The 576716-nt window shown below is 35.2% G+C and overlaps 3 protein-coding genes and 1 pseudogene across 7 annotated transcripts; all 4 read left to right on the forward strand.

The window, feature by feature from the left end:
* Positions 1-107580: 107580 nt before the first annotated feature.
* UPL5 (ubiquitin protein ligase 5) lies at positions 107581-150983 on the forward strand. Of its 5 annotated transcripts, none has more exons than XR_016364869.1 (5): positions 107623-107759; positions 108936-111638; positions 112112-112698; positions 150050-150366; positions 150515-150983. XR_016364869.1 is itself a non-coding variant. In XM_089832026.1 (4 exons), exons 2-4 carry the CDS (start codon positions 109019-109021, stop codon positions 150311-150313), a joined length of 3471 nt encoding a protein of 1156 aa, XP_089688152.1. In that variant the 5' UTR covers positions 107581-108093; positions 108936-109018; the 3' UTR covers positions 150314-150983. The 5 variants fall into 5 exon arrangements, 3 of the variants coding, with proteins under 3 accessions (XP_089688152.1, XP_089688154.1, XP_089688153.1); XR_016364868.1 differs by having other exon boundaries at positions 107674-108093; XM_089832026.1 differs by having other exon boundaries at positions 107581-108093; positions 150050-150983.
* An 895-nt stretch (positions 150984-151878) lies between these two features.
* On the forward strand, positions 151879-279891 carry LOC149557355 (metal tolerance protein 11-like). Its single transcript, XM_089830231.1, has 5 exons — positions 151879-151985; positions 198721-198913; positions 278375-278455; positions 278601-278834; positions 279544-279891. Exons 1-5 carry the CDS (start codon positions 151879-151881, stop codon positions 279889-279891), a joined length of 963 nt encoding a protein of 320 aa, XP_089686357.1.
* A 4882-nt stretch (positions 279892-284773) lies between these two features.
* Positions 284774-408865, forward strand: LOC149557356 (uncharacterized; annotated as a pseudogene).
* A 107199-nt stretch (positions 408866-516064) lies between these two features.
* LOC149557357 (uncharacterized protein At5g48480-like) lies at positions 516065-519393 on the forward strand. The gene is made up of 2 exons (XM_089832029.1): positions 516065-516423; positions 518991-519393. Exons 1-2 carry the CDS (start codon positions 516143-516145, stop codon positions 519205-519207), a joined length of 498 nt encoding a protein of 165 aa, XP_089688155.1. The 5' UTR covers positions 516065-516142; the 3' UTR covers positions 519208-519393.
* Positions 519394-576716: the final 57323 nt, after the last annotated feature.

The raw sequence follows: 576716 nt of genomic DNA on the forward strand, positions 1-576716 counted from the left end.
CATTGCATTACCCTAAGACATCTAATTGAGAAAGTGTGGAACATACAGGGAGAAGAGGCTTTTTGTTGCTTTGTTGACTTTAACAAAGCTTTCGACACTATTCTTAGGGATAAACTATGGAATAAGATGGAAGAACTGGAGTTCCCAATAGAGTATAGGGTTGCTGTTTATAAGCTTTATGAACAGCTTAGAGCAAAAATCAAAACCAAAGACGACATGCCAGAATGTTTTGGCAGTTACATAGGGGTCAAGCAGGGGTGTCCGTTATCTCTTACCTTGTTTGGTCTCTATATTGACAAGTTAGAGGAATGGCTGAACAAAGCCAATGGAGAGGGAATTTAGTTGTCTGACTATGTGATCAGATTACTTCTTTATGTTGATGACCTTATTCTCATTGCTAAAACAACACAGGGGATGCGGGAACACTTGAGGAATTTAGAAACCTTTTGCACAGAGGTAGGGATGGAGGTCAACACTTCTTAGACCAAGATAATAGTCTTTTCCTTGAAGAAAAGTAAACAACACACTTTCATATTTAACAACAAGGTCCTAGAGATTGTAGAAGAATACAAATATCTGGGGGTCGATTTCCATTGCCAACTAAGTTGGGAAACATGCAGATAAAAAAGGATACAGGGGGAATGGAAGGCATCCTATCTTCTTTAGAACAGGTGTCGAACAATGAAGCTATGGGATTGGAAAACTAGGAAAACCCATTATTTTGTATGGCAGCGAGGTATGGGGGAGTAGTGTATCAGACCATAAATGACGACAAATTGAAAGAATTCAAAAGCACTTCATCACAACTAATCTAAAAATCAAATCAACAGTTCCTTACGAGATTGTTTTGGCAGAGGCAGGCATTTTCCTGGTGGATGACTCAACAATTGTTAGATTTTTGAGCTATCTTAAAAAAGTGGGTAAAATAGATGCACATCGTTGGCCTAGTAAGGTGATTGACGAAGAACTTGCTCGTCGGAAGAGGACATGGAAGAAACAAAATGATAAGTGGTTCAACAAGTGGAACATTGACTACCAAGAGTGCTTGGAAAACAATTCAGAATTTAAAAAATAGGTAGAAGAAAAAATCAGATCTGACACGTGGACAAATCAGCTAGGTAGAAAAAAAACTTATTATGTCAGGGAATTTAATCCCACATGTGAGCATGATGACAGAGTATCTAGGAGTTGAGATCAAAGGAAAGACATAACTCTTAATCGCCCAACTGAGATTTGGATCACATCATTTAAGATGTGAAATTGGCAGATGGAAAGTCCCTAAGGAAGAGTGGGAGGAGAGAATTTGTAAATTTTGTACTGGCACATGTGAAGGATTGCATTGCATATAAGGACATTCGCAACCAACACAAAGAAATTTTAAAGGTGAACAACATAAAAGAGCTTTCCGAAGGACCAAGACTACTCAAGGGTGTCATCTTATGCAAATCTATAATAAAAGGGATAACTTGGAGAATTCACACCAAATTGGTTAGGGGGTCTTTTACTGGTCCTTTAGACTTATGGTCTCATGGACGTCATTAAAAGTCTTTCATTCATTCGTCAATAAAACCCTAGTGCCTCCACATGCAGATCCTCTTTTCTTTTTCTCAAAATTTTCGCAATGCTTTCAACTTTTTTCTATTTCTATGTTTATTTTAATTTTAAATAAGCTCTTTGCAGCTAAGCAAAAGAACGAGTCTATTATAATTTGAAATACCCTTTTAAAAAATTACAATTTTTAATGAATCACACGAGGTTAGATATTGTTTAGAACGATATTTTAAACAATTATATATATATATATATATATAGACTGTAGGAATCGGTGCAGCACGACCCCCCTATAAACTGCAGTGCGCCTGATAAACTTTTTAATGTGATCGGTAGCGCTGGCGCGACACGCCCACGAGGACGGGGGAGACTATAACCCGTGACCAACCCCTTGCAACAGGGAAGATTTAGCCAACCGAGCTAGGGCCCCCGCCCTAAACAATTATATATTTTAAAAATATAATTTTTTATATTTAAATGAATAAACTTTTTATATCTAATTTCTTTTTACAAAACTGAAATAAATTATAGGTATGCAATTATTATTTATTAAGATTTAATAAATAAAAAAGTATTAATCGTTTCAAAATTAAAAAACTAATAAAATTTAAATTTATTTATAATTATATAAATTCATACAAAATTTTGTGGCATGAGAGCATGTCAATAAACATGTAGGTGCATTTTGTCACATAATACTAACTTCTCTTTTCTTGAAATGATTTTTTTTTCTTTTGAAAAATACACATTCTATATATATTATATAATCTAAATATCATATAGTTTATAATATTTATATTGAATCCATATATAGAGGAGCATGTATTATGACTAGATAATGGAGAATAATTAAATTCATAAAGTCTACCTACGCCTCATCTAAAACTTTGATGTCAATTTACAAGGTATTATACCTCAATGAAATGAGGGTTTGAGCAAAAATCTATGCAACTAAGACATAAATACATCAAGGCAATAAAAAGGATTAAATAATTTCACATCACTAAAAAATTATAAATCAAATGTCATCATTTTTAAAGAAGCAACTTCACTACACTTAGACTATTAAACAAATCTATCTTCCTTTTTAGCCAAATGGCAGGGACTCTAGCTCGACCAGAGCTTTTGTTAGTAGTTGGTTCTTAAAATGGATCTTATAATATATTGTTGCAATCCTCTGTTAGGTTGTTAGAATTACACTTTAGGATCAATACGGACAGGTTAATTAATAAAGAATAAGATTTGATTTATATTAAGAGGTGCCATTTGACTGTTGAAAAAATGCATCTTTGTAGATGCATCTTTATGCATACACAAATGGGAGAAACAAAGTTGCATCAATTGATATTTAGCATTTCAAGACCGGTGCCCAATTCTAGTTATATCAGGGTTTTGAGAGTGGACAATGAAAACTATAGTTTTTCATCTTTCTCGTTTATAACTAAGTTGGATGCGTCTATTTTTCTCTTAGGAGATTTTGGATGTGTTTGGGTGCGTCCACACACACACACACACACACACACACACACACACACACACGTGTGTGTGTGTGTGTGTGTGTGTGAAGTTGTCAACTATAATTTATGCATGCAAAGAAATACAAGTAATATTAAATATACAAAAATAAACCACTCATTGAATCATTATCATAATTGAATAGTTACATAACATAATAAAATTACTAGATATAACTAAAACAAATATTTCGTAGATTGCTTTTGATGTTTTAAACATAATATTATGTTTATAAGATTGATCTTTCTTTATTTTGTTTTGTACATATGATTAATTATCGATAAATATTAAAATAAATTAAAAAAGGCATACTTTTAAAAAGTGAGTTAAGAAAAATATTTTGATTATCACTAATAAAAATGAACATTTTTATTCTTTAAAATTTCCTGTTATCTCTAAGAATTTAAATACCAAATCTAATCACTATTGAAAATGCACAATTAAAAAAGATAGATAAAAGAACAATTTTATATTATTTTTAAATCTAGCTATTCAATCCATTGTTTAATTAAATCCTTTATAAAGGATGGATATATTGCTCTACAAAAGTTCTAAATATGAATAGATATATCTTATTTTTATATTTAAACTTTTGATGGACAATATTTAGTCTCAATTCTAATTAACTTCAATCAATAGTATTTAGTTCAAATGGAAAAAAAAGAAGAAGAAAAAACCAAAAAAAAAACACTTGCTACAATGACATAGCCATTCTCATTCCCTTCAATTGATAACATTGAATTAAAATATATTTGCTACAAGGATATGGTCATATTGCAAACAACTAAAAATTATTTTTTCAATAGCATTGACCAATATTTTTGTTAAATAAAAAATATCATGAAAAAATAGATAACCTATCCACCAAAAAGAAAAAGTAACATTAATACACAAATTATAATCCTCTTGCAATGAGTTAATTATAAAATGGTCGCAGGTTTGATTCCATTCTTTGAATATAAGGAGCTTACCCATCTCTAAATCTTCTCAAATCCTAGGAGCTTCAAGTTTATTCATTATTGAAGCATTGGGAAAGTGAAAACTGGTTTTCCTCACCTAGGGTTTAGACATACTAACAACCTGAAGCAATGGAGCCTTCAACACCACCATTGAGCTATATTGGTGCGCCCAGATGCTCTCTCAATGCTCTTCGGAGCACCCTACGTGCATTCATAGGAGAAGATGGTGCTCCCTAACAACACCCCCCATGCATCCCTCTACATCCGCACACCAATCCACATCCGCATCCACATCCCCCTCCAAGCCAAACGCATCGGTAACTTAGGTTTATAATATAGTTTATTTTTCTTTTTACATTTTTCAAGTAAATTGAGGCTATGTTGTTTTTATCGTCCAGCTTGCAAAGTTTAAAAGCCTAGATAAGAAAGATTTTAATGTTCCAAATACATCATTCTAATAGTGGTATCTCCAATCGTGAATATATTTGATATGTAGATAAAAAAATGTGTATTTGACAAGGATGCTATAAATGTATAATTGGAATTGGGTTATGTTTCTTGGGACAGGCTAATCTCCAGACAAAATGCACTAAAGACAAAACAAAGTCAAAACTTATTTTTTTCCAGATTCACGAAAACGTAGTGATTTTTTTTCCAATTTTTTTGTCGTTTTTGACTACAAACTATGCAGATCATGAAGATCAAATGCTGAATTTTTTTAAAAAATCCATGATGTTTTTTATTTTTTGAAAATCAGTCAACTGTATAGTTTGCAGGGAGGATAGCTACGTCCATGTTTCTTTCTGCTTGGGTTTCTCTAGTCAAATCCATATAAAAGGGCAGTGGCAAATGTGAAGTACACAAGAGGTGGACAAGAGCAATGAGCGACATGTTAATATTTGGTTCTTATATTTTTTTTATTGAATATTTACATGTTGAGGGATCTTAACATAGATCTCCTCTTAGACTATTAGAATTGGATCAAGCTATTTAATTGAAGAGACGTTGTTTAGTAACGACTGATTAAAGACTTGTTCATGGAATAATTTCTTCCATAATCGTAAAAGATTTTTGGAGAAAATTTGCTAATCAAAAGCATACAATTTTTTTAAAACTCTAATTTAATGGGAAGAATTACACTAGTTTTAAATTTTAAATTTTAAAGACATTTCAATAACAAAGAGATAGGAAGTAAATAAAATTGAAAGTTTAGTCCATGAATGCGGACTAGATATATTTTTTGTAAATATTCATTTTATTGCTTGTGTTTTGTGGGTAAACGTTGATGCAAAAATAGGAAAATCTCCTTTAGCTCTCTCATCCCGATGATGGAACAAATAGTGTGATCTAAAACGTTGATGCAAAAATAGGAACACAATCTACCCAGGAGACAAGCAATTGTAATGGATTATGTAAATCTACTATCTTCATTCATATTATTCATTGAATTGCTTAAATAGTACATAGTTAATAGTGTATAAATAACATCTAGATGCTAATAGTTTTCAAATTTTCAAATATACTACATGCAAACTTAACCTATAGATTGAAGACAAAGTTCCAAAAGATTAGATGTAATTTATGAGTTGTTGCTATAAAGAGAGTTACATCAAAAGGTTGTAAGTTCTTATGATGGAATGCTTAGGTCAATTTAAAAAAAAAGTTGAACCACATCAGTAGTGTTCCCTATGGAGATCTTAATCATCAACATAACCAAGGATATCAATATTTAAGAAAAATATTTAGTAAAATGTTATTTGAAATCAAATTTAATTATTAATTTATATATAAAAAGACCATACTTGTGGCTATGTACGATGTTACCCGATAAAAGTGGGAAGACATTTACCAAATTGCATGTAAAATAAAATGCTCATCCAAAGATTATAATAGTTCATTGAGTTTCAGAAAAGAAGGTTCAAGTCCTGTACAATATCACATAGTCAATATATATCTTAGGTTTGCTATACTTATGGGAGAGGATCCAAGTCTTGTACAACATCAGAACTCTTACAAGACATGCAAATGAGGTCCAAACTCTACAATATTAAATGATGAAAATTTATCTTTGGTATGTCATATATTATAAGAGAGGATCGAAAGAAAAATGATGTCTTTTATCAAAAAATAAAAATAAAAAAGAGAGACAAATAAAAAAATAGAATAAAGAAGTAAAAAGATTAAATTAGTTTAATCAATTTTTATCTTTTTATGGAAATGCTTTTTTAAAAGTTTATTAGTATAAATTTCATAAAAATAATAATTCATGCTATGTATAAATATAATATGTTATATATGATCATTATTGATGGAATATGTTCGTATAAACTAAAATAAATTAGAGGAAATCCCACAACAGTTTATCATTGATTGCCTTCATTTATAAGTTCATCGGTAGTAGGATGATCACATATTTTATAGGAGATATCATATAAACTTTTGCTAGTGTTGAATATGAGCTTTTTGGGAGGGCTATAAATCTGTTACATTGGCAATGTCAACTAGTATGAAGAATAATCTCGTGAGAAGTGGAACAACTAAGAAAGTCCAAAAGCTAATAGGTTCAAAGGAATAATACAAAACATAAGAAAAGAGAGGGAAAGCGCAAGGGAATTCGTCTAGTTGGGATACACTAGTTTTTAAGGATTAGATGCAATTATTACTCCTTGGTAATGATGTACACTTGCTTTTCATAAATGTTTTCATAGGTCTTGCCATCCAAATCAATATTGCACAAGGGTAGAAAACTTGGCTCTTGTTCTATTGGCATTGCCTTTCTTTGGTAGCCTTCCTTTTTCACTTTCGCATTATGTTTTCAAGAATTTTGATATTGCTACAAAATCAACTCAAGAAAAGTGTCTTGGATATTGAACCTTTCTTCTACATCTTAATTTTTACTCTTGAGGCCAACACAATTTTGACAACATTTGAGATTGGAGTCAACTATTTTTAATAGCATTATTGTGAGATTGGGGAACAACATCACTACTGGAGTTTGTTACCTTTTATTAAGCATATTGTATAACAAACATGTATGCTTAACCATGGAGGTAGATGAAGGACCTTCTAAGATAATATTTTAACTTTTTTCAACCATAAAATAGGAGAAAGGACAAACCTATTGACTATAGGGATTCTATGGGCTGAGAAGGTTTTAGAGGAGCCAAGATTGTACTACTCTAAGGCCATTTTATTTCATAATTTCACAAGAAAAATAGCATATTGACTAGCATGGTTTGCATGGTTTCAAGTTAAAAAGGTAACGAAGTTGGGAGGAATCCCAATAAATCTGACAATGTTAGGTAAAAGAGTAGGATCACCTATTTCACAATCTCAAATAGTAGTTTAATCCTTTTCATATTGGCTTCTTAATCTAATCCAACAAAATGATTACCACAAATTGTTTTAGGGAGCTTTAAAAAAATGAGAAACTCATTTTTGTGAAAAAAATTTGCTCGACAATCAAAAGACACAGTGAGTGCTAAGTTTCTCGGCACCTTAAGTAGTCAAATGATAGGCAATCCTGAGTTGCTTGGCAGTAATGAGACCTGAGTGACTTTGTCTCCAAAGGAAAGAGCTCGGCACCTATGGGTTCAAACAACACTACACTGAGTGAGCTTGGTTGACAAAGGAACTGAGTGATCTCAGTCAACTTGATCAAGTGGGGGACTGAGTGAGCTCAAGTAATATAGTGACCGAGTGAGCTCGATCAACACTAATACCAAATGGTTTTGTAAACACGGGAATGACTTGGTCAACATTGAAACCGAGTTAGAGCAAACAACTTGGTTGACAAGAATACCAAGTTACTTGGTGACCGACCTATAGTCTGGTTTCTTCCACCATTAAAACGTAGAGATAAGAACAAGAACTTGCAACTCTGTTCTTCTCAAATACTAAACACAATGTAGAATAGATAGAAAGGAGACAACAATAAGCCAAATAACTGGATCAACTGATATGCTTGCTTGCTTGCTCTCTATTCAAAATTGATTCAACTATTACAAATTTGGGAGCATATGGCTTCAACCAGAATCAAAATAGTTTATTTGGCTGCAGGAATAAAAATATGGGAATAAGAATAGTTATTCTAGAATAGCTATTTTGGAATAGAAAATGGGGGTACATATTCCTATTCTCTGTTTGGTTCAGCGAGAATTTGATGGGGAACTCACGGACCCAAAAATTTATGTTTTCTAAAATAAATAAAATTGGAATAGGAATAAGTATTTCAATTCCACCTATTTAGGTGGAATTGCAAAAGCTCATTTTTGGGCCAGAATTTGAATATTTATTCCTATTTTACTTCCTATTCCAATTTTGATTTGGTGTTGTCCTTTGAGATGGTGCAAGAATTTGATGATCTTGTTGCTTAGGATTGAGCTCCTTGTTGAGCTTTCCTTGCTGTATTCCTTTCTGTCTTAATAAATTTTTACCCCTCTTTTCTCAATTTTGATTTGGTGCATCCAAATGAAGAATTCAAAATTTTAAGAATTTACATATGCCTATTCCACTTGTATTCCTGCTGCCAAACAAACCCTTAACCTACAACTTCTATTTGTAATATGAACTTACAACACTAGAAGGTTGCATACAATAAAGCCTAGAGCAATCACCGCTTCAAGAGGAAAAACAAAATGAACATACATAGAACAAAAGAGATCAAGACTTGTGTTGCTGCAACCTCTAATCTACTTCCTTTTGCTCTCTAAAAGCTCTTGTCTCTTCAACTAATTTTTGTCCTTCCTGCTTTTGCTTTTGCTTATGCTTATCAAGTGAATGAGCATTCTTGCCTTTTGTCTTGTCTCAAAAACTTTCCCTCTCATTTTCAGATTTGAAGTTACCTACCAAGTTTAATGCTTCTGATGGATAGATGGGCGGTTGGCTCAAGGGACAACGAACAATTTTCAACAATTTTAGTATCATGCCTTAAAGTATTTTAACATTGGAAAAGTGCATCATACGGATCAACATAATTGAAGAAAGCCTCACTATATGGATTCAGAAGACTAGGATTCTCTTCATGGTAGACAACTATGAGATTAACATGGATAATGATAAAGAGAGTGAAGATGTGACTTCGACATAGAATGAGGGTCTAGGTTTTTTGAAGCTGGGCTAGAAGTTCGGATTCTTAAAGATAAGGTGGAGCAACTAAGTAAAATCAATGTGGAAATTTGGGTACTCAAGGAGATGGTGGAATATCTAATGAACTGCTAACTAGAAGTGCATCAAGAGAGAATAACTAGCACTTGTACCTTTAAAAGGTGCAAGGATTATGCCGATAGTATTATATATATTAATTTGTGTTAGTCTGTTATTATTGTGGAAAGCTTAATCCTAGTCTTTATTGTTCTATATTGACAAAATATTTAATTTTTTCTATAGGGGAGGAGATTGACAATTAGAAAGGAGGACCTTTCACTATCAGTGCCATTATCTATGACATGAAAAATGATAGACAATGTTGTGAGTACATAGTTCTAGAATTTGACTACATAATTTGTGATACCTTGCATATTACATAGTTGAGATTTTTTAGAGTTGATCAAGTAAAATATAATTTTTTTATTTAAATTGTGTATATTCTTCAATTGAATTTCTAGGTGATATTTAGTTAGTAATTACGAGTTAGTCATTATGAATGAGAAGGATATGTGCAATCAAATAAATGTAACCTTAAAATATTTATTTTTAAAAGTTGTATATGCACCCTATTTTATATGTTCTTCTTTATTATAATAGATTATTTGGTGTGATCTTTCAATATATTTATCATATAACATATGTAATAAGAGCTTATAAATGTTAGAATCAAAATACGTCTACTCCCTCTCCTCTTGATATTTATCTCCTCTCATTTCCTTTCTCTTTTTCCCCCTTCATAATTATCCACCACTTTCATATTTGATTTTGGTCTCTCTTTCTCACTCTCTTAGCTTCTCTCTTTCTATGTTTCTCTCAATCAATCTTTTCACCTCTCTATATCTCTTCTCTTTCTATGATTCATCCCTCTCCCGTCTCTACTTATATCTCCCCATCCCTTTATCATTTCCTAGATGAAATGGAAAACCTAGCTTTTGAAATAGATAATTCAAAATTATCTCTCTTTCTCTACTCTACATGGATGTGGATGTCTATATTTATTTTAATCTCTATCTCATTTTATCAATATTTCATCTTCCATATATCCTTTTGTCTCAAATATTATATTTCTTTCTCCATTGCAATTTTGAGAATTGCTTTCATGAATAAAAATAAGAGAAATCATGACAAATAGTTGGGAAGCACATAAGTGTAACAAATAAATGAATTAGCCAATGTAAAACCTTAGCTTTGAATGAATTTATAGGTATATAGGCAAAGTGGTCATTTGAATGCATTAAGACGAGGTAAGATTATTTTTAGCTTATATTTATCAATATTGAATTACAAAAATATTTTGATTTACATTTATTTTCCTTATATCTATGGAATTTATATGAAAAATAGTTGGTTTGTGTGAATTTTTAAATTTTAGATATATTTATCTTTTTCTTTTAGATACCTAAAAGCTCTTAGAATTTTGATTTAAAATAAAATAGTAATCGAAGTTCAAGTTTTTGAATTTTTATAATTATTTTCAGAATTAATTTTTTGTTCTTTCATTCTTATTTTTGAGCTAAGTTGAATTGGATATTTAAGAGTTTTGGATTTCTTCTTCAATGAATTCTAGTCTCCTCAATAATAATAGAATCTAGAGAACATTCCAATGATTAAGTGAGGTGATTGAAAAATTATAAATTGTAAGGTGATTTATTTTCTTTTGGAATTTTTTTTTCATTTTAATGATACACTTTGACATTTAGATTTGTTCTTTAGTGAGGTTGGTGTGTGGGGCAACCTCTACCCAACCAACCCAGTAGACAATAATTTATTATTTAATATTTAAGTAAAATTACAAAGGAACTGTTTTATAATTTTAATATTATTAATAAATTACAATTCCATCAACTAGATAGCCATTTTGGTTGTGTAAAGTGAACTTTATATCTAACTTTTTATTCTACTAGTCAATGGCTTTTTAAAAAGTAATCTAGTTAAAGAATTCTAAAATTAATAAAATTGAAAGTCTTCAAATTCTCATAAAGTCTATTAAACAAAATACTTGTAACTAGGCCCTATTAAATGGACAGGAACAAGAACTACGTCACTATCGTCACTATCGTCACTATCTTCACTAGTAGATTAAGCCAATGTATTTCAGATTCAAAACATTTTTATTGGAGCTTTGTTCCATACTACATTCCACCCTATTCGTTATTATGATTATCAAAGTATTACAAACATTAAAAACAATTTTTTTTTTTAGGAAGGGCTATGTCCTTTGTAAGCAATGTGTGAGTTCTTTAAGAAGAAAACAAGTCATGACAACTACATTATGTGTGCAACTTCTCTCATTTGAAGAATTTTTATTAATGTGAATATTTGATTCATGATTTGAGATGTTTGTTAATTCATTAAAAAAAAGGCTGAGAGATATTTTTCTTGTACATAATTACAAATATGAAATATTTATATTAATGTAATGTATTTATATTATTAGAGTTGGGGCTTTTATTTATAGACTCTAAATTTAATTAAGATAAATAAATTGAATTTCAAGTACTTCGTCAAAGTGTTCAAGGAGCATAAATGTGCTTATATTATAGTCTAATTTTCTAATTGATTTCATTAAAACCTAACTATGTAAGTTCATATAAGACAATTAATTTTTATGTATCAATCATAAAATTACCCTTAATTGTCATATATCTAATTTAACAAACATTTCTTATTTAAATATAATAATTATTCTATATTTAATTTCTTCAATAGAATAAGTAAACTTTCATTTTGAATCTTTCGTTACTATTTTTCAAATGTCGAAGGATCATGATTTTCATTGACAAAGCTTTGAAGCATAAAATTTTTTTGTGTTTAGTTATTTAAATTAGATTAACAATAAATTAATTCAGTAATAAATTGAGTTCATATAATTTAAATTAAATGTAAAATGAATAATCAACTCCTCTACTTTAAGCAATATTCAATTAAATTGAAAAGAATAAAAATAAGACGAGATATAAAAGAAAATTAAAAAGAATAGATTGAATCTCATACCTTTTAACCCTTGTACAAACAAGGGACTGAAACTCTTTAAAAACTCTTGTTTTAGGAAGAAAGAAAAGAAGATTTAGATGATATTTAAAATTTGTTGAAAAACACTTTCAGATAAGGAGCCTACTTTATGTTTTACAAGCGTTTGACCACCTTTTGCCAATGTATTATTGGCAGGAATAGGTAATTAACTATCAAATATGCTTATTTTTCAGTTTCTAATATGTTATTGTCTGTAGGAAAGAAAAATTGAATTAGAATCATCATAGAATGAACATGAACACAACAATGGAGAGGTGTTGCGCAATCCAGAAATAGTGTTTTCCACCCCATCAAACTAGCCTAGAGTTGCCTCAAAAAAACCAAAATTCCAAATCTTTGCGTCTCATGCACAGTTTTTTTTTTCAAATCTTACGAAAGCTCAACGCTTACACGACCCTCTAGGCTGTAACGCTAATTAATGAGCCCTTAACACTGTTTCCATGAATGTATCAAGCCTGGTATTCTACACTATTACATACTGCCATTAAGTATACCGAGAATTTGGCACAGTCTATGAAACAAACTATAGTTGATTTATCAAAACAAATTCATATCTATAAGTTAGTCATTTCTCCTTACTAGTTCCTATCTGCTTCTTCTCAGCTCAACATGTGACTTCCTCCCATCTGCAACTCACTTACATCTACTCCAATTCCAAGCAATGAGATCAAGCAATTTCTATCCTGATTGTTTGGTTGACGCAATGACATCAGCACTGTTCTCAGTGAGATCATTTTTCCCGAGCACACAAAATGATTTACGGTGTAAGACAAGCCAGATTGTCCAAACAATCCGGCCATTGTTTCTCAAGGAGAAGATGCCTATCGGCATTATAAATATTGCAAAATTTAGCAGAACAATAATGTATGCGGAAACTAGTACTCTATGTCTTCTTCACGAAGACTTGCATGATAACGAACTGGCTGACAACCATAAGAAATTGGGCTTCCTGCAGAATGATCAACTTAGGCTATTGGGGTTCTGCCAGCTGCAGGACCCCTGCTGGCATTGTATGTTGTTTTTCTTTTTCAGTCAACTGTTGAGTAGCATTATCTGTTATCTAATGTCTATCAGTTTTGAATCAAGTTGAGATTAGGCTTTTAAGTTTATCTGTTCCTTTTTGGCTCCCTATTGGCTTTACCAGTTATACAACCTTTTGGCTACGATCATGTAATGGTTGGTATCCTAGTTTTGTTGTTGTTTTTAATAAAAAATATTTGAAAATATACATTTTTTTTTCCATCTACCTTTTGGACAAAATCTATTGTCAAAGCAACAACTTCTGTTGATTGACGATTTCAAACAAGTGTCACATAGTAGCTTAGTACTTGCCTTTAGCTTTTATATAGTCATAGTTTTAATTTAATAAATTGATTATAGTTTATAAAATATTTTAATTAATAAAAATATTAAATAATTATAGTTTTCTATAATGATATTAATTATAATTATAATCATAATTTTATTAATATATATGTTCTATTGTATATATGTCATATGATAATATTATATTAGAAATATATTAAGATATGAAAATAATAATATATAATAGTATTTCTTAAATTATTATATAATATACGAAAGATATATTTTTAGTATTTTTAATTGAATGACAAAAATTATATTATAAAAAAATACAATATTAAAATATTAAAAAATTAAACCAAATCATTTACATTAAAAACTATTAAATCATATTCACCTTAATAAAAACAAACTCTTAAAAATGATTAGTTTTACAATCCACCTGGCCAATATAAGAGCTAAACGGATTCAATCAATCAAAACCTTAAAAAATAATTTCTTAAAATTGTAGTGTTAACAATCATGCATCTATGCTATGCAACATATTAGTTTGATAAAAAAAATTAAAATCGATTAATTTTTAAGTCATAGAAACCAAAAAGTTTAATCACTAGTTAAAGCATAAAATCTAAAAAGTATCACAATAGTACTTAGCCTACCGGCAAGTACTAAAAATTACTATGTTTGAAACTATTGTGAAACCATCTTTTTCCTTTCATTAACAAGGTTTCCATGGGTCAAGATTTCTTGATTTGATAAACTGACTTTGTAATTTTAAGTCTTCCATTTTTTCCCCTTGTCTTGAGCAATTAATTCCATTAAGATGGAGAACAAAATTCTCCTCGCATAAATCAACTTGGCTTGCTAAGATCTAGCAAGAAATATTGGATAAAACAAGATTATAGTCATTCATGGATTCTAAGAAAGTAAAAAAAATCATTCTAGAAATATTCATTATACTTACATGTTTTAAATGAGCTCACATGAAATTGAATTAATATGTAGTTTCTTTTCTCTCTCTTTAAATAGCTTAATTTTGTATTGTTGTCTTAAATAACAACATTCAAATAGAAGAAATATATTGTTACAAGTGTGATTGTCGTTGTATCAAATAATCAACCTGTTAAAGCCCAATACAAGCACTAGACTTATAGAATCTACATAAGGTGGTTAAACCATGTCCTGAATCCCATGAGGGATGTTAGAACACTACCAAGAATCCTTCCAACATCACTCACCATAGGCTAATGTCACTCACAAATGAGATTCAAACCTAGGACCAATATTTGACACCACATGTTACAAGTGTGATTTTCATTGCACCAAAAGATTGACCTATCAATGCCCGATACAACCACTAGAAACTCCACATGAGGTGGTTAAACCATGTCACAAATCCCACAAAGGACTCTTGGGGCCAACACATATGTCCTTATTGAGAAAGCTATCATATTGAATAATCCCAATCCCATCAATAAGAGTCTCAAAGTTATCATAGTTTTCGTGGTACTTGTTCTTACATTGGTTTTGGCAAGCCAACCAAAACATAAACTCAAACGATGGTTATAAGCCATGGAAAAATAGTACTCTCATATTTATTTATTTTTTCTTGATATTTAAAGGTAGAAATTCTACCTAAAGCCAATAATTATGGTTGCATATCTACTTTTATAGGTTGGCTAAAAGGTTTGCCACTTAGTTAATCTCTCTCTATGTATGAAGGATTTTAATATTATTAGAATTTTCAATAAGGTCCTTAGCATCCAGGATGATATTATAGAGATGCTAATGGCTAGAGGATCTAGGCTTCAACATCTTGATAACATTATTGAAACCTCCTTCAATCATTGAATCAGATATATTTAGGTTTTTTCTCAGCTCTACATCAAGAAGGCTTGTAGAAGCTTTACATTAATGTTGATCTGAAAGCCCAATTTTTTTGACAATATTTTCTTTAGATGTTACATCAAAATTAAGATTAATTCATCCAATATTGGGGGCCTTCTTACATTCAAGTCATCTTTACTTAGTTTAACATTATTAACATTGTTTAGAGATTATTGATATTCACAACCAATCTCCAATTAGTGGTTGTAGGGCTCAACTTTTTAATCTAGAAGAATTTCACATTTTCTTGAATGACATGGCATTTTTTTGTCACCCCCAAATTTCAAGATATACTTTTGTTTCTAAAGATAATATTATTCATCAATTTCCAAACATCCTAATGGAGATAAAGGAAAGATTGAAACTTGTTTTATATTGTAATGACTAAAAGAAGGAACCTAAATGGTTGCTAAAGAGTAGATAGACATGTGTAAGTGGGAAATCAATTAGCAAGAGATTAGTACATGTGGTTAATGGATTCTTCAACTTTCTCCACAAAATGCATCTATTAACACGAGGAAGACTCTTATTCTTAAGATTTTCAATTATGAAAATCTTCTTGTGATAGGTCGCCCCCAAAATAAATTTATCTTGGGAATATGATTGTGGTTCTACTTAGGTTCCTAAGTGAACCTATACTTCTAAGCATTCACCTAATTAGACTTTTTCCATAAAATTGATCTGTCATTTGTTAACCATTTACTACTGCAATATTAACCTAGATTTACCTATTTTCTGAAATGTAAACCCGAAAAGCAATAAAAGAGTAAACCACAAAAAAATCATGTATGCACACATAAATCCATGATTTTTGGTCTAGTAGAAACCCTTGGTTGGAGGTAAAAATTGTAGTAGGGATGACAGCTACAACTCTTCACTGTAGTATAAAGGTCTGCATAGTTAGGAGCTAAAAGTTGTCACCTTGTTAAAAGTGATCGATATAGTGTTAGATGTATCCAACGATCCTATTAGAGACTAATCTTTTAAGAGATCATATCCTACTTATATAGTGTTCACTATGTTAAAGGATTTACAATTGGTTGAATTAAAGACTTTTAATCTTATTAAGAACCACCTGGTTAAGGGATTTCACAAACACTTGTTGATACTATTAGGAATCAAACAAGATAGAAATGACCTATAATTGCTTTCTCCTAAAGTAATTCAAATCCCTTAATATCTGTCTTTTCTCCTTAAATCATTTTGTAATCTCTCTGTAATCAAATCTATGATCACACTTTGATTCTATATTAGATTCTTATTTATTCAATACTCTCTCATTAACAATTCCTTCATGCTACTTGATCTCTTTTTATTCCTTCTTACCTTTTCTTGGAAAACCTTATTAGGGTTTTTGAAACTTCCAAGACTTCCTCTGGAATCCTTCTTTTCTCAAACTTTCCAAAAAATTTGATTGCATCAGTTGCATCTAAGTCTTTATGCCATTCCCAAGTTGGAAAACATCTTTATTTTCATTCATCAAAACCTTCCTTGAAATCTTCATTAGATCTACTCACAAATCTCCATAAGCCATTTTATTAGGCATATTTCCCTATGTAGATCATTTCTCCTTTTTTCCTTCAATCAATATCACTGCAACATAATCAATTCAATCTTTGTATAAAAACTATTTCTACTCTACCTATTTCGTTGGCAATTTACATGTTCTCCTTTGTTTACTGATAACTACACTTTACCGATAGCAAAATATTCCCTTTTGTATCAATAGGTCTTATTTAAATGGTTGCTAAAGATTAGATAGACATGTGCGAGTGGGAAATCAATTAGCAAGAGATTGGTATGTGGTTAATGGATTCTTCAACTTTCTTCACAAAATGCATCTATTAACAAGAGAAAGGTTCTTATTTTGAAGATTTACAATAGTGAAAATCTTCTTGTGATAGGTGGCCCCAAAAATAAATGTATCTTGGGAATAGGATTGTCATTCTACTTGGATTCCTAAGTGAATTCCAAGGTAGGTAATTTCATAAGAAAGTCAAACAAGTATTTGACCAAATATACCCAGTCACAATTACCAACCAAACCATCTCATCTTGTCTAGAGAATACCAATCTAAAAAAATGAGTTTTGTAAATTGGGATATTCCAAAGTAGCAACATTTGCAAGACTCAATAAATTTATAAAAATATTCTAAGAGGTACCTTTTTATGGCTTGATTTGTATAATCCATGAAATGACATCCACATATTTTGTAGAGCTCTCCTTTGTTGGCACAAAAATAAGATGAATCATGAAGCATTTCAAAAATTCAAAAATCCTCCCAAAATAAAATATGTTCTCCATTTCCACTTTCCACCTTATACCTTATTTCAAAACTATCTAGACTTAATTATATTACTCCAATTTGTTGATCTAAGAAGATTGGATGAAGAGACTAAAGGTAGACCATTTTGATTGCTTAGACATTTAGCTCACTTAATACTACTTTACTCATTATTTTACCATCACAAATTCCATCTAATCTTGGCAAGGAGAGCCTTGTTTGAATCCTTAATTTTGTACAAATCCAACTACTGGAAATATTAGTACTAGGGGGAGGGGGTAAATTAATATTGCTAAACAATTCACCTAATCAAACTTTTACAATAAAGTTGTTTTGACATTCAAAATCCATTTATTGTAGCAATATAAACATGGTTGCCTATTAGTTGAAATATACACTAGTAATGAAATAGAAGAGTAAACCATAAAAAAAATATTTATGCATACATAACTCCATGCTCTTTTGTCTCATGGAAATCCTTGGTTAGAGGGAAAATTTGTAGCAGGGATGACACCCACAAATCTTCATTGCGATAAAAAGATTTTCCTAGTGAGGAGCTACAATTGTCACCTTCTACCCTATTAAAAGTGACTGATACATTGTTAGATGTATCTAACAATCCTATTAGATACTACTTTGTTAAGAGATTTTGACCCACTTATACAGTGTTCACCCTATTAAGGGATTTACATTCAATCCTATTAAAGACTTTTAGACCTATTAAGAACTACTCGGTTAAGGGAGATCACAAACACTTGTTGATAGTGTTAGAAATCAAACAAGATAGGAATGACTCGTAATTGATTTCTCCAAAAGTTTTTTAGATCCCTTTCTCTCTCTTTTCTCCTTTAGTCCTTCTATAGGCTATTTGTAACCACATTTATGATCACACTTTGATTCTGTATCAAATTCTCATTCATCCAATACTCTCTCATCAACTCTTCATTCATGCTATTTGACCTCTTTTTATTACTTCTACATTTTCTCAGAAAATCTAATTAGGGTTTTATAAAGTTATAAGGATTCCTTTGGAATCCTTCTCTGTCTCAAACTTTTAAAAAAAATTGATCTTCATTGGCTACATCTAAGTCTTTATGGCATTCCAAAGGTGGAAACCATCTTTATTTTCATTCATCAAACCCTTCCTTGAAATCTTCATCAAATATTCCAAAAAAATCTCCACAAGAAATTTCATTAGGCACATTTCCCTATTTATATTTTTGCTCCTTTTGTCCACATCCAATGAATCTCACTACAACATGATCAGTTCGATCATTCTATAAAAAATATTTCTATTCTACATTTTTTGCTAATTGAACGGTTAGCGTGTTTACTTGTTCTCCTTTGTTTACTAATAGAATTTTTTTTTGGTACGAATAGGACTTCATTATCTTTTGTACCAATAAAAAAATTTAGTTTTCTAATTAGCATCTCCTTTACCTATTTGGCTTGTTTGTCGATAATGCTTAGTTTACCTATTGTATTTACCTCTTTTCTTGTTGAGCTAACTCCACAATAATGATTTCATCTGTACAATGATTTTCCAACAATGAGGACCGTAACTTCTAAATCATCATCAAATATACTTAAAATTATTTTCCAATCAATATTCTCATCATTTGGCATTGACGATAGAAACTTGTCAAAAATTTCAAAAAACTTCTACTCTGTTACTAGTTGTTGTACTTCACTTTAAAATTGTCTAACTCCAAAATTTTCTAACCTCCCTTAGCTACTAATACTTATTGTTATACTTATTACTCACCTCCTTATCATATTTCTCTTCCTTTTTATTGTATCATACTAATCTTCCTTTTTATTGAAATATACTTCTCCCCCTTTTTTGGAAACAATGACATAGAATATAGAAAAAATGATATGTACATATGGGTACTCACCTCTTTAAATAAAAAAATAAATAAACTTGTACTTGTCAGTTACACTGTCTAGTAAGTGTTCCCATGAATCCTTCAGGGATTTTAATGCAATCATTTGACCTTGTAGGTTAGATGCGAGCTCGTCCATGTTGTCCATGGTGCTCAGCTTCAGTGTGTTTACCAATTATTCTGCCTTCTTCAAATAGACTTGTTGATATATGATTGAATATATCATTTGAGTAGAAAGATTTTTATTTTTGAAGGGTTTTCAATCATTGTTTTGACACTGATGTCAAACCTACTATATGTTGGTAAGATAATTGCTTATATATTTCAAGCACTATCACTTAGTTGATTGATGAAGAGGATTTGATCAACAAGATGTAACAAAAGTACCTACAGGAAAGGTTGAGTTATGATTATGTATTGAAGTGTAAGAATCGGTTAAGACAATGATAACATAATGTATTGATGATCTACTTGAGGTTATAAAATGATTGGCTACAATTAGAAAGTTTAGAAGAAAAAGATTGGACAAAATTCATTTGGTAAGCTTGACCAAGCTGATAGAAGGTACCAAGCAAAGTTAGTGCAAGTCGAGCAAAAATTTAGTTGGAGCCAAGTAAAAGCAATTTCTAGTGGATGCCGAGCAAACTAATAGGTGCTAAGCAAGTTAGCAGATGTCGAGTGATTTTTAGTTGACGTCGAGCACCAGTAAAATCCAGTTGATGTTGAGTGATTTTATAGTAGATGTCGAGTAACAACATGTGCCGAGCATTAGTAAATCGATGATGTCGAGCTGTTGCATTATGAAAAAGATCAAAAATTTGCCAAATAAAAGCTGACAAGTTTGTTTTCTTGGAACTTGTAAATTAGGAAGAAGATAAAATTGATGAGTTGGAGGTGCAAAATCTTATGTAAACCGTTTTGGAGGTGAATTCAAATGGATTTTAGAAGAAGTTTCTAGAGAAGACAAGATATGGGGTAGATACATTGTATCCTACCTAATCCATCAAAAACCTTAATTTTTGAGATGGATAATGAGCAGGAAAAAGAGTTCTAATTCCCTATATGTAGGGATGTCTAGTCATGAAGCAAAGAGATAAGTTCGAGGTTAGAAAGTTTTTGGATGCAAAAATTTGACAAGGTGAAGGAAGAGGGTTTGCTTCATTAAGTGACCCAAGAAGAGAAGTTTGCAATGGCGAGCTAAGCAAGAAGGCTAGAGAAGGATGAATGCTTGAAGGGTGAACAAGTTGTCAGAACTGTAAAGATAGGAAGCCAAGAAAAGTTGAGGACTGAATAGTAATCTGTAATCTGCAAGTAAGGTTGTAAGTTGTATTAGATCAAAACTCTACTGTTACTCTAACAATTGTACCAGATTAGGGTAAATCCTTTGGAGAAAGGTTGACTTAACAGTCATTGGAAAATCCTTTAACAGGGTGGCATTCCAAGTGAATGACCTAAAGTCCTCTAACAAGGCTCACTTTTAATAGGGTGATTGAAATCCCTTAGCTGGGTCACATTTAATAGTGTGTGTTGTAACCTTTAACAAGGTTGGCCTTTAACAGGGCATCACTTCAAAAGAGTGAAAAAGGAGTAGCATGTTACTGGTGGTTTTTCCCAAATTGGGTTTCAATGTTAAATCATTATGTCAAGTGTACTGATGGATGTGTTGTGTTCTATGTTTTACATTCTTGCATATTGATCTAATAACAATATATCAGTTTTTGGTTAACACAAAATAAATGCATGCATGGTTAAGAATGTTATATGGGTTCACTGAATTGTGAAATTTTTTATTTTGGACATTTGGACCTTGATTAACTAATTCACGCCCCCTCAGTTAATCTAAAAGAATTCCAACAATTATTATCAGAGCCTATTTGCTTGAGAGGATTAGTTTTAAGTTACTAGAAGCATAAAGATCAGGATGTCAAAAAGAGAGGTACACAAGTTGAACAGAGTTAACTTTTCTGCATGGAAAAGTTTGATGAAGCTACACCTCGGAGGACTTGGAGATTATGCAAAAACTTGCATTACAATAGAACATGTTGATCCAGTAGGAGCCTTAACTACTAAATACTTGAAGAAAAAGAAAGAACACAATCAGGCGATGTTAGAGATTGCCTCTGCCCTAAGCTATGTTGAGTTTGATGACATCAAAGAAATTTAAAGTGCAAAGAAGATGTGGGATGCCCTAACCACTATCTATGGAGGAGACAAAAATGTTCAAATATCCAAGTCAGAAAGCCTAAGAGGTAAGTTTGATGACATGAGAATGGAAGAAGGTGAAAACATTGCTCAATATGTTGCTAGAATAAAAGAAGTTGTTAGTGCAATAAAAGGTGTTGCTAGTAAAATAGATGATGATACTGTGCTAAGTAAAGTTTTAAGAATTTTGTTGCCTATATATGCCATTAGAGTGTTTGCAATTCAAGAATTAAGATGTATGCCAGGGAATGATCTAACCCTCAAAGGTTTGGTAGGAAGACTCATTGCCTTTGAGTTATCTAACTTTGACAACTATAGATCGGAAAGTATTGAATTAGCTTTCAAAGAAAAATTGTTACTAAAGGATTCTAAGGAGGTAAAGCCAAAGAAGAAGAAAAGAAAGATAAAGTATGCATCCATTGAAAGCAATACAGATGAGGAAGACATTGAACAATTGGAAGCATTGCTTGCCAGAAGATTTCAGAAAGGAAAAGGTAAATTTAAAAGTAAGATGCCTATCATTTGTTTTAATTGCAACGAAGTTGGTCATATTGCAGCAAGATGCACATAGAAGAAAAAATTCAGAGAAGGGAACAAGCACAAAAACAGAAGAGAAGATGATGAAAGAGATTACAGAGACAAAGGCAAGAAGTCATGCTACATTGTTGATGCGAACAACTCTGATGAAAATGATGATGAAGTGGTATATGTTGCAATGAAGGATGAATCAGATGAGGATAAAGCCACTACACTTATGACTTGTGTGAACAAGAATGACAAATGGATCATTGATAGTGGATGCTCACATCACATGACTGGAGACAAAAGTAAGTTCATTACCTTAATTTGTTATGATGGAAATAGTGTAAAATTTGGTAATGATGCACTATGTTCAATAAAAGGAAAAGGGTCTTTTAAGCTTATAGACAAGATCTCATGTGACAATGCTTACTATGTTGAAGGATTGAATTATAACTTGTTAAGTGTGTCACAATTGAATAATTTGGGATACAAAGTTGAGTTTGAAAACAAATCAGTTAAGATATATGATACAAAAGGAAATCTAATTGGAAAAGGCGATCAAACTAGGAGTAATATGTTCTATTTGGATATAGAAGATGCTACTTGTCTTATTGCAAAATTTGATGATGGATGGCTTTGGCACAAGAGATTATGTCATGTTAACTTTGATAATCTGATTAGTATCAATAACATGAAAAGAGTTAGAGGTTTTCCTAAATTGAAGAAACCAAAAAATGTAATGTGCAAACAATGTCAGCTAGGCAAGATGACCAAGTCAAGCTTTAAAAGTAAAGCTTACACCTCTAAGGAAATACTTGAAATTGTTCATACTGACTTGTGTGGACCTATTAAAGTGAAAAGCTACAAAGGAGACATGTATATTATGCTACTTGTTGATGATTACTCTAGAATGATGACAATCATGCTCCTAAAACAAAAATCATATGCTTTTCAAATGTTTAAATGGGATTTGGCTAGAGTTGAGAAAGAAATAGATAAGAGCTTGAAATGCTTGGATAAAGGAGGTGAATTCATTTCACATGAATTTGAGGTGTTCTGTAATGATAGAGGAATCAATAGACAGACATCAGCACCTAGGACCCCTCCACAAAATGGAATTGCTAAAAGAAGAAACAGATCTATAATGGATTGTGCTAGAACACTCATGATGGAGAAAAATGTTGCCCTAAACTACTAGAGAGAAGTTGTAAGTACTGCAATATACACTTTGAACCGTGTGCAAGTAAAGAAAGGTACTCACTCAACACCTTTTGAACTATGGTATGGGCATCCACCTAATGTGAAATATTTTAAGGTATTTGGAAGAAAATGCTACATTCTTAAAGATGTTAGGAGTGGAAAGTTTGATGCAAAGAGTGAAGAAGGTATATTCCTTGGTTACTCCACAAGAAGTAAAGCTTTTAAGTGTTTAATTACTAACACTAACAAAATTGTGGAAAGTGCAAATGTGAATTTTGATGAGCTTACAGAAGCACATGAGGCTGAAACTACAAAAGAACTAGAAGACTACAAGACATTTGCATACTATTATGAAGGAATGTCTACTGAAGAAGATGTTACAAATCATGTAGGAAGTCAAAAACAAGTTTCAACAACTATTGAGTCACATCTTGTGAATGTCGAGTTGCATTCAGATGTTGAGTTGCAAAATGAGGAGAATGCACAATCTAACCCTAAGATTAGCATACATGAAAGAGATGATAAAACACCTAACAGAGATGCACATAGTGATACTGAAGCTGAGAGATAGAATGCAGCCACAAGAATTGAGCCTAGACTATAGAAATATGTTAAAAGACACCATCCTACAAATCAAATCATTGGAGACAAAGATGCAAGGCCAATGACAAGAAATAGGTTGCAAGGTGAAGCATGTTTTCTAAGCATGAAGGAACCTAAGATAGTGAGAGATGCATTAGAAGATGATGATTGTTACAAGGCTATGGAAGAGGAAATTTTCGGATAGAAAAGAACAAGACTTGAAGCCTAGTTCCTAGACTAGAGGACAAGAATGTGATTGGCACAAAATGGACATTCTGGAACAATCTAGATGAGAATGGTGAAGTGACAAGAAACAAAGCAAGATTAGTTTGCAAAGGGTATGCTCAAGAAGAAGGAATTGACTATGGTGAAACATTTTCCCCTGTTGCAAGAATGGAAGGAGTAAGAATTCTGCTTACTTATGCCGCATACAAAGGTTTTAAAGTTTATCAAATGGATGTTAAGTCTACATTTCTGAATGGAATATTAGAAGAAGAGGTCTACATAGAATAACCAAAAGGATTTGTGGATAAGAACAATAAGAACATGGTATGTAAATTGCACAAAGGCTTATATGGATTGAAACAAGCACCAAGAGCATGGTATGAGAGACTTCATACTTATCTTGTTAAGATTGGATTTGAAAGAACAGATGATAACAACAATTTGTACATGAAAATAGACAAAGAAAAATGTATACTGTTATCTAAAATCTTTGTTGATGACATAATATTTGGAGGACAAGATGCTCTATGTAAAGATTTTGCAAATCAGATGAAGCAAGATTTTGAAATGTCAATGTTTGGTGAGATCAAGGTTTTTGTGGGACTACAAGTCTATCAAATGAAGTATGGTGTATATCACTTAATCAAAATATATCAAGGAGATATTGAAGACATTTGGACTTGAGGATTCAAAACCAATAAGTGCACCTATGGTAACAACACTCAAACTATCAAAGAATGATGAATCAGCTGAGGTCAAGCAAACATTGTATAGATCCATGATTGGAAAATTGCAATATGTAGTGCACAACAGACCTGATATTGCATTAGTTGTGGGAATAGTTGTTAGATTCTCTGCTAATCCTAGAGATAATCACTTGATGGTAGCGAAAAGGATAATGAGATACTTGAAAGGAATAGAAGAGTATGGATTATACTATAAGAAGAATGAAAATTTTGAACTCAAAGCCTACACTGATGTTGATTGGGCTGGAAAAATTGATGACAAAAAAAGCACTAGTGGAGGAGCATTTTTCTTAGGCAAAAGATTTGTTATATGGTGTTAGTGAACAAATTGTCCTCCAAGAAAATACATGCAAATATAACTCTAAATGCCCAAGTAAGAAGACTAATCAACACTAACAGTTGGGTCACTTCATTATAGAAAGAGTGTAAGTGCCCTCTGAATTTATCTGGGTACAGCTCCTCGTGTATGGTTTACAATGAATTTGAATATGGATGTTCTTAACCAAAAAGCACAAAAGGATTACAAACATCTACCTGTAAACACAAAGTACATGTGAAAAACTAAGAAACTAAAAAAGGAAAGAACAACAAAGAAAAGTAGATGACGCCAAGTTCATTTGCAAAATACTGCATTACAAAGCAGACAAAAATAAAGATGCATTTTTCATTCTCTTGAGAAAGTGAAGAAATGAAGCCTCAAAGATATCTTGCAATAAAAAAAAAAATATATATATATATATATATATATATATATATATATATAAGAAATAGTGACATTAAAGCACATTTTAGAGAAAACTAAAAGTAATGCAAAGATCACGATTAGATGAAAGAGGATTGCTCAAACTCCAGATTTTGATATATAGTCAACTTCCAAGTCTCCCTTCCCTAAAGCATAAAAGATGCAAAGACCTTATTACACATTTGCAATTAAAGTCATCATTAAAGAAAATTGAAACTCCTTCTTTGCACTACATTTAAAAAAAAGATTTCTCCCTTTTTCAACACACAGTTTAGAAAAGGGAAAACAAACACTTGCTCTGCTTCCCACAGCTTCACGAGAAAAATGGAACAAAATCTAAAAAAAATTCCCCTCTTGCTGTAGCCCATAGTCTGCAGTCTTGGAGAGAGAAGATGGAACCCTCTGCTTTGCTGTTGTTGGCTTATTTATCTTTTCATTTCTCGTGAAAACTTTTCAGTTTCCCTAAGTGAATTTTGAAAAACTTTATCGTTTCCCTTTTTCCTTTTAACATTTTCACTCTTCGAAAAACACAATGTTTGATCCCTCATTATATTTTAGGTAACAATATATCATGGGTTTATATCTTTTACCCGATTACCAAACAAGAGTATCTTTTAAAAATTTATAACTACTTTCTATATTGGAGCCCCTAAAGTCAATCTTTATTACTTTCCCACATCATGCCTTAAACATATATGTTATATGGAAAATTTGAATCAAAATTCCATATATATATTTTTTAATCTGCATCATTCCATTCTTCAAACTCGATGAAGCCCACATCTGTCATCTTGGATCACCTCGGATAAAAGCTGATGAAGCTCTATTGCATTTGATATAATCTCCTACGATGAGGAATTCATGTCATGAAAAGGCCCCGCGGGTTTTATAATTAAATTGTCTTTCAAAATTTTTGGCAGATCCTTTGGCCAGTCTTAGATACTTGAGCTCTTGGTTATACAAGTCACACCAACCTAATTCTCAATCCTTCATTGTTGTCGTCATATTGTCAAAACTATGAACATTCTATCTACATCGCATAGGTTGTTTGGGCTTAAAATTTTCAGTCTCCTGCATATTGATCAAACCAAAAGATTGATATCTTTCTTCATCTCATTGCATAACAAGAGTAGCATTTCTTTTGATCGGAAATTTAGCAACAAGCATGTAGAGATTGACACATGTATTCATGACTTCCACCTTGATCATGTACAAATCTACCACCATTTTGTTCACTCCTTTTCCCTTCTATTTTCAATCTGACAAAGGGTGAGGCTCGAGCCAACTTTAATATATTTGCAGAGGCATTTATAATGTATTATCAAAATTCATTGTATGGTCAAAGGTTATTGACTGTTCATGTGGGATTTCGACTTATTCACTGTCATGTAAATGCTTTGAGGGTGCTTGGTTCACTCATTAATGTGAATGTATTCATTATTCATCTCTTTTTCCACTTGAGAATCTAGGAGGTTTTGGGCTAGAGTAGTCAGGCTCCCTTTGCTTCCTTCACCCTTTTATTAACATGGGATGAGGCTCAGGTATCGTGCATTGTTGGTGTTTTTTTCAAAGGGGGTTGATGTGAGTCAAATGAGTGTGAAAATGGAGTTTGACATCTAACATTCTGCCTAGTACTTGGTGCACTGCCTGAGGACACCTGTGGATGCCATTGTTAATTCATCTGCCCGAGATGTAAGTTTGAAGTTTTCCTCCTTTCAAAATTTTCCACTGTTTCATCTATGCCGATCAATCCTTGGATTGCGATTAATGTTTTCTATAACAATTGCCATTGTGACAAAGTTTACTTTCATATTTTAATTTGAGGAGCATTCAAACTGAGATATGTAGCTGCTAGTGTCTATATCTCTATGGTCAATTGATCAATTTCATTCCCTTTGACTAAGGAGAAAGTTTAAATTAATTCATCGAACATGATTTGTGAACATGGTCGGGCTTGGCAGACATTCTTGTTTCTTAAGCTCTGGCTATTGATTCCATTCCTATGATCTTGCTATTCATCATGTACCTGCACAATTGAGATCATGGTAGATTGTTCCATGGTGACACCTATGGTCACATACCTACTTTCCTTATGTGCTGGTCCATGGTTATGTTCTTTATACCTGAGTATGAACGGATTTTAAAGTCTTCAAAAATTTCAACATGGCCTCAATGCTTTTGGTTCATTCCACATTTGATCGCCAAGTGTCTCTAACTGGAACTGTGTTTGGGGTAGGCAGTTAGTGTAAGCACTTCACTAGCCCTGTCCTTTTTCTTGCATTCCATAATCTGTTTAAACTGAATATAATTTTATTATGATTTTCTTTGATCATTGCAAAGGATACTTTAAATGATTTATATATATAGCTATTCCTAGTAGCTGCACTTCAAAAAGATTGAACCATTACTTTTGCAACCGAAACATTAATCCTTTGGACTTGTGAATTCACAAATTGTATTTCTATACTAGCTACGAACTCATTGAATTTGAACCACAACATAGTATCAAACCTTGAACCTTAATTTCATGCTTATGAATGTAATAATGGCACTCAAATCTGCATGGCAGGGATTTGAATCTCAATCTGAAGCTTGACATTTATAATTCATCATACAGGATTTTACTTTGGACCTTGATTTTTGGATCGCTGGATTACTGCACCAAAGATTCCAACCATAACCTTGCACTTCTGATATCTTTTATATGAACACATCTATTATACCCCATTGAACCAACGAGCCTATAGAATCATTTGAACCTGTTCTAGCAAATTGAACATATTTGAACCGCTTCGAACTGCTTTGAACCTCAGTTTGAAGGAGTTCAAGATTCCACACTCGATGTTTTAAAATCATGTCCATATCGGGTACCAACACGTGGACAAGAAAGAAGCAAAGTTATACTTCTCAATCTACTACTGAAGCAAAGTATGTTGTTGCTGCCATTAATTGCACAAACATTGTATGGATCAAACAATTACTAAAGGGAATGAAGGAAGAGATCACTGAACTAGTGACACTTTAATGTGATAATACAAGTGCTATAAATATATCAAAGAATCCTATCATGCATACAAAGAAAAAGCACATTGCAATAAAGTATCGTTATGTAAGGGAGTTAGGTCAAGACAAAGAGGTGAAGATGGAATATATCAACACAAAGGAGCAAATTGTTGATATCTTCACCAAAGCATTACCTAAAGATGCTTATGAGTATCTGATAGGTTAATTAGGGGTGATACCCCTATCAAAGGCTGTGTAAAACATAGAGGGAGTACCTTGCATTAAACAAGTTGATATTTAATTCATACACATTGATGCAATGGATCTTACTTTAGGAAGTTTCCTAAAGTAATTATAGAGCTAGAATTTCAAATCAGTCGCAAGCAAGGTGACAGAGGGAGAAAATTGAAGAACCTGCAAAAGCCTATGTCTACATATGTAAAGATGCCAAGTATTGAGTATATGTCTTTGGCATTGTTGTCAAAGAGGGAGAAAGTACAAGAAATTGATCAAGTGCATACTAATCAAGAGGAAGATGATCAAAAGTAGAAAATCAAGTCCGAGGGAGAAAGTACGTTGGGAGAATGTATAGTGTAAAAGGAGAACAATGAAGTAAAGGTACATCATCAGAAGATCAGAAGACTGGAAGCAATAATAAGGGAGAAAGTAGAAAACAAAAGAGGGAGATATTCTGATATTATGTTGATCCATGACATAAGAGAATCAGATAAGAGGTATTTTGTAACCTAAGAAGGAGTTGCTGATAGAGGAGAAGTGTTATTCACAAGATTTCTTTTTGGTATTTCCCTACTATTTTAACCTAGTCAGTTTATCATTTGTTTGACTGGTTGATCAATTTGGTTTTGCCATCAATGCCAAAGAGGGAGACTGTTGATATATGATTGAAAATATCATTTGAGTAGAAAGAATTTTATTGTTGAAGAAGTAATTTCAATCATTTTTTTGTCACTAATGTCAAACCTACTATATGTTGGTAAGACAATTGCTTGTATGTTTCAAGCACTATCACTTAGTTGATTAATGAAGAGGATTTGATCAACAAGATGTAACAAAAATACCTAGAGGAAAGGTTGAGTTAAGATTATGTATTGAAGTGTAAGAATTAGTTAAGACAATGATAACATGATGTATTGATGATCTACTTGAGGTTACAAAATGATTGGCTACACTTAGAAAGTTTAAAAGAAAAAGATTGAACAAAGTCCATTTGCTAAGCCTAACCAAGTTGATAGAAGGTGCCGAGCAAAGTTAGTGCAAGTCGAGCATAAAGTCAGTTGGAGCCGAGTAAAAGAAATTTCTAGTAGATGTCGAGTGTTGGGCGGTCATTTTGCATGAGGTCAATGGCAAGAATCCATTGCACAATTCCTCTCTTGAAAAGCTAATCTTTTTGGGATCAACTCTAAGGTTCAGTATTTGTCTTGTGACATACCAAAATTTGCTCAGTTGAAGATAAATGTGATTGTTCACAAGGAGGCCTTTGCTGGTTCTATTTTGATCTCAAAATGAAGTAAATTTGTTGTTGTCTCAAAATCACACACAAAAGAACAATATTTTTGTATTTTTTGGTTTTTCAATGAATGCAATTCTAACAGTACAACTAAAATGAGTTCCTATTCTAACAAGGGGTTAGCAAATAAAATAACAAAACTGAAAGAAAATAACATGAAATTGAAATCCAAAACAAACATAAGCTATAGAAATCAACACGCTGCGAGTTAAGCTTTCGAATAAATCAGTAGGAAACCAATGAAAATAGGAGCAACGCTTCCTAGAATCCACTGATGCAATTGTCAGTGAGAAACTTTAATAATCATATGATATTTCACTTTTCATCAAATCGCAAGGCCATAGAAAGTGCGCTCATGCGAGACAAAAAGCTATGCAGGCACAATTTGATGATCTCTTCTCAAGCTTGTTACATCAGCAAAATTCATAAATTTGTAGCAAACACCAGAACTAAAAGATCGCACAACCAAAAACAATGCAATAAACCTTTGGCTCAATCACAATCTCATGAATAAAATCCACAAAACAATGACACATTTAGACAAGAATGACTACACTCCAAATGTGGGCACCAAAAGCATAATTTTATTGAATAATAACGACAACCTTTGTTACATTTTACAATGGGGTATTTATAAGAAATCATCTCCTCAATTTGTGTTGAGAGTGAGAGATATCTTCATGTAATAAAATGCTTTTAAAACATTAAAAAAAACTAAATATATACATACTAACAAATAATATGGTGCTTAAAGGGACTTCATCCATATTTTATTCATTAATTGGATGCATGAGCCCTTTACATGTCAAAAACAGAGAAAACATGAGAGAGAAAGTATGAGGAAGCCTTTAGTCAAAGTAGGAGCATTTGGAGGTGCCAAAAATAGAAGATGGTCCTTCACTAGGTGTGTGTCGAAGTTAAACTGTCGTTAGAATGTGTTCCCGTTGCATGGAAATCACTATTTTTGGAACTAGCAGTTAACTATCAGTGCACTTCTGAATTGTGAAGCTACATACCTGTGGACTTGCGGAGCTACGGATCTCGACAGGGTCAAAATCTCAAAATTTTACTGAGTGTCAAAATTGAAATTCTAGCATCTAGGTTTTGTTCTTCTTCATCCCAAAGCTATGTTTGGATGTTTGCCCTTGAATTTCCCTATCATCTCAGTTATCTTAGCTACATCTAGAAGATCTAAAGCCTCATATTTATCTTTGAACTTCTGTCTATAGTTGTCCACCTCAATTCAAGTTTCTGCAAAATCCTTGAGTTTGGTGTCCAACTCTAACAGGGCTTATTTTTTCCTAAAGGCTTTTTGGATGTCCTCATCATTAGCAAACTCCACAAAAATCTTCTTGAAATTATTAACCACTGTCTCTCCAGGTAACAACTTCTCTCGTTCCTCATCTTCAAAAATATCCAAGCATGCATCACTGTAGTGTCTCTCTGCTTCCAAAATTCGCTCTCGAGCTTGATCCTTGAGTCGATGAATCTCCTCATGTAATGTCTCCATTACTTTATTGCTATCCGATATTTTCTCTATCCAATTATTGATCAAATCCAATTCTTCTTCGGTGCATACATCAATTAGAACCCAATATATTTGGCCCTTTGTGGCTTGTAGAGTCTGCAAATCCTTACTCTAGGCACATACCTCATCCATGATACTGAAGTCCTGCTTCAAAATTGCTATGATCTTATTCACATTCTCCTATGTAGCATGTAGTAACTTCAAATTCCCTATGATTGTAGTAATACCTTTCTCCAAAAAATGGGCTAATTTTACACCTCCCCTTCTCTAAGTACAGTGTTCAAAGTATGCTCAAGGTGTTTAGGATCAAGAGTACCAACAACCTTAGCTAGATATCCCTTTAGGATCTGAACTTGCCTTCGAAATGCTTAGAGTTCAATCTCCTCTTGTTCCATGTACTTGAGGACCTCTTTGACTCCCATTGTCATCATTTGTTAGGTTGAATCCCATGTAGGTCTTCCCAACATAACATCCTTTAACTCGTAGTCTTTGAGTTTAAGGCCTTCTACATCTATGCCTTCAGGAAGGAGAGCCATTTGTGCAAATAAATCTTGGTTCTGTATGGTGGTGACAAATGCCAATGGTGTTGCCTCATGTGATGGATACTTAGGTTTGTTCAAGATCTCTGCAATGTCACAAATGTCTTCCTCTGAAGCACGGAATTGAGGCTTAGTACTCCTCATTATTTCCTTTCGAATCCATCTAGGGATGTGTCCTACTAAGGACCTAGCTCTTGATGATGAAGGAGTATGTTCTAAAACTTCCTTCCCTTTCTTGCTCTTGCTAGGAGTTGTATCCTATTGGGAGGGGTCTCCTTGTGTAGCCTCAGTCTCAATAGACCCTATAGCCTGAACTTTAGTGTCTTCAGAAAGTGGCTGAGAATATTCCACCATTTGTCCTTCTGACACTTCACTAGTCGCCATTTTTTTTGGTCTCTCCTCTAATAATGGTTCCTTCTGAATATGCTCTTCCTCTAAACTTTAAGCTGGGGGAGTCACCGAGTCCTATTCTACCACTGTAACTTGAGGTGGAGATAGAGGAGTAAGATTAGGACCCTGTGTATTTGGCAGCATCTACGTCCAATTTTCTTGTTGAGGTTCACCTGTGGGGGTATCCCTGATCTTATCCCTAATCAACTTTGTACCCGAGCATGAAATCAAAATTTGACATTGAGGAAACATCATCGCTTTCTTCACTCTGCTCATCCACCCACTATTGTACTTCATCTTCTGAAGAAGAGAGCTCTAATGGTTCTGCTTGAGTGGATGGCGGGGTACCCATGGCACTCTTTCTTCTTTGTAATTTTATGGCTCTTGCTAGCTGAGTTCTTCCTTGTAGGGGCACTTGTTCTTCCTCTTCCTCCTCTGATTTTGTTTCTTCTTCCTCTTTGTCTCCTTCTAGAATACTTTCAGAAATAGATGGATTAGGCACTAATCTCCTACTAATCCTTTACCTTTTCTTCATCTAAATCTTAATTCTTTCCTTTTGTTTCTTGGAGGTAGAAGGAGAAGATGGCTCTTCTTGTATAGGAGGAATGGAGACTTGCAGAATCTCTCCTTCTTCTGGTTGAGAAGACACAATGGGAGGCAAATGCAGTTCATCCTAGACTTGGGTAGCTCTAGTATCTTGAGACCCTTGTGGACTCTGCTTCTACTGCTAGGGAGGTGCCTATTCTATTTGAATCCTTTGAGGAGAGGTTCTCTTTCTTTTTTTCTTTCCCTTCCTTTTAGGAGGGTGATAATATCCAACTAGGTGATCAAGCTGGTACACTATTTCTAGCCTAATAGGAGATTGTGTTACGAAGGTAGGAATTGTTACTTTCCTTCCTTTACCTCTTTCTAGGTGAGCATGTGCATGGAAGATTACAGTATCAAGAATTGGATCAAGTGGAAAAGGTTTCTTGATCCAATCCTTCATCATTCTGATGGCATGCCTCGCTCGATGATTAATATCATTAGCCTCCTCCCTGTTAACCTCGACATTCATAATGGGTCTTTCACCAATTTTGTCTGCGTTGAATAGGGGGTCCAATAACTCCTTAGAATCCTATTGCTTTATCTCCTCCAAGATATTCAACTGGAGAGCCTTTTTTGCTAGATACAAAGTCATCCTACAATAGTCCCTAATGTGGACATCGTAGTCATTTGTGGCATTCATCCAGTAATCTTCAACATCATCCTCATGGTGGAAGTCTCTTCCTTCCAGACTGCCCACTTTCCCAACATTTTCAAAATATGGTCAGGGAGTGTTGTATTCTTCAAGAGGATAGTTCTCCCACTCCCATTCAAAAGATAGAATGTCTTGCTTCTATTTCACCTGATATGGCCCAATGACCAATGGCCATGCCCAACAAGGTCTTCATTGCCTCTTTATCTTCTCATAAGCTGACTCAATTTGCCAAGAGATCTCCAACAATACCAGTTTGTCAATAGGATATCTTGGGAGCTTCTTAGGATTGATGGATCCACCAACTACCTGTAGGTATGTGAACGTCTTGAACTGGATGAAGTAGGCTCCAAGAGCTATGACTTGTGCTTTGGCTTCATTGGATAACCTCTTCCCATAGTCTCCCTCAATGAATCAAATGATCACAAAGATGAACACATCATTCACGATTCTATATTCCTTACTCTACACTGAGAGTTTCTTCTTCACCAACTGAGGGTAGACTATGTATGGTCAGGCATTGGGATCTTGCATACTACCTCTCCTGTATAAACCAGGATAGTTTGTCCCCCTTGCTACAAGTAGGTACACCATGTAAGAAGTCATGTAAAACTTCTTCTTGTCCTTCATTGTCTTCAGTTGCTTACATAAGTTTTCACTTAGTGTGGTGGTCCAATCCAATGGTATCTTTGCCTGTCTCATGGTCTCAATGAAGTTGAACATGAAAGTGCTGAGGTGACCTACTACGAGTAAACCCATGACTCTACTTAGGAGAATTATAGAGTATTCAATGTCTTCCTTCATGTATCCCTGAGTCATATCCACTTTGCTCGTTATCCTTCCCCTAGGAGGCTTCTCAATGAGATACGAGGATTGTATAATGTCAATTACCTGTTACTGATGCTTCCTGTACCATCTCTCAACTACTTCATATGACAGTCTAATAAACTAATAGGCTCTAGGAAGATGCAAGAAACTTTCAATGTTTTTAGGTCATAGATCCAACACCACTTCTCTGGTGACACTCTTGACTATCCTTTCATTGGGAACAAAATGTGGTAACAAGGCCATGATCAGTTCGGTTGATTGTACTAACACAGGATGTGATGCTGTATTCACCAATTTGGAATGAATCAATACAACATGGTTGACCTCTCTTTTGGCTTGTTCCAAATTCTTAGGAATTCTCCTAAGTCTGTGTGTTCAAGGTTAGTATCTCTGATTTTTACATAATCATCATGGAATCTCGACTTCGACGATACACCTTGGAATTTGAAGACTACAGGTTTGGAAGCTACTTCATATGTGGACACCATTTGATTACCTACACATTATGAGAAAAATAAAAAGAAAATGTTATTAGTCCAACGTAAAAACTATGAATTAAAATAAAGAAAAGGAAAAAAAAATGCCCCCATTTGGACATTTTATTTATTTTCATTATTTTTTCTTTTTTTTTTTCCCTTTTTTTTTTATTTTTTGAAATTTTATCATTTTTATCTATTTTTGAAATTTTATATTATATTTTTAAATTTTTTTCTTTCTTTTTCAATTTGTTTTAATAAATAAAAATAAATAATAACAAAAAGTGTGTGTGGCTTTTAAAAAAAAGTGCAACGGCCTAAGGGTTGTGCAAGTGTAAAGTGTCGCGGACACAGTTTTATTTTGGCATCGCATGGTAGCGATATAAGCGGAGCATGCCAGTGGTGCTGGTTTAGTGGTGTTGCGGATGCCATGGGCATCGCGCGCTTTATGCGTCATGGGAAAGTGTTTTGAGCGTTGCGGGCGCCATGGGTGTTGCATGCTTTATGTGTTGTGGGTGAGTGATGTGAGTGTTGTGAGCACCATTGGCATTGTGCATTTTATGCATCGCAAGCGAGTATTATATTGTGAGCGCTGCAAGCGCCATGGGTGTCATGCGCTTTGCGTGTTGCAGGTGTTAGTTTTTACCTTGTGCGTGAGTTTGAAAGAGTCAAAACTTGATGCAAAATGAAAATAATGAAGTGTTGGGGGGTTTTATAACCCCCGCACCAGGTCAGGTGTGTGGCGTGCCTTGACTCAAGCACCAATGCGCGTGCGCTTGCGCATGATGATGATTTTTTTTTTTAATTAAATTTTTTTAAAAAAAAATTCTAATGTTTTTGTGTTTTTCAAATTTTCTACTAATTTACTTTGGGTGACTTTACAATCAAAATCTCAGAATTTGAAATCTTCAAATTCAATGTGTGCATTGTGTATTCATTCCCTTTGACACCTCAACGTGCAGTCTATCAAAGTTTTCGGACAACTTAAAACAATCTTTCACTCCTCCTGGCTCATTCATTCAAAATCTCTACGAAGGCTTTTCATCAATCAATTGCTTGACCAGATGAGAGAATCGGTTCGAGGGCTCTTGGCAGGATGCCACATTCTTTTAGTTTTTTGGCCATTTGAAATAATTGATCCTTGTTGTTCAAAATGTTACTTTTGATGAACCCTTCAGTCTTAACACTGTATTTTCTTTTTTCTTTTTTTCTTATCTTTTGTATCCTGACTATGCTTAGATTGTGTAGTTAGAACATCAATGTCATTTCTTGGATTCGATCTCTTGTGAACACCCCTTTGCATTCCTCTTTTAGAACTTTTTTGGAAACTCTCACACCAATCAATGATCTTAGCAACCTTTTGAGGAAACCCCTCCTATTTGAACTAGTTGAAGTTTGAATCATCTCTCGTCATCTTTGACTCTGATTCAACAACACCTAAAACAATCAAACTTTTTAAATTTTCAAAGAGTTGAGAACTTCTTGGTCTAGGCTTCTGATTTCTAGACTGCAAATACCCTATTTCCACAAGGAATGTCAATTGGTCGGTTGGTATAAGACACACAATCGTCCAAATGTTTTGACAAAGAAACCTCTTCCTGAAATTGAAACTAAAGAGTGGTTAGTGAAGTCTTAAGATGAAACCTCAAGTACACATTAACCCCCAGGACTGACACAACTTTGAAAGGAAACACACGATTGAAAGAAAACACTCAACATGAAAGCAAACATACTTGCAGAAATAAAAATCTAAGCTAAATGTAGAAATAAAATCTAACTAATTTTAATTTTTTTTGTTTTTGTCTTTTAGGCTTCAAAATAATACTTCAGAAACTACCCATTTATGGGCAAGGGAAGAAATCCCCCCTATAAGGAGCTGAGCCTAAAAGTGTTTTCTCCAAGAATTTTTGCGATCTAATAAGGGCCCATCCACAAGCATTGGAACTTGGTGTGGCTTCCTAGCTTTTCTTTCGCCTTGTCTTAGAGTAGAACAAGGTTGGAAATCCTAAATGATTTGATCATAGATCTCTTGTCAAACCATCTTTTCACAATAGCCTTATGTTTAACCTTATGTTCCAATGCAACTGTCCATTTCTCATCCATCTCTAAAAGATTCATCAATCTGATTTGTACTTTGTCAACATCTTCAGCGTACCCACTCATGAATTTCAAAATCGAAATCCTAAGATTAAGTGGAAATACTGGTTCTTGTCCATAAACAAGCAAGTAGGGAGAAGTTTCTAAAGAATTTTTTACTTTCACTCGATCTTTCCATAAGGCATATTTGAGTTGTGTATGCCAATCCCTAGGGTTTTCTTTCAACAATTGTCTTATCACTATGATCAAGTTCTTGTTTGTAGATTCTGCTACCTTGTTTCCTTGTGGGTAGTAATTTGAAGAGAACTTGATAATGACTTGATTTTCAAATGCCCATTGGGTTAGTAATGCAGATGCGAAAGTAGACCCATTATCACACATAAAGGCAAATGGCATTCCAAACCTGGTAACAATATGTTCTTCCAAAAAGTCTGTCACCACCTTAGTAGTGCAATTTTTGAATGTTTCTGCTTTTGTCCATCATGTGCAGTAATCTATAGATGTGAGAATAAATGTGTGTCCAGTTGATGATGGTGGGTTAATCGAACCAATGAAATCTAGCCCCCACTTTGCAAAGGGGTGTATCTCGTACACAGGCTATAAGGGCATTGTCGGATTCCTTTCTCTATTGGCACTAATTTGACAGATATGGCAAGAGCGTACATGCTCAAAAGTGTCTTTGAATATCGAGGGCCAAAAATAACCCAATCTTAGAATCATGTGGGTTATTGCTTTTGTTGAACCATGTCCTGTACCATACTTATCATGAAAGAGTTCCAAGACTTCTTTTGCTTCCTCACGACCTAAACACTTTAGATAAATCCCTTCATAGTTTCTCTTGTACAACTTGTTGTCATGTAGCACATAAGATTTATACTTCATTTTAAGTACCCTACGTTTTGAACTATTCATCCACTTTGGGCATTGGTCTTGTAGGAGATAATAAACAATGTCTTGACACCAAAAATCTATTACCACTCCCTAATTAATGTCAACTTGCGATACAACGATCTTCTTCTGATCATCCTCATTTGTTTCATCATCAAACTTAAATTCCCTTTCATTTCCATCTTGGTTATTAGCTATCATCTTTGACAACCCTTGACCTCTAACTAATCTCATAGGTTGAATTTTGAGATCAAATTCCTGAAGTATGGCCATCCATTTTCCCCTTCTTTCACCTAGTTCATTCTGCATCATAAGCGTCTTTACTGCTAGATCAAGTACAATTGCATACACCTTACTTCTTAGTATGTAGTGACAGAACTTCTTCATCACCTTGATTAATGTAAAGGATTGTTTATCAAGGTTTGAATAATTCAACTCTGCATTCTTTAAAGGACAACTCATAAAAGCAATTGATCTTTCAGCTTCCTTTTCCCTTTTCTATGTCAAGATCCCTACACAAGAATGTTTAAAAGCAAAGGAATAGATCTTAAAAGGTAAATCGTAATCTAGACTCACCAAAATTGGGGCCATAAAAATGGAAACCTTGATATCTTTGAATAATTTCTTTTTCTTTGGAACCCATTCTGTCTTAGCCCCCTTTTTGAGTAAATCATTAAGGGGACGAACTATCTCTACAAATCCACTTATGAATTTTCATGCAAAATTTATCTTCCCAAAGAAAGACTTCAATTCCTTATGACTGTGTGGAGGTGCTAACTTTAGAATGGATTCGACTCTATTTGGATCAATGGAGATTCTAGCCTTAGTAACACCAAATGAACATTTCTTGGGATTGAGAGATATGTCACATTTATGACATCTATTGAATACCTATCTGAGATAAAAAAATGTGAGAACTTCAATCTTTTGAAAAGATAGTTAATTCATCCATGTAGATGACTATACATTTGTTGATCAACCCTTTGAAAGCCCCATCCATTGCTCATTGAAATGTAGCTCCTGCATTAATTAGTCCAAAGGGCATTCTTCTATAAGAAAAAGTTCCCCACTTGGTTGTGAAAGCCATCTTTAGACCTATCTTCTTCATCAACCATCACCTAATTATATCCTAAATATCCATCTAGGAAAGACATCATTTTTGAACCGTTTACAATTTGCAAGACCTCATCAAGTGAGGGTAGAGGATAATTATCCTTCTGAGATGCTAAATTCAAGTTACAAAAGTCAACACAAAGATGAATCTCTCTAGTCTTCTTTCATATGGAAACCAAATTTTCCACCCATGTGGAATGGTGGATAGGAAATATAATCTTAGCATCTAGTAGCTTCTTCACTTCTTTCATGATCAGTCATTCAATGATAGGATTTACCGGTCTTTATCTCTGTTAGAATGGTTTGGCATCTAGTTTCAATGGGATGTCATGTGTGATAATCTTATGATCATAAGCCTTTGATTCTTCATAGCTCCAAGCAATGACATCCTTATACTCAGTGAGTAATTTGAGCATGTCTTCCCTTTCCTGTGAGTTGCATGCTTTTCCTATCTGTACCATTTTTTGTTCTTCATTAGTACCCAATTTGTATGAGTCACATTCTTCAATTCTCTTTTCTTGGATTACCCTTCCATTGAGTGTTGATCCATCATGGTCAAAGATTCATTCTAGCTCAACCATTCCTTTTGGAATGGTGTTAGTTTTTAAATTCAGAATCCCATCTTAATCTTCAAGCCCATCATCTTCAAGTCTATCATCTGGTGTATCATCAATCTCTTGTCCCTCAAAATGGTGACTACACATGATAAAATCAAGTATATGTTGATCATCTTGAAAGACCTAAAAGTTGGTGATATTATCAAGAATGGATGGAATGATGACCGATTCTATTGAAAACCTTTTCAACTTGGTTCCTTCAACTAGTTGCAAAGCACTTGCTGAGATGGCGAGAGCATTTGCCACCATATTATTTCTTCTTGGAATTGATTTGATGTTTAAGGCTTCAAAGTCATCCAATATATCCCATACCATTTTTCTATAAGCAAGCAATCTTTTATCATTGCAAGAGTATATGGATTTTAGTTGTCGTCCAAAAGCTATGTTCGGATGTTTACCCTTGAATTTCCCTATCATCTCAATTATCTTAGCTGCATCTAGAAGATCTAAAGCAACATATTTATCCTTGAACTTTTTTTTGTAGTTGTCCACCTCAATTCGATTTTTTGCAAAATCTTTGAGTTTGGTGTCCAACTCTAACAAGGCTTCTTCTATCCTAAAGGCTTGTCAAATGTCCTCATCATCAGCAACCTCCACAAAAATCTTCCTAAAATTTTCCACTACTATCTCTATAGGTAACAACTTCTCTCATTCCTCATCTTCAAAAATATGCAAGCATGCATCACTGTAGTGTCTCTCTGCTTCCGAAATTTGCTCTTGGGCTTGATCCTTGAGCTGATGAATCTCCTCATGTAATGTCTCCATTACTTTATTGCTATTTGCTATTTTCTCTATCCACTCATTAATCAAATCTAATTCTTCTCCAGTATATACATCAATTAGAACCTAATATCTTTGGCCCTTTATAGCTTGTAGAGTTTGCAAATCCTTACACCAGGCACGTACCTCATCCATGATACTGAAGTCCTACTTCAAAATTTCTACAATCTTATTCACGTTCCCTTGTGTAGCATGTAGTAACTTCAAACTTCCTATGATTATAGTAATACCTTTATCCTCAAAACTCTCTCGCCACTCTTGACAAGATCTCAAAAATGGGTCTAATTATACACCTCCCCCTTCTCTAAGTATAGTTTTCAAAGTATGCTCAGGGTGTTCAGGATCAAGAGGATCAACGACCTCAGCTAGATATCCCTTTAGGATCTCAACTTTCCTTCGAAGTGCTTGGAGTTCAATCTCCTCTTGTTCCATGTAATTGAGGACCTCTTTGACTCTCATAGTCATCATTTGTTGAGTTGAATCCCATTTAGGTCTTCGCAACATAACATCCTTTAACTTGTAGTCTTCGAGGCTAAGGCCTTCTACATCTGTGCCTTTAGGAGGGAGAGCCACTTGTGCAAATAAATCTTGGTTCCATATGGTGGTGACAAACACCAATGGTTTTTCCTGATGTGATGGAGACTCAAGTTTGTTCAAGATCTCTGCAATGTCACAAATGTCTTCCTCTGAAGTAGGTATTGAGGCTTAGTACTCCTCATTATTTCCTTTCAAATTCATCTAGGGATGCATCCTACTGAGGACCTGGCTCTTGATGACGAAGGAGTATGTTCTGCAACTTCCTTCCTTTTGTCACTCCTGCTAGGAGTTGTATCTTATTGGGAGGGGTCTCCTTATGTAGCCTCAATCTCAGTAGACCCTGTAGCTTGAACCTCAGTGTCTTGGGAAAGTGGTTGAGAATATTTCACCATTTGTCCTTCTGATACTTCACCAGTTGTCATTTGTTCTAGTCTCTCCTCTGATAATGTTTCCTTCTAAACATGGTCTTCCTCTGAACTTTAAGCTGGGGGAGTCAGCGAGCCCTCTTCTACCACTATAACTCAAGGTGGAGATAGAGGAGTAAGATCAGGACCCTGTGTACCTGGCAGTATCTATGTCCAATTTTCCTATTGAGGTTCACTTGTAGGGGTATCCCTGATCTTATCCCCAATTAACTTTGTACCTACAAGCATGAAATCAAAATCCAACATTGAGAAAACATCATCGCTTTCTTCACTCTGCTCATCCACCCACTGTTGTACTTCATCTTCCAAACAAGAGAGCTCTAATGGTTCTGCTTGAGTGGATGGCAGGGTACTCGTGGCAATCTTTCTTCTTTGTAATTCTGTGGCTCTTGCTAGCCAAGTTCTTCCCTATAGGGGCACTTGTTCTTCCTCTTCCTCCTTTGATTCTTTTTCTTCTTCCTCTTTGTCTCCTTCCGAAATATTTTCAGGAATAGATGGATTAGGCACTAATCTCCTACTAATCCTTTACCTTTTCTTCATCTAAATCTTAATTCTTTTCTTTTGTTTCTTGGAGGTAGAAGGAGAAGATGGAATGGATACTTGCAGAATAGTCCCTAATGTAGACATCATAGTCATTTGTGGCATTCATCCAGTGATCTTCAACAACATCCTCATGATGGAATTCTCTTCCTGCGAGACTCTCCACTTTCCCAACATTGTCAAAATATGGTCGGGGAGCATTGTATTCTTCAAGAGGATAGTTCTCCCACTCCCATTCAAAAGACAAAATGTCTTACTTCCATTTCACCTGATACGGCCCAATGACCAATGACCATGCCCAGCAAGGTCTCTGTTGCCTCTTTATCTTCTCATAAGCTGACTTAATTTTTCAAGAGATCTCCAATAGTACCAATTTGTCACTAGGATATCTTTGGAGCTTCTTAGGATTGATGGATGCACCAGCTACCTGTAGGTATGTGAATGTCTTGAACTAGATGAAGTAGGCTCCAAGAGTTCATACTTGTGCTTTGGCTTCATCAAATAACCTCTTCCCATAGTCTCCCTCAATGAATTAGATGATTATAAATATGAACGCATCATTCATGATTATGTATTCCTTACTCTACACTGAGAGTTTCTTCTTCACCAACTGAGGGCAGACTATGTATGGCCAGGCATTCGGATCCTACATACTGCCTCTCCTGTACAAACTAGGATAGTTTGTTTCCCTTGTTGCAAGTAGGTACACCATGTAAGAATTCATGTAAAAATTCTTCTTGTCCTTCACTATCCTCAATTTCTCACACAAGTTTTCACTTAGTGTGGTGGCCCAATCCAATGGTATCTTCGCCTATCTCATGGTCTCAATGAAGTTGACCATGAAAGTGCTGAGGTGACCTGTTGTGGGTAAACCCATGACTCTACTTAGGAGAATGATAGAGTATCCAATGTCTTCCTTCATGTATCCCTAAGTCATATCCACTTTTCCCATTATCGTTCCCTGAGGAGGCTTCTCAATGAGATACAAGGATTGTATAATGTCAATTGCCTCTTGTTGATGCTCCCTGTACCATCTCTTGCCTACTTCATATGACAGTCTAATAAACTAATCGGCTCTAAGAAGATGGAAGACCCTCTCAATGTTGTCAAGTCGTAGATCCAACACCACTTCTCCGGTGACACTCTTGACTATCCTTTTATCAAGAACAAAACGATCTGACATGGCCATGATCAATTCGACTGATTGTACTTACATAGAATGTGACGCTACATTCACCAATCCAAAACAGATCAATGCAGATATCATGGTTGACCTCTCTGTTGGCTTGTTGCAAATTCTTAGGAATTCTCCTAAGTCTGTGTCTTCGATGTCGGTATCTCTGATTTTTGCATAATCATCATGGAATCATAACTTCGATGGTACACCTTGGAATTTGAAGATTACAGGTTTGGAAGCTACTCTGGATGTGGACGCCATTTGATTACCTACACATTGTGAGAAAAAGAAAAAGAAAATGTTATTAGTCCAATGTAAAAACTATGAATGTAAAAACTATGAATTAAAATAAAGAAAAGAAAAAAATGCCCCCATTTGGGCATTTTATTTATTTTCATTTATTTTTATTATTTTTCTTTTTTTTCCCTTTTTATTTTTTTCTAAAATTTTATCATTTTTATTTATTTTTGAAATTTTATATTATTTTTTAAAAAAAATTTTAGATAAATAAAATAAATAATAGCAAAAAGTGTGTGTGGTTTTTTAAAAAAATGCACAATGGCCTAAGGACCGTGCAGGTGCAAAGTGCCACCGTGGGTGGGAGAACTTAGCACCATAGACACGGTTTTATTTTGGTGCCGTGTGGTGGCAATATAGGCGGAGCACGTTTGTGGTGTTGGTTTAGTGGCACTGTGGATGCCATGGGCATCGTGCACTTTATGCGCCGCAGGCAAGTGTTTTGAGCACTGCAGGTGCCATGGGCACTGCATGCTTTATGTGCCACGGGTGAGTGATGTGAGCGCGATGGGCATTGTGCACTTTAGTGGCATGGGCGAGTGTTTTGAGTGCTACGAGCACCATGGGCGTCATGTGCTTTGTCCGTCGTGAGCGAGCATTGTATTGTGAGCGTTGCGAGCACCATGGGTGTTAGGTTTTACCTTGTGTGTGAGTTTGAAAGTGTTGAAACTTGATGCAAAATGAAAACAATGAAGTGTTGGGGGGTCTTATAACCGCCGCACCCACACTTGCGCATGATGATGATTTTTTTAATTAATTTTTTTTTCAAATTTTCTAGTGTTTTTGTGTTTTTCAAATTTTCAAATTTTTTGTGTTTTTCAATTTAAATTTTTTTTTTTTGTGTTTTTCAAATTTTCTAATGACTTTAAGACTTTAACTCTAACAATTTTCTCCCTGCTCTCAAACTGTGAGTCCAGGAGTTTGAAAAAAAAAGGTATGGGGTCCCCATTCCTAGTGAGGAATGGGGCGTGTGTTGTGGACACCACAACACCGAGCAAACTAATAGGTGCCAAGCAAGTCAATAGATGCTGAGTGATTTTCATTTGATGTCGAGCACCAGTAAAATCTAGTTGATGCCGAGTGATTTTATAGTAGATGTCGAGTAACATAGTATGTGCTAAGCATCAGTAAATTGATAATGTCAAGCTACTACATTATGAAAAAGATCGAAGATTCACTAAATAAAAGCCGATAAGTTTGTTTTCTTGGAACTTCTAAATCAAGAAGAAGATAAGATTGATGAGCTGGAGGTACACAATCTTATGTAAACTGTTTTGGAGGCAAATTCAAATGGATTTTAGAAGAAGTTTCTAGAGAAGACAAGATATGGGGTAGATACATTGTATCATACCTAATCCATCGAAAACTCTAATGTATGCACCCAAAAATGGTCGCCTAGACTATGGGCCCCCTTTATTCAATTTATCAATTTATCAAATTTTCTGAATCAATGGTTTGTAATATATTCAAATCAATTTCCTTGATCAAATTCGATTTATTTCATTTCTAAGATTGATCATTTTATTCCAAGTCTTATTTAATTAAAAGAAAATCTTCTCTTTTAATTAAATAAAATAAAATCCCCATTTAATTAAAAGAAAACCTCTCTTTTAATTAAATAGTTCATCCACATTTAATTAATTAAGAGAAAAACCTCTCTTTTAATTTAATTAAATATCTTCTATTTAATTAAAAAGAACTTGCTCCCTTTTAATTAAATAAAAATCCCACTTAAATATCTGATGAAAAAAGGAAATAAAATAAATTCTTTTTATTTAATTTCTCTACACTTTAAAATGTGATCTAAGTGGGATTTATCTTTCTACTTTCTCCTCAACCACTCCTCTTTTCTAATTGGTGGAATCTTGTCTCACATGGATCACCACTTTCTTCTCAACCACTCCTCTTTTCTCATTGGTGGGATTTTGTCTCACATGGATCAAGCTCTATTATCCCATATTGGTTGTGAGAAGCCTCTCACCTCCATAATTTCCTTTATAAGGGAGAGCCCTCTCCTCATTTTAGACACCCATGATTATGCTATCGTTATGCTGCAGGTTTGAAGATCAATTTTTGAAGGAGTTTGAATACAAAAGCTTTTTGTGGAGAACTTCTATTTTTTTGTCTTTTTCTCTCTTGCACCCATCATGGGCTTTTAGCTTAGATTTTGCATTTATAGATTATATTTTGCTTTCATAGATTAGATCTTATTTTCATGCATATTTTAAGATCATGGAGACTAGCATTCTTTCTTTTCCTCTTTGAATCTCTCATCTCATGGTGTACTTGCATGGGCACAAAAATAGGTCAAACTGAGGGCCTCCATTGCAAACCCTTGCACTCTATGGGTAAAGAGCTATGGATCGATTTGTGAGGGCTCATTCTTGAGTTTTCTTACATGTAATGATTCATAGAAGTGTGACAACATTTTAGCACACACTAAGCATCAGTAAATTGATAATGTCAAGCTACTACATTATGAAAAAGATCGAAGATTCACTAAATAAAAGTCGATAAGTTTGTTTTCTTGGAACTTCTAAATCAAGAAGAAGATAAGATTGATGAGCTGGAGGTACACAATCTTATGTAAACTGTTTTGGAGGCAAATTCAAATGGATTTTAGAAGAAGTTTCTAGAGAAGACAAGATATGGGGTAGATACATTGTATCATACCTAATCCATCGAAAACTCTAATTTTTTAGATGGATAATGAGCGGGAAAAAGAGTTCTAATTCCCTATATGTAGGGATGTCTAGTCATGAAGCGAAAAGATTAGTTCAAGGTCAGAGAGTTTTTGGATGCAAAAATCTAACAAGGTGAAGGAAGAGGGTTCACTTCATCAAGTGACCCAAGAAGAGAAGTTTGCAATGGCGAGCTAAGCAAGAAGGCTAGAGAAGGATGAATGCTTGAAGGATGTACAAGCTATCAGAACTAAAAAGATAGGAAGCCAAGCAAAGTTAAGGACTAAATAGTAATCTATAATCTGCAGGTAAGGTTGTAAGTTGTTTCAAATCAAAACTCTACTATTACTCTCTAACAATATTATCAGATTAGGGTAAATCCTTTGGAGAAAGGTTGACTTAACAAATATTGGAAAATCCTTTAACTTGGTGGCATTCCAAGTGAATGACCTAAAGTCCTCTAACAAGGCTCACTTTTAACAGGGTGATTGAAATCCCTTAACTAGGTCACATTTAATAGTGTGTGGTGTAACCTTTAATAGGGTTGGCCTTTAACAGGGCATCACTTCAGAAGAGTGAAAAAGGAGTAGCATGTTACTGGTGGTTTTTCTCAAATTGAGTTTCCACGTTAAATCATTGTGTCAAGTGTACTGATGGATGTATTGTGTTCTATGTTTTACATTTTTGTATATTGATCTAACAGTAACATATCAATTTTTTGTTAACACGCAATGAATGCATGCATGGTTAAGAATGTTATATGGGTTTACTGTATTCTGAAAAGTTTTATTTTGGACATCTGGACCTTGATTAACTAATTCATCCCCCTCGCCCCCCTCTCAGTTAATCTAAAAGAATTTCAACAAGACTTGCATGATATCCATATGTGGTGTAATCATTCCCTGTAACTCCAATAATCTCATCCTTATTCTATCCTCTTATTCTCTCGACTTTTTTTCTCTAAATGCGATCTCCCTCATCTTAGTTGTGTGTTCGATCATTGATGTAGGAGTATCCAATGGTGTAAGGAAAATCTTGTATCACCCAAAAATATGCTTAGTGTTAGTTTATGTTTAATGTGTATGTATTTTTGGATACCCATTTGGGCCAAATAGAGATTCCAACTCTCATAGTTCCACTGTTGGTTTTATGGGTTAGTGTTTTTTAGCACCTCAAGATATGTGCCAGCGTAAAAAATAGGTTATTCTATAATTGAGACATAACTATGATGCGTTAGAAGGTATAAATTGGAGGGATGATTGTATTTGTAATTTAAAGAATTCCAAAAAAAAAAATCAAGTCAAAAGGCTTTACGGTTTGAAAGATATTGCAATTTTAAGTTACTTGGAGACCCCATAAGAACCCTTCAAAGTCAGAATTGAGGCACTAAAAGCCCTCTTATAGGCCTGTAAAATGGGGGATGAGAATTTTTTCCCCACAAGGCTATAGAATGCTTTGAGAGCTTTCTAAAAATGTAAATGGTTCATCAATTGGAGTCCCGGATTAAAAGTTATGCCTCCCGAAAGTTGGACTATAGTTTCTAGATTCTTCTAATTTGCACTGACTTCTAACATGTCTTCTAGAACCTTCTACTTTTGTAGTGGATGCCAAATGGAATATTCTAAAATGTATTCCTAACTCTAAACCTAATTCAGGTTACTTAAGGCCATTTCTTGCATTGTAAAGGTAGTTTTTGTGGAGTTTAGGAGAAGGTACTCTGAGAAGGATTTTTCTTGAGTTTTTGATAACATTGTAACCCCATAGGGAGTGTATTTGAGTCAATTTTCATTGTAATGAATGCAATAGCATATCATTTCTGATAATAAAATTCTCCTTTTCCTATTGTGTTCATCTTGTCTTGGGTTGTGCCCTCATCAAGTGGTATCAAAGCAGGAGTTCTTGAGTGTGTAGATGCGTCATGATTGTGTTGTTTTGGGTTTTGAGATAGTGAGGAGATGCGTCTATAAAGAGAGTGTGGTGGAAGGGTCGAAGGTGTTCCCCTTGAGCTTAGAGCCCTCCAAAGAGAATTTTAGGCATTGCAAGAGGAGATCCGTAGAGGGATAAAAGTGCGGAGGAAAATGAAGAAGAAATAATTGTTGTGCAGGAAGGGGAAGAAGAAGTAGAAGTCCTAAACCAGGTGGAGTAGAAGTTTTTTAGGGCCATTACCAAGCTGGGAAAAAGACCTAAACTTGAGTTCTGGATTTTTTTGAGAAATCTAAACCTAGATGATTTGATCGACTGGATCAATGAGTTGGAGGGATATTTTGAGCATGAATATATAGAGGACCCTGATAGGGTTAAGTTTTTGAAGGCCAAACTAAAAGGCCATTCCAAAATCTGGTGGCAAGAGATTAAATTAGAAAGGAATAGATGAGGGAAGGAGAAAATCACAAGATGGGATCACATGGTGGACAAACTAAAGAAGCAATTCATTCTCGTTGACTATGAGCTTGATTTGGTCAAGGAGATGCAAGGGTTAAAGTAATAAGGAAAAGTTGTCTAGGAATATACAAAGGAGTTTTATGGAGTTCTTATTAGGATGGGGCATGTGGAAGAAAACAAGGAGAAGGTCTCCCATTACCTTAATGGATTAAGACCTACCATTTAGGAGGAGCTAAGTCTGGTTAGAATGACCAACATTGAAGAGGCATACCAGTTTGCCTTGCGAGTTGAGGAGAAGCTAAACATAAAGTTTGATGGAAGGCAAAGAGGGCACAATCAAGGAGGAAGGGGTGGTGGTAGGTCATTTGGAGGTCAAAATGAGGACTGGAAGAAAAATGAAGATGTGAGTAACAATCAAAACTAGAGGAATGAGGGTTTCAACCACTCCCATGATCAAAACTTTGAAGACCAAAGAGGAAAAGGTAGAGGACATGAACAAGGTTTAGGAGGCTTTTGTGGTACCTATTTTCATTGCAATGAAGAAGTTTATCACACATATGAGTGCCCTCAATGCCACGAAAGGATAGATAGGAGATTTGATGGTCAAGTAAGGGTTGCTCATGTGGATAATGATGCTAAGTCATCACATTCAGGCGATGCAAAAAGAGGAGAAGTTTTGGTTAATGAAATGGTCTTGCTGAGTGGTGAGACTAAACCTAGACAAAGGAGGATTTTGTTTTGTACTAGGTGCAAGTGTGAGGGTAAATGATGTGATGTTATTATTAATGGTGGGAGCATTGACAACTTAGTGTCAAAGGAGATGGTCTCAAAGCTAAAGCTCAAGAGGGAAAAACACCCCCATCCATGTCAAATTTCCTAGGTGCAAGATGATCATAAGGTTTTGGTTAGTGAACAATGTTTGGTAAAGTTCAAGATTGGGAGTTACCATGACAAGGTTCTCTATGACATCATCCCGATGGATGTATGCCATTTTTTGTTGGGAAGGCCATGGAAGTATGATAGGCATGCTATACATGATGGTTATGCAAACACCTATTCTTTGACAAAGGATGGAGTTCATCACAAGTTGAAGCCCTTGATAAAGGAGATTGAAAAGGTATGCATTAGTTCTAGGGATTGTATTGTTGATGGGGAAATTTTCTAAATGGCATGAAACATCAACCTATGTGTTATGATTTAATTCCTAGAAAGGATGAGGAAGGTAGTAGTGAAGTTCTAGTTGAAGTTTTGGGTCTATTAAGTGAGTATGGAGATATCATATCTAATAATGTTCTAAAAGGGTTGCCACCAATCAGGAAAATCACTCATCATATAGATTTAGTCCTTGGAGCTAGCTTGCCTAACAAGGTTTCTCATATGATGACTCCTATAGAGACTAAGGAATTGAATAGACACATTTAGGAGCTATTGAGGAAAGGTTTGATTCAAGAGATCCTGAGTCCATGTGCATTACCTATAGTACTAGCACCAAAGAAGGATGGAGAGTGGAGTATGTGTACAGAATCTCGGGTTATAAAAAAGATAACCATTAATTACCAATTTCCTTTTCCAAGGATGGATGATCTTATGGATTACTTGAGTGGAGCCCAGTATTTCACAAAGATAGATCTCAAGAGTGGTTATCACCAAATATCGATAAGAGAGGGAGATGAGTGTAAGACTACATTCAAGACCAAGGAGGGCCTATATGAGTGGTTAGTCATGCCCTTTGGATTGACCAATGCACCAAGCACCTTCATGTGGCTTATGAATGAGGTACTAAAGATTTTTTTTGAAAAATTTGTTATTGTCTACTTGGATGATATTTTGAGTTTTAGTAAGTCATTGGATGAACACTTGTTGCACATTCATATTGTCCTTGAAAGGTTGAGGGAAGTTAAATTGTTAATTAATTTGAAGAAGTGTAGCTTTGTCAAAAATGAGTTAGTCTATTTGGGGTTTGTGGTATTAGTTGAAGATCTAAAAATGGACCCAGAGAAGGTGAAGGTCATCCTAGAATGGCCTACTCCAAGTTTTTCCACTGAGGTGAGTTCATTCCATGGTTTGGCTAGTTTTTAAAGTGAAGTTCATTAGGAATTTTAGTAGTATATGTGCACCCCTAACTAAAACAATGAGAGGGGATAGAAAAGTGTTCAAGTAGACTACAAGAGCTGCAAGGAGTTTTGAGTTGCTGAAGAAGAAGGTGAAAAAACAACCTATGTTGGCACTTATTGATTTTAACAAAGTATTCTAGGTGGATTGTGATGTCAGTGGTAGTGCTATTGGGGCTATGTTGAGCCAAGAAGGTAAGCCTATTGCCTATTTTAGTGAAAAAATGAATGATGCAAAGAAGAAGTATTTTGTTTATGATAAGGAGTTCTATCCAATAGTTCAAGCCTTGAAGAAATGGAGGCATTATTTATTGCCAAAAGAATTTGTCTTGTATATTGATCATCAGACATTATAGTACCTAAATAACCAAGGTAAATTAAATTAGAGACATTTGAAATGGGTGGAATTCATGCAAAGTTATACATTTATATCGAAACATAGAAGTGGAGGTTCTAATAGGATTGTAGATGCATTAAGTAGGAGACTATTGTTGTTGACAAAAATGCAAGTTGAAGTGGTTGGGTTTGATGAACTCAAGAATATGTACCCTGAGGATCCTAACTTTATATAGGCTTGGAAGGCTTGTAAAGAACCTGTTACTCTACACAAGACTAGGTGTCTAGATTACATGATCCAGGATAGTATGTTGTTCAAAGGAAGTCAATTGTGTATTCCAAGGAGTTCCATGAGGGAGAACTTGATCAAGGAGAAACATAGTGGAGGGATGGCAAGACACTTGGTCATGATAAGACCATTTCCATTGTTAGCGAACATTATTTTTGGCCTTAATTGTCATAGGATGTGAAGAAGTTTGTTCAAAGTTGTTGAGTATGTCAAACAACCAAAGGAGTTAGTCAAAATACTGGACTCTATCAGTCATTTCCTGTTCCATCAAAGCCTTAGGAGGACATAAGTATGGATTTTATTCATGGATTGCCAAGGACACAAAGGGGTAATGACTGAGTATTTATGGTGGTTGATAGGTTCTCTAATATGGCACATTTTATTCTATGCCACAAGACTCATGATGCAGTGCATATTGTAGATTTTTTTTCAAAGAGGTGGCAAGACTACATGGTCTCTCAAAAAGTATTGTTTCTAACATAGATACTAAATTTGTTGGGTATTTCTAGAGGACTTTGTGGAAGATCTTGAAGAAAGAATTGAAGTCCAATTCCACACATCATTCGTAGACTGATGGAGAAACAAAAGTGGTGAATAGAAGTCTAGGCAATTCGCAAAGGTGGTTAGTTGTAGATAAGCCCAAGAGATGGGATTTGATTCTACCAAAAGAAAAAATTGCTTATAATAATTCTATGAATAGGAGTATTGGTTTGTCACCTTTATAAATTATGTATGGGAGTAGTCCAAGGACTACACCAAAGCTAAGGAATATGGAGAAAGGAGAGAGGACTAGTGTGGAGGCAGAAGACTTTGTCGAACATATCAAAAGCCTACATGAGGAGGTGCATGCATATATTACCAAGATGAACCTACAGTACAAGGATAGAGCGGATAAAAAGAAGAGAAATAAGGAGTCCCAAGTTAGGGATTTGGTTATGGTGTACCTAAGGAAGGAATGATTTCCAGTAGGAATCTACAATAAGCTAAAGATGAAGAAATTCGGTCCCTACCAGATTTTGAAGAAACATGATTCAGGAAATGCATATAAAGTAGAGTTGCTATATGAGATCCATATTTCCCTTGTTTTCAATATTGCAAACTTAACAAAATTTCAAAAATATGGTGCAGAGGAGGAGTTGATAGTAGAACCATGTCCCATTTCTACTTCTGAGAAGGAGCAAATTGAAGAAATTATGGATAGTCATGTTGGGCAGAGCACCGAAAACATGTTGTAGACACCTAAATTTGATTACACAAATAGGTAATCATATTTAGTCATCTCCTAGGACATTATTGATTAAATATTTACTTAATTAATTAATCATCATCCCCTAGTTTATTTATTTATTTAATTAACTATAATCCAATTGATAAAATCAAATGATAACCCAAAATCACATTATCAATTAAATACCTATTCCTCTATTAAATTAAATGAATCCTCAAATCTATTTAATTTAATTCCATAACCTCATTTAATTAATTAAATCATTTAATAAAATATCTAAACTCCTAAAACGTCCCTAAACCCAAACTTTACTCCTAATCCAACCCATTCACCCATACTAACCTCACTTAGCCACCTAACTAACCCATCCCATCAAAGCTAAGCTACTTGCCCCCCTAACCTTCTTTCTAAGCTAATCCTAATCCCCCTCCTAAACATGTGCACAACCTTAAGAAAGGGTTAAGACTTGTTAACCCAAGCTAAAGTCAAAATATCTCCTCCCCTCACCCTCCAACATTTATGACTCTTACATCCCCCTTTATGACTCTTACATGCCTCTTACATACTCAACCTCCCTCTTTACTCCCTTAACCAACCCTTATCCTATCTTCTCACACGCATCCTCCTTGTGACAAGTGTCACTTTCCTATTGGCTCTAAACAAGCACAATCCATGTGCCCCCTTTTGAGTGCATCTTGACCCTCCCTCATCATTTTTTCATCCTTTCATCCTGACCATCCATCTCTCTACCCCTTAACCTATAAATGAAACCTTCTCCTTTCACAAACAGAATCCACTTTTCATGCAAAGTTATAATGCTATTTTGAGATCCTAAAAACTACCAAAATACCATCATAATGTTGAAACCCCTCCATACCACCATTGTATCACCCATTCACTTGAAGCTTTAGCACAATCTTGAGCACACATCTCCACCTAGCAAGGACACATCCTCTTCATCATGGGTTATACCATAAGGAGCCTACCATTCTTGGTTTGCTTCCTTTTGTGGTGATAACCATTAGTCCTATCTTAAGTGTTAACTACTTTAGTTTTGTTAATACTCTCATTTAATAGTTAGTATTCATGTTACATTACTAGATTAGGTGATACATTTTGGCACGCTCGGTGGGACCCCATGTTTGGGTCATTCTAATCATGTTTTGAACTTATTTTGGTCACTAACCAAATTGACATGTTGTGGTGTTGTGTGTGAGCAGGTGGCTTGCTAACATTTTTATAGGTACACAAATCTCTTATTGGAAATCGCACTCCCTGCCATATAATCGGTTTCCATTTTAAAGCACTTGCAAACAAGCTTTTTTCACAATTCTGCCACCACAGAATCATAAACCTGCGACCATGGGATCGATGTCATAAACCATCGAGAACGCAAACTCGTGATGGCAAGATCATTATTTACCTCAAACCTTCATCACCATGTGTCACAAAAATAGCCCCCACATCCCTGCCAAGCTTATCCCCATGGGAACGTTAGTCTTTTCTAGTGGGATTGCAGTAAATACTAGCGGCAACGCTTGTCCAAAATAGTCGAGCCCAGAAGACTAGTTTTATCCTTTTGCCTTCAATCTCACTAACCCATCTATCTTTGGGAACACATTCCATAAACTTGCGGGATCGCTGTTTCATGGGATCGCACTTTGAGAATATTTCCCGTGGCCCATTTTTTCTTTTTTTTCACTAGACTCTATACTGCAATCCCGCTGCCTCTAAGTTGCATTTCCGTACTGTGAGATCTTTGTTTAAACCTGCGGGATCATTGTTTTACCTATAGGATTGCTGTTATTTTTAAAAAATAAAAGAAAAAGAGTATAAATCAAATTTTGACTTTTGGTGGTTATGTAGGATAGGGGTAATTCTAAGCATTTTTATGCCTATAAAAACAAACAAAAAAAGTTTTTAAAAAAATTTTCATAGTTATGCTTTTCTTTTTAGGATTTTTGGGTGGCTAATCAAATTGATTTTTTTTGTAGCATTGCAGGTTGGAGCATCTTAAAAACCATAACTATGTTTTTTGCAAGTTTTTCTTAGAATGAACTTGCATGTTTAAACATATCGCTCATTGAATGAATGTTTCTCAAATCAATCTTGAATGCCATGGACTAAAATCAAGTTTTTCATTGGAATGCATACTTAAAACAAAAAATACAATCTTTAATGTCAAGGATCAAATAATCATTGCTATACCTCACACTTCAAATTTGGGCATAAAACACTTTAACTCAATCTTGAATGCCTAAAAATTGATGAACATTGCATGATTTTGACACACTTCAATGACACTCACATTTCTTATGTTGATGAAATTTTAATTTTCATTATGTTGATGATGTTGTCAAGTTAGAATGAACATTTATGTCATAAAAATGTGTGTCTTCAATTATAGATTACAAAATCTAAATCATCAATTGGACAAGAATGAGTGTTTTTTAAACCCAAGATCACTTATGTGGTCTTGTTTTACACTTTTTTGGAGGCCTGCTTAGGGATTTCATCACCCCTTGGGATGACCTCAACTCTAGCATTCTGGTGGAGTATAAATATCGGGAGGTGAATTGAAAGACACCTCTCTTGGAAGCATAATCTTGTCACTCTTGGCTAAGCCCCAAAGAACTTTATACCTTTGGGAAGTGAAGGTGGAGATTTGGGTTACCGTCTCCTCCCAACTGTGTGGCATTATTTTCTATCATCTATAGATTTGGCCCTCACGTACCTTGCGTATATCAAGGACACCTCTAGATAATCTTGTATATCCTAGCAAACATCTTACAGGGCTATTGGTGTGTTTGATGTGCTTGTGTGTTCAAAACCCTCCCCATGTTTCAAAAAAGATCAAGTCCTTTGGCTAAAGAGTTCACTTATACATCATTCACAATAGTTGTTAGCAAGTCCATTCACAATAACCCTAAGTATAGTTTGTTCCACTTTATCCCTTGGTAAATCATTCAATCCAAATGAAAGGCATACTTAGCATAGTCACTACCTCATTAGATATTCCTCCAAAATTCTAAAAACATTGTCATCCTAATCACGTCCTTTCCTACATCATTCTATGACTTCCATCAAGTCTTTCTTATCCTAAGCTAGCTAAGTCTTCTGAGTCAATCCCCACCCTATTTCCATATTCTTTAGAGTTAGTCTTTCCTTCTATCACGAGCCTAATCCAAATCCAAATCTAAGCTTCCCTACTTCTCCTCATCGGCATTTTCATATTCCTCCATTTTCATGCTTCATCCCCAAAACAACATGTCACAATCCTATTATGATGAATTTTCTCATCCCACCTTTTCGCCCACTCCATCCTATTCTAATGATGATGATGATCTTGTCAACTACAATGGGTATATTGAAAGCCTTAGAGATATTGCTCTCAACATCCTCCAAAATCCAATCATTCCTCCAAACTGCTCCATCATTCCTTCGTCCATACCCACTAGTACTCCTCACCATGCCTTTGACAAGGGAAATCCATTATTATCCTCATCCTTACCTCCTTCCTATATTGTTCCCACATATTCCTCTTATACATCAATCATATATCCAGCTTCCTCCACCTTCCTTTCTCAGTCTCTACCATTCCAAAACAATTCTAGTAGCTACATCCCTAGTCCAAATCCACCATCCCAATATCCTCCAACCAATTTGATTTATACAATGCATCACCTTACTCCCCTTACTCTTCCCAGTCCAACACACATGTCTCCAAGGAATTTTACAAGGAAATCCAAAGAAAATCCAAATCCCACCCCCATCACTCCTCTTACATTGTCCCATCGATTGAATCCCTCCAAAACCCATCTACATCTCATCCTCCTAACATTATCCAAATCCCATGTAATAAACCTAAGGAGTCCATCCCCCATAAAACCATCCCCATTGCAGAACCTCCTCTCCATCCATCTACCTCACTTAAAGAAACCATCCATACTTCTCCTATCATACCATCCACTCTCATCCATTCCTATCAAGATCTTGTCCAAAAGCATGTTGAAACATCCCCCGACACAAAAGAAGATCCCACCATTCCACTTATTCCCCTACATGATCCACTTTTACCATCCCCTCCATATCTGAATCCTACCATCTTACCTACTCCATCTCAACATCCATCTCCATCAACCCATCCAAATCAAGATCCTATCTATCCATCACCTCTGCTTCATGATCATACATACCCTATAATCCATGATGATAGATCCATGGAAGAAGCCCTAACTCAAATAGCCAAAGCTTTGATTCCTTCAAATAACAATGGCTCCACGTCTTGTGTTCCAAATAATGACCCTCATATTGAAGGAAAAAAAATACAAGTGTATCTCTAGATGTTGGTATCCCTACTACCCCTTCATGGTTACAAGTCCTTCCATCTTTACACCAAATTTCCCATCCTCTTGTTCCACATCTATTTTTGGCCCTTATCTTATTACTTATTTCTAACCCTCCATTTTGGGTCTGTATATCCCTTATCTAACTCCCCCATCCTTTCCATCCATTTTGGGTCCTTATATACCTAATATGAATCCTTTATCTCCTCCATCTATTTTGGGACCTACTCCTTTCTCATTTCCATTTGTTTTAGGCCCATGTCCTTCATTCCCTCCATCCATTTTGGGCAATTATATGCCTTTATATATTGTATTCCAATCCATCATTCCATCCCCTCAAATCCACCAGCTAGATCATCAAAGGCACTCATCCTTGAATCCCTTCCAACCTTCAACCCCTATCACTCCATCCCTAATCCCTCCATATGAGCCATGCTCTTGTTCCCATACCATGGCTAATAAAAACATATTGGATGCCAAAATAAAAAAGCACAAATCCAAAAATCCACAACAATCCAAGTCTCAACATGTCCCTTCTAAAATACATGTTCCAGAAGAGAAGCCTTTGATCCAACTCAAAGAAAAAGTCAAGAGGCCACAAAGGACCAAGCTGTAAAAGTCAACAATCATGTGGATACCCAAGATGCTCATAAAAAAAATGCATCTCAAAGAAAAATCTCAATTGGCATCCATTCATGCTACTCAAAATGCCTCATCCATTCATACTCTATCCAAATCTTTGTATATACATCCTTCATCCCCCCAACCCACTCTTAGTCCATATGCTTCTTATCCTAAAAATCCCATCCTCCGTCTTCCAAGTTTATTGTTAGTCCTTATATTTCTCTTCCTCCATTTTCTCCTTAACCTCATTCAACACCATCTTTCCCACTATTTCGTCACCTTTCAAGGTGTGTGCCAATGATGATCTTTCCATTTTCCTCATTTATTTACCCACAAGCCTCATGTCTTTCCCATCCCTTACTTGCCAACTCTCACCCATCATTCTGCTTGTATAATCCAATCCTTTTCATCTCTCTCCCTTCCTACCAACATCTATGAGTAAAAATGCATCGAAAAAAATAATAATAATATAAAAAAAAAAATCATCCATTGGTGAAAACTTGGCAATTCAAGCGCCATGGATAAGTACCATGATGAAAACTTGGCAAACAAGCGTCATGCATAATCCCTCCATCCAAATGCTCTACACACTTGGGGGCACTTTCCATCACCCACCATTCCCATCTTATCCCACCATACTAACCATGTCCCATCCATTTTGCCCACCATCCACCTTTAGATCTTGATACAAATAAAGTCCATCACCAGATACATGCTTTTGGTCATCCTTTTGACATCCATTTCCCATCACAATTTATATCCACCTATCCTTTATCCACCCACCCTTCCATCCATATAAGCCCTCCATCATCCTCATCTACCAAATATTATTCTCCCCTATCTTCCCTACTCATTCACCTTTCCTATCCCAACTTCCATCTATCTCCCTCATCCTCTTGCTAACAAATCTTCCATCCTATCCCACCCCTTATGTAAACTCCTCTTGAATAACATATAACTAGGGGCACTATAACTGTGTTGTGTCCATTTATGCAACCCCCCCATCCTAGCCCTATTTTCATCTTGTCATCCCCAAATTGGTCATACCTTTTTCTCCTATCCTTGCACTCCTCACCATCTCTCCATCTTTCCATTGCCTACTACATCTCTTGTCATTGGCATCTCGCTCTAGGCTATCCACATATACCCCAATGTCATCCATTCATATCCTAATGCTCCTAAAATCTACCATCCACTGCACCATCCCATCGCACATCCTTTTAACTCATCCAATCACCTTCTTAATCACTTACCCCTCCTTTTTGACAGCCTTGGTCACACCCCAATCATCATCATTGGGATGCATCCTCCCCACTCCTTGAACTTTTCATCCCCTATCTCCTAATCTTGAGCTTTTTACCGCTATCTCCTCATCCTAAGTTTTTTACTCCAGCTATCTTAAGCTTTTCAAAAACTATCTTCTCATCTTGAGCTTTTCATCCCCTTTATCTCCTCCTCTTGATCTTTTTATCCACTATCTTCACATCCTAAGCTTTTACTCCCCTTTATCTTGTCATGATCCTATGCTTTACCTCTATCTCCTCATCCCAATCTTTTTATCTACTATCTTCTCATCTTTATCTTTCATGTCACTGTCATATCATGTTGAGCTTTTATCCAGTAATCCCTTGTACATACTTTGGTCTATTTTTTGTATATTCCTTGCACGTTAGTCCTTAGCTTGGTCCCGTTGTATATTGCACATTGTAATTATCTTGGTTAGGTGCTTTAGTGAATCCTCATACGAGATCCCTTGTCATTAGAATGTTGTCCTAAAGAGTTCTGATTGCCCAGCTCATCCTCGTCCTCGATATTACAGATAAATCCTTGTAGGATGCATCCTTCCTCTCATCTAATCTTGGTCCGTCAGTATCCAGTCCTACCAATCTCTTTGGAAAAAGGTTAACTTTTTTATGGATTTACATTTACTTTCAATTTATTTTCTTTTTGAGATTTCACATTTGGTTCTCAAAGTATCTCTTCCATGGGATTTGGGTTGTTCCCTCCTCCAAGTTGCCATGATCTTTTATATCATGGTGTGCTATGAATGGGGCAATTTAAGAGCAAGGTCTTGATCAGGGCTTTTTCATCTTCTTTTCTACTTGTGAGTTAGTCAGATATGACCCTTGCATATTACAAACATGTGATCACTTGTGGTTACATGGTGCACTTGGAAAATGTCTTTTTCTTGTGGGTTACCTAGTATCATTTCTACTCTAATTCTTTCGAGATTCATGTGTGATATTGGGGCAATCCTTGCATGTTTGTTTCACATTAGTCCTATGTAATATTGGTATAAAGGCCTTGATGTTCATAGTAACCTTGGCATATCTCCAATATTCCTATATCAAAATAAGTGCTCAACTATCTGGTGTTGCTCCCCTTTGGAACATCCCCACGCCCAAGCTTCAACGGATTACTTTACACTCCCATCCTATCCAAACATCCCATCCTATCAACACATCCCATCCTAGCTAAGCATCCCATCCCATCAACACATCCCATCCTATCCAAGCATCCCATCCTATCAAAACATCCCATCCTCTCCAAGCATCCCATCCAATCAATCCTACAATCATGATCCAACCAATCTCTCAATCCCATAGTATCTAATCCTCAAAAAATCATAATCATATCTCCTAATCAATCATAATCATAGCTCCTACATCAATCATCAGCATAGCTCCTGCATCAATCATAATCATAGCTCCTGAACAAATCATAATCATAGCTCCTAATCAATCATAATCATAGCTCCTAAAATAATCATAATCATAGCTCATACATCAATCATCATCATAGCTCCTGCATCAATCATAATCCTAGCTCCTTCATACATCATAATCTTAGTCATCCCCAATCATAATCCTAGAATCATACTCTCCCCAACTTTACCATCTTCCAAATCACTTCCCTGGGCTTAATTTCAAAAAACCAATCACCCTCCCCCCTCCCCCTTAACCCATGTTCTTAACCATCACTTATCCTTGCACACAAGGTTTTCATTTGTATCATGCTCCCATAGTGAGAGTATGAGATTCCTTACCCCTCCCCTCTTAGCCACTCTCTGTCCTCCTGCTCACCATAGATTCTTGTACTTTTCAAGAAGCTTTCAAGCCTCACCTTCTCTCCCTGCCACCTTCTTGAGGGGGCATCACCTAGTCCATTCTCTCCTCTTCTACTCAAAATTGGGGCAACCATGTTGCTTCAAAAAGTCTTCTTCACATCGTTTATCTTTGAACTTTTTTGAAATAGTGTTGTTCCAATGCTATGTCAAAGAGGGGCAAAATGTAGACACCTAAATATGATTACACAAATAGGTAATCATATTTAGTCATCTCCTAGGACATTATTGATTAAATATTTACTATTTAATTAATTAATTGTCATCCCCTAGTTAATTAATTAATTTAATTAACTACAATCAAATCAAATGATAACCCAAAATCAAATTATCAATTAAATCCCTATTCCTCTATTAAATTAAATAAATCCTCAAATCTATTTAATTTAATTCCATATCCTCATTTAATTAAATAAATCATTTAATAAAATATCTAAACCCCTAAAACATCCCTAAACCCAAACTTTACTCCTAATCCAACCCATTCACCCACACTAACCTCACTTAGCCACCTAACTAACCCATCCCATCAAAGCTAAGCTACTTGCCCCCCTAACCTTCTTTCTAAGCTAATCCTAATCCCCCTCCTAAACATGTGCACAACCTAAAGCAAGGGTTAAGACTTGCTAAACCAAGCTAAAGTCAAAATATCTCCTCCTGTCACCCTCCAACATTTATGACTCTTGCATCCCCCTTTATGACTCTTACATGCATCTTACATACTCAAACTCCCTCTTTACTCCCTTGACCAACCCTTATTCTATCCTCTCACACTCATCCTCCTTATGACAAGTGTCACTTCTCTATTGGCTCTAAACAAGCACAATCCATGTGCCCCCTTTTGAGTGCATCTTGACCCTCCCTCACCATTTTATCATCCTTGCATCCTGACCATCCATCTCTCTACCCCTTAGCCTATAAATGAAACCCTCTCTCTTCACAAAAAGAATCCACTTTTCATGCAAAGTTATAATGTTATTTTGAGAGCCAAAAAACTACCGAGATACCATCATAATGTTGAAACCCCTCCATACCACCATTGTATCACCCATTCACTTGAAGCTTGAGCACAATCGTGAGCACACATCTCCATCTATCAGGGACACATCATGGGTTATACCATAAGGAGCCTACCATTCTTGGTTTTCTTCCTTTTGTGGTGATAACCATCAGTCCTATCTTAAGTGTTAACTACTTTAGTTTTGTTAATACTTTCATTTAATATTTAGTATTCATATTACATTACTAGATTAGGTGATACACATGCAACATGAGGAGTACCTAGTGAAGTGGAAGGGACAACCATTAGAAGATTTGACCTAGTTATCCAAGACAGAGGTTGCCCATTTGGGTTTTCCTATACTAGCTATAAAGTGACAGGGTCACTTTTCAATTCACCTTGGGTGTCTAATGTAGGAGCATCTAGTGGTGTAAGGGCAATACTATATCACCCAAAAATATTCTTAGTGTAAATTTATGTTTAATGTGTTTGTATTTTTGGATACCCATTTTGGCCAAATAGAGATTCCAAATCTCATAGTTCCACTAATGGTTTCCTGGGTTAGTGTTTTTAGCACCTTGAGATATGTGCCAGTGCAAAAAATAGGTTTTTTTAAATTGATCCATAATTATAATGAGCTAGAACATTTAAGTTGGAAAAATTATTGTATTTTTAATTCAAAGCATTTTAGAAAAAGAATTAGGTCAAAAGGCTTTACGGTTTGAAAGTTAATGTAGTTTTAAGGTATCTGGAGACCCCATAAGAATGCTTCAAAGTCAAATTTGAGGCACTAAATAACCTCATACGAGTCTTTAAAATTGGGGATGATCAAATTTGGCTCATGGGGCTATAGAGCACTTTGAGATCTTTTTAAAAATGTAAACTATTCGTCAATCAAAGTCTCAGATCAAAAGTTATGCCTCTCGAAAGTTGGACTACCATTTCTAGATTCTTCTAATTATGCACCAACTTCTCACGTGTCTTCTAGAACCTTCTTCTTTGGCGGTGGATGCCAAATGACATATTCTAAAATTTATTCCTAACCCTAAACCTAATTCGGGTTACTTAAGGTCATTTCTTGCATTGTAAAGGCAATTTTTGTGGAGTTTGGGAGAGGGTATTGTAAGAAGGGTTTTTCTCCAAAATTTGATAAAAGTGTAAGCCCATAGGGCATGTACTTGAATCTACTTTCATTGTACTGAATATAATAGTATATCATTTTTGACAATATAATTATCCTTTTCCTATTGTGTTCATTTAGTCTTGGGTTCATTTTCTCGCAGTATTCTATCAACTTTTGTTCTCTAAATGTGATCTCCCTCATCTTAGTTGTGTGTTCCATCATTGATGAACTTGAGTAGTCCAATTTGCTGACATGAGTTTCCATTTCTTTCTGTAGTTTTTCAATTGTGGTTTTTGTATTTCTGAATTGAAATGAGTGAATATACATAGCTTTCCATATAACTTACTAGATTCAATTGAAGAGTCTTGCATCTGCTTCATGATTTCAAATAAGTATACTTTGACCAGTGCTATCTTTTGCAATGAATTTAACATCTTTTCCTTCTCCAATATTTTCTCATCTCTCTTTATTAAATTTTTTTTCATCTCATGTTCAAAACTATTAATGTAACTAACAAAGGTTTTCAACTGATCAATTAAAAGTTCTTCATCATTAGCTTTCTCCTCCTCTCTCTATTTTATTTCTCTATAGTAATATCACCTATTTTATTTCTTGGGACCTATGATGTTGTACTCATTAAATTTTTTCCTTGACTTTTCTCTCAAGTAGGTGCATTACCTATTTGATCATTTCCTATGTCTTGTTCTTTTTCTTCCTCTTTGGTCACCTCATGTTCTTGTTGTTATTATTTTTGTTGTGCTTTGGTTTTATCTTTATCAATGTCCTTAGGTTGTTCAAGTGTTTCTTCAACTTGCTTATTTAGTTCCTCAATAACCTATTCAACAAACTATAATTATGGCTCAAGTAGTTCCATAGATTGTACATTTGGCTCTGCAAACTATTCTTCTTCAATGTGTTTTTCTTCATTAATAACCTTTGTATCAAATTTAACAGTTCCTTTCTCCACAAGGTTTACCTTCAATGCTTTCAAAGGTTCCTTTTCAATTTCTATAACATTTGGATCATTTGTATCTTTCTCAATTACTTAAGGTCCACTTCATCTCTAGTATTGTGTCCACTCACATCTCCAACAAGTTCATTTATAGTAAACGTGTCATCAACATTTGATGGTCTAGCTTCATCAAATACTTGAGGTTGGTCTATATTAAATATTCTTTTCTAAATTTTAGTCATTTTTTCTTCTTATTTTCTAAATCAATAAGTAACATAGTTGTCATGCTTTTTCATCTAAATTTATCTTTATTCTTGTCCATAGATAGCTCTGCATCATTTTTTAACATTGATGGCATTATTTCCTTTAAAGTCTTCATCATTACTTTCTCCTCATGTTGATAAGATAACTCCCATGTTGCTTTCAATGCATCAAATATTTCTGTAGGAATGTTGTTCTTGATGTCAGTAGACTATCTCTTGAATTTATAGAAATGTGATGACAATGCATCCTCAATAATTTACTTCTCATCATCAGATAGTCTAGAAAACCTAGTACTACTAATGTTCCTTGTAAAACCTTGCTCTCTTATGCCTTCTAAAATTTATGAGGCTATCTTGGATAGTTTGAATGTTTTTTGTCCAGTATTCTTACCCAAATCAATAGCCTCTCTCTTTGAATCATTTCTTACTTCATCAACTTCATACATCTTATTTATTTTGCATCTAGATGAAGCCTTGGTTTGGATCCTAGTCCTCCTTTTCTTATATGTTTTTGGCAATTATTATTTTTTATTCCTCAACAATTTTAGTTGTAGATAGTTGTAAATGCTTGACCTCAATTGTAGTCATCACTATATGTGTTTCTTTTACCACTTCTTCACTTCTACCTTTTTCTTCACTTTCTTCTTGTTCTCCTATAGTAGGTAGGGCAAACATATAAATTTTCTATCCCTACTTTTCAAGTCTTGCAAGGAGCTCCATAGGTTTCTCTTTAGTTTGTGAACTAATTCCTTCACCATTTCCATACTTGGTTTCTAGATTTGACATTATTTTTCTCACTCTCCTCTCTATCTTAGGTTTCTTAATGATTAAGGTTATTCTCTTATAAGCTTCCTCAAAAGTTCCAAACCTTTTAGAAAAGTTATCCTTAGGTTGACTCAATAGGTGATCTACATTCAAAATAAGTACCTTTTCTTCTACTTTGTAACCCATTGATGGTATCCATGAAGTCCTAGGTTCTACTACTTGCATTTTACAGATGTTGGTGTCAACTAATAAATATATAGTGTCTCTATACTTCTCAATAATGGGTAGTAAATTCATAGACCTCTTATCTATTCTAACTTGAAATTATTTAAATTATCCCCACATAATGGTATATACAATCATGCCTCAATTGATTAATCTAAGCATTCATTTGGTATAGGGATGGCCTATCACTATCACATACTACTTTTCCTATTCTAGGAAAAAAGTTTTGAACATAAAAGAATGACCATACTAGCAAGGATTCGTATTTCATCCCTTTATTCTTGCCAGGATGAACTCTCTTTAGATTCACCATTAACTATGATCTTGCCATCTCTCAGAGGTCATACATCTTTCCCAACTTCACAAACTCATATGTGCATGAATTGCACCTCTAGGTACATTGTTCAACCAACTACATTGGATGAATTTATATCCAATTATCATTGAGAATTTTTTTATCTCTAGGCATGTGGTATCATTTATCATCGTGACTGGGTTGTCTTATCTAGAATGTGTAATTTCTTCAACTTCATTCCTTGAAATGAATCTCAGGGTGCAATTTTCACCATCTACTAGTAGTCCTGTGACTATATATATCAATTGATTTCTAATTTTGATTGGCGTCTCTCCTTCCAACGAGATCAATTGGTCAAGAACACAAGTTAAGACATATATGATCCATTCTTCATTGAATACTTTGGGTAGGTAAACCAAATGTGATGAAGGGAAAAGATATATATGTAGAAGTAAGATGGAATGAACCCAACTTAAACCTACAAGCAGCCCCTGCTTAGAGTTACACACATAAGCTTTAGTCAAATACACAAGAAGGAACAATAGGCCATATGCAACATTCAATAGGTGTAATCATTTCACTTCACATATGAAGAAATATTATGAAATCATAATTCAAATTTTCATCTCTATCTTCTTCACTCTAAGCTCCTTACTTTTCTACATCTAACCAAGCTGCTTATATAGCTAACCAAGCCACAAGTTGGCTTGTCAAGCATTTAATTACATTATAGGTCCACACTTTGAAGAGTCGGCCAAAACCAAAGAAAAGAACAACATAAGATCACATGCTCTTAAGGATAGGTCCACATGTGAGTTATGAGTCGACTCCTAACTATGCAAGGTGCCATGTCATCATAGGAGACTACACAAATAGAAATAACATGCCTCATTAGATGAAAACTATAGGATACAATGACCATAAAGAATGATACGGAACTCGAAGAATATGAGACATTAGAGTATGTGCACTTAGGAAAAGGATCTAGGATAGGTCCTCAACATGATATCAACTATGCACAAACTAAAACCAAAAAGACTGATACAAGAAATAAGAAATATTTTTGGTTGATGCAAGATTTCTCAAAGACCCAAGATGCCCCTACATCAAACACTTGTGGTTAATAAGAACCGATGTCCACATCAATCATTACTAATATTCTGACTTGAATCATAAAGATCCAACTCAACTTTTGTAATCCATGAATTGTCTTCAACAAGTTTGTTGGTCCACTTAACTAGGTATTCCATGTAGTATTTTCCACAGGTACTCTTACTTATTCTGCTATTTAGGATCCTCTCAACATTGTTTGTCTTCTTTTTAGGATAATCAAGGTTGTCTTTGATTCTTTATCCGATTCAAAATAATCAAAGATTTCTATAATATTGAATATAGGTAAAATATCCATATCTTATGGTATTCAACTTCAAAAGCATTTCCATTGTCAAACTTTATCAGAGTCTTACAAGGACCAAATTTCTTTATTTTTAGCTTACTGTAGGTACCAACTGAAAATTCATTCATCTTCAATGGATCATAACCTCATCTCTAACCTCAAAATATTTATGTCTTCTCCTCTTATCTACCTTCTATTCGTATCTCAAGTCACTATCATTCAAAATTTTCTTTAACTTCCTCATGCAATGTCTTGATGAAATCTACAAATTCCTCTCCTTCAACACTTCTTTTCATCTTTGTGTTCAGATCTCTCAATCCAGTAGTTCCCTTAGGATTCATCCTAGAAACAATCTCAAAAGGTGTCTTCTTAGTGCTTCTATTGACAAAATTGTTATATGCGAACTCTTTTTGTGCCAAAACCAAATCCCAATTACCAAGCTTATCTCCAACCAAACATTTCAACAAGTTACCCAAACTTCTATTCATAACCTTTGTTCATCCATCTATTTGTGGATGAAATGTAGAACTAAACTTCAACTTTGTATTCAACTTATTCCAAAATGTCTTCTAGAAATAACCAGTAAACTTAGCATATCTTTCTAAAACAATAGTTTTAGTCAAGACATGCAATCGTATCACTTCCTTAAAGAATAATTCAGCCACATGTATTGCATCAAATGTTGTCTTACAAGGTATGAAATGAGCCATTTTTGAAAATCTATCAACCACTACAAAAACAAAATCATTACCCCTTTGAGCTTTAGGAAAACCAAGAACAAAGTCCATACTGATATCTTCATAATGTTTAGTAGGTATAGGATGTGTTGGAGTTATAGATGAAGTAACTGAGAGGGGGGTTGAATCAGTTATCACAAGAATAATTCTTAATCCCTTAGATGTCTTAAATAACTAGTTACTGCTATCACTCGGTAAAAACATCAAAAAAATGTTGTAACTCTATAGATTAACTTGTTACTAATTTTAGCATTCATAATTATTAGCATGAGTGCAAAAGTAAATAACAAGAGACACCAGATTTAACGTGGAAACCCAATATGGGAAAAACCACCAAGTAACTAGCTACCAATTTTTACTCTTCTGAAGTGAGCCCTATTAGGAGCCAACCCTATTAAAGGTTACAATACACATTGTTAGGTGTGACCTTGTTAGAGGATTTAGTCACTTTGTTAGGAGAGGCCTTGCTAGAGGTCTTTAGAACAATTCAACTGAACTATCACCTTGTTAGAGGATTTACAAAATGGCTATTAAACCAACTCTATTAAGAGATTTGAAATCACTGCTACAATGATTAGAAAGTAATAATGAATTGACCTAAATAGGATGCAACTAAATTTGCTGATTACGGATCTCTATTTTGCACCATTAGATCCTCCTTGATCAAATATATCTTTGCTGCTCCTCAATGATCTCTGATCATTCTTCAAAATTTTCTCACCTAATAATCAGTCCTCCTTCACACTTGAATCACATCAAATCCATCACACACTTAGAATTCACAACTTGACCTCTTATATATACCATTTAGATTATTCTCATGTCCCCTTTTCAAATAATTAAAAAAGAAAATCTTTGCTAAGGCAGGCAGGCCCAAGAAAGTGAAGTTTCGAAAAAAGGGGGTTAATCTTTGGAAACCGTTGGACTAATAAATGAAAATTATTATTAAAATAAGTTTCATTAACCTCTCTTGGACGTGAGTTACAGTTATGCCCTCTTTTAAGGGGTTTGGAGGCATTTTGGGCTCATTCCAGAACTTGATTTTTGCTCATTCTTTGTTATTCTTCAGAGGCTACCAAACCTGTGGAGAAGGAGACCCAAGAACGGGAGTTTGCAGGTTTCCAGGGAGACCCAAGAACGGGAGTTTGCAGGTTTCTAGGAAGGCTAAGGATGGGAGTTTGAAGCCATTCCATGTGCATGCTCATACAGAGTTTGCCTTTGTGCTGAACAGTGCAGATTTGTGAGTTTCCGGGTGTATTTTTGTAAGAGTTTGGTGTTTCCGGTTGAGTATTTCATATCAGTTTTGGTTGCTGCTGTATTTTAGACTTTAAGCTGTTAAAATAGAGCTGAATATATATATTGGGATGTGATTAAACTTCTGAGATAGATTATTAGTGTTCTTGTGGTGTTTCCGGGCATATTTTGTGCTATTTCGGGAGCCCGATGAGCATAGTTTTGGTCCTACATTTTTGAGCTGTTGTGTAAAGGCTATACGGATCTGGAAATGTCAATTTGTAGGCTGTTATGCTGCTGAAAGTTCTGTAAAAATTTCCATTTTCAGATTCATTAATAATTTGTGAAGTTGTGAAGCTTTTAGCACTATTTTCAACATACCCGATTTGGGGTTTCTTGAGGAATTTGGTGGATCTTTGGGATATTAGCTGTTTGATTTTAAAGATCTGATTAGAGGTTGAAAATATCATGAAAAATCAGAAAAGGGACATTACAGTGGTATCAGAGCCATGATCTTGCCAGCCTGAGGGTTTGTAGAAGTTTGCAGGTCAGTTTTGACAACTACCCAGATCTTGCATTTCAGTTTTGAGAACTACCCAAATCTTGCATGTCATAATTTATGATTGCATGTTGCTTCTAATCAGCTGCATGTCAAAATTTATGGTTTCATGCTACTACTAATCATTTGCATGTCAGTTCTTGGTGAATTTGGTGGTTGTAGAAGTTTGCATGTCAGTTTTGACAACTACCCAGATCTTGCATGTCATAATTTGGTGGTTGCATATTGCTTCTAATCAGTTGAATGTCCAAATCTATGGTTGCATGCTACTTCTAATCATTTGCATGTTAGTTCTTGGTGTTTGAAGAAGTTATATCCTATTGGGGTTACACTCTACTTTATCCAGAATGGACAGGTATAGTACAGAGTCTCAGAGGGAACGATCTTGGACAATTGATAGCCAGAGTCAAAATAGTAGAAAGGATAGTTATTTAGACATTCGAGATAAACTTATGAAAATAAGCCATGACATGTCTAAACAGTTGGTTGAGCACCACCGTATAATGAATGACATGTTATCTGACCCAGCTAAGGTGGATAAGTTGACTAGATTTCTATTTGGCAAATTTTCTCACAGGACAGATGACACAATTCACAAGAACTTGCATGAGGAGTTTGAGAAACTAGTTGATAGCCAGGTAGAGGTCTTAGATTCTACTCTGCCATAGGAGGTGGTGGGAAAGGATATCACACAGATTGATAGTAACAGTCAACTTGATACTCAAATTGAGACAATTGTTTACAGGTCGTCAAAGGGTGATGCCACAGGTATTTAAGATGATATAGTTACAACAGGCAGTGACTACAGTGTAGTGGGTTCAGATGATGATTATGAGGATGTTGTTGTGCAGGATGGTGAGATACCTGGTAGAGATGAGCAGACATTGAGCATTCATGACTTTGCTGAGAAAGAGTACCAGGCATAGTTAGATGCTTCATCACATGAGGTTGAGGCTGGTAGTACTTCACATGATTTGTCCAGCCAGCTGAAGGTGAACCAAGATAGTATTGTGACTTCATTATCTCATCATGACAGGTATGTGGAGTTAGTTGGTATTGGTCATATTACTCAGGTGAGGAGTTTGCTTGAGTTACCAGTTGATTCTAGTTTATGGATATGGACTCGAGATTGTTATATTGGCATTTGGGATTCAGTTGACTGGAGATCTTTAACACTTTTTGGTAGCAGTGTTTGTTCGGGTGCTATCATGGATTTGATTAGCAGATTACACGGTGTTGTCTTTTCTTGTGCCAGTATCTTGTCTGATGTTGGTATTAGTTTTTATACACCGGTGTTGGGCTTTGTTCATATATCCAGTCGACCATACTTGCTGGAATGTGTTGATGATGTTTCATATTTGGCAGTGTGTATAGATGAGTCCCAGGATCATATTGGCATTGATGACATCCAGGAGGATGTAGTGGGAAATTTTGAAGACTTAGTTTCTTTGGGTATAGAGGAGTTGGACAGCAGTGCTACAGTTTTTGATACTCCGTATGTTGATATGAGCTTTAGATTTGATTCACAGGATATGGATGGTAATACTCTAGAGACTAGTAACTTTGAGGACACTCCTTCAGACAGTGCATCAGAGGAGGTTTGTAGGAGACAGTCAAGCCAGTGCCATCATGTGTCTAATCAGTTGAGAGTTAGTGACCAAGACATTGCTATCACTTGCCAACATTTCGATGCTGCTCGTCAGTTGTTAGCAGTTTATGGATGGGGTTCTCCTACTAATGATGAGCAGGAAGGAAGTTATCTTTCCTTGACAAAGATCCACTCTTTATGGGAGGCTATTCGGATTTTGAGACAGAATTATATGCAGTTGGTAGCTGACAGAGATTATCTTATGGAGTGGGGTAGTACAGCATATGATGCATTGTTGGCCAAGGAAGATGAGGTGAGTGAGCTTACTGAGTAGCTTGAGGTGACTTCTGAGATTCTTGAGAGTACACAGTTGGCTTTCAAGGAGTCACAGTTTCATTTGGCTAAGGTGACCATGGAGTTAGAGCGACTACAGTCTTTATCTGATTCTATACAGTCACAAGCTATGGTGTTTGGTGATTCGAGGATGTCCATGGCTGAGATTGTCAGAGACAGTGGAGATGGGGATGCATCCATCCTTGATACTAACATTGGCATATCAGGTTCATTCCCACTAGAGTCAGGTTTAGTTGAGTTGGGTATTGTAGCAGATTATTGTATGCCTAACAGGGTGGTGGCCTCTAGTACTGAAGGCACAGAGACTAGAGATGTACCAAAGGTCATGTGTGATGTTGGTGAGTCGACAGTTGGCATGGTTCCTGCTAGTAATACTACTCCCTTCGCAATTTCTTCAGAGGTAGTAGTCAGTTCCAACTTGGTTAATGATCGATTACAGTTAGTTACATCTGGATTGCAGTCTGAGCCACTGAATGAGATTGGTGCATTCTATCGGCATTACACTGTGAGGTATGCTCATCTATCTACCTTTGATGACCATGTTGATGAGATGATGATACAGAGATGTACTTTGGTTCCTAGTGCTTATCATCAGTTATGGGATAGTTTGATGCCTCGGGATGAGAGTTGTGATGGGCATGACATGGTGATAGGTCCTGCAATTGACAGGTTGATAATACATGACTTAGAGCAGGAGTTTTGGAGTGATGCTTTAGCAGGTGTTGTTATTGATTCTACTCCTTTGGCTATGACATCTCTTGACTTAGCTGGTGATCAGTCACAGTGGGTTGTATCACTTCTTCATGGTGAGCTGTTGACTGAGGTTGGTTTTTTTTATCAACATTATATTGCAGGGTATGTACATCAGTTAGCATTTGATCCTTGTGCTGAGGAGTTGATGGCAGACAAATTTGGTTTGGATTCCATTTCTTACTCTTTATCTTGTAATGTCTTTTCACCATCAGTAGTGTATGGGAGTTATGGTTATGAGATAGTGGCCGATGATTTGCAGAGTTGTGTTGACTGCAGGAGTTGTACAGTGTGTGGATTCTCCATACTTGGTACAGTTTCATTCGAGAGGGTTCACCATTGTTGCAGAGTTGGATTGTACATTCCATATAGGCCAGTGGGATGCGTTGATGGTATTTACTGTGTTGGTAGTTTGATTTGTCCACTTTACTTGGGTTCTGATGCTCTAAGAGTTTGTGCCTCATGGGTTTTTGATTGTGGTAGTGGTGATTTCGGAGTTTGGTTGAGCTATAATTGTCAATTTGATTATGGATTCCTCTTGGTCATATTGCAGAGGATATTGCAGGAGCCTGTGTTAATTGGTAGTAGTATAGTTCATGACTACATTTGGGATCCAGGTGGATTGATTGGTTTATTATTCATCCATTGCTTGAGGACAAGCAATGTTTGGGAGGGGAGGACTTGTCATGTCCCCTTTTCAAATAATTAAAAAAGAAAATCTTTGCTAAGGCAGGCAGGCCCAAGAAAGTGAAGTTTTGGAAAAAGGGGGTTAATCTTTGGAAACCGTTGGACTAATAAATGAAAATTATTATTAAAATAAGTTTCATTAACCTCTCTTGGATGTGAGTTACAGTTATGCCCTCTTTTAAGGGGTTTGGAGGCATTTTGGGCTCATTCCAGAACTTGATTTTTGCTCATTCTTTGTTATTCTTCAGAGGCTACCAAACCTGTGGAGAAGGAGACCCAAGAACGGGAGTTTGCAGGTTTCCAGGGAGACCCAAGAATGGGAGTTTGCAGGTTTCCAGGAAGGCTAAGGATGGGAGTTTGAAGCCATTCCATGTGCATGCTCATACAGAGTTTGCCTTTGTGCTGAACAGTGCAGATTTGTGAGTTTCCGAGTGTATTTTTGTAAGAGTTTGGTGTTTCCGGTTGAGTATTTCATATCAGTTTTGGTTGCTGCTGTATTTTAGACTTTAAGCTGTTAAAATAGAGCTGAATATATATATTGGGATGTGATTAAACTTCTGAGATAGATTATTAGTGTTCTTGTGGTGTTTCCAGGCATATTTTGTGCTATTTCGGGAGCCCGATGAGCATAGTTTTGGTCCTACATTTTTGAGCTGTTGTGTAAAGGCTATACGGATCTGGAAATGTCAATTTGTAGGCTGTTATGCTGCTGAAATTTCTGTAAAAATTTCCATTTTCAGATTCATTAATAATTTGTGAAGTTGTGAAGCTTTTAGCACTATTTTCAACATACCCGATTTGGGGTTTCTTGAGGAATTTGGTGGATCTTTGGGATATTAGCTGTTTGATTTTAAAGATCTGATTAGAGGTTGAAAATATCATGAAAAATCAGAAAAGGGACATTTCAATTATCAAGTCAACTCATTCACAAGTTACATTTACCAATAAACCATACATCAGTTGGCTACAAATATTACATTAAACAAATAAACTTTATTTCACAAATCAATGAAATCCTTCATTGGTCGACCCTACTCAGTAAGTACTACTTCTAGAAACAATTTCCTGAGTTAACCAACTCAACTCGGTTAACACTGCAAAATCTGCAAAATCCTTTGGTTGCCGAGTTAACTCGGTAAGAACTAAATTCCTTCGCTATCCATGAGAGCTCGGTAAGCATTGTCTCTGCCATATTTCCCTTTGATGACCGAGTTAGCTTGGTAACAACTGAATTTTCTTATTTAACCTTGAAAGCTCAGTAACAACTATCTACACAAGGTAAAGCCTGAGAACACTCAGTAGACACTATAAACCTTCTTTGCTAACCTTCTGAGCTCGATAGGCTCTATCTTTTGCCTTGCTAACCAACTAAGCTCAGTAGACTCTGTCTGATGACTGATATGACATTTGTGTAACATCAAAGACAACACTCAATTTAACAATTGTATCCAACAAGGATGTTGAGTAACATGGATTATTTTTTGCAAATGTACTAACATTACCAATCTAATTGATGTATTCCAAATGTAGATTTGGATCTCATATAAATATGAGAGGAGGAGACATGTCTCATGGTGAGACATGTCTATAAGGTTTAAATCATCATTGAATTAATATATTTAAAAAATAATAATTTGTATAATATATATGTATTAAATATAATATAATATAATATATATGAGCATGTGCTCATAGCGCAATGGCGATTTCAAGTCCTATTGATAGAGGGGTGCAAGGATTGAATCACATGAGAGGCTTGGTTGGTGGAGCAGCCACACTTACCTTAGACCGAAGGTGACACAGACTTCTGCACTAGTGCTTGAGGAGCGATTAGTAGGAGGAATGCACTCAGACATAGAGGTGGATTCATTCTGCTTTGGTGGTACAAATAAGGTTTATGGCCCCCTGCCTCAAGGAGAGACAAGGAGGTATTAGGATGGAGAGATAAGGTGTTGGAACATCTTCTTGGAGCGTAGGAGTAATAAAGTGGTTTGTTGATTGGGTGGTCTAGGCAATATAAATATAGGTGTATCTAAGAGGCGTCAAGGCCTCGGTAGCCACATTCTCATCGGGGATGGGGTCCCCCCTTAATGTGACCCCACTAGTTCAAAGCTCCAATCAAAAGCACTTGTCTTAAAAAATAAAAATAAAAATAGATATATATATATATATATATATATATATATATATATATATATAATGTATTATATACTACAATATATATATATATATATACATAATATATTATTATTACATAAATAAGTATATATAGGAAATGATGATTTACCAATAAGAACAATGTATCTCAGATCAAACTAATCTGACTATAGCTACAACTTTAACACTCCCTCTTAGCTAGGGAGGATTTATAGAACACATTATGCTCTGAAGCATATGGAGAGATATCATCTCAACATGATATTTTTGGAACGAAATATCAAAATATATCCATCAACTTAGATGTTATCTTTCAATATAATCCAAAGTATGATTCAACAGGAAATGTCAATTATATGATGTTAGTCATACTTATATTCTTTTGGGATGTGCACTGGCACCAAATCGTTGATGTCTACCAAAAGAATATGTTATATCCTAGTAGGATATGAGTTATTTGATTTTTGACATTCTGGGACAATAACTTAATGAAGTCAATCAAATAACTAGAAATCACACTATCTTGAACTCTATCATGATATGTGGCACTCTGGGACAACTTTATGAAGTATGATCATAATACATTCATTATCTTGACTTTTAGCACTCTGGGATGACAACTTAATGAAGTCTATCATGATAACAGGTCTACCATTTATAATATTGTCACCTTACAATGGTTATCTTCTATTTATATATGTCAATGAAAGATCGTCACCTTTCATTACACATCATATGTGAAATAGTAACCATCATGAACCAAGTTAGAGGGTGGTACAAAGACTTTCACCTCAATTCTCTCTCATAGAGAAGAATATATTACAAGGAATTTCACTTAGAACTTCTCCTAATAGAGAAGATATCATTCACAAAGGATTGCACCTCAAAAGTCTTTACTCTGAACAATGATCCTAGGAAGTTAGGTCCTATAGTTACTCCTTGAGAGGATCTCTTCACCCAAAGATGCCTGTCGGACTCCCTCTGAATTTGATATCAATTTTTTGATTTTTTGGTGATAATTCATTACTTCCTCATGATATACATAGGAGTAGGCCCATCAAAATCATGTAGTCACACACATGTATTTTTAGACTCCCTCTAAGTATTGATCTTCTAAGCTCTCGTGTTGCCTTAGAAGAAGTGTCATACTCCCTCTTAATGTAGAAGGAAATCATAATCTCAATCATCAAAGATATTTGCTTCAAGAACCTCACTTTATACATCTTGGTCATCAGTATCTTTGGAGCTACTACCATAAGATTGAGTCTACACAATATTTGGTAGCATGTGTAAAGTACCAACCTTCTTTTCCTGCATGAACATCCTTAGACATAAAGGAAAAAATCAAGGCAAATAACTCTTATAGTATGTATAGGATTATAAATAAATTAATAGTTAAATGTAAAAGATACAAATACTTATTTTCCCATGAGGGTCATGGAACATCTCCTTTCTAAAGATGGTTCAAGTGGAAATGAAACATTGGTTATTATTCCCCCCACAATGTAAAATTCCCACTCATATATAGTTGAACACTTTTGCATCGCATCAAATATGAAAACTTCTTTCTAAGTTCCAACTTGCTCTTTTCATCCATTAAAGGTCCAAACATTCATTAAGCTGAACAATAGAAGCAAACATGTCTTTCCATTTTCTTAAACTCATCCACGATATGCCAATATCTTGATTGAGTATAATTGTGCCACATGAGTGAATCTACAACTTATACGTTGAGTTTCATTCATCAAAGAGAGACTCGTAGATGGTTCACATGAATTCTTAAAAGGTTCATTAACATTTCACAACAACAACTCAAATTTCCTTTGTTCATGCAAAGGTATTTGTTTGATCTTTTGATTAAACCTATATTACGCACATCTTGCAATTTGTGTATTCCAAATTTATATCATTGGTGAATCCAACACAATTTGATTTACTCCCTCTAAATTAATATGATCAAGATCACCAAAGGTTGACTGAATCATATCCTCTATATGCTCGCTCCCTTTCAAGGTTGCCTCAAATGTCAACCTCCCTCTAAATTTTAATCTTTCTCTTTTTCCTGCAAGAACATTCTCAGAGGAAAAGATCAAGGTATATAGCTCTTGGTAGGATGTATACAAATACAAATAAGAATATTAATTTGGCTTTTAGAAATTTAACACTGCCTATTACTAACAATAATCTAAATGATTGTAGTATTTATATTATAATTTCAATAATAGAAGTAAGAACTTAAACTTTCATACTCCCATATTAGATCTCACAATCATTATATCAACTTATTAAATATCATTAAATGTAATTACACATTTATAAATATAGGTATATATTCTAACTTTGAATAATATTTATATGTTAATGCACATATAAATAATAAATCATTACCATTTTGCAAACACAAATTAATCAATACAATTGACTTACCTCAATACTTACCTTTTAATGAGATCAACAGAATTGATGCATATATCACCTTAAGACCGTCTTTGGTTTCACATTGGCCAAGAGGTAGATAATTTAACTTTGTTAAGTGTGAGCCTCTTCTTTAATCCTACTAGTGACTTGATTTCCATGTCCATTGAGGATGAAATCCTTGTTTTCATAAGTAATCATGTGTTGCAAGTTTTTATGGCATGATGACCCACTTCTAAGTCAACAATTGAGTCCCACTATGAGTTAGTCATACATGATAGGTGAGGTGGTGGTTTATTTACCAGGCCTAAGGTGTCAAAGGTGTTTCCACATTATTCTCTTATTTTTGGCACTCCTTTCATCCCTTTGACTTTCAGTGATATAATTAAGTTATCTACTTCAAAGGGTTATGACAATAATGAATTGCTTTCCCTTGTGTATGCTTACATATTTCTTATGTGGACACTTTCTTGCTAGGTGGCATTATTTATGGCCATAGTAGTCCACTTGAATGAGGGTTATTGCCCATTTAATATGATGATGTTCTTATCGCTTTCTTACATCCTTTTGTAGTTTCCAATATAGTTTTGGAGTACTGTCCAAAGTCTTATTTCCTTATATATGTTTTCTTGTCTTATATATATATATATATATATATATATATATATATATATATATATATATATATATATATATATATATATATATATATATATATATATATTTATATATTTATATATATATATAATTCCTTATATTCTTTCGAACATTTTTATCTTAGTCTTGCTTTGTTAATTATTACTTAGTCCACACTCCTCTTAATAATAATAACATTCTATCCATGGCTAAAAGAATATGTTGTAGCCTTTAATTTTACAATTACCATTTCTTCACCATGTCATGGTGCATTGTTATTGAGGCATTGGTAGATTCTTGAGTAAGTCATACGTGCCCATTATATTCTGTAATCTATTTTATTTCATCTAAATGAGATAGATTACTTCTTTGTCCTCTTCCAATCCATCCTTTTTTAATTTTTAGGTTGAGGATTTTGATATTATTAAGGTAGATATCGAGACAAGATGTTCCTTACAGATAGAAATCTAACTTGTGTATTTATTCCAAAGTCATTATAATGATACATGAGAGATCTAAATTTTTTTGAGTTTCTACATGGCTCGGTAGATCATTATTTTTATGGCATTCACACTTTATTAATGAATCCAACAATTTTCCATCTAGTGTGTAGTGGCATTGGGATTGATTAATGTCAATACATATTCAAATATTGCTCCTACATTGCATTGAATCCACGTGTATTTGGGTCAGAAAGAAGACATAAAAACCTCAAATCTCAAGTGTTTTATCATTGGAACTCACTCAGCCTACATCCAACAGGACATATAGTCTTAATCTAAGCATAAACAATGTCTATTCATCCCATTGTGTGACATTCTTTTACGTTCCTTCATCTGATCTTTGTGATGAACAAGAATGGGCAACCGATAAACCCATAAGTTAAGATATTTAAGTAGACTTCTTTGAATATGTATAGGAGTTTCCTTACATATTTGTGGAATGAATCTTTCTTACATGTCCTTAATAATCAATAATTTTCTTGCATTTGCAACATGGCTCTAATACCACGTTGAGTAACATGGATTGTTTTCTACAAATGTACTAACATTGTCAATGTAATTGATGTTTTCAAAATGCAAATTTGGATCTCATATAAATATGAGAGGAGGAGACACATCTCTAAGGTTTAATCATCATTTAATTTATATATTTAAAAATAAAAAATTGTATAATATATATTTGTGTGTGTATGAATATATATAGATATGCATAATATATATGTATTATATATAATATAATACAAATATATATTATATACTATAATATATATAATAATATATATTATATATTATAATATATATTATATAATATAATATATTATTGTTACATGAATAAGTATATATAGGAAATGATGATTTACCAATAAAAACAATGTATCTCAGATCGAATTAATCTAACTAAAGCTACAAATTTAACACAGGAAATGGTGAATACAATCCAAGTTGTGACTAGTTCCTTTTGTTGTTTGAAAAAATCTGCTACTTTTCACCAATCTTTGCACATCCTTATAAATCTAGGGCCAAAAGTACCTATCAGAAATCAACTTTACTATTTTATGAATACTAAAGTGTCCTATAAGTCTACCACTATGCTTCTTCTTTATGATATTATCTCTCATAGATCCTCTAGAATTGCATAATTGAACTCCTTTAAACAACATGTCTACCTAAATGAAATAATCAGTGCACTTATATCTCACCATATGATCTTGACAAGCTCTCTAAGGTTCTGCAAAATTGGGATTAGTTTCATACAAGCATTTCATATCATCAAAACCAAGTACCTCAACTCTCATCTATGTCAGTAAATTCCTTCTTTGGCTCAAAGCATCAACAACTTTATTTGACATTCCACTCTTATGCTTCAATGAAATAGAAAAGTTCTGAAAAATACTCAACCCACTTCATATGTCTCTGATTCAACTTATTTTGACTTCCCAAATATTGCAAAGCTTTATGGTCAATGTACAACACAAAATCTTTAGGCATCAAATAATGTCTCCATTTCTTCAAAGCTTGAACAATAGCATAAAATTCTAGAAAATAAACCAAATAATTTCTCTTAGCATCATTCAACGTTTTACAAAAGAAATCTATAGGTCTTCCTTCCTGACTCAAAATAGCTCCTATAGCACTTGCACTAGCATCACATTCAACTTGAAAAACTTTATTGAAATCAGGCAAAGCAAGGGTAGGTAATTATGCAATCTTTTGTTTTATTGTTTGAAAACTCCTATGTTCTCCATGTGTCCATTTCAAGTCTTTTTTATCTTGTCTCATAGCCTTTGTCATAGCATTACAAATAGAACTAAAATTTCTGACAAACTTCCTTTAAAAACTTGTCAATCCATGAAATGACCTAACTTCTCCAACATTTGTAAGTGTAGGCCAATCAAGATCAACTTTTATCTTCTCAAGATCCATCTTCAAACCATCAACTAAAATAAAATAAAAAACCAAGGTACACAATCTCTTCCTTCATGAATGAAAATTTCTTCAACTTCTCCTCCTTCAATTTATTCAATACTTTATTAATATGCTCAAGGTGTTCCTATTTTGTTTTATTGAATATCAAAATGTCATCAAGATATACAATTACAAACTTACGCAAGAATTTCATCAATACTTCATTCACTAGCCTCATAAAAGTACTAGGTGCATTAGTTAAACCAATAGGTATAACCAACCACTCATAAAAACCCTTATTACTCTTATAATTAGTTTTCCATTCCTCACCTTCTCTAATTCTGATATGATGATATCCGCTTTTCAAATCAATATTTCTAAAATACTTCATTCTACTCAAAAAATCCATTATGTCATCCATCCTAGGTAAAGGAAATCTATACTTCACTTTGATCTTGTTAATAGCTCTAGAATTACTGCACATTCTCCCTTCTCCACTCGTCTTAGCCGTTAACACACAGGTACTACAAAAGGGTTCAAACTTTCTGTAATCAAATCTTTCTCAAGAAAATTTTGCACTTGTCTATTCAACTCAATATGTTTTAGTAGGTGTAAGCCTATGATGTGCTTTATTAGGAAAACTAGCTCCAGTTATCAAATTCATATAGTGACTAATACTTCTCACAGGAGGTAAACCTTCAAGTACATTATCAAAAATGATAAACTTCACCAACAAAGATTCAATCTCAGGTGCATGTTCTAGTTCATCTTGTTTCTCAATCTTTCTAGGAATCAAGGAAAAACAAACATTTTGTTACTTCATATCCTTAGAAATTTTTTTTCCATCAACCAAACATGTATATTGTGACTATGGTACATTGATTCTCCTCGAGATTTTTAACCAAAGCTAGCAATACTTGTTTCTTTCCATCAACCCAAATAGTATAGTGATTCAATCTACCATCATTTAAAGATATTCTATCATGCTACCAAGGTCTACCCAAGAGAACATGAAAACAATCCATAGGCATAATATCAAACAAGACTTCATCGTGATAATTTCCAATTTTGACTTTAATAAGGCATTTTTCACTTACAAGTAAATTATGCTCCTTTTTGATCCACACAACCTAATAGAATTTAAGATGTCTCAATCTCTTCAATTGCAACTTGTTAACCATCTCCTCAAAAACCAAATTATTAGAATTACATTAGTTTGCAACACTTTATAGCGATCTTACATATGGTCTTGAATAAACTTCTTCTCAAAATAGGTTCTCCATTAACTGCTTCATTCCAAGATATTGTTCTCAGGTTCAATAGGTGTTTTATAAACTTCTTTACAAGCTAAAGTGTTTCTATTATTTCCTCCAATTTCTTTCTAAAGTTAGTACATTCAAAAGCTTTATGCCCTTGTTCTCCACACTTGAAACAAGTGTCACACTTTAACTAAGAACTTTCCTCTCTCTTTCTACCACTATTATTTCTAGAGTAACTAGTATAGCTACCTCTGGTGTAATTACCTTTTTTTCTAGTAGGTTCTTCTTTCCATTCTATCTTTCCTTTATCTTGCTTTGCATTGTTAGATCTACTACTTTCTCCATAAGTTATGCCCATGCTTCTTTGAAATATGCCACCTCACCTCTTTATCTTTGATTATGTTTCTTTTCCAATATTTCTTCAGCCTTCAAAGCATACTGATATATTCCTTCCACATTGTCCATCTTAACATAGCTAATCTCATCTGGAATTGATGTCCTCAAAGCATTCAACTATCTAGCCACTTTCTTAACTCCATCATCCACATGTCCAAATCTGATATCCAACTTGTAGAATTCCTTCACACTCATGTCCTTTTGTCTCAAATTCTGCATTTTCCTCAACAAACTAACTTGGTAATCCATAGGGAGAAACTTCTTCATCTATCAAATCATTTTCACCCATGTCTTGGTCTTTTCTTTTCCTATCTTTTGTCTCTCAGTATGCAAATGATCCTACCAGAGTGAAGCACGACACTTCAACTTTGTGATTTCTATCTTAACCTTCTTATTATTAGGAGTACCTTCATACTCAAAGTACTTGTCCATCTTAGAGATCCAATCCAACACAATATTAGTTTGAAGTCATCCATCATGGCAAGAAACTTTGAAAAGATGTCTAACATTATCCTAGACAAAAATCTCAAAAGCATTTCTTCATCTTGTTCAACCTCAGGTTCAAGATTTAGATTAGGAGTTGCCTCTTCATAATCACTAACATCTTCAAGATGTACATCTCTTCTCTGTAATGTCTTAACAACTTCAAGTCTTGTTGCAATCTACCACAACATGTCCTTTATAACATTATCAACATTTCCTCTACCATGAACCATCTTGACAATAGTTCCTTCAAGATCGTAACCTTCTACAAGTTATATGTTAAATTTAAGATTTTCCACCCTACAACCAAATTCAATAAGGTTCTCCATAATCCAAGCCACAATAAATAACTTTTCTTTGATACCACCTAATGTAGGGAAAAGAGATATACACAAGAGTAACATGGAATGAAACCAACTTAAACCTACAAGAACCCCCTTCTTGAAGTTACACACGAAATCTTAAATAAAATACAAAACATGGAACTAGAGGCCATATACAACATTCAATAGGTGTAATTATTTCACTTCACATATAAAGAAAGTAACATGCTTGACTATAAGGGCTTCTGGGTTGTGACATTATACAAAGAAATATTATGAAATCAAAATTCAAATTAATTTCCTAAGCTCCTTACTTTCCTACATCTAACCAAGTTTCTTATATAGCCAACTAAGCCACAAGTTAGCTAGTCAATCATTTAATTACATTATAGGTCCATATTTGGAAGAGTCAACCAAAACTCAAGAAAAGGAAAACATTAGATTACATGCTCTTAAGGATAGGTCCACACGAGAGTTAGGACTCGACTCCCAACTACGCAAAATGCCACATCATCATAGGAGACTATGAAAACATAAACATCATGCCTCACTGGATAGAAATAGCATGAAACAACAATCGCAAAGAATGACACATAACTCAAAGAATATGAAACATCAAAGTATGCACACTTAGGAAAAGGATCTAGGATATTTCCTCAACATGATATCAAGTGTGCATATTTAAAACCAAAAGTAGAAAGGGCTACTTTGTGAATAATAGACTAATGCAGGAAACAAGAAATATTTCTGGTTGATGCAAGATTGCTTAAAGACCCAAGATGCTCCTACATCAAAATGAGTTTAAAAATGCTTTTCAAGTGCTTCAACTTGTCTATTAGTCCTTCATCTTTACATCTTTAAATGCTCCTATTTGATGTATGTATCACCCAATTTGACTAGTTTATAATGAATGAATGTTCTTGTATCCTCTATCAACATGACTTTGGTAGGAATAAATGATAGGGATTCTGCTTTGTCAATTTGGGTGTCCTTCAATGGATAGAGTGTGTTCTCAAGCTCAGGTTGTTGCATAATATCAATTCAAATAGAGGTGCCAATCTTGGCTTCCATTGTGATTCTGTAAGTTTCTTACCTTAAAACTTTAGATTTTTTGTAGTACTCACCACTTAATTGAACTACCACTTGACTAAGGTTTGTACTATGTTCAATTTTATCCTTCAAAAATTCTTCTCCACTAGAAATTCACACAATAGATAGAAATGGGTTCTTGGATTCTTCTTAGATGATCACTCTTCAAAAGCATAGGGTAATAATGAATAGGTTAATCACGTATTTATTTGTGGAAAAGTGTTCCAATGGCTAGTTGTACAAAACATTAAGTGCTATTAAGTGATATGAATTTATTTGCCAACAACTTCCTTCATACCAATGAAAAATCTCTTTACCAATATCTAATTCATGCAGAAAGCTATCTCCATTAACCTATAGGTGCATAACTTCAAATGATAAAACATTATCATCAATGTGTCTACTTATATTTATGGATACTATGACTCATCTATATAAGGGACTGATAGACATGACAATTAGTATTTAAGTTCATAAGAAAAACTTGCTTAGTTGGACGATAAATCCCCTGAACCAAAGGATGAAAGGATACCTATTGATATATTCCTTTCCATATTCACCCATAATTTCTTCATATCATTTCTTGCATGTTCATGATCATGAAATCTATTTCCTTTCCTATCTTGATTGCAAGGGAATTGGTATTTGCAATTGTTTGCAAGGTGTCAAAACTTGTGACATATATAATATACCACGATTTTTCCTCTCCAAGGTCAATAATTACCTCTTTGATTTCTTGATTTACAATTCATTTCCACATGTCCAAAATTTCCACAAATAGTACACATAGGAGGAATGTTTCCTTTTCTCATTAGAATGCTTACCAATTTGTTTGGTATCTGTATAGGGGGAATGTGAATCAAGGATGAAAAACCTTAAGTTCATCACATAACCCACTATCACAACTCAAAGAGGGAGTTAATGAGATTGGTCATCCCAATCCAAAATCTAAGGTAACTAGATCTAAAAAGGTTAGTGCTAACTAAGTGATAAAGGAGCACTAATGTGAATAAAGATCTAATGGTTGTAGGATTGGAGAAAGGATACAAAAGTCCTTAAAACCATAATTTAGCAAGAGTTATGAAAGGAAGCTAAGTAGATGTGCAACGTATAAGTAAGATATATAATGCAATAATAAAGTGTATTGAAATAAAAATGGGGAAAAGATCTACCTTGTGAAAAAAATAAAAAATGGGCTATCAAACGACCTCTAAAAGGGTCAGTTTGCATAATTTGATTTGAAAATTGCATTGTAAACAAAATCCATAAATTGTTTGGCAAGAAATCAAGGGATACCTTGTGAAAAAAAATTTAAAAATGGATTGGAAAATGACCTTCAAAAGGAACAAATCTTAAGATGATTGTTTAAAACTATAATGCAAACAAAACCAAGAAATTATACAACGAAAAAATTGAGGGTGACCTGGTCAAATCAGGGGTGCATTGTGATGAAATGACCCTTAATGAAAGAATACTAAATTTCACAAATAGTAAACCATTACCAGCTAAACTAGCTATAACAGATTTAATAGATCAGGATTGCTACTATTAATATCCAGAATTAGGTCCTATTACAACATAACCAGTACTTCTTATTCCCAATAATAATCCTGTTTGAAAGAATAACAATTCGGGTACAACTCTAGTTAAATTGCAAAGGATAAATGAATTATTTGTAACCCTTGATAACCAAAGAAATATTAATCCGAACCTTATATGAGGTGATGTTGACAAAAAACTTTCCCCTAGAACTGGTCCGGACTGGTTCGTCCTTATCCGTTCATGAAGTTTGCATCTCCAACATGACCCGAAATTAAATAAACAAAATTTGTCTACTGGTGAAGCTCAGACCTGCAAGTTGTTATCATACCTTCACGAAATGCTTTCGTAAGTACTTAATCTTGTTCAGAGAATCGCACTTTTCCGCATGTTAATAATCGTTGTCTATCGCTAATGGAAAAGAGTGGTAGGACGGCCTGGGATCTCCTCTATCTGCCCGCGATCTGTTCCTTCCACTTACTGTCTGCTCGCTCTGTGTCTTTGAAAACTATATTTTTTTACACTGAAATGCCAATCCGGCTATGGACCAAGCCGTCGGGGTGCAGATATAACCAAATATCACTCACTCGCAAATCCGACCAAGTATGGGAATTTGCGATTGTAAAACACCGCCGAATTGGGACACACAATGGATGTCTGCCGAGAATTGTGAGCTGTTGAGACTGTCTTACAATACACCCGGCCGCCGTGGTATAGCTATGAAGCGTTTCACCATGAACGATCTCCAAGGACTTGATGCAAATCGCAGGATATTGTGGGCCCGTTAATATGATCCGCCTAATACTAATCCCCGTGCCTTGAGTCGTGAGTAACTATGGAGTGTGGTTGAGATATGCTTCCCACTCTGTTAATGGTGATCTCTGCTTTGAAAATTCATAAGCTACCCCTCGATATTCTTCAAACTCGGCTGCTTCCTTAACTCTATCATCGCCTAGCTTCCATCTTGGTCTTCAATCCGTCGGGCTTGCTTATTTGAACATTCAGAACCGATGGATCCAATTTAATCTGCCCTTATCAGTTTATCGCTGCCACCGAATTTATGAGCAAGTTAATATGATTCACAACTTGCGATTGGAGCTCGACAGTAAGAATATCAAACCTTTTCTTCTTTAGTCAGCAATCAAACTTCTTCTGAAATTCGCTCGATACCAGACTTCTCAATTGTGCTATTAACCTGATAATCTGTACCAAATCCTTCCAAAGTAGTGCTGCACGAACCACAAATGATTGCTCCGATGAAATGACTGGATGTCACCTCCAATCTGCAATAATTCAGATGATATTTCACACCCTCAAAATTGCGCACCAATTGAGAGTTATCGTTCTCAATGGCCAGTTGTGACAATTGTAGAAACCCTAGGTTCCACAATGCACTTGTGATTAAATCACAATCTGAAAATCAAAGAGAGATAATCAACTACCTTATTCGAATGGAGCCCCGGGGTGCCTATTTATTCTTTTCCCTCCATCCTCTCCAGAGACTTCTAGAACATTTTTGATCTTATCCCTCAAGTGACTTTATTAAATACTTTTATAATCCAAGTCACTTTATTAAATATAAAGTTATTTATTTATTTAATTAAAATAATTAATTAGTCGTCCTTGGACAACCAGTATTAATTAAATTAATTAAATCGAACTGTCACCAAAAATTGGGGACATGACATGTGACCCTAATTAGCCCATCATGAGAAAACCAAATCTTCAGGGGTGAATTGTTATGGGTACACTGGTTCATCAAGGGTGCGATAAAACCTTGATGGACTGTGTTTGATGCTAACTCCAATTTTACAGTTTTGAAGAAAACTAAAAAGGGTACTCAGATCTACAACCTGCTTGTCAATCTATGATTTACAACTTGCAATAAAAAGGGGTTTTTGTTGTTGATGGAGGGTTTGCATTGGTTAAGCCCCAGTGTAGGAATTAACCTTGAATTGAAATAGCATTTAAAGTAAATGTATGAATTCACCTTACAATAGTATGATCTCTTGAATCAAATGTAGTTTTCTTACTTCACCAATTGATTTGGATCAAGAAGATGAAGATGAATGGATGTAGAAGATGCAAAAAAGGATCTTGAAGAAGATCTTGATAGATAAACTCCTTCAGTGACTTGATGCTTGAACCCTTGATCTTTAATGGAGGAATTTCTTGAATGATGCTTGAAGACTTGAATGCTTGAGTGATTGAGCACGAGTTCATGATCATAAAATGTTTTGATGTCTTGATATGATGTATGCTTGATGTGAAAATGAAATTAGAAGGATTGCTTTTATAGGGATCTTAAAGTGGTCAATGCCTCAAACTTTAAAATGAGGCGAGAGTGTTGATCTCAGATTGGTTTTGACAAGTGAGTGTCAACACACTTAAGATATTTACTTAGTTCATGTTGAACTAGTAATGCATGTCGAGCACAACATGTAAATATTAGACCATGTTGAGTCATAGTGAGTGTTGAGCCACTCATGTGTCGAGCAGATATACCATGTCGAGTGACATAGGAGTCGAGTAAATAGTGGATGTTAAGTAATACATGTGCTGAGTCATAGTGTAAAGATTAGTGTATGCCGAGCATCAGAGACTTCAAATGCTGAGTGAAATAGTTTGGACATATTTGTTTGTAAAGGCACAAACAACTATGTAAACCATTTTTGAGCCGACTTAAGATTGTATTTCGATATTTTGGAGATAAGGACAAATCTCTAGTTGGATTCCCTATGCAATTACATGCAGCCAATCAGAAAATGGGAAGGTTTAAGTGGCACAATCGATGAATCTCAGTTGTAGTCTCATACCTAACCCTAAGTCACTAAGTCTTCTTAAGTAGGACAAAGCCCTAAACTCTCTAATGAGTATGTAAGGAATTAAAGGAGCAAAGAGAGAATTTTGCATGTAAAAATAGAGCATTCATGGTGACTTAGAAGTTATGAAGTGAAATTGCATTGCAAAATCAGTTAGAATAGAACAAAGGATAGAGAAGAATATACAAAATAGAGACATCTGATCGAGAAGGTTCAAAGAGATAAGTGTTTAGAGGTGACCTATTATCAAGAAAACAAGTGCTAACCTCAAGATCAATGTTGAGACATTCTAATAGGTGATTTCATTCAAAATCTCTTAACAAAGTAGTCCTAATAGGCTGTATGAAATTCTTTAACAGGGTGCTTACTTTGTTGTGAGTTAAATTCCTTTAGCAAGGCACACTTTTAAGAGGGTGTTGAAATCCTCTAACAAGGTGAGACCTAAAAGTATTTGTAAGCCTTTAACAAGGCAAATCTTTCATAGGGTAGATCATGACTCATGATCAAAACATTGTAACCTTCATTGGATACACTTTATTACTATGTTAGTGAAGATTTGTAGGTGTCATCCCCACCCCAATTTTACCTTCTCACTTGGAGGGTTTATGGGTAATCATATTTGGTGTTATGTGTGTGAATGCTTACATGTTTACATGATTTAGATGTATGCACTTTACATGTTATTTTAGTTTATCTATTGAATTTATGAGATGGATGTATGGTGAAAGTTTTATGGGTCCAAGTTTAAATTATTGATTCACCCCTCTCCCCCCCCCAACCACTCTCAAAAGTTCACCTTTCCTATTGTAATTCCAATAATTGGTATCAGAGCTTTGTTCTCTAAAAGAGAAGCTTAGCAACTTTGAGTAAAGATCTTGAAATGAAAGTCTACAAGTTGGGAAAGACTATTGAGAATCAAGAGATTGAAATACATCTCATTCTACATCAACTGAATGAAGCAAGAGAAGCTTTAAAGAAATCCTTGAAGAGAAGGAAGGAAATTGCTATTGAGGAGAATGACACACAATACAAAGAGAAAGACACTACCAATCTATTTGCGGATGGAGACTCAAATGAATTTGATGTAGTAGTTTCAAATCTAATGGAAAAGAACATAATCCAGGCTAAGGAAATCATAAATCTCAAGTTAGAACAAGCATCACAAGCCATACTAGTATGTGAGGTGACTGAACAAAAGAAGAAAGTCGTGGAAGACAAAGCCATGATAGAAGAAGACAAAAGAGTTTTGGCCAACTGATTGGAAGCAAAATCATCAGAACTAACCAAGATTTCCAACATGCAATTGGACATTCTAAGTCAAATGATGAATGCCAACTATGAATTGAATGTCAAGGACATTGAGATAACTACATTGAGGTTGCATAATGAACAATTATAGAGTGACCTAAAGAAAGAAAAGGAATTTTCTGAAAGTTTCATCAAACCAAATGAAGCCATAAAATACTTTGAGCAATTATTGAGATCCCCTAGATCTAATAATGATACTTTTGGACTGGAATACACAAGCACTGAAGAAGAACAATCATCCAAAAGTACAAAAGAAAGGAACAACAAAGGTAAGAACTCTAAACCTACTTATCATAATTGTTGTAAGAAAGGGCATACTACTAATGTGTGCAAGAGCAAGACTACAAATTAGAATGTCAAACCTAAGAGCATGGTTCACTACCATAAGTGCAAGAAGCAAGGTCATCAAGCACATGAATGTAGAACCAAGATCATGCACACACAAAGATTTGAAGGTTATTGCTACAACTGTCAGAAGTATGGACATAGAGCTTTCGAATGCAGATCCAAATCCATGTGGTCATCAAACAGGAAAACAAAGGTAAGGAGCAATGACAACTCTTATAATTGGGATTATAATACAAGATATAGTTGTCATTATTGTCAAGAATATGGACATGTTCCTAAAAATTGCATTAGGAACACTTCAGTGGTAACTACAAAAGGTGGTTGAGTCAAACCACATGTTTTAGTTGTTTAAAGGCTGGTCACATCAGTAGATATTGTCCAACTAGGTCAGAGGCACCAAGTTGTGAATTTGATAAAGGCAAAGGCAAGGCAAATGTTGAACACATTAGAGATGAGATGAATAAGCGATGAAAAAAGAAAGATGATGGTAGCACATCAAATGGAGAAGGGATCACTTCACCCAATGGATCAGGTGATCACACCTCATCAAACTAAGCAATCAAGAGGTATGCGAGACTGATATTCAAATGTTATATCATACATCAGTTCCAAAGGAGATAGTGCTAAATAGATTACATTAGCATGAATAAAGATGTAAGTTGTTATTAGAAATCCAAGGTAAATCTTTAAGTTTTTTCATGTTGTTGTCGAGCATGAAATATTCCCTATGTATGCCAAGTGGAATGCAAGAAGATGTTGAGGTAGCAGTCTAGCTAGTTGATGCTAAGCTCGTAGTGGTTGCCAAGTGATGGAAATTAGAATGGATGTCGAGTGAGCCTGAAATTGGTTGATGTCTAGCTTATAGCTATGTAAGCCCTCAACATTAATTGCAAGGTTTTCAAAGGGTATTTGATTGATTTTAGCTCATTTTTCATCATTTCAAATTTGAGAAAGAGCAAGCAGAGTCGAAGGTGATCTAGAAATCCATCCAAGTAGTTGCAAAAAGATTCTTGCAACAATCTCACACCAGTTCAATAGATTTTGAAAAGTATTTATCAAGAGATGAGCTACACAATTTTAATTTTGCAAACCCTAGTTTCTCGTTATAGCATCTAGCTTGAAGAATGTAGAAGGGAAGGAAGTTTTGAATGTACAGTTAGTGAGCAATGAGGTTAAGCAGCCCATTTTCAAAGTCATTCCTGACATTGCATATAAGCAAGACCCTTCTCATGCATTGTCAATGATTCCACTGAATGTAAGTACAAGATGTAAGGAGATGTTATAACTATAAAATTGGTAGCAATAGAGACTTAGAGATTAGGGATGCATACAATAGGTTATATGATAATGGTGTTTTGAAGGAAGAGATCAAAATCGTAGAGAAGAAGGGATTAACACGAGCCCTAGATTTTTCAAATGTGTTTAAGACAGAATGGATAAGAATTGTGCTTAGTCAAATTCATGATGGTTTTTTATGGCTAGAGAATGGACCTATTAAAATAACCAAGAGAATAATCTATAGGGTTATTGGTCATCCAACCCTAGATCGACCTAAGACACTAATAAGTGATTCTAAGGAAGTGATTGAGAACAACACTGGAGCTATTTGGAATAAAAGAGGTATGACAATAGATACAAACACTGATCCATTGTTAGATTTTGTTGTACGGGCTATATCACACAAATTCTATCAATCTAGCAAATTGAATAGTGTACCCTATATAGCTATGGATGTGGAATATAAAATTGTAAAGAAAGATCACACATGATCTAACAGAGCTACAATTGCAACAACTGATGGAGAACCTTGGAGCAATCAGGAAAACCATGAGTACATAGTGAAAATTTGGTTCAATTTTGATTTGTATATTCTTTTATGTGCAAAAAAATTCCCCTCATTTGGAAATGTGGGATGGAAGACCAACAGATCAGTTGCAGTATAGATTGGTGAGTACATTGAGCAGCTAGGAGAGAATTTTGAATCCTTAACGACTAGTTACTTTGAAGATTTTAAGAAGTCAATGAAGGAGAGACTAAGAATACTAGTATCCTTAGTTGAGAAACACTATGATGATATTTGTTTTCTTATGGATGTTGATTATACATTTGATCAAGTTGCTACACCAAGGGTGAGATGGTTGAGACCCTTAGGTTATGAAATCAATGTGGATGAAGCCTCTGCAACCATCACAACTTTACTTGCAGAAGAGGTAGATAAAACTACAAAGATATTTGGAAATTATGAAGTGGCAAAGTCCAAGATCACCATGGAACTGAAGACTACTTCAGTTATCAAGAAGAAGGACAAGCTGGTGAAGAACTGAAAGCTAAGTTTGGAGAGGGTGTTGAGGAGGAAGAAGAAGAAGAAGAAGAAGAGGATGAAGAGGAAGAAGAAACTAATGCACAAGCACCTCTTGCATTAACATAAAGCATGGGAGAAGATCAAGAAGAGGAGGAGATTGAAGGTGCCAAGGGAGAAGAAACCAAGGAAGCACCTACTCCTATCAAGCCAAAGAAGAGGAAGGCTAAGGCACAACCTATGGCAAGGGCAAAGAAAATTATCAAACCTAGCCAAGCAAAGCCCACTGCACCTACCACTACAGCTAGCACACATGCAACTACCCAAAAGGTCAAAGAAAAGACAAAGCAAATAGAACAAGAAGGTCAAAAGAAAAAGAAACCAAGAAGGTAGTATGTGGCACAAGTAGAGTTTGATGAAGAGATAACAGAATTAGATGACAACAACCAATTTAAGGTGGTGAGTCATAATCCTTTGTTAGATCTTGATAATTTATGTAAAAATGTTAGAATAGTGCAGACCTATCAGGATTTAGTCATGTTGATTTTGATAATTTGGGAAAAGTGGAGAAAAATCAAGTAGAAGAAGCCATATATGCTATGATGGCAAAGTTTAAGACAACTCCACTCGAACTTGCCAACTCTATGCCAAAGACTCTATATGACAGAGTTGAGCAAAAATGACACTATTGCCTAAACTTGGAGAAGCAAATAAGGGAAACATCTTTAGCCCAAGTTATGCCTAAACTAATAAAGGCACAAATTGCTAACATTGTAAAGAAATATGTAGTTAGGTTTGTACCTTAATACAGAGCCTTTAGCATTTTGCAAAACAATATTGAGGATGTTGTCAAGAAATCCACTCAGATGTGAAAAGTGACTTATGGGTTGGCTACAACAAAGGAAGGTGAGGAAGAACCCATTGAAGTCAAAGATGATGAAGATGATAATGAAAAAGATAACATTGTTGGAGGAGAAACAACAATGGAAGTAGATGACAAGGCAAAAACTAAGCCTAAGTAGCAAGAAGAATAGAGTGTGCAAGACACACAATTGTCGAGTGTCAATCCTCCACATGACACAACTGAGACTACTGAAACAATAACTGTCAAGGATGTTTATGATCTATCAAATCAAAACATCAATCCTCTTACTAAAGAACATTTGAAGAAGATATTAGATCAGTCTAAACTATAGGCCAAACTTTGTGGTAATCCAGTTTTGGTAAGTGTAGATGAACTACAAAAGTCAATGACTAATACTGAAAGGGAAAAGGTGAATCCAAAAGAATTACCTTCCATCATCCCTATAGTCACTAATGTACAACCTTTGATCCAAATTCTAGAATCTACATCTACCAAGGTTGATACAATTTTCAAGATTGATACTGTTGAGAAGAAGACAACAGAAGAACAAGCCATCACTACAAAACAACAAGAAATAGGTTAGGTAAACCTATCTAGACGTATAACACAAGAGCAGGGTGCAAGTCAAGTAATTGTGGGAGAACAGGGCAAGTTTGAACAGACAGAACTAACACCTAAGGTGAAGGAACAAGTTGCCATTCAAGTTCTGGTAGCCTTATCAGCATCTGGCACTCCTTCCACACAAACTCTTTAGAAGCTGAACACATATGCTACTCCATTACAGATCTCAATGCCAAGCCCAAGATCATCAAAGGCTAAAGAAATAATTCAATATGGATATGTAAGCCTTGATGAAGAGATTGTTCTACCGAATTTTGATTATGATACTATGACAATAGAAAAAATGGGCATCTTGCAATAGGCCCTAGCAAGGAAAAAGCATCAAGAAATGCTTAGGAGGGAGCATAGGTAGAAGCATGCACTACAGGACATCAAAGACATCTTTTTAGATTCATTTAACCTACCAACTCTGGATAAGATCAAGCCACTATTGGAACAACTATCAGATATAGTGGAGAAGGTCAGTAATGAAGAGGTTGATAGTAATGCCAAATTATTAGAATGGTCAGAAAAAAAATTCTAGAGTAAGGTAAATGAAAAGATATCTGGTGAAATAGCACTAACACAAGTTGCATTGGCAACTAAGGTTGAGGATGTGAAGAAGGTAATTGAGAACATATTATTATTGTACACCAAATTGTGTAATCCAACACTTTTCACCCAAGAGACTAGAAGCCACATTTTGAGCTTGGAGAGAAACATCAATATATTAGGTACAAGGCTACCTCTGAACCCAGCTCAAAGTGAGAAACATTTCAGGACACTGCTTCAAACACAAAGTCAGTCAGTTGTATTGACAACAAATGAGGCCAATATAAGGGCCAAACTAACTAGCATATAAGCAACCCTCACCCCCCATATAGAAATATTGCACAAGGAGCTAGGCTATGCTGAAACTCTAATGAAGAAAGACCCCAATCTTTCTACCTTAGATGGTCTAGTTCACCTTGTTGCTGAGCTTGCCATCCAAATAAAGTCATTGGATGTAGCATGTGAGAACTGGATGCAACTCTTAAGATGATATTGGATGTCCATAAATTCTTTCTAGACAAACACACAATCAGTGTATAGCCCATTGACATAAGTGTCAAAAAGAGGGAGAATAAGAAAGAGGGATATATATATATATATATATATATATATAGAATAAAATAAAAGGGAGACATAAGGAAAGTAAGAAATGGGGGAGAGCATCAAAATAAAAGAAGTATTAGATGAAATAGTATAAGCATGAAGTTAAAGTGTATTAGCAAGGATACATTTACTCAGTAGGAGAACATAATTTTGGTTACATAACATACACGTTAACTCAGGGGGAGTTATTAGATTTTGAGGTATCTAAGTTATTGCAAAATTTTAAAATTTTGAAGTTTTGTATATAGGCTAAGTTATGGATATGTTATGCTCGTGAGAATAAGGATGTTAATGTATATTTAAGTGTTTTTGATACTCATGTCGAAGGGGAAGGTTGTTGATCTCAGATTGGTTTTGACAAATGAGTGTCAACACACTTAAGGTATTTACTTAGTTCATGCCAAACTAGTAATGCATGCCAAGCACAACATGTAAATATTAGACCATCATAGTGAGTGTCGAGCCACTCATGTACCGAGCCACTCATGTACCGAGTCACTCAAGTGCCGAAAAGATAGACCATGCCGAGTGACACAGGAGCCGAGTAAATAGTGGACGCCAAGCAATACAGGTGTCGAGTCATAGTGTAAAGATTAGTATATGCCGAGCATCAGAGACTTCAGATTCTGAGTGGAATAGTTGGGACATATTTGTTTCTAAAGGCATAAAAAACTATGTAAACCATTTTTGAGCCGACTTAAGGTTGTATTTCGATATTTTAGAGATAAGGATGAATCTCTAGTTGGATTCCTTATGCAATTACATGTAGCCAATCAGAAAATGGGAAGGTTTAAGTGGCAAAATGGATGAATCTTAGTTGTAGATTCATACCTAACTCTAAGTCACTAAGTCTTCTTAAGGAGGACAAAACCCTAAACTCTCTCATGAGTGTGTAAGGAATTGAAGGAGCAAAAAGAGAAGTTTGCATGCACAAACAGAGCATTCATGGTAACTTAGAAGTTATAAAGTGAAACTGCATTGCAAAATCAGTTAGAGTAGAATGGAGGATATAGAAGAATATACAACATAGGGGCATCTGATCGAGAAGGATAAAAAAGACAAGTGTTTAGAGGTGATCTATTATCAAGCAAACAAGTGTTAATCATAGAATCAATGCTGAGACATTATAACAAGTGATTTCAGTCAAAATCTCTTAACAGAGTAGTCCTAATAGGCTGTATGAAATCCTTTAACAAGGTGCTTACTTAGTTGTGAGTTAAAGTCTTTTAGCAACACACACTTTTAATAGGGTGTTGAAATCCTCTAACAATGTGAGACCTAACAATCTTTGTAAGCCTTTAACAGGGTAGACCTTTCACAGGGTAGATCATGAATCATGATCAAAACATTGTAACCTTCATTGGACACACTTTATTACTGCAGTAGTGAAGATTTGTGGGTGTCATCCCCACCCCAATTTTACCTTCTCACTTGGAGGGTTTCTGGGTAATCATATCTAGTGTTATGTGTGTGAATGCTTACATGTTTACATGATTTAGATGTATGTGCTTTACATGTTATTTCAATTTATCTATTGAATTTATGAGATGGATGTATGGTGAAAGTTTTATGGGTCCAAGTTTAAAGAAGTTCACCTTTCCTATTGTAATTCCAACAGAGACCCATCTTAAAGTGGAGTAATAAATGAGATTTCCTAAGGGAGTAAATTAAGGATTTGAATTAGAATTAATAAAGGTCTACCCCAAATTATAAAATAAGAGGAGACACATAATATTAATTTGTAGGAGAGATAAAATATTATCTAAGATAGGACCAATTTTAAATATCAATTTAAATTATTTAATAAATGAGGACACAATATTTAAGAACAATAAAGGTCTAGTCTATTTATATTAATTATAAATTAATAAAAGGTCTAATTAGATGAAATGACTTGTTTAAATGGAGGAAAAATTGAAGATAACCACAAATAAATGATAGAATTGCATTAAATGGGTGTTAAACTCTCAATTAATTGGAGTGCTTCCAATTTAAGATGGTACATTTAGCCCCCACTTTGGAAAGAGTATGGGCTCAATGCAAACTCTTGGTAAAGTAGAGCACAAGACATGTGATAATATTATTGCAATCAAAGAGACCAAGGATCACCCATGCCCCCAAGTGATTGAGCCCTTGATAGCTCCAAGATCATGTTAAGAGAGAAATTGCCGATTGAAAAGTAGCAGAGAGAGAGAAAGGGAGTGATTATCTTGCCTAGTAGAGTGCCCAACCTACTATGAATCAATGAAAATAGCTATTGCAAAAGATGTCATTGAATAGTCTAACGGGGTGGTAAACCATAGTCAACCCATTAAAAGGCCCACCCATAGATCAATATTCTTTGTATTACCATGGTAAGGTCTAGAAAGAATGTGTTACCCATGTATGAGACTTTAGCAAATTGTTATGCATAGCCCATAGATGAGATTTAGCATATGTGTGTGCAAAGGGGAGAGGGAGGGAGGGAGGGAAGGAGGGAGAGAGGGATAGGGAGGTTGGGAGAGAGAGAGAGAGAGAGAGAGAGAGAGAGAGAGAGAGAGAGAGAGAGAGAGAGAGAGAGAGAGAGAGAGAGAGTCAAGGATGCTCTCTTCCCACAAATAATCCATGCTTTAGGATTATTCCTAATTCATAAAGGGAAAAGATGTGCGAAAATGAGGGATGAAGTTGCAATGCATAGATTTATGGATAACCTAGGAAGCATACCGAGCCCACAAGGCTAAAGTACCCTAAGAAATACTTAGAATCCATATTTACTGTTCACGAGACTATTTTATGTCATCTATTTAGATACATTTCATCACCTTTTTGACATTTTTCTATGTTTATAATTGAAAACTTTTAAGCTATAGTGACTATATAAGTATGTGGAGTTGTGAACTTTATGTCTTTCACATACTTTGTGGTTTGTGGATATTGTATTAGAGATTAGAACTTTTGGTTCATTAATGGAATTAGATATGTGCATGTTGAATGAATATGATGGTTCCTTCTTGTAGCATAATGAGGTATGTTCCTGTAGCCATGTGTAGCAAGCAAAGAATTGTTAGTTGGTGCATTGAATGCTTTTGTACAAATTAATGCTTTGGGTGAGTGTTTGAAAGTTGGACATTGTACTAACTTTTGTAGGAATAAGTCAACCACACTGAGGAGTGGTATTCAACATTTGACAACACAATCATGTAGTTATTACAACAAGCAGATGAAGAAGGAATGGGTCAACTTAACTGTCAACATCCCTGCTTAAATCTAGGAGCACGATGAACTATAGCCCAAGAAGACTTGTTCTATGATTAATGATACCCTATATTTGATGTAACTCATTGAAGATCTAGTTGAATATGCTTCATGGGGAGTCTTGCAAATAGGAATTTTGTTTTAGTCAGATAGGATAAATAAGTAGTTGCTCTAATTTTCTAGAGTTAGTTGGAAATCTTTTGTAATGTAGCAAAAAGTACTGAAGGTTGTAATTTCATAATTTTTAGTTGTACTTTAATGGATTGAATATGAATAGTATGACACTCTTCTTATCTAGTATTTGAGTTCTGCATAGTCTTTCCACTCACTTATCTAAGGGGGTCCACTTGGTGAGTGAATTCTCTATTTTGATATAATTATTTTTCATCTTTTCTAGAAGTAAGTTGAGGATTTGTTGCTCCTACAACCACAAGTAATAGAACTAGTGATTATTTTTGCAACATAAGCAATAGAGTAGGTCCATTTTTGTATTGTGATATTTTCAATAGTATAGCTCTTTTTAGTCTAATTCAATGTAATAGTTTTAACATCTCTTTCCTTTCGCTAATAATGAAATCTTAAGAGGTTTAAAGCATATACTTTGCATACATGATTTCAAGTCTACATCCCTAGTCGATAAAGTAAATGAGTCCAACAATCACTAGTTGTTGCTTGAGAATATCCAAATTCACAAGTAATTCAATATAGTTTCCAAGTTGATATATTGATCCAACATTTTTGGCATCATTGCCAATGATGGTGTCAATTAAAACCTCTCCTAAGGGTTATTTTTAGAAGTTCTTAGCATAGTTAGATTTTAAGTAGTTTCGCATGAGGAAAACTTGGTATTATTTTGTCTACATGCATAGAAGAAGAGATCATTTGGGGATATTTATTCTAAATAACCCCCTTTTGATTGAAGAAGATATTGAGCCTAAACCAATTTTTGAAGAGGAGCCACCACTTGAAAATCCATTTCAAGGAGGTTTCCAACCTGAGAATTGGTTTGGTGATGCCCAAGAAGAGTTGCCTTCGCTTGCAATCTCATTAGAATCCCTATACTTGAATGCTATCTTCACTAAACCTAACTATCAAGACAACCATCTAGCTATTGTCATTTATCAACAACCAACACCACCAAATATGACACAACCTACTTTTCCATTTCTCATTCCTAGCCTCCATAACAATGATGATTTGAAAAATATTCTTGCATCTACACTTCCCAAGTTCTATGGTTTAATTCTTGAAGACCTTGAGACCTTTCTCTTTGAGTTTGACATCCTTTATAGGAGCTATGACTACATAACTGACACTCATAAGCTAAAGTTTTTTCCCTCTATTCTAAAGGAGGCAACTCTGTGATGGTTTATTGGGTTAGTAGCTAATGTTGTAGTAGATTGGGATAAAATGAAAAATATTTTCCTTGCCAAGTACAAAGATTATTGTAGAGGTGGTGACACAGGGGGTATAATATATGTAAGATGCAATAAAGAGATGATGAGACTATAGAAGACTATGTTTCTAGATTCCTCTATAACTTGTAAAGGAACATTGAACATCAACTTAGTGAAGCATCTCAGAAGCATATTTTCTTAAGAGGTGTTAGCAAGACCTATGTGGAAGCCTTGGACCTCATGTGGATGCCTTGGACCTCATGGATGGTGGAGATATTACACAACTCACTTGGGAAGATATTAAGAGGTATTGTAGAAATTATTCAAGGGCCAATATGAAGAAAGGAAGAGTAATTCATTCTAGTAATTTGAAGACTAGTGGAGCTGGAGTATTAAGATAGGATCTTTCAAATACTTTTTCTGACTTTAAGAAAGGCATTATCAATAATGTTGCTACCCAACTTGATACCATGCAAACTAGGGGAAACATGGAGAGGCCAATGCTATGTTAGCTAAATTTTGCCCTCACTATAGGGAGAAGAAGAGGAATTGCAAGTATAAGATGGATGCTAATGTGGAAGCTCAATCCCTGAATATGTCAATTGAGTTCAAAGCCATTAATGACAATGGAGATATGTTGTATGTTTCTCAATGATGACCATGGGCCTAGAGATAAGGTATACCTCATGACCCTCTCCATGATTTTGGTAATTTTAATAATCAATGGGAAAATTCCAAATTTCAAAATACTGGTCCATCAAATCCAAATTATTAAAATCCTTCTTGGCCTACTCAATCTCAACCTATGTGGAACAATCAACCATGGAATCATCCTCCACTTGACCACTGGCAAAAACAACACTAACAAGCTCCTCCTAATAATTAGCAGCAACAAATCCAAATTGGTAGCAACAAACCAACCAATGGCAAGCCCACAAGGTAACCAACAACAGTCACTACAATATTAGCCTAACCAACAATATGGTGCCCTACAACAACCTCAATAGAAAGCCTTAATGTCTTGAAAGTCTGAATACCTCCTCCTCCTACAACCGACTTTAATCCACCAAAGTAGACCCAATTTCCTACTCAACCAACACCAAATCCCAATAACCTTCTAACTCAAAAGAAAGTTTACTCTTCTAATGATAACCAATAGAAAACTTATTCCATCAATGATATTTATCTAAGGTCTAGGACTACTCTTTTGACTCCTAAAGGGCCAATAATTATTGAAGTTACCACTAAAGAAGCATTTCTTGATGAGGTACCCATTTCCACTTCACAACCACCTCCTCTTGCCAAGGCTCCACCATTTCCACAAAGATTTTTTCAGCCCTTTGTTCCTATTGAGAACCCTACTATTGGAGAATTGTTGAATCAATTGCCAAAATACCATTGTTAGATGACCTTAAGGAAATTCTAGCATACATTAAGGCTATTAAGAAAGCCTATATAAAGAAGCCTAGTAGGAAAAAGAAGGATCCTCAGACTGTACATGTCATGGGTCAATTATCTAATCTCAATGTTAAACAAGTCTACAATCCAAAAATATTTTGATCCTAGAAGTACAATTGTCACATTCCATATTAATGGAGTTCAAGTTTAGAATGCCTTGATAGATCTAGGAGCATCCATTAATGTAATGACTAGATAAGTTCTCTTTGACTTGAACATCATTGGTATAAGAGAAACTCCTACCATACTCCAACCTACTAATAATTCTATTGTCAAATTTGATGGTATGATTGAGGATGTTACTGTTACTTTGGATTCTTGGGAATATCTAGTTGATTTTGTCATCCTATCAGCCAAAGCCACCTTGGGGGGGTATCTTATAATTCTAGGAAGGCCTTGGTTAGCCACTGCAATTGTCTGCATAGCTCTTCACTTTGGAAAAAATGACCATTTCCAATGGTTCAAGTATAAAGAAAGTGGCCTTATATTATCCTCCTAAACCACTTTTGCTAGATGATCAAGCTACATGGCTAGATTTAGGAGACAATGAACCTGAAGTAAAGTCACTAAGTCAATTAATAGTGATTGATAGAAATCTTTTTATGATACCTCATGAAGATGATAATGTCCTTAAAGCCATCTTATCTAATGAGTATGGTGAGGATTTTCCTTTATGTGCAGGTAACAAGAATTGATCCTTAGAGACAATACTCCCTCCTAGAAACACACCTCATTTTCCTACAGCGACTAGCTACCTTCATAACTTATTGCCCCATGAGATTCAATCCTCCAAGTTTTTGGAGGTAGCTATGTGATAAGGTGACTAAAATAGAAGCCATTTTAGGTAAAAAACTGAATGTCAATAAATGTCTCTCTCCTTATAACCTAGACAATCTACTCTAGTTGCTACAAGAAAATTAACAAGCATTTTCTTGAGACTATATACATATGAAAGGGCTTGATCCAAAGTTTTGTACTCACAAAATTTACATTAAACCTAAATGTAAACCTGTTAGGTAGCCACAATGAAGAGTCAATCCTATTAGAATATATAGTCCATCAATATAATTGCGGGGGGGGGGGAATCAGTTATTCAACTAATATCATAATTATCAGCCTTAATAAAATTTAATCATATAAGCAATATATTCAAAAACCACAACAAGATACTCATGCACAATAACACCAGATATGTTAACTAGGGAAACCTTTGATTAGAGGGAAAACCTTGGTGGGCATGGTACCCACAAGATGATGTACTAATATAAATAGTCCTTGTTAGAGGAAAAATCAGTTAGGAGTCAATAACAACATTTAGTACATATTAGTCCCTATTAGGAGACTTTGAATCCCTGTTAGGAATTGTGCCTGTTGGAAATATAAGAGGAGTAACTGAGAGGGGAGGGGTGAATCAATTACTACAAAAATAAATCCTAGATCCCTTAGATGTCAATACAAAAATAAACACTGAAAAACTGAACTTTGTTGATGCTTAGTAAACACATTGAAAATGTTGTAACTCGATAAGTACTAAGATTGCTTGGCAAAAATTTAACATGAAAATCTTAAGATGTTATCTATGATTACTTATTACTTTAACTCAGTTGCAAACACATAAAATAAATAGCATGAACACATTTGACACCAAGATTTGATGTGGAAACCCAATTTGGGAAAAACCACCAATTGCAACTAGTTACTATTTTTCACTCTTCTGAAGTGAGCCTTGTTAGGAGCCAACCTTGTTAAAGGTTACAAAACACATTGTTAATTGTGACCTTGTTAGATGATTTAATCACCTTGTTAGGAGTGGCCTTGTTAGAGGTCTTTGGATAATTCAATAAAAATGCCACCTTGTTAGAGGATTTACAAATAGTTGTTAAGCCAACTCTGTTAAGAGATTTAGATAACTGCTACAATGGTTAGAGAGTAACAATGACATGACCTGATTTGGATGCAAATGAATTGCTGATTACAGATCTCAATTCTATCTTATATTTAATCCTTCCTGATCGAATATATCTTTTCAACTTCTCAATGATATTCTACTTATCCTTCTTGATTCATTTCCTCTTAGCATAATTAATCTTCAATTATCTTCCATGCATATACACACTTCTAATCCTCAACTTGACCTTATATTTATATCTTTCATATTGTCAAGTTAGCTAGAATACAATTTAGAATCATTAATATTCATCTTCTCAATCAGCTAGAACCAACATATAAATCAATTGAACACAATATGCCAAAACAAGAAAATCCCTCGTTAGCCAACCCTGCTCGGTAGACACTAACTTAGAAATGATTTTCCTATGTTAACCAAGTAAACTCAGTCAAAACTACATATTCACATAGCTCCTTTGGTAACCAAGTGAGCTCGGTTAACACTAGTTCCATCCAACATTTCTTTCATTAACTGAGTGAGCTCAGTTAACACTCATCTTTCACAGACTTTCCTTTGAAGCTCGAGTTAACTTGGTAGATATTGCATTCTGAACTAAACAAACTCTAGAACGCTTGGTAGCCCCAGAAAACTATCTTTAATGCCTGAGTGAGCTCAATATACACTGACTGAAAATGATATGACATTTTGTGTAACATCAAAGACAATACACAATTAATCAATTGCTTCAATAGTGCCAACCCCGCTAGGAGTTGTAGAAGATAGTTGGAACCACTGTCCAAACAACTTCAGGGGCAAGACCAATGAACCCACTGTCCAAATGATCTTTGTATTATTCCTTGTAGAATAATAGAAATGAATAGTATTGCTCTGTCCTATCAACTAGATTTATGCTCCTTCTGATCTTGTAACTAGATCACAAATCTTGCATCTAATAATCCCTTGGATCAATTACTTGCATTCACTAAACACTCTGCTCCTTTTTGCACTCGACACTTGTTCAACACATTGATACATCTTACAAACAAAGAAAACATCTTTCCTTTATACCGTATCTTCAAAATAATTCCTTCAGTCAACCTTGGGGCTTTCCTAATTAATTATAATAAGATAAATAATTAATTCTCAATTACAATAGCACTGCCAGTTCATAATCTATACAACTTCTCACACATGAAATATTGGGGCTTGCACACTCACTAACATTAGCATTAGACAACCTTATGTCACTGACTAATCGCACATCTCCAGATTATATCTCTATTAGAAGATATAAAACAAACATCATAAACCCCTTCTCAAGTACTCCGTCTCTACACCGCTCTCTATAAATCAGGCATAACTTTTGCACATCTTCAACTTGCTTTATGCGCATTGAACCATGCTATTAGGATACAGTGTAGCACATGTCCATGATCGCACATCATCAGACAATCAAAAAATTGTCCGTACAACTAAGATCTATGTTTGTTGTCTGCTACATAGCAGTAAGTCTTCACAGACTTACTGCTATGTTGACATCAATGAAAAACACAGTCATGAATGCAATATTCAATACTCTCCAATGCTTAGGATACTCTTGCAAAGGAATATCATCAGAATTCATGCTATCAAATCCAACATTAAGAGATATTGTGAAGGCTAAGTTACAAAAATTGTTGAATGTCAAGTTTATCTATCCAATTTTAGATAGTCAGTGGGGTTCAGCTCTAGTCATTATGCCTAAAATAGGGGTTAAGTGGAGAGTATGTGTGGACTATATATAGGGAACTCAAAGCAACCACTACGAAAGATCATTTTCATTTTTTGTTTATTGATCAAGTTCTTGACAATTTGGTTAGAAATAAATATTTTTCCTTCTTAGATGGATTAAGTGGGTATAACCAGATTCAAATAGCACCCGAAGATTAGGATAATATAACCTTTACCTATCCCTGGGGCTTAATTTCTTATTTCATATTACCTTTTGGATTGTGTAATGCTCCTGCTACTTTTCAGCAGGTTGTGATAAGCATCTTTTCTGACATGCTTATTGATTGCATGGAAATTTATATGGATGATTTCACTGTACATGAATATGATTTTGAAGAGGTTGAATCTAATTTGGAAAAAGGTCCTAAAAGATGCTAGGAACACAACCTCTCTTTGAATAGTGAAAAGTGCTACATGATGATGCAAGAGGGAGTTGTTTTAGGCCACTACATTTCATCAAGTGGCATCCAAGTTGATCCCCAAAAAGATATAGGCGATTAGTACTTTTCCTACCCTACAGAAACAAAAAGGTTTCAAAAGTTTTCTTAGACATGCTAGTTATTATAGGAGGTCTATAAAGGATTTTAGCCAAATAGTAGCCTCATTGTGTAATTTGCTGAAAAAGGGCTCTAATTTTTCATGGGATTTAGAATGTGACAAATAATTTCAGCAATTGAAAGAAGTATTGACCAAAGCACCTATCCTCTAGTGTCCCAATTGGAGTCTTACCATTTCATATTCATATTGATGCTTCAAATTATGCAATAGGTGTTGTGCTAGGACAAAAAGAAGGAATAGTTGAGCATGTAATATACACATCAACAAGAATTTTCATGGAGCGGAACTAAATGACACTATCATAGAAAAAGAATATGTCATCTATGCATTTAACACGTTTAGACATTACATCACTAGTTATGAGATTTTTGTACACATTGATCATCCAACCATCAAATACCTAATGAGTAAGGCTGCTATTTCAGAGAGATTGGCATGTTGGTTGTTGCTACTGCAAGAGTTTGACATCAAGGTAATATACAAACTAGGAAGAGCTAATGTGGTGGAAAGGTTTCTTTCAAGACTACAAGTACCTGATGATCCAATGATATTGTGCATGGTTATATTTCTATGGTTGTTGCATCTATTGTTTACATGTTTTAGAAAATAAAGATATTGAGAGTTGTTTTAAGTGCATAACTGATTCACCCTCCTCATCAATTATCTTTGTGGACTTTACTTTCTAACAATTTTGTTGTATGTCATTAACGACGGTACACTACATGTACTCTTCTAAGGTCACCTCATTCACTTTCACATTATATTGATTTAGAATATTTTGGTCCTAGAGGAGAGTCATTACGCAAAGGATTGACTAAGGGGAGGAGCATAAGTGTTATCTTGGCGGGAGAGATATGACACCTGGATATTATCAATCAAGGGTTGAATGAGATCGAGGTGACATATACTCCTATCAATTAAGGAGATGACATGTGCTCTTATTTAAGTCAAATTTTCAAAGTTAATAATACTGTTTGCCTAAATAAACTTAAAGTAAAATGTATTAGATAGTTAATTACATAAAGTCAAAATAGTTTTCCTAACTTAGATTATCAAATTATAGGTTTAATCTAGTGTAGAAATTAAGATATGCATTGGAGAAGATAACTACTCACTTTTGGAAGTAGGCCTAAACCAAAGCATTTCATATTATTACACTTTTCATCATCCAAACTTTTTACTTCATATTTATTTACTACAAATTTATTTTGTTCTCACACACTTATTGTCATCCAAATACACAAGTGGTAGTTTTTTAATGTCTACAAGACTAAATGATCTAAGTGTCTCAAGGAATCTCTAATTAATCTTAATGCTCCTTTTAATCCTCTGCTACAAACCTTGATAAAAAAGTAGTAGTTAGGTTGTTCTTATCGTTATCAAATAAATTGTGCACGTTGTCAACTTTCAATTGGTGTTCATATTAGATACACTACATTTCATAATGAAGTGTCATTCCATATCCATTATACACTAATTGCAAAAAAAAAAAAATGCAAGTTCTCTCTTCATAAAATAAATCATAAAATCAAATAATCTTAAATACTCTCAATTGCCACTTCAACTTCTTAAAGCTATCATAAAAAGTAAATCTATTAAAAAGATGTTCCTCCTCTTCCTAATAAAATTTAGGACAATATATTTTCAAATAATATAATAAATTAAATGACTACAAGGCTAAACAATCTAAGTGACCCAAGGAACCTATAAATGATCTCAATGCTCTTTTTAATCCTCTCTTATGCACCTTGACACAAAGGTAGTACTCAAGTTGTTCTCATTGTTATCAAATAAATTGTGCATGTGAAGTGCTATCCATCTCCACTATACTCTTATTGCAAAATATACAAATTCTCTCTTTGTAAAATAAATCATAAATTAAATAATCTTGAATAATCTGAATAGCAACTTCAGCTTCTTGAAAAAAATATCATGAAAAGAAATTCTTTCGAAAGATGCTCCTCCTCTTCATAATTATTATTATTAAATGTAGAACAATGTAATTTTCAAATAATATAATAAATTAAACTATTGAGGATTTCCTCTTTTCTTCCACGCCGTGAGGTTTTTTGTAAGATTATGGCCACCAAGACAAGTCCATCTCAAAGCAAAGCGAGGATGAAGTGGGAATATCCTTGGCAAAGCAAAGCGGGTATGACGTGGCACCTCTGTTCAGCCGCTGCGGCACCGCCACGCGCCGACCACCTGCAAAATGCCAGATGGCCGGGTGCTCCATCCAGTCATGCAACGACACGTAAACCACAGATCCTTCTTAATCGTCCGCTTGATATTTGCTAAATCTGTGAGTTAAGGCAGGCTGTCCGCTTAACTCAATTCGGTACCTCCACGTGGCATACGAAGGAAAGCCGCCAGCAATTGCCCACCCATAGAACCACGCTATTTTTTCTGGGCTCCTGATTTTGTTGGCATTGGTGCTTTGCGTCGGCTAAACCGCGGGCATCTTTAAACACGACCAGAAAGCCATTGGAACACTCCCTTATGGCGGTTTCAGATTCAGTTGAGTTTGTTTTTCGCTCTTCTAATGTAAAGCGATGTTCGCTTTGGAAAGATTCATCACGAGTATAATTAGCGTAGTGGAGTTGGACGGAGGGCTTTACAAATTTGCCCTAAAAAGATTTCTAGGGTATGGTCGGTCAATTTATAGGGATGGTGTTGGATTAAGTTGTCGGTGGAGAAGATGGGTTTTTGATCGGGGCATGTTAATTCACGGCAGTTTTTCGCTGCGGAACTTGTAGAATTCTGGTAATCGAGGGGGGGTTTATTTTCGTTAGATTGCAGCATGGTTTGAAATCAGAGGATTTAGCGACTTTAAGGGCTTTACTTTTTTCAGGTATCAATGTACTCTGAGAATTCGCCCCCGCCTTTCCATCTTTTGTTCGATCATATAATTTTGCTGAGTTCGATTTTGACGGTTCAACGATGTATAGGCTTTCATAAGTGTTAGACCAAAATAGGGTTTTGAGGTTGTCATAAGTTTTCTAAATGGTGGTTCTGGGGCGCGGAGTAAAAAAATTAGTTTTCCAATCTGTCAAGAGGTTTGCTAATGCTTTCGGATTCCTCACTTGTTTTACAGTTTTGTTGAATGGCTAAAGGCCGCCGACCTCGTAAAATTTGTTCCATGTGTAAAGTTCTTCCCCCGCCGTTTCAGGTTTTGGAAATTGAGAATTTTAATGTGAATAGGGCTTGTAAATGAAGAAAACGTTATAATGAGTTTGACATTTGTTTTGGGAAATTTGCTGATTTAGTTGGATAGTCAGTTAAAACTGAAGAAACATATAGTGCTTTTGTTTTGTTTTTGAAATTGCAATAATTCAATTGGATGGAGTTTGCAACTTTGCATTGATTAGGGCTCTGGGATAACTCAGACGAGTCAACCTTGAAAATGTAGATGAAAAAATAACAATTTGGTGTGTTAAGAAGGGTGATACTAAGTAGATATAGAACATGGCATAAACAAATTTAAAGTTTTGAAATTGGTTTTGCAAACTGTGATAATTTAGCTGGAATATTGAATCCTTGGAAAATGATGGGAACTTCAATTTTAGCGTAGAAATTTTGATAATTCAGTTGAAATCTCTTAAAATTGAGAAAAATGTTAGGATTTCGATTGTGTTATGGAAGTTGGGTTGCATGCCTGCTAACTCATTGGCTTTGTTTTCTTTTGGCTGCTAGGAATCAAAGTTCAGAACAACACTTGGTAGGACAATTTTGGGCATTGTGCAGGAAACTCTTGTGAAATAAGAACTGGTGGAATCATGGAAACCGTTCCCTTGCTCAATGGGGAACGGTCAGTTCAGTCACCTCAATTCGGTAGGATAGAGGACAGGGTAATTGACAGGGGGGGTGGATTCATGCTTTCGGCAAGGTCAGTCGCATCTTTGCAGCCTCGAAGTGTGTCAAGTAAACGGAAGCTTGAGGATCTGGAGGGTGTGGTAGATTCTTCTGAATTGATAGGTGTAAGACCAAGGTGGGAAGTTGGAAATGATTGTTGGCAAGAGAGGAGACAGACAATGTTTTCGGGTGATCAGCTTGGAAATTGTGAAATTGAGAATGTGACAATGGAGGAGAATTGTGCATGTGTAATGAATTGTGTTGTGGAGGAGGCTGCTTTCGATAACTCTGCTCTGCAGGATCCATGTGAAGCAGAGTTTGCAATCTACTCGGACAGTCCTGATGTAGGAAATGAAATTATGATGATAGATGCCGATTTTTCTGAAGTTGAATTTCTGCAAGAAGCGTCTACTGATGTGCGTAAAATTTCATCATCCGCAACCAAAGATGACACTATGGAGTTTTCAACTGACGAGGCAGAGGGAGAAATTCTTATGGAATGCTCTGCTCAGGGCAATCAATCCATTGATTATACTTTTGATTATCCAATATCTGCTAGCTCCACATTGATCGACAAGTTAGAAGATTCAATGCAAACAGTATCAGATGCCCTGGATAGTATCTCACAACTGGTTGATAATGGAGAGCATAAAGAGCAATCCATAGACACAAGAGAATATGAGTATGATGGGAAGTACAATGATATGCTTGTAAAGGAGAAAGAAGATGATGAAGATATGGGAAATTCATTGAGCGAATGCTTATCCGAGACACTAGATGTATCTAATGTTGGCCATACAGAAGGCCTCTATGCTGGTACTTCAAGTTGTTCAAGTTCCCAAGATTGTTCTGATTTAAATGAGTCCACAAACAATGGTGATTTAGTCAAAGAGATGGATAGTGATGTTAGTTCCTCTGAATTAAAGTTACAGTTCTTTGTCAGGACCATTCTAGATGGACGTTCCATAGTCCTCCAAGCCAGATTGAATGATACAGTTGATTCTATTCACAGGATGATCCAGTCAAGAACTGGTTTACCCTCATACGAACAACGGCTTATCTACTGGGGAAAGCAATTGCAGCAAGATCAGACTTTGGCAGACTATAATGTTACCAACGATGCAATGCTTCATTTGGTTGGTCGCATGAGAAGCACAGCACTTCCACGTTCATGGCGGATTGTTAATGATTTAGTGAGCATTATCTGCTTGCTGTGTGGCAAAAGTGATAGACTAAATGTGCTACAGGATAGGGTCCGGGACCGAGTAAAAGATTTTTTGAAGATGGCTGAAAAGACAGCACCTCCTTCAGATCATATGCAGGTCTTTCAGCTTGCGGGAGCTACCCAAGCTTTGGTAATGTTGCTGCTTTCCCCAGTAGAGAGCAATTCCAAGTGTGCAGAAGAATGCATAAAGCTTTTTACTTCATCCAATGATGAGTATTTGCCAAGTTGTGTTCACTGCTATTGCGCTCCTATTCTTTTGGATTTTTGCAAGTTGCTAGCCAATAAAGCCCCCAATAACAGTTTATACCCAGTCTGCCGTAGTTCTCTAGCCTCTATGCTGGACACAATTGGTGCTGCCCATGGAAGCCCTTATTTTAATGAAGCCAGGGCATCAACTATCGTACAAGAATTTTCTCCTTTTGTGAATGAGCTGTCAAATAGGCTGTCATCAAGTTTGACTTTGCGCTGGACTAAAAAGGCTTGTAGTCTTAAAGATATTGCTGTAAATAATTTGATACCTCTCAAAGAAGGGCAGGATTTCACGGCTTTTGTAATACCCCTCTGTAAAGCCATGGAATCTCTCAAAGGAAGTGAATGCCATATGCCATCTTATGGTTTTCATATGAGAGAGAAAAAAAAAGGTCTTCGAAAAGATCTGTCTCAGAAACTGGTCATCACTGCTAGCTGTTCTGTCAACTTGAAGGAGGAGATTGGATCCCACAAATGGCTTCAAGCAGTTTTCAGGAAACTGCTTCTTGAAATCGATAGTTGCTTTGAAGCTGTTGAAGATGTTCTTGTTGCACCTGGCACATCAACACTTGAGGACCACCCATTTGGCTGGACTCCATTTTTGGTGATTTTAAAAGGCTTGCATGCCATTGCCAAACTATATGATGAGGCCATGGAGGAAATGTTATCTATCCTGAAATCTCGCCATACAGCTTTAAATATTCTTATAAGACAATCATGTTGGAAAGATGATCACTTTTGGCTACTTGACTATGGGTTTCTACTTGATTTTGAGTCTAAGAAGCGGCTTGTGATGGCAATGCTCCCAGAACCACAGGATGATCATGATGAACGCCAGGAAGTTGTTGTTCACAGATCTCAGCTGCTCACAGATTCATTTGAATCATTGGCATATGTTGAACCTGAGATTCTACAGGGAGGAATATCTGTGGAGTTTCTTACTGAGGAGGCAACCGGTCCAGGAGTCTTGCGAGAATGGTTTTGTTTGATAAGCCGTGAAATCTTTAATCCACAGAATGCACTTTTTCTTTCATGCCCAAATGATCGTCGAAGGTTTTTCCCTAATCCAGGTAATCTGACTATTATCATGGCCATTGAAAGATTTTATAAGCTTTTTGGACAAGAAATTGTATAATATTGTCTTTCCTTCTCTTATATTCTCATGTCATGCTGTGATGATTTGCTACACTTGTTTTTTTTTCAGAATTTGATTGTAATTTTTGATGGCTTCAAGATGGATGTTATTTCAAGAGTCATTGAGCTAACTTACATTTTACTCTTTTTCTTTGATTTTTTGTGCATAAAATATATGCTTGGATAGAGTCTGTCACATAGTTCTTACTGAGAATTTAATGTTGAATAAATTTCCTTTAGTAGGGTTTATTGCAATTAGCAGAGGGAGTGCCTCTAGTTGGTGATTGTGTTGAAATTGGTTAATTGTATGAAATACTTTTAGAATCTAGTACTTCTTTGTTGTTAAATGTGAAAAATATGAAGGTATCTTCGACCAGTGTACTGATAACTTTTTACCCTCATTCTGCAGCATCTGGGGTGAACCCTGGGCATCTTACCTATTTCAAGTTTTGTGGTCGAGTCATCGCTTTAGCTCTAATGCACAGGGTCCAAATTGATGTTGTTTTAGCTCGTGCATTCTTCAGGCAGCTGGCAGGAGAATCAGTCCGTTGGGAAGATATCCATGATGCAGATCCTGAGTTATACTTGAGTTGCAAAAAAATTTTGGAGTTGGATCCGGAGATACTTGATTCAGATGCTCTGGAGCTTACTTTTGTAACTGAAGTTGAAGAACTAGGCTCCCGGAAGATAGTGGAGCTTTGTCCGGGTGGAAAGGATAAGGTTGTGAGCAGCATTAATAGAGATCAGTATGTGGATTTGCTTATTCAGCGGCAGTTTGTGACATCTGTGACAGAGCAGGTCAATTGCTTTGCACAGGGCTTCCAAGACCTGCTTGTTAATTCCACATATCAACAGTTCCTGCGAGCATTAGAACCTGAAGACATTGATCTCATGCTGTATGGATATGACAGAGACATTTGCTTGAATGATTGGAAGGCACACACAGAATATCATGAGTATAATGAAGCTGATGATACTATAATTTGGTTTTGGCAGGTATTCTATGTAGCTTTGTTCTTTATAAAGTTTTTGCTAAATGAATGCAAAGAGAGAAACCAGAAATTTCCATGCTGTTTATCTGATTTTGTAGCAGGATCCTTGTTTTTTAACATTATGCTGCAAATGTTTTGTAAGTTTTATTTAGAAAATTATCATTGTATTAAAAATGAAAATAGAAACTGTGTATTAGGTTGCCCCAAGGATATGTATGGAAAAATACTAAGTTGCACGGGTACCTTCCCCCGCCCCTCCAGACCACGAACTGGTTTGAACCGGTTTGAAATTCGGGTCCGGTTTGAACTTGGTTCGACCTGGGTTCGTTTTTGCAGGCCTGGTTCGATCTGGTTCGAACCAGGGTTCAAACCTGGGAGAACCACATATAAAATTTTGAACCAAGGTTGAACCCGCGGCTACGGATGTCAACTTGACTGATTTATTTGCAATTTTGGATAATTTTTTGGCGTTCATGTAACCTAAGAAGGTGTTATTAATTGGTTTTGTGCCCTCTCATTGTCATCTGATGTTTCTAAAATATAAATATATATCAGCCAAGGAACAAGAGAATTGTTTGACATTGTATGATCTATTGCTGTGGCATCAAGTTTCATATGTAGCATTAATGATTAATGATTGCCATAATAAAAAATGAACCAACAAAGTAGAGCTAATAAAGTCTGAATCGTGTGAGAGTGATTTGTAACACTCTCACAAGTAAAATCAGACAGCAGACTTAAACAAGTAAATGCAATAGAACAGAACCTCACTTTTCACCTAGACTGCTAATAGTTTCCAAATACAGGAAATAGAACGTTAATCCTGTTGATGGTAAGTTTGTAACGAACTACTTTAGTGGAGATCTGAAATGATAGATGCAAAATCAGTACTCCATAATCTCCAATGTTTATAATGTTATTATCATAATGTATACAAATTTCTTTATCTTTTTCACTAATGGCTCTCAAAATGGTCAGTGTTCAGAACAATATGTCCTATTTTTTGTCAACTACTGACATGCCTATACCGAGACCAGTCCATTATCACAAGTTGTTTCTGATTTCTGATAATTCCACCATCTTGATTTGAGTACAAATAATTTATATTGAATCATAAACTCTTTGTCAACGCATCTCAAATTTTTCAATTCAAGCACCTAATAAACTGAAATTACATCTTTAATACAACATCAATAATCCCTTTGAAAGGAGTGGAACCCTTTATCCATTTTGAGGTTATTTTGTCTTGAAGGAGAGCACATATGTTATTGTTTATGCTGTTTCAAAGTTTTTGTTGTTCAAATGTGTTTATGCTACTATGCTACATTCTAATTCTAACTCATGCTTCGTGTATATATATATATATATATTTTTTACATGTTTTTGTACTAACGAACCCAAACCCTTTTCCAAAATTTTGTCGAACCAGCGAATTGGTTCTTGAACCGCGAACTTGGAACTGAACACCGGCAACTTAGAAAAAATATAAAGGCACTGAAATCATCAAGGTTGGGCTGGTTTTAGTCAACCATCTTATTTTATGTAGGTTAGGTGTAGTGTCCTTAACTGGGACTTTACTTGTTTTACACTAAAGATACCAACTAGGGTTCATTTTGTGCTTGGAAATGGCAATTTACTTAATCTCTGTATTGTTCCCTACTAGGAAGCTGCTATTTGATCATTTCCAATGATTAACATACATCACTATGCATTTAAATTAATTTGAATTCAGAAACAATAAATGATTTATAAGATCTATAAGATACTCGAGCCGCAATTCCTTGCTTCTCTCCTAAGCATCAAAGGAGGATGGGTATTTACTTGTCATAGGGCACTCGGACACCAATCTGCAAGCATGCTCCCTCAAGGCACTAGGAATGCATGTTTAAACCCATCTCGGGACATTCGCTCAAGGTATTGGAAATACATGTCCTTACCCATCTTGGAACTTACCTGCCCTGTGGGGATTTACTCTGCATCTCCATTCACGACACTAACCTAATCTCTTGTTGATGCGAGTTTTGTATCACTTACATAACATATTAGTAATGGAATAACCGATATGGAGTATCAAACATACAATTCTTCTCTTGAAAAGTTATTGCTCATGGGATATGAGAATAACTCCAATGTTCCTTACACTGTTAGATACTCGCTCAGTTTATCGATGTGATCTGCTAGTAATCACGCAGGCGGCCTTACGTTGTTCATTCAAGGATGACTTGGAATTTGGTGGAATGATGGTGATGGTGATGGGTTTGTGAAATATGCGGGTGGCAGATAATGTTGATGGTGGTGATGATGGAGGATGTGTCTGCCAATGATGATATTGATGGAAAGCGATGGTGGTGGAGGGTGAATGGGTGTATTCTGATACTTGACTTACTTCTCTAACTTCCTTCTCTAAACTTCGACTACCCAGCTACTCACTATTCTACTCCTACTCCTATGAATGGAAGGTTAGCAAATGGATGGAGATCGAATCTAATGAAGGTTAACCAGTGGCCCCACCTCCACAGATGCAAGGATTCAAAGGAAAGTAAACTAGTTTGCCACACAAGGCTTCCCAACAAGCTGCTAGGATGCTAGTGGTCTAGTATTGATCCCTATCAAACATCTACTAATGCTACCATACAACTATCCATCTACTTTACTCTTGCTTAAACAACTTGAAATACAACCAGCTTTAACAACTTGAAAAGAAATCTAACTATGTGGAAGTAGAAACCATGCAATAACACCCAATGTTCTTAATCAACATGCAAGTCACAACAATGAAAAAGAGAGCGATTTTGGTATTATCTTAGCAACAATTTCTTCGACACTTTACAAATGAGAGCAAATGGCCCCATATAGGGGCCAAAAATACAACGGACGGTGGAGATCAAAACAAGATCAACAATTCAGATTGGATCCTTAAAACCCTAATTAGGGTTGCCACCCCATCGACCAATGAGAAGCTGCCACCTCGTCAATTGACCAATGAAAAAAGTCTTAAAGTGGCAACCAATGAGAAGGCACCAAAATGGTGGCCAATCAGAAATAGAGACTTGGCCTATTCTAGAAGAAAGAGAAATTGCCGCTTGGGCTTACATCAAATGATCTTCTAATATAAATCTTCCCTTTTATTTCATTTTCTTAGCTAAGACAATGAACTTAGCTAGCCTTTCGTTAACTTCTTCCATAGGAGGACAAGGTGTGTGCGTCGCCCTGAGTTCTGTTGACTTCACCATGTTGCTTGCTGCTTGTAGTATCTTTTCATGATCCTTCTCATATTCTTTTGCAAATCCAATAAAAGCATTGAGAGAGGAAAGGGTGTCCAAATGCTTTTTCTTGATTGCAACCTTTCCTAACTCATCCGACTTTGATCCAAAATCTGTCTCATTGATATCCGCTTCTCCAATATCCTCAAAATCAAGTGCTATCCCAATGTTGCTCATCATGGTTGAAATAGAAGTGTCGACGCTTGGCCTGTGATGTGCAACTGCCTTATGTATCTTCTTTGCCAAGGGGAATTGTCCTTCCTTTAGTGTGTCCGTCCGTACCATGTCTACTGTACCGATATTGGTGTCGGTTATTCGCTTCATTATCAAGAAGGAAGGTGTTTTGGGCATCATATCCTCTTTGTATTTCTTAGTGTTTGTCTGCTTGGGATTCTTACTTGCACCAACATCCTCCAACTCGTCGCCCTATTATAGGATGGTAGAGTGGTGGACCAAAAGGCTAGTAGAACCAAGGGAAGCAATCCTTAGACTAGAACGAAAGAAGGATGTCAACTTAAGGACCCCTTTCAACTCTAAATGATCAAAATTCACTTTAACCAATTGTCAGACAGTGACTTTTCGGATTTAGGATCAGACCTTGAGAATTTCAAATCCACTTGCAAATCAGAAATTTATCATGTAATTCACCTTCAAATAAAATCTCCCAACCTAGGGCAAAAATCGCAGCTCCTTGCAAAAAAAATCAGAATTTGCAAAAAATTGCCGACACCATGAAAAATCTGCCTTTCAACCAAAAATCGCCCAAGACAAGGGCCAAATCTGCCTCAAGAAAAATTGCCAGTGGAAGGGAAATCTGCCCTCAAGACCAAAATCTCGCCAAAAATGGAGAAAAAACTGCCTTGCAAGGAAAATCGCCCAACACCAAAGAGCTGCTCCAAGAAGAAAATTTGCCCAAAAGCAAGGAGGAGAAGATGAGAAGTGAGGAAAGAAGAGGAAGGAGTTTCCTCTTATAGCCAACTCCACAAACCCTCCCTAGCTGGCCGACTTGGACCTTGGGAGAAAGAAAACAAATAATTAATGCAAAATTATGGCCCACAATTAAATACTTAACCAAAATTAATTTTTCCATGATGAAAATTAACTTTTTAAATTGCCATTTGGACCAGAATTGCAAAAAGAAAATAAATAATGCCTTAGAGGTGTTAAATATTTCCATTTAATGAAGATTTAGTAATTAATACGTCATTAAAATTGGATTTTGGCTAGCCAAAAGCCATTTTTCAATATTAAATTACTAATTTCATTAAAGACAAAAAAGTTTTCGAGGCAATTTAATCCATTTAAAGCTAAATTTTGCAATTTTAATTCCAATTGATTTAGCTAAGCAATTTTAGCATTTTAACACAAATAAATCATTTCTCTTAGAGCCTAAAATCGATTTTGCAATTTGATTTCATCATGGAAATTAATTTTCTTCACCAAAAAAAAGATTAAGATTTTCCAAAAGACCAGATCTAACAAAATTTCACTTTTTTTGAAAATTACTCAAGTTTTTACAATTATATCCAAATTTTCAAACAAATCATCTAAATACAAAATTCACAATTCTACCCTACCAAGTGTTGCTCTTTAAAATTTTGTCCGGCCTAAGGATGAAATTGGTCATTCTGGAAAATCGAGTGAAACTGGGTGAAAATAAGCCTAGCCCTCTCCCATCTGGCCTGAAGGTGTCCAAGGCTCAAAATTTTCAAAACTCAACAAAACTTTTGGACAACTTCAAAAAACTATTGCCGAGGCGATCAAAAAAAGGGGGTCCCCAAAAAATTTTGGGGCGATGGTGTGAAAACCTCACAACATCTAGCATCAACCCAAAGAAACGTTCCTGAACATTTCAAGAAATAAGTAACTTAGAACAAAAAATCTCAGGATGGCCTATCCGAAAATCCACTTAAGGACAAGCACTCAACAAAGGAAAGACCCCTCAAGTTGAACCTAAGCACTCGGACCAAATGTTACTCACGTGTGTGCAAATGATTTATTCCTCGCTTGACAGGAACTTGATAATCTCTCAAATCCATTAAACTTAGTTATTATAATATCCTTACTTCAAAAGCAACCTGGATAGAGCCCCACTGCCAGTCAGGCATCTACAGCCCCGACGGAGTTATCGCTATGGCACCACAATCATGGTTCTACCTTTAGTGATTATTTTTATAGCACTGGTAGAGATGATTGCACACCCTTGAACCAAATTTTATCTTTATTTTCACTTTGATACTGCTTTTCTCTTTTCTCATGATATTTTCTCTTTTTTCTTTTCTTTTTAATCTTTTGTTTGGTTTGTAGGCAATGAAGCTTGCTGAGGGTTTGGAAGACCACAGTGGCGCTGAAGCAGGTGTATGATTTTTTACTAAGTCTAATTTCACTTCAAAACATCAAGGACTCAGAGCAATTAAGTATGAGTAGAATGTTGTAACCATGTCAAAGATAACTCAAGAACCCCTATCGAGTTCGACCCAAATTTAGTACACGTCTTACCATAGACCAAGAACTAAACGCATCCTTTAACCTCTGAACCTTGTCAAATGTATTCGAGAAATGAACAAGACAGACTCTGTTTTGTCACCAAAAATGTAAAATCTACACACCTTGCCCACGAGTGATAACATGGACCCCCCTTCGCACTTGCAAAGGCCCAAAACCAAAATGCTCTCCAACTCAAGGAAGCTAAAAGATTGCAAGTCAAATGACTTGATACAAATCAAACTCGAACTCCCTTACAACACCTAAACTAAACAACTAGAAGAAATCTACTCTAACCAACTGAAAGGGAAACTTTAATCTACCCAACTGAAAGGAAACTTAATCTACCCAACTGAAAGGAAACTAAACTACTCTCTTGAACCAAATGGTCCAAGACAAACCTACCCTAACTATGTACAAAACTCTAAAGGGACAACACTAACCGATCTAATATATACACTGAATCTAACATGGTTTCTTAGGGTGTTCAAAAGTAACAAGGTTTGGGTGATAGTTCTCAATCTCACAAACTCATCCTTATACTCTGAAAAAAATTTGGTTAAGAGTAGGGAAAGAAACAACCTGGTATGACTCGAATTCGAATGGAACCTGAAAATTCTCCATGGCCTTAGGAAGTCAAAGTTGGTGGTCAACCATCCCAATAGCATCAACGTCAAACTCATTGGTAGTCTAGGCAGGATCAATCTTGGAATCAAGCTCATAAAATATCGCCTTTGGAGGCTTGTCCTTGTGAACAGTGAACCGTGAATCTTTGTGAATCTCCTCAAGTGTATCCTCAAAAATTAAGGATTCCTTGATATTTTCCTCATCAAACACCTCTCCAAGTTGCTCGAACACAGTATCCAACTGTAGCATCAACCCAAAGTATTCTTTGTTTTCCTTTTCTATGGGAGCAACTTGATCACCACTCAACAATCCTTGCATATCCTTACCAATAGGAGCTTCACCATCTAGCATGTAATTTCCATTTGAACTCTCCTCAGGAACATCTTGCCATTCTTTATGTAGACTCCCACCAAACATAGCACCTTCAACACTGGTAGGAGAAACATCATATGTCTTTGTGAGTGGCCCATCATCTTCCATTTCAAGTGGCAAAATTTCTAGAGGTCGAAGTTGGTGGCGAATCATGCCACTTGCAACAACTTGATCCCCTTGAAATGCCTTGGGCAATGACTCCTTTTGTATTCCTTCTATAGGATCTTCAAGCATCCCCCAAAGAATGTAGTGAGGATAACACCTTGTATTGGTTTATCAATATTTTCCTCATACTTGAACTCTCTTGTGATATCTTGTAATTCCTTGTTCAACTCACCCACTCGATTATCTTCCTCTTTAAGGATATTTGAAACTTCTTGCAACCCATCCTCAAGGGTCACCCCTTGAATCATGCATGAAGGCTCACCAAAGATCTCCTTTTCGTCCACCTTTTGATGTTCCATTTGTAGTTCTTCATGTGCCCTCACATGTTGACCTTTGCTTACCATCCTTTCTCTATCTTGGATAAGTTCCATTGTTTCCTCAATTTTCTTGTCAACCTCTCCACCTTGCGATATAATGTGTGAAGGTTCATCCACTCAGTTATCTTGAACATCAAAATCAATCATATCCTCTTGATAAATCTTATCTTCTTCATTTTGTGGTGCCCAACTTGAAAGCTGAAAGAAATTCTTACCACCCCCCACTGATATTTCCTCATACCAACCCAATTGAAACTTGACCAAGTCAATGGTGTCTTGGCAAGATGGGCAAGTAGACTTTGAATATATGAGACTATGTGCGTGGCATCAATAACGTTTTTCGCATATGTTTTTTGGTTCCCTAGATTTGATATCCTCTTTGAAAACAAGAAAATCTTCCTCCGAATTGACAAAGACTGCAGGCTCATGTATTTGTGAAAAAGAAAATTTTCCTCTTAATGTCAAGTCCACTCTTAAGAGAAACACCAAACAATCCATCTCCCCATGATCCGTAGTACCATGTATCCTACATTTCCTTGATGCTGCAAGTTGAGACAAATTCAATGGAGGTAACCTTTTGTTCAAATCAGACCAAATGGGATGAACATCCACTCGCCTATCCATTGAGAGACCTTTCTTCCTTTTTTGAATTTTTTGATTTTTGCTTTAAAAGAGATCTCTCATCTCAAATCTAACTTTGAAAGCTCATTCCTCGTCAATCTCTGCTTCAATTCAACCTTCCAGTGAACCTCGATCAGGCCCTCCTTTTAGCGCCATATAATGTTGATGCAAGTTTTGTATCACTTACATAACATATTAGTAATTGAATATCCAATACAGAGTATCAAACATACAATTCCTCTCTTGAAAAGTTATTGCTCATGGGATATGAGAATAACTCCAATGTTCCTTACACCGTTGGATGCACAGTTTATCGATGTGATCTACTGGTAATCACGTAGGCGGCTTTACGTTGTTCATTCAAGGATGACTTGGACTTTGGTGGAATGATGGTGATGGTGATGGGTTTGTGAAATATGTGGGTGGCAGATAATGTTAGTGGTGGTGATGATGGAGGATGTGTCTGCCAATGATGATGTTGATGGGAAAGCAATGGTGGTGGAGGGTGAATGGGTGTATTCTGATACTTGACTTACTTCTCTAAACTTCGACTACCCAGCTACTCACTATTCTACTCCTACTCCTATGAATGGAGGGTTAGCAAATGGACGGGGATCGAATCTAATGAAGGTTAACCAGCGGCCTCACCTCCACAGATGCAAGGATTCAAAGGAAAGTAAACTAGTTTGCCACACAAGGCTTCCCAACAAGCCGCTAGGATGCTAGTGGTCTAGTATTGATCCTTGTCAAACATTTACTAATGCTACCATACAACTATCCATCTACTTTACTCTTGCTTAAACAACTTGAAACACAACCAACTTTAACAACTTGAAAAGAAATCTAACTATGTGGAAGTAGAAACCATGCAATAACATCCAATGTTCTTAATCACCATGCAAGTCACAAAAATGAAAAAGAGAGTGATTTTGGTATTATCTTAGCAACAATTTTTCAGACACTTTACAAATGAGAGCAAATGGTCCTATATAGGGGCCAAAAATACAACGAACGATGGAGATCAAAACAAGATCAATGATCCAGATTGGATCCTCAAAACCCTAATTAGAGTTGCCACCCCGTCGGCCAATGAGAAGCTGCCACCTCGTCAATGGACCGATGAAAAGTGTCTAATAGTGGCAACCAATGAGAAGGCACCAAAATGGTGGCCAATCAGAAATAAACACTTGTCCTATTCTAGAAGAAAGAGAAATTGCTGCTTGGGCTTACATCAAATGATCTTCTAATATAAATCTTCCCTTTTCTTTCATTTTCTTAGCTAAGACAATGAACTTAGCTAGCCTTTCGTTAACTTCTTCCATAACAGGACAAGGTTTGTGCTTCGCCCTGAGTTTCGTTGACTTCACCACGCTGCTTGCTGCTTGTAGTATCTTTTCATGATCCTTCTCATATTCTTTCGCAAATCCAATAAAAGCATTGAGAGAGGAAAGGGTGTCCAAATGCTTCTTCTTGATTGCAACCTTTCCTAGCTCATCCAACTTCGATCCAAAATTTGTCTCATTGATATCCGCTTCTCTGTTATCCTCAAAATCAAGTGCCATTCCAATGTCGCTCATCATGGTTGAAATAGAAGTGTCAACGCTTGGGCTGTGATGTGCAACCACCTTCTGTATCTTCTTTGCCAAGGGGAATTGTCCTTCCTTTAGTCTGTCCTCCATCCGTATCATGTCTACTATATTAATATTGGTGTCGGTTATTCCCGTCATTTTCGAGAAGAAAGGTGTTTTGGGCATCATATCCTTTGTCTTTCTTAGTGTTTGTCCACTTGGGATTCTTACTTGCACTAACATCCTCCAACTCGTCGCCCTATTACGGGATGGTAGAGTGGTGGACCAAAAGGCTAGTAGAACCAAGGGAAGCAATCCTTAGACTAGAACGAAAGAAGGATGTCAGCTTAAGGACCCCTTTCAACTCTAAATGATTAAAATTCACCTTAACCAATAGCCGGACAGTGGCTTTTTGGATTTAGGATCAGACCTTGAGAATTTCAATCCACTTGCAAATTAGAAATTTATCATGTAATTCACCTTCAAATAAAATCGCCCAACCTAGGGCAAAAATCGCAGCCCCTTGCAAAAAAAATCAGAATTTGCAAAAAATTGCCAACACCATGAAAAATCTGCCTTTCAACCAAAAATCACCCAAGACAAGGGCCAAATCTGCCCTCAAGAAAAATTGCCAATGGAAGGAAATCTGCCCTCAAGACCAAAATCACCAAAAATGGAGAAAAAATTGCCTTGCAAGGAAAATCGCCAAACACCAAAGAGCTACTCCAAGAAGAAAATTTGCCTAAAAGCAAGGAGGAGAAGATGAGAAGTGAGGAAAGAAGAGGAAGTAGTTTCCTCTTATAGCCAACTCCACAAACCCTCCCTAGCTGGCCAACTTGGACCCTGGGAGAAAGAAAAACAACTAATTAATGCAAAATTATGGCCCACAATTAAATAATTAACCAAAATTAATTTTGCCATGATGAAAATTAACTTTTTAAATTGCCATTTGGACCAGAATTGCAAAAAGAAAATAAATAATGCCTTAGAGGTGTTAAATATTTCCATTTAATGAAGATTTAGTAATTAATACGTCATTAAAATTGGATTTTGGCTAGCCAAAAGCCTTTTTTCAATATTACATTATGAATTTCATTAAAGACAAAAAAGTTTTCAAGGCAATTTAATCCATTTAAAGCTAAATTTTGCAATTTTAATTCCAATTGATTTAGCTAAGCAATTTTAGCATTTTAACACAAATAAATCATTTCTCTTAGAGCCTAAAATTGATTTTGCAATTTGATTTCATCATCATGGAAATTAATTTTCTTCACCAAAAAAAAGATTAAGATTTTCCAAAAGACCAGATCTAACAAAATTTCACTTTTTTTGAAAATTACTCAAGTTTTTACAATTATATCCAAATTTTCAAACAAATCATCTAAATACAAAATTCACAATTCTACCCTACCAAGTGTTGCTCTTTAAAATTTTGTCCGGCTTAAGGATGAAATTGGTCGTTCTGGAAAATCAAGCGAAACTGGGTGAAAATAAACCTAGCCCTCTCCCATCTGGCCCGAAGGTGTCCAAGGCTCAAAATTTTCAAAACTCAAAAAAACTTTTGGACAACTTCAAAAAACTATTGCTGGGGCGATCAAAAAAATGGGGTCCCCAAAAATTTTTGGGGCGATGGTGTGAAAACCTCACAACATCTCTAAGGGTCTATAGCAAGTGATTAAAGAACAGGCTATGCATATTTTTGTAACTCATGTATTACAAATACACTTGCACACATTTATAATACAACATTACTGATATAAATTCCAATTTCACTAGTTTATACACACACACACACACACACAAGGGTTCCTTATCCCTAAAAGTATTCAGATAAATTACTCTGTAAATCAGAATTGAACTCATAGATGATTACCAGCAATATAATACAATTCATCTCCTTTGATGAACACCAATTATAAATAATAATTTTAATCATTCCTTTCTGATCCTTTCCCATGTGGTCAGCATTAAGTTTATTTAATAATCTCTGGTTCCATGATCTTTTGGAGAGGGGGTGAATTCCCTTAAAGCCTGGAAGAGGCCTGAATGAAGAGGTTGTAACCAAAAGTCAAATTGCACCTCTTTTTTAATTACTATTGACATTTATTAATTAATAATTACTAATTTGTTCCTGATTGAACTTAGTTCACCCTCTTAGAAATAGGGATAGTCTTGATAATTTTTAAATATTACCACTTATTATTCCATGAAAAAAGTGGAAATGGAACAACACAAATCTTTTTTCATGCTTTAATAATAATGTTTATTATTAATTATTCTGGTTCTATCTTCCGTGAGTTCCATTCTAGTTATAACACGGCTGTATTAGTCAGACATCACTGAAGAGATTTCCAAGTTTTTAACTTCTTGTTGTGACTGCTGACTGGTAGGAATTGATCTGATATATTGCTCAATTAATATGCTGCAACCATAGTTTAATCCCCAAACAAGTATTAATTGAAGCATCAGCATATATGAATATTCCAGATACATCAAATATGTAACACCCAGCACAATTCACAATTTGCAATTTTATCAGTCTCTGTATTGAGGTCTGCAGTGCAACAATTAAGAGGTGCAAGAAATTGAAATATTAATCTATTGGTCAAAGCTTTCGATATGTATTCCCAGAGCAAGCCCGTTTGGTTCAGAATTAAATTTTATTCCACTGTTTCGAAATAGAGCGATATCTTTGTTTCTCTATTTTCATATTTTAATATAATTATTAACTATTATAGGTGAAGAAATTTATCATTGTATTATAAAATAGCATAGGTTGCTATCTTGGACTCGGACAGTGCTACACAAACAAAAACTTTTCCACTCAGCAAAAACCTAGTGACTTGAGAAAGATTTGGCAACTTAGAAAGCACTAAAAATTTAAATCTCTTAAAGGAAAAATGCGTGGACACCACATTCTAACCAGTGTTTTATTTACTTGCAGCAATTTTTTTGCCCCTTTTTCGCATCATAAAAATGTGAGAGTTAAGCTTGTGAAATCTTGCCCAGCAAACAGAATTAAGATTCCTTGGCAACTCAAAGAGTACTTGCAGAGTTTGCAAACTATGCATTAGGTTTCCCTAGGGATTTGTATGTGTGTATGGAAAAATATAAAGGTGTTGAGATCATAGAAATGAGACTCAAACTCAATGTGAACTTGGCAAGGCTGAACTGACTTGGAACTTGGCAAAAAATACAATACTCAGCAGGACTTGGGAAAAAGCAGGTTTTTGGGGAGTTTTGCCTTTGGTGAGTTTTGGTGACAAGGTCTTTGGGATTTGGCGAGGGTCATTCAACTCGAAACTTGCTAGGACTTTGCAAGTCTTGGTGAGTCCAGGAACTATGGTGGGAACAGTTAAGGTTGGGCTGGTGTTAACCAACTTCTTTTCTGTCAGGAGCCTGATTACAAGTCATGTTCTACTTGTAGTCTGTCACAAGGAAAGCCAAATTTAAGATTGAAAACTTTAAATCTGTCAAAATAAAAAGACACTAAAAAACTGTTAGAAATCATCAATATGTTTGTTCATACACAAATGTACAGTTTGGACTTTGTGACAAAATATTAGTTTTTTTTGTGGCTGATAAGGGTTTTCAAGATCTATGGGCTGCAGCAGTGTCAGTGTAGATCATTTGAAAATCATCTATCCACAACTCACTGTATCTTTGAATGCTCAGCATATACTTCTCCATTATTCAGGTCCTCTTTCCTCATTCTTAATATATGATACTCAGAACATAAGTCTATCTGGAAGAAGTATATCATCCGATGAGGTTCATCTATTAACCCATCCGCACTAGGGATGAGGTATTAGTTATTGATATATTTTTTTTAAAGTAAGAGCCCAATATTCTTCATACATCAGAATAGTGCCCTCCTTTCTTTACTAATAGTATGGAAGAAGCAAAAGATCTAGAGGTAGGTTCTAGATGGTCCATCTAAAGTAATTCCTTGATAATTTTCTCGCTTTCTTATATCAAGTAACACATTGAAAGTTTTCTCAATTTTATATCTCTTTTGGTAGTGGTAAGGTGTGATAGGGACAAGTTCTGCCCCTTCTAGTTCAATTGTATGTTCAAAACCCTTCTTAGGAAGGAGTCCCTATGGAATATTGCTAAAATCTTTCTTATGCTTCTCAATGATAGATTGAATATCAACATCTAATGTCTTTCCTTTTTTGGAAGAGGATTTATAAAGGATCATACATCATGCAACCCACTTTACTTTTCCATGTGTAAAAGTCCTTTACATCTTCTTTAATGAAACTACTCTTGGAAATACATTTAATAGTCCTTGTATACTTGCCATTTTATTGGAAACATGGTTCCATCTATTTAAAAGCTAGATAATATTTACCCGAGGAATGTAGCCTTTGAATGCCCAAAACCACAATTTTATTGCCCATGTTTACTGTTTAGAAATCTTCACATATTTGATGCCTTGCTGAATTTGTTGTGTGTAAGGTGTAGTGAATCAATCCTCCATGACTGCCATGAAATGTTAAATTTTTTTTTACCTTCAACTTCATCCTCACTTGTCAATGAAGAGAATCATTTATTTGTCCTTGTAGAACACTTTGTATATTAAAGAGGGGTGATGCTTGGGTCCCCTTGAGATTGTGGCCAATTTACCACTTGCAATTTCTTCATAATCATGTTTCCACTTTTTCCTTTTAATTTCAAACTCTTTTTCATTCATTTTGTCATCCATCATTGCTTCTAAATGGTGTGCTTTTCCCCTTTTCAAATATCCATGATCTGGTTCTCATCTTCTTGGATTAATGGTGTTCACAATGATCAAAGACGGTAACATATTGATTGCGACCTTTAACCTCATGAAAGAGTAGTTTTCCTTTCATGAGACACTAGCACAGATGTTGCACTGCAAATTTTGCTTTGGAGATTTCAATTTGTGTATCAATATTGTCCCCCACCCGCCTCTTCGCCATTGTCCCCTTGTTGTTCCCAATTTTAGGCCCTTGACACCATCCTTGAAACCCATTACTATATCCCTATGTGAAGAAACACTGTGGAACTATGAGCAAAACACAACCTTTCTTTTAAAGCTTCCTTTGATAACTCTATTATGTTGAATTAAGGTGGCAATGCCTTTGGTTGCCAGTTTCTCTTGTAAAAGGGTTGCCTATGTAACTTTGATGGTATATTCATTGAAGAGGTCTTTTTAAGCGGATAGGCTTTATGTGGGAACTTTGTTCCCACAAATAACTTTTTCTTGCTGGAAAGCTGTTAGTCCTCTTCTTGGAAAGCTTTCTTTTCCAGTTATGTACTTCAGTTATTTTCTCTTTTTTTATAGTTTTTTTAAAATATTAAATTAGCATATAATTTTAGAAATAGAAAGTTTGTTTTCTTTTAGAAAATTCAAATTTGATTTTTTATTTTTATTGTTATTTTAGTTTATATTTTGCTCCTCTTTATGCATACTACTTTTTCATATTAGATTTTTCATGTGGATATTTTCTTAGATGATCATTTTATTCATACTAGTCCTTAGTCTTTTTAACTTCTAACATGAATGCCTTTTTCTTGCACCTTGTAGAGATGTAGGATCAAGAGTGCCCACCAAGCGATGGAGCAACCTTGTTAATCCCTCATTGAAAGTATTTGAAATTTTGGTGCATAATTGTCCATTAAACTTTGTTTTAATTGTCTTAACTCTTTGAAATGTCTCTCGAGATGCTTCTAATTGAATTAATCTTAGTTACCAGTTCGAGTTCAAAGAGCTGGTTTGCTGATACAGCAAAATTTTTGAAAGGGGTTTGGTTCGTTCGTATAAAAACTCGTAGAAATTATAAAAAATCATATATATACATATTTATGAAGTGTAGAAGCATAAATTAAAATTAGAATGTCACATGGTATTATAAAATCAAATGATTTAATCATTTAAACAACAAAACGCCATTGGCATAAAATTTAAATTTGTAATCATAGCATCATGAATTGTGATCATACCATCATATATTTCAAGTTCAACATCAAAGATTCAAAACTTGCAAATTAAATCATGACACATAACAAGAAGTTTAAGTATCATTGTTTCAAGTTCAAGTTTCAACTAATGGATTAAAAATTTATTAATATCCGTCTTCATCTTCTTCATCATCATCTTCTTCTTCTTCTTATCCTCCTCCTCTTAGTTCTTTAGCACTAGTTGACTTAGCAATAGAGCTAAGGCCAATGGGATCAACAACAACAATAATAGCATGGGCATCAAAATCTTCAATTAAGGCAAGAGACAAAACCATTGGAGTCCGCTACCTCTGTATTATTTAGTCTTGTGCGAGAGGAGACACAAGTTATGATGCACAAATACCAAGTTCTCCGCTCTTTTTGATTGCAACCTATTTGTGCTTCATCGACTGGATGAAAGAATATGTGCTCTGATTTCTTTCCAAAGTAGATGAATTAGTCACCTACGAAGACATGACCAAGTAAATAATTAAAATGAAATTTAAATTATGTATCTTGAATCTTAGAATTTCTAGCAATTTATGAAGACTAAGTAAACCAATAGCAATTTAAAAAAAATTAAACTTGTGATATCACTTTGATTGCAAGGGGCTGCAATGTTTGAAATCTTTGGCCATGGAGGTACTGCCAACTATGTGCATCCTTCTTAAATCGATGATGAAGAACATTATTACTGACTTTTTCCACAAATTGTTGGAACTCATCTGTAATCAAATCTCAAATATCATCATTAGAAAAGAGTTTTTCAAATGCTGCCTTGTACCCATTAGACACTCCTAAATCTCTATTGGGTGGTAGCCTTCCTAGCAGATTAGTATATTGGGTGCTTAGTATTTTGGGCATCAATGCATAAGCAAGAAAATGTAGAGGAGCGGTCATTTTGTTCCATCATTCTATAAGCAATTGCTTCTAATTGTTTGGAGGTCTCTTGAGGATCTTCTCAAGCATTGAGTCTATGCCATCATAGATCTCTCCAAGGCAAGGCCTAACCATGTGAGCGTACCTAAGCATATGATCATAAGGGCTCAGTGAGCTTAATAAGATATTCAACACGTTCACACCATAAGTCATCCAATATCCGATGCTTTATTTTGGATACCCTCTTATTGTTTCTTTGCCTCCATATAGCCCAATTGTTGCTGATTACCATATTGGAAAGTGCCTCTTTCACTTCCATAAGTTGTCTTAATACGATTACATTTTATGCAAAACGTGTCTTAGCAACCTGTAACATAAAATAGAGCAAAAATAATGCAACTATTAGATGCATGCTTCAAAAAAGAATACACATTATACAATCAAAAAATCAGAAATTGTAAGATACAATTTTTTTAATATTAAATTACTAACTTGAGTTCAAGTTCACTTACCTTCAGCAACTCCAAACGTGAGAACTTACCTTCTTTTTTTAGGACATTTCTTGACTCCTCTTCTAGGGTATCCACACAAATGGCACACCACATGAAAATATGAACTATTTCTTTCTACATTACAACCTCGACATTTCCAATTGAAAGCAACACCTCTCGGAATAGGCTGTGTAATATCCACATACTTCCGGAAGGGAGAATCATAATGGGGTTCTATTCTTTCTTGGGTATTGGCATTGGCTCTTGAGGATGAGGTAAATCCCATTGAAATTCCTTTTCCTATGGCAAGAAATTGTATACATAGTGAGAATGAAATTTTAGGGAAAACAATGGCTAGATCTTATTGGCAATGAAAGATAAATGAAAAAGATAAAAAGCTTAAACAAAATGGAACAACTTACCTTTTGCTGCCATTGTAAACTTGCAAAGGTGTAGGAATGAGGCACAAACACTCAATATAGCCCATAAACAAATCTTCCAACTTCTTGCACAAACAAACCCTTGTTCAACCACCTATTTGTTCTTGCTCAAGACAAACCAACCTACTTGCACACCACAAATGAGTGTTAGAAGCCAACATAAACCTTTCACATTCACTTAATGAACTTAAAAAATAATAAAATATGTCAAAAAAACACTTTTCTACCATCCACATGGCCCAGTTCCACACATTTGCAGGTGGTTCAGCTTGTGGCATGCTAGTTCACCCAAGTTTGATTTGGTTTGGGACCAGTTCAAAGCGTGCCATGGCCTCTGAGGAGTAATAGGCTAGGTAAGAATATCTGTGATGTCCCTCCAAGGAATCAATCGAGAAACAAAGAGAAAATATACAGATTAATGCTAAGCATACATGATTCACTGTCCTCAATATAATAGCATGAAGTGACTATATAAAATTCACAATCAATATTCAAATACGTATCTCTTTACTGTCTAAATTTCCTCACAATCCATCATAGATCTTTTTCCATCACAAAGTAATAGTGTAGACAGAGAATGAAAAATTCAAATACTAGCACATCTGCTATCGTGATAGACATGAATGGAAAACATGTAAGCAAGATGAGCATGATAACATCTTCCCCGTTTAGGTAAGAAGCTTCATCAGAGATTCTACCCTCCAAGAATCTTCAGCTTCACATTCTCATGTGAATCCCTCATTTTGAACAACATATTTGACTCCCATTAGATATCACAAATTTTCTAGAATCCAATTGTTCTATTCTGGTTCAGGTTGTTTCCTTAGGTCCACCCAAATACCATGTTAATGTTTTGAACCAGAATATTATAAATACAATAATCAAAACCTTTAAGTTCATCAAAGCACAAGATAATTGGACAAAGATTTGCCCTGGGAAAACCCTCCTACTCAAGGAAAAAGCCCAGTCACACTCGAAATTGATCCTCTTATCGAGTTCTCAAAACCAATACATAGATTTTTCACTTATGATTGAAAAATAACAAAATTTTCAGCCAATAAGTCTTGACTTTCTTTTGTCAAAGCTCTCACAGTCTCTAATTGAATTAACTGACCACAAATATCATGATTCATAGAATCAGCTCATTGATCATACCAAGATTATGGAAGCTACCGAATAATTTCAAGGTTATCTAATAGCTCTAGGAAATTCTTGTTCAGAATATAAACTAAGACAACATCGAATAACAACCAAAACTAGCTTCTTGAGACAAGGATGAGCACATTATTTATAGTAGCTGAGGAAATTACAGGTACATTTGTGAGACCATTAGGTGAAAGATTTTTTTAAAATAGCATTCAAGGTGTGTACTAGATGTTTTATGCATCTTCAGATCTTGTCAAATAATTGCTCCATGAAATCTTCAATTAATTTGTTGAATTCAGGAATATGAAATCGATCTTTTTGATCATCTTGTTTAATGCAGGATAATCAGTGCACATGCAAAAAGAGCGATGTTTCATGCCCATCAATACCATTGGTGATGCCATTGACCTGTATACAATTCTATCAAACTATAGCAATGGAAACTAGATATTATATTATTTTTCAAATCTGTCATTGGATGGTATTAAATTTATGAATCCATGCCCAAGGTTCAATTTATTATTTTTCCTTATCCATCAATCTGGAATTACAAGTTTTGGCATTTAAAGCCTATTATTAGCTGCATAACATTAATTTCTTCCTTCTTTCCACTATGAATCGGTTGTCTCCTCATAGGACACTTCAAATCGATTCCTCTATTTCAAGTAATCTTATTGGCCATTTAGGCCGTGCATAATCTTTTAATAGGGTTTTCACTGAAACTCTTTTCATACTTTTTTGTCTAGGTGGGGACATGATCTCCTGATCATAGCATTTTATCCCTATGCGCAGATATGAGATTAAGACTGCCTACTTTCTACATTGTGTACTAACCATTACCCAACGTCTGTGCTACTACCAGTACACATACCAGAAAGTACTCAGAAGCGAATCACAGAATCTGATGTAAACCACAACAACCACGCAAAAAATGCAACATTAGAAAAAGCAAGAAGATTAAAACAGTTCTGTACTGCTTTCACCAGCATATAGAACGGTCCCTGTTTGGTGATTTTACACCTTGGTTGTTCTGTATGTTGGCAATAGAATAGAGTAGGCCTATTTGCATTTCTGTTTCAAAGCTTTCAGTTTTTGGTGAGGCTGTTTTCTTTGCCATATTCTTTTGGATCATTAATTCTAATTTTATTTATAATTTGCTTTTTGATATAATCTTTGGGGTTTTATTAAGGGGCCCCAGCCTAAAACTGAAAATAATAAAACATACAAAGATGTAAAACCAATAAACCTGCACAAACAACATCCTTTAAGGAGCAAGCTAAATTTGAAAGGAAAAACAGTAATAGAGATAAAAACAAATTTATCAGTCTCACCTAAGCTTCTGATGAGACCAATGTATCAGTTGGCCTAGATATCTTTTCCTTTATTAGCTGGTGTCCAACAGACATTATTATACACATTATCATAATCTAACAAAGTATGAGAATTGGACAGTTGGCAAGTACCCCCAACAATGAGTTGAGAATGTGTTATCCAATAATGCATTGTTCTGGCAGGGTCAAGTCTGCTGAGACTCGATAATTATCTATTGGAGGAAGACTCCAGCTTTCTTGAGGGTTGGACAAATTGGAATTTGACAAAACTAAAGATATCTTAGCCAAGTGGGGAGATTATCAGACCATTTATGAGAAAAAAGATGAGTTGTAGGCTTTGCTCAATTCAGACAAGTAGGCAACTAAGAAATTTATAGTTAAGGCAGATCTCTTTACATAGAAACTTTTAGTAGAGAAGTCGAGGACTGGGCAGAACCAAACTCTGTTTGATATTTCTTCTATTCAGCACTTTTTTACCATGTACAAATAAGGCATTTTCCCCTTTTTTTGTAGAATAATGTTTCACCAAAAGCCCTTAGAAAAAGCGAGATCAGCAATAGTGAGCTGATCTTTGAGAAGATAGAGGTTGTTTTTAAATGTTTTTCCCACTAGAATATTAATCTCAACTAGTAGAATTGTCAAGTCTATAATCACTATCAAACATACACTAGTAAAAAGAGCACATGTTCTCTTTAGAGTCAATTGGCACAAATTTCTTCAAGGTGTTCCCAGTGATTGCTAATGTGGACTGTTGCCAAATTTGTATATGGTGTTTCTGTAATGATATTTTATTATCTAATGATTGAGGTATTAGAAATGGAGATCTATTAGAATATTGTAACGTTTCTTTAATGATCATCTTTGTTAGTCTTTAGTGTATTAGGTAGTTCCTATTTTTGTTTATAGTCTATGATTGTTTCTTTTAAAAATATTGTCTTTGTAAATCTATTTAAGGAAGCTTCATCTCTTTTTAATACAACATCGATTTACCATAACATGTTATTAGAATGGGTCAATGGGATTTCATAAAATTTGGTGAATTTTTAATGAAATATTTTAGGTTCTTCTGATCTAGAATTCTTTTCCAGAAATTTGTTTTCCAATTTTTTAAAATAAAAATCGTTGGAGGTATTTTATGAAAATTTTGTGATCCATCTTGAAAGACTCTTGCTGAAAATTGCAAGCCTAGTTGAGGATTTTGATCGCGCGATTTCCTAAATTGAGCAGAAGTCTTTGATTTTTGAGGGTTGCATGTTGCTTGCATATGCTGTTTATCATACTAAGTCTTGTGTTTTTTTGTATGAAGGTTTCTCTGATTGACTTTTTATAAATTTCTCCCAAAAAATATTCTTAACGAGTTTATAGAATTTTTTTCCTAAAGCAATTCAGATGGATTTCGTTATTTTTTTGTTCCTTTTTCATAATTTTTCCCTTTAAAAATATTTATGGAGGGTTTTAATAATTTTGTCCCTTTAATTTTTTTATCTTTCTTCCTCAAAAATCTTAGGGCATGCTCTTGTCAAGGAGGGCTCTATGGTTTTTAGAAAGGTTTTTTTTTCTAAACTATGTTTTATATGCTGATCCATGTTTTAGATGTTCTGCTAGCCATCTATTTGGTTTTTTTATTTTATCCTCAAAAATTGTTTTTGGATTCTATAATTTGCAATGTTACATAAGATTCCTTTATAGGTTTTTGCCTTTTTTTAAAAGTTGATGATTTATGATCTTGGGTGTTTGCAATATGTTCTGGGGTGTCAAGCTCTTTTGCATATGTTTGGAGGGTTTGCCTTTTTTTTTTTTCAAAATTGTGTTATCTATCCTCGGTGTATGTCTGGCTACAAGGAGGGACATCTTTGTTATCCAACAATAGGTTGGATTTTTGTGATGATTTTTAGTCAAGAGTTTTATAGACTCTATGAGGGTTAGTAGTAGTGCTAGCTATCTATTTGGTTTTTTTATTTTGTCCTCAAAAATCATGTTTGGATTTTGTAATTTGTAAAGTTGCATGAGATTTCTTTATAGGTTTTTGCCATTTTTTAAAAGTTGATTTATATAATGGGTGTTTGCAATATGTTATGGGTAAATTTGGAGGGTTTGCTGATTTTTTCTCAAAATCATGTCAACTATTCTTGTTGCATCTCTGGCTATAGGGAGGGACAACTCTGTTATCCAATAACAAGATGAAGTTTTGTGATGATTTTTGGCCAACAAGTTTTATAGACTCTAGGAGGGTTAGTGGCAGGCTCATCTCAGTGATAGAGTCAGTGGCAAGCTCTTGTTTCTTGTTGCAAAGCATTCTAAAGGGTCATCCTTCTCTTTTTTTTGAATGGATCTTGGCTACTTTTGATCATTGACATTCTACATATCTAGGGAGGTCTCAACAATAATCGAATGTTCTAAAGAGTTTATGACCACAAGACATGTACTTTTTGTCCAGGGTAGTTATACAATGACCATAAACGGAGGGTATTAGAATATTGTAATGTTTCTTTAATGGACATCTCAATTAATGTTTAGTTTATTATGTTGTTTCTATTTTTGTCTTTAGTTCATGATTGTTCTTTCAGAAATATCGTATTTGTAAATCTATAGAAGTCTCCTATGTTTAATACAACATCAATTTACCACAATAGTCTCCTTATATAGAGAAAATACCGAGAAATAAAATAGAAACATTCTTAATAACTAACATGAAAGATTCAAGTTATCTACTTAAAAAATCAACTAAATAATACCTAAATGACCACTGATAGAGGATTAATTACTTTTTTACCTTCCCTAAATGATTATTTACTAACTATTCTAACAAAAGACAAAACTTTGAAGTCATTGGTCATGAACGCATAAAAGGTTGATTCCTCAGAATACTCTATTACATGAGCTTTCTACTGAGACCCCCCCTGGTTGGACTTCTGATAAAAGCTGCAGAACCATTGTATATGACCAAGCTTCCCATAATAGGTGACATGCAATATTCTATTTGGTACTTTCCTTAGATGTGCGTTCTGCTTTCTGCTGAGTGGAAACATCTTTGGCTTTATCTGTGGAAGGAGATGCTTGTTCTGCTCTAACCCATGTCATTGTTGCTACCAAATTGCTCTCTCTACCCAGCTTGCTGCGGTAGTTTATTACACAATTCATCGAACTTCAAGTCAGCATTAGTGGATGTATTGTTGAATGTCCCAATGAAGTGTTTGAAGGGTCGCGGTAGAAGCATAATCACCACCATGTGCTCTTTCATCTTGTGACTAATAGCCTTCAATTGATTGTATATTTCCTTGATCTTCGTAAGAATGGTCATGCAGAGATATCTTCTTATTTATCATAGGGGAAAATGACGTATTCTTGAAAAAGAAAGTTCATCTTTTATCTGATGTTTTATGGATACTTTTTGGATGCATCCAAATCTTTGTTGCAGTCTTGGCAGTTTGAACTCCGAGAGCATTTCAACAGTGATTGATAATTTCAGCAACATAACTGCTTCTTAGATATGTTCATCAAATTTGTCTTGGTCTTTGCTTGCTGCTGTGGGACAAGTAGTCTGGTCTAGGCATTGGTACTCAAAATTTGAGAGCATTGTCTGCTTCCAGGTATTGTAATTCTTGCTGTTGAACTGCTGATGCCCTCCAACATGATGTTAGTCAATGATGCCATCCCTCGTATTTTCTTATGCACAAAAAATGAGGCAAACTTGAGCTTCAAACGAGTCTGATTTTAACCTAAAAAACTAGTGAAAACCTTCAACAAGTAGCTGGTACAAATGCCAGGAAATCTGATTGTTAGGTAAAAATCAGTCAAACCCTTGCTTAGAATCCCTACAGAGGGCACACCATTCTTCAAATGCATGATTTTGTCATAGAATTGAGAAAAAAATTGCACATTCCTAGGTCTCATAGCCTAGGTGCGGAAAATTTGGAAAACCGTAGCCACGGGTTTCACAGAAAAAATTAGTCCCCTGAAGGTACCCCTACTGAAATAAAAAATCCACGATTTTTCTGGGAAAAATGTGCTTAACAATAACCATGATTTTGATAACCCTTGTTTTTGGGTGTGGATGGATCACATAAAAAAGAAACTTATACAAAAGTGTTCACGATTTTCTTAAAAAACTTGGCTAAAATAGTTTCACACAGGAAAAGATGACCCAAATATGCATGGCCTTGGAACCAGCAAGATCCTCACAAAAGAAGACACCCGATCATGAAAAAATAAAATGCAACTGGCAGAAGACAAAGGGTGTGCGTAGCAAAATAGAGAACACACTGGTTGTGTCCTTCACAGACGGTCCTTGTAAACCAGAAAACCTGTGAAAGCAAGAAAAATCACTGGCTGCAGACTTGGAAAAATTCCTACTTTGCATGTGCAGACATGAGAAAAACACAAGTGAAGTCGCTTGGCTCGGAAAACCTCAAACATGGGCCTTAGAATAAACCTTTCGAAAATTCCAGAAAGGCTCTCAAATCCCTCACAAAAAATTCTGGAAAATATTTCTAGGTAGAGGATCACAAATTAAAAAATTCATCAAACAATTAATAATCCCCTCTGTTAATTTTCGAACTAGAATAATGTAAATGCAATAAACAGGAAACCAGAGGAGCATATGAATAGATGATATGGTTATGTATCCAGGGAAAACCCTCATATTCAAGGGAAAAACCCGGCCGCACCCAAAAAGTAGATCCTTTTATTGAGTTCTCAAAAATACAACACAAGGAATTCTCACTTATGATTAAAGACATGAAACCTTTCAATCAAAAGCCTCACTGCCAAAAAGCTGATCATGTACAGGTCATACATATAATAGAGATCTTACACTTGAATACAACATCATCATGAACCATGCATATAAGCACTCAGATAGCTCACAATACATAAGCAACTAGACAGATCTCCCAAAGCACAAGCTACATCTCAGCACCCAAAACACAAGCACCCTCACAACTCTCACATTCACAAGCTGCGCACGATACACACTCGTACAAGCTGCTCTAGATACACGCATATAGACTGCACTCTATACACCTTACGACCACACAAGTATATATATACTGATGTCACTGCTAAATACAGAAAATAAAAGCAGGATTCCCGTCCTGAAGAAGTCACATCCACATCATACTTGAAGATTGTTCTCAGATTTATTGTTTCAATTCAATCTGTGCATCTCTTCATAAGAATTCTTCAGAAGAGAAGAATACGATAACAGTGAAACTCTGAATGGCATTCCAAATATATTTATGACTTCTCCGTGTATCTCAACACATGCACAGCACAGTTGATCATTTGTATCAATACTATAGAAAAGCTCAATGCACATTCACAGAGGTTGCTCTCGAATTGGGAAAGTCCTTAAAAAAACCTTTAGACCATCAAATGACTTCGATAGCTGAGAGATCAGACAGAGGAATCCATAGAATCTACCATTACAAGGCTCAGTATATCTCCTTATCGAACCGACAACAACTGACCATGAAGCAGCAGCTCCTTCAAGCCATGAACAGATACAATACACACAATAATATGTCCTCTATTCTTGAAGTGATTACTTTAAATAGAATGATGTTTTCATTGCAGAAGGAAACTTTCTTCAATAACCTGACCATGCTTGATGGAAGATTAAGCTGTTCAAACATACACGACAAAGAACCTTTGACCATGCTGACAAGATAACTAATATTCCAACTCAGCTGCCATGATAGCACAAAGGAACTTGCTACAACATGAAGAAAATGATTATAAAAGCCTTAAAAAACAAACATGCCCATGCCATACGAATACCATGATCTGGTTTAAAATATGAACACAATAACCTCATATGAGATGAATCACTGAATATAGAGATAGCTGAATCATTATGATGCAGGAGCATCTTGCAAGAGAAAATTTATTTATTAAAAAAAAATAAAAAAATAAAAAAAATTGTGGAGGAAAGAGAAAGTGACCAAATTAGAGGAGAAATAATAAAAAATTTAAAAAAATGGAAAAAGGAGCAAAAGAAAAAAAGAAAGAATTTCTATTTTCGAGGTGCAAAGGTGGCATAAATAAAAAAATAAGAAATCAGTTGTCATTCCATTAATCGAGGTGTGTAGGTGGCATCTTAGAAGCTTGTGGAAAGTTTCTCAAATCTTGCATTTAATAGTTGTTGTGATCCATAAAGGAAATGTAATTTTCTGATTGGGCCACATGGTGGTGCTTAGTTGTAATTCTAGAAGGTTATGGAAGTTGTAGAAGGTTGTGGATATTGTGTAGGAGGAATTCTAGAAGGTTGTGGATAAGTCATGCATTGGGTGGTAAGTGCCTATTTAAGCAAGGCATATGAGCATTTCTAATCAAGCTCGAGAAGAAGAAGCTCGGGAAGTAGAAGCTTTAAAAGGTGAAAGCTTCAATGTGTCAAAGCTGGAAGGTCAAGCTTCAAGGTGTGAAAGCTGTGGAAGGTGAAGCTTGGAAAGGTGAAAGCTTTGGAAGGAAAAGCTTCAAGGTGTGAAAGATGGAAGGTGTAAAGGCTTCAAGGTGTGAAAGAGAAGGAGGAAGTGAAGAGTGAGTTTTCTTGAGTCTGTGGACAGAGCACTGAATGTGAGGTAGTTTACAGCAAGATTGTGATGGAGTTGTGAGTGTGTAGACAGAGCGCCGAATGTAAGGCAGTTTACACTTGGATCTTGGAGAAAGTTGGAGAAGAGCTAGTGATTGCGGTTTAGAAACAAGAAGGTTGCTTGGTGGCTTGCGAACATAAGTTGAGATCTCAGAGGTTTCTACTAGAGTGTGGATCTGGAATAGCTTGGGCTTGGATTGGATTTTGAGGGATCTTGTAGAAATGTTATTGTAATTAATATTGGATTTTCAAGTATAATAAAATTGTTTCAAAGCATTTTGTCATCTCTTGTCTTCATATCGTGGCATTTTTGGTTATGAGTTGGTAGGGTGGTGTGGCCTTTCATCAAGTGGTATCAGAGCGTACCTTCATCACATTATGGAGCCATGGTGAGCAGCAGATATAAATAGGTGTCAAACTGGAACAGCACCAAAGAATAAAACAATGTTGAAGACGTATTTTGAAGCTACATCTTCAACTCCCTTGACATAATTTGATACCATCTAATAATTTTCATTATTCAATCAATGTTTCACAGAGTTTCTGGGGACATATTTTAGAGACAGGGGATCAAGGGCCTAAGTTTGGGGATGAAAAAGGGACAACAAGGGGACAGCTTCAGAGTATTTGGTGGAGGGTGTGGCACAGATAAACAAATCAAAATGAATTGAGTTTATGGAAAAATCTGCAATATAACATATCTGCAAGTGTCTTATGAATGGCAAAGTAATTTTCTGAAGTTAAAGATTCGTCTTATAGCAAGCAAATTGGAGGCACCCCTGGTGTAGTTAGTGGTTTAGAGGGGGGCGTTTCCACCAAGTCCCCAAGTCTTGGAAATGTCCTTTTTAGGGGACACGACTTTCTTTGTGTGGGATGTGTCCCTATGGAACCATGGTTACCCCATGTTTTTGGGATTGAGATGGCAGGGGATCAAGGGATGAGTTTTTGGTATATCAACTTTTTCTTGCCAATTTTGGGGGCAGCTAGGGAATGGCTATACAAAAGCAGGAAAACTAAAAATATATAGGCAAATTTAAAATATTCATATGAAATCAATGATAAAGAATGGACTTATATGTCAATGTTTAACTCGCATCACATTAAAACATGTTATCTCAACATTACATAATAACATAATTCACAATAGTTACTTCATAAGAACATAAAATTGAAGTCATGAAGTCACACACATATCTTCTACCGTGCCTACCCGAAGAGGGTGGAAAGAGGGCTTTCTCTCAGACTTCTCCTAGAGAAGAATGCATTTCCACCATCCTACTTGCAAAGGGTGGTCTACCATACCTACTCACAGAGGGTGGAAAGAGGGCTTTTACCTTAGACTTCTCCTAGAGAAGAATGCATTTTCACCATGCCAACTCGTAGAGGGTGAATCCACCATACATACTCACAAAGGGTGGAACAAGAGATTCCACCTCGAACTTTTGTCATAAAGAACTCATTAACAAAAAGTATAAGAATGGCTGAGTTTGCTCTTAACAGAGACTCCCTCTCAGCAAAGACAACTTTGATCATCACAATAAGATAGCTGATTTCAATTTGACAAAATAGAGAGCAATTACACTGCCACATAGGCTTGCAAAGACATCTCCCTCTGAAAAATCTCTCTTTGAAGATCATGATACTATTAGAGCAACATCCGCATGTTCATAATCTCACCTCGTCTCATTTGCTTCTTGTTGCACTATGCAACCAATAGAGATTAGTAAAAACAATCTATCATAAAGAAATATTAATAGATCAATGCTAAAAAGTATACACTATTGTTAATGATATAAGAACAAACAATATTCAAGAATAAGAAAAACTTATCTCATGATTTTCTTTTCAGATTTTGATCTACATAAAACCCTAGCAGTATAATATGCAATTGCCCAATATTTCAACCGTACATCGAATTTTGAATGTCTTTAAGCAATGCGCCCTTGCCTTATTCAATAGCAATCTCTTTGGAGGTCTCCTTTTTAGTAGAAACAACAAAGCGCTCAATAGTCTTCCTTTCTCTTGATGAACGATCAGGAGGCATGGTAGTGAGTTCCTTGGTCTTTCTCTACCTAGATTCCATATCCGTATCTTCTCCTTCCTTGCTATGACTCTTCAACACTGAAGCTTTACCTCGTTTTTTCTTTTGTGTCTTAACTTAGCTTGCTTTATCAGTCTCTTCGAGGACACTCTCACAAGATTTTACACCGTTTGGGACAACTGATTTGTCACCTCCTTTATTTCTTGTTTCCCCCTTTGAATTTTCCGACTAATGAAGCTCCACCTTTTTCATCACCACCTGCTCCCTAGTGTTCAATCACCATTGCCATTTCCAATTCCTCTTTGGGATCTTTTCTATTGGCACAAAATTCTACCACACCTACAAGAGACTTTGTTCCTGCCCATGTCATCTCTATCACACTTCCAAAAACTTGGGCTTCAAATCTCCCAACAAACAAACAAACTTCCAAATCCTTCCTGAACTAAAACCTCGAGCGTCTCGCCACTCGAACTGGAACAAAAACTTCATCAAACAACTTGCGAATGTTCTACAAAACTCGCATCACATCTCTCGTAAGCATCCAATAGTGCGATTTAAATCATGATCCTGCAATAACATTAGGATGTCGCTAAAACATTTAAGCGTCCAAATATATGCCTTGTTTTTCCCACATTGATAGTTATTGCCAAATAGCTCATTCAAAAACTTTTATCTATTTCTTCCACTAACGACTCATAGATGCTTTCTTGAAATACACATTTGTTCGTGTCATTGTCAACAATATACTTCCATTGAACACATAATAATGGAAGTCAACACTTCATGAATTTGTTGATTCAAAAGTGAATGGTCAAATACGCGAAGCACAACATAAGATAGAGTAATTGAATAGACAAAACTTAACATAGTAAAATTTACATAGCAATGATCTGTTAGAGTAATAAATTATTTTCTTATTAATTAAATCATATTGATTTAATTATTATGTCACTTATTATCTGTAGTTTACTTAAGCTAAACTTTAGGCATATTCTAATTAATTATTTAATTAATTATTATCATGCAACCTAGTTTTTACCTGTTAAGGTTTTGATCTCCTTTTATAAAGATTGATCTCTTTGTAATTTATTAATAGTGATTTCTCTTTTTGCTCATCAAGATTGTCTCATCTATGGATCTGAGAATTTTAGCCTCCATAGCTTTTTCTTCTCTCCTTTTGTGATAGGTGTTTCCATGTAGGTGATTCCTGGGAGGTTGATCTTTCATCAACTTCAACATGGTATCAAACCTCCAAATCTTCATGCCTTTGTTCAGTTTATGAGAGGTTTGGCTTGGTTTCCAGATTTGTGCTTTTTCTTTCAGAGGGTTTCATTTTCCAAAGTTATTTTGTATTGAGTTTGGGGGGTCATTGATTTTTGGGTCACTTTGAGACCAGTTGAACATCATTGTTGAGCTCAGAGCGCCCAAAAACTCTTATTTTCATATAAAATTTATCCAATTTGGACACAGTTGGAATCTGAGGCAAACATATATTGCTCCGAAATTGGGGACGTTTTATTTTGCCCTTCTAATGCTTTTTTGACTTACATGTGGTTTTTTGGCTGTGACTTGCTCCTCCGGACTTTATTTTTTGCAAACGAGATATTGTCGGAAAGTTGGTTCCAAGCCTGTCATGATGGTGTAGTTTATTTGGACTTTTGTTGTTGTTTGGTTGCTAGTTTATGCAGTAAAAGTCGAAGGTTCTAATTTGCACTTTGGGAGACATCTTGAGGCATTCTATTTTACAGATTCTACTCTAGGCACATCCCACTCATTTTTTTGGCCGTGACTTGCTCATCCGGACTTTGTTTTTTGCAAACGACATATTGCCGGAAAGTTGGTTCCGACCCCGTCGTGATGGTGAAGTTTATTTGGACTTTTGATGTTGTTTGGTTGCTAGTTTATGCAATCAAAGTCAGAGGTTCTAATTTGCACTTCGGGAGACATCTTGAAGCATTCTATTTTACAGATTCTGCTCTAGGCACATCCCGTTCAGTTTTTTGTTTTTTTGCATTCTGGTGAATATTTTGGTTGTTTCAGGTCCAGAGATCGATTTTGTTCCTTTAGATGATTTTTCATGGGTTGTTCCATCTCTTGTATCAACCTTATGTCTCTTTTGATATTTGTTGACATACTTTTGTAGTATTTTTGCAAACACACTGAGATAAAGTGCCACTCTATTGCATTTCGAGATCTTGCACATCTTTGTGTTTTGTTGTACTCGTACTACATTATAAAGTGCCTTGGGGGGTTTCATGTTGGCCATATTCGCCAACTTCCTTTGTCAAGTGAGTGTTCCTTCCTCGACATTAGCGTCATGATGTGTCAATGACACATGCCATTATAGGTGTTTGTACTTTTGCACTCTTGATGTTCTTGGTTCTTTTTTATGTAGGAGATTTTGCATTTAGTTTCATTGTTCATGTCTTACCTCTCAGCACTATAGGGTGGTTATGTTGGTTCTATTGCTTTTTTGGTTCGATGGAGTGAGCTATGTATTCGGTATTTGATCCTATGTACTAGTGGTTGGATACCTATGCATTTCGATGAGATGGATCATTTACAATGTAGACATTCTTTCATTCCTATTTTTGGAGCCCATGAAGATACCTTTCATCTTTGATTGATCAGCTCTTCAAACTTCGTCTTCTCTACCTGGTCATGTTCTATACAATGGAGGTTTTTAAGATTAGTAGTTTGACAGTGTTTGGAACTTCATGCTTCAGCGGTGTTCTTCATGATCATCTTTTGTTCCCATCTTGTGGGACATTCCCTAGTTTGTAGGCTTCTTCAGTCCTTCACTAGTTCTTTTTAGCTTTATTTCCATCTTTTTTTGGAGTAGGGTTTTTCTCAGGTGGTTTTCTCTATTTCTCCTCTTTTCAAGAGATTTGGTTGTGCTTGGGAACCTCATCAAGCCTTGTTGCCGGGACCCAAATTTACTTTCAGTAGTAGTTTCTAGGTTTTTAGCTACTATCTAAGTTTATCTTAAGGGGGGGTGTTAGAGTAATAAAATTTTTTCTTATTAATTAAATCACATTGATTTAATTATTAAGTCACTTATTATCTCTAGTTTACCTAAGCTAAACTTTAGGCATATAATAATTAATTCTTTTATTAATTATTATCATGCAACCTAGGTTTTACCTGTTAGGGTTTTGATCTCTTTTTATTAGGATTGACTTATTCACTTTTGATAATAGCAATTTCTCTTTTTGCTCATCAAGAATGTCTCATCTATGGATCTGAGCATTTCAGCCTCCATAGCATTTTGCTTCTCTCTTTCTGTGATAGGTGTTTGCATGCAAGTGATTCTTGGGAGCTGTGGGGTTGATCTTTCATCAACTTCAATATGCTCGAGCACAGAGAAAGCCCAATAACTCGTACAAAGTATCATCCATAATAAGACCCAAGCAATCAACTAAGCAAGTTGTTGTGCATAAAACCCCCATCGAACATTTATTGCCCGAGCTTGTTATCCCAACAATTGGCAAATATCACACATTGCCGATGGACTCTTCATTACGAGAAGCTCCTTCCTTGGTAGTTTATAAACATGAACCAATGAAGATATTCAAGATGAAAATGTATTGCTAGGCCATGTCATATCATTCCAGTAGAGACAAAGACGAGCATAATCAAAATAATTATAAAAGAAAACTCTATTAATAGAGATATGAATGAATTTCTCGAGCAGCTACCACAATCTTTAACAATTACATTTGGCCTAATACATTATTCTTATTGTTGTTATCAAACTTGGCTTTGATTCAATGTTAATGTTTTGCTCAGAACAAATGATAAACAACAATAAAGTAGAACAAAAACACAAACATAAGACACAAAATATTGCCACACCAGAAAATATCTCTTTTTATTGATAATAAAATGTTCATGTACAATGTTTTACGCTTGATGCATATAACAATACACTAAGCAATCAAATAGATTGAAATGAGACTCTTCATAGTACACCCGAAGGTCTCTTCAACTTTCAAATATGATACTTCATATTCCCAAACGCATGACACGTCTCTACATATAATATTATCTCGAATATTATCTTAAATATCTTCTTCTGCTGAAGATGTCCATACTGGTCATATTTCTATTTCATAAAATCAGAGATAAAGATCTCTATTGCAGCTACAATCTTCAACACAAGATTTCTAGAGTACCTCACACGGCATGCTGTGATATCTATGTATCTTTAATAATTCTAGTTATTAAATACGACTACACAAACAGTTATGGCATTATCGTTATACATATATCTAAGAAGTATCATACTAGTGGACAGCTTGGGTCAATATATCAAATGTGCTGTAATTTTTGTGCCATTTGATCCCTTGACATTTTGCATACTTGTCAATCAGGTAATCTTCAGTGACAGCATTTGAAAAATCTGCTTTCAATGAATTTGGAGCACTGAAACTTAGACATTATCAGTTGTTTTCTGGTAAGTTGTCACACTTGAGAACTCCAATTGTTTAAAATTGAGGCAATTTCAGCAAACCGATTTAGTGTATGTTGCAAGCGTTGTCAAACAATTCATGTGCCTCCTGCGTAGATTTACAATCCTCCATACATCAAATAACTGAGGAGTCACAACTAAGACCCAGAAAGTCCACTTTCAAATATACTGGTGGTTTTGCTTACTTTATTATAAAGTTACTGTTTTTTGGCACATGCTTCACACATACTACTAAAGGACAATGACTTTGGCTGTACACATGCGTATTGGACTTTGCTTGAAGATCTTAAAGTTTTCTCAGCAAGCCTATTATGTACATGTTTTGCTTCCATCACATTTCATGAGATGATATATCCTTGAGGTATATGTTGCCATCTATGCTTTCACATCTAATTCATGTCTATCAACACCAGACGGAAATCTGATTTCCATGCACAAGATTAATCTTGATACACTATTTAGTATCTTCCTTATTCAGTAATCTGCATGCCTGATTTTAATATTAACTACTATTCTGACTAGAGCTGCTATACTATTTAATAATTTGATAAGTTTTGATGCCCTGTTTTATAACTCTCATTATATGCCACACTGGTATTATGGTAGTAAAGGTTTCTGACTTTGTCTATTGTACAGGATATCAAGGTGCCCTGTGGTTTGATTTAGAATGACACTAAGGGTGTAAGGGATAAATAGAATTTACAGGAGAGTAAACATTATGGACAGGTGGAAGAGAGGTAGAGTTTTAATATTTTATTTTTCCACGGCTATATTTAGATGAAGATTCTTATGTGCGCCTTCATCTCTGAGGACAAGTGCTTCCTCAGCACAGTTCAACCTTAGGATCTCAATTAAATTATCTAATTTCCGCAAGCAAGTTTCTAACACCATTTTGTATTGCTGTTACTATTGTTGAGCTCTGTTATGTCCTCCTGTTCAAAATTATTTTTATCAGTCAGTCTGGGAGTATGCTGCCAAAAGTCGCTCTCGGCTTGACCTGACAGATGCTTTTCTTAGCATGCCCATCTGATTCAAATCTGTGTAGTCTTGTGTGACTCTTGTCAAAACGTTTTGCATACCTTCTGTATGCTTCTACCTCATGAATATATTTCTAGGAACTTAACACTATAAAAGCTGACAAACAACTATGTGCTTTGTGCTCAATAATCCTACCACTCCTAGTCCTGCTGTTGAATTGACTTCCCTCAGTTTGCAAGCAAAGCATTGCATTTTTTTGTTGTTGTAATGAGAGATATTGATGTGGTGGAAAGCATTGGTGAAAGCTCCTTGATGGACACTTTTACACTATTTATTAATTCATTGAAGATGAATATAGGCTGGCCTTGAATCTGAAACTTATTTATATTAATGATAGCTGTGATACAGATGCCAAGGACAAGAGCTGAATCAAATCATACAGTCATCATTTCGTGTTGTTCCTCAATATGAAGGAACAGTCGATATAGTGTGTGTTAGTGTGCCTTGATTGTGGTTTATAGATGGTATTACCAACTGCTTTGTTCCTAGAATACATTGCAATCAAGCATGCAATCACAGAATTGTTTCTTGGATACAAATTACTGTACCGCTTCAAGAATACATTATTTCTGATGTTATCACTTACAACTAACAATCATCTGTTAATATCTGAAGTATGGTAAAGAGGTGGTGCCAATAAGCATCATGTAGCTTGCTAAGCTAGAGTGAGTAAGTGCATCAACTTTCCTCTCATGCTTCGGTCAAGAACCATAAGTGTTGATGTAGCTTGAGGTAGGTTGCTGCACACCAGCAAAATGTCAAGAGACAAATACTCCAAAAAGTTGTCCCAATGCCTCTAATGTGACATAATGTGTTGTTTTCTAAAATGATCTGGGGGTGGTTCATTTAATCACATGCCCCAAAGAGACTGTCTTTTAGGACCCTTCTTTAAGAACATAAATGTGTGCACATTAGCCAATTCTAAAATAGTCCATTAAGAAGATAGACATGTGCTCAAATTGGGTTACTCTAGAATAATCATCTTATGATAATAATCATGTTACGAATTTCATGAAAATTGGAGCCTTTGGGCATTATTGCTAAATGTACACCATATTTTTACAATGAAAAGTATTTGAATTTTATTAATTTGCTATGTAGTGAGCTTCTAAACTGTCAATAGTGAATGATTTATCAATGTTATGATATGCATATATGGACTCTCTCTCTCTCTCTCTCTCTCTCTCTCTCTCTCTCTCTCTCTCTCTCTATATATATATATATATATATATATCTGTTCCCTGTTCTCCCCAAAAAATAATCCCTCAAGTGTACCCAACCTGAAAACACATCCCCATCCCCTAAAATGTCCTCACCCCTGAAACTCCATGGAGCATGGTGAAAATGCCATGATAAGTCATTTGGACCTTAATCATTTGAACATATACATGCAAGCATCAACAGGGCACTGCCATGATTCCCCTCTACAATAAAAATAAAAATTCAGTTCTGCTTGGCACGAGCCAATTTAGTGGTTTTCTCACCGATGCCTTAACATGTTTTATTATTCTCATTGTATCATGACTAATAATCTTTTTGTCAGTAGTTAATTGTGTTTTATTAGAAATAGTAGTTATAGAACTGCATAATTAAAACCTAAAACCCAAAACCTTAATGGTTATGAACATATACATACAGGCATCAATTGCCACTGACATGGTTCCCCTCTACAATAAAAATAGAAGTTCTGATCTGCTTGTCATAAGCCAGACTAGTGGCTTTCTCAATGATGCCTTAACATGTTTTATTGTTCTCATTGTGTCATGACTATAATCTTTTTGTCAATAGTTAATCGTGTTTCATCAGAAATCATAGATATAGAACTGGATTATTAGTATTGTTCTTCTAATATGTTAACTTTGATTTATCTACTGTAGATTTCCATTTTAAATTTTTAATACATGTCATGTTCAATATTTTCTTATATCAATATTTTCCTGGTTTTATGAGTATTTTTTCTGTATGCTTTTGTGGGGTGGCTATGTACTAACTATGGTTCTCTGGAATTTTGGTTCTTGCTGTATCAGAAACTCATGTCAGTTTTTTTTTGTCTACAACCTCAAAACTTGGGGTGACACTTAGCATATTTATTGATTCTGGACTTAGGTACCCAGTTCTCACCTTGGCCCTTCAAACCAGGCGAATTTCGAACCGGTTCTTGGTCCTGATCCTGTTTCCTTTTTGGTTCCACTTGGGTTGGAACCCAAGTAGGTTGGTTCCTCCAGATCAAACCTAGGTCAAACCATGATCAAACGAAGGCTGACCCGGTTAGACCGAGTGCAAACCAGATACCGTTCCATTGGGAACATTCTATAATTTAGTGCAGAAAACAATTATTACAGAATTTGAATAAAGATTTTTAACATTACAAAACAAAATTTGCTGAAGTTTAAAAATATATTACATCAAATCAAACTAGCCCTCAAGATTTCTTCCGGTTAAATTTTTATATTCAATTGCTGATAATGACCCCTGTTCGAACAATTGGAAGCTCCATATAGTCATAAATCATATTTGAGACATTTTAGAACATCTCCAATAGGTGAAGGGAGTTGCAAGCTTCTTATATAACATTTTTCAAGTAGGATGTTAATTACAAACAAACAAGCTCTTTGTACAATGAAAAAGTAGTCAGCGCTGGACAACTTGGAAATCAAGAATGTTATTAGTGCAGTTGATCCCAATAACATTGGCAATGTTTGTGACCCAACTAATGCCTTTGATGAAGAAGAAGATGAAGATCTAGATAATCCATTAGATGATTGAAACTTAGCATAAAGTTTTTTGAAAGTCTAAATAATGATAGTTGAACTTGATATTGTTTTAATATTTTGGTGTTGATAATAGATATGATGCTAAGATTACAAGTTTATAGTGTTTTTGTTGTTTTTATGATACCATGTAGCATTCTAATCTGAATTCATTTTTCTAGGCTGCATGCATGCATACATACATAACTAGCATTCTAATTTGAATATATATAATTTTTACCTGTCTTTTGCACCAATGAACCCCAACAAACCCACACCCCATTCCAAGATTTTGTCGTACCAGTGAACCGGTTCTTCAAACTCGAACTTGAACCTGAACTCGAACTGGTAACTTAGATTCTGGGTAGTTGTAATAGGCCTTTTTGATGTAATTGTCACATTTAGATACTCCTTTGAGGGTTGCATGATAATTATTAATTATGAATAGATCATATAGATTATAAATTGTCTGTAGTGGGATGAGAAAATTGAAAATATGATCATAGTTATTGAACTATTTAATTGAAAAATCTTACTGGAGAGCATCACAGCTATTATCTGACAATGCAGGACTCTAGTTACACAGTGAAAATAGAATTAAAATATTAATAGATGAATCTATCAGCAGGGTTTGTTTTGAATGCTGTTCTTTCAGACATCTGGATGACTCATATAGTGGTTATTTCTGGGGTTTTTGCATCACTTGGCAAACTTTGTGTTGTAGGCATCTCAATTATCTATATATTTTTATGATTTTTTCTTTCTTCCAATGTAAAATTGTTCTGTATTATACAGGTGGTTGAGGATATGAAAATGGAGGAACGGAGAAAGCTTCTTTTCTTCTCAACATCCTTGTCCCATCTTCCTGCTGAAGGGTTTTCTGGTCTTTCGTCAAAATTTCATATTCACAGAGCCTACACTGACTTGAGTTGGCTTCCCACTGCACATACTTGCTTTTATCAGCTTGTTATTCCACCCTACTCTTGTTTCAAGATGATGTATGATCGCCTGCATGCTATTACTGATGGAGGCATTGCGGAAGGCTTTGGTTTTGCATAAAGAGCAGTCACTAGAAAATTTTAAGATGGTTACAAAAGTAGTTGTATAACCAAGTAAGCAAGTTTTGTCCAACTTCTTTTTCATCCCATGGGAAATGCATAATCTTTTGTTTATAGTACTAATGCTGACATGAAGTTTGTAAGATATCTACAAATATTAATTTGGTTTTGTTCTTCTTCACAATGACTAAATTTTGTGAAGGTTCTATTCTGGCGCAAGTGTCTATGCCGAATCATTGCGGTTGGATTATAATGATAATCCTGAGCAGCTTTAGAATCTGAAGACCTTTCATTGGATTGAGCAGCTCTACTGTATCAATCAACTTGTAAAAAATCGTCTTCTATGTATATTTTTCTAGTGGAAGATATTGTTTATCAGAATGATGTATTTATCTTCTGAGTAGAAGATGCAGTTCGGTAACATCCCCTTTCAAATCTATGTGTTTGACCTTTTTTGAAAGTTGAATCATTAAAGTTTAGTGTCAGGCTAGGCATTACATATTTTGTTACAAAATTTCTCTCATCAACTTTGGGATACACTTCTCTGTTCTCATTTTCTCACCAAGGGTATGATCATTGAATGTAAATAATGTTCTGAAGCTGTCTTGTCACTGGTCAGTGAGACATCTCTTCCCACAACTAATCTAATGATTTTTTGGTTTGATCTTAAATATGCCCTGTGGCTACATCTGATAATTGCTGAGCTATGTTCTGATGATCACTAGGTTCCACTTTAGTTCATTGGCATTTTCCCTTTGACGTTTTCTCCTTACAGAACTCAACACCCCTTAGAGCAGAAAATACGAGGTAGGCTTGTGATTACAGAAATAGATTAATTCATTATAACTTTTAGGTTTCTGCACAATTGAACACAACACTCGTAGAAAAAATATCTGCTGAAGCTTTTATTGAATTACATTAGTTGTCAGATTTTTAAGATATCCAATTTTCTTGATTGGTAATGCCACTTCTGGAAGGGCATCTTCTTAGTGCTGTGTCTTGTGATTGTCTTTGCTTGGGAGTTAATCTGGTTCCAGATGGGAGTTACCAAAGAACAGCTTGACTTGTTGTCTCAAATTTTAAATAGACTTTGCCGTTCTTTCAAAGAAGTATACCTAGAGATTATACGCAGATGGACAAAGCTAGTGCATTGGATTGCCAAAAGAGACAAAATGTATTCAAATGTTTTTCTTGGCTGTCAAAATAGAAGTTTTTTACTGTTCCTCATGAGGGACTTGGTGATGCACCCTAAGGGATTAACAGATGAAATCTAACGTTAGATACTATGTCATTTGGGAGTCTTTTGTTGATGCTTCAGAGTGTGCTTGGACATGTCACAAGCTTCAATACACCTCCCACATTGTTGGGGGGACATCAAGAGCTTGTAGGACACCCAAAAATTAGAGTGGTGGGATGCCCCTTGAGCATCCTGGGAATTGCCTAAATGTTCTTGATGTCTTGTTGCCTGACATATAACAGAGGTAAACCACAGTTGCCAGGAGACCTGTTTCCTACCCCCTGAGATGCATCTCAGAGAAGTCCAGTACTGGAGAGGAACCCTTGGTTATGGAGACATCCCTGGAAATGCCCCGATTCACAGAGTTCTCCTGGTTGCCGTCTTCAAAGAATCCTGACCAGAAATTGAAGTTTTCTCCCCCAAAAAAGGGTATGAGGTGTTATAAAAAATTCTCTTTCTTAATCCTCTGTCATTTCACTTGCAAATTCATTATTACTTACCTGTTATGATAATGATAGCCACCATAGTCTTGTGATCAATCTGCCCAATTGCCTCTCTAGAAAGACTCATCAATGGTGTACAATTATTCACTTTCTTGTAGTGTCATGATTTACTAACCATTGTTCTTTAACAAGAGATCTTTGTTTAACATCAATTTAACTGTTGGAAATAATGGAAGCCACTGATTATCTCCAGCCTTCTCAAATATCTTATAGGGACGCATCCATGCAAACCTTTTTGGCTCTCAAAAGAACAGTATACAATGTCTCATATCCTTTGGCATGCATATCAGCATCAAACTATCAATTTTTTTTTGAAATCCAAAATGTATTGATAATCTAATATGAAATGTGTATTGTGAGTTTTGAACTCTTTTGACTCTTTGACACGATGACATTCAACATTTGTGTATTTAAACTTTAAACTCTACCACTGTTCTCGTTTTCAGAAAGTTCTATGCCGTGATATTTTTTAGAATATATTAATTATATTAAACAAAAATTGTCGTCTGCAAGTACTCATCTCCTATTTTTAAAATTAGGCATACCTGTACTGTTTCTACTACTAGTCTCTAAGTAACCCCATCTCCTGGTAACCTCAGTGATAAACCTTAAAGAGTAAATAGGGCAGTAGGTGAAGCACACAAATGACTTCCATGCATTGTCATGTAAATTTTATGCTCCTAATTTCCATTCATATGAAAGACCAAAATAAAGGGAAAAATAGGAGAGAATCTTAGGAAATTTGAAGTCTACAGAAGGGATTTGCAGCATAGCAGAAACAGATTCAATAGCTCAAAACACTGGCAGATTGTTATTATATTTATTCCAGAAAAGAAAGTCTAAGGAATGACTAGGGGCTTCGACTCCTTGATTTATTAACAAGCCCTTTTCGTATGCGGCAAATTTGTGAGGCTATGAACATTTTACGATTAAAAAAAGAAGAAAAGGTTTGCTTCCTCAAGCTAAATTCTCTGATTATATCATTCAAGGTAAGAATGGTTGTGGTATGTTGATGTCAATGACAAGCACATTATTGAATGGAAATGGTAAGGCAATATCATCCATAATCTTATTAAAATAGGATTGTTTAAGCTAGGTATAACCATAAATATGTGGAATGTGGAGGTTTCATTAGGAGCTATGTGAACTTTGGTGGAAATGGAGAATGATATGAGAAGAAAAAATAATGGTAGAATTGGCTATTCAGAAGAAGATAAATGACCTAAATTACAAGGGTTTACATCATAAGATTCCATACAAGGAATGATGGTGCAACTTAGATTGTGTATAATACCCAAGTGGAAGTTGCTACTCCACTTGATAGCCCCTCGTTAACGAATGAGGCAAGATTATAGCCCAAGGCTAAACTTTTATCATTGAAGTCTATGCTATACAACTTTAATAATGTATCATGACAGGGGAACTCACAGATTTCACTCTTGTTAACTTTAATAATGTAGGAATATGATAACGAGTTTGTGTCATCAAGGGATGCTAATGGGGATGCAACATTATAACCTAATAATTGCTATAAGATCAGACTACTAGGACACGGGAAATTTGGATTATTTGCTTTTAAATTGACAACACAATTCATCAATGTCTTAGTAACTAGAAAAGAATTTGCAAATGTATTGGTAATGATCTAGATATGATAGAAGGTGCCTCAATTTGTGTAGTAAATATTGATAATTGATACTTGATCAAATTAGAGATTTGTACGAGAAAGTGGTTATGTATGACTTCTAGGATAGGGCTTTTCTTTTATAGTTGCCTTTGATACATTGAGAAGAATGTGTGGAGTGTGGTCAAGTGTCATGTTCTAAAGTGAGGTAGGCAAGAAGAATTTCTATAAGCTAATTCCTAATCATGAAACCCTTGCAATGTGGAAGCCCTACTTAGATGATCACTCTCATAATAATAGGGTAACAATTCTGATTCTCAATGGTTGGTGGTGTTTAAGGATGAGAATCCTATAAATTTGTCATCAATCTTTGTAGAATGAAGTGATTTGTTAATCCTTGCGTAATTGTGAAACATCTACATTTTTTTCATCTCAATTTAGCTCTTAGATGTTTATTGTCCAATCTTTAGATGTGTGATTAAATTTCAACAATCTTTGTAAAGTACTTGATAATTCATGCTATTTTATTCAAATGCATGTTTTATAAATAATGGTGTCATTTATTTACCAACCTAAATTGTTAATAAGGTTAGGTATACATTTGGTTTGTGAGTGTTTGTACTCTTCAAATTATTCAGATTCTTAGTATTTAATGGAACCATTCTTGAAAATTGTGACATCATTTTGTCAGTGATCATTTTGCTTAGCCTTAGTACTTATAAGTGCTAATATGGTTAATTGTAGGTATCTTTGGTCATTCTTCTTCCCCAGGCAAAACATCTTCCCTTGTATAATAAATGAAAAATGATTTCTTTTCAGAACAATTACGATGAATATATTAGGATGAAACAACTTTGATGGCTAAAATTGTTTCAAATCATCCTTTTCAAAAGGATTTGTGGTTCAATAGAAAATTACAAAATTTCAATATAATAATAAATGAGTGATAATATCTCTCATTAAAATATAAATTACAAACTTATTTCAATAGAAATGGTAACAATCACAAGAAACCTCAACTCTTTCGAATGCCTAGTGAAAATCTCTCTTTAGAAGATGAATTACAAACTTATAATCAATATAAATGCAAAATAATAATCACAAGAAACATGCACTCTCTTTTAGAAATCCTATTTGGAACACTAGCATGTTATGCACACATCCTTGCATTGTGAATGTGTCATGTAGACATCCTAGCATTGTTTAGTCTACACATGTGATTAAAAGTATATTTGAGTCCAAATAAAGATGCATTTAGCAACCATCCCAATAGCAATTATCAAATGACCATACTAAGCATCTAGGGATAAAGTACCTCAAGCCTTACTCATTTATCCAAGTTCTAGATGTACCAATTGAACAAACAAACTCTTAAACTACTTCATATATGAACATCCATTATCTAGGCCTCTATAGAAGATTATCGATAAAATCAACTAGTAGTCCACTATCTAATAATAACAAACTTGCAGAATGTAATACATTAACAGTAAATCATCACAAATAATATCCACAGAAGTTTGAACCTATGATTTGATGTGAAAACCAAATTAGAGAAAAACCACCAATAACATGTCATCAATCTTTTCACTCTTCTAAAGTGAGCTCTATTAGGAGCCAACTCTATTAAAGGTTATAAAACACACTGTTATATATGACCTTGTTAAATTATTTAATCACTCTGTTAGGAGTGGTCTTGTTAGAGGACTTTAGAACATTCCATTAGAATGTCACCTTGATTAAAGGATTTACATACGACTATTAGGTCAACCTTGATTAAAGGATTTCAATACTGATACAATGGTTAGACGATAACAAGAACTTTTGATTTGAAAAATACAACTCACTTTGAGAATAGCACAGTTTGACTTACAAGTCGAACCACTGATTGGCCTTCATTGTCATCCCACTCTGATTCTCTTCACAACCCTTCAAGAAATGACTCTTCACTTCTTCTCAATTCTTCTCAGCCTCCTACTTAAGTTCACCAATCAATAGAATCAACAAATGCTCCAATCACATTAGGTTAGCCCTTGTACTTCCTTAAGTAGGTAATTGTGATCTTCCACTTAAAAATCACTGTAGATCTTAGGGTTTTGATCAAATTCAACTCATACAATGAATCTACCCACCTTCTCATTCATCTCTGTTTCTAGAAACTTCTCTTAACTTCTCCTTGAATCCTTTCATAGAAAGGTGCAAACACAGTTTCCCTTGATTTTAATATTCCAAGTCATCCATCCTTATCTTCAATATCCTTTACATATTCCAAAAAATCAACTGTGTCGGCTAGAAATCATAATTTTCTCATAAACTATTAAAATGTTGTCCCTTGGCCAAAACTATGTTCTAATGCTTGGTCATCACTAGGGTACTCGGTCACTATCAACACTCTTGTTCGACACATATACTGACAATCGGTCAATATGGATGCTCGGTCAACAGTACTTCTGCTCGGCACATACTATGGCTTGGCCGACACTAGCATCACTTGACATACACTTCAAATTCCTTAATCTTCTACTCTCTTTCTTGGTCAAGCCTATATTTTTTGGTCATTCTTTGATCACTTCCTGTAGGCTTTAGTACAACTATCTTCTACACTTGTAGCATGATTAAACAATCACTTAATCTTGTCAAAGTCTAACTAATCAAGTCTCCATTGTAGTTTCCTCTCACAACTCAACCTTTCCTCAAGGTGCTTTTGTTAAGACCAACTTCTCAAATCATCTTCATCAATCATCTAGATATGACTCTCAAATCAGGTAGAAAACTATCTTACCAGTACGGTTTGACATCAATGACAACATAACAATTGTTCTAATTGTAGTTTCCAACAACTATAAGTGATGATGGTGGAATAACACAAAAGAGGTGAAGAAAAGAAACAATAGAATTTGGGATTGAGTGATAAATAAAAAAGGGTATTTTAGATGGATAGGATAGTGAGGTACCAATTTATTGTTGAAGTGTCAAATGTAGAAAAAAATAATTTTAGTAAAATACACGTGTCTAATCTATAGTTAGATAATTAAAAAGTACCAATAGATGTAGCTAAAGTTAGACACAATTGGAAATTATATCAAAAAATTGTATGAGAAAAAAATGTAGATGGAAAGGAACAATTAGTGGTTAGATAGAAAAAAAGGAAGAATGCAAGCATGCCAAGTCTATTGAGGAATATAAAGAGAGTGATGAAAAAAACTAAAGAAAAGATTGGAACACATAGAAGACACTGGAGCACATAGGTTCACTTGGACCTCAATATAAAAAATGAATGAAACATACAAGTCCAAAACTATTTAGTTGGATACTCTTGTTAAAATTTTGAGTAGAGGTCTAATCATGATAGAATATTATACGATATTGCGAAATTATTTTTAAAATGAACATTCCAACACCATATGTAACTATTTGGTCAATAAATAGTGGATCAAATTTATTGTCTTGTCTTAATAAAGTGGAGATACACGATCTAGTTTAAAAAGTAATGGAGTTAAAATATATTTCATTATGCTTAGATGAAGTTATAGTGGTGCACGATGCTTCTTGGATATGTATGCATGTGTATACTATAGAGAGCCATGTCTTGCAACATAATCTACTATATTCTATTAAGATAAATAATTATGTAAAAGATAGTGTGTAGGAGTAGATAGAGATGCAAATTTTCAAGGTTAAAGGAACAATCTATGCATAAAGCTCCATACAAATATTGCACCATAAATAGTTTCCATTCACTAAATAGAGCACAAAATTGATTTAGTATTTAAAATTGTAAGCACTTAAGAATAGATAGTAAGAGTTAGATAACTAGTTCATGAGCTCCATGCATACTTATGTTGAAGTCCCAAATGTTGTACAAAATTTGAAATATCTAATAAGGGAATAACTGATGGAAACAAGATACTTAAGGATTTTGACACTAGATGGATATTCTTGGTGGAACTCGTGTTTGAAAGTTTTTTTTTCCTAAATGTGGTAGTTTGCAACTTTTGCATTGATGCCTACATCTTGATAGAACATATGAAATTGGTAAGAAATTAGTTTCTCTTTGAAAATATAAGTTTGTAAAAAAAAAAGCCTAGTTGATTTTATGATTTTTTTAAAGAGAAACTAGTTTATGAGTATAGTCATATAAATAGAGCTTGAAGGTTAGATGCAAAACTCAAGTTGTGTAAGGACACTTTTCCCTTGGGTACTATTGTGTCTGTTGTTGACTTTGTTGAAAACTATACACTAGAACCTCAAAATGAAGTGTAACAAACAAATTACCACTCTATACAAGTGTCATTTTTTGTACATATGGAATTCACTCATGCACATGATAGCATATAGGAGCCAATAAAGGTTCTAAGAATATCACTTCTATATCATTGATGGTCAAACTCATTCATCAAAGTTTATGCACATATGTTTTAGAATTTTCTATAACAATTTAAGAGAAAGAGATGTAAGATATAATCAACACATAATATGGTCAGCCAATTGTACTTCCCAGTTCAAGAATGCAAGGATGTTCTATTTGTTGTGTAGGATGCATGTAACAAGTAGAGTGCAACATTTTTGGAATTTCATTGAGGTGGGATATGGAAAGGAGGAGCATGTGTGAAAAAAGCTCTTAGTAGAGAGGAATTAAAGTACAAAGGTGGCGCAACATAAAAAAATACAAAAATAATCGTGAAGTGGTGTAGCTCTAAAATGAGACTAGGTAATACAAGAAAGTCTATGATTGCTAGATATTTTTGGTTGCTACATGAACCTAAGATTGAAAATTTGAAAGATTGTGTAGATGCTAAAAAATGTTCCGTGTCTACTGTTTCATCACATTTTCATACTAACATGTCCAATTTTATTATTTCACTAATTTTGATATTTTGGCCAACTTGATCATCATTTGAGCATATTTTGACATATTCTTAATCATTCACACCCCCTTTTCAAATCAATTGCAGATCATTTCAGAATTGGTTCCTGATTTATCTAAACTTCTTAGAATTGGCTCTAAATCATTTCAACATCATCAGAATCTCGTCGGATCAACTCTAAACCATTTCAATATCATTAGAATCTTGTTTGATCAACTCTAAACTATTTCAATATCATCAGAATCTGTTCTAATCAACCCTAAACCGTTCTGAGTAAACCCTAATCAATTTGAAACATGTCAAACATCCCTAATCAATAAACATTTATCTAGTCCTATGAATTTTCATATCCCTTGGTGCCTTGTTAATCTATCAAATCTAATCTTAACACTGCCATGTCCCTTAGTACTAGGTCAACCTATCATTTTTATCATTCAATCATCAACATTGTTGAGTCCCTCATTGTCAGATCGTGGCCTTATCCAATCAATTTAATAACATTGATGATGTATATTGATGTTATTATAATCAATCTTATCAATCAACTTCAATCTCATGGCATTCACAATGTCTGTTAAATGTCACATTCCTTAATCCATGTCACATTTCCTTGACATGTAATCAATCCTAATCATCCAATAAATTTGATCATGGATTTGATCTACCCACCATCATCCTAGTTGCTCTACATAATCATCACAATTCATTGAAAGGGTAATCCTACATTTATTTAATCAAATTGGTCAATCATTTACTAATTTTTCCTATAGGATTAGATCACCCATAATCTATTCCTATGTCATTTCAACCATTTTCATCCCACTTCACTAATTGTTCCTATTGACCAATTTTCTTAATTAATTCATATTTATTAATAAATTGATCCATTTTTGGGAATTAAGGGAATTCTAAATTTCCATTTTCTAATTTCTAATTTACTAATTTCCATTTGTGTGGAATTGTGAGTTTTTATTCAAAATTCTACCTAGTCTTGACACATGGCCATAATTCGTCATAGATTTTCTTTCTACACATGGCTAATATGTGTCATATTTGGCATATATTATTTCTTACACATGACTATAATAAGCCACACTTGTCATAGATTCTTGTCTACACATGGCTCTGATGTGTCATAAGCTTGTCATAGATTCTCTTCTATTTTTGGTCATGTTGGCTCATATGTGTCATAGGATATTACATATAGCATATTACATCATATTCATCATAGATATTCCAAGGAATATTGCAAGGAATATTGTGCCAAATTGCACACTTGAAAATGAAAAATGTCCATCTCCTCATTCATGTCTAACTTCTAGCATTTTGGCTATAAATTGAGCTATTTTGCACTCATTTCACTCTTAACCAGACTTCTAGTATTCTCTCCATCATTCATCATAGAAATTTTTCGTTGTCTTTTTCTTTAAATTGTAGGTAAACTATAGGACATTAGAGCTACATCAACATCAACAATGGAGAAGAAAGGAGACCATGAAAACTACATTTGAAAGGGGGTTTTGATTGTTTTTAATCTCTTTATTTTTAATGGTTTTCATGGTAGACTAGAATAGTCACCATATGCTATTTGAGTATGTGGTTGCTCATAGTATACCATCTCACCTATTTTCTTGTCCTACAATTGGTGAACCTACTGTGAATCATTAAAACTTGGATTATACTTAATTTAGTCTAAAAGTCCTGAACAAATTTCAGAAAAAAGGAAAAAAGTCTTGAAAATAAATAAATAAAATAAAAAAGTCATGAAAAAATGGGTGCCTTGATGAAAACCTGACAAATAGGTATCTTGGCACAAAAAATGGAGTTGAGAAAAAATATTTCCAAAAGAGAAAACTTGACAAATAGGCGCTTTGGGCAAGTACTATGGTGAAAACCAAATAAATAGACGCCATGTGCAATCAGTTGTTTCTCCTCCATCTATTGGGGTACCATCTAGTTCCCCCCCCCTTGTCATTCCTTGATCACATCCCTCATACTGCAAGATATCCCTAGTCCTTGATCATGGCATGTAAATTGGTTAATACCTCTTGTTATCTTACCTAAGTGTCACTGGTATGTACATACCCTGTCTTTGGCCTTTGTACATAGTTTGCATCTTGTCTAGAGACATATTACCTACATAGCATGTGAGTTTAAAATTAAACTGGGAGCATGTCCCGAAGCACACATTATCCATTGGACTTATTGCATATAGAATCAAAGTTAACATTTGCGAACCCTTTATGATCTTGAAAAAACCCTAAAAAATCAAATATGATCCTAAGAAAAGACCTAAAAATCATATGATGTCCTGAGAAAATTGATAAAAACCATATAATGTCTTGAAAAAATCCCTAAAAAATCATAAAAGATTCTTAAATAAACCCTTAAAATTATAAAATATCCTTAAAAAAATTTAGCAACACAAAAACATCAAATATCCTCAAAAACCCTAAAAATAAAAATAAAAATCAACCAAAAATTTGCAATAAACCTTGTAAGTAATCACTCTTTTTCTTAAACACTTTCACATTTCTAAACCGAAACACGAAGCATTGTGCTTCAACGAAAATCATACCTTGAAACATCCTCTAAGAAATGTGAACCAAAAATCAATTCAACTTGTCACTGTGATCCTATCAATCAAACCAACAATCAAACCTACCACATAATCGATATGACAAACGCTCTCTAAAAACCAAGATGAAACTACAAGCAAGTAATAATGGATGAGAATAACTATTGGCTCATGCTGTTTAGTAACTATTTTTTTTTTCTCTGATCATGCTCCTATGCCACTGAATGATATAAACTGATCTATGAGAGTGGTTGGGATGGTCCATGGTCATCTTTTTATTTTCCATCTGTTAAATGTCCCTTTGAGAGTCTAGGGCATGTATATATGCCTTAGAGGGTATAAGGTCATTCGTTCTTTGCATTGTGCTTATTTAAACAAAAAGTTTGAATTTGCGCTCTAACCCTTTATGCCATGATGCATTGCAATCCTTTTTCCATATTAAAATAAAGCTCCTTTGATATATAATATACTTTATAAAAGAAAAAAAAGTCTTCATCTCATAATAACTGGTCATCTCATTTCCTCTATCTTCTAACATCCCTCTCATCCACAACCACCATGGTCTAGTACTCTGATACACCAAAAAGTTCCTCATCTTGCATTCCTACATATGTCAAAAGTCCAAAAAATTCTAAAATAACACACACACACACACACACACATGTATATATATGTATATATGTGTATACATATATGTATACGTGTATATATATAAATATCTAAATGGCATTCACATCATTTTATAGTTCATTTGTATACACACACACACACACACACACACACACACACACACACACATATGACATTCACATCATTTTATAGTTCATTTGTATTCATTTTAGGCGAAAATCATGGGCAAAAATATATATAATTTTCTAAGAATAACATGTGATAAACCAAAGCAAAATGTCATCATATAAAGTCCACATAGAAAAACATAAATATATCCATAATAAGCATGTGGGTAATACATATCATATAGTCATTATAACATAGGTTCATATCATAAATGTCTCAAAAAAGTATCAGGGTACATGATCATGGTTTACATCGATACTAACTGCCAGTACATGTGAACCATGTAAGGGCATACCAAAAATAAAAATCCCCTCTACATAGAAGCATGTATGTGTCAACTTGTGTTTTCTCTAGCCTCGGGGCCTCTTCCTGGTCTCAATGATGACCCCTCACTAGTTTGTGGTGGCCTCATTGGTCCTATCACTCCTTCGTTTCTCTTAGTCCTTTGCATCTGCCAAGACTATGATCTCAATTTTTGGTAGCTCTCTACCCTCCGATCTTGAGAAAATTCCATCTCATAATGAGTCCTCCAGTACTCTGCCTTTGCACATTCCTCACTAACCATCCCAATTGTTGGCTCATGAATTGACTATTTTTTAATAACATAGTGATAGGAACAAAAGCATCTAGGGGCAGCTAATTCCCATCTACAACATATCCATTTAGACACCAGGACCAACTATAAGGCTATACTCCTTCTTTAGGCTCTGCAAGACCTAGGTGGGTGAACCTTAGATTCTTCATATGGTACCAATTTTAAATCATACAACTGAATCTATACAAAGAAAATAAAAACCCTTAAATCTTCTATGCTTATGCAAACAAACTAGACATGAAATAGCTAGTAACATGACCTGTGAACTAGATAAGCTAAGTGAGGGTAACTCTTTTCAGCTCTTCAACATAAAAGGGAAAAGACTTTGATCAAAATGTTGATTATCAACAAAACCAAGGTATGAACAATAAAAACATGCAATCTCCAAGTTGATAAGTCCCTTATCCATTGGGCATTAAATAAGTTAGAACATACATAAGGATACCTAAGACATACTCATATACCCAGATATCAGATCTATCCATTCACCTTGCAAACAAACATCTATCTTCAAAATGAAACTCATACTTATCGAATCCGCTCATGATCCCAACAATAATGTCAATGCATATGAAGCAATTTACTCAAGTCCTTGACCCAACAACAAAATACACAATGGCATACATCTTCAAAGCCAAGCTGCAACTAGAGAATATGCACCTTGTACATATATCACAGAAAATTACAAACCCATAAAGAGGAGACAAGGTTCAGATTGAAACTTTCAACAAAGCCTTGTATTCATTTCCTTGAAATCAATACATTAAATGTATGCAAAAACTCAAAAAATACACAACAGATGACTGTGTTATCTAATTTCTCAAAATAAATCATAATTGTTGTTTAGAATAGACAAAAATGTTGAAAATTGTGGAATCACAGTCATGGAAAACCTTCAAACTGAAACCATCCTTGTGGTATCATAGTAATGACAAATATCCAAAAAAATAGGAACCCCTTGTGGTATCACAATAGTTGGAAATATCCAAAAATTGGAACCCCTTGTGGTATCATAGTAGTGGAAAATATCCAAAAAATGGAACCACGCAGTGGTCTCATAGTAAGAAGATTGGAACCCCTACAAAATGAGAGAAGAAGAGAATAAATAGATAGGAAGAATTCCTCAATTAGATTTGATGCTGCCATGTCCACTTGAAACTATCCAACCTACTGTTGTAGACCTTATCTCTTTTCTCCTCAACTGAAAATTAAATCTCATCATTATTGGCACAACAAACTTGCAAAAATATCTTATTAGAATGATGGAAAACCTTCTTAGAAAGAAAATTAGATTCGTTGCACGCAAATTCACCTTAGAAGTGATAGAAAGAAATGGATATGAATGTTCTAGAGAGTACATGGATAACCATGGCCACAAAAAGACAGATTTTACATTTATCAGGCATGGGAAACACCAAGAAGTGGTTGCAGATGATAAAAAATCACTCATTATTAATGAAACATAGAATTGTGAAACTCTGCTTACTCTACCTAAAAATTAGATCACCATCATGGCTGCGTAGATTAAGCATCAATGTTCATCGATCTTCATGTTGTTTTTGCTCCTACTCCACAGTCTAAGTAAATAAAGCTAGTATTTTCTACCACCTTAGTCAAATCTCCAACTGACTGCCCAATGAGACCTACATGTCACCATCTGATAGGTTGGACTCATCACATTGTTACCCTCTCACAACTTCACGGCCCTAACTCGTGACTATGCTTTAACTCAGCGACCTTATGAAAAAAAACCTTTCACATTGCCACACCTAATTATCTTGACCACAGGTTAAGTGTTGTGACCAAACATTTCCTTATTTTCATGTTGTCAGAGCATGATTTGCTAACTGCTAGTTTGCCTTGTGACCACGCAATCAAATATTCTCTGTGTGCTCTTGTCACTTTTGTCCAATTGTGATTATTTCAAACCTGTCAGTCCTTAAGGTCTTGACCATGCAAACACCACCAATCTCTCCTTCACAATTGTTATGCTTAAATCGTTGGTCAACCTTGTGACCACACGATAGCCCTTAACTTGACTGCTTTCTCCTTTATCATTGTCTCACAATTGAATGTGGTTGTTGACCATATTAACCTACAATGTTGCAAATCACTGCACACTAACCATGATCATGCCTTCACCACAGTTTATCCCTTAACACTATTACTGACTGTGACCATGCAAACAAGTTTATCCTTAGCTATCACGGCTTTGCCACCCCTTTTCATAACCACTATGCTCGAGTTGCGACAATGCGATAGCCTTGAACGTTAATTGCCCTGAATCCATTTTGCAAGCTCACAACTTAATCTTTAACTCAATAATTAACCCTTGCAAACGTATGATTAGAGCACTATGTCATTTCGCTACTTAGACCTTAAGTTATCCTTAACCTTGTGTGAAGATGCGATGAGTCAAACTTTAACCACTTTAATTATTGTTTGTGCATTTACAACTTAAAATCCCTTATATGTTTTCTAACTTGCAATAGTGCGATAAACAGTTCTTCGCCACTTCACAACCACATAACTTTAACTAGAACTAAATCTTGCAATAATATGATTTCGGGCTTTAACCACTTCTCAACTTAAAACCCAGTTTTCTCTTAACCACCTACAAACATGCAATAACCTTAAAAGATAACCAATGATGTCTTTCACATCCTCACAACTCTTCCTTCAAGGTTTATCTAATTACCTTTTGATGGAGCGATAACTATTTAAGCTCAAATTATTTTATTGACAAGACAACTCCTTCAAAATTGAAAACACAAGTTACTCTTAACTGCTAGTGATGTTGTGATAGCTTGGACTTTGACTGTCAGATACTTATTGCAACCTAGCACGATTACATGTTTTTTCCACTTCACAACCTTAACCATAGTTTAGCAATAACTCTGGGTCACCTTTAAACACTTGCGACCTTGCAATCACTATAAAAAATTTAACTGTTTCTGTTACCTTTATTGTGGGCCTAGTGATACACATGGCATTACCTTGCTTCCCCACTTTAGCTAAAGTTTCATCATCTTCAAAATCTGGGGAAGCGATGATCGTTGATCATCATTTGATTGAAAATGTTGAATGAACCTAGCTATTACTGCATTTACTTAAAAAATAGCAGGCCCACCAATCCAAATCAACATCCACTTTGGTTTATACACTGCACCTTTTTCAAATTAGTATAAAACATCTAACATATTATCCAACTCAGCAACGTCTAGAAATTCATGAAATAGTTGACCCCACCATGTCCACATGTCATGACCTTGCTTCCCTACTTCAATTAAACTTCAGTCATCTTCAAAATCTAGGGAAGCGACGATCGTCGATCCTTATTTGATCAACGGTCTTGAATGAACCTGACCTTCCTTTGTCCTAGTTAACATCCTTAACCAATCAGAGTAGGCCAATCTGTCACTCACTCTGAAAGTCAATTTATGTCCCACATACTAAATCTAGTCCCACTTCATCCACATGGCAAATTCTTGCTTCCCTACATTTGTTAAAATTAGTACATCTTTAGAATTCGAAGAAGCAACAATTGTCGATCATCATTTGATCAACAATTAGGAACTTGCACAATCTTCACTATTTTTTAAAACCAAGGAAAAGGGGTCCACAAGGATAGGTGTCACAAGGTCGTATCATAACAAAAGATTGCGCAAAAACCATGTGATAAAGGGGTTTTTTTAAAGGTATTTAGGTTTTTAAATTTAAAACAACCCTTTTGAGACCTAGGGCACAAATGACACTAGGGAAACAAATATTAGGGATTTTTTCTAGGGCACACCCCTAATCGCAATATGATAACTAGTTTTTTATTGAAATTTTGCAAATAAAATAAAATGTGAAAAACTAGGCCAACACCGGCTACCTCTTGAATGGATACATCCCTAATACTACTAATAAAGTCTTGGTACTCCTACACTACTCTCTGCTATGTTGTGTGTATTGTTGTATCCCTCTCTCAATAAATCAATCTCTACTGTAAATGTTGCTTGTTCTTGGTCCAAGGCTATTTGATGCTTCTCTAACTCACTTTGAAGCCCTTTGATCACCTCCATTGTCTGAGCCTCTTTCTCTACGTGACTTGTAGATGCTAGCTATAGTGCCTCTCCCATTTGACTTTTGTAAGTCATCCCGATGGATGCAACCTTGTTGATCTCTCCTAGAGAAGGGATTGTGATTGGGACAATGAGTGATATGCACCCTTGAGGTGATTGGATTTATGTTACTGTATTAGTTGCTTTGATTATGCTTATGGATAATTTATGAGATTATGATATGATTTATGATTCACTGATGTTGTTTTGCGATTACCTTGAGATGTGTGCACAGATTGCATTGTGTACCATTACCCTACTGCACTGGACTAGGTTCCTCTAGTAGTGGTTAGTCATGTTTATGACTGTGTTTTCTTATGTGTTTTAAGTGTCCTTTTGTTGTTGTTTAAACAACCATTATTAATTTCTTAAATAATTAGAAATGGGTTGTCCATGTTGGATTCATTGGTTTTGTGTTGCAAATATTTACCTTGTTATATTTTGATCCAAGAGATATTTGTTACTCATGTTATGTTTTACATTTGTGATGACCTAAGGGTCAGGTATTATACTTGATTTCAATATCATAGATGTTAAATTACTATTTTGTTTAGTTGATCATATTGCATGATGGTGCCATTTTAAGATGATAGTGTGTTTTATGATGATATTGGGTTATCTAGTATTTGGACATATATCTGATTATGTTATGTGATGGATTTAATGCTATGGTTATCTACTTCATTCTTGCATTGTTATGCTTTATGAAAACATGAGTGATGTAAATAGATTATTTTAGTATAATTGAATAAATGGTTAAATTAGGTGATTTAGTGCATTTATTGCTTCAGCTATGTTATTATATGCAATTGCACTTGATCCTATATTTTAGTGTGTAGGATTTATATCCCTGACAGTGGCACATGGAGTTAGGGATTCAACCATTCATATTTTACTAGTATCATCCATGTATGGTCGATGCATCCTTATTTTAAATGTTTAAGTTAATCCTTTTAGTGATTATTAAATCTGAACTCATTTGCATTATGTGCTTAGACTAGTGCACATATCTGTGCATTTAGGGTTCGTATTGTTGCAAAAGTTGTTAAGGAAAATTATGTAATTTTGGGGTTTTCGGGCTTTATTTTATTTAAATTTAATTTTTGGCAGCTTTGCCATAGATGAATTCCTATTACTAGGAATAACGTATTTTTTTTTTGGGTTGATTTGAGATTTATCTAGGTTGGCTAGTTCTTTGCCTTAATCGATTATTCAGTCAAAATGTGAATAAGTATCCAAAAATGAAATTAATTCCTCACTTCTCACTTTTGAATTAGAAAGTTTGAGAGAAAAACCCAAAATCCTCCTCATGAGGATTTACTGTTTTGTTCGTTGTGGGAGCTATGGGCATGGGATTGTTGCGAGGGTGGTCTTGTTGGATCCAACTTGGGGAGACCTTGGATTGCTATGATTTTTGGCTACTTTTGTGGGGTTTTTATTTTATGGTTCAGATTCCCATTTTTCCTTTTTGGTTGTGAGGTAGGGATCTCTCATTTTATTGTTCCTACTCTATTTCTGCTTCTATTTTTGGTAGCCATTTGTTGGGAGGCTGAGAACTAGTGTTCCCCCCAGTATCTATTTGCTAGTTCTGCTTGGTTGGTCAGGTATGAACATTTTTCCTATTTTTGGGATGGGAGTTTGGAGTTTCACACCGTTATGCTGGCCATTTTTTCATACGATGTCCAAACCCAAATTTTATTGGATTTTTGGGGTTTTTGTGCCCAAAGACCAAATGGGTTTTAATTTCAAAGCTTTTAGTTTTTGGGGTTTTTACCTCATTTTGCGTGCTGCCCCATTTCCTTAGGTTTTCTTGGCATGAGTTTGGTTGTGAACCTAGATCATCTATTTGGATTTTAGTCAGACCATTTATGCACTTTTATGTTTGCAATGGGATGCGTGCCACATTCATACTCCTAACTTTTTGTTCAGTTGAGTGATTTTATACTTGGTGTTATTGTTTCTTTTGGACCCTTGTTATTTCATGGACACTAGGATTCATGTAGAATCCATACTCCTGGATTGAGGCCGACTGAGTGAGTTCATGATGTTTGGTCTTGTTGCATCATTGGGATTCATGTAGAATCTATACTCCTAGATTGAGGCCAGTTGAGTAAGTTCATGATCTATGGTTTTATTGTTCTTGGAATTTGTGTAGAATCCATCCTCCCGAGCTTGTTTTGGTTGAGTGATATTTTTCTTGTGTTCTCATCCAGTCTTTGTGTTATGATCTTTGTGATAGTGGTGCACCACACACAAGTACATACATGTATATTTGTCAGGTGACTTGCGAGGCTCGATCTTTCGTGGTACTTCTGAAAGTTATGATCATTGGGGTTGGGTTGGGAATATGCATGCCTACAGGCACTCATCATTGGATGAGCATGGGTTGGGTAGGGTAGCATATTGAGGGGGCTTATATCTCACAGCCTGATGATCATTGTGCCTAGAGGGTTGGCAGATGAAGTTTTAATTAAGTGATAACTAAATAAAACACTAGGTGGTAATAAAACTTAAGATAATAATTTGTGTTAGAGCCTTTTCATTGAGGGAGTTGAATTTGCACATTTTGAGCTTGGGCTTGTCAATGCCAAGTGACTCTCTATGATGTCAGCCCCTACTTAGTAGCCCATTGAGTATCCAACCAAGACCTGCAGTTTATGCATTGTCTATGATCTTGGTTTCAATCATCATACTATCTGGCGTGAGTGTTAGCCATGGACGTTGTGCGTTATGTGTGTTTGTGGTTGGATCTTTATCTCCATCAGCACGACGAGTGTGGACCTATGGGTTCCACATGGTTGGGAGGCATAGCTACCCATACCACTATTGGGGATTGGTGTATAGAGATGATCTTTTGTCCTAGTGCGACCATTGTTGGATGTTTTCACTTGATACTTCAAGTTCTGGAGTATGCTTTCTTGTGATTTATGCTTTTATTGGAATGCTCAGATATCATGTTTAGATGATGCTAGTTTATTTGATGAATTCCTATATTATGATGTTTAGCATATGATTAGATGATGTGAATTGTTTCATTGTTGTATCTATTGCTTATTGGTTTAGCATGTTAGATTTCCTATTCGTATGATGTTTAGCATATGATAGATGATGAGTTGATTTATAGGATTATTTTATGCTTTACTTCTGGCATGTTAGATTTCCTTATTCTTATGTTGTAGCATGTTTTATTAGTGACATCCTCATAAGATAACACCGATGATCTGGTTGATAGTTTGTGATGTTACACACAGAGGATGGCTAGGATCCACGATGGTCTTATGATGCTATTGATGGTTGGGAGGAACCAGAGACACAGTTTGTTATTTTAGTACATTGTGATGTTTCTTCTATACACTGCTATGTTGCTTTCAATTATTTCCCTTTTACTGCTATTATTTAGATGGATAGATGTTCCTCTCTCTAGTTTCATGGCATCTTGTTTTTTATGCACTCGAGTGTTCATTCCTTGATCTATGTGGATCTGGTACTCCCTGGTGTGGAGAAAATTTATTTCCTAGCTTTTTACCTTTATGTTTTTTGGCTTACTGATTTGTATCCTCACACAAAATTGTACTTTCTTGCGCGAGAATGAAAATGTTTGCATGGTGTGCTGGGTTTCCTCACATAACTTGTGGTGTATCCTGGCACAAAACCACACACCAGTGCAGTGCTTTTGACCACTAATTCTAGCATGTCCTCATGTGAGATGTTGTTCCCTCATGTGTCTCTATGTACTTTCTACCGCAAAGAGGTACTTCCTAGCGCGAGACTATCAGTTGTTATTCTCTCACACAAAAAATAGGGGGCATCTTCGCTATTTTTTGGAGAACACAATTTGGACTTTTGAGTACCATTTAGGATTGCTTGTGGTTCCATGATTTGACATATTGAAGATTTTATGTTCTGATGTCATCTTGGGTTTTCATTCTTTAGTTTGGTTGTGACATTTGGAGATCTGTTGGTTGTTGGCATTGTTGGTGAAGTATTCCATTATGATCTTTGTGATCCCTGTATGATGTTGTCATGTGCATTCATACTTGTATAAAAAAACATCTTGGCTGGTATTGAATCCTTGTTCTAAGGATCTCCAAGTGAGGCATTACACTAGGACTAGCATCTCCTCTAGGGCATCCAAAGGACCCTCATCTATATCCATCATTGGGGGCATCCATACCTATTTCCTCATCCAATTCAGACTCAATCTCATCCTCATTTTCATTCTCTCCATCTCCACCCCCACTATCTCCACCCTCTTCATAATCATCTCCACCTCCACTGTCTCCACCCTCCTTGTCATCATCTCCTTCATCATCATGCCCCTCGTCATCCTTGTCACCCTCTCCCTCCTCATCCCCATTACCATCACCCTCCTCATTCTCATCATCCCCTCCCTCTCCATCTATCTCCTCCTCCCCATCCCCTCTATCCTCCCCATCTGGGTCCTCTTAAGCCTCCTCCCCTCTATTCTAGTCTATCTATGGTCTGAAACTTGATATTGACATTGTTGGATTTGTCAAAGGCCTTGGTCAGTGCTGTAAAAATCCTATATCATATGCCATCATCATACTTGCATTAATCACATCTATCACCCCTCCCTAAAGTTTAGGCTATAACTCCTCTAGCTGTGCATATGCTACTTGAATCCTAATAGGTGCTCCCCACTCCCTAACCTCTACTCTCAACTGAGAAAATAGTGCGTGTCCTAAGGAACATCCTGTCTCTCCCCAAATTTTTTCCATACTCTCTCTAACAAATACATCTCAATGACCAAATGCCCAATAATGGTATGCTGATAAAGTACTACTCCTATTTGTAGTTTGGTAGGTGAATCTCATCATCCTCTCATCCAGGGAAATCTCTTTATGGCCTCCATATGAACTGTGTCAGGGTGTCCAACTGATGTCTAAAGTATAATGTATATATCCCAAGGGTCTATTCTCTAGTATTCTTCCATACTATAAACATATGGCATGTACTCCACTAGATGTCTCTCTACTAGAGGCTTGAATATTGCCATGTGCTTATATGCCCAAATATATAGTAATGTGACCCTAGTACTGAATGACAACCTTCCTATGTAAGCAATCTAGTGGAGGGGATAATACGACATCCCTAACATGCATGACGCCCACACAAACATCATCCCATCCATCACCATCTACTCCAATACCCTGCCCCATCCTATTGGGAAGCCATGCCCTCTCCTATCTAGAATCAGTAAAGCCTCCACCAGCCAACATATCATTTATATGAGGCATTCATGCCAAGCTACTGGCACCTCTCATCTGATCTCATAATCTCTAATCCCTAGCATTGCATCCCCACATTTGAAAATCCAATGTAGAGCAACCTACCCTGTCATGGGATCATACACTGCTAAATCCCCATGTATAGGAATGCAAAGGATGCATCACACATCCTCCAAGGTCACAGTTGTCTCTCTCATCAGTAGGTTAAAGGAAATCATCTTTGAGTTTCGTCAATTCATTAATCTTGTCACTAAGCCCCTGTTCCCCCTAATCTTAGGCATATATATAATATGGTATAATATGAACCCAACTAACATCCTTTACTCAACAGTAGTTATCCTATGATGTAATGATAGACTTAGTGGCCTATGTCCCTTTGTCCTCAACAAGGGAAGGTCCTCTTGCATGATCATATACCTTATGTCAACTTTATATGCTATTGAAAAATTTTGACCTAAGCCTAACCTAATTTTGACCATTTTTGACTAAATTTGACCATATTTGACTTGGTTAATCCAAATTTTGACCTCTTCCTAGGGTTTTGAGCCTGTACATAAATTTTGGGGTTATATTGAGATCATTTGCATTATTTTCAACCCTTGCACACTCAAGTGCATAGTTGGGCTTACCAACTATGCCCATGGTGTAATTAGTCGTCATGGCATAGTTGGTGATTCCAACTATGCCCTTGGTGCACTTGGGTGTATTTCGGGTGCACTTAAGGCAGTTTGGCACTTGAAACTTCCCCTGAGACCTAGTTTGACCCCTATTTGACCTATAAAAGTATGAAATGCATGAATTACACAAAGAGTCCTCAATGTACTCATCGGTGGTCCTGTGTCTCCCAATCATTAGTAGCTACACACTTGTTCTCTCTGATGATGCTCCCTTGGTATCCATCCATCTTCCTTGCTCTAGAGCTCTTTCCTTCCAAATGAAAGGGTAAAAATGACCTCCAAACCCCTCTCAAAGTCATTTTATAGCTCTTTTTCTACCTCGATGGACATGCAAGAGACCCCTTTTGTGTTGGTCATGATGCTTTTTTTACTCTATATCCCATAATCTTTTTGTTTGGGCTCCAATTCTCGATCTATCAACTACTATGGATTCGTCTCTTTGTTGTTGACAAATTGACCTATTATTTGTATTTTTTGGTCAATTTCTTGAGGGGGCACCCATATATACCACCCTTACTGGGGCACATTTTTGTGGCTTTTTCATTAGTTATTCTTTGACACAATGCTCTAAATTTCATTGTATCAAAGAGGGGTAAAATATAGATGCTCAGAAGTGGTCCATATCTACTGTTTCATCACATTTTCATACTAACAAGTCCCATTTTCTCATTTCACTAATTCTAAACTTCTAGCCAACTTGATCATCATTCGAGCATATTTTAGCATGTTCTTCATCATTCAAACGCCCTTTTCAAATCAATTACAAATCATTTCAGAATTGGTTCCTATTTTATCTAAAATTTTCATAATTGACTCTAAATCATTTTAACATCATCAGAATCTTGTCCAATCACCAAAATCCCTTCTAATCAACCCTGAACCATCCCAAATCAACCCTAAACCATTCCAAGTCAACCCTAATAAATTTGAAATGTGTCAAAGATACCTAATCAATCAACATTTATCTAGTCCTAGGCATTGTCATTTCCCTTGGTACCTTGTCAATCTATCAAATCCAATCTTAGCACTGATGTCCCTCACTACTAGGTCAATCTATCATTTTTATCATTTGATCATCAACATTGTCGAGTCCCTTAGTGTCAAGTTGTAGTCTTATCTAATCAATTTAATAACATTGATGATGTCTATTGATGTAATTATGATCAATCTTATCAATCAATTTCAATCCTATGGCATTTACAATGTGTTTTAAATATCACATGTTGTTAATCCATGTCGTATGTCATTGAAATTCAATCAATCCTAATCATCCAATCAATTTGATCATGGATTTGATCTACCCACCATCATCCTAGTCGACATGCATAATCATCGCAATTCATAGAAAGGGTAATCATGAATTTATTTCATCAAATTTCCCAATCATTTACTAATTTATCATATAGGATTAGATCACCCACAATTTGTTCCTATGGCATTTCAATCATTTTTCATCCCACTTCACTAATTATTCCTATTGATCAATGTTCTCAATTAATTGATATTTATTAATAAATTGATCTATTTTGGGAATTATGGGAATTCTTATTTTCCTAATTCCTATTTTCCCACTTCTAATTTCTAATTTACTAATTTCCATTTGTGTGGAATTGTGAGTTTTTTATTCAAAATTCTACCCAGTCTTGACACATGGCCATAATGCGTCATAGATTTTTTTTCTACACATGGCTAATACGTGTCATATTTGGCATATATTATTTCTTACACATGACTATAATAAGCCACACTTGTCATAGATTCTTGTCTACACATGACTATTATGTGTCATAAGCTTGTCATAGATTCTCCTCTACTTTTGGTCATGTTGACTCTTATGTGTCATAGGATCTTACATATTGAATATTATGTCATATTTTTCATACATATTCCAAAGAATATTGTGCCAAATTTCACACTTAAAAATGACAAATGTCCATCTCTTCATTTATGTCTAACTTCTAGCATTTTAGCTATAAATTGAGCTATTTTTCACTCATTTTCCTCTTTACCATGCTTCTAGTATTCTCTCCATCATTCATCACAACATTTTTTAATTGTATTTTTCTTTCAATTATAGGTATACTATAGGAAATTGGAGCTACATCAACATCAACAATGGAGAAGAAATGAGAACATGGAAACTACATTTGAAAGGGGGTTTTGATTGCTTTTAATCTCTTTGTTTTCAATGGTTTTCAAGGAAGATTAGAATAGTTAGCATATGCTATTTGAGTTTGTGGTTGCTCATAGTATGCTATCTCACCTATTTTCTAGTCCTAAAAATTGTTGTACACTTACAGGATCAAGTGATATGCATTCATTTAGAAGCTCAAATGCAACATCACTAACTATTCATACTAGAATGCTTGCATAGTTTTCTCTCTTCTTGTATGCATATTTTATGGGATGAATGTGAATCAAAATAATGGGTTGACCAATGGTCTTGTATACCTTTGGATCCAACTTAATTTTAACTCCTTACAACACTATAGTTGAAACATGTTGAAGCATCAACAAATTTTGACCATGTCTCTGACCTAGTTGAACCATGTGCTTTATCAATTTAATACTTGGTTAACATAATTGTTTGTGTCATTTTAGTACAATATCAATTTCAAATTTGGCATTAACTTATCATTCCATATAATAAAAGTAATGTATATGTTGTTATTTTAGATGAGAATAATGAAGAAGGAAGATTACTTTTTATGTTGTTGTATTAAGGTAGAAAAGAGACTAATAGCATCAAGCATTGATGGTGATGGCATTGAGTACCTAATAGGATATATTGTACATGGCTTAGTTGGTAGTATATTTGTGTCTAGTAGCATTGAGACCTCTTTAAGTCAATTTATCATGCTTAATGTATCGATTTTGACTTTAAATTATTTTTAAAAATAAGTACCATATCAAGAATTCTAGCACCTCATTATTTGAGGATTTGAGACCCATATTTTATTATTATTATTTTAACCTTATTATTGAAAAAAACATTTAATTAATATAGTATCATAGTAGACCTCTTAACAAGGAGTTGAGGAAAATTCCTAAATATGATCACAAGGAAATATTGATACAATAAGGGTTAAAGATTATTCAAAATTTTCACTTGTGATGTAAGAGCATCTTGGGTGTAAGGGCAATCTTGCATCACCCAAAAATATTCCTATTTTTAGTTTTATGTTTTCAATAAGGACTATTCTAGTGGATAGTTTCTATTTTTGGAAGCTTTCTAATGTCAATAAGTTGGTCTTATGATCTTACATTTTTCTAATTTCATATGTGGGGGTTCATCTTAGCTACATCATCCTGCCAGACAAGTTTCATTGCCATATCATATTTATTAGTGCAACTATTACATATTTTTTGTATGAATTTTGGCTATCCAAACTTCAAACTTAGAGATAAAGGCTTAAATGGCTTTGAAAAAGGTTCAAACCTTGGTTGATGACACGTGCACAATCAAACATTGTAGGATTGATGCTTTCCTTCCTGAAAACAAGTTATAATAGCCAATCAGGTCAATAATTTGTTAGTTATGGTCTCCATAAGTGGGTCATCCAAAAATATAATTTGTAAATTGTCTTCAACAAATTATACTAAATAAAATAATATAATATGAGGTCGATCGGCCTCAAGAGTTAGGGTTTAGTGTCTAGAACCTTCCTGGGTGGTAGAAATTGCCTATATAAGGAAGACCCATATGTTTCCTAGAGTAGTTCTGGGTCATAGTCATAGCTCTGTCTTGCAGATTTTTATAAGAAAGACATACATGTGGGCTTGTATATTGTAATTCTAAATTCTATAATTCCACACTTGTAGAGATAATAAGAAGCCTATATTTTTTTCTCTCAAATTGTTGTTGTTTTTATATTTCTATTGTGTGTTTATAGTGTTAAGGATAGAACCCTTCATCAACTTGATTGTTGTGGGATATCTAGTAGAATGTGTCTAAATAAAGTGGAATAATTTTGAGAACTTTGTGTGTATCTTGTGTGAAAAATTGTAACTTCATATTGATGTGCATATTTAGATGCCAAGTTTTGTACAAAATACTAATAAGAGATGTAACATGTGCATATTTTAGATACCATTTTTTTTACTAAAAAATAGGTAAGAGATGCAACATGTGCATATTTAGATGCCAAATTTTGTATAAAAAATAGATAAAAGATATAACATGTGCATATTTAGATGCCAAATTTTATATAAAAATAAACAAGAGATGTAACATGTACATACTTGGATGCCAAACTTTGTATTAAAAAATCTAAGAGGTGTAATATGCTCATATTTGTATGAAAAATTATTTTTATACAAATGTTTTCATTAAATTTCTAGTGCAAATACATATTGTCTTTGTGCTTCCATAGATTTAAATAGATCTATGTTGTGCCATGTTCTTTGATTTATATATATATTTCACTAAAATCTATCTATATCTATTTTAGGGTCATAGTACCTCTTCTTATAGAAAATAAAGAGGTGCAACATTAGCTATGGACCCTTCAAAAAATAACTAACTACAACTAATTATAGCTAGACACTAAAAATTGATCTTCTTAATCATCATGGTACAAGACCATGAAACATATCTAGCATCTTGTTCAAATAGGAATTCTCACCCAATTGGTTTCCTCGTTTAGCTAGCATTCGTTAAATTTCAATCGTGCCCTCTTCGAACTTGAGCTCATGGTAGTCACTCACATAACTAGCACAATTCTTCCTCAGGTCTCATACACCCATGTACATGCTTTTGATGATGTTAAATTTATCTTCTTCTTCCAAAGAAAGGTTTGGTTATATCATTGGTTTCAGTTGTTGTCCTACTGGATGCTCCTGCATTAGTAAACCCATCTTTGCACCTAGAACTGTAATGGAACTCTACAACTAGAGAATTTGTGTAAAACTTACATTTAAAAATTTTGTTGTGTCACCACCTCATGTGAGTGGCTTAATAAAATAGTGGTATTTAATAAGCCATTAATTCAAAAATCTTGTCAAAAATATTGCATACATGCTTGGCTTGCATTTGTACACCATTATGGTCTTTTTCAATTAAAACTTGCAAAATTTACTTTAAACTTTCCAAGATATCTCGACAATGGTCATATCTCTTTCTTGCATGCTTATCAAGCTACCCCTTCCAAAACTACGATGAACATTTATGTCATTGAAGCCTTTTTGTTATTTTGAGGTACATCCCCAAACAAAACCTGTGATTTCTAAAAGTATCACCATTTCATAGGGTACCTTGCACATGCCCCTAAAAATCTCTAAAATTGTCATATCATGGCCACCTGATAGTAGCACATGTGAAGTTCTAAAAGAAATTTGTTTCGCAAGCCTTTTTCTTCCTTTCTTCCAAAATTGTGACTTTGCACTATCCATGTAAAACCTCTTCTGCAATAGATAAAATCACCTTTTTCAAACTGCTTCCTTATTGTCCTTTGTGATTTGGTAAAATTTCACCATTTTGTACTACCCTTCATACAATGCCTATGAAGTAGCAATTTTTTGCTATTTTTTCGTTCTCCTACATTTGCTCTTCCAAAATAGAAGAAAAAATTGGATGATAAATCTTTGGAGTCAAATTTTGAAGAAAATTTGAGGTTTTCACTAGTATGGATGAATGGTTAGATGTTATAGGTCCACCAGCATGGATGAATGGTTAGATGTTATAGGATCAAATTTTTGTGGCCTACAATAACCTATCTCATTTTTGGGAGATTTGGCTATGTTTTGATTTTCTGTTCTTATCTCAATTTATGTCAAAAGTTATATTATTTCCTAGTTCAAAGGAGAAAGGGTGGATAGCTTTAAAACCATTTGTCATGGGATTGAATTGTCTTGCTTATTAGCTCTAGGTAGTTGGGTAAATTTTAGTGCAAACTTCATTTTCACTATGAAGTCCCTCAAACATTCTCAAGTACACTGGATGAAAGTATCCCTAAGGGTCACTAAGAAACATTAACCATCAATGTTTGAGATGGTGTATCTCCAAGCTCATATAAGGTATTGACAAATGGTAAAATGCTAAAGGATCACATTATTGAATTCTAAAATAATCTATATTACTTTTGGGAGATTCATTTTTTAAAAATTTGATATCCCTTTCTTAAAGCCAAAAGTTACAGTGTTACTCAGTTCAGATGAGCAAGGTTGGATATCTTCCAAACTGTTTATCTTGGGATCGAATCATCTTCTCTATTAACTCTAATTAGATGGTTAAATGATAATTCCAACCTCATTTTGATCATATCATCCCTTGAACTTTCTCAAGAAAATTTGATGGATGTTTTCCCAAGGGTCACTAAGAAACATTAGGTAGTGAACTTTGAACATGCATATCTCCAAGCTTGTGTGATGTATTAATGAATAGTTAGGTGCTATTAGATTTTATTGTTGAGGCCTATAATAACCTATCTCTTTTGGGATATTTGGTCTTATTTTTATTTGGAATTCAATTCTTCCTTAATGCCAAAAGTTGTAGCATTTCTCAGTTCAACTGAGCAAGGTTGGATATCTTTCAAATTGCTCATCTTGAGACCAAATCATCTTCTTTGTTAGCTCTGGTTGTCTAGGTAAATGTTAGTTCCAACCTCATTTTGAGCATAGAGTCCTTTGAACATTTTTGAGCACACTAGATGAAAGTGTCTCTAAGGGCACTAAGAAACATTGGGTTGTGATCTTTTAGCTGACATATCTTAGAGATCATGCAATTTATCAATGAATGGTTAGGTTTAGGGTCAAGTTATCAATCCATACAATAGCCTATCTCAATTTAGGGAGATTTAACTTCATTTTGATTTGGAATACCTTTCTCAATTAATGCCAAAAGTTGTAGTATTTCTCAATTCAAAGAGAAAGGTTGGATATCTTTCAAATCATTCATCTTGGGATCAAATCATCTTCTTTGTTAGCTTTGGTTGATTGGGTAAACACTAGAGCCTATTATAAATATTTAGAATAACTAAGAGGGGGAGTGAATCAGCTTCTCAAGGTCTATATGTACCACTTGAACAGTCAAACATTAATCACTTCATTGTTCTTCTTATCTTGTTGTTACACGGTCTCTACTATAAAATTGTCATAAACTATAACTTGCATTGCATTATGAAAACATTATCAAATATAAACATTCATAAAATATTCATCATAGTTTGGCACTAGGATTTTATACAGAAACCCAATTTGGAAAAATCTAGTAGCAACATGTTACTCTTTTTCACTCTTTCAAAGTGAGCTCTGTTAGGAGCCAACCTTGTTAAAGGTTACAATACACACTGTTAAATGTGACCTAGTTAGAGGATTTAATCACCCTATTAGGAGTGGCCTTGTAAGAGGACTTTGATCATTCCATTTAGAATATAGCCCACGTTAAAATATATAGTCCATTCAAATTAGTTATCCAACTATTATCACAATTATCAACCTTAAAAAAACTTAACCATAGGAGTCATATAAATTAAAACCATAACAAGATACTCATACACAATAACACTAGATATGTTAACTAGGGAAACCCTTGATCAGAGGGAAAACCCCAGTGAGGATGGTACCAACAAGATGATGTACTAATATAAATGTTCCTTGTAAGAGGATGGAACCTATAAGGAGTCTATGAATACATTCAGTACATATGAATCCCTATTAGGAGCTTCCAACCCTATTAGGAGTTGTAGAAGATAGTTGGACCCATTGCCCAAACAACTTCAAGGATAACACCAATGAACCCATTGTCCAAATGATCTATGTATTATTCCTTGTAGAATAATAGAATTGTATTGTATTATTCCTTCCTCTTTCTCTTTCCTTTCAACTAGATTTTTTCTCCTTCTGATCTTGTAACCAAATCATAAATTTCACATCCAATAATCCATTGGATTTCTTACACGCATTCAATAAACACTCTGCACTTCGCACTTCATACAATAATCACAACACATACAAAAAAGGAAACCATCTTTCCTTTATACCATATCTTCATAATAATTCCTTGAGTCAGCCTTGAGGCTTTCCTAATTAATTATAATAAGGTAATTAATTAATTACAATTACAATAGCATTATCAGCTCACAATCTATACAAAACTTCACATGTGTGATACTAGGGCTGACACACTCATTGATGTCACCAATAGACTATCCTTTGTCACTTCTTGACTGCACATCTTCCTACTACATCTTAGATGTAATCTAGCAAACAAGCACCAGGAACTATTTTCCCAATACTCTGTCTCTAAATTGCCCTTTGTAAATTAGGTCCAACTTTCGTATGTCTTCAACTTAGACTCTGCATACTTAACTATATCATTAGGAAACTGTACTAAATATGTCCATAATTGCACATCACCATAAAATAAAACAATTGTCTGTAACACCAAGATCTCTGTTTGCTACTTAGCTAGTCTTTACAGAAATCGTGCTATGTTTACATCAATGACAAACACAATCATGAATGCAACATGTCAATACTCTCCAATGCTTAGAATACTCCCCCTATGTAGTATCATCAACATTCATGCTAACAATCTCCCCCTTTGGCATTGATGGAAACATAGATGAACAAACCATCTAAGTTCCAAGAATACCAAAAAATGTTCTATTTTTTTTGCTAACTAGCATTAGTTGTCCACATGTTAAAAAGACTCTCAAAACCATACGTGCACAACAGGTGCATACTCCTTCTCAGAAATCAATTGTTTACTTCACACTATTTTTTTTTACAATACATTAGATGCATATTGTTGCTTCCTTTCATGAATCTTTCTAAATCTCTCTACAGAGATATCTCTCCCCCATACTTAGGTGATGTTTCTTTTCATGCATACTCTCCCCCGGGCCTTAGGAGATACTCTCCCCCATACCTTAGGAGAAGTGTTTTTTTCATGCATCATACTCTCCTGCATTGACATCAATGTCAAGGACCTCAATCTCAATGTTACTCCATACCAATTGATAGATACCAATTGCTAATAAGTTGCTCCAAGTCTTTAACCAGCTCGAGTGTCCAAAGAAATTGTTCAAAACCAAGTACCAAGAGTCCTTAGTAACTCTACTCATTATAGATACTCTCCCATATGGGAATCATCAACATTTAGTCCAGGTTAGCAATAGTGCTCTATACCACTAGATTGATGCACTCTTTGTATCATCTACTCAGAAGTAGGCAAGGGCATAACCCCAAGCATACCTCTCAAGTACTCAAAAGTAGCTTTAGGCAAAGGTTTCATAAAAATATCTGAAATCTAATCTTTAGTACTCAATACTCCAATATGATCTCCTTTTTTGTGGCTTTCGCTCACAGCACGTGATACTTAATAGATATATGCTTAGTCTTAGAATGAAATAAAGGATTCTTAGAAATACTCATTGTACTTGTGTTATCACAGTAAATGATAACAGGCTCTTCAAACTCAATTCTGATATCCTTCAGTATCAACTTCATCCACATAACTTGATTACAGTTATTAGCTACCACACCATATTCTACTTTAGCAGTACTCTGTGAAATACAATCTTGCTTCTTGCTTAAACAAGAAACCAATTTTCCTCCAAGAAATAATGCTTCACCATTGGTGCTCTTTTTGTTATCCATACTGCCTACCCAATTTGCATTAGTATATGCACATAGAGTGAAATCACTCGATCTGTCATACCAAATTCCATAGTTAGATGTCCCTTTCAAATATCTAAATATTCTATTCACTAATACAAAATGATACTCCTTAGGATCAACTTGAAATATAACTACAATCCCAATTGCATTTTCTATATTTGGTCTGGTGTAAGTCAGATACTGCAAACCTCTAATCATGGATCCATACTTCTTCTCTACTGCAAGTGTCTCATCTTCACTGGATAACTTGTGACCAGTTATCATAGGTGTATCAATAGGTTTACAACTTTCCAAACCAAATCTTTTCAACAAATCATTCAAGTACTTATCTTGTGAAATGAAAATACCATCACTGTTATGTACAATCTTCAATCCTAGGAAAAACTTCATTTCTCCTATCATGATCATTTTGAACTCATTCTTCATCTCTTCAACAAACTGATCACTTGCTTCATCATTACCTCCAAAAATGATGTCATCAACATATATTACAATAGTCAACAAGCCATCTTCAACTTCTTTCAAATACAAGTTATTGTCTGCCATACCTTGAGAAAATCCAAGTTTTTCCAAATAATTGTCCAATCTTGCATACCAAGTTCTAGTTGCTTTCTTAAATCCATATAAAGCTTTTTTTATCCTGCATACCATGTCTTTATCTTCTAATAAAGGAAAACCTTTACGCTGCTCAATATATACCTCTTCTTCAATTTCTCCATTCAGAAAGGCTGATTAAACATCCATCTAATAAACCTTGAAATTTTTATTCATTGCATAAGCCAAGAACATCCTTACTGCTTCCATTCTGGCTACAAGTGTATATGTCTCCTCATATTATATGCCTTCTTACTATGAATATCCCTTGCATACAAGTCTAGCTTTGTTCATCACAACTTTGCCTCGCTCATTCATCTTGTTTCTTAATACCTATTTGGTTCCTATCACATCCTTATCTTTAGGTCTAGGAACTAACTCCCATATATCATTCTTCACAATTTGATCTAATTCTTCCTTCATTGCTTGAATCCAATGATCATCTTTACATGCTTCATCTACACTGTTAGGCTCAACTTGAGATATCAAACATATCTCCTCATTTACTCTATTCCTTGTCATCACACCTTTTTTAGATTATTGTTAGAGGTAGGAGTTGACATCTCAACTATTATCTCTTCTCTAGGTTTATATCTTTGCTCTCATCTTTCCTGAACAATTAGCACATCATTTTGCAAATCATTGTTAGTCTCAAAGAAAACTTCAACATTCTATCTAACAATTCTATAATTATCTTCTTCTTCATCTAAATTATATTCTATCATCTTTTCCTTAGTTCCAAAATTTTCATCAATCCTTACATTTGTGCATTCAACAATTGTTTTAGTTATATAGTTAAAACATCTATATGCCTTTCTTTTCAATGAATTACCCAGAAACATACCTTCATCACTTCTTGAATCAAACTTACCAATGTCATCATCTCTCTTAATGTAACATTTTATCCCAAATATTCTAAAATACTTAACTGATGGTGAATGACCAAACCATAGTTCATAAGGTGTCGTGTTCATACCTTTTTCTAATATGTACTCTATTCATAGTGTATACTATTGTATTGACTACTTCTGTCCAAAATGTCTTAGAAACATCATTCTCAAACAACATCTCTCTTGTTGCTTCTACTACTGACTTATTTCTTCTTTTAGCAATCCCATTTTGCTCAGGTATTCTAGGTAAAGATAGCTTCCTTTTGATTCCATTCTCTTAACAAAATATGTTAAACTCTTTAGAGGTGAATTCTCCTCTATCAGATCTCAAACACTTTATCTTAACTCTAGATTTATTATCAACTCTATTCTTAAATATCTTAAACTTCTCAAAAGCTTCATATTTCTCTTTAAGAAATGCTACCCACATCATTCTAGTGAAATAATCAACCAAAATCATAAAAGTACCTTTCACCATAGAATCCTCTTGTTCTAGAGGGACCACTCAGATCTATGTAAATAATCTCAAGCTTCTCTGTAGTAATAAACTTCTTGCTAGGAAATGATACTTTCTTCTACTTAGCCAAAATGCATTATTCACACACAATATTAGTGTTGGAATTCTCTTGAATAACTAAGAGGGGGGGTGAATCAGTTATCCAAGATCTAGATGTACAATTAAAACTTTTCACAGCTTAGTGAACCCATATCCATAAAACCTTATTATGCATGCATCCATTAGATCATACAACTCTTAAAATTTGTAGGTTACTGTCCTAGGTCAGAATAATTTTATAGAAATGTAAACATGAAACATAATAGATTCAATAACACATTTGACACATGCATTTTATATGGAAACCCAATTTGGGAAAAACCACTAGTAACATGCTACTAATTCTCACTCTTTTGAAATGATGCCCTATGAAAGGCCAACCCTATTAAAGACTATAATACACATGGTTAAATTTGACCTGGTTAGAGGATTTTAATTACCATGTTAGGAGTGAGCCTTGTTAGAGGACTTTAGATCATTCACTTCAAATGTCACCCGGATAAAGGATTTACAAATTACTGTTAGGTCAACCTTAATCCAAAGGATTTACCCTAGACTGATACAATGATTAAAAAGTAGCAGTAAGACTTGATCTGATAAAAAATTAAAACTCACTTGCAGATTATAGATCTTTTCTTTATTCCTTCATTCTACTTGGCTTTTACACACTTCATCTATGATAGATTGTTCACCCTTCAAGCATTCATACTCTTAAGCCTTCTTGCTTTACATGCCAATTGCAGTCTCTTTTTTTCAACCACTAAATGAAACAAATACCCTAGACTCCTTGTCTTTCTTAGGTTCTCACATATGATAACCTTTGCTTCTAACCAGTTCTCTTTATAAATAGAGATTTAAGATCTTTTGTCATTCAACCCCAATCATCCATTTTAGGGTTAGGTAGGATTAGGTAGGATACAATGGATCTACCCACTTTTCATTTTGGTTCCTCTACAAAATTCTTCCTCAATCCTCTTTGAATTAACCACAAAATGGTTTACCTTGAATTTTGTGCAACCAACTCATCATAGTTATCTTCCACACACTTCACATAATTCAAGAAAAAAATAGTCAGCTCAGATTCATCAAATCTATAATTTAACATGAATACTAGCACTTGACATCAATATGTTGTCACTCGACTTCCATACTATTCTTCCACTCATCTTCAACTAGTTAACTCAGTAAACACTAAAGTTTAATGGTGCTCAACATCAAGTAAACTTTACTCAACTTGCACTAAGTTCATTCGACATACACTAAATCTTCACTTTGCTCAACTCCAACTGATTTTTTGCTCAATTTGCACTAACTTTTCTCGGCACCTACCATCCACTCAGTCAAGCTTGGAAAACTCAATTCTTCATACTTGTTCTTCTAGACTTAATCAATGTATCCAACCTTTACATCCTTAAGTAGATAAACAATACACAATATCATCATTATCTTAACTGATCTCTATACTCCTTTTCCATACCATAACTCAATCTTTCCTCTAGGTTCTCTTGTTATCTTATTTGATCAATCCTCTTCATCAATCAAACAAATGATAGTACTCACATCAACTAAGCAGTTGTCTTACCATCAAGTAGCAGGTTTGACATCAGTGACAAAACAATGATTGTTCCATTACAGGTTCTTCACTTCAAAAAAATCTCTAGACTTTGTAATCTTAGGCATGTCTATGAATGCAAAATTTCTACTAACCTTAAAAATATTATCAAAGTTGATGTGATAGAATCTTCTATGCCACAACCAACTCTTATCCACTTTAGCTACCAAACATATCATTTCAGTAGGATTCAAGTGAAATACATTACCTCTAGATCTAATGTCAGTTTCAATCAACTTACCATCTCTGTCTTTGATAATGTAGGTCTTCTCAGTGAACTAAAATTGATAACTTGTGTCCACCAACTATATTACACTCAACAAGTTATGCCTCAATCCATCAACAAAATAAACATCATCAATATTAGTTTTACCATCACGATTAATGGATCCAATTCCTGTTATATGACAAGCTGCATTGTTACCAACTCTAACAATGCCTCCATCATGATTCTTGAACTTGAAAAACTTATTCATATCAACAGTCATGTGATGTGAACAACCACTATCAATTATCCAATCATATTTCTTTTCCACTTGGAAAATTAGAGCTCTTTCTTCTCTAATTTCTCTATCAAGATCATCTTCCTTGATAGCCACAAATCCCAATTCATCATAACTTTTACTTTGACTTTTCTCATTAGATTCTTCATCTTCATTTGCATATAAAAAATTTCTATCCCTATCTCTTCTAGGCTTGAAATTTCTCTTATACTTTTTCTCTCTTTTAGGACATTTAGATGCATATTGACCAAATTCATCACAAGTTCAACATTTAAAGATTTTCTTGCCATCTTTTTCTCTTATCACAAGAAGGGTTATTCCTTCCTTAATCTTCTTGTCTTCTTCAGATATGCTGCTACCAAAAAAATCTCCACATGTGCTTGCACTCCTTGTTAGATTAGGTCAAATTTTTAGGGAACTAGAAGCTATTTTGACTCTTGCTAGATCTCTAGACTATCTCAAATCTACTTCTACTAATTCTAATCTTCCAAGCAATGTTTCCTTTGTGAAATCCTTAGTGTAGGGCATTACTATCTAAATCACTCGAGCTAATTTCTTGAATGTTGGTGTCAAACTTTTCAAGATCTTCCATATAACTTCATCATCTTCCTTGGTTCCACCATGAGACCAAATTCCTACAACAATTTTTGATACTTTGCCAATATAACTTCTTGCATATTCATCTTCCATCATTTTAGCATCTTCAAATACACATATCCAATTTTTTAATCTCATCCTCTTTGCATGATCATCACTCTCAAAAGTAGATTCTAATGCTTTCCAAATTTCATAAGAAGTTTCAAGTGTTTTTACCTAACTCTATTCATTATCTAGAAGAGTTGTTAGTAGAACTTTTCTTTCTCTCATGTTACACATTAATAGATCTCTCTCTTCTTCATTGTATCCTTCTAGCTTTGCTTCTTTGATGATTGTCTTCTCACTCTTAGTCAAGATTCAATATCCCAGATCCATGCACAATAGATGAATCTTCATCTTCTCCTTCCAACTATCATAGCTAACCCCATAAAATCTAGGACTATCCTTTTTGAAAAGATTCACCATCGATCTCTCAAATTTGTTAATCTTATCCTTCAAGGACCTAATGCTTTGATACCAATTGTTAGAATATATAGTCCACTAAAATAACTGGTGGGGGGGGGGGGGGAGAGTAAATTAGTTATCCAAATATTATCACAATTATTAATCTTAAACAAACTTAACCATATGAGTAATATAAACTAAAATCATAACAAGATACTCATACACAATAGCACCAAATATGTTAAGTAGGTAAACCCTTGATCAGAGCGAAAACCTCAATGGGGATGGTACCCACAAGATGATTTACTAATATAAATGTTCCTTGTTAGAGGATGGACCTTGTTAGGAGTCTATGAAATACATTTAGTACATATGAGTCCCTGTTAGGAGATTTCAACCCTGTTAGGAGTTGTAGAAGACAACTAGACCCATTTCCCAAACTGATTCAAGTATAATACCAATGAACCCACTGTCCAAATGATCTGTATATTATTTCTTGCAGAATAATAGAATTGTACTATATTGTTCCTTCCTCTTTATTTTTCCTATCAACCAAACTTCTTCTCCTTTTGATCTTGTAACTAGATCATAAATCTCACATCCAATAATCCCTTGGATTGCTTACACACATTTAGTAAGCACACTACATCTTTTCACACTTCACACTTTATACAATGATCACAATACATACAAACAAGGAAAACATATTTCCTTTATACCATATCTTCATAATAATTCCTTGATTCAGCCTTGAGGCTTTCCTAATTAATTATAATAAGATAATTAATTAATTACAATTACAATAGCATTGTCGACTCACAGTCTATACAAAACTTCACAAATACGATACTAGGGCTCATGCACTGGCTGACATCACCAGTGGACTACCCTCTGTCACTACCAAACTACACATCTTCTTATTGCATGTGAGTTGTAATCTAGAAAACAAACATCAGGAACTACTTTCTCAATACTCTGTCTCTGAATTGCTCTTTGTAAATTAGGTAGAACTTTCGTATGTATTCAACTTAGACTCTGCGCACTTAACCACATCATCAGGACACTATATTGAACATGTCCATAACTAAACATTACCATAAAATCAAACCATTGTCCATACCACCAAGATCTATATCTGCTACTCAAACAATCTTTACAAAAACTATGTTATGTTGACATCAATGACGAACATAGTCATGAATACATCATGTCAATACTCTCCAATGCTTAGAAAACTCCCCCAATGTAGTATAATAAACATTCATGCTAACAACCATATTAAAGGATTTACACAAACTATTAAGTCTTCAAATGACTGTTAGGTCATGCTTTGTTAAAAGTATTTCAATACAAATTATTTACAATGATAAGAAAGAAAATAATAGGTTTGATCTATGTGATTACAACTCACTTTTGCAAGTTCAGATCTATATTCTGTCCTTATGTTGGTTTATTGATAAGCCTTTCATTATCATTTCTGATCTTGATCTACTGGTCTTGGCTAGTCTTGACTGGACACATCACCAAATTTTTGGTTATGTATCTCTTTAAATAGGCAATTTATGATTTACCATTTTCTACATCCACCATAGATCTTAGAGTTTACAGTCAGATTCAACTCAATTCAATGTATCGGTCCATCTTCTTGATCATCCTCTAAAAACTTCTCTAGAATTTGTCTATTAGGCCTTTACCTAATTGCCTCCTTGAATTTAATGATCCAAATTATCCATATTATCGTCAATATGTTTTACATATCCCAAGAAATCAACTTAGTCATCTTGATCTTATGATTTCCTTGAATTTATTCTCTTACTATCACTCAACAATCTCTAAATTTTGATACTCAGTCAAAACTGAAATAGTCATTTGTTGTAAACCTTTTTGCTTTGGCATCAGCTAACTTGCTCGATCGATGCTAATGCTCGATCAACACTAGATTTTATCACCACTAACTATAGCTCAGTTGACACTAGCATTACTCGACACTCTTTAATATTTTTCCCTTTTTCTTCACTTAGCTTAGCTTTCTTGAATAGCTTGGTTGACACTAGCATTACTCGACACTCTTTAATATTTTTCCCTTTTTCTCGACTTAGCTTAGCTTTCTGCACATAAATAATTATTTTTCTTTATCAAATTCTATCTAATCAAATATCCATTTTTACTAGGTATGGGTGATGCACAACTACCTCCTAGATTCACATTCCATCCCACTAATGAAGAGCTCATAACACATGATCTCATTAGAAAGGTTTTAGACAACAATTTCACAGGAAGGGCCATTGCTGAAGTGGACCTGCACAAGTGTGAGCCTCAGGGAGGGTTCAATTCCCTCCTTTATTATTCACTATGTGTATAATCCCACACACCCATTTGATCTCGAATGATGATGTACAAAATGCTGAGTGTTTGTGCTAAGTGCTCCAAAACCATCCATTTCATGCCTTCATCCATACACAATGTCTTTCTAGTTTCTTTCTACTTGCATGCCTATTTCATTTCATATGATCATCTGAAAATTGTGTCACTCTAAGCTCTCAACTATTTCCTCTTGATTGATCATCTCATAACTATTGAATGAGAGCTTTGGGATAAGCTATAGGCATCCATCAAAGCATAAAGGATTTTTTTAGATGGTGTAGATGAAGTAGTAACATTTGCCTTGGGAGACATGCTTGCAAAATTGAAGCATAGATAAGTCATGTGAACTGTTTGACAAGATGCCTGAACGTAATGTGGTCATCAAAAGCCATGGTTGCTGGATATGCACAAAAATAGATATATTGAGAGAATATATTTTTTTAAGTTGCAATTTCTCTGGTAGACATACATGAAAAATGTGGAATCCTAGATGAATAGTTCAATTGAATCCTCCTCCTTGAGGAATACTACAAAAAATACATAGTTCAATTGAATGTGATGGTGTTTGAAACTACTGAGCAACAAAATGCTTAATATCACAGTGAAATTACTCACACAATCTAAGGATTAACCAATTCCTAGTATCAATTACATGAATAAACCACTTTGACCCAACTTCAACAAAACCAAAAATGGTTTTCTACTCTTTAGGCTCTGCTAAACCAAGGCAGGTATACCTAGGGATGATTCTAATGCAAACTATGGTATGAAATTATCTTAGTTTCATTTTGATTCTCATCTTTTACCCTTAGGCACATACACGGTTTATCAATTTTCTCTAAAAGCTTCTCAAATCTATATGCATCCCCTATAAGTAGATCTGGTTATAAATCTCCTATTAGTTTACAAGTATTCCTAGAATTAGTGGCTATCTAAGACTCATAAAACTATATGCAAATGAGTGGTAGCCAACATTCGTAACTTTAAACAAAATGGAATGAAATAATTTTGATTTTTTAAAAGTGATTTGATATGTAGCAGCAAAATTCACCCTTGCCCATTTCTGACTCATGTGACCAGTGCCTTATCCATTGGACAAAAAATTGACTATTGGTGGGAGAACTAATTCAAATAACTTGCAAATGAATAAATCAATTGTAATCACCCATTTCCATTCTTATGAAATATCACCTTTATAAGCTCACAAACCCTATTGATTCACTGAAGCATTTCCATAATTCCTTGAATTATAAGAAATAATAAAACCATCATACAACCCATCTAGATTGCATTCAGCCAATTAAACCTTATTTAAGTGACTTCAAAGTAAACAAACTCATAAAATGGAGACAAAAATTGGTGACACAAATATAGTGTTAATACCCCTTTATATTATCCTTTTGAATGAGTAATACAATAACCAATAGAATTCAAAGAAAAGCCCAGAACATCTTGCTGATTCTATCATTTCAATATTACTAGAGAGTACAAGTGGAAGCAAACTCAAAACAACTACATACTATTGGACTGACTGTCTATACTTTTCTTGAGAAACACAAAAATTATACAAGTTTTCGGACCATCACATTTCCTTGAAAACTATAGACATGAGTTGCAACAAGCAAAGGGCAATTGTGATTGACAAGTGTCCTTCCAAACAAGAAACAAAACATTATAACAAGAGACAAAAACAAGCATAAAAGAATGCCAAGCGCATCAAAAATTCTTTGGGTAGGCCCATTTCTATTACTGCTGAAAATCATCAACTTTTGATTTGTCCCCTACTATTCGGGATCTTCAGAATACGTGGCTACCAAACTAGCCAATGAAGGGTTATCCTGTGGTGCTTCCAAATCAATTTTTTCGTGTGGATTTTCACTGCTTTCACCTTGAATAGGAAATATTAGTTTTTCACCTTCTTCTTCTGTCAGATCTAGTGTTGATGTGTTAGTTATTTGCACCTCAACTTTTAGTTCTTCATCACCATCTATACCACCTTCTTCTAACTGCTCATCAGAAGTAATATCTTCTATCTAGGTGTTAAACTATGCATCATTAGGCCAGCTGAATTGTAGGATATCATCTTGCTTCTTTAATATATAGTTAGCCTCATTTTTTAGACCAAAAATCTCTTGTCTCAAAGAATAAAATAACTGGACTTTAACCAATTCCTCTGTTGTGATGGCCCACCAGGCAAGTCCCTTTTCGTTTACAACTTTATTTATCTTTATGCAGAATAGTTCATCTAGTTCTTTACTCCATGTATCTTTATTTTTCAATTTACTTTTTCTATCCAAGGTACAAGGAAACAAATCAAATTTTTTATTCTTGTACTTGCTTAAATAAGAAACAATTTTTAGTTGCAGAGCAATTCTCCTATTATCAAAATCTGACAGGTCATTAGCAACATCATACATTTTTTCAATATGGTCATGGGAAGACCTTATAACTGAATAACATAAAAGGGTGATTTCTTTATCCCTTTTTCCCCACTTATTAAAAATAGGCTTGAGGGTTTCATCATGGGTTTTCAGTTCCTCCCATATACTTGTTACTCTTGCTAACTGATCATAGAAAAAGGGCCATTCAATTTTATCTACTAAATACATTAGGGCCTTTCTAAGCTTATCCTCATATTGCATATTTAACTCTACATTTAAGGCCCATTGCTTGCTTTTCTCTTCTTCAAAATCCTCAGCTATGTAATATTCTGGCCTTTGAGGTGTGTTTGGTATTTCTACAAGGGGGGTGGATTTAAAAGGTTTTACTGGAGGATGGGATTATGTTATTCTTGGCTTGATAGACTTCCCCATTAGCTTTTCTTCAAGCTTAATTCTCCTTTTTACCTCCTTATTATAGGCCTCAAGAATTGTTTCATATTTATTCTGTAACTCGAACATAGTCTGTTCCTCCTTCCTAGCAGTGGGCAAAAGAAATTTGGATGAATCCACATTCCAGTGTGCTGCTTGCACATGTGAAGTATCAGCAACCCTTCTTACAATTATGTTTCCCATCAATCCAGACTCATCTGATTTTGATGGTATGGCTCTAGATCCTCTTGTTAATGACCAATTGACCAATGCAACTTGATCCTCAAAAAATGCAGTGCCCCTGAAATCCTTTTCATTGTGATCTTGCAAATTCAATTTATTTGAAATAGAACTAAAAACTAAGGCATCAACAATATCCCAATTTGGTAACAATAAAATGTTAGATGCCTTCACCATTTTCCTCCCCTCCTCAGGGCTTATATTCTGAAATTATTTCATCATTTCTTCTTTAGTTTGTTTCTAGATGGAAGCTTCATCCATTTCTAGATGCTCTATTTTTAAGCTTTTGCATCTCTCTTAAAAAATATCCATGTTTTCCCTCCATGCAAATTTTTGGAAAGCCTGAGATCTCACAAAACTGTCATTAGCCAAAAATTGATGACTTGCCTATTCTAACACAGGGTCCAATTCCCTACCTCTATAGTTTGCTATTGTTAGATCCAAACTTGGGAGGGGAGGTTCTGGAGGGTTTCCCTCATCTAATTCTGCTTGAGTAATAAAAATACCTCCCTGTGATCCCATCTGTTCAATCTGCTCACCAGTGAGTTGTTCTTCTCCAATCCTCAAAGGAGATTGATTGGATGAATATTCCTCAATTTGAGGCCTCTATTCTTTAATTACCTTCTACCTCTTGGGACTAGGTTCATCGGGTCTCTTGGGCTGTACTGGTGGATCCCATTATTTTCTTGCCCTTATCTACAGGAGCCCTTTTATTTTGAATTATAGTGTAACTAGGCTTCTTTTGTACAATTATTTGACCAGCTCCTATATTAGGAGTGAAAGCCAACCTCCTCATGACTTCTCTGGCCTTATTAGGATAAGAATCAATAAAAAATTGTTTCTTCTCATTCATAGCTTCCATTATTTCAGGGAAGTTATTCATGAGCTTATTTATTCTGTTAGCCTCTATATTAACATTATCTAAAGGACTATATCTTTGATCAAAATAATGAATGAATTCTAGGACCCATAAATAAACTCTCCATTTTTCTTTTTTAGTTTCCTTCTCCTGCAATGAGAATTCATTCCTTATAATGTCCTTTGGATAATATGAATCATGCTTGACCTATCCTAGCTTAATTCTATGCCTCAAGGTCTGATTAAAAAATCCCTCAGAATCACAAAAATAGGGATGGGAGATAGCCATCATATACTGATCCAAAACTTTATGCAAAAAGAGTCAACCCCCTTTGGTAATCACAAACTGATGGGCCACTGTACATGTAGGGAAAATTGACCCTAGTTGCCTTTTCAACAGAAACATTTCTTCTACTCCTCCTAATTGCCACAAAACTTCAACCATTCCTACCTTCAAAGGTACTTGGTAAGGCAAGACACGAGGACTCCCTTTAAAACCATAGATTCTAAAAACTGTAGAAACAAGGTAAGGAATGATATCTCCCCAATTGTGTGAAACTTTCAAGTTATGGGGTTTGTCCATAGGTCTGAGGAGGTCCATTTATACCTTAGGGATTCTGGGATTGTCTCTTAATATGAGACATCTCAATTTAGAAGCAAAATACTTATCAAATTTGACAAAATTGGCATTATTTGCATCCCAAGTCATATCCACACTCCACAACTAGACTGGTAGTGCTTCCCCATTCTCTTCTCTATTCAATTCCATCTCATTACCAAAATATGTCACCCCCTTGAACAAGAACATATGCATCAATAGAGAATAGTGGCCAAAATTTTTCTCCACTTTGCCCTTCGTAATTCCAACTAAACAAGTATGAATTTTCCTAGCCAAAAAGGAGGCAAAATCAAAGCTAACATCTACACTAAAAGAAGAAATCTGAACCATCATATACATAAGGCGAATGGGCATGAAATCCTACTCATCCTCACCAAAAACACGGCATAGGGTTCTATATATTTCTATAGCTCAGGAAGTGAAAAGACTATTCTTAAAAGGTTCCTAGAGGCTGTGGTAATTATTGGTAGAGTTCCTATTGTACCAATGTGTTCCCTCAGTGCACCTCCCCTAATCACATCCTTCTTTGCTTTGTATTCATTTTCTAGTTCTGGCAGATTTATTGGCACATGGTAATCTGACAATGTATCTAGGTGAAAAACCTCTCTAATTTCTTCAGGACTAATTGAGATCAAAGGCACACCATCATTTCTTCTTACCACCCTAAAAACTTGGTCATAATTCTTGGCAATGGCTTCAAGCAAATCATAATCCATGAAAACACTTGGGACTACTAGCTTTCCCAAATCAAAATTCCAGATGTTAGCATGTGAGGCAAACAAATTCCTCTCTGAAAACCACTTTTTAAACAAGACAAGACCAATTTGCATAGTTTTTGCATCCCTAACCTAGTTCCCCTTTTCATATAGGCCATCAACAATCTTAAGTCTAGGGTTTAAGGAAATTAACCTTTTGACTTGTGTAGGCTCAGTGGTAGATTCTGGGAGTAATTCTAACAAATCATCATGGACATTTCTATCCATATAACTAATTTTCCTAGAAAATGCTTTCCTAGGAGGCATCTTGATCATAATAATAGGAACTAGAATGCTACAAAGGTTTTATGTGAATACTTACTTGACTCGCTAGACTTGTTCTTCTCTGAACCTCCACAATTTTTCTTCGAACAGATAAGAAATTGCCTCACATCTTTACTAGGCTTAACACAATACAATCAACAGGCTCTTGTGCTCAGAAAATGCAAAATCTTTGTTTGAGTGAGATTGGAAGTGATGAAATCTCCTGTATTGTACTCTATTTTTCTCACACGTGAAGCTTTCATTCATCATAAATGCACAAAATAGAGAAACAAAGTGGTACCATACTTCCTTTTAAATTTGCACCGTCGATCTTCGAAAACTCTTATGATCACGAAATGAAAATTGGGCTGACTCACATTTCCTCTTAACACGTTGGCAGTCAACCCAATAAAATAACTCCATTTGTACCTTTTCTCTAATGCTGGCATTTCAAAATGGGCCCATCGATGACTAAGGACACGTGTCATTAACTCGCTACCTCACTATACATAACTTTCAAGCACCTTTCTATAGCGAACTAGCGATAACCATTGATTTTACTTTGATCCTGTGGCAGACATTTGATACAACCCTTAAGAGAAAAATGGTGAGTCCCTCACTCGCTACCTTGCTATACATAAATTTTTCACATCTTTCCATAGCGAGTTAGCGAGTATCATCGATTTATGCTTGATCTAACAATTTAGAATCATTTACATGTTCTATGCATGGGGAGTGGGTCCAAGATATTGCTATCGCTGAGCTGGCTTAACATGCTAGCATACATATATTATTTAATTTTGAATGACATCATTTTTCCTTGACTCTGTCATGTTTTTCATTTTTAGGCATGTTGCTACCTCACTATGAGCAAAAAATACAAACTTCTTGGCAGCGACATAGCGAGCTCCGATGGAGTCAAAACTTCTGGCCTATAAATGCTAAGTAGGATGCCACCATGTCATTTTATCTGCACAACTCATTTCTGAAAAATCACTTGTACGGGGGCCATCTCTTTTAAAATTTCCATTACATCACAACCCTCCAACTAGTCACTACCTCGGTACCGGTGAAAACACCAACTTCTAGACTAGCGAGATAGCGACTTTCGGTGGAGTCAAAACTCTGGTGATGGAGAAAAAAAAATACATCGATTTAAAATTCATCAATTAATATTGGTGTTAGAGAAGGTGGTCATGCATATTTATGAACTTTCATGGGAATTTCCATGATCACATTAGTTTTTTAAACAAATTGCCACTTCCTTTAAAATCTAGGCATTCACTATGTCGCTACCAGCAAGTCGCATAGATTTTTTGATAGCGACTTAGCGAGTCACTAGAGAAACTTCAATTCCGGTGACACCATTTGTGAATTCCTCCTCGTGTATCCTTTTTTGATACTGACAATCCTGGGCCAATTCACTAAAGCCTTCTTTAATACTGACAATCCTGGGACATAGCACGTGATGATAATGTCTTGATATTAACACACCTTTTTTGGCATCAGACTTCATTTTGTTGGAGTTGATGAAAGCCAACTCCAAAGACACCAAGATCACCTGCATGCAAAACTTGTCAAAGAGAAGCCATAGAAGGGGAGGAGCATGGAGCACGGGCAAAACCCTAAACGGACATGAGAGACACCATGAATGCAAACACAATAACAAATGTATTTACAATAAGAAATGATGTGATATTGTTGTTCAAATACAATGAGAGAGAGCCCGAATATAAAGAGCTCATGGAAGCTTGTAGAACAAGCTGGAAAGTGGTAGAAGATAAGTGTGACAACTAGAAGGGAACAAACTCCCATGTTGTCACCAACTAACCACAACATGCATTAAATATAAAATATTAAATAAATGCATTAACCTAAGTAAGCTTAAGTAATAGAATAAATAATTAGATATTAATTATTTACTCTAACACCCCCCCTTAAGTGTAACTTAGGGAAATGCCTTAAGCTCACAAAACTAAGATGAATGCATAATGGGTCCCGACAACGAGGCCATTTTAGGTACCCAAGTACAATGCAAGAAAAAATGCAACCTCTGTAAGCGAGGAAAGAGAGAAAACCACGTGGGAAAAACCCTCCCCCAAAAAGAGGTAAGAACCTAGTGAAGAGCTGAAGAAGTCTCCAACTAGGGAAATTGTCCCCTAAAACAGGAACAAAGAGTGATCATGAAGAAGCAGCATCACTGAAGCAGGAAGAAGCTGCAAATCTGCCAAACTGCTGATCTGAAGAAACCTCCATGGAAGAAGAAGGCACGAACTGAGCATGTCTATATGGTAGATGATCCATCTCACCGAAATGCATAGGTAGCCAGCCACTGCAATCGCCTTGTATATAGGATCAACCACTAAATACATAGTTCACACTATCGAACCATTGAACCATGGATGCATTAGAACACAACATAACCCCCCCTTAATGTAGACGGGGTGTGATGACAGGCAACTAAGAAGGTTAGCCAAAATCTTCTGCAAACAAACCAAGAACGAGGAGAGAGGGAAAGAGGTACAGACACCGATAAAGACACGGTCTAATTGACTTTGCATGGGCTAATTTCATGGAAGGGACACTCAACTTGAAAAAGGGAGAATGCCTAAAACAACAAACAAATAATCCCCCCCATGGTGCTTTATGAGATAGTGCATGCACAACTGACTCAAAACAATGTTCATGACTCTCGAAATACAAAAGTGACAATTTATTTCAGTGCGAGAATAAAAAGTGCTTTGAAATGATAGCTACAATGATTAGAACTGAAAAAGAGCTGAACCAAAAGAAAGTAGAGCCGAAAAGAAAGCAAACCATGCCAGGAAAACGATCCTCGGGCCTAAAACACTCAAAATATCCACCATAGAGCAAAAATGCCAAAACTATGATAGAAAGAGAAGAGGCCAAAAACAAAGAAAAAGGACTACATTTATGAAAAGAACACAGAACCAGCTTTCCAGAAATATAAAGTTTTCAAAAAACTAACATGGGATGTAAAAGATATGCATGCCGGAGTCAAAAATAGGACTTCGGACTTCAACAAAAAAAATGAGCAATAAGAAAGCATCAAAACCAAAAAATACCTACACCAAAATCTCCGTCTCGGAACCAGCTTTTCGGTGCTTCTTTTGGATCTGAAAAATACCTCCGTATGCAAAAGTTATGGCCAAAAAACCACAAGTAGGTCCAAAAGTGAATCAGGAGAGGTGCATGCAAGGGCTGATGCAGCGCTGACGTCAGCAAGTCAGACGATTAAATTTGATGGTTTGGTGGCCGTCATAGCAAAAAAGAGTGCCACGTGGCATTGCCATGTGGCAGTACTGACGTGGTAGGGGTGACGTGGCGGGTCCACGTGGCAAGGTGCCACGTGGCGCCCATGCCACGTGTCACCCCCGCAGTGGCTACAGATGCTGACAGTGCTGCAATGCTATCGGGCTGAGTAGCTGGCGGGCGGAGGCGTCCGTAGGGGCGGTGGAGCCGGGAGGAGGTGGCTGCAAGGCGGCAAAGACGGAGGAGCCGTCGGCGGAGGGCGGCGGCCGGGAGGAGGCCAGGCCACGGTGGAGCGCGGGCGGCGCTGCCTGCTGCGGCCGCTGCGGGCAGGTGGCACGGCGGCGGCCCCGCGGTGGCGCGGCGGTGGTGCGCCCCAAAAAGATTTTTTTTTGTTTTTCTCAAGCCGTGCGTCCGTACGATCCGTACGGCAGCGACCCTGGAGGCCTCAAAAAATCGCCAAAATTGCCCTGTGTCCAAAAATGAAAAGCTTTATATGAATCCTGACTGCAAATGGCCTTCCAGATCCAATGGTGATGTTCGTTCAGTCCCAAAGTGCTTCGAAAAATTGCTGATCCCCTGATTTGAAGAAAAATTACACAAACAAACTAGGGTTTGTGACTCCAAATCACGGCTTCAAAATTTCTTCAACGAAGCTACAGTAGGAAGGCTCTGATACCATGTTGGAGTTGATGAAAGCCAACTCCGAAGATGCCAAGATCACCTGCATGTGAAACCTGTCAAAGAGAAGCCATAGAAGGGGAGGAGCATGGAGCACGGGCAAAAACCTAAACGGACATGAGAGACACCATGAATGCAAACACAATAAGAAATGTATTGACAATAAGAAATGATGTGATATTGTTGTTCAAATACAATGAGAGAGAGCCCGAATATAAAGAGCTCATGGAAGCTTGTAGAACAAGCTGGGAAGTGGTAGAAGATAAGTGTGACAACTAGAAGGGAACAAACTCCCATGTTGTCACCAACTAACCACAACATGCATTAAATATAAAATATTAAATAAATGCATTAACCTAAGTAAGCTTAAGTAATAGAATAAATAATTAGATATTAATTATTTACTCTAACACATTTTTCAGCACTAGGACATAGTTCTCCGATGGTGACTACATCGCTATAGGAAACAACCTCACAACTTTTTATAGTGAGTACATGACATCTATTCATTCTAACAAGATCCAACGATGAGATAAGATTTTTCAAAAGGACTCAACAATGACCTCGACATAGGTAGGTAAGAATATTCAGTTGTGTTTAAGACTTTGGCGCCAAAATAAGATTTAAAAGGCAAGACCTAGTGTTTTATATAGATTTTAAAAGATATAAAAAATATGAGACCAAAACCTAAAACCTTAGGACCTAACAAAAGAACTCACATCTGATTTTTTTACCATGATTCTAAGAAAAACTAATATGTTAAAAATTAGACCAACAGAATGGTCTATAGATACCATCAGGATAAATTGCAACTATGGATAAATCATCATATTAGAGAATCACAACTATGGATAAATCATCATTTAGAACTATTTTCACTAGTAGCTAAGATATCAATTTGCATCATACATGGAAGAAGTTGAAGAGCAGTCAATACACATCAACATTATGAGAAGAAGTGATTTGGTTAATGAACCGATTAATAAATCAATATGGAGTGATACAAAATAGCAAATGAGGAATTCGTAATGGGTATTCTAGTTCCCAAGTGCTGATAAGTATGATAGCTACTATGAAGGCCAAAAACCAAGTGATAATTGATCAATGATCATATGTATATCCAATGGTTGTCCATGATTACTATGTAACATGATGATACACAAATCAGGAGAAGCTATATTAATAAACATAAATAATCAAGAGGACATCAATCAACATATGACTAAGCAATAATAAGCATACAACACTCATAATCGATATCGATATGGAGGAACTATAATATGTTATGATAATGATTAAGTGAAAAAATGACAAACTTTGAGATTTATTGAACCAATGAACCATATTATTATACTAGCTCATGCACGCTGACTAGTGAGATTATTACTATTGGCATCCAATAACGAGAATATTTTAATCAATAACTAAAGGCTGATTAATTATTGAATGAAAGGATGCAAATCTAACAAGGAAAAGGTGTGTCTAGAAATGATCATGAAAGGATACAATCTTCATTATTAAAAAATGTTATACTAACTAATCTTATTGTTAGAAGGCTTGTAACGGAAAGGTGTGATTAGCAAAGGAAATGAAGGGACACCAGACATGTCCCATACAATGGCACTCCTCACTCAAGGATGCAGATATAATAAAGATTTTCCATTGATCATTCAGAAATACAATACAAATTATTCAAAACATAAAAAAAATTAACACAAATGTCTTATATTCATTTAAAGAGGTTCTTCAAAATCTATTTCTTCTTTCAATCATTTAATCTTTATTATTCCTAGCTAAAAGAAATGAATATTTCTAAGTTTTGAATCGACATGAACAGTGCACAACTTTTATTCAATAGAGGTATGAAGAATACTCATGATAGATAGTCATTGTCAGTATGCTTGAGAATACTGTTAGCTGGCTTCTTCTCATATGTTTTGAATGTCTCCAAGTAACAAACACACTCTTCTACACTGGGATCTCCAAAAAAAAATCCTAATTAAAGACAAAATAATTCTCCCATTTAAAAGAAAATAAAATAGTTTTTCATGCATGTTTGACCCTATGTTCTGAGTGTTCCTTGCTGGGGTAGTACAAAGGATCCATGGTGTCTTCTTAGGCAAGTCTGCAAGAGGTTGGAACATAGTAAATTAGAAGCAAATCCCAGTAACAAATGTATAATGTATAGTAATATTAAAACTTGGAAGGATTTCTACTGAAGAGGCAAAACTGATGCTAAAGATAACAATCTAATTTTGGAAGGTGAAGTAAAAGCGATTGCAATAGATGATCTAGTACTCAATTATGAAATATTGGCCAAGACTTCAAAAATTGTGGAAAAACATTCATGTGAGCCAGTGTTTTAAGAAAGAAGCCCCATTTTATACATTTGTGAAGTTGTATATTAAAAGTGTTATTCAACATTTTGACTTTTACTAGCTTTGAGGATGAGTCTCTTTAAGGAAAAGGGCATGTTGTGTGCCTAGACACAAAATAACATTATACTTGTTTTCTAGCATATAGCTCTAGTTCCCAAAAGTACATCTCTTCTTTTCAAAATGCAATAGACAGAACCACCATTGTTTGAGTACTCTTTCTTTACAGTTAGGAATTTGTAGCTGCAGTTTATCTTAGGAGAGCATGTACTTCCCATATTTTGCAAATATGGTGTTGTTTGATATTTTTCTGCAATTCATTCTATGAATTTTTAAGGAACTCCTTAGAATCCACACTATGAAGGAAAGAAAACAATATTCAAAACTAAAATGAAAACCATTTATTTCATTAGTAAATAGTAGGGAACACATTCCTCTAATGGTAGAAATGATAGCTCAAGGTGAAAAAGGCTTCTAAGGAGATGCAAGCAAGATGATTAAAGAATTTTTTCATTCTTGATAGATAGAATCATACCTCAAAAATCCATCCATAGGTTCAATGAGAGGTTCCCAAAAGTCATGCTTTTCATTGTATGACCTTGTCACTAATCATAGATTTACTGTTGAATTTAAGTAATCGAGTCTTCCATGTAAACTAGACATGATGCCAGTGAAACAAATGTTCAACAATGGAACCATCTTCATGGACAAATGAAAAGTGAAAACCAATGTCAAACCACTAATGGATTCCATGATTTAAACATCATCATATAGATCAAAACTATTGAGATATAAGATTTACATAGCCATTTTCATCACTAAATTGTGAGAGTATATGCAAGCAAAGTGTCACATCGCAACATTCTTGCCCATGAAATGCTTACCAAACCCCCAAAATCATCAAAAAGTGTTGTTGAAATCCTTTGTACTTGGGCATCAATCACTAAGTCTTCTAGTTCATGGGAATTGGTATGATCAGCCAGTCTAAGGGCAAACCTTCTTGGTGGCCTTTTTATTCCAATTCTTGCAGGCAATGTACCAGCCTGTAAATTGCCTCACATGGTCAGATTCCAAAAAAATAAAAAAAGAATCTCAATTATCCTTCTGCAAAAGTGATCAATAGATTATACCTCACTATCTAGCATCCATATGCTAAAGTCTTCTCTTGTCTATTTAATTTCAATTGCATCCCAAATACTGTTATCAAGGAACTAATCTCCACTTAATCATTGTGAATACAATGCAATCAATTGAATTCACCTAGTTTTGGGGGAGATTTGCCTACAATGCATCCTAGAGAAACATTTCTAGGAGGAGCCTAAGGTAACCAGAAGGAGATACTTTCCATGCGTCTATTTTTATATATTTGTCCCATTTTTATGAAGTCTAATGGTGGTTTTAAAAGAACCCCATCATTTAGGTCATGAAAAATCAAACTTTCATTTGGAGGCTCAAATCTGCATTCTAGAACATTTCAACAATAAGAGAAATGTTAATAATAGCAGTCCCTTGAAGTACAAAATAAAGAAAAGCATTATAGCAATTGACCTATATAGTGAAGAATTGGACATGTAAGGAAGATAGTTAAGAACCAAGATTGATGTACAACAATTAAAAAATACAGATAAAGTGTGCTTTGCCTATTGAGGTATAAGTGGCATCTGCTGCTGTTGCTACTATTGTTGAATGGCTGCAGCTCCAAACCACCTAACATTAGATCACTATCCTTGTTGTGGCTAAACCAGAGAAAGATAGAAATTTGGAATAGGTGCATTTCCTGGCCTAATACCAGGGAAAAGCTGTTGCTGATAACCAAATCCATTAGCCTGCGAAAAAATTGGCATCAGATCATAAACTACCAATGAAAAAAATGTTGAATGAAGAACTTGCAAAAATTTGGAATGGTTTTCCAAGCATGACATGCTAAAAAGGGAAATTTTTTCTTATATAAGAACATAACAAATAAAAGCTGATGAATGTTGAGCTTTTCATTTCAGATCGGTCACCAAACAAAAGTTGACACATCCTTTTCTTCAAGACGAGCATAGAGCCATTTGCAAGGTATCAAAATTAACTTTGAATTGATTAGCATAGATTAACAACATTGATAGAAAATGGTGTCACTGGAATTGAAGTTTCTCCAGTGACTCGCTAAGTCGCTATCAAAAAATCTATGCGACTCGCCCGTAGCAACATACTGAGTGTCCAAATTTTAAAGGAAGTGGCAATTTATTTTAAAAACTAATGTGATCACAAAAATTTCCATGCAAGTTCATAAATATGCGTGACCACCTTCTCTAAAACTAGTATTAATTGATGAATTTCAATCAATTTGTTTTTGTTCTCCATCACCAAATTTTTGACTCTGCAGAAAGTCACTATCTTGCTAGCCGGGAACTTGGTGTTTTCACCGGTGGCAAGGTAGTGACTAGTTGGAGGGTTGTGATGTAATGGAAATTTTAAAAGAGATGGGCCCCAAACAAGTGATTTTTTAGAAATGAGTTGTGTAGATTAAATGACATGGTGGCATCCTACTTAGCATTAATAGGCCAACAGTTTTGACTCCGTCGGGGCTTGCTATGACGCTACCAGGAAGTTTGTGTATTTCACCAGTAGCGAGTTAGCGACATGCTTGAAAATGACAAACACGGTAGAGTCAAGGAAAAATGATGTCATTCAAAATTAAATAATATATATGTGTGCCAACATGTTAAGCCAGCTCAGCGAAAACAATATCTTGGACCCACTCCCCATGCATAGAACATGTAAATGATTCTAAATCGTCAGATCAAGCATAAATCAACGATACTCACTAACTCGCTATGGAAAGATGTGCAAAAGTTATGTATATCAAGGTAGTGAGGGAGGGACCCACCATTGTTCTCTTAAGGGTTGTATCAAATTTCTACCATAGGATCAAAGTAAAATCAATGGTTATCACTAGCTCGCTATAGAAAGTTGCTTGAAAGTTATGTATAGCGAGGTAGCGAGTTGATGACATGTGTCCTCAGTCATTCATGGGCCCAGTTTGAAATGAAAGCATTAGAGGAAAGGTACAAATGAAGTTATTTTATTGGGTTGACTGCCAGCATGTTAAGAGGAAATGTAAGTCAGCCTAGTTTTCATTCTGTGATCGTAGGAGTTTTCGAAGATCGACAGTGCAAATTTAAAAGGAAGTATGGTGCCACTCTATTTCTCTATTTTGTGCATTTATGATGAATGAAAGCTTCGTGTGTGAGAAAAATAGAGTATAATACAAGAGATTTCATTACTTCCAGTCTCACTCAAACAAAGATTTCGCATTTTGTGAGCACAAGAGCTTGTTGATTGTATTGTGTTAAGCCTGGTAAAGATGCGAGGCAATTTCTTATCTATTCAAAGATTAAGTCTGGCAAGTCAAGTAAGTATTCACATACAACCTCTATAGCATTCCAATTTTATTTTAGATCGGTCACCAAACAAAAGTTGACACATCCTTTTCTTCAAGACGAGCATAGAGCCATTTGCAAGGTATCAAAATTAACTTTGAATTGATTAGCATAGATTAACAACATCAATAGAAAATATATCAAAAAATATGAATATATATCATATTTACTTGAGGTGGCATGAGTGTGGGTGGCCCCTATCCATAGAGCATTGGTTGGCTTAGACTTGGACTTCCAAGAGGGTATATAGGAAGACGAGTTGGCATAGCTTGTGCCATGCCAACCGGATTTCACATTTGTGAGAATTGCGCCTGCATAAAACAATCAAGATATGCCAAATTAGTATGGAATTTCCACTAAAAAAATACTAATAATTTCAACCAAACAAATAGACATTGTGAATCAATAATTCCTAGAGTCATACTAGGTACAACAATATTTTGAGTAAGAAAATACATTCCAATAATAAACACACATTTAGGAACCCAACAATTCCCAAATTTCTACCCAGACTTAACCATCTAACCTACTGACTATATTATTAATGCCCTTCCACCCCCTATAACCTCATGACCATTCTTTCCTACTCTTATTAGAAACAGTTCCATCAAGATAGCTCAAGTCCATACTAAATGTCTTAATGATTGAGTTTCTATATATAGTTATCTTATTTAGACTACTTGACTTTGACTTTCAGTAAATTTGCTAAATCTTAGACATAAATTGTAAGATAAGCACAAGAATTGAATATGGATCCATCTTGTTGAATTGGTTTGAAAATAAATAGCATGGAATCAAGTTTGTAAATCTACTTCTCAAAATAAAAATGAAAAGAAGTACCTATAACCTTTCTCTTTTCTCTTCTTTGTGCTGAGCCAATGCAACATGGAGTGGCTTGCTGACTACTATATTCCCATTCATTTTTACAAGCTACATACAGAAAATTACAATCTTAAGACAATAGATATCAGAAGACAAGTTTTAGGAGTTCAAAATATTTAATAAAAATTTACATCTGCTCAAAACAAGCCATACTTATAGCTCAAGATGTTTCATCAGGAGTTGAGAAGGCCACAAAATTGGAGCCCCAACTATAACATTCAATGAATACAATCACATAGCATTCGTTAATATGATATAAAATTCATTAATACACAATAATCAAAATTAGCTTCCATTCATTAATGATGTGGAGGGAGGGTGGTGGTCTTCAAGACACAATGAGAATTTAGAAATTTCAGAGGTTTAGGCACTCCACACAAAATGCCTACAACTAGTCTCCTATGTAGGGCTATTCTTGTGTGTGTAGAATATTTGCTTAGGCTTTGCCTACACCTTAAACTTTGACTTAAGTGAAATACTTTTCCCAAGGTGCCTAACATCTAGAACTTCAACTTAGCATGGATAGAAGGTGATGATTGTATGTGTCTTGATGTATTCCAGCACTCAATGTACTCAAGAAGGTTCTTAACTTCTTATGCAAGCATGTAGATCAGCCTTGGTACTACGTTTATTCTTCACTAATTTCTCCTTTTATAGTGCAATGGTTAAACCTTCATGTATTCATCTTTGTTATGCTTGAGATAGAATTCCTCCCACATAGTGCTAAAAAAGCCTCTCAAGTCAGAATTGACTGGTTATTCATGTTATTAGACAATTTCAACACTACAAATACAATCTTTATCACATCAGTGAAGCAAATGACAAAATAACATGATTCAAGCTATTGAATCTAGAGAACTTATCATGGTAGCAACTATCTTGGGACTAAAGAAAATATCTCTTTCACATCTAAGGCTTGGGAATTTATCATTATCACATCCTTACAAACAAAACCAAAATATAACAGTACACTTCATGAATCTATCAATGTGAAATCCTTGCAGACAAAGTACCAATATGACAGTACTAAATATTACATTTTACACTTCACTCTTTTTCTATCCTTTAATGTTGTTTACTTTTAACAACAATGATATAGCTCTTTAATTGGCAAAGGCTTATGAAACAAAATGCTTTCAAATTATATTCAACCAATTGCTTTTAGAAAATTAGAAAGGCCCAAGTAAAAATTGAAATATATGATCTGTAAGAGATGTTAGATAGAAGTTAAATCCTTGAAATGTCTATAGCTCTCAGTAACAACTCCAGTTTTGGAGACACTTAAGCATGTTTATTGGTCTTTTTTAATTTGTTTTTGTTGTCATCCCCAAGTGCAAACAACTTCACACTTACCCAGTCATGCTCGTAGTGGATCTTATGGTTCACTTTGCCTCTCTAGAAAGAGATCATGATGCGACTAAGCCCAAAAAAATAGATATTTGGCATCAATTCCTAATCATAAAGTTTTGATTCAAAAAAAGAGATGGTATCAGGGTTACCACATAGTAGATTTAGATGTTTGGTATAATATTAAAGAGTGTCTAATTAGTATAATCATAGTATAATTCTCAAACACTTCCAATTCAAATATTGCTAGTTTTTAAAACACAAGCCAACTACCATTCAATCACCTTTGATTACTATATCATCCATATTAAAAGCATCACCTTTATCATATGTTGTTAGTGTTGATATATGTGAATGTTAAATAAAAATTGCAACTCTACCATCTCTTAAACAATGTTGTATGGTAAATTTCAAAATGATATCCAATATGACCAAGCCTCCTTCATGATGCTCCTGATTTCCCTATTCGAATATTGCCAATTTTTTTAATGCAAAGTAAATACCATTCAATCGCCTTTGATTACTATATTATCCATATTAAAAGCTTTGATCATTTGGAGGACAAGAAGTAGAGCTTCAACACCTATTTGTCTAGGATGAAGTATGAATGGTGGTCAAGTCTTAATTTCATAATTAAGAGAATGTTGAACAAAAAGACATAACTGATATATATATATATATATATATATATATATATATATATATATATATATATATATATATATATATATATATATATATATATATATATATATATATATATATATATATATATATATATATATATATATATATATATATATATATATATATATATATATATAAGTTATATAATAATAATCTAATACAACTATTTTGAAAAGACTAGATAAAATTTTGTATTAAGAGAAATTACAAAAAGTTTACCCATAGACTGGTTTGCATAAAATGTCGCACAGCCTGGTTTCCTTGATTTCTTGTGGGCTCCATTTTGAGAGGAATCTAATTTTCCTTTATCTGTTGTGGTTGCACTCCTATCTCGTGAACCAATCAAGCATCTTTTAGAAGTTGATTGAAATGCTACCACAATCATCACTGGTTTGAGCTCATGCCAACCTTATTGAAAAGAAACAACACATATAATATTAGCTTACACGTAAAATTTGGTAATTCCCTGAAAAGGCACTAGAGGATGTAAAAGGCACTAAAAGTGCAATATTGCAAGTTTCTTCTAACAGATCTATTTGAAGTTCTCTGCTGTCACAAGAAAAATGACAGCCTATCATAGTTTTGAAGAAATTTAAGGAATATGCCTCTCCCACTTTTTGTGATTAAAATGCAACTTGTGGGAGAGGTACTTAAGCCTGTAAATATGATGTTTTTACTATGATTTAGATTCAGGTGATAGTGAACAGAGAAAGGAATAGTGGGTGACTGATGAACAACCAGTGAGGGTACAGTTAGAAAGCACCACATGGTGAATATAGTGATATGACGGTTGGAGTGGATAAATGAGTGTTGGAAAAAATTGAGGGAGTGTATTGTAAGGTGTCTAAACCATTAGAAAGGTTTTTTGAAATTGTTAAGGGTCTTTGCTAGAGAGCCCTAGGCTAGAAACCCTTAAAACGAGGGTTTGATGAAATAATTCTTAAATGTGAGTGGAAGCTCAAAAGAAATTAGGAATCCTTCTATTTAATAGATTCCTTAAGACTATGTCAAGGTTTGGAATGTTGGAAGTAAGAGTAAAAAGGAGTTGCTTTGTAAATGGAGGGCAAATTAGGCCTAGTTGCATGTAGGAGCAGTCATAGAAAGGTTCATTAGTCACAGGATGAAAGGACTAAGATTCATAGGGTTTGAAGAACTCAATAAAGGGTATTTGAAAAGGTGAAGAGGTTACTAGGTTGTTTGAGAAGTTTGGAAGTAAAGTGTAGATTACTTGTAGGACAGGGCTAATAGGATAGGCCTATTGAAGGCAGTTTTAAGTTTGAGACAAAACTAATGTTTGGTAGGAGTTGGAACTCCTTAGTTATGTTATTTGAAGGGTATTGAAGCATTGCAAGGATCAGGGGATTCTTTGAGTACATAGATCAAGAGTTGGTATTGAAGCATTGTGATCCTTAAGATTTCGAAAATTACAAGAAAAGGTGTTAAACAATGCTTTTTGGAATATGGAAACATTTGTTTTTAGGGCATTGTATTGAAAGCTTGAGCCGAATCCTTGTGATGTCAGTCATCATAAGTATGATGCTCAAATGTCTTCAGGTATTGAGTGTTCTAGCATTGGTCATTAACCTCATTTTCTTTGAAATTGTTTGGTGAAGATTTGCACATGAAATTGAATTTAACCGTAGCTTACCTAGATGTGAGGGTTCTAATTTTTGCAAACTTGGTAGAAGTTTTATTCTTCCAATTGGACATAGGGTTATTTAGTGTAAGTTAATTCAATTGGGAAACACCTTTTTTCTTTGTAAAAAGAATGACCATCAAAGAAAAAATTGTCCTATTTCAAAGTAAAAATGTAATGGCCTAACCCTAGAATTCTTATACATTCTAAAGTCTCAATTTTTTTTATCAAGAATAGGATAAAATGCAGGCAAGGTAAGCACATACTTTAGAGAATTGTAGCTTCTATTGAGCAGCCTAAACAAAATCATATTATACTAATGGGGAGTCTAAAAGGAAAACACCTACCTTAGAAAAACATACTTTTAAGAGGAATCCAAAAATAAAACAAGCTACATGAAATGTGATTATAATGAAGACAATTAGAAGGATAATAAATCCATAGAGATAAAAGAGGAAACCCTTTAAATCTAACATCATAACCCAGAATCTGGTCAAATAGTTAGAGGGAAAAATAGCGAGTTACTTTGAAACAATACATATGGATGCCAAATCCTCTCCTCTTCTACCCCATAAATGAAGATAAATTATGTTTGTTGAAATGTTGAAGGCCTTGGTCAATTGTTACTCATTTAAACATTTTGCAACTCAAGAGACAATTTGGGTTTAATATACTTTAGCAAGTAAAACTTGCTAGCTTTTCTTTGGAGTGTACTCTGGAATTTATTTTGAAAAATGTCATCTTTTGTAAATATATATTATACAAAGAAAAGGGGGTATACTATTTTTTTGTCTTGGTTTGTTGACATTGGTTGCTCCCCATGTAACAGAGCCATGTGGGTCATTATTGAGTGTCAAGGTTATAAATTTAGGATCTGTTCTTTATATTTTGCCATTTTGGTAATGGCTATTATAGAGAATGGATAGAGGAGAGGATTCAATTAGCCTCTAGCCTTCCTAAAGTTCCTTGGATTCTTGATGGGCCAGAGATGTGGAATTTTTTAACCTATAAACTTCCTAAAGTTCCTTGGATTATTGATGGGCCAGAGACGTGGAATTTGTTAACGTATAAACTTCCTAAAGTTCCTTGGATTCTGGTGAGTACATCAATATGATAGGAAAATAAAGATACATCTTGTTGTAACAGAATACACTTACTTTTTAGACTAAAATGAAAAGGGTCCTTAGCTTGTCCGACCCTCTTGAACATAATGAAAAAGGGTCTTTAGTTTGAGCTTCACTTGGTTTCAAGAATACTATAATATTCTCTACTTAACAAGGCCAACCACGTGAAGGTGGAAGCTCATCTGGCCTCACCCCCTCCCCCTAACATCAATCTAAAGTACCCATTATCATCTAATTACATACTTCATTCATTCATTCATCCATTTATGAACTATAACATTCAATCAATACAATCACATAACATTCATTAATACAATATAAAATTCATTTATACACAATACTAATCAAGACTTCATTAACACATAATAATATTCATTAACATAAAATAAAAATTTGTATTAATATGCATCATTCATACATAATTACTTAAAACAAAGTTCTTTCATTATCCAACAAGGTTTATCAAAGAAGATTTTTAAAACATCATTTCTTTTTTTTGTTTTTCTGAGTTCTCTTAAGAAAAATGCTCATAGGAGCATCCATATCTGCATCATTCTCCTCCTCTTCTAGCATGTGTAATGTCAAATTACAATAGCTCCTTCTCTTTGGAGGAGTAGGAGGTTGCTGCACTAAAGGGGGCTCTATTGCAAGAACAAGTGAATGGGATAAATTGGCATACTCTTTTTCTTTTTCTAACTGTTACAAGTTTGTAATTAAGTACGAATACAACATAACATGCATTTTTCTTACCTGACAATGCCACATCATGTACATTAACATTTTGATCTACCACCACGTCAACATGTTGAACACTTGGAACATGGTCCACTCCTTCAGCATGATGTTCAACATGCTCTAAAATATTCAAAAAAAGGATACATGTCAAATTGAAATTGAAGATGTTAAATTGTATTCATAATTACATAATTAATTTCCAATAGCAAATTAATACCTCCACCACTATAATGCACATCATGGCCTTCATCACGAGCAGGTTCTGTGGTAGGATATGAAGGCTGTAATAAAATGTTATGCACATTGTTATGTAGTCAATTTACATTTAAAACTAATACCAAAAAAGAATCTTCTCAACTATTCAATTTCATTTACTTTTTATTTGACCAATTTACCTATGAGATATCATTTGGTGCACTAGATTCTTGGGCAAGGCTTACAGATTCTTCGCGTAGGCATGTAGCCACAGCTTTATAGCCTTCCTTCAAGGAAATTTTTCTATCTTCATCTCTGACCTCCACATTGAATTCTATGCCCTATATTTTTTGCTTGATAATGTCAGTTTTCCATGTATGGTTTCATTAAACAAAATTTTTTGCAACATTATATTTTTAAAAAAATGAAATTTCATTGCCCTACTTACAAGTCGAGACTAGAGATTCATATAGCCACCAGAGCCAAGTTTGTGTTGGCCAACCTTTTCTACTCTCACTTTTGTAGCCATGGATGTGTCCTGCAATCTATGAACAATTTCAAACATCTTAGATTATATATTTAAAAATATCAATAATTAGCGCATGATTATAATGTACTCAATACTATAATGACATACCTCTTTTTGCCCTATGCTGCTTCATTATCTCTATCTTCACATAGCCTTTTCTCCTTTGCATCTTATATTATTTCATTCCACTCCATCGGTGGAATCATAGGAGGATGGTCATACTTTAGGTTATCCTTAAGAGCCCTTTTATTTTGATCCCTCATAGTCTTTATATGCTTTGCTACTCTTTTCAGAAGTAGGCCAGTGTCAAAAATGTTTTTCCCAAATTTCTCCTCAAAAGATGCAATCAGCTGATTTTTTAATTCCATAGCTTGTACATTCCACCTTTTAAAAAAAATAAAAATTGTTAGATCAATAACTTTAATATATTACAATAAATGGAAGAAAAAATAAATTATGTAGCAATGATATGAAACTACGTACCTTTTACGTATGGTGGGTCCAAATAGTCTCAATGTCATATGAAAAAGATGTTCAAAGAAAGCATTATTACCTAAAAAAACATAAAGGATTTATTAGTCCAAAATGAGTAATGTAAAAGTAAACTAAATTTACACTTTAAATAATAACAATTTTAAAGCACTTGGAAGCTTTCGTTCTTTTAATGAAAACATAGTTTTCTTATTCAGCAATAATGTTCCTTCATATAAACCAGTACTAATCACATGAACTACTCCAGGAAATGGATCAACTTCAGTATTACTGCTCTCTGTTGGTCTATCAATTGAAACATCATGACAATTAAATGAAAATTCTAGTACTGCTCTCTATTGGTCTACCTCCTTGCCTATCTCCATGTCTCTCTATGTGTGGGTATATAGATGTATGTATGTGTGGTGTGTGTATGCATGTGTTTGTGTGTATGCAAGCTTCTGTAGACATCATTTAAGCACTGATATGCTACTTCGTTGTTCATCAACTTATAGAAATACATTACAAATAGCACATTAAAAAATATAAAAAAATAAGGTTTTACCAGTTCTAGTGGGCATAGATGAGGATGTTTGCATGGTCCTTGTTGTCGATAATGCACCAAGCAATACTGGACCACCAACTGAAAGAGGAGTCCGCACTTCATCATGAGCTGAAGAATAGAATATTGTTAGCAAAGATATCAGCAATGGATAAAGATCAAATGGGATACTAGCGAGAAACATCCACAAAAGAAAAGGTAAGTGTTATAATGTTGATCAAAACAAACAAAGTGTTACTTACACGAAAGTTGTGCGCAACAACCCTCACCATGTTCACCATGTGATGTCACAACTGGCACATATGTCTATACAAGAACACATAAAATTAGAGATCATGATCCATAAGATATTATAAAATATATATATCTATTGAACTTCTATTACTGCTTTAGTCAAATTATTGCTTACCTGCAAAGATTGGATTCTACGATCCAATTCTATTCTCAGTGCCTCTTTCTCCTCACTTCTATCACCCTCGATGATAATGTTAACAAGTTCATCAGTGCATCTTTGCTTAATTTTCTAGGTGATGAATACAGGGTCAGTACTAAGGGCAATGTCATGTAGATATTATGCTCGTATTTCAGATTACATTTGATCAACAATCATTCTAGCTTTTTCCTATCATTTGTGACATCAAATATCGATATAATTTCATCAAAATAATTCCAAAGCCATAAAGAAAAGAACATAATAATACGACATTTGTTTCTATATTAACATTAAAATTTATAATAATTAATGTTTACCTCTATTGAAGGTGTCTGAGATGGTGCATCCATATCGCCCTGTGAAAAAAATTAGTAAGTCTTAGAAATCAGCAGTGAAATTAAAGTAATAGACTTACCAAAAAAAATATTAATAATAAAGTAGATTGTATATGTAAATCATGTGTCTTAAGTTAAAAATTTAGTGTAACTAATGTTTATATCTAAAAAAATATTTGACATGTTCTACTTAATGTTTATATGTGCACATATGGTTTGGAAAGAAAAATTTGGTCATACAAAACCCCATCATAGTTGACATTGATCCTACCTGGACATTTCATTAATCATCATGATCTTCATCCATGTCATCATCATCATCATCACCATCATCGTACTTCTCACTTTGATTATCATCGTCACCACCACCATCTTCATCACCATCATCATCATCTTGATCACTATCATCATCATGATCATCATCGCCATGATCATCACCATCTTCATCACCATGATCATGATCTTCATCAACATCATCATCATCATTATCACCATTATCGTTAGCATGAGAAAAATCATCACCATCTTCTTCTTCTTCATCACTGGGTAACTGTCATTCCTGATAATCATTTACTTCCTATTGTACTTCTTCAATATCTTCTTCTTTGATCACATTATACTTTATTGGCCTTCCTCTTGGGTCATGTCTAACAACAAATGACCAACCTAGTTTGTGTGAAACACCAAAGTAAAAAACTTGTTTGCATTGGGTTGGAAGAACATAGGGCTCATCTCCGATTGGCTCAAATGACCTTGTAATAATTATAGTAAATCCACTATTGTGTTCAATAACAGTCCTATCAGGATCATTTTGATTTAGTCATAACTTGAACCATTTGATGACAAATAGAACTATTTTGAATGAATTAAAGTCACACTCAAGTATATCATCCAAAATGCCATAGTATCAATTTTTAGATTGTTGAGGATGTATATCAGTTCTAGATGAAATATTGGTGACTATGAAGACAACACTTATCCCAAAATCACACATTTTTTTCATTTCATCTAACTTTTTTGTGCAGAATTTATAGCCATAGTAGTACATAGCTTTGTGGTGTTTGACCTAAAATTATTCAAAAATGTTAAGAATCTTCTCATTGATCTATGAGTTGATATTAAACTTATGTCTCATGATTAGTAACTTATGCATACCTTTGTATCTCTTAAGCCATATATTAGATCAAGTACCATTGGCATAACATTGGGATCTCCATTATGATGAGCTTCTTTAACCAATGATGCAACACCATCCCATGTTAATGAGCGACCATTTTCTCAAGATTGTTCAATTCATATTGTCATCCAATCAAGATTGTTTGCAATATACAAGTGTAGTGCATCCCACTCACGACAAACTATAAAGAAGACAATTACACCAGTTAGAAACAACTTATATATATTGATGATGGATAAGAATTATTAAATTATAAAAAAAAACTTATAATTACCTCTCACCCTCCTCAATCTACCTTTCCCCATTAGGTACTCCCCTTTGAATTTGTCATTACAGTTGGGATCCCAAATATGATCTACATGAATATTTGTTGCAAACTTTGAAAGATATTCACTAATATACACCATGGTCTAGTATATCATATATCCCTCTATCATAGAACCCTCAGGATGTGCTCTTTGTCTAACCAATCCCTTCGTAAATTTTAAGTGCCTCTCAACCATCCACATTGATCTAGCTTGTATAGGTCCACACAATTCAATCTCCTCAACTTGATGTATGAGGTAGTGTTCTTAAGCATTGAAAAATGTTGGAAGTAAAAACTTTTGCATTTCACACATAAGCTATGGAATTTTTCTCTACCAATATTTTATATCTTTTTTATCAATTTCTTTAGATGATAACCACCTAAAAGAGATTCAACATGCAAAAATACATAAAGGAGATTTCAAATAAAATTATACAATAGATTTTAGATAAAAAGCTACAAATCTAAGAAAAAATATTTCTAACTTCATGTATTTTCCAAGATCATATATAACTTGTTTAATACTATTGTCAAACTGTTGTGGAAGGGATAGAGGTAGGACAAACTACAATCATTAAAAAATGATCATTTCTATATATTATTAAATAATGCAATTGGTACTACATTCAATCTTAGAAATATACTATAAATAGAGAACATTAATTACCTTGAGGAAGGTATGCCAATCATGTGTTTTCAACCCTGGCCCAAAATCATCTTTCTTTGATAGAAGAGTGCTTATATTTGCAACAAATCATGTTGTTAATTTTTTTTTTTTTATGACTTCTTTTAATGCATCACTTTGTTTCTCCATTAATAACCAAGGAAGGGTACTTGTATTTATGTAGTCTCCATTGCTATTTGATTCAATGAAAATTTTTAGTGCATGATTGGATTCATAAATGTCAATACAAATTTTGGAAAAAATTTCTCTATCACACTTTCCATCCAACATTTTCCATAGTGTCTCTGTTACATTCTTTCCAATATGCATAGCACCAAACAAATGAGCGATTGGGAGATCCTTGTAGTATGGTAACCTACTAAATTGAGTAGGATAACTTTTCATTCCTCTAGAAAGTTGGTCATTGATGCCTTGACGACCTTCACGAGCATCAATTATAGCATTAGTAAATATAAGACAATATCAAAATAAAAATTTTAAATTTCAGACGACAAATTGGACATTACCTTGACAATTTAGTTGATTGTAATCCAACTTTCATAAATGAGGTGTCATTCTTCATGGCCTTGATGATGTCTCTTCTTTCTCATTGAAAATATGTTTTTTGGTAATTCGATACCTGTGATTATTGTGGAGAAAGTGTCTAAACTCATCAAACACCTGCTTTCCTAAACTTCTTGAATGATGACATTTCATCTTCGAACCACAAACTGAACATGAAAATTTTTTCTTTGTCTGAAGACATAAAAGATCATGTATAATTGGATCATGTACAATTATCATGCACAACTTAAGAATTCAATATTAATGTGTAAGCATTGTAATAGACCAAAAATATGTGATCTTAACAATATAACATACTGCAAAAATGAGTTAGCCCAAAGGCATCATGTATTGTCCATACATGCACTGCATGGAATTGAAATTGTCTATGTCCTATTGGTGTAGAGATGTCATACATAGTGATACCATTCCATAACTTCAACAAATCATTAATTAGGGGCTCAATATACATGTTCATATCTTTAACTTCATATTTACCTAGCAATTGAATGAACATAAACAGTACATAATTATTATAACCATTTTCATGCACTATTTATAAATTAATTTAGATAACTATAAAATTTTAAAAAAAACCTGGCACAATCATTGACAACATTATGTGCTCCCTCTTTATGGACATCCAAGGAGGAATGTTATTGTTAATAACAAAAATAGGCCACACTGAGTAAATAGATCTCATATCTCTATGTGGATCGACACTGTCTGTTGCCAATGAAAGCTTCATATTACGAGGTTCTTTTTTAAAGTGTGACCATGTTTCTTCTATCTCTTTAAATGTAGAACCATCGGCAAGCATTCACATAATGTCATCCTCACTTCTATTGCGTGCATGGTAATCCATAAATTGTGCCAAGCTAGCGCACTTGAATAACTGTTGAAGACGTGGAATAATGGGAATGTACCAAAGAACCTTGTGAGGCTCTTTTTTTGTTATTTGATCTGACCAATATCGACTAACATGATAATCAAGGAATTCTGTTGCAAATTCATGGTGTTTATGATATAGAATGTGATTATTGGGACATGCTTGTATTGTTTGATACTTCATTCCAATCTGATCCATAATGTTAGATAATTCTCAGTATGAATGAGGAAAAATGTTTGATGGTGGTAACAAAAACTCACTAATCAATCTACAACAACAAATATGCATTGTTAATATAATGAATAGTAATTGTATGCTAACACTAAAGATGAAAAAAATGGCATACCTTAGCATACATAACATTGCTACATTGAATATACCATTCATAACCTTTAAGTTCACCAACAACACTATAGCCGAGTAGAGTTGTTTGGGAGCCTTCATATAAGGGCTCGTGTGCCTTCTCAAGTAAAGGTATATCAAGACCATCTTCATCATCATTATCTGATTTGCTAGTACCATCATTGTGAGCTTCTTCATCACCTGCCCCAATACCATCTTCTTCAATCATGTCCTCTGGCACATTATCATCTTCTTCCATGGGAGTGTTATCCTCAGCTTGGATATTCACACCTCCATGTTCCTCCAGTAGGAAATCCACATTCAACAATGGACAAAAATCGTGGCCTCCTTCAACATGACCATATTGCCTACAATGACTCTGGGCTGTTGATTAGAATTCTTTGATTCTTTAAGTCCTTATACTTTTTGCAAGGACAATAAAATTTATTAGGTTTTCATCGGAACTAAGCCCACAATGCAACCATTGTCTCATTATTTTTTTCTAGGTTCATATTGTTAGGCGTGGTCTTTCTTCACAGGAAAATATACCTGCAAATAAATTGGACATGTTGTAGTTAATGTTTATATCTGCACATATGGAAATTGTTGATTAATGTTTTCAAATGTAATTGAAATGATCCTATAATTTCTATAAGGCCTAGATGTTTACAAAATGTGGATTTATAGAAAATGTATCTTAGTTATTTGCAAAATGCCTCAAAGAGATGTCACAAGGTGAAATTTACTTAGGTGCTAACAACAACATGCCAGGACTAATCCTGATAGCAATGACTAATGTGATTAATGCATCAACTAATGAAGATGAATAAAAGATTGAAACATATTAATTCAATCTTCAATCAAGAACATGTGATCTCAAAAGATGGGTAAATCTCAAAAACTCATGAGCCTAAGATCATTACAATTTCAGCCATGAAATAATTGCAATTGAAATTTCTTGAAAAATAGACCTAAGTGGGTTGGTCTAAGGGTCAAAAGAAGAAATCAGATTTCACTTAATTAGAAATCAATTAGCTTATGCAAGTTTGGCCTCATGGTGGTTGTACAATTTTAAAAAACTTAATCCTTAGATCACTTGGGCCTAACATCAAGGGACATGAATTTAGGACTCAAATGTCTATAAAGGTTGGATGTTGAAATTCTTTTGAACGTCCAAAACAATTCCATAAGCATATAAGAGGAGCAGATTAGCGAGTTCCACCTTGGAGGATGATTTTGGAAAAGAAATTAGAGATCAATATATCTAAACCCAAATGGATTTTGTGTTTAACTTAGAGTTTAGAAAGGAATATTATATTTGGAGGGTTCAAATGCTTGAAGATCTTAGTTTAGAAATGCAGCATTTTGTTACAAGCAACAAGGTAAGTGTTGATAAATATTTTGTGGGAATCATAGGTCTGGAGGTGTTACTAGGTGTTGGGACAGTCATAGGTTTTGAGTTTCCATCTAAAGGAGGATTATATTTTATGACAAGGAAGGTCATGTTAGGGCTATATGAAGGTGTTGGATCCATTGAAAGGATTAGGAAATATTTGGAAAGGTGAGTTTGGTAAAACCCTTGGTTTAGGCACCTAGGAAGGAGGGTTTGTTGGTTGGGTGTGTAAAACTTGATGGAATCTCCTATGAATTTGAAAATCCTTTGTTTTGGATGACAAGACAACTCTATTTGAGGTTAGATGGTTTGTGAGATGAGATATGTTAGTGGTTGCTTTGTAACAGAAGGGCTAAAAGAGGGTTAATTGTGGGGCAGTAGTGTTGGTTTGGGCATTTAGTCCAAGGGAGTAGCATGAGCATTTGAAGTATGTTGTGTAGAATCCAAAATGGTATCTAGATATGGTCTTAGTTTTTTGAGAGTTTTGGGAAAAGTGAGAGAAAAGTGTGAAAAACCGATTAGGCAGAGCTAATTGGGAAATAGGCCTAGTGAAGGGCTTGTAGTGGGTTTTTGGTATCAGATAAGAAGATGAGCATTTGGTAACCTTGGAAATAGGTTAGTTGAAGTTTTTTGATATGTGTGAAGGTGAAAAAAACACCTAGTTGAAGTGAATTCAAGATTGGAGCCTATTGAGGCATTGTGGGCATTTGATGGTTATTGAACAAGATTGCTTGGTGAATCCATTTGAGGGACATTGGATGATTTCTAAGATGTAGATCCTATGGTGGCAAAAGAGAATGGTATGTGCACTCTAATAAGGTTTGGGGTTGATTGGATCAAGGAGAGTGATCCTATGAAGAAGCTTGATTGTGTTATGAGAACATTAGGAAAGTCCCTCTTATTGTGAATAACTGAAAGTCCACCCAGGTCTCTGCATTAATGTCGAGAGCTAAAGGTGGAATGATTTCAAGGCAAGAAAGAAAGCTCCAATAATTCCTCTTTAGAATTATAGCTAGATTCCTAAGCATTCCAATCCAAATGATTGTGTATCAATAAGATTTAACACAAAATAATCTTAACAACATTAAGTAAGTTAAGCTGAAACATATAAGAAAATGAATGACAGAAATTTTGTTACCTGTTACCTAAAAATAAAACCAGTTGAGGAGGCAAGGGTGCATGAGTTGTCAAAGCTTCATGTGCTTCTCAATCAGTTTCTGTGGATAACAGGCAAAGTCTTCACATACCCTCATACATTTTAATATTGAAACACAATCAATATTTTATTGATAGGGAATGTTTAGTAAAATGAAGCAGAGAAAAAGAAACACAATTGCAGTAGAAAAATAAGGTTAAATGTAGTAGTGATCATTGCAAAAATGCCAACAAGATCACCATGAACCATTTGAGAATCAAAAAGATGAAACATAGAGGCAGCCTAGTGTGCCATCATGCTCTTGCAATCTTATCCTGATTTTCTTCTATATCCAGATAACCTCATTTTCTCATTGCGATGCTGACATTCTGATCTGATACAAGCCACAAGAAATTAGAATTTTTTTAGTGTTTTCACTTGGGAATATTGTTCAAGAAAATATATGGTAAAGGTGATGATGAAGCTAGAATGATGAGAATTCCATTAGTTTTTGTTGTGGTGTCCACAACACACGCCCCATTCCTCACTACGAATGGGGACCCCCTACTTTTTTTTGACTCCCGAACTCATAGTTCGAGAGTTGGGAGAAGAAATCTTAGGAATTTTAGAGTCCAAAAAAAAATAAAAATTAAAATAATAATAATAATAATAATAAAATAAAATAAAATCAAACGTGCCGCCAAGGGGAGCGTGCGGGCCCCCAAAGGCCGCATACGTGTGCCACCAAGGGTAGTGTGCATGCTCCCAAAGGCCACACGTGTACGTCACCAAGAGCAATGCGTGCACACTACCAAGGGCCGCCCATGCCCAAAGTGCATGCATGCTTGAGTGCCGCGTACACCATGAAAGGCCACATGCGCACCATAAGCACTACGAGTACACCACAAGCAGCGTGCATGCCATTAAGAGCAGTGAGCACGTCGTATCACACTGTGCCTCCCATTCACCTCCCATGCAACGTGCAACTAGTTTTTTCTCCAGTGTCATTAGAATTTGTCTTAATTATGCATTGTCGACTCTACAGACTAATGTTTGTTTCTTTTTGTAGGTAAAAAAGGTATCCTCAACTTGTCGGAGTCATAACTTTTGACTCAGAGCTCGAAATTCAGAACTGTTTACACCGTTGGAAAGAAGAACTGAAGATCTAATTTCAATCCCTAAAATAGGGAGCCTTCAACTACCTAGTTTTAGGGATCGATGAAAGTTTCAACTTGAAATTTTGAGCAGAAGACCTTCGAAAAAGCCATTAAAAAATGCCTAGAAAAATTTGCAAAAAAAAAAGAATTTTTTTTCAAACATTTGATAATCTGGATCACTTGGTTTCTCGCCGAGAAGGATAGGGTGGTTGTAGAAAAAATAGAGGTCAAAGATACAAAGGTTGGACACATGAAGAAAAATAGGCTCCTCATCTTATGCAACTATTAATGACGAGATTCAATGCAAGTACCTTGGGATTTTAGATTGAAAAAGCAGGAGTGCAAGTTTATGAAAGTGATTGGCTATAAAGAGGGTGTAAATCATCAAAAAAGGGCAAAGAATGTATACAAAAAATGATCTAAAACCCCATTTGAGCAAAACTCAGAAATCATTTTCAAAATTGAGAACTTTGATTTTTTGGCGAATTGAACTCTGTAGCTTTGCAACTCTGCATTTTCATGCAAGTCTGTAGCTCTACATTTTCACGTAGCTCCACAATTTAGAGGTGCACTGATAGTTAACTGCCAGTTCCAAAAATAGCACTTTTTGTGCATCAAGAGCGCATTTTGACAAGTTTAACTCTGACACATGCCTAGTGAAGGGGCAGCTTCTATTTTTGGTGTCTCCATGCACTTCTACTTCGACTAATGGCTTCCTCCTACTTTATCTCTCATGCTTTCATTGTTTTTGACATGTAAAGGGCTCATGCATCCAATTAATGAATAAAACATGGATGGAATCCCTCTAAGCACCAGTTAGATTGTTAGTTTGTATATATTTAGTTTGTTTAAATGTTTTAAAAGCATTTTATTGCATCAAGATATCTCTCACTCTCAACACAAATTGAGGAGAGGATTTCTTATAAATACCCCATTGTAAAATGTAAAAAAGGCCATCATTATTATGCAATAAAGTTATGCTTTTGGTGCTAGCACTTGAAGTGTAGTTAGTCTTGCCTGAATGTGTCATTGTTTTGTGGATTTTATTCATGAGATTGTGATTGAGCCAAAGGTTTATTGCATTTTTTATGGATGTGTGATCTTTTAGTTTTGGTGTTTGCTACAGATATATGAATTTTGTTGACGTAACGAGCTTGAGAAGAGATCACCCAATTTGTGTCTACATAGCTTTTTGTGTCGCATGAGCGCACTTTCCGTGGCTTTGCAATTCGATGAAGAGTGAAACATCATTCAATTTGTTAAAGATTCTCACTGACGATTGCATCAGTGGATTCTAGGAAGTGTTGCTCCTATTTTCATTGGTTTCCTACCAATTTCTTCAAAAGTTTAACTTGCAGCGTGTTGTGTTATGTAGCTTATGTCTGTTTAGGAATTTCAATTTCAAGTCATTTGATTTCATGTTATTTTCTTTCAGTTTTGTTATTTTCTTTGCTAACCCCTTGTTAGAATAGGACCTCATAGTAGTTGTATTGTTAGAGTTGCATTCATTGAAAAAATAGAAAATATGAAAAAATATTGTTCTTTTGGTGTGATATTTTGAGACAGCAAATAGATTTACTTCAATTCCGAGATAAAAGGGTTTTTAGAACCAGCAAAGACCTCCTTGTGAACACTCACATTTATCTTCTACTGAGCAGATTTTGGTACGTTACAAGACAAATACTGAACCTTGGAGTGGATCCTTAAAAATATTTTCTTTTCAAGAGAGGAATTATGCAATGGATTCCTATCATTGACCTCGTGCAAAATGAATGCCCAACAGTTTCCTAATTTCCTTTCTTATTCATGTGCACTATGTTGTAATGTTATTATATTATCTAATCTACTATCCCCCAGTTCTTTACTGTATTCATCTCCAGCTGGTCAAATCTCTTGGACTGTTATATCCATTACATATTTCCCTCTTTAAATTTTAATAAACCTTCATCCTATATAAATGTAACTATATTTTCTAGGTTTTTGTCATAAAACATCCAGCTACTTTGTGGTGATTTGCTAGTTTACAAAAATTGGTTTTGCCAATATGGCAAAATAATCCCAAAATCAATTTGGTTGGGTTCACTATACAATATAATATATAATTTGATATTCCTATATATATTTTTATATAACAATTTATATGTAAATACAATAATGAATAAACTAATAGGAAGATATATATTTCACATCCCTCCTATATATATTTATAGGATTACAAGAATATTATATTAATTAATTAGTTTACTAATTTATATATAATTTTTTTATATAACATGATTTTGGGTTGCACATATTACACACATGTCATTGGCTATCCAATGGGGAGTGTAGATTATCCAAAACATCCAATGCTATTGCTGTCAACTCCATGATAAATTCCTCTACTTCGGGTCTGTCCTACCAAACTCTAGCCCACTTGAAGCATTCAAACATGGTTGTTAAGCCTTGGAGAACCTTCCATAAAATTTTAAACAATGGGCACCTAGAATTTTTTTATTAACAACATTTTGAGCTCCTAGACCTACAACATTTTCTCTTTCACACTCTCCATGCTTTCTTTTCTGCAGATACAAAAAAATTTGTACTGGTCTTGCAACAACAACACCAAATAAATCTCAAATGCTCCGAATGTATGAGGATCACATGGAGCAATGAGTGCTAGGTGGACTATTTGTAATCACAAAATATGAGCTCTTGTAAACCACACTCTTGCAATCATTTCAAGATCGGTACTAATTAAACATCACATAATTTGACATGACGAAAAATACCACCTAGTTGTTAATGAAGGAACTGAGAAGATCTATGACCAATGGTTCATAGGGCACATAACTTGTTGAAGGTTTTGCAAATGGTATGGCAAGCTAAGAAGGCTTAATCTTGGGAAAAACTTTATGGTCAAGGAAAGTTGGATCATCACAAAATTGAGTAGGTGGACCTTCTAGGAAGTTGCAATAGTTCAACATTGTAAGTGTCACCTCAATGCAATGGGTACTAAACAAACAATTTAAGTTGATGAGAAATGGTTGTTATAAATTCAACTTGTAAGCATCACCTCAATGCATTGGGTATTAAAAAAACAATTCAAGCTGATGAGTATGGGTTTTTATGAACCACAACTCATGAAATATGCATTAAGTCCTAATAATGCATCCCAGTTAAAAGCTAGCAATTGATATGTATGAATGAAAATGGAAAAGAAGAATTAAGTCCATAATCAAAACTTTTTGAGATTTGACATCACCTAGAAATGAATGAAAGTTATATCTTTATTTTCAAATCTAAGCCCCATCCTATAGGATGAAGGGAAGGTTAAGAGGGCATCAATAATAATAATAATAAATCATAGTTCATAGTGCAGCCTATGGATTATCTCTCATATTCTACATAAATAACAAAGAATATAAAAGATTTATTTTGTTTTGTATTCATATTTGAAAGACTAGGAGAGTTTCATTAGGACCAGCTACCCATTGTATATGAGCAATGTTAGTATGCTAATAGAAACCAAATTTAAATAAAGCTTCTACAAACTAAACAAAATTCATAAACTTCAAGATAGACTAAGATGAACTCTCAATTGAGAATATGAGTCATTAATGGACTCTCTCAATAAGAAGCTCTCTTGTTGAGTAGCTTTATCTAAATGGATAGGATGTATGCTCAATATGCTTCCAAAGGCTTCAATGGATGATTATGGATTTTTAGTGTGGATAGATGGCTTTAGTATGGATTTGGCTCTCAAAATAGCATTATAACTTTACTTCATGGATTGTGTTATTTTGCAAAGGGGAAGGATCCAATTTATAGGCAAGAGGCTTGAGGGATTGAGGGCTAAGATGCAAGGATGGAAAAAAGCTCATGGAGGGCTCAGATTGCATGAGAAGAGAGCACATGGATTCTACTTCCTTATAGCCAATCAAGGAGTGACACATGTCACATGGTGAGAGGATGGAGGAAAGGGGAAGGATGAGTCAACAAAGGAGGGTCAAGGGATAAAATCTTCATAAAGACCCTCATAATGACTTGTAAGAGCAATAAAAGGGCTTGGAAGAGTCATTTATGGCCTAGTGGGCTTCATAAAGTTTTATGGTTGAGATATTTTGAGGGTGATGAGAGAAATTTCGACTTGGACTTGACTACGAAGGTTTTAAGCTTGCTTAGGCTTGTGCAAATGATTAGAGGATGGATTAGGATGGTTTAGGATTAGCTTAGGGATAGGCAAGTGGATGGCATTTAATGAGGGTGGGTGAAGGAGGAGATATTTGTTAACTTTGGCTTGGGTCAGTAATTCTTAACCCATGTTTAGGGAATGTGACAAGGTTAGGAGGGGATTAGGATTAGGTTTAAAGACATCTTCTAGAAGAGTCTAGACTTTGGATGAGGATAAAGACTTTCTAGAATAGTCTAGAATTTCTTAGGATGAGGATGAAGACTTTCTAGAAGAGTCTAGAACTTCTTAGGATGAGGATAAATTAGATTTTTAGGAAATAAATAAAGTTTTATTTATTTCAAGGGTTTGGGTTGAGGAGATATTTATTAAAACTTTTTTAATAAACATGAGGATTAATATTTAATCTTAATTAAATATTTGAGTTGGGATTAGGGGTAGGAAATAATGAGATTAGTCTTTAATCGAAATTAAAGAAGGATTAGAAGATTTTGGAAGAGGTTAGTGGTCTTAAGGAAATTGGCCAAGTTTTGGGCAAAAAATAATTTTTTTATTTATTTTGGGTTTTTTGGTCAATTTATTAATTAAATAATTAATAAATAAGGAAATAATGTTTAAATAAGATTTAAACATTTTTGAGAGGGATTCCTTAATTAAATATTTTTAATTAAGATAAAGGGATTTAATGGCATAAAAATTAATTAATTAATTAATTAATTAATTAATTAATAAATGATGATGTCATTAGGACTTTTTCAGAAAATAAAAATACTTTATTTTCTAAAGGTTTTTAGGTGTCTACATTTTGCCCCTCTTTGATGTGATGCCGCAAGTGGCATGGCATCAAAGATAAGAAAATAAGATGCCCAAGGCTAGAGCAGAAGAGGAGAAAATGGACTGTGAGATGCCCCCTCAAGAAGGCGGTGGGGAGAGAAAGCAAGGCTCGACGACTTCTTGAAAGGTACAAGAATCCGAGATGAGCAAGAAGACTCAAATTTTCTTAAGAGAAGAGGTTTGGTTAGCTCAAACTCTAACTACGGGAGAATGATAAAGGGAGAATCAGAGGCACAAGAGGAAGCAAGCTTAAGATCTCATGGATTGCAGAGGATGAAGGATCGGAGCGCTATAAAAGGAATCCAGGATGGGGAGATGGATGAGGGGATTAAAAAAGCTGATGCAACAGGATTTCAAAGAGTCAGATTGGTGGAAGATGGGTTTCGAAGATCCCTAGGACTAGGATTGTGGATCTCGAAAGATGAGGCTTGGTGGATTGATTTGGATTGGTGGATCCCTAAGACTAGGATTGTGGATCCCTAAAGCTAAGGGTGATGAGTGATTCAAAGAGATACTGATGCATAAGCTGGGGTAGGAGAGATGGATGCTGGATATGGATGGGGGATAATGGAGATGAAGGAAAACCATTGAAGCTTTTTGAGCAGGGGGATACTTCAAAGAGAAGTACCACCATGTAGTTGAGCACTAGATTTGCTATAGGATTGTTGGTTAATTGCCAAGGTTACCAAGAACATCAAGGCCTTTTCACCAACTGTCCAGAGGACTGACAAACTGACTCAAAACAAACACGCAAGGATTGCCCTAGTATCACACATGAATCCCAGAGGAAGCAGTGTGGAAACGACACTGGGTAACCCACAAGCAAAAAAAAAAACAAGCAAAAGACATGATCAAGACCTTATGCTCAGATTGCCCCATTCGCAGTATACCATGATATGGAAGATCATGGCAACCTTGAGGAGGGAAAAAAAAGATTGTTTGAAAATATACTTCAAGACCCAAAAGAGAAGATTCCAAATCAAAAGAAAGTGAAAATCCAAAAGAGAACCATTTGCCAACGAGATGGGTAGGATGAGGTACTAACAGACCAAGATCAGACATGAGGAAAGCTATATCCTACAAGGATCTATCGGAGAGCACCTAAGCCAATGGATCTGGGTGAGTGATGCATCTAGCAAGCTGAACTAAGAAGGATAACACTTTGGTGATAGGAGATCTAGCTAAAGGATGCATTGGAATAGCTAACCAAGGGTTGTGCGATGTGTGCAAGATGCTAATCAAGGAGGAACTGATAGGAAAGCTGGATAGATAAAATGATACTAAGCTAAAGAGGATGTACAAGCTAACTGACCAAGATATTTACAAGCTGAAGCTGACCAAGATATTTACAAGCAGGCAAAAGCTCAGGATGATAGGATAGTGGGAGGGTTCGATGTTGTGCAAGATGCAAAAGCTAAGGGTGGGGTGATAGTGAAAGATATGGATTTGGTAGGATGCATCCAATGATGATGAGAGATTTTGTGACCAAGGATAGCTAGAGGAACTGGATGAGATGGCTGGATAGGATGGTAGATAGCTAGGATTATGATGGATATAAAGAGATGACATTGGGTTTGCATGAGGATAGCCTAGAGATAGATACCAATGACAAGGGAGGATGGACAAGACAAGATCTCGAAGGAATATAGTGCCCCCAATCAAAAGATAACATGCAAAAGGAGGTCTTATGATGGATGTGATAGGATTGAAGCTAGGATGGAAAAATTTGAAGGGGCTAGGGAGATGGATGATAGCTGGGATGGTTGGCTGAAGCTACAAGAGATAAGTGGATGGTGTGAGATGGAAGATGGAGGGTGGAGGATAGGTGGTAGATTGGAAGATGGAGTTGGATGTCAAGAGATGAACAAAAGCATGAGGGTAATAGGCTAAGCTGGGGATGGCGAGATTACGCATGACGCTTGTTTCCCAAGTTTTCATCATGGTACTTGTCCAAGGCGCTTGAATTTCCAAGTTTTCACCAGTGGACACTTTATTTTTCTATTTTTTTTTTGACTTTTTGACTTTGGACTTAGCTGGAATGATTTTGGCTTTCTTCAACTATTTTTGGCTCATAGATGTTGGTAGGATGGATGAAAAAGGATTGGATTGAACGAGTGGAATGGTGGGTGGGAGTTTGACAGATAATGGATGCAAAGACATAAGGCTTGTGGGTAAATGGATGAGGAAAATGGAAAGATCATCATTGGCACACACCTTGAGAGGTGATAAAGTAGTGGGAAAGATGGTTTTGAGCGAGGTTGAGGAGAAAATGGAGGAAGAGAAAGATAAGGACTAAAAGTAGAGTTGGAAGATGGAGGATGGGAAATTTAGGATAAGAAGCATATGGACTAAAAGTGGATTGGGGGGATGAAGGATGCTTATATGGGGATTTGGATGAAGGATGGATGGATGAGGCTTTTTGAGTAGCATGAATGGATGCCAATTGAGATTTTTCTTTGAGATGCATCTCTTTTATGAGCATCTTGGGTATCCACATGATTTTTGACTTTTTTAGCTTGGCCTTTTGTGGCCTCTTGACTTTTTCTTTGATTGGGATTAAATGTTTCTTGTTTTGAACATGTATTTTAGAAGGGACATGTTGAGACTTGGATTTTCGTGGATTTTTGGATTTATGCTTTTGTATTTTGGCATCCAATATGCTTCTATTAGCCATGGGATGGGAACAAGAGCATGGAGGAGATGGAGGGATAATTGATTGAGTGATAGGGTTTAAAGGTTGGAAGGGATTCAAGGGTGAGTGCCTTTGATGATCTAGCTGTTGGATTTGAGGGGATGGAAGGATAGATTGGAACATAGGATATGGATGGATATAATTGCCCAAAATGGATGGAGGGAAGGAAGGATATGGGCCCAAAATAGATGGAAACGGGGAAGGTGTAGGTCCCAAAATAGATGGAGGGGATAAAGGATTCATATTAGGTATGTAAGGACCCAAAATGGATGGAAAGGGTGTGGGCTTTAGATAAGGGATATATGGACCCAAAATGGAGGGTTGGAGATAAGGAGTAGGATGAGGATATATATACCAACATCTAGAAATACATTTTCATTTCTTTTTTCAATATGATGTTCATTATTTGGAACACAAGATGTAAGTCCATTACTAGCTGAAGGAGTTGGGACTTCGGATATGATAATTAATTCTTTTTCGATGGATCTATAATCATGGATTATGGGAGATGTATGATCATGAAGTAGAGGAGATGGAAGGATAGGATCTTGATTTGGGTGGGCTGAAGGAAAGGGATCTTGAGATGGAGTAGGTAAGATGGTAGGATTTAGATATGGAGGGGATGGTAAAAGTGGGTCATGTAGGGGAATAAGTGGGATGGCGAGATCTGTTGTTCTATCGGAGGATATTTCAACATGCTTTTGTACAAGATCTTGACAAGAATGGATGGGAGTGGATGCATGAGGTTCATTATATGGTATTTGGATAATGCTTGGAGGAGGAGATTTGGATGGGATTTGGAGCAATTTGATGGGTGGTATGGGGATGATAGCTATGGGAGATGGAGGTGATATTATAGATGGGGAAGCTTCATTACTGACTACTTCACATGGTTGGTTTAGATGACATGGCTTATCAACTATTGGAGGCCACTTTTCTTGTATTTCCTCTAGGAGATTCCTTGGAGACTCGTGTGTCGGAGGTGGGGATGGATTGACACGAATAGCTAGTGTGATGGGGGTGGAAGATTGGAAGCTTGGTTGATTGGGTGATGGAGGAGAAGCTGGGATATCAGATGGCATGACTAGATAGTTTGGAATAACTCTTGGATTTTGGGGGATGCTTGAGGGAATGTTTCTAAGGCTTTTAATATACCCGTCATAGTCAACAAGATTTTCATCATCATTGGAATAGGAAGTGGTGAGAGCAAGGACAATGCGAGCAAACACATCATGATAGGATTGGTACTTCATGCTTTGATGATGAGTTTGATGGGGATGGGGTCTTGCATATGGATGAACACGAAAGCTCATGGTTGGATTTGGATTAAGCACAGATTTTGGATTGGCTAATGAAAGATTTCCTAGGGAGAGTCAAAGCTGTATGACAGACCTAAGGAGGATTGGCTGGAGATTTTTGGCTTTCTTGTGGTTGAAAGACTTCAAGGGCATGCTGTCAAAAGGTGAGGGTTTTGCTTTCCTATGCACTGGATTGGTGGAGATTGTGTCAAATTAAGGATAGACTAATGATCCTATGGGCATGACATGAGATTGACCACTTGTGGATCCCAACCTTTAGCTCAAGGTGATGAGGGATAACAAGTGACAAAGCTAGATTACCCTAGACAAAGCTCTATCAAAGGAATAACCTTGGTGAGGCTAGTGGATTGGTCAGATTGATTGGATAGAAAATTCTAGCAGAATGACAACAACTCTCTAAAGGCTTGGGTGTGATTTTGGATTGGGTTGCTAGCTGGTTGGGGGGTGATGATTTGGAGAGACTTTGGATTTGGGATTGTTCTAAAGCAAGGAACTAGATAGATTCGATTGCAGTAGGGGAGCTTGGATGATTTTCTGATGAGGCAGTGACTATGCTAAGTATGCCTTGAGCTGGGAGATTTCTGCTTTTCTAGGATTTCGACCAAAATTGGCAATCATTCATTCAAAAGCTATGAACAAACAAGCAGACAAAATTTTTGAGCAAGCACATCAAACACACCAACATCCTAGGAAGCTTTCTACAAGGATGAAATTTGGTTTAGCTAGGGTGTCCTCGATATACGCAAGGTACGTGAGGCCCAAATCCATAGATGAAACCAAAAAGATGTCAAACAGCCAAGAGGAGCGGTAACCCACTTCTCCTCTTTCACTTCTCAAGGGTATAAAGTTCCTTGAGGCTTAGCCCGAGTGACAAAATCTTGATTCCAAGAGAGGTGTCTTTGGATTCACCACTCAATTTTTATACTCTGTCGGAACGCTGGAGTTGAGGTCGTCCCAAGGGGTGATGAAATCCCCAAGTAGGCCTCCTTAAAAGTGTAAAACAAGACCACATACATGATCTTGGGCTTTAAAAGAAACGCGTTCATTCCAATTGATGATTTAGATTTTGTAAGCTATGATTGAAGACACTTGTGATTATGGCATACAATGTTCATTCCAATTTGACAGCGTCGTTAGCATAATGGAAGTCGAGAGATTGTCAACATAAGAAATGTGAGCGTCATTTGAAAATGCATCAAAACCATGCGATGTTATTGATTGTTAGGCATTCAAGATTGAGTGTGAGTTTGTTTTAAGCCTAAAACAAAGATATGTGAAACTCAATTTGTCAAGCGCGCGCCCAGAGGCCCTCCATGACAAGATTTGTCCAATTTTTATGCCCAAATGAAGTGTGAGCAAGATTAATGCGCATTCAAGGAATGTTCTAACTTAGAAAAACCACTAAAGACCCAAGTGAGTGGAGTTTGATCTTTGTGGAGCACTTAACACCCTCTTAGGTAGACTCATCCCCATAGATGGCGCTGAGATTGCAACCAATGATTAAATTGATGGGTGATTAAAGAGGGTGAGTCCAACTACAAACTTACTCAAAGTGTCTTTATTAGTTTTTATAACTTAGAAGATTTCAAAAATGTGGATTCTTTTTATGCTCCAAAAGATGATTATTTGATCTATGGCATTCAAGATTGGATCTGTTGTTTTAATCATGCATTCATAAAAAAAAAAAACTTGATTTTAATCCATGGCACTCAAGAGTGATTTTAGCAACATGCATTCAAAGATAAGTGATTAAACATTCAAGTTTTTTCCTTTGAGCATTCAAGATTGAGATTTTGTGTGTTGTTTTAAGAACTTTGAAGTGCTTTGTTTTAACCTTAGATCATTCAAGATTGTTTTGGACTCAAAAGTGAAAATGACTCTTTGGACTTTGGTTTTCATTCAAGATTTTGTGTTCTAGTTTGCATATTTTAAGCCCAAAAATGATATTCCTAGATTGTTTTGATGCATGAAAAACCTAAGAAACATTCAAAATTTTGCAACAAGACATTTGTTTGGAACAAATAACAAAGCTTTTAGGACAATTTTTGGCAACCATTTAGGACTCTTAGTTTTCATGAGATTTTTAAAAGAACTTTAAAATATTTGCAAATGAGGTTCATTTTATCCTTGATTGATGCTTTGAGTTTGATTTAGATTTTAGTGTGCACTTAGTGTTGATTTTGAACCTTTTGAAATGGAAACTTGAAGTTCTTTTTAAATTCCCAAAAATGAAGTGTTCCTAATTTTGCATGAATGCATCTAAAACCTTGATGCTGCAAGGATGCAAATGATTAGATTGGTTTAGTTTCACTTGTTAAAAGATTTTTTTTTTTTGCAAATTTTTAATTTTTCAATGGATTTAAGTATGATTTGCGGGTTCATTTTAAGCACTAAAAAGAAGTGTGTATGGATTTTCTTCCTTAAAAAAAAATGGCCAAGATCTCCCACAAGAAGAAGAAGAAGAAGTAGATGGAATAAGAAGAATATAGACAAGAAGAGGAAGAGGAATTCCAAGTGCTTTGTCCACCTATAAGCTTGAAAAATCTGCAAACACTATGAGATTGACTATGAATTCCTTTGTCTTCTTCATGCTCATGTGGACCTACAAAACCAATTTATACAATCCTACCAATCACAAAAATAAGCAAAATTAGCCAAAATTAGCAAATTACATACAAAACTTGACTAAAAAAGCTAATGAAGATGACCCATGCGGGGTCCCACCGGGCGTGCCAAAATGTATATGAGCAATGTTAGTATGCTAATAGAAACCAAATTTAAATAAAGCTTCTACAAACTAAACAAAATTCATAAACTTCAAGATAGACTAAGATGAACTCTCAATTGAGAATATGAGCCATTAATGGACTCTCTCAATAAGAAGCTCTCTTGTTGAGTAGCTTTATCTAAATGGATAGGATGTATGCTCAATATGCTTCCAAAGGCTTCAATGGATGATTGTGGATTTTTAGTGTGGATAGATGGCTTTAGTATGGATTTGGCTCTCAAAATAGCATTATAACTTTACTTCATGGATTGTGTTATTTTGCAAAGGGGAAGGATCCAATTTATAGGCAAGAGGCTTGAGGGATTGAGGGCTAAGATGCAAGGATGGGAAAAAGCTCATGGAGGGCTCAGATTGCATGAGAAGAGAGCACATGGATTGTGCTTCCTTATAGCCAATCAAGGAGTGACATATGTCACATGGTGAGAGGATGGAGGAAAGGGGAAGGATGAGTCAACAAAGGAGGCTCAAGGGATAAAATCTTCATAAAGACCCTCATAATGACTTGTAAGAGCAATAAAAGGTCTTGGAAGAGTCATTTATGGCCTAGTGGGCTTCATAAAGTTTTATGGTTTACACATAACATTTTCAAGCTTCTTTAGTTTAGGCAATCCTTTTACTTTCTTCATCTTGCTGATATTCACCAAATTTTCAAAGTTCACATGACATAATATTTTGTGCCATAACCAAATATCTACTTATGGTGCAAGCATACATGTCTCACTTGATAGGTCTAGATATAATAAGTTGTCTCTTTTATGCTCGCCAGTTCCAATTAGATTACCATCACTATCATGTATCTTGGCCTTTCTATTGTGAAATTTGACTCTGTAAACTAATTTGTTTAGCTGTGAAACACTTAGCATATTGTAGTAAGTCCTTAAACCCAGTAAACATTGTCACATGTTATCTTGTCAGTTAGTTGAATAGTGTCTTTACCTTTTATAACACATGGAATATCATTACCAAATTTAACGCATCCACCATTGTATGGACCAATATCTTTAACTTTTTCTTTATCACTGATCATATGATTGGAACATCCACTATAAATTATCCATCTATCACTTTTGTTCACATAAGAAATTAATGTAGTTTTCTCATCTTTATCAGAATCTTCTTTAATAGAAACATAAACGAATTCATCATCATTATTCTTAGATTCATTATCACTCTTTTCTTTAGCAATATAACAAGATTTCTTAGTTTTGACATCCTTGCTTCTCCTATAGTATTTGTCATCTCTTCTTCCTTTGTACTTTTTTTCCTTCCTTTCATCCTTATCTTCTTTGTCAAGGCATCTAGCAACAATATGACCAACTTTTTTGCATGAAAAAAAAATGATAGGTAATTTACCTTTGTATTTACCTCTTTCTCTTCCAAACCTTTTTGCAATGAGGGATTCAATCTCATCATTAGAACTATCACTTTCACATATTTCCCTTTCTTCTTGCTAAGAACAAGTTGTGACTTGAAAGCAGATTCAATGCTAGTAGATGTGTAGTTATCAAAGTTAGACATATTAAAAGCTATAAGTCTACCAATTACACCTTCTAAGGTCAAGATGTTACCTAGTGCACATCTCATTTCTTAGATTGCAAAGACTCTAATAGCATAGATAGGGAGTAGAGTCCTCAATACCTTACTTATCATTGTTTCATCTTTGATTTCTCCATTTTTACCTCAAATATCATTAACAACCTCATTAACTCTTATGCAATATTGTATTTTGTTCTCACCTTCCATCATTCTCATGTCATCAAATTTACCTCCTAAGCTTTCTGATTTAGCTCTTAGAACATTGTCATCACCTCCATATATGGTCTTCAATTTGTCCCACATCTTCTTTGCAGTAACAATATATTAGGTCATCAAACTCAGCATAGCTTAGGGCTGAGGAAATCTCCAACATTGCTTGTCTATGATCTAACTTATGTCTTAGTTCTTTAGCAGTCAGAGGAGAAGTTATTACTTCTACATACTCATTGTCTAGAAATTTGACAACACCATCACTAATACTAGATATGTGTAGCTTCATCAGGGCATGCCATGCAAGAAGGTTCTCCTTGTTCAGCTTGGATACATCTCTCTTGTTTGACATGATATTTAGCTTTAAGTACCTTCAAAATTTTCTATGTAAGCATTGAGCTCTAATAGCAATTGTTAGAAATGTTAAGAATAACAAAGTGTGTGTGTGTGTGTGTGGGTGGGGGGGGGGGGTGAATCAGTTACTCAAGGTCTATATGTACTACTTCAATAATCAGACATTAAACACTTCAATGTTCTACTTATCATGTTGTTTCTTGGTCTCTACTCTAAAACTATCATAAAAAATAACTTTCATTGCACAATGAAAACATTATCAAATGTAAACATTCATAAAATATTCATCACAATTTGACACTAGGATTTTACGTGAAAATCTAATTTGGCAAAAACCACTAGCAATATGTCACTCTTTCTCACTCTTTCTAAGTGAGCTCTCTTCGGAGCCAACCCTATTAAAGGTTACAATACACACTATTAAAAGTGACCTGGTATGAGGATTTAATCACCCTATTAGGAGTGGTCTTGTAAGAGGACTTTGATCATTCCATTTAGAATGTCATCCAATTAAAGGATTTACACAGACTGTTAAGTCTTCAAATGACTATTAGGTCAACCTATGTGAATAAAAACTATTTACAATGATAAGAAAGAAAAAAATAGTCTTGATTTGTGTGATTACAACTCACTTTTATAGGTTTAGATATTTGTTCGGTCCTTATGTTGGTTCACTAATAAGCCTTTTACTATCATCTCATATCTTGATCTGTTTGGTCACCCTTCAAGAAATAAGTCTACTATTCTCATTAAAACTTAATCCTTCTTCTCAAATTTGCTTATTAACAACAACATCATATTTGCAAGCTTTCTCCTTTAACTTCACATTCACACTCTTGTGTGTTTCTAATCACCCTTGTTCTGTATGTCTCTCTTCACATACAAGCTTGTATATACACACTCTAGTTGAGATTAGTTAGGCTTGACTAGACATGGCACCAAATTTTTGGTTATGTATCTCTTTAAATAGGCAATTCATGCTTTACCATTTTCTACATCCATTGTAGATCTTAGGGTTTACGATCAGATTCAACTTGATTCAATGCATTTATCCATCTTCTTTATCATCCTCTAAAAAATTCTCTAGAATTTTTCTATTAGGTCTTTACCTAATCACCTCCTTGAATTTAATGATCCAACTCATTATTCTTATCTTCAACATGCTTTACATCTCCCAAGAAATCAATTGAGTTAACTTGATCTTGCGATTTGCTTGAATTTTTTCTCTTACTATCACTCGACAATCTCTAAATTTTGATACTCGACCAAAACTGAAATACTTGGTCACTGTAAATCTTTTTGGCTTGGCATCAACTAACTTGCATGGTCGATGCTAATGCTCAATAAAAATTGGATTTTCTTGGCACTAACTATAGCTCAGTTAACATTAGCATTACTCAGAACTCTTTAGTATTTTTCTCCTTTTCTTGGCTTAGCTTAGCTTTCTTGACATAAATAATTACTTTGCTTTATCAAAGTCTATCTAATCAAATGACCATTGTTACTTACTTTTCATAACTTCAACCTTTACTCTAGGTGCTATAGTTATGAGTAACTTCTCAAATCCTCTTCATCAATCAAATAGATATGACATTTAGACTAGGTAGAATTATGTCTCATCCATAGATTTAATACCAATGATAAAAAAAGAATTGTTCCAATTGTAAGTTTCCAACAATATCAACCTTTTTTTTACCATTGAATCCCTTGAATGTTCTCAAGCATACTGGACAAAAGTGTCCCTAAGGGTCACTATGAAAGATTGGACAACAATATTTGAGTAGGAATATCTCCAATTTCATACAAGGTATCAAAAAACAAAGAGATGTTGTAGGATTGTGTTGTCGAGGGCTATATTAACCTATCTCAATTTTGGGAGATTTGGCATTCCCTTTCTCACTTAATCCCAAAAGTTGCAGTGTTGCTCAGTTCAAATGAGCAAGCTTGAATATCTTTCAAACAGTTCATCCTTTGATTGAATAATCTTCTCTACTAGCTCTAGTTGGTTGGATAAATGCTAGTGAAAACCTCATTTTGAACAGGGATCCCTTTAAACATTCTTGAGCACATTGGATAGAAGTGTCTCTAAGGGTTACTTTGGGTCTGTAAGGATCTATTTGTATAGTTTTAATAATTTGACACAAATACACAAAATCATTACATATTTTTACCTGTCATGTCCTATTACGACAAAATAAGTTACATATGAGTTTGATTACATTATCCATGCAATAATGAATTTGATAAATAGGTTACATTTTTTATATTAAATAATGAACATTCATGTGTTAGATTAATTGAAAGAAAGCAAGATGAAGTACAACTTTTTATGTACACATGAACAAGTTGGATAGAAATTTACAAAATCATGCCATATCAATAGTATAAAAATGAAAATGAACAATATCATGCCATATCAATAATATAGTTACAAAAAGAGGCCATCTCATAGGTCAATGGTAGTATGTATAATACAAATACAAATTTCTAATATACATAGCCTCTTTGGAGTAGTACATGGCTCACCAGGTATTTTCACAAGACAAATTAAAATGCTAAATCAAATATCTTATCTAAAAATAATATGAAAACATCTAAAACTGGGTTACAACTTGTTGCTCGTTGAATTATTGATTATCTAATCTCTTTTTTCTACACTTGAACTAAATTATAAGGGTAATGAGCTCCTTCGTGGATGAGCAACACTCCTAAAAAATGATGAGATCAATAGATGATGAGTAGTCCTTGTTAGATAACTAAGAGGGGGAGGTAAATCAATTATGTTTATTTATCCTATAGTCCCTTCAAACACTTTAGTACCAAAAAAACTTCATAAACATCATAAGTATTTACTCAATGATCTCATTCAACTTCTTAATTAACTCACTCAATCAATTTACTCCAGACTATTCATTCACTATTTTTGTTATTACTGACTATCAATAATAAAACTTAGTTGTAACTAATCATTTACCTAGTTATTTCCAAAGCAATATAAAGTAAATAACATGCTAAAAGACTTGCAACATAGAAATAATCACATATTTGACACCAAAAATTTTAACATGGAAACCTTGTAAAGGGAAAAACCACCTTGGACCGACAACCCAAAATTTTCATTCTTCTGTAGTGAGCTTTGCTAGGAGGCAACCTTGTCAAAGGTTTACATATGCATTTTTAATGTGAACTGGTTAGAGGATTTACACAAAAATATCATCTAGACCTTATCACTCATTGATCTTGACCTTCTCTAAAGGGCCTTTAAACACCACTAATTGATGTTAGAATATATGATTTCATAGGCTTGTTAGGTACACTTAGTTAGGATATTTTCTACTACAATGGTAATAAACTAGTAGTACAAATTGATCTATTAAGTTTAGCACTACCTTGCTTGTTTAGATCTCCTTTCTGCTCGATCTCTTTCTGATCTCTTCTCTTTGATATCTTTATTGGTTGTTTTACTCCTTTTTCCTTAACTCTTCCTTGATCACCTTTTTTCTTTACTCAATTTACCTTTCTCTTCTTTATTCTTAAACTTCATGCAATCACCAATTTAACAATAACAATCAGTAGCAAAAAATTGTTCCATCTCCTCCTTAAATAGTAGTCTATGTGCTTCCAAATTTTTCCAATTATTGTTTCTCAGTTAGATTTATCAATCTTAGATTCATTGCATTTATTCACTTATAAAATTGAACTTTTATAGAACTCTATACTCATCCTTATCCTTCTTCAATATCCATCATCATATCTTCATTGTCTTTTTCCATTCGTAGATATTGTAACAAACTTTGACTTGTGCCTTTGAACTTATCAAACATTATTTAATTCCACCAAAATTTGGCCTCAAATTCCATCTTTATAAACTTTTTCTTCTTTCTATTACTTGGTGAACAAAACATTTCACTCCGGTAAAACATCACTTGGTTAATACTCAACTTTTACGATGAACACTATAGTCACTTGGTATAGATTTTATAACTCATTACAAAATTACATGATTGTAAAATAATAAAATCAACATTACATTGATAGTATCCAAATTATTTAAGTTCCCATTGAATACCATACTTATCAACTCTGTCATCATCATACTTTCTTAAAATCCCCTTCATCAATTAAATGATATAACACTCTATTGAACAAACATAATGTCTAATCAACTAAAACTTAACATCAATGACAACATAACAATTGATATGAATATTTTATATACAATCATAGCATCATCAATCACATTATCAGTTGGGGCTAACAATCTCCCAGAATTGATGGAAACACATAACATATGATTTTACATTATAGGAAAACATTAAATAAGATAATCAAGTGTATGCATGGACAAATATGTGATAAAATGTTGACACACTTCTATGAGTCATTATATCCAAGATTTTTCAAGAATGAAATCTCAAATAGTGACTCATAGCTCTCTATTCATGGAATGCAAGGGTTTGTAATTGAGACCCTCAGTTTGAACTAGTTTGTGTACATACAAGTACACCATAAAATGAGAGATTCAAATAGGAAATACAATAGTGCTAGTCTCCATGATCATCAAATATGCATGCAAATGAAGATGCAAGCTAATCTAAATGATAACAATGCAAAGCAATGCAAGAAAGGAAATCTAATCTATGAAAGGAAATAACAATATAAGATTAATCTATCAAAGAAAATATGACTCTAAGCTAATATGAAAATGCAAGAATGAATCATGATGATGGAAGCCATGGATGCATGAGAGAAGAATACAAGAAGAGAGAAGTTTCAATGAAGCTCCAATGTCTAAACTTTAAGGCTCAAACCCTAATGCTCAAACTCCTCCAAAATCACTCTTCAAACTTTCAACATAACAATACTAGAGCAATAGACATCTATCTAAATGAGAAGGAGAGGGCTCCTTATAAAGAAAAGTGTGGAGGTGGGAGGCTTCTCACAAGAGCAATGTGGGATAAATCCCTAAAAAGGAAAGAAAAGGAAAAAATCCACCACTTAGAGATATGTGCAAGAAAAAGAATCTTTATGGGAGTTTATTTGATTTATTTCCTTTTTTAATCAAAAAGAGAGCTTAAGTGGGGATTTATTTATTTAATTAAAAGAGTGATTTTCTTTTAATTAAATAAGATAAGATTATTTAATTGAAAGAGATTTTAATTATATAAGATTATTTTATTTATCTAAAATGGATGTTTTCTTTTAATTAAATAATATTATTGATGAAATGATCAAACCTTAGGAAATATTAAAACAATTAAATTAATTATAATTTTATTAAGGAAAATTAATTCAGTTGATTCTATGAAATATTGTGATGCATTGATTCAGGAAATTGATAAATTGAAGAATGGGGGCTCATAGTCTAGGCGACCATTTTAGGGTGCATAGATTTGCCCGTCTTTATATAATGTGTGATCATTTTGGGAACACATGTAGTCAAAGAATATAGTTGAAGTGTGAGGTCAATTTGGGATCACAAAACAACATAGATGTGTGGTCAACTTAGGAACACATCAGGACAAAGAATATATATTTTTATAATAATTTTGTCTTGACAAAGACAAGGCTACCCCAAGTGGAACAAAGATTGATAAATTTGAATCAAGGATTGAAGTTTGATAGGTATTTCTTCCTCATGATCAAAATTGAAATGAAATAGAGGAAAAACAACAAGTTGATAAATTTGATCAAATTGAACTAAAGATAAGGTTCTTGGTCTAAAATGAAAAATATAAGGATCACAGAACCAAGGTAGATCATCAAGCATGAAAAATTATGTCCCAAAGTTGAATTAGAAGAAAAGAAGTGAGGTGAAAGAAAATGGAAGATAGAAGTTTGGAAGAGGTGGAAAGAAATGGAAAGAAGAAAGAGAATTTTCCTCAAGAAAGAGAATGCCTCAAAATCAATCAATTGTTTAAGATAGAAAATTTTGATTGAGATCACAAAAGAAGATAAGGAAATGAAGATCAAGACATGACCACAATTTATTAAAAGTCCAAAAGAAACATGAAGGAAAACCCTCTCAAATTTATAATGCAACCTAAAAATGCAAAGTAACATGAAGTGTAACAATGCAAGCTACATAAAAATGCAAAGGTGTACTTGCAATAGAGAAAATTTAACATAGGATTTTATGTTCATCATTCATGAAAGAATTCAAAGGAACTTATTTTCATCATTGGACCATTATTAACAAACATCAGAAAATCACACAATCATCACTAGTCACAAGCGCAACTATGAAGATATGAATGTGATTTATATCAAATTGGAATGTGGAAAGATTCTAACATAAGAATCAAAGACAAAGGTAAATATGACTTCAATTTTAGATTACCCAATTTAATGTAGCAAAACCACACTCGCATCAAGGTATAGATTCTAGGAGGACCATAAGAACGGTTGTGCAAAAATAGTCAAGGATGATGCCTCAAATCTCCTAAGTGTTTAAGGGGGTAATAAGAGACACTCTAGAGTTTTAGGACCACACCCACAAGCAGAAAAAAAAGAAAAATATGCTTTGTGCCTCAAGTCCTTTAGCTATGCATACCAAAGATACTTAAATTAGATAAGAACACTCAATGCAAATTAATAATAGTCAACATAAAAAGAAAAGATCATGACATAACTCAAGCATTAAGTATTTGTTTTTTAAAAATTTAAGTGTGTTAACTGATACTGATTTCCAAGGATAAGGATCTAATGCTTGCAAGTGTAGACACCTAAATTTGATTACATCGCTTTAGTAATCCTATTTAGTTATCTCTAAAGGCATCATTAATTAAATTCCTATTTAATTAATCCTTTGTCATCCCCTAGTTGATTAATTTAATTAATCATCTATAGTCCTAATTGATAAATCAAATAATCTATTATTTATCAATTAAATCCTTTTCTCCTATCTAATTCCAAAAATCCCCATTTATTAAATAAATCTATTTGATAAATGAAATCCTCAAATTCAAAAAAACCCTAACCTATCTCTAATCCTCCATTTAGCCTAATCCACCCCATCCACCCATACTAACCAAGCTTAGCCACTAACTCACCCACCCTCATTAATGCCATCCACTTGCACATCTCTAACATCCCTAATCTAATCCTAAACCCAAGCCTAATCCACCCCCTAATGTTGTCACATTCCTTAAACAAGTTTAAGACTTTCCTAATCCAAACCAAAGTCTCCCCTCAAAAAAAACCCAACCACTAAGTCATGAGTGCTCTTACAAAACATAAAGACTCTTACAAGCCCACTCATGACTCTTACACCCATCTTCCACACTCTTCCCTCTTCCATACTCATTCCTCTTACATCCCTCTTACATACTCAACCCCACTCATCATGCCCTTAACCAACCCTTAACCCTACCCTCTCACACTCATCCTCCTTGTGACAAGTGTCACCTTCCCATTGGTGCTAAACAAGCACAATCCATGTGCTCCACTTTGAGTGCATCTTAGCCCTCCTTAAGCCTTCATCCATCCTTGCATCTAAGCCCTCCATCCCTCTACCCCTTAGCCTATAAATTGAATCCCATCCCAAGCCATTTCATCAACAATCTTTGAGCTAAAGTTAGCATGCTATTTTGAGAACCAAAGCCATCGACCATACCCTTATAATGCCAAATTGAGAGCTCACAAAGCTACCAATTTGCCATTACCCATCTCCATTGAAGCAACTTTTGAGCATCTTGAGCATACATCCACAGCAAAAGGACACATCTACAGAATCAAGAAAGCATGGAGTGTTTTCTCTCGTGAGGTTTGCACTTCTTATTTTCTTTCTTAGTCTAAGCATATATGTGAATTTAGTTTTTGGTTTGTGAATGTTTACTTTATTTGTTAATGTTCTTTGCATACTGATTCTGGTTCTACAGCAAGTAGGTAAAATCACATGAAAAAAATAGGTAGGGCCAAACCAATAAATGTTTAAAAAAATCCTCAATGTTAGGGGTTGTATTGAAAAATATAGTTGGGGTGGTGTTGAAAAACATTGTTTATAAGATGTCCTAAAGACTAATGCATCCAAGAGACCAAAGCTAACATAGTTATACCCCCTAGAAAAAGGTAAAGACCAATTCCAAACCAAGGAAACAAGGACAAGGAATGATGGAGAAAGGCTAAGTGTCAAGGACACGTGCTAAAAAATAGGGGTGCAAAGGCCTCAAGTAGTGCCTATTTCTAGGTTTTCACCACAAGGATCTTATTGAATTTTTTTAAATTTATTTTTATTTTTTTACAATATATATATTTTTTGAAGATACATCAAAGCGCCTATTGCTAGCTTTTCACCAAGATGATCATTTTTTTAGGACATTTTTTCAATTTTTAGAATTTTTTACAATATATCATTTTTTTTGATTTTTGAAATATATCATTTTTCTTGGGTGGGGGGGGGGGGGGGGGGTGTGGATTTTTTTAGGATCAATAAATATATACAAAGGATGCCCCCAGGCATCATGGATAGAACTTCTTCACGTGCAAGACATTTATAGGATCAAGGAGCTTCTCTCCCTCTTTTGTAGATAGTAAATAACCACCAGACCCAAAAGTTGTTGTAATGATGTAAGGTCCAAGCCAATTAGGTTCAAATTTACCCTCTTGATCTCTATCCTATTGATTCTTAGGATTTTCACATAGGACAAGATCTCCCACCTGCAATTCTCTAAGGTGAACCTTTTTGTTGAAGGCTTTTGACATGCACTTTTGATAAACCCTCATATGGTCAAATGATACTTTACGTATCTCATCTAGAAGTTCTAACTCTTGAAGTCTCATAGCACAGTAGTCTTCATCTGTACTAAACCTTTGAGAGAAAATCTAAGTGAAGGAATTTAAACCTCTAAAGGTAACACTACTTTAGCAACATATGTGAGGGCAAAAGGAGTAGCCCCAATAGGAGTATGACTACTCATTCTATAGGCCCACAAAGCTATATTTATCTATAAATGTCAATCTTTATCACTCTTATGAATTGTCCTATGTAGGATCTTTAAAATGGCCTTATTTGATGCTTCTACTTGACCATTTCCTTGCAAAAAGTAAATAGAGGACCAATGTTGTTTAATCTTGAATCTCTTGCAGAGTTGTTTAAGGTTCTTATTTTTTAACTGGCCTCTGTTGTTGGTAATAATCTCAAAAGGCACTCCATATCAACATATGATATGGTTTAGAATGAATAGAGAGACTATTTTTCTTGAGGCAACAGAAAGTGGGACAACTTCTACGATTTAGTAAAGTAATTTGTAGCAGTGACAATAAACTTGTGTCCACCTGATGAGTTGGGATGAATCTACCCAACAAGATCAAAAGCTCAACACTAAAATGACCAATGGGAAATAGAAGGAATGAGCTCCCTACCTAGAGCATGTATTAGGTTACCATGTGTTTGACACTTTTCACATAACTTTGCAAAAGCCACTACATTAATATTTATCATGGGCCAATAGTATCCTACCCTAAGCAACCTTCAGGCCATGGAAATACCATTGGAATGCCCCCCACAGATGCTCTTATGGATGTCAACTAATGCTTGACTAGATTCTTCCTTTTCTAAGCATCTAAGAAGTGTTCCATCTAGACCTATCCTAAACAAATCACCAAAGATAAGGGAATGGGCATTTCAGATAAGGTTTTTGCATTAAGATCGATTGAAGGTTTTAGGCATAATACCATCATGAAGGTATGAATAAATAGCACTATAACGTGATGACTCACAACTAATAAGGGTAAAAATAACATTAATTTCTTGGGAATCATAGATAGTGTGATGTAGCTTTTCCACTAGGAATTCAGATCTGGATTCATGTTGCTCTAACTGAAGAAGTGAAGCAAGTGTAGCCATTGCATCAACTGCTTTGTTTTCTACTCGAGGGATTTGCTTAAACATAAAAAATGCAAAATATAATCTCAAAAAATCAGCCATCTGCTTGTAAGGTACCAATTTCTCATTTTTTGTTAAATATTCATCATTAACTTGGTTGATTGTCAATTATGAATCCCCATAAATGTATAACTCTATGATGCTCCATTTTATGACCATCTTAAGTCTATTTGTTAAAGCTTCATACTCAGCAATGTTGTTTGTACATGGGAATAATAAGTTGTAAGATTTAGGAATCGTGAACCCATGAGGAGAAACAAACAACACACCAACTCCCAAACCATGTTGTATAAAGGATCCATCAAAGAACATTTTCCACATTCTTTCAGTCATATATATGAAGTACTCGTCTAGGAAATCAACTTGAATAGGTGCATTATCTTGTATTGGGAAATCAGCCAATTGATCTAATATGGCTTGTCCTTTTATTGCTTTACGCTCAATGTACTCTATCTCAAACTCTGAAAGGATCATCATCCATTTAGCAAGTATACCTGTGAGGGCAGCCTTACCCAATAAATACTTGAGTGGATATATTGTTGCTATGAGGTGTATAGTGTGCCCAAGCATGTAATGTCACAGCTTTTTGGAAGCAAACACAACTGCTAGGCAAGCTTTCTTAATACTGGTGTAGTTAACTTCATATGAAACAAGAGTATGAATAATGTAGTATATTGCTCTTTCTTTCCCATGTTCATCAAGTTGAGCTAGTAATGCTCCTAAGGAAAATTTACTGAAATGTATAGAATAAGTGGTTTCCCTGGGATAGGAGGCATTAAAATTGGAGGATTTGCCAAGTACTTCTTGATTTGATCTATGCTCTTTTGACAATCCTCATTCCATACACATTTGACTCCTTTATGTAAGCTCTTGTTAAAAGGTTGAGCTCTATCTACCAACTATGAAATAAATCTCCTTATGGATTGAAGATGTCTCTAAAGACTCCTCATTTAACTAATATTTCTAGGAGGTGGCATATCTATGATTTCTTGGACTTTTTCAGGGTCTACCTCTATTCCTTTTGTTGAAACAATGAATCCTAGTAATTTTCCATAGGTAACTCCAAGCGCACACTTCTCAAGGTTTAACCTTAGTTGAAATTGTTTCGTGTGATCTAGAATGACTTCTAAGTCATCTAAGTGTGTGTCTCTTTTCCTAGACTTGGCCAAGGTGTCATCCACATAATCTTCCATGTTTTTATGCATCATATCATGAAAAATAGTGGTCATATCTCATTGGTAGGTGTCTCCTGCATTCTTTAATCCAAAATGCATAACATTCCAACAATAGGTACCCCATGCACAACTGAATTCAGTCTTTCTTGATCTTCAGGAGCTATCTTGATCTTGTTGTATCTAGAAAAACCATTAGGATACAATGTGTGCCAGAATGTTGACACACTTCTATGAGTCATTATATCCAAGATTTCTCAAGAATGAGATCTCAAATGGTGACTCATACCTCTCTATTCATGGAGTGCAAGGGTTTTTAATGGAGGTCCTTAGTTTGACCTAGTTTGTGCCCATGCAAGTACACCATAAAATGAGAGATTCAAAGAGGAAAAGCAAGAGTTCTAGTCTCCATGATCATCAAATATGCATGCAAATAAATATGTAAGATAATCTAAATGATAACAATGCAAAGAAATGCAAGAAAGGAAATCTAATCTATGAAAGGAAATAACAATGCAAGATTAATCTATGAAAGAAAATATGACTCTAAGTTGATATGAAAATGCAAGAATGAAGCATGATGATGGAAGGCATGGATGCATGAGAGAAGAATACAAGAAGAGAGAAGTTTCAATGAAACTCCAATATAAACCCTAATGCTCAAATTCCTCCAAAATCACTCTCTAAACTTGCAACATAACAATACTATAGCAATGAACATCTATCTAAATGAGAAGGAGAGGGCTCCTTATAAAGGAAAGTGTGGAGGTGGGAGGCTTCTCACAAGAGCAATGTGGGATAAATCCCTAAAAAGCCAAGTAAGAGGAAAAATCCCACCACTTAGATATGTGAAAAATAAAAGAATCTTTATAAGATTTTATTTGATTTATTTCCTTTTTCATCAAAAAGAGAGCTTTAAGTGGAGATTTATTTATTTATTTTAAAGAATTATTTTCTTTTAATTAAATAAGATAAGATTATTTAATTAAAAGAGAGATTTTAATTAAATAAGATAAAATTATTTAATTAAAAGAGAGATTTTCATTTAATTGGATAAGATTATTTTAGTTATTTAAAATGGATAATTTCTTTTATTAAATAAGATAAGATTATTTAATTAAAAGAGAGATTTTAATTAAATAAGATAAAATTATTTAATTAAAAGAGATATTTTCTTTTAATTAAATAAGGTTATTTTATTTATTTAAAAGAGATTTTTTTTAATTAAATAATATTATTGATGAAATGATCAAGCCTTAGGAAAAATTGAAATAACTAAATTAATTATAATTTGATCAAGGAAAATGCTTTGAATTGATTCAATAAAATATTGTGATGCATTTGATTAAGGAAATTGATAAATTGATTCAAGAAATTGATCAATTGAAGAATGGAGACCCATATTCTAGGCAACCATTTTAGGGTGCATACAACAATAATACAAATTTTTAGTTCTTGGACTTCATTATCATGTGTACTCATTTTGTATCTTCACCATAAGCAAACATCTGCAACATTTGTCCCCCTTAGGATATGATCTTCATCATTATTTTTTATTCTCACAGATTCTCTTCCTTTCAGTCATCTACTCCCCCATTGCTTTTTCTTCTCGCCTTTTGGAAATAATCTTATTTTACTAATATTATTTCTTGCTATACTTATTCCCCTTTGAGAGAAATGCCAAAGGTAACTATAAGTTCCACTGTGAAACTTATAAAACCTTGTAGTTATCCTTGTACCTTGCATGTACTTTATACATTAGTTTCATCACAAACTTCTTCACAATTTCAAGAAAATTCCTAAAGATTCAACTCTTACATCAACTCCATAAATATATTTATGTTCATCCATGAATTGATGTAGCTTGCATCTTCACCTAGTGAATTTTTTATAGGTGTAGGACCCCTAATTTACCTCTTAGATGCTCAAAAGCATCCTTAGGTAATGGCTTAGTAAACATGTCTACAATTTTCTCTTAAGATTGAATCATATATTTAAGACTAACTTGTTTCTCTTGTACTCGCTCCCTCAAGTAATAAAAATTGATTGATATGTCCTTTCTCTTTGCATGCATTGTCAGATTCTTTGATATATCTATTGCACTAACGTTATCACAATAAATGGTAATAGACTTTGTTATCTCTTCTTGCATACCTTACAAGAGCTATTTAATCCATACAATATTTAAACAATTGATTAAATAGGAACATACTCATTTTCAATAGTAGATTGTGAAATAAAACTTTATTTCTTGCTTATCCATGTAATCATTTATTTTCTAAAAAGAAAGCTTCACCACTTGTGCTTTTTCTATCATCCACATTACCAACCCAATCAACATCCATGTAGACCTTAAGATTAAAGTTATCATCTTGCTTATACCCTAAGCTAAAATCTTCAGTTCCTTTTAGATATGTGAATATCCTCTTTGTAATAGTCATGTGTGTCTCCTTAGGATTAGAAGAAAACCTTGCAACTATACCAAAATGTACAATATTTGGTCTACTATGCACAACATACTATTTATGAATCATTGATCTATATTGTGTTTCATTTACATATGCAAAGGTATCTTCCTTTGATAATTTCACTCCAGTCACCATAGGTGTACCAATTGGCTTAGACTCATCCATTCCAAATGCCTTCAATATTTCCTTCACATACTTAAACCAAGTCACATATATACCTTTCCTTGTCTAATGAACTTGTAATCCAATGGAAAAAATAATCTCACCAAACATAGACATCTCAAATTTTGTACTAATTTGATTAGGAAATGTCTTACATAACATCTCATTTTCTCCAATGATAATATCATTCACAAATAATTTATAAATCAATATCATATCAATAGAGTCACATTTCAAATAAAGATTACTATTCTCATATGTTCTAGAAAATCCAATCTTAATCAAATAAGATTGTATACTTTCATACCATGCTCTTGGTGCTTATTTGAGTCCATAAAATTCCTTTTTTAATTTGCAAACCATGTTACTATTGACCTATGGAGGTATAATAGATAAACTAGATACTGGGAGGGGGGGTGAATCATAATCTTGAACACTTTAAACTTTTCACCAATTCATTCACATCTATCAGTAAACGTGTGCATGTAAAACTTGTAATGTGAATTTGATCAATCATATGCATAGAAATAAACACATAGCACAATATTTGTTACCCAGAAACCCTCCAAGGTGAAGGTAAAACTGGGGTGGGGATGACACCCACAAATCTTCACTACTGTAGTAATAAAGTTAACCAATTAATGTTACAATGTTTGATCATAAGATATAATCTACCTTGTGAGGATTCTTCCCTTTTAAAGGCTTAAGAGACAGTTAGGTTTCACCTTGTTAAATGATTTAACACTTACAACAAAGTAAGGACTCTTTTAGGAAATTTACAATTATCTGTTAACCACTCTATTAAAAGATTTGCACCCTGATTCAAGTCAGTTAAAAATAATTTAGTACTTGACTCTTAGTTTTCTTTGCAAGCTGATTTTGAGTCTTCTCCTTGCTAACTAATCCTATCATTGATCCGATATGCTTGTCTTTACTTTTCACTTCACTTCCATGACTAGGTCACTTTCTCTATTAGATGAATAGAACCCTTCACTGATTTATGATGTATTCTCAATCCTTCTCTTGCATATTACTTTGTGTTCACATGCATACAGCTCTCTACTTTTCTCTTACTTTTCATGCTTATGATCTAGGCTAAGATCATCACTATTTAAAGAGTTTCGTAGAGAGTTTTCTAGATTCTTCAATAATAGCCTCTTCATCTTGATCATTGAACACACAACATAGCAATCTATGATCCACGTCATGTAAATGTTTTGTAATAACCTCTATTAGTATTAAATGTTCTATAACAACCTCTTCAAAATTTAAATATTCCTTCCAAGTTAGCCTGATAATCATTTTTTGACAAACTCCATTCCATTCCTAAATTTTATGTAAACTCAGCATTGCTTGGTCTTTACTATTCCCTAATGCTTGGCATTGCTATTTCTTGGCCTATATTACTCTCCTAATGCTCAATATATATTGTGCTTAGCACACACTATACAACTTGACACTTGTATACTTGGAAATTTCTCAAGCAATAATGAGCTCAGCTTATATAGAAATTACTCCATGACCAAAAAATTTACTCAAGTCCTATAGAGCTCGGTACAATATCTCACTTATGTACATGAATCAACCTATATAGAGTAGCTTGGTCATAGTGATGATTGTTTGACTCTGACTTATAAATGACTAAGTGCTTAACACTAATAGACAATAATGGTTAGAGATACCCACAATCTCCCCCTTTGACATTAGTGGAAAAAACACTTTGTCATATTTACATTGTTACAATACAATCTGATAAGTGATCTCTCCCCTTTGTCTTATGACTTAAGCCAATGAATAATGAATAAATAATGCATATCAATAGACTTGTGCATGTAAAACTTGTAATATAAATTTGTTGTCACATATATATATCTGATCAATCATATGTATGAAAAGAAACACATAACAAAATATTTGTTACCAAGAAACCCTCCAAGGTGAAGGTAAAACTGGGGTAGGGATCACACCCACAAATCTTAACTATTGTAGTAATATAGTTAACTAGTTAAGGTTACAATGTTTGATCATAAGATATGATCTACCCTATGAGGAGTCTTCCCTATTAAAGGCTTAAGAGACTACTAGGCCTCACCTTGTTATAGGATTTAACACTTACAACAAAGTAAGGACTCTTTTAGGATATTTACAAGATCTTTTAAGAGCACTCTATTAAGAGATTTACCCTGATTCAAGTCGATTAAAATTGATTCAGTATCTGACTCTTGGTTTGCTCTACAAGTTGATTTTGAGTCTTCTCCTTGCTAACTGATCCTCTCCCTTGATCTAATATGCTTGTCTTTCCTTTTCATTTTATTTCTATGACTAGTTCACTTGCTCCATTAGATGATAATAGAACCCTTCATTGATTTCTAATCTATTCTCAATCCTTCTTTTTCATATTACTTCTTGTTTGCATGCATACACCTCTCTACCTTTTCTCTTACTCCAAATTCTTACAATCTAGGTTAAGATCATCACTATTTAAAGATTATTCTAGATTCTTCCATAATAGCCTCTTCATCTTCATCATTGAACATAGAACATAAGGATCTATGATCCACATCATGTAAATGTTCTATAATAACCTCTATCAGTATTAAATGTTATATAACAACCTCTTCAAAATTTAAATATTCCTTCCAATTCGACATGATAATCATTTTGTCTCAAATTTTGTTCCATTCCTTATTTTTATTGGTCTTTACTATTCCCTAATGCTTGGTGTTTTTGTTTCTTGACCTATATTACTCTTTTGATGTTTAGCATGTATTGTTCTTGGCACACACTATATAAATTGATACTTGTATATTGGAATTTTCTTGGGCATTGATTAGCTCAACTCATATAGAAATTACTCTATGACCAAAAAATTTACTCAACTCCTATAGAGATCAATACATACTCACTTATGTATATGACTTGACATATATAGAGTAGCTTGGTCACAATGGTGACCATCTGACTCTTCCTTGTAAATGACTAAGTGGTTGACACTAATAGACAACAATGGTAAGAGATACCAAAAATCTCCCCCTTTGACATTAGTGGAAAAAACACTTTGTCATATTTACATCATTATAATACAATCTAATAAGTGAGCTCTCCCCTATGTCTTATGACTTATATTGATGAATAATGAATAAACAATGCATATCAGTGAACTTGTACATGTAAGACTTGTAATGTAAATTTGATGTAACATATCAATCTGATCAATCATATGCATTAAAATAAACACATAATTACCCATAAACCATTTGAGGTGAAGGTAAAACTGGGGTGGGGATGACACCCAAAAATCTTCACTACTATAGTAATAAAGTTGACCAGTTAAGGTTACAATGTTTGATCATAAGATATAATCTACCCTTTGAGGAGTTTACCCTATTAAAGGCTTAAGAGACCACTAGATCTCACCTTGTTAGTGGATTTAACACTTACAAAAAAGTAAGGACTCGGTTAGGTGATTTACAAAGATCTGTTAAGACCACTCGGTTAATAGATTTGCCTTGATTCAAGTTGATTAAAATTGATTCAGTACCTAACTCTCAGTTTTCTCTACAAGCTTATTTTGAGTCTTCTCCTTTCTAACTGATCCTCTCCTCTGATGTAATATGCTTGTCTTTCCTTTTCACTTCATTGCCATGACTAGCTCACTTGCTCCATTAGATGATAACAAAACCCTTCACTGATTTCTAATCTATTCTCAATCCTTCTCTTGCATATTACTTCTTGTTCACATGCATACACCTCTCTACCTTTTGTCTTACTCTACATGCTTAAAATCTAGGTTAAGATCATTTCTATTTAAAGAGTTTTATAAAGAGCTTTCTAGATTCTTCCACAATAGTCTCTTTATCTTGATCCTTGAACACACAACGTAGGGATCTATGATCCATGTCATGTAAATGTTCTATAACAACCTTTGTTAGTATTAAATGTTCTATAATAACCTCTTAAAATTTTAAATATTCCTTCTAAGTCAGTTGGATAATCATTTTGCCTCAAACTATGTTCTATTCCTAACTTTTATGTAAACTCTACATTGCTTGATCTTTATTGTTCCCTGATGCTCAACATTGTTGTTGCTTGGCCTATATTACTCTTCTAATGCTCAACGTGTATTGTGCTTGACACACACTATATAACTCAATACTTGTATACTTGGAATTTTCTTGGGTGTTGATTATCTTGGCTCATATAAAAATTACTCTATGACCAAAAAATTTACTTGGCTCCTATAGAGCTCAGTATATACTCACTTATGTACATGACTTGACCTATATAGAGTAGCTCAATCACACTGATGACCATCTAACTCTGCCTTGCAAATGACTAAGTGGTTGACACTAATAGACAAAAATGTTTAGTGATACCAACACTTACTTTGATCAAACTAAATGAATCCTTCTAGTTATTTTATGTAGACTTCTTCCTCAAATACTCCATTCATAAATATAGATTAGACAACCATTTGATAAAATTTTGTGAGGCCTCACCCCAAACCATCATAACATAGATGATACATTCACATTTTGACATTTTGTGACTGATGTTTTGACACACTTTTGATCTAGATATATAGATAATTTTATGGTTATGCTACTTTAATACTTGCATTTATGATGACACTCACTTATGTTGTAGGACCTAACCTATATGTTGATACATGTCTTCAGTATTTCACTATTTTATTTAAGCTGATTTACAGAGATGCTTGAAAATGTTAAATTTTAATGTTAGGATTTTAACTTATGATATGTACTAGGATTTAGTTCACATGCTTAATAATTCGATGGCTAGGGATTCAATATTTCATTGCTATAATAGAAGATGAATTATGATGATATTTAGAATGTTAATTGGACTATGTTAAATATAGATTAATATTCATATGCAAATTTTCTATTACAATGTTTTGAATAATCCTTATGAAAATGACTAGAAAGGAAAGTTAAATGCGATAACTGAATATGATAATTAAGGTGAATTATGCAATATTAAATTTTCATGAAAATATATACATGTATTTTTATATGATTTTCATTGGACTACTAATGCTCAAGTTTAGTGTGTAGGAAATTAACCATGGAATTAAACTGGGGTATCAAGGCCCAAACTTATGTGAACATGGTTAAAAAAATGTTGATCCTTTGGAAGATTTGAAACCTTGGTGTAATACATTTTTCTTTTTGTAAATTTTAATTGTATTTGTGTGATGGATTTAGTTTCATGAGAAATTAGAGACATGTCATTATAAATTGTAATGTATTTTAATGTGTCACTTGACACTTGTATTATCCATGTGTAGATGACATGTCATTTAGAGTTTTGGAAAGAAGTAACCTAACCTAAACCCAACCTCAATATAGTACCCAAGTTAACCTCACATGGAAAAATGCTAGGAGAAGTCTCCATCTATTTGAAATTCGAATTCCAACTTCCTAGCTACTTTAGGGGATCCAAAATTAATCCTAAGGGGTTATTTTAGTGAAAAACCAGTGCCCACATGAAAATAGTATGGTTTGGGGGTCCAAATCTCACCATAAGTTGGTTTAGATGGCTTAGGAGACCCTCCAAACAAGTCACTTTCAAAGAAATTCGAAATTGGAGTGTCACATGAATTCTTCCACACTCTCCTAGTTGGTATAGGCTATAATTTTAGAAGGATACAATGGTGTAAGTAGGGGAGGTTTATGTTATGGCCATTTTTAGATAGTGAGGGTTTTGGGATCCTTTTTAGAGGACTTGGTATTAGGTTTTGGAGACTTGGAGGGAAGAAAAATGAAGCTCTTCTTCAACTCTTCATTTCCATTTACAAAGGACCAAGGTTGGTGCTTCTTGCCCATATAGTTATTCTTCTTGAAAATATTCCACAATGGTGTTGCATTCATGAGAATTAGGGTATTTTTTAGTGGATAATATTCGCTAATTGGCTAATTTAAGAAAATTTTGGCTAATAATTTAGTTCTTAAAAATATTTAAAATTGCCATATTTTTATAAAATTTAGTTATAAAAATATTTAAATAGATATGATTTTCCAATTGAATAATAGAAATTATTTTTATTTTTCAAAATAATGTAAGATTCGCCAATATTTTTATATTTCTTTTTCAACGAAGGTTGCTTAAAGTTTACCTTGATGAGAATGAAGGAGTGTGATTTCATATTGTAAGTAGATTGCATCATGTTGTGTTGTGTTGTGTTGTGCATGGAGTTTGGTTGCATTTTTTTATTTCCTCTTGTTTTCTTTGTTTTTGACATGAGTATTGTTCATGGGTGTGAGGACTTCAGTCACCCTTTGGGAAGCAAAGAGAAGTCCAGGGTGAAGGGGTTAGTTGAGCTTGACAATGTAGTTGAGAGCCTTGGAGTATGGGCTCCATTGTAGTCATACTCATTCATATCTTTCTTTGGGGATGATAAGGGAAGTATGGTGGAGAGAGGAAGTTTATGGAGTACAAGCTTCAAAAAAGCTATAGTTGATGGTACTATGTTTGGGAATTTATTGTGAAAAGGAGGATGATTGTGAAAGCCTCAAAAGGGCATCGAAATTTCTTATTGTAGATGTTTTTTGATATGGCAAGTCTCCTCTTTGAAAAGACCACCTTCACCCTATGTTCATGGTTCCATTTGTGAACCATTGTGAAAACCTTTGGATGGGATTATTCAAGTGTTGCATTGTGGTGTATGCATTTACAAGATTGCACGGTGCATCCCATTTGAGCCTTGTTTCCCCTATCTTGGAGGTGGTCGCCTATGGTTGGGAGGAGAGTCTCCATGGTTATTTTTTTTGGTTTATAATGTATTTTTTAGGTTTTGTGCTCAAGGGATTTATAGGAGAAGCTTGGATTGTATCATCATGTTGGTGTTTGGTAATTGAGCCCTAATGGAGAGCGCTCCATCTTATGCATCTTGTTGTATTGCATAGAATCCAAGTAGAAGTGAAACTTTTGCAAATGGATCATATGAAAGGTTTCATTTTGGAATTGGATTGCATTTGCATGTTAATGAGATGAAGTATTGGAATATCATTGAAATATGTAGTTACTTTGCATCAAGAGATCACTACAAGGAATTATTTCATTGTATTCATTATTCATTTGGAAACAAATAATTGTTTATTCCATGTTATTCCAATATAGATTCATGTAATTTCATTGCATTCTTAGGTTATAATTATGACATAATTGGTTCAATGTGTAGATGTAACCATAGTTTCATTACAATTGTGAGAAAATAATAAGTTGATTTCATAAAGGTGCTTGTTACCATCAATGCATGACATAAGAAAGATTTCCTTCAAGAGAATAATAGGTTATATTATTCTAGAATAGTTTTCAAATAGTTTCAATAGCTTTCCAATAAGGAATCAATCAAATGCATAATCACAATAACATTAGTTGAAATCTATCTATATTCAAAAACTAAGGCCTTGGAATTAAGTCATTGAAGCAATGAAATGAATTTGGAAGAAGATGAACTATATGCCAATATGAAGACATTAGGGGATCAAATGAACCTGGGAATGAGCATTTCATTCTCTAGAATTTTTATGGGAAGTGGAAAATATCCCACTCCCAATCACAATCCAATATAATAATACAGATCAATAAAATATTCAAGAGAACATTCTTTTCAATCCAGCAAAAAAATCAATAGTTGCTAATGTATATTATAGTTGGTAGTATTAGTAATTGTCTAGTGCATAGAAAATTAATGTTTAATGTTAGAATTCATGAATAGTGATGTTAAGTAAATTTAATATTAAAATAGAATATGGGTTTATGAATACAAAATGGGATGGGATTTATTTTCACATATTAGGAATGATAATAGTTTAGGATATTAAAAAGTTAGTAGCTTGGGATATTAAAGGGCTTGAGTTTAGGAGTAAGAAAGGAGTGTAGAAAAATTAAAGTTTTACATAGGAAAGAAATTTTATACATGGAACTTGTACTTTGCATTAGTAAGGGATTTTGGAGTATCAATAGGGTATCAATTAAGAGAAATTTGTGGTAAATTACAATGGCATGATTATATAAATTAAGTAATGAAGAGTATAGTAATGTAATAATTTCTCTAGTTATTCATAAAGAATATTATAGGTAATTATGGTCATAAAAATTAATGCCATGGGTTCAAATTGATTCTAAGTATTGTAAGTCTTGTAATTATGTATAATCAAGTACCATGATTTTAATGTTTCGATATAATCAAATAAATAGTGGTCAATACTCATAAAAGATACTTTTTATAACTCGTAGACCACTAATAATATCCAATATTTTCATTATTTGGTTGCTTCTTCAATTGATGAATGAATGGTATTTTGGATTTTATAAGTGAGATGAGTTATTGATTAAGGGTTAATAGTTCATCATAGGTATTATGTGTTAATAAATATTGTATAATTGGAAAGTGAAATTACATTTATATCCATATATAAAAAACATTAGTGAAGATACCTAAACTACATAAGACTTAATATAACCTAAATATAAAATAAACAACTTTATAAATAAATAAGTATCATCGATTCAAGCACGCGTATACATTCTAAGGTTGGCTTACACCTATCCAATGTAGACCTATAAAAATATTATCATGATTAGGAATGCCTTCATAAAACTAAATAGGTAGGGATTCTAATTACCTAGCCATTCAATAACTTAGTAAATTAATACATAGCTCCTTATGTAAGATCCTAAATGTTACCTTTGAAAAAAATTGTACTTGTTTTTTTCCTTGTAATTTTGGGCAAGACAAATTTGAACTTCTTGTAGGTATTGTTGGCCATTTCTGGCCTGATTCAACCCAACATTGATAGCCGATCTAAGAGATCTTCAATCAGCTAATTTCTTTGATGTAGGTTAACATGCAATTTGGTTGGTGTTAACTTTTGTGTTAACCTAGTCTCTTCATAAGCTGAGTTGGCTTGGTTTCTTCATGTGTCGAGCTAGTTCAATTCCTTCATTGACCAAGTTGGCTCATTTTTTCTTCATCTACCGAGTTGTAGATTAACGTGCATTTTTTGTCAGGGTTAACATTTTGTGTTAACCATTTTTTCTATTTCATGGAGTGAATTTTCTTGCTTCTGCAAAATCATAAAATTGCATGCTACTTCTTCGACTGCGTATTGAGAAATGTGCGAACAAATGAATTACTGCCAAGTGGTGGATCTTTGTCTTGCTAGGATGCTTTTGATCTAATGGCTCTCATATTTTCATGCCATTCCTTGGGCCTTTTATGAAGATGCGATGGTCATCAGATTTAGATGCATCTTTGGAGATTCCTTGCTTCATCCCAGCTATCCATTTGATATAAAGAAAATCGTGACCAAGTGAAATGTTTTAATCAAGCATTGAGGATTTTTTGGTAGCATCTGAGCCATCCATTTCAAACAAAGAGATCTACATCTATGGTCATCATTTTTTTGGGCGGATCTAATTTATCTCGTATGGGTCAGCTCTATGATTTTTGTAGTAGGTTAACATTGTGTGTTATCCCATCCCACACTTTTTAACAGCAACACGAATGGATTTTTTGTGGCCATGGCATGTCACCAAGACTATTAACTTAATGCAAAAGAAAATCTTTGAGATTTTTAATGCCAATGATGATTCCCCTCCATGTCTATTTAATGGTTTTGCAATAATGATAATCTTTTTAGCCACCAAATTCTTTCTTTGGCCCTTCCTATAACTTCTATAACATATTGTGTTTCATGATCAAATTTAGATCTAATATCCATTTATTACTTCTCTCTACAACTTGACTCCATCTTGTGGGGTTTGAACTTCAAGTTAAGATCCGAGTTATGCTTGAGTTATAAAGGAAAATTTTGTAAATTTTGTTAAGGTAAAAACCTCTCTATTTCTTTGGTATTGCTCTAGATTGCTACTGTAAATCTTATTTTCCTCTGAACTATATGACATTCTGTCTTATCTCATTCAACCATTGATGTATTGTGGAAGAACTATTTTCCTCTCATTGGTGCATTTTGGATATCTGCAATCTTGCATGATTGTATCTCCTTTGGCCTATGAATGATATATAAGTGAATTATCTTCTTCCTTGTGTCATTTATTAGTGTTCTCTAATCTACATGTGATTGTTAGATTAAAAAAAGTCTAGATGTGTATATCTTTTGGTGTCATGATGGTTCAATAGTGCATGTATGGGCAGAGATTGGTTTGAACACTCTATTTTGGTGCATCACCCCCCCTAGGTTAGAATAGGTACATTTTCTTTCTTGAATTCCTTCTCCCTTTTCCTCTCCAAGAGTAGTTAGGTGCATCATGACAACAAAGGAAGCCAACCTTCTCTAAAGACTCAATCTCATAGTTCAAGTCCCACAGCTTGGAGGTTGTTTCCATGTTTCACAAGGTTGTCCTTAGGTAAAAAATTTGGACAAGGGTGCAAAATTTTGTGACAATAGGTATAATAGGCCAAAAATGTTCTTACACCTTCTAGTCTTGCCACAAGTGCAAAAGTCTCACCATAATCTATTCCTTCTTCTTGTACATAACCTTTGCAAACTAGTCTCACCTAGATTCTTACCACTTCTCCATTTTTAATCAACTTGTTTCTAAAAATCCATTTTATTCCTATCAACTTATTTTTTGTAGGTCTCAATACTAATATCCATATATTATCATTCTCTATTTTATCAATCTCTTCATTCATAGCATTTATCCAATTCTCATTTTCCATTGCAAGCTTAATTGTTCTTGGTTCAAAATCAGCTATCAAATAGTACTATCTCTTAACTTACTTCTTGTCTATACTCCAACACTTCTGTCACCAATAATTTGTTCATGGAAATGATTCTTTCTCACATATTTTTCCAATTCACATTTAGTTCTTTGATTTTTAGCATTTTCTCCACTTGGTATGGGTTCAACTTTTTTCTTAGATTGTACTATCTAGTGCTTGGCTAAATCAATATGTGGTTGGGTAGCTCTTGGTTGTAACTTGGGTAGTATGTCTAGTTCCTCTTCAAATATATACACAAAAATTTTGTTATCTTTAGGTTTCTTCTTTCTTTCCACATCTTTCTTGTCTGCAAACTCATCAATCCTCACATTTGCACTTTCAATTATTTTGTTAGTATCTTTGTTCAAACATTGATAAGCCTTTCTTTTAGATGAATATCCAAGGAATATACCTTCATCTCCTTTCAAATAAAATTTACCATTCATTTCATCCTTATGAATGTAAAATCTACTTCCAAAGATTTTGAAATAACTTACAATAGTTTATGACCATACTAGAGTTCATAGGGTATTTTATTTGTTCATTTCTTAAACTAAACTCGATTAAAAGTATAAACAACAATACTAAGATACTCTCTCTAGAATATTTGTTCAACATATTTTTCAATCATTAGTATCCTTGTACAATATATAATAGATTTATTTATTCTCTTAGTACTTCCATTTTTTTGCAGTGTCCTCAGTACAAAAAAATGTCTCTTAATACTATTTTGAGAATAAAAGTTAGTGAGTTCCATAGATATAAACTCACCACTTGTATGAGACTTTAAATATTTCAATGATCTTGATGTAGGAGCATCCTAGGTGTGAGGGCAATCTTGCATCACCCAAAAATATTTTTATTTTCAGCCTTTTCTATTTTAATCAAGACTAGTAGACAAGGGGATACTATTTCAAGGAGATTACTATTTTTAGTAAGTTTGTCATACAAGTTCAAAATGCTCTAATTTTCTACATGAAGGTTCATTAAAGAATTATAAGCCTTCCATAAAAACCTCATTGCTCTAGCTTTAGTAGTAGAGAAGTTATTGCATATTTTCGGTGGAAAATTTTGGAGAAAAATCTTTGAACTGAGTTTTGAAGGATTTAGAGGCTCCAAAAAGTAGTTAAACCCTAGTTGATTAGTGCTCTACAATTGTGGCATTGTAGTTCAGAATTGGCCCTTTCTAAAAAGTAGTTATAATAGTCAATTGGAGATCCATTTTACAAGTTATGGTCTCTGAAAGTTAGACTACCTTACTCATGGTCACAAAATAAAGTTTGTAATTCTTTGAGCCGAATATAATGTAATAAATATAATTTATGTAATTTGGGGTTTTTCGGCCTCAAGAGTTAAATTTTGGAACCTTCTTAGGTGGTGGAAAAGTTTTCTATATTTTGAAGGCCCATAGGATTGTTTAGGATAGTTCTGGGTAGCTCTGGGTGATAGTTCGTGGCTTTATCTTGCAATTTACTATAATGAAGGTTCCCATGTGGGTTAACAGATTGTAAATCTAAATTTTGTAATTTCACATTTGTAGCAATAATAAGAAGCCCATATTTTGTTCTTGTAATTATTTTTGTTTCTTTGTTTTTGATACTTGTTTATGATATTTAGGGAAGCACCCTTCCTCAAGTGGTGTCAGAGATGGAGTTCTTGAGTATGGATAGATCATAAACTATGAGGTAGTTCACACTATGACCATGGTTTTGTTTGAGCATGTAGAGAAATCACTGATGTGAGGCAGTTTGCACTAGGGTTTCAACAAAAGTGTGAAAATGCCTCCACAAAGAGAGTGTGGTGGAAGAGTTGTAGGTGTTACACTTGAGGGTTTTAGAGACCTCCAAAGATAGATGCAAGAATTGGAAGAATAAATGCATAGAGGAATAAACCTTTCCATAAGAGATGAAAGCAAGGATTAGGACAAAGAAGAATAAAATGTCGAAGTAGAGGCAATTCTAAACCTAGAGGAAGAGAGGCTTTTTAAGGCCATCTCAAAGATTGGAAAAAGACCTAAGTTGAGGTTCCCACATTTTTGGGAAATCTTGACCCAAAGGAGTTGATCAATTGGATCAATGAATTGGAGGAGTACTTTGAGTATGAAGATATTAAGGATCCTGACAGGGTCAAGTTTGCGAAGGAAAAATTGAAGGGACATGCAAAGATCTGGTGGCAAGAGATTCAATTGGAGCAAAATAGAAGAGGAAAGGACAAAATCACCAGATGGGATTAGATGATAGCTAAATTGAACTGGCAATTCATCACTATAGATTATGAGATTGATCTATTGAAGAAAATGCAAGGGTTGAAGCAAGCAAGAAAATTTGTTCAAGAGTATACCAAAGAATTCTACTGAGTTCTCATTAGAATCGGCCATGCAGAAGCTAATAAGGAGAAAGTGGCATGTTATCTTAATGAGTTAAGGACAAGTATTTAGGATTAGCCAAATCTGATTTGAATTACTAGTATTGAGGAGGCATACCAGTTTTCACTAAGAATCAAGGAGAAACTGAGCAAGAAGTTTGACAACAAGAATAGTGGAAGAGGCTGAAATGATGATCAAAAGAACAAGGATGAGGCTAGAAGTAGTAGTTAGAACTAGAGGGGAAAAAATTCCAATCATTTCCATGATTAGAACAATAGAGATCAAAGAGGAAGAGGAAGAGGAAAAGGATCTAGAAGATGAGGCTTCCATGAGAAATGTTTTCATTGCAAAGAAGAAGGGCATAGAGCATTTGAATGTTCCCAGTGCCAAGGAAGGATAGATCAAAGAATCAAAGGCCAAGCTAGAGTTGCATATGTTGATGAAGATGTCAGATCATCACATTCTAAAGATTCTAAAAGAGGAGAAGTCCTAGTTAACAAAAGAGTCCTACTGAGTAATGAGACTGAACTTGATTAATGGAGGAGTTTGTTTTACACAAGGTGAAAATGTGAAGATAAGTGTTGTGATGTGATCATTGATGGTGGAAGCACTGAAAATCTAGTATCAAAAAATATGGTCACAAAGTTGAAGCTAAAGAGATAGAAACACTCATGTCTATACCATATTGCTTGGGTGCAAGATGACCATAAGGTCATGGTCAGTGAGCAATGCTCAATGAAGTTCAAGATCATAAGCTACCATGATGAGGTATTCTATGATATCATATCTATGGACATATGTCATATTTTTTTGGGTAGGCCATGGTAATTTGACAAGCATGTTGTACAAGATGGGTGAGAAAATACCTACACTCTAACCAAGGATTAAGTGAAACTTAAGTTGAAGTTGTTGAAGGACAAATGCTACTAGACTATGTTTCATTGATGGAAGGATTTTCTCAAAGGTATGAAGCATGAGCATATGTTTTTTTTTGTAATTCCAAAAGTGTTGGAATTTACAAGTGGGAAGATTTACTTTTGAGAGGGGGGGGGGCTTTAACCTTTTCAAATCCTTTTAACTAAAAAAATTCATATGCATATAATCCATCTAATAAACATGAAAGTAAAGAAATGTATGAAAATAGATAACACAAGATTTGGCAACCTAGAAACCCTTGAAAATGAGAAGGTAAAACTGGGGTGGGGATGACACCCACAAAGTATCACTGTAGCAATGTGTAACTGTTCAAGGTTAAAAAGGTTGACCACTTACAATGGTCTTCCCTATGAAAGGCATGTCCTATTAAAGATTTTACACCCTGTTAAAAGTGACCTAGTGAAAGGATTTACAAACATTCACTTGGAATGCTATTCTACTAAAGGATTTACAATCCTGTTAAGGATCTACAATATGGCTATTAAACCTATATGGCTGCTAGACCAAACTATCATCATAAGATTTTCATTCTCAAAATACAATGGTTAGAAAGTATAGAAGAATGTCTTGACTTGATGACTTGCAATCCTTAATTACAAATTCTAGATCCTTGTTCTACTCTGTCTGCTATGATCCTTGCTTGATCTGATATATCACTCTTCATAACTGTGATACTTTGTTCTTGATCAACTAGATTCTACAATGCTGCTCTACTTTTCTCTAAGTCTTTAAACACCCCTCCAAACTTCACTATAATTCACCCATACACTTATCTCTCTCACACACACACATAAAATGGGGTATTGTCCTTATTTTAAAGATTTTGAAGACTTAGGGTTAGGTATGAATCTACTATCAATATTTACTCTTCATTTCTTGCTCAATTCTTGCACTTTTCTTATTGGTTGCATGCCTTCTCCATTTTTCTTATTGGTTGCATGTTGATTGCATAGGTAATGCAAAAGATTCAATCTTTGAGATTCATCTTATGTTAGCTTGAAAAATAGTTTACATCTAAGTTTTTGAAGATACAAACTCATATGTTGATTCTATGTTACTTGGTACTTACTAGTTGCTAATGGTTGGCACATATGGGAATTCTGTATCACTCGGCTCCTATAGCAATTTTGTTTCACTTGGCATATATAATCTACTCGGCACCTATAGTGACTTGGCATCACTTATCACTCAACACTTGAACTTCACTCGGCACCTAAAGATTACTCAACACCTATTGAATTCTCTGGCTTGGCACATACTGTAGCTCAACTTCTGTATTATACTCAACATCATCTTGAGAATTGGTTAAGTGTATTGACACTCAATTGTCAAAACTAATCTGAGACTAATAATCTCTCCCTTTGACATGAGTGGAAAAAAAACTTAACTAAACATTATGCATCTAATCTCTAAGAGTATACTATATATTCTATTAGACATATGTACAACACTTCAAAAAATTTGTTCAAAATTTTGTAACTCCCCCTAAGTTGATGTGCCAATTCTGTAACCAATACTCTTGTGCTAAATTTGTCTCATGCTGATGTATCTAATACTCTTTGCCTTGTCTGCCTTATCATTCTTTTGCCTTTGTTTCTGTGTACCTTGTTTCTGATTTGTTTCTCCCTTTTTTTCTACTTTGTATATCTCCCCTTTGGATATTCTCTATTACTTCCATCAAAGAATGTATTATCTCCCATTCTTATTCACATCTCCCCCAAAACATTATATCTCCCCCTTTTTGACACATATGTCAAAGGGTCCTAAGAATGAATAGAATATTTTGCCAAAAATGTTTTATTTACCTCCATAATCATCTTTAGACAAGCATCCCAATTGTCTAACGCAATTTTCAGTGATTTGTGTTGGATGGTTGTCTCAGTTGCAAGATGTACTAGGCCTTCTACAGTAGAAAGATTAGGATCTTTCTTAAGAACATTTTTTGCATCGGCCATTTCTTTATGGAGGACTTCTAGATGTGGAGTAATGGAGGATTGAATTTTTATTAATTTGGCCTTGATATTGACCTCTTTTGCTATCAGTACAACTAACTCCTTCTATGTGTCTCACTCTGAGCTAGATCTTTGGGTAGCTGTGTGCTAGAAATCTTGAGATTTCGTTCCAAGCTTAATATCCTATGGCTAGTTTCTTGTGTGAAATATGATCAATCACACAGTTTAGAGTACAATGAGAATACATTTGCAAGTACTATTTTCAACTTTTCCACCTTCTTAGCTAATTCAACTTGTGAAAGTGCTATCTCACTAGATATTTTCTCATTGACTTTCATTTGAAACTTCTTTGTAGACCATTCTAATAATTTAACATTTGTATCAAGGCCTTTGTTTTGTACCTAGTCCACTATGGTGGACAATTGCTCCATGATGGGCTTGGTTTCATTAGGTACTTGCAGGCTAAATGCATCAAGAAATATATCTTTGATTTCCACCAATGCTTGCTTCTGCCTATACTCATTTTTTAGTATCTCCTACTTCTTCCTTCTCTCCAGTGCCTCTTGCACTTCATTTATTTGTGTTGGGTTCATTATTCTAGAGTCATAGCTAGGTATGAGTATTTCTTCATCAAGTGTAGGGTCTCCATAGTGAAGTACCCTTGCAACCCTGGTTGAGCTCGAGCCTAGTGCTAAGATCTACAATAGTACTACATTAGTGCTCAACTTTTTAGTAGGAGTCCCTGAGGTAGGCAAGTTCACCAAAGTATGTATTTTCTCTTGCTCCTTAGGGGTTTTCTCCTCTTCTTTCTCTTCTTCTCTACTACCTTGATTAATAATGATGATTTGAGGAGGTGCACCTTGGATTTGTGCTGTAGGAACATCTTGTCCTAGTTGTTCCTTTGCTGGCTCCTCGACAGTTGTTGTTGTTGTGACTACATGATCAACCTTAGCAATTTTATCTTTTGCTTCTTGTTCTTCAAGTTGATCTGCTATCACTATGGGAGGTTGTGAAGGTGGTTCTTGTGTGTTCACCTTCTCCCTTGTGATTTTGGCTACAACCTTTTTTAATTCACCCAAACTCACCAAAATAGGATTAGTACACAATTGTGATTGCAGTATAGTTTGGTGAAGGGTCTTTTTGAGATCCTCTGCAATCAATGGATTCATGTTCTAACATGAGGTGTTAGGAACATCCTTTACAATTACTATTTATATAGGTGCTATATGTGGAGGACTTGGTGGTGGTAGTTGGTGCCTTGGACACTCTACTCTGGTTGCTGCTCCTCAGCTATTGCCTCTTCACCCTATGTCTTCTCCAATGTTTCCTCTTCTTTTTCTTTCTCTCCTTATTCCTCTTTCTCAATCTCCTCTTCTTCTTCATCATTTCTCCCATCAAAGGGGTCTTCCTACCCTTCCTTTACTATTGTTAACCCATAGATTAGTTTCCACATTTGTGTGGACTTTTGCACAACATCTTCTATTTGGTTTTGCAAAATACTAAAGGCTCTGTATTTGGGTGAAAATTTGCTCCCATGCTTTTTGCTAGCCTTAGTTATTTGACATTTTTTTAGTTCTAGCATTACATGATCCAATGTTTAATCCCTTATTTCTTTCTCCATTTTGAGACAGTAATGCCATTTATTTTCAACTAATGAGCTTAGCTCCTTAGGCATTGAGTTGTCTAGTTCAAGTGGGGTGGTCTTGAACTTAGCCATCATAGTGTAGATGGACTCTACTACTATATTTTTTTGTTCCTTTGAAAACTTATTAAAATCAATGGTCTTTAGACGAGTTAGATCTGCATTATCTCTAATTTTATTTCAAACACTTTCCAAATTAGATATGATAGAATGTCTTACCAATATGAATTGATCTTCATCACACTTTGTCCTTTCTTCATCTGATTCAGGAGGTGCAACATACTTTATTCTTTTCTTCTACTCTGTAGGCCCTCCTTGTTCTATTGCCTTTTGCTTCTCCTATTCTTTTTCTACCTGAGTTGTAGCCCTGGTATCTACCCTTGTAGTTGGCTTGGCTAGGCTTGGCTTTGTTGTTATTTTCTTCACCTTTGGTTATGTAACTGGCTATTTTTGAGCTTTTCTCTTCTTTGGCTCGGCCTTAGGTGCTTCTTGCTTGGCACCTTCCTCCTCTTCAGCATCCTCCAAAAAAACTTGGGTTAAAGCAAGTGGTCCCTGACCTTGTTCCTCTTCATCATCCTCAACTTCTTCACCTTCTTCTTCTACTTCTACAGTGCCCTCACCAAATTTGGCCTTTAGCTTCTTAAAAAATTTATCCTTCTTTTTTAGAGTGGAGGTAGTCTTTAACTCCATATACATTTTTGATCTCACCACATCATAGGTTCCAAAATGTGGTGGATCCTTGTCTATTTCCTCTACTAATAATGTAGTTATTGCTACTGATGCTTCATCTATGTTTATTTAATAACCAAGAGGTATTAACCATATCACTTTTGGTATGGTAGCTTAAATGTATGTATAGTCAATATCTACAAGAAAACATACATCATTTACATGTTTTTCTACTAAGGAAACTAGTATTCTTAGCCTTTTCTTCATTGACTTCTTGAAGTCTTCAAAATAGCTAGTCATTAAGGTCTCAAAATTAGCTCCCATTTACTCAATATACTCATTTACTTGAGCTATGATTGACCTGTTAGTTTTCTATGCAACTTTGCCAAACGAAGGAAACTCATTCTGAACATAAAAGAATATACAAATCAAAATAGCACCAAATTTGCATTGGGCTCCCTTAGTTCTTCTGATTGCTGCTAAATTCTCACTAATTTGTTGTAGTTGTAGTTCTACAAGATCATAGGTATGATCCTTTTTCACCAATTTGTAGCCTACATCCACTGCAATACAGGGCACACTATTAAGTCTTTGGATTGGTAGAATTTATGTGTAATAACCCTAACAATAAAATCAACAAGAGGGTCTTGAATGGTGTCAACTATCATCCCTCTCTTGTTCCACTTATCACCAATAATTTTCACAATTGCTTCCTTTGCATCACTCCTAAGTGTCTTCGACCAATCTAGGGTTGGGTACCCTATCACTCTATGCACAGTTCTCTTTGTAATTTTCACAAGGCCATCCTCCAACCATAAGCTTCCATCATGTATTCTACTTAGCACTTGTCTAATCCATTCAGTCTTGAATACTGTTGGAAATTCTAGGGCACGCGTTAAACCCTTCTTCTCAACAATATGATATTCATTCTTCAAAACTCTATTTTCACACAATATCTCATAGGCTTCCCACATTTCCATGTCTCCTATGGCTCCAATCTTGCAATTATAACATTTTCTAACATCTTGAACCATGAGTACCTTAGGGGGTATGATAGATAGGGCTCCAACTGGGTCATTTTTATATACTACTTCAGGTATTGGGTGAAAATCAGGTTGTTTTACCTCATTTGACACTAGTTGGACTTCAAATGGTTCCTTCTCCTAAGTTTTCTTAGAGCTATAAGTCATTTTTGCAATCTAAGGTTTGTACACAATGAAAATATGAAATTACGTAGCTCAGCACAAACGTAAATACCTCAAAATTGATGAAATCATGCTGAAATATTGTTAAAATCTGCTTAAACATTGGATTCTCTTCTATGAAGTTGCTCTGTAGTCTTTCTCATCTTTGTTCTTCATTCATGGTGAAGAAAAATGATTGAAGTTATGATAATATGCCCTATTTTTGCTACATTTAATGCTTAGTGTATTTACAGCTATCTACTCAACTTCTAAAGGATTCTAAATTACTCGGCTTCCATTGGTTTTTCATCACTCAGCATCCACAGGAGTATTCTTTACTCGGCTTCAACTAAATTTTCCTCTTTACTTGGCTTCCTCTACCAACTCAGCTCCAATTGATCACTTAGCTTCTACTATTTTTGATAGTTAATTTGGCATGTACTTGATTTTTACTCGACATCTGAGGGCAACTCGACAACATTGATGAAAACTTGAAATTTTAACTTTGCATCTCTAATCATGTTGATCTCTTCTTTTTAGTATTTTCTTATTTAGGAACTAATGTATGATAAAGCTTTGTAAATCAGTCCCTCATGCCTTCTCTTTACTTAGTTTGATGAAGTGTGATCACTTGACCTTTTAGGTGAAGTGATCCCTTCATTTGATGTGCTAGACCCATCTTTCTTCTTCCATGTCTTATTCATTTCTCCTTTGATGTGTTCAACATCTACCTTAACTTTACCTTTGTTGTTCTTTGAGTTAGGTGCCTTTGACCTTGTTGGGAAATTCTTGCTAATATGACCAGTCTTCAAGCAATTGAAACATGTGGTTTGGCTCAACCATCTACTGCAGTTCTCACTAAAATGTGTTCTTATGCAATTTTTAGGAATGTGTCCATATTTTTTATAGTAATGACAGCTATACCTGGTGTTGTAGTTATAGTGATGTCCATGGTTGTTTCCCATTGCTGGCTGATTAGGTTTCCACATAGGCTTTGATCTACACTCAAAAGCTCTATATCCATACTTCTTGCAATTGTAGCAATGTCCTTCAAATATTTGTGTTCTTATAGTCCTAGTCTTGCAATTATGTGCTTGAAGTCCTTGTTTTTTGCACTTATGAAAATGACTCACATTCTTAGGTTTGTCATGTTGATGCATATTCTTGCTCCTACATACATTAGAGGTATGTCCCTTTTTACCATAGAAATGACAAGTAGGTTTAGTGTTCTTACCTTTGTTACTCCTTTCTTCTATAGTCTTGGATGACTCTCCTTGTTTAGTACTGATGTATCCTAGTCATGAAGTGTCATTGCTAGCCCTTGGTGATTTTAGTAGCTGCTCAAAGTACTTGATGGCCTCATTAGGTTTTTTGAAGCTCTCTACAATCTCCTTTTCTCTTTTCAGGTCATTTTGTAGTTATTCATTTTGTATCTTCAATGTAGAGATCTCAATATCCTTGACATTTAGTTCATGATCTGCATTCACTATCTCGCCTAAGGTGTCTATCTACATGTTTGAAATTTTGGCAAGCTTAATTGACTTTTCTTCCAGCATGTTGGCAAGGTTTCTCTTGTCTTCTTCTAGCATAGCCTTGTCTTCAATGGTTCTTTTCTTCTGTTTAGTCACCTCACAAAGCATCATGGCTTGTGATTCTTGTTCAAGCTTGAGTGTTCTGATTTCTTCTGCTTGGGCTCTGTTCTTCTCCATTAGGTTTGCTATTACTACATCAAACTCTTTGGAATCTCCATTTGTAAATAGTTTTCAGGTGTCAATCTCCTTCGATTGTGTATCATTCTCAGCTATGGCAATCTCTTTTTTTCTCTTTAAGGATTTTCTCAGTTCCTCTCTAGCTTCTTCCAAAGCATGTAAAGAAAGTTTTATATCAATTGTCTGATTCTCTATGATCTTCCCAAGTTCGTAAACTTCCATTTCTAGATCTTTTCTCCAAGTTGTAAGGCTCCTTCTTGTGATAAATTGGCTTTAATACCAATTGTTGGAATTTACAAGTGGGAAGATTTACTTCTGAGCGGGGGGGGGTGTAAATCAGAATCAACTAACTTTAACCTTTTCAAATCCTTTTAAATGAAAACATTCACATGCATCTAATCCATCTAATAAACATGAAATTAAAGACATGCATGAAAATAGATAACACAAGATTTGGTAACCTAGAAACCCTCCAAAATGAGAAGGTAAAACTGGGGTGGGGATTACACCCACAAATTATCACTGCAACAATATGTAACTATTCAAGGTTATAAAGTTTGACCACTTCCAATGGTCTACCCTATGAAAGGCTTATCCTATTAAAGACTTTACCCCCTATTAAAAGTGACCAGGTGAAAGGATTTACAAACATTCACTTGGAATGCTACCCTGCTAAAGGATTTACAATCCTGTTAAGGATCTACAATATGGCTATTAAACTAGTATGGCTGCTAGACCAACCTATCATTATAGGATTTTCATTCTCACAATATAATGGTTAGAAAGTATAGAAGAATGTCTTGACGTGATGACTTACAATCCTAAATTGTTGATTCTAGATCCTTGTTCTACTTTGTCTACTTTGATCCTTACTCGATCTGATATGTCACTCTTTGTAACTATGATACTCTATTCTTGATCAACTAGATTCTACAATGCTGATATACTCTTCTCTAAGTCTTTAAACACCCCTTTGAACTTTGCTATAATTCACCCATACATTTCTCTCTCTCTCTCTCTCACACACACACACACACATAAAATGGGGTATTGTCCTCCTTTTATATATTTTGAAGACTTAGGGTTAGATATGAATCTATGATCAATATTTACTCTTCATTTCTCGCTCAATTCTTGCACTTTTCCTATTGGTTGCATGCCTTCTCCATTTTTCTTATTGGCTGCATGTTGATTATATAGGTAATGCAAAAGATTCGATCTTATCTTCAAGATCCTTCGAGATTCATCTTATGTCTACTTCAAAAATGGTTTACATTTGAGTTTGTGAAGATACAAACTCATATGTTGATTTTGTGTTACTCGACACTTACTAGTTGCTGATGCTTAGCACATATGGGAATCTTGTATCACTTGGCTCCTATAGCAATTCTATTTCACTCAGCATCTATAATCTGCTTGGCACCTATAGTGACTCAGCATCACTTATCACTCAGCACTTGAACTTCACTCAACACCTGAAGATTAATCAGCACTTGAAGTTCACTTAGCACCTATTGAATTCTCTAGCTTGACATATACTGTAGCTCAACTTCTGTATTATACTCGGCATCATCTTGAGAATTGGTTAAGAGTATTGACACTCAATTTTCAAAACCAATCTGAGACTAACACAAAAGATGGTAAATCAGACGTAGAGGAAGTACCTACAAAAGTTGCAAATATGTTGCAAGAGTTTTCTAATATTGTGTTAGATAATGTACTTGATGGATTACCCCCAGTGATGAAGATTAGTTACTAGATGGATTTGATTTTAGGAGCCAGTTTTCCAAACAAGGCAACACATAGAATGACACCAGTAGAAAGTGAAGAGTTGAACAGACAAGTCCATGAGTTGTTGCAGAAGGAGTTTGTTTGAGAGAGTCTAAGTCCATGTGTTCTATCAATAGTATTAGCACCAAAGAAGAATAGATAATGGAGGATGTGCATAGATTCTCATGCTATTAACAAGATCACAATCAAATAAAAATTTCCATTGCCAAGGATGGATGATATTATGGACTATTTGAGTGGAGTTGTGTATTTCACAAAGATAGATCTGAAGAGTGGATACCATCAAATTTGCATTAGAGAAGTGATGATTGGAAGATTGCCTTCAAGACAAGGGAAGGACTATATGACTGGTTAGTCATGCCTTTTGTGCTAACCAATACAACAAGCACTTTCATGAGGCCCATGAATGAGGTACTCAAGGATTTTCTAGGTAAGTTTGTCATCATTTACCTAGATGATATTTTTATCTTTAGTAAGACATTGGAGGATCATTTGATGCATATCTAGAAGGTGTTTGATAAGTTGAGGAAAGAAAGGTTGATGATAAACTTGAAGACACTAGTACATTTGAGGTCATTTTTCAACCATTATTGGTCAAAATTTTGATCCAATTTTTGACCAAATCTCGACCAAGTTTGACCAACCCATTGGTTGAAAAAAAATTTGTCAAAATTTTGACCAATACGTTGGTCAAAACCTTTAAAACATGTTGGCACAAGTTCTACCAAGCATTGGTCAAAATTTTGACCAATGCTTGGTCGAAAACTACCAAGGATTGGAAAAAATTTTGAACAATGATTGGTCAAAAATAGCCATGCTTTGGTCAAAATTTTGACCAATTCTTGGTAGAAAACTGCTAGGCATTGGTCAAAATTTTTTTGAGGCTCACACTTGTTGAGGTCCACTTCAGCAATGGCTCTTCCTATGAAATTATTTTGTAAAACCTTTCTAATGAGATAATGTGTTATGAGCTCTTCATCAATGGGATGGAACGTGAATCCAGGAGGCAGTTGTGCATCACCCATATCATGATTGTAACTAAAGTTAAGAGCCTCTATTATTGAATTCTCTTAACTTTAGTTATAGTCATGATATGGGTGATGCACAACTGCCTCTTGGATTCATGTTCCATCCCACTAAGAGCTCATAACACATTATCTCATTAGAAAGGTTTTACACAATAATTTCTCAGGAAGGGCCATTGCTAAAGTGGACCTCAACAAGTGTGAGCCTCAAGGAGGGTTCAATTCCCTCCTTTTTTATTCACTATGCATATAATCCCACACACCTATTTGATCTCGAATGATGATATGTACTGAATGCTAAGTGTCTGTGCTACGTACTCCAAAATGATCCATTTCATGCCTTCATCTATACACAATGTCTTTCTAGTTTCTTTCTACTCGCACACCCATTTCATTTCATATGATCATCTAAAAATTGTGTCACTCTAAGCTCTCAATTGTTTCCTCTTGATTGATCATCTCATAACTATTGAATGAGAGCTTTGGGATAAGCTATAGGCATCCATCAAAGCATAAAGGATTTTCTCAGATGATGTAGATGAAGTAGTAGCATTTGCCTTGGGAGACATACTTGCAAAATGGAAGCATAGATAAGTCATGTGAATTATTTGACAAGATGCCTAAATGTAATGTGGTCATCAAAAGCCATGGTTATTGGATATGCACAAAATAGATATATTGAGAGAATATATTTGTTTAAGTTGCAACTGCCCTGGTAAACATGCATGCAAAATGTGGAATTATAGGTAAGGCATTTTAATTGTTTTATTGACTGCCTCCATGAAATGTCGTCTAAGGGCAAGCCAATATTGCAAGATATGCATATTTATTTGTTGAATATATCTAGATGATGTAGTGACATTCTTGTTATTGAAACCAATGCCACATATGTATAAAACTGGGATTCCAACTCTTGTTGAGGTTGTAAATTATGTTGAACATAGTCTCAAGCCATAATAGTTTTCTATCTGCCAAAATTAGAGAGAGAATCATACAAACTTGTGTGAGATCTTTGTATTTTCTTTGATATGATATTCAAGAAAAGGATGAGAAACAAAACTCTAAATAAGCGAGCAAGCTCTCCATGTGCTCCACACCCCACAAGTAAATCTACTCTAATAATAGAGGTAATCAAAAACTAGTTCACTTTGCATTTGTAACCTTGGGAAGGCTCTTAGCAACATGCTCGCACTGAACCTTTGACGTAAAGGAGAAATAGAAAAGCTCACAACCCTTAGGAAAGCTTTATTAGATAAGAAGTTTCCAAGCAGACACAAATCCTCACTAATAATGTTGTTGTCATTTTCTTGTTTAAATCCAAACAAAGTTGTATTATCTTGGGCACAGGAGACTACTGTTTTTTGTGGTTAAGGATCCTTTAGGTCAGTAGAATCACATTCAAATTGGATATGACATTGCAGTAAGAAAACTATAATAAGAGCTAGGAGCTTGCCTAGTGATTAGGGCTTGAGATTGGACACTACATGAAGCATTTGTAGACATTTGAGTTTGAAGCGTCACCAGCACAAAATCAACTGAAAAGGAAACTTGGCAAATAAAACTAAATAAAAATAGTCCTCTTTAGTAAATATCAACATTGTATGAACAATACCATTACAGTGCACTATACTTGGTACAAATATATTGTTGGCTGAGTCCCATGACATAATGCCAGTTCCTAGGTACATCAATATGCCTACTTATCTAGGTATATCATTTTCTTACGGATAAAGGACAATCTACTAAAAAAAGAAAAGACCAATTTTTACAAATTCACACAAGTATAAACCCATTCATCTCTGAAGGTAATGCTCTTACTGCTATTTCACCCCCAGTAAATTTGCTGTAAGTTCGCAAGTGACGATAGTTGTAGCATTAGCAAGGAAAGCTCTCATCAATGTAGGCCCCAAGCCAGCATATAATCCTCTAAAACTGAGCTCTCTATAAATCTATCAAACATAGAATTGGAAAATGGTTTCATGTTCATTACTATGAGCACTTCTTGCTTTTAAATTCATCTATTGGTTATCTAAGACTACTTAATAGAATAGATACTAGACAAAAAGGTAGAAGCTAAGTCCCATGGTATTTGAATATTTAAATTTTAATCTTTTAACCTAATTCAATAATCCAACCATCAATCCTAACAGATATCCTAATTGTTTTCATAAGAATCCAATAGCCTTGTAAAAGCCTAATCAAAATATTTATTAAAAATTAATTTAAAAACATTTTTTTTAGAGTAGGGTCCATGTAAAAATGAAATTTTATGTCCTACCATCCTGATTGTGTGTATAGGATTTCTGCTAGCATTAATATTTGGAGCTGTCTGAATACTAATTTTTGCAACATCAAGAGGCAAAATAGCTGAGAAAAGGGAATTGTTAGATTAAGTACCATGGTAGATTCAAAAAGAAAAACAACATCAAACATACCTTTCTTCTTGTGGCATTCTAGAATGAATGCAGATTGATGGAAGGTTGCACTCCACAGGAAGCTTGTTCAACTCTGTAGCTCTAATAACACTCTTGACAAATATCACAACTCGATTGAAGTCCAGTGCATCAAGCAGATCATTCAGCTTTTGATTCTTCTCTAGCTCACTCAGTTTGATGTAGTGCTAGAAGAATCTCAAGACATAAATACCAAACACAACAAAAGAGAGAATTGTTACTATTTTATCAGACATTATTAAACTCAAATAAATTCAATACCTGAACTAAACCATGAAGTATCAATTTTTCCTAATCGTCAACATATATCTCCATAGGCTATAAATAGAAACAAATGTGTGTAACATTAGGTGGTGTGATCACCATCAAGAGCCAATAGTGCTACAATAATCCACCTCATAATTGTACCACAAAAAGAACTAAACATAGCTAGTGCAATTATCATCAAAACTTCCAGAGGTTAAGACATGATTTGTGCCCTTGAAGAATAGTTTATCTAGTGAACCTATCAAGGTAATTATAGAGAAACTAAAGATGGCACTTATATCTGCAACAAATGAGGTTTTCATATGACACTTTATTCACAAAGCTAAAGAAAATCTAGTTAGAAGATGCAAATATGAGTTAAGCCGTGACTATCCATTTGAGTTAGGTGACAATGAGATGTTGCAAAACATACCAAATTAGAGTTACCAATAAATAATTTTTGCAATTCACACAAGTATATTTATTATTTACAATTTATAGACTTATTGTGCCAAAATTATTAAATAAGAGAAACCAGTGAACAATATTGTGTTGTCTCTTGCACATAATATTAAGTTCTGGCTAAATTGATAATCTTTTTTTGTTTAAATTTATTTACTCTTAATCCAAGCATTCCATTTATCTATCCCAATTCCCAACCTTAAAGTAGACGATCATTTAGCTCTTCCCACTCATATTTATTGTGCCCAAGTGGCTGTGTACCTAATTACTATTAATTCTTTAGAAATAGACTTTCCCAACTCTTGCAATGCAATCACCCATGCAAGGGAAACTTTGGACTTCTAATCCTGCATCATATCCAAAGGATGGATCTCATACACAGTGTTGTCCAAGAACATTTTTTCACAATGTTATGAATCATGGAAACTAAATATCTTTAAAAGTAGGCATTGTATGACTGGAAAAAAAATAGCCAAAAGGATATTGAGAATAAAATTTGGCATGAAGTGCAAGTTTTTTTCAATCTTCGTTGTTCTTCTGCAAACTTCAAATTTTTACTGTCCTCTAGGCTATCATTAGCTTCATCTCCATATTTCTCTCCCATCTCTAGATCTTCAAAATCTCCATAAGCAGAGTCATCATCTTCATCACTCTCATCCATTGCTTCACCTCAGCGAGCAACCTTTGACCAATCACTAGTAACAAAGCAGTCACGAATGCTTTCAAGTACATCCTGATTTAACCAATCACTTAATTGTGAATCATCTACATGTGGCTTAGTGTAGTCATCAGCATTCGGATCTTCAACATTGAGATGCACATCATTTTTTTTATGTCAAAGTATAAGTAGAAAAATATTAAGTTTGTGATATAAATAATTGCTTATAGAATAGAAAACATGCAAAAAAAATAGCAAATGGTTTTCCATCGCACAATTTTCTTGCTCCATAGTAATTGTGACCCGATTGGAGGAAAAGAATGAATGCGGATAGGTTTCAATAAACAATGAAGCATTACAATACATATAAATATCATATCAATCAACACAATGTCTGAGGTGGGAATACCGATAAATCGTCAAACACTTCAAAGTTGAACCTAGCTTATATCTGCACACCAAAACCTTGAATCTAGTAGCCATGAGAACAAGTTTGGGAGGGTAGAGAAAACTAGGACAAGCTACAGCTTCCGAAAAATTCTAGGAACAGAAGTTTTAAGCGAGTGCATCCCCTTTTTTATTTTTCTGCATCAAACCTTTTCTCTACTACAATGCCTATTTTTGTATCTTGAATATTCACCAAAATGCTCTACATAAAAATTAGGGAAGTAATAACATGATATTAGTATCAATGTTGTTAAGGAACAAGATAGCTAAATATCATCACCTAAAAGGTCAGGTATTTAAATATCATCACCTAAAACTTATGCAACTTTGATTGTTATTAATTAGGTTTTCCACTTGTAGTTGTGCTTGTTATATATAATGTACTTTAAGCTCTTCTCATGGCCTCTTGACTTCTTATCCTTTGGTTTCTTAGTTGATATTTGATAAGAGATCCCATGAAATAGGGAAGCATCCATATGGGAAACTTTTTCATTGCAAAATCCAAAATCCAAAGATGTTACTATTTTTTAACCTTAAGATTTGGAACTTGATGTTTTATTGTTTCAAATTGCATTTGTGTGCTACCCTACATCCTTAGTAATGGGGCTTTCATTTTAATTTATGAATAAGATTAGGATGAGACTAATTAAGATCTTTGAGTAATTTCATAGGAGATATCAATATAAGAGAAGATTAATTCTATTCTTGATTAGTGTAAGAAATTCTTTTAGATTGTTCATTGTAGTTTGTGTTTTCTATTGCTATGGTTACTCATTGATATGTGAATGTTCATATTCTTTTTGTCATGGTCTATATTAATTGCTCAAAGAATGAGCATTGTGAATTGTCCAACACTAATTTAGTGTTAATTCATAATAGAATGCTCCATGTGCAGGGAATTCTAGTTTTTACTTCAATTATGGTTACATTGGGACTACAGATTGTGTTAGAGTCTATTCAACAACTTGTTTCAAAGGTAAATTCCCCATTCAAGGATATACCTTTAAGAAAAAGATATATATTTCCCCCTAATGGTTCTCATGATGATTTGAACTTTTCATGAACATGGAAGATATATTATATGCTTTTTGGTCACTTGTTTAGCTTTGTGTATTGTGCAGAATAGAGGTGTATTGTTTGAAGGAGATAGGCGGTTCTGGGTTGTTGGAATTATGGTTTCAGTTACTATTGTGAAGTTGGTCCTTGTGATCTATTGGTGGACTTTTACAAATGAGATAGTAAAGGTATATGCCCAAGATCATTTCTTTGATGTCATCACCAATTCAATTGGTCTCACTGTTGTAGTTCTTGGAAGTAAATTTTATTGGTGGATTGATCCAGCTAGAGCAATAGTGGTAAGCACTTCTCTAACCTTTTACTTTACACTGTAACATAGGATACTTCACATTTTGATTTTCTACAATAATGCCTACATAGTTAATAAAGCCAAATAATGTCTATATATGTGCTCCTAGCTACCTCGTATAACCCACATCAAACATATAATATGTTTCCACTTTCCACTAATTAGTAGTTGTTTTAAAGAGTCCAAGTAGATGTGACCATTTGCATTACTTGATTCTGGAGATCTTATTTGTTTAGAACAGTATTGAGGTTTCATTTCCTCAGAGATGATAGTAACGACTACTGTAAGGCATATGTATGTATACAATGTATTTAGAACACATGACTACAAATAATACTAGTTGGCTCCTTCAGGATTACCATATCTAACCTCTCTTTGTATGTACATATAGGGATACAAAATTTTGTCTTTATAGATGATAACACTGATAACAATCATTTAGAAAGCTAGTGAGTAATAATAGCTGTAGGCATGCACAATAACAAAGAGGATGTATTCTTTTTTATTTAAGCTTGATCATTAGTATCTATCAAGTTATTTGTAGGGTGGTGGTAGCAAGAAGGATGTATAATCTTGTGATCACTAAAGCCAAAATATAGATTACCAAGCTTCCTCTGAGTAGATGCCAAGTATGCTTAAAGTTTATATTAATGTATATAATTTGAAATACTAAACCTGATAGTGGGTCTTTTGTATAGTTAGCACTCTATACAATTAGGACATGGTCAAGCACAGTTTTGGAGAATGTGAATTCTTTGGTGGGGAAAATAGCATCGCCTGATTATTTGCAAAAATTGACATATATCTGTTGGAATCATCACAAAGACATACACCACATTGATACCTTCAGAGCTTACATATTTGTGTCTAATTTATTTGTTGAAGTTGACATTGTGTTACCCAGTGATATGCCCTTGCAGGATGCTCGTGACATTGGAGAAGCACTTCAAGAAAAATTGGAATCTCTTCCTGAAATAGAATGGGGTTTTGTGCATCTAGAAAATGAATATTCTCATAGACCTAAGCATGGGAATGGAAATTTGTAGATGTCTATGATAGGTTGTATACTTTAACTAATTTCCCAGCATCTTCTACCCTTTTTATAAACCTATTATATCTTAGAATCATTTAGAATGCTAGTGAGTAATAATAGCTATAGGCATGCACAATAACAAAGAGGATGTATTATTTTTTATTTAAACTTGATCATTAGTGTCTATCAAGTTATTTGTGTGGTGGTGGTAGCAAGAAGGATGTATAATCTTGTGATCACTAAATCCAAAATACATATTACTAGGCTTCCTCCAAGAAGATGCCAAGTATGCTTCAAGTTTATATTAATGTGTAGAAATACTAAAGTTGGTAGTGGCTCTTTTGTGCAGTTAGCACTCTATACAATCAGGACATGGTCAAGCACAGTTTTGGAGAATGTGAATTCTTTGGTGGGGAAAACAACGTCACCTGATTATTTGCAAAAATTGACATATCTCTGTTGGAATCATCACAAACACATACGCCATATTGATACCATCAGAGCTTACACATTTGTGTCTCATTTCTTTGTTGAAGTTGACATTGTGCTACCCAGTGAGATGCCCTTGTAGGATGCTCATGACATTGGAGAAGCACTTCGAGAAAATTTGGAATCTCTTCTTGACATAGAACGGGCTTTTGTGCATCTAGACTATGAATATTCTCACAGATCTGAGCATGGGAACAGAAATTCCTAGATGTCTATGATAGGTTGTATACTTTAACTAAATTTCCTAGCATCTTTTGCCCTTTTTATAAACCTATTATGGTCAAGCAGTATATTTCTTGCAACATTATATGTAACCACTATCAATGTTGTGTATGAAGCACATGCCATCAAAAATATCTAAATGATTGTTGACCAAGGCATAGACTTATTTAAGGTAGTTCTCAAAACGTTTCCCTATATGGGGAAAAGTAGTAAAATATTAACACCTAAGGCTTTCTTACTATGAAATTATATCGAATGAATACAAAATTATTATTTGCCTACCTACCCATAACAAAGGTATTCCCAACCTTAACATAATAGAGCTAATTCTTCAGACAGATGGGAAAAATTTATTTAGTCTGAAAGGAAGAGCATAAAATCCTATTGCAATTTTTTCATATCCTTACCATTTTGGCCATTACATTAAGGAAATTTAATCATAGGAAGGAGGATAAGGGTGCTTATGGAAGAGGGGAATGGCTATGGATTCCTCACTAGGTACACCCACTCAAATGGATGGTAAAGGGCCACATGAGGCCACAAGGGATGGTATCCACTCTTGGGCCTTAGGTAGAGGAATGATTGGATATGGATTTTTCACTAGGTACACCCACTTGTATGGATGGAAACGGCCACAGGAAACCAAGAGTGATGTCATTTTCTCTTGGACCTAGGGTAGACAATTGATTAAGGCACCCTAATATGCCCCTTATCCTACCTCTCCTATAGTTGAACTCCATTAACAAATTCAGTATTCCATATGATTAAATTAACTGTCCTAATCCTATTTGGAATGATATATGCTTTAATATCGCAAATAAGGAAGATCTATTTGTGGATTATGTGTCAAAGATTTCCTAAAATGTTGCAAGACCAAGTACATGATGTTACACGTTCTATTCTATTTCTTGTTCTACTTGGAATCTTTGATTCAGAGAAAATACTCAAGCATTTATAGAAAGGGGACATTACATACAACAACCATATAAATCAAAGTCTTCCTAAGAAAGTAGCACTATGAAAAGTATATGAAATCTTTTTGTATAACATCAGCTACATGTGTAGTATAACATATTTTAATTAGTCATTACAATAAATGTAAACAAGAAAAGATCATTTTTCATAAGGATTTGATACCTCTCAGAACATATCAGAACCAGAAGATGGATATGTGCAAGTTACTTGTTTTGTGACTAGCAGTCATACAGAATTTGAAAGCCTAGCAAACAACCCAATAATAATATATCTACACACCACTACAAAAAGCACATTTATAACAAAATAAATGCAGCATATCTGATTCATAAAAATGTACCACATATGTTCCTTAAAGTACGCAACAACACATTCTGTGCACATTTCAAGGCTTTCACCATTTGGGGGAGGAATGTCATAACTGCGACACCATTCATGAACTTTCTCCTTTCCATATCTATTAGTTGTTTCCTGTTTGTTGAGGCCTTACAATTCTCCATACCTACATTGCAATAAACATTTATGGAGTAATCATTATAAACTTATATTATACACAGTTTGAAACTATTAATATCCAAGAATTGTTAGCATTAAGCTTTTACATGTGCTCATTGAGTTTCCAAGCTATTATGATTGGAATAGAGTGTTTTTGAGTATCTTCACTGAATATCCTGCTCCATGCCTTGGCTTGCTCACTCTCATTATGTATTATTATTGGTATCTGCATCACACGAAATTCAACTTCAAGCTTTAGTCTTGTTTAACAATTCATTATATAAATGTTGACATCCAAACCTAATCACTCATATTATAGATGTGCTACAAAAACCACAACAATAAATTTGAATTTAAGAACTAGAACGACATCCTAAACACCTCAACCTACCTGGGATAGTCATTTCACAACTACCTCCAAAGAAATGAATCTAATATTTTATTCTTATTTTCATTAAAAGGACCTTTAAATTTATACAAATTGTATAATCGTCATTTTTTAAAACAATAAACACATGGCTTTGAGATGATACTCAAGTTCAAGTCTATCATGACAACTGACCAGCAAATTGTGAACATGAGGTGATTATAGAAGGATGTAATTATATTAACCCAATGCATATTCCAAATAAAATGGGAAAATCTTGACATTATTCAAGAAATTTTAAGATGCACAAATCACATTGAACCAGGTGTTCGGTGAATCCCATGTAAGCACACAGTTTTCTAGCTTTAACCAAAGGTAAGAGGTTTGATACCAACCTCTATAGCTCTAAACATTCAAAAAATTGCTCAAAAAGTTAGAAACTCAGAAGTCAACTATTGAGTAGTGGCTTAGAAATTGGTTGAGTAGCAATGGCCACAATAACCTTTTAGGAATATGAAGGCCTCAGAAAAAAGGATAATTGGAAATTCAGAAGGCTCCTACCAAATGCAATTTATCTAATAAATTCACCCCCTCATTTTTCTCAATGAATAAAACTCCATCTATGCATTTTTCAACTCTTGTTGGATACAAAATTTAAATTTCCTAAGAATTTCAAGATGTGGAATAATGGGAATGTACTAAAGAACCTTGTGAGGCTCTTTTTTTGTTATTTGATCTGAACGATATCTACTAACATGACAATCAAGGCATTCTGTTGCAAATTCATGTTGTTTATGATATAGAATGTGATCATTGGGACATGCATGTATTGTCTGATACTTCATTCCAATCTAATCCATAATGTTAGATAATTCTTGGTACGAACGAGGCAAAATGTTTGATGGTGGTAACAAAAACTCACTAATCAACCTAAAACAACAAATATGCATTGTTAATATAATGAATAGTAATTGTATGTTAACATTGAAGATGACAAAAATGAAATACCTTAGCATACGTGACATTGCTACATTGGATATACTATTCATAACCTTTAAGTTCACCAACAACACTATAGCCGACAGTAGAGTTGTTTGGGAGCCTTTGTATAAGGGTTGGTGTGCCTTCTCAAGTAAAGGTATATCAAGACCATCTTCATCATTATTATCAGATTCACTAGTACCATCATTGTGAGCCTCTTCATCACCTAGCCCAATACCATCTTCTTCAATCGTGTCCTCTGGCACACTATCATCTTCTTCCATGGGAGTGTTATCCTCAACTTGGATATTCACACCTCCATGTTCCTCCAGTAGGAAATCCACATTCAACAATGGATGAAAATTGTGGCCCCCTTCAACATGACCATATTGCCTACAATGACTCTAGACTGTTGTGATTAGAATTCTTTGATTCTTTAAGCCCTTACACTTTTTGCAAGGACAATAACATTTATCAGGTTTTCTTCGTAACTAAGCCCACAATGTAGCCATTGTCTCATTATTTTGTTCTAGGTTCATATTGTCAAGCATGGTCTTTCTTCACAGGAAAATATACCTGCAAATAAATTGGACATGTTGTAGTTAATGTTTGTATCTGCACATATGGAAATTGTTGATTAATGTTTTCAAATGTAACTAAAATGACCCTATAATTTCTAGAAGGCCTAGATGTTTGCAAAATGTGGATTTATAGACAATGTATCTTAGTTATTTTCAAAATGCCTCAAATAGATGTCACAAGTTGAAAGTTACTTAAGTGCTAATAGCAGCATGCCATGACTAATTCTAATAGCAATGACTAATCTGATTAATGCATCAACTAATGAAGATGACTAAAAGATTGAAACATATTAATGCAATCTTCAATCAAGAACATGTGAGCTCAAAAGATGGGTAAATCTCAAAAACTCGTGAGCCTAAGATCATTTCAAAAATAGGCCTAAGGTGGTTAACCTAAGGGTCAAAAAAAGAATTCAGATTTCACTTAATCAAAATCATTCTGCTTCCTTTTAAAGATACATAAAACTATCTGAATTTAAAAATAGCCACAATTTAAAACATACCGATTAAAACTAACTTGATAAATTTAAGACTCAACTTTTCAACTTATCTATAGTTCATATGAATATCAGGATTTAACTGTGTAATTTTAGATGTAGTCAAAAAGTCCCTAGATCTAGAACCTTTAGAGCCAAGCAACAAATTCATTTCTGGAGCACCTCGTTTGAATCAATACAATGTTAATTTTAAAAAGAAGTGTAGAATCTAATGCTATAATAAAAGGGTATGTGAATTTCACTATTGAATTGAGAAGTAAGTCTATTGTGCTTTGATTTCTAGGAGTTATGGGAACCCAGTTATTAAATCCATATTATATTGAGGCTGCCTATGATGATGAGGCTGAGACAGAAGAGCTAAAGCTCATAAAGAAGAGCAGGAACCTGAAATAGTGAGAGGAGGAACTAACTATAGAATCTTGGTTGTACTTTGAAGACCACCCAAGGGACAAGTTCCATACTCTCTCAAAGTTCGTGGAGTCTTGCTAGGATAGGGCATTACTGTTCTTATAGACAATGGGGCCACACATAGCTTTCTTTATTAAGGATTGGTGTCTAAGAGGGGCCTTGCATATTTTGTAAGCCCAAAATAATTACTTTTCAATACTAAGCTTTTTTTAGAATATGGTGGTAGCTATCAATTTTTACATATATGAAATGTGTAACTTTGATTTTACGGATATTACTATCTGAGGGCATCAGGTTGGGGATGTCCTAATGATTTTACAAGCTAGGCACGAGAAGGGGACTTTTCATTCTCATCCCCATTAGTAAAATAATATTACAATTTTAGTTATAGATTTATAATGGTTAACTAAACTATTATGATAGACTTCAGGAATATTCTTTCCTCTTTTAGTTGTCATCTTTTCTTAGTTTTCAATCTTATCCTTATTGGAGAACACAGAGTTGATAGAAATGCTTTTATTACAATTTCCTTCCACAAGCATTTTCTAGTAATTTTTAAATTTTCAAATCCTCCATACAATATACTACTATAGTTATGCTTCTCTTGCTTGTGTGTTGCTCTATGGAGAGAGATTTAATTATGAGCGACCATGAACAGTAAAATGAAACACTTATACAGAAAATAAAAATAATATCCAAGCCACTTATCTTGGGGTTGTACTTAGCATTCCTAGCCTAAAGAGCTATAGCCTTGAGATCCAATTTGCAATCCAAATTTACAGTTGACACAATGTTTCTGTGTATTTTTCCATTGAAGGCATGTGCATCGAGCAAGAAAGATATAATTAAGTTTTGAAAGAAACACAAGGAAGGGTATCTTTGAAATTAGAGCATTCCATTGATTAACACAGACAACAATATAGCCTTATTAAATTAAAAAACATTATCCTCTACATATGTACATAACATTTTACAATGTAAATTGACATAACATTATCCTCTAAGTGATAGTTTGCAAGTTATTAGTTAAGGCATTCACAATGGTATTAGAGTTGTGATCTCGTCAACCAGTGAATAATGCAGAAAAGTTTAAGATGTTTGACAAAACAAAATAGGGTGGATCTTGTTTAGAAGCTGATTGAAATACCAAGGAGCCAACATAAAATGATCAAACTATTTAAAATAATATTGTAGCTTCACAGTAATGCAAAATTCAAATCCAGTTAGAACATCACAGAAAGAGGGAAGCTCATCTTCAAACAACAAACAATTGTTAGTCCCACGCCAAAACCTAGCAAACCTAGGTTCTCAAAAAAGGATGAAGAAAAAGCCTGAGACAACCATTAGCGCGTGAGTTTTTGTATGCACCTTACAAATCAGAACAAAGGTAGGTAAATTTCTAGCATTGCTACAGATTAAATATGCTTCTTGCTTCTCGATAACCCTTCTGATATTCTTTTGTATTTCTACCTACAACAACTAGGTATGCACTTCTGATATTCTTTTGTATTTCTGCCTACAACAACTAGGTATACAATAGCAGAGGTAGACAGTAGTGGGTTAGAAAAATCTCAGAATCTATGACAGTGGTTGTGCTCAACCATTTTGGTTTATATTTTCCCATTTAGAGAATGTTTATTTCTTTTCTTGAAATGGTTTATATATGAGTGTGAATCATTCAAATTTCCTTGGTTAAAAAGATGTTGAGTGAGTGTGTAAATTGGCTTTACACCTGCATTCTACCACCATTTTGTATATGCAATCGCTGAGAATATGCAACTTCTTTGCAATCGCATCCATGATTCTTGACCTAACCCTAACATTTCTTAAGGAAAAAATTATAGTACTTTCTAATTTTTTGTTTATGAAACCATCTTGTTCATATCTACCTACTAACCATGGTAATCCAGATGAAACTAAACATTGACAATTTGTGTTACTCCTCTATGTTACCGTATTACTTAATAAACCCATTTGTAGCAAAGATGTCAAATGTATACTTGAAACCAACATATGCATAATGAAATTTAAACCAAGTGAAATTGATTTTCATGGCTGTAAGCTGCATTCATCTAAAAGAATTGGACTCATTGCATTGCCAATTGTGAATATATCCTGAAAATATCCATTTGTGTCAACAGGCAAGTGTCTTGCAATGGCTTCAAACTTCAATCTGTTTGTCTCTATTGAGGTCTTTTTGGGGAATTTTGTGACAAGAACATTTTTGAATCCATTTTGACTAATTTCTAAGGAAAATAACAAGACATCACTTTTTGAAATGAATGCCTGAGCATTAAGGTATGAGCATTATAGTATGAGACAAATGCGCTAATTTTTGTGACATGTGCAGGCTATTGCAAAATAATGAAATATCAAGTCCACTTCCTGAAGAATTTTTGTAAGGCTCTACTCTTTATCCATATTTTATTTTCCATTTGGGTTCATCTTATGCTAGGTTTTGTTTTAGTATTTAACCTGTATGCCCCATTTTTAGGGATTTGTCCCACAACAATCTGACAGGGTCGGTACCCATGACTCATGCTTGAACAATCATGTACAAACAACCTTCCCTCTTATGCTATGTGGAAATTATGTTTCACATGTGAATGCATTTTTGAATTAAAATATAACTGATATTTAGATTGAAGTGTTGATTCTGGAGTTTGGGTGTTTGGAATTTTCCAGTATCAAAGGAAATCCTCTTCTATTTGGAGGTACTATGCAGAATTGTCTTGGGGAGTCTCCAGCACCCATGGCTTTTACAGTGAATTCATGAGAAGGTGAGGTTATTTTTGCTTCTTCAATCGTTTCAATCTTTATTTGATTTCCTTAGCTAAATAGCTCTTTTATAGGTACGATACCAGTTGGAGTATCTAGAAAACATAAAGTGGCAGTCTCATTCAATGTAAGTCTGGGCCTCTTATGTTTAATGGGTTTTGGAGTTCATATTTTCTTGTGGTGGAGACAAAGACACAATCAACAGGTTTTCTTACTTAGGAAAGATCTTACATGAGACAAATGCTCACGCTTTAACTTTGGTCCCAATGAATTTTTCTTCAACACTTTGAGGTTATCCTTTCCATAACAATCCACCATGCTGGACTAATCCTTCCCACAACCAGAAGATTTTTGTTTAGGTTGCCCTTTACCTCTCTTGACAGTCTCAAAGCTTGACTGTGGCACTTGAGAATTGCTTGGGGTAGACTTTAGTTGTGAAATCCTCTGAATTAGTACTAATGAATCTGTACAAAGGAAATTCCCATATTTTCTCTAATTAATAAATACAGTGTAAACAAACTTTTACAAAATCAAATACTTTCTCTCCTAATGCAATAATGTTTGGATTTTCTCTTGGTAAACATGCTAAACAAAAAGTTTTGATAGAATCAAAATATTGAGCACTAATTTCAGAGTTTCTTCATCATGAACCTCAAATATGATTTGATTTAAAAAAATATAGACACTCAATTAGGTAATTTCACAAGAGCTTAGGAGTTCAAGAGAGGAACAAGAACAGAAGCTTCATGAGGCTATGGTGAAAAAGACTAGAGAATGGGACAAATCAAAATGTGAGCTTGATTCTAGAATAGTAGAACTAGAGCAGTTGCTAAATGAGGTAAAAGCAAGAAGTAATGCAGTGTCCACATCTCTTCAGGAAAATTCAAAAGCATTATCTGATTTGCAAGAAGCTAGAAACTAAGTTGAGTCTAAGGCTAAAGTTCTTCAAACTAAACTTGAGATGTTAGAAAGTGAGGCCTCAAATATAAACTTCATGTGCTTAACAAAGAACTGGGTATAATAATTGATGAAAGGGATATTATTAAGAAATCTACCCAAGCTGCTAGCAAGTAGCAAATAGAAATAGTTAAGAAAGTGACGAAGTTAGAGGCCGAGTGTTAAAGGCTAAGAGTTCTGCTAAAAAATGATTACTAGGGCCTACTACACTGGCTCAAATGAAACTTGAAGTAGATACTACTGGAAGGGAGTCTGGGGATATCAAATTGAGGAAGTCACTTAGTAAGGGTGCTGGTTCACCATGTTCTTTAGTAGAGACATTCAATGATAGACACAAAGAACATTCTAAGAAAGCAACTGAATACCATACAGGAAAAGTGTCGGCAATAGAAGAAGAGAACAAGATGCTAAAAGATGCTCTCTCAAAGCAAAACGGTGAGCTTAAGGCTTCTAGTGTCATGTGTGCTAGAATAGTTGCCAAACTCTCCATTATTAAACTACAGTTGGAATCTTTGAGGCGAAGGCAAGGAAAACCTGCACTTGAGTTGCATTTGGAAGGATCAAGAAATGAAAGCACAAGCAATCCACCAAGCTTGTCTTCCATTTCTAAGGATAGGAATGATGGTGACCCTAGTGCAGAGTCATGGGCTTCAGCACTAATTGTAGAGCTAGATCATATCAAAATAGAAAAGGTCATTGGCAAAGCTAAGAAGCTTAGTGATGTGTCCAAGGTAGATTTGATGGATGATTTCCTTGAGATGGAGAGATTGGCTTCCATGGATTCAATTGGATTAGATCAGGCAAAAGTAGGAAATTTAGATGAAATAACTGACAAGAATGTTTTAGGAAGTTTTGATATTTCATCTAATCAAGAAGATAGAGCTTTCTTAGAAGAATCTCTTCTACAAAAAGAATCAAAGCTTCAAGCTGTCAATCAGGAATCCTTTGAGTTGTTAAAAAAAATGAACCATTTACAAGAAAATCTAATTGTTCTGCAAACTAGAAACACTTGGAATGAATTTGCCCTAGTTAGTCTCAAAGAAAAGCATGATATGATCCTTTCTATTGATGTTGAGGGTGTATACCTACACAAAATACTAGATGAGGTCAAATATGCCATAGCAATAGATGTTGAAAGTACTAGAGATTCTTAGACACATATCTAGTCTTCTGTGAAAGCTAACTTCACTTCTCATTCTAATATTCAGATTAGAATTAGTTCTATTGATGTAGAGTTTGCAATTTCTATTGTTAGCATCGTTAATTTCTTACAATCTATAGCCCAAGACCCTGAAAAGACTCAAAAATTTAAATCATCAGATACTGATAAACTAGTTTTTAGAATTTAGTTACTGGATTACTTTTTGTAGTGCAAAGAAAACATTACAGAGTTAATTTTTGAACTGATATCTTTGTTCTCTCAATTTAGGAAAATGTTTGCTCTTGGTTTTAGTGAAATCTTCCAAAATGAAGCCACAGATTTTGGCAACCAATTGCCCAACCTAATGCAGTCTAGTTTTCTTCGTAATTTGATTAGTACAAATAGTTTCAAAAGACAAGAAAGTGCTCAAGATCTTTCAAGAGAAGAAAAGGCTAATAGCCTACGCTTTCAACTAGCTAGTGGCAATTTATACATAATTAGGAAGCTTAATAGCATTCAAGTAGAAAAAAAATCTTTGGAATCTAAGTTGAAGGCCCAGGTAAGCAGAATTGGAGAGTTAGAAGGGGAGCTTATGTGCTTCAAGAATGAGAATGAAAATCTAGAAACAGTCTTGGCTACAACCAAAGAGGATCTTGGACACACACAGTATCAAATTATTGAGTTAAAAGAGGAGCTCATACATCTCAACAGTGAGGATGCTAATCTAGAAGGAGTCTTCATTGTAACAAAAGAGAAGCTTGATCACACCCAACATCAAGTTATAGAGTTGGAGGAACAACTTACGCATTTGAAGAGTGACAATGCTAATCTAAAAGGTAGTCCTAGCCACAACTAAAGAGAAACTTGAACACACAGAAAGTCAACTTACTAAATCGAAACAAATGCTGGAAAACATGCAAATGCAGCTTGAATCTGCTAAGGAATCAAATCAGTTATTAGAGAATGAACTAGCAGCCATGATTTCACATAAATCATATATTAAATATCAATTCAAGGCAATAGAAATTGAGATGAAAGGGTTATCTAAAAAAGTGGATGCTTTGGAGCTAGAGCTTCAGGAGGAGGGCATGCAATGCAAAGATGTCATTACCAAGTGCAAGGTTTTAGAGGAGCACTTACAAAGGTTTTTGAAATGCTTCAATCCTATTTCAAATATACCAAACTAATGTATATTTTAATTTCCTAAGATATGTTGAGTTCTATCTGATTTTTTTTATAACTTCTCCAGCATGCATGTATTCAGTTTCAAACCTAGGGTTTCTGAACTAATGTGAAGATGTTTAATTGGATACTAGGAAGGAACAATTTTTTGAGTATTCCTAAAGTTTTGTATTAGAGGAATAAATTAGAAAGAGACTGGTATTAACCAACCTGCTTGGAATCCCTCATATTTAATCTATGTTCTTTTCTTATTTGCTAAATATACAAATCAAAAGTATGCATATATTACTAATTTGTGCTTGCTTTCTATTTATTCTCCATGCTAACCAATGTAAATTTCATGGTTGAAGTACGCTAACATTTTCTATTTTATCATCACAATGCGATTTAAACTATAATATTTAGCATTAAGATATGCTTGGCATGAAGCCATTTTTTCCTATCTTGTTTATGTAGAAGAAAATTCCAAGATAATAAATGTCCAAGAATGTATCATGAATAATTGACATGACTTAAATACAGGTAAGTCTACCAAATCTTCACAATCCATGTTAAATGCTGATTTGTTTTTGGATAAATTGTGTGATAGTTTTTAGCATCAACATTTTGGATCATACTACATGATCCATCATCAAGATATGGGAGAGTAACATTGATAGATCACGTAGGATGATCCAAAACATTGATGCTAAAAACTATCTCAAAATTGATCCAAGAAACAAATTAACATTTGAGTATAGTTGCCTTGAAATGAGGCAAAACTATCCAAAAGGGACTATATACACTGAGAAAAATACGATATTTTTGTGATATGGATATCTAATACGAATAGTTTTCTCTCCTTTTAATATAGAGAGATAGATCTATAAGGGCAACCACATGCTTCAATTGAGCATGAAGGATTCCACACACTTAAATTAACTTGAAGGATTTGGATGTTGGTGATTTCATTTAGTTCATGGTTATCTTGGAGATTAAAAATTAAAAATCATTTATAGACTAGTGAAGAAATGAGCACGAATATGCATACTGATTTGAATAGAGACCTTTTTGGCTCACGAAGAGGTTCCTGATCCTTCATCCTTTTTTTCTACTTAAGAATGTTTTTGGTTAGAGTAAATTAGATGTGCAAATGCATTTTTAATCATAGCTTTTTCCTATTACTTATTCTACCAAAATGTTTCCTTGGAACAGTATTTTTTGATGAGCTGCAAGAAAATTTGAGGCGCCATATAGCCATTACAAATCAAATTCTTAGGATACAATAAATTCATCCCATATTGATGGCTTAAACAAGCATTTTTGAAATGAGTTTTATTAGAATATATGGTAATTCCTGAAACAACTACATTTGGAGAGTGTCTGAAAATGTAGGCAACTGCACATAAGTTGAAACCCTACTAAAAGGAGAATGGAGAAATACCAATTTGGCACCTGTCGAGAAATGTTGAAAATTTAGATATCTTCTCCAATCCATCATTATTTGCTTCTTGTGTCATTTGTAGCCAACAATGCAAGCATTATCAAAAAGGGCATTGCGATGCATGACTTGGAAAACAAAATAGAAAGCAATGACTCATGGCTTGCTGCCTGGCTATGAACCAACTTAAACTTCACCTAGGTGCTCACTCATGTAGTAAGCAGGTCTGTGGTAAGCCCTTGTCAGTGGAAAAGCTCAAGGAATCCCTGCAGTCAGCATAAATCAGTGCGTGAGGAAATGCATTACCCGTGAATGAATGAAATTTTTTCTTTTTAACCCGTGAATGAATGAAACTTTTAATTTTTTTTGTTATAACATTGAGTTGGTCTAAGAATACATAGGTTGGTTGAAATTTTGAGCAAATTGGCCACAAAATTTTTATTTTCGACCAACGCAGGAATGAAAAGAAAAAAGAAGGAATTATAGCTTTGGTCAAAAATTTTGGTAGAAAAACAAGTGCAAATGTACTTGTGTTTTACAAAGGGTAAAGAGATTTTTTTTAAATTTAGCCACCGCCATGGATTGTAGCTATGGTTTAGTTTATAGGTAAATTGTAATTTGATAGATTAATCATCAAAATTGCTAAGGTTTAGACCTGGATGCATGACATTATGACAATTTAATAACAATATGTAGCCTAGGATTTAATCAAAAAACATAATCTATATGACTCAATTTCAAACCTTAGATGATCATAAGCAATTTAGTGTCCTCTTCAAATGATTCATAAGAGTAATTTGTCAATTTAAAGGGGGAAATAATTCTTCAAATGATCCAACTCCCTAACCTTGTATTACATCTTTTAGATACATGCATCTATGTACAAAAAGAAAAGAATAAAATGAGGATACATATCGATCAATCTAAGATCACATTAGGATAATAGATTATAATGCATTGCAATGGAGCTTAATGTTAGATTTTGAGGAATAACTATTCTGAATATCTGAATTATGAGGATTAATCAACCCTTGTAAGAATATTTTGGAAAAACAAATTAGAAAGAATCAAAATAAGCATACCTTTAAATAGCTTGTTTTGAAAAGTAGAGGTTTCTCTCTGGAGTTTCTCTTGCAAATTTCAATGGAACTCTTATTCTATAGTTTTCAATGCATCAATGTAGAGGGAGTGGTGAGTTACAAATTGAGTTCAATCGTCGAGGGTGTGGGGGGAAAATTCAACTATGATGGCCCAATTCTTTTCTACCCCTACTATTCTTCACCCTAGGCTTGCATGTAGGGAGTCCAAGCATAAGGATGAAGATAGGAAGCGGTGATATCCTAAATCTATTTTGATGGAAAATTTTAGGATGAGTGATGACAGTTTGCAGGGTTAGAAGAATGTAATGCTGCAAATTCAAAGTAATAATTCTATAAATTGTTTGGAAATGCCTGGAAGAAAAGATAAAATTAAAAGCAAAGGATGTATGATATGGATGATCACAAAAGTCATCTTGAATGTTAATGATTATCAGTGAAATGAAAGAAATAAAAGGAAAAATGTTGAATTGGTTGCAACAGGAGCTCCACAAGATAGGGTTGTGGAAGTTGTGGTGTATAGATAAGAAATGACTCTAGGCCTAATGCTTATACTAATTCTATAGGAATAATGAAACGGAAAAATGAATGATGAAATTGTTGTTGTAAGTAAAGACCCTCTGATCACTATTAATAATGCCTATGCATGATGTGTGTAAGAACACTTAGTTACTAGTATTTGTGCAATGAGTTTGGCTTGTTGAAGTAATGATGAGAGTTATGCTATAGGGATTTATTTCAAAACAAGGAGATGCACTATCAAAGCTACCAAAGTTTTGTAGATTACAAAATGTTGAACCATTTCTAAAGAATTCAGAAGTGTGTCTTCTAAACAAAAATGAATTTAAGAGAGTAAGATTATTATATGACAATTTTTCCATAACCCAAATTCTTAAGAAGTTGTAATGCTCCTACAGTTGTTAGGTTGAGTACCACAAATGTCCTTCCTATAGGGGAAATGTAATTTGGGGTAGAGGAAAGTAGTTGTGGCAAAGGACTAAACTAGGAAAATAATCAATTATTTATAATCTGTATATGCTAATTTAAATTTGGAGAAAAGGGTTTTCATATTTATCACTTCTCCAAATATAAATGAAAGTAAAAGGCTACTATGGTTGACATTTTAGATTGTATGGACAACTACATTTGGAAATTTCAATAATGCTACATTTTAGTGGATAGCATATTTGTAAATAAAATTGAAATATGTTTTTGACATTCTTGATTATGTGAATTTGAGGATTTTACACTGTAAGTACAACCAAATTGTTATATGAAATCCAATGAAATAAAGGCTTAAACTAGTAGCTAATTATAGAATCAAATGTGCAATGAAGTTGCTTGCCAGTAAGGCCAATGGCTCTTTAAAAAGTGAACTACTGATGGCCTAATCTTGATCAGCTAGATTGTGGTCCACTTCATACTGGTTAAGAGTTCCATAACACAATTTATGCATGTGAGTTCCTAAAATAGTTTGGGCTACCATGTTTTTGATTGTAAGGTAGAGCTATTAGCCTTTAGGTGATACTATTGTTGTAATTAGAAATGTCATTCCCTAACACAAAACATACGAATGACAGCTCCCAAAACATGTTGGAGTGTCATGTTTCTGGTTGCAAGATGGAACTTAGATAATCTAGCTATAAGTGGAAATGCCATTCTATGACATAAAATCTATACCTGAGATCTACCAAAATAGTTTGGAGTACCATGTTTCTAGGTGCAAGATTGAACCATTAGGTAATTCTCTTGCTATGATTGTAAATGTCATTCCATAACATAATTTATGCTCTATAGCTTCCAAATCAATTTGGATTATCATTTTTTTGGTTACAAGATAGAACCATTAGGCAATATGCTAACTACATTAAAAAATATCATTCCATAGCATAATATATATTGGAGGTTGGATTCATACATGAATTTTGAATAAAACCCAAAATGTGGGTTTACTTCAAAAACAAAAATACTATAAAGTCTACATTTTCCTTAATCTGAAGAGCTTTGCACACAGTAGATAAATAAAATGAAAGATGTGGACTGAAAGCAAATGCAAGGGCATATTCAAAATGTCATTTGACATACTATACATGATCTGGCTATTGTACGAATATGAAGGAATTTAATATATTTGAAAAATGATATTAATAAGCACCATAAAAATCATAAAGAAAATTTAACAAGAATAATAATGAACCAATCTTGAGTGCAGCAATCCATATGCTCGGGCTCCCAAAATATGGCCGCCTCCAAGATTCAGGTGGAGATGCACAAGTAGCGTCAAGCCAGGGACAAGAAATCTCATTACTTGCCAATCATATCATTGTCTCCCTCCTTCCATGATCAATCTTCTCATCGACAGCGAGCACCAGCTAGGGATTAAAATGGTTTGTCGAGTAGGAAAGGAGGAATGAGAGGTAGGGGAAACTCTTTCTTAAACTGTTGGACAAGATTCGGGATCTGAAAAGATGGAATTCCACTTCATATCTTTTCCTACCACAATGCAGACAAAAACCCTTACACAGCTCTAGCTCCTTCACGCACTCAAACATCAATGAAATCAAAAATGCTTTTTTATATTGAAGTTAAGCCTATGTTGGTCAAAGTTTCAATCAACAAGTGCTTAGATTTTTAAAAAGGGGATTTTTTCCTTCTCCAATCCGACCAACGTAAACCTTTTTAATTGATGGTCAAAAATTTTGGTCAAAAAATAAGGTCAAATGTAGTAGTGAGAAGTACAATTTTTTGAAGAGGGAGTTAGTATACTTGGGATTTTTTATATCAATAGAAGGTCTGAAAATGGACCCAGAGAAAGTGAAGGCTATCCTTGAATGACCTACTCCAAGGAGTGCAACAAAGGTAAGATCTTTCCATGGATTGGCTAGTTTTTATATAAATTTTATCATAGGTTTTAGCAATATTTGTGGACCCTTTACTGAAACAATGAGAGGGGATAGGAAAGAATATAACTAGACTATTGGAGTAGATAATAGTTTTAATCTGTTGAAATAGAAAGTTACACAACAACCTATTTTAGCACTTCCAAATTTTAACAAGGCGTTTTAAGTAGATTCTGATGCTAGTGGTACTACAATAGGAGATATTTTGAGCCAAGAAGGTAGACCTATTGCTTATTTTAGTAAGAAATTGAATAATGTAAAAATAAAATATTATGTTTATGATCAAGAATTTTATGCTATAATTTTGGCATTGAAGAAGTGGAGACACTATCTTCTTCCTAAGGAGTTTTTTTTGTATGCTGATCATCAAGCTTTGTAATATTTCAATAGTCAAGAAAATCTAAACCAAAGACATTTGAGGTGGGTTGAGTTTTTGTAAAGTTATACTTTTATTTTGAAGCATAGGAGTGGGAAGTCTAACAAAGTTGGATATGCTCTTAGTAGAAGATGACTTTTGTTGATAGAAATTTAGATTGAGGTTGTTGGGTTCAAGAAACTTAGTAATTTGTATCTAGAGGATCTTGATTTTGGTGAAGCTTGGAAGGCTTTTACAGAACCTATTACACTTGATAAGATAAAGTGGTTGGATTTCATGATCTAGGATATTATGTTGTTCAAAGGAAGTCAGTTGTGTGTTCCTAGAAGTTCATTGAGAGAGAATCTCATCAAGGAGAAGTATAGTGGAGGATTAGCTAGACACTTTGGTAGAGATAAAACCATATGTTTAGTTGCTGAGAACTATTATTGGCCACAGTTGTAGTAAGATGTGAAGAAGTTTGTACAGAGTTGCAGAGTATTTCAGATGGCAAAAGGAGTGAAGCAGAATACAGGGTTGTATCTATACCAAAGAAGTTGTGGGAGGATGTCAGCATGGATTTTGTTCTTGTATTACCAAGGACTCACCAAGGGCATGATTCTATTTTTGTGATGATTGACATGTTTTCAAAGATGGCACATTTCATTCCTTGCAAGAAGACTAATGATGTTGTTCATGTGGCAAAATTGTTTTTGAGAGAAGCGATGAGACTACATGGTCTGCCAAAGAGTATAGTTTCAAATTGAGACTCCAAATTTTTTGGTTATTTCTAGCATACATTGTGGGAGAAATTGAAGATAGATTTAACGTTTAGTTCATCACATCATCCATAGATTGATGGATAGATGGAAGTTGTGAACCAGAGTTTGGAAAATTTACTGAGATGTTTGGTTGGAGACAAGCCAAAATGATGGGATCTAATTTTACCATAGAAAGAATTTTCATATAATAATTTTGTCAATGGGATTACTGGTAAATCACCATTCTAGATTGTATATGGGAGCAGTCCTAGAAATGCTTATGAACTGTGACAATCGGATAAAGGAGAGATAAGTAGTGTTGAAGCAGAAGAATTTCTTAAACATTTGAAGAATATCCATGAGGAGGTAAGGAAGCACATTATATAGATGAATACAAAGTATAAAGCTAAGGCAAATGTGAAAAGGAGGTATAAGGAAATTCATATTGGAGATGAAGTCATGGTTCATTTGAGGAAGGAGCATTTTGCAATAGGTACATATAATAAGGTGAAGATGAATAAGTTCGGACCATGCAAGATAGTGAAAAGGCATGATTCTGGAAATGCCTATGAAGTGGAGTTGCCTGCTAAATTGAATATTTCACTAGTTTTTAACATTTCTTATTTGACAGATTATTATAAAGGAGGTGGTGGAGATAAAGTTGCAGAAGTGTAGTGGAGTATTCTAGGAACTACTTTGGCTACAAAGGAGATTGAGGAGACACTGGATATTTGTATTGGCAAAAGTACAAGGAACATAACTTATAAAAAATACTTGGTCAAATGGAAAGGGAGGCCAGTGGAGGATTCATCATGGATAGCAAGGGAGAAGGTTAACCATCTTGGTTTTCCTTTGAACACCTTAGACATGACAGAGTCACTTCTCAAATTACCCGAGTGTCTAATGTAGGAGCCTCCTAGGTGCGAGGGAAATCTTGCATCACACAAAAATATTTTTATTTTCAGCCTTTTCAATTTTAATCAGGACTAATAGACACGGTTTACTATTTCTATGAGCTTACTATTTTAAGTAAGTTTTTCAAAAAAGCTTAGAATGCTCTAATTTTCTACATGAAGGTTCATTTTAGAATTATAAGCCTACCATAAAAATCTCATTGCTCCAACTTTAGTATCTGAGAAGTTATTGCGGATTTTTGGTGGAAATGTTTTAAGAAAAATCTTTGAACTCAATTTTGAAGGCTTTAGAGGCTCCAAAAAGGGGTCAAACCTCAACTAAATGGTGCTTCATGTTCAAGCATTATAGTTTAGGATCTGTTGTTTTTGAAAAGTGGTTATAATAGCCAACTAGAGCTACGGTTTGCGAGTTATGGTCTCTAAAAGTTAAGCTACCTTATTGATGGTCATAAAATAAAGTTTGTAATTCTTTGAGCTGACTCTAATGTAATAAATATAATTTATGTAATTTGGGGTTTGTCAACCTCAAGGGTTAATTTATGGAACCTTCTTGGGTGGTGGAAAAGTTGCCTATATAATGAAGGCCTGTAGGATTGTTTAGGATGGTTCTGGGTAGCTCTGGGTGATAGTTCACAGATTTTTCTTGTAGTTTACTGTAATGAAGGCACCCATGTGGGTAAGCACATTGTAAATCTAAATTCTATAATTCCACATTTGTGGTGATAATAAGAAGCTCATATTTTGTTCTCACAATTGTTGTTGTTTCTTTTCTTCTGTTATGTGTTTTCTTCATCAAATATGCCATTTTTTTTCTCAACTCTAGCCTTATAGAATTTTAACATATCCAAAGCATGTGATTTCACCTTCATGAACATAACAATCAGTATTCTAGAATAAACATCTACAAAAAAGATGAAATATTAGTCACAATAATAGTTGTCCATATCTATTGGACCACATAGATATGTATGCACTAGTTCCATGATATCATTAGAAGTGTGTGTTTTACTTGAATTTTTTTATTTTTTCATCTTACTAAGTTGACATTCTTTACACACAACATTTGATAGGATTAGAGGCTAATAGCCAATAGTTTGTTTCCTATTCTAGTCAATTTTTTCAAAAACTTTATCAATTTTGTTAGTTTCTCAACTTTGTTAGGAGTTCGCTTTAAAAAATGAAACAAGAAGCCCTATGAGGCTATATAATGTTTCTTTTATGATCATGTGAGGGTTAGCTTTCCAGATACTATAAATTTTCCTTTTGACTATCATGTTTTAGATCTATGATATTTATATATATAAGATGCAATACATATATGAGATATTAAGGTTATAAAGATATATAAAATTTGGCTAGTAAATCTTGTGGTTTATTAAAGCATATTATTTATTATATTGTATTTTTCATTTTTGTATTGTTATTTTATCTGAAACAATAGAGTAGCCTTCATTCCAATTTATTAGTTTTAAACTCTTTCATCTTAGTAATCAATCGTGTGGAAAATTATTATTGTGAAATTTGAATTGATCTTCAACTTGCACATTCTTTTCATCACTATGAACTGAATTTTTTACCATATAATTTTAGGTTAAAAGTAGTTTCAATAATCATTCTTCAAGAAGTTGTACCTATTGAATATAGAGAGTTTTATATTAGAGAAACTCATTTGTTAGTGTTTGTACTTTTTCCTCAAACTTTATTCACTAATTGGAGACTCTACTAGGGAGGCCTCCAATGTTTACAAGACATTGATTTAACAAAGTACAATTTAGAATGGTCTTGCATTATCAAGATATCTTTCTTGTTCTCCAACAAAACCTAATGTTTGATAACACTTAAGAAGACATTGTCTCTAACTTAAATGCCTTAGGTTGGAACTCTAGATACAGCCTTGCATAATATTTATAGGTCAATCAAGTCCTAGAGGAAGAAGAAGAGAAAGAAGAACTAGTTAGGGGGTTACCCATTCTAAATGAAGTGGTGTTTGTGGAAATATTAGCCCAGTAACCTAGAGTGGATGTCCCTAACCCTGCTATGCAACCCAATTTCAAAAACCCTAATTAAGATAAGTTGGCTGGGAAAAAGTACACTTGGAGTGATAATTTTAAAGGATTTCGTAATGATGACTATGAGGCTTTGAAGTAGTTAATTTTTTCTCTTTACCACACACATAGGAGGAATAAATTAGTTAAATCCACAAGTAGACATTCTTCGCTCCCCAAAACATCCACTGTGTTCGCTAGTCTTCAAGCTTTGATAATACTTGGAACCCTAATCCCATCTCATTTTAATGCTCAGCCCCTAAACTTCATATTACCCAATATGGTTTCAAATAATCCCTAGGGTGCCCACATCAGCCCTTTGAATTTGGGAAACAACCGTGACCCCCTCCCCAAAGGTGCAAAGGGTATTCTTCCTAAGTTTAGTGGTGATGGAAAGAAGTTTATAGATGAACATCTAAATGCTTTTGATTAGTACATGTGGAGTTCTTGTTGTTCCCATCAAAAATGTGGTTGTTAGACTATTTGTATAGACCTTAATTGATGTGGATACTAATTGGTTTCATCATCTTCCAAATGGATCAATTATTGATTAGGTTTCTATGGGAGGTTCTTTTGAAGAAAGGTTCAAAGTACCCGATAATGAGCACACTCTCTTATTACAATTAACACAACTTAAGAAGGAGGTTCACAAACCTATGAGAAATTTTGTAGATAATTTCAACAAAATATTACATAAAATCCTTGCTATAAAGAGACTAAATGCGAAAAATAGGAAAGGTTTATTTGTTAACACCATGCTACTCAACATCAATTTTCACTTGAGGCATGGCATGGTACCTAATGTTGATACATCCCAAAGGTTAGCCATTGAATTAGAGGATGGCCTGATATACACAAGAAAATGAAAGAGAGAAGTGCAAGTATATAATTCACAACCATCCACATCCAATTCAATTGATTCTTTAGTACAAATATTGGTCAATGAAATGATCATGATTAAAAGATAGTTACCCAAAGTAGCTACACCATATTAGGATATTCCTAGTAAATTCCACAATCATGAAGGATGAACATTTGGGAAATAACCTAATATATTGGCTAATGCACATAAGTTATTAATTGAAGGCCCTTTTTCTAGCAAGTGAAACATGTGTACCTTCTATTTACAAGATGATCATGGTGGTGCTTCTTTTCCTAAGATTGTGTGGTTTAGGGAGATGGAGGTGAACAAAGAAACACTAGAAGAAATTATCCTTGATGAAGGAACCTCGGGAGCATTTGGTGACTCTATCAACTACTACCTTGAATATGAGTCTAATTCTGAGTATGGTGGTGATATACTTTTTACTCTTGAGGAGCCTTCCTTCTCTGTAATTACAAGGAATCAAAGGGGGAATAAGTCTCTAACTAATCCCTCCTCTTCTTGCACCCCAACTAGAAAAGGAAAAGGACAAGTAAACTAGTTCAAAAAAAGTCAAAAGATTCAAAGGATTTTGATATTAGAGGTGAAGATCTTGAAGAAAACTAACCCACAACCTACCTTCAATTTTTTTGAATTCTATAAGTCTACCAAGATCCAAATTTCCTCTACTAATTTTTTAAGATCTAATACTAGTGAATTAGATAGATTGATTGAGTATATGAGAGGCTCTATTCATCCCAATACAACCCAACAAGTAAATTTTGTGTCCTCTCCTAAACTTCCCCTTGAACCAGAAGTTAATTCCTTGGTAGAAGAGGCATCAGTTCAGATAGAAATTTCCAAGAGTTACCCTATGTCAAAAACTCAAATCCCTTTTATGTCTCATTATTTATTCATGGCAATAAGTTGATAAATTGTATCATAGACTCTAGAGCCTTTGATAACATCATGCCATTCATAGTTGCCAAAGCTCTGGATTTACCCATGACAAAGACATTCGACAGGATTTATTCAATAGATTCAAAACAAGTGCCTTTGATTAGTTAAATAAAATATTTACAAGTATCATTAGCTAAATTCCCTAATAAAAGAGTCAAGTTTACCATCCTAGTCACAGACATTCCATCCATTTGTGGGATGTAATTAAGTAGGACATTCTTTTGAGACTTACGTGGAGAAATTAAACTAGAATGGTCTCAAGCTATGATATTGATTGGTAATAAGAAAGTCATCCTACACCCTGAGACAAAGTCTAAATATATAGTCTTCTCCCTAGAAGACTCTAGATCCCATATTCTAGACCTTGAAACTGACTTTTCCAACTATGTAATCTTTTCCTGAAGAAGATGTAGTAGTTGTAGGTGAAATAGTAGAAGGAGGTGTGTAAGTGTTGGAATTTGACAATAGTTATTCCAAAATTGGATCAGGAGCTAGAGTAGTGTTAATATCACCCTCAAGAAATATGATCTCATGTTCTTATAAGTTGGCATTTCAAAAAACTAACAACACTTCTAATCACAAAGTTTTGTAATTGGGAATGAAGAAGCCAAAAGGAGAGGAGTTAAACTCTTAAGGGCCTGTGAAGATGTAGAATTAGTGTTTGAGAAGGTTAGAAATATCTTTTTAGGGAAGAATGATAGACTAAGACACTATAGAAATAGAGCCTGGGATGAGTTGGAATGGATTGATTCTTTCTTTATTTAAGCAGTGCCTAGCAAATTCAATACCAAGGCAGATGCATTGGCAAGGTCATTATCCTTGATGATACCCCATCCTAATTTCCAAGAAGATCTCTATTCCATAGAATTGATTCATCGCCCTAGTGTACTAAATATTTAGTGGTAAAATAGAAGTTCTTTAATAAGATGCAAGTCTCCACTTTACAAGGTCACTAAGACATTCAAATATGTATGTGAGGGAAAGAGAAATTTCAAAATATGATTCCACTTATGATCCAAATTAAATTAGATAGGACCCAAAGGAGGAAGAGAGCTAATAAAAAATTTGAATAATGAAGAGGAATGCAATACAAGGAAATGTACTATCTCTAGCCCTTAATAAAATAATGAGAATGTAAAATTCAACTTGTTACTTAAATAATGTAAATCTAGATGTTATGTAAACACAATTAGCCCAATTAAGATTTAAATCTAGGGTAAAGATATGATATAAAATAAAATATAAAAGACTCACCTTGAAATATGTAGAGGAAGATGTATTTTCACTCCAAAACTCATAGATCTAAACTATATTTGAATATCCATCCATGGATCTTGGAATAATATGATGAAAGTAACAAAACCAAGAAATCTACCTAGAATCTAAGACTTAAGGACTAGGTCGACTTGGGAAGATGTTGTACAACTAGGTTGATGTAGTTTGATGATCTATAACTGATGACTCTAGAAAGCTTGTGAATAGTAGGTTCTAGATCTGTAATCTGTTTTGCTCCCATCCTACAAATCAACTTAGAAAAGAAAGGTTTGGGGATTGAGGTTTGATGAGGCTTGCTTTGGTCAACCCCTAGGTTAAGGAATTAATTGTAATTGAGAAATATGAGTATAAATGATTGAAAGATGAGATAAATTTTAGGATTTACCTTGTTTGCATGTATGTAAATGTCATGTAGATTGTCAATTAGGAATGTAGGGTATCTCCACTCTTTGCAACAAATCTTCCATAATCCCATCATGGTCCCATGGATATAATGAAGAAGAAGATGAATGCTTCAACGTAGATCTCCTCCCTTGATGGCCAACAATAAGCTAGGTTTTGAAGAGGAAATACTCAAAAAAGATCCTTCAATGCTAGATAGAAATATCTTTGCTTAAATGCTTGAAAAACTTGAATACTTTAACTCTTTAAATGCAAAAGGAAAAAAATTTCACTTTAGAGCAAGAGATTGAAATCTTGGAATTGAATTATGAGATCTTGTGTATTATGAAAATGAACCCTCCAAGTCTCCTTATATATGAGTTTTGAGGTGGGAAAATAATATAGGCCAACTGGGTAATGACAATTAATTAACTAAACTCCTAAGGCATTTCAGGCCCCATGCTCTGGAACTATCAAGGACTAGGTTGGCCTATTCCATTAATAGGTCAACTTGTTCTATGAATAGGTCAATCTGTTCCATGAATAGGTTGACCTGTAAGGACAAGGTTGACCTGGGTTGACCTAGTTCAAAGTAGGTTGACCTAAATTGACCTACTCATGGAGGTCAAGTCCTAGGTGCCATAAAAAGAAGGGGTAGGTGCCAAAAAGATAAGGGTGGAAAGAGGAAAAAGATAAGAGTAAAAGGAGATCAAGCACAAGCATATCCATGGTCCAAAGGGGGAATTATGAAGACAAATCTAAAAGGTCTTAAAAGGAGAGTGTTTCCATTTTAAAATGGTACATTTAACCCCCACTTTAGTGAGACTATGAGTTTCCTCAAACTCATGATAAAGTAAAGTAAGACTAAAAGAGAAAATCTTATCTTGATTTAGGAGGAAAAGAAATCATCAAGCTCCCAATAGACTTAAGTTTATATTGCATCTAGAATCATAAAAAGAGAGATAGGTCCTACAAGAAGGGGTGTAGTTAATTTCCCAATAAGATTTTTTTCCTTATTGTGAACCACACAAGAAAAATAAAAATAAATGGGGATAGGTCTCTGCAATAGAAAAGGGGAGGTCATTAAATAGTCTAGCAAGTGTGTGTGGCATGCTAGTCAACCCATTGAAGATGAACCAAATGGTCTAGCAAGTTTGTGGCATGCTAGTCAGTCCATTGAGGGATTCGACTTCAAGGGAACTCCATGTTTAGAAAAGAAGAATTGAAAAGTGATCCATGCATAAGGATATGTGTGTCCTTAAGAAATTGAAATCAGACTAGACTTTCCTGACTATTAGTAGTCAAAAGAAGGGTCAAAACAAGGATCATGCCTCCCAAACTATCAATAGTTTAGAGAGAGATCCAAAAAGAAAGAGACCAAGCTCCCAAGAACAAATCCTAGAAACTACAAAAAAATGAGAGAGGGGACAAACATGAAATAAAAATGCATAGATTTGGGCATACCTTAGAAATCATACCAAGCACTAAAGGTTGAAGTAATCCAAGTTATATATAGAATCCATATTTGTATTCCATGGAAAAAGGATGAGCATAGTGTATTCGCCCACATTAAGGAAATTGCAAACACCTTAACTAGAGCAATGGCTTAAATGGAGAATACATGCATCCACTAAATAATGTTTCCACTATGACATCCCCCTAAGAAGAGAAACATATCAAGATAAATAAGAACATAATAAAGAGAAAGACCACAAAGGGATATACTAACTTTAGGGTCAGTAAGATCATATGATAACATGTAATATTATATCAAGTATGAAAATATCATCATTCCGTAAAGGAGGTAGAACTGCGACACAATGGAGAAAAAGACATAGAAGAGATACAAAGAAGAGTCTTTTTGGGCCAATAACATGGATACCAAAAAAATTAGTGCTACCATATTATAAGAAACCAAGAAGGTTACACAATACCATTGGTACTATCAATAGCACAAGCACATTATAAGATGTAATAACATATAGAAGAAAAGAGAGACAAATAGAAGAATGCATGTGACAAGGTGATTACTTTATCCTCTTAAGCTCAACAAAGAAACAAGGATCATATAAAGAAATCAAAAGACAAAACATAAAACAAAACAACACAACATGGGGGAAAACAAAACACAAGAACACAAAGACTACTATGATGAATAAAGTCCACTTCAAGCATTTTGCATGCCCCACCCCATCTCAGTCTAAAATGCTAGGGGAAGAATGGTGACTCATGAGAGGAACAATATCCATTATAGTAGGAATCTCATAAAGTTCTAAGGACTTTGAGAGTCATTATTCTCATTACTAAGAGTGATTATAAGCTATATGGAAAGCATGTTAGTCAAATCACTATCTATATTAATTAAATGTTTATCACTACTATGATCTAAAGTATCTTCCATATCTAGATTAATATAATCTAAAATATGAATAAAATCGTTGTGTTTATCCAAATGCATAATGTTACCATCTTTAACTTCCTCTAAAGACTGATGCATAGTTTGATTAAAGGAAGTTAAAGGTTGAGAAGCAAGAGAATGAGCTATAGCCTTATCTTTAGCTTGATGGTTCTTGTGATGTTGAAGAGCACGTTGATTAAAATTAGTCTGATGAGACACTGTAGAAGGATTAGGATCAACTACCATAGGTTTTGAAGAATAAACATCAATGGGTTTAGTAGATGTAGAGGGAAGAAAAGGTTTGACAGTAGAAGGAGTAGTAGGAAAGACGAGTGCATGTGGACAACCCTTAGGAAGACTCAACTCCATGATCTTAGCTACCTTTTGTCTTTGATAGTTTATATAAAGATGATAAAGATGATTAGGTGGTTTTTTCAGGATGAGATAGCCAATAAAAATCATCTCAACACAATCTCTAGGACCCAATGATTTATAAAGAGAATGAATAATAATAATGTTTCCATCATGATGAAATTTAAGACATTTATGAATAGGAGAAGTTAGGACTTACATGAAAGAAAGTCATGGAATGCCAAGCTTAACTTGAAATTGATGAGAAGTAGGAATAACAAAAAAGTTACTAAAAACAAATTTCCTTGATAAAGTAATAGTCAAAGTAATAGAACCTTGATGATGATAAAGGAAACCATTACAAGTTTGAATCCATACATGAGTAGAATCATAAGTATATCTATGCAATTATTTGTTAAAAAGGTTTTCTTTAGTGATAACATTCACAGTAGAGGAAGGATCAACCAAAGTACAATGAAAAGAAATATGAGCAACTGTAGCAGTGATATAAAGAGGACAATTAAGTGCCTTAAACAATTCAAACTAACTAAAGGTAATAATAGGTGTTTGTTCAAGTTCAGGTGGAGAAGAAATTGAAGGTTGAGGTGCTAACTCAACATGATTGTTCACATGATTGGCTTCTTGTATCTTCTTATCATAATCAATATGGTGATTAGAAGAAGAAGGTTTTTTTATAACATTTTCTAAGTGAGAAGGCAAAGGATTAGTGTAAATCTATAAATTCTAATTAGGTGGCACAACAAATTTGTTCATGTTATTAACTTGAACATCAACAAATATAGCCTTAGAATCAATAAGGTCCTGAATAGAATTCTTCAAACCATAATATTTTTGAGTATCATGAGCAGGTTGATAATGATATTGATAGAAAGTTATTGAATCAAAAGACTTAGGAAATGGTTTACTAGTATCAATAGGACAAATAGGAGAAAGGTTAAGAACATGATCATGAATCAACTTAGTCATCACCTTGGACAAAGGTTCAAATAAAGGACTATACTAATAATTAGGATGAAATATAATGGAAAAAGTATCCATACCTTAGGATGTAGTAGCTAGTTGATCATCAATTGTATTTGTAGACTTGATTTTGATGAAATTATTAGGTTTAGAGAACTTGTTTGAATTTTTGGCGACATCAATCTTATCACTAGAAACTATTGGAAAAAAATTTGTGTTGTCAATGATGAAAAACCTAATGGAGAGACATTTACTAATAGCATAGATTTCCATATCTATTGATTGATGAAGAGGATTAGAAAAGAAAGATAACTAGATGAACTAGTGAAGTTTTTGAGTGAATAGGAGCAAGTATGGTGGAATTACAATGGAAACTTGATTAGCTAGTCTTTAAAGATGGTGTATTATACAATCATCCTATGAAGTATAGAAGTGTTAGCTTAAACACAAGGAAAGCCTAGTAAAATGTGATTGGTCAATGAATGAGCTAAAATAGAAGATTACAAAACTTAAGGGTTAGTCAAAAAAATAGTATTAGTTGAGTGATATTTATAGTCAAGTAAGTTAAAGAAGCATAGTATAGTAACAATCAAGCACAATAAAGACAAAGTAAGCCATTGTAAGCCAAGTGAGATAGAACAATAGAGGTTGAGCTAAACAATGATGGCTGAGTGTCAGAAAAAGTTACATTTTGTGAAAGAAACAAGTTCGAGGCCAACATAGTTGAATTTTTTGATTAGTCAAAATGTGTGGATGATATGGTTTGATGAGTTGACGTATTTAATATAGGAATTGAGTTTGATATGCAATCAAAGGAAAGGATTTAAAGAAAAGATTCTAGAAGTATCAAGAAAGGAGTATAAGGATAAAACAATAGATAGATTCAATGGATCTAACCTAACCCTAAGATGTATGGTGATGTTTAACCAGAAATTTATAAAAATTAGCTATTTAAGGAGGCATAAGAGATGTTTTCATAGGTTGGTTTGTTGTTGATTGGTGGTTTTAAGAAGAACCTTTGAAGAATAGAGTAATATGGGAGAAGTGAATATATTGGTGAAGTGTGATTGCTTGAAGGGTTGCCAAGAAGATCAATGATGAAGATGTTAATGAAGTCCAATCAATGAATCGGCAAAATCAGCCAAATGGAGATCTGCATTTGCAAATTGGGTTTTATCTAAAAGATCAAACCTATTGTTACTTTCTAACCATTATGAATGTTGATGGGCCTTTGAAAGGCCATCTTTCTTAGTTCTTTTTATCCTCCTTTCAAACTATTATTTTGCAAGTAGACATGAGCTTATGGTTTTCAAGCATATGAACTTATGATTTTTATGTATAAGTTATATATGTGTGTGAAGACATGAAGTAGAAATATGGATAGTTTAAAGACATGATATTTTCTTGAATTCATGAACATGAATGGTATAATGCAATAACTATGCATGTTAATAAATGTTTCCTTGCCTATGCTATGTTTTGGGTAGTTTTCCTCCTGTAGTCATAGGACTTGCAAGAGTATTAATTGGAATTTTACACCTTTTCCCTAATATTGATGATAAGAATATATATGTATATGGAAGGTTGTGTGTGCATTGATTATTTTGTAGGTGTTTATTGTGGGCATTCAAGGACCAACATTGCGGTGCTAGAATAGTCAAACCTGACCGTAGATTCAAGACCTTCGTAAATGGGGCAAATCAATTATTACTTTATGTTGCATGCAGTATGCAGATGTAGTTCCCTCAACATGCTATATTCCTGGAGCATTTATTCATTTTTAATGTTGTTTCTATTATGAAACTTTATGAGTCTATAACTGACCCACATTTATGGAGTAATCTTAGATCTAGGACGTAGTTGGAATTTTTTTTCAAATAAATGACTGTTATAACTTTTTAGAAGTGAAGTTGAAAGATCCAAATGAGTTGGTTTTCATAACAAAAATATTGTGATATTATTTTTCAATCAATAATAATCTTTCTCCATGAATGAATAGAATGCACAATTCAAGTTTATATCTCTTATCTTGATTTTATTTTTTTTCACTCATCCAAGGGAGCCTACTTGGTGAGTGAATTTTTCTGTAGAGTAGAATTCATTTTCCTATTCATTTCTAAGTAAGGTAGAACTTTGTTGCTCCTACAGCCACTGATAACAGAACTGGTAGATTGTTCCTGCAACATAGATAGTTAGAGTAACTCCTACCCATGATTACATGCTTTGTTAGAGTAATTTCATTTACTAGTTTTAGCTTAGTTTTCGTAAAGCTCGAGTAATTGAATTTCATAGGTTAGTTTTAAGATTGAGAGATTTTAAAGCATATACTTTGTGAATGTCATTCCATGTTTACATCCCTAGTCGATAATTAAATGAGACTAAATAATTCATTTAGAAACTAATTAGGGTGTCCAATCCTGAATAGGTAGTCCATTGTTGTAGGTTTCTGATACCATTATTTAGCCAAGTATTTTTAGTGATGTTGCTAGGAATGGTGTTAATTTAAACTTAGTAATTACATTTCCAGTTCTAATAATATAGAGCTTATTCTTAAATAAGCATTTTATGCGTAGAAGGAGAGACCTTTGTGGGATATTTCTTCCTTGTAATAATAAAAAAGAACCATTAGATACTTTTAATCCTAAGCTTGACAAAACTTACAATGAGAATGAAGAAGAAGAGCCCTTTAAAAATCCATTTGCTTTTGCTCAAGAACAAATACGCTCATTCTCTAAAGAATCATTGCATTTTTAATGACCTTTTTTTGAGCCTAAATACCAAGACAACCCACTTGTCTTTGCTATCGATCAACCATGACCACCAGGTCCTCCTCCAAGAATGGCTCAGCTTAAATTTCTTTTCCTTATTCCCACTCAACGAGGTAACCAAAATTTGAAGAACATATATGTCGTTGCATTAGCTAAATTCTATGGCCTCATCACAAAAGACATTGAGACACTCCTCTTTGAGCTTGACATCCTTTGTAGGAATTAAAATTATACAACTAATGACCACAAGCTGAAGTTGTTTCCATCCACTCTAAAGAAAGTTTCTTTGAGATGGTTCATGGGGTTGGGTACCAATGTTGTAGTAGATTGTCCTGCAATGAGCAATATGTTCCTTTCAAAATATAAAGAGTACTATAGGGAAAGACATTTGAAAGGAGACAACATTTTTAAAATGTCTTGAAAGGAAGAAGAAACCTTGGAGGATTATGTCTCAAGGTTTATATTCAACTTGCAGTGTAATACACAACACCAATTAAATGAGGAATCACAAAAACATCTTTTTATGAAAGGTGTAACTAATGGAAGTATTGAGGCCCTAGACCTTATGGTAGAAGGAGACATTACTCAAAAAAGCTAGCCTAACATAAAGAATATATGTCTGAATTATTCAAGGGCTAGTATGAAGAAAGGTAGGAGACTTAGGGACCTACCACATAAGTCTTGTAGACACCCAAAAATTGGCAAAGACTTAAAACACTGTAAATCTCAACCTAACAATGCAAATTGAGTGGAAAATAGTATACTTTCAAATCAAGGATTACATTAGGTCATTGATTGATCAAATCATCTATCAAATCAATAAGAACTAAATCAACTTTAAAAAGAGGAGAAAAACAATTCAAAATCATAAAATAAAATTCAAAAAGCCAAAAATGAAAAAGAAAAAAGTTTGAAAATAAATGGAACATTTATTAAATCAATAAAGTCATTTACCCTCACAAAAGTGAAAATCGTCCTTTTACATTGAAAAGAATTGGAAAAATCCTCATTTATCCTCAAAACTAAGTTTGTTGAACTCTTCCTCTTATTACCTTATGAGATATTTACAGTTTCACCATTACCCCCAATCAAGAGTGAAACCCTAATTCTTACCCTAACCCCTTCTAAAATCCTATAAATAGAAGGAGAATTCAAGAGTATGGGACCCAAGTTTTAGGCATCTGCACTATAAGCACATTTAGAGTTACCATGCTAGCATTGTTATTTTAGCAATTTCATGTCATTTTGATAGCATTTTAGCATTCTTTTCATGTTATTTAGTATAATTTAACACTTTTTTAGTTCATTATATACACATATCATAGCATTATAGGGGTAGAATGGTCATAATATCTACATTTATTAATAGATCTTGCATACATCTTTGTAGATCTCTATTCATAGCATACTCTCATTCTAGAATAGTCACTGAGATGCTAGTATGAGAGCATTCTTAGTGGTTGTAGTTAGGGATACATGGGACATTCATAGATTTTCCATTTTGACAATAATTTCTTGGGTTTAGTTTAGTTCATTGCCACTTTATCTAAAGTTTTCATTAAAGTCTCATGAATATGTGAGTTCACTGTGTAAAAATTGGTGCCCACCATGGGGCCTAAACTTAAAGCCTCTATGTTCTTCATTTTTTCTTTCTAATCTTCTATTTTTTTTGTAGATCTTTTTTTTTTTTGGTTTCTTATGTAGATCTGATTGGTTGCAAGTTCTACAACATTTTGGAAGCTTCATAATAGCAACAAAAAACTCTCAAAGACTTTCCCAAATGCAAAAAGGTTGGGTCTACAATTTTCTGATGCTACAACCCTTCTAAATTTTATTTTAATGCTTTTGAGCAATCTTTTAATGTATTCAAATCTTTCTATAGTGCATTTAAAGCTTCATCTAGCACATTTAAACATTTCTATAGTGCATTTAAAGTTTCCTATAGCACATCTGCAATTTTCTGTAGTGCATTTACAAGTTTAAATAGTACATATGATACATTCTATAGAGAAAATGCTAATTTCTATAGCGCATTTGATTAAAGTCATAAATTGTTGAATCTGACTTGCAGATCTAATTATTGGTTCTTTACAGGTCTCTTCCAAGCTAACAGGAATGAATCGATTATTCAAGGTCCAGATATACAAATAAAACTTTTCACAATTCAGTGAACCCATAAAACATTCTTAACCATGCATGCATTCATTATGTGTTAACCAAAACTGATATGCTACTGTAACATTAACATGCAAAAGTATAAAGCATAAAACACAACATATCCATCAGCACATTTGAAACAATGATTTAACATGGAAAGCCAATTTGGGAAAAAACACCAGTAACATGCTACTCCTTTTTCACTCTTCTAAAGTGATGCCCTATTAAAGGCCAACCATGTTAAAGGTTACAACTCACATTGTTAAATGTGACTCGATTAAGGGATTTCAATCACCCTATTAAAAGTGAGCCTTGCTAGAGGACCTTATGCCATTCACTTGGAATGCCACCCTATTAAAGGATTTTCCAATGACTATTAAGTCAACCTTTCTCCAAAGGATTTACCCTAATCTAATACAATTGTTAGAAAGTAATAGTAGAGCTTTGATTCGATACAACTTACAACCTTACTTGTAGATCACAGATCACTATTCAGTCCTCAACTCTACTTGGCTTCCAATCTTTGCAACTCTGACAGCTTGTTCACCCTTCAAGAATTCATCCTCTTTAAGTCTTCTTGCTTAGTTCACCATTGTAGACTTCTTCTCTTGGGTCACTTGATAAAGCAAACCCTCTTCCTTCTCCTTGTCAAATTTTTGCATTCAAAACTCTCTAATCTCTAACCTCTTTCTTCATCACCAAACATCCCTACATATAGGAAATTAGAACTCTCTTCCCACTCATTATCCATCACAAAAATTAGGGTTTTTGATGGATTATGTAGGATACAATGTATCTACCCCATATCTTGTCCTCTCTAGAAACTTCTCCTAGAATCTATTTGAATTTGCCTCCAAAATGGTTTACATAAGATTCTGTGCCTCTAGCTCATCAATCTTATCTTCCTCAAGATTTACAAGTTCCAAGAAAACAAACTTGTTGGCTTTTAATTGGCAATTTTTTTAACTTTTTCATAATGCAGCATGTCAACATTATCAATTTATTGATGCTCAGCACATACTGTGTTACTCGACATCTATTGTAAAATTACTCGACATTAGATAGATTTTACTACTGCTTGACATCAACTGAAAATCACTCAGCATCTACTAACTTGTGCGACACCTATTAGTTTACTTGGCATCAACTTGAAATTGGTTTCACTTGGCTCCAACTAATTTTTTGCTCGACTTGCACTAACTTTTCTTGACACCTTCTATCAACTTGGTCAAGCTTGGCAAATGAACTTTGTCCAACCTTATTCTTTTTAATTTTCTAAGTGTAGCCAACCATTTTGTAACCTTGAGGTAGATCATCACTACATTATGTTATCACTATCTTGACTAATTCTTGCACTTCAATACATAATCATAACTCAACCTTTCCTTTAGGTACTTTTGTTACATCTTTTTGATCAACTCCTCCTCATCAATAAACTAAGTGATAGTGCTTGAAACATATAAGCAATTGTCTTACCACCATATAGTAGGTTTGACATCAGTGAAAAAACAATGATAGAAAACACACAATCTTCTTTCAACAATTTTCTCACTCAAATGATCTTTTCAATCATATATCAACAATTATTAGTTTCTTACAAGTCTCTTTCAAGCTAACGGGAACTCCCAAGTTGATGAAAATGTTCTGTAGGAATGAAGACCCTCAGAAATGTGCCTAGCCTTTGCTAGAATCAAACCAGGTAAGTGGACATATCCCTTTTCAATTAAAGTGTGACATTCCTAAGTTCAAAACCAAGTTTAATAGAATGTTTGATCTCACTGACCTAAACAAGAGTAGGCCTATGCTCTCAACTCTTTTGAGTTGATCAAAATGCCTCACCTTCTATAAAGATCAGTTACAATCAAGCAAGGAAAGAGCCCACACATAGCTTAATTAGGAGTCCCTTGTCTTTTGTAGTTAAACGACTTGTAATCAAACAATTATTTTTGTTGTGTTTGGGAGGTCAGGACAATAGGGATATACTCTCACTCTTCTAGAGTGATCAAATTCCCAAACCTATTTTTTATTTCCATTTTCCTACTTTCTACTAGGTAGATTTACTCAGCCATAGAAAGGCTACCTCCCAAGTTGCCTTAGCAAGGATGATGAGAGGGAACACCTTCCAATCTTGCATTCCCAATTGAATGCAAGCCAACTATGTTTTGAATATAGCCTTCCTCTAGTAGTCCTATAAGGGATTGTGCCAAACCTCCTTAGCATTGGTGGGAAGCTCTCTGTCACAAGAGAAGTAAATCTGAATGTCATTGGTTAAAAGCTAAAACCCACTAGTCACTAGCACTAGACAACCTTGGTAGGAAGCCCTTTCTTCCATTTTTCTAGGTGTGTGCAGTTTTATATTTCATTGTCATTTCTACTATTCCTATGCTTGGATGTGTTTTAAAACTCAATAATAGACTTCATTTTGGATCACAGTCCTTCCAAAAAAAAATGTAACTACAAACTGATATGAAAACCAAGCTAAAAAACAAGAACACTACTAAAGACCTTTAAATAGCACATTTACTTCTTAAAAAAATGCATTTGGCCCATTTTGTGATGCATCTCAACTCTATTATAGTGCATTTGACTACAAAGAAATGCATCTGAACATTTAAATAGTGCATTTTCTCTGCTATACAACTCATTTAATTCATGAAATGATGCATCTAAATATTTAAACAATGCATTTGATCTATAGAACAATGTCTGTTGAACAATTAAATAGTGCATACACCAATTGAAATAGTGTGTTTGAGCAATCCTATAGCGCATCTGAGAAAAAATGTAAAATAAAGGCTATCTACATACATGACATTTGCAAACAAACAATAGATTCATGAGAGATTTTGAAATTGACCATACCCTTTTTGCAGAAAGCAAAGCTACAAGTTCCATTCAAAGATTCTTAATCTAATAGCCATTGTTGCTTCACCTTGCATATCAAGCTAGAAACATCCAAAGACACACATTCGTTCCCTACCTGACTTCACGAAAGTGAGCTCGTTGTTATCAATAGTACCAAGCACCTTTTTTAACTTAACTTGTTACTCCAAATGAACCATGGTCAACAGAAAACCTCATATCATTAAAATACATAAGAGTTAAAGGAATCCTATCCACATCTCATGCCATTATGTAAAACTAGTGTAGCCACAAAACCAAAATGATCACATATACAGGTGAGTGCTAGAATAGCCAATAGAACCATCAACCACATGAAATCTCTAGATATTATTGAACCTATCACACCAATGGATTGCTCATCAAATAAAATTACACATGAATCACCCTTGTTCAACCAAAATTTAGAACCTTTTTCCAAAATGGGTTCATCCAACACATCAGATGAAAAGAGCACTAAAACTAAAATTGAATATTTTCAGCAAAATCCTAAGCTTGTTGATATCATGGACAAGATACTTGAAAAATACAAAGAATGTTACATACTAGTGTTAGCACAACAAGGTGCAAAATTGCCATCTGACTTTGATGTAACCAACCTTAAACGAGATGAAGAAGAGTCACCTTTAGATATCGTTACACAAAAACTACAAGACCTAAAATTGGAAATAGAAAGGATGAAGTGAGTAAAAATACAACCTGCAAAATTTTTCCTTGAAAAAGGTTTGTCCTCTTCCATTCGATAAAAGCATTACCTTAACACCTTTCTCTCAGAATGCACAGATACCGAAATATGATAAATATTTTGGTACATCAGATCCCCAAGATCATCTTAGAAAATTTTATACTCTAAGTATGGAGTTTGTTCACAACACAACATATCTAATGCATCTATTTCCTAGAAGCCTTGGAGGGCAAGCCACATAGTGGTTCTTCAAGCTACCCTCTAACATTAAGACCTTGATCAATTGGCTTCCATTTTCATCACCCAATATTCTTATAATATTGAAAGGGAAGTAATGATGATTTATTTGTGTAACATGAAACAACTTCTCGAAGAATCATTCAAGGTCTTCCTACAACGGTGGAGATACACATTTGCCAAGTATTATAAAGACATCCCAAACAAAGAGAATACTAACATCTTCATCAATAGTCTCTCTAAACCCACGAACTATTGGTTCTAGCTCCAAGGGCCTAAATACTTTAAGACTACCTTAGATAATCTAGGTAAGGTAGAAGAGACCCTGATAAATAATGACATTATTAAGTTATCAAAATATGGTAAGAGTTTCTCAAACAACTCCTGAAAAACTCACAACTCATCTGATTGGTCCACCAACAAAAAAAATTCATGGTGGAGAAATAACATCAAAAACATAGTCAATGATGGGGTGGTTGAAGCTAAACATGTTAAACCACAAACTCAACTCCATCTAAACCAACAGTTCCTACTGTCAATAACACCAATGTGAACACTAGAAAAAACCCACCTAGGTAGGACAATGTTTGTCCATTCTATTGACACAATCTAGATACTCCTTTAATATCCACACAAAAAGTGGCCTATAATTAAGCTCCTTCCCCAAGAGGATACCAATCTTTGGATGTATCTTAAGAATATACACCTATTGGGGTGTCTTACAAGAGTGCATTGCAAACACTCTTAGTTGATGAACTCCTTGTACTCCTTGAGGCCAAACCCTATGAATCATAAGTTAAACCAAAGTGGTGGAATGACAAGCATATTTGTGCCTACCATTGAAATAGGGGGCATTTAAACAACAACTATCATACCCTTGAAAGGGCTATATAAAAATTGATCAATGATGGAACTATTGAAGTAAATAACCTTCACAACAATGAAGATCACAAGACCTTCAAGAATCCTTTTATAAGCCATGAAATGGGTGAGTCCTCTAGAGAAAATCAAAATGCACGTTCCCATGATAAGGTTAATTATGCACATCATTATGATAATACCATCAACATGAGCTTCGAATTTGATGATGTCGTGAATGTCATAATAATTAAAGATAAAAATAAAAAACAATCATCAAACATTATTACCTGAGGTCAAGCCTCTAAATTCATCCTACCAAGCCCCATGATGGGTTTTGATCATGCAACTATGAGTTCCATCGTACCCAGATAGAACTTGGTCAACCAATTACTCAAGACTCCCACCCATATCTCTATTTTTGAATTGTTGTGAATTTCCCCTGAGCATAAAGAGATCATCACCAAAGCCTTAGTGCCAAACAACCTTGATGTTAGTAGATTTCAAAACATGGTCATTAACCTTTTTGCCCCTTATTGTGTCTCCTTTTCCTCTCAAGATGACATGTTAGCCAATCATCCCAAAAACTCCCCATTGCACATTGAAGTGTTCATTCACAGAAACAGAGTTAAAAGAGCCTTGGTTGATGGCAAAGCATGACTAAACATTTGTCCATTGAATTTGGTAAAAGCATTAGGGTATACAGAGGATGTTGTCAACCCCAAAAATAAAATCACCATTAAGGCTTATAATGATGAGGAGAGATCCTCCAAGGGCATGGTTATTCTACTGATCAAGGTAGGTCCTATTGTAAAAGAAATTGTTTGTCAAGTCTTGGACTTAAAATTAACTTATAATATCCTATTAGGGAGGTCATAGATTCATGATATTCAAGTTATTCCTTCCACTTACCATTAATATCTCAAATTTCCATACATGGGTCAAGAGGTGACCATACTAGAGGACCAAAACCTTGCCTAATATTGTAACTCCCTTGTTCCTCATAACATGGAAGAAACTGGCACCTCAATAGATAACATTAGCTAATCCACATCAACAGACACTTCATGTTCTACCAGCCAAGATAATGACCACTTATCTACATCAACTAAGGGTAAAGAGAAAGTTGGTTGTTTAAGTTCTTCACTTCCTATACCATCATCATCAAAGGACCCAAAAATATCACATTATAAAGAAATTGATAGGTTAATGAAGGATTTTGATCGAAAGTGCAAACTACAATGCAAAGGGGTAGGTGAGTACTCACTTTCATTATTTGATCCCCCACTTTCTCTAAGATCTCACAAAAAACCATCATCTAGCATTAGGCCTTACCATGCACATTTTGTCAAAGCAAGTGGTGTACCTTCAAGCTCCATAGAAGAAATCAATGAACAAAATATTTACGTCTCCCCTCACCTATATGGAAAAGGTTTTGATTTAATGAAAAAAATGGGATATATGGGAGATGGCCCTTTAGGGAAAGGAAAAGGCATCATCAAACCCCTAGTAGCACAATTCAAGTCTAACAAATCCAAAATAGGGTACAGTAAACAAGATAATGCATAGATCACTCCCGAGTCTCATTCCAAATACAATGATTCCTCCTCTTCCACCTCGGTGTGGGTGCCTAAAGAAAGGGGTGATAGTAACAAGAAAGAGGCTAACATTAAAAATGTGAATCCATCCTTCCCAAATTTACATCACATAAGAGAACCACTCATGGACACCTCTAATAACAAAGATGATGATGTTTCCACCAAGTGAGAATTCGAATCATTATCCAAAGAGTCCATTCATGACAAAGAATGTGATGTTGTTCACATTCCTACATCCAATGGTTTCATTGCACAAGGATTAGCCTCTCATCTAAACTTTACTTCACCAAGAGCCAACACACATCAAAACAACTTAGTGGCTGATACAAAATAGACATGTCTCATCACATCGTATAAGGATGATGAACCTATTAAAGGGTTTTAGTTTCAAACCCTATTTCTAGATTTCTTTCTAGCAAAAGTTGACAATGACTACTATGAGCCACTCACCAACTCTACTTTTCCTAACACTTTAGAGGAAGTGCATGTTATAGACCTAACCGATACAGCGCATGAACCATCAAATGAGGTCATGTCTTTAAACCCTACCAAATTCTATCCATACTAAAAACAACTCTCCTTAGTCCATCCTAAAGTCATTAGATGGGATACAACCAAGCCTCACCATATTCCTAATTTTGACACTGACCATGACATCATCTACCTTAACACAGTTGAACCATCTCATCTGTAAAGAATAGGAGAAATGAACATAGATGGGTCTGATATCAATCATCTCAGTCATACTAGAACAAGTTGAGCACATCAAAGCCTTAATGACCAACATCAGGTTGTAGCTGATCTTGAGAAATAAATAGAAATGATGCATCCAAAGGTGAAAACCCAACTGTGGCACACACAGATGAGATGATTAATACCTTGCCTAAAAACTTAAAGGAAAGATTGTCTATCCTAATTGGACCTACAAAAAAATTCAACATTAGAACAGAATAGGAACAAAGGATCATCCATTTGGTGTAGTCTTTAAACATAGAAGAAAGAAGCACATTCATTCATTTCTTCAAAGAGAGGCATATAAACTTTGCATGATCCTACATAGACATGCCAGGGTTAGACTCAATTTTAATCCTTCATCACTTCAAAATTTCTCCAAAGGCTAAGCTAATTAAGCAAAATCTTAGGAAAATGCATCCTCACATAGCCCTACTAGTCAAGAAAAAAATTAGAGAAATTGCTTAGCACCAACTTCATCTGGCCCTTAGTGTATGCATCATGGATATCAAATAGTGTGCCTATATCAAAGAAAGATGGTAGCATATGCATCTACATTGATTTCTAGGGCATAAACAAAGCATGTCATACAGATGATTTCCCCCTTCCTTGCATCAAAACAATTATAAATTTGACAGCAGGTCATTCCATGTTCTCACTCATGGTTGGATTTTCAAGGTACAACCAAATTAGGATAGCACCAGAGGACTAACAGAAAATAGCCTTTACTTGTACATGGGGCATGTTTTTTTGGAATGTAATGCCTTTTGGGCTAAAGAATGTAAGGGCCACCTATTAGTGGGCCATGACCACTATCTTTCATGACATGATGCACATTTTCATGGAAGATTATGTAGATGATATCCTTGCCAAATCTGATACTGGAGAAGAAGATATCTCCATCTTTGACAAGATATTTACCCACCTAGAAGCATTTAAAGTTAGGCTAAATCCAAAAAAATGCACTTTTGGCGTAAAATATGGCAAGCTTCTAGGATACATTGTCTCAGCTAAAAGGATAGAAGTTGTTCCTAAAAAGATGCAAGCTATAATCAACATGCAACCTCCAAAGAACTTGAGTTAGCTATGTTCTCTACAAGGAAGATTTCAATAAGTTAGTTGCTTCATCTCTTAGTTAGCAAAAAAGTCTATACCTTTCACGCATCTCCTCCATAAAGACATAGTTTTTAAATGGGATAATTAGTGTCAGATGGCCTTTAATGAATCCACCTATTTTGATACCTCCAGTATCACACAAACCATTGTTTCTATATATTTCCTTAATAGATAAATCAATTGGAGCCCTCTTAGCACAAGAAAATGACCCAGGAAAAGAAAGGGCCATTTATTACATCAATCGCACCCTGGTCCACTATGGGCTCAATTACACCTTTATTGAAAAGGTTTGTTTAGCCATAGTTTTTTCTTCCCAAAATATACACCATTATCTTTTGACACATAAGGTTAAGCTCATCTCCAAGATTGATCCCCTCAAGTATCTTCCTAGCAAGACAGTGTTAATGGGTAGATTGGCCAAGTGGGTAATGTTCCTAAGTGAGTTTGATACTGAGTATGTCGATAAGAAAGCAATAAAAAGATAAGAAATTTCCAATCAATTAGCCAATGTGCCCATAAAGAGCTCAAATCCTATCTTAGCTTATTTTTTGAATATGCACATTCTTCAAATAGAGCCTATCACTTGGAAGTTCTATTTTGATGGTTCTCGTACACACCATGGTTCAGGTGCTGGTAATTTGTTCATTACACCTTTGGGCATTACCATCCCTAAGTTCTAAAAACTACTTTTTCCTTGCACAAACAATGTGGTGGAATATGAAGCCTTGGTCTTAGGCCTCAAACTAGCCCTAGAATGGAAATTAACAATGCTAGAAGTTTATTGAGATTCTTAGTTGATCATCAATCAAGTCACTGATATGTATCAGACCAAGGATGAAAATTTATTTCCTTAAAAACATATGGTTGACACACTTAGAGCATGTTTTATTCACATTACTATTGAAAAAATTCCTAGAGATAAGGACAGAGTAGTGTTGATCTCAGATTGGTTTTGACAAGTGAGTGTCAACACACTTAAGTTATTTACTTAGTTCATGTTGAACTAGTAGTACGTGTGAAGTAGAACATGTATATATTAGACCATGTCGAGTCACAGAGAGTGACGAACCACTCATGTGCTGAGTCACTCAAGTGCTAAGTAGATAGTATATGCCAAGTGACACAGGAGCTAAGTAAATAGTAGATGTCAAGCAATATAGGTGTCAAGTCATAGTAGATAGATTAGTGTATGCCAATCATCAGAGACTTCAGATGCCAAGTAAAATAGTTTTGACATATTTGATTGTAAAGGCACAAACAACTATGTAAACCATTTCTAGCTGACTTAAGATTGAATTTTGACATTTTGGAGATAAGGATAAATCTCTAGTTGGATTCCCTATGCAATTACATGCAGCCAATCAGAAAATGAGAAGGATTAAGTAGAAAAGTGGATGAATCTCAACCATAGATTCATACCTAACCCTAAGTCACTAAGTCTTCTTAAGAAGGGAAAATCCTAAACTCTTTAGAGATGTGTGTGTGTGTGTGTGTGTGTGTGTGTGTGTGTGTGTAAGTAATTGAAGTAGCAAAGAGAGAATTTTGCATGCAAAAATAGAGCATTCATGGTGGCTTAGAAGCTATGAAGTAAAACTACATTGTAGAATCAATTAGAGCATAACAAAGGAAAAGGAAAAGGATATGTCAAAGAGACATTTGATCAAGAAGGATCAAGAAGACATTATTTAAAGGTGATCTATTATCAAGCAAGAAAGTGCTAACCACATGAACGAAGCTAAGACATTCTAATAGGTGATTTCATTCAAAATCTCTTAACAGAGCAATCCTAATAGGATGTATGAAATCCTCTAACAAGGTGCTTAGTTAGTTGTAAGTTAAAGTCCTTTAGCAAGGCACACTTCTAACAGGGTGTTGAAATCCTCTAACAAGGTGAGACCTAACAATCATTGTAAGCCTTTAACAAGGTAGACCTTTCACAGGATAGATCATGTTTCATGGTCAAAACATTGTAACCTTCATTAGATACAATTTATTACTGCAGTAGTGAATATTTGTGGGTGTCATCCCCACCCCAGTTTTACCTTCTCATTGGAGGATTTTTGGGTAATCATATTTGGTGTCATATGTGGATGATTTCTTATGTGTTTACATGATTTAGATGTATATGCTTTACATGTTATTTCAGTTTACTAATTGAATGTATGAGATGAATGTATGGTGAAAGTTTTATGGGTCCAAGTTTAAACTACTAATTCACCCCCCCTCCCCTCTTATAAGTTTACCTTTCCTATTGTAAATTCGAACAAGTAGCAGACACCATGGCCACCTTGGCCTCCTTGATTCAATTACTAGAGCAGCACAAGCAATATGAGTTCTTAGGAGAATAAGTGGTTCAACTCGTGTTTACTCAACCTGATTCCTCATTATTTTCCATTCAGACACCCCCAATTCCCTCTATTATAACCCCATCATCACCTACCTCCGTGTTAGTGAACAAATTATCTTTTCCTACTATAACAACAATTTATTCTATGTGCAAGGCTCAAAAAATCCAATAAAGGTCATAATAGTTGGGTAAATGTTGAGTTATTTGTTTCTCTCTTCATAGGTACAACACTCTTTACAAAAGATTTATCATTAAATTAGAAGATTGAAATTAGCTAAAGACACTCTTTTGCCAAAAAGTGCATAAGGAACACTCATGTACTCTTGGGTACTGAGGCAATAACTTGCATACTCAACGATTTATGGATGAAAAGCTCATAATATTTCCATAAATAAGATTAATTAAGAGATTTAACTCTACCATGAATTTAAACTAAAAATAGGAAAAGATAAAAGAGAGAAGACAACAAAAAATAGCAATAGATGTTATACAAAATTGATCACCACAACTCACAAAGTAACTATGATTGAACCACTTTAAATGTTATGTTTTATAACACAAAAAATGTAATAGATATATATTCAAAAAAACTTCTTTATCACCAAGTCATTTAAGAAAGGATTGTCAAACATATGACTATCTGTCTATCGCTACTTCCAAATAATTAACTTAAAACAATTCTAGCTTTGTCAGAGTATATTTTTGGCTACTAGAAATATAAGCTCTCACTAGCTAAATGCTCTAGCATTTATAGTTCATTACAAATCCAACAAGGCCTCCATTAAAGCCCAGCCTTTTGGTTATAATTAGTTGCAAAAATGAGAAACAATTTTTAAAATAACTTGGAAGATAAAACAGAAAATATTTGCTCCTAACTAAACACTTTTGCCAGTATTCCCTCCATTCGCCATAGTCTACTTCACTAGTTTCTAGCTCCTAAAGGAATTTGTGAACTGCTACATTAAATGGGAGTGAGAATTCTTCAGACTAAGCAACTTTGATCTGCAAGCATCCTTTTTCTATTTTAGCTCCTCGATTCTTCAGCTTTGCCTTGACATGAGATTCTTGTTTAGATATAACATCGATTTGATGTTTTCCAAGGTAGTGAAGTCTCCAAGGGTAGGCATGTCATTTTATTTGATTTCTATCATAGCATCATTGAAATTCTTGATCAACACATCAGAGTCCATATTACCATCATCAAATTATAGGATTCTGGTAGGGTTGACAACCTACATGTCCTTTAGGATTTCTTTGTGCATCCCTATGATTTTGGCTACTACTAATCACATTTGTTAATTGGCTCCTTTATAAATTAACTCCTTTCATCCCATATTGCTCTTAAGAATAAAAAGCATGCTTGAATCCATGGTCTTCATGGGATTTTCATTTAGAAAATTCAATACCCCTTATCTCTCAACTTCATGAACCTGGAATACAATGGCTTGCTAGCAATTCTGGTTAGCTTCCCAAATTGGCATGAGGGTTTGAATTTCACCCAAAAACACTTCTCCTTTAGCAAATGTGGTAGTAAAATCTAAAATAAATTTACTACCTTTTTTCATTATGGATGTCACCCATTCCTATATAGTGTCTAAGAGCAGTTTACCCCTTTGCATCTGCTTAACTAACTGTTGGCTATTTGAGGAATTAGAGTTGAAAAACTGTGGATTTTGGACCAATGGAAGGGTGTCTAAGTTCATCAGTGAATCTATATAAGCCACCATGGTGATTACAATTGCTTTCAATTCTTTCTTTTCCTTGTTGTCCCTTTCTAATTGAGTTAGCATATGGTCAGCAAAGAATTTGAAGAAATGATTACCAGTGTCTCTGGTAATAGCCCCTAATTCCATAATGGTCACCTTAAAGCCCTTGGCATCAATTTCTCTAGATTTTTCCTTCTATTTGTATGTGGCCACTTTTTTTGTTACTCTCCTAGTTACTAGATCTTTGATCAACCACACATCACTCTTCATTTTTTACTTTTAGAACCACAAGCCACATACTTGGTGACAATATCTTTGACAGGTGTTGACACTAGTTGTAGGGTTTTCTTCTTACAAGTAGAACTAGATAGTCATGATGGTATGGTAGGAGTAGTGGTCATCCCCTAACTTCCTCTAGGAGGAGTCATGAACTTAGGCTGATCCAACCTAGGAGCTTCTACTAATTGCACGTCGCCATCTTGAGTGTTTGAAAAGCTAAGTTCTTCTCCTAAACCTTATCCCTGAGACACCATTTTCTCTTTTGGAACCTCCTGCTACATGAGTACCTTAGTTAATCTTTGACCTAGTTCTAGGGGTTGTGCTTTGCTTAGGGGATGGTGTTCTTTTCTACTTACTAGGAGTCAAAGTACCACCTGCAACATGAGAGGAAATTGATATGTCAAAGGTTAATGTCTCAGAGAAAGAAACTTTCTTTTGATATTTTCTAGTTTTTATTTGATTGGAAGCCTTCATGTTTCTTCTTCTTGACCAATTATCTATGTGAGTAAGGATAGATCTGGTTCTCAAATTTATATCATCATCTTCCTATTTGTTCCAATCTACCTCTAGTTGTTTTAGCTCGCACATTTCTTCCCATCTTGGCTCAATAATATCTGAACCATCTTCAACTACTCCTTCCAACTTTAACTTCAATTTGAGAGAACTTATTTGTAGGAGTGTTAGTCTTTAATGGTCTTTCTTTATCACTTCTTCATCATCATGAAAATCTTGCCATAAATCTTCTAGATGTGGAACTGTGGGTGATTGACCTTTAAGACCAAGTTGTTTAGTTGTGAAACCTTTGCTATCAAAATTTCTCCTTCCATTATAGGATCCAAGATTAAAACTGAACAAGTTGCCCCCAATGACTAAGGTATTAACCATGTTGCTGCAAGTCAAATGAACAAGCTTAATAGGAAAAATAGACTCTCAATTTTCCTGGGGCAGATTATCTTTAAGTATTGAAAACAATTATCTATAAATTTTAGCTATGACGAAACAGTCTAGAGCATAACAAGGCAATTTTATTGGTTCTTCTTTAAATCCCCTATTCTCAAGTATGTGAACTTAGGAAATTGGATTAAATAGCTCCCATAAATATGAATTAGCTTCTAGCCCTCTAGGGATAATCTAGACATGGGTGCCTTTTTGACGTTCAAGGGCACACTTTCTATCAGTACATCATGTGTTTTCCTAAAATCCTCCAATACTCTATCTCTTTGGCGAAAAGGGTAATATTGGTAGACAGTTACATCTTCACTCCATGTTTCATGGGGGAGAGAAGTAATATTGCTAACACAAGGAATGCAATAGGTCAGGTAGGAAGACATGTAGAAATATTCTCTAAACACCTTAACATGTTTTAGCTAATTTCTCATTGAACTAGCTATCAACTCTGCACAATCCAAGAATTGTTCTCCCTTTAGAATGATTTCTACATAATGGTACATCCACTCTTCAAAGAGAAAAACATCTAATCAAGAACCCTTAACTCTATGTAGTAAGACCATGAGGTCATGGATATGAGGTTTCATATGGTCTTTGGTGATTATTTTGGGGAGTCATGAATTGCCTTTATAATTTGTTTCTATCCACTTCCTAGCTAACATGTTATGGTATTTATTTGGGGTTTCTTGATACTCAACCAAAGACTGGGTAGGGCTAAAAGCGAAAAAAGTGCATTTAGACAAATGCAAGACTAATGAAATGGTCTCTCTAGATATGGATAACACTAGTTCTCCATTTTTATTTAAAATTCTCTTAGTCCTCACATCATAGTGGTCAATGCACAACTAGAGTAACTCAATACTTAGAAGGGCAAGGGGAAAAGTTGCAGCTTCAACCAAACCACTTGTCAAAATCTCCATACAACCATTAACTTCATCTACTTGTTGAAGGAAATTTTCTTTTAATTTCTCAACCTTGACACCCTCTAAATTAGTATCAATAATAATAGGCCTCCTACACTCCAAACTAGAAATATTCTTGAAGAAATGTAGAGCAGACTTCATTTTAAACAAAGGAAATTAAAAGCCCAACACTGCTTTGTTCTTTGAAACACATACACAAAGGAAAGAACAAGGGGTTTCTTTTATTCTCACCTACGATTTTCTAAGAGAAAACCATACCTTTTTCCTTTGATTATGGTTGCTCCTCCTTCATTCGTACTTTTTCATAATAAAGCAATGAAATAGGAAACTCATACTTTAAAAGGAAAGAAGACATACTGGTCAAAGTACCACCCCATTATGAGGCATTCATGGTGATTTCATTATGTCTTGATTTGCACGCTTGACACTGTGATAAGACACCTTCATTAAATGAGCATTTTTCATGGGTGTCCTTGCAATAATTATAAGTTTCTAACAAATAATCTAACTCCTAGGTGAAAGATTTTCCTTTTTGAATCATGATGACAACTGATCTCATGCCTCAATCAAAAATTAAATCTGACACAACACCCAATCATTACTTTTGTCACTTCAAATGTTTTCTCAGGAATCGAGTTTCCTTAAAGAATCATTAATGCTTGCCCAAAAGTCTTCAACAATTTAACCACTTTGAGCTGAGGTTTGAAGAGGTTAAAATAAACATCCTTGTTATGCTCAGTAGGTCCCACCTATAGAAAATAGTTGGTGTTTAAAACCTTTTATTGAACTTCTTTTAACTACTTTGAACCAAGGTTCAAAGAGGTTCAAGATACAAGAGTTGCGATGGACGACACAAGGTTGGTTTATGTATGCAAGGGTCGATGATATTCATAAGATATGAGACTGATAAAGGCTTATCCAATGTAAGACTTTAGGTTTCAAGGGAAACCAAAGGAAGTTTAAAATATGTCGACTCAAATTAAGGCTAACACTCTGTGATAACACCACTCCCTGTAATCTCTCATAGAATCAAAGAAGTAATTTGATTCAACAGACATTGTACTACACTTTGGTGGCTGATACACTATATAGAAAGGGTCTTGATGGTACTTTGTTTAGATTTCTTGAAAAAGACCAGTTTAGAGTCACCATACAAGAAGTCCATGTAGGAATCTATGGATCACACTCCAATGGGTTTACACTAGTAGAGAAAATTCTTAGGATGCATTGTTTTTCACCAACCATGGAAAAGGATTCCATCGACTATGTTAAAACTTGCAAAAAGTGTCAAATCCATGGTAACCTTCTTCATGTGCCAGCCCAAGAGCTCAAGCCTTTGGCCACACCATGGCCTTTTTATTAGTGGAGCATTGATTTTATTGGAGCCATCCAATCACCTTCATCCGGTGGACATAAATGGATTATCACCACAACAGAATATTTCACCAAGTGGGTTGAAGCTGAGCCACTTGCCGACTCTATAGGAAAAAAAATATCTGCCTTCATTCTAAACCATATCATTTTATAGTTTGGAATACCTCATGCCATTCTCACTGTTAGCCCCATATTTGTCTTGCCAATTGTAGATAATGATATCCAAAAAATTTGCTAAAATGAAGTTGAACTTGAACCTAGTACCCATTTATTTTAACTTCTACTTTACACTAGTATCTTTTGCACACATACTAAATCCTTCTTTCCTGTTTCCCATCAATTCAATACATCTCATACAAAGAGGGAGTTGAAGTTGAAGCAAGAAAAGGTAGTTTCAACTTCAACTTCATCTCTTTCATTTCTAACGATTACACTTGTCTTCTTCTTGCAAGGATTTAATTAAATAAACCATGTACATTTTAATTGAAGGAAGCCCCACTTCCTTGACATGTGTCAGAGATAGAAACGGCAATAAATATGCCAATTAAGTGGAATGTTTCAAAGTACTAGTTATTTTAGGGAAAGTAAAAGTAATGATTATCCGACATCATTAAAATGAGCTCACATGTTGATGTGATGGAGATGATAAATGATAAATGGTTGGAAAGTCTTGTCAAATAAATTCACACATTAATATTATAGATTTCATATACTCCATATCTATCCTTGATTTTTTGAAATCTTGTACTTTAAAATCCTTCCTTTTCTGGCTTAATTGTCTGTCTTTTTATGTCAGAACCCAAAACATCAAACTGGTAAGAACAAAACTAGAAGTGCTTGACTTAGCAAAAAACTAGTGAGGGCATGTTTTGGCTTCCTCTACATATTTTGTTCTCTTACTCCTATTTCTTTGGATTAAAGTTTTGTTTTTAAGCATTTTATGTTTTTGATTTCTTGTCAAATTGGCCATGACTCTTTTTTGACCTAAGCTCTCTAAACTTGAGAAACCCTAATTTTTTAAGCTCTATGTCTTAGATTCAAGATACTTTTCTAGTCAATATAGACCTAACCTGACTTGCAGAGAGAGTAAAGAATGCACAAGTTGGACCCATTTATGAGAAACTCATTAGTAGCAATCTGATAGAAGTCGTTACTTTCCCAACTGCCATAGGGTGTTTAGAGTTGATTTTTGAGTGTGTGAATCTTTATGATCCTCATATCAAATGTATAAAGAAGGTCACAGGTGAAATTTTGGTCAAAATTGATAGAGTTACAATAAGTTCCTCCTTAAGGATACCTCATAAATAACCCTATGAGCCATAGACTTTTGAAGAATTTGGACTCTTGTATGAAAAGAAAAAAATAATATTGTGATCCTATTATGGCACAGACCTAGCTTTTAAATCCAACACTAGGAGGCTCAAGGTTACCCAAACCACTAAATATTGAGCATTTCATTAAAGACATTTCCAACATAGTTTTTCTACTCAACAGAGTAAAAGGAAATGAGCATGCCTTTCATTGGGATGACTGGATGTGTTTGTTCATTCAAAAAATTGTTGAAGGACATAAATTGATTGATTGGGCAAATTTGATAGGTGAAGATTTGGACTTAGTTTTTGTAGGTTTGAATAACTTTGGCCCTTTCTTCATGTTGTCCTTTTTGGTTTACATCCTGGCTATATCAAAAGAATGGGAAGGGCAACCACATGAACCCTAGATAGAATACATGACCATATATCAATATTATGGTAATCTACAAGAAAAAGAACCCTATAAGGAGTTCTAGAGGATTAAGAATATATGCAAGCTATTAAGGTTTATGGTTGTTTTTATATACAATTCTCTAGATTCACCTACACCAAAGTTGGGGGTTTTGTTGGAGAACCTCTTAAGTTGCCTCACTATTGTCTTGGTGACATTGTCCTTTTTGAAGTTTGTAGGCAACTCCTACATCTCACTCATTTATCTAAAAATATTAAAAAGACTCGTGCTGCCTAGTTTCCTATAGAAAATCAGCCACTACAGATGTCCTAATGTCAAACAGGCTATTTTGATAGATTCAACAATGTCCAAATTGTGCCTCAAGCCCTACCTTGCTAGAGAGAACTTTGATTATGTAGGATTTTCTAGGGAAAATGTAAAATATACATCCTTCATTAGGTGCATCCCTCACTTAGAAGGCTACTAGGTTGATTGCTCTGATGAGTTTGAAGTGAGAAAAAGATTGTGGTCAAGATTGACCATAAGCCAAATACAAGCATTCAAAGTTCAACTTGACATGAGTGAGATAAAAGAAAATGATAATGAGGAAGTGGTTGATCCTCTGTATATTGAACAAATCAAATGTCTCCCTATCCCTAAGTTAGATTGGAACAAGAGTGAAGAAGATGATTTTCAATCCCACATGATAGTGGAGATGGTTCTTTATGGTTTGCGAAGATGGTTTTCTTCATGGTGTGTGGAGATAGTTGTATCTTGAGGACTAATGGGTTATTGGTAAAGGTGTGGTTTATGCTTTCATTTGACATGTTATCCTTGGTGAGAGCATCATTTTATTATTATGACATGGTATACTCTTGATACACATTTAGATTTTTGACATGTTATAGTATGTTCATATAGATCATGTTGTCTCTTTGAGATGGCTAGATCATGTTGTCATGTTTATGTTCCTAAGGCCATGGTTGGAACTTTGACATTGATCTTGGTTTAGTTTCTTGGTTTTGAGTACATTGATCATTTGTTGGATACCTCATGATATTGCTATGTTGCATTTGGACTTGGCATGGATTGATTGGTTGTAGGTGCTCATGGATACTTAGAGATGGTGGTGATGTTGATTTCTCTTAGATTAGAGAAGTATTTGTTGGGATAGTTGATGGTTTTAGTAGGAAGTCTGAGGGGCATTCACTTGATATGGACTTGAGAAGATATTGTTCTTGGATGAGTCTTCATTGGAGACTTGGATATCTTGATAACCATTCTTATTCCCCACTCTTGGTCTACTCGATGGTTTTCTACTTGAGAGGTATAGCCCATTGTTTCTCTTAGATCCATTATATTTATGCTTGTCTTTCATGGATATGGATTTTGAGCTATGGTACATGAGTTAGTTCTGGAGGGTCCATTTGAGAGATGGTTTAGCATTGGTTATCTCCATTTACATATGTTTTTATGATGGTTGGGTTTGGGAGATGGTTTTATATTGTGCATAGTCCTTGGATTAGGAATGGTTTATGAGTTTTCTCTTCTTGTGAGAGGCTTACATCCATGATTAGTTATATGTTATGGTTTGGGTTTTGTTGAGGTTTCTTGGTTGGGGTTTTATGGAGGAGATCATACTTGCATAGTTTACATCTAGAGTTCTGTGTAGAAGGACATGATACAAGTTATGATTTGCATGGTTTCTCTTTGGTCTTGGTTATCTTCCTAGATGTTTGGTTTTGCTTACATTGGATTTGAGATTAGTTGGACATTGTGATCACTAGTTTGTGTTCATGTATGTCATGTGAGAAATGACATGGTTATTCATTTATCTCTTTCCTCTATTGATTATGGAGAGCTTGGGAGAGTGTTGGAGATTTTTTGTGAGAGTTGTTCTTGCAGGTTATTGGATTATGTGTTGTGGATGTCCTTAAGACTACATGGATTCACTTCTTTGAGATGTTGCGAGTGGATTGTTTATAGATTTGACATTATCTTTTGCAATGAAACCTTCTTGGTATATAAGTGGTAGGTATTTCTCTTGAGGCTTGTGATTGCAAGTTACAGATTAGATATGTTGATGATGTGTGATTCACTTGGTATACCTTTGGAGGCATGGATAGTTGGATGGGTTTGGCACTTGTTGTGGGTGTTATTTCAGCTATGGATATTTTGACAACTATGGATGCATACGATTACATTTGGATTAGGTTTTTTTTCTTGGAATTTTATTTGGTATAGGATTTTATGACCCTCTAATGTGATAGGTTGGGTGGCTTTCTCTTTGGATGGCTTCTATGTATGTCTGATGGTAGTGGCATAATAGGAGGTGAGATCATTCATGTTTGAGATGCTGGATACTTTAATTTTTTTTGCAGGTAACATGATGAAGCACTTCATGTACTTTGATCCATGATGGTGGATATGCTAAGAGGGATTGTTCCCTTGTTCATTTATGTGGTTATAGATTGACCCTATGTAATGTATATAACAACTGGGATATTGTTGAGATAATGGGTGTTGTACACATTTCATAATATTTTCATATTGTATTATTTTATTTTATTATGTAACGTTGCACCTAGATAGACTTTCAACATGTAAAGATTCCCATGGGATATTCTTGATTAGTTGTATTGTAACATTGTGATAATATTTCATGTAGTTTTATTTAATATGGGGAACATAATCAAATTTCTATATTAAATGTGGGCTCAATGGGTTAGGTAGCACATGGCTTTAGCACATGGTTTATGTAATACCACTTGGTGGTTTTGTGAGACTTGGTACTATATAAGTAACCACAAGGGTAGTTGTAGAGACAAGGAAAAAGGCAGAAGGCACAAAAAGGCAAGATTCAAGCAGAACAAGGCTTGACAAGTTAGCCAAGGGAGCACTTGTTAAGGTTGGAAGCATGGCATGGCATGTGTGGATAAATGCTTGTTCACATGGATTTCTTAGTAGTGGCTATGGATTTTATGACTTCCATGGTTGTATTGCAATGGTATTTTTTCTAAATAATACATGGTGATGGATGCTTTTGGAGGCTAGGTTTTTCCATCAATGAGGATTTCCTAGGGTATATCTTATGTCACAATTTTTATTGGGTATGTTGTCTATTCTCTTTTATGTGGATTTAAATAACATATTTATTTCAGATCTATTGTGGGTTATTTGTAAATAGTAATATTCTTTTTTGTAAGTTTCCTTATAGAAGATTATGCTAGCAACAACAGATCCAGATCTGAAGAAGACAAAAAGATTGTAGAAGGTATAGCCTTGCTTGTGAGAAGAGAACCAAATGGCAAGAAAATATTTAAATGTTGGACTTATAATGAATTTGGTCATTATGCTTCTAAGTTTCCTAAAAGAGACAAAAAGTATAAGACCAATTTCAAGCCTAGAAGACCTAGAGATTGTTTGTATGAAAATGAAGATGATGAATTTCAGAAAAGAGTTCAGAGTGAAAGTAATGATGAATTAGGATTTGTAGCTATAAAAGAAGAAAGTTTTGAAATTGAAATTAGAGAATAAAAGGCCCTAGTTTCTAAAGTTGAAAAGAAATTTGATTGGATTATAGACAATGATTGTTCACATCATATGAATGGTGATATGAACAAGTTTGCTAAATTCATAAATCATGATGGAGGTATTGTTAGAGTTAGCAACAATGCGGTCTGTCACATCATAGGGATAAATCTATTACTCTTGACGGAAAAACTAACACTAATGATGTTTTCTTCATTGATAGTTTAAAGCATAATTTTTTGAGTGTTGGATAGTTGGTGGATAAAGGTGATCAATTGCAATTTACAGAGAAGACTTGTGTTATCAAAGATGGTAAGTAGATTGGAATAGGTACAAGATCCAAAGGTAATGTATTTCAATTGAATCCTACTAAGATGGCATGTTTGGTTGCAATGGTAGATTACAGTTGATTATGGAATAGAAGGTTCTATCATATAAACTTTGATAACATTGTGAAGGCAAGTAGTACATTTGCAATCAGAGATTTTCCTAGAATCATGCAACCTATTAAAGTTGTTTGCAAAGAATGTATCATGGTTAAACAAAAGAAGGTATCATTTCCTAGCAATAAGTTCACTACTAGAGATAAGTTGGAGATCGTTCATACATATTTGAGTGGCCCTACTAGAACAAGAGGATTCTATGGAGAAAGATACTTTATGATTTTTGTTGATGATTTCATTAGAATGATGTGGGTAGCATTTCTTAAGGAAAAATACGAAGCATTTGAGAAGTTAAAGACATTTAAGAATAGAGTTGAGAATGAATCTGGTGTAAAGATTAAATGTTTGAGATTAGACAGAGGTGGAGAATTCACTTCTCGAGAGTTTAACATGTTTTGTGAAGAAAATGGAATTAAGAGACAGTTATCATCACCCGAGACCCCAAGAAAAAGGGGATAGTAGAAAGGAGAAAAAAATTAGTATTAGAGGCAACAAAAGCAATGATGTTTAAGAATAATGTATCCAAGACATTTTGGAAAGAAGTAATTAATATAGCAGTATACACCATGAACAGAGTTTAGATCAAAAATGGTACAAACAAGACTCTTTATGAATTATGGTTTAGTCATACACCCTCAATGAAGTATTTCAAAAAATTTGGAAGCAAGTGTTAAATAAAGAGAGATGATGATATCGGTAAGTTTGATCCAAGAAGCGATGAAGGTATATTCCTTGGTTATTCATTAAAAAGCAAAGATTACAGATGTTTTAATCATAGAACTAAGACAATTGTTTAGTGTGCAAATGTGAAAGTGGATGAAAATTTTGGAGTTAATTAAAGGATGATAGATTATAATTTTGATGAGGAAGAAGACAATCCTAGATTTGTTAAAGAGAATGTAGAAGTTTTGTTTGGATTAATAATGACTTGCAGAATGATGTACAAATTGTTGAAAAAAGAGGAGAATAGAGAACTAAACCTAGATAAGAAATAAGAGTTGAGAAAACATATCCTACACCAAATAGGAATTTGGAAAATAATCACCCCGCAAAGAAGATTATTGGAAGCAAAGACAAAGGAGTGATGGACAAGAAACAAAGTAAATGAGGAATTATGTTTGATTTATCAAGTTGAACCTAAGAGCATAGATGAGGCATGCAAGGATAATCATTGGATTCAAGTAATTAAGGAAGAACTAGATCAGATTATGAAAAATGAGACATGGGAATTCGTTCGTAGACCTAAAGATAAGAATGTTGGTGCAGGAGCAACTAGGGGTAAGAAAGGAAACCTAATGAATTTTTTGTTTGTGAATGGTCTAACCCACCATTGATGGAATAAGTACTAAAAATAAATTCCCAAGGTGTGATTAGGAGGTATGATTAGGTAGGATTTGGAATGTGAGTCAAGTTTTGTCAATTAGGTCCTGATAGGCAAGTTTTGCTTTGAAATTGCTCAAGAGGGAAAAATATGTAAAAAGGATTAGAAATCAGTTAAATGTGTTGAAAAGTGACCTTTAGGTTTTTTAAGTTCATTTCCTCAGGTTTGGTAACATTCTAGCCAAGTTTGAAGGCCCACTGTGCAAAATTGCAAAAGTTGTCAAAAAGTTGCATTGACAACTTTACAACTTTTGCAAAATTGCTTGACAACTTTTGTGTAGTTTTGGAAGAATGAAATACTTAGGTAGTTATGGTTCAAAATAAAGGAAAAAATGGAGTATGAAGCCTATTTAAACCCTTTCCAACTCATTTCCAGGGGTTGGATATTTGGATGTATTAATAGTACCTAAAACAGAGCAATTATGTGAACTAGAATGTGGTTTTTTGAGGATTGAATAGAGGAATTGGATTGAATAACTGATTTCTTTGGATGGAATAGAGTCTTGAGATTATTTTTTGAATCTTTGCATAGTTTTTTTTATTTCAATCTTTAATTTTTTAGGGTTTAAAAAATCAAATAGTTTTAGTGTTCCTGTTATCCAATTTTGTATTGCCAACATGAAAATGGCTATGGCTTGAGTTTCCCTAGTCAAAACACCATGGCTCTTGGAAACCAAGCACTAGCCTTTGTAAATAGTGTATATATTTATTTCAAGTTTGTGCAAGTCAAGAAGCTTATTTTTCAAGCGAGCCCTAGGCAAGCAATGTAAGCTTGGCAAGGTACAATGAAGGCTTGAATTGGAGTTTTAAGTAGAACAGTGGATTGGCACGAGCTAATCTTAATTTTTTAATGAAAGAGTAGAGTATAAAGGGTTCAAAATTCAAAGGATAAGATTGGGAATGGAATTTTTAGCCAGTGGTGAAGGAATCATGTTCATTCCCTTTGAAACCCCTGAAATGAGGGTTTTGTGAAGCTATACTATATGGTCAACCAAGGGGCCTAAGACCTAAAAAACTTTCAAGGTTGGGTCATAGAGAAAAAAAATCCTAAACACACCAATGGGCCTTATTAAGTTTTTTTATGATTTATTGCGTATTCCTTGTTTCTAGGAGGGCTAATATGAGCTCTTAGGGCTATAAGGGCTAACTAGGTAATTTGCAGATGTATGAGCAAGAAACTTGAAAGAATGATGCAGAATGGTGGGAAATGGGTCAATAACCTTAGAATAAGGGTTCAACCTTGATTTTTGCCTCTTAGGTGCATGTATGAAGTTTTGGCATTCTAGGTCAAAGAATGCATAGTTGGTGAATTGGAGGTATAGTACTGAAACTTGAGTTGTTGGGAGAGTTTCTTGGTGAAAGGGGATTGGGAAGGGATCCTCTAGGTGAGAATTAGGAGTAGTAACCCCAAATGGGCTAGGAGTGTCCTAGGAAGAGCAAGAAAACTCTTAAGTGAAGAAGCTCCCCACCAAATGTAATAGGAGTTGAATGGGTATTCAAAAATAAGATGAACGAAAAAGGTGAGGTTGTGAGGAACAAATATAGATTGGTATGTAAAGGATGTTCACAACAAGAAGGTATAGATTATGAAGAAAAATTTTCCCCTCTAGCTAGAATGGAAGTAGTGAGAATGTTCTTGGCATATGCAGCAAACAAGAAGATTAAAGTGTATCAGATGGATGTCAAGTTAGGCTTTTTGAATGGAGAACTTGAAGATGAGGTTTACATTGAGTGGCCTAAAGGATCTCCTTTGATAGAAGAAAAGGATATGGTATGAAGATTGAAGAAATCATTGTATGGTCTAAAGCAAGCACCTATAACTTGGTATGCAAGATTAGATAAGTATTTAACAAAGTTTGGATCTGCAAAAGGTATGGCAGATGCTAACTTATATTTGAAAGAAATTGAGAATGGTTTGCTAATAATTGTAACATTTGTTGATGACATAATCTTTGGAGGTAATGATGAAGCAAGTGATAAGTGTATTGAAGAGATGAAGAATGAGTTTAAGATGAGTATGATTGGTGAGATGAAGTTATTCTTAGGGTTATAGATTATGCAAAGTAGTGATGGTATTTTCATTTTACAAGTTAATTATTTAAAAGACTCAATGAAAATATTTGGCTTGGAAAATTGTAAGCATGTTCGTACACCAATGGTAGTTGGTCACAAATTATCTAGCAAAGATGAGATGCCTACAGTGGAGTAAAAGAAGTATAGATTAATGATTGGAGGTTTTCAATATATGACTCACACAAGACTAGATATAGAAAATGAAATTGAGATAGTAGCAAGATTTCAAGTTGATTGTAAGGAATCTCACTATGTAGCAATAAAAAGGATATCCGGATATTTGAAGGGTACATAGTGTAGGAACACCTCTCTAAACACCTAAGTCCACCTTGGAACCGAATGGAGGTAGTGGATCTAAAGAATTCCTACAAGTAAATTGGGATATATTGAGGCCAATAATGGAAATATCTAATAAAAAATTTAATTTAAATATTATAAGTCCTAGAAGTCCTGGCAAAGGACTTAGGACCAAAATAATGTAAGGGTGTTCAGTAGTGCCAAATGGGATCTAAAGTTGTTTAGGGAAGTCAATTAGGTCCTAGAAGAAATAATAAATTAATTGGGATAGAATTTAATAGGTTTTTAATATTAATATGCAATCAAATGTAAGTTGGAAATTCAAATATTTGTATCCCAACAGTTATGAGCATTTAGGAGGAAAAATGGTGTTTTAATGTTTTTAGACTTAACTAGGCCTTCCAATCAACCTAGATTGGTTGAGGAAGTTTATAGGAGGTTTATTTAATGCTTGGAAGAGAGAATGGTATGGACTTGAGATGAAATGTACAGATTTCTTCTCAAAATAGCAATAAAACTTTGAATTTCATAATTTTCCATTCCTTGTTTTGATCTCTATTTCATTCCATTCATTTTGTTGATGCTTGGAAGATATATTAAGGTTTTATAAGACAAGTTTTGATGCTTTGAAGTATTATTGTTCCATTTCAATCAATTTGGATTGATTGTACTCACTAAACCTCTATTTTTCTTAGTAGTTTTGATAAATTCTTCAATGTGAAAGCATCAGTCCATGAATGTGATTTTTTTTTCTCATGTAATGATTCATATTTAACATTTAAAACATTTTATTAACATTATATGTTGCAGAAGAGTTGATTTCATATGGTGATCACCAAGAATAGTGAAGAAAACCTCATGAAATTGCTTGCTAGATTGTAGCAGCAAGAGATCTGACTTAAGGAGGGCATATTTTTGTTTGAAAAAGAAAAATTATATGTCCAATACATGGTGAATCTGGAAGGAGAGGTTCTAGAAGTGAGTGGAAGGGTGAAACTTAGAAGGCCCTAGTTTTGGAGCAATTTGGTGAGGGTATGATAGAAACCCCATAGGGAAATGTGCTAATGCCAAACCAATTTGATAATCCTTAGTTTTAGACCATTTCTAGACTCTTTGTAAAGTTTCATGTCAGGTTAGTAGATAGAAATGGTACTTCCTTTGTAAATGCACCCAAATTAGCCCTCTTGTAGATAGTGAACTGTCAGTTTCTGGGATCCTCCAAAGTACCAATACCAAATATTTTGATTATTTTTGTATAAGGATAATGGTTATCTGAATATGTAATTTATTCTAGAAGTTTTTTGGGAAAACTAAGAGTTATTTGGGAAAAACTCACAAGTTAAGGCTATAAGGATAGAGAGCCTGGAGTGTGGATTGATGGTAAGATCTTGGAGTAGGACTTAAAAAACCACTTGAACATTATTGGAGTCATATTTTAAGCCATATCAAATCCCTATAACAGTAAAGGAATTGGGAGAATTCAAATTGATAGGTTAGTGGCATATTGGCACTTAGGGTTACTCGGGTAAGGAACACCTTTGAGGAAACAAAGAACACTTTATTTATGAAATAACCCTAATCTAACCTACCTATTTGCATAAATACACCTAATTATGGATTATGGTATGATAGATCAAGTGATTTCACTTTGTGTGCTTATACTGGTGTGGACTAGGAAGGCAGTATGGATGACAGAAAGAGCACTAGTGGTGGAGTATTTTTCCTTGGAGAAAGATTGGTTTCTTGGCTAAGAAATAAACAAGATTGTATTTCACAGAGTATGGCTAAAGTAGTTTGTGTACCAAAAGAAAAAAATTAATCGAATCATGTGGATGAATCAAATATTGAAGGATATTTGGATAGAGTTTTTAGATACTATTATCATATATTGTGATAATAGAAGTACAATGAGTATGTCTAAGAATCTTGTATTGCATTCTAAGACTAAGCATATATATATAATCATTTTTTGAGAGAGAAAATTGCAGAGAAAGAGATCAAATTGGAGTGTGTCAATACAAAAGATCAGATTGCAGATATCTTTACAAAGCCTTTTCCTAAAGATACATTTCAGTACTTGAGAGGTATGCTTGGGGTTATGCCCCTACCTACTTCTAAGTAGATGATGTAGAGATTGCATCTATCCAGTGGTACAAAGAACTATTGTTTGACTAGATTGAATGCTGATGATTCTTGTATGGGGAAGTACCTAAGGTAAGTAGAGTCATCAAGGACTCTTATTAATTGGTTCTGAACAATGTATTTGAATACTTGAGTTGATTGAATACTTCGAGCAGATGATTGACATAATGAAGCCTTTGTCATTCATGTCAATTGGGGAGAGAATGCATGAAAAATATCTCCTATATATGAATAGAGGAGAGATTGCATGAATAAGGGAGAGATTGATATCTCCTATGTATAAGATTTCAATGGGGAGAAATTGAGAGTTTTTTAGTGTGTGAACAACTGGCACCGATCCTAAAGAAAGAAATGTAGAATAGAGCAGTGTTCCAGAGGATTTTAGATTTGATATATGAAGAGGATTTGAAAAGATAAGAATAGCAACAACAACAACAAAGATTTTTTTGGTATTCTTGGAACTTAGATGTTGTTCATCTATGTTGCCATTAATACCAAAGGGGAAAATTCTTAGCATGAATGCTAATGACATTCCTTTGGGGGAGTATGAGAAGCATTGTCAAAGCATGTGGAGATTGTTAGTATGATTGACATGTTGCATTCATGACTATGTTTGTCATTGATGTCAACATACTAATGTATTTGTGAAGATTGGAAGAGTTGCAGATAGAGAATGAGGTCATAAAACTATTGTACAAAAGATCAAATCAAGTGCATTTAAAGACATATTCTACAATATGTCCTAATGATGTGGTTAAGTGCACATGTAGAGAGTCAAAGATATGTAGAAGATATGCTTGATTTTAAGTGTAAATAATTATTATTTACACTTTACTTAAGTTTACTTAGGATAAATGCATCGTTTTATTATTTCTTAGGTTAAACACCTAGGAGTTTGTGTACTCATATGAGTTTTCTTGTTGACAACAGAGGAGTAAGCAACTCCAATTTAACACATGGTGTCTACAACACTGGAGTTTGCATAATCAACTGAGTTGTCATGTAGACAACACAATTATTTGCACTCTTAATCAAGCACATGGTGTCTACAACATAATTTTACAAGACATACCTTTGTAGGCTTATCCTCTCATCATCACACTAACTCCTGTGCTTAATGGAGGATAACCCATTCCTAGTGGACATGTGCTTAGTTTTGAGGCTTATCATATGGCTAACTCTTAGACATTCTAGATGCATCATAGAGGCCTTTATATATAGGCACCTCTAGTGTAGTATACAATCAATTGAATATCATATTGTTATTCTGATCATACTATGTTGGTCTATTTTGTGCTAGTTATTGTGCTTCTTGGTCTTGGGTGAATTTTTCCCTAAGGAAAATTCTTACATGGTATCAGAGCCATAGGAGCGTCATTTCATAGCCATTGGAGATCAATCTTGCTTCACTTCTCTCAAGACACCTTGATTCAAATCTAGAGTATCTGTAGCTATTGGGAGTGTCTAAAGCCAAAGCAGACCTCACCATTGTGTCCAAAGCATCGATTTAGTGAAAATTGACTATAAATTCGTCTATATTGGGCCATAGTCAAATTTGAGGCAAAAAAAATTTGCAAACTGGCACCCGAAGGCCCAATTTGCAAATCTGGTATGGTCATTTTCAAATCTATTTAATTTAATTTTTAGATCTACCATTTTTCAAAATATTTTTCCATCTACTTTTTTCTAACAATGTTTTGGAATATTTTTTCGGTCTATTAGGCCTGCAGAGAAAAAAAATTGCAGGAGTCGGGAGGTCAAACCCCAGCCCATGCAGAGAATATTTGGTAGAATATTCCACAAAGTATGGACAACAATGATTTTTGGACTTCACAACAATTACTGGCTAATTACCTCACCTTTTGGCATATTCATCCTGGTGGTCCAACCAACATAACCCAACGAGGACTATTCACAAATTTGGCGAGTGCATCAAATACACTTGCGGTTTCAAAGCCAATTTTATTGTTGTTAGCATTGGTTTTTAAACTATACCAATTCCCCTGCCACAGTGATGTGGGATTAAATCAATCCCTCACTAGCAATTAAAATTAGCCACGACAAAGCTTCCCCTAACGTTGTCTACTTCCTTCGTCCGGCACTGGCCACTTCATCGTTTTCGTCTACTATCCATAGCTTTTTTTATGTCTACCACAACAATGACCACAATCCCTACCACATAGCACTCGAGTGTCTATCCATGTCTACATGTCACTCATCCTCCACGTGGTGCAATGTGTTAGCAGAGACCAGTCAATGACATCCGCTAATGAGGCTGCTAGCTCTGCAGACACATTTGCAAGGTCATTCAGGTCATGTGTTACATCTTGTCAGATCTAATACACCCTCCATATTAGCTCAAACATGTTGGATCTAGGCAGCAGTCGTATGCCATGTCACAAATTTTTGTACAATATGGCCCTGCCATGTCACCCAGGGCCCCATTTTTTTACCGACATCAGTCGGTCATTGTGTTAAAATTGACAGCCATCTAACCACCATCTGCAGAACAAATAGAACTATTACAACAGCCATTTGGACATCAAATTTAACCTCGCAATTTTTTGCCCAGACCCCTCTCTAGATTTAGTTTTGATTTGACAATCTGACTTTGGGAGGCCATATCTTAGTCATTCGAGCTCCAAATCAGGTGCAATTTTTTTTATTTTGGCTATAATTTCCTAATTTTTTTAGTGGTGTAGTTATTTTCTAATTTTGGTGTATGAATTTGTCAAAAAATATAGTTTTTGGTTACTATATCCGTCCAATCCTACATTTTGCAACTTTGATTGCTTCGTACGGGCTCATCTAGACTCTAAATCAAGTTCCATTTTTTTTAAAGTGAATAATTTCCATCTACTTTCCAGATCTACAATTAGATTATAGGCTTGTGTGGACAAAAATATGACTTTTAGAATTAGGTCCTTTCTTTGCATTGTATTGCTTCAAAATTGTTGTACATTGCTTAGTTCTAGTTTTGAACTCCAAAAAGAGGTTGTAAACAGTAAAATTAGAAGACCACTAAGGCCAAATCTGGAAAATGGCTATTGTAATTGCACTAAGTATAAAGTGCCAAGATCTTTCATTTGGGGTGGTTTCTATATATAGTGAATAGGGAGGTGTCTCTTGGTTTCGTATTCCTCTTTTTCTGTTGTTATCTTTGATTTCTTGCATTATGGGAAATCTTAAGTTTCCAAAATTAACACCGCATAACTATGCTACATGGTCTATTAATGTAGTGTCAATTAATGCATAATGAAGTTTCTCAATATGTAGATGGTTCCCTTCCTAAACCAACAAGTCATCAAGTATCCAAAAGTGATATCGATGCTTTGGAATAGGTAGATAGGAAAGCCCTAAGTGATATTAGGATTAGGGTTGAAGACAAGATCCTCTATCAAACCATGAAGTATAATACATCTAAGGAAGCTTGGGATGCCCTCAAAAACCTATATGGTAAAGTGTTTGAGGAGGATGTTTACAAAATTGAAGATGAGCTTGTCTCCCTAGATCCTAAGACGTTTGATTCTATATAGGATCTTATTATTAAAGTGAATGAATTAAGAACAAACCTAGATGATTGTGGTAGTCCTATGAAAGATGATAGGTTGATCTATCTCATTCATAATAAGTTGCCTTCTAAGTACTCCACCTTTGTTTCTTCTTACAACACCACAAAAACTACATTAGGTGTTGCCTATAAGAAAATCACTTTTGATGATTATGCTCAACTATTAGAAGATGAACAATCTAAGTTGAAAACAATGGGGATTCTCAAGTCATCCAAGTCTAAGGCATTGATGGCTAATAATGAGGGTTCTCAAAATTTAGCTAGTCAAAGTTCAAAAAAAGGAGAGGGCAAAAAGAAGTGGAAGAATAAAAAACAAGAGGATGCATAAAAGACAACACCAAAATCAAATCAACAAGGAAAGTCTTCCTCAAATTGAAACAAAAAAGGGGACACTAATTTGGAGAAGAAAAAGTGTGCCTATTGTAAGAAGTTGGATCATGATGAACATCAGTGTTTGCATAAGCAGATTGATGAGTTGAAGAACATCATGAAGAAACACAATGTTCCATTGCCTAATGCTTATAAGGAGAAAGGATATTCTTCCTCAAATTCTAAGGGAAATGGGCATGCTTTATTCACAAACATTATTAGTCAGGGAGAATGGATCATTGATTCAAGTTCTACACATCATATGGGTGTGTCAAAGAAAGATTTTTCTTCCATGACACATTCAGAGGTACCACACATCTTTGTAGGTGATGATACTAAGGTGGAAGTTGAAGGTAAAGGAGAAGTTGAGATGAACAATGTAGTTTTCAAGGATGTTCTATATATTCCTAGTCTTATCTACAACCTTCTTTCAGTCTACCAAATGACTCACTATGGAGGTGGAAATAAAGTGGAATTTTTTCCAAATTCAGTGGTAGTGAAAAGCATTAAGGATGAGTCAATGATCACAATAGGTGAAGCCAATCATGATTCAAGCCTTTACACTTTATCCTCCTTTGTGCCAAAATCAAATGCATAAGCCTTGCTATTACATTAAAATGTAGAAAGTAAATTGGGCATGAGAGATTTGGACATGTCAACTAAAGATATCCTTAGCAACTTAGCAGCAAGGAAATGGTTAATGGTCTACCTCAAGTTCAATTTTTAGAAGGTTTTTGTTTATGTTTCTCACTTGGAAAACATCCAAAAAAATTGTATGAAAAGGGGAAGTCTTAAAGAGCACAATGTGTTCTTGAATTGGTTCATAGTGATGTAGCAGGACCATTTCTAGTGCCATCATTTGGCAAGTCTCGCTATGCACTCACCTTCATAGATGACTACTCTTGCTTTACTTGGTTTGAAAAATTTCTTAGCTTCAAGGCTCAAGTGGAAAAGCAGTCAAGGAAATTCATCAAATTTATTCGAATAGATAATCAGGGGGAGTATGCGAACACAAGACTAATAGACTTTTTCACTCAAGAGGGAATTGACCTTCAGCATTCACTACCATATATGCCACAGTAGAATGGTGTTGTTGAAAGGAAAAATAGAACTCTCAAAGAGATTACCACTTGCATGCTACAAAACAAGTCTCTTAATCAAGTCTTTTGGGCTAAAGCAATGAAATCTATGGTTAAGAACTTCAAAGTTTTGGTTGTCCAGCATGGGCAAGATTACCTCCACATAAATGCAAGGCATTAGAATCTCAAACCAAACCTTGCATCTTTTTTGGATATCTAGACTCACAGAAATCCTACAAGTTAATGGATCCAGAGACACATGATATATTCTATGAGAGAAGTTTACATTTTGAAGAAATTTTTCCAAGCTTTTCTTCTTCAACTCCTCCTTCTTCCTCCTTCATTGAAGAGAGTGATAGTGAAAATAGTGACTTGGAAGATGTTTGTCCCTAACCTACATAGAGGCATCAGCTAGTTGAGATTGAGGATACACCTACTACATCTTCTTCCACTAGACCTAGATGGGCTAAGCAGACATTGGATGCGGCAGGACCATTGGTAGGGAATCCTTTCGATACAAGGAGGACAAGATCACAACATAAATCACTCCCACATGCTTATATTGCAGTTGCTTTAGATCCACAATCCTTCAAAGAAGAATTAGGTATTCCAGAATGGGATAGAGCAATGGAGGAAAAATATAAATCTCTTATGAGAAATGATACATGGGACTTGGTCTCTCTTCCTAAGGGAAGAAAATTGGTTCAGTGTAAGTGGATCTATCAAACCAAATTCGTAGTGGATGGAAGTGTTGATAAAAATAAAGCTCAACTTGTTGCAAAAGGCTTCTCTCAAGTACCTGGCATTGACTACACTAAGACCTTTGCACGAGTAGCAAAGATCAATTCCATTCACTTGACAATAGCTATAGCAGCAACTCAAAGATGGGTTGTTCATTAGATGCATGTAAAGAACACATTTTTGAATGGTGATCTACATGAGGAGATATATATGGAGCAACCACAAGGGTTCATATAGGATGCTACCTTGGTTTGCAAATTGAAGAAGTCTATCTATGGACTTAAACAAGCTCCTATAGCTTGGTATGCCAAGATGGATTCCTTCCTTCTCTCCAAAGTCTTCACTAGATGTCATTTTGATCCAAATGTCTACATTCTTCAAAGGGATGATTCACATTTTTTCCTTGTACTTTATGTGGATGACTTGATCATTATAGGAAGTACTACATCTATCATTGACAATGTTAAGGCTACTTTGTAGGATAGGTTTTTAATGACAGACTTGGGTCTATTAACACTATTTCCTTGGTATAGAGATACATCAATCCTCATTAGGGATATTACTTTCACAACCCAAGTAGGCTCTTAATCTTCTTGCTCGATTTTGAATGAGTGACTACAAAGCTACATCTACCCCATTCCTTTCAGGTGTTAAGTTAGAAATAAAGTGTTTCGCTCCACTTGTCGATGTGACTTTGTATAGATAGTTGGTTGGAAGCCTCATCTACTTGACACATACATGCCCTAACATCTCATTTGCATTTGGCATGGTTTCTTGCTTCACGCAAGAGCTACATGAACTTCATTGGAAGGTAGCCAATGTATCCTACATTACATCCAGGGTACACATACACATGGCATACACTATGCAGCTGGTACTAAACTTTAGTTAGTGGGTTATATAGTCTCTGACTATGCAGGGGACCTTGATTCTCACATGTCAACTTTAGGATATATGTTTCATCTTAGTTCCAGCCACGTTTGTTGGTAGAGTAAAAAGAAAAACACCATTGCTCTCTCATCAACTGAGGCTGAGTATTAAGGAGCTATGAATGTGAAAATAGAAGCTATTTGGCTACATTATATTTTGAAGGAGTTTCGATTTGATCTACCCCAACCCACAATAATCCATTGTAATAACCAGAGTGCTATTGAAATCTCAAAACATCTAGTGCAACATCAATGCACCAAACATATTGAGGTTTGTATGCACTACATTTGACAGTTGATTCATGAGTAGGTCATCACATTGTAGTATTGTCCTATTGAGCAGTAGGTAGCTGACATCTTCACCAATCCCTTCACAAAGGTCAAGTATATTCATTTGCAAGATCTCTTGGGGGTGAGGGATTTTTCATCGGGGGGATCACATGATCCTTCTCTTCTCTATTGTACATATCTCTCTTTTTGGAGGAGGGTTTTTCGCATGAGTTTTTCCATCTTTCTCTATTTGCAAAGAGATTTCATAGCATTTTAGCATTGCATTTATACTTGGGTACCTAACATGGCCTAGTAGCTAGGACCCATTATGCATTTCATCTTAGCTTTTGTGAGCTTAAGTGCACTCCCCTAAGTTGCACTTAAGGGGGTGTGTTAGTGTAAATAATTATTATTTATACTTGACTTAAGTTTACTTAGGATAAATGCATTATTTTATTATTTCTTAGGTTAGACAACTAGGATTTTTCATACTCATATGAGTTGTCTTGCTCACAACACAAGAGTAAGCAACTCCAATTTAGCAAATGGTGTCTACAACACTGGAGTTTGTATAATCAACTGAGTTGTCATGTAGATAACATAGTTGTTCACACTCTTAATTAAGCACATGGTGTCTACAACATTATTTTACATGACACACCTTTGCAGGCTTATCCTCTCATCATCGCACTAACTCTTGTGCTTAATGGAGGATAACCCATTCCTAGTGGACATGTGCTTAGTGGTGAGGCTTATCATTTGGCTAACTCCTAGACATTCTAGATGCATCATAGAGGCCTTTATATATAGGTACCTCTAGTGTACTATACAATCAATTGAATATCATATTGTTATTCTGATCATACTCTATTGGTCTACTTTGTGCTAGTTATTGTGCTTCTTGGTTTTATGTGAATTTTTCCCTAAGAAAAATTCTTACATGATTTACTGAAAGTAGTATGTAGAAAGAGTAACTAATAAGTAGTTTCTAATATTTGATTTGTATCTCTTTACTGAGATAGAATCATGATATGTGAAGCTAAATAGTGACATAAGAAAATCTAATGGTGACATTAGCAAGTGTGCAAGGTCTGGAGTGGCATGTGTGAGAATTTGTAAAGATCGTGAGTCGACAGTGTTGTGTAATTGTGAAATAATTAATTATCTTAATGTGGTCCTATTATAATTAATTGGGAAAGCCTCAAGGCCGAATCAAGGAATTGTTTCGAGGACATGGTATAAAGGAAGAATACTTTCCTTATTTGGTAGTGTATCAAGGAAGTGAATTGTAGAAATAAGAGAGGAATATTTGGCAAATGCAAGTAAGCAATCTAAGGTATTATTGGATGTGAAATTGGTGATCTGGTATCGAGATCAGAAGAAGAGGAAAAGTATGGTTGATAAAATAGAGCAAGAGGAAGTACAAATATAGTTCATTTCTATTATTCTACAAGGAATAATATAGAGATTAGTTGGATAGTGAGCTTAGTTATTTTTCTCCTAAATTTGTTTGGACACTAAGTCCATCTGCCTTCTACAAATCCTAACAGGGTTGGAATCTCCTAATAGGATTCAAAGTCTCCCAACAACAAGTAATATGTAATTAGTGTTTTTATTGACTCCTAACATGGTCTATCCTCTAAAAAGTATCATTTATATTAGTACATCATTTTGTGGGTTCCATCCCCGCCTAGGTTTTCCCTCTGATCAAGGGTTTCCCTAGTTAATATATCTGGTATCTAGTGTTATTATGTATGAGTATCTTGTTATGGTTGTTGATTATATTACTTATATGGCTAAGGATTAATAAGGTTGATAATTGTTATAATAGTTGGATAACTGATTCAACCCCTCCCCCCCCCCCCCCCCCCCCCCCCGCCCCCCAAGTTATATTGGTGGACTTTACTTTCTAACAGCCTAATCAAAGAAGAAGTACACTAGTACGCTAGCTATGCAAAAAATTTGGTTATAGCAAGATTTTGTAGAATGAACATCAAGAGGAATCCAAATTTTAGGAGCAATAACATAAGTGTTAGAAGGAATGATAGTAGAAATAACAGTTAGAAAGATAAGTTGAAAAGAACATGTAAAAGAATTCAAAGAGGTATTTGTCAAAGAAAAAGATTCATCAAGTTCACATGTAGTATTAGAACAATAGTATATTGATGCACCTGATGAAAGGTTGAAGTCAACTATTATATGCGATTCATCCTACTTGAATTAAGCACCTATTTATTAAGGATAAAGTATTAGAAAGAGAAATATAAGGTTAGAGATTGAATTAAGAGTTGCACAATTAATATGTGGTAGAAGATGATGTGAGGAAGCTTAGGTTAAGAGTGCATATCATTTGGAGATTGCATGAAGGTATACTAATGAAAACAAGTTGATTGGGAAATATAAACAGCTTTTTACGGATTGAACAGTTGCACAATTAATATGAAGTTTATTTTGATTAGATATAAGTCATGCGAGCAAGATTGTGTGTATCATTCAACCATGTGAAGAGTTAAGGAGCAATCAAGAGAAATTTGATAGTGAAATTGAAGGAGAATTTAAGTATTTCAAGCACAAAGTTCAAAAAAACCCTAAATTACACATAGAAGTGAGGTATTTCACTCTTACACAAGGATTAAATCTATGAATTTTGTTAATAATTCAAGTATAGAGATGGATAAGTCTTTGTTAAATAACATTGAGGATGAAGCAAGACCTAAGGTGAAGATAAACCCTATTAAATATGTGATTGATGACCCTAGCACCGTGTTGTCAAAAATGCCCAAGAATGTCATTCATTTGGAAGATGTGGGTAGTTATTTAAGAAGAAAATTTGAAAATGTAGGAGAAGAACATATCTCTAAGGAATTTAACCATATCTACAACCAAGATATGAATTATCAACAAGGATATGAATACTTGAAGGATAATGACCTAGTAAAGTTTTTGTTTTACTATGAATTTGATAATGAAGAGTGCACTAAAGTGATATTGAGTAGAATTCATGATGGAAAGTTTTGATAGGAGATTATGTGGTTGAAATTTCAACCAACCTTATTTATGAGGTCATTGGATTATGCAATGGAGGTACCATTCCAATGAATAAAACCAATGTCAAGAAGTTAGTACTTGATAATAAGAAATTTGTATACAATGGAAAAGATATAGTGATAAGTAGGATCAAGTAGGATGATGTCAAATTCCTAAGAAGGATCATAGCAGCAAGGATGTGCTATAGCTCTAGAGAAGATGACATTCTAGCTGGCTTTATCCAAGCATCTTGTAAAATTTGTGTTGACGGAGAAAAGGTAAATTTGATTTAAATCCTAAGAGTGTAGTTGATAGATAAACTAGAAAAGATAAAGAAGGTCAAGAACAGACAATTTAGATTCCAATCCTTGATAACACATACTTTTTTCCATCTAATCAAAATATTTCCATTCATGTAGCATCAACCACAATGAGCAGTGATAGGAGTACAATGGAAAATATTTCTGAAGTATATAAAAAACACCTAATTGAGAAGGTAACTAATGCAATCATAAATGAAGGCAATTTTGTTCAATTGAATAAATATTATCATTTATATACAGGGATTGATATATTATATTTAGAAAATGTTATTATTAGACATATAATATTGTCTAATAAGAAATTTGAGGATTTAAAGGATGAAATCCCAAAAGACCTATGTGAGAGGCTAACTAACAGAAGGAAAAGAGTTTCTAAAGAAGATAAGAACATTAGCCAAAACCAAATTAGACAACTATGTCAAGTGGATAATGATGAACATATAGCTAGTTATGAAGACTACACTAGAATGAATATGCAAAGTGCAACTATTCTAAGCATGAATGAGAGTGTTACAAAACCAACTATTAAGCTATGTGAGATTATTGCAAAAATGAAAGCTAAACTTGTAGACACCTAAAAACCTTTAGAAAATAAAGTATTTTTATTTTCTGAAAAAGTCCTGATGACATCATCATTTATTAATTAATTAATTAATTAATTAATTAATTAATTTTTATGCCATTAAATTCCTTTATCTTAATTAAAAATATTTAATTAAGGAATCCCTCCCAAAAATGTTTAAATCTTATTTAAACATTATTTCCTTATTTATTAATTATTTAATTAATAAATTGACCAAAAATCCTAAAATAAATAAAAAATTTATTTTTTGCCCAAAAATTGGCCAATTTCCTTATGACCAATAACCTCTTCCAAAATCTTCTAATCCTTCTTTAATTTCGATTAAAGGCTAATCTCATCATTTCCTACCCCTAACCCCAACTCAAAATATTTAATTAAAATTAAATATTAATCCTCATGTTTATTAAAAAAGTTTTAATAAATATCTCCTCAACCCAAACCCTTGAAATAAATAAAACTTTATTTATTTCCTAAAAATCTAATTTATCCTCACCTTAAGAAGTTCTAGACTCTTCTAGAAAGTCTTCATCCTCATCCTAGGAAATTCTAGACTATTCTAGAAAGTCTTTATCCTCATCCAAAATCTAGAATCTTCTAGAAGATGTCTTTAAACCTAATCCTAATCCCCTCCTAACCTTGTCACATTCCTTAAACATGGGTTAAAACTTACTAACCCAAGCCAAAGTTAACAAATATCTCTTCTTTCACCCACCCTCATTAAATGCCATCCACTTGCCTATCCTTAAGCTAATCCTAAACCATCCTAATCCATCCTCTAATCATTTGCACAAGCCTAAACAAGCTTAAAACATTTCTAATCAAGTCCAAGTCGAATTTGCTCTCATCACCCTCAAAATATCTCAACCATAAAACTTTATGAAGTCCACTAGGTCATAAATGACTCTTACAAGCCCTTTTATTGCTCTTACAAGTCATTATGAGGGTCTTTATGAAGATTTTATCTCTTGAGCCTCCTTTGTTGACTCATCCTTGCCCTTTCCTCCATCCTCTCACCATGTGACATGTGTCACTCCTTGATTGGCTATAAGGAAGCACAATCCATGTGCTCTCCTCTCATGCAATCTGAGCCTTCCATAAGCTTTTTCCCATCCTTGCATCTTAGCCCTCAATCCCTCAAGCCTCTTGCCTATAAATTGGATCCTTCCCCTTTGCAAAATAACACAATCCATGAAGTAAAGTTATAATGCTATTTTGAGAGCCAAATCCATACTAAAGCCATCTATCCACACCAAAAATCCACAATCATCCATTGAAGCCTTTGGAAGCATATTGAGCATACATCCTATCTTTTTAGACAAAGCTACTCAACAAGAGAGCTTCTAATTGAGAGAGCCCATTAATGGCTCATATTTTCAATTGAGATCTCATCTTAGTCTATCTTGAAGTTTATGAATTTTGTTTAGTTTGTAGAAGCTTTATTTAAATTTGGTTTCTATTAGCATACTAACATTGCTCATATACATTTTGGCACGCCCGGTGGGACCCCGCATGGGTCATCTTCATTAGCTTTTTTAGTCAAGTTTTGTATGTCATTTGCTGACTTTGGCTAATTTTTCTTGTTTTTGTGATTGGTAGGATTGTATAAATTGGTTTTGTAGGTCCACATGAGCATGAAGAAGACAAAGGAACTCATAATCTATCTCATAGTGTTTGCAGATTTTTCAAGCTTATAGGTGGACAAAGAACTTGAAATTCTTCTTCTTCTTCTTGTCTATATTCTTCTTATTCCATCTACTTCTTCTTCTTCTTCTTGTGGGAGATCTTGGCCATTTTTTTTTAAGAAAGCAAAATCATACACACTTCTTTTTAGTGCTTCAAATGAACCCCCAAATCATACTTAAATCCATTGAAAAACTAAAAATTTGCAAAAAAGAAAAAATCTTTTAACAAGTGAAACTAAACTAATCTAATCATTTGCATCCTTGCAACATCAAGGTTTTAGATACATTCATGCAAAATTAGGAACACTTCATTTTTGGGAATTTAAAAAGAACTTCAAGTTTCCATTTCAAAAGGTTCAAAATCAACACTAAGTGCACACTAAAGTTCTTTTAAAAAATCTCATAAAAACTAAGAGTCCTAAATGGTTGCCAAAAATTGTCCTAAAAGCTTTGTTATTTGTTCCAAACAAATGTCTTATTGCAAAATCTTGAATGTTTCTTAAGATTTTCATGCATCAAAACAATCTAGGAATATCATTTTTGGGCTTAAAATATGCAAACTAGAACACAAAATCTTGAATGAAAACCAAAGTCCAAAGAGTCATTTTCACTTTTGAGTGCATCAATATATGCTGGATCAGCCTTGAATATTTGCACCCTAAAATTCATAAAACAAGCTGGGTATACTGAGGCAGATATCATCAGTGAGGTTATCACCATCAAAGCTTATGACAACTTGGAAAGAACCACAGAAGGAACTATTTTGCTGCCAATCAAGGTTGGGCCAGTCATCCAAGAGACACTCTGCCATGTTATTGATCTAAACCTACCATTTAACATCCTCCTTGGTCGCCCATGGATTCATGCCATGAAAGCCGTTCCATCCACTTACCATCAGTGCATCAAATTTCTGCATCAAGGCACTGAGGTAACCATCCATGCCGATCCAGAACCCTTTGCTTACTGCAATGCGGTTGAAGCTTCATATACAAACCATTGCCCTGGAATTGATATTGGCACATCCATCGCCAGCTCATCCCACACTTATAATGACCCAGAAACCATCCTCGCCTCTACCCTGTCTACCGTGAAGATCAATAACAAAGGTTGTGGAGAGTATAGTCTGTCAGATGCATTTGTTGTCGGGGCACTCCCACTTGATCCACATGCCCATGGACGACCGACATATCACAAAGCTAAGGAGGTTCCACCTCCTCAATACAAACAGTTTGGCCCAACAACCTTTGTATCCTCAAAAATCCCTCTTCATGAGGAGCTCACTCCAGATATCAACAAATGGTTACATAAGGATGCACCTCAAAGAAATCAAGCACGCCTTGATCACTTCAGCCAAAAGTATCCCCAAGAACATAAGCTCATCACTGACAAATGGAACTATCAAGGTGGTGGTCTAGGACCAGAAGAAAGAGGCATGCAGTGCCCCATCGATGCACATAAGTGGGAATCGAAGTCAGGTCTTGGCTTTGGCATATCCACAACTGGGGGCACCAATGAGAACGGTCACGCTTTTTCGAACATTCACCGCAACCTTGTCGAAATCGAAGACATTCCTGAGGAAGTTGAAAAGAGAGCCTACGACGATATCCTAGACCAAATCTCCCTCGGAGACTCTGTTCTCCAAGAACTATCCATCCACCTCATTGACCTACCACTCGCCCATCCACAACTCATAGATTGGGCCCAACCAAGTGTCATACACATCGATGAGTTCACATCAGAGGAGGCACTTCTAAGATTCATGGGAGCTGAAACTCCTCACAAGAAAACAAAGCCAGATTCTACCTATATCTACAAGCTAGATCCCAAGGGGTATTTTGGAGAAAATCCCCAACCTAGTTCCGATACACCCAAAATTGGAACTAAGGTGAATCTGAGACTAGCTAAGGCAACGAAGAGAACCCCTCAGCAAGAAAATCCAGAGCCACAAGAAGAACATGAGGATTTAGCATTGCCTCCTCAAGATAATCGACCAGAGGTGTCTTCTATTCTAATTGAGGATACTCGAGAAGTCAACATTGGTTCTTCAGAGATCCCCAGACTTGTTCACATTGCTGCATCCCTATCACAAGACCAAGCTGACCTCCTCTTTGAGGTCTTAAGAGAGAATATTGGCCGATTTGCATGGTCATATCAGAACATGCCAGGACTTGATCCAAAGCTTGTAGTTCATCATCTTGCAGTTGATCCAAAGATCAAGCCCGTCAGACAAAAGCTTAGAAAAATGCACCCCAAGGTGGCATTATTGGTCAAAGCTGAATTAGAAAGAATGCTAGCTGCTAAGGTTATCCGAACTATCGACTACTCAGAGTGGATCTCCAACATGGTCCCTGTCACTAAACCTTCTGGTGACATCAGAATCTGCACTGATTTTAGAGATCTTAACAAAGCTTGTCCAAAAGATGATTTTCCCTTGCCCAACATAGATATGATTGTAGATCTTACAGCTGGACATGAAATTTTGTCCCTCATGGATGGATTTTCTGGGTATAATCAAATCAAGATTGCAGAAGAGGATCAGCATAAGACAGCATTCACTACCCCTTGGGGAACCTTTTGCTACAACATGATGCCTTTTGGCCTAAAGAATGCTGGGGCTACCTATCAAAGAGCTATGACAGCCATTTTTCATGATCTCATCCATAGCATTTTGGAGGATTATGTGGATGATATCTTGGTCAAGTCTCATACCTTCATGGATCATCTTGCTGACCTGGAGAAAGTCTTTGATAGGTTAGCTAAATATCATCTCATGCTGAATCCCAAGAAATGTGTCTTTGGGGTCACATCTGGCAAGCTTCTAGGTTTCATAGTTTCTAAACGAGGTATAGAGATTGACCCCAAGAAGGTCAAGGCTATCTTAGACATGCCTCCTCCCCAGACACTGCGACAGCTTCGCTCTCTTCAAGGAAAGCTCCAATCTGTTCGGCGCTTCATCTCCCAGCTTGCAGATAAGTGTACACCATTTTCACATTTACTGAAGAAGGATGAGAACTTCAAGTGGGATCCTTTATGTCAACGCAGCTTTGACCATCTCAAGCAATATCTCATCAATCCCCCTATCTTGGTTCCACCAGTTCCTGGTCGTCCCCTAATTTTGTACATATCAGCAACACCTACTGCTCTAGGGGCACTTCTAGCACAGCTTGATGACTACAACAGAGAAAGAGCCATCTACTACATCAGTAGAACCCTAGTTGGTTATGAACTCAATTACACTCCTATGGAAAAAGCTTGTTTGGCAGTTGTTTTCTCAACTCAAAAACTTCGCCATTACATGCTAAGTCATACCATCCAACTAGTCTCCAAGATTGACCCTCTCAAGTATATGCTCTCTAGAACAGCACTTACAGGCCGATTGGCCAAATGGGTTATGCTCCTTAGTGAATTTGACATCCAGTATGTGGATAGAAAGGCAATCAAAGGGCAAGCTATAGCAGATCACCTAGCTGATGCACCTCTAATAGATGTTTATCCGTTGATCACAGAATTTCCAGATGAGCATATCTGTCTAATTGAAGAACAACCCCCATGGAAACTTTATTTTGATGGCTCATACACATCTCATGGATCAGGGGCAGGAATATTGTTGGTCACACCTCAAGGAGATTACATTCCAAAAGCCTTCAAGCTACAATTCCCTAGCACCAACAATATAGCTGAATATGAGGCCCTCATAGCAGGATTAAAGATAGCTGTAGAATGGAACATTGTTGAGCTACAAATCTTTGGCGATTCTCAGCTCATCATCAAGCAAGCCCTAAATGAATATCAAACCAAAGATGAAAAGCTATTACCCTACAAAGAGCTAGTTGATCAGCTAACCCAACATTTTACAAAGCTTCAGTTTACACAAGTGCCTCGAATACAGAACAAAGCAGCAGATGCTATGGCTACTATAGGCTCGCTCTTGGAAATTCCCCAAGCAGCTACACAATATGAGTTTTTAGTGGAGCAGCTCCTCACACCCGCTTATGCGAATGAGGATTCAAACCGTGTTTGTATCTTGGTTGGTCCCCAATCCCCTTGGTACCATGAGATTCATGCTTACCTTAACGATGGTATCATATCCCCTCACCTCACACGTACCCAACGCCAGAACCTCATCCGAAAATCATCCCGCTATGTTATCATAGCCAATACCCTATATCGTCGGGGTTATCACGATACTCTCTCTCGATGTTTAGACCAAAATGAGGCCACGATGGTGTTAAAGGAAGTACACTCTGGACTTTGCGGTGCCCACACAAGTGGTATTGTCCTAGCGCGACAAATCCTTAGAGCAGGCTACTATTGGCCTACCATTGAAGAAGACTCTTGTGACTTTGTCAGAAAGTGTCTCCCATGTCAGCAGCATGCAAATCTTGTGCACGCTCCGGCACAGGATCTACAGCCTATTGCACCACCTTGGCCTTTCGCTTGTTGGGGCCTTGACCTAGTTGGAACTATCACACCCCTCTCATCTGATGGACATAAATGGATAATAACAGCTACAGACTATTTCACTAAATGGGTGGAAGCAGTCCCCCTAGTCTCAGCTACAGGAGTTCAGGTCTCCAAGTTCATCTTGTACCACATTGTTTGCCGCTTCGGCATCCCATCCACCATCTTCACCGACCATGGAGGTAACTTTGAAAATCTCAACATGGAAGAATTATGCACTTCCCTCCGCATCCATCACCGCTTTTCTAGCCCATATTTCCCACAAGGTAACGGCCAGGCAGAGGCAACTAACAAAACCCTCCTCAAAATTCTAAAGAAAGTTGTCAATGATTCCGGCCGTGATTGGCACCTACAAATAAATCCAGCCTTATGGGCCTATCGAACTTCCTTCCGTACATCCACAGGCACAACTCCATACTCCCTAGTCTATGGTGCCGAAGCGGTACTACCTATAGAGGTTGAACTTCCCTCCTTGCGCATATCTTTGCAAGGGCAAATATCAGATGAAGAATATAGAGTAGCTCGACTCACCCAGCTAGATCTCTTAGACGAGAAGCAACAACAAGCCTATGATCATCTCACAGTCTATCAAACTCGTCTCAAAAGAAATTTCAACAAGAAGGTGCTTCCACGACACTTTCAGCCAGGTGACATGGTCCTCAAAGAAAACATGAAAGTCCAAGTAGATCGAGAAAAGAAAGGCAAGTTTGAACCTACATGGCTTGGTCCTTATGTTGTCACTGCTTCCTTTGGCTCTGGAGCTTATCAGCTATCTACACCAGAAGGAGAACTCTTGAATGATCCTACTAACATCATTCATCTCAAGAAGTTCTATGCTTGAAGATCCTTGGTATACCTAGCTTTTGAAAAACACAAAAGAAAAAAATAGTAAAGAGAAATAAGCGTCCAATGGTGAAAACTTGGCAATTCAAGCACCTTGGATAGGTACCTTGGTGAAAACCTGGTAATTTAGGCGCCTTGTGTACTAAAGACTAATCCATTATCTATCACTATCCTATCCCTCATCCATTTACCCACCATCCCATAAGACACACTTGCTTGTTCCCTTGGTGTTCCAACCAAATATCCAAAATCTGATGAAGCTTGTAAATACCTCCTGTACAGCTTGTAAATCTTGTACCAAAGCTTGTATTATACCTTGTAAATCTTGTACCATACCTTGTCTATCCAAATCTTGTCCAACGTTTGTACCATATTCCAGCCTATAAATAATCCTGTATCCTAGCTTGTATACTATCACGTGCACACACAAAATTCCATTTTCCTTAAGCTTTTCGCAAACCATCTACCTATCCACCTATCACCTATTATAGACATCCCATCCTTCACAAACATTTCCATCTCACAAAAACCAAAACATGAACAAACTTGTACATTTGTAACATATCTTGGTCCATCAGCTTGTACATCCTCTTTAACTTAGTACCATTGTATCTATCCAGCGTTCATGTCAGTTTGTCCTTGATCAGCATCTTGCACCCATCACACATCTTGGTTAGCTATTCCAATGCATCCTTTAGCTAGATTTCCTGTCACCAAAGTGTTATCTTTCTTAGTTCAGCTTGCCAGACGCACCATTCATCCCGATCCACCAACTTAGGTGCTCTCCGATAGGTCCTTGCAGGATATAGCTTTCCTCAAGTCTAATCTTGGTCCGTTAGTACCTCGTCCTACCCATCTCGTTGGCAAACAACTCTCTTTTGGATTTTCACTTTCTTTTGATTTGGAATCTCCCCTTTTGGGTCTTGAAGTATCTTTTCCAAGCAATCTCCTTGTTCCCTCCTCAAGGTTGCCACGATCTTCCATATCATGGTATGCTGCGAATGGGGCAATTAGAGTGTAAGGTCTTGATCAGGTCTTTCGTTTGTTTTTCTTTTCTGCTTGTGGGTTCTCCAGTGTCGTTTCCACGCTGCTTCCTCTAGGATTCATGTGTGATGCTGGGGCAATCCTTGTGTGTTTGTTTTGAGTTAGTTTGTTAGTCCTTTGGACGGTTGGTGAAAAGGCCTTGATGTTCTTGGTAACCTTGGCAATTAACCAATAGTCCTATAGCAAATCTAGTGCTCAACTACATGGTGGTACTTCTTTTTGAAGTATCCCCCCGCTCAAAAAGCTTCAATGGTTTTCCTTCATCTCCATTATCCCCCACCCATATCCAGCATCTGTCTCTCCTACCCTAGCTGATGCATCAGTATCTCTTTGAATCACTCATCACTCTTAGCTTTAGGGATCCACAATCCTAGTCTTAGGGATCCACCAATCCAAATCAACCCACCAAGCCTCATCTTTCGAGATCCACAATCCTAGTCCTAGGGATCTCCGAAACCCATCTTCCACCAATCTAACTCTTTGAAATCCTGTTCCATCAGCTTTATAATCCCCTCATCCATCTCCCTATCCTGGATTCCTTTTTATAGCGCTCTGCTCCTTCATCCTCCACCTTCCCTAAGGTCTTAAGCTTGCTTCCTCTTGTGCATCTGATTCTCCTTTATCATTCTCCCATAGTGAGAGTTTGAGCTAATTCAGCCCCTTCTCTTTGCCAATCTAAGTCTCCTTGCTCATCCCATATTCTTGTACTTTTCAAGAAGCCATCGAGCCTCACTTTCTCTCCCCGCTGCCTTCTTGAGGGGGCATCTCACAGTCCATTCTCTCCTCTTCTGCTCTAGCCTTGGGCATCTTATTTTCTTATCTTTGATGTCATGCCACTTGCGGCATCACATCAAAGAGGGGCAAAATGTAGACACCTAAAAACCTTTAGAAAATAAAGTATTTTTATTTTCTGAAAAAGTCCTGATGACATCATCATTTATTAATTAATTAATTAATTAATTAATTAATTTTTATGCCATTAAATTCCTTTATCTTAATTAAAAATATTTAATTAAGGAATCCCTCCCAAAAATGTTTAAATCTTATTTAAACATTATTTCCTTATTTATTAATTATTTAATTAATAAATTGACCAAAAATCCTAAAATAAATAAAAAATTTATTTTTTGCCCAAAAATTGGCCAATTTCCTTATGACCAATAACCTCTTCCAAAATCTTCTAATCCTTCTTTAATTTCGATTAAAGGCTAATCTCATCATTTCCTACCCCTAACCCCAACTCAAAATATTTAATTAAAATTAAATATTAATCCTCATGTTTATTAAAAAAGTTTTAATAAATATCTCCTCAACCCAAACCCTTGAAATAAATAAAACTTTATTTATTTCCTAAAAATCTAATTTATCCTCACCTTAAGAAGTTCTAGACTCTTCTAGAAAGTCTTCATCCTCATCCTAGGAAATTCTAGACTATTCTAGAAAGTCTTTATCCTCATCCAAAATCTAGAATCTTCTAGAAGATGTCTTTAAACCTAATCCTAATCCCCTCCTAACCTTGTCACATTCCCTAAACATGGGTTAAAACTTACTAACCCAAGCCAAAGTTAACAAATATCTCTTCTTTCACCCACCCTCATTAAATGCCATCCACTTGCCTATCCTTAAGCTAATCCTAAACCATCCTAATCCATCCTCTAATCATTTGCACAAGCCTAAACAAGCTTAAAACATTTCTAATCAAGTCCAAGTCGAATTTGCTCTCATCACCCTCAAAATATCTCAACCATAAAACTTTATGAAGTCCACTAGGTCATAAATGACTCTTACAAGCCCTTTTATTGCTCTTACAAGTCATTATGAGGGTCTTTATGAAGATTTTATCTCTTGAGCCTCCTTTGTTGACTCATCCTTGCCCTTTCCTCCATCCTCTCACCATGTGACATGTGTCACTCCTTGATTGGCTATAAGGAAGCACAATCCATGTGCTCTCCTCTCATGCAATCTGAGCCTTCCATAAGCTTTTTCCCATCCTTGCATCTTAGCCCTCAATCCCTCAAGCCTCTTGCCTATAAATTGGATCCTTCCCCTTTGCAAAATAACACAATCCATGAAGTAAAATTATAATGCTATTTTGAGAGCCAAATCCATACTAAAGCCATCTATCCACACCAAAAATCCACAATCATCCATTGAAGCCTTTGGAAGCATATTGAGCATACATCCTATCTTTTTAGACAAAGCTACTCAACAAGAGAGCTTCTCATTGAGAGAGCCCATTAATGGCTCATATTTTCAATTGAGATCTCATCTTAGTCTATCTTGAAGTTTATGAATTTTGTTTAGTTTGTAGAAGCTTTATTTAAATTTGGTTTCTATTAGCATACTAACATTGCTCATATACAAAACTAACATGCAACTATGCTAAGAATGCCATATGATCTTATGATACTATGATGGAATGAGAGACTGTAGACAAGAAGTGAGAAGTTCTCCATAAATTTCTATCAAAATACCTATAGCATAACAATATTCGAATGAAGATGGATCCTTTGAGGGGGAAATCTCTCTCCCTTTGAAAGTCATATGGACAGTAGAGATCAAGATGAAGATGGTGGATGATCAATGGTGGAATTTGAAAAGAGGAGTGATCCATGTCCACACACAAGTCAACCAATAGAATATAAGTTGACTTGTCATATAAGACAAAAGTCACAAAGCCTTTTCTTTTAATTGCAAAATAGAAAAAGGACTTTATGTGTGCACTTTAAGTGGGTTAGAAGAATGGGGTCTTTTATTTAATTAAAAGGGGACATGTTCTTTTAATCAAATAATGAACTTAGGATAGCATAGTCAAACTATAGGTTATAATCAAATAAATTGATTATTAGCAATTTGGTCTAGGTAAATGATTAAATTAATTTAGCCAAAATGTTGAAAAGGGGGCTAATAGTCTAGATGACCATTTTTAGGTGATTACATTTGTCCCTCTTTGACTAATGTGTGATCAATCTGGGAACACATTATGTCAAAGAAAATAGAAAGTCAAGTAGGCAGCAATAGAAATAGATATCTGATTCTGAAAAATGAAATGTAGAAAGAGATAGTGAATCCTGAATGTATAGTCTGAGAGCAGTAGTACTAAACACTAGGATAGAGATGATGTCATAATTCAAGAAGAATACTAACACCTAGCAAAGCAGATAGATCAAGAGCAAGTGAAAAGATCAAACAAATGCTCCTAAGAAGTAGATAGTTGTAGCAAGTATTGATAGACTATTTCTGCCCCCTTAGGATTGAAATCAAAATGAAGTAAGGGGAATGCAAAAATGAGCTAGATATGAATAAATTGAGATATAGAAATGTTCAGGATGATAGATGAATGATTAGAACCAAAGAGTGACTATAAAAAACTAATAGAATACCCCAGTTTGACCAAAGTTGACTGCGAAAGATAAATCATAAAAATTAGGTCAAATCGAGTAGAAAGAGGATTTAGATATAAAAAGGTGAATAGAAGTAGATATGAAGCATAGAAATGATGAAGACATGAAGAAATGAAGATGCCCCAACAATGATTTGAAGATTAGACTTCAAAGGCTTAGCTAACTGCTTAAAAGAAGGTGGAATTTTAAAATGCAATTTTGACTATCAAGATAACTCGAATTTTGATTTCAATCCCAAAAATGGATCTGGGATGTCAAAATTAGCCAAGGGTGAAATTTTTGCGCAATTCCAAGATGTTTGAAAATTAAGTCAAAATGAGGTCGAAAGCTATAAAAGGGGCCCAAGTGTCATTTTCAAAACTCATTTGTCTTTTGTGTCTTGTGGAGAGCTTTTGAGTGGTTGAGAGGTGACAATGGCTTTGTTGAACATTTCTCTTCACTGACACTGTTTCGAGCGTAGCCAGTTGCACAACTTGCCAGAGTAGTATGGGGCGCCGGTAAGTAACCACTGTTTTGTCATGTGTTTGAGATTTTTTGGTGTTTTTTTGCATGTACAAAGGGTTTTTCACAAAATATCATGCGATACTTAAAAAGTATCGCACGGTTACTTTGTAAAATATCGTACGACAAAAATTTTCAAATACAGTGTCACACGACTGTTTTAGGTTCTATCGTATGGGACATACCCGTATGTCACATGAGCCACTACGAAATGTCACACAACAAAAATGTGTCGCATAAATTTAATAGAAGTATTGTATGATACTGTTTCAGCAAATTGTATCGCCCTTAGTGGAAAAAAAGATCGCACAGATGCATTTTGGCATGTTTTTATGAGTTTTGTGCATGAGGATCATGTTTTCGATATGTTACTGATGTTTGCACTTTTTTGTGTTAATAGGAGGTATTTTTGACATTACATATCAGATCCCCCAAGGTGGTGGGGTTGCGTGTAGTAGACCTTTTGAGTGATGCTGAGTAGGTGGCCATATCTACTATGGGTTTGCAATGGGTCATACAGATGCCCCATATATAGGCAAACCATTGATTGCTAACTGCGTTCGTCGAGCGGTGGCACAGTGGGCATAACACCTTTCATTTATTGACTTGAGAGGCGTCTATTACACTGGAGGACATGTATTGCATCTTGCGAGTGCCATGCCATGGCGAGTTGGTAAGTTTGTCTGATTGATCAATCATGTTTTTAGCAAGTTGATGTTGATGTTAGCGATACTAATGTCAAGTTTGGTGATATGTCACATGTGTACTATGATCAAACCTTGATAGAAGGGCAAGCATCTATGCAGTAGATGTTCCAAGACGTGACCATCCTAGACCGTCATCTGAGTTGGGAGTGAGTGATTGATGATTACGATGTTGGCTACCCTCTGCCAGGTTTTCTATGTTCATTGATTGCTCAGGCCTTGGTGATCGACAGGAGCCAGAAGGGCTTCCCACTAGGATGGGGCAGACTGGTGGTGAATTTGATTGCTCGACCACATAGGATGGCATGGGGGCCGATGATCCTATCTGATATGTATCATGAGCTCCATGAGATAGTATACCATTGTGGTGGTTCCTAGGCCTGTGGAGCAGTGCTGGCATTGATTTGGGCTTGGGAGCACATTGCGGTGATCTGACCATGAGTGCAAAGCCAGCCTTACATTTTTTGTTATAGAGGTTTTATCCCATAGAGACATAGTGGGGATGTGACCTATTATCAACGAGTATTTGATGAGCTGATGACATTCACGTGGTGGTTGTACCGGGAGTGCCAGCAGTGACCAGATTCATGGGAGCTAGACTATATGCGATATAGCAGGCCATTGGTGGGTCAAAGCACAGATATAGTAGAGTGATTCGTGATCAGCCGAGTATGGTGGCAGTTTGCAGAGTGATAGGGGATATCGGTGGAGATGACCACCTATGCTCAAATGCATGTTGATGAGGCCCTAGGATGGTTATAGATGTTGGACTATCAGACAGTGGTATAGGATACAGCAATGCTAGTGGTGACTCCCTAGGATTACTGCCCAAATGTGGTAGATGCAAGGGCAAATCTGGTATACCTTTATGAGAGGTAGAGGCACCCATTACCACAGTTTATAGAGCCTGATGCACTACCTGCAGGAGGTGGACATGGAAGGGGTGGAGACAGGAGATGGATGGAGGCTAGAGAGGGATCCTGAGTAGGGATGACAAGGATGTGGGCATAGGCCATGAGGGAGATGGAGGAGAAAGAGGAGGGGGAGGATGAGGAGGAGGTTCCACTAAGGTGACGGTGGGTGGCACAAGAAAAGGAGGTGCAAGTAGAGTAGGCACAGGTAGAGCAGGTGTGGGTAGAGTAGCCAGCACAGGGAGGTGATGACCAAGATGTGAGGATTCGTGCACTGGAGGTAGTGCTACAGACAGCTTGGGTAGCCATCCTAGTACGAGACCAGTAGTTGATAGATGAGCGAGCATAGGTGGATGAGCTCTAGAGGGAGCAAGACACTGCCAGGTGAGAGGTAGCACATCATGGTGCATACACAGCTCATTATTATGCCGCCTATAGGAGTGTGGTGCCACCAGGGTAGGGACTTCCCGATTACTTAGAGCAAGCAGGCAAATCAGAGGGTGTAGTATAGCTGCCAGATAGGAGACAGGCTCCACCACCAAGGCCACCACCTCCTCCTACTACAAATGGTGCTAGTCAGTCATAGGCTAATAGTTTTGACATTTTGAGTGTAGAGCATGTATTTTTGAGATGGATATCCAGATTTTGGATCTCATTTTGTATATGTACTATGACACATTGAGATATATATATGAGATACTAGATTTTGATTTGGCATTTTTGTGTACTTATCTCAAATGGATGTTTTAGGATTTTGGTTTTGATGTGATGTTTCAATTTCTATTTCTTGCCCATGTATGCATTGGCTTGGATAGTTATGCTCATTTATCTCTCTTATGTGTGATGTTTTTAGCTCTTACATGTATGATGTAGACTTTATGTTTCTGAAAACATGTGACACTTGGATAAATTGAATCTGATGTTTAGATTAACCCCTTATGATGACAAGATAGCAAGATAGAGATGAAATGAAAGCTCAAGAAGATGAAAGATAAAGAAAGCAAAGAAGAAAAAGTTAGCCGAAATATCCACAAAAGGATGAAGAGAGAGCTCTCCCCACATGCAAGAATGCAAGACTAGACTAAAAAATGGACCTAAAATGCAAGTTAATATGTAAAGTGGTTTACCAGCAAGAAGCACAGAACATTTAGACTTTTAATTTCATCATTGAGCATTTGTTAGGGACATCATGAGATCATACAATCATCACTAGTATAACTATGAGGATATGAATATGATTGATATCAGATAGGTATGTGGAAATCCAATCTAAGCATCAGAGACATGTAAGTCAAGATAACTATGCAATTAGATTCCCTAAGTTTAATTAAGCAAGGTTACACCTGTATCAAGGCATAAATGCCAGGATAACCCCCAAGCGCGGTCTTGTGAAATAGTCAAGGATGATACATTTAAAAGTCAAAGTGTCAAATAGGATAAGCATGAATGCTTAAAACACTATAGACAAATAAAGCATACCCACAGGCAGAAATCAAGAAAACATGCCCCATGCCCCCAGTCTTCTAGTCAATGACATCCTTGAAAGACTATTAGGGATGGAACATACAGTAAAGAAATCATCATAGACAGCACACAAAGTAGATAAACATCAGCATAGCTTAGTCATTTAAGTGTTTAAGTGCATGTGTGTAAGTCACTTGGTGATTTCTTCAAGACTTGATCTTGATAGTGAGAAATATCATGACATCGAAGACCGTAGGTAACCTATCTGAGAAGTGTTGAGAAACACTTGATGTCAAGTTGGAGGTAGTGTTGAGAAACATTGTTTTGTAAGTTGCCAAATAAACCCTAATGCACAAGGATACCTCAAAATAGGCTAAGCAACTATGCCCCCAAGACGAGGACAAGAAAACAATCCCAAGCTAGGGAATGTGTAGCAAAATGGGTGATTGAGACTAATACACATAGGTGCAAGGGTTTCAAGTAGCGCCTGTTTCTAGGTTTTCACCACTTGACAGATTTTTTTCAGGACTTTTTTCAACTTTTTTGTATTTTTGTATTTTTTATTTTTTTGGTGATACATCAAAGCACCTATTGCTAGGTTTTCACTAAGATGATCATTTTTTCAAGACATTTTCTAATTTTTAGGATTTTTTCAGCATCATATATGATTTTTTTTATTTTTTAGAAGGTTTTTAGAGATTACTAGTTTTTGAGCAAGATCACATCATTTTCTCCCAATGTCTAGCAAGGTGTAGGACATGATGGAGCAAAAAGTTGGTGGATAGACAAAGATGGATAAGAAAGGAGTATGAAGCAAGTAAAGTGATCCTCAAGGATGCACTCCTCAAGAATACCCAAGCTAGGAAAAGATAGCCATATAAAGTAGGTTTTGGATAAGCAAAGGAAGAAATGAGTAAGATAGCATGTAGGATAAGTGGTGAAGCCAACAAGTGTGATAGCATATAAGATAAGTGATGGAAGTCAATGAGTAAGATAGCATGTAGGATAAGCAGTAGAAGCCAATGAGAAACATAGCATGAAAGCGTGCAATCCAAGAGAGTAGACATGTCAAGAGGCCTATGAGAACCATGTTTCATTTATTATGATCAAGACCAATGGGTCAACTAGATAAGATAGCGATGGGATAGAGAAATAAAAATAAAGCTCAAGATGGAGGCTATGAGGGAATGAGAAAGCACAAATAGAGAATCTCATGGATAAGATAGCCAATATGAAAAGATAGCTTAACATTGTGAAGATCAAAGAGAGAAGAGGGGATAGATGGATGATGGAAGAATTATGCATGATGCCTATTTACCAGGTTTTCATCATGGTACTTATCCAAGGTACCACAAGATGTAATTTTCACCATAGGATGCATTTATTTCTCTTTACTTTTGCTACCAAGGTGCCACAAGAAGTATTTTTCACCAAGGCACATTTTCATTTATTTATTTTTGCATTATTTCTTTTTCTTTTCTTTTTTTTGGATTTTTAGAAAGAGCTCAAGCTTTTTGAATGTAGATAGTGCTCCTATAGGAAAGATAAGTCATGATAAGCCAAGACAATAGAAAGGTATGCTCAAAGATGTTGATAGGGTGATGAAAGAGAAATGATAGTAGGAGTATATGAAGGATAATGGTTCATGTCTTGAGAGAAATGAACAAGCATGGATAGCAAGCGTAAGTTTTAGAGGATTTCATGAGGCTAGCTGAAATATTGGGATAGATCAATGTTGACACACAGCTTGAAGGGCATTAGAATGATGGGGGAATCATGGATGAAATAGCTTGAGGTTTAGATGCATGAGGTGGTAGAAGAGATTTGGAAAAAAGTGGAGTGGAAGGCTTTGGAATATTTTTAGGAAGATTTTTGGAAGAAGATGGAATGGAAGCCTTTGGAAGCTTGAATGTCAACTTTCAAGTATTTTCAATATTCAAGTCTTTTAAAAGAGACTTGGGAATCCACATAGCTTTAGATTTTCCTTGTTCTTTGGGTGCTTGAGAGTGCATTTCTTCAATGATGGATTTAAGAACCCACATTTGCTTTGATTTAGCTCTCTTAATAGTGGACCTTTACGGTCTCTTTTTTGCATTTTCCTTCTTAGCATTCACATGTCGATTAGATGAGACATAGTGATCTTCATTTTTCAATGGATTCTTATATTTATTCTCACTTCCAAAGGACTTGGGATTTGTGGATGAATAAGGCTAATATGAATGGTTTAGATGGATAGATGGGTGAAAATTCATCAAGGATGAGTATCTTTGTTGATCTTGAGGTATGATGGAAGAGCTAGGAGTGGAAAGTGTAGGAGATGAAGGAACATAAGTTCCCAATATAGATGGAAGTATTGAAGGCTTTAGCTCTAATGGATGAGGACCAAGGATAGAATTAGGATATGCAAATGGATAGTGAAAAGGGATATTAACATCTTTAGAGTGAGCAACATGGTCAAAGCTATCAATAAACTCATGAGTAGCTTTGATAGGAACAACACTTTTAATAGGAGCAGTTGAAGCTTGAGCACAATTTTGAAGTGGATGTCGAGAAGTAGAACATGAGGGGATGCTTTGATCTTGACAAGTAGCTTTGGATAGCATATGAAGAGAATTTTTCTCATAATTTTCAGTAAGCTCAAGGGAGATAATGGAAGTGGTATCTTCATTATACTTAGTAGGTGGACAAGATATAGGATATGGAGGAGAAAAATCTTGAAAGAGATGAAAGGGTGCTTGATCTTGATCTTTCTTGACATTTATAGCTTTTTCTTTTTAAGAGTCCTCTTGGCATGGAGCCACTTCTAAGGAAAAGGGAGAATGAAGAGTGAATGGAGTAATGCTTGGATTAGGCATAGTAGTGCATGAAGGTTGAGGATGTTTAGGATTAGTAGCATGGAAAAGGTTTTCCACCAAGTGAAGTTTAGCTTGAGTTTCTTTTAGAGGTAGCCCTTGAGGATAAACATAGTCAATGTGGAAAGCATTAAGTTCTTTATTTGATGGATGCATGTTGGAAAGCGTTGAAGTGTTGGGAGATGCACGACTTTTGCAAGAAGTGGAGGTATCAAGGAAACCATCACTAGACATAGGTTCATTAATATTATCTTTCTCAAGAAAAGTATCCTCATCACATGAGTCATTGGAGGTATCAATAATTCCATTATCAATAAGATCTTGGATTTTATGTTTCAGATCAATGCAATCTGAAGTACTATGCTCATTATATCTATGATAAGCACAATAGATATCCAAGAATGGGTTTCCATATGAGCTAGACTTAGGTAACCTGATGAGCTTGGTGCTAAGAAGTGTTTGCAAAGTGTCATCATAAGAATCTTCCAAGGGAGAAAAAGTTCTATTAGAAGTATGTCTCGAGTCCTTTTGTTGTTTCTCAAGTGAATGGTATGCATCCATGTCTTCATCATTATCTTGGTCAAAGATAGGTCCATCATGAAATTTTAGCATAGGCTCAAAGGAGTTATCACTTGCTTGTTCTCTAAAGAGGTCTTTAGATCTAGAAGATGAAGATATTTGATGTCTTGAAGTAGAGCATGTAGACCTAGAAGAAGAGGATGACCTCAAAGAAGGTGACCCACATGCATGTAAAGACCTTAAGGAACATTCATGTAATGATGCAATCTTCTCCTCTAACCTTTCTTCAAGTTTAGACTTCATTTTTTTCATGCGCTTAGAGAGACGAAGGTAAGAAAGATCATTTGTCTCTTCTAGTTCTTTGTATTGTGCATATAGATCTTGAAACTCTTTAGCAGCATGGAGGATATCATGATCATCTAGATTTGGCCAAGGTTTGATAGCACAAGCTTTGAATGTCATAGTGGTAGATAGATAATAAAGCATGAAGGAGACTAGAGGAAGCTAACAAGGTGACATAAGATAACTTGATGTCCAAACTAGAGAGGTAGATTATTCACTTTCCAATATAGTAAAGATAGAGTAAAGTGACTTGTCAAGAAAGTATCCAAGATACTTATGATACTAGTGACTTAAGTCAAGAGCTAGGCAAGAAGCCAATAGCCAAGTAGATAGAGCAAGTGAGGTGACAAGTGAACAACTTTCCCAACCTAAGAATGCAGTCAAGAAATCAAGGTAACCATTTCAGTAAAAGGATAACTAGCAAGTGGACATAGACCATGAACACAAAAAGACCAAGAGCACTAAGACCAAAGAGCCACTTTAACCATGTCCAAGAACTAGAGACATAGAAAATAAAAATCAAATAATGAGACTCTCCTTATAAAGCAACATGAGAAAAATGTTAAGACTTGATGCTTTGACTTGGTTGACAAAGTTTGACAATAGTTGATAGCATTGCAAGTTTGATGTTCAAAAGCAATTTCTTTCTAAGAAAGATAGTGACACATGGAGTAGTCTTCAAAAAATCAATCAAGGTACAAAGCAACCTTGCATGATAAAAGCATATGTAAGGTCTCAAAAGAAATCCCTAGAACTATCGTCATGTGTATGTTCAAAAGATTTCCACAGGTATAGCACATTTGAGAACACATCAAGCAATATCTACCTAAAAGTCATGGTTCATTACTCAACAACTTGGCCCACACTTGATGCTCCTTTGTCTCACACCAAGCGGTTTCGCACAAGAGATATTGGCTTTGTCATGGAAATGCGATAAGCACAACCAAGGGAACACATATGGTGAGTGTAAATCTTGGGGTGATCCAAGTAGTCCACTAGGATCAATCGTTGCACCAAGAAGTTGAGCAAAAAAATAGGGTAGCTACTAACCTAGGGTGTTTAGAAAGGGTTTTCATTAATAGCACTCATCTTGCTCCTGATACAAGACACCTCACCTTGTGATGAGTAACCAGTCTCGCGACTACAAGAGTACCTTAAGCATTCCTCCCTAGTGATCTCCTCATGGTCATAATCCCACAAGAAATAACACTAGGTAAGATAAGGGCTATGTCTACCAAGTTTTTGTGTCCTTGATAGCCTTGAGATTATAGTGGGTTGGAATAGCCGAGTAATTTTCTTGTCCCCACTTGGGTTGTTCCTCTTAGGTTGTCCGAGAGCAAGCCCGCTAAAAGATTCTAAACTACACAAAGAATGGATCAACTTTTGGAAGTCAAGATTTATGATTCACCAAAAGGGTGAAGAGCATACTCTCATATTCTAATAATTTTCTCCCAAACATGCCAAGAAGATTGAGTTTCCCCTTACTCTTGAAACCAAATGGTAAGTCAAGATTTCTGATTCACCACAAGGGTGAAGAGCATACTCTCCTATCACCAAAAGATCCCAATTGTAAGTTTTAATGTGCTTAAAAATAGACAACTAGTATATTCCACACATGTAAAAGTAAAGAACAATAAAAATTGAGTTTTTATGCATTGGGTAGCCTTACAAACAATCATTAGTAGCCCTTGTGCATTTGAAGCTTTGACATGCGTTCTTTTTATGCAATGTTTCAATTTTTTTCACAAGGATGGCAACCTGCAATCACAACTTGTTAGCACCACAAGTTAGTGTGAAATAACATTAAAAAATGAAATAAAAAGTGGTTAGTTGCCTCAAATATCCAAGTTATCTTCCAATCAAGTATATGCAAAGAAAGTGCAAACTAATCACAATTGCTCTAATTTTTACTCTTTGCTTTTGACCTAGTCAACAAGATTGGACTTGTTTGCTATGATTTCGGACCCAAAAATAGAAATGGAAAGAAGAGACCCCTACTAAAAATTAGAGAGATTTCCAAAAATGTAAAAAATTAAAAAAATTCTCTTCATTTGTGCCCTAGGGACCCATTTTGTCAAAATACGCCAGATTTATCAAATCAAGTTTTTGATCCCTAATACGATCTCAAAAGTCACAACAAAAAGAAATTACCTCCCTTAGAATTCAAAAAGCATTCTAAAAATGTAAGTTTTTTCAAAAAAATTTCTGATTTGTGATCAAAAATGGTCTTTCATGAAAAATAAAGAAAAAATCATAACTCCAGCAAATCACGTCAAAATTCTCTAAAAATTGGACTGAAACATGTTGGACACATATCCAACTTGCAAAAAACATTTCAAAACCAAACTCCAAGTGGTTTAAAAGATATGATCAAAACTTTAAACCAACTAGATTTTTGGCCTTCAAACCAATCTACTTATGGGTTGGCCTTAAAACCAAAGTGATAATTCTACAAAAGCACTTGATTAGATCAAATATGCTGATATAAAAAGCCAGAGATGACAATAAAAGAAAATGGAGCTAGAAACTTGATTCAAGCCCCACAGTGGGCGCCAAAAATGTACACTCGAATTGTGTCACAGTCTAAACCCTTCTATCCAAATGATTCCATGAGTTTGGAATGCTTTGATGCCGGCTTAGAGCTCCCTATCTACGAAGTGTAAGAGAGCATATTTCAAGAATAAGAAGGCTCTTAGATGAGCTTTAGAGATACTCTTCTTGCTAGTAAACCATGCAATGGGAGGTTCCAAAGACAAGATGCAAGAATGCAAATGTCTCAAGGAGTTCCTCAAGGATGAAATGCAAATAAAGATTAAGGTAGAATGAATATGAAAAGTGCAGCTATTCTAAGCATGTATGAGAGTGTTACAATCCAACTATTAGACTATATGATTTAAGCTACATGTAAAAATGAAAGCTAAGCTAAGCTAGAATGCCATGGATGAGAGAATGTAGACAAGAAAGAGAAGTTCTCCACAAAGCTCTAAAGAAACCTGTTAGAAAACCTGCAGCATAACAATACTCAAAAGAAGGATCCTTTGAGGGAGAAAGCTCTCTTCCTTTTAAAGTTGTATGGATGGTAGAGATTAAGATGAAGATGGTGGATGATCAACGGTGGATTTGAAAAGAGTGATCCATGTGCACACACAAGTCAACCAATAGAATATAAGTTGACTTTTTATATAAGACAAAAGTCACAAAGCCTTTTCTTTTAATTGCAAAATAGAAAAAGGACTTTATGTGTGCACTTTAAGTGTGTTAGAAGAATGGGGTCTTTTATTTAATTAAAAGGGACATGTTATTTTAATCAAATAATGAACTTAGGATAGCATAGTCAAACTATAGGTTATAATCAAATAAATTGATTATTAGCAATTTGGTCTAGGTAAATGAGTAAATTAATTTAGCCAAAATGTTGAGAAGGGGGCTAATAGTCTAGATGACCATTTTTAGGTGATTACAGCTGCAGTTAAAACTTGAAGATAGGCTTAATGATCACTTGCCACTTGTCACATTTTGTAATTGTTTCCCCTTTTTCTATTAAAAGATGTTACAAAAGGTTTCAACAAATTGTAATGATTATCTTAATTGTTGTTATAACTTATCTTTTGTCTTTTGTAATGAATCACAATGTAACCTTTCTAAGCATGAAGCTTGTTGCAACTCAAGTGATATAAATATGAGTTCCCAAGGCTTAGAAATGGTCCAATCTGTTGTTATTTTTCAGATTAAGTATAATTTTCTTTAAGAGCAAATATTGTTTCAAATCTATGTATTTCCATTATGTTTTGTAGTTAGTAGTTCTCTGTAATGTTAATGATAATGAAAAGTGTCATATTCTGTGTTGTTATTATGGCCTTTGCACACATCTCTATTATCTCTTTTTTTATTATCGAACAATTAAATCAAGAGAAAGATACAAAAATAACATTGTGTCAACAATATGAATAGAGTAACAACTAACAAAGATCTTGAACTCAAATCAAGAGAAAGCTACAAAAATAACATTATGTCAACAATAGAGTAACAAAAATATTCAACTCAATTTTTGTAAATTGTAATTGCAATATGACTGAATATGGAAGAACTGAAGTAGAGTATACCTATAAATTCCTTAGAACTAAATGCTACATTGCTAGATCATGATTCACTTCATTGACTCAGTCTCAATGTGATGCTTTTATATCCCATATGGACTCCAGATCCTTAAACTGACTAGTACTAATAGGTTCCTCTTCATTCTAAATCGAGTATTCAAAATCTATAAAATCTTTGTCTTCATTCTGACTTTGAGACCTAAATTCATCATTTATGTTGGAGTCAGTAGTAGAAGTAGAACCACCATCTTTTAAAGTGTTGCAAAGGCCTCATCTTTCATGTGTGGAATTCCAAATGGCCAATGACCTATCATAAGGAAAATCTCTAACATTGTATTGAGTTACAAACAACCTCAAACAAGTTTCCAAATTTTTGTCTAGTTTTTTTTCTGATATTTGATTTCAAAAACCCTAATGCACTGAAAACTCTCTCATCTTCCACCAACCCTAATATCATTGTTTGACATAAATTAGCAAGTTTGAAATATTTTGATATTGAAGTACGTAATACTTCACTCTAACTTATCCTTTTCTAGAGCCTTGTTATTACACCAAGATCAATTGGATTCTCAAATTTTTCCATCTTTTGTTTCATACACAATGCAAAAAGTTTACATTGTTTTTTAATATTATTTGAATCTAAGATTCCTTGTATTAGTTGTCCATTGCAATTTGTATGCTTTGAAAACTGTGTTGTCAATTCATCAAGTTTATTATGAAACAACTTTGCATTAGTTGAATTATGTCCAAAGTGTTTCCAAAATTGAGGAAACACACAACTCATGGCTTCAAGAATCTCTTCTCGAGGGAATCTTTCATGAATCTCACTTGAAAGTTGGTAGGAAATAGACTTCACATTTTCACTAACAGATTTAATAATCTTGTCAAAATCATCCTTTCTGACTAGTAGTACTCTACCTCTCTTGGTTGTTTTAGATTGGTGCACTGGTATTTCAAATCCTTTCACAAACACACATAGCTCATTTTTCCCATTGAATCGTAAAAAATTATCAACATGATTCAAATTTGTAATTATCTCCCACCTTGAAAAAATTGGGCTATTACCTGAGAGATTTGAATACAAAGAATCCAGAGCCATGCATGTCATTTTACATAAATCAAAATACTCATGAATATACATAGTTCTGTCTTTGGCTTTCTTAACAAGTTTGTTCATTAAATCCAGCATGGGGAGAAGACTGGCTAAAGTTAATAGGTTCTCTATATCACTTAACTTATTTAACAAATCAAGAGCTCTATTTACTATAAGGCATTTCTCATATAGAACTACAATCAAGGATTGATATTCTACTAGAACTCATTCTACTAGTCCATGCAAAGATATCCATCTGGTCTCAAAATCCTTGAGAATCTTATTTCTTTTTGTTACTCCGTCGAAAAAAATCTTAAATTTTGCAAAGCATTTAGGACTTCTGCAAAAGTACAAGTGGAGCTCATGGATTAGATCTTCAACTTTTAACACTGTAGGAAAAGTACTTACAATCTTATATGCTAAATTCATTCGATGGGCCATGCAGTGTATGCCAAGCATGTAAGGTGCAATACTAGTTTGTAATCTTGCACAAAGACCAGTCCTTTGCCCTTGCATTACTACAGCTCCATCAGCTTTGACACACACTAACTTCTTTACAATTGTCAAGTGATGCATACCAGCAATTTCATTCAAAGCTTTCTTAACTTCTAAATATAAATTTTCTACAGTTGAACTGGCCCTCATTTTACAAACACAAAGCAAATTAGCTTGATGGACATGATCTTTTATAGTATATACATGCACAGACCCAAGCAGTGTTATCTACCACAGTGACTTCATCTAAGGATAATGAAATGAACTTGGATTCTTTTACTATCTCCTATACATTTTTCTTTTCCACCTCAGCAAGATAGCTTGCCATTTCCCATCCAGTGTATAGTGACCAATGTGACATAGGATAGTGAGGAACTCTCAAAAAAGAAAATAAATTACTATATTCTGAAAAGTCTCTCATAGGACACCCTCTAGATAAAATATGAAAAATAACACTCATCTGAATGGTCTTTGCTAAGTTTGCATCATTGGCTACATGTTGAAGCCCATCCTTGATTGGATTGCCACTACTGCCACTACCAATTACCGTTATTTTCTTGAAATGCTCTTCATATTCTATGGCATACTTAACATGAAGGCATTCTTCCTTTGATTTCCATCTCACTGCCACTACTTCCTTTCCATCTATGATTTTTTTTCATAAACCTTACCAATATGTTTTTCTATAGTGTTGAGCTTTACTTGCAACTTTTTCTCTCTTTTAGTTTTCCAGGTACAAATCGTACACTTGCATTCTATTGGTGGTTCATCATTGTTTGTGACTAGTTTAATAAACTAGTACTTTGCTACCCAATCAACCTAGAAAGTCCTTTTCATTTCCCACTCCCACCCCATTTTTACATTCCTTTTTCTTTTCTTCCTACCAGCCTTAATATTATCTTCTATTACAACATCTTTTGTTGTTCAAACATTGTTATCCTCATTTGATGCATTTTGATTTAATTGAATAACAACTTGGTCTTCTAATGGTGGTGAGGTATTGTGATTTCCTTCTACACTCATACTTGCACAAGTTAGTGGACCAGAAACATTGTCAATTCCAAAGAAAGCCTTTATGGTAGTATCTCTAAGTTTTTGGCATTTTGATGTAAGATTAATCCCTTCACTACCCTTGGAGGTCTTACCCTTATCACTTCCCTGAGACTAAGCAATATTAGTTACAGACTCACCCTCCCCTGACATCTCAATCCACTGACAATGCTTTTACTTCCCTGAGAATAAGCAGTATTACTTTTAGACTAGGAATTGAAACTTAAAGAAAAAAAGTTAAATTTCAAATCTGATTTTTGACAGTTGGTGAATTGACATTCAATGGCAAAGGAAATAAAGGTCATCAATATCCATGCATGCAAACTTTAAAAACCATTAACATCGCCAACAACTTTCAGCATTGCATCCACTTTTTGAAAAATTTCTAATGAAAATGAGATAAGAAAGGAAATTGTAGATAAGCTTCTAATTAAATTAAACTAGATAAGCTCAAGGAGAGTATTTTATAGCACAGTTGCACATACCAGTGTACCACCACTTGTGGAAGTTATCTCTGGGGTCTGAGTCATGCCTGCAATGTGTCCTGCGCTACCAAAAAATTAACGAAGTGCCACCAGTATTTAGTGAATTTCTCATTGCTTGGGTGAATTCATATTTATACATATTACAAATCAATACAATTACAATTTTACCATGCCAAATGAGATAACTCCTCCACGGCAAAATGAAAGTGTGTTGGCGAAACAAGTCGAATCCTCCACTTCTCATAATGTGAAACAAGCTGACTCATCCATAGTAAAATGAAACTAGGATGGTGAATTCTCCCATATTGCATGAAACAAAAACTTGAAACCCGGTGAATAATCCATGATAAGCGTTACTTGGTTGGCTACATGAAAGGTGAATACCACCAAGAAAAAACTCAAACGTAACATTTGCCTTGGCAATTATAATGCTAGGCAACCAGGTAAACCCAACAAAGCTTGGTGACCAGGAAACCATGGAAGGGCTCACAAATCACCAAAAATAACACTAGAAAAATGTCAAATTCATCAAAATACAAAAATTTGCCACTATATTATACCATGATGCCTCTTGGCAAATTAATTTGGAATGCTCAATCACCCACTGTACATGTCATAGGGTATGAAAGACTAAAAGAATATACATATGTAGAAATAAAGATACATCATCCTCCTCAAAACCATGATACAAAGTACAATAATATAAATGAAACCATCTACCATACATGATACATCCATCCATCATAAAAGATATAAACATCCATCATTAAATATAACCATCCATCATAAAACACAACTAACTAAGTGTGCAGTTCCTCCCAATAGTCAATAGCATCATTAGACCATCATGGGCCCTAGCCATCCCCCACACATAACATCCCAAGCCACCAAACATATCATTGGTACTATAGCAATGGGGACGTCACTCCTAAACACACTATAACATAAGCATAAGGAAATCTAACATACTAGAATAAAGCATAAGATGATCCTACAAAGTAGATAACATCACCTGTCACATGTTAATCATCAATATAAGGAAATATGTCAGTAAATAACATCACGTAAACATGATAAATAAGCATCCCAAGAAGCTCCAGCCACGATGACTACAGACGGATCTCAATGGTAAGAGTAAAAAGCACTACCACCCAACCATGTGGAACCTAAATGGCCCACTCCCACTGCACTAAGGAGATAGTCTCAAGTCCCAAACAAGATATTAAACCACATAACACAAATACTCTCTAAGTCCAAGAAATCCTAAAAGTATTCTTACTCAAAAGTTCTAAGAAAGATTGACATCTAATTCCCAGAGGCACACAAGACACATAGGAAACCTAAAATCTAAGTGTGCAAGTGTCATCACATGAATCACATAGGAGTTACCTTGGAAAATTTCTTAGGACTCCAGGGTCCCTAATGATCCCCATGCGGCCACTAGTATCCTCTTGTACTGACAAGGCACACTACAAAATGCAAGGTTGCAACCAAGTGTTCTCTCTACTCCCATCCTAGTCTGTACTAGAACTCAAGGCATGGGCGGGAACATACATTTATCTTTTTAGGTTCATTTTAATCCCCATTTAGTGTAATGTTTTCACTTATTAAAACAACTTACAATGGGTTACCCCCAGGACCACTTAGGGTCCTCGACCTCCATTGCAAGCCACTTCCTGACACTACAAGTAGATAACCTTGTTAGAATTATTTTAGAATAACTGAGAGGGGGGGTGAATCAGTTATTCAAGGTCTAATAATGTCCAATACAATTGTTTTAATAAAATGGGGGTGAATCAAAAGTACTAGCCTTTTTACTTTCTTGTCAAATCCTTAATGGCATATAATTGAAATTATCATGCATGCAATTAGACATTAAACAATCATGAAAAGTAAACATGCATCACCTCATAACGCAAAGGATTTTGGTGACCCAGAAACCCTCTAGGAATAAGAAGATAAAACTGGGGTGGGGATGACACCCACAAAATTACTGCGTAATTGATTTTAACCACTTTTGATGGTTTGCCCTGTTAAAGGCTTTACAGTCTATCAGATGTGACCCTATTAAAGGATTTCTACACCCTGTTAGGAGTCTGCCCTGTTAGAGGACTTAAGAACATTCAACTTAGAATGCCACCCTATTAAAAGATTTACACAAAGCTGTTAGGCCCACCCAAGTTCATGGGATTTACAGTCACCTTCTCAAAAGAATTTTTTGTCCCTCTCTAAGGATCTCCTATCCTTCTCCTGAGGATCTCTTATCCTTCTCCTGGGGATCTTCTATCCTTTTCTTGAGGCTTATCCACCTAGTTGTTAAGCTAACCTAGCAATGTAGGATTTAAATGTCTAATACAATGGTAAGAAAGTATTAGAAAGATTTTGACCTGATAAAGATTGAAACTCTAACCTTGCAGATTTCATATCACTCTTTAGTTCTTTTCTCTGCTTGGATTTTCTTCCTTACAGTGCTAACAACTTGTCCACCCTTCAAGATCTTTCTCCTTGAGTTCTTCCACTTGTTATGTCAATGCACTCTATGGTCACTTGATCAACTCAGAGTCTTGATGCTATGTTCTTACTCCTCACTATGTCCTCTTCTTGACACTTCACACTAGCCTTCTCTTGGATTCTTCACACGATCACACTTATGACCAACTCACTCCCTCATTTTTGATCTTTGACCTATAACTCCTTATAAAGATGTTATGTTCTTCATTTTCCACTCAAGTCTTCCTACTTATCAATTTGAATAGATTTTAGAAATTTTTTTCCCTCCAAACTATTTCTCATCAATATTCGCCTTCAATTGGTTTGCATGGTTTACATAAAATTCTATGACATCTACTCATCATCCTTATCATCCAATTGATTCACAAAATTCAATGTAACAAACTTATTGTTACTGATCTGGCAATTCTTTTGACTTAACAAATAATGCAGCAACTCGACATCATTGGTTTACTGATGCTCGACATTAACTGGGTTACTCGATTTCTACTGCTATTTACTGATGCTTGGCACCCTAAGATATTTTCTTGGCATCCACTACCTTTTTCTAAAGCTTGGCACCTAAAGGATTGCTTGGCATCTGAAGAAATTTTCTTGGCATCCACTACCTTTTCTGATGCTTAGCACCTGAAGGATTGCTCGGCACTCGTAGATGAACTTAGTCAGTCTTTGAAAATGGTTTAGTCAAACCTTGCATTTTGTAGTGTCCATTCCCTGTTTCTTAAAGTATGTCAATGATACATGATTTCATCATTGTCTTAGCTGATCCTTATACTTCATTACAACATCATAACTTCAACCTTTCTCTAGGTGTTCTAGTTACATCTTGTCAATCAAATAAGTGATAGTATTTGGATCACTTAAGAAATTGTCATTCCTATAGTTAGCAAGTTTGACATCAATGACAAAATAATGATTGAAAGCATTCTTTACCAATTCCATCATTCTTCATTCAAAGATCTTTTCAATCATTTCCAACAAACTTAGATGTTTTTATTAATGCCAAACAGGGAGATTCTTAGCATGAATGCTGATGGTATTCCTTTGGGGTAGTATCTTCAGGATTAGAGAATATGTACATGATTGACATGTTGCATTCATGATTGTGTTTGTCATTGATGTCAACATAGTATTATTTATGTGAAGACTAGTTGAGTAGCAAATAGAGCACGAGGTCGTATAGGTTGTCTATTGATTATCAGGTGAAGCACAGTTAAGGATGTATTCTACACTATATCTTTATGAAGTGGATAAGTGCACATTTAGAGAGTCAAAAACATGCAGAAGATATTCTTGAATTACAGAAGATAGTAAGCAAATAGAGCTCCTAATAAGTGGTTTCTAATGATTGATTTGTATCTCTTAACTGGGATAGAATCATGACAAGCACAGTTAGACTATGATAGTACATAGATTAATGATGATTTCAGCAAGTGTACAAGGTCATAAGTCACACGTGTAAGATTTTATAAAGATTGTGAGTCAAAATTCATTTAATATAATTGTGAAAAGATGTAATGTTTTGTAATATCTTAATGAGGTCCTATTATAATGAATTGGGAAAGCCTCAAGGCCGAGTCAAGGAATTATTTTGAGGACAATGCATAAATGAATTTTTTTTTCCTTGTTGTAATGTATGTATTCAAGTGTGATATGTGAAGTTTTTGGTAAATGTGAGTAAGCGTTTGAAGAGATTATTTGGATGTGAAGTTGGTGAGCTAGCATTGAGATCAGAAGAGGATAAGTCTAGTCAAGAGGATAGAGGAGCTGAAATTATTCTATTTCTATTATTCTACAAGTAATAATATAGAGATTAGTTAGACAATGAGTTCAATGATCTTACCCCTGATAGTTGTTTGGACAATGGGTCCTTTTCATTCTGCAACTCCTAATAGGGTTGGCATAACTCCTAATAGGATTGAAATCTCCTAACAGAGATTCAAAGTCTCATAACAGGAAGTGATATGTACTTAATGTATTTCATTGGCTCCTAAAAAAGTACATCCTCTTACAAGGAACTTTTATATTAGAACATCATTTTTCGAGTATCATCCCCACCATGGTTTTCGTCTAATCAAGAGTTTCCCTAGTTAACATATCTAGTTTTATTGTGTATGTATATATTCTTATGGTTGTTAATTATATTGTTTGTATGGTTAAGGATTACAAAGGTTGACAAGTGTTACTAATCCCACCCCCCCCCTTCCCCCTCTCTATTATCTTGGTGGACTTTGCTTTCTAACAAGTGTTGCACATCAGGTTCACCAAAATGAGACTAACGACAAACAATGCAAACAAGATTAGGCAAGTTAAGCACATTTACCTTGAGACATTCAATACAAGAGAGAGAGGGGCTTCCATGCAAAACTCTTTATAAGCCCTAAATTTTATTAGAAAGACCCCAAAGAGGAGTTGGGAGATTAATGCATAATCTAAAAAATCTTCAAGGAAGTATGCTAGCAAGTTCTCTTTCATGCAATGTAGGCAAATAGATATGACAAATATAAATATAAAATACACACAAATAGCCTGATAGATATCTAAAAGTAAATGTGTGCTAAGAGGGAAAATAAGAGATTAAGAACTTATCTAGAAGTGTGTAGTGGAAGATGTAATTTTGCTCTACAATTTGCAGATCTAAACTGCTTCTAAACTTCCAACCTTGGATCTCAGAATAAAATGATGAAAGGAATAGAACCCAAAAATCTCCCCAAAATCTGAGACTAAAGGACTAGGTCAATTTGGAAGGACCTCCTATAACTAGGTTGACATAGTCCACGACTTCAAAACTAACGACTCTAGAAAGCTTGCAAACTGTAGGTTCTAGATCTCTAATTCTTTTTGCTCTCACCAACAAACCCATAGCAATTTTTTGTGTGTGGGTGGCTATAAAGGGGTTTTCCTTAGTCAACCCCCTATTTTGGAAATTTCCACCTTCATTTATAGTTGTTAGAAAAAGAAAAAAAAATTATTTGTGTGTAACCCTAGATTTGTAGATCTAGAATGTAAAAAATGCTAAGAATCTACTCTGTGGGTGAAACCCTAGCATAAAAGTGTGTATGTATGTAAATGTATGAAGGTGTAAAGAATCATATCTAAAGAATGATGTAGAAATCATACCAAGCCTACAAGGCTGAATTACTCTAACCATCTTCGATATCCCTTTTCAACTCCATGATTGATATATTCACCTTGAATGCTTGAATGAAGAATAGCCTTGCTTAGAAATGAAGAATAAGAAACTAGTCTTTGTTTCCACCTTACAATTGCTCAAAGTCAGATTGGGGTGTCCATGCTTGTTTCTCCTTGCTCCTTAGATCCTTTTGTTATCATCATATGTGAAAATGAGGAATTGGATCCCTTTTTATATTGAATTTTTGGAATAATCATGAAATTATACCTTCAGGGCCAACTACACAATCGAAGTGTTAAACAACTACAAGTCCCCAATCACTAGAAGCATCAGAACCAAGTTGACCTAGGTCAACCTAGTCTCAACCAAGTTGACCTAGGTCAACCTAATCTAGACCAAGTCAACTTGGGTTGACCTAGTCTAGACTAGGTCGACTTGAGTTGACCTAGTCTATAAGGTTGACCTTTGGGGTCTCCATGTCCATATTCTAGACTAGTAGAGGTTGGTGGATGAAATTTGTGTCCTAGACTAACATCCAAAGATCTAATATAGGGTTTTGAGGTCCTATAAAGGGAGGATACTCGTAGATGAGGCCCTAATTCAGTGATTGTGTGAAGGATGAAGGGAAATCAAGGAGGGTCAGTGGTCAATCGGCTAAATACCTTAGTAATAAAGGATTGGATATCCTTCTAAATTAACTCTGTGATTAGACAAAATCATATATTATCCTAAGAATAACATACTGACTTCATTTTATTTGTCAACTCGGGAGCGTAAGCTTGAGAGGGTGGCTATAAAGTATATGCTTTGATTTCTCTTTAAGTCATTACAACTACAACAGGGAAGAAATATTGAAGGAAACTAAGCTAGGAATTGAAACAACATTTTTGTTAAAGCTTAGAGTAATGTTGTGAATAGTAAATCTACTTAAACACCTATGCTACAGGAATAGTTCAATGATTTTGTTATCAATGGTTGCAGGAACAGTAGAAGTATACTTTGCAAGGAAACAAACTAAGAAAGGAAATATATTCTAACAAAGCAGTTCACTCACCAAGTCGGCCCCCTTGGATGAATGAACAGAAAACAATCAAGTCTAAAGATGGAAACTTGAACTCTGTATTTTCTATTCATTAAGAAATGGCATTTGAAAACAAGATTCTACTTTACTAAATAGAACAATCTACTATATTTCCTTCTAGCCAAACCAAAAAAAGATCAAAATCCCCTTTCAAGGTTATAGCAAAAATTATTTAAAAGAAATCTTCAACAACTTCCTACTCATACGATCACTCCATCAATGAGGATCAATTATAGATCATGAAGTTTATGACAAAAATAATTATTAACTATGTTTTAACTCCCCCAGGAATATAGCAAGTTAAGGAAGCTATCTTCATGCATCGCTATAACAAAATTCACACCATGATCTACTAACGTGGTGATTCATCAATCATCTAATCGGCTTTGACTCAGCATTGAAATGTTGTCTTCAATATGTATGAAAACACCTATAAAGCATTAAATGCAACAACTTCTACATAGATGCATTAATTTCATCATCAATGTTAGAAAACGTATAATGTTCAAATTATCACTCTTGCAAATCCTATGACTACAGGAAGGAACCTACCCAAACATAGCATGGATGAGGAAATATCAGCATTTAATATCCTTCATTAAACCATAAAAAACATAGATTCAAGAAAACATAGCATAATTGATCAATCTATAATTCAATCTTTATGTCTTAACATATAGATAGAATATTCATAAAACATAAGTTCTTTTGCTTAAACCATAGAGTCAAAAAAAATTTCTTGCAAGATAACTGTTAAAAACAAGATTAAAAGTTCTCAAAATAATGGCCTTTTATAGGCTCATTAGTCGATTAGGTCCTACCTTAGTTTTGCATAAGAGAAAGAAGAGAGAAGATGTGAAGTGTGTGCCAAAGGTGAAAATATGAAATACAAACACACTAAAGAGGAGCTAAAATTTCTTAAATCCAAGTGTGTCAAATTTAAGACATTATAGGTGTAAGCCAAGCAAGATAGAACAATAGAGACCAAGCTACACAATGATGGCTGAGCGTTTGCAAAAGTTGTAGTTTATGAATGAATTGAGTTTGAGGCCAACATAGTTGAATTTTTTGATTAGTCAAAATGTGTGGATGATAAGGATTTATTAGCTAGCATATTTAATGCATGAATTGAGTTTGTTATGCGATCAAAGGAAAGGATTTAAAGAGAGGCTCCTAGAAGGACAAAAGATGGATAGATTCAATGGATCTAACCTAACCCTAAGATGCATGGTGATTTTTAAGTGACAAAATATCAAAATCACCTATTTAAGGATGCACAAGAAATTTTTTCTAAGGTTGGTTTGTTGTCAATCGGCGATCTTAACGAGAACATGTGAAGAATAGAGTAGCAGAGGAGAAGTGATGAGATTGGTGAAGTCTAATTTCTTGAAGGGTTTCCAAGCATATTAGTGATGGATATGTTAATGAAGTCTAGTAAATGAACTAGCAAAATGAGTCAAATGGAGATTTGAATTTGCAAAGTGATTAGTATCTTACAAAACAAACCTGTTGTTACTTTCTAATCATTGTGAAAGTCAAATCCTTTAATGAAGGTTAAATTATAATGGAATGCTCCAAAGTCATCTAACAAGGCCACTCCAATAGGGTGATTAAATCCTTTAATAGGATCATACCTAATAGTGTATTTTGTAACCTTTAACAGAGTTGGCTCTAAATCAAGATTACTTCAAAAGAGTGAAAAGTGATAGCATGTTACTTGGTGGTTTTTTCCAAATTGGGTTTCCACGTTAAATCATTGTGTCATTAATGTGTGAATGTTATGTATGATTCATGTTATTTACTATTATTTATTTTCTTGTTGGTGGGCATATACTAAATAGAGAGTTAAGTAATGAAAAAATATTAAGTTGTTGATGAGTTGCTATATGGACTGAGTGATTTAATGAGATTGTTTTAAGTTGTTTGAAGTTAGTGAAAGTTGAATTGGTACATTTGGAACTAAGGATAACTTATCCCCCCCCCCCCCTCCCCCACCATTACTCTATCAAAAATAGGATATATTAGAGTAGAGCTCTCGAGTTGACTCACTTGTAACTAATAGTGGTGAAGCATTGCACATAGGTGAGAAAAGGAGGAATACTTAGTAAGGAGAATCTTATCCCTAATGTCTTTTTATAGATTGCAAATGAATATATGTTGAATATAATGATTATCATAGGATAAGACATATGAGCATACAAATTTTTAAATCTACCAATAAATTCAATAACTTTATCTTTAACATTTTTCTTACAATGCATTAAATCAGTTAAAGAAATGTGAGGACCAATATTATTCTAAAACTGTTGAATGAAAGCATTAGCAAGAGTTTGAAAAGAATTAATAGAATAAGGAGGTAGAGAGAAATACCATTTCAAGTCTCTATCCCTAAAAGAACATGGGAATAACTTAGTCATAAGTCTATAGTTGTAACCAAAATCATTACATATAGTCTGGAAAGTTTTAACATGAATTACAAGATCTACCTATTGGATACAATTGTTCAATTTTGTGTTGTATTTTATGTTACACAAATGTCATATCAGTTATTAGATAGAGTCTACTAATCTCAGTTGGTCAGAAAAGCAAATTCTAGATTCTACCAAGCGTTCGCGAAGGTTACTCTATGGAAATAGTTTCTACTGAGCTCACTCGAGCGTCGAAGGTTTCTATAGCAGAAGTCAGCTTCTACCGAGCTCACAAGGTCAATGAAGAAAATTCAGTGTTTACTGAGTTCACTCGATCTCCAAAGAATTTTGTAGAGTTCATAGTGTTCACCGAGCTTTAGTTAGTCAACACTAGAAATCATTTTTGGAGCAGTGTTTACCAATTAGGGTCAGTCGATGAAGGAGTTCATTATTTTGGGAAATAAAGTTTAATTGTTTTATGTAATGATTGTAGCTGACTGATGTAATGACTATTGGTAATTGTAACTTGTAAATAAGATGAATTGATAATTTGTATGGTATAAATAAAAGGTCAAGTTGTGAATTCTAAATTGTAATGAGCGAGCATGCAAGTGTCTTGATTATGTGAAGAGGAAAGTGTGAGCAAATTTTGAAGAAGGATCAGATATACTTGAGGAGTAGCAAAGATTTATTTGATCAGAGAGGATTTAGTGAAGTAAAATAGAGATATGTATCAGCAATTTAGTTGCATCTCATTCAAGTCAACTCATTATTACTTTCTCACAATTGTAGCAGTGATTTCTAAATCTCTTAACAGAGTTGGTTTTACAGCCATTTTGTAAATCCTCTAACAAGGTGATAGTTATATTGAATTTTTCTAAAGTCCTCTAGCAAGGCCACTCCTAGTAGGGTGATTAAATCCTTTAACAAGGTCACACCTAACAATGTGTTTTGTAACCTTTAACAGGGTTGGCTCCTAACAGGGCTCACTTCAGAAGAGTGAAAATCAGTAGCTAGTTACTTGGTGGTTTTTCCCATATTGGATTTCCATGTTAAATCTGGTGTCTCTTAAGTTCATGTTATTTCTTTTATGCATGCATGTTAATCACTATGAATTTTTAAGTTCTATTAAAGATAACATACACTAAATCTACCGAGTTACAACATTTTTCTATGGTTACCAAGTGATAGTAGTAACTAATTTTTGAGACATCTAAGGGATGTGTGGATTTGTTTTTGTGGTAACTAATTCACCCACTTATATTTCCAAAAATTGGTATAAGAGCTTTTGGTGCTTGCAAGAAGGATTTCAAGGATCTAAGCTAAAGATCAAGATGTCTTACAAGAGGGAAATTCCAAGGCTTAACAGGGATAACTTTTCAGCATTGCAAGGTCTCATGAGACTCCATCTGGCTTAAATTGGAGATACAAGTTTAAAATATCTTGATGAAGAATATGTGACTCCTTCTGGTACACTATCTATCAATGACATTGTTGAGAAGAAGACTCATAACACCATGATGATAGAAATTGCATCAGCCCTAAGCTGTGAAGAATTTGATGATATCAAGGATTGCAAAACTACCTTTGAAATGTGGAACAAGTTGAAAGATATCTATGGAGAAGATGATAATGTGAGGACAGCCAAAGCAGAAAGTCTAAGAGGACAATATGATTAGATGAGAATGAGAGAGGATGAGAACATTGCTAAATATGTTGAAAGAGTCAAAGCTAGTGTTAGTGCAATCAAGGTTTCTGGAGGAGATATCAAGGAGGAAACAGTTATAAGTAAAGTTCTTAGAACATTGCTTCCCATTTATGCAATCAAAGTTTCTGCAATTTAGGAAAGAAGATTTGAAGCAAATCATATGATAAATTTAGAGGCCATAGTAGGAAGATTGACTTCATTTGAGCTAGATAACTATGACAACTATGTTCCAGCTTCCAAGAACATTGAATCAGCATTTGAAGCCAAGCTTTCACTCAAAGAAAAGGGCAAGAAGATAAAGGAATCTCAATCAGAAAGTGAGGAAGAATCATAACAGAGTTCTAACAGTGATCTTGAGGTGGTTGAAGCTCTACTTGCAAGAAAATATTCTAGAGTCAAAGGAAAACACAAAGGTAAGGTTCCTCTAATCTATTTTTCATGTGAGGAAATTGGTCATATTGGTGCTACGTACCCAAACAAGCAAAACAAGTATGAGAAGAAAGGTCACAAGTGTAATGGCAAGAAAGACTTCAAATCATTCAAGGACAAAGGTAAGAAAACATGTTTCATGGCTAAGGATTCTAAGGATTCTGACAATAGTGAAGATGAAATTGTTTACATTGTTGTGAAAGATGAATCTGATAACGATGAGGAAGATAAAATGGCTCTTATCTCTCATGTAAGCAAAAATGATACATGGATCATAGACAGTGGTTGCTCTCATCATATGACTAGTGACAAAACTAAGTTTGAACAATTTGAAGACTATGATGGTGGTAGTGTGAGGTTTGGTAATAATGAACCTTGTTGCATAAAAGGAAGAGCAAGAATATCACTAACCAAAGAGCTTGTATGTGATAACGCCTATTGGGTTGAAAGTCTAAAACACAATCTATTGAGTATGGCACAACTAATCAATATTGGATTCAAAGTGGAATTCATGCATGGAAAAGCAAGACTACTAGATGATAAAGGAAAGTTGATTGGATCAAGCATATAGAAAAAAGGTAACTTGTTCTATCTTGAACTTGGTGACAGTTCATGTTTTATTGCTCAAGTTGAAGAAAGTTGGTTATGGTACAGAAGGTTATGTCATGTGAATTTTGATAACCTAGTGAAAATAAGCAAATTCAAAAAAGTGAGATGCATTCCCAGTATAAAGAAACCTGATGTTGGTCGATGCAAGAATTGTCAGATTGGCAAGATGGGAAAGACTAACTTTAAAAGTAAAAATTATCAGTTCACAGAAATTTTGGAAATTGTGCATACTGATTGGCATAGACCTATTGGAATTAAGAGCTATACTGGAGAAAAGTTCTTCATTCTTTTTGTTGACGATTACTCTTGAATGATGATTGTCGTGTATCTAAGAGAGAAATTAGAAGCATTTGAGAAGTTCAAATGGTATTTGGCTAGAGTAGAGAAGGAAACAGGGAAAAGACTAAAATGTTTGAGGTCAGACAAAGGTGGTGAATTCATGTCCCATAGGTTTAATAACTTTTGTATTGAAAGAGGAATCAAAAGACAGGTATTAGCTACTAAAACTCCCAAGTAGAATGGAATAGTTGAAAGGAGGAACAGATCTATCATGGACTATGCAAGAACTCTAATGATTGAAAAGAACATTCCTATCAAATACTTGAAGGAAGCTATCAGCACTGCAATTTATACCTTGAACTGAGTACAATTGAAGAAGGACTCATTCGAAACCCCCTATGAGTTATGGTATGGCTATAAACCCAATGTAAGTTACCTAAAAGTATTTGGAAGTAAATGTCACATCTTGAAATAATCTAGAAAAGGAAAATTTGATGTGAAGGGTGATGAAGGCATATTTTTGGGATATTCTTGCAAAAGTAAGGCATATAGATGTTTGAATTTGTCTACTCACAAAGTCATAGAAAGTGCACATGTGAAATTTGATGAGTTTGCAAACAAGACTAAAGAAGAAAGAAAAAAGGAATCAGAAGATTATGGAGATTTGTTTTAATTGAACCTGATACAGTGCCAAATACAGCTATCAATCAGGAAACTTCTACTCCTGAGTCTTCAGTCACCAAGATGCAAGAAGTTCAAACCAAGTTGTAGGAACTCGAGTCTCATTCAGATGCTACTGAGCCAGTGCCTATCAAGTTTGAAGGACTTGAGTAGCAGTTAGATCAACCAGAGCCAGAAACTGAAACTCAAAATGAAGACAATGGAACTCAATCAAAAGGCAAGGAACTTGTATTGGCCAAGTATGTTAGGAGACATCATGCACCAGATCATATTATTGTAGACAAATATGAAGGTACTATGACAAGAAGTAAGCTAAAAGGTACTTGTTTACTTGTTGATTTTGAACCTAGAAATGTCAAAGATGCATTAGAAAATGAAAGTTGGATTGAGGCTATGAATGAAGAGATAAAGCAAATTGAGAAGAACAAAACATAGACTCTTGTACCTAGGCCTAAAGATAAAAATGTGATTGGAACTAAGTGGGTGTTCATAAATAATTTGAATGAAGATGGTAAGGTATCAAGAAATAAAGGTAAACTGGTATGTAAAGGCTACTCTCAAGAAGAAGGAATAGACTATGGAAAGACTTTTGCTCCTATTGCAAGATTGGAAGGTGTCAGGACCTTACTTGCATATGCTGCATAAAAAAGATTTAAATTTTATTAGATGGATGTCAAATCAGCATTTCTTAATGGTATTCTAGATGAAGAAGTCTACATTGAACAACCTGAAGGTTTTGTTGATCCAGACAACAAAGACATAGTCTGCAAATTACACAAAGCATTGTATGGTCTGAAACAAGCCCCTAGAGCATGGTATGAAAGATTGCATAACTATCTTATTCAATTTGGTTTTCAAAGAACTAATGATAATAGTAGCTTGTATATCAAGGAAGGACTAGATAACAAGATTGTTTTGGTAGAAATATTTGTGGATGATACTTTGTTTACAAGGAATGATGATCTATGTAAAAAAAATTCAGAGCAAATGAACAAGGAATTTGAGATGTCAATGTTTGGTGAGATAAAATTCTTTGTTGGTCTTCAAATTCAGCAAAGCAAGAATGGTATCTACATCACTCAATCTAAATATATCAAGGAGATACTCAAGAAGTTGGTATGGAAGATTGTAAACTAGTTGGGACTCCCATGTGTACTAGACTAAAGCTTACCAAGGATGATGAGTCAAAAGAGGTAGATTAGACCTTATATAGATCAATGATTGAAAATTTATAGTATATAGTTCATACAAGGCCAGATATTGCTCTTGCAGTTGGTATTATAGCAAGATTTTCAACAAAACCAAGAGAAAATCATATGATGACAATCAAAAAGATCATGAGATACTTGAAAGGCACTGAAGATTATGGATTGTGGTACAAATTTGGAGGTAATCTGGACTTGAAAGTGTTTACTAATGCAAATTGGGCAGGAAACATTGATAACAAAAAGAGTACAAGTGGTGGAGCATTCTTTCTTGAAAGTTGGTTTCTTGGACAAGTAAAAAGTAAAATTGTACATCCTAATCTACAGCAGAAGCAGAGTATGTTGCTGCAACAGTGAACTATTCTAGTATTGTTTGGTTTAAACAGTTATTGGAAGGCATGGAGGTTGAGATCAAGGAACCAATTGTTATTTTTTGTGACAATACAAGTGCAATCAACATATCTAAAAATTGAATGATGCATTCAAAAACCAAGCACATTGCAATAAAGTATCACTTTGTCAGAGAATTGGTATAGGATAAGGAGATCATATTGGAATATGTCCATACAAAGAAAAATTACTGAGATATTCACCAAGCCATTACCTAAGGGTGCATTTTTGTATCTAAGAGGTAAGCTAGGGGTCATTCCCCTATCTGAAGCTCACTAAAATGAAGTTTTAGTGATGCATCAATAGGAAACAAATTGAAGATCTTTCAATTGATGTAGCATAGTCATGGAAACATTGCATATGAATTAGTACTCAAGGTACATTATTACTTATTTGGTGTGTGTTGTCTTTAGCATCTGTTGTTAAAGAGGGAGAGTGTACTGTCATATCTTTCTAAAATTTGAATATTCTTTGTGGAGAGTTTGTTGTTTAAAAAGAAGCTATGTAATTCCTTCATAGAGGGAGATTACTGCATTAGAGAAGATTGTATCTAAGAGGGAGAAATGTTCTATCAGAAAAAAGACTTGTTCTCAAATTTCATATGCTATGACATGTTGTGTTGCCATCAATGCCAAAGAGGAAGATTGTTGGATACAATTGTTCAATTGTGTGTTGTCTTTGATGTTACACAAATTTCATATCAGTTATCAGACAGAGTCTACCGAGCTCAGTTGGTCAACAAAGCAAATTTTAGAGTCTATCGAGCATTTTTGAAGGTTACTCTGTAGAAACAGTTTCTACTGAGCTCACTCGAGCGTCAAAGGTTTCTGTGGCAGAAGTCAGTTTCTATTGAGCTCACAAGGTCAATGAAGAAAAGTTAGTGTTTATCGAGTTCACTCAGTCTCCAAAGGATTTTGCAGAGTTCGCAGTGTTCATTGAGCTTCAGTTGGTCAACAATGGAAATCATTTTTGCAGTAGTGTTTACCAAGCAGGATCAGCCAATGAAGGATTTCATTGTTTTGGAAAATAATGTTTAATTATTTTATGTAATTATTGTAGCCAACTAATGTAATGATTATTGGTAATTGTAACTTGTAAATGAGTTGACTTGACAATTTGTATGGTATAAATAAAAGGTCAAGTTGTGAATTCTAAATTGTAATGAGTGAGCATGCAAGTGTGTTAATTGTGTGAAGAGGAAAGTGTGAAAAATTTTTGAAGAAGGATCAGATATCCTTGAGGAGTAGCAAAGATTTATTCGATCAAAGAGAATCTAGTGAAGCAAAATAGAGATCTATATCAACAATTCAGTTGCATCTCATTCAGATCAACTTATTGTTACTTTCTCACAATTGTAGCAGTGATTTCTAAATCTCTTAATATAGTTAGTTTTACAGCCATTTTGTAAATCCTCTAACAAAGTGACAGTTCTATTGAATTTTTCTAAAGTCCTCTAGCAAGGCCACTCCTAGTAGGGTGATTAAATCCTTTAACAAAGTCACACCTAACAGTGTGTTTTGTAACCTTTAACAAGGTTGGCTCCTAACAGGGCTCACTTTAGAAGAGTGAAAATCAATAGCTAGTTACTTGGTGGTTTTTCCCATATTAGATTTCCACGTTAAATCTGGTGTCTCTTGTGTTCATGTTATTTCTTTTATGCATACATGTTAATCACTATGAATGTTTAAGTTCTATTAAAGATAGCATGCATTACATCTACCAAGTTACAACATTTTTCTATGGTTACCGAGTGACAACACTAACTAGTTTTTGAGACATCGAAGGGATTTGTGGATTTTTTTTTGTGGTAACTAATTCAACCCCCCTCTTAGTTACTCCATCTATATTTCCAACACTACCTTACCATGATAAGTCTCAGGACAAGGTACCTCAACATGTTGCAAAATAATAAAAATGAAGTAAATGCAAGGAAAGGGGATTAGCAACATCACATGTAGGAATATTATACTCAAATTGAGTTAAGTGAGCAAGTTATTGTTGTAAAGCAATGATGGTTTGAACCAATGTACTAATGGTAGGATCAGAGAAAATGGTAGTAGGAATAGGTATATTGGATGGATTAGGAAAGTTATAAGAACCAGAAGGAATATGTAAAGATGTTGGTGGAGGATTAGAAGGAATGGGTGAAGGGTTTGAATAAGTAAAAGGAACTGCATTATACGAAGGCAATGAAGAAGGACTAGAAGTAGGAGGAACAATCACATGAAGTAAAAGGCTAGGAAGACCAACAATTAAAAGAGTGGACACATGGGTAGAAGTGTTGGTATGTTTAACATTGCGCCAAAAGCTTGAGCTATCAACAAATGTCACAAACACCAAACTTACCCAGATCCACAAGAGGGGGTTAAGCCATGTCATGAACCCCAAAGGAGGTGTTGACCACCAAGTCAACAATATCCCCCTTAGCACCAACTAAGTGTTTTGCATCAACAAAATGAAGAAGACCTCTCGAGATTTGAACCTGTGACCCAAGGCTCTGATACCAATTGTTGGTATGTTTACCATTGCACCAAAAGCTTGAGCTATCAACAAACTTCACAAACACCAGACTTACCCAAATGCATGAGAGGAGGTTAAGCCATGTCACGAACCCTAAAGGAGGTGTTGACCACCAAGTCAACAAGAAGTAGTCATAAGAGGTAGAACATATGTAGGTATGTTGGAAAGAGTGGTAGAAATCAAGATAGAAGGTTCAATGGTTGAGAAAGATGGAGGATATCCCATCTCTTGAGCACATTCCATCAAAGACTTTAATGACTATTAATAAGGTGAGATATGTTGAGATAATGGGCATTGCACACATTTCATAATATTGTTATATTGTATTATTTTATTTTATTATGTAATGTTGCAACTAGATGAACGTGAAACATGTAAAGATTCCCATGGGATATGCTTGATGAGTTGTATTGTAAGATTGTGATAATATTTCATGTAATTATTTAATATTGGGGAAAAGATTTAAATTTTCAATATTAAATGTGGGGTCAATGGATTAGGTAGCACATGGTTTATGTAATACCACTTGGTGGTTTTGTGGGACTTGCTATTATAAGCAGCCACAAGGGTTGTTGTAGAGATAAGACAAAAGGAAAAACAGGGAAAGAGTTGAGTGAGACAATGCTTGACGGGTTAGCCAAGGGAGCATTTGTGAAGGTTGGAAGCATGGCATGGGATGTGTGGATTGTAGTGTCTACCCCTAGTTTACTTTTTAGTTTTTATTACTGAAATCTTTTAGGCCAGCTTTATGTTTATGCTTGATGATTAGTGGTATTTGTTTTCCAAATTGTTGGATATTGTTTCATACTCAGTTGATTATATGATGAGAATGCTTTGGTACTAGTTATTTCATGTATGCATGATTATGCTTCGTTGATGATTGTATATAGTGATTCCTATTATTTCATGATGATAGTTAGATGGATTATTGATATGTGTTTTCTATGGATACTTACCCCATACTTGCATGTGTATAGTGTACCTATATGTTTTATTTTATATATGATGTTTTTAATATGGTTGAGAGAGGGATTCATAGTCACCTGCTAGTCAAGATCTACAGTCACCTGCTAGTCAAGATCTACACGATGCACCACTTCCCACAATTGCCTATTTAGTTTAGAATATATGTGTATGTACATGCGTGGATTTTATGTAGATTGTAGATATCGAGTATCGACTTCTCTAAATTGCTAGGATGAGTATACCTTATCGCAATATCTTAATGGTAAGAGAGGGGAGATATGTGTTGAGTCCAAATCCTATCTTTAAGCCAATTGTTGTAAAAAGTAGGACAAGTACCTAAGTCTTTTAACCTTCCAAATTCATCAAGTGACGTAAATTCATGATTATAACCCTTGAGTTTGATCTAGTATTTTGTACTTTATTATGGGTTTTCATTTCAGTCTTGTGGGTTTGTGATTATTTTCTATTATAATTAAATCAAATTAAAAGAATAATTAATCATTTAATTTAATGAAAATTTTATAAGAAAAATTTGATATTTAATTATATTTAATTAATTAAGAAATTAATTAAATAAAAGAATAAAATTTAAAGATTTAATTAAAGTCTAATTTGGGCGTAATAATATTTATTTATTTAATAATAATATATTGAGGAGTTCTATTACTTAAATTAATAAATATTTTTATCAAAAATGTCTCAAGAATTAATTAAAGAGGGAATGAAAACTAATTAATAAAAATATTTTAATTAAATGCCAAAAAGGTTGTGCATGAATATTAAAATATAATTAAATAATAAAAGATAAAGATCAATGAGTCCTCTCGCATGATTGCACAATCGAAGCCCTAAATTTAGAGGAGAACTCTTTATCAGAGATCTAGAGCTCATTTTGCAATAACTGGGTTTTGGAGGAGCAATTTCAGAGAAGGAGATTTTCAGAAAGAAAGGGAGATACTTGTGTGCTCTATGCGTTGTCAAATTAGCATTAGATTCAGGAAGAATCTTGTGGTTAATTTGCACAGTAGATTTTGATTCTTAAATTTCCAATCTTCTTCATGTCTAGATAAATCCCTTCTCAAAATTTTAGATTTGTTTGATATCATTGTGTTGTAATTTACTGGTTTTTGTTCTTGATTTCATCTGTGTGCGAATTAATTAAATTGAAACCATTGTCATATATTTTCATTTTTTTTCATTTCAAAATTATTTGTATTTTAGAAATTGAGAATTGGAACCCTCATTCTATGAATTTAATAGATGGGTATTTTAATCGGGTAGGGTTTTGGGATGAAATCAAATTATAGAATGCAAAATTTGATTGCTTATTTAGGTTTTCCCTATCAGATCTAAACTTGTTATTTATATTTTTTTAAAATTGATTGAAGGGGGTCGTAATTGTTTGTTTTTAATAAACAAAAAAGAAAATCATATATATATTGGAGGGAAGTGAGCCACCACATCCCACCTCCCCTTTCATTTTCTACCCCCCCCCCCCACCCCCCCACCCCTCACAACGTACATTAACGCTGCTACACAACAAGTATTACTATTGCGACAGCAGATGTGTTGCAAGTTGGCAGGCCTTTAAACACGCCATTTTTTATATTTGTTTTATATATATATATATATATATATATATATATATATATATATATATATATATATATATATATATTTATTTATTTATTTATTTATTTATTTATTTATTTATTTATTTATTTATTTATTTATTTATTAATAATAATAAAAAGTTATTAATAGTTTTATTTATTTATTTAAAAAATTATAATTATTAAAATATTTAATTAATATTTTTTTAATTGTTTAAAATTAAAATAATTAATATTATTATTAATTAATTAATTGATTTTTGTATGTTAATTGGGAATTTTTTAAATAAATTTGTTTTATTATTATTAAATGAATATGGTTATTAGTTAACTATTATTTTATTAATAACTTGTTGATTATTATTTACTAATTATTATTTAATTATTTAATAATTATTATTCAATTTGTTTTATAATCCTAATAGAGATGTAGAATTTATGAGTTAGTGGTAGATGTGTGTTTGATTTTAAAAGTGAAATGGGTTAAGTTGTAAGGGGGAATTTTATAAACTTTATTAAAGCCAAAAAACTTAATATGCAATGCGAACTTGAACCTTACTATTAACTCAAACTATGTGTTTTCTAAACTATGAAACTACACTGTCAGTTGTATGTTTTCTTGTGTGTTGGGTTTGGGGTTGACTTAGTTCTTTGACCAAATCAAGATGTTTACCAGAGGCTTGGGGGTTTGTTCTATGATGTCATGATGATGTTTTGTATACGATTTTTTATAGCCAACCTTGGTGATATGTCATGTGTTTCTATGATGAGTTGATCTATTGATTGATATTGCTTTCTAGTGTTCTTGTGTGGAACTGAGGTGAATGGTGTGAGTTTTCTAATATAACCTTTGAGTCTTTGATCAGTTATCTTTGGATTGCTTCCTAGTTGCTTGTATAGGACTAAGGTGATTATGAGTTATTATTTTTAAGTGATGTCATGGATTTAGTTTATGTGTACTTGATTTTAGATCAGTTTTGTTAGGATAATCATATTGGTGAAACCTGTGATTTTGATCAATGATGTTTTTAGTACTTCTCAACTGCTTATTTAATAACAAATGTGTGATTTATAGTTGTATGAGACCTATTACTTTTATTTAGCTTAAGGTAGGTTATATCTATGTCATGTTGGGAAGTGGCTTGCAATGGAAGTCGAGGCCCTAAAGAGGTTGTCAAGTAACCCATTGCAAGTTGTTTTAATAATTGATAACACTACATTAAATGAGAGTAAAATGAATTAATAAGTCATTTTTTATCCTCGTCCATGCCTCGAGTGCTAGTACAGGCTAGGATGGGAGAGAGAGAGAATGTTTGTTATGGCCTTGCTTCATTAGTATGCCTTGTCAGTATGAAAGGATACTAGTGTCACATAAAGTCACTAGGGGGTCAAAGTCCAGTCAAGCTACCAAGGTAACCTTAGGGTTGGCTCATGTAATGACACTTGGCCACTTACATACTAGATTCCCTACATGTCATTGTTGCTTCTAGGTTTAGATGTCACTTGTATCTTTGTACCTTGAGTTAGATTGCTTTCAGGTTTTCCTTGACCTAGATGTTGATTTTGACTTTTGGGACTGTTATCCCATTTGGAACTTGAGACCATCTCCTTAGTGTAGTGGGAGTGGACCCTTTTCAGGTTACCACAAGGTCGAGTGGTAGTGCTTTTTACATTTACCATTGAGATCTAACAGTTCAATGTCATGGTTGGAGTTTCCTATTTTGTATTTCCTTTCATTTTGTTCTTGTGTACTATGATAGATGGTTATACCTATTGTATTATATTTTATTTCATGGATCTGAAGAGATGATGTAATCTATTTTATTATGTATATTCTTTCAGCCTTTTATACCCTATGACATGAACAATGGATAATGATCCTATGCTAAACGAGTGGAGAATACTTTAAACAATGGCTATGGAAGTAGCCATGTTTGAGAGAATTCAAAAGATATGGAGATGGATGCAAGAAAGAAACTAATCTAACAATGCAAAATAAAATGAAATCTATCAACTACCAAGAGTTAGTAACAATGCAACTATGAAAATCACTAAGAGCTCTAGAAACAAACTAACATAATAACAATGCATATGAGGGAGATGAAAATGCTTGAGACAATGGCTCTATTTATAGGCTTGAGAGAGGCCTTGGTGAGGTGGAATCTATGTGGCATCCATATAGGTGCCACATGAGAAACAAGTAGGCAAGTCATGCAAGTGGTCAACATTCAAAGTTTGCTCACACATGTGTGAGCAAACTTGAAGAAAGGAGTGGGGCACAAAGTTGTAAGAGGTGTGGAAGGCATGAGGGGTGTGGAAAGTGTGAGTGTTCCTCACACATTTGTGAGTACACAATTAGGATTAAAAGGGGGTTTAGCAAGGTGTTTAGGGTAATTAGGTGGGATTAAGTCATGGGTAGGCTTAGAAGGATGAAAGGGATGGTTGTAGACTAGTTCTTAAGCTAGGTTTAAGATTAAATTAAATATGATTTAAGTTAATCACAGGTTTAGAGAAATTAATGGAATGGAGGTATTTAAATAAATAGAATTTATTTTAAAAAGGGATTTAATACATTAGGGATGGAAGTGTTTAAATTAAATTTAAATACATAAGAAAAGTGAACTTATTTAATTAAATAAATTTATTTAAATAAGTACAAGAATATGAAAAATATAATTAATTAATAAATAATTAGTTATAATGTCAAGGGCAATATTAAATAAATTAATATAGTGTTTGGGATAGTTTTTAGCGTCTACATTTTGCCCCTCTTTGATATGATGTCAGAACAACATTATATCAAAAAAAAGAAAATATAGGTTGCCCCGAAAAGGATAGGAGTCCTAGGGCTGGTGTCAAAGCGATGACAGAGGAGGAGGGTTGCCCCCTCATAAAAATTGCACAAAAAATAAATTTTGGGCAATTTTTGGGAAAAGGTCTTTGGAAGAAAAGAAATGAAAAGAAAATATGTTAATGAAGACATTGCATGACTTGCAGGTAAAAACAAGGGACTGATGCGGCTTTGAAAAGACACAGGCTCAAAAAGGATTCCTTGGAAGGCCTATATAAGCCTCTAAGGGGCTCAAGGAAGGGTCATTTGCACACCTAGAGAGCAAAGAAGTAGAGTGAGCAGAGAAAAAGATAGACCCTATCAATCAATTATAGCTTGGTGAGCACATCCAAGAGCACCAAAGACTGGCAAAGATGGGCCCACCAATGAGTTGGCTAACCAATCTTATTGATTTTGCATTATGATAGCTTAGGTTGCATTTATTACATCCTAAATAGGGTACAAAAGTGATCGAGGTGAAGATGACAGTCTCTGCCCTATCATCTACATAGTTGACAAAATGATGACCACGACATCTGCGGAGATGACAGGATCTATCATATCATTTGTGCAAATGATAAAAGGAGGAAAAGGGGTCTGCAGAGATGATAGGATACATCCTATCATTTACACAAACAACAAAGGGGTGACAATGGCAAGCAGAGATGATGGTTGACAAGTCGTCATCTCCACAAATGACAAATGCCAACTACCAACAGGAAAACTGTCATCTACACAACTGCCAGAGATGCCAAAATGGCATCTCTGAGAACTATCATCTATGTTGATCAATGTCTACACTGATCGGCATCTACACAAATTGGCATCTGTGCTGATTAGTGTCTACACAAACTGGCGTCTATGTAGATTAGCATCTATGCCGATTGGGACAAATCGACGAAGGGTAGGAGAGGATGCCCCAGATAGGGGGCGGTCATAAGATAGAGGAAACTAACCATCTGAATGTCTATGATGTAGGAGGAGACCGTGGTGTTTCAATCAATGGAGCACTATCCTTCGACCATGGTGTTGGAGGAGAGGTTGAAAGAGGTAGAGTGGGGACATGTCTGACTCTGTGGACTGGAGCATGTGCACAAGTGACCCGACCTGCAAGCACATTCAGTGCATGTAATAGGCACCCCTGGATGTCCCAAAAAACTAAACCAAATTGCTGAAAGGAATTATGTCAAACAGTTTGCATTCAACCTCTTATTTCTCCGTTTAATGTTTTAAACCCCTTATAATTCCGGAAATCAAACATTTATTGTTTGTTGTGTTTCGTGCATGGAATTGGTATCATACAACATAAACAAGAAAGCAACTACAATGATATGCAAAGTGGAAATGAACTGCTGCTAACAAAATGTTATTTTCAGAATTCATAAAATCAAATACATAGCAGATTTATCAACTCACTAATTACTTCAGCAATATTGTCATAATACTCCAGCCCATGCTTACGAACTTGCTGCTACAATACTTTGTCCTCCAATCAGTCCACTACCTTCATAATACCATTCCCTCCAAGCGGCTAAGCGTTGGACAAGTAGTGAAGAAGATATGAGCAAAATATCAAATCTGCCTGTAGCCGAAAATGCAACTAAACTGCCTGATAATGAAGCCAATAAGAAAGAATTCCAAAGTCCAAACCCCAAGGGAATGACGTCTAGAATGTTACAAGAGAGGATAGACGTCCTCAAATGCCAAAAACAAAGCTGCAACTCACACACCAATTTCTTCTCATATTCAACCTGTCTAATGAAGCCACAAATGCTTCCTTTTATTCTATTCCCACGGGTCCCCTCAACTCTTATGGGCAATGTGGGATAAAAGATGTGTAATATAAAACATATATTAAAATACCCCTTATGTCTCCCTTGGGTACACATCACCATAAAATAAATATTAAAGTAACACTTTAATATTTTACAATTAAATTAGACATTACTTTAATAAAACTTTAGGCATTAAAATGTATTAGCAATCGGACTCCGAATAATGCGAGTGATAGCTCATCGGAAAGCTCTCACCGAGGAGTATCGAATCCAATCACCAAAATTGACTTGCATTGTGTCCTGCCGACTTACTAAAAATAGTAAGTATGCCTGAAACTAAGTAAATCAACTTCGTTTTGGCCCAAACTGGAAATGACTAGGCCAAAACACTCCAAGGTCCCATTAAACCCTTCGTTAGCCCTCGGGACCATGTAGAACAAGGCTAACGCGCACACACTTGGTCAACTGCTAAAATGGGGACATTACAGTCCGCCCCCCTTGAAATTGCTTGTCCTCAAGCAATCTCAGTCCAGCCTGCTGAATAACCTACTCACTCTCCCATGTAGAATCTTCCTCCGGCAGGTCTTTCCATTTGACCAAATACTCCTTCACTATCCTGTTTCTAAGCTTCCTCTCTCTGGTATCCACAATAGCCTCAGGTACTAACACAAGCTTCCCCTCCTCATCCAAAGGGGGTAAATCTGCAGAAGGCACTACACTCTGACCAATGGCTTTCTTAAGCCTAGACACATGAAACACATTGTGCACTCGATTGCCCTCTGGAAGCTCAAGCTCATAGGCGACTTTGCCCACTTTGCGAATCACCCTGTAGGGACCATAAAATCTAGGTTTTAACTTTTCAGCTCTGCTCTTCTTGAGCGATGACTATCTATATGGTTGTAGCCTCAAGTAAACCATATCCCCTACCTCGAAGCTACGCTCTATTCGGTGCTGATCAGCATACAATTTATGTTGATTCTGGGCCTGTTGTATATTCTCTTTGAGCACTTTCAGAATGTCCTGACTATCCTGCAATAAGTTTTTGGCTTTGGGCACTCTACTGTCCCCCAAAACTAAATCCATGAAGCTAGGTGCTTCATAACCATAGAGTGCCATGAAAGGAGTCATCTTGATGGACATATGATAAGTGGTGTTATAACAATACTCTCCCATATGCAACCATCTGATCCAAGCCTTTTGTTGTGTAGTTACATAGTTCCTCAAGTATCCTTCCGCCCATTTATTCACAATCTCTGTTTGCCCATCTGTTTGCGGATGATAACTAGTGCTAGGTGTAAGATCTGTACCACACAACCTAAACAACTCTTGCCAAAAAACACTCATAAACTTACTATCCCGGTCGCTGACAATGAATCTGGGCAGCCCATGTAACCTGAATATCTCTTTAAAGAAAAGATCTGCCACCTGTGCTGCTGTGTAAGTGGACGGAATAGCAAAGAAGTGAGCAAACTTCATCAAGCGGTCCACCACCACATAGATGCAATCCCTTCCCTGCACTCGTGGTAAACCAGTGATGAAGTCCATCGAAATACTTTCCCATTTCCTATCAGGAATGGGCAAGGGATGTAATAAACCTGTAGGAAATGTGTGTTCTCCCTTATTCTGTTGACAAACCATACACTCCCTGACATACCTCTGAACATCATCCTTGAGCCCTTTCCATGAAAATCGCTCTCGGATCTGCCTGTAGGTCTTGAAGACCCCCGGATGTCTTGCTGTGGGTGCATCATGAAATGCCTTCAATATCGCCTCTCTCAAATGTGATGACGGAATCAAATAAACCCTGTCCTGAACTCTGATCAATCCATCTATCACCTCATAGCGATCATCCTGTATGGTACCTGAAATCAATCCAGAAGCCCAAGCATCTCTGACATACTCTGCTATAATCCGATCTCTCCAATCTCCTGAAATCTCTGCCAGAGCACATAAGTGAGGTCTCCAAGATAAGGCATCAGCCACCACATTTTTTTTACCTTTGACAAACTCTATGTCAAAGTCATAAGCCTGCAATTTAGTCACCCATTTTTGTTGTCGGTCATTAAGATCACGCTGGCTCATGAAGTATTTAATACTGTTGTGATCAGTCTTGATCACAAAACGTCCACCTACCAAATATGATCGAAATTTGGCCAATGCATGCATTATGGCCAACATCTCCCGGTCATAGACAGAATAACTTTTCTCAACTCCTCGGAGCTTCCTACTCTCGAATGCAATGGGATGCTTCTCCTGCATCAATACTACTCCAATCCCATCACCTAATGCATCACAATGAAGCTCAAAAGGCTTTGTGAAATCCGGTAGAGCTAGAACTGGACATGAAGACATTACCTGCTTGAAATGCTCAAAACACCTCTGTGTTGCCCCTGTCCACACAAAGGCTCCTTTCCTGGTAAGATCTGTCAAGGGTGTAGCAATCTGTGAGAATCCCTTAACAAACCTTCTATAAAAACCACATAAACCAAAGAATCCCTTAAGCTGTATAAGGTTTGTGGGAGTAGGCCACTCTACAATAGCTCTAATCTTTTCGGGATCAACCCGAACGCCATCTGCACTAATGATATGCCCCAGGTAAAGGAGCTCAGTCATGCCAAACTCACATTTAGATTCCTTGGCATACAATGACTCTCTCTCCAGAATAGATAACACCTCCTCCAGATGATGTAAGTGCTCCTCCCAGGTCTTAGTGAAGACCAAGATGTCATCAAAGAAGATCAAGACAAATCTCCTCAGCTGCTTCCTGAATACCTGGTTCATACAACTTTGAAATGTAGCAGGTGCATTGGTTAGACCAAATGGCATAACCATGAACTCAAAGTGGCCATAGTGACATCGGAAGGCTGTTTTCTCAATGTCCTTTGCTCTCATCCTGATCTGATGGTATCCAGATCGCAAATCAATTTTGGTGAAGAAGCATGCCCCATGCAACTCATCAATCAGCTCATCAATCCTAGGAATGGGATACTTGTTTTTAATTGTTTTCTTATTCAGTGCCCTGTAATCGATGCACATGCGCATTGTCCCATCCTTCTTCTTTACCAATACTACTGCTGAAGCAAAAGGGCTCTTACTGGGCCTGATATGCCCCATCTCCAACAAATCTTTAATCGCCTTCTCTATCTCATCCTTGTGTTTCTTAGGATGACGATAGGGAGTAATCATAACTGGTTTGGCTCCCTCCTCGAGCTCAATAACATGTTCCATCCCTCTGTCAGGAGGAACCCCATGAGGAATATCGCTAAATACTTTAGAGTGTCTATCAAGTATCTTCTGGACATCTAGTGGATGACTCTTTTCTTGTGGCTCTGGTGAAGTTGGCATAATGTGGCACTCTGCCGCCCACTCTATGTCATCATGACGAAAAAGTCTCTACATTCTCCTCAAGGACACTATTCTGCAACCTCCATCTGAAAGCCCTCTAAGTACCACAGTTCTCCCCTCATGCTGGAATCTCATCTCCAATTTTGCTAGATTGAGTGTGAACTCAACTAGTGAAGCCATCCATGTCATGCTGAGGATGACATCATAATCTCCCATGTCCACAACATAGAACTCATCTTCCAACTTGTAGCCATCTCCAAACCTGATGCGAAGCTTAGATATCTTTCGAGTGCATAATAACTTATCACCGTTAGCCACCATGACTCTAAACCCATCATGCTCCTCTGTCTGTAACCCTCTCCTGGCTACCAACTGTGCATCTATGAAGTTATGTGTAGCCCTAGTGTCAATAAGAGATATCACTTTCTGCCCCTGGATAGTACCCCTGACCTTAAATGTGATTGCCTTTTGGGCCCCTGTCAAGCGTGCCAACGATCTATCATCCTTAGGAATGTTGCTCTCCTCTATAGTGTTACCCTCATCTGAATCGGAGTGCTGATCCTCCTCTTCTGACTCTGACTCTTCTGCTAAAAAATACTCCATATGATTTGCCTTAGCCTTGAGAGAACATTTATGAGATAAGTCCCAAGGCTCTCTACAATGGAAGCACGGCTTCTTCTTTCGAAGTTCATTCAAGGTTTCATTGTCTAGTCCTTTTGATCCTTCTTTGGGTTTGCTATACTCTTTTTGAAATTATTTTTTGTCTTTGTCCTTGCGGTAGGAAGAATCTATTGAATGGTTTTTTCCTTTGTATACCGAAGGGGCTAAATCTCGTGCCTTTTTAGTTGCTTCAGCTAACGTGAGTGGATCATGTCCCTTCACCCAACCTCGTAATGGATCAGCAAGACCATCACAAAATAACACCACCAATCTCCTAGGAGAGATATCAGTAACAAGTACAGACAAGCGCTGAAACTCGGCAATGTAAGCATCCACAGAACCTGACTGTTTTAACTGTGCTAGCTCCTTGAAATGTAACTCGGGATCCTTAGTGTCAAATCTCCCAATCAATGTTTCGGTGAATTCCTCATAGGATGTAATCTGATTATGCCCCAAAGTCACCATGCCATGATGCCACCATTCATGTGCAATGCCATCCAAGTGCATAGCCGCATACTTGATAGCCTCCTCCTCAGGCATAGGATTAAGCTGCAAGTATGTATCTACCTTCTGCACCCAAGCTCGTGCAGTCATCTTCCCTGAAGCATCATAATAATGTAAAGAAAGTTTTCCAACTTTCTTCCTCAGCTCAAAGTTTTGATTCCTCCCTCCTGCTTTAGGCATGTGTCTCATCCTCAAGTCCATATAATCTCTAAGAGAAATATTCGCCTGAAACTCTGGTCCACTAGCCTCCCAGTCCCTCCTGAACTGATCCTGTAACTCGGTAATCTGTGGTTCGTTTACTGGATGAACCGGATCTCTGGGTGGAAAAGTGGGTAGAAGAGGTCTCGAGCTCACAGTCCGTGCTGGGCGTGCAACGTGTCTAAAGTTATCAGCCTCATTCCCATTGTTGTCGTGTCCATTATTACCATTAATGTTATTCTCAGGACCATTGTTGTTGCCTTGGCCTTCATGGTTATTGTTTCCCCCGTTGTTATTGTTTCCTCATTGTTATTGTTTCTGTTGTTGGCATCACCTGGATTAATATTGACACCCATCTGTCTAGCCATGAGCTGCAACATCATGTCCATTCGCCTATTCTGCTCCTACTGCATACGTTGCCCCTGCTCTAATATATCCAGTAACTGTCGGAACAGTACCTCCCCTTGATCTGGACCAGCATTTCTGCCTTCGCCTAATCCTGTATTCCTGTCATCTCGATCACCCATATTATTGTCCTGATCACAGAATATCTCCTCTGTGTCTGTATAGTTGAATTCAATGTCCCCCTGCACGGATGTACTAGACTGTTTGCTTTGCAAGTCTGAAATTCGATTTTGTCTTGCTCTGGTATCGCGGAAATTATAAGACCCCTGTCGCATGCTCAAACATAAATGCTTAGCCTGTGTTTTGTTTTACTTACTTTTCCCTCTATCCGGCTGTTCCAAACAGGATGGCAGGACTTATAGCTCTGATACCACTGTAATGGGCACCCCTGGATGTCCCAAAAAACTAAACCAAATTGCTGAAAGGAATTATGTCAAACAGTTTGCATTCAACTTCTTATTTCTCCGTTTAATGTTTTAAACCCCTTATAATTCCGAAAATCAAACATTTATTGTTTGTTGTGTTTCGTGCATGGAATTGGTATCATACAACATAAACAAGAAAGCAACTACAATGATATGCAAAGTGGAAATGAACTGCTGCTAACAAAATGTTATTTTTAGAATTCATAAAATCAAATACATAGCAGATTTATCAACTCACTAATTACTTCAGCAATATTGTCATAATACTCCAGCCCATGCTTACGAACTTGCTGCTACAATACTTTGTCCTCCAATCAGTCCACTACCTTCATAATACCATTCCCTCCAAGCGGCATAAGCGTCGGACAAGTAGTGAAGAAGATATGAGCAAAATATCAAATCTGCCTGTAGCCGGAAATGCAACTAAACTGCCTAATAATGAAGCCAATAAGAAAGAATTCCAAAGGCCAAACCCCAAGGGAATGACGTCTAGAATGTTACAAGAGAGGATAGACATCCTCAAATGCCAAAAACAAAGCTGCAACTCACACACCAATTTCTTCTCATATTCAACCTATCTAATGAAGCCACAAATGCTTCCTTTTATTCTATTCCCACGGGTCCCCTCAACTCTTATGGGCAATGTGGGATAAAAGATGTGTAATATAAAACATATATTAAAATACCCCTTATGTCTCCCTTGGGTACACATCACCATAAAATAAATATTAAAGTAACACTTTAATATTTTACAATTAAATTAGACGTTACTTTAATAAAACTTTAGGCATTAAAATGTATTAGCAATCAGACTCTGAATAATGCGAGTGATAGCTCATCAGAAAGCTCTCACCGAGGAGTATCGAATCCAATCACCAAAATTGACTTGCACTGTGTCCTGCCGACTTACTAAAAATAGTAAGTATGCCTGAAACTAAGTAAATCAACTTCGTTTTGGCCCAAACTGGAAATGACTAGGCCAAAACACTCCAAGGTCCCATTAAACCCTTCGTTAGCCCTCGGGACCATGTAGAACAAGGCTAACGCGCACACACTTGGTCAACTGCTAAAATGGGGACATTACAGGGGCCAAAACACTCCAAGGTCCCATTAAACCCTTCGTTAGCCCTCGGGACCATGTAGAACAAGGCTAACGTGCACACACTTGGTCAACTGCTAAAATGGGGACATTACAGTGCAGCTGTCAGCGCTAATAGAGTGATGGCACACACCGATGTCTAGCTTCTATTTGCCAATCGAGGAGGCTACAGTTACACTATTGGACATTTGGAGGATACTACAAGTGCCTATTTGGGGGATGTATCCTGAGTACGTACTAGAGGGTGTAGATCCCTTTCTAGGGAGTGCTTTAGGCGACATTGATAGAGACTCCCCATTCAAAGATCCTAGCCCACTTGGAGTTAGGCATTGGAGCAAAGAGTGACCCGATTAGCCATATACCTAGCATCACTCATCTAGAGGATGGTGTCAAACCATGTTGGGCATGGTTTTTCGATCGAATGGACATGGGTGCTCAACACCCTACTACAAGATGACAGAGCAATTTATTACTGGGGGCAAAAGATTTTGGCAAAACTGTATCATAACCTGCACATGTGTGCATACAGGGTACAGAGTACCATGGGGTCAGGACTGACACTACTAATGGTATGGTCCTAGGAGCATATTAGTGTCACATGGCCAACCACTAGATGGGAGACACAGCAGCTTGAGGAGCCATTCACATGCAGATATAGGCCACCCATCCAGTAAAAAGCCATAAATTTAGTGGGATTGTGGCATCGGTGCCTGGATGAGATTATTATGTTCAAGTAGACCCCATATGACGGTGTAGAGTGATGGGGCAACATGTTGGCAGCTGGGGGAGAAGATGACTCAGAGGACTAGAGGTACCTCCCATATACGCAGATAGACTATTGGGTCATCATATGCTCGATGCATGTGATCATGAGATATATGCCCTCTAGGGTGCGAAGGCAATTTGGCAAGATTCAGGATGTAGTACCTGACAGGTTTCTATACCCTGTGGTGTCTCATGAGTATGGTAGGTTATGGGGTCATGGGACTAACCTGCACTTAACAAAAATTTCCTAGCAATCGATGCAGCTAATGCCTTGGGTTCATAGGAAAGATCAGGGAGATGCAGGGATGACACTATCATATGCACAGTGGTGGACAGCTCATCAACTTGTTAGATTGACAGTGCATGGGGCACCATCATTGGTAAAGTAGGCTTGGGGAGATGGTGATGGTGCTAGGGATTGGGGGCAGGTAGTGATGATGTCATTCCCAACATAGGGAGCATAGGAGGGGCCACAGAGGCACAGAGCCTAAATGAGGAGGGTACTAACACAAGGGCCACCACAGGGGCCATAGGTGCAGATGCTGCCAAGGCCATAGGTACAGGGGCCACCAGGGATGTAGGTATAAGGGACACGAGGGTGAAAGGATGTAGATATGGTGAGGGTGGAGTGGGATAGTCTCCATATGGAGGTTACTAGACTCCAAGGTCAGATATAGGTTGAGCAAGCACAGGCTGACAGTGGACAATAGGCACTAGCAGCACTACAGGTAGAGATGCAAGCAGAGAGGGCTAGAGCAGATAGTGCACAAGAGGCCTTGGTGGCCCTATAGGCATGGATGAATGTGGGGGAGTTTTCTAATGTTCAAATGAGGGAGGATGTGGAGGACCATACAAAGATAAAGGCCCTCCAACATGAGGTAGCGACACTATAGATAGAGAGGGACACCCATCAGGCACAATTAGATGAGTACCTCCAGTAGCAAGACATAGCCAGGCAAGTAGTACAATCGAGAGCAGAAATGGCGATCATCTAGGAGGCGATGGTGGCTCACCAGGTAGAGACACAAACAGTCTGAGAGGCGGCCTATTATAGGTTGTTCTATCATGATGTTGTGTCGGCCGACCAGTGGCAGTCTGATTTTTAGGCAGCCTCGAGCTTGTGGACCACAGGGGGTAGGGATAGATCAAAATAATCCATGGGACAGCACCGACTTCCCCGAGGCATGGGTACAGGGGGGCTGGACCCTCATAGCTTAGCTTCTAGATTTTGTATAGTGAGTAGTTTTGACAGAGATGCAGATGCAGTGGGTTTTTGATGATGCATTTGTTCACAATGGTTCTATATGATTCTTTTTGTATATGGACTACATAGACATTGATTCTTCGATATATATATATGACATGATTCGATGGGCCTATGTGTACATGGATGATTATGATTATGCAGATGATATCTATGATGTGGATACTAATATTTGTGATGTAGGATGTGTGTGATGTGATATTGCATGTATATGATGCCTAACATGTGTATGATGTAGGTTTGCTAGTGACTATGAGATGTATGCATTGTGTTATTTTTACATGTATGGATGCACTATATGTATTATGAGATGATTTTATGATGTATATGCCACTGTTTATAATGGATGCATGTAATGAAATAATGTAATCAATGAATGATGCAATATAATAATGAATAAAAATGCCTAATGAATAATGAATGTATCCTAAAATGTCAATAACTAATAATGCAAAGTGAAATGAACCTAATGAATGGACATGTGTCAAAATTCCTCACTTGTAAGAACCAGGTAGCGTAGCATAGGAGGGGGGGGGGGGAGGGAATAAACAGGACCCTTGTCTCAAGCATGACTTAATGAAACCCTGTACTACATGAACCCTAACTACATGATACCAAAAGATTCAATTGTGTTTATATAAAAGAGCACACCTTACTTTGATTTTGCAAATGAGTTTATGCATTATATGCTATAGAAGCATAAATGACATGACTCTTTTGTGTAGACTAGAGACATTAGAACAATAGGTGTAGTTTCCATAGTCATGATGGAACAAATGTCATATACACCTTGGAGAGGTATAAGTACACCCAAAGTCTTTTTAGGGATCTCTGGTGGAACATGTACTAACCCATTGCCCCCATTGCGCAATGCATAAACACAACCTGCAACTGACACACATGTTTTAAAGCCTCAAACTAAATCATACCACAAACAACACATGTAGTCAATGAGAGTGATTCAGGTACAACCAAAATATGGAAGATCAAGGTGCACCATAAAAGGCTTTCACTAACACACAAAATGAAATCAACCAAAAAGAGACCTCATGACCAAATAGTCATTTAGTCCACAATTCCTACCAAGAACCTTAAAGCCTAAAGGTGAATGTCGTAATGTCACATATAGGAAGGATTCATCCTATACAAGTTTGTTAGTTATCACAATTTGTTTGGTGGCAAGGGTTGTGAAAAGAACAAGTTTCTCGAATCATTAAGTCTTAAAGGTGATTTTGTTTAAGTCCTTTTATAGTCACTGTTGTGGGAAAAGCTCAATGTAATCGGATTTGAACAAGCACTTGATGGGAAAATGCCTAGTGGACGAGAGGTCTTTGGAAAAAAGGGAGTGAAATGAAGCCTCCCAGACAAGAAGTATTTTTTATTAGATGTATGAAAAGCGTGAGCTAGATGAGACATTGCACAAATAGAAAGATGAAATGGTGGAATGGGGTGAAGTGAAACGAGCCTTATAGATAATGGATCAAAATGCTTTTTTTAGGAACTTTTTCTTCTTTGTAATCTTTTTTCAAGAACATTTTATGATTTTTATTTTATTTTTTTGATTTTTCTGATTTTTTTTGTATTTTTCTGGGGTTATAACAACACTATACAAGAACTGCAAAACTCAAGCATAGAACTACTTAAGATGTTGGATATTTATAGGCTTAGGGAGTGGATCTCCCTCTAGAGTGGCAATCTGATATGCCTAGAACCATATTTGGTTGTAATGATAGATGTACCAATCCAATTAGCTTCAAATTTTCCTTTCTTTTCATGGTTCTAGAAATTCTTCATGTTATGCTGCAAAACTAAGTCACCCACCTCAAATTCCCATGGCTTGATTTTTTTGTGATACTGAAGCTGAAGATGATTTTGATACACATAGAGGTGGTTTAGGGCATTGAAGCATCTCTCATCGAGGAGTTGTAGCTCTTGCAATTGAGCAACTCTATATTCTTCTTTAGACATTAGATTCTTGAGAGAGATTCTGAGGGAAGGGAGCTCAATTTCGATGGGCAAGACAACTTTAGAACCATAAACAAGGGAAAATGGAGTGGCTCCTATAGGGGTATGGATGGAGGTACGGTAGGCCCAAAGGGCGGGAGCAAGATGGAGGTGTCAGTCATGACTAGCTGTATCAATGGTTTTCTTTAGGATTTTCAAAATGGTGTTATTAGTAGCTTCGACTTGGCCATTGCCTTGGGGGTAGTATTGGGTGGAAAAATGCTAGGTGATTCTAAATTTCCTACACAATGTGGCCACTTCCTAATTTTTGGAAGGCATTCCATTATCAGTCATGATGTCTTGAGGTATACCAAAATGATAGATAATGTAGTTCAAGATGAACTTCGAAATCTATTTTTCAAAGATTTAGGTTAATGGGATAGCCTTGACCCTCTTTGTGAAGTACTCAGTGGTGAAAATGATGTATTTGTGGCCATTTGCAGAATTTGGGTATACTTGACCAACAAGATCAAATCCCCAATGGTAAAAGGGCCATGGGGTAATGGTGGGTTGGAGGTCTTGGGCAGGGGTGTGTATCAAATTGCCATGTTGCTGACAAGGAACACATCTCTTCACAAAATGATAGGCATCTACTTCCATAGTAGTCCAATAGTAACCCATTCTAAGAAGCTTTTTTGCTAACATAAGGCCACTAGAATGGGCATGACATATCCCTTGGTGGACCTCTTCTAGCATCATTCTAGCTTCATCTAAATTGAGACATTAGAGGAGGGTTCCATCAAAATATTTTCAAAAAAGTGTATCACCCAGGATAGTATAGCGGGTAGTGCGATGGATGAAGGTTTTACTTTGATTTGGGGTGAGGGCTATGGGAATGGTTTTTCAACATAGATAGGCAAAAATTTCAGCATACCATGGAGACTCAAGACCAACAATCTCATACACCAACTGTGAATCATTTTTCTCATATGCAGGAATAAAAAGATTCTCAACAAGAAACTCACATTTAGCACTATACTCAGGCATGGTAATCATGAAGGCAATGGTAGCCATAGCATCTACTACTTTTTTATTAGCCCTTGGTATCTACTAAAAGACTATCTTTGAGAAGTGTTGTTTAAGATCCTCAACTATTTTGCAAAATGGCAACAACTTTTCATCCTTTGTGGGGTATTCATCTGTAACTTGTTTAATGACCAGTTGCGAGTCTCCAAAGATAAGAAGGTTTTTTATATTCCATCTAATAGCCTGACACAACCCAACTAATCCTTCATACTTAGCTATATTTTTTGTGCAAAGGAATGATATCCTATAAGACTTAGGAATGAGATCTCCTTGTGGTGTAACAAACAAAATTCCTACCCCTGATCCCTTTTGTGTGAAGGAACCATCAAAAAATAACTTCCAGTGTGTACTAGGGGTAACAGTCATAATTGTGTCATCTAGAAAATCTACTACTATGGGATGGTCTCCTGGAAGAGGAGCTTTAGCAAGCTGATCTACAATTACTTGTCCCTTAATGGCCTTATGCTCCTATAAACAATGTCGAATTCACTCAAAATCAAGATCCATTTGTAGCTTGACCAGTGAGGGAGGCTTTTGATAGAAAATATTTGAGTGGATCTATTTTGGCAATGAGATGTGTGGTATGATTAAGCATATAATGGCATAGTTTCTACGTACAAAAGACTACGACCAAACAAGCTCTCTCAATAGCAGTGTAATTCAACTCATAGCCAACTAATGTTCGACTAAGATAGTATATAGCTTGCTTATTACCATTGTCATCTAGTTGTGCCAAAAGGGCACTTAAGGCAACTAAAGTGGCTGAAATGTATAGGATCAATGGTCATCTTGCAATTGGACGGACTAGAATTGGAGGATTAGCCAAGTAAGCCCTAATTTGTTCAAATACTTTCTAACATAGGAAATCCAATTGAAATTTAGTTTCTTTATGAAGTAAATGTTGAAGTGGATGAACCTTGTCTGCTAACCTAGCCACAAAGTGTCTGATGGACTATAACTTTCCCTAAAAAATTGAGGAGTTGTTTCAATGTGGTAGGTGGAGGCATTTCCATGAAAGGCTTTTACTTTGGTGGGATCTACCTCAATACCACTTCTTGACACAATGTAGCCTAACAACTTGCCTGATTTGACCCCAAAAACACATTTCTTAGGATTTAGGTGCACTTTATATTTTTCCAACCTTTCAAAAATGGTGGTGACTAAATCAATGTGGGAATCACGTGTCTTTGATTTTCTTGGGATGTCATCAACATAGTCCTCCATTATGACATGTAAAAGATCATGGAATACTATACTCATTGAGCATTAATAAGTGGTGCTGACATTCTTCAAGCCAAAAGGCATGACTTGATAACAAAAGGTTCCCCACGGGGTGGTAAATGTCATTTTGTGTTGATCTTCTTCTACAATTTTGATTTGGTTCTAACTGGAGAAACCATCCATCAGAGACAACATCTCATGTCCAGCAGTCAAATCCACTATGATGTCTATGTTAGGAAGTGGAAAATCATCCTTAGGACATGCAAGATTTAAATCTCAAAAATCTAAACAAACCTAGATGCCCCTAGATGCTTTCCCTATAGGAAAAATGTTGGAGACCCACTCAAGATAATTAATAGGATGGATAAACTTTGCCTCTAACATTTTTTGCAATTCTGCTTTCACTAAAAGTGCTACCTTAGGATGCATTTTGCGCAACTTTTGCTTCACTAGTTTAATCTTGGGATCAACTGTCAAGTGATGCACAACCAAATATGTTTCTAAACCAAGCATGTCTCTATATGTCCATGAAAAATTGATTTTACCTTTTTTTAAGAATTTAGTCATTGCCTTTTATTCTTTAGGACTTAAAGTAGCTACAATGTAGGTGATTTGTGGATTATCCTCTGTACCCAAATTGACTGGAATTGTGTCCTTATTCAAAATAGATGACTTTTATGGTGGTAAAGATCTAAATGGAAAGTCAATATCTCCCTCTTCTAGTGCCTCTAAGAGGTTTTCACCAGAAGATGTGTTCTTTATAATATCTTTTTCTTCAACCAAGAGTGCCCTAAAAGAGTTTTTACTAGAGTATGTTTCTTTTATTTTTCCATTTTTATTTTCTTTTTCACTTTTGTGACTAAGAGAGTTGACTTGGCTACCAAAGTAGGCTTCCTCATTGTATTGGATCTCATGTTCATAATCTTGGAGATTCTTAAGGCCAAAGAGTGCACTGTGCCATCACTGCTTCATTAGAGTTACAGATATCAAGAGTTGGTGGTGTGTCTTGAAGATCCTAGTCTATAATGTCAGGGTTGGTGAGGGGTAGGTCAGTGGATGAAAGGTCATCTATGGTAATGGCATGGATATGGTTATCTAGGTCATCCTCAATGTATTGGAAGGCTACTTCGAAGAATTCCTCCTCTTCAGTCTCAGAATCATATTCAACCGTACAATAGTTGTCAGCAAAGGACACCTTGGGTTTAATGGAGCCCAAACTACATCCTTTAGGATAGCTATTAGCTTCAAGGGGTTGTCTAATTCCATCTTCTTTAGGTCCAAGGTTGGTACCATGATATCTTATATTTTTGATAATGGGAGGGGCCTTAACATACTTATTCTTGGGGAACCCCACAAGTTCATCTTTTCCATCAAAATATAGCCAATCTAGGATATTATATTCCATATGTTCATCACTAAGTGATCCCCAATATTTGAATGGTGTCTTGTTAACATGCATAACATCCTTGTTGGCAGGAGGTGGTAATTGTGAAGGTTTTCCAAAGGATCGAGGGGAGAGTGGTAGTTGTCCAACACACAAGGCATTTTCAAACTTATACTCTCCCATTCCCAAATTAGTAAAAGTAACCTTCTTCCCTATAGTATTGACCTTAGCATCTTCCACATTTTCTTTTCCTTTGTGGGAATTGGAATCACTATTGGATAACTCTAGCACTGTAGTGTAAGGTGATTATGTTATTATGAGAGGCTTAGGTATAACCTTAACAAACTCATTGATTGGACAAAAGTTTGCTGGTGCACCTTCCAATCTTTTACAAAAGGCAAAAGGTGTGGGATCACTTGGAATTGTGACCTCTCTTCCTTGGTGAGGAGATTTCAAGCATTGATGGTAAGTAGATGGTACCACCTTTAGTGTATGTATCCAAGGTCAACCAAGCAAAATGTTATATGGAAATTCCAAGTCTAGGACATGGCACTCAGTATTTATGACGGCTAGTCCAACCTTTAGTGGTAACATGATAACTCTTTTTTATTCTCTTTCTCTTTCATCATACGCTTTGATTATTATCCTTTTATTAACATCTAAGAGGTCTTCTGGAAGTCCCAAGAAATGAATCATCTTCAATGTACATAGGTTCAAACCAGATCCATTATCTATAAGGACTCTTTTAATCTTATGTCACTATATGAGGACTTCAATGTGGAGCAACAAATTATGGTGGGGATCAGGATCTTGGAAATCTTTGTCTGTGAAGATAAGGTGTTGTTGTGTGACAAGGTTTCCAATCATGGTGGTGAATTGGGAGGCATTAATTTTTTCAAGAACACAAGACTCTAAAAGAGCCTTCTCCAAAATTTCTTTGTGGATGGGTGATGTGGTTAGGAGCTCTAAAATGGATATTTGTGCAAGAGTCTTACCTAACTGGGACAACACATCATAGCAAAAAGTGGGCCTTTGTGAAGTGGATGGCAGAGCAGGCATATGTGGAACTAATGGATTAGTGGGGTTGGTAGTGGCAACTTGCAAAGTAAGTCTTGCTCGTTGAATAGTTGCATCACAATCAGCTACTTGTAGGACAAGGGTATTCACGTGAGTGTCTACCTCTTCAATGCAGCCACACATGGAGTCAAAACCACATATATCATTGGTTTCTATTTTACCACACAAGGAGTCAAACCCCAATATGTGGTTAGTAGAATAGTCATAGGGTAATGCATTTAATGTGGAAGCTTGATTTTGATTGTTTGTATTGTTGTTTCCATTATTGTTATTGTCATTGTTGTGATTAGGAAATGGCTTTTGGAATATCTTCAACTTAGCATTTTTAGAGGATGGTCCTCCTTCTACCTCAATTTCTCCATCATCGACAAGATTTTGAATAAAGACTTTGAGTTTTATACACTTGTTTGTGTCATGTCCTTTGATGCGATGGTATTTTCAATATTCATTTTCCCTATACCATTTCGATTTGGGTTGATTTTCATTAAAGGGTCGTGTGTTGGGAAATACCATCAAATTTTGATCCACTAGTTTTTGGAATATGGTTTCCTAAATTTCATGAAAGTTAGTGAACTTCCTATTTCAATCATAATCATGGTTGTAATTATGGTTGTTGCAAAAGAACAATTGTGTTTGATTGCGAGATTGACGATTATTTTAATTATGATTGTCATGGTTTGAATTGTTGTTGTTTTAGTTATGATAGTTGTTGTCGTTGTTGTTTCCTCCTTGAAGTTTTTGTACACTTTTAACATCAGTGACACCACCATGTGTGACACCTTTGTTTTTGGACCAAAACTTGGGTTTGCTATTGTTGTTTATGTCATTGTTTGAGGACGATGAGCTATAGTGTTTAATGACACCTTTGTCTAAAAGCCCATTTTCAATACTTTTGCCTCTCTTGACTAATGTAGTGAAGTCTTCAGGGCTAGCCATCTTCATGTGAAAAGACATCTCTGGTATCAGGTTTTTGATAAATATATCCACAAGGTCAGAATCCTCAAATTTTTAGGGCATGCAGTTAGCAAGATGTCTCCATCATTGTAGAAAATTGGCAAATGTTTTACCGTTTTGTTGTTTTGTGTTGCACAAATCACTTAATGTGGCATGGTGTTCAATGTTGTAAGAGTATTGTGCTACAAAATTCCTCATTAAATCATTGAAAGAGGTAATGAAACCCTTGGGTAAGTTCATTAATCACTCTAGTGCGGGGCCTCCAAGACTTTGTGTGAAGAGCCTCTTAAGATAATCTTCATTATAGGCTACTTCTTGACACAAAATCAAGAATTCCTTGAGATGTGTGATAGGACATGTTTCTTTCGTGTATTTTTTGAATTTAGGAATCTTAAAGTTTAGTGGGAATGGTATCATGCTAATGGATCTATCGAATGGAAAGGGACAAACTTCCTCAAAAGTGAATTCCTTCACCCCTTTGTTGGTCATGGAATGTACCAAGTTTCGAAGTTCATGCAATTGTTAGGCTAAATATTGGTTTGGTTGTACTTGTGACTGTTGAGAATTTTTAAATCCACCTCTCAAGCTATAAGGAGTTCCAAACGTATTGTGAGGTGGTGGGAGTGCTCCACTTTAGCCAATGTATTGATATGCAGTCATTGGAATTGGCACAGATTTTTCCACCACACTTGTTGGAATTTGCAAATAAGCAGAATACATTGGTTATGTTGGAATTGCCATCTATTGAGTAGACACCTATCCAATGTTTAAGCATCCTATAGTTGGACCTGTTAAGGTGGACTGTGGAATACTAGCATGCATAGTAGTGTTAGGTATGGCACTAATGATTTGTTGGATATGTTTCACACTTAATTGGAATGTTGGTTTTGTGGTGCCACTTGATGTCGATGCAGCACTAATTGTCACTATGGGTCCTTGGCTAGATGCTTGGGTTGTGTTTGGGAATATGGGAGCACCACCCTTCGTAATTTGGCTAAACAAGGTGGTCTCATCAAAGCTTGTAGGGACATTAACACCATCTTTAACCAAGTTCAGGAAGATCTTAGTCTTGTTTGCCTTAATAAATTTTTCCATCATTTTGACATTGTATGGATCTACAAGGAGCGTTTGGACACCATTAAGGATATTGTTGTTCTCCATAGGGTCTTCTTTGTGGTATAATTCTTCATCATTAGTTCTCAAAGTTGTGTTATAGAAAGGATCTTCTGGTTCTTATGTGGATGTTAAGCTAGGCATACCAAAATTTAAACTAGAGGGAAATCCTCCCCCCAAAGATGTTGTTTGTGGATGAAAAGGATTCTCCATCTCTTTTTTTCTTAATAATTCCAATAAGCGAGACATGGGATTAAATGTGAATCTATCGGATCGTGTAGGTATCATACAATAAAGACCAAACCAATGGGTGGAAGACTATAGAAGAAAGATAGGAATGTGAGAGAGAACTGTTGAACCTTATGCAATGAAAGGGGCCAATAACCTAAATGTAAATAAAAGACCTTGATTTAGCAAACAAAGTGTGATTATAGGCTAAAAGTATATTTCTCCTACCAAAGATGGTCAAGTGATCTTTAAGCAAGATAAGCCACCAAATTGACTATCCACTATTTAGAGATGGACTTGTGATCCCAAATGAGTGATAGGTGTTTGCTTGTGGATAAAATGTCTAGTGTTATGATCTCGAAATGGGTTCTTATGTCAAAGTTTTAGGTTCAAAATTCTCTAGAGGAAGTTTGCAAATGGAAGACTCGAAATTTGGAAAATGGGGTTGATGTGGGAAATGAAGATGTGGTGGTCACTTACACTCAATCCTCACTTACAGGGAACAAAAACCTTGGGTTTACTCTAGGGAAGGTAGACCAATTTCAAAGTTTTTCATTGTACTCAATTCTATCATAACAGTCTTGTCTAGCCTCTTCTTTTTGGATGTCTTTGATAGCATATCAAAATTGTTTATCACCGTGTGCTAGGTTCTTCCTTTCTTTATAGACAAATGGTTTGGACAATTTTACCTTCTTATGTTTGACTTTGTTGGTCATGGCAGAAACAAAATAAAACTTAGTTTCAAGCACAAACTGCAACTAGACTCAACCAATTTCAAATGCTAGACCAATATAGAACTCTTGAAAATAACTATGAGTCAAGAGGACCCACTTACCACTATTTCACTCACTGAAGTTTAGCTCACAATTTCACTCATCACTTGTTTGATGTTTGGTGTTGGTTTTGAATGTTTAAACAATCAAGCACGTAGAACATGTCGACAATCCTAATAAGGCTGCAACTAGGATGTACAAGGATTATCTAAAGGGTGTCCTCGATATACACAAGGTATGTGAGGCCCAAGTTTGTAGATGAAAGAAAATAATGCCACACAGCTGGGAGAAGACGGTAACTCAAATATCCACCTTCACTTCACAAAGATATACAGTTCTTTGGGGCTTAGCCAAGAGTGACAAGATTTTACTTTCAAGAGAGGTGGCTTTTGATTCACCTCTTAATTCTTATACTCTGCTAGAACACTGGAGTTGAGGTCATCCCAAGGGGTGATAAAATCTCCAAGTAGGCCTCCTTAAAAAAAAAAAAAAAAAAAAACAAGACCACTTATTTCTTGTGCACTCAAGATCACCCGAAGGCACGAGAGGAGAGAATATGTAAGTGGCCTCGGGGTTTCAAAAATACTTGTTCTTTCCCAATGAAGCTTTAAGTTTTGTAATCTATTCTTGAAGACACACTTGTTTAAGCATACATTGTTCTTTCCAACTTGAAATTGTTGTCAACATAAATAAAAAGTACAGATTCATCAACAATAAAGTAAATCACTCATGAACATAAACAAATTTTTGAAAATGAAACCAATTCCCTTAAGTCATTCAAGATTGTGTGAGTTCATTTTAAGCACCAAGTCCAAATGTTTGCTACCCCAAGCATTCATGTCAATTTCCTTAAGGCATTCAAGAGTGTATGAATTCCTTTTAAGTACCAAATCCAAATGTTTGTTTTCCTAAGCATGCATTCCAATGAAAAGATTATTCATTCTTTTAATAGCATTCAAGAGTGTGTTAGCTACCTATACATCCATTCCAATGAAATATGAATAAATTTTTCTTAAGCTATTCAAGATTGGATGTAATTTTTTCCCTTAAAGCATTTAAGAGTGTGTTTGGATTTTACTTTTTAATTTGCAACATACATTCAAGGACAAATGGTTATTCATACAAGTTCATTAACCTTTTAATCCTAAAGTGATAAAAATCACTATGAGTTTATTTTTAATCCTTCCAAGGTCTGTTTCCTGCAATGTAAATTTGTTAGAAATCCCTGCAAATAATCAATCAGTGAATAATGTGTTTAAAATTCAACAAATTTGTCAAAAATTAGAGACGACAGAATACAAGCACAGATGACAGAACTGCGTAGATGATAGAACAGGCAAACAATGAAGTATAGGTTGTATGTTTCACAAACACATGACAACTTTGTCAAGCACAGACAACAGTTCAGGTTTGGAGATGCTAAAACTTGAGATGACAAAAGTTAAGCAGCACATAATGTAGATGACAAACCAAGGATCGCAGATGAAAAAACTAGAGTTACAAATGACAGAATTATGGGTCACAGACGATAAAGTACACTACCTACATGACGGTTTGGTTTTTTAGCAACTTCAGGTCTACCCACAATGCAGATGACAATGTAAACCACACAAACGACAGTTTGGATTTTTAGCAATTCAAATCTTCCCACCACAAAGATGACAGATTAAGTTGCACAGATCATAGAACTAGACTTCAATGCAAAATATGTGGGTTTAATACAGTGGTGCGGAGACACCAATCTGCGCAGATGTTGATCTGCACAGACGCTAGTCTGCAAAGACGACAAAATGCAAATGACACTACATGTTGCACAGATGATAATGCACTAATTTTGGTGAAAAATAACAGTTTCTTGATAGATTTTTGAAAGGAAAACAAGGACGTGTGTCCCACCAGAAGTGCCAAAATCTATGTAAGAAAGCCAGCCTATTGGAAGCAAGAGAAAATAAGCAAACATTAGCCAATATGCATATATCAAATGTTCAACAATAAAATGAAAACTAACACACACTTGCTTGAGTTTTGCAACTCAAAGCAACCAAAAGAACAAGTCTTCAAGCAACCTCAAACAGCTCAACAAAGGCACCCATGAGAGGCCTTGTTGGTGTGTTTAGATTGGAGGGATGTTGGTGTGCTCTCCCAAAACACAACTATGGTGAATCTCTTGATAGAAAAATGCAAGTATGATAATGATCCTATGCTAAATGAGTGGAGAATACTTCAGACAATGGCTATGGAAGCAGCCATGTTTGAGAGCATTCAAAGGATATGGAGATAGATGTAAGAAAGAAACTAATCTAACAATGCAAAATGAAATGAAATCTATCAACTACTAAGAGTTAGTAACAATTCAACTATGAAAATCACTGAGAGCTCTAGCAACAAACTAGCATGATAACAATGCATATGAGAGAGATGAAAATGCTTGAGACAAGGGCTCTATTTATAGGCTTGAGAGAAGCCCTGGTGAGGTGGAATCTATGTGGCATTCACATAGGTGCCACATGAGAAACAAGTAGGAAAGTCATGCAAGTGGTCAGCATTCAAAGTTTGCTCACACGTGTGAGCAAACTTGAAGAAAGGAGTCGGGGACAAAGTTGTAAGAGGTGTGGAAGGCATGAGGGGTGTAGAAAGTGTGAGTGTTCCTCACACATGTGTGAGCACACACTTAGGATTAAAAGGGGGTTTAGCAAGGTGTTTAGGGTAATTAGGTGGGATTAAGTGATGGGTAGACTTAGAAGGATGAAAGAGATGGTTGTAGACTAGGTCTTAGACTAGATTTAAGACTAAATTAAATATGATTTCATTTAATCACAGGTTTAAAGAAATTAATAGAATTGAGGGATTTAAATAAATAGAATTTATTTTAAAAGGGGATTTATGGAGGATCATGTATCAAATAAATTTAATACATTAGGGATGGAAGTATTTAAATTAAATTTAAATACATAAGAAAAGTGAAATTTAATTAAATAAATTTAATTAAATAAGTAGAAGAATATGAAAAATATAATTAATTAATAAATAATTAGTTATAATGTCAAGGCCAATACTAAATAAATTAATATAGTGTTTGGGATGATTTTAAGTATCTACAACAGTACATGAGTTAGTTCTAGAGGGTTCATTTGAGAGATGGTTTAGCATTGGTTATCTCCTTGTGCATATGTTGTTATGTTGGTTAAGTTTGGGAGATGGTTTTATATTGGGCATATTCCTTAGTTTAGAAATTGTTATTCCTTGAGTTAGGAATGGTTTATGAGTTTGATCTTCTTGTGAGAGGCTTACATTCATGATTAGTTATATGGTATGGTTTGGGTGTTGTTATAGCTTCTTTTTGGGGTTTTATCGAGATCTTGCTTGTACAATTTACATCTAGAGGTGTGTGTAGAAGGACATGATACAGGTTATGATTTGCATGATTTCTATTTAGTCTTGATTATCTTCTTGGATGTTCAATTTTCTTATATTGGATTTGAGATTTGTTAGAGATTGTGATCACTTTTTTGTGCTCATGTATGTCATGTGAGAGCTGACATGGTTATTCCTTTATATCTTTCCTCTGTTGGTTGTGGAGAGCTTGGAAAACTATTGGAGATTTTTTATAAGAGTTTTTCTTATAGGTTATTAGATTATGTGTTGTGGATGTCCTTAATGTTAGAAATGCTTTAGAATAATTGAGAGGGGGAGTGAATCAGTTATTCAAGGTCCAAATGTCTAATTAAAACTTTTTCATCAAGTTAAGTGAGCCTATTAAATTGTTCATACATTCAAGCTTAAACTTTTCCTACTTAGCAAGTTATTGTAAATCAACATGCAAGCATAACACATAAAGAATCAACACATAACATAGTGATTTATGTGGAAACTCAATTTGGAAAAAACCACTAGTAACATGCTACTCAATTCTCACTCTTTTGAAGTGATGCCTTGCGAAAGGCTTGCCCTATTAAAGGCTACAACACACTATTAAATGTGACCTGGTTAAAGGATTTAACCACCCTGTTAGAAGTGGGCCTAGTTAGAGGACTTTAGAATGTTCACTTGGAATGTCACCCTGTTAAAGGATTTACAAATGGTTGTTAAACCACCCTAAGTCTATGGGATTTTACCCTATCTTGCACAATTGTTAGAGAGTAACAATAAGGGGTTTTGACTTGATTTCAATTCACAACTTATCTTGTAGATTTTAGATCTCTATTCAGCTCTTCACAATTTGCTTGGTTTTCAGTCTCTGTAGCTCTAACAGCTTTTCCTCTTTTCAGTCTCCATGCTCAATGTACCAGTGCAATCTTCTTTCTAACCACTTATCAAAGTAGAGTCTTTGTGCTTTGTTCTTTCTTCTCCTCTTGATGTCTTCTCCTTGACACCTTTCAACCACTTCACAATTTAGCACCCTAGTAGGTCTAGTTTCTTGGCCTGTGACTCCTTAAATAGAAGTTTGTAATTATTTTTTCCGCTTGATTCTTCCCTCCTTAAATCTCTATTCGAATGGATTAGGTAGGATTCATTAAATCTAACCCACATCTTGTTTCTTCTAGAAACATCATGAAGAATCCTCTTGAATTCCCTCAAAAATAGTTTACATAAAATTTTGTACCACCAGCTCATCATCCTTATCCTCCATCTGGTTCACAAATTCAAGGTAACAACTTTGTCAGCTCAGTTTGACAAATCTTTGACTTTTCCAATAATGTAGCAACTTGGCACTATTGAAATTTTGGTGCTTGGCACATACTGAATTACTCGACATCAACTACATTTTACTGATGCTTAGCACCTACTATGAATTCACTTAGCATCCACTACTTTTTACTGATGCTTATCACCTACTATGGATTCACTCGGCATCTACTACGTTTTACTAATGCTCGGCACCTGTTACTTTGCTCAGCTCCTTGTATATCACTCAACACACTAGATTTTGCTTTTGCTAGGCACTAACTAAAAATCTACTTGGCTTGAACTAGCTTGCTTGTCACTCACTAATGAACTTAGTTAACCTTTGCAGACATCCTTGTTGCATCTTATTCTTTCAATGTTTCTAAGTATGGCCAACCTCTATATCTTCAAGTATATTATCAATACATATTTTACCATTGTCTTAACTAATCCTTGCACTTCATTACAAAACCATAACTCAACCTTTCCCTTAGGTGCTTTTGTTACATCTTGTTGATTAAATCCTCTTTATCAATCAACTAAGTGATAGTACTTGGATCTTATATGAAATTGTCATTCTAGAAAATAGCAGGTTTGACATCAATGACAAAACAATGATTGAAAATATTCTTTAACAATAGTCTCCCTCTTTGCAATCACTCTTTTTCATTCTTCAACAATGATCTTTTCAATCAGATTTCTAACAATCTCCCTCTTTAGCATTGATGGAAAACCAAACTGATCAGCCAAGTTATCAAAATGTTAACTAAGTTAAAACAATAAATCAAATGCCAAAAGGAAAATGTGTTACCATTAGTTTTCAAAACTCCCTCTCTAATATGTTATCCTAATTTCTTTGCTTCTATTTCTCCCTCTTTTCTATGGCTTACCACTGTTCACTTTGATCTTGTACTGCTCCTCACTCCTTACATTATTTCTCCCTTTTTATGCATTGATCATATTCTAATATTCTAGTATCAACTACTTCTCCCTCTATCCATTTGATCTTGCTACTTCTTCCTCTATCCAATATAATGTTGTTGATCAAATGTTGTTGATTAGTTTCTTGCTACTTCTCCCTCTTTGACAACAACGCCAAAGACACATTATCTTAGCATCTTGACATACAAGTATAGCATTTGTAGGTACTCCAATTTCTCCCTCTGTCACCTAACTTGTGACTGATTTGAAACTTCAATACTTTGATTACTTTAGGCATGATCCTAAAGTAAATATCCTCTGCATCAATTTGTAATATGTCAATAATCAACTCATTTGATGCAGGGCAGTCTTACTTTTTCTCAAGTAGCCTTGGCTAGGGGTATCACTCCTAATTTACCTCTAAGATACAGAAAAGTATCTTTAGGTAGTGCTTTTGTGAAGATGTCAGCAATCTGTTCCTTTGAGCTGACATATTTCATCCTTGTTTGTCTTCCACCAATTCTCTTATATAGTGATACTTAATTGCAATATGTTGTATTTTAGCATGCATCACAGGATTCTTTGATATGTTGATGGCACTTGTGTTATCACAATAGAGTATCACAAGTTTAGTTACCTCTCCCTTCATACCTTGCAACAGATGTTTGATCCATACAATATCAATGCAGTTGATAGCAATAGCAACATACTCATCTTATGTTGTGGATTGTGAATTACAACTTTTCTTTTTTCTGGTCCAAGTAATCAATATTTTAACTAAGAAAAGTGCTCCTCCATTGGTGCTTTTTATGTCATCAATATTACCTCCCAAATCTTCATTAGTGTAGGCTTTCAACTCAAACCTTTCACTTCTCTTGTAGTATAAACCAAAGTCATTAGTTCCTTTTAAGTACCTCGGTATTCTTTTTACTGCCATCAGATGATTTTCTCTTGGATTAGCAAAAAAAATTTGCCACTATTCCAATAGCTAAGGCAATGTCTGGTCTACTATGCACAACATACTACAACTTTCCAATCATTGATCTATACATTATCTGATTTACTTCAGTTGACTCATCATTCTTGGATAACTTATGTCCTATTACCATTGGTGTACTAACTAGTTTTGAGTCTTCTAATCCAAATTTCTTGAGTATTTCCTTGATGTATTTTGATTGGGTCACAAATATACCATGCTTTAGTTGATGTACTTGCAATCCAACAAAGAATTTGATTTCTCCAAATATTGACATCTCAAACTCATGTTTCATTTGGTCAGCAAAATCTTTGCATAGAACATCTTTTTCTCCAAATATTATATCATCAACAAAGATCTTAGATATCAAAATGTCTTTGCCTTTTTCTACCTTAATGTACAAGTTGTTGTTGTCGTATGTTTTCTCAAATCCTATCTTCACAAGATATTTGTGTAGTCTCTCATACCATGCTCTAGGTGCTTGCTTCAAACCATAGAGTACTTTATGCAGTTTGCAAACCATATCTTTGTTGTTGTCATCAACAAATCCCTCTAGTTGTTCTATGTAGACTTCCTCTTCTAATATACCATTCAGAAAAGCAGACTTCACATCCATTTGGTAAACTTTGAAACCTTTATAAGTAGCATATGCAAGTAGTGTTCTAACTCCTTCCCTTCTTGCAACAGGGGCAAATGTTTCCCCATAGTTCAATCCTTCTTCTTGTGCATAACCTTTGCAGACTAGTATGGCCTTGTTTCTTTTTATCTCACCATTCTTATCAAGTTTGTTCCTAAAGACCCATTTTGTACCAATTACATTTTTATCAACTTCTCTTGGAACTAGGTTCTAGGTTTTGTTCTTCTCAATCTGATCTATCTCTTCTTCCATAGCTTTAAGCCAATTATCATCTTGCAGTACATCTTTCACTATTTTGGGCTCAATCTTGTTGGATAGACATGATTCATTCCTTAGTCTATTCCTTGTCATTGGCCTTGCATCCTTTTCTCCAATAATTTTTTCTGTAGGGTGATGTCTTCTCCATACCTAGCTAGTCTTGGTTTTGTCCTTCTTTCCATGTTTGATCCTTTAGCTTCAGAGTCACTTTGCACATCACCATCTAGTATTACATTGTCTCTTTCATGTATACTATTTTCAAAGTTAGAATGTGCATTTTCTTCATTCTACAACTTGGCTTCTAAATGTAGCTTGGCATTCACTAACTGTGACTCAGCTAATACTAAAATTTGTTGTTGATTCCCAACTTGTTTGGCACCTTCATCTTCAATTGTCATTCCTTCATAGGAGTATACAAAAGATCTATAATCTTCTGGTTTCTTGGATTCATCAACTTGGACTTTTGCATGCTCATCAAAATTTACATTTGCACTCTCCACAATCTTGTTAATGTTAGTATTCAAATACTTATATGCCTTGCTTCTAGTGGAGTATCCAAGGAATATGCCTTCATCACTCTTTACATCAAACTTGTCATTTGTAGTATCTTTAAGAATATAGCATTTACAACTAAATACTTTGAAATGTTTTACATTAGGTGAGTGACCATACCATAGTTCAAAAGGTGTTGTATTTGTACCTTTCTTGACTTGTACTCGATTCAGGGTGTAAATAGCAATACTTACAGCTTCTCTCCAGTACTTTAGAGCAACATTTTTCTCCATCATTAATGTTCTAGCACAATCTATCACTGATCTATTCCTTATCTCAGCAATGTCATTTTGTGGGGGAGTTTTTGGTGTTGATGTTTGTCTCTTGATTCCCTTGTCATTGCAAAATATCACAAATTCTTTTGATGCAAATTCCCCTCCTCTATCTAATCTCAGGCACTTCAAACTTTTTCCTGTTTCTTTCTCAACTCTAGCCAAATACCACTTAAACATTTGAAATGCTTCAAATTTTTGCTTTAAGAACATGGTAGTCATCATCCTGGAGTAGTCATCTACAAATAGCATTATGTATCTATCTCCTTGGTAGATTTGAACTTCTATTGAACCACATAAGTATGTATGCACTAATTCTAGTACTTCTTTAGAAGTGTAGCTTTTGCTTTTAAAATTTGACTTACTCATCTTCCCTAGTTGATATTGTTTGCACATTGTATTTCCAGACTTCTTCAGCTTAGGCAAACCTCTGACTTTCTTCTTTTTGCTAATGCTAATCAGATTATCAAAGTTGACATGACATAACCTTTTGTGCCATAACCACACATCATCAAGTCTAACAATAAGACAGGTTGCATTTTCCATATCTAGGTAAAACAAGTTACTTCTAGTTTGTTCTCCTTTTCCTATTAGATTTCCATTAGTATCATAGATTTTGGCAGTTTTTTTTATAAATTCTACTTTGCAACCTACATTGCCTAATTGTGATACACTCAACGAATTGTAGTTCAATCCTTCAACATAGTATACATTATCACATAAAATTTTCTTTGTAAGTTTAATAGAACCTTTTCCTTTGATTTGGCAAGGAGCATCATTTCCAAATCTAACACCATTTCTATCATACTAGGTACAGGTTATAAACTTACTTTTGTCTCATGTCATGTGATGTGAGCATCCACTATCTATGATCCATTTGTCATTCTTGTTCACACAGGTTGCCAGTGTTGTTGCCTCATCTTCATATGATTCATCCTTCATGGCTACATAGACTACCTCATCATCATTCTTATCAGAATCCTCTTCAACAATGTAGCATCTTTTTCCTTTATCCTTGTAATCTCTTCTATCATCTTCTCTTTTGTTCTTGTACTTGTTTCCTTCTTTGTAGTTCTTCTTCTATGTACACCTTGTAGCAATATGACCTACTTCATTGCAATTATAAAAAATGATAGGCAGCTTACCTTTGAATTTACCTTTGCCTTTATGAAATCTTCTGGCCAATAATGCTTCCAATTGTTCCACGTCTTCCTCATTTGTTCTATTGTCACTGGATGCATGTTTTCCTTTTCTACTCTTCTTCTTTGATTTCACCTCCTCAGTATCTTTCAATGATAACTTAGCCTTGAAAGTAAATTCAAGATTCTTAGGTCTGTAGTTATCAAAGTTGGACAACTCAAAAGCAGTAAGTCTCCCTACTATTCCTTCAAAAGTTAGCTGATTTCCTGTGACACACCTCAGCTCTTGGATGGCTAAAACTCTAATAGTATAGATAGAAAGTAAGGTTTTTAAGTATTTAGTATTGACAGTATCATCATCCAAATGACCACCTAGAGTTCTTATTGCACTTACCACTTCTTTCATTCTAGAGGCATATTGAGCAACATTCTCACCTTCCTCCATTTTCATGTCATCAAACTTTTCTAAGGCTTTCTCTTTTTTCTCTTTAAATATTTTGATCTCCTCCATAGATATTTGATAAGGCTTTCCACATCTTGAATGTAGAATCACATCCTTTGATGTCATCAAACTCAGCATATTTGAGTGCAGAGGCAATCTCCAACATTGCCTAATTATGCTCCTTCCTTTTGTTCAAATCATCTGCAGTAAGGGGTCCAGTTGGATCTATATGTTCCACTCCAATTGAGGTTTTTGCATAATCACCTATTAATCCAAGGTGTAGTTTTATTAGGCTTTTCCATGCAATGAAGTTATCTTTGTTGAGCTTGGGAACTTCTCTCTTGGATATCTTGATCTTTTTGTTTCTAGTACCTTTAAACTAAATCAACAAATGGCTCTGGTACTAATTGTTAGAAATTATTTAGAATAACTGGGGGGGGTGAATCATTTATTCAAGGTCCAAATGTCCAATTAAAATTTTTTCATCAAGTTAAGTGAGCTTATTAAAATGTTCATATATCCAAGCTTAAACTTTTCCTACTTAGCAAGTTACTGTAAATCAACATGCAAGCATAACACATGAAGAATCAACATATAACACAGTGATTTACGTAGAAAGCCAATTTTGGAAAAACCACCAGTAACATGCTACTCAGTTCTCACTCTTCTGAAATGATGCCCTATGAAAGGTTTGGCATGTTAAAGGCTACAACACACTGTTAAATGTGACCAGGATAAAGGATTTAACCACCCTATTAGAAGTGGGTCTAGTTAGAGGACTTTATAACATTCACTTGGAATGTCACCCTGTTAAAGAATTTACAAATGGTTGTTAAACCAACCTAAGTCCATAGGATTTGACCCTAGCTTGCACAATTGTTAGAGAGTGACAATAAGGAGTTTTGACCTGATTACAATTCACAACTTATCTTGCAGATTTTAGATCTATGTTCAACTCTTCACAATTTGTCTGGCTTTCAATCTCTGCAGCTCTGACAGCTTGTCCTCCTTTCGAGATTTTTCTCCTTGAGTCTCCATGCTTGATGTACCAGTGTAATCTTCTTTCTAACCACTTATTGATGCAAAGTTTCTATGCTCTATTCTTCCTTCTCCTCTTGATGTCTTCTCCTTGACACCTTTCAACCACTTCGCAATTTGGTACCCTAGCAACTCTAGCTTTTTGGCATGTGACTCTTTAAATAGAAGTCTTTAATTGCTTTTCCTGCTCAATTCTTCCCTCCTTTAATTTTTGTTTGAATGGATTAGGTAGGATTCATTGAATCTAACCCACATCTTGTTTCTTCTAGAAACATCATGAAGAAATTCACTTGAAAATGGTTTACATAAAATTATGTACCACCAGCTCATCATCCTTATCCTTCATCTAGTTCACAAAGTTTAAGGTAACAACTTTGTCGGCTCATAGTTGGCGAATCTTTGACTTTTCCAATAATGTAGTAGCTCAGCACTATTGAAATTCTAGTGCTCGACACATACTGAGTTACTCAGCATCAACTATGTTTTACTAATGCTTGACACCTACTATGAATTCACTCGGCATCCACTATGTTTTACTGATGCTCAGCACCTACTGTGGATTCACTCGGCATCCACTACATTTTACTAATGCTTGGCACCTGTTACTTTGCTCGGATCCTTATGTATCACTCGGCACACACTAGATTTTTCTTTTGCTTGGCACTAACTAAAAATATGCTCGGCTTGAACTAGCTTGCTTGGCACTTACTAATGAACTTAATTAAGCTTTGCAAACATCCTTGTTGCATCCTATTCTTCCAATGTTTCTAAGTATGGCCAACCTCTATATCTTCAAGTATATTATCAATACATCATTTTACCATTGTCTTAACTGATCCTTGCACTTCATTACAAAACCATAACTCAACCTTTCCCTTAGGTGCTTCTGTTACATCTTGTTGATTAAATCCTCTTCATCAATCAACTAAGTGATAGTACTTGGATCTTATAAGAAATTGTCATTCCAGCAAATAGCAGGTTTGACATCAATGACAAAACAATTATTGAAAACATTCTTTAACAATAATCTCCCTCTTTGCAATCAATCTACTTCATTCTTCAACAATGATCTTTTCAATCAGATTTCCAACACTTGAGACTACATGGATTCACTTCTTTGAGATGTTGTGAGTGGATTGGTTATATATTTGACATTATATTTTGCAGTGGGAGCTTCTTGGTATAAATGTGGCATGTATTGCTCTTGAGGCTTGTGATTGCAGGCTATAGATTAGATATGTTGATGATGTAAGATTCATTTGGTATACCTTTGGAGGCATGGATAATTGGATGGGTTGGCATTTGTTGTGGGTGCTATTTCAGCTATGGATATTTGACAACTATGAATACATAAGATTACCTTTGGATTAGGTTTTTGTGCTTGGCATTTCAGTTGGTATAGAATTTTATGATCTTCTAATGCAACAAGTTGGGTGGCTTTCTCTTTGGATGCCTTCTATGTATGTTTGATGCCAGTAGCATAATAGGAGGTGAGATCATTCATGTTTGAGATGTTGGATAATTTGATTTTGTTGCAGGTACCAAGATGGAGCACTTCATGTACTTTGATCCATGATGGTGGATGTGTTGGGAGGGATTGTTCCCTTGTTCATTTATGTGGGTGCAGATTGACCCTATGCAATGTATACAAGTGGGAGATTGTTGAGATAATAGGTGTTGCACACATTGTATAATATTGTTATATTATTAGTATTTTTACTATGTAATATCACACTTAGGTGGGTGTGCAACATGTAAAGATTCCCATAGGATACACTTGATGAGTTGTATTGTAACATTGTGATAATATTTCATGTAATAATTTAAAATTGGGGAAAAGAATTAAATTTCCAATATTAAATGTGGAGTCAATGGGTCAAGTAGCACATGATTTATATAATACCACTTGGTATTTTTGTTCGGCTTGCTACTATATAAACAGCCACAAGGGTAGTTGTAGAGACAAGATAGAAGGCAAAAAGGAAAAGAATCGAGCAAGACAACGCTTGAAAGGTTAGCCAAGCGAGCATTTGTGAAGGTTGGAAGCATGACATGGGATGTGTGGACTCATGCTTGTTCACATGGATTGCTTGGTTGTGGCTATGGAATTGAAGGCTTTCATGGTTGTATTGCAATGATGTTTTTCCTAAATAATACATGGTGACAGATGCTTTTGGAGGCTAACTTTTTTCCCTCAATGAGGGTTTCCTAGGGTATATCTTGTGTCACAATTTTTGTGGGTATGTTGTCTATTCTCTTGCATGTGGATTTAGATTACATGTTTATTTCAAATCTATTATGGGTTATGTGGAAATAATTATATTCTTTATTGCAAGTTTCCTTACAAGATATACCATGCAAGATAGAAATATTGTTGTCATCATTATTAATAAGCTTCTAAAGAAATTCAATGACAATAATGCTATCAAGATTCTAATTTTCTTGAGCAAGCCAAGTTTCTAATTTATTAAATTCACTAGAAAGCTTATCAACTTATGAAGGAGGAACTCTTAAAGTTTATCATGGGATGAGTGAAAATAGTTATGCTCATTATAGGATCAAGATCATGATTCAAGTTGTGGGTGTCATCATGAGTTTTAGGAAGAAATAAGGAATCATGATCAAAAGAACCCATGAGTCTACAACTCACCTAATGAGAATGTTGTATGGTGGACTTTGTGTGATTAAGCTCATAAAAGAGGAGATCACAAAAGGAAACCCTAATGAAATCTAACCATGCAAATGTAATAAAGAGCATAAAAGAGAGACCTAACCACAAGATAGACAAATCTAACTCTAAATAAATGATCTAACTCCAAAAAGAAAGGGGCACAAGTCAAGTTCACCAAAAGAATGTAAACACCTAGAATAACCAATCAAACTCCAAAAAGAAAGGGGCACAAGTCAGATTCACCAAAAGAAGCCAAACATCTAGAATAACCAATCTAACTCCAAAAAGAAAGGGGCACAAGCTAGGTTCACCAAAATGTTTAGTGGTAAAATGGAAGCACTTTAATAAGATCTAGGTTTCCACTTTATGTGCTGACTAAGCCATTCAAATATGTGTGAGGGAAAGAGGGGAATTTCCAAATATGATTCCACTTATGATCCAAATTAGATTAGCTAGTGCCTAAAGGAAGAAGGGAGCTAGTACTAAATCCAAATTATAAAGAGGAATACAATACAAGGAAATGTACTCTCTTTGGCCCTTAATAGGATAATGTGAATGTGAAATTGAACTAATTTCTTAAATAATGTAAATGTAGATGTTATGTAAACATAATTAGCCCAATTAAGATATAAATCTAGGGTAAATATATGAAAGGAAATAAAATATAAAAGACTCACTTCAAAATGTATAGAGGAAGATGTATTTTTTCTCTAATACTCATAGATCTTAATTGCATCTAAATATCTATCCATGGATCTCAAAATAAAATGACAAAAGGAACAAAACTCATAAATTTCCCTAGAATCTGAGACTAAAGGACTAGGTTGACTTGGGAAGACATCCTACCACCAAGTTGACATAGTCCAATGATCTACAACTAATGACTCCAGAAAGCTTGCAACCAGTAGGTTCTAGATATGTAATCATTTTCACTCCCAACCTACAAATCAACACATCAAAGAAAGGTAATCCCTAGGTTAAGGAATTAATCATAATTCAAAAATATGAATATAAATTACTGAAAGACAAGATAAATTTTAGGATTTACCTTGTTCATATGTATGTAAATGTAGTGTAGATCTTGAATTAGGAATGTAGGGTATCTCCACTCTTTGCAACAGATCTACCATAATCCCATCATGGTACCATGGATATAAAAGTGCATCAATAAAGAAGATGATGAATGCTTCAATGTAGATCTCCTCCCTTAACGGCCAACAATAAGCTAGGTCTTGAAGAGGAAATCCTCATAAAGGATCCTTCAATGTTAGATAGAAATATCCTTGCTTAAATGCTTGAAAAACTTGTATACTTGAACTTTTTGAATGCAAAAGAAAAAAATATTCACTTGAGAGCAAGAGCTTGCAATCTTAGAATTGAATTGTGAGATCTTATGTGTTGTGAAGAACATTAAATTGTAGGTATCCATGTTTTTCCTCATCCTATCTCAAATGATTTAAATGAGGTCATTAAATTCTCAGGAAATAATTCTATAACTAGTGAAGAACATCTCAAAAAATTCACTGATATGTTAATTGACTATGAAGTGGAACATGAGAATATAGTTATGAAGTTGTTTGTGCACTCACTCACAAAGGATGTAAGGGATTTGGTTTAGAAGGTTATCTGATGACAATATTGGTTCTTGGGATGATCTAGAGAAGTTATTTAAAGAGAAATATGGTGACAATACTAATGTAAGTTTTATGTTGAATGAGTTCAATAACATAAAGAAAAATATGAATGAGTCAACATTTTATTTTAATGTAAGATTCCAGAAGGGAATGTATAAATTATTTCAAGTTATGAAACAAGGATATAATCTGTGTCTTACCACTTATTTCAATGCATTTGATAGTAAGATGGCTTATATCTTGAGAGATAAAGATCCTAGGACTTTAAGGGATTCTTTTAAGATTGTTTTCAATATTTTAAAAAAAAGGAGAGAATATGGTAAACTAGGAAGAAGAGATGATCCAAAATTGTTCAATCCTAGGGGTAACAGAAATGAAGGTGATAAACCTATTACAACTAAGAAGCCTAAGGATGATAAGATGGACCAAGTTTTGAATTTGCTTAAGAATTTGAACCCACCAGTTAACCATGCAAATAAGCCCAATTCTGGTGAGAAGCCTCAATTCAATAACACCTATAATAAACAAACCAGATTGTAGAACTATCCCTATAACACACAATGGAAGGATGACAAACCCATTCCTAACTCTACCCAAGACACAAAGGATAAAGGTACATCAGATCCACTATAGAGAAATTTTGTAAATATGATGGAGGACATGTGTTGGTGTATCATTTTCCAATCTACTAATTCTCCTAATTATTGTGTTGTTGCTCAAACATTTTCTACAAATCAGCAAACCTAGATTGAGGAAGGGAAGGAAGAGAAGAGCCATGAAGATGTGGCATGTAATATGATTAATTTATGTGACAATGGTGAGGAATCTAATCTAGAAGAGTCTAAGATTGATGTTAGTAATCAAAGAAATATGTATCAACTACATCATCAAAAAGTATTTTTAGATGATGAAGATCAAAATGATGATAGGATGTGCAACATGATAACAGATGTTGAGCATATGAATCTAAGGAAGTCATCTGATAAAGAAATTGAGAGAATGACTTTTGAGATGGTCACCCAAGTTCACAACACCTATAATCTCAAAAATAGAATAGTAAACAATGTTGTTGGGAAAGCATCTAGTATTTTCATCAAAGATATAACTCATAAAATGGAGGATGGGAATAAGGAAGATAATCCAATGATAATCAGAATCAAAGATAGTAAGAATAAGAAATGGGAATTGTTGACAAAAAAGTTTGCACCCTTGCTTGAGGAACTACTTCTTAGGTGACCTTGTGTAACATGGAAATAGTCTCCAAGTGTGGAACTTTTACTCTAAGACTAAATCTCCGAAGAAGGTCGGCTTCATTACTATCAGGATGCACCTAAACTACAACTGGGAAGGAAAAGGGAGAAGGAGAACTAAAAGAAAATGCAAAAAGGAAAAGGGGGTGATGCACCAAGATAGAAATATGGTTACAACTCTGTCCATGTATGCACTACACATCAATGAAAGTGCCAAAATACACAAATCTTAACTCTTTTGTACCTTCAAAGAAACCACATGTAGGTTTAGAACTAGTTGAAGTGCTAAAAGGAAAGGAATTTCACTACACAACAATTGCTAACAGACTTGACACAACATAATTATGAGAAAATGGAAAAGGAACATTCAAAACAAGGAAATAAACATGCACAAATTAAGGAATGGCCAGAATAGGTAAGAACAAGGTTTTTTCATTAATGGAAGGCAAAAATTACAGAGCATAATGCAGCTGCAAAATACAAATAGAGAAGAACCTAGAAAAAATTATTTACAACTTGCCTTTATAGATCAAGCATAACTCAGATCTAAACTTGAAGTTCAAACCCTAAACAAAGTAAACTTGAGTTATAGAGAGTAGTAATAAAAGAATATCATAACTAAATCTGATCATGAAATACAATCTATTGTAATGAAGTGATAGGAAGGGCAAAAAAAATGCACCTAGTTGTAAGAAATCAAATCCCTTGAGATTTGATCATTACAATCATTAATGAGGCATGGAGATGCAAAGGTGTCATGAAAACAAGGCCAAAGAATGTCATTTAGCATTAAAAAAAAATCCTTGTAACATGTCATGGCCACAACAAATAAATCTGTACCACTGTCAAAAAATGTGAGATGGGATAACACGCAAGTTAACCCGCTGCAAAAAATTTAGAGTTGACCTATGTGGAATAAATTTGATTTTCCCCAATAAGATGAGTCGTTGATGTAGATTTCTTTTAAATATGGATGCCCAAGATGCTACAAAAAATCTCCCCAATAGATGAATAAAACACAACCATAGATCCAAGATCTTCTTCAAAAGAATGGGTGGCCCAAATGCATCTAGAAAATATCCAAAGATCTACAGCCTAGCACAAGAAAGATCTCCCACGTGGCATGAAACTATTGGTAGACACATTTTCCAAATGCATGGTTGAACAGATAGTAAAGATTTCATGATTTCATGAAAGCAAAAAGGTAAGCCTTCCAAAATATCAAATTTTGCTATTTTGGAAAGAGTAGCAGAGTCATTCTCCAAAATGGAAAAAATGGTTAACATAGAATGTTAACCCTGACAGAAAATGCATGTTAACCCACAACTCGGCACATGAAGGAAAATAAACCAACTTGATCAATGAAAAAACTAAACTAGCTCAGCCAATGAAGGAATCAAACCAATCAGCTCATGAAAAGAATGAGTTAACATGACATGTTAACCCAACCAAAAGTGTGTTAACCCACATCAAAGAATCTAGCCCATTAAAGATCTCTCATATCAGTTATCAATTATGGGTTGAATCGAAGGGAAAAATGGCCAACATTCTTGGTGACTCAGAGGTGATGCTTTCCTTCTAAGCATAGACCAATGGCCTTAAGAAATCCATTGGGCATGGAATCACTACCAAGAATTGACGTGTTATCCCACCTGCAACTTCACAAAATTCTACAACTAGCAAAAAAAAAACTCCAAAGAACTTTGGAAAGCTCATAACAGCTCTAAAAAAGGGAGCAAATGTGCTCGTGTACTTCTTAGAAAGCTTGAAACACCTACTCTACTATGTACAAGTATTCAGGATGCAAAAATATCAAATAAAGCAATTGATTGGCTTCTTGAAGTAGTTTCCCTTCCTTACAAGTTGATTTCTTTTTCCATGCATGTGGGCAATTGAAAATATTAGCAAGCATAATAAACATGTTGCTATATGGAAAACCTCCTTCCCAATGCTGAAAATGATGAAGCTCTCTAGAATTGGGGCATTGCCTTGTGGAGCAAAAAATACTTGCACTTCTTTGTGATCTTCTTCCTCATGCTCAAGTGTAAGCATGACTAGGGCCAACTTGCTAGTTTTTTGTAGAGCTAGATGCCTTATGGGGCATCCTCTTGATGGCTTTGAGTCTAGAAAATCAACCTCTACCATGTTGTGCTCTACAATGGTATCATCTAACTAATTTGGAGGTGGCTCCTCTTCTTGTGAAGAAAAAATCTCCACCTTGTCTTCATTGTGTTCATGAGCCATCTCCTTGGGAGCTACTAGTATGGTCTAATTCTCCTCATGTTGTTGCTGAAGAACATGTTCTTCATATATAGGAGATGATGACTCAACATCTATGGAAGAGAAAATAGCATCAAACTCATCCAAGATATCATCCTCATTATTGATCTCCTCCATTATAGTTGTAATAACATGCAAAGGTTGAGGGGCAACCTCATGCATGTTAGCATGTTCCTCCTCAAGGATAGAGCTATTCTTGGGATTCTCTTCTCCATCCACCATATCATGGAGGAAACTCTGTTGCAACAATTGATCTTCTTCCTTCTCTAGCAATAGATCCTCATTTCTTGTAAAGGCTCAAAAGCTATGATTTGTTCCTCAAGAGAAGGAAAAACCTTTTCTTTTTCTTCTTCCTCAAAAAAGGAGGGAAGCTCTTCAGATAAAAGGATTGAATCCTCTTCCTTCTTCTCAACCACTACCTCCTTTTCCTCCTTAGTAGGATGTAACTCCTCCAATAGAAGCTTTGTGAGCTTGTTCTCACTCTCCCAAAACTCTTTATTTTGGCCATCAAGAGTCCATACAACCAGCCCACCCTCAAAGAGTGAAATGGTAATAGGTGTGGAAGGTGTTAGTGATTTTTCTTGCTGGGTCATAATACACAAGCCGTAGATGCTTAAATGGAACTCTATGATTCCTAAATTCCTAATTCAAACACAAAAAAAACTATTTAACAAGGATAAACTCCTTCTTCACTATGAGCTCTTGGCTACAGGCAGATGTACCTATTCAAATCTACTTCTTCAAAGTATTACAACATTAGTTAGTATCCTTGATACAAACCTAATCTTCTCAGTTCTACAACATACATGAAAGTAAATAGTCATTTATTTTTTTGTGATGATGAAATCCTATAAATTGAGGATAGACCAGTGCCTTATCCTAGGACAAAGAGTCAAAAAAAACATACATAACCCAAATAAGGCACTAGTCTTATCTAAGTAAAACACAAACAGAACCCAAATGAAATGCCTTACAATTCATCTCTCTTAAACACATCCAATCATCATATTCTTGCAAAAGTCCTAAGCTCTCAAAGATTAACTTTAAGATTTTACCCTTTCCTTGAAAGGAACTAGAGATTAAAATCACAAATACCTTGTAAATGGTACACTAAAACTGCCTTACAAATTTAGTACACAAAAGATACAAAATTCAAACAAGAAGACAATCGAAAAACATGCAAGGGAATTCTATTGTATTCAAGTAGAATTTTACTATGTCTTTACATTTCAGATTTGACAAACATTCCCAAGAAGTTCAAAAATAGAGTTTAAGCCTCTCCTTACTATAGAATTTTCATCATCTTTAGAATGGAGAGAAAAACTAAAGATATAGGAAAAGAAAATCAATTACACGGAACTGATAGTTGTCCACTTAGCTGCAAAATATCTCCAATCTTCCTCTGCACATCTGATCTCCAAATTTCTAGCTCATATTGCTCTATCCCACTTCTTTGAAAATGAAAATAATGATTATCATCATATTCCTTATTCTCTGCCATTTCTGAAAAATATAAAATATGACTATAGTTGGTTAAAAATTAAGCTTCCAAGCAGTAATTCTATGAGCAGGGTGATCATTTAAATTTTGGGCTTTTATTTAAAAAGTGAAAACTATGTCATATTATAAATCTGGCCTCTTCTATTATTTCTACATTTTCACCTTTCAAAAATTTGCATTAGTGCCCAACTGGCACGCAAATCCAAGTAGGCCCACAAGGCTAAGAGGCAACATAAGCCTCTTGTTCACTTAATTTACATTCTATGTGAGTGCCTATGTATTTAATTTTACTTGATAACCTCACATAGTGAATGTGGGATATTGTCCCATTGCATAGTCTCACTGTTCAACCACCAAACTCTTATTTCTTTTGCATTCCACCTCATGGCCTATGTACATTATGCACGTCTAGAAGCCTCTTTCTTCATCCTCTTGGATGTCACTTGTTTTACCCTGCTCCAACATGTGCCCAACAATGGTTTCCCTTTTACATTTTATAGGATGTTGCATCTAATTCATTTTTAGTTGCAGGCATACAAAAATAGCATACGCACCCTTGCAGATAAATATACACAACCATTAATTGGCATGTATTATCATACCCTTCCCATGTATCATTTGCTACTTGCTAATTGGAAGTCACTGTGAACTATTTTGCACTACCTCCAAACTTGTTTACTAGTTGCCCTTTTAAACTCATCAATTGCCAATAGCTCTATGTAGTCGGCAAAGTTTTAATTTTAAAAAAATGAAGCAGGTTCAACCCCAAACAGGTCCAGTTTTTTAAAAAAATTGAATTCAAATGCCTGGAGTTCAAAAATATTACCAAGATGACTAGAATTTGCAACTGGATCCAATTGTAATGGTCACCCAAGAATGCCCAAAAGCTGAACCAAGGCTGAAATTATATTAATTCTAAAAATGCTGCAATCAAGTACAAAGAGATGTATTCCAAAGGCCAAACCCTAAGGGAATGACGTCTAGAATGTTACAAGAGAAGATGAACGTCCTCTAATGCCAAGAAAGATATGTGATTCACACATCCAAACTCTTATCAAATGCAATACACAATCATCCGATACAATAATCCCATGCTAAACAATGAGACTCTCACTCCTATTTATCCTATTCCTTCACCCTTCTAGAAAGAATTAAAACATTAATTAATTGCAAGTGCTAGAAGCTTCCCCCTTCCAATAATTAATGCACTCTCTAGAAACTCCTCTCTTGCAATAATTAATTGTGCTTCTAGAGGCTTCCACCTTTCCAATAATTAATACACACTCTAGACGCATCTCCTTTGTAATACAATAATTAATTTAATTAATTAAATATAAAGCCACCTTTTAATTTTAATTTATTTAATGACTTTATAAGAAATTAATTTAATTTTTTCTTATCCTCCACTTAGACTTTGGAGAACGTGAAGGCCAAAAGATGGGATCATTACAAATCCGCCCTCCTTGAAATTGCTTGTCCTCAAGCAATCTGGCAATACAATGAACTCCAACCTCCACCCGGATCCCAATTGAAGTAGTATGTGATATCCATATGGACATTAAACCAACTACAAATCAGCATCATCAGGACCAACCACATGTCGTGCAACCTAGCACCCAATACTTGTGCTGATGGTGAAGAAGTCAGAATGTCACCAAAAGGTAACTCCATATAAGATCTATGAAATCTCTTCTTCCCAACTGCTGCAACAAAAAACTGTATCTTTGTAGATGGTGAAAACTCATAATCATCAACTTGTGTGGCTTCATTAGAAAATACATCAACCACTGCATTTATACCATTAAACTCCTCATTGGATGCTTCAACTGACATAGAAGTGGCTGCTGATATGATAGTATCTTCGCATTCTCCTAATCCCATTATTGTTGCATCGCCATCCGCTAACAAAGCTTCATATGTGGACTCCTGACTATCACCAATAGCATAGCCTGGTGGTGTATCGATCCCATCTGAAGAATCAACTACCTTCTGCTTTGGAGCAACATACAAATCATCAATGTTGATGCCCATCTTTCTAGCCATAAGTTGCAACATCATATCCATTCGCCTATTCTGCTCCTGTTGCATACGTTGCCTTTTCTCTAATGTACCCAATAACTGGTTGAACATCACATCTTGATCTGGACTAATATACATCTTTATCCGGCTATCAATATGATCTCCACAGGATGGCAGGACTTATAGCTCTGATACCACTGTAATGGTCACCCAGGAATGCCCAAAAGCTGAACCAAGGCTGAAATTATATTAATTCTAAAAATGCTGCAATCAAGTACAAAGAGATGTATTCCAAAGGCCAAACCCTAAGGGAATGACGTCTAGAATGTTACAAGAGAAGATGAACGTCCTCTAATGCCAAGAAAGATATGTGATTCACACATCCAAACTCTTATCAAATGCAATACACAATCATCCGATACAATAATCCCATGCTAAACAATGAGACTCTCACTCCTATTTATCCTATTCCTTCACCCTTCTAGAAAGAATTAAAACATTAATTAATTGCAAGTGCTAGAAGCTTCCCCCTTCCAATAATTAATGCACTCTCTAGAAACTCCTCTCTTGCAATAATTAATTGTGCTTCTAGAGGCTTCCACCTTTCCAATAATTAATACACACTCTAGACGCATCTCCTTTGTAATACAATAATTAATTTAATTAATTAAATATAAAGCCACCTTTTAATTTTAATTTATTTAATGACTTTATAAGAAATTAATTTAATTTTTTCTTATCCTCCACTTAGACTTTGGAGAACGTGAAGGCCAAAAGATGGGATCATTACACCAATCTAGATAACTGAAAACTTTTTAAAAACTTCAATTTTTAATACTTCACCAGTCGGCAAACTTGAATAAATTGCCTCCAATCGTCCCTTTCAAAAAATGCTCAAAACTAATCACTAAAAGCTTAAAGTTGGCAAGTATGAAATTTGTAGTACAAATAATCACCCTAGTAGATGGATTCATCTAGAAATGAATAAGGAAAGATATTTTAAAATTTAAAATCACCTGTTCAAAATTGTTGACAAACACAAACTAAAGTCACTGCAAACTGCTCCAAAAGGAGACAGATTAAAAATATGAAAAGATCAGCTGAGGGAAAGCCACTGAATCTGAAAGAAGACTTAGATACAAGGAATGTGACAAAATAACTCTCAATTGGAGACAATCATCTTCCAAAAAGCTATGAATTTCAAAAAATGATTACTTTGAAAAGTTGTTCTAGCCATAATTTTCATCATTATTGAACACCTTTTGTCTGATCTTGCAATCCGCTCAAATGAAACCCTCATGGTTTGAAACTCTAGATGAATGATCTCTCTCATTCATAGAAAACAAGTTTGCAATCAGATTCAATGAATGATCAACTGACTATCAAGAATTTAACTCCAAAGTCATGCCTCCAGAACATCCTAAAACGAAAGATAGTGAAACATTAGAAGTTGCATTTGGAAATGACTGATCAAAGTGATTAATTAGATTGGTCAAGGTCTGAAACTTATCAAGGGGAAAATTTCCATGTCTATAGTATGGAACATTTCTCAATTATGCATGACCTTGAACCAGGTGCGAACTAGGAAACCCCAAAGTAGGCCATTCATAAAATTGGATAAGGCACACTCAGATATTTTTAACAACCTACAAACAGAATGACACTAGCAAACAGGTCAAATGGGAACATGGGGCTGAAAATTGGCATGAACACTCTCTCCCTCTCTCATGCATAAAACATGATGCAACAACCTGCATAGTATGACAACCAACTGGGCAAGAGATGCACTTCCTCTAACTGGTTCATTTAGTGAAAATTAGGAAACACATTTAATGTAGATTTTGGGAACACCCTTACATGACCACTTCAAGAATATATTAGTATTGACAACTGGGACCTAAAACCTATTATATATGTCAATCTGCTTGGCTTTGAGAGATCTTGGTTGTTTTGCTTCAACTCGTTCAACTTTTGGAATAGGCAGTGACTACGCTAAGTATGCCCTAAGCTAGGATTGACCAAGTTTGGCAAACATTCATTCAACAAATAAAAGATCAAGCAATAGATAGAAACAACCAGATAGAAGTTTTTGATTCTCAGAAAGTGATACTTGCGCCAAGGAGTGTGTATGTTCTACAAATGTTTCAATCAGTCACCTCAAACACATTAACATCCTAGATGGTTGTCTACAAGGCTGACAGTTGGTTTAGCTAAGGAGTCCTCGATATACCCAAGGTACATGAGGCCCAAATCCGTAGATGAGACCAAAAAGATGTCACATAGCCGAGAGGAGCGGTAACCCACTTCTCCTCTTTCACTTCTCAAGGGTATAAAGTTCCTTGAGGCTTAGCCTGAGTGAAAAAATCTTGATCCCAAGAGGGGTGTCTTTCGATTCACCTCCTGATTCTTATACTCCGCCAGAACGTTGGAGTTGAGGTCGTCCAAGGGGTGATGAAATCCCCAAGCAGGCCTCCTAAAAAGAAACAAGGTTTTGGATCCTAATCTTATGCACCCAAGATGGCCTCGAAAGACGACAAGGGGAGAGAAGACTTGGATGACCTTGGGCTAAAAAACATGCTTGTTCTTTTACCAACTGACTCTTATGTGTGCTAATCTAGACTTTGCAAGCACTCATGTTTAAGAGACAATGTTCAATTCCAACTTGAAGCGCCAACAAAAGTAAATCGATCGAAGAATGCAAACAATAAGAAGAGTTAGGGTCAACAAAAGCAAACTCACGTGCCCAGAGGCCCTCCACGTCAAGTATCAATTAATTTTCTTTAAGGCATTCAAGATTGAGTGTGAGTTTGTTTTAAGCCCAAAACAAAAGTGTGTGAGATTCGATTTCAAGCGCGCGCCCGGAGGCTCTCCACGTCAGTTGTTGTTCAATTTTAGTGCCCAAACTTGAAGTGTGATCGATTTAATCTAGAGTTTTGATCATTTAAGAATTTTGATAAAGTTAAAGCAAACATTCAAAGACCAAGTGAGTGAGTTAGATTGTGGAACATTTAACACCTTTTTCAAGTAGACCCATCCCCATAAATGGCGCTGAGATTGCAACCAATGGTTAATATTTGATGGGTGATTAGAAAAGAGGTGAGTCCAAAGAACTACTCAAATTGATTTTTGCAAATTTGTATTTTAACTTAACAAGGTTTCTTAAATGTCCAAAAATCAAACTTTACCTAGATTGCATGTGGAAAAGAGATTTGTTTTGTTCAATTTTTAGAAGCTCCAAATGAAGTGTTTGATATTGCAATGGTTAATTGATCCTTAGAATTCAAGTTTGGATTTGTTTTTTTAATCATGCATTCAAGAAAAATTTGATTTTAATCCATGACATTCAAGAGTGATTTTAGCAACATGCATTCAAAGACAAGTGGTTAAACATTCAAGTGTTTTCTTTTGAGCATTCAAGATTGAGATTTTGTGTGTTGTTTTAAGAACTTTGAAGTGCTTTGTTTTAACCTTAGATCATTCAAGATTGTTTTGGACTCAAAAGTGAAAATGACTCTTTGGACTTTGGTTTTCATTCAAGATTTTGTGTTCTAGTTTGCATATTTTAAGCCCAAAAATGATATTCCTAGATTGTTTTGATGCATGAAAAACCTAAGAAACATTCAAGATTTTGCAATAAGACATTTGTTTGGAACAAATAACAAAGCTTTTAGAAAAATTTTTGGCAACCATTTAGGACTCTTAGTTTTCATGAGATTTTTTAAAAGAACTTTAGTGTGCACTTAGTGTTGATTTTGAACCTTTTGAAATGGAAACTTGAAGTTCTTTTTAAATTCCCAAAAATGAAGTGTTCCTAATTTTGCATGAATGCATCTAAAACCTTGATGTTGCAAGGATGCAAATGATTAGATTGGTTTAGTTTCACTTGTTAAAAGATTTTTTTTTTTTTGCAAATTTTTAATTTTTCAATGGATTTAAGTATGATTTGGGGGTTCATTTTAAGCACTAAAAAGAAGTGTGTATGATTTTGCTTCCTTAAAAAAAAAATGGCCAAGATCTCCCACAAGAAGAAGAAGAATAAGTAGATGGAATAAGAAGAATATAGACAAGAAGAGGAAGAAGAATTTCAAGTTCTTTGTCCACCTATAAGCTTGAAAAATCTGCAAACACTATGAGATAGATTATGAGTTCCTTTGTCTTCTTCATGCTCATGTGGACCTACAAAACCAATTTATACAATCCTACCAATCACAAAAGCAAGTAAAATTAGCCAAAATCAGCAAATGACATACAAAACTTGACTAAAAAAGCTAATGAAGATGACCCATGCGGGGTCCCACCGGGCGTGCCAAAATGTATATGAGCAATGTTAGTATGCTAATAGAAACCAAATTTAAATAAAGCTTCTACAAACTAAACAAAATTCATAAACTTCAAGATAGACTAAGATGAGCTCTCAATTGAAAATATGAGCCATTAACGGGCTCTCTCAATGAGAAGCTCTCTTGTTGAGTGGCTTTATCTAAATGGATAGGATGTATGCTCAATATGCTTCCAAAGGCTTCAATGGATGATTGTGGATTTTTGGTGTGGATAGATGGCTTTAGTATGGATTTGGCTCTCAAAATAGCATTATAACTTTACTTCATGGATTGTGTTATTTTGCAAAGGGGAAGGATCCAATTTATAGGCAAGAGGCTTGAGGGATTGAGGGCTAAGATGCAAGGATGGGAAAAAGCTCATGGAGGGCTCAGATTGCATGAGAAGAGAGCACATGGATTGTGCTTCCTTATAGCCAATCAAGGAGTGACACATGTCACATGGTGACAGGATGGAGGAAAGGGGAAGGATGAGTCAACAAAGGAGGCTCAAGGGATAAAATCTTCATAAAGACCCTCATAATGACTTGTAAGAGCAATAAAAGGGCTTGTAAGAGTCATTTATGACCTAGTGGACTTCATAAAGTTTTATGTTTGAGATATTTTGAGGGTGATGAGAGAAATTTCGACTTGAACTTGATTAGGAAGGTTTTAAGCTTGTTTAGGCTTGTGCAAATGATTAGAGGATGGATTAGGATGGTTTAGGATTAGCTTAGGGATAGGCAAGTGGATGGCATTTAATGAGGGTGGGTGAAGGAGGAGATATTTTTTAACTTTGGCTTGGGTTAGTAATTCTTGACCCATGTTTAGGGAATGTGACAAGGTTAGGAGGGGATTAGGATTAGGTTTAAAGACACATTCTAGAAGAGTCTAGACTTTGGATGAGGATAAAGACTTTCTAGAATAGTCTAGAATTTCCTAAGATGAGGATGAAGACTTTCTAGAAGAGTCTAGAACTTCTTAGGATGAGGATAAATTAGATTTTTAGAAAATAAATAAAGTTTTATTTATTTCAACGGTTTGGGTTGTGGAGATATTTATTAAAACTTTTTTAATAAACATGAGGATTAATATTTAATCTTAATTAAATATTTTGAGTTGGGATTAGGGGTAGGAAATGATGGGATTGGCTTTTAATCGAAATTAAAGAAGGATTAGAAGATTTTGGAAGAGGTTATTGGTCTTAAGGAAATTGGCCAAGTTTTGGGCAAAAAATAAATTTTTTATTTATTTTGGATTTTTTGGTCAATTTATTAATTAAATAATTAATAAATAAGGAAATAATGTTTAAATAAGATTTAAACATTTTTGGGAGGGATTCCTTAATTAAATATTTTTAATTAAGATAAAGGGATTTAATGGCATAAAAATTAATTAATTAATGATGATGTCATCAGGAATTTTTCAAAAAATAAAAATACTTTATTTTCTAAAGGATTTTTAGGTGTCTACAGTCTACACCACAGATTTGCATGATATACCATTGTAGGCTTATCCTCAATTCATCGCACTTAATTTCATGCTTAATGGAGGATAACCCATATCTGGTGGACATGTGCCTGGTTGTATGACTTATCACGATGTTGACTTCTATGCATTCTAGTAGCTCTCCTAAGGCCTTTATATACAGACACTCCTAGTGTACTCTCAAGCTGGCATATTGAATGAATATCATCATTTTGATCATACTCTTTATTCTGGTCTACTATGTGCTTGTGTTTGAGTTCCTTGGTCTTGGGTGAATTCTAGCCTAAGCCAAATTCTTACATGATATCAGAGCTGAGGGAGATTCTCTACACATATCCGTTTGAGACCGTTCATGCTTCAGCACCTCAACTTGAATGTAGAGCATCTGCAAAAATTGGGAGCGTCTAGAGCCAGATCTGACCTCGCCATTATGTTTGGAGCATTGATTCAGTGAAGATCGATTATAAATTTGCCTATGTTGGGTGAAAGTTGATTGTGGGGCAAAATTTTTTTGCAAATTGGAACTTGAAGGCCCCGATTTGTAGTTCGAGCATGGTCGTTTTATTGATCTGATTAATTGGTTTTTAGATCTAAACATTATTTCCTCTCTGCAATTTATTTTCCTATCTGGATATTTTTTGAATTTTATTTTTGCATTCAATAGGAGGCAAAGAAAAAAAAATTGCCAAACCAGGCAATGACACCCCGGCTCGGCTCTGTATTTTCAGGATGAATTTCATATTGTGCAGGGAATTAATTATTATTTTTGTGGGCTCTTATATCCTTTATCGACCTCTAAAAACTCGGGCCATACTGCAACAACACCGACTATATCATACAAATCCGACTACGGCCTTGCACAGAACAATCTGGGGAGAGAATCCCTATCAGACCCACTTGTTGAGCACTTAATCGATACCCAACACCAAACAAATCCTTAGCCCTGACCGGCAGACAAGCTTTTGTTTTATTGCTCGTGATAGCCAACTTTTATAAAGTTTTAAAAACTGCATTCCCACAAACGTGGGACTAAAGAATCAAGGTTTCGGCAAAGTGGAATCATTCCTTTGGTGGCCTAAATTCCATCACTCCGGTGTGACTGGACATTTTTGGCAACCTATGAGTTAAGATTTCGGGGGGCATTTTATTATCCTTGCAACACGTAGCTCAATCCACACTTGCCATGTAGCTCACATCAACCAAGCAGTCAAGAAATGTGGCACCCAATAAACTGCCACGTGGCATCATTTTCTTCGTCGCGGGATAGTACAACAATTCTATCAAGGCTTATGCGGCTCCACATCAGACATCTCGTACCACTAATCAAATAGCCACATTAGATCCTAGTCACCCTGCCACGTTTTCATTTTTTGTACAATTACGTATAGTATGGAACTACCACACAGTCTGTTGATGTCATCACAGCCATTGGAGATGCTAATGTCAGCAGTTACACAAGCCTAAATTTGATGGCCATCTAACTGTCATTCTAGGGCCAAATTGAACTACTATGATGGTCATATGACCGTCAAATTTAACCCTATCTTTTGCTAGTGCAACCCCTCTCCAAATTGATTTTAGTTTTTGCAGTTCGACTTCGGGAGGCCATAACTCAGACATCTGGACTCCAAATCAAGTACAATTTTTTTTGAAATTGGGTAAAATTTCCTAGAAGTTTTAGTGGTCTAGCTCTTTTCTAGTTTTGGTGCATGGATTGTTTAGAAATTTCATTTTTTGGCGATTATACCTACATAATCCTACATTTTGCAACTTCAAAACGCTCCATACGGGCACATCTGGAGTCAAAAACAAGTTGCATTTTTTTTGAAAGTGCACTATTTTTTGTCTACTTTCCAGATCTACTATCAAATTGTAGGGTTATGTGGACAAAAGTGTCACTTTCATCAATAGGGCCTTTCTTTGCTTTGTATTGCTTCAGAATTGTAGCACATTGTAAAGCTCCAGATTTGTAATCTATTAAGAAGTCATAACAAGAAAAATTAGAAGTCCACGTAGGCCAAAATTGGCAAGTGGCCCATTGTAATCGCACTACTTATAAAGTACCCAAAGCATCTATTTTGGGGGGGTTTCTTGATTTAGTGAAAAGAGGGGGTGTTCTTGGTGTTGTGTTCTCTCTTTTCTGCACTTTTCTTTCATTTTCTACATTATGGGCAACTTTAAGTTTCCTAAATTAACTCCTCATAACTATGTTATGTGGTCAATCAAAATGTGGTATCACTTAATGCATAATGGAGTTTCACAATATGTAGATGGTACACTTCCTAAACTAGCAGGTGATAAAGTTTCAGATAGTGATATTTCAGCTTGGGTAGCAATGGATAGGAAAGCCCTAGATGATATATGTTTGGGGGTAGATGATAAGATCATGTATCAAATCAAGAAGTGTTCTACATCCAAGGAAGCTTGGGATACCCTCAAAAACCTTTATGGTAAAGTGTCTAAAGAGGATGTGTTCAAAATTGAAGATGAGCTTGTCTCCTTAGATCCTAAGTCATATGATTGAATACAGGATTTCATCATCAAGGTGAATGAACTAAAGACAAAGCTTACTGATTGTGGGAGTTCTATCAAAGTTGACAAACTGATCTATCTCATTCATAACAAGTTGCCATCAGAGTATTCCACATTTGTATCTTCTTTTAACACCTCTAAGACTACCTTAGGGTATGCCTACAAGAAATTCACTTTTGATTAATATACTAAACTATTGGATGATGAAGAAAAGAAGTTGAAATCAATGGGGATTTTCAAATCACCTCAGTCTAAAACATTGGTGGCCAATGAGGGTTCTCAACATTCAACTAGACAATCTTCAAGTAAAGGAAAGGGTAAGAAGAAATGGAAGAACAAATCTGAGGATGAAAAAAAGACAACACCATAATCCAATCGACAAGGCAAGTCCTCGAATTCCAACAAGAAGGGCGACAACAATAAGGAGAAGAAAAAGTGTGGTTATTGCAAGAAATCGGGTCATGAAGAGCATGAGTGTTATCTCAAAAAGATTGATGAGTTGACCAACATCATGAAGAAACATAATGTTCCATTGCCTAATGCTTATAAGGATAAAGATTCTTCTTTAGATTCCAAGGGCAAAGGGCAAGCATTCATGGAAAATGCAAACTCTTCAAAATAATGGATATTTGACTTAGGTGCCTCTTATCACATGGGTTCTTCAAACGAGGATTTTTCTTCAATGAAGCAATCAAAGGTACTGCACATATTCATGGGGAATGATAGCCAAATGGAAGTTGAAGGAAAAGGAAACATGGAGATGGATAATGGAGAGTTTTAAGATGTTCTCTATGTGCCAAACCTAAGTTCAAATCTCCTATCAATCTACCAAATCACTCACCTCGGAGATGGACATAGAGTAGAGTTCCTTCCAAACTTAGTAAAGGTGCACAGTCTTAAAGACAATTCCTTGGTTGCAGTGGGGAAAGTGAATCATAACAAGAGGTTGTACTCTTTCTCGCATTTTGTACCCAAGTCTCCTTCAAAGGCCTTTTTATCACAATCCAATTCTCAAATGCAATTATGGAATCAACGGTATGGTCATCTTGACTTCCACTATCTTTAGCAACTTTGCACATATAGAATGGTCAAAGGTCTACCTCATATCATATTTTCTAAAGGTGAATGTTCAACAGATTCAGTGGATATGCATCTAGAGGGGAAGTTACAAAGAGGGAAGTCTTCAAGAGCAACAAGTGTTCTTTAGATGGTTCACATGGTATTAGTAGGTTCTTTTGCGGTCAGACAGGGTCGCAACATACTTACCTTCATTGATGATTTTTCAAGGTTCACTTGGGTCTACTTTCTTCATAACAAGAATGAAGTATTGGACAAGATTTTAGACTTCAAGACTCATGTAGAATAGAAATCAAGGAAAGCCATCAAAGTTCTCAGAATGGACAATGGAACCATGTATGTGAACAAAAGACTTATGGACTTTTGCAAACTCGAGGGAATTGATCTTCAGACTCCACCAGCATTCAGTTCGCATAAGACAGATGTTGCAGTAATGAGGATCCACACTCTCAAGTCTATGGCAAGTTGCATGATCCATGCCAAATCTCTAGATCCATTATTAGAAGTCGAAGCAATCTCTAGTGCCACTCACATTCTTAATCATTCTCCTCATCCAACCTTAGATGGCAAAACCCCTTTTGAGGCATGGTGTAGTAGAAAACCTATTATGACACATTTTAGAGTCTTTGATTCTCCTACATGGGCAAATATATCTTCTAGGGGATGCAAGGCACAGTCACCTCGACCTTGTACCTTCATTGGTTATGAAGACAGTGTGAAGGCATACAGACTTCTAGATCTAGAGACACATCAGATTTTTGTGGAGAAGGATGTACACTTTGAAGAAAGTTCACCAAGCTTGTCCTCTACTCCTCTTTGCACATCATAGAATGTGGAAACTGATAGTGACACTAGCGATAGTGCTTTAACAGATTCATGGGGTTCTATCAATAGTTACAGTGAGAGGTCACTACATCAGTTCAGTCTACATGCATACATCACCATAGTGATAGGTCCAGAATAGTGGGGTACATCAAGTCTTCAAGGTATAGGTTCAATGACAAATTTGGAGGACAGTATTAATGATCTGCCTCTTCTTCTTGATGCAAAAACACCTTCTTCAGTTGTCACAAGGGCTCCATCTGACTCTCTTGTTCATTCTCTACATAATTGATCCTCACAAGTTGAAGTGATTGTGGACACTTATGATCAGCAGTTATAGCAAGGTTCTTCATCAGTTGTAAAGATAGACAGTTCTTTGGGATAGGTTCTTCAGTCAGTTGAGCAGGTTTTAGAGACATCACTTATTTATGGGATTCTTTCCACACACAGTGGAAGCATCTCATTTGTACCTTTGGCATTGTTTCTTCCTAAGGGGAGGAACACCATTATGTAGTCTTGGATCAGCTTCTTCATCGAAATAGTCATTGTTCAGCATTATTATTTGGGTGGGGGAGCCTATTGTCTCTCTTCCTCTTCTCATCATTCTCTTATGTATATACTGGATGCATGTCGTAATGGGGGGGTCTTGATTACTTCATCCATCCATTCATCCCTATTCATCTCTCTCTTTGGGGGAGGGTTTTTCCCATGAAGTTTTCCCTCTTTCTCCACTTTATGAGAGATTGCATCTTCATTATGTACATGGGTACCTAACATGGCCTAGTAGTCGAGACCCATTATGCATTTCATCCTAGTTTTTGTAAGCTTAAGGGCATTCCCCTAAGTTGCACTTAAGGGGGGGTGTTGGTGTAAATAAGTATTTACTTATTACACTTACTTAAGTTTACTTAGGTTAATGCATTATTTAACTATTTTGCATTATTTTATTATTTATTTAGGTAAGACACTTAGGAGTTTGTGTACTCTCATGAGTTATGCAACTCTAATTATGCACATGGTGTCTACAACATATGAGTTTGCATCATTTACTAAGTTTTCGTGTTGACAACACAGTTATTCTCACTCCTTATTTAGCACATATTGTCTACACCACAGATTTGTGTGCTACACCATTGTAGGCTTATCCTCACATCATCACACTTAATTTTGTGATTAATGGAGGATAACCCATATCTAGTGGAGATGTGTCTAGTTGTATGAATTATCATGATGTTGACTTCTATCCATTCTAGAAGCTCTCCTAAGGCCTTTATATATAGACACTCCTAATGTACTCTTAAGCTGGCATATTGAATGAATATTGTCATTTTGATCATACTCTCTATTTTGGTCTATTGTGTGCTTGTGTTTGAGTTCCTTGGTCTTGGGTGAATTATGGCCTAAGCCAAATTCTTATAGTAATTAACTTTCTCTTATCAAGTTTAACTAATCTGACATACTTCTCACTTATAACTTAACTCAAAATTAAATCTAGAACTATGTAATTCCATATCATATGTCCTTTCTTTTAATGACAAAATCACTTGATAAGGATCTTGTAAATACATAAAATACTAAATGGAGAGTACTTGGAATGTCTTTGTTGAATGTTGTTGTTCACTTCATATCTGACTAAAATCTCAAACAAGGATTCACATCTCAAGTTCGTTCTAGCATAGAGTTGCCACCTCCTTCCAAAGGACACAAATTTACTCATTAATCTTCCTTGAAACATCAACAAATTATGGGAATTCCTCACAGAAAAGCCACATACATTTTCAAAAATCTTGACAACAACAAATTCCAAGTAATATACTTTCAGATCTAAAAACAATTTTCAGATTATGACATTTATAAGACTCGTCCCCAAACTAAATATAGCAAGACTCTAGGATTCTCCCCAATAGAGTCACCATTTTTTTAGTGATTTTTCTTGTTGGATCCTAACATACAAGCCCTGGATGCTCAAATGGAACTCTATGATTCTTAAATTCTTGATTCGAACAAGGAAAAGACTAATTAACAAGGATAAACTCCTTCTTCACTTTAAGCTCTTGGCTACAAGTGGGTGTACCTATTCAGATCTACTTCTTCAAAGTATTACAACATTAGTTAGTATCCTTGATATAAACCTAATCTTCTTAGTTCTACAACATATATGAAAGTAAATAGACATTTAATTTTTTGTGATGATGAAATCCTGTAAATTGAGGATAGGCCAGTGCCTTATCCTAGGGTAGAGAGTTAGAAAGAGAAACATACATCTATAGAAAACTTCTAAGTAAAACACAAATAGAACCTAGATGAAATGCCTTACAATTCATACTCTCTTAAACACATCCAATCATCATATTCTTGAAAAAGTCTTGAGCTCTCAGAGATTAACCTTAAGATTTTGCCCTTTCCTTGAAAGGAACTAGAGATTAAAATCACAGATAACTTGTAAATGGTACACTAAAACTACCTTATAGATTTAGTACACAAAATCTACAAAATTCAAACAAGAAGACAACCAAAAAACATGTAAGGGAATTCTATTGTATTCAATTATAATTTTACTATGTCTTTACATTTTAGATTTGACTAACATTCACAAGAAGTTCAACAATAGAGTCCAAGCCTCTCCTTACTATAAAATTTTCATCATCTTTACAATGGAGAGAAAAACAAAGATATAGGAAAAGAAAATCAGTTACACAAAACTAACAGCTATCTAATTAGCCCCAAAATATCTCCATTCTTCCTCTACACATCTAATCTCGAAATTGCCAGCTCATACTACTCTCTCCCACTTGTTTGAAAATGAAAATAATGATTGTCATCATATTCCTTATCCTTTGTCATTTCTGAAAACATATAATATGTCTATATTTGGTTTAAAATTAAGCTTCCAGACATTAATTCTGCGAGCGAGGTGATCATTTAAATTTTGGGCTTTTATTTCAAAGTGCAAACTATGTCATATTTTCAAAGTACAAACTATGTCATATTTTAAATCTTTTAAATCTGGCCTCTTCTATTATTTCTACATTTTTGCCTTTCAAAAACTTGCATTAGTGCCCAATTGGCACACAAGTCCAAGTAGGCCCACAAAGCTAAGAGGCAACATAAGCCTCTTGTTCACTTACTTTATATTCTATGTGAGTGCCTGTGTTTTTAAATATTACTTGATAGCCTTGCATAACGAATTTAGGATATTGTCCCATTACATAGTCTCAACATTCAACTGCCCAACTCTTGTTTCTTTTGCATTCCACCTCATGGCCTTTGTACATTATGCATGTCTGGAAGCCACTTCCTTCATCCTCTTGGATACTACTTGTTTTACCCTGCTCCAACACGTGCCCAGCAATGGTTTCCCTTTTACATTTTATGGGATGTTTCATCCAATTCATTTTTAGTTGTAGGCATACAAAAATAGCATACACACCCTTGCAGATAAATATACACAACCATTAATTGGCATGTATTACCATACCCTTCCCATGTATCATCTGCTACTTGCTAATTAGGAGTCACTGTGAACTATTTTGCACTACCTCAAAACTTGTTTACTAGCTACCCTTTTAAACTCATCAATTGCCAGCCGCTCTATGTAGCCGACAAATTTTTAATTAAAAAAATGAAGCAAGATGGACCCCAAATGGGTCCAACTTTTTAAAAAAATTGAATTCAAATGCCTAGAGTTCAAAAATATTACCAAGATGACTAGCATTTGCAACCAGATCCAATCCAAATAAATAGAAACTTTTTTAAAACTTCAATTTTTAATACTTCACCAGTCAGCAAACTTCAATAAATTGCCTCCAATAGCCCCTTTAAAAAATTACTCAAAACTAATCACTAAAAGTTGAAAGTTAGCGAGTATGAACTTTTTAGTATAGATAATCACCCTATCAGATGGATTCATCTATAAATGAATAGGGAAAGATATTTTAAAATTTGAAATCACCTATTCAGAATTGCCGACAAACACAAACTGAAATCACTGCAAGGTGCCCCGAAAGGAGACGAATTAAAAATATGAAAACATAAGTTGAGGGTGAGCCATTGAATCTAATAGAAGACTTAGATGCAAAGAATGCAACAAAATAACCCTCAATTGGAGACAATTATTTTCCAAAAAGCTACAAATTTCAGAAAATGGTTACTTTGAAAAGTTGTTCTAGCCATACTTTTCATCATTATTGAACACATTTCATCTGATCTTGCAATCCGCTCAAATGAAACCCTCATGGTTTAAAACCCTAGATGAATGATCTCTCTATTGTATAGAAAACAAGCTTGCAATCAAATTCAATGAATGATCAACTGACTATCAAGAATTTAACTCCAAAGTCATGCCTCTAGAACATCCTGAAATGAAAGATAGTGAAACTGTAGAAGTTGCCTTTGGAAATGATTGATCAAAGTGATTAATCAGATTGGTCAAGGTCTAGAACTTATCAAGGGGAAAAAAATCAATTTTTATAGTGTGGAACATCTCTCAATTATGCATGACCTTGAACCGGGTGCAAACTAGGAAACCCCAAAGTAGGCCATTCAGAAAAACTGGATAAGGCACACTTAGAGATTTTTGACAATCTACAAACAGAATGACACTAGCAAATAGGTCAAATAGGAACATGGGGGGCTGAAAATTAGCATGAACGTTGTCTCTCATGCCTAAAACATGATGCAACAACCTGTATATTATGACAACCAACTGGCCAAGAGATGCACTTCCTCAAAGTGGGCTATTTAGTGAAAATTAAGAAACACATAATGCAGATTTTGGGAACACCCTTAAATGACCACTTCAAGAATATGTCAGAACTGACAACTGGGACCTGATAACTATTTTATATGTCAAATGATAGGTGATGAATACCCTATACAAGTGACACATCATGAAACTCAATAGGCCTTTTTTTTGTGCACCCGAACTGAGTACCTTACAATGATTTTCAAATCACAAATATCATACTTAGCGAAAATTTAAGAAATATTGACTCAAGATATACTCGGATCTTTTTGGATCCAACAAAAGGCTCGTGACCCAACCAATTTTCTCGCATAGTGAGTGGAAAAGTTACAACAGTAGGCTCTTGTAGTGGAGGGGGCTTCTTGAAGCTTGGAATGACAAATTTTGGAGAAGGGGCTTCTTCTTATTCCTTTAACTAAAAATGAGCCAGTTGTAGCCTCATTTCCTCCTCTCTTGCTACAGAAACTTGCCTTGCAAGATTCTCCTCAATATGTCTCTGTCTCTCCCTCTCTTCTTATTGTTGTTAGAGATAGGCCTGGTATGCCATCTCCTCCTGTTGTCTCTCTATCTATTGCCACCTTGCAATCCCATCAAGCTGCTTACCACAGGCCAACAACTACTCATCTAGTTCATGAAACCTCCAGTCCATCTTCCTTTAGAACTCCAACATCACATCTTCAAGTTTTTTATATGGGGATGTTGGGACTAGTGGAGTAGGGGTAGGAGGGTAGTAATAGTTTTGAGCTAATTGGTTATAAACAACTTCAGGCTGAGATTGAAAATGGTAATATAGAGCTTCATAAAAGCTACAATTTCATAGAAAGCTTTGGAAGTCACAAAGAAGATCAAGAATGATCTTTACATACCATCATTGTTTCAATTTGAAACCAGTAGATGTGCACTAGAGCCACCATGGTGTTTGATGAAATGTATCCAAAGGTCAATTTCACTAAGAATATCACCCAAATTCTCAATGCATAAGATTGGATTGGCTTCCAATGGACTTGTGTAGCTGAAAATGATTGTCCCACTGGGTGTGCCAAAAACTATTAACACAAAAGTATGCACCCTTTCCTGAGGAACTACTTCTCAGGTGACCTTATGTAACATGCAAACAACCTCCAAGTATGGGACTTGTACTCTAAGGCTGAATCTCTGGAGAAGGTTGGATTCCTTACTATCAAGATGCACCAAAACAACAACTGGGAAGGAAAAGGGAGAAGGAGAACTAAAAGAAAATGCAGAAAGGAAAAGGGGATGATGCACCAAGATAGAAATATGGTTATGACTATGTTCATGTATGCACTAAACATCAATGAAAGTGCCAGAATACACAAATCTTAACTCTTTTCTACCTTCAAAGAAACTATATGTAGGTTTAGAACTAGTTGAAGTGCTAAAAGGAAAGGAATTTCACTATACAGCAACTGCGAACAAACTTGACACAACATACAGATATGAGAAAATGGAAAAGAAACATTCAAAACAAGGAAATAAACATGCATAAATTAAGGAATGGCCAGAATAGGTAAGAACAAGGTTTTTTCATTAATGGAAGGCAAAAATTATAAAGCACAATGCTGTTGCAAAATACAAACAGAGAATAACCCAAAAAAAGTATTTACAACTTGCCTTTATAGATCAGGCATAACTCAGATCTAAACTTGAAGTTCAAACCCCAACCAAAGTGGAGTTGAGTTGCAGAGAACAACAATAAATGAATATATGTTGTAATGTAGTGACAAGAAGGGCAAAATAAATGCACCTAGCCGTAAGAAATCAAATTCCATTAGATTTAATCATTCCAATTATTAATGAGGTGTGGAGATGTAAAGGTGTCATTCAAACAAGGCCAAAGAATATCATTTAGCATTAAAGTAAAATCCTTGTAACATCTCATGGTCGCAACAAATAAAATCCACACCACTGTCAAAAAATATGGGATGGGATAACACACAAGTTAACCTACCACAAAAAAATTAGAGTTGACCTATGTGGAATAAATCTGATTTGCCCCAATAAGATGAGTCATTGATGTACATCTTATTTTAAATATGAACGACCAAGATGCTACAAAAAATCTCCCCAACCGATGAATAAAACACAACCGTAGATCCAAGATCTTCTTCAAAAGAATGTTTGGCACAAATGCATCTAGAAAATATACCAAGATATGTAGCCCAACACAAGAAATATCTACCACGTGGCATCAAAATGTTGGTCGACACATTTCAAAAATACATGGTTGAAGAGATAGCAGTGATTTCACAATTTCATGGAAGCAAAAAGGTAAGCCTTACAAAATAGCAAATTTCACTATTTTGGAAAGAGCAGCAAAGTCATTCTTCGAAATGGTTGACACAGAATGTCAACCCCGGCAAAAAATGCATGTTAACCCCCAACTTGGCACATGAAGGAAAATAAGCCAACTCGGTCAATGAACAAACTGAACTAGCTCAGCCAATGAAGGAATCGAGCCAACTCAACTCATGAAGAGACTGAGTTAACATGAAATGTTAACCCAACCAAAAGGGTGTTAACCCACATCAAAGAATCTAGTCCATTGAAGATCTCTCAAATTGATTATCAATTATGGGATGAATGAGGGGGGGGGGGGGGGGGGAATGGCCAATAGGAACCTAAGAAGAAAGTGAAATTCCAAGGTATAGAGGTAGTCTAGGTGAATATAGAAGAAAAGAAATGAAATATTGATGTCATCAGACAAGTGGAGGAGCCCACTCTTCAAGTACAAGAAGCCAATGGTAATCGATTCAAACCTCTTGTATATGATCTTGTTGACATGATTTCTATGTTATCACAAATTACTATTAAAGTCCCTCTATCTAAAATATTTAAGATAGAAGAACATAAGAGTAAAGCCCTCTCTTGGTTAAGAGGAACTGGGAATGGTAATCTTGTTGAAAGGGAGTCACCAATAGGGTAGGAAATATCATTTGTAGTAAAAGAAAAGGAAGACAAAGGAGTCATGTCCCAAATACCTCATATGTATTTGCATAGTTCATTTGCTACTTATATAGAAAACATTGACCCTTTCTTCCTTAGCTAATCATAAATGGAAAGACCTTAAAAAATTGCATGATGATTCAAGAGCCTCTAACACTGTAATGCCATTTAAAATCGTGGAAGGTCTTGGTTTGAAGGTAGATACAAGGAAAGGTAGATGTAGGGTTGTGGATGCTAGATAAGTCCTTGTCATAGGTACAATTAATGCCTTGCTAATCAAACTAGTTACTTATCCTGATGTTGACCTAACTATGACTATTCTAGTAGTTGATATTCCTCCAAAGTATGGAATGTTGCTTTCAAAAAAATGGAGCATTGTAATGGGAGGTATCCTATAGTGTGATTTTTCTTTTGCCACTTTTCATATGGGAGATAAAGACATCAAGGTTGACAAAGAGGAAAGGGTCACCCATATGCTTGAAGATAACATTGATACATATTCCACTTTCTTTTTAGACATAGAGGTAAATTCTTTTAGGGCAAAAATCACCATTCAAGAAGTTGAAAAGCTAGTCCCATTAATCTCACAGGAAGCAACAAAATGCTTGGATTCTTAGAAGATTTGGACTATATATTTTGATGGAGCTAGTTCTAAAGAGGGGTCAGGGGTTGGAGTAGTTTTCATATCTCCAGAAAAGAATGCTTTTAGATACTCGGTCACCCCAAATTTAACTTGTACCAATAACATAGCAAAGCATGAGGCACTTTTACTTGGGTTAAAGGTGGAAAAAAATCATGGTATCAAAAAATTGCATGTTATTGGTGACTCAGAATTGGTTGTGTCTCAGATTAAGGAGACATATGCATCCAAGAACAAGAGGTTGAAATAGTACAATAATGTTGTTTGGGATTAGATTGAAGCATTTTATGCTTTTGGTATTTCTTGGATGGATAGGAGTAAAAATAAGATGGTTGATATGTTGGCTAATGTAGTCATTAATCCCAATGACATATCATTTGCTGGTGTTTCCAAGATTAAGATGCGGAACAAGCCATCCATTCCTAACAACATAGAAAAATAGCAGTTATTTGAGAATGATAAAAATATTTTAAATTTTCTTCTAAATTAAGATAAATACCATGGCCAAGAACTAGATTGTAGCACTTTTTTTGAGAATATAGATGGGAAAGAGACCATTTTTAGCCAAGAAATTCTATAACTAAAAACAAACAAAGTTCCCAAAGGACTAGTGGTTTTGGAGAGTGTTTTTGACAATCAAGGTGGGGTGCGATTAAATGCCAATGACAATAAACCACAAGAGCTAGAAGAAATAGATTTAAGGACATTAAGTCTCCAAAGAAAGTATATATAGGAAAAAATCTTTCTCCTTCAATAGGAAAGTCACTAATTGACCTGTTAAGGAAATTTGGGCATGTCTTTGCATTGTCATATGATGACCTTAAGGCTTTTATAGGGAAGATTTATTTCAACAAAAGCAAAGACCTGGTAACCCCACATTAGCCCCCAAGATGCAAGATCTTATGAAGTTGAGGGATGGGGGAATCATTAAGCCCATCAAACATTCTTCACAGGTGTCTAATCTAGTGCCAATAAGAAAGAAAAATGGTGACATTAGGTTGTGTGTGGACTTCAGGAATATGAATATTGCTTCCCTAAAAGATAATTATAGATTACCAAACATGGAAGCCATGCTACAATAGGTAATTGGTTTTGAATTGATGTCCATGATGGATGGTTTCTTTGGATATAACCAAGTGTTGGTTGATGAGAAGGAGCAATTCAAGATAGCCTTTACAACTCCTCGGAGAACATATGTTTATGTTCAGATGTCTTTTGGCCTCATCAATGCAGGAGCTACATTCCAGAGAGCCATGGATGTTGCATTTAAGGAATACATTAATAAGTTCATGGTTGTCTATCAGGATGATTTGACAACTTATTCAAAGAAGTCTATAGACCACTATAGACATCTAGAGAAGATTTTTGTAAAAGCTTTGGAGTACAGAGTTTCACTGAACCCAAAGAAGTGAAATTTTGGAGTAATAGAAGGAAAATTGCTTGGCCACATAGTATCCAAAGATGGAGTTAATATTGATCTGGAAAGGGTGGCAGCAATAAATAAGGTCCCTAAGCCTAAAAATATCAAAGGTATACAATCTTTCTTTGGTCAAGTAAACTTTTTGAGAAGGTTTGTAACAAATTTTGCTAAAATTAGTAGACCTGTTTCCAAAATGCTCAAGAGAGGGGTAGCAATTAATTGGGAAGTTAAACCGTCTATTTCTTGCCAAGAGATAAAAGATGCCATAAAAAATGCACCAGTACTGATGATGCTGGATTATGCAAAACCCATGCATATTTTTTCATTTGCATCCTTTCATACTATTGCAGCAGTCCTCCTACAAAATAATGAAGAGGGGTATGAACAACCCATTACACTTTTTAGCAAGTCACTACAATCTACAGAGTTAAAGTATGATACTAATGAGAAACATGCATATGCTCTTGTCAAAGTTGTGAAAGCTTTTAGGTGTTATGTAGTGGGTGTCATTGTTATTGCATTTGTGCCTAGTGCATTAGTCAAAGACATATTTCCCCAACAAGAGATTATGGCAGAAGGTGCAGATGGATTAACAAAATCCATAAATTCAACATTGATATTCAAATTACAAAACTGGTAAGAGGCCAGCAGTTAGCAAAATTAATGGCTCGGTCAAATTTGGATGCTAACTAGACAAATATTATGGAGGAAGACCATAGAATAGACATATGTGATATGGATGATTGTGAGTGGTACAAAAATGTTATATATTACTTGCAACATATGGAGGTTCCCTCTCATTTGACTAATAATAAAAAAGGTCTATGAAGTTGCATGCTATTAGATATGTTATTGTCAATAGGAGACTGTGGTGGACAAATTTTGAAGGAATATTGTTGAAGTGCATTGATCATAAGAAGTCAAAAAGGGTACTCACTGAAATACATTTAGGAGTATGTGGATGTCATTACATGGCAAAGACCATTTCCTGTAAGGTATTGAGAGTTGGCTTCTAGTGGCCAAGCTTATTTTAAAGATGCACATGCTCTAGTTAGAAAATGTGATTCATGCCAGAGATTTGTTGGAAAGTTAAAATTCTCTGGAAATACCCCTTTGAAGTTAGTATAAGTGCAAGCACCTTTCGAGCAATGGGGAATGGATTCTTAGGTGAAATATCAACTAAGTTTAGTACTAGTTATTCATGGCTATTAGTATCAACAAATTATTTCACAAAATGGGTAGAGGCTATTCCTACCAGATTTGGGTGTCCTAAAAGGATTGTGACTAACAATGATATGTATTTTAGATCAGAGGAATTCATAAGATTGTGTGACAAGTATAGCATTACAAGGTTAACATCATCTCCCTATCATACACAAGGGAACGGACAAGTTGAATCAACTAATAAGAGCTTGTTGAAGAATATCAAGAGGACATTATATGATAATAAGAAGGGATGAGATTCCAAGCTTCATCTGGCAATTTGGGCTGACAAAGTGACAGTTAAGAAATCAATAGGTGTTTCCCTTTTGATTTGGTGTACGGAATCCAAGCAAGAATGCCCCAAAATAACCTGATAGGCCTCTACAATTATATCTAGATGTATGATGATGATATCATAGATGACATATAGGAAAGAATAGATGAATTGGTGGGATTGACTTAAATCAGGAAGGAAGCCTCTGCCAAAAATGCAAAGTTGCAGTTGCAAGCAAAACACCTATATGATAAGAAGGTAGTAGCTATAAATTTTGAACTTGAAGATCTGATCTTCATGTGGAATGCAAGGATTGAAGACAAAGGCAAGCATGATAAGTTTGACCCAATATGGCTTGATAGAATTCACATGAGGTGAATATTCATATGTTTTGGAAGAATTATTAGGTGATATTCCTGAATCGCTAGTTCATGGACAATTCTTGAAGAAGTAATTCTGTTGAAGGTACTTTTCTCTACATGAATAGTAGTCTAGATCTTTGTACAAATCATAAATTCTATATATATGTTTGCTTCTCTAAATATATTTGTTGTATTTTTATGTGTGTGCATTGCTCTCCAAAAAGTTTTCATTTGCCAAATGTGTGGTCTGCTCAAACCAAAAATTATGAATCCTTGTATGGATGCTAGCAATCCATCATCCCCAGACAGAGCCACTGTTGGCCTCTATTTTCACCTAGTTTAATCCTAGAATTTTGTTGTGAAAATCTAGTTCTTATCCTAAGAAGTTAAGGTTTGCAAATTTTATGAGCAAAATTACCCTAATAAAACCCTAGTTCATAATGCATGCCCTTGTTTCCATGAAAAACTCTCCTCTTATTTTAAATTGTTTTTGTGCTTTCAAAAAGAACATTTGAAAATTCTTAAGGTGCAACCGTGTGACCAAAGTAATCACATGGTCATAGCATGTTTTCAGCTCTTAGCATTTTATGGTGTGACTGTGCGAAATAACAAGAATCCCTTTGATCACTTGGTCGTAGTGGTTAGTTGAATGAGGGAATTTTATACAATGAATGGGCTAAGTGATTAAGGAAACAACAGTCACACAGTTAAAAGAAATGAGAGAAGTTTAAGTAGTGATCACACAAAAAGAGGTTATCACTTAGTCGTAACCCTCTTGCAATTTAAACAGCTTACCCCGTGGAGGCATCTGAGAAGATTTACAAGTTATAACAATGAAGTTATGGTGTGACTGTATGACCAAGGTTAAAAGGTGTTAGTCGTTGTTTAAAGATCAAGAGGTTAAAGTAATGAAACAACTCAACAACCAACTATAAATGCATGGTTAGAGCCTAAAAAGTACAACATTCGAAGGTGACTACGAAAGGGTGAAATTGCCAATGCAAGTGGTTGAAATCTTTGATTGCGCAATCTCGAGGCTTAAAAGATTAAAAAGGAAATAAATAGTGACTGGGCAAAAAGGTAAAGAGCTTGTTAAATATTACTCAATCACGTGGTCACGAGGCTAAAGTGGTAACAAGAAATATAAGCTGCAACTAAATTATGCAGTTATAAGAAGTGAAGTGCTTGTTCGCACAGTCACACAATTAGAAAGAATATGAAGAACTTAAGTTGTGACCTCGTGAAGCAATTAAGGAGAACATAAAAAGTACTCAATCACACAATCACACATTTAAGAGGAAAAGGTGAAGTAAAGCCTGTGACCATGCGAATCCTTTGATTGTGCGGTAGCAACATTAAAAGAGGCAGTCAAAACTTAAGCATAAGAAATGCTTAAATTTCTCAGTCACATAGTTAAACTTCACAAAAAAAATGAAGTCATGACTCGCGAAGTAATTAAGAGCTTGTTAAAACTTCAATGATCACATGGTCACACTTATAAAGAAATAGAAAAATTAGAAGGCAGTGACTAAGCAAGCAATTAGATATAAACGGTTTTGCATGGTCACGAGCAAGAAATGCTAAAGTTAAAATTAAAGCATGACCATGCGACGCAATTTAGAAGGTGCCCAAGTTTATGAAGGTGCTTAGTCTCACAATTAAGTGTTTGAAGTATGAAATAAGCTACAAAGAAGTGATAGGGTTTAGAAGCAGTGATCATTGGGTCATAGGCTTAAGAGGTTAAGCTAAAAATAGATCACAAAGCAATGACCAAGGGCATTTGCATGATCACAGGCCAAGGATTCAAATGATAAAAGAACCTTGTGAAGTTGCATTAGCCAAGTAGCTTGTAGTGGTTTCAAGGTCGCAACATAGGCTATTAATATAAAAAAGAAAGTTGAGAGCTCATGACGATTAAAAGGTAAGTACTATCTGAAAAAGTGCAAGGAAAGATTTTGAAAGGCTGGTAGTACAAGCAGATTTTGATGCTTTTGGTGATTTTGAGAAAACTCATGCATGTTGACTTAAAGACCCCATAAATATTGTTATATTACTCAAATTACTATTAAAGAGCTAATGTAATGGATTTATAATTACAACATTGACAGAATTCAGCACTAAGAAGATTGAGCTCAAAGAGTTTTCAGAGCTTGTAGTTGCAGAGATTGTTTGAGAAGTTGATTTCAGAACAATGGTGCAAGAAGAGGGAAAGATAATTTCTCAAGTTGATGTAGAAGAAACTTCACAAAGTGCTAAGCAATCTAAACCTAAATTGGCCAGCTTGTATGTTAAGGAATGGGTGTATTTTCTCCCAGGGCCATCTCATGCATAGAAAATGAACTCTCATATCTTCAAGGACACCTATAGCTTTTGTAGGGATTCCACAGTGCCTGAAACAAATGGGAATGAGCTCTTTTTGTACTTCTACAATAATAGATTTGAGAAGCCACCAATCTATAACCCTTGGATTAGAAACTTGGCAATACTAATTATGCCAAAGGTCATAGTGGATGTAAACCTGGTAAAACCTTTAATCAAGTCCTATAATACCACTACTTACGAGTTCCATATAAAATACATGAGTATCCTATGCAAGTTGGATAGGGAAGCCTTCATTAAAGTCTTCGACCTAGGAGGACCAATGACAAGACCTGTTGAATGGGAAAAGATGAATGAAACCTTCAAAAATTAGAAGAGTTTCTTCAGTGGGAGAGTCATGAGAAGACACATTCCCAAGGCCAACAAGGAAAGGGGTGAGCTACCAAAGATGGTAGGAGAATTCATGCCCCTAGAATTTTTTAGTGAGTACTTCTAGTACACTACATATTCAGAATTAATAAGGTAATTGGATTAGATGGCACCATGAATGCTCCTGGATATATCTACATCGTGGCCCTTGATATCCAAGATTCACATCACAATGTTGGATATGACTTTGTGACACACATAATTAATGTGATGCACAATGAGATTGTTGTTTCCCAGAAGGAGATATTGGGAACTTCAAATTCTACCACTATTCATTGTTGATGCACATTATCCTTTACAAAAATATAGGGCATATCAATCCAAACTTCATTGAAGTGGCTGAGGAGAATGGAGAGAACTTTCTTGTGCAGTTATGGACTTGACTCTAGTAAAGGTTTTACCCTTACTCTAATGTCATTTCCTTTTATAATGATTTTGTTTTTCCCAATACTAATATGTTAGCTAATGTAACTAAAGGGATCTCAAGGGGGTAAAAATGTTGATAAGACCTTCTGCCTGCCCAAATGGAGATAGAAGACTTAGCCATGATTGGGCTAGTCTTTTTCTTTTTGATAATTTTTTAATAATAAGGGTTTATGGATGTCCCCAACCCCCTCATGTCTTACCTAGGTATATCCCAGAAAGGATGGGTCAATTAGAATTCTTTTGACAATTAATCATGATGAATGGGGAATACTTAGGTCCCACAATAAAGAAGGGCTCTTTTGTTGCTAGGAATGTGAAAATAGGGGATTTTGTTATAGGGAAAGATGCAACAAAGGATTTAGATGCATATATAAGTGAGTTCATGTTGCCCTCAGCCCCTACTAGGACATATGACCCAAATGATTTGGTAAGACATGCCCTCAAGCAAAGGAGGAAGTACACTCTCCCAAATAGAAAACCTTACTGGGAAGAGGATGTAATAATGAATAGTCTTGAGATAGAGGACTATAGGATTACAACCATAAGGTGGAGAGAAATAATGAGGGTAGAGGAGGCAATGAATGTAGCAGATCCATCTTTCAAGGGTTTTTCTCATGAAGAAATGTATTTAGATAGGTACAATAGGTGCTTGGAAAAAAATTGATAAAATAATGTCTCAAGTGCCTACAAAGATAAGGAATAGACTAGAGCCCCAATCCCCTTAGCAGGAGGATGTAATTGAGATAGAGGTTGATGATGATCAAATTGAAAGTTCCTCATGGGCTCAAGGAGGAAGAAAAAAGTATAAATTGATAGAGATCCCTGATAAGGCCAAAGAGAAGGATTTGTAGATTTTTCCAAGGGGCTCAACATATTTTGACAACATTGGGCACAATTTTCCAATCAAGCAGGCAAGCCAAACTGAAAGAGTCCTTAATAAAACTGAATTGCAAATACAAATGTTGGATGAAAGAATAATTCAAGCTTAGGAGTTTATGAAGGATGATGACTTCATAGATTTAGGGGAATTAAAGTCAATTATGTTTAAAATCAAACATAATGAACTTATATTGTAGCTGCAAGTAGGAGATTCACCTGAGGAAACTACTAAAGTGGTGTAGAAACTGTAGGAGTATGACCCAAATAGTGAAACTCTCATTGTGAATGAGGCTCGAGAGCTGGTTCAAAGAAGAAAAATGCTACTCTTTCTAGGATGGGAGCTCAACTCATCATTCATGTTGGATCAAATAAGAAGGTAGGATAAATCAGTCTCATTTGAGGAGGCCAACATTGTTGGAGAGCTTCAAGGGTCAGGTTTTAATGTAGACAATAGTACAATGGTAGTGAGGAGCATGGCTCCTGAATCTGGTAAGCCAACTCTTATGGAGGTAAGGGACTCACCCAAGGTAATGTGATATTCTAGAATGTCACTACTGTCTCAAGTGACTAGATACACAACCTAATGAATACAACATCATTGATGGGGAAGATAAAAATGGATATGCTTGAAGAGTAGTTATACTAGACATACAACATATCCATTGATGCTAGAAAAAAGTATGAAGAAGAGCTCAAAAGGACATATGTACTGGAGAAAAGAGTGGCTACACTCAAAGATGAGGTAAGAAATCTAAGGAATGTATCAAGACCTATCACAGAGGTCAAAGATTAGGAGACCCAAACTCAAGTTAATGCAGCAGATGAGGGTATGGATCAACAAATGGAAGTAGATGAGTTGGATGTTGGAAAGGAAATAGAAGTGGGGACAATGGAGAGCATGCTCTCACACAAGATAAGTGTTTTAAAACTGGCTTCTCAAGGTATTTATAGCAATTACATTGCATTGCTAGGAGCATAATACCAATGTATAGAGGCTCTATTCATTCTTTCCCCCTTATTTACTAAATGGGATCCTTACATACCATTTTTTGATAAGCTTGTTGATCTCATTTTGGTTTTGACAATATAGTGACAAAACACTTAGTCATACTCTAGCAGAAATTTAGTGCAAGCCGAGTGAGTAGCACATGTCAAGTGATCAGAGCATGCCTAGTGATCAAAGCATGTTGAGCATAAGTTGCTAGACAATACATGCCAAGCAATATGACTAGTTAGTGCTCAGCATATAGTATGTGCCAATTCACTCTAGTACCAAGCAGTCCCTACATGCTGAGTGATTTAGGTGTCAAGTAAATAGTGAGTGCCAAGCTATTCAAAAGCTAAGTTACAAGATTGAGAGCATGGGCATCAGAGTCTTTGGATGTCAAGTAACCATTCAAAGACATAGTTGTTTGTAATGGCACAAACTACTATGTAAACTATTTTAGGGCTGACATAAACATTATTTTTTTATTGTATAAGATAAGGATCAAGTAATATTGTGAATCCCTATGTAGTACATGCAACCAATCAGATTATTGGATGAATTAGGTAGAAATATCGATCAACCACAGCCATTGATTCTAACCTACCCCATTCTACCTATGTTTATTTAAGAAGGCAAGCCCTAAAGAGTTTTTATAAGTGGAACAGATGAATACTAAGTGCAGAGAGAGAATTCATGGTGGTTATGAAGGCTATGGGAGAGTTAAGTAATGCAGAATCAGTCTAGGAGGACCAGAGACAAGCAGTGAAAGGTTGAGGAAAGATGGATCTAATCAGAAGGATCAAGATATAAACAACAAAGAGAAGATCTGACACTAAGCAGTAGAGTGCTAACTAAAGGATCATGGTGTTGAATCATTCTAATAGGTGATGCAAAGTAAATCTCCTAACAAAATAGTCCTAACAAGCTTTTGTAAATCTCTTAACCAAGTGCTTACTTAATTGTGAGTTAAAATCCTCTAGCAAGGCAAGAACTAAGAGTCTTTGTAAGCCTTTGATAGGGTATACCTCTCATAGGGTAGATCATAGTTTATGATCAAATGCTTTGTAACCATAATTGGTCACATTTTACAATATGATAGTGAAGATTTGTGGGTGTCATCCCAACCCCAATTTTACCTTCTCATTGGAGGGTTTCTGGGTAACCAATTTATTGTGTAATGTGTTACTTACTTCATGCTATGAATGTGATGCATGGTTAAGTTATTTCAGTTTTATATGTTAAGCTATGAGATGGATGTTGGTGATATGTTTTAGAGGCAAAAGTTTTAAGTGTTGATTCAACCCCTCATCCCCCTCTCAAAACTTACTTTCCCATTGTTATTTCCTTTTGCCTCAAAAGAAGGAATTACCCAAGGAAATCATTGTTTCCACTACAAAAATGGTGAGCAAGGTAAAATAATTAAGTGGATTCTTTTCTAGAAAATTATAATTGATAAATAATAAAATGAAGACTATTACCAATTATACACCTAGTTTTATCCAAAAGATAATTGATGATGAAAGTAAGATAAGGGATTGGTAGGAATCGTCTGATTCTTTTAATTTATTTTAAGGCTTTTTTGCTTATAGCAATGGATAAATAGATATTGCAACAATATTTGATATTGTTGATCTTTTGTATAAGCTAGAAGCATATATAAAAAAAAATAGTTGTAGAGGTGAGAGCTATACCCGATGCAAAATGGAATAAAAGCCTCAGTGAACTAAATGCAATTAGGGGAGCCACCCGGCTAGATGAAGAATCTAACATTACTATATGGGAGATGATTGCTAACACAAAGGCTATTCCATCTAGGGATAGTGACTAAGCATGTTGAAAGAGTCAAGCAACTTCAAGAGGGAGGACAACTACTTGATAGAGACACTTTATCTTTGTGGGTTACCTATTGGGGGTGTGCTCTCATTGCAAATTACAGAGTTGATCTTGAACATCAAGACTAATAGCTACTCAAAGTTTGGTAATCCCCAACATTCCTTTTGTAACGATTTTGTCTTATATGGAAAATTTGTTGTAACTTGATTTTTGACATGTGTCCTCCCATTTGAAGCTTGTTGTAATCTTTTTTTCTATAAAAGGATTTCCAAGATGTGGAATGAGGGTCTGAATTCTTTTATCTTTTAGTGATAGAGCTATTTTGCAGTTGATCCAATTTTTATGCTAATTTTATGTTGTATCAAGTTTGCATTTCAAGAACAATTTGAATGAATTAAATACTTATTAGATCATGAGTTATATTTTGAGTCTTGTAACAGATACATGTATCATTCTCAAGAAGATTAATACAAAATAGGAATTATCGAATATCCATGTCCTCATTTTTTGTCTCCTTTTTCATATACTTGTCATTTTGGGATTAAATGAGAAAAGTTCATTTCATTTAATGCAACTTGGATAGGTTGTATATTAATTCATTGTTTCTTTTAATTCAAGAAATTAAGTAAATATTTTCATGAATTGATAGGGTTTCCAAGTATATGAGGAGGATATCATAAGAATGGGATTTAGGGTTCACAGCTCATATGTTTAGTTGAAAGTCAATTAAATAGATCAAAAAAATTGTTCATATGACTTTGTGTAACAATGGATAAGGCACTGATCATCAGTTAGGATGTGAATTAAAGCAACAATTTAGTAGCACAAATCATTTTAAGTCAAATCAAAATTTTTTAAGTTTATAATAGATAATTACATGTTGGTCATACACTTATTGTATTAGCTTTTGAATATGTAGTTAGCTAATATAATTCAATAATTAATTTCAATTCCAAGAAGATTAAGAGACCAACTCTGCTTAAAGGGATGTGTAGTGTGAAAATACGTTGAAATGTTGAAATCCCTAGGTAAACTCGTATTTTTTTAGCAAAGCCTAAAGTGTAGGAAGTTGTAACACCCCGCCAAGGGATCCAAAAGAACTAACCTAAAGTTTTATTAAGTTTTTCAAACATTTTTTTAAGAGAATAACATGTACAATAATTATAAAGTAGTAGAAGCCATAACATAAAATCATACATAAACAAACATAACAGATGACATTCCTTAAGGATCCCAAGATGTTGAATCACATTTAAATTTAAATAATACAAAGTCCAATAAATAACACATCCACATAAAAGAATAAGTACAAGTCTAGTCCATTTAAATCATACACATTTGTTCCAAATGTTGTTTGGCAATAAAATTCAGAATGCACAATCATCCACTATACATGTCACAGGGTATGAAAGGCTGAAAGAATATACATTTATAAAATAGATTACATCATCCCTTTAAAATCCATGAAACAAAGTATAATACAATAAGTAAAATCATTCATCATAAAGATATAACCATCCATCATAATACACAAAGATAGAATGAAAGGAAATGCAGAACAAGGAACTCCACCATGGCATCTATCGACGGATCCCAATGTTAAAAGTAAAAAGCACTACCACTCAACCTTGTGGTAACCCAAAAAGGTCCACTCCCGCCACGTTGAGGAGATAGTCTCAAGTCCCAAATAGGATATCAATCCCAAAATCAAAAGTAATATCTATGTCAAGGAAATCTCTAAAAGTAATCTAACTCAAAGGTTCCAAGATAATACGACATCTAGACCCAGGGGCAAACAAAGACACGTAGGGAATCTACTATGCAAGTGGGCAAGTGTTGTCACATGAATCAATGCTAGAGTTACCCTGGCAGTCTAACTTGACCTTGGCCCCCTAGTGACTCTATGTGACACTAGTATCCTTTCGTACTGACAAGGCATACTAAGCGTCCTCTCTACTCCCATCCTAGTTTGTACTAACACTTGAGGCATGGGCGAGGAAAGACAAAGACTCTTATTAGGTTCATTTTACTCTTATTTAGTGTAGTGTTTTCACTTATTAAATAAGCTACACTAGGTTACTCTGGTAGCCATTTTAGGCTCCGGCCTCCATTGCAAGCCATTTCCTGACATTACATATAGATAGCCTACCTTAAGCTCATAAAAGTACAAATCAAAGAATCATAGTTTTGACCTCAGCCCTACACAAGTGACTAGAAAGCATCAAAAGAAAACTCACAATAACACCTTAGTTCTTCACAAGCAATTGGAAAGCATCCCAAAAATAATTGATCAATGACTCAAGGTTAAGTCAAATATGTCATAACATTCATCTTGTTATCACATAAGAACACTGAAAGCAATAACGAACAATATAACCAAACTCATCATAAAGCATACCAAACACATTACCATGGTTGAGTTTAAAAGATAAATATCAAATCATCATAATATCACAAAAATAAAACTCTCGAGCCTCTGGTAGATGTCCTAAGACTAGTCATACTCTAGTCAACCCAAACCCAAAACATAAGACAACATACAGATAATAGTGTAGTTTCATAGTTTGGTTTGATTTTGTAAACAAATAGTTTAAGTTAATAGTAAGGTTTAGGTTTTCATTTCAATGTAAGTTTTTGAGTATATAAGATTTAGATTTCAACCCTTACAACTTAACCCATTCTCGTATTTGAACAAAATACATAGTTACCCTTATCTTATGAGATTACAAAGATTATAATTAAATATCATAAGATGGTTTCAAAAATAATTATCAACAATAAATTATTAACATAATAATTACTGATCATTAAATAAAACTATTGTGATTTTATAAATAATCAAGATTATTAGATAATAATATCAACAAATATTTCAAATGTAACTAATTAATATTTTATTATTAATTAAAACAAAACTTAATTTAAACTAAATTTATTAAATTAATTTAATAGTTGTTCAAAACAACCTATACTAAAAATTCAATAATTATTAAATTAATTAATAATTAATAAAAAACTATTAATAAAATTATTAATAAATAATAATTACATTTAATAAAAATTATAATTAATAAATTAATTTTTAAAAATGCTTTAGGCCCATCATCCAACCTTTATAGGCTGTTGTCGTGCGGCTGTTAAAGGCTGCTGATCACAGTGGGCCTGCAGTTGTAAACGAACTGCTGTCGTAGGCAGTAGTAATAATTATTGTTGCTATGTGCAATAGTACGTCTGCACACACAGACGTCTAACCACGATCGCAGGGGGGGATAAAGGGAGAGATGGGGGTTTGGTGGCCCTGCCTCCTCCAAATTATATATATATATATATATATATATATATATATATATATATATATATATATATATATATATATATATTTTTTTTTTTTTTTTTTTTTTAATTTTGTTATATTTCAAAAACAAACCCTCCTTTATATATATATATATCCATTTCTTTCAAAACCCTTCATGGTTTAATTAACCACTTTTAAATCTCCAAAACGAGGGTTTCACCAATTTTCAATCCTCACATATATAGAAGAAATTCATATGAATACTAGTAAATTCAAATGAAAGATTGAAAGGTTCATCACAGCAAAATTTGGAAAACAATTCAACAATCACGATGAAGACAACAATATTAAATTACATAATTCACTGGGTGAACAAAACACAAGGCTCTACCTGGTTCTGATGCTAATACGCAATCACCCGAAGATTGTGAGGGAATTCTCTTCTCTCAAAACTTTCTCTCTGAAAAATCCCTTCTCCAAAAATCCTCATCCCTATATCAATCTCTGATATGGACTTCTTCCCTAAAATTGGGCACTGGTTGTGCAATCATGCAAGGGAACTCGTTGATCACAATCTTTTAATTCTTTATTAACTTTTTTGAATATTCATGCATACTTTATGCAATTTAAAATATCTTTTATAAATTAATTTCTCTTTCACTCTTTAATTAATTTTCGAAGCGTTTTTTAATAAAATAGTTATTAAGTAATAATAATATTTAGCATTTATTTAAAAATGATCTCCTAAATATATTTACGCTCTAAAATTATACTATAAATTTCTCTTTAAATTTAATTATTTTTATTTAATCAATTTAATATTGATATTATCTTAATAATTTTCCATTAAATTAAATCAATAATTATCCTTTTAATTTGACCTAATCAATAGAAAAAATACCAAAGACTTTCAAGACGAAATATGGAAACCCATCATAAAATACCACATAGAAGATCAAACTCAAGGGTTATAATCATGAATTTACATCCTACAACGAATTTGGAAGGGTAATCATTTCAGATACTTATCCTAATTTTCTAGGATAATTGGTTTAAAGTTTAGGATTTGGACTCAAGAATTTATCTCCCCTCTCTTACCATTGAGATATTGCGATAGGGTACACTCATCCTAGAAATTCAAGGAAATTGATACCCTGTACCTACAATCTGTATAAAATCCACACATATATTCTAAATTAAATAGGCAATGGCAGGAAGTGGTGCATCATGTAGATCTCGACTAGCAGGTGACTACGACTCCCTTCCTTAACCACATCAAAAATTTCATACATAAAGAAAATATACATGCACACCATACACATGTAGTATGGGGTATCCATAGGAAAACACACATAAATAATCCATCTAACTAACATCATCAAATAACTGAAATCACTATAAATAATCATCATCGGAGTATAATCATGCATACATGTAGTAACTAGTACAAAGTAGTCTCATCATATAATCAAATGAGTATGAAAACAATATCCAATAATTTGGAAACACTTCTACTAATCATCAAGCATAAACATATACTGGCCTAAAAGAGTTTGGAAATAATAACTGAATGTAAACTAGGGGTAGGCACTACATCCACCCCCCCCCCCTAGACTTAGACTTACTCCTAGAAACCTATAAAAAAGGAGGGATATAAATCCCATAAACCAGATGCATCCTCCCATGTAGCTGATGAATCATTAGTAGGGTCCCATTAGACCATTACTTGCTCTATGGTTTGACCCTTGAGGCTCAACTTTTGTTGCTACAAAATGTGAACTGGCTCCAAAGCCAGTTGCTCATCCTCTACCTATAACGCATTCTAATCAAGAACATGTATCACATCAGGAATATACTATCTAAGTACAGAAACATGGAAAACATCATGAATACAAGCTAGGTTGGGCGATAATGCAAGATGGTAGGCAACTGGTCCTATCCTCTTGAGTATCTCAAATGGTCCCACAAAGTGAGGTGCTACCTTCAAACCCTTTCCATAATGGATTGGACTCTTCCATGGATGCACTCTCAAGAAAACTTGCTCACCCACTGCAAACTGCTTATCTTTCCTATGAGCATCGACATACTTCTTCTATCTATCCTATGTTGTAGACACATGCTCATGGATGCACACTACCTATTGCTCCATATCTCGAAGCATCTGAGGACCCAATAGGATGCAATCCTCAAGACTATCCCAACTCAAGGGTGTACAACAAGGATGACCATACAAAGCCTGAAAAGGTGTCATGCCAATAGAACTGTGATATCTATTGTTATAAGCAAAATCCACTACATAAAGATAGTCCTCCCAAAGAGTTTGTCTATCCATCACATACATCCTCAACATATCCTCTAGAACCTGATTCACTCTCTCGGTTTGACCATCTATCTTTGGGTGATAAGTTGAGCTAAAGTTCAATTGCACTCCAAGACCATGCTATAGTGATGTCCAAAATGTGAAAGTGAATACAGGACCCCTATTTGAAATGATCTTTCAAGGAATACCATGTAATCTCATGATATCATGCATGAAGACATTAACTACAAAAGCTACAATGTAGGATGACCTCGTTGGTGAAAATGTGCCACCATAGTCAATTGATCAATGGTGACCATGATAGCATCATGTCGATGAGTAGTCATAGGCAATCCTATGATGAAATCCATAGAGATGATATCCCACTTCCACAAAGGAATGAGATTAGGTTGTAAGATCCTTGTTAGATGCTAGTGCTTTGCTTTGACTCTCTAACACTCAAGACACCTAGCCACAAAATCAACGATATCACGCTTCATCCCTATCCAATACTATAGATGTCATGAGTCTGCATGCATCTTCTTGACACCTGGATGTGTCGAATAAGGTGCATAATGAGACTCTGATAGGATTAATGTATGAAGCTCATCTAGTAGTGGTACATAAATCCTTCTTGAATGTCACAAAAGGCCATTTGACTCCAAAACATAACTCGAGAACCTACCTCCCTGAATCTATCTCTCTGCTCACCTCCTGATACCAAATATCTATAGCGAGTGCCTAAAGTATATGGCTCCTCAAATCCACACTAAGAGTCAAAGATAGTGTCACATGTCTCCTATGACTCAAAGCATTAGCTACCACATTCTCCTTTCCCTAAATATACTTCACCTTGAAGTCATACTCACAAAGAAACTCCATCCAACGCCTTTGCCTAGGATTTAGATTAGGTTGCATGAATATGTACTGTAGACTACGATGATCACTATGAAGTTCAAATATGTGTCCCAGTAAGAAATGTCTCCATCTCACTAGGGCATGAACTACAGCTAACTCAAGATCATGCGTAGGATAATTCAGCTTGTGATCCTTGAGTTTGCATGATCCATATGCAATCACCCATTCATCCTACATCAATACTGCTCCAATCCCCTTGAGGGATGCATCTATAGGCACCATGAATTCACTTGCTAGATTAGGTACTGATAAGATAGGTGCACTAGTCAAAAGCTCCTTGAGCTTCCAAAATGCTTCCTCACATTTCTTCGTCCATAAAAACTTTTTTCCTTTCCTTTGAAGGGAAGTGATAGGATGTGCTATTCTGGAGAAGTTTTGGACAAACTTGCGATAATAAACAGCTAGAACCATGAAACTACAAATTTCTGACATGGTAGTGGGTGTGGGCTAATCGACCATTTCCTGAATCTTCACAGGGTCTACAGAGATACCTTCACCTGATATGATATGCCCTAAATATTGTATCTCTGATTGAAAGAAATCACATTTTGCTGAGTTGGCATAAAGATGATTATCTCTCAAGCACTGCAAAACCAAATGTAGATGTACCTCATGCTCCTTATGGGATCTAGACTATATCAATATCTCATCTAGGAACACATGTACAAATTTGTCAAGATAGGAACAGAACACTCCATTCATCAGACACATGAAAACTAATGGAGCATTTGTTAGCTTAAAAGGAACTATTGTGAACTCGTAGTGCCCATAGCAAGTTTGGAAGGTAGTTTTATGAATATCATCATCCCAAATGCAAAGCTTATGGTATCCTAACTTAAGATTAATTTTGGAGAACACTATAGTTCCCTTAATCTGATCAAATAAATTATCAATCATTGGTAAAGGATACATGTTCTTTATTTTTGCCTTGTTCAGCTATCTATAATCAATACAAAGGCACAATGAACCATTTTTCTCTTTCACAAAGAGCACTAGAGCTCCCCATGGTGATACACTCAGTTGGATACTACCCTTGGCCAGAAGGTCGTCAAGTTGTAGGCGCAACTCACTCAATTCCTGAATGTCATACGATAAGGAGCTCTAGAAATAGGCTCCGCTCCTAGAATGAGATCAATGCTGAAATCAATATCTCTCTTCGGAGGCATGCCCAAAATCTCACTAGGAAAGAAATATGCATATTCCTTTAGAATAGGGTGGTCTATAGTCTTTCCTATAGGGTCTTCTTCTTCCAGCTCACTTATCATAATAGCAAATGCCTAACATCCCTCATGAAAGCTCTGCTTCAATTGCATAACAAATATCATCCATAGAGGATATAGGTCTTTGTATATCCACAATCTTTGCATCCCTCCCTTGATCATCTTGACACATAATGGTCTTCTTTCTACAGTCTATACTAGCTCTATGAGAGCCAAGCCTATCCATACCTAAGACCACATCGTAAGAGCCAAGAGGAATGATCCAAAGGTCAACTGATGTCTTGAACCTTCCTAAGCTTAGTTCACACTTATGTATTACGAAATCTATGGAAACCCTAGCACCTGAGGCTAGTTCCACTTGCCAACCCAAATCTTGCTTAATTGCTTCCACCTTACATTTAGCAACTAATGATGGTGAAATGAAAGAGTCTGTGGCACTTGAATCAAACAATATAGAGAGAGGTGTACCTTGGATAGCTCCCGTAGCCTCAACCATGGTCCCCTAATGGTCTTCCTAACGATGATCCACCACCGCAGATACCCTATGAGCTCTATCTGCATCTCCAACTATGGGCTCAGATGTTGTTGGCCTAAAACCTGAATATTGAGACGCATGTTGTGGATAGTGGGCTACAATGTGTCCAAACTACCCACAAGAATAACATCATGTGCCTCTTCCAAATCCCCTCCCTACTGGAGGTGCACTCAACTGCTAGTGGCTATCCCTACTAACAAAATACTCATTGCTCTACATAGGCTGAGTATTCTAATTTCACCTATTTCATTGTGCGTTGTGATAGTTTTTAGAGTTAGAACCACCACCACTACTCTGCGCCTAAGGGTATGATCCCTTCTATTGTTGTTATTGCTGAGGTTGTTATTGGTTTGATTCGCCTTAGGAAAAGGAGGTTTCTTGTTCCCACATGAGTTGTGGTTACCCTTAGATCCTAATATTGTAGGTGCTCCCACAAAATGTCCATGTCCTAGGTTAATACTCTACTCTACAAGAATATCTCGATGTACCACATCTTTGAGGGTTTTAGGTTCAAATACCTTAACACCGCCAACAAGACAATTGTTCAAGCCTTTGATGAAATGTTGTGCCAACTCTGTTGGGTTATCACTAATTCCTACATAGGGGATGACCTCATAGAATTTTCTCTTGTACTCTGCTATGGTCATTGTGAACTGTCTTAGGTTGTGGAATTCATCTGCTCTCTACTAGTTCCATTCCTTTGGTACGAATCACTCACAAAAAATTTCTAGGAATAACTCCCATCTGATATTGTTCATGTTTATACCCAATTTCTTCTCTTTGATAGTCCATCATGTGGCTCCAAAGAGTTCTAGGTTGGTAATAGCAAACCTTATTTTGATATTAGTGTCAAAGTCTTGAATAGCAAAAACCCTATCAAGAGCAATAAGCCATTGCTTGGCTACATAACATGAACTCATCCCATTAAAGGGTTTGACCTTGGACCTCTAAAGGTCCTTCATCCGAGTAGCTATAACTGATCTCTATTGGTCCTTTTGAGGAATCCTAGACCTAGGTCTATGCTCGTATCCTTCCTGGTGTGCCCCATCTTGACCAACACCTTGAAGAGGATGTAGGTGATCCATGATGGTCTTCATCATTTGCCTTTGGTCAACCTCCTCCGAGTCAGCCTGCTACTCTCTATGGTTCTCTTCTTGATGCTCACTGATATGCTCTCCCTTATCCTCTTCCTGATTAGGGCCTTCGAGGACAGACTCATGTACATTAATATTTTTGACTCATCCACGACCTCTACCATAGCCAAGGCTATGACCTCTAATAGAAGATCTTTTCCTAGATACCATCCTACAATAATATCTAAGATAGAAGATGCTATAATAACCATAAAACATACTATTGTAAAGCATACATTAAAGGCACATGTTTTGAAAATAGTATAAGTTCAATTTTTAGTTTTTCCTAATTTTAGGTTTAAGTATATTTCAGTTTGAAGTTTAAGTGTTCAAGTTTAAGAATGTACAACTAATAGTTTAAGTTTTTTTTAATTCAACTAGTTCAAGTTTTCAATTTGAAATAGATATACATAATAGTTTAAATTTGTTTTAGTTCAACTAGTTAATAACTAGTGGTGTTCCAATATGCCCAGAGCTCCCAATGTAGAACTCGGGCTCTGATACCAAATGTAATGCCCCGCCAAGGGATCCAAACGAACTAACCTAAAGTTTTACTAAGTTTGTCAAACATTTTTTTTAAGAGAATAACGTGTACAACAATCATAAAGTAGTGAAAGCAATAACATGCAATCATACATAATCAAACATAACAGATTACATTCCTTAAGAATCCCAAGATGTTGAATCACATTTAAATTTAAATAATACTAAGTCCAATAAATAACACATCCACGTAAAATAATAAGTACAAGTTCATTCCATTTAAATAATATACATTTGTTCCGAATGCCACTTGGCAATAAAATTCAGAATGCACAATCATCCATTGTACATGTCACAAGGTATAAAAGGCTGAAACAATATACATTTATAAAATAGATTACATCATCCCTTTCGGATCCATGAAATAAAGTACAATACAATATGTAAAATCATTCATCATAAAGATATAACCATCCATCATAATACACAAAGATAGAATGAAAGGAAATGCAGAATAAGGAACTACAGCCACAACATCTACGGACATATCTTAGTGGAAAAGTAAAAAGCACTACCACCCAACCTCATGGTAACCCAAAAAGGTCCACTCCCATTGTGCTGAGGAGATAGTCTCAAGTCCCAAACAGGATATCAATCCCAAAATCAAAAGTAATATTTATGTCTAGGAAATCCTTAAAAGTAGTATAACTCAAAGGTTCCAAGATGATACGACATCTAGACCTAGAGGCAAACAAAGGCACATAGGGAATCTACTATGCAAGTGGGCAAGTGTCATCGCACGAATCAATGCCAAAGTTACCCTAGCAGTCTAACTTGACCCTCACCCCCTGGTGACTCTTTGCAGAACTCGTATCCTTTCATACTGACAAGGCATACTAATGATGCATGGTCACAACCAAGCATCCTCTCTACTCCCATCCTAGTTTGTACTAGTACTCGAGGCATGAGTGAGGAAAGACAAAGACTCTTATTAGGTTCATTTTACTCTCATTTAGTGCAGTGTTTTCACTTATTAAATAACCTACAATGGGTTACCCTAGCAGGCACTTTGGGCTCTAGCCTCCATTGCAAGCCACTTCCTAACATTACATTTAGATAACCAACCCGAAGCTCATAAAAGTATAAATCAAAGAATCACAGTTTTCATCTCAGTCCTACACAAGTGACTAGAAAGCATCATAAGTCAACTCACAATAACACCTCAGTTCTTTACAAGCAACTGGAAAGCATCCCAAAAATAACTGATTAATGACTCAAGGTTAAGTCAAATATTTCATAACATTCATCTCGTTATCACACAAGAACACTAAAAGCAATAATGGACAATATAATCAAACTTATCATAAACTATACCAGACACATTACCATGGTTGAGTTTAAAAGATCAAAGATCAAATCATCATAATATCATTGAAACAAAGCTCTTGAGCCTCTGGTAGACATCTTAAGACTAGTCAACTCTCTAGTCAACCCAAACCCAAAACATAAGACAACATATACATAATAGTTTGGTTTGATTTTGTAAACACATAGTTTAAGTTAATAGTAAGGTTTAGGTTTTCATTTTAATTTAAGTTTTTGAGTATATAAGATTTACATTTCAACCCTTACAACTTAACCCATTCTCGTATTTGAGCAAAATACGCAGTTACCTTTATCTTATGAGATTACAAAGATTATAATTAAATATCATAAGATGGTTTCAAAAATAATTATCTCCAATAAATTATTAACATAATAATTACTTATTATTAAACAAAATTACTGCAATTTTATAAATAATCAAGATTATTAGATAATAATATCAACAAATATTTTAAATGTAACTGATTAATATTTTATTATTAATTAAAACAAAACTTTATTTTAACTAAATTTATTAAATTAATTTAATATTTGTTTAAAACAACCTATATTAAAAATTTGTTAATTATTAAATAAATTAATAATTAATTTAAAAACTATTAATAAATAATAATTACATTTAATAAAAATTATAATTAATAAATTAATTTTTTTAAAATGCATATATAAAAATGCTTTAGGCCCGCCAGCTGACCTTCACAAGCTGCTCTCGTGTGGCCATTAAAGGTCGTCGGCCACAAACGGACTACTATTGTTGCATGCAGTACTACATTTGCGCACGCAAATGTCTAACCACGGTCACGAGGGGATAAAGGGGGAGGTGGGGGGTTTGGTGGCCTAGCCTCCTCCAAATTTTATATATATATATATATATATATATATATGTGTGTGTGTGTGTGTGTGTGTAAACATTCTATCAATACTTTGATAGAAAAATATGACCAACTAGCCAAATTTATATTCTAAAATTTTCATTTCTTTCAAAACCCTTCACGGTTTAATTAACCACTTTTAAATCTACAGAACAAGGGTTTTACCAATCTTCAATCCTCATATATACAAAAAAATTTGATATGAATACTAGTAAATTCAAATGAAAGATTGAGGTTCATCACAATGAAATCTGGAAAATAATTCAACAATTATGATGAAGACAGGAATATTAAATTACATAATTCACTGGGTGAACAAAACATAAGGCTCTACCTGGTTCTAATGCTAATACACAATCACCCGAAGATTGTGAGACAATTATCCTCTCTCAAAACCTTCTCTCTAAAAAATTCCTTCTCCAAAAATCAACGTCACTGGGAAAAGAACTCTCAATCTTTCATATGGAGTTCTTCCCTAAAATTAGGGCACTAATTGTGCGATCACGCGAGGGAACTCATTGATCACAATCTTTTAACTTTTTTGAATATTCATGCATACTTTATGCAATTTAAACTATCTTTTATAAATTAATTTCTCTTTCACTCTTTAATTAAATTTCAAAGCGTTTTTTGATAAAATATTTATTAACTTAAGTAATAATAATATTTAGCATTTATTTAAAAATGATCTCCTAAATATATTATTATTAAATTAAATAAATATTATTACGCTCTAAAATTATACTATAAAATTCTCTTTAAATTTTTTTTTTTAATTTAATCAATTTCCCAATTAATTTAATATTGAGATTATCTAAAGAATTTTCCATTAAATTGAATCATTAATTATCCTTTTAATTTAACTTGATTAATAGAAAAATCACCAAAGACTTACAAGACGAAATATGGAAACCCATCATCAAATACCACATACAAGATCAAACTCAAGGGTTATAATGACGAATTTACATCATACAACAAATTCAGAAGGGTAATCATTTCAGATACTTGTCCTAATTTTTTAGGACAATTGGTTTAAAGGTTAGGATTTGGACTCGAGAATTTATCTCCCCTCTCTTACCATTGAGATATTGAAATAGGGTACGCTCATCCTGGCAATTCAGGGAAGTTGATACCCGATACCTGCAATCTACATAAAATCCACGCATGTACAAACACATATAGTCTAAACTAAACAGGCAATGGTAGGAAGTGGTGCATTGTGTAGATCCCAACTAGCAGGTGACTACAACTCCCTTCCCTAACCACATCAGAAATGTCATACATAAAGAAAATATACACGCACACCATACACATGCAGTATGGGGTAAGTATCCATAGGAAAACACGTATAAATAATCTATCTAACATCATCAAATAACTAAAATCACTATAAATAATCATCATCAAGGTATAATCATGCATACATGAAGTAACTAGTACCAAGTAGTCTCGTCATATAATCAACTAAGTATGAAAACAATATCCAATAATCTGGAAACACTGCTACTAATCATCAAGCATAAATATAAATTGGCTTAAAAGAGTTTTGCAATAATAATCGAATGTAAACTAGGGGCAGGCAATACAGAAGCATTGTTGCTTTGTTTAGTTGGTCCAGATCTAGGTAGGTTTTACTGCAGATGGGAAGTAGTTAATCCTTAGGTATCTCCTTATGTGGTATTTTGGTATTGTTTTAAACTAGTAGTTTTAAAACACCAACGGGAGATATGAAGAGGAGTCTTTTGGGCCAATAACATGGAGACCAAAAAGAATCAGTGCTACCATATCATAAGAAACCAAGAAGACTACACAAGACCACTGTTATGAACAATAGCACAAGAATGACATAAGACGTAACAGAATATAGAAGAAAAGAGGGATAAATAGAGGAATGTATATGACAGGGAGATTACTTTATCCTCTTGAGCTTAACAAAGCAACAAGGATCGTCCAAAGCAATCAAAAGATAAAACAAAAAACAAAAAACACAATAAAGGGAAAACACATCATGAAAACAAAAAGACTACTATGATGAATAAAGTCCACATCAAGTGTTCTACGTGCCCCCCACCCCCATCTTGGTCTAAAATATTAGGGGAAGGATGATGACTCACGGGAGGAACAATATCAATCATAGTAGGAATCTCAGCAAGTTCTAAGCACGGACATTAAGAGTCACTATGCTCATTACAAAGAGTGATTGTAAGTTGTGTAGAAAGAATGTTAGGAAAATCACTATCCATATCAATTAAATCTTCATCACTACTATCACCTAAAGTATCTTCCATATCTAGATTAATATAATCTAATATACGGACAAAATCATCATGTTTATCCAAATGCATAATGTTACATTGTTTAACTTCCTCCAAAGACTGAAACATAATTTTATCAAAGGAAGGTAAAGGTTGAGAAGACAATGAAGGTTGAGAAGCAAGAGAATGATTTCTAGCCTTAGCTTTAGCTTGACGGTTCTTGCGAACTGATGAGCATGTTGATTATGAATACTCTTATGAGACATAGTAGAAGGATTATGATCAACTACCACAGATTTCGAAGGAGGAACACCAACGAGTTCAATAGATGTAGAGGGAAAAACATGTTCAAAAGTAGAAGGAGAGGTAGGAAAGATAGGTGTAGGTGAACAACCCTTAGGAAGACTCAACTCCATGATCATAGCTACTTTATCTCTTTGATAGTTTCTATAGAGATTATCAGGATGAGTAGGTGATTTTTCAAGACAAGATGGTCAATAAAAATCAATCTTAGCACAATATTGGGGACCCAATGGTTTATAAAGAGAATGATTAATAGCAATAATGTTTTCATTATGTGGAAATTTAAGACATTTATGAATAGGAGAAGCTATGACTTGCATGGAAGAAAGCCATGGAATACCAAGCTTAACTTGAAATTGATCAAAAGTAGGAATAACAACAAAGTTACTAAAAATAGATTTCCCTAATAAAGTAAGAGTCAAAGTAATAGAAACTTAAGGACGATGAAGGAAAGCATTAAAAGTTTGAATCCATATAGGAGTAGAATCATAAATATCTCTATGTAATCGTTTGTTAAAAAGGTGTTCTTCGGTGATAACATTCACAACAAGGGAAGGATCAACCAAGTACCACAAAAAGGAATATGAGCAATTATGCCAATGATATAAAGAGGACCATTAGGTGCCTTAAACATATCAGACTAACTAAAGGTAATAATAGGTGTTCGTCTAGGTTTAGGTGGAGAAGAAATTGAAGGTTGAGATGCCAACTCAACTTGATTAACCACATGATTTGCTTCTTATATCTTCTCATCATAATCAATATGGTGATTAGAAGAAGAACATTGATTAATAATATTCACCGAGTGAGAAGGAAAATTATTATTGAAAATCTACAAATTTTGATTAGGTTCTGCAATGGATTTATTTGTGTTATTAACTTGAGCATCAACAAATATAGCCTTAGAATCAATAAGGCCCTTAATAGCATTCTTCAAACCATAACACTTTTGAGTATCATGACCTATTTGACAGTGATATTGACATAAAGTTGTTGAATCAAAAGACTTAGGCAATGATTTACGAGTGTCAATAGGACAAATAGGAGGAAAACTAAGAACACGAGCACGAATCAACTTAGTCATCACCTCAGACAAAAGGTTCAAATAAAGGAGTATACTAACAATTAAGACAAAACATAGAGGAAAAAGTAGTCATACCTCGAGATGTAATAGCCACTTGATCATCAATTGTATTTGTATACTTAATTTTGATGAAAATGTTTGTGAGGGTCAAGAAACATTTGTTAGTGGTTGGGAAGAGCTGACCGACGATGGTTATAATAACCTGTGAAATAGTTGAGTGGTTTTTCTAATAATTGTCGCTCTTTGCAAAGCACATTACAAAAATAAAACATGCAAAGTGCATTTTTGGTATCTTTTCTTGGGACTGTATGCCAAGGGTTGTATGACCCTAGTAGGCAAAAAAAATTTCCTTGAAATTGCCCACACTCCAAAATAGGCATGTTTTATATGTAAACAAGGGTTTTGACATGCTTTGATTCCAACCGTAATGTCCATTTAGACTCAAAGTGCTCCAAATTTTGGATACCCCCTATTTCCACAAAAAAAAAAAAAAAAAAAAAAAAAAAAAAAAAAAAAAAAAAAAAAAAACCAAAAAATGCTATATATGTTCTGTGAAACCCTCGTTCCTCTTTTCCTTCAAACATGAACAATCTACAACAAATATGGCTCTAATACCATGAAGAATTTGATAAGAATAAATCCACATATCTATTAGAACACCTGAATGCAAGAACTTGTCATAGAGAAGAAAAAAGACAAGAGAAAGTAAGGGTTTGGCTCTGAAAATATGCAAGAATATATTATCAGACAAAAAGAATAAGATAAATATATGACAGATCAATCCTCATAGAAGGAGATCGTAAAACCTAAAAAGGGAAACCCTAAGAGGTAAATGACAATTAATAATAAATATTTAATTATTAAATAGAAATGCATGCTCATAAAGTGAAATCTTATGTAGGGAGTAAAAATAATTTAACAAATGAAATAAAACGAATCTTTTACTCTAACAAAATTGTTAGGTTTAGAGAACTTGTTTGAATTTCTGACCACATCACTCTTATCACTAGAAATTGTTGGAAACTATAATTGGAACAATTTTTATGTTGTCAATGATTTCAAACCTACTGGAGAGACATTTACTAATAGTGTAGAGTGTCATATATGTTGATTAATGAAGAAGATTTAAAAAAGAGATAACTAGATGAACTAGTGAAGTTATTGAGTGAAGAAGAGCAAGTATGGGTACTTAACCAGTTAATCTTTGACAATATAATGTATTATTCGATCATCTTATAAAGTATATAAGTTTTGAGTTAAACACAAGAAAATCCTAGTAAAATTTGGTCAACCAATAAAGGAACTGAAATAGAAGATTAAGGAACTTAAGGGTTAGTTAAGAGAACAAAATTAGCCAAGTGATAGTTCTAGAAGGCTCACAAATAGTAGGTTCCAGATCTATAATCCTTTATGCTCCCAACTTTCAAGTCAACACAGAAAAGAAAGGTTTGGGAGTTGGGGTTTAACAAGGGCTTTCCTTAGTCAAGCCCTAGGTTAAGGAATTAACCATAGTTGGAAAATGTGAATCTAAATGACTGAAAGACAAGATAAATGTTAGGATTCACCTTGTTTGTATGTATGTAAATGTAGTATAGATCTTGAATTGGGAATGTAGGGTATCTCCACTCTTTGCAAAAAATCTACTATAATCCTATCATGGTGTCATGAATATAAAAGTGCATCAATGAAGAAGATGATGAATGATTCAATGTAGATCTCCTCCATTGATGACAAAAAAAAGCTATATCTTGAAGAAAATGCTCACAAAGGATCCTTCAATCCTAGATAGAAATTTCCTTGCTTAAATGCTGGAAAATTTTGAATACTTAAACTCTTTGAATGTAAAAGGCAGAAATCCTCACTTGAGAGCAAGATATTTACATCTTAGAATTGAATTGTGAATGATATCTTGTGTGTTATGAAAATGAAGCCTCCAAGTCTCATTTTATATGAGTTTTTGGGTGGGAAAACAATACAAGTCGACTGGGTAATGGTAATTAATTTTTTAAACCCCTGAGGCTTTTTGGGCCTGAGCTCCAGAACTATCAGGGGCTACGTTGACTTGGTCTAGGACTAGGTTGACCTAGGAGGATTGGGTCAACCTAGTCCAGAGTAGATTGACATGAGTTGACCTGGTCATGGAGGTCAAGTCCTAGGTGCCATAGAAAGAAGAGGAAGCTGCCAGAAAGATAAGGGTGGAAAGAGGAAGAAGATAGGAGAAAAAGGAGATTGAACACAAACATATCCATGGTCCAAAGATGGAATTATGAAGAGGGAGCTAAAAGGTCTAAAAAGTAGAGTATGTCCATTTTAAGATGGTACACTAGATAACTCTAGTTCTTGGAAAGTGTTCAACAATGGTGCACACATAAATACATTCTTGTAAGGGATTGAGGAGTTTGGAGCCCTATTCTTCGAAGGTTCAAACTTAGAGTGTTGGGAGTTATGCCCTGAGTCCATGAATAAATTTGATGATGAAGTCATCCAATTAAAAATTAATCACATCTCGAAAGGGATGGTGGCATTGGAAACACTTTTTGATACAAGAGATCACTTTGTAGGGAAAGCTACAATGCAAAAGGGAAAACAATCTGATGAATATGACAAAGAGAGCATAAGCACATAAGATAATCCCAAATTGGTCAATCTAGGCACATGTTGCAGAAAAATAGAGAAGATGAGGTTTACCAAGTTATTAAGAGAATTAAAAGATGTGTTCGCAAGGTTTTGTGAAGACCTAAAGGATTTTAAACAAGGATTTTCAGCATCAAAATCCATTAGAACCTGGAGCAACTTTGTTAAGTCAAAAGCTAAGAAATTATAATCCAAAGGTGGCAGATGCATTTTTCAAGGAGGTGGATAAAATGTTAAAGGCTTGTGTAATATACTCTATACATCACTCAACATGGGTTGCTAACATAGCGCCAGTTCTTAAAAAAAGTGAAGAAATCAAAATCTACATAGACGTCAATAACTTGAACTAGGTGAGTTTGAAGGATAGCTTTGTGCTACCAAATATGGATTATGTCTTATAGACCATCATTGGCTCTAAAATGGTGTCCATTCTTGACAAGTTCTTTGGATACAATCATATCAGTGTGGCTCCAGAGGATCAACACAAGATGACCTTCACCACTCCCTAGACACCTTCACCTACAACCATATGCCTTTTGGGCTTATTAATGTAAGCCCTACCTTTCGAAGAGCTATGAACTCATCCATTGTACATATATTAGATGAGGTAATTATCATCTATTTAGATGATATGACTATATCCTCTAGTAGGAGAAAGAAACACCTTCACAACTTGAGATTAGTTCTTTAAAGTTGTATAGAACACAATATATCGTTGAACCCAAAGAAGTCAAACTGCTAGAACATTTAGTGTTGAAGGATGGCATCAAGATTGACCCTGAATGGGTCTGGGAAATTAAAAAATTATGCTTACCATTGAATCTCAATGGAGTATGCTCTTTCTTTGGACAAATTAACTTTCTAAGGAGATTTGTACCTAATTTTGTAGAAACCACTAGGCCTGTTGTGAAATTGTTGAGTGAGAAGCTGAACTTCAAGAGGAATGATGAAGCCATGAAAGCCTTTAAAGAAGTTAAGAGTGTTATTGCACGGGCCCTAATCCTCACTTATCTTGATTATAGAAAGGATTTAATGATCTATTGTTATGCTAGTGAGCACACCATGTCAACAATTTTGCTACAAAAGAATGATGAGAGAGAAGAAGTTCCTATCTCTTTTATGAGTGTGTCATTGAAGAACCATGAACTGAGGTATTCTCTCATAGAAAATAACCATTCTTAGTAGTAAAGGTGATGATTTAGTTCCACTATTATATCCTACTCTCACATTCCATAGTGTTTGTCCCCAATATCAGGGTTAAGAGAAATCTTACCCGCTAAGAGGTAGTGTTGAATAACAAAGCAACTTGGGTGGCATGGGTGCAAGAATTTGACCTGGAGATTAATCCAACCAAACTTGTAAGGGGACAATATCTATGCAGGTTAATGACACATAATCAAGAAGTTATTGAAGAAAGTGTACAACTCATACTACTAGTTGGGTTAAAAGACATTTGGTTATCGTATATTGCATATTACTTCACCTATGGCGAGTATCGTGATCATCTTACTAGTAAGGAGAAGAGAACCTTAAGGCTAAAGTCTAAAAAAATTGTAATTATTGATGATTTATTGTATAAAAAGGGGTTGGATGGAATGTTTTTTCGATAAGTTGATAGTAATCAACAAAAAATATTGTTACATGTTTTTCACAATGAAGTGTGTGAAGGTCATCATTCATTCATAGTCATAGCTTTTAAAATCCTCATGAATGGGTTTTACTAGCTCAAAATGTTCAAAGATGAATATAAATGGGTAGGTCAACATGATAAATGCAAGATGTTTACAGGCAAGCCTCAGTTAACAGCATTACCTTTGAGACTTGAAGTCATTGAAGAGCCTTTTAAGGATTGGGGTATGGATTTCATAGGACCTCGTAATCCCCCTTTAAGTGCAAGACATACTCATATTCTAACAATGATGGACTATTTCACAAAATGGGTCGATGTTGTCCCAGTTAAGAAGACCACCTCTGAGGTAATGTGCAATTTCTTTAAGGAAAATATCCTAGTCATGTTTGGAGTTCCAACCAAACTAATAGTTGATAATGCTCCAAATTTATCCTCCTATGAACTCCAAGTATTTTTCTATGACAATGGCATGCAACATTCACACTCGTCATACTACTTTTGCAAGGGAATGGTCAAGAAGCGTCTATCAACAAAAACCTCATTTCTATCATGAAAAATATGGTTAGTGAGAATGCTAGAGATTGGCATAAGAAATTGTTTGAAGCACTATGGGATGATAGAACATCTCCCAAATGGGTCATAAGAATGACTCTTTTTGAGTTAGTGTATGGAGTGGAAGCTCAATTATCCTTGCCCCTTGATTTGGTTGCACCTAGACTTCAAAAGGTGATAGAAGATGAAACATTTCAATTGCCCTAGAGAGGAAGACCTATTGCCTTGCAAAGATTGAGGAAGAGAAAGAAATTATAGTAGATTGCATCACTAGCCACTAAGTGCGGGTTAATAAAATTTTTGATCATAGGGCTAGGCCTAGGAGATTCATGGAGAATGACAAAGTACTTCTTTGGGATAAGCAAAAAGAGCTTTGAGGTCTCATGAAAAAGTTGAATCACTTTAGAAGGGTCCTTTTGAAATTAGCCAAGTTCTTGGTCCCAATTCCTTCAAGTCCAGGTATTAAGATGGAACAAAGATGCCCCTATCTTATAATGGGCAGGACCTCAACCTATATCAATTGTGATAATTTCTCTTTGCTCATGTATATAATGTATATATTGTTTTGAAATGTCAAAGTTTTGTTTACTTATTTCATTGTTTCTTAGTTCGGCTCTTTGTTAGTTTAGTTAGTTGTAAAACCAAAGATTTTGAGTCCCTTTTAGTCCTTTATAGTCTCATCCCCAGTCAGAGCCAAATGTTACCGACATTTTCAACTTGGTCAACTTAATTTTTTATGGTCTTCAAAAAAGAGTCTTAAACAGGAGTTTTGAACCTTGAATTTGAACCAATTGGTTCAAAGGTTCAAAGGTTTAGAGTCGTCCATTCTCAAGTTGGAAAATTTTCTTAAATTTTACTTTTATTGAACCCGAACCTTGAATTTGAACTCATAAACTAATTGGTTCAAAGGTTCAAAGTTTAGAGGTTCATCTTTTGTACTTGTACACCTAACATGAGGTAATATGTCTCGTAGTGGACCCTAGTGCTCTTACTTGAAGTTGAACTTTGAACCCTTTGTAGTTAGTTCAAGTTCACAATTCAATGTAATAAAAATCTTCTTAAGTCATTTTGGGTTTGTTTTCAATGAGCACTTCATCCCAATATATTCTTGGTAGACTGAACTTGAATCTTGAACCAATCATTTTATGGTTCGAGAATTCAAAGTTTGTGAGCTTAAAAGCTTGTTGTCTATAGACACGTAGCAGTACATAGATACTTAATCTTTCTGGGGAAATATGAAAAGACATGCATTCAATAATAATTGGTTATGGTGACTGCAGAATGAAACTCAATATGTACAGAAGTGGAGGCACTCATTAATGAGTAAGAAGCCTTGACATACTAGTACTTTCCCTGATCATTTAGTGTGCTTGTCCTCTAGGTATGTACTACCATAAAAACTCCCTTTTTTATGGTAAATGTTGTGGTTTTCTGAAAGAAGCAAGTCTGATATGTCTTCTTGAAGTCAAGAGTGAATAAAAAGTAGGGTTTATGTCAAAGGAATTTTGTGAGTCCAAACATGGTGAGTCTGTACTACTTACCTAAATCCTTTGCTTTTGTTTTCTTTCAATATTTTAAGTTTTTTTTGGTTTTCTATCCATTTCTTGTTTAGTTTTACAAGTCAAAACTTGCACATTTCCATGGCCATCTTGCACTTGAAGCCACCAAAAGAAAAGAAACTGATGAAAGAGCATCCTTGGTTGCCTTGTTATCCTGCTCATTTTTGTTCATTCTGCATGTTGATGCCAAGTTGCAGTAGCTCTAATGGATGTTGAGTTACTGTAGCTCTAGTGGATGCTGAGTTACTGTAGCTCTAATAGATGTCAAGTTACTGTAGCTCTAGTGGATGCCGAGTTACTGTAGCAATCTAGTGTTGACCAAATGTTCCTTCATGAGCCAAGTTACCTAGTGTATGTCCAGTGACTCTTCATGTACCGATTTTTCTTGTTTATGTGGAGTGTCAACATTTGGCCGTGATTTCTGCGAGCCAACTTGCGAGATTTATTTTGATCATGAAATTTATGTTAAGATCTTTTCTTGGGATGTGTCCAAACTGTTGTTGGGTTGGCCTTCCTCTTATGTAATGTTCTAGAATGATTTGTAAGCCATTTTGGCAAGTATATATAGAGTATTTAGGCTTAGAGTTAGGCTAGTTTTTAGGGATTCTAGAGCATAATGCGAAAGTTTGGGAAAGTTTGTTGCATATGTATCTAGAGCTATGAATTTGATGTTGGATCTTTGATCTGGAATATATTTTGTATCTGGTTGTAACCCAGAAGGCCTTATAGCTAGGCATGTATGATGATTATTTGATGAATCGATAAGTGTTTTCTCTTCTTCCTCCTTTGGTTGTTGTTCTATGTGTTGGGTTTCCACTATGTTAACTCTTGCAAGGTGGTTTGGATAGTTGGGTGTGACTTTTGGCCCTAGTTATTCATTCCCTCCTTGTGTCAGGTGGTATCAAAGCTTGAGGTTCATCCTTGTGGTGATTGGATCATGTAGAACCTTGAGTGAATTAGGTTGTAGGGTTGTAGATTTGTGGATTTGACCTATAAGTTGCAGAGGGTTACGATCTTGTAAGAACCTGATTTTTAAAGATGGTTTGAGGTAGAGGAAATGTTGATAATGCAATATTAGACACATTGAGACAAATTGTAGAAAAGTTAGATGCTGTGGAGACAACCCAGAGGAGAGGAGTACATCTAGATGATGAAGTAGTAGCACCAAACCCTAATCTAGAACCTAAAGAAGACCAAGATGAAGTAAGGTTGTTGAGAGTGTTGTCTAGGAAAAATTCAAAGCCTGTTGTGGAAGTTGTTCCTTATGATGGAGAATTGGATAACAATACTGTGTTGGATTGGATCTCTGATATGGAGAAGTTCTTTGAGTATGAAAACACTCCTGAAAATAGGAAGGTGAAGATTGTAGTTACTAGGCTAAAAAGTCATGCTTCACTGTCATGGGAGCATTTGCAAACTGATAGACAAAGGAGAGGAAAGGAGAAGATCAGAACTTGGCTGAAGATGGCGAACATGGTAAAGAACAAATTCCTTCTTGCTAATTACCAAGTTAGCTTGTTGAGAAAGATGCAAAATTTGAGGCAAAGAGACATGAGTGTGAAGGAGTATACAGAGGAATTCTATAGATTGGACATCAGATCTGGACATGTGGATGATGATGTCGAGAAAATTGCAAGATACATAAATGGATTGAGATCTAGAATACAAGATGAAATAAGTTTTGTGAAGTTGGGAAGTGTGGAAGAAGCATATCAATATGCCTTGAAAGCTAAGGAGATCTTAACAAAGAAGCATGAACAAAGACAAAGAGGTAGAGGTGTTAGATTCCAGAGAGGCAGATGTAGATCTTATGGTGAAGGTGGCATATCTGACAATTTTTTACAGGATAAAGGCAAATCTAAGTGGAAGAAAGATGACAAAGGTAAGACCAAATGGAAAAGTGGTAATTCTTACCGAGGAAGAGGTAATTCTTATTCTAGAGGTGGATTTCATGGTAATTGTTTCAAATGTAGTAAAAAGGGACATAGATATTTTGAATGTAGATCCTCTGAAAGTGGGCAAGGTAACAGAAATGTTGTGATTCAAAGAGATGGTAAGGGTTCACCAAGTGGACATGAGGCTGGAGAAAATATAATGGTAAGTGATGAGGAACTTGTTTTAAGGAGAAGTCTTTTCAAGATAAGATGTAAGATGGCTGGAAAATGCTACAAAGTGATCATTGACAGTGGAAGTTCTACAAATTTGGCATTAGAAGAGTTGGTTACAAAGTTATAGTTGCAAAAGTTGAAACATCCTAAACCCTATCATGTTTCATGGATCAAAGATGAGCATAAGATATTGGTAAGTGAGCAATGCCTTATGAAGTTCAAGATTGGACATTACTTTGATGAAGTTTTGTGTGATATTATGCCTATGGATTGTTGTCATATTTTGTTGGGTAGACCTTGGCAATATGATAGATATGCTATGCATGACAGAAGATTGAATCAATATACTCTTTGGGTGAATGGGAAGAAACAAATATTGCTGCCTTTAATTGAAAGTCCAGATGAGGTTAATTGTACTACTGTAAAAATTTGCATGGTTTATGGGAAACAATTTGAAAAGGAAATGAAAAAGAATCAAGTTTTTTTTTGCTATAATTCAAAAGAAACCAAGTTGTGCAAATAGTAACCAAGCACCAGAAAATAGTGTTAACCGAGTGCTAATCAATGGTCACTGAGTGACAACTGGTAGTATTGACCGAGTACCAAAAGAATTTGTAGAATTACTGAATGAGTATAAAGAGATTGTTGTAGAGGATATACCTGATGGTTTACCTCCAATGAGAAGTATAAGCCATTGTATGGATGTAATTCCTGGAGCTAGTTTTCCGAACAAAGCACCATATAAATTGACACCTACAGAGAATGAAGAACTTAATAGACAAGTGCATGAGTTGTTGTAGAAAGGTTTGATCAGAGAAAGCTTGAGTCCATGTGATGTACCTATTGTACCTGCACCCAAAAAGAATGGAGAATGGAGAATGTGTACTGATTCTAGAGCTATTAACAAGATCAAAGTGAAATATAGGTTTCCTATGCAAAGGATGGATGACATAATGGATTGTTTGAGTGGAGCAAAGTATTTTACAAAGATTGATTTGAAGAGTGTCTATCATCATATGAAAATTAGAGAAGGTGATGAATGAAAGACTGCTTTCAAGACAAAAGATGGTTTGCATGAGTGGTTGGTTATGCCTTTTGGTTTGACTAATGCACCTAGTACTCTCATGAGGTTGATGAATGAAGTTCTGAAAATATTTTTGGGTAAGTTTGTGATTGTTTATTTGGATGACATTTTGATATTTAGTAAGACTAAGGAAGAAAATCTTGAGCATATCAGACAAGTATTACAGAGGTTGAAAGAGGAAAAGTTATTAATTAATCTAAAAAAGTGTTCTTTTATGCAAGAAGAGATTGTGCATTTGGGATTTGTGATTTCAATTGATGGATTGAAGATGGATCCTAAGAAGGTAAAAGCAATTTTGGAATGGCCTACACCTGAGAATGTGGGTGAGGTAAGATCATTTCAAAGTTTGGCTAGTTTTTACAGAAAGTTTATAAAGAATTTTAGTGTTGTTTGTAATGCTATGACTAAGACAATGAGGGGAGATAAAAAAGGAATTCAAGTGGACACATGGAGATGATACGAGTTTTGAGACTTTGAAACAAAAGGTTGTTGAATTACCTATATTGTCTTTGTCTGGTTTTAACAAAGTATTTCAAGTTGAATGTGATGCAAGTGGTAATGCAATAGGAGTTGTATTAAGTCAAGAAGGTAAACCTGTTGCTTTCTTTTGTGAGAAGTTGAATGATGCTAAAAGGAAATATGTTATGTATGATCAAGAGTTTTATGCTATTGTTCAAGCCTTGAAGAAGTGGAGACATTATTTGATTCCTAAGAAGTTTGTGTTGTATACTAATCATAAAGCTTTACAAGACTTGGGAAGTCAACATAAATTGAATCAGAGACATATGAAGTGGGTTGAGTATTTTTAGAATTTTACATTTTTAATTAAGCATAAGAGTGGAGTTACTAACAGAGTTGTTGATGCATTGAGTAGAAGACGATCTTTGTTGATTGAGATTAAGGTTGAAGTTCTTGGTTTTGATGAAATGAAAGAGTTGTATGATGTTGATCCTGATTTTTTTGAGGCATGGAGAGAGTGCAAAGCACCAAATCTAATAGATCACATAAGTAAGTATGATGAATATTTCATTCAAGAAGGTATGTTGTTCAAAGACATTCAATTGTGTATCCCTAGAAGTTCTATGAGGTTGAATCTGATTAAAGAAAAGCATAGTGGTGGATTTGCTGGACATTTTGGAATTGATAAGACATTGAGTTTTATGAAAGAGAAGTATTATTGGCCAGAAATGTATAAGGATGTTTAGAAATTTGTAAAGAGTTATGGGGTTTTTCAAGTTGCAAAAGGAGTAAGTCAAAATACTAGTTTGTATACATCTATTACTGTTCCTGAGAAACCTTGGAGTGACATCATTATGGATTTTGTTCTTGGATTACCTAAGACAATGAAGGGGTGTGATTCTATATTTGTTGTGGTGGATAGATTTTCTAAGATGGCTCATTTCATACCATCTAAGAAGACATCAGATTTTGAGCATGTTGCTGAACTTTTCTTTAAAGAGATTGTGAGATTGCATGGATTACCAAGAAGTATTATTTCTGACAAAGATAGTAAGTGTAGCAACTAAATTTGTCCAAATCCCGTGTCCTGACCAATTAAATAAATATTTATTATTTATTTAATTATCCCTACCTTTAATTAAATAAATTTATATTTATTTAATTATATTTGCCTTTGCTTGATTTAAATAAACTAAGGTTTATTTAAATCCTAACCTATTCCACTTGCATTTTAACCCATGCACTTTAATTAAGTACTTTGTTTACTTAATTAATCACCTACTAATCCTACTTGGAATTAAATATTACATTTAATTCTATTTGAGCACATGGCTTCTAACTTTAACCCTCACCTATTCTTGCTTTGCTAACCTAACCCATCATGCTAAACCTACCCACTTCCTAATCCCGCTTACTTTTCCTAATCATCTTGCTAATCCACTTTTAATCCTAAGTGTGTGCTCACATATGTGTGAGGCATGTTCACACTTCCCACACCCCTCATGCCTTTCATGCCTCTTTCATGTTTGTCCCCTTCACATGAGAGTCAAGTTGACTCACACATGTGTGAGAAGCCATGCTTCTCACACCTCTTGCTCATGTCACCATCAAAGGTTGCTCACACATGTGTGAGCATCTTCCCTCCTTTGAATTGGTCAAAAATCCTAATCCATGTGGAGTCTACTTGGTCTCCACCTCCCTGACACCTCATTGATCTTGAGAGATCTTAGCCCTTCATCTTACATTCAATCTCAACCGTCCATTGCATGTCATTTCCTATAAAAGGAGAGCCCTCTCCTCATTTTCATAATCTACTATCTACCTCATTATTATGCTGCTAGATTTGAGAGCAACCACATCCCATAATTTGAAATCATCAATCACTTGGTGATTTTTTGAGGTTTGCATTAGTAGTTTGAGTCATTGTGAGTTCATGTTATCTTTATTTTACATGTTGTTCTCTTGCATTATTTTGAGGTTTGCATGATCATGTAGGAATATGCATTAGTTGCTTGATGTTTATTCTCATTATTACATTTTTATGCAATACATTTTAGCACACCCGGTGGGACCCACTTCACGGGTTCGAACTAACGATCTAATGTGTCTTTGAGTATTATGTGAGCTTTGCAGGTTGAAGGCTTGCATTTGAAGATCAAATTTCATGAGGAGCCTCTAATCGAGTCATAAAGCCTATCAACGTGCTTAGAGCGCATAAGGGAAGTTTTTTGACATATAACACCCTATATTTTTTAGTTTCTCTTTTTCTAAGTTGTATGAGTGTATATACATTACGTATGCTTCATTAATTAGAGAAGATAGAAAAGGGAAAAAAAAACTCCTTCCTTGTTAATAAATAACTAGGTTTAAAAAGCAAAAAAAAGGGGGTTTGCTTTATTTGATTAATACTTTGCTCTCTCTCTCTCTCTCTCTCTCTCTCTCTCTCTCTCTCTCTCTCTCTCTCTCTCTCTCTCTCTCTATATATATATATATATATATATATAGATTTTATTTTATTTTAAAGAAAAAAAAATGAGGTTAGTTTAAATTTAAAATCAAAAAAGAAAAAAATAATAATAATAATAAATAACAAAAAAAAATTTGGGGGGGATAAATATATAAGAAGTTGTTTGACTTTATCATTTCTATACATATAAGTCTAATTGAAATTTTTTTTAAATACAAAAAAAAAAAAAAAAAATTTTTTTAAAAAAAACTCTTTTTTAACTTTGTTTTTGTTTCTTGCAGGGTACCGCCGCGGTGGCACTCGCGCGGCCCGACACTCTACAACCCCCGGTTGCTTTGTCGCGACCGAGGTCTCCTCTGCAACTGCACCACCCTACACTCCTGCTCCTCCCACGGCTATCCCCTCTACCTGCTCAAACCCTGCCACCCTACATCCACCAAAACGTCACTTCTACCAACGTCATCTCCACTACAAACAACTCCTGCACTTCTTGCCACTTCGAACCCCCTCCTCCCATCTGTCACGACTCCCCTTTGTTGTTCTGCCACTCATCCGTTGCGGCTCCCCTTTGCTTTTCTACAACTCCTCTCACCACTCCGCCCAGTCGCAGTGCTGATCTTAGCGGCTCCCTGCTCCACTACTTCTCTTCCTCCTACCGCCAACAGCTAATCCGACACTCCGCCGCGCCTCTGCATTGCAATCCGCAACCACCTACCTAGCGCCTCCCTCTAACTCCCCACTTCCCTCCTCACTACACTTCATCCACTGTCGCGGCCCCCTTTCCTCCCACAACCTAACACTAAATCCCCTGCCACCTCCTCCAATTGTCGCCTATACGCAAACCACTGCTGCAACACCTCCCCGTTCACCACTCCCAAAAGCTCCACTCATGATCTCCCCCCGCCATGGCCGAGCGACCCCCGCTCCTCCACTCCTCCGTCACCTGCATCGAATCCCTCAGCCACACCCTGCTAAACCCTCCACCATGCACTGCACCACCGATCCCTCTGCTCAACCAAAACCCAATCCCCACCTGCGGCCCATTTTTAAAAAAAAAAAAACTTTTGTTTTCACCTTTATTTTATTTTATTTTTAATATTTAGATTGACAATGTAAATATTACTTATCTTTTAAACTTTTTTTGATAATAAAATAACTTTTATCTTTTTAAATCAACTATGAAGATTTCTTTTTCTTTTTTTTCTTTTTTTTTCAAAAATGTCAAAAAAACCAAAAAACAAAAAATTTGCTTGACGTGCTTCTAACCATCAAATTTTTGCTCGCAAGTCGCTAATGTCAGCACTGCATCAGCAGTCCACATGCCCTTTTAGACCATAAGGAACAACCTTTGGTTTTTTGCTCATAACTTGAGCATACGGACTCCGTTTTTGAAAAATGAAATATCATTGAAAAGCTAATTCCAAGCCTATCATAATGATGTTGGTTCCATAAGATTTTAATGTTGTTTATATCTCTATTTTCTCTGTCAAAGATGAAACTTTGTGCTAACACTTTCATTGCAGGGTTCTCGATGCACTAACTTGTGTTTTTGCAGGGATATTTTCTCACTAACCATATTGCTTGCAAATTTTTGCTTTAAACTTATTTTGGAATGAATTTGCATGATTAAACACTCATCTTTGAATGCATGATTAACGCTAAAACTCAATCTTGAATGCATGGTTAATTGAACATTTTTGTTTTGGAATGAATGATTACATAATCTTGCATGTCTAAGGATCAATGAACATTGCACTCACATTTCAATTTGGTGCTTAAAAAGAACAATCACTTAATCTTGAATGCATAACGAAATTTGATTCTTTTCTTATTGAATTTGCTTATGTGGATGACACTCACTTTACTTATGTTTGGCAAACTCTCGATTTTTATGACGTTGTCAAATTAGAAATAACATTATATGTTTTAATCACACGTGTGTCTTCAAGTAGATTACATAACTTAAAGTTTCATTGGGAAAGAACGCGTATCTTTTAAACCCCAAGGCCACTTACGTATTCTCTCCCCTTGCGCCTTCGGGTGATCTTGGGTACACGAGAAATAAATGGTCTTGTTTTTCTTTTCTTTTAGGAGGCTTGCTTGGGGATTTCATCACCCCTTGGGACAACCTCAACTCCAGTGCTCTGGCGGAGTATAAATATCGGGAGGTGAATCAAAAGACACCTCTCTTGGAAGCAAAATATTTTCACTCTTGGCTAAGCCCTAAAGAACTTTATACCTTTGGGAAGTGAAGGAGGATATTTGGGTTATCGTCTCCCCCCAGTTGTGTGGCAGTATTTTCTTTCATCTACAAATTTGGGCCTCATGTACCTTGCGTATATCGAGGATGCCCTCTAGTTGATCCTTGTACATCCTAGTTGAAACTTTATAGGATTGTTGGTGTGTTTGACGTTCTTGAGTGTTTGAAACACACTTGTCTTGTACATATTTCCTTGTTTAATTTTTCACCTAAAATTTGAAAATAAAATCCAAAAACATCATAATACATAAAAATCCAAAAAAATTGTAAAAGTTCAAAAATCCAAAAAAATCTAAAAAATTTCAAAAACAACAAAAACACATCTTGGTCTAGGTCCTCTTAGTCAAGTTGTCCACATCATTCCATGTCACATCTTCTTTCCATCCAAGTCATCACCCTCTTACATCTCTTGTCTTCGTCATTCAAACTATTCCTCATCTCCATTCGTCCAAATCATTTCCTCGCCATTCAATCTCATTCCATAATCTTTATCCTAGTCATGATTCATCATCATCCCAATTCAATTTCCTTAGCCAATCCCATCATTCATCCTTAATTTAATCCTTCACATCATCATTCTTCTAATCCAATCTCTTGTCAAATTCATTCTTTTCTAATCAATTCTTGATTCAATCCATTTACATCTTCATCATCAATCTTTCTAATTTCATTCACATCTTCTTCTAATTCAACTTTGCATCACATCTTCTACTTTGGACATAGGAGCATTGTCATCAACATTGGACTTTAATTCAAATCTCACATTCACTTGTTTGCAATATCATAGGGTTTTTATCAAATCAAATCAAACCTTTATCCAATCAATATCAATATCTAATCAAATCAAATCAAATCAAATTCAATTCAATCAATATCAAGTCCAAACCATTTCAAATCAAATTAATACAAAATCCAAAATTGCTCCTAGTCCTAAGTTCATTTTCCATCCATCATCACTCTTCATCTAACATCCATGGATCCATATTTGCTTAATCAAATTGTTGACAATCTTCAACGACAATATGGAGTTCTACCTCCCATTCAACCTACATATCAAATCCATCCTCAACACTTCGTATTCAATTCTAATCCATCTCATGTTCATTATTCCTCTACCTTTGACAAGGGAAACCCACCTCATTATCCTTCAACTACATACAATTTCATTTATTGCCCACACAATTCCTCAAACACAAATGACCTTGCCAAGGAAATGGAGCAACTAAAGAATTATCTTTTACCAATTGAACAGAAAGAGGCCACCTTTCATGCCATGTGTCCTCTTCCTCCATGTTTCGAAGATCCTAGTCCTCATGTCCCATCCAACCGCAACCCTCCATGTAATTCCCTTCACACTCCTCCTCCAAAAGCATCATCCCCACCTCATAATGGGTTTTTCTCACGCAAATTCTTGGCTAAGTGTACAATTCAAAATGAAATAAGCCAATCACCCAAAGTCATACCCCCAATTCCATCTCAAGACCTTCCTCCAAAGCATGACATTATAGATTCCCCTTCTCCTCTAGATCCGAGCATTTCTCCATCCCCTAGTTCCCCTATCCCTCGAGATCCATTTATCCCTCCTAGTCCATCTCATGATTCCCTCAGTAATCAGGATCGAGACATTCCATGTACTGCACACATTATCGATTCCACTCCATCTCAAGCGTTAGCCTCCACAAATCCTCCACTTCATGCAAAAGTTCTTGCCACTCCATCCACTAATACTCCTCCATGTCAAGATCAAATCCCACCATCTCATGATCCTATTCCATCTCATGATCCACTCATTCTGCTACATGATCCTCTTTTAAGTCAAGAACAAAGCTCCCATTCATCCACCTTTCATTATCCCACTCCATCTCAAGATCCTATTATCCCTCATAATCCCTCTCATGATCCTAATTCTCCACATGATCCTATCATACCTATCCAATCCACTCATGAACCCCATACACTTGGACTCGCATCTTGTGTTGAAAATGATAAGTATCCCCTTAACGAAATAACATCTCAAGATGTTGGTACACCTTCCACTTCTTCCAAATCCAAAATTTCTCCATCCAAATCCAAACATTCCCATTATCCATCTTCCAAGTCCATTTGAGGACCTTATATCCACATTCCCATTCCTTCCTCGCTTCCATCCATTTTAGGTCTTTATGTTCCACTGCCAAACCCTTCATCCCTTCCTTCCATTTTGGGTCCTTACATACATCCATCCACCATATCCATGTTTTCCACGTTATCCCCTCATGCTCCACATAAAGATCAACAAAGGCACACATCCTTGAAATCCTTCCAACGTTCACCATCCATACGCTCTCCACCCCATTTACCTTCATGCACCCATACCATGGCCAATGGAAGCACATTGGATGCTAAAGAAAAAAAGCATAAAGCTAAAAATCCACAAAAATCCAAGGATCAACATGTCCCCTCTAAACGACATGTCCAAGAAAAGATAAATATGATCCAAAACAGAACTCAAAGGCCACAAAGGCTAAAAATCAAAAGTGCAAAAATTTTGTGGATACCAAAGCTACTTAATGTAGCAATGAATCTCAAAGAAAGATTCCAAATGACATCCAATTTTGCTAATCCAAAGGCTTCCCTCATTCATAAATCACCCACGCTTTCACTTTCTAAATCCCTTCTGGTCTAAATCCCTTTTGGGTCCTTATATACCCAAATCCACCATCCTAAATCCATCATCTCCTTCATCCATTTTGGGTCCCTATATCCCAAAATCCAAACCTTCACTTACATATCCTCCACAATTCCATCCTTTCCATCACCCTTCAAGGTGTGTGCCATTGACGATTTTTTTGCTTCCTTCATCCACTCACTCACAAGTCTTCCAACCTAGCGTCCACCAACCATGTCTTTCTCCCACTCACTCCACCCCCTTAATCCCAACCTTTTCATAAGTCATTTGCCCTCCATTCACTAGCCTACCAGCATCTTTGAGAAAATAGTAAAAATTCCTTGAAAATAACAAAGAACAAAGAGAATAAATATCAAGGGATACCATCCATGCAAATAGATTCTTGAGTCCTCCCTTCATTTTCTTATCACATATCCATTGCCTTTGAATTCCACTTATCCCTCCATTTGCTTTTCCTCTTCAGCTTGCACTCTACACTGGGGGCGAGCTCCATCCATACCACTCTTTGACCTTCACTTTCACTTTCCTTTCATCCATCCATATGCACTTTCCATGTCCCTTTCTCATTATCCATACATCTTCCTACATACATCTATAATTCTTCCATATATTTGATCTTGACATGCCATCCATATCTTGCATTTCATAGTCCTTGTCACATTTGTCCCTTTTCCATCCATACTCCTATATACTTCTATCACCCTTTCATATGTCCTTGATCTTGGTTATCCCATCCATCCCATTCACTTTATATCACACATTTCCTCCATACCCTTCATATCGTTATCCCTTTTTCATACCCTCCCTCCCATATCCCTTCTTCATTCCACTTTCATACCCATGCTTGTGATCACTACTAGAGGCACAATACCAAAATGTTCATACATGCTTTGGAAGAGCACATGCCTTATCTTCCTCCATACGCTAGCCTTCATACCATCTTTCCATTTTCATGCATCCTTTCCCACCATCTTTTCTTCCACTTTCCTATCCTTTGAATGGTGCAGTTGGGACTCCTTCGAAACATGGTCCTTGGCTCTACTTTTTTCGAAACTATATCATTTGGCCCACATATCCTTTCACCATTCCTTTCATCCACCAACTCACGTTTCTTTTCCTCCATTTACCATGCCTTGGTTTTCCCTTGTCATTGGTTCCAGTTCATTCTATCCCACATTTTTCATATCACATTCGATCTAATTCTTCCAACTCACTTCAATCAAATTCATCTATCCTCCATTTCAATCAATTTTCCATTCTTCTAATCCTTTCACATCAAATTGACTCTACTCTCATCATTCTTCATCCTATCAACACCATTCTTCCAATCTCATCCACGTCCATTCTTCTACTTTCATTTCATTTTCAATCTCTTCATCCACCTCTCCATAAAATCAAAAAATCAAAAAAAAGTCTCACTATGCAATCAATACTAATTTAATCAATCTAATCTTGCAATCTTGTACATCAATCCTTAATCAATTGATCAAGTTGACCCAATCAGCTGATAATCTGTTAACCATATTCAAACATCACTATCATGGGATGAATCCTTCCCAATCCTTGGATGTGCATTATGCTTATCGTTAGCTTTGCCATCCTTAATCAATCATCGTCAATCAATCCATTCATTGGTTTTCAGCTTGATTAGGGGCAAAATGTTGGTTTTCTTTTGGTCTTTTGTGCATGATTTCTTATTACTTGTATGCATTAGTATTTTTTACATTTATCATGGTCATTGCATCCTATTGTCCCCAGGAATCATGGTCTTCCATATCATGGTTTCATAAATCATATGGTTGTATTAGACCCCTGTTTTCACGTACTTGACACATTGTCATCTTGGTTCCTCATACCTTGGTGCACAGTGTTGAGTACAATATCAAACTTAGGTTGTTCACACCATTGCAACATAACTTTATCAATCCTCTCATTTTCCACTCCCTTGCATACTCCCTTATGTGTCATTTCGAGAGAACATTCGTGTTCTCCTAACTCGCATGTCCTCTCGAGGGGGCATACCCTTTCGTCCTCATCATCCTTCCTCATCCTTCCATGACTGGGGCATCATGCTACTAGTCTTATCCTCTTAGCCACTATATTTTATTCTTCTTTGATATAACATTACTAATGCTATATCAAAGAGGGGCAAAATGTAGACACCTAAATTTGTCCAAATCCCATGTCCTAACCAATTAAATAAATATTTATTATTTATTTAATTATCCCTACCTTTAATTAAATAAATTTACATTTATTTAATTATATTTGCCTTTCCTTGATTTAAATAAACTAAGGTTTATTTAAATCCTAACCTATTCCACTTGCATTTTAACCCATGCACTTTAATTAAGTACTTCATTTACTTAATTAATCCCCTCCTAATCCTACTTGGAATTAAATATTACTTTTAATTCTATTTGAGCACATGGCTCCTAACTTTAACCCTCACCTAACCTTGCTTTGCTAACCTAACCCATCATGCTAAACCTACCCACTTCCTAATCCTGCTTACTTTTCCTAATCATCTTGCTAATCCACTTTTAATCCTAAGTGTGTGCTCACATGTGTGAGGCATGTTCACACTTCCCACACCCCTCATGCCTTTCATGCCTCTTTCATGTTTGTCCCCTTCACATGAGAGTCAAGTTGACTCACATGTGTGAGAAGCCATGCTTCTCACACCTCTTGCTCATGTCACCATCAAAGGTTGCTCACACATGTGTGAGCATCTTCCCTCCTTTGAATTGGTCAAAAACCCTAATCCATGTGAAGTCTACTTGGCCTCCACCTCATTAACACCTCATTGATCCTGAGAGATCTAGCCCTTCATCTTACATTCAATCTCAGCCGTCCGTTGCATGTCATTTCCTATAAAAGGAGAGCCCTCTCCTCATTTTCATAATCTACTATCTACCTCATTGTTATGCTACTGGATTTGTGAGCAACCACATTCCATAATGTGAAATCATCAATCACTTTGTGATTTCATGAGGTTTGCATTAGTAGTTTGAGTCATTGTGAGTTCATGTTATCTTTATTTTACATGTTGTTCTCTTGCATTATTTTGAGGTTTGCATGATCATGTAGGAATATGCATTAGTTGCTTAATGTTTATTCTCATTATTACATTTTTATGCAATACAGTAAGTTTGTTGGTTATTTTTGGAAGACTTTGTGGAAGAAGATGGGTACTGAGTTGAAGTTTAGTTCTACATTCTATCCACAGATAGATGGATAGAAAGAGGTTGTGAATAGAAGCTTAGGTAATTTGTTGAGATGTTTAGTTGGAGATGAGCCAAGTAATTGGGAAGTAGTGTTGACACAAGTTGAGTTTTCATATAACAATTTTGTGAGTAGGAGTATAGGAAAAACACCTTTTGAGATTGTTACAGGAATGTAGCCTAGAGGTTTATTAGATTTGAGAGAAGTTGCTAGTGAAGAAAAGAGAAACACTACAGGAGAAGAATTTGTTGATTTTATGGAGTCTTTGCATAAGGAAGTGAAGTTGAGGTTGAAACAAAGTAATCAAAAGTATAAGGAGAATGCTGATAAATCTAGAAGACATCATGATTTTGAAGTTGATGATGAGGTGATGGTTCAATTAAAGAAAGGAAGATTTCCTGTTGGAACATACAATAAGCTGAAGATGAAGAAATTTGGACCTTGTAAGATCTTGAAGAAGTTTGAAAGTGGTAATGCTTATGAAGTTGAGTTACCTAATGACATGAATATATCTCCTATATTCAATATTACTAGTTTGTATAAGTATCATGAATTAGATGATGAAGCTGTTGTATCAGAAGATTATCCTAAGAAGCAGATTGAAGAAGTTGAATAGATATTGGATCAGAGGGTTGGCAAGAGCACAAGAGGAAAAGATTACTATGAATATTTAGTGAAGTGGAAGAACAGGTCTATTGATGATGCTTCATGGATTTCTCAATCTGAGTTGGATTCAACTCAGATTGTGACATCTCAATGATTCAGGAGAATCATTTCTTTCAACCACGGTTGTCTGATGTAGGAGCATCTTGGGTTGCCTTGTTATCCTACTCATTTTTGTTCATTTTGCATGTTGATGCCAAGTTACTCTAGTTCTAATGGATGCCGAGTTACTATAGCTCTAGTGGATGTCAAGTTATTGTAGCTCTGGTGGATGTCGAGTTACTATAGTAATCTAGTGTTGACCAAGTGTTCCTTCATGTGTCGAGTTACCCAGTGTATGCTGAGTGACTCTTTATGTGCCGAGTTTTCTTGTTTATGCCAGTGTCAGCATTTGGACATGAATTCTGCGAGCCAACTTGCGAGATTTATTTCGATCATGACATTTATGTTAAGATCTTTTCTTGGGATGTGTCTAAACCATTGTTGGGTTGGCCTTCCTCTTATGTAATGTTCTAAAATGATCTGTAAGCCATTTTGGCAAGTATATATAGAGTGTTTAGGCTTAGAGTTAGGGCAGTTTTTAGGGATTCTGGAGTAGAATGCAAAAGTTTGGGAAATTTTGTTGCATATGTATCTAGAGCTGTGAATTTGATGTTGGATCTTTGATCTGAAATATATTTTGTATCTAGTCGAAACTTAGAAGGCCTTACAGCTGGGCATGTATGCTAATTATTTGATGAATCAATAAGTTTTTTCTCTTCTTCCTCCTTTGGTTGCTGTTCTATGTGTTGGGTTTTTGTTGTGTTAACTCTTGCAAGGTGGTTTGGATAGTTGGATGTGCCTTTTGGCCCTAGTTATTCATTCCCTCCTTGCATTAGAAACCTATACATAAATTAGGAGACACGACCCTTATGGATGAGGAGATTGAAAAGGTCATGTCTAGTTTCAAGAATGTCTACCCTATGTCCATAGATGAAAGAGTGTTTGAAAGTGGTCTAGTGCAAGACATTGGTTTTCTTGAAGCCATTCCTTTCCTTGAGGTGGTGCTATAGTATAGGGATAAGTATGATGTTGTTGAAAGATGTATCCAGAACCACATTGGTGAAGTCTTGGTGTAAAATTGTATCGCTATCATGGGAGCCCTGCAGATTCCACCCAAAGAACAATACAGCAATTGGACTACCAATTTATCATAATCCCAATTTACAACTAACTCTAAAGACTTCAACAATGCTATTACCAAGAATTGGTTACTGAAGCCAGAGAAAGGTGGCTCTTGCTCGTTGAGACCCCTAATCAGGGAACATATGATACCAGAAGTCCAGGATGTGATTATTTTCTTAAATAGGGTAACCGGGAACCAACATGCCTTCTTGTAGGAGAACTAGAAGTATTTCCTCATCTAAGTTGTGCTTGATGAAATAATTTCATTGATTAGGTTGAAATCATTATGGATGGGCTTGATGAAGAGCTTTCTTAGGTATCAGGAACTGCATGTTTTTATATGCCATCCTATCTATTCTACTTTCTAGCTTGTTGCAAATAATGGGAGGGCTTGCCTCAAAAAATATGGGTAGATAATATGGCTATGTATGATTATTACCCATTGTTGCAAAAGAAGAGGAATCCTAAGGATTTCTAAAGGGTTTAAGACACCTTTTTGGCTAAGTTAATATTTGAGCTGCAGGGAAAATAAATTAAAAGGTTGTTTGAAGAAGTTATGCAATTGATCACAAGTTATGGTAGCTACTAGAATTTCCTAGATTCCCTTACCTAAGGGTTGGGGGGTTTTAGGGGAAACCTTTGAGGCTACCAAGATATTATATGGACATATATTCTTTAATTTACGTATGCCACCAAATTGTTGAGGTAGATAAGAATTGTAAAACTAGGAAAGGTTCAGGGTATGTTTTTCCTATTGAACTGGGTCATTGCTGTTGCAAAAACATCTAGGATGCTTTCAATTTGAAAGAAGAATAAAAAACCATGAATCTAAAACCCCACTTTGCCAAACCTAAGTTTGACAGTAAGAATTTTGTTAGGTCTCAATTTGAACTCAACCCTACATTTACCCATGAACCTCATGTAGAAGACTATTGGGCGGATTGTGAGGATGATTTTGAGATGAGAAAAGGTTGTCATCTTGGTTTAATTTAAGGAAAACAATCAAATTCAGGCTTCTAATGAAAGCTTCCAAAATTATAAAGAAGTTGAGAATGAAGAGGTTCTAGACCTGATGTATATAGAACAAATTGAACCCATTCCTATATCCAAATTGGATTGGGACCAACCAGAAGGGGATGATCTTCATGGATAAACTGTCTCTATATTTGACATAACTAAAAAATGAATTTAGAAGAAAAGACAATTGAAGTCAAAAGGAATAGAGCATCCTTCACAAATGACTTCAACTAGTTCTAGCTCAGCTTTGACCTCTCCTAATACTAATAATGTTGCCCCATGTTCCTCTACAGGTGATCAAGGCTCTAAACGGGAAGTGAAACCCTCTGCCAAAGAACCAATTTAAGTTCAAACCCAATCAACGATTCATATTACCTGTTCTTAGAGCCAAAAAGGAAAGAAACAGAAGGAAGTTGTGGTTATTCTAGATAAAGAAAGTATTGGGAAAACTAATAAAAGAATCTACCGCATAAAATCTTACAAAAGTTATGGATCAAATGGATCAAAACAAACTAGTGACTAACAAAACTAATAGTATGAGTGCAGATGCATTGGTTGTTAGAAATCTAGTAGGATCTCAAACTCCTCAAACCCAAGGTAACCCCTCTACTCTAATCTGGTTTGACCTCTCTGTCAGTAACAAGAGAAGTATTACTTATAACCCTCCTGGTACATGATATGGTTAGTGAATACCTTGGTAGAACACTAAAAATCAAGAAGCCAAAGGTAGAAGCCATGTTGAAGTTGGATGACAAAACAAGGCGCTGGGTGACATACATTTTCAAGCCTATCAGTGATAAGAATCAAGACAGGGACTTGCAACAGGATTTTATAGTGGAAAGAATTGACCTTGGAATGACACTAGAGCAACAAAGAAGAAAATATTTAAGACTAGTAATAAGAAAATTGATCATAGAATATGGAAAGACTGGAAGGACAAAATAGACATGAAGCATACCATACAATTGATGGCTAAATATATTCACGCCCTCCGGAATCCTGATGCACTAGCTATACTAGGTAATGCTTCTATAGTAGATGTCTCATCCCTTGCCAACCAAAAGTTTCTTGATCAGATTAAAAGGGATAGGTTAGTGGTCAAAGCTTTTAATGATCAGGTAGATATAGTGATGGCTAGTGGGGTAAATTATATTACTGAGTTTAGTGAAGTCAAGACATGGGAAAGCAAAGTAATGGTTGAATTAGAATTTGAACTAAATGCATGGGAGACAAAAAAAGGTGAAGTGGGATGAGTAGATCATCCAAATTACTAAAGTTCAAACCTATGGCATTGTTATGTTCTTAGCAGATATACCCAATGTAACCATTGATGTTGATTTCTTCTTTGTTACAAGGTCTAACTTGGAATAGAGGAACATAGTTATGAAACAAGGGCTAGATGAAACTTCTAAGCTCTTAAGGGAGATGGAATTCCTTAACCAAATTCTAGACAATGACATTAAACATATTGATGTCACAATTATGGAAAATGAGGACAAGCCCGACAGAGGAACACAAGAAGTGTTGACATCCTTCCAAGACAAGATGAAGATGATGAAAGAGATTAGGGAAATTACAGTCAATGAATTCACCACCATTGCTCGAGCGAAGTCCACGATGATCATATGTAGAGACCACCTAGAAGCTCACGAGAAGAAGATGGACCATGTTCATAGAATTAAGAACATGTCGAAACTACGGCTAGAGCACATCAAAGCACCACGAAAAAAGGACAATTGATTTTGTGACCATGAACAAGAGGTGGAAGGAAGCAAGTGGTGAACTTCCATAAAAATTGAATCAACAAGTTGATCCTGCTACCACAATTGGAAGCTAAATAGGATACGGGGCTAATAACCAATTGTTTGTTTCTTGTTTTAATCAATTGTTTCAAGAACTTTGTTAATTTTGTTAGTTTCTCAACTTCGTTGGGAGTTAGTTTTAAAAATTGAATTAGGAAGCCCTATGTGGCTATATAATGTTTTTATGATTATGAGAGGGTCAACTCTCTAGATACTAGAAACTTTTATTTTGACTATCATATTTTGGATTTGTGATATTTTTATATATAAGACATAATAGATATATGATGTTTTAAGGTTTTATACATATGAATTTTGGCTAGTAAATCTTGTGGTTTATTGAAGCATATTGTTTATTATCTCGCGTGAATGGATGTTATGTGAAGCCGGTTCATATTTTGCATTTATGTATTGTTACTATGTCTAAAATGACATAGTAGCCTTCATTTATATTTCCAAGTTTTAAACTCTTTCATCTAAATAATCAACTAGTGACTAATTATTATTGTGAAACTCAAAGTAATCTTCAACTTGCACATTCTTTTCATCACTATGAATTGAATTTCGTGCCTTATAATTTCAGGTTTAAAGTAGTTTTAGTAATCATTCTTTTATAATAAGGATTTATATTGTGAAACCTTTCAAGTCAGGAAGTTGCACATGTTGAATGCAGATAGTTTTCTATCAGAGAAACTAATTTGTTAGTGTTTATAGTTTTTCCTCAAAATTGGGAATAGAGTCAAGAATAGACTTTAAAATCTTCAAAGGGAAAAACTATTCACTAACAAGTACCATACACTTTACAATACTATTTAACCATTTAACCATAAACTAAAAATTACTTTTACTGATATCTACTGTTTCACCAATAACTTTACCAATATGTAATAACTCATTATATATTATTAAAATGTAGAGTAACAAACTTTTAATTTAACATTCACACATAACACAATATTTTGGTCTTGCAAAAAACCCTTGGTTAGAGGGAAAAATTGTCACGAGGATGGTACCCACAACTCATCACCATAGTAATGAGGTGCTTGGTTAAGAGCTTACACTAATGTCATCTTCTAAATGACTTCACCCTGTTATGAGCAACAAATACCCTCTTAGAAGTATCTAAAGTCCTATTAGAGACTACTCTGTTGAGAGATTTTATCCCACTTATGTAGTGTTCACCCTATTAAAGGATTTACAATAAGTTCCAAAAAGAACCAAGCTATTAAAGACTACTCGATTAAAGGATGTCACAATCTTGTTGCTAAATTATTAGGAATAAATCATCAAGGTTTTGATTTGTGATTGATTTCTCTTAAAGCTTGTCAAATCCTTTCTACTCCTCTTGTGTCCCACAAATCCTCTATTCTTTGCTACTTCTTTTCGATAATGCACGATAACTCATTACATCTTGATCTTGATCACTTTTTTATCCTTCCTTATTTCCTTAACACTTACCTAAACCTAATTAGGGTCCTATAAGACTTCTTCTTGAATCTTCCATAAACCATTTTGACCTTTGATATTGTTCACAAACCTTGCGCTCTCATCATGATAAAACTTTATTCTTATTCGCTAAGCTTTCTTGGAATTTAAAACTAAAATATTTTCACTTATTTCTATAAATCATTTTGAATGATTCCTTGACATGTTCCATTCACTTCTTCTTTAGTCTAGATTCAATTGATCTATTGTTGTGATGATCATACCTTTGATTTATCAAACTTGTTTGTTCATTAACTTGTTCGCCCTATTTGCAGTTCACCGGTCATGTCTCTTTTTTCTAATAGTGTTTGGTAGATCCTTTGTACCAATAGTGTTGTAGTCTTCCAATAACTCTTCTTCCTTCTGATAGTGTCTTTTGTTCTTCAATAATACTTCTCTTGTTTAGCTATTTAATCTCCTTTATGCTTTGTCTAATTTATATGTTTTGCTAGCAATGACAACCATATCCAAATCTTCATTAGTAATATGTAGAGGATTTTGTCAAGTAAAAGGGTTCATTAATTGTTTAAATAGCATTGAGACTATTTGGATCCCATGATAAGGTAGAGATTATTAAATATATAATTAATATTTATTTAATTGGATAGGATAAGGCTAGTTGTGTTCTAAGTGGATAGTTTTTGGTGTATATAATTTGTTTAGTGGAGAGATTGGATTGAATATATTTAATGTGTTGAGAATTAGATGTTGTGTAGTTACAAATGGTTGAAGGGATGTCTATAGTCTATCTATGCCAATTTATAGAGACTAAAGTTATGATTCAAGCGAGTTACAATTTGTTGATTAGAGACTAACTTTCTAGGTATTCTGGAGATGGTAGTGTTACATTTTTTGGATTAGTGTAGATAAGTTATACAATATTTTTCATTGCTAACTAGATGGTCAGTTTAGGACATGGATGTGTGTCCTTAGCTGGAATGGTTCATAATTTGGCTGCTGGCTAGCTATTTTTCTTTAGTGATAGAATTTGTTATTTGATGTTCATGGTGATCAATGTAGAGATACTAGTGGATTCTAAGATAGAGTTATTTATGTTGTCGATGTGGTATTTCACATTAATTATTGATGTTTCTTGATCACGTGTTGTTCTTATTGCTAGTTTCCATTTGGTTATGTGCTCATTAGAAGATTTGTTGAGGCAAGTTGATATTTTTCTTTGTTCTTAGCCAGTTTGGTGAGATAATGTATTGTGATGGATCATGGTGCAATTTGTGGATCATGACGTGTTTGGGATTGATTGTTTGAGTCCTAGTTATGTCTTAGCTAATATCTATTGAATTACTTTGATAATTGTAAAATAATTAATATAATTGAGGTTAGGGTTAAGGTTAAGGTTGATCTTGTTTATGTTTACAAGGTTGATGTGAGGCATAAAGAGATGAAATAATTTGTGTAAATATGTGAGAAAGAGTGCAAGAGTGTATGAAAGAGCAAATGCACAAACATATTGTAATAGAGATTAAGTGAAGAGGCATGAGTACAATCTGTTATTAAGACATATAACTGTTGCACTTTTTTGGAGCTCTATATTGACATATTAGAGATGATATCAGCCAGTTCATTATTCAATGGATTGTTGTCCACAAGTGGATTGTAGTCCATTTTGGGTTGTTTCCCTTGTTATAATCTCAATGTTGTTGCCCTCTTGTATTTTGAGCAGTGAGCTCAGGGAATTGTGTCTCAACACATGCATTTCCTTTGTACCTTTAACATGGTATTTGTGCCAGTAAATCATCTAGTGGATTTGATCTCCATCTTCGTTTTCCCTTTAATCAGGTTTCCATGCAAATTTTTTTGGCATAATGTGTTGTGATGTGGTTTACTTATGTACTCCATTGTTTATTTATCTTTTAGATACGATTTCTAATGATAAACTTTTAGATGCTAAAACAATAATCTATAAGTTGTATTGACATCATGACATCAATATATATGTTTTGAGGTACCGGTATGATGTAAGATGCTTTTAGTTTTACAGTGCCTATATGGTTTTGGCATGATTGTACCTATATGATTTATACATTTAATGTAGTAACACTTGAAAGCATCATCTGTTTGGGATCTTGTTGAAAGCATCTTTGACGATTGCTCACCACTTTGGAGTCGAGAGTCTCCAATTTAGTAAGGGACACCATCCTTTTTTTAAATATTTAATGATATAAAAAATGGTTCTAAATTAAAGACATTTAAATTGTAGTTGAATTGTTTAGTATTAATGTTTTCCCCTTCTATTTACTACTATTCTACTCGTGAGATACTATTCTATGATGGATCACAAATAATGATTCAAATGTATTCAATCACTCTACATTGAAAGTTACAATAAAATAATATAAAATTGAAATGATGATGTAATTCATCACAAATAAATAAATAAACATCCATAAAGCTGATTAGCATTATATTACTAGAAGCTTAAATGAAAGTCCACCATATTAGTACTCAAAACTTCCAATTTTTTTTTCAAATTCTTAGCACCCAATCTTCCAACAATCGATTTCTGTATAGATTAAAAAACCACCCCAACAACAATAATTTATAGTTAATAAACATTATCATAAGAACGGATAAGGCCTCTAGGGGTGGTGACCCCACAGATGGCTAATGCCCTAGGAGCCGTTCCCTCACCCACAGGTGTCCCCCCACACAAGCACGATATTCACGTTCCTTACCAAATACCAACTACTTCACAACCGGACAAGGATACATCAAACATGTCCACTGCAACCGCTAAACCAACACGTGTCAGTAGAGCAGGACGCCACAGCTTCCCCAAACAGCTTTGGATAAGATATTTCTCATCGATGAAACGGATAACAGGTACCCGACGGCAAACATACAAAAATACGGGATAAGACAGATATTTTCTTTTCTGTCAAATTTAACCGGCCGGTAAAGTGAAGTATAAAGTACGGCAAATTCATTTGCCGAATTTGCCGGCTTCCTAACCCAAGGGTTTGGATTTATAACTCTGGGTTAAGAAGGAGGAGTTAACACCTGCCGCCAAATAACTCCTCCACTCTTTGCAATAATAGTTGCGTGCGACAACTCACGTAGAAAAGCGTGCCATGGGTTTGGATAGAGAGTAAACCCTAACCCTAACCCCACGACTTGGCGCGCTCTCCACGTTTTAAGCATTAACGGCCCGGTCTGTCACGGGCTCCAGTCCCGCGTCGACACGTGTTTATTTCGGTACCCCTGAGGTCTACAAATTAGCTGCCCTGGTTTTTCTTTTCTCAGTCGTTTGTTCGCTGTTCAAGTGAGTTTTGAGGAAAAGACGAAGATTGTGTGAGTTGAAATTTGGAGTGGGTGGAAAATGGCCCAGGAAGAGAATGGAAAGCAAAATGGTGGTGAAGTGGTGGCTGCAAAGGCTGCTCCTGTGTTTTCTGCGTTGAGGCCTCATTTAATGGTGGAGGCTCCCAAAGCGGCGGACGCTATTCAGTTTTACAAACGGGCTTTTGGAGCTGAAGAGGTTGCCAAGTCTTTGCATCCTAAGCGTAAGGCAGAGCAGGAGCTCCCTCTTATCCTTCATGCCCATTTGAAGTTCGGTGCTGCCGAGGTTATCGTCTGTGATGAGACGGAGGAAGCCGGTGAAGAGTAAGTTCTTTATACGAGGATGTTCTCAGGAAATGTTCATATTTTCGTGTTTTACTATAAGGCATTATGAATGTTAGAAACTCTGTTAATGGTTTCGAAATAGTTCAAATCCTGAGGATACTGTGTAAGTTTTCCCGCAGGTCATTTGCAGTGTCGTTCTGAAACTGGATTCGTGTTTTGTAAGCTATTGTGCCTAATGCGTCATGTCTTTGGAGCCGCTAGGGTTGTAGCATTTGTATTTGAGAGGTTGGGCAGGGAATCTTATGTACTCGAAACCTAAAATAGACTCTACTCTGTTTTGGGTGAGTGTTATTTGTTATGCTGTGTGGCATTTTGCAGAGTGCAGCGGTGTTTGATAAGATAGTTTAAATGACCTTTTGTGTAATTGTTGTTTTAGTTGGTCCCCTAACCTCCTTAGCTAATGTCTATTTGCCGTACTTTTGTGTATGCGCGCTTTAGATTACAGCAATAAGTCTTCAGGTGAAAGATTTTATCTCGTTTTGTTGCTAGTCACTGTGACGATGTTTCCGTCTTATGGCGACTTTGGCTTTTATTCTAACATTTTTCAATTTCTTTAATATGCTGTTGTTTGTCTCGTTTTATGTTCCCCTATCATAACGTCTTTGTTTTTAATCTTACTCGGTTTGTTTTTACTTACGAGTATTTTTCAACGTTTTGTGTTAATTTTGTTGAGATAAATTGTAAAGCATGCTTCCGTAGCATGTCAGATTTCGCGCGCTTTCATATTTATGCCAGTTTTAGTAAAACCTTCAAAGTCGAAGTGGGGACCTATTGACTTTTTTCCTTTGTATGATTATTTTGTGGGTTATTACAACGTGCAATGCATTCCTATTTATTCTTTCATACCTAGGTTTTAAAATTTCGGATTGCGCCGTTTCCAGTTGAGTGAAAAATGTGTACAATTTTTTAGGGTATCTGGTATAAATTATGGTTCTTATTCTTTCTGATGTTGGCCATAGAAACATCTATTTAGCGGACTGCAAATTATGGTATTGCGCTTGCCTTTAATGAAACAGGGTTCTGGTTAATTTTCGGAGTAAATTTGCTACATCAGATGCAAGTTAGTTTTAGTAAGATTTAAATATTTCGTTAAGCACGGGTTTCAAATTTCTTACAAATGAGTTTGTTGACTTTTTAGTCTAATCGGAAATTCTACATCCTTTTTACCTAAATCTCCGAGGTGGTTTGTTGAGACGGTCCATTTTTTATCCGTGCATTTTCAACCCTCCATCTTTTTTCAGGTTTGTTGTGATAAACTGTAAAGCATGTTTTCGGAGTGTAACATGCGGGTACTGTGGCTCGTCTGCAGTGTAAATTTTATGTTGCAGTTTCGTTCGTGGTATATGCGAGTCTTTAAGCGCTTTCAGTTTTTGTAAAAATCAGCTGTCAATGTGGGGACCCATATCGTTTCCCTTTCATTAGTGGTTGTTTTCTGTGCCGTTACTGTGTGGTATGCATTTCTGTTATCCATTCTATTCTGTCATACGTATGTTTTAAAACCTGAGATAAAGCAGTTTTCAAGGGGGGAAATGTTTTTTGATAATGTTCTGGGTAGCTCGACTCCTATATTATCTTTAATGAAATAGGTTTGGTTATCCGAGACTATTCGGCATGCTCGGTTAAATGCACGAATCAATGAAATGATTCTGGATCTATATTTTTTCTGACACTAGCCACAAACATCTATTTTGCTCACTGCTAATTTTGAGTTTTTTTCTTATTTTTTTGATTATTTAGCCACCGACGAGCAATTATCGGCCTACTCATTTTCTTAAATTAAACACTGGTTCTAATTCGTTCTGAGTAATTTTGAGACGTCCGATTCTATTTAGTCTCATTGAGTAGCAAGGTTTTCAAATTTCTCGCAAATGAATTTTCGTTTCTTCTCGAGTCCGACATCATTTGAACGGAAAGTCGCTTATATTATGTCTTAACTATCATTATTCTGTCTGCGCGTGGTATTAGAAGCAGCAGGTTGTGCCTAATAAAACGAAAGTCGGTGAGATTGTCTTGTAGTCGCTCATATTGCGTCTTAATTATCAATATTCTGTCAGCTCCTGGTATTAGAAGCAGCAGGTTGTCTTATAAAAAGAAGTCGTCTGTGAGATTGTCTTGTTAGCAATGTGCTCTGTACGTGGTACATGAATTTGCAGGTAAATATAATTTTCAATAGCAGTAAGGAAGTGATTAAAACGTGTATAAAGTTATGCACGGGCCTCTTATTGATAGGCCTTTTAGGATTATTAAAACATCAGTCCAGTACGGAAGCGACAGACAGATATGCGCTTTTACTCTATAGTGTCGTATCCTTCGGATTTCTGTTTATTTATATTGTAGCTTTCATTGTTTTCTGTTTGTAGCTTTGATCGCTTGGCGATTTTATTTTGTCTAGAATTGAAGTTATATCCCTTATATCCCTTAGTCTCGTTTTATACAGTCGCTTGCATCGTATTGATTTAGATTCAAGCCAAGCGTCATTTCTGATTACGTTTTGTAAATTTGATTCTGAGAATATGAACACTTGCCACAAATTTATGTGATTGCAGGGTGAAGTCGCCGCCTAAACTGAAAGGAACTTCCGCAATATTACACCTGGAGACTGATGATGTGGAGGGAGCATTTGAGAAGGCAGTGGAGGCAGGAGCATCGGTGACGGAGCCGATATCAGAGAAGCCATGGGGACAAGTCTATGGAAAGATCAAAGATCCCTTTGGTTTCGTATGGAGCATCGCCACTCCTGTTAAGCACGAATCAGTGGCTTAAATATGACATACGCTTTTGCATCACCGTTGAGAGATTCGCAATTTGTTTTTTTCACTGAATAGGGTCACCCGGGGCTCATTTAACACAGAGCCCTCTTGCTGGTGTTAGTTTTCCGATGGTATTGTTATATTTCAACGATATCGGACTTGTCTGATCGTTTTAACCAATGAAATACTCTTTTAACAACTCTTTGGTAACTGTTTACAAATACGGTTTATGTTGAATCGTTTTAACAAATGATAATCTGGTAACTCTAGTAACAGCTGTTTTGGATTGCTGTTTTCTAATAGCGGTTTTTTCATCCACAGTTGCATATTTTAATGTGGCAGGTATCTGTAGCTCTGTTCAATATGATCTGGGCCTTTTGAGGCGATGGAAAATTTTGTGTACTTTTGTTATTTTAATGTGTTAATGGCTTTAATTGTCTCTGCGGATTTGCCAGTACTTAGTTTTACTTGTGTCTTTAATGGTCTATGAAGAATTTACTACAGTAAAAGTATGATTTACTATTTAGGACATCAATGTTTCAGATGAGTCATACTCTTTGCCCAGTTTGTTTGGAGATCATGTATCTCGCGCGATTATATGTTTTGTCGGGCGGCTTTTGAAATATTCGTCGGACTTGGTTTTAAACACTGAAAATTTAAGCTAGAAAGGGCTAAAAGCGCTTTTTGTTCGTCTAAATTTTAAATAGTTTCAAATCTCTCTGGGGAAAAGAGCTTCGAACCCTATCTTAGACAATGTCTCCGATAATATAGGGGTCCTAGAGAAAAAAACACTTGCAACGAAAGGATAGGATAAATGTAGAAACAACACACGAAACAGAAATTCCGAGATGATAAAAGAGGTCAGGCTGTGAATATTTAAACAAGGTTTTTAGATATATCAAAGAAAGTTGCTGGGTTTTAAGATTTTAAAAAAATTGTCGGATGAATTTTGGTGTTTCAACTTTATCTTTTTTTCCTTGTAGAATAGAATTTTATTTGAGGAAAAAAAATTGAAAAAATTTGAAATATTCAGTAAGAATATCAGAAACATTGAACAAGTTGAGTCTGCAATAAACACTATTATATTGCTGGGTTTTAAGATTTTAAAAAAATTGTCGGATGAATTTTGGTGTTTCAACTTTATCTTTTTTCCTTGTAGAACAGAATTTTATTTGAGGAAAAAAAATTGAAAAAATTTGAAATATTCAGTAAGAATATCAGAAACATTGAACAAGTTGAGTCTGCAATAAACACTATTATATTGAAAACATCAGAAACATTGAACAAGTGGAGTGTGCAATAAACACTATTATATTGAAAACATAGTGTGCAATAAACACTATTACATTGAAAACAGAGTGTGCAATAAACACTATTACATTGAAAACATAGTGTGCAATAAACACTATTACATTGAAAACATAGTGTACAATGTTTTTTGAGGAAGAGAGTTTAAAAAAATTTTGGAATATTGAGTAAGGATATCAAAAACATTGAACAAGTACATAGTAGTGTTAGGGAAAAAATAAAATGCTGATACATATAATTTTTATTTTGATTATTACACTTAATTTTTAAATAATTTTATGATAGTTGCAATAAACAGGACCATATTAGAATAGAGTACATATGATACAACAAACACCTTTTAGGGAAAAAATAAAATGTTGACATATATATAATTTTTATTTTGATTATTATATTTAATTTCTTATTTAGAATGTATCATTTGGAAAAAATAAAATGCTGATACATATAATTTTTATTTTGATTATTACACTTAATTTTTAAATAATTTTATGATAGTTGCAATAAACAGGATTATATTAGAATAGAATACATCATGATACAACAAACACCTTTTAGGGAAAAAATAAAATGTTAAGACATATATATAATTTTTATTTTGATTATTATATTTAATTTCTTATTTAGAATGTATCATTTAAAAAGGGAAACAAATAGAATGTTGATATATATATATTTATTTTGATTATTACATTTAATATCGAATTTAGTTTTTAAAATTTTTAAATTAAGAAGCTTTCAATCATAAGAGGTATTATATTTTATATTAATTTTTTACATATTTTGTATCATAAATAGAGTTTAAAGCATCCTTTATTTTATAGCCTTCAATAGGAGGCTTTAAATAGAAGGTGAAGGCAATGAAGAAAGAAAATTGATCGGGAGATAACCAACATAACATGGAAGACAAAATTAGACATTCACTCTCATTTTGAGTTTACACAACAGGTTCATCATTGAACAAAAATTAGAGATGTGGATTTTTCTTATTTTATATTTTAAAATTTATACATGGTTTGTGTTGATGGGTTTATGACACCTTACTTTTTCTCTTTTTTTGTTTTGAAAAGAGACTCTACATTCGTTTTGAAAAAAGACTCTACATTGTCGAACTCTTAACTTCAAGATTGTTTTTTTGTACATGACCATTTTTGTCTTACCCAAGGGTGAGTAATGTCAATACACAATTTTTTTTGAAATTCAAAGTAAAAAACACAAGAAAAACATTTAAATTTTTTTTTATTTCAATTTCTTCCAACATACTCAACACACAAACATACATAAACAATAAAATTGAAACATGAAGCACAACAAGTATTTTTAATTTCAAAAATTAGTGTATGACAAATGAATAATTTTGAGATGAGTTTGCTTTTTTTTTTTTTTTTTTTTTAAGTTTTGAATTCCTCTCTAAAATTAGAAGTTGGGTGAACATTCAAAACTTTTTCAAAAGTGCTTCTAATAAAAATTTTAAACTCAACTATTTTTAAAAGCAATAACTCTCCCACTTGTTTAAAAATTATAGAAGTTTTTAACTCCATTAGACTTAAGGCTAACTTAAAATTATTCAACTCATGAGGAAATCAATCAATTTTTGAAGTAAAAATGAAGTTTTTAAGTGATCATAAAAGTCAACAAAAAAACGTTGAGGGGTGGAAAATGCCTCTAATTTATACCCATATCTTATTGGGTATTTAGAGTCTATGATTTTAGGCCTTAAGGATTAATTAGAGACTTATCAAAAGTTAGGAAAGTTTTAGGACTTCTTACCAACTTTCAACATGCAGAGTATTCACTAATCTTGAGTCATTTATTAACTGGTTAGGAAAAATGTCACTAATCTAGTGTGATTTAGATCTTTAGGTTACTCGGTTAACTTTAACTATCATGTTGGAATGCATATGCAATTCACAAGTGTTGGGAGACATTATAAAATCACTATTACTAAACATTAGCTTTTAAATATTACAAATAATATATTTATTCAAACCACAATACAAATAAAATACAAACGACGAGGTTTGCATCTTTTATTAGAGTTTACTTTGGTTTTCACAAATAGTACATAAGGTTCAGTTCTGTTTCTCTGTTAAATTTTTCGGCTAATATATTTTGCACACTCATTGCACACATCAGTAGCTTAAGAAAATCACATGCATATATGTAACATGCATATATGTATAACTTATCAAGGAAATCACATGAGTTAAAACATCAATTTTTTAAATAATCTTTTTTCATTTCTACACACACTAATCATCAGTAATTATATAAACATTTAACATATAACTTATTCATTAATTCAGATTAAGTACTAGAATAATCATCGTTAGACATGCATATACGTAAACATGATAACATCACCAATAGGGCATACTGAACCATTTGAATACATATAACTTAATTATTATGATGCCAAAAATCAACATCCTCGTTATCAGGTGAAAACACCTCGTATCATTGTTAGTGAAATTTTAATATTTAAACACTTGAGATACTGTAGTAGTTTTTGAATCACTTGAGTATTAAAATATAGATGTATGAACTACTCTAAATTTTCATTAGGACATTCACAACATAAAACATTACTTCACATCTGTTTAAATCTCTTATAATAGTTTTAATAGAGAATTCGTATTTGATAAGTACATACGAGGAGTGACCTTACATATTACATGTTTCTATTAGATTAAATTTCTTATATAAAATGTTTGTAAAAAGATATTATCATTTTCAAACTTATTTACAAATTCTAATAAAAAGTTATTTTATTTTATATATGTTTTTATTTTGATTATTATATATTAATTTTTTTATATAGAATGTAAAACGATTACATCATTTTAAAGCTTATTTATAAACTCTAATTAAAAAAAATAGAATATTGACTAAGGATATTTGAGACCCAATAAAGATTGTTATTTTAAGGGAAAAACAAACACTGATTAAGTTATTTTATATTACATTTGTTTCTATTTTGATTATAATAGATTAAATTTCTTACAATACACTATAACAAACTCTAGCCCAACTTATAATTGGGTAAAATATCTAATCTTACAACAAACTAGAGACCAACTTATCATTGGGTCAAAAATCTTGTGCACTTAAAATTACTTTTTGAAAAATAGTAAAAGCCAGAGTATTGTAGGGAGATTTTAGATGCAATGACACATATGATTGTATGTAGAAAATCACTTTAATGGCCTCTACCACAAAGACAAATAATGATGAAAACAAATGAAGATTGAAAAACACACAACAAAGGTTCAAAGGAATAATGAAATAATAGATGATTGTAGAATAGGATTTCATAATTCATTTGAATGATAGAGATAAAATCAAGTTAGAAATGATGGATGGATGTTAGAAAGATTGAAAACAAAGATTAGTGATAATAATAAATTGTAGAATATGATTCATAATTTAATTATAGATGGAAATGTAATTAAATTAGTAATGATTCTTAAAAGAAATGAGAGGTTAAGAGGAAACAAAATATTAAAATTAAAAAAGATGACTAGTGTTTTGAGATTATATTGCACTTTCTAAATTATATAATAAATTGTTTTTTATTTTGAGTAAAAGGGAAAAATTGAAATTATATTTCGGAAGATGAGAAGTGTGTATCAACAAAATTAGTGATTTTCATTTAAAACCATGATTATGTGTACAAACAAAAAGTTGCTTTTGTGGGCATAATGAGGATTAGGGAGTGCATTAGTCACTATTTAAAGGAAAAAACAAAACACAAGGTTTTGTAGGATTTTTAGACCCAACAATACTTAAGATTAAATGTATAGTCACACACATAATTGGGTAAAAAATCTCTTGCACTTGGAATTACTTCTTCAAAAAGGGTAAGCTTAGATATTTTAGGAGATTTTAGGTGTGATTGTGCATTAGATTGTATGGAATGAATCACTTTAATGTAAAAACCCTCTTTTGGGAATGATATGAATGAAATTTGCTTTTGTGGTCTATACAAGGATTATGGAGTGCATTACAAGTAAAGTTAAGGGGACTCCAACTAGCAACAATTTATGTAGTTACAACAAAAACTTTCCAACAACACTTAGGATTGCATGTGTAGTTGCATATGTGGTTCAACTCTTACAATAAGATAAAAAAAATTGACTGCACTTAGAATTTGCTTCTTCAAAAAAGGTGCACTTGGGTATTGTAAGAGAGTTTAGATGCATTATGATTGCATTACAAATCATGCAATTGATGTAAAACCTTTACTTTTGAGAATGATATAAGTGGAAGTTTTGGACATGATTACATGGTTGACTACATGTAACTAGACATGCACTGGTGTAAACATATTTGATTTGGATGATCTTAGCAAGGAGATTTTTTAAGAAGTTGCACTTTGATTACATGTAACAATACATGTAATGGGTCTTCAAAAATTCATGTTTAGGCAATATTGCATCCACACACTCATGCCATTCCCCATAAAATTGAATTGACTTCCTTCATCTTGCCTCTATTTACAAAATTTTGCACTTACACAAAATTGGGCTTTTCATCTTCATCTTCACACACAAAAAACTCCAACTTCCTTTTGTAAAAAACCATTTAGATTTCATTTAAAAACCACACTTAAGAAAAAGGGCCAAACTTAGCATCTCATTTACAGAAGGACCTACAAAATCTTGGATGAACAAGTGGAAACCTTGGCCTAGTTCTTCCTCCCATCTTCTAATAAGCCTTAATTACCAACTTTAGAGTCCCCCATTCTTGCTTTATCTTCTCTATGCAAATCCCTTTCAAATTGTATTTGGTTAACCCTTGTAGGTCATCTAAATAATGGCTCAAAGCCCATAATAGCCCCCTTCTCTAAGTCTTCATAGCGAACCTAGGTAGGCCCATTCTAGTATTGAATCTAATCCCACAATCAGGTTTGTAAAACAAGGAATTAATAAACCATTTTTATCTTTTTGTCCTCCTCCCAACTTTTGCACCCCATGCTAAAATTTGTGTTGCTATGTCTACATTTAGCTTCCATCTATGTGTGGCTCCTTGAGATAAGCCTCCTATGGTAGCTTTTACATCTCGAACAACATCCTTTGAGAAGCACTTCACAATAATTTTAATCGATGGCCTCCATAAGGCCAAACAACCCTTTCTGTTGCTTCGTAGTTCTAAAGGTAAAGGGTTGCCTCCATTTCCTAGTGTGTATATCTTCTTACCTATAGCCTCTACCAAATCCTAGAGCTTTTGATAATTAAAATTTACTTTGCAAGTTTCCTAAATGCCCAACTCTACTCTTAGAAAGTGTGTCATTCCTTGTCATAATAAATCACATTTTTGGTTATGTATGTATTCTCGATAATTTTAATCGAAAACTTCAAATTATTACCTATCCACCTTCTGAATAAATTATCATTTGCTTATGTTACCTCAACTTTCTTATAATTAAGAATATCTACCCCTACACTTCTAATGATCACTTACCATCGTTAACTTGCTACCTTTTTTTTTTCCAAATCTTACATCACCTACCCCATTCATCCTAACTACCAACTTTTAATGGTGGTCAACTTCCTTATTTCCTTCTTGGAAAATATGCGACACTTGAAAAGCTTTAAAACCTTCTAACAAAGACACAATATCATCTATACAAATTTTAAGGTGCCATGCATTGATTTCAATAAGCTTATTGCATGTTTAATAAGAATTGAATCACCTTCCAAGTGGATTCTCTTAATAGCTAACCTTTGATAGCGTCACTCCTAAAACCATTGCTTTTTCCTATGCTTAATTGTTTGTTCCTAAATGTAGTGTTTTAGCTGCTATGGCCAAAACATCACCATCCTCATTCCTTACAATAATCCTTGCTCATGAAGGACCCAAATTCCTGTGAGCTGCCCCATCAATGTTTACCTTCACCCACCCTCTTTTAGGCTTCTTCCAACTCTCCTCATTTCCTTTTTTATTTCTTTCCTCCCCCACAATACTCCTAAGGCAGATTTGATTCCAATACTTGGTTTCATTTTTTGAGTTTTCTTATCCCCCTTATATACATAACCTTCAAGAAGTGTCTCTTAGTTGCCATGCTCCTCATCACTTCTTTAAGCAATCTATCAATTCTTCCTAAAAATCCTTTGATAGATTCTCTTTTATCTTGATTTTTTTTTTTTGGTTCATATCTTTCCATATCTCCCATACTAGAATTGATAGATTCTCTCTCATATGGACCTTAATGTTGATTTAAAATTCCTCCTTGACCATCCTTCGAAAAGCCCTTTGACTTATGTTAGCCCTGGGTCCAAACCATCCTAACTTTCTCTGAATATGATCCCAACATGATTCTTCCATTCTATGTAGACTAGGAGATGATCCACATTCTCCTCCTCGTTTTCACACAAGGCACACATAGTGGGTCCTATGAATCCATATTTATTCCTCCTTTCCCCACCGAGTCTTCCATCCTTGATTGCTAGCCATGAGAAAACCCCTTCCTTTGGTGATCCATCCTTGTGCGAATAAAGATCTCTTGCCTTAAATGACTCCCCCTCTTGGGTTGTTAAGAGTTGATAACCAATATTGACTGAATAATTGTTACAAACAAAAAAATACCAAATTATTTTATCCTTCCCTTCCCCCAAAGATACCTACCTATTTTTTAGTATTGACTTCATCTATTTGATTGGTTGCTTTGCTAAATTAGTGGACCATAAGTCTTTCCAAACCCATTCATTTCCAACAAGTCTCTCTCGAAGTTATGCAATCCCTCACTTTTGTCACCCCATTGATTACATAGATGGTCCCTAAGATCTCCTGTGTCCTCTAAAAAGAGGATTGACAGACATGACAAATAATCTTTCCAGAGCTTTTTTTTTCTCACATCCCCTCGCTACCACAAAATGTGATATTTTATTATTGATCTATATTTGTCAATAAAGTTCTAAATCAGAGAGCCTTTAGGAGGATTCTTGATTGTTAGTATACTATGGTTTTACACTGAGTTGTGCTTAGCTTTCAATATTTTGACCCACATCTGATTTGATTGCTTATACAAACTTCACAATAGTTGGTACCTAGTGCCATGCTTATCATTTTCTAGTCTCTTAGCCCAAGCCCCCCCCGAATGTTACCTTGGCATATCTTTTCACCCTCTTTAGTTCCATTCCAAAAAACCTTTGTCATCTCATGATTGATATAACTTCAATAACCTTCTTGGGGATCTCTAGACACATCATTGAAAATACTAGGATAGCATAAATATTAGTCTTTAACCTTCATTTCTAAAATTTTACAAATTTTGATATTCTTATGTTTGGAGGTATTGAATTTTTTTTTTTTTTTTTTTTTCCCTATTAATAGATTTCCCTAAGACTTCCCCATAAAGTTCAAGTCTCTCTCTATTGCTTCCCCAACTAAAGAAGTGTCATTTACAAACTAGAGATATGACAATGAGTCCTTCAACTACTTTGATACCCTTCCATTGTCAACGTTCTTTCCTTACTTAAACCAACCTTCCTAGCACCTTGTTGGTTAACATTTTGTCTTCCGAGGATTGTGGTTGATACCTTGACTTCTAATATGCCCAGTGTGGTGGAAAACAAAACGGTTAATGATAGAATGGGTCAATGTAGTGATCTATCAGAGACCCTTGAATTGAAAGGTACAACTCCCTTGTGGTGCAAATATTTGCAATGAATTTGTTTTAGTAGATCAACTAATTTTGGGGGGTATGCTCTTAACCAGAGAGCAAAAGAGGTATTTACCAGATTGTCGAAAACTTCAAACAATCTAGGCCAATTTCAGATTTTGACTCACAATGTCCACATACATGAATGTGCATGAGTCATTTAAGCTCATCTAACATCTATCATGCAATCCATTCTATCCTCTGAATGCAATAAACTACAATGGAAAACTATCTACCAATGCACACTGCATAAGGAGATGAAATATGATCAACCTGACAATACCCGGAGTGCTCGAGTGACTGAGATTTGACAATAACTGGATTGCTTCCTACTCAGTCGCTTTCAATCATCAAATCCCAAACTTCTCACACAACAATGGAATGTGAATGAACTAACTTGTATAGAATAGGTGAAATAAGAAATAATGTAATGAAGGAAGTAAAGTTTACAACCACTGAAAAGAAACAAATAAAACCAAGTTTATTTGCAATCTCTCAGTTTTCATTAACAACATATTTCATTCCAAGTATCATACAAAAACTAAATGAACAACAAATTCAAGATGTAGACCCAGACTCTCACATAGTAGTCCCAACTACAGAGGTTTGCCCACAAAATAATTTTGCCGATCTTATTTACTCTTCAAAAAGTTACATTTATAGACCTTCTTAGGGATGACTTGTTACTCTTGATTATTACATTACAAAGAATCTTTGAACGTATGAATGCTAAAAATAGGATTGACTAAGTTATCATTCATTACTAAGTCCAAGCCTATGAGAAAAATGCCAAATATGGCTACAATATCAAATGAGAGAGAGAGAAAGGGGGAACACTTGTCATATTGCAGAGAGGATGTATGTAATGCTTCTAACAGAGCATTAGTTCTTCTTTGGAGTCATGGACTTAGCTTTGTAGGCCTTCATGGCTTCGATCACATTCTTCAGCTCCATGACACTTGGAATAAGGATGTTGTCAGCTTTGACCATCTAATAGTCATGCATCTTTGTCAGATCTTCCACTTTGGAAATCCTTGATTGGAGCTTCTCTGTTGCACGTTTCAAGACACAGTCTACTGCCATGAGTTCTAGAAGCTTCACCACTTGGAAGTTTGTTGTATTAAAAGTTTTTTCAATGAATCCTAGAAACTTAGTCTTCATTCGCTCAACATCCATCAACTGATGGTTATTAGTTACATAAGATTCAGTATGCAAGATATTTAAATATTCAAATATTTTATGCATTTCCTTCTTTACTAAATCACAAACACTCTTCAATTCATTATCAGACTTCACTGAACTCTCATATTTGAATTCCAAATATTGCTTCTAATGAAGCAATGACTCTTTGCCAGATTTAAGTATCCCATGATTTACAACCATGTTGGTCTTCATGTTAATCACTTCTTATGAAAAAATCAATTGCTTTGTTAAGCTTTCTATTTCCTTCTTCATTGAGTCCTGGTGATTTGACATTGTTTCTCTCAATCTGTCATGCATCTAATAATAGAGTTCCAAGTTTCTCAATCAGGGGAGGACCTTGGGCCTTGCATTCATCTATCTAGGCAAGACCAATTTGACCACATTGCCTCTCTTGTTGTAGCTTAAGCATTAGGTTCTTGTTTTCCTCTACACTTGGATCAAATGTACTTAAAGGTGTGCTCCCAAGTGCAACTCTAATGTAATCCATCAATTCTATGTTTGAGACCTTCAATACCTCTTTCTTAGAGCTTAACTCCTCCAGCTTGTCTTCTATCTTTGTATTAGTTGATTTTCAGATGTTGACCATAGAGTCATGCACTAAAATTCCCATGTCAATAGTTTTGAGCTGAAAATCATTAGGAGTTAATTCATGAAACTTCCCCTCCTTTTGGGGTTCTGCAATGTCTAGAAGCAAGTGTCCAGAAGTTGAGTTTGTTGCCAACTTTGCAATGGTCTTCTGCTTCTTTTCTTTCTTTGACACTAGCTGAGGTTGAGTTGCTTGCACAATGAGGTCTTTAGATGGAGCACTTTCTTCACATCTCCTCTTCTTTCTATCAATGGTCTCTTCCAACCAAGACTCGATTGAGAGGACATTGAGTGTTGATTGTAGGATTGTAGGATCAAAGAGCTTCCTCGCCACTGGGGTGTCACCTTGCCCCTACTAGCAAAAGGAAAGACACTCACTTCAGTAACTAAAAGGGCTAGAGTTTTACCTTGTTGAGATGTATCTTGCTCCTATCCATCCAAAGGATTGTTGTCACCATCTAGGTTGATGACTGGTACAGAGGAGGAATCCTTGACTACTAATTTCTCCTTCTCTTTATCTTTATCTTTATCTCCCCCTTTCTGATGTCCAACAAAGATCCTCCTCCACAGGTTGGAGGAACTTGTACATTCTTTTCAAGAGGTTGATCTCCTCTACCAATGGATTGAGCTAGTCCAATTGATGTTGATGTGGCAACAATGGTGGAGGTAGTGGCTAGCGATGATTGAGCAATTCTAGATTCTACTCCACCCACAGAACTAGTGGCTCAGTTCTCCTTTTCCTTGTTCGGGTCCACTTTACCCATTTGTTTGTTCTTTTGATGATGCCAACCATGAGAACTTTCATTGTATCAATGACAATACCATCAGGCAAAATTGAAACTATAGAAGTGTCCTTGACTTGTTCATAAGTAGAGGGCCTCATATATGAACCATCATCTGTAATATCACTAACATCTACTTGATCATTATATAGCTTGATTTTATCAAGAGTTATTCTAGACTTGTACCTCTCTTTGGTTTGATACTCATTGTAACATTTGGCCCAATAGTCCTCAATATCTAGAACATGCCTATAAACATATTTATCTTCCCCCTTTCTGATGTCCAACAGAGATCCTGCTCCACAGGTTGGAGGAACTTGTACATTCTTTTTAGGAGGTTGAACTCCTCCTCTACCAATGGATTGAGTTGGTCCAATTGATGTTGATGTGGCAACAATGGTGGAAGTAGTGGCTGGCAATGACTGAGCAATTCTAGATTCTACTCCACCTATAGAACTAGTTGCTCCAGTTCTCTTTTTCCTTGCTCGGGTCCACTCTACCCATTTGTCTGTTCTTTTGATGATGCCAGCCATGAGAACTTCCATTGTATCAATGACAGTATCATCAGGCGGAATTGAAACTATAGGAGTGTCCTTGACTTGTTCATAAGTAGAGGGCCTCATATATGAACCATCATCTATAATATCACTAACATCCACCTGATCATTATATAGCTTGATTTTATCAAGAGTTATTCTAAACTTGTACCTCTCTTTGGTTTGATACTCATTATAACATCTGGCCCAATAGTCCTCAATATCCAAAACATGCCTATAAACATATCCTAGCTTTAGATGATCTTTGACAAAGCTAGTAGGATCATATTGGGGTTTTATACTTCATAGTTGATCAATTTAACCGTGTTATCAAAGGATTTCACCAAATTCTGGGCATCAAACCTAGATGCACATGAGTAAGGTCCTACCACAATTGGGAAGGGGATGCTAGCTATCTTCTTTACATTTGAACATAAGGTATTCACATATAGAATTTGCTTGTATAATTCAACAAGCACTACTTTATCTTCTAGATACTTGGGGAGTCTTTTCGGAAAACCATCAAATGCACCTAACCTTAGGTATGAGAATGATGGAAAATGAATAAAATAACATCTGAATTGGCTTAATGCCAATATAGCTTCAGGTGAGAATCTTCACTCAGGTAACCCTTGCAATTCCTGACATAGTCTCATTGTGAAGATGTCATTCACCTTTATGTATTCTTCAAAGATCTTTTCTAGCTATAGATGAGGATAAAAAGTATACACTTTAGTATTCTCATCATAGTCTTCAATGTTGGGAAGACTTGACTAGAGGTGATGCGTGGCTAAGGCATGTATCAAATATGAAGAGATATAGAATTGACTGAATGCCTTAGCCAAATTTAGCCAAGAAGCAAGCTCTTCACGTACGATTTGGGCCAAATCAATTTATAGTTCATCAACACAGATGACATGAACCAGAGAGAATTGGTGTTCAACAAAATCTAGGATCTCTTCCCTACCCTTTAATCTAAGCAACAGGGCCAAGATGTCCACGATTTCCCTCTTCAGATTAGATCCGAAGAAAGTCCTCAACATTTTTCTCTTTTTGGAATGAAGAGTTTGGAACCATTTCCTCTCTCCTTAGAGTCTTCTTCTCATTGAACATTTATGTGGAAGAAGAAAAGTCAATGTCATAATATTCCTCCTTTACCAAAATTTCGAATGTAGATTGCATCAATTCTTTGTTCATTGAAAGCATAATTGTTTTGTCAAGAAACAAGATTTGCTTGGTTTCCGGGTTATACCTTTCAATGCATTCCTTCACCAATTTTGGGGCATACATAGCCATGAGAAAACCAACAGCTTCGACTAAACCACTTTCCTTCAACTTTTGTGTAATTGGATGGAGAGGCTCAGTGTTTAATCTTTTGTTCAAATTACCAAGATTGTAAAACTTGAAAGAAATATAAGAAAAGTTCTTAATATCGCTCTCTAATCCAATAAAATGATCAAGCCCAACAACTCTAGCTGTCATTAGCTTAAAATTTCATAAAGGGGACAAGCTTCTCGATAAATAGCTGTTAAAACAATGTAGAACTATGTCTAGGAAAAATACGATCATATAGATGCGAGAATTTGAACGTTGGCACCACACGAATAAAATAAATCACAGCCAACGACTGTAACAGTAGGATTTGTAATAAATTTGGTGGTTAATGACTATTTAGAAATTTTCACTTCCACTCATATGAAGATTTATAAACTCGATGATCATATCATTCACTTAAATCTCATATAGTAGCGAGATTAGCCACTTACCAAATAAGTTGAATCTGGCCTAATGGAAGCTCCCTTCTTTACTTCAAAATTTGGAACAAGGGTTCTCATCACAACTTCCTATGTGCGGGGAAGGAGATCTTAGACTTATCTTTTCGCAAGCTTGTCTTTTCCTTTGATTTGGTGTAATGGACACCCAGGAATGCCCAAAAGCTGAACCAAGGCTGAATTTATATTAATGCTGAGAATGTTGCAACCAATTACAAAGATATGTATTCCAAAGGCCAAACCCTAAGGGAATGATGTCTAGAATGTTACAACAGAGAATGAACGTCCTCTATTTCCAAAAGAAGGGAGTGTGATTCACACATCCAAGCTCTTATCAAATGCAAGTCATAGTCATCCGATGATCAACAATGAGACTTTCAGCCCTATTTATCCTTTTCTTCATCCTTCTAGAGGGAACTAAAACATTAATTAATTGCAAGAGCTAGAAACTTCCTCCTTCCAATAATTAATGCATACCCTAGAAATTCCTCTTTGGCAATAATTAATTAAATCACGAGAGGCTTTTGTCCTTCCAATAATTAATACATACCCTAGAAGCTATTAATACAAAGTCACCTTTTAATTTTTAATTGAATGACTTTAATTTTTCTTATCCTCCACTTAGACTTTGGAGAACGTGAAGGCTAAAACATGGGAACATTACATTTGGGATCGCAATGCGAGCAATACTCCTTCGACACCTTTGGCACTTTATTTCCCTCTTTTCCACACAAGGGCTTTCTTTCTTAATTTCACAAGTTAATTTGGGGAAGCCGTAGAATGGATTCTCTACCTTGATCACAAATACTTTATTTCCTTTGTATTGGGGGTGGAGACTTGCAACTGACTTCACCAGAAGCATCTTTCTGGCATCTCGACAAAATATCCTCGTATGTAGTTCTTAGAATTGTTTTCCTTTCTTGTACCCCAGAAAGGAGACCTTAAATGTTTCCATAAGACAAAAAAACACCATTGCGACCTTCACTTTTCAAACTGAGAAACATTTAGAAGCATTTCCCTTATATATCCTTGAGATAAATTGCTAATCATGGATACATTATTTAGTAATGCATATCAAGGGCCCAAGTTAATTTCTTTATAGCATCGCGTCTGGGTCCCACTGAACACATGAATTTTTTTTTTGAATGGGCATCACCTATTTATTTTTAAATCACAACCTTTGATCTTAGATTTCATCAATTGTCAGGATATGATCATAATCTTCAGAAACACACTAGAAGATGTTCGCTTCTAGAGATTGAGTAACTAAAAAAACATGAAGTTCTGCTTCTATGTGCAAAACTGAACTCTGACTTCAGATCTTTGATCCGAGAGTCCCTCAGCATCATGTCTTGCTTCTCTTGGCCCTTTCATCATAAATTGACTGAGTATACGCTCGTAGGTGCCATTGTTGCTCGTTCTTTATAATCTTTCTTAATGAAGTTCACATAAGACGAAAAACCCGCATAAAGGATCAGAATTCGAAGAAAACACTTGCTTGTGGTAGGAACCAAATTCCAGAATCAAACTGGACTTTCTTCTCATTGGGAAAACACTCATACAACAAGCCTCCCATTCCTAGATCACCTAAGACCTTAATGTAGTGAATTAATAAGAATCTTGCATGGAGGCATGTGGGGGAAGTGGAGTAAGAAAAACTTGAAAAGAACAAAAAAGATGAGCCTTAGGATATTTGATGAGAAGAGAGCCACCTAGGGGCTATCTAGACAAGTAATTGAACACAATTGCACTAAAAACTTTCCAAGTTAAAAGCTTAAAAAGGATAGAGCAAAATTTTGGCAACACACCTCTGCCATTATAATGAATAGAAACATGGACAAAGGATCTCCTTGGAAGATCCTTTTCCTAGCTTTGAAAAATCTATGTGGACTCCTATTGACCAACATTGAGAATCTAGGACTATAAATAAAACTCTTCACCCACTTCACCAAACCTTCCCTAAAACTAAATCTGTAATGCCTACCCTAGCTTAATTTTCATGTTAGTTTGTCAAATTCTTTTAGGCCAACTTTATGGTTATGTTTTATGATTTAGTGGTATTTGGTTACCTGATTTGATTGGATGTTATTTCATACTTAGTATATATATATATATATATATATATATATATATATATATTTGATGAGCTACTTGATACTCAATTATTTCATGTGTTCATGATTATTCATTTGATGATGATGCTACGTATGTTCATATAGTGATTTCATTTGTTTCACGATAATAGTTAGATGGATGATTTATATGTAGTTTCTAAACTTACCCCATACTTGAATGTGTTTGGTGTACATGTATGTTTTAATTTGTGTTTGACATTTCTAATGTGGTTGAGGGAGGGAGTCGTAGTCACTTGCTAGTCGGAGTCTACATGATGCACCACTCCCCACCATTACATGTTTAGTTTAGATTTATATGTACATATACATGCTCGAATTTTATGCAGATTGCAGGTATCGAGATTTGACTTCCCTGAATTGCCAAGATGAGTGTGCCCTATCACAATATCTCAATGGTAAAGAGGGGAGATAGTTCTTGAGTCCAAATCCTAACCTAAAACCAATTGTCCTAGAAAACAGGACAAGCATTTGAGTTATTTACCCTTCCGAATTTGTCAAGTGATGTGAATTCAAGATTTTGACCCTTGAGTTTGATTTAGTACTTTGTCTTTCAGATGGGTTTTCTTATTTAGTTTTATGGGTCTGTTGTGATTTTCAGTTATAATTAAATCAAATTAAGAGAATATTAAATGATTTAATTTAATGTATTTTTTTATAAAGATAAATCAAATTTTAATTATATTTAAATTAACTAAGAAATTAATTAAATTTAAAAGATTTAATTAAAGTTTCAATTTTGGCGTAATTATATTAATTTAATTTTATAATAATAAATTTAGGAGTTTCATTTTAATTATGAACTCTAAATATTATTATTAGTTAAATTAATAAATATACTATTAAACATGTCTTGTGATTTAATCAAAGAGAGAAAATAAATTTAATATAGTTTATTTTAATTAAAACGTAAAAAGTTTGCACATGAAATTAAAATAATAAAGAAAAGGGTTTGCACATTTGTAAAATCAAAATCCTAAAGGAGAAAGCTCTTTATTAAGAAATTAGAGTTCATTTCTCCACACATAGGTTTGGAGAGCAAATTTCAAGAAAGAGAGTTTTCGAGAAGATGAGAATTCTTCCAAGTTCTGAGCATTCATCTGATTAGCATCAGATCGAGGTAGGATCTTGTTGAGATTCTTCACAATAATTCCTTTGAATTTCCTCTATCTTCTTCGTGTTTGATTGAAGATCTTTTTTTTTTTCGTTATCGAAAATGTTTGTGAATGAAATCAATTTGAAATCCTTGTTTTAGAATCTCTTTTAGAAAATTGGATTATTTTAGAGAATTATGAATCGGGGTAGGGTTTGGAAAAGAAAATCAGAATTTAATTTAACAAATTTGATAGTTTGTAATTGTTTCCCTATCAGATCTATACTAGTTTTTATTTTAAATATATATATCACATAAAACTACCACAGTTAATTAATTTCTGTGATAATTTTATTTTACCCAAAAATTAGGTTTTGTATGCGTTTGAGGGGGTCTTTGGATCCTGTTTTTTGGCATTTTTATATTTAAAAAAATTAAAAATATATATAAAATAAAGTTGAAAGGAGGGGGGGGGGGGGGGTGCGGCACACTATATCCCCAACCCCATCCTGTGGCTACTTATAGCAGACCACACAACATCCTGTTGCTACCATAGCAGTAGGTACTACTGCTACAACAACACTACTGTGGCTAATAAAGCCAGCCTACATGCCTTAAAAAAATCTTTTTAATTTTATTATTATTATTTAATTAAATAAATTTTTTTGTATAGTTTTTAATTAATTAGTTTAATTAATATTAAATATTAGTATTAAATGTTAATAATTATTATTATGTTATTAGAGTAGTACTTATTTTTATTAATAAATAAATAAATATGATTTTATTAATAATTTAATAGTTTTTTATTAAGGAAAACAAACTCTAAAAGGGTCCTGAAACCCAAACAAAATAAGGTATAGGCAACAACAGTACGCTTAAGACTTCAAACAGAAGCAGAAAGCAAAAAGTATAATCATCTCCCTAAACACATATATAAACAAAAATAAAGCCAGGGAGAGACAACAAAAGCTACGAGACCCCCAAAAAAAAGCCAGGGCACTCAAGCAATATCTCTCAGCATTTTTGTTGTGCTTATCTCCAACTCTGATAGCTTGCCAGCTGCCTCCTTCGTCTTTGATAGATCCTGGTTAGGGACCAAGGTGTCCTTCTTTCTAGTGCTGGATCTTGTCCACTTTGTAGAGCTTTCGTCTAGAGGCCCATCTTTTATGTTGTGGGTGGCAAAGTCCTCCTCCTTGCTAATGCTTTGGTCATCCATATAATTTATGAACCTCTTGATGTTCTCATTGGCCTTAAGAATATTAGAGCCCTATTCCACTATACTTTGCATAGAACTTTCCATCGCTTTGACCCTATTATTAACTTTTTCCATTCTGCTATCCACACTTAGTTCCTCCTCTGTAACCTTGTTGTTTAAGCTATATGTCTCCCTTTCTAGAGTGGTCACCCTTTGTTTGAGCTCAAGAATTTCATGGAAGAGCCACTTTGTGGTGTGGAAGTTGTCCATCGCACTATTTTTTGCATTGTTGAGAACATCCATATCCGGGTGCTCCTTAGCAATGTCGCTAAAGATCACCAAAGCAGGGTCAATTAATTCATCCATCTAAATTTTTCCCTCATCATTTTCTTTAACTTGTGTTCTGATCAACTCCCGTTTGATGCCCATTTTAGCTGAAATGGAGTCAAAATTCTGCCACACCACCTTCCTATCCTTCCCTGTGACCGAGCATATGTAATTAATAATTCAATAGTTATTATTATAATAATTTAATAATTATTATTTTATTTTAATAGTATTTATGAAAAGAGTTGGGTTATATAATTATCATTTATTTTTTACATGTTTAAAAAATGATAATTGTAATTCAATCTAAATTGGGAAATTTTTTATGAAAATTTCTAATTTTGTTTAAAATGGGATTTCATTTTTAAAAAAAAATGAAAATGAGTCTTTTATAGTAAAAAGAATTTTGATGGTTGAGTCTTTGGAGATACTTGTGAACTTGAAAACTTTAGCAAATATGACACCTAAAAAAATGAAAAAACTTGAGCCTTTTTGTAAATCAAAACTTTTATGATTTCAAACTAAATGAACTATGAAACTACATATTCTGTGATGTATGGTTTATTTTACCGAGGTTCAATTTGACTTAGTATGTTGACCAGTTAGGATGTTTGCTAGAGGCTTCAAAGATTTTGTTCTATGATGATGTTATGTATATTTTGGCCAGGATCTTTTATTTCCAACCATTATGAAAAAATTACATAATTTTGTGATGAGTTTTGATTAGTTATTTGCTAGTGCTTTCCAGTTGCTTGTATAGGATTGAGGTGAATATTGTATTTTTCTTGGTGTAACCTTTGAGTTTCAATCAATTATTTTTTGATGCTTTTCATTTGCTTGTATAGGACTGAGGTAAATATTGTGATTTTATGAGTTGTACTTTTTATGAGCTTAGGATAGGTTATCTATATATGTTGGGAAGTGCCTACAATGGAGGACATAGTCCTAAAGAGGTTGCCTGGGTAACCCATTGTAATTTTTATTAATAATTGATAACATTTCATTAAATGAGTTAAAATGAATTAACAAGAGTTGGTATTTTACCTCGCCCATGCATCGAGTGCTAGTACAAGCTAGGATGGGAGTAGAGAGGATGCTTGGTTGCGACTTTGCCTCATTAGTATGCCTTGTTTGTACGAAAAGATATTAATGCCGCATACTAGAGTCACTAGGGGGTTAGAGTCTAGAGAGGCTGCCAGGGTAACCTTAGAGTTGACTCATGCGATGACACTTGCCCACTTGCATAGTAGAATTCCTACATATTTTTGTTTCCTTTGGGATTAGATGTTACTTGTGTCTTGGTACCCTTTGAGATAGATTTCTATCAAGATTTCCTTGACCTAGATATTGGTTATGACTGTTGGATTTGTTATTCGTATGAGACTTGAGATTATCTCCTCAACACAGTGGGAGTGAGCCATTAGGTTCCACAAGATCAGACGGTAGTGTTTCTTATACCATTGAGATCCAATAGCTGGACATCATTTTTGGATGTACTTGTGCAGTTGTTCCTTCCATTATGATCTTGTGATTGTGTTTGGTGGTCATATTGTCATGTTTTGTACTTGATTATCTAGAGATCTTATGAGATGTTGTAATTATTCATGATGTATATTCTTTGAGCTTTTCATACCTTGTGGCTTGTACAGTGGATGATTATGCATTTTGGTTATGTCATTTGACATCTTATGTAATTGTATATTATTTCATTGGATTCGTACTTATGGTTATTCTATGATGTGGATTTTGTTATGTATCAGATTTAGTATTAATGAAACTTATATATATATATATATGTGATACAACATCATGGAACCCTTAAGAGATGTAATATGTTTATGGATTATTTGTATGTATGTAAGTTATTGCTTTCACTACGTTATCTGCTTTTGTTTTAATCTTTCAAAAAAAATTGTTTGACAAACTTAGTGACATTTTAGGTTAATTTCTTTTGAGTTCCCTGGCGAGACGCTACAATCTCTATAAAACATCCACAAAAAATTTCTATTAACCTCATCTTAGGCTTTTTTAATATCCAATTTCTTCCATCTTCCTTTTGTAATCACCTACAAATGGTCATCTAGACTATTAGCCCCCTTCTCAGCATTTTCGCTAAATTAATTAATCATTTTGCATAGACCAAATTGCTAAAAATCAATTAATTTGATTATAACTTATAGTTTGACTATACTATCCCAAGTTCATTATTTGATTAAAAGAACATTTCTCCTTCTAAATAAATAAAATACCCCATTCTTCTAACCCACTCAGTGTGCATACATAAAGCATTATTCCTATTTCAAAATTAAAAGAAAAGACTTTTTCTCTCACATGCAAAGTCAACTCTTTTCTTATTGGTTGACTTCCTCTTGCACATGGATCATGCCAAAGTCAATTTGCACCCTTGATCCTTCATCCATTGATCTTGATCTCCACCATTTGTATGTCTTTATAAGAAAGAGCTCTCCCCTTCTCAAAGGATCCACACTCTTGAGTATTGTTATGCTACAGGTTTATCGTTCGAATTCTTGGGAGCTTTGTGGAGAAATTTTAATTTATTGTCTTTTTCTATCATCCATGGAATTCTAGTTTAGATTCATATAGTTTAGCTTTCATTTTGAAATAACCTAGCTCACATAGTAATTGGTTTGGATCTTGTAACACTCTCATCCTTGTTTAATATAGCTGCATTTTGCATATCCATGTTAGTTTCATCCATATTCGAGGAACTCATTGTGAACATTTTCATTCTTGCTCTTGTCTCAAATAACCTCCCATTGCATGATTTACTAGCAAGGAATGTGTCTCTAAGGCTCAACTGAGAGCCCTTTACATGCTTAAAACACACTTCTTGCACTCCATGGATAGGGAGTTCTAAGCTGACATTCAAGCATTCCAATCTCATAAAATCATTTGGATAGAATGGTTTAGAGTGTGACACATTTATAGTGTACATTTTTGGCGCCCACCATGGGGCATAACACTCTAGTTTTTCTCCTTGTCTTGCTGCATTTCCTATATTTTTTGCATTATGTTTGCACTTTTATTTTTCTTACAGACATAGGTATCGGGCAATACTTTTCCAGTATCATACGATATTTGTTTATATTGTCAAGCGATACTTTTCCAGTAAAAGTATTGCATGCCCCTAATGAGCTTTATTGCCTGGGTATAGTGAGTAGTATCGCACAACTTCGGGACAAATATCACACGAAGGAAAAGTATCGCACAAGTATACCGAAAAGTATCATATGACATCCTTTCAAAAAAAAATGTTGCTTAGCCTAAAAATGCTTGTTGTTTAGTTGATTTGATCATTTTTTGAGTTGTTTCTTGCTATTTGTTCAATTTTATAGTTCCATTATAGTCTAACAGAGGTTTATTTACAGATTTTGTTGTTGTTTTGGACTAACTTGTGGTGGACTAATGATTGTGCTTGTAGGTTGTTTCCTTGAAACACTTGCATAATTACCTTGAAAAGAACACATGTCAAAGCTTCAAATGTGCAAGGGCTACTAATACTTGTTTGCAGGGCTGCCCAAAGCATAAAAACTAAACACTTGTTTGTATTTCTTTTATTCCATGTGTGACACTCTACTAGTTATTTTCATTTCATAAGCATATTAATCTTGTGATTGGAAATCTTTGGTGATAGGAGAGTATGCTCTTCACCCTTGTTGTGAATCAGAAATCTTGACTTGCCTTTGGATTTTGAAAGGAAGGGGATTAATTGAAACTTTTTGGCATGTTTAGGGGAAACAATCAAGATAAGAGAGTATGCTCTTGACCCACGCGGTGAATAAAAAATCTTGACTCTTAAAAGTGAATCCAATTTGTCTTAGTTAGAATACTTTAGTGGGCCTTCTCTTGGGCAACCAAGAGGAATGACCCAAGTGGGGACAAGAAAACCTAACTATTCCAACCCACTATAATCTCAAGGCTATCAAGGACTCAAAATCTTGATAGACATAGTATTTGTCTTCACTTAGTGTGAGTACTTGTGGGACTGTGACCATGAAGAAAATGCTAAGCAAAAACGCTTAAGGTGCTCTTGTGGTCACGAGGTCTGTTACCCGTTGCAAGGTGGGGTGTCCCATAATTGGGTGCAAGAAGAACATTATGAATGAAAGCCCTTCCTAAACACTCTAAATTAGTAACTACCCTGATTTTCTTCTCAACTTCTTGGTGTAAGGATCGATCTTAGTGGATTACCCGGATCACCCCAAATTTTTACACTCACCATCTGTGTTCCCTTGGTTATGCTTATGGTATTTCCATGAAAAAGAAAATATATCTTGTGGGAGAACAATCGGTGTGAGGTGAAGGAGCACTTAGTGTGGGCCAAGTTGTTGAGTAATGAACTGTGACTTTTAGGTAGATTTGCTTGGCAAGTGTTTTTGAATGTGCTAACCTGTATGAATGTTCTCACAAATCAAAAATCTTAGTAACTTTGATAGAAAGGTTGTTCTGATATCATAAATGTGTATTGAAAAGGTTTCTTTGTCCCTTGTTCAATTGATTAATACATGCAAAATACCTTTACTATTTGCAAACCATGTTGTTCCTTGACACAAACTGAAGTCCTAAACTGTCTGATTTGAAAACTACTCGATTATCAAACTAAACCACAAACTTTTTGAGTCAAATTTGTCCTTTTTCATAATTCACTGGCATATTATCGTACCACCTCTGGAGAAATATCGTACAATACTTTTTGTCCAAAAAAGAATCGCTTGATTACTTTGACTTATATCACTTAGTTATACTAAGTTTTATCGCCCTACTTAAGAGAAACTGTCGTATCAAACAAAAGTATTGCCCAATTACTTTGAACTATATTGTACGATATAAATTTCTATCCTATTATTGCCTGGTTTATTTTGCTTTCAAAACTGAGTCTGCAATACATTTTAACTTATCTAGGGTCTTGTCACTTTATTCCTTCCTAAATCTAGTTGTGTAAACCTTGGAAATGGATGTCTCTGCATCTCATATAGGTATGTTGGGTCTGCCTCTGCATCTGTCACCTCTAGATGGTAATCCTAGGGCTTGCATACCAAGGCTGCTATCTCTCGTAAACCTGAATGATAATCAAGCATAGGTAGCCAACGATCTACCTCCTCCCCATGGTATCACACTTAAGTAGTAGTCTCCACTGAGACCACCTATCACTCAAAAAACTGCTGCCACAGTTGGCTGATCATGAAACATTCAACTATCTCTACATGCCTCCCAACTAGTGGTCGACTATAGTGCATGTACTCTAAATCCTAAGAGTCAGATCATTTGTGACACTCTCGATACGACCACCAAATGAAATATGTAAGCTCATCTAGGAGTCGTCGATAGTAAGTCACATCCCCACTATGGCTCTAGGTTAGAATCTTATATATCTAAATATGAAGGGCTAGCTATGCTCTCACAGCTAAACCCTCGATCGAATCATGACAATGTGCTCCCATGCCCATATTGAGCCAGTGCTGATCCACATTCCCATGTCTTCTCCTCACTATAGCCAATCTTGTGTAACTCATGGTATATATTAGATAGGATAACTAGTCCCCATGCTATCCTTTGGGGCTGCCCAATCAAATCTACTACTAATCTGCCCCAAACCAATGAGAAACCCTTTTGGCTCCTGTCAGTAACCAAAACCTGAGCAAAAAATGAACATGGAAGACACTGTAATGGGTACTCATTCCCATACACATCTATGAGTTACTCCCAACTCATATAATAGTCTAAGATAGTGACATCCTGAAACATCTATTGCACAGCTGCTCTCCCCTCTATTGGGGTCTGATTATAATAAACCTGTGACATGTAAATTGTAGACACCTAAATTTGATTACATAATTAGGTAATCTTATTTAGTCATCTTTTAGGACATTATTGATTAAATATTTTATATTTAATTAATTAATCATCATCCCCTAGTTAATTAAGTTATTTAATTAACTATAGTCCAATTCATAAAATCAAATGATAACCCAAAATCAATTTATCAATTAAATCTCCATTCCCCTCTTAAATTAAATTGAATAAAAATATTTAATTTAATCTCACATCCCCCATTTTTTAAACAAATCATTTTTAAAATCATCCTAAACCCCTAAACCATCCTTAAACCCTATCATTATCCCTAATCCAACTCATTCACCCATACTAGCCTCACTTAGACCATTCCATCAAAGCTAAGCCACTTACCTTCTAACCCCATTTCTAAGCTATTCCTAATCCCCCTCCTAAACACGTGCACAACTTTAAGCAAAGGTTAAGACTTTCTAACCCAAGCCAAAGTCAACAATCTCCCTTATCCTCTTCCATTCCTATCCAAGATCATTAATGACTATTACATGCCATAAATACCCTTAAATGCTTCTTACATCCCTCTTGCACACTCATCCTCCCTCATAACTCCCTTTGACCATCAATTTTTCCCATCCCTTCACACTCATCCTCCTTGTGAAAAGTGTTACTCCTTGATTAGCTCCAAACAAGCACAATCCATGTGCTTCCCTTTCAGAGCATCATACCCCTTCCTCACCAATCTCTCATCCTTGCATCCTGACCCTCTATTTCACTACCCCTTGGCCTATAAATCAAATTTTTCCCTCTCACAATCCATATCATCTCCTAATGCAAACTTATAATGCTATTTTGACCACTACGACACAACCATGTCACACCCTTACCATGTTAAAATACATCTTCATCCCCATTGTTGAATCTTTCATCCATCCCCATGCATGACCACTTACCACTTGAATCTTGAGAATATTGGAGCACACATTCATTTGTACCAAGACACATCAATGTCATCATAGGCTACACACTTGAGGAGCTTACCATTCTTGGTTTTCTTTCCTCCATTATGTTTGCCTTTGTCTTATCGTAAGTGTTAATTTATTTTGTATTGTGAGTGCTTTGTTAATCTTAGTATTCCATTTGAAATTACTAAAATAGGTAATACATTTTGGCATGCCCGATGAGACCCCACATTCGAGTCATTTTAATCAATTTGACACTTACATTATCAACTGACTAAAACTAACATATTGTGCTTGTTTTGTATGTGTTAGGTTTTCTAACATTTTTTGTAGGTGCCAAAATCTCAAACCAAGAAGTGCGCTCCTAGTCACCTAATTAGTTTCTTGGTAAACAACCTTCAAAAAAAAAAAAATTCACAAACCAAAATTGACAGCATTGCAAATTCGCGAGGACAAACTGACGGGATTGTGCATCTGCTCAAGAGGGAACACATTCATCATGAACCCTCATTACCATGTGGTATAAAAAACCTTCCCCAATATTCGTGCAGATCAATCCTCTCACGGGAATGCGATTTTTTACTAGTGGGATCATTGTAAAAACTTGCAAGAACATTTGACCAAAATAGCCAAGCCTAGAAATCCAGTTGTATCTTTCATCCTCAAACCTGTGGATACACCTATCCGTAGGAACACCTTCCTAAAAAATGTGGATCGTGCTATCGCAAGATTTCTCTATAATTATTTTTCCCGCGGTCCATTTTTCCTTCTTTTTCACTAGTATGTACACCACAATCTTGTGCTGCGGGATCACAGGTTGATACCCGCAAGTTTGTTGGTTTAACTAACCAACTCTATTTTCTATTTTTTTCTTTCACTCACTCAGTTTCCTTTTGTTGACACGATTTCATGTTGACCATCACTATAAGTTGGAAATGAACAATATATGTTAATCACACGTGTTTTCAAAGTAGCTATTAGGATACACTAAGCATCCAAATTAGAAATGAATCAACTACCTTTTGTGTCTTGAGATTGTGTCCTTTAGCACATCTTTGTCTTCTCTGCTTTTGCAAATTAGGACCATTAAATATGTGATGCATGTATCAAAGTTGTTAGCAAGATCATTCACAACAACCTAGGGGCGCTTCTAGTGAGTTCATCCACCTCTAGGGAGCACGTTCCCTTTGGTGAGAAGCTCAAACTAGTAAATAATTTGGTTGATATATAAATGAGGGGAAGGGTAAAATTTTTTTCTCCATCAAGCAAGTTCAAGCAGTGTGTCTCTGGGGGTAGCCCAAGGTGGAAAAACTTTCCCACAATTTTAGCATGTCTAGAATAGATCCTTAAGTGGATCACATACATAACAATCAATTCTCTAACTCCAAAAACCTAATTATGAGCTAATTTAGTTGCTACCCTTTTATCCTTGGTGTATTACTCATGGTGCAAGAGAATATAAGGCTTCTTTGAAGTTACCTGACATATGTGTTTTCCCTAGTAGAGGCATAAGGCTACTTGGGTTTCATCTCCAAGAGTCCTTGTCCTTGCAGAAGGGGGGCTTCTATTTTTCATACTTTGAAGGATCTCTAACATGTAATTCTGTTGATCGACTCTTGTATCAACTCACCTCTTCAATTAGAGGGAAATATCACACTAAATCCATAAAACATCAAGATGAGCACCTCCCAACAGGCCTAATGAGTAATACATTGAAACCAAAGTGACTTTAGGGATAAAAAGTGTGTTTGAATAATTTTATTTATGCAAAAGACCCATGAAAAGCATTTATTGAACATACACATTCTTATGGTTACTATCAAATCCTTTTGCTAAAGAGATCATTCTTTTATCTCTCTCAAAGTTGTTTTGTCCTTTGAGAGACTTTTTTGCTCATAGTATGACGTATCCAAAAGATTCTTATCCTTATTGTTTCAAAATACTTGTTAGCAAGTTCATTCACAACAACTTTAAGCTAGAGAGTTTTACTTAACCCATTTAAAAAAAAAATGTCATTACGCCATCTTTTGGCCAAAAAATCCCTTTGAAATACTAAAAAAACATCGATCTTCAAACCAAATTTACCCTTACTATCTCAAAAGGATTGTTAATAGGTCTATTTGCAACAATCTTAGGCCTATTCTATCCCACTTTATTCCTTAAAGCTGAACTCAAGCTATTTTGTCCGTTTGATAAAAAACTATTTCAAAGACCTATTTACCCAAGCACATATATATTGCCCCAACCTAAAGTGAAAGGTATACTTAGTGTAGTCACTACCTTAACCCACGGTTGCGATAAACCTAGTAGAGTTATCTCATGTCAGATCCACCAAAATCTAAGTTCAAGAAGGTTAAGATTCCACAAACAATAGTTTATAAGGAGATAGAAGCAAAAAAAAAAATGTATACACCTAATTTGAGGCTTGCAAAATTAGATTGAATCAAGGAGGAAGGTGTGGAATTTTTCTTACAAACTGAGTGGGATCATAAAATCTAGAACTTAACCCTAAGATGTGGAGTTAACATAAGCCTTATCAAGTACACTAGCTATACCCACTTTGATTAGGTTCTTCTTCTTCCACACACACCTTGCACTTACCATCTCATAAAGTTAGATCTTTATATAGATTCTCATCCTACCTTTAAGTATTTTGTAGGTTCATCATCTTTTAGGTCATATACTTTAGGTATCCAAATTTATTCAAACCAAATATAGATCAAAAAATCCTTCATCCCCCCCCCCCAACCCCCACATTTTTACTTAACCATTTTGTGTCACCTTGTTGAGAATTATTTACCTTACATCCTGCATCCACCGCACTATATTAGTTATCTCTCAAACTGAGCATTGTTTGGGGTAATCAGTCTTTGCTATTTGTATCCCTCATCACCTTGAGCAAAAGGTTGGGCTCTATAATTAATCATCTTTGTCATCCAAAGGGTCACAATCTTACCTTAGGCTTGATATCACCACCATATCTCAAGCTTACACATAGGGAAAACATCCTCTCTTTTACGTTGACAACATATCACTAAGCTTTATGCTTCCTATATTTTAATATTACTTAATCACTTCCCCTCATCTGCCAATAGATTTCATATCTTAGAAAACCCTTCCATCATAGTCATTTTCCTTAAGAAATTTTAGCAACCACATCCATAAACATATTGATGCAGGAGCATTTTGGGTTGCACTGCTATCCTGCATGTTTTCAGTTTTTATTTTGTTGTTGAAACTGGGTTCTGCTGAAACTACATTTTCTGGTTTTTGGGTACCTGTTTCAGACCATGTAAATAATTTTAAATAATAAATTAAGGGCTAATAACTTCAGGGATTTAAGAGGGCCTAGATTAATATCTATATTCCAAAGAAAAAGTCCTAACTCGTTATAGTTTGGGAGATATGGAAATTCTCCCGGAATATCAATTTCTGGCAGTTCTGCATGATAGTTTTATGTGCTCAACTTTTAGAATCGATGTGCAATTCTAATTAATGAATCAGACCTTGAAAAATTAAGGAGTTTTATAGGATCTAGATATATACTCATATTTTGAATCACGAGTTTTAACTCAATCGAAGCTATGAGATATGACAATTTTTCTCAGACATCGATTTCATGACAATTAATTGCTAATGCAAGCCGACTTGTGTATTTAATTTTGGTTTATTTATTATTTATTATTTTTTGAGAGCCTAATCATGGCTTCTCCATGTTCTAGAATGATCTATAAGTCATTTTGGCTAGTATAAATAGACTGTTTAGGATTAGAGATAAGTAGTTTTTGAGGCAGTTTTGGAAGAGGATTGCAGTGCAGAACTAGAAAGTGCAAATTGTTGCTGGATCTTTGTGTATGAATGTATTTTGTATATGGTCATAACCCATAAGGCCTTAAAAATAGGTAGGTATTTTGAATAATCAATTAAATAATTTTACTTTTCTTCATCCTTTGGTTGTTTTTCTTTGTGTTTGCTTCTGTTGTGTTAATTCTTGTAGGGTGGTTCAGATAGCTGGGTGTGCCATTGGCCCTAGTTTTTCCTATCCTTCCTTGCGTTAGGTGGTATCAGAGCTTGAGGTTCATCCTTGAGGAGATTGGATCATGTAGAACCCTATTTGGATTTGGTTGTAGGGTGGCAGATCTACGGATTTGACCTATATCTTGTAGAGGGTTACGATCTTGCAGGAACCTGATTTGTAAAGATGATTCATAGGAGAGAATTGTTGATAATGCTATATTCAATCAGTTGAGACAAATTGTAGCTATATTAGATGTTGTGAAGATAACCCAGAGGAGAGGAGAACATCTTGATGATGTAAGTGATGATGAAGCAGCAACACCAAACCATAATGCAGAACTTGAGGAAGATCAAGATGAGGAAAGATTGTTGCGAGTGTTTTCTAGGGAAAATTCAAAGCCTATTGTAGAAGTTGTTCCTTATGATGGAAAATTGGATACCAATGCTGTGTTAGATTGGATCTTAGATATGGAGAAGTCCTTTGAGTATGAAAACACTCCTGATAATAGAAAGGTGAAGATTGTAGTTACTAGGTTGAAAGGTCATGCATCACTATGGTGGGAGCATTTGCAAACTAATAGACAAAGGAGGCGAAAGGAGAAGATTAGAACTTGGCTAAAGATGGTGAACAAGGTAAAGAATAAATTCCTTCCTACTGATTACCAAGTTAGGTTGTTGAAAAAGATGCAAAATTTGAAACAAAAGGACATGAATATGAAACAGTATATCGAGGAATTTTATAGATTGGACATCAGATCTGGACATGTGGATGATGATATTGAGAAAATTGCAAGGTACATAAATGGATTGAGATCTGAAATTCAAGATGAAATAAGTTTTGTGAAGTTGGAAAGTGTTGAAGAAGCATACCAATATGCCTTGAAAGCTAAGGAGATCTTAGCAAAGAAGCATAAACAAAGACACAGAGGTAGAGGTAGTAGATTCCAGAGAGGCAGGGGTAGATCTTATGGTGAAGGTGATAGATTTGACAATTTTGTGCAGGATAAAGGAAAATTTGAATGGAAGAATGATGACAAAGAAAAGATCAAGTGGAAAGGTGGTAGCTCATACTGAGGAGGTACATGATCTTACTCAGGAAGAGGTAATTCTTATCCTAGAGGTGGTTTCTGTGGTAATTATTTTAGATGTCGTAAAGAAGAGCATAGATCTTTTGAATGTAGATCTTCTAAAAGTGGGCAAAATAATAGAAATGTTGTGATTCAGGGAGACATTGAGAGTTCACCAAGTGGACCTAAGGCTGGAGAAAACCTGATGGTGAGAAGAACCTTAATAAGGGAAGTGATGAGGAGCCTATTTTAAGGAGAAGTCTTTTCAAGACAAGATGTAAGATGGCTGGAAAATCTTGCAAGGTAATCACTGATAGTGGAAGTGCTACAAATTTGGCATTAGAAGAGCTGGTTACAAAGTTGAAGTTGTAGAGGCTGAAACATCCCAAGCCCTATCATGTTTCATGGATCAAAGATGAGCATAAGATATTGGTAAGTGAACAATGTGTTGTGAAGTTCAAAATTGGACATTACATTGATGAAGTTTTGTGTGATATTATGCCCATGGATTGTTGTCATATTTTTTTGGGTAGACCTTGGGAATATGATAGATATGTTGTACATGATGGAAGATTGAATCAATATACTCTTTGGGTAAATGGGAAGAAATAAACATTACTGCCTTTGATTGAAAGTCCATATGAGGTCAATTGTACTGTAATAAACATTTGCATGGTTAATGGAAAACAATTTGAAAAGGAAGTAAAGAAGAATCAAGTTTGTTTTGCCATAGTTCCTAGAGGACCGAGTGTTGGTAGTAATGACCAAGCAATAAAATTTGGTATGACATACAAAATTACATAATTGCTGAATGAATATAAATATATTATTGTTGATGATATTCTTGATGGTTTACCTCCAGTAAGAAGTATAAGCCATTGAATGGATTTGATTCCTGGGGCTAGTTTTCCAAACAAAGCACCATATAGATTGACACATACAGAGAATGAAGAACTTAATAGACAAGTGCATGAATTGTTGTAGAAAGGTTTCATCAAAGAAAGTTTCAGTCCATGTGTTGTACCTATTTTATTAGCACCTAAAAAGAATGGAGAATGGAGAATGTGTACTGATTCCAGAGCTATTAACAAAATCACAGTGAAATATAAGTTTCCTATGCCAAAGATGGATGACATAATGGATTGTTTGAGTGGAGCAAAGTATTTTACAAAGATTGATTTGAAGAGTGGCTATCATCATATCAGAATTAGAGAAGGTGATAAATGGAAGACTGCTTTCAAGACAAAAGATGGTTTCTATGAATGGTTGGTTATGCCTTTTGGTTTGACCAATGCACCTAGTACTTTCATGAGGTTGATGAATGGAGTTCTAAAAAGATTCTTGGGTAAGTTTGTGATTATTTATTTGGATGACATTCTAATATGCAATAAGATCAAGAAAGTACATCTTGAACATATTAGACAAGTATTGTAGAGGTTGAAAGAGGAAAAGTTGCTAATTAATCTAAAAAGGTATTCTTTTATGCAAGAAGAGATTGTATATTTGAGATTTGTGATTTCAACTGATGGGTTGAAGATGGATCCAGATAATGTTATAGTAATTTTTGAGTGTCCTACACCTAAGAATGTGGATGAGGTAAGATCATTTCATGGTTTGGCTAGTTTTTACAAAAAAATTATAAAGAATTTTAGTGTTGTTTGTAATGCTATGACTCAAACAATGAGGAGAGATAAAAATGAATTCAAGTGGACACATGGAGCTAACAAAAGTTTTGAGACTTTGAAACAAAAGGTTGTTGAATTACTTGTATTGGCTTTCCCTATTTTCAACAAAGTATTTCAAGTTGAGTATGATGCAAGTGGTAATGCAATAGGAGCTGTATTAAGTCAAGAAGGTAATCCTGTTGTTTTCTTTAGTCAAAAGTTGAATGATGCTAAAAGGAAGTATTTTGTGTATGATGAAAAGTTTTATGCTATTGTCCAAGCTTTGAAAAAGTGGAGACATTATTTGATTCCTAAGGAGTTTGTGTTGTGTATTGATCATAAAGCTTTATAGTATTTGGGAAGTTAACATAAATTGAATCAGAGACATATGAAGTGGGTTGAGTATTTGTAGAATTTTACATTTGTGATTAAGCATAAGAGTGGAGTTACTAACAGAGTTTCTAATGCATTCGGTAGAAGACGTTATTTGTTGACAGAAATGAAGGTTGAAGTTCTTGGTTTTGATGAAATGAAAGAGTTGTATGATGCTGATCCTAATTTTTCTGAGGTGTGGAGAGAGTGCAGAGCAAAAAATTTGACCAATCACATAAGTAAGTATGATGATTATTTCATTCAAGAAGGTATGTTGTTCAAAGTTATTCAGTTGTCTATTCCTAAAAGTTCTATGAGTTTGAATCTGATTAAGGAAAAGCATAGTGGTGGATTGGCTGGACATTTTGGAATTGATAAGACTGAGAAATATTATTGGCCACAAATGTATAAGGATGTTCATAAAATTTTTAAGAGTTGTGGATTTTTTCAAGTTGCAAACGGAGTGTGTCAAAATACTGGTTTGTATACACCTATTACTATTCTTGAAAAATCTTGGAGTGATATCAGTATGGATTTTGTTCTTGGATTACCTAAGACAGTGAAGGGGTATGATTTCATATTTGTTGTAGTGGATAGATTTTCTAAGATGGCTCATTTCATACCATATAAAAAGACATCAGATGTTGACCATGTTGCTGAACTTTTCTTTAAAGAGATTGTGAGATTGCATAAGAAGTATTATTTCTGACAGAGATAGTAAGTTTGTTGGTTATTTTTGGAAGACTTTGTAGAAGAACATGGGTATTGAATTGAAGTTTAGTTCTACATTTCATCTACAAATAGATGGATAGACAGAGGTTGTGAATAGAAGCTTGGGTAATTTGCTGAGATGTTTAGTTGGGAATATGCCAAGTGATTGGGAGATGATATTGGTACAAGCTGAATTTGAATACAATAATTCTATGAATAGGAGTATAGGGAAGACACCTTTTGAGATTGTTACTGGAATGAAGCTCAGAGAAGTATTAGATTTGAGAGATATTGTTGGTGAAGAAAAGAGAAGTGCTTTCGGAGAAGAATTTGCTAATTTTATGGAGTCTTTACATAAGGAAGTGAAATTAAGGATAGAACAAAGTAATCAAAAGTATAAGGAGAATGCTGATTAGACTAGGAGACATCATGATTTTTAATTTGGTGATGAGGTGATGGTTCATTTAAAGAAAGGAAGATTTTTAGTTGGAACATATAGTAAGCTACTGATGAAGAAGTTTGGACCTTGTAAGATCTTGAAGAAGTTTGACAGTAGAAATGCTTATGAAGTTGAGTTACCTGATGACATGGATATATCTCCTATATTCAATGTTGCTGATTTATACAAGTATCATGAGTTAGATGAAAAATGGTTGTATCAGAGGACTATCCTAGGAAGTAAATTGAAGAAGCTGAACATATATTGGATTAGAGAATTGGTAAGGGCACAAGGGGAAAATATTATTATGAACATCTGGTGAAGTGGAAGAACAAACCTATGGAAGATGCTTCATGGATTTCTCGATCTGAGTTGGATTTAGTTTAGGTTGTGATATCTAAATGATTCAAGAGAATAATTTATTCCAACCTTTTTTGTCTGATGTAGGAGCATCCTGGGTTGCATTGCTATCCTGCATGTTTTTAGTTTTTATTCTGTTGCTGAAACTGGGTTCTGTTGAAACTGCATTTTTTGGTTTTTGGGTTCCTATTGCAGAGTATGTAACTAATTTTTCATAATGAATTAAGGGTTGAAAAATTTATGGATTTAATAGAGCATATATTGATATCTATATTCTAGAGTACAAGTCCTAACTCATTATAGATTGCGAGATATGACAATTCTCCTAGAACATCAATTTTTTGTAGTTTTGCAAGATAGTTTTTTGTGCTCAACTTTTAGAATGGATGCACATTTTTCCTTAATTAATTAAACCTTATGAACTTAATGGGTTGTATAGGACCTAGATATCTACCCATAGTTCAAATTTTGAGTTCTAACTCAATTAGAGCTAGGAGATATCGCAATTTTTCTTGGACATCAATTTTAGGACAATTAATTGCTGATGCAGGCTAACTTGTGTATTTATTTTTCGTTTATTTTCATTTAATATTTTCTAAGAGCTGAATTGTGGCTTTTTCATGTTCTAGAATGATCTATAAGCCATTCTAGCTAGTATAAATAGAGTTTTTAGGCTTAGAGCTAAGTAGTTTTTGAGGTAGTTTTGGAAGAGGATTGCAGAGCAAAACTGGAAAGTGTGAATTGCTACTAGATCTTTGTGTATGAATGTATTTTGTATCTGGCCATATTCAATAAGGCCTTATGGCTGGGCATGTATGTTGAATATTTAAAAAATCAATGAAAGCATACTCTTCTTCCTCCTTTGGTTGTTGTTCTTTGTGTTTGTTTCCGTTGTGTTAACTCTTGCAGGGTGGTTCGAAGAGCTCAGTGTGCCATTGGCCTTAGTTTTTCCTATCCTTACTTGTGTCACATATAGTTTCACTCATTGTCCCAAACATCTTGCACTTCATTCTTAGAAGAATAATTCTTTCATGCCACCTACCATGTGTCTCACTAAGAAGCAATAGAAGAAGAAAGACATGGATCCTAATCTTAGCGACAATTCAACTAGTGCACAACCTTGCCCTCTAGTGTCTTCAGTCACACATAATCCACCACCACAAAATCTGGAAGAACTAAGCCCCTCATTAGATATAGATGCATTTATGAACCAACTAGGGCATGTAACTATCATTAATGCTATTATAGACCAAAATAGGGAAACCATTACAAATTCCTAAGGGATAATGTCGGTGTTTTTAGTTTTGGGAGACTACCATCTCTAGATATATTTGATAATACTCACCCCTTATTTGGTAGATTTCTACCACCCCTTGGTCTGGTTGATCCTTTTTTATCCCATAAGGGGGCTATCAAACAACACAACTAGAACCCATGGACCCTCCTATCTCGTCAACCTAACTTGGGGCCCCTATCCCATCCAACAATAAACCCACCATCACTCAAAAATTGGTCCACATAACACCTCAAAAACCTATCATATCCAACACTATTTCTGCCACTGCTTCACCATTCGCATCTAATCCATTCAATATCGCAAGATCTTCCTCTTCCCAAAATGTTGCTTCCACTTCCAACATACCCACTAGTAGTGCATCTGGAAAATCTTAGTCAAACATCCAATCAGCATCACAATCCATTATGAGAATATCATTAGTTAGGCCTACCATTCCACATTTAATTTCTTTCAATCCATTTGCATCTATGCCAAACACAACCGCTCCATTTCCACTTGGCCCTTGGGGGTTTGGAAAAATACAAGGAGTTACCACAAGCTTTCCATTTAGTATTCTTGTCCTACCAACTTTTAAAGCATATCAACCCATACCACCACCAACCAATCCATTACCACCCATCACTAACTACTTCTCTATGCTACCCTTCAGAAGTAGCCAACAAAACCCACAACAACAATTGCCAGCAATAGGGATGATTCTCTCCACCAACTATTTGGCACCCATCACCACTCAGTTGCCTTCACAAATAGGAGCACAACTACCATATGTTAGGCCAAATATACCATCTCAAAATATAGTTTCAACATTTCCACCACCACTCCTCCAACAACAACCACCCCAACAACTGTATGTCCAAGCACCAACATAGAATTACCTATCTAGACAACAATCCTATATCTACCCACCTCAACAACAGTCCTCTTAGTAGATGCATCAATATGTCCAACCATTGCCCCAAAATACCATAAATCCTACTCAAAACACCGTTTAATCCACACTTAATCCACCACAATACCTCCAATTAAACCATCCACTTTCACCCACACAATTTGAGATATACCTTGCACTAGGGGCATTGGGTCTGGGGGCACCAATACCAACACCCATCAACTCTGAATGGGAAGAGATGAAAAATTATCTCAAGGCACTCAAAGATGGGACAAATTCCATAACTTTCAACTTTGAAACATTTTTCCCATACCCATTTGAAAAAGCAATAACAATGACACAATTTCCCAAATATTTCGAGGTTCCTAAGTTTGATAAATTTAAGGTGAAAGGAGATCCAGTTACACACGTCAAGGAATTTTGTATGCATTTGCAAGATGTGGCTTACAATGATATTTTTATCATGCATTTGTTTCCTAAAAGCTTAGGAGGGCCTGCTCTTGAGTGGTTTTATCGGATCCCTCATGGCACCATCAAAACTTTCGTTGAACTATTAGAGGCCTTTGTAGTTATGCTCACCTATTTGGAACTAAATTATCTATAGTTGAATTAGTTCATGCCAAACAAAAGGGAGGAGAAAGCCTTGTATACTACTTGCAACAATGAAAAACTCTAACAACATAGATTTCTTGCACTATCCTAGAGCGCCACCTCATTAAAATGTTCATCAGAAATGCCCACCCTAATCTTGCACATCACATGGTCATGAATTGTCTTCTAACCTATAAGAACATCAAGTAAAATGGAATGAGCCTTAAACAAGGACTTATTAAAGATGGTGCCATCAAGATCTACAAGGAAAACACCCAAGATTGAGGTCAATACAATGACAAACCATGCTACTAGAACAAAAATAATAACATAGTTATCGATGGAGCCACAAACATTCAACATATTAATATAGTTGGGACAACATCTGACACACCCAATACATTTTATCAACAATAGAAACCAATTTATCAATAGCCACTTGTACAAAACAATCAACATACTCAAAATTAGACCAATGCTATCACACTCTCAGCTGGACCAAAACTAAGCGTTCAAATGAAACCTTGAGTATACACCCTGTTGGGTGAACCCCTTGATGTTATTTTTGAGAAATTGTCCAAGGATAACCTTATTTGGCACCCCAAAATAGAACCATTAGAACACAATCAATCTAGAGCATCCTAGTATAAAGAAAATGTGTTATGCAAATTCCATTATTTTAAGGGGCATACCACCCTTAAATGCATGCAACTCAAGGACTATGTCCAATATCTTATTGACCAAAAAGAGATCACAGTGGGGGCACAAGCCTGACCAAATGTAGGATTATTAATATATCAAAATTCTTTTCCTCCTAACAAAAAACACAAGTAAAGCTCGTACAAGCAATCCTGTCACCAACAACCCAAACAATGCTCAAAACAAATAAGATGATAACTAAGACAAGTCTCAAAACTATACGTTAGCCTACTTGGACTATGGAAACCTAACCAGATGCATATAATTGGTCGATCCTTTTATAAATGTCATAAACATCAAAGGCCCAGATGCCCAATGCGTAGTCATCACTGGAAGAGCTTGACTCAACATAGCTGGACCATCTGTATCTACTCCATCAAGACCTCCTCCATCAGGACCACCCCCATTAGGACCATAGTATAATATCTTAGAACACCTTGGAAATATGCCATCTCAAATCTCAATTTTAGATCTCTTACACACAAGCCCACTTTATCAAGAGATCCTCAACAATTCTCTTCATGAGTCATGCGTCCCTACTGACATCAATGCCACTGAATTTTGCAACCTTGTAGGCCATCTATCCGCCTCATGTGCATTATCTTTCAAAAATTTAGACATCCCAGTTGTTGAGCTCGATCATAGACTTCCACTTCACATAGCTGTCATGGTTTTTGACTTTGCTATCAAATGGGTCATGATAGATAATGGATCAACCTTGAATCTATGTACTTTAAAATTCATCAAACAAGTGGGATACATTGAGGCAAATATCCTTAATGAGGTCATCACTATCAAAGCATATGACAATCTGGAACAAACCACTGAAGGAACTATCTTGCTACCTATCAAAGTTGGCCCAACCACTCAAGAAATAATTTGTCACATAGTTGATCTTAAGCTTCCATACAATATCCTCCTTGGTTGACCATGGATTCATGCCATGAAGGCTGTTCCATCCACATATCATTAGTGCATCAAATTTTTGCATAATGGCGCTGAGATGACCATCCACGCTAATCTTGAACCCTTTGCTTATTTCAATGTGGTGAAAGCTTCATATACCAACCATTGTTATGGAATCAAGATTGGCAACACCATGGCTAGATCCTTTGGCACTTGCCACGATCCATACACCATTTTAGCCTCCACTCTTTCTATGGTTAAGATCAACTACAAAGGTTATGGAGAATTCAGTCTTTATAATGCTTTTGTCGTCAGTGCTTTACCACTTGATCCACATACTAGAAGGCACCCAATCTACTAGGGCCAAAGCTAAACACAACCCCCTAGCTCACAAAACCTGGGAACACCACATTATATAGTGTAATCCAAATGTACCCCAAAATAAGGTGATCCAGAATCCAACAAACCAACATGTAGTGGAAATACAACAACAATGCAAGATCTGATATCGAATCACAACTCTTTATTCATAAAATAACTAACTACATGAAATATGCCTAGCTGTAAGGCCTTCTAGGTTAGGGACAAATACAAACAACAATTACAATACTAGTTCTATAAGATCCCACAAGATCCAATTACCACACGTCAATTCTAGCTAGTCCAGATTCATAAATAGATAAGAACAACAAGAAGAATCCACACTTGTACTCTTAGGTCCACCAAGCAATCCTCTGGTTCTCAAGCCACAACCCTAGCTCTTCAAAATTTTCATCTATTCCTCATCCCCTTCTCCAAGCTGGAAAATCAATCATCTTCCTATGCCAAAAGACTCTACAAGACCCCTTCTTATATCCAACTAAGCCACAAGTCAGCCCAACTCATTACAAACTAAACTAAATCCCTTATATTAAATATAGGTCAAGCCACAAGTCAACTACAAAACTAACTTAAATACCAATACATAAATTAAATGCCAAAAGTCAGCTCATAGACAACTTGACACCAACATAACCAAGACTAAGCAGAGTGTCAAGAAAATTAAGCCAAGCACCAGTAAATTTCCAAGCATTGTTGAGCTCTAGAGACCATGACAAGTTCCACAAACCATGCTGAGTTCCTAGAACATGCCAAGCACCAATATTTGGTGAGTTTGATAATTTTAAGCCAAAATCCCTCCAGACATGCAAGATTGCAAGTAAGCCTAGGATGCTCCTTCATCAAACATGCCAAGTTCAAAAAGATGTTCTCAGAAGCTGGAAGAATATCTTCTAGGATTCAACGCATAAATCCCAAATTAGTTTTTCACATACATATCCTCCAAGTCCTCAACTTGTACACTCTTTCCTTTGTTCTTCTTCTACTTCTTCACATCCATCCTCAGTGTGCTATAGATTTGCTTTCCATACTGATCTCCAACCTTCCCAGGTTCTGCCAACCTAACTTGGTTGTCAATACTCAAGTTCCTTCTACTGAGTTCTTCATTTTGCAAAGGAATCAAGGAAAACTTCCTGCCACCTTTCTCAATAGTAAACACATTCTTGACACAATCATGCACAACCCTATAATCATATTGCCAAGGTCTACAAAGAAACACGACAACTATTCTTGTCCATAATATCACATAACACTTGATCCTTATAATGCCCAATCTAGAAATCAACAAGGCATTGCTCCCTCATTCCAAAGCATGCTGACCTTGCAACCATCTAATCCTATAAGGATAAGGGTGTCTTACTCTCTTCAAACCATGTTTCTGAACCATCTCCTTAGCAACAAGGTTATCAGTACTACCACCATCCACAATCACCTTGTAAACTTTACCATGAGAGTTACAACAAGTCCAAAACAAACTAGTCCTCTAACAAGAGTCCAATGTCCTCTCACCAACTAGTACTCATCAAGCCAACAAACTCTCTCCTTGCTTAGGCTGACTGTCTTGAACTACAACCTCATTCATGAAAACAATTGTCCTACAAAAGATCTATGCCCTTATTTACCACATTTGAAACAATGGTCTATAAACTCACCTCCACCTATCCTCTTTTTCTAATCAGTAGGTTTTTGTTCACCTTCAACACTCAGTTTAGCTTGTGCTGAGCTATCCTGCTTCTCCTTCCCTCTAGCATTACCTTGACCTTTCCTCTTCAACTTATGCTTTGCCTTTAAAGCATATTGATAAGCATCCTCAACTGAAGAAATATTTAGCATGCCAACCTCATCTTGAATATTGAATCTCAAACCATTAATGTACTGAGCTACCTTTTCCTTTGACAATTCTCTATGAACAAACTGATTAGTCAACTTGTAGAATTCCTTGGTATTATCCTTCATAGACATATCCTTCTATTTTAGATTCTGCAATCTCTTAAACAACTCAAGTTCATAATCAACAAGAATGAACTAAGCCTTCAACTTAGTCACCATCAATCTCCATCTAGTGATCTTCATTTCACCTTCCTCCTCTCTATCTCTTTGCAGTTCCTTCCACCAAAGAGCAACATGTCTCTTCAACTTAGTTTGTGCCAACCTCACTTTGAGTGGATCCTCAATATCCTCAAGCTCAAATTAGTCTTCCAATTCACCAATCCAATCAATCAAGTCTTTAGGATTCAAAGTACCTGAGAAATTAGAAACCTCTATCTTATGCTTCAACTTCAATTGAGATCCAGGTCTAGCAAATTGACCAACCCTAGTTCCAATAGCTCTCCACAAAATTAGTTTTGTCATCACCACTAGATCTAGCCACTTCAAAGTCTTCAAAAAATTCCTCATAACTACCTTCAATACCCACATGCCTAGGTACACCACCTAAAGCACTCACAATTTTAGCAATCATGTCACTCTTCAACAATGCAATCTTGGATCTCAACTCTGTTCTTATCTTCTCTAAGATCATTTCTTCCACAACATCACTAAGATCATCAATTTCCCTAGAGTCCAATCTTCTTGGAGGCATCTTCCAAAATTTTAGCAAACCCTAAGAAACAAATCCACCAATCTAGAAGATCAATCAACCACAAGATCAACCTTCTCTGCAAGTCCTGGTGCAAACTTCCTCAACTTCAAAGATCTATCCACACACTCAGGAAAACTTCTCTTTGATAGCACTTGATGCAGTGCAATTTGGATGTATCCCAAAATGAGGTGATTTAGAATCCAACAAACCAACATGCAATGGAAATACAATAACAAAACAACAACAATGTAAGATCTGATACCAAATCACAACTATTTATTCATAAAATAATTGATTACATACAATATGTGCAGATGTAAGGCCTTCCGAGTTAGGGTGAAATACAAACAAAAATTAGAATACCAATTCTACAAGATCCCACAAGATCCAATTACCACACATCAATTCCAGCTAGTCCAAATTCACAACTGGGTAAGAACAAGAAGAAGAATCCACACTTGTACCCCTAGGTCCACCAAGCAATCCTCTAGTTCTCAAGCCACAACCCTAGCTCTTCAAAATTCACATCTAATCCTCATCCCATTCTCCAAGCTAGAAAATCAATCCTCCTTTGATGCCAAAAGACTCTACAAGACCCCTTCTTATACCCAACTAAGCCACAAGTCAACCCAACTCATTACAAACTAAATTAAATCCCTTACATTAAATATAAGTCAAGCCACAAGTTGGCCTGGCTCATTACAAACTAAATTAAATCCCTTACTGATGCAGAGTATGCAGCAAAAGCACCAACTCTTCTTCCAACTCTGATCAGCACCTTAACTTGCCTCCAACCTCCAAACAACAACTAGGCCTTCTTCCAAGGTTAATGACTGACCCAATGGCTTCTAACATTGGTAGACTCTACCTCAAAGTGGACTCCACTTCACAAGCCCAACCCTCAAACCTAGGATTCACAAACAACTTGGGACAATCACACCTATTACGGATTCCCTAACACCAAATAGGCTTAAAATAGAAAATATTTCTTAGATTTGGTTAGAACTCCATTCCTATGATAGAAATGGTTCTTACTAACTCAAAAAACAAGAAAAACCCCCACTTTGAAGTTTCTCAACACCCAACACTGAAAATTACAAATTGTTACCAACACTTTTATTAGAACAATTCCTAGTTTCAATGATCAAACTCCCAAAAAATATAAAGAACCATACAATATTTTCACATCACCAAACACCCTTCAACAACTCCTATGAGATTCCAAAAGATCAATTACCAACTCTACTCTAGCATCAAGTTATGCCCGCTTTGTGTCACAGTCCTGAATGGCCAGTTTAGGCTGGGTTACAAGGAAAGCATAAATAAATGGGTTCAAAGACTTGCTTCAACCCTTTGGATCTCTTCTACACCTTTTATTTTTCCTTCTACACCCTTCACTTGGGTCAAATCAATCAACTTGGGAGCGTGATCCTTCATTTTCCTTCAAAACTAGACTAGACATAAGACTATGTTCAGCCTAGGGCTTGCTAGTAAAAATAGGTGCCCAACTCCTACAGCCCTGAAAATCTTCCATCTTTAATTAACCTCTCCTAACTTGCATTCCACAAAGCGGCATTGAAATCCTACGGTGGGTTTGCAAGTTAGGAGGCCATCTTGTTGAAACCCTCAATGTGCAGCAATTTCAGACCTACCTCTACTAAAACAGGTATAACTTTTAACCCAGAATAGATAAAAAATTCAAACCAATTGCATTAGAATTCTGACTTAGTCCTCTTTCCAAAAATATAAGATTTGTACCACTAAAAATCCTTACAGGCCATACAGAATTGAAAAAATAGAAAAATTGCAGAATTTCTGAGTTTTATTCACCAAATGCTGTCCACCCGTTCGTACCATGGCCTTCCCCACGTGTGGAGACCTTAAATAAGTGCCTTACAATAGTTATAACTTCCATTTGGATGGTTTGAAGACCATACAACTTCCTTTTTTAAGTTTGACAACAAATTTGCAAAAATTGCTCTTTAGCAACTTTTTGCACCTTTGCATTTTTTTTTTACACACCTTCAATTCAAACGTGTCCTAATGACTCAAATCCACCTAAAACATCCTAAAAATAGTAAAATACTCAAGAATTCATAAATAATGACTCCTTGGTTACAAATGGTCACTTGGCTTATAACCACACCAATGTGCCATTGTACCTTACAATTGAGTCTTCATTACAAATAAGGACCAAACTTCATTCCTAACAACTCTAACGTACTAAACACCTTGAATTCATGCCTAAGAGCCTTAGGTGCCCTGCACCACTTACATTAAATATAGGTTGAGTCACAAGTTGACTACAACACTAACTTAAATACCCATACATACATTAAATGCCAAAAGTTAGCTCACAGACAACTCGACACCAACAAAACCAAGACCAAGCCAAGTGTCAACAAAACCAAGCCGAGCACTAGTAAATTCCCAAGCATTTTCGAGCTCCATAAGCCATGCCGAGTTCCTAGACCATGTCGAGGTCCACTGACCATGCCAATTTCCCATACCATGCTGAGTTCCTAGACCATGTCGAGCACCAGTATCTATCAAGTTCCACAACTTTAAGCTAAAATCCCTCTAGGCATGTAGGATTGCAAGCAAGCCTAGGATGGTCTTGCTGTCACTAATAGGATCCTTGATGGAGAGGAAACAACTCCTAATATTAAAACATGGTTATACAAAGATCCACCTCCCAAAGTGAATAACTCCTTTACTATTTCAAAGATAAATATCCATAGTCACATCGCCTTGCCATTGAGAAATGGGATTATCAAGGAGGTCGTCTAGGCCATGAAGAGTCAAGAATTAGATAACTTGTAGAATCCTACAAAGAAGAAAAGAAGAAAGGCATTGGTTACAGACTCCCCACAATTGGGGACACCACAAAGGATATTCATGCCTTCATAAATATCCAAAACAATCTTGTTGAAGTTGAAGACATTCCTAAGGAAGTCGAAAAGAAAGCCTACGGTGATATTTTGTTTGACAAACTTATATTTGGAGCCTCTGTGCTCTATGAACTTTCCATTAACCTCATAGACTTACACTCGTGCATCCTGAACTCATTGATTGGGACCAACCAAGTGTGATATGTGTCAAAAAATTCTCCACAGAGCATGCACTCCTCAAATTCATGGGAGTTGAAATACCACACAAGAAATAACCTCCATAGTCAGCTTATGTCTATAAGTTGGATCCAAAGGGTTACTTTGGGGAGAAGGAAATCTCCAGTCACAAAAATGAACAAAGAAAAGAAAAGAAAAAGTAAAAAAAAAAAGCAAAAGTATTCCCTGGTGAAAACTCTTCTAGAGCACCATTGAATCACTCAAAAAATGAAACAAAAATAAAGGACGCATGCAATAGTGAAAACCTTTCAAAGGCACTTGAGGATGGAGATTTCATCCTTCCCCTACAAGATCACACACCTACAATATCATCAGTCCTAAAAGAGGAAACTTGGCTGATCAATATCATTCTAATAGAGATACCAAAATCACATATATTATTGTGTCTCTAGGTACACCTGAACAAGCAAAACTCCTCATCAAGATCTGTCATGAAAATATCGGTCACTTTGCATGGTCCTACCAAGACATGTCAAGGTTGGACCCCAAGTTAATGGTACACCACTTGGCCATAGATCCAAAGGCTAAGCCAATCAAGCAAAAACTTCATAAATGCATCCCAAAGTTGCTTTATTGGTTAAAGTGGAGTTAGAAAAACTACTAGATGCAAAGATCATTCACCTGATTGACTACTTAGATCAGATCTCCAACATGGTACCTATCACAAAGCCTTCTGGTGATATAAGAATTTGCACAAATTTCAAGGATCTTAACAAAGATTTTCCAAAGGATGATTTCCCATTACCAAAGATAGACATGATTGTTGATCTCACTGCAGGCCATAAGCTCTTATCCCTCATGGATGGTTTCTCTAGGTATAATTAGATTCAAATAGCTGAAGAAAATCAACATAAGACAACTTTTACCACCCCTTGGGGGACCTTCTATTATAACATGATGTTATTCGGGTTAAAAAATGTTGGGGCAACCTATCAGTGAGCAATGAAGGTCATCTTCCATGACCTCATCCACAAAACTCTTGAGGATTATGTGGATGATATTCTAGTCAAGTCTCTTAATGTCCTTGATCACTTGTCTCACCTTGAGGAAGTGTTTGATCAGTTGGCCAAGTACTGTCTCATGCTCAACCCCAAGAAATTTGTCTTTGATGTCACATCCAGAAAGCTCCTAGGGTTCATTATATCATGACATGGTATTGAGATTGAACCTAAAAAGGTCAAGACCATCATGGATATGGCTCCTCCTAAGACACTCAGACAACTTTGTTCTCTCCAAGGGAAGCTATAATCAGTGGGAAGCTACAATCAATTAGAAGATTCATCTCACAACTAGCTGATAAGTGTCAACCATTTACACACTTGTTCAAAAAGGATCAAGATTTGGGATCCTATTTGCCAACGTAACTTTGAACTGATCAAATAATACTTGGCTAATCCATCTATCTTGGTTTATCCAAATGTAGGAAGACCGCTCATATTATATGTCACAACTACCCCAACAAAATTAGGTGCTCTTCTAGCACAACTTGACAATGAAGGAAAAGAGAGGGCTATTTACTACATCAGTCACACTCTAGTCAAGTATGAGCTCACTTATATAACCATGGAATAATCATGCTCGGTTTTGGTCTTCACCACTCAGAAGCTTCATCATTACATGTTGAGTCACACTGTGCAACTAATATAAAAAAATGATTTGTTAAAATATATGTTATGACACATAGTACTCATAGAGTGCCTTGAAAAATAGGTCATTCTTCTCAGCAAATTTGACATCCAATATGTTGACAGAAAAGCCATCAAAGGTCAAGATATAGCAGATCACTTGGCTGATGACCCTTAGTTGCCAACCATCCTCTCATTATGGAGTTCCCAGATGAACATCTCTGCCTGATGGAAGTACAATTATCTTGGAATTTAGACTTTGATGGATCACACACATCCCATGGTTCTGGGTCAGGCATACTATTGGTCACTCTGCAAGGTGACTACATCCCTAAGTCTTTTAAACTTTGGTTCCAGTGCACCACAAACATCTCAGAGTATGAAGCTCTTATTGCAGGGCTCAAAATCATAGTTGAGTGGAACATCACTGAGCTACAAGTCTTCAGAGATTCACAACTTATTATCAAACAAGTCTTGGATGAATATTAGACTAAGGATGATAAGCTTTAGCCTTACAAAGAATTGGTAGATTAGTTGAAGCAACACTTTACTCATATTCAATTCACACAAGTGCCTAGATTGCAAAACAAGGATGCAGATGCCATGGCTACTATTGGTTCACTTTTGGAGATCATGTGGGAGGCTACATAGTCTGAATTCTTAACTGAGTAGCTACATAATCCCACATACGAGAATGATGAATCAACATGGGTATGTGTCTTAGTTGGTCCCCAATCCACATGGTACCACAAAATTTATGCTTGCCTAATAAATAGTATCATATCTCCCCATCTCACATGAACCCAACACCAGAACCTCATTTGTAGAGCATCCCACTACACTATCATAGCTAGCACCCTATATCATCATGGTTATCATGAAACTCTCTCTCAGTGTTTAGACCAAAATGAGGCTGCAATGGCTCTTAAAGAGGTACACGCCAAACTTTGTGGTGCTCACATGAGTGGTATAGTCCTAGCTAAACAAATACCTAGAGCTGGAAATTATTGGCCTACTCGAGAGCATGATGCTTGCAACTTTGTCAAAAGGTGTCTACCTTGTCAACAACATGCAAATTGATCCAATCCTTGGCTCAAAATCTTCAACCTATTGCACCGCCATGACCATTTGCATGTTGGGGGTTTGACCTTGTTGGTGTTATAGCACCCCTCTCTTTAGAAGGACACAAGTGAATAATCACCATGATTGATTATTTCACTAAGTGGGTAGAAGTAGTCCCACTTATCACTGCTACAAGAGTTCAAGTTTCCAAGTTTATCCTCTATCATATCATATGTCACTTTGGCATCCCGACTACCATTTTCACCGACCATGAAGGTAACTTTGAAAACCTCAATATGGAAGAGTTATGCACCTCCCTTCATATCCATCACCATTTTTCTAGCCCCTACTTCTTACAAGGTAACGGTCAGGTTGAGGCAACTAACAAAACCTTACACAAAATCCTAAAGAAAGTTGTCAATGATTCTGACCACGATTGGCATTTGCAAATCAACCTAGCCCTATGGGCTTATCATAATTCATTTTGTACATCCATAGGCACAACTCCATACTCCTTGGTCTATGGTGCCAAAGTAGTATTGGTTATTGAGGTTGAAATCCCATCCTTGTTCATTTCTTTGTGAGGTCAGATATTAGATGAGGATTACAGAGTAGCTAGACTCACTTAGCTAGATCTAGTTGATGAAAAAAGGAAACAGGCCTATGACCATCTCACAGTTTATCAAAATTTCTTAAAGCACAACTTCAATAGGAAGGTTCATCGACACCAATTTCAAGTAGGCAACATGGACCTAACAGAAATCATGAAGGTCCAAGTAGACCAAGAGAAGAAGGGCAAGTTTGGGTTCACATGGCTTGGTTCATATGTTGTCATAGCATTATTTTGCTCAAGGGCGTATCAACTATCAACACTGGAGGGAGAAACACTGAATGATCTCACCAACATCATTCACCTCAAGAAATTCTATGCTTAAAAAGCTCCTCAGTGTATCCCACTAATCCTATGGAAAGAACCAAAAAGAAAAGAAAAAAAAGGTCAAAAAAGGCTAAAAAGGGCAAGTAATAAAGGAAAGTAATCATCCAATGGTGAAAATTTGGAAATTTAGGTGCATTGGATAGGTACCTTGGTGAAAACCTAGCAAATAGGCACCATGTGTACTTGGCACGTTCATTATTTATCAGCGATCTACACCTCCCACACCATCCTCCACATCTCATCACCCATCTTCTCATTTTTCAAAGGTGTTCCAGAGATCCCATCACCACACTATCATAAATCATGACATACTATCCTTATCCTTTAGCTTGGAAAACATATCTGAATAGTGTATTCTACCATGGTTCACACATCTATCATACCCTTGTACCTTACCACATGTATCATATCAGTTGTACCATATCCATATATCATACCCTTGTAAAAACAATGTACCATATGCATCATGCTACCCCCTCATCTTGAGTTTTTCCCATCATATACAAACCCACTAACACATTTTACCAAAATATCCAAAAGGTTAGAAAGTTTGTATAATAACACTTGTACATTCTTGATGTTGCCCTTTTCTTAAGCCTTAAGTCATGTTTATGCTCAAAACACATCACTTTTTTGAACCCTATAGCAAAATCCCAAGTCATCAAAAGAGTTGTCTTCAGAAAGTTCTAGTTGCCACCATTTTCATAGTCCCAAAATACTACCAATAGATTCTTCCAGGATATATTTGTCCTCGTTTCTACACCTTGGCTCGTTAGTATCCAGTCCTACCGATCTCTTTAGCAAAAGGTTACTTTTTCATAGATTTATTCTTGCTCTTATTGGATTTCACTTTTTGGTTCTTAAAAATGTATATTTTCTAGGAAATTTGGTTGTTCCCTCCACGAGGTTGTCATGATCTTTTATATCATGGTGCACTACGAATGGGGCAATTGGAAATAAAGGTTTTGATTAGGTCTTCTCTGCTTGTGAGTCAGTCAGATATAGCCCTTGCATGTTCTAAACATGTGTTCTTTCATGGTCACATGATGCAGTTGGGAAATATCATTTTCTTATGGATCACTCGATATCATTTCCACTTTGATTCCTTAGGGATTCATGTGTGATACTGGGGAGATCCTTGCATGCTTGTTCAAATTAGTCTTATGTAATATTCAGGTAAACACCTTGATTGTTCTTAGCAACCTTGACATATACCTAATATTCCTATATCAAATTAAGTGCTCAAACTACATGTTGGTACTTCTTTATGAAGTACCCCACCTTCAAGCTTCAAGCATCATTCCATCACCCCATTACCTTGATTCCATAAATAGAAAAGAAAGCTCTCATGTATCTCCATTCTACCATATCTGTATTACCCCATCCTACTTGTTCTTACCGTAACAATCTATCCTACCTACCTCCATGCTTTCATTTCCTAAAGAAACTTCCCTACATCTCCTATCCTACTACCCACCTCAAATATAATCTCACTGCCTATCCCCCTTTTCCCTTTTCTTTAATTTCCTAACACCCTCACCTCTTCCTAAAAATCTCCTAATCAACAAACATTATGCTAGAAAAAAATTGTGCATATTGTTCCACCCTCCCAATCAAAGACTATGGTCAATTAGTGATATGACTATAGATCCTATCCCCACATACATCTCCCTATCATTCTACCCACATTTCATATCAGTGTCCACTCATCTCTTACCACAATACCATGATTTTTTTTTCATTACTAGTCATCATTTGCATCATCATACACCTTTAAAAAGTTTCATACTACTTCTCATTTTCATCATAATATTTATGGCTCCTTTTTACTCATCATTATCCTAGCTTTAAATCCATTTTTCATTATCATAGTTTTAGATCCATTTTTCATTATCATAATTTTTGGTCCATTTTTCATTATCATTAATTTTAGGTCCATTTTTCATTATCATAATTTTAGGTCCATTTTTCATTATCATAATTTTAGGTCCATTTTTCATTATCCTAGTTTAAAATCCATTTTCCATTATCATAGTTTTAGGCCCATTCTTTCATTATCATAGTTTTAGATCCATTTTTCATTATCATAATGTTAAGATCCAATTTCATTATCATAATTTTAACTCCACCTTCATTATCATAATTTTAGGTCCATTTTTCATTATCGTAGTTTTAAAATCCACTTTCAATATCATAATTTTAGGTCCATTTTTTTCATTATCATAGTTTATAAACCCATCTTTCATTATAATAGTTTTTTAAGGTCCAAATTTCATTATCATAGTTTTCAACCCACTTTCATTATCATAAACCTTTAGCTGTCCATTTTTCATTATCATAGTTTTAAATCCACTTTCATTATCATAATTTTAGGTCCAAGTTTTATTATCATAGTTATAAATCCATTTACATTATCATACACTTTTATTTGTCCATTTTTCATTATCATAAAACTTTTACCTATCCATTTTTTATCATCATATTTTGTTCAACTCATTTTACAGTTGTCCATTTACATCATCCTAAAAAATTTAGTTCTCATTTTTACATCATACAATCAAACACATCATATCCTACATCATAGAGTGTCACTATCATAGTCCATAAACACATCATATCTTGCATCACAAATGCATTAGTAACATCATGCATGTCATACATCTCATCATAAACACATCACATCCTACATTAAAAAGTGTTAGTAACATCATACATTTCATAAAAATCAAAACACCACATCATGTATAAAACATGTTAGTCTATCTCCTAAATCTATCCACATGCATCTCATAAAACATCCACATTAGAACATCCCATGGCACATTACTTGATACATCCATATCCCACCCTAAAGAATGCTCATATCTATATGTCACACCCATAAATGAATAAAGAATACATCACCCATCCCCTAAAAATATACCAAAGTCCATCATAGTCCAAAAATCCAATGTCCATATAGTACAAATACCCATACTAATACATGGGTTCTGTGCTCGCAAAAATACATCCAAAGAGACTGTACAAAATGCAGCATATCACTGCTCCTCCTTGTCCTCATCCATCACCTCCTCACCATGAGACTCATAAGGGTCCCTCTCTGCACTTGACACTAGTGATGGTGGTGGTGGTGGTGGCTTTATCTGTCCTCCTCTAGTACCTAAGCTCTCTACTTCATCCCTCCTCCCACCTATCCCCCTATCTCACCTCTAGCTCTACCTTGTCTTGTGGCTCTGCCCTGTCTGCTGAGACCCACCAGTCCTCTAAGAACCCCTAGTACTCCATCTACTCTCACCCCCTCCCTACATGCCTATATGTGTGTCAACTACACCTAATCATGTCAACTATCTATAGTTCTCTATCTAATTTGTTGGCATTGCTGCATGATATCTCCTATGGTAAAATCTCGCTCTCTCTCAAAGATCCTCCACCTCCACCCTCAGTTGTCTTAGTTCCTCCAAACCACTCCCCACCACCAGCTATGCTCTCAAGGTTACCACCTCCACCCTCAACTGTCCTAACTCCTCCACCCTTCCCCCAACACAATCTGTGCTCGCACGATCACCACCTCTGCCACCAATCGGTCACTCTCCTCCTGGACTGTGTCTAGTCTAGCCTGTAGCCTCTCCCTCTCCCCCTCCATCACGTCCAATCTCCCCTCTAACCACCCTGACTCTATCTGCAATGTCCCCAGCTCTACCTCCTCTCTGTCCACCTAACCTGGCATCATATTGCATTCATGCCAAAACTAGTCTCGCTCTATCCTGAGTTGATCTCTCTCTTATTGTGTGTCCCAGAGTAGCTAGCTAGTAGCCTCATGTGCCTACTATAGGGATGCATACCTACCTGCCAATCCATCATCCCCTCCCACCCACTAACCCCCTTGTGGCCCCTATCCACCCTCCTCCTATGGCCTCGCCTCTAGTTGTGGCCTCTCCTCCTCCTGCCTACCCTCTCCTCTATCCAGGTGTAGCCTAGCCTCCTCCTATCTTGCCTCTACTACAACCCTATGCCTCTGCCTTAGTGGTGCATCCTCCTATACCATCTCCTTTGCTTGCTGTTGCAGCCCCTGGCCACAAATCTCTCTTGCCACTACTACTACTCTCATCACCTAGGCCTGACTTACTAGCTTAGGATGCTCAAACCAATCCCTCTACTCCTATGTTGAGCCTACATCAATCACCCCACTAAACCAATCCCAATCCTATGGTGCTAAATCTCACCATGCCTACAACAACCCATCCCTCTATAATACCAACCGAAAAATGGTCACTGGCTCCTATGTCATACATTGATACCAATTTGGCTCCCCTAGGGCAACTTGTGGCCATCCAAACTATCGTAGGGCCCTATATGGCTGATACTACTCTACAATATACTCCTAATGCCCAAAAATGAAACATGGGAAAGTGGTATAAGGAAAATGTTGTCTCTCCTTTGCCCATAGCTCGAGACCCATATACGACCTCCATACGACGACTCAAACCTCATCAACCTGGACTTGCTAGTAGTCAAGCTCCTCTATGTGGTGATAGGTGAGAGGATCACCTCAGCTGTATATGACCAACTCTTCGTCTTGCCTGCCTCTCTGACCAATCGACCTAAATTTTGCAATGTGCTCCCAGGCCCACACCTATAATAATGTAGGGAAACCCACACCCCTCCCTTAGTGCCCTGCACCGTGGTATACAATCTGATGCAAATCATAGTATAGCTAAGAAAACATTAGTGAGCCCCATGCAACATGGACTCCATCATCCATGATCCAAATTATCATTGGTATCAATTCCAATGTCACTCCTGTACTACCAGTATTTGGGACAATGTACCCTTAGACTAGCCCACACACATAAAAGTATATCCTCCTATCCGTTGCCACCTGATCCAAATGCTCATCTAGTGGAACTGGCTCCTCCAAATATGGAATTGGACTCTAGGTTCCACTAGTTACTACACTGTCACCCCTCTTGAAACCTCCCTTTTGGTCATCACTAACATACCTCGCATGGGTAGCTAAAAATTCCTATGCACATCCTCTAAGATAACTTTCATCTCCCCTGTCGACAGATGAAATGTATCAGTCTCACTATGCCATCGCTCACAAAGTGTTGTCACCATTACCATGTATGTCCGTGTATGTGGTAACTTGGCTAGTGTTGGATATAATTGTTCAATTATGTATTGTCTTTGATGTCACACAAATGTCATATCAGTTATCAGATAGAGTTTACCAAGCTCAGAAGGTCAGCAAGATAAAGAATAGTGTCTACCAAGCTCAGAAGGTTAGCAAGGCAAAGGACAGAGTTTACCAAGCTTAGAAGGTTAGCAAGACAAAGAACAGTGTCTACCGAGCTCAAAAGGTCAGCAATGCAAAGAAGCAGTTCTTACTAAGTTTACTCAGTCATCAAAGGTAATGTAGAAGAAGCAATTCTTACTGAGTTCACTCGGTCATCAAAGGTAATTTGGAAGATGCAATTCTTACCAAGCTCTCAAGGTAATCAAAGAAATTTAGTTCTTACCGAGCTCACTCGGTTATCTAAGGGAATTTGGCAGAAGCAGTTCTTATCGAGTAAACTCGGCAGGCAAAGGATTTTAAGAATATTGTAATGTTAACCGAGTCAAGATGGTTAACTCAGGAAATTCTTGGAAGTAGTGTTTACTGAGCAGGGTCGGCCAGTAAAGGATTTCATTGTTTTATGAAATAACATTTATTTGTTTAAGAAGTAATATTTGTAGCTGACTGATGAATGATTTGTTGGTAAATGTAACATGTAAATGGGCTGACTTGACCATTTGCATGGTATAAGTAAGAGGTCAAGTTGCGAATTTGAAAAAGAAAAAGTATGAGGAATTAATATGATATGAAGACTGATTATTGTGGAAGAAAATTTGAAGGATGATCAGAGATCATTGAGGAGAAGCAGAGTCACATTTGATCAAGGAGGATCTAATGATGCTAAACAGAGACCTGTATCCAGCAAATTCAGTTGCATCTTGTTCAGGTCAATTCATTGTTGCTTTCTAACCATTGTAGCAGTGATTTCAAATCTCTTAACAAAGTTGGTTTAACAACCATTTTGTAAATCCTCTAACAAGATGACAGTTCAGTTGAATTGTTCTAAAGACCTCTAGCAAGGCCACTCCTAACAGGGTGATTAAATCCTTTAACAGGGTCACACCTAAAAATGTGTATTGTAACCTTTAACAGGGTTGGCTCCTAATAGGGCTCACTTTAGAAGAGTGAAAAATTGGTAGCTAGTTACTTGGTGGTTTTTCCCATATTGGGTTTCCACATTAAATCTGGTGTCTCTTGTGTTCACTTTGTTTTCAATTGCATGCATGAATAATTTTGTTTACCGAGTATCAGCAATAACTAGATCTTTAAGACATCTAAGGGATCTATTGGATTAATTTTTGTAAGTAACTGATTCACCGCCCCCTCTCAGTTACTCCATCTATAATTCCAATAGCTAGGTACCCAAGTTTGATAATGATGATTCTCACCTAGTTCATTGGTGTAAAGTGCTCCCCAATGCACAACATAATAGCACGTCAATCTCATGACACCAATGTGTCTAGTGACCATTGCATTCAAGCCAAACAATAATCACATCAATTTTCTTCTCCTCTTCCCAAAACAATCTACCCATGTTTCATCCCCCTCTACTTTCCCATCCAAATAGTTCTTTACTCTTTCCCTACATTCCTACAATAACATTCCCATGAACGACCATCCCATACATTCCTGTGAATGATCATCCCCCATGTTCCCACCATTAAATTTTATAGTGATATTGCTCCTTAACCATTTCCTAATCCCCAAAGCCCTAACTAGCATTCTTGCTACCCCAACTACACCCTTGCATTCTCGTAGCTACAGAGTACTATGGGAATGTGCACTATCCTTTACCCCTCCTGGTCAACCTTTCCCCTTTCCCATGTTGACTTACTCCTTAAAATTACCCTTCCCTACAAGACCACATTCCCACTAAACGAAATGCATTTCCACTTGCAAGATCACTAACCTGCATAAAATTCCAAGAGAATTCATGTTCTCATGATAACTACTTGTCAAATTTGCATTCTCACAAAAATGGCTTCTGACCTCTAATTTCACCCCTACCCTATAGACGATTTTGTAGAATCATGGTCTCGTTGATCCTTAGCACGATCTTGTCGGACCCATGCCTGTGGGAATTGATGAGAGCCAATTACAACCTATTTAATGCCATATTTTAATACATTTTATGCACTTTCCTACTTACTTTCCCATTCCATTTCCATTCCCATTTGTTCCATTTTACTATTTTACGTTGAATATGGTTTAACATGTATGAGTAGTATTTAATGAGGTTTTAGGATTAAAATATGAAAAATGCATTGTTGATTTGTTTTACTAATTGTTATAATTACAACATGTTGATTTATGAGTGTAGATGTTCCTGTCACCTATTTTACAAGCTCTTCATGTTGCACTTTGGAGAAAGAACCAATGATCATTTCTATTTACCACATTATCTTGGTTTTAAAGCTACATTTATTAATGCATCATCAAAATCATCTACGTAGCTGCATTTATCAACTTATTTACTATTAAAAGATGATTTTACCATCTTATGTTTATGGCTACGAAATCTGCATAATATTCCTACCGTGAGATTTAAGGGAGTTGTTTTATCTTTCAAATTATTAAACTCCTCTTATACCTAATTCAAGGAGGAGAAAAAAATTACATATTGTTGTAAAGTGGAGAAGGTAAAACTGATTTTATGTCTAAATCTACTATTTCATACATCTAGCAAAAACCGCCAAGTATTTCAGTTTCATATTTATGGTTTTAATTTGCACAAGCTGGTAGTTTGTTGCCCTCCAACAAAAAATAGGTCATGTATTATTGTATGCACTTGGTACACATTGTCTATATAAGCAATATATTATGAAGATGTAAAGACAATCCTGTACTATTCCTCTAAGAAATAAATATTATCTATTGTGCTGATCAGACTTGTGCTCAAATGTTTTCCATCTCACCACCTAATAAACTGAGGAGGGGGCCCACTTCTTGGAACGTCTAGTGTATTTTCTAGTTTTTATTTTAGTGTGGTATGTTTGTATTTCATTAATATAAAAGCTTAGTTTGAATTAGTAATTGATTTGATTGTTGTTCACGTAGCAGTTTGTAATAAGATTTGCATTAATATAATATGATTATTGTTTCCTTATAATTTGAAGTACTAATGTTTTATCATAGTTTTTGTGAATATTTATATGGTTATTTATGGTAGAAAGATGTTTTCATTTCTGATGTTTTTATTTTCCAAATTAATTATGTAGGTTTTAGCCAAGCTCCTGTATCAGGAAGTGACAGTTCCTAACGTAGTTTTATTTTAGTTTTCCATATATTTATTTTGTTGCAGTTTTATTATAGTTTTCCATATGTTCATTTTTGTGTGTTTTAGTTACATCCATAATCACTCAAATCACAACTATCATCCCTTGATGACATGCTATCGGAACACCTTTCGCAAGCTGACACTCTCAGATTGACACGTATAGACCAACCAAAATTCATCATAAAATTGTTAATTCTTTTTATTACTATTTTCCCTAGTGTTGGACTATCAGGAATGCTTTTTATAATTGCATGAACGCTATAAAATAAACTGCATAAATCACACAATAAAGTTTTTTGACCCTACTACTTCGTTTGGTGTCCTCTGCACCCATACTCATCGTACCACATCTACTCGATGCTCTATTCATTCCTGTGTAGCCATTGCGTCGTCCAAATAAGAGCTCCAAACAATAATATATTGCCATCAATATAAGCACAAATAACCCTTTCTAGCCCTCCTAGCCCACCTATGGTGCCATATTTTCCTCTATGACCCCTCCACCAACCATCCTTTCCTCCTACCCTATTATTTTTGCAATTTAATTATCATTTTAACACTCCATTAGTCCCTCTATGTCCTCCTACTCACATTGTCTTATTATAACTTTTCAATAAGTCACCGAGCTTCATTTTCTCTCCCCATCGCCTTCTTGAGTGGGCATCACACAGTCCATTCTCTCCTCTTCTACTTAAGAATGGGGCAACTATGTTGCTTTAAAAATCTTCTTCACATCATTTATATTCGAACTTCTTTCAAATAGTGTTGTCCCAACACTATGTCAAAGAGGGGCAAAATGTAGACACGCAAATTTGATTATACCATTAGGTAATCTTATTTAGTCATCTTTTAGGATATTATTGATTAAATATTTTATATTTAATTAATCAATCATCATCCCCTAGTTAATTAAATTATTTAATTACCTATAGTCCAATTAAAAAAATTAAATGATAATCCAAAATTAATTTATCAATTAAATCCCCATTCCTCTTTTAAATTAAATTGAATAAATCTATTTAATTTAATACCACATC

This window comes from Cupressus sempervirens, chromosome 5 (genome assembly GCF_028749045.1).
Source record: "Cupressus sempervirens isolate cs-2001-9-10 chromosome 5, ASM2874904v1, whole genome shotgun sequence".
Taxonomy (NCBI): domain Eukaryota; kingdom Viridiplantae; phylum Streptophyta; class Pinopsida; order Cupressales; family Cupressaceae; genus Cupressus; species Cupressus sempervirens.

Excerpts from the sequence above, each read along its gene's own strand:
- LOC149557355 (XM_089830231.1), top strand. The coding sequence starts at position 151,879 with ATGGAGACATCCCTGGAAATGCCCCGATTCACAGAGTTCTCCTGGTTG. Across the intron at positions 151,986-198,720 it reads CCCCCAAAAAAGGGTATGAG|CTGGCGGGCGGAGGCGTCCG; the intron begins GTGTTATAAAAA and ends CGGGCTGAGTAG. Across the intron at positions 278,456-278,600 it reads TTCAACAACTTGTTTCAAAG|AATAGAGGTGTATTGTTTGA; the intron begins GTAAATTCCCCA and ends TGTATTGTGCAG.
- UPL5 (XM_089832026.1), top strand. The coding sequence starts at position 109,019 with ATGGAAACCGTTCCCTTGCTCAATGGGGAACGGTCAGTTCAGTCACCT. Across the intron at positions 111,639-112,111 it reads AAGGTTTTTCCCTAATCCAG|CATCTGGGGTGAACCCTGGG; the intron begins GTAATCTGACTA and ends CTCATTCTGCAG. Across the intron at positions 112,699-150,049 it reads CTATAATTTGGTTTTGGCAG|GTGGTTGAGGATATGAAAAT; the intron begins GTATTCTATGTA and ends TGTATTATACAG.
- LOC149557357 (XM_089832029.1), top strand. The coding sequence starts at position 516,143 with ATGGCCCAGGAAGAGAATGGAAAGCAAAATGGTGGTGAAGTGGTGGCT. Across the intron at positions 516,424-518,990 it reads ACGGAGGAAGCCGGTGAAGA|GGTGAAGTCGCCGCCTAAAC; the intron begins GTAAGTTCTTTA and ends ATGTGATTGCAG.